The sequence below is a fragment of the Manis javanica genome, chromosome 10 (genome assembly GCF_040802235.1).
Source record: "Manis javanica isolate MJ-LG chromosome 10, MJ_LKY, whole genome shotgun sequence".
Classification (NCBI taxonomy): Eukaryota; Metazoa; Chordata; class Mammalia; order Pholidota; family Manidae; genus Manis; species Manis javanica.
The window spans coordinates 115,874,964-116,362,550 of NC_133165.1; the positions used below are offsets into that span (position 1 = coordinate 115,874,964).

The 487,587-nt window shown below is 55.6% G+C and overlaps 11 protein-coding genes and 7 long non-coding RNA genes across 57 annotated transcripts; 8 read left to right on the forward strand and 10 right to left on the reverse strand.

The window, feature by feature from the left end:
- The first annotated feature begins 6,274 nt into the window (after positions 1-6,274).
- LOC118970282 (uncharacterized) lies at positions 6,275-10,250 on the forward strand. Its single transcript, XR_005058149.2, has 2 exons — positions 6,275-6,562; positions 7,179-10,250. It is a non-coding gene; the product is annotated as an uncharacterized lncRNA (long non-coding RNA).
- A 1,713-nt stretch (positions 10,251-11,963) lies between these two features.
- On the reverse strand, positions 11,964-14,131 carry LOC118970280 (uncharacterized). Its single transcript, XR_005058146.2, has 2 exons — positions 13,996-14,131; positions 11,964-13,389 (listed from the first exon to the last, which is right to left on the reverse strand). It is a non-coding gene; the product is annotated as an uncharacterized lncRNA (long non-coding RNA).
- Positions 13,510-75,408, forward strand: LOC118970279 (uncharacterized). Of its 9 annotated transcripts, XR_012121647.1 has the most exons (6): positions 13,510-13,646; positions 13,833-14,074; positions 17,952-20,279; positions 61,124-61,205; positions 63,126-63,188; positions 71,673-75,408. XR_012121647.1 is itself a non-coding variant. In XM_073214040.1 (5 exons), exons 2-4 carry the CDS (start codon positions 51,241-51,243, stop codon positions 63,161-63,163), a joined length of 630 nt encoding a protein of 209 aa, XP_073070141.1. In that variant the 5' UTR covers positions 46,404-46,537; positions 46,956-51,240; the 3' UTR covers positions 63,164-63,188; positions 71,673-75,408. The 9 variants fall into 9 exon arrangements, 1 of the variants encoding a protein (XP_073070141.1); XR_012121649.1 differs by lacking the exon at positions 17,952-20,279; XR_012121644.1 differs by lacking the exons at positions 13,510-13,646; positions 13,833-14,074; positions 17,952-20,279 and adding an exon at positions 37,892-38,652 and having other exon boundaries at positions 71,673-72,019; positions 73,581-75,408.
- Positions 21,383-34,530, reverse strand: LOC140843668 (uncharacterized). 2 transcript variants are annotated; one of them, XR_012121651.1, is made up of 2 exons: positions 22,598-34,530; positions 21,383-21,900 (listed from the first exon to the last, which is right to left on the reverse strand). It is a non-coding gene; the product is annotated as an uncharacterized lncRNA (long non-coding RNA). The 2 variants fall into 2 exon arrangements; XR_012121650.1 differs by having other exon boundaries at positions 22,053-34,530.
- Positions 36,017-37,769, reverse strand: LOC118970362 (uncharacterized). Its single transcript, XM_037007294.2, has 2 exons — positions 36,906-37,769; positions 36,017-36,561 (listed from the first exon to the last, which is right to left on the reverse strand). The coding sequence occupies exons 1-2, from the start codon at positions 37,767-37,769 to the stop codon at positions 36,508-36,510; spliced, it is 918 nt and encodes a 305-aa protein (XP_036863189.2). The 3' UTR covers positions 36,017-36,507.
- Positions 75,409-85,243: 9,835 nt separating the features above from the next.
- On the forward strand, positions 85,244-93,724 carry LOC140843669 (uncharacterized). Its single transcript, XR_012121652.1, has 2 exons — positions 85,244-91,649; positions 93,209-93,724. It is a non-coding gene; the product is annotated as an uncharacterized lncRNA (long non-coding RNA).
- A 3,956-nt stretch (positions 93,725-97,680) lies between these two features.
- Positions 97,681-102,514, reverse strand: LOC140843670 (uncharacterized). 3 transcript variants are annotated; one of them, XR_012121655.1, is made up of 4 exons: positions 102,208-102,341; positions 99,047-99,241; positions 98,687-98,809; positions 97,681-98,127 (listed from the first exon to the last, which is right to left on the reverse strand). It is a non-coding gene; the product is annotated as an uncharacterized lncRNA (long non-coding RNA). The 3 variants fall into 3 exon arrangements; XR_012121657.1 differs by lacking the exons at positions 99,047-99,241; positions 102,208-102,341 and adding an exon at positions 102,378-102,514; XR_012121656.1 differs by lacking the exon at positions 99,047-99,241 and having other exon boundaries at positions 102,208-102,346.
- Positions 102,330-165,060, forward strand: PPARA (peroxisome proliferator activated receptor alpha). Of its 9 annotated transcripts, none has more exons than XM_073214044.1 (9): positions 102,666-102,874; positions 103,923-104,003; positions 127,548-127,661; positions 141,614-141,863; positions 147,383-147,543; positions 149,090-149,228; positions 149,993-150,195; positions 156,133-156,580; positions 158,556-165,060. In XM_073214044.1, exons 4-9 carry the CDS (start codon positions 141,656-141,658, stop codon positions 158,801-158,803), a joined length of 1,407 nt encoding a protein of 468 aa, XP_073070145.1. In that variant the 5' UTR covers positions 102,666-102,874; positions 103,923-104,003; positions 127,548-127,661; positions 141,614-141,655; the 3' UTR covers positions 158,804-165,060. The 9 variants fall into 9 exon arrangements, with proteins under 9 accessions (XP_036862667.1, XP_073070145.1, XP_036862666.1 ...); XM_037006771.2 differs by lacking the exon at positions 127,548-127,661 and adding an exon at positions 139,673-139,761; XM_073214046.1 differs by lacking the exon at positions 102,666-102,874 and adding an exon at positions 102,921-103,152.
- Positions 165,061-165,798: 738 nt separating this feature from the next.
- CDPF1 (cysteine rich DPF motif domain containing 1) lies at positions 165,799-171,560 on the reverse strand. 4 transcript variants are annotated; one of them, XM_037006781.2, is made up of 4 exons: positions 171,501-171,560; positions 169,537-169,649; positions 168,445-168,556; positions 165,799-166,612 (listed from the first exon to the last, which is right to left on the reverse strand). In XM_037006781.2, exons 2-4 carry the CDS (start codon positions 169,647-169,649, stop codon positions 166,466-166,468), a joined length of 372 nt encoding a protein of 123 aa, XP_036862676.1. In that variant the 5' UTR covers positions 171,501-171,560; the 3' UTR covers positions 165,799-166,465. The 4 variants fall into 4 exon arrangements, with proteins under 4 accessions (XP_036862676.1, XP_017531090.1, XP_017531089.1 ...); XM_017675601.2 differs by lacking the exon at positions 171,501-171,560 and adding an exon at positions 171,272-171,494; XM_017675600.2 differs by lacking the exon at positions 171,501-171,560 and adding an exon at positions 171,218-171,494.
- Positions 171,561-172,782: 1,222 nt separating this feature from the next.
- On the reverse strand, positions 172,783-191,465 carry LOC108406725 (polycystin family receptor for egg jelly). Of its 2 annotated transcripts, XM_073214041.1 has the most exons (3): positions 191,196-191,465; positions 176,249-178,679; positions 172,783-173,754 (listed from the first exon to the last, which is right to left on the reverse strand). In XM_073214041.1, exons 1-2 carry the CDS (start codon positions 191,220-191,222, stop codon positions 176,274-176,276), a joined length of 2,433 nt encoding a protein of 810 aa, XP_073070142.1. In that variant the 5' UTR covers positions 191,223-191,465; the 3' UTR covers positions 172,783-173,754; positions 176,249-176,273. The 2 variants fall into 2 exon arrangements, with proteins under 2 accessions (XP_073070142.1, XP_017531072.3); XM_017675583.3 differs by lacking the exon at positions 172,783-173,754 and having other exon boundaries at positions 175,390-178,679.
- On the reverse strand, positions 178,686-181,103 carry PKDREJ (polycystin family receptor for egg jelly; the record flags this gene model as incomplete). The annotated part of the gene is made up of 1 exon (XM_073214144.1): positions 178,686-181,103. A coding segment is annotated over exon 1 (2,418 nt), but the record flags the coding sequence as incomplete, so codon positions are not given.
- Positions 186,399-206,549, forward strand: TTC38 (tetratricopeptide repeat domain 38). 4 transcript variants are annotated; one of them, XM_037006768.2, is made up of 15 exons: positions 186,404-186,568; positions 187,466-187,543; positions 189,292-189,373; positions 190,707-190,878; positions 191,735-191,908; positions 194,166-194,241; positions 194,351-194,467; positions 196,809-196,928; positions 199,171-199,230; positions 200,019-200,057; positions 201,102-201,183; positions 203,015-203,180; positions 204,187-204,346; positions 204,546-204,619; positions 205,359-206,549. In XM_037006768.2, exons 1-15 carry the CDS (start codon positions 186,536-186,538, stop codon positions 205,450-205,452), a joined length of 1,527 nt encoding a protein of 508 aa, XP_036862663.2. In that variant the 5' UTR covers positions 186,404-186,535; the 3' UTR covers positions 205,453-206,549. The 4 variants fall into 4 exon arrangements, with proteins under 4 accessions (XP_036862662.2, XP_036862664.2, XP_036862663.2 ...); XM_037006767.2 differs by lacking the exon at positions 204,546-204,619 and having other exon boundaries at positions 186,399-186,568; XM_037006770.2 differs by lacking the exon at positions 194,351-194,467 and having other exon boundaries at positions 186,407-186,568.
- Positions 206,550-208,889: 2,340 nt separating this feature from the next.
- Positions 208,890-236,057, forward strand: GTSE1 (G2 and S-phase expressed 1). 4 transcript variants are annotated; one of them, XM_073214042.1, is made up of 12 exons: positions 208,890-209,266; positions 209,551-209,648; positions 215,010-215,067; positions 215,157-215,781; positions 218,326-218,496; positions 219,166-219,286; positions 220,898-221,275; positions 226,301-226,373; positions 232,244-232,480; positions 234,330-234,516; positions 234,992-235,204; positions 235,605-236,057. In XM_073214042.1, the coding sequence occupies exons 2-12, from the start codon at positions 209,627-209,629 to the stop codon at positions 235,686-235,688; spliced, it is 2,169 nt and encodes a 722-aa protein (XP_073070143.1). In that variant the 5' UTR covers positions 208,890-209,266; positions 209,551-209,626; the 3' UTR covers positions 235,689-236,057. The 4 variants fall into 4 exon arrangements, 2 of the variants coding, with proteins under 2 accessions (XP_073070143.1, XP_073070144.1); XR_012121653.1 differs by having other exon boundaries at positions 209,129-209,266; positions 234,424-234,516; XM_073214043.1 differs by lacking the exon at positions 208,890-209,266 and adding an exon at positions 209,282-209,384.
- On the reverse strand, positions 235,211-239,003 carry LOC140843671 (uncharacterized). Its single transcript, XR_012121658.1, has 3 exons — positions 236,683-239,003; positions 235,470-235,641; positions 235,211-235,373 (listed from the first exon to the last, which is right to left on the reverse strand). It is a non-coding gene; the product is annotated as an uncharacterized lncRNA (long non-coding RNA).
- A 141-nt stretch (positions 239,004-239,144) lies between these two features.
- Positions 239,145-254,815, forward strand: TRMU (tRNA mitochondrial 2-thiouridylase). Of its 5 annotated transcripts, none has more exons than XM_073214047.1 (11): positions 239,145-239,304; positions 240,772-240,937; positions 244,139-244,245; positions 245,438-245,560; positions 248,806-248,978; positions 250,435-250,488; positions 250,571-250,637; positions 251,985-252,085; positions 253,414-253,558; positions 253,956-254,011; positions 254,359-254,815. In XM_073214047.1, the coding sequence occupies exons 1-11, from the start codon at positions 239,223-239,225 to the stop codon at positions 254,515-254,517; spliced, it is 1,233 nt and encodes a 410-aa protein (XP_073070148.1). In that variant the 5' UTR covers positions 239,145-239,222; the 3' UTR covers positions 254,518-254,815. The 5 variants fall into 5 exon arrangements, with proteins under 5 accessions (XP_073070148.1, XP_036862673.2, XP_017531068.1 ...); XM_017675579.3 differs by having other exon boundaries at positions 239,148-239,304; positions 253,929-254,011; XM_037006778.2 differs by lacking the exon at positions 253,956-254,011 and having other exon boundaries at positions 239,147-239,304.
- Positions 254,816-258,304: 3,489 nt separating this feature from the next.
- Positions 258,305-386,645, reverse strand: CELSR1 (cadherin EGF LAG seven-pass G-type receptor 1). 3 transcript variants are annotated; one of them, XM_037006765.2, is made up of 35 exons: positions 382,599-386,645; positions 339,126-339,764; positions 323,774-323,996; positions 318,913-319,028; positions 318,444-318,514; positions 300,619-300,776; positions 299,384-299,547; positions 298,810-298,935; positions 297,443-297,609; positions 292,799-292,984; positions 291,633-291,746; positions 290,596-290,770; positions 289,819-289,960; positions 287,555-287,675; positions 285,775-285,958; positions 285,329-285,430; positions 284,573-284,667; positions 283,989-284,198; positions 281,689-281,872; positions 280,662-280,805; positions 277,612-277,816; positions 276,602-276,769; positions 274,811-274,937; positions 273,018-273,218; positions 268,557-268,731; positions 265,549-265,661; positions 265,151-265,230; positions 264,200-264,326; positions 263,523-263,648; positions 263,128-263,222; positions 262,756-262,859; positions 262,339-262,488; positions 261,759-261,992; positions 261,166-261,427; positions 258,305-260,338 (listed from the first exon to the last, which is right to left on the reverse strand). In XM_037006765.2, exons 1-35 carry the CDS (start codon positions 386,188-386,190, stop codon positions 260,314-260,316), a joined length of 9,105 nt encoding a protein of 3,034 aa, XP_036862660.2. In that variant the 5' UTR covers positions 386,191-386,645; the 3' UTR covers positions 258,305-260,313. The 3 variants fall into 3 exon arrangements, with proteins under 3 accessions (XP_036862660.2, XP_036862659.2, XP_017531067.3); XM_037006764.2 differs by having other exon boundaries at positions 258,305-260,305; positions 318,426-318,514; XM_017675578.3 differs by having other exon boundaries at positions 318,426-318,514.
- A 17,289-nt stretch (positions 386,646-403,934) lies between these two features.
- Positions 403,935-407,291, reverse strand: LOC118970311 (uncharacterized). The gene is made up of 3 exons (XR_005058218.2): positions 407,189-407,291; positions 405,014-405,137; positions 403,935-404,245 (listed from the first exon to the last, which is right to left on the reverse strand). It is a non-coding gene; the product is annotated as an uncharacterized lncRNA (long non-coding RNA).
- A 6,000-nt stretch (positions 407,292-413,291) lies between these two features.
- Positions 413,292-487,194, forward strand: GRAMD4 (GRAM domain containing 4). Of its 5 annotated transcripts, XM_073214051.1 has the most exons (22): positions 413,292-413,517; positions 446,367-446,577; positions 450,897-451,017; positions 458,048-458,178; positions 458,380-458,455; positions 466,256-466,369; positions 467,780-467,900; positions 472,582-472,643; positions 474,708-474,840; positions 475,234-475,259; positions 475,442-475,533; positions 476,868-476,959; positions 477,839-477,887; positions 479,097-479,168; positions 479,475-479,518; positions 479,761-479,870; positions 480,498-480,652; positions 482,115-482,259; positions 483,031-483,124; positions 483,790-483,874; positions 484,376-484,444; positions 484,883-487,194. In XM_073214051.1, the coding sequence occupies exons 1-22, from the start codon at positions 413,489-413,491 to the stop codon at positions 484,985-484,987; spliced, it is 2,136 nt and encodes a 711-aa protein (XP_073070152.1). In that variant the 5' UTR covers positions 413,292-413,488; the 3' UTR covers positions 484,988-487,194. The 5 variants fall into 5 exon arrangements, with proteins under 5 accessions (XP_073070152.1, XP_073070154.1, XP_073070151.1 ...); XM_073214050.1 differs by lacking the exon at positions 413,292-413,517 and having other exon boundaries at positions 482,121-482,259; XM_037006763.2 differs by lacking the exons at positions 413,292-413,517; positions 466,256-466,369.
- The last annotated feature ends 393 nt before the right edge of the window (positions 487,195-487,587 follow it).

Consider the following 487,587-nt stretch of genomic DNA (forward strand, 5'->3'; position numbering starts at 1 on the left):
TGGGGTGCCCTCTGAGCCCACAGTGTAGCTCTAGGAGCTGTCCACATGAGCCCTGTCATAGCACAGCAACGTTATGATGAGTCCCCATCAAGGCCCTGGTTGATGTGTTAGTTGTCACCCACCGTACTAGGGGCTTCTTGAAGGCAGGAGCTCCTCCATCCCTCAGCACGGTAGCACCCACGGCATATTTATTATCTTGCTAATTAGGTGGATGGGTGCCAGCCAGTGTGGGTTACACTGCAGTGGTGGATGGGGACAGGCTGTGGCATTTGGTACCTTCAGTACTTGGAAAGAGGCAGAGTCCTTCTTAGGAGGTGGGAGAGGGCCTCTCTTGGGCCTCTGAGCCCCACTTCCCTCAGGAGTGTCCCCACCTATGACCCTCTGGAGAGGCTGGGAAGTTGTCTTGCTGCAGAAGGCCGGGAGCTGGTACCCACTGCCCCGCTGGGGTGCCTGAAGGTCTAAAGGCTTGTGCTCTCGAACTAGGGAGCCCCGGGTGTGAGGCTGCCAAGGCCTTCACTTCCGGCAGCGTCTGTCATGGCAGCTGTGTGAAGCCAGCAGTCCCACCAGGAACCAAAGGACCTCATAGTTGGGGGCATCATGCACTGGGGTGCATTTCGGGGGGTTTCCAGCAGCAGCCAGGGCTGAGCCAGGCCTCACAGCTACTCCACCCCACCCAGTCCCAGGCCCAGGAAGGAGGGCACCAGCCCCAGACAGACCCTCCCAGGCAGAGGCCGGCTTAGGGAGTCAGATAGTAGGCTCTGGTCCTTTCCCCAGCATCTCTCACTGGACGCCCCAGGCAGTCCCTCCTTCCCTAGAGGCTTGTCTATGAAATGGGCATACTTCTATTTTCCTCACTGCTCTGAGAATAATTCAGGACCCTGGTATTGCACTCACTAAGCTCCTGTCTGTCTCTCTAGCTTCAATCTCCCATGTGTCCCTGTTGCCTTCTCTGCTCAGCCATCCCGCTACCAGCTGGTTTTCAACCCTGGCACACCTTCTTCAGCCTGCCCCTCCTGCCCCACTCCTATCTGCCCCTTGCCAATCAGCAAAGCCTGTAGTGTTTGGTTTAGATGCCACCTCCTCCAGGAAGCTGCCCCTTCCCTCATTTCTGCCTCTCTCTTCCCACCTGCCTACACTTTCTATGCCTTCTAAGGAAAGTGGCTGCAAAACTGCGGGCAGTAGGGAGCCACTGCAGACTTTAAACAGTGACCATGCAGAAAGGGGTTCCAGACATCTGGAATTCATAGACTGATCAAATTTCAAAGGAAATATTGCAGATGTACTGAAGATTGCCAACTTTCTATTTTCCATGTTGTGACCTTTAGAACAGTAATTAATTATAATTTCCTTTCTTGAGAGGATAGTTTTAAGCCACAAAAAGTAGGAAGACAATCTCAAGATAAAGGCCATTTCTTCATGCTGAGCACACATGGTGTTTAACTTGCCATGTCATTGTCATACTTGTCATTTCACCCTGGCGGTTGCCAGCATGGTCATGGCTGGGCCCTCGCAGGGGTGGGTCCCCCTCGTGCACCCCTTCCTCTCTGGACCGCAGCTTTCCTGGCCCCACTGGACTAGATGGGTCTCCAGATGGGTCCCCTGGGGCTACTGGAACCCTCTGACCTAGAGGTGCTCAGAGGACAACCTGGGTACCCAGCCGGTCAATGTGATGAAACCCCAGCCACAATGAGGGTCCATGGAGGTGGCCTGCAGCGGTGACATAGGTCTCTCAGCTTAGATGGAAGAATGTTTATGAGGACAGAGAAGAAAGACAATGCACAGATGCCTTGCTGTCTGCCTGTCCCCGTGGTGTGAGACAAGTAACATGCAGATATGAGCAGTGCGGGTATCAAATGCGCACCTGGGCCTTCCTGCCACAGGACAACGGGCTCTAACCACTCCAGGAGCAGTGGGGACAGGGCCAGCACGAGTGAAGTGTCTGTGCTGTACCTTTCTGAGTGTTCTAGAAGGAGATTCATCCTCACTTCCAAGGGCAGGCGCTACCATGGACATTGGCTGATTAGAGGGTGGGCACCATCGGTAATTAACACTGAAATCCTGTGTGTGATCGCTGAGGGCAGCTTGGCATTGAAGAGCAAGCAGCTGAGGCCCAGAGGGGGACAACTCTTGCCTGAAGTTACACAGCAGTGTTTGGCCAGAAAAACAATTGCTTTCCTGGGTGACATGAAAGTGAGTGTTGTGTCCAGCTTTCCTTTGCTTTTTCATCCCTGTTTGTCAAGAACAATTTCAAGCTTTCCTGTTTGCAGATGATTGTGTGAAATTGAATGGTCTGAGTGAATTTCCAGCCAGCACTGCTCACGCTGTGTGTTGGTGCTCATTGCTCGCTTTTCCTGGCTGTGCCATCCTGGACTTGCTCCCCCAACTGGACATGACTTGACACCAGCCCCTGGCCCTGGGCCTAGCACTGGGGACACTGACGACACAAATCCTTACTCTCCAGAAACCCATGGCCTGATGCAGCTCTGCGACAAGGCTGAGGAGCTTGTTATCAAAGGCCAGGAGGCTGGGCACCATAGGAGGAGCTTGTCATAGCTCCTGGGTCTGTCTGGAAAGCTTCCTGGAGGAGGCAGTAGCCGAGGTTACCTGGCAGGAGGTCCATGCTGAATGTTAACAACTATTGTTACAGTAGGAGTAAGGGGTGGAGAAGCTAAACCGGCAACTTGGGAGGGAAGAACATCCCCTTGAGAGGGAAGAGCTGTTGGGAAAGGCAGGCGTTCTCTATGGCGGGGGCAGGGGAGGCCACGAAGGGGAGAGAGTGGGAGACGAGGCTGGAGAGAGAAGTGGGGCACCACCCTGCTGTGAAACACCACAATGTTCTAAGGGCAGGGACAGGACTGTGTGTGGGGAGCCGTGTGCAGCCCCACTGGAGGAGGTAGGCAGCGGTTAGGAGGCAGCTGCTCGGAAGAGGGGGGGTTGTGGCCCTGGGGAGAGAGGAGAGGCTGATTCCAGGGGCTTCAGAAAAAGCATGGCCAGGACTTTGTATCTCTAGAGTCCCTGCTGGCCTTGCACATAACCAGGATGGACAGATGGGCACGGGGTGCTCCATGCCAGCCCCAGGTTTGTGGCTGAGCCCCGATGTGACTAGGCCCAGAGCAATGGCCACCAGAGGGTCATATAAAAGACACCCTGTGCTGCAGGGTGGGGACTGATGGAGGATGACTGGCGGGAGGGGGCACCTGGTGCTGAAAACTTGACACAGGATTCCTGCTTCACAGCCGGGGTGTGTCCAAAACTGTTGGCTCTACAATGACGGATGCCACTTTCCGTGCCGCACGGAAGAGCCAGGTGAGCCTGGTGGAATGTGGCAGTGCCTTCCACACCCTGAGCCTGAGAAATGGTCCAGGCAATACCAACAATGCCTGCAAACAAGCTATGAAAACTACTCAGTGGCCCCTGGGGGCAAGTAGAAGTCGGACCTTCCCCAGAGGTACCATGGGTCCAGGGCCATTGCCCCTGCAGAGCTCAGAGCCCAGGTCTTCCCCGGCCCAACTGTCCTTGGGATTGTTCAACAAAGGCAAAAAGACGGGGGCCCACAGAGGGCCCACCCTGGAACACTGATATTCCTGTTCGACAGGTGTCCTGCCTGGTGGGACTAAGGCACCGCTACACCAAAGATATACCCGCATGCTCTCTCACGCTGCTGCTGCTAGAATAATCTGTTCACCCTTCCTGGAGGGCAATTGGTAGGTTATTTAAGAGCCTTTAAAAAGCAAATCCTCTGAATTTACAGTGAGTCTCCTAGGAATACCTAAAGGAACGACTGGAGATGTGCAAGAAGGCTGTCATTCACTGTGGCACATCTGTAAGTGGCCTGGACGACCAACAATGAGAATTAGGCTCAGAAGCTATGCATGGGACATCTGAACAACAGGCCACTCTGCAAACATTAAAAAGTGGGCTATAGAAACACATTTAAAGGTAAATTGTTCATTGACCATTAGTGAAAATGCTGATTATAAAATATATGACCACAGTGATCTTTAGGTAGGTATAATGAACAGGGGAGAAAGGCAGGTCAAATACACTTGCAAATACCAACTGTGGTTTGGGAGTCTATGTATTTGCTATTTTTTCATGGGTGCTTTTCTGTGTTTGCAAAATTGCATGTTTGCAATCAAGACGAAGAGAGTTTGTGTGTGTGTGTGTGTATGTGTATGTGTGTTTCAATGGCCCAGAAAGAAAAGAACAAGTTCAAATTAAGATCCATATGACTCGCTGCTTCCCCCAAAGTTTTTCTCTCCCAGCTTGGAAATTATTACAGAAAATGCTGGTTGTGTAAGGCCTGGCTTCGTACTTGTTTCCCCAGAACAGAGCTCCCCAGATGGGCTGTCCCCAACTATCTGAGCAGGGTTACCCATGAGGAGCTTTCTACACATGGAAGCCTTTCCCACCCAGGCATTCTTGGAACCAGAATCTAGGAGAGATATTCACCCCCTCTGCCAGAAAAGTCTTTTTTTGTGTATATATGTAACATAAAATATACCATTTACTATTTCAGTGACATTAAGCACATTCATTGTTGTGTAACCATCACCACCATCCATCTACAGAACTTTCCATCATCACAAACGGAAACTCTGTCCCCATTAAATAACTCCTAGTTCTCACCCCACCCCCAGCCCCAGGTAACCACTCTTCTACTTTTTCTCTGTGAATATGAATTTGACCAATCTAGATACCTCATATAATTCATATAATATGAATTATACAATACTTGTACTTTTGTGTCTGGCTTATTTCACTTAGCAGATATTTTCAAGAGTCATCCACGTTGTATGTAGCATGTGTCAGAATTTCATTCATTTTTAAGGCTGAATAATATTCCAGTGTATGTACAGACCAGATTTTGTTTATCCTTTTATCTGTTTATGGATATTGGGTTGTTTCCATCTTTTGTCTATTGTGAATAATGTTGCGATGAACATAAGTGTGTAACTATCTGCTAAAGTCCCTGCTTTCAATTCTCTTGGGTACCTAAGAGTGGAATTTCTGGATCACATGGTAATTCTATGTTTAATTTTTTCAAAAAGAACTGCCATACTGTTTCCCACAGCAGCTGGCACCATTTTACATTCCCACTAGCAACGCATGAGGGTTCTAATTTCACTTCCTCACCAGGCTTGTTATTTTCCCTTTCTTTCTTTCAATAAAAGCCATCTTAATAGGTGTGAAGTGGTATTTCATTGTAGTTTTGACTTGCATTCCCTAATGATTAGTGATGTTGAGCGTCTTTTCATGTGCTTATTGGCCATCTGCAGAAATGCATACTCAAGTCTTCGCTTACCTTTTTACCAGGTTTGTTGTTGAGTTGGGAGGAGTTTGTTATGTATTTTTGGAGTATATACAGTATTCTTGGGTCGTATCAATTGTTAAAACATTCATTTACTTTTAAATGTGGAAAACACATAGAGGAAGAAAAGAGGGGTACAAGAACCGTTAGTGATTATATTCTTTGACTTAACAATTCCATGTCATAGGGAACTTTTGGAAACATGCACAAAGATTTAGCTACAAGGATGTTCATCATAAAACAAGGAGAAAGCAAGGAAGGGATGGAAACTGTAAACAACAACGTCCAATCATAGCATATAGGTTAAAATAAAATATGGACTGCTCATCGTAGGGTTGTGTGATTACAAATGACATTGTAGATGAACACTCAATGACGTGGCCACATTTATAGTATCTATATTTGTCTCAAATATATGTGTAATCGTGTAGAAAGGAAAAACGCCAAAATGTTAGCCCTGATAATCTTGGAATCTCGTATTTAGTTTTTTCCAAATTTTCTGCAATAAACGTGTGTCTTTACACTCAGGAAAAAAAAATGTTATTTTAAAGGCACTCACAAGTGTATGTACTGCGTTATTACGATTATGAAAAAAATATTTATTAAAAAAATACTCCAGACCAGAGGCGAGAGCCCACGCCGAGCTCTGGCCGAGCTCCGGGCCGTTGTATGCGCTGAGATTCCCAGAGATTTCTCAGTTTGCGCTCTTAGGTTTTCTGGGCCCTCTACTGATTTCTTATCTGGCTTGGGCGGAGGGCAAAAAACGAAAATTGAAAGAATTTTAAGAATGAAAATCTGAATTAGATGAGCTTCAACTCAAATACCTAAAGCTCCACTAGCTGACGCCGGGCAGTAGGCAGGGAACTGGAACTGAACCACCAGCACCGCCGCGCCCGAGGCCCCGCCCACTACCCCGCCCGCTTGGCTGCGTTATTACGTCCGCACGGCCCACCGCCCCCGCCTCCAGACGCGCAAAGACCACGGCCGGCCCGGCTCCGCCCTCCCACTGCACCCTCGGCGGAGCTTCCGGGGCCGGCCGCGCCGAGGCCCCGCCCCGCGCCGCCACGCTGCATCCGCACCGCCCCTCGCGCGGCTCTAGCTTCCGGAGCGGGACGCAAAGGAGGGCGGACGGTGGGGCTGAGGCTGCTCTGGCGAGCGTCGCAGGCCTGGGCGCGGAAGGGCGAGGCTCCCGGAGGAGATCCCGCGGGCACTTCCTTCCGGCCTCCTCGTTCCTGTCCCCGCCCGCCCCAGGTGCGCGGGTTGCTGAGCCGCTCGGCCGGGGGCAGGGATCAAAGGGGCGGGCCCGGCGGGGCGCGCGGCAGATCTGCCCGGCCCGGGGAAAGCGGGCGGATCAAAGCATGCCGGCCCAGGCGGCCCTTCCGAGCCGCACCCGGATGCTAAACCCTTGGGCGGGATTTGGGCTCCTACGCAACGCTGTCAGCTGTCATCCTTTGTAGGCCAGGCGGCCTCACCTGCCCTAGCCAGGCTTGGTCCCAGGCCAGGGATTGCAGAGCCCGCTCCACCTGCCGGCTGTTACTAGGGCCTCAACAGTGAACCGATGCTGGAGTCACAGCATCGCTTCAAAGAAGCTTGAAGGTCATGGCAGCAGCTGTCATTTCTTGAAAACCGCGTGCCTTTGTGTCCTTTTAGTACTCACAGAGCTTGTATCTCGGGCACCCCCTTCCACAGAGGCAGTTTGCTCACGGCCTGGCAGAAGAGGTCTGCATTTGGACGGAGATCCCTGGTTCTGCCCCTCAGGCTTTTACACTCTGCTAACCTGGGTCCTTGGGTAATGGTTTCCTTTCAGTAGGCACAGCTGGCCGCCAGCTGTGTCATTTACCTTAGCTCACTGCTACCTCATCCCCAGCAGGAACATCCTCCTACCCAGGGCTCAGCCCCTCTCCCCAATCTGAAGGTGCCCACCACTTGGGAGCTCTGCCCCCGGAGCCTGGAGATCCCATGCCAAGTTAGCATCCACCTGCTACACGGGTCCCTTTGCTCAGGTGATGGGAAAAGAGCTTCTGTCCAGCATCTGAGGAGAGGGCGTGAAAAAGATTTCAGGTCGTCAGGGTGCCGTCCAGTTCAGCTGTGTCACAAGATCTGGAAGTGTGGGTGAGAGCACCGCAGGATATTCACATGCACGAACCGACCTAGTGGTGAAGAAACCAAACCCCCAGTCACACGGAGGCTGCCTACTTCTCATCTCCACCCACCCCTCCCTCGGAGATACAGGGGGCATTTTGGCTTTCCGTGTGGCTTGGTATACAAGGGCCATGTGATGCTCCACGGTGACAGAAAACAGGGCATGAGGCCCTAACCCAGGCCAGCTTGAGGCCCAGCACATATTGTCCAGCCTCTAAATGTACCTCAAAAAGGAAGCTGCACGTTTAATTTTTTTTTTGCTCCATATTAAAGAACAAAACATGGGAACTGGACAGGTCTCTCTGTAAACAGAAAACACATGTTTTCTGAGAGAATGGCCTCTTCCTTTCCTGATTTCTTCTCCATGGACAAAGGCCTCCTTAGACCTCCTGGCTCCAAGAGCAGGGAGGCCTCAGCCCAGGGCTGAGAGGAGGTGACTCTTTGCCCAATGAAGGAGACAACACATTCTTAAATGGGGGCAGGAACGGGGTGTTAATGGGTCCACCCAGCAGTGGGGTGGGCCTGGGATATAGTCCCAGGAAGGAAGCCCCCATGGACCTGAACAGGGTTTGGGTAGGGGGAGACACAGTCTGCACAGTTTATATCTTCCAAGCACTTGCAAATTATCCTGGATTCTACCTGAGCTACCTCCAGATGAACGTGTGTCCTTGGAACCTGCTAGCCACAAACAGGGGCAGAGACCTCTAACTCAGAAGGGAGGCTGGGTACCGATATCTGCAAAAAGCAAGCACATTGAGACTTGAGACTTAATACCCACTGCTGTGTGACCTCGGGCTAGTTTCTTAACCTCTCTGAGCCTTAGGTTTCTCATCCGTAAAGTGGGAATAGCAATATGTGGTTGTTGAGGTTTGAGCAAGGTAATGGGTATAGCCCTGTCAGACACAGAGAAGAGCTTAATAAGTGAATGAAATCAAGCTTTGTCTCGGTTTAAATGCTCAACTCCTCCCACACTCCTAGAGTGGCTCACAATCACTCTGCAAGAACCCCAAGGAGCCCCTCCACTTTGCCCGGCTTCTGCTGGGCACCCAGCAAGTACCAGGGCTCAGCCACACCCAGACCTGCTGACACCTCTTCGGAAGCAGTCATCTTGGGAATGGATCATTCCTTTGAAACCCCCCAGCAGCCTGATCTTTGTCCTCAAGGGGATATTTGATTTCGGGAAATAACCAGACATCCTTTGGGCCAAGTCTGCGGAGTAGATACATGGAAGCCAAGCCAGCGCCCCTGTCTGGGGCCAGAATGTGCCACCATTGTAAAATCAGGAGACCCTGTGGCTCCTGCTTCTGCAGGCAGTTTGGAAGGAACGTCTGGAGCCCTCGCTGGACTGGCTGCCGCTGACATCAGTGGGCGCAAGCGTGCCAGTGTGCGCGTGTGTGAAAACGGATATGGTTGCACACACCCAGCTTGGTCGATGAACCAAACCAAAGCCAGACTAATTAGCACAAGGTCGCCTTTCATATCAAGCCCACAATTTGACTTTCATGGAAATCTTTATGGGATGATTCTGAGTGTTTTTGATACAGGCAGATGTGTAAGAGTGAGGATGTAAGCTGTCCTGGAAGAATATGGGACTTAGAGATTGGATTTCCACCCAGCTCCGTCCCTGATTGGCTGCTTGGCCTCTTGCTGGTCACTGCATGGCTGTAGCTCTGTTTTTCCCTCTGAACAATGAGGATGATGACGCCTGTCCTTAATATGAAAAGCAAACGGGAAAAAAATGGATATGAACATGCCTCAAAGTCCTGACCTCATATCAAGAGCCTTGAAAACATGGACATCCTTTGATCTAACACTCTGCTGATGAGAATTTATTCTCGGGAAATTAGCATAGCCATACATAAAAGTCAGTATAAATATGTTCCCAGCAGCATTATTTATAATAGCAAAAGCCTTGCAGAGATTATATGTCTGACAATAGTAGCAAAAGTTATAACCCACCCACAGGGTAGGACTCTCCGCAGTTCTCTGGGGTTCTCCAGGCAGGAAATACACAGGCCATGCCCACGTGGTGGGTGTACCTCAACCTGTGCTGGGGACATTGCTTGCTAAAAAAAAAATAAATAAATTAGCATTCACCAAGCTCTATTCACAAGAGCGAAAGGAGCAACCCAATCGTCCACCCACAGCCAAACGGGGAAGCAAACCACTGGTGTACGACGGGCCCTCACAGTACGAAGGGTAAGTTGTCAGTAGACCCAGTAACACAGAAGAATGTCGGTTATGCTGAGCAAGAGTTAATACTCTGTGACCCCATTTGTATTAGATGCAGGTAAAACATCTACAGCGCTAGGATCCGGTTAGGTGGTTGCCTGGGGCCTGGGAAGTGGGGCCCACGTGCGTGGAGGGCCCAGGGGCTGTCTTGCGGTGGTATTTTCTCTCTTGCCTGTGGCGGTTACACAGCTGTGTGCATTGGTCAAAACTCATCAAACAGTACAAGTGAAAGGGATCTTACTGCGTGGAAACTATGCTTCCATAAGGTTGATTTTAAAAATTAATTGGCATTTAGATTTTATTTTCCAAATCCTGTAGAGATTAATATTTAATAACATAAAATGCTCACAACATATTAAACACAAAAATTCTGAAATACACACACACACACACACACACACACACACACACACACTACTTAATGGAAACTGTACCAGAAGGACTTTCAACAAAATGTACCCTGTGATTATCTCATGGGTAATTTTTGTTTTCTTTTTTGTGCTTTCCTGTATTTCCAAATTTTCTGTAAGAAACACTTTTTATAAACAAATTAAATAAAAACAAACATATCTCTTTTCTTTTTTTCCAGCTGTTTCAGGCCAGGGACATGGGGCTGGGCCCCAGACAGAGGGCAAGGACTCCCCGGGGACTGCCAGGAAGGTGGTGGTGATGATGGGGGCAGGGGAGGGGGTGTCTCCTTTCCCCAGCTCTGCGCCCCAATTCTGTGCTGGGTTATACAGGACTGTCATGGCCCTTGGGCGCCGCTGATGCGGGGCAGAGCCCTGACCCTCCCTTTTGGAATGCCGGGCCCCTGTGACTCCAAGTACTCCTCCCAAGGATGCCTGTCTCCTGTGCTGCCCTGGGTGAACAGTGGGCTGGGGGTTCTGTGCCACTTTCCCTGCCAGAGGAGGCCCTCAGCAGTGAGAGCTTCAGGGACCGGTGTGGAGGCAAGGGTGGTAGGCCCTGTGCCAGCGGCTGCCCGCTGAAGCGCGTCTCCTGCCCTCTGCACCCCATGAGGGGGGGCTGTTGTTTACCACCCCTCTCTCCAAATGTGGGGAAGCTGACAGGAGAAGTGACCTCCCCAGAGACCCTCTACCTGGCTTCTCACCACATTCAAGCTTCAGTCCCTGGGAGCTTGAGGACCCCAAACAGCTCATTCATTCAGTGTGGGTTGGGGGTCAGGGGCTATATTCTGTGCCTGTTGTCCGGTTTCTTGTGAGGTTGATAATCCTCCGCACATTCATGCACCTGTCCGCTGGGCTTAGTGGCAAACCTGAGCTCTACCTGCATTTGAGCTACTGGACCCCAGACTCCCCCATCTCCTGCCTCAGGCCAGCTGGCCTCACAAAGAGGCCGAGGAGACCTGACCTGCTCAGTATGGTTTCGTTCCCCTGCCTGACAGAGCAGATTCTACAACAGACTGTGCAGAGTAGAAATAGAGCCCAAAACTGCTTTAAAAAACCACAAGTCACAAATAGGAAAGATGAGGCGACAGCAGGTTAAGGACACTGTCATGTTGAGTTTTTGTCACTTGGCATGTTAGTGACTGTAAATGTCACAGTTTATGGTCCCTGTGAATGGAGGCCGCGGAGACTGGGCTTGTACCTGTGCGTGAAGCTGCAGCGAAGTGTGGTCAGCCTGGGATTAGTTCACAGCATGTGGGGGTGATTAGTCCTGCTCAGACTCCCACAGGGCCTCACCAGAGTTTCCAGTTAAAAATAAGTCGATGAAGTAAAAGGAAAAAAGTTTTAAAAAGGTAATGTATTTGTATGTATATTTATATAACTGACTGACTGAGGTTTTGAAAGAAAGGAACTGGATGGACATTTTCTTTCTTTCTTTTCTGTGTCCTCTCAACTTCCCATAACTGTGTGTATTACTTGTCTAATGAGAACAGAGAACATACACTCATATTAAAAGTAGTTAAGCTGCACCTGAGCCTTCACATCAAATGATAACTGTGATAATCAAGGGGGCTTTTTGCTGGGTACCTGGGATGTGCTGGATCTGCGAGCCTCACCCACCACCCTGGCTCCTCACAGCACCCTGCAGGGGGGATCCAAGGACCTGAGACCCTCACAGTGTCCCCAGGGCAGAGCTGGGGCTGATCCTGGATGACCGACTCTCACAACCATACTGTTTCCATAATAGCTTCCTGCCTCTTAAAGATGAACATCTGTCCTAAATACAATGATCTTCAATGAAAATATTTTTATCTTATTTGCATAGAATCAGGAATTATTTCTATAAGGAGAATTTCATAAGGGAAATATAAAAGTCAGGTTTTTTGTTTTGTTTTTACTTTATGACACTGTTACAACTCGAGGCAAAAATACATAATTTTGGGGGCCCAGGACAAAATGGAAATGTGGGGCCCTTGTTCAAAAATTATTTGGAATTTCAAGATGAGGACAGCAGTGCAATAAACACAGGGTGACACAGAGGCCATACATCTAGGAAGCCAGCCCAGGCAAGGTCTTGATGGGTTTTGATGGAACTAGGGTGACATCCCCTTTGGGGACACACTGAGCACCAGTGGCCACATGAAAGTATATAGGTTCAGGCTTTAGGAAGATGTACAGCTCGTGACACATTTTCCAGTCCTAAAAATGCAGTGGTTGCAGCTCAGGAATGGAGTCCCTCAGGGAGAAGACCATGGGAGAGAGCAGGCTTCACTTCCCTGAAAGAGCCAGGCCTCTCTGCATAGGGAGCCTTCATGGAAAGCGAGGGATGGCTGCTGCGAGTTTTGGTGAAATGTCACAGTCTGGCACCGAGCTTTGATGGAACTCCAGTTGCTTTGCTGGAGTGCCCATGGCTGACCCTCAGTCCTGGAGAGAAATAAGAGAAGCTGATGTCCATGCTTGCTCCTGTGAAAAAACAATAAGAAAGTTCCTTCCACCACTCTGGCAAAGGATCTTGGGCATCAGTGGCAGGTGGATATTCTCCCCAGATGAGGCCAAATGTGGTCAGTAGGGACCAATTGGCAGCCTAGGTATGTAAGCTGACCAGTATCTGCAGCTCTGTAAACTGCCCCAGCTAGCCCCAGGCACAATCTGACCACCTCCACCACCTCTATGTCCTCAGCCCAGTGTCAAGTTCAGGCAGTGTCCAGGTGGAGGAGGGTGCGATCCTCCTCCTCCATGAACCACATGTGGATGTCCAGCACTGACTCCAGAAAAGAGCACATTTGAGAAGTCATTTGGAGAGTATTGCAGGAAGGGCTCCAGCACTCTGAAGCACCACCCACTTTTGGGGACAAGGGATAACATATTCCCCCAACCCTGATCATTTTTTTTGAAAAATACAAACAATACCCTCTCCCTGTTGTACACAGGGCGCTGGATTAGCCAGCTGGCCTGAGTGTGTTCTCCGTGAGCACATCTTGCAGAAAAGGGTGAACAGGGCAGTGCAGGAGCGTCCCAAGGCAGATGGGCAGCTGGGTACCCGGTGCCCCTGAGTCTCCCGTTCCAGCTCACAGGGCCCTTACAGGGACTGGGCTTGGCAGCGCCACAGGTTCCCAGGCCCAGGGCCACTTGGGTGCCTCCCCCTACCCAGACGTGACCCCAGGACTCTGGCCTGGAGGGGTTCGAAGCCGGGCAGAACATGGCAGGCAGCAGTTGGGGAGCTCCTGAGAAGAGGAGGCCCGATTTTCCAGGACCGGGGCAAGGTCAGCAAATTCTCCTGTTTTGCACATGGCACATGACCTGAAAGGCAAGAAAAGGGTCCTACGTTCCCTGCAGATGTGCCCTGGGAGCAGGTGGGCCCAGGCCAGCACCCACTGTGGAGCCCAGGTCCTCTCCTGACATCAGAGACCCCAGCTGTCCCTCCACTCCAGGACAGGGACACCATGTAACTGCTTGTGGTGGCTGACCAAGCCGCTGTGCTGAGGGAACGAGACAGGAGGGAGGCTTGGCCGGCTGTTGCCCCATCTGCAGTGCAGTCCGTGTGCCGGCACCTTTCAGTGAGTGTCTTGGGCCCACATCTCTCCCTAACAAAAACATGCGCCCAAGATGCTGTGGAGGGGGTTACAACCCACGCAAGAGCCTCAGGGATGGGTAAAGGGACCCCGTGCTGGTTTGGGTGGAATGGAGGTCCCGGGATCTCCCGGTGGCCCGCCCCGGCCCCACTGCGATTTCTTCCCTCCCAGCCCCGGGCCCGCTTTCCCTCTTTGTTGCCAAGCTCAGACGTCGCTGCTGAAACCCTGCCCAGCGCCGCGAAGCCCGGAAACTTCCAGCTCCGGGATTCTGCGGAAAGTTGGGGTCGCGAGGCCAGGGTGACAGCAGCGCCTCCAGGGCCGGCGCGACGCAGACCTCGGACAGCCCGTGGGCCGGACATGAACTTGACCGCGGCTGCCTCCCGCCAGCTCCGCAGGGATCCCGGGATGAGCTGGTAAGGGCGCCGCCGCGGCCGCGCCGGGGATGCGGGCCCGGGCCGGGGGTCAGCGGCCGGGCCCGGGAGGGGGCGCCCCGGGCCGGCGATCGCGCCACGGCCGCCACCGGAGCGCTCGGCCCTGCGCCCGCCCGGTCGGTCTCCGGCCTCGGCCTCCGCCCGAACAAAGGCTGGGGAAGTTCGCGGGGAATCTTTCTCGACATCTTCCCTCCCCCGGGCGCCCGGGCCTGGGCGGCGGCCATAAGAGCTCTTAAAGGGGAAGCTCCCCGCGGCTTCCTGCGCTCCTCCGCTTTCTCGCGCGCCGCCCACCCCCTTGGGCTGGAGGAGGAGAGAAGGGGCACCGGTTCCAGAGCGGCTCTCAGGTGTTAGCCCTCCGAGGCCGGGGCCTGCCCGTGGGCTGCACACTCAGGACAGGGCCTGCCGGCGAGAGGGATCCTCCAGCGGTTCAAGGAGAGGCAGCCCCCGCCTGCACAGCTACCCTCTCACTGCTGCACCGGGAGTGGGTCCTGGGGGCTCCCGGTGGACATTGCTCTTGATCCATCCCACCTGCCAGAGTTACTTCCCTGAGCCCATCCTGGGGGGACCCTCCTGAGCAGGATCCCTGGCCACTACCACCCTCTCTGCTCTGCCTGGGGCAGCCGTGCCAGGGCAGCCAGGGTGCCAGGCTGCCATGGTGGGCACAGGGGACACAACATGGCAGCTGTGGGCAGGGCCTGGCAGGAGAGGGAGCTGGGTCCCTGTGGGGACTCATCCCTGGGGAGCAGGGATGGGGACACTGATGCCTCCAAACCCCCCCACCCCCACTCCTGCCTCTGTCACAAGCCCAGGCCTTGCTCCCCCTCCAGCAGTTTCTCTGCACACACCTCCCTCCCTTTACCTGAGACAGGCCTCTGCCCCTGTGAGAGGCCTGGTCTGGTCCCTGGGGTGGTGGGGGGTGACACCCACAGAGTAGGGAAGCCACCCCACCACGGTCGTGGCAGAGCCTCCAAAGCTCTCAAGCTCAGCCCTGAGCTGCAGCAGCCAGGTCCCCAAACTTTGAGAGGTCATCACCAACATCACCTCCATCCCCGGGGCTCTCAGACCCCAAAGTCCTCGGTGAGAGGCTGCAGGGGCAGTGGGTGGAACCCCTGCACAGGAGTGAGAAGGCCTGGGCCAGCTGGGGACTGGGCAGGTTACCACCCTCTGTACCTGGATGGTCCAGCAGGGGCCTCAAAGGGCAGCTTATAGGGCTCAGACAGGCCAGTGGGGCCCAGAGGAGAGTTTTCAGGGACTGGGAACAGAGAGCCCAGGCCTGCTCTAAGGGATTCCTGCCAGTTGCTGCTAAGAGGGTAAAGGCCTAGGGTTCCAGAGCTCCTGACTCTCTAGGAGAAGGAAATCTGAATTTGTGAATGGATGTCCAAAGTTTAAGAATAACACAGGACAGAGGAAATGCATAACTGGGTTGAACCCAGCCCTGGCCCCGTGGGTTGAAACCCCTTGTACACCACAAGCTGGTTAGTATTAAAGGAGGAAGGTTTCATAGGGACCCAGCCCCAGCCCCAGGTCTGACAAGGAAGCCCCACAGATCTGGGGACCAGGGAGAGAGGGGAGTGTCTGCCCCATTTGCCCTGCGTCGGGGAGAGGGCTTGGCCTCCACATGCCAAGTGCTCCAGAAAACTGAAGCTGGCTTGCCTATTTCAGGCCAGATATGTTTAACTAAGCTGATTTGAAGTTAAAATCTCCCTATAAATGAAATACGTGAACTGCCCTGCCCCCAAATCCCCTAGGGTGCATCTGTACCCACTCAGGCCATGCCCGGGGTGCTGTGTGCAATGAAGGAGTGACGGTACAGAAAGTGAACCTGAACTTGGACTTTCTTCATGTGCCAGGAGGTAAAGCAGCCTCCAGTTACAAAAGCCTGGGCATATCACTGCACTGAAGGGCCTGCACTCAAATCCCAGCACTGCCTCTATTAGCTGGTGGCCTGGGCCTCAATTTCCTCATTCATAAAATGGGCTTAATAACAGTGCTGACTCAGTCAAATTGTGGCGAGAATGGTGGTATCCATGTGTAAACTTGGCGTGACTCTAGCACACAGTAGGTGCTCAATAAACATTAGCTGCTGCAGTCTTACTACAGCCAGGTTTTACTACAGTAATATAGTATAATATAATATAGTTTTACTGTAGCCAGGAGCCAGGATGGTGGCTCCTGGCTCCTCTCACACATCACCTGCTTCTGGGCAGCTTAGGAATTTTTCTTTCGAATTTCCCATCTGCTCTCAATTGCTTGTCTCTCCCATTTTCTGTGTTTCTTTTCTTATCTTAAAAGAAACTGTCACACGCCCTGCCTTGTGCTGAGCACTGGGGATCCAGAGATGAATTGAACATGACCCTACCTTGAGAAGCTGCTGGATGCCCCCGTGCAATTACAACACCCGGACAAGCTTCTCTGGGCTAACTTCCCATCCAGAAAAAGTGTTTCCTACACAGTGCACTGCTGGTGGCCATGCAGTCTTTGTTGAATGCCCTCGAGACAGGCAGCTCACCACCTCCCTTGGGGTGTTTCTGCAGAAGCTGTAGGAGGAAGCCTCCTGGGTACCCCTGGGTCTTTACTGGTAGGACCAGATGTAGGACAGGTTCACAGCAGTGGCTCTGGGTCTAACACACATAGTTGTACCAGGGAAAACACACACCTGGTAAATAGGTCCTAAAAACTCAGTGAGGTGCTGATTTCGGTCTTCAGAAAAAGCACCACAAGTGAAGAATGCATGTTTTTAAAAACAGAGCCTTATTTCTCACTTTTGCTGACAGCTCATGAAGCAAGGAGAAGAGAAGGGGTTGCTGAATGGGAAATAAAACAAACCTAGTGCAAAAAGCTGGCTGCTGTACTCAGGAACCTAGAAGGCAAGGTCGCTGCATCCCGAGGCCTGGGGCTCCTTGCTGGGACTGGCTACACAATTTGCAGGGCTCAGTGTAACATAAAAATGTGGGGCCCTTGTTGAAAAATGATTAAAGCTTTCAAGGCGATGACAGCAGAGCACCACCCCATGTAAGGGCCCTTCTGAGTGCAGAGCCTTCCTGAGCACGGGGCCCCATGTGGCAGACAGATCACAGATCCATTCAGCTGGCCATGCTTCTTGCACGTGCTGAGGCCCCGGAGGCCCCTAGGCAGCACTGGGGTTGGAGCATGACTCCCCTTCTGCGTCGATCCTTTTCTCCATCAGTGATGTTACATGCTAATCTTAGAATGTTTTGAATCCTCACAAAACAAGAAAAAACATTTCTATCACCTGTGAAACCACACTCAGAAATAGCCAGTGGGAACACTTCACCCAGCTTCTATCAAAACATAATTTGAAACAAAATTAGCATCTTAGCTTCTTATTATATGTACCATTTTATCTTCTGCTTGTTCCACTAAATACTGTATCACAACTGTTCCCTAAGTCAGAAGATACTAGCAGTGGATTGCTAAGGACTGCTTAATTGGCCACTGGATGCGTCTCCTTAACTGACCCCATATTATTGGACATGGGTTATTTTCAGTTGTTTCCAGTTCTCCCTGCAATAAATACTTTGAAGAAAGTCTGTGTGCACACCTCTGCTTATTTCCTAAGGGAGTGAAGGCTGCCTGGGTGACCTTTAGGTTCCAAAAGCCTCTTGAGATTGCCTCTGAAGTCTAACCTTGGCCAGAGGCTCAGCCCCCAGCCCGCCTTGCGGTGATAGTACCGAAGGCATAGGCTGCCTGGCATCTTATTTTTTATTGTTAGAGAAAACCCCACACTCCCCACAGCTGACTTGATGGGGTGGTACTGAGTACTTAGTACACGCACAACACCGGCTGACAATGTTCACAGGCCCCCCCTGTGAGGCGTTGTCATCAGTCTCCTTTACAGGTGAGAGCCCTGAACCCTCTGAGCAGAACCCTCTGGCCCAGGAACCGCCTGCCTGTCCTCTTGTGAGAAGGACGCATTCATGACAGTGAAGCAGAAGACAGCCTCTTGTCCCACCAAACTATGGACAGGATCTGGGGATCTGAGCTGCCTTGACCGCTGAGCCTGTTAGGCTGGGGATGAGAAAAGAAAATGCCTAGCAAGGTGCCAGCTCGTGGGCAATGCTCAATAAGTGGTGAAAAAGGAGGAAAAACAGGCGGGTGTGGGAGGAGGAAGAGCAGCAGCCAGGAGGTGGGGTTAGAGCCCCTTTGGGAGAGGAGGGCTCTGCGGGGCATCTGGCCGCCCTACCTGAGGCTCCTGAGGCCTGCCGACCCCGGGCAGGTCTGCCCACTGCAGAGGAGCAGCGTGCGCAGGTGAACGCTCTGGCTGGATCCCCACAGGGTCCTTCAGAGGCACTGCGTGCACCCATGCTGGTGGGGTCAGAGGGCGTGTCTTAGTTTCCTCCTGCTGCCCTAACAATGTTCCCTGACTCAGTGGCTCAGATGGTGCAAGTTTTTTATTGCACAGTCGTGGAAGGTGGAACTCTGAAATGTCTTCCTGGGCTAAAATCAAGGTATGGGCAGGGCTGGTTCCTTCCTGGGGCTCCAGGGGAGAATCCATTTCTTGGCTTTTTACAGCTTCTAGAGGTGCCCGAAATCCTTGGCTCCTGGCCCCTTCTTCCCTCTTTAAAGAGAGTCCATGCTCTTTCTCTGACCATAGCTGGAAAAGGGTCTCCAATTTTAAGGATTCACGTGATTAGATTGGACCACCTAGATAATCCAGGATGGTGTGCCTGCCCCAGGCCCTAAATTTCATCTGCCTGCAAAGTGGGTTTGGACTCTTCTGGATTTGTTCCTGGGCTGAGGAACTTCTTGCTAAAGGCCCCACTGGCCCCACCCTTTGCCCACCTCCAGGGCAGAGATTCTGGGAGCTTAGGCAGGTTATGTGCCCAACCAGGAGCTACTCCTCCTTGCCTCAACCCCAAGGGCAGGCACTGTGGGCACTAACATCCTTATTTTGCAAGTGGGAAAACTGAGGCCCAGAAAGGCCAGGTGACTTGCTCAAGGCCACACAGCTGGCAAAGGGCATGGCTGGCCCTTAGCGATGGCCAGACTCTAAATTCAGGGCTGCATGGGGCCCACGAGCTGCCTCCAGGAATATGGCCTTCGCCAGCTCTCACCCAGCCTTTGATTCCTTCAGAACAGTGGCAGGCCCCATTCCCAGGACAGGGGCAGAAGGGCCGTGCAGCAGCCCCTGGCCGGGAGCTTGTGTGACTGTGGAGACATCTCGGAGCCTCACCAGTGCAGGGCCCCATTGCAGCTTCCATATTATGGGGTTCAAGTTGTGGATGGCAAAGGATGAGTCTGTCCTAGCAGGAATGGCAGAAGACCTTCCTGGGCCAGCCCCCCACTGAGGGGCTTTGGGTGTCTCGTTGCCCAGCACGGTCACAGCACGTTGCCCTCCCGGTGCAGTGCTGAGCCCCTCTGAATAAGGACATCACGAAGAGGACGCCCTGGGGCCAGCCTCCAAAACGGGCGGCATCGGTACAGAAGGCGGGTGCGGGTGTGCACCCCAAGACCAGACTCCTTTGCAGAGGGCAGCCGGCCTTCCCACCCAGCTGCCTGCCGTCGCCACCCCCACCGCCTGGCATGGGAGGAGTTAAGCTGCTGTGGGCACCTTGGACGCTGACCTGCCCTGCATGTCCGGCGCCCTACCCCCACCACTTTTCTTCCTTTTTTGCCATTTTTCCTTCTTGGTTAATCCTACACTGCTGCCCCAGTTAAATACGGACGTGCCCAGGCCCAGCGATGCAGTTATTCCTGGGGCCCTGGGCTGCGGGGAGCATGGTGGCATCGCCTCCTTTCTGGTGTGTGAAATTATGTGCACAAAAGGCATCTCCTTATCTGAGTGTGTGAACTAAATAAATAAATAAGGGCTTTTGTTTGTTTGCCGGCTCCGCACATGACTGTTTTGACTCAAGCACCCGTGTTGTCTGTGCCTTTGTGGGACTCAGGAGAGGGAGGCGGGGGAGGCCGTGCAGGTCGGTGGCGTGGGGGTGGCCGCTGGGCATCTGGGCCTCTCCCCCCTGGCACCACCCGCACCCGCATCCCTCCCCACACACACCCTGCCGGAAAGTTCCCTGCCCGGGCTGGGCTCCCAGGCAGCCTGGCACTGTGCCAGGCTCTCCGCCGAGCGCGGGCAGCAGGGTGGGGCGAGCGGCGGAGGCGCCGAGGACGTGGCCGGGCGCCCTGGGCGCGAGCAGGACCCGAGGCCGGAGGCCTGGCCCGGAAGGTGAGGGTACCCCGGGTGTGCGCAGGGTGGGCACCGGGTGGGTGCCCGGCCGAAGCAGGCTCGGAGTGGGAGGAGGCGGACACAAAGCGGGGCAGTGCCAGGCCCCACCGGCCTCCCTCCTGCAGCGGCCCGGCTCCGCGGGGAGGCCGAGCATGCAGGAGGCCCGGGCAGGCGGCAGACTCCGAGCCGGGCCTCCAGGGAGGCCCAGCAAGGCGGGGCCGGGGCTGTCAAGGAGAAAAACATCCGAAGGCCTGCAAATTGCTGCTCTCAGCTTTTTTTTTTTTTTTCTCCTCCTGCTTGGGAGGAAAAAAAAATAGTGCTTCCTCTGGAGGCGGATGCAAAAAGGATGCAGAATTTTAACCATCTCCTGTACCAGGTCCTTTCTCAGCAGGGGCTGGGCCCAGGCCTGGCCCGCGGCATCAGGGGGCAAGTGAGGGAATGGCCACAGCGCCAGATGCCTCTTCCTGGGAGATGCCAGAAAGCCAGGCTTCCTGGGCCTCCCAGTCCAGAGCTGGGCCCACCGAGGGGGTGTGAGGACTAGAGGGCGTAGGTACCCCTGGGCCTGTGCAGAGCTGGCATGTGGTGGGCCGCCAGGCGTCCTGACAGTCACCTCATGTCACTGTCCCCTGTGCTTCTCTGGCTTGTCTCTTGGTATTGGACGTGGTGCCCAGGCACCCTGGTGGGGACCCCAGCGCTGGGGCAGCGGTCTTGGTTTTCCTGACTTGGGGCCTTTAGCCACACAGAGACTGTGGGCCTTTCTCATGACTGTTTTTTTGTATTTTAAAAATAATATGGAAACTTTTCTGGTGTCTGGTGAGGACTTCAACACCATACGTTCAGGGCAGGACTTAAGAAATGAATTCTAGAACGAGGGAGGTGATCTGTCACTGGACGAGCAGCAGGCAAGCTCCAAGTGCACAGGAGGGGCCCGTGCGCCCCACTGGGTGAGGATGCCGTGCAGGGAGTGGGCACAGGAGCTCGGAAGGACGTCCAGGGAGGCACAGTGCCAAGGGCCCACAAATACGTTTAAATTTAGCATCTTTTAAAATCAGAAGAAAAATATGACTATAATAATGATAATGAACATATATGAGAAATTCAGCCTAGATTATATCCATCTTTATACCAATACTGGCATAAAATATAATTTTTAATATTTATGGAGGAAGGAGCCCCAAGCTGGGCTGGGCTGTCCCCGGGCAGAGGGTCAGTTTGGGGCCCCAGGGGCACCATTTGGGTGCCCCATGAAGCTGGCTTCTCTGAAGGCCAGCCAGGCGGGGCTGATGCAGCCTGCTGTGAGGAGGAGCCGGGCCGTTCCGTATGTCTGTGTGCGTTCCTATGCACACATACGTGTTTCACAAAGGATTCCCAGACCCCTAAGTGTCAGACCCAATTCTCGAGGCAGGTGACCACAAGGCGGGAGTCAGGTGAGGCCATGAGGGCCTGGTACTCCTGGCCCTCGGGTGAGGGGGTTGTCACTCCGTGGAGGAGACGTGATGGCATCTTCCAGTCATTGTCCCCCCAGAAGAAGACAGGCTGCTGGCCCGCCTCAGCCCCCACAAACCCTGTCCAGCACAGCCATGTCCCATAGAAACGTGACGTCAGCCACAAACAGTGACACCTGCAATTGAACGTATACTAGCAGCCGTGTTTTTTAAAAGGTAAAAATAAGTGAAATTCACTTTAATAAGACAATTTATTTTATCTAATATATATCTAAAATAGTATACTCCAACATGGAATTCATATGAAATGATTAATGAAACACTTTACCTTTCCTTTTCATTTACATCTTTGGAATCCAGTTTGGACAGACTTTCCAAATCTGAAAGACTCCATGGCCACATGTGGCATGTGGTGACGGCTATACTGCACTGGGCGGTGCAGATTGAGCAGGTCCCCGTGGCCCTAAACCCGCCCCCAGCCCACCAAGGCAGGGAGCTAGTTTTTCAGCTTCTTTTTTGCCAGTGGCCCTTCTGGGCCAGGGTGAAGAACGCTTCCACAGGCTGGGCAGGCCCCCAGCAGCCCCGAGAGCTGAAAGAAAGGGTGTGGGGCTGCAGGTTTCCAGGACGAGGGGGGACTGCAGCAAAGGGTTCTTCGGCCATGCTCCCAGACACCAGGGGGACAGTACAAAGGGCTGGCTTCAGGGTACAATAGTGGGGCGGTTAGTCACAGTGCGGGCAGCGGGCAGGCAGACAGAGCTCCCTGTGTCTGCGCTGGCCAGGCTGGGCCCTGCAGCCTGATTCCCCTACCCTGCCCGGGGCTTTGTTTGCACCCCTCCCTAGTCTCCGATTAACCCCCTGCTGCCCGCTGCCTACCTGGCCGCCTGGCTGGGGCATCCTTACCAGGCTCTGGTTTCCATCAGCCACCTGGGCCAGAGGCAAACTCAGTCTAGAAACTGGGCTCAGGCCTGCAGGAATTCACTGGTGTCTCTTGGGCAAGAGGCGTTGTCCGAGCAGCTCCGTCACCGTGCCTGTGCAGCATTTGTGCAGCTTGAGGAGGGGTTTTCAGATGAGTTAGAGAACAGCATGTACTGAGCTCCCTACTGAAAGATGTCAGCGGCATGTGTGAGCATTCACCATGCATGGGCCCTGCACTTCTGGAAACAATGAGAAGCCAAAACTGTGAAAAATGGAGGAGTGGCCCTGAAGCTGGTGCCTGCACTACATGTTTTAAAGTGAACAGACTGATATAAATATTTTAATCGTGTGCATAGATAGATGGAGAAGATAAAATAAATCAGTCATGTCCCAGCCCTGTCTCGGGACACTTTGAAAGCAGGACTTCTGTCAGCATTTGCTATTTGCTAGTTACAATTAAAATCTCGACTTCTAGGTTGCAATCCAAGCATCTCAGAGAGGGAATTAGTTGTTTGTTGTGATTTGACAGTTAAATTATTAACACGTGGAAAAGGTAACTGCTCCCCCAAAAGGTTTAAAACACTGTTAAGGGTCTCTTGTCTCTTTTAAATTTAAAAATGATCTGCAGAGATTCTGCTTTGTAGCTCTTCTTTGCTAAATTAAAGTGGTGTGTGTTTTAAGTTTAGAAGGCAAGATGGGTTGCCGTGCCCAGGGTGAGGAGGGGAAGTAAAATAAAGGCTCTTTTGAAAATGTGCCTTCCACTACAGCTTAAAGATTCCAAGCACCACATTTTTCTTGGAGGAAGTAAATGCCTCCGACTTATCATCTTACCTGTTGATTACATTTTATAATCATTTCTTTTATAATTTAATCCTTGTCTGAAACTAAGGATGTCTTCGGAATATAAAAAGCCAAGGTCTGCTTGGTCTATGAGATGTTGGTGCCTTTTTGTTGAGAACTCACTGGATGAGGAATTGGGGCCCCATGGATGGAACATGGTGTGTGTGCTGCACCGCACCCCACTGCACCCCACTGCCTGCAGAAAATCTGTGATGGGAGACATATGTGCAGCGCACATCATTTTGTTCTGATTTATTTTAAACCAGTTAAGATGATTTTAGCACAAAGAGTGGTGTAGCTCGCTTGCATTCTGAGAGCCATTGGATTTTCAAGCTGGAGTACAATTTTTTTTTCAAAATCCAAATTTAGAAATTGCCTTTTAGAGTAGAACATAACATGCTGGTTTGCCTTTTAACTCACTTTTAAAGAAAGAGATGTAAGATCAAATACATTTGATTTGCAAATGTATTAGAGCTATTGTTATGAAGGGACTGGAATTGGCCCACTTCTTTGAAAATATGATAAGGAAAGGTGTGTTCCCCCACAGGCATACTGCGTTCTTCGGTGGAAATATGGCCGCAGCTTTGACTCACACTCCAGAGGCTCCACAAACATGTACCTGAGACACTGTCCTAGGCATGTTTTCTTCTTGCCAGGAGGAGTGTGGTATTTGGCTCTCATATCATCATGTGAAATAGACAGCACCTGCCTGGCTGAGGCACAGCCACCTCGGCCAGGCCGCTTTTCAGCGTGACCCGCATGCTGGGGCATATCTCAAGTGATAAGTGGGCCCTGTGCAAATAGCTCTATTTTGAAGCAAATCCCACAAAATCTTCACTAATTCCAATTCCACCCTGATCATAGGCACCACCTCCAGTAATGGAGGAAAAAAAACTGGAAATAGTGGGAACCACACTAGACCCCTCGGGAAAACACCTTCCCTGCAGGAAGGTGCCAGGATCGGAGGTCTGGAAGCTGTTGTAGGGACATGGGAGACTCAAAACCCCTGTCCAAGTCCTGGCGCTCTTTGCTCCTCCAAACCTCAGTCTCCCATATTTAAAATGAGAAGAAAGTGTCCATCCTGGCCCACTGTCAGGGGTTGCCGTGGGAATATGACAACGGCAGGCATTATCTGCCTAGCGAAGCTGCCCAGTTTCATTTTCTGTTTCAAAGTGTTTCTCTGAAGGGTAAATTGCCAGAGATACATGAACTACCGTTATATACATCTTAATAACTTGCCTGGAAATTTAGGACTATTATTGTTTGTGTTAAACTTGTAAATATTAGCAGTAATTCATTTGACTCTTAAAATGAATTCCATCTTTTTGACTTTTAATAAATATAGTTGTCTCAGGAATATGATCCTTTTCTGATGACGAAGGCAATATCCAGTCACGGTAGAACATTTGGGAAATACAGAAAAATACATGTACGGGAACGTTCTTCATCATCCTCTTCCCTAAAGCTGCGGTCATATTTCCACATATTTCCTTCCAGGCTTTCCTCAGCCTTGTCAGTTCTAGTGACATCTATTTTCAGCTAACTCCATGCCGCTCTTCGGCTGGGTCCTCCTGTCCTCTTTGCGCTTCTGTTCTTCATGGAAGTTGCTCCTCTCTGGCCTCCACCTCCTGCCAGCAGGCCCAGTGCAGGCCCTGGTGTTGGGGAGAAGATCGGGGGCTCCGTGGCACCCAGTCCCATCTCCTGCTGTCCTGGGAGCAGTGTCAGTGCAGGCTACACAAACCGCCAACTGACCCCATGGCAGAGCCCAGGCACTGGGAGAAGGGGCAAGTGGCATAAAACAGTGTCTCACAGGCCCAAACCTTAGGCAAAAGAGGCCAGCGAGGCCTTCTCCAGGCAGGAGACAGCAGGCTGGTGGGAGGAAGGCAGGACCCTGCAGCTTGGGGCAAATGGTGAAAAGCAAGCCTGAGGTTTGAGTTCCCAGCAAAGAGACTTGGGCCAGATCACTTCTTAGGTGTGCAACGTCCTGTCAGAACTGTTGAGATAATGTTTCCAAGGTGTTTGGCTTTATAGTCCTGATTTAAACCCACCAAACCGCCACGGGTCAGTGCCAACAGGCTCGGGAGGCAGACCCAGACCAGCACTTTTGTGCCAGGGCACAATTCCCAGAGGCCATGTCGCAATCAGGGTGTGCCTCAGCTGGTCCCACAAATCCTGCAGGCAAAGTTCCACATCACCAGGCGTGTGGAGGGGGACGGACTGATTTCCGTATTGCTTTCTGGAATAACCACCACCTCAAGGGAATGCTAGAATTTCGAAGTTCATTTCTGATAGGATAAATAGAGTCTATGGGGCCTCTCTTAGCTCCCTTAGAATAATGTAGCAGCTTCAGCATCTTAACAACAGATTATTAGAGATTTATTAATAACCCACATTGCAGACACACTTCACAGGCAAGGCCATTGGTTTTAGTGTCATTTACAGTTGAGAAATATTAGCGAGAAATTAAATTTGGAATAATAGGGAATGCTGGGGTAAATTATCACATAACAAAATAATGGAATATTGTGTCACCATTAAAATGCTGTTGACAAAGAGTTTATGAGGGCATGGGAAGGTATGGGATACAGCATTTCACAAATAGTAACTCTGTATGTAAATTATGTAACTATGCATATGTCACTGTTGGGAAGGAAGTAAAATAGAGTATTATTTCTGGATAATGGCATATAGGTGACTTTTCCTTTGTCCATGTAGTTTATATTTGGATTATTTATATTTTATACTTTTTACTGAATCTCTTATTTTAAATATTTATCTTTATATTTTATTCTTAAATTACACTTTGCTGTGTCTTCTCTAACACATGGTATTGTTGTAAGTAGGAAAAAGTCCTTTTTAAAGCTCTGTGAAATTTAGACAAATGGCATATTTTCCTTCAATAATTATGGATAGATGGCATGTGGCAGAAATATTCGTTAGGCCAACAAATATGTATAGTAAGTAAATATTATTATTCTCTTTTAAAAGATTTGTACATTGATAGTTTATTAATCAAAGAGTACATGAGTTCACCTAATCAAACATACATGCTTGGACAAGCAGGGCATAAAAATCTCAATTAAGATTTTGTGTGAACTTAAGGAAAAGTACTTTCGCCTCCTAAACAATAGCATCAGGAAGGAAAAAAATGCATTCTCGATGTTCTTGGATATTTGGTCCAATAATGACCCTCCCGTTGTAGAGTTCTGTGGGTGTTTTTGAGTTTGTGTTTTCTGCTTCTACTGCTCGGTTTTTAAGAGCAATTTAAAAGATTCTGCAAGTTCGTATCTGGAGAAGCATAAAGATCTTGGCTTCATAATGCCAGATGATAAACTGTGGTCTTTGTGTAGAAATTTTAATGGTTTATTTGTATTCATTATTTGCCTTCTTTAAAGAAAGAAAAGAAAACATAATTTTTTCTCCAGCTTGTGCTTCCCTGGACTTCAAGATCTCAAACTGTTATTCTACACTCCCGAGTCACCTGCTGATTCACAGCGAGGGGTGCATCGCTGGTGGCAAGACGAAAGGCAGGGGTTTCCTTTCTTAACCATAACGCTACGGAATTTTGTGATATGGAAAAATCTGTCCGTGTTCCCATCTCCTACATCTTAGCCTTCAAGCAAGTGCCATTTGATTCCCTGTAAAAGGAATTCCCAGGACCAGCAGCGTCGGGAAGGGCAGAGTCACTAAAATGCAGGGATCCGGGAAGCAGCACACCGTCCCGGTCGGCCTGAAGGCCGGGCCGGGGGCTCCCCGGGACGGCTGCCTCGCTGTCCGGCCGCACAGGTGAGCCTGGGGCCGCCGGCCCGGAGCCCCCTGCAGGGCCGCCCGCCGCCCGCGCGCTGCAGACCCGGCAAGGCCTTGGCGGCTCGGCCTCAGTTTCCCCGGCGGCCCCGGCGGCAAGGGCTCTGCAGCAGCGGCCGGGCCGGCCCGTCGGGCTGGGAGGTCCCGCGGGCCCCCGGGGCGCGACCCTCTAATCCGCTTTAGTCGGGGTCTTGAGCGCTTTGCTCGTGCAGAGTAAACAGGGCGGGCGAACAAAGCGGCGGCCGCCGGCCCGCGACTCCCTGACCCCGGGGTCGCGCCCTTTGTTCGCCCTCAATGGGGCCGCCCCGCCGCCCGCCCGCGGCTAATTGGGGCGCGTGCCGCCGCCGCGGCCGAGGACCCCCACGCGGGCGCGGACCCCGCCGGGACCCCCGCCCCGCCCCGGCTCGGGCCCGGGGCCCCGGACCCGGCGCCGACCCGAACTCGGACCCCCGCCGGGCCTTGGACTCGGACCGCGGACCCTGACCTCGGCCTCCGGTTCGGACCTCCCCACGCAGCCCCCGCCCCAGACTCAGACCCCGGCCCACCGGCCACGCCGCGGGCTCAGACCTCGGGCCCCACTCCGCTCCCGACGCGGCCACTCGGCCCGGCCCGGCCCGCGCGGACCCGCCCGCCGCCGGAGCCGCGAGCCGGGGGGGCTGCCTGGCGGAGGCGGACCCCGAGCATCCACCGCGGCCAAGCGGGGGCCTGTCGGCCGGGAAAGGGGCCTCGGCGACTCTGCCGCCCTGGGCCCGAGGCCCGCGGGGTGCAGGCAGGAGAGGTTTGCTGTGCCTCTTCCTTCTCTGCTGGGAATCCTGCAGGTGGGAAAGAAAAGGAACCAGGGTCAGCCTCCGAGAGGGAAAATCAGGAGCCTTCAGCCCCTGCCCGGCGGTGAGCCCTCCTACAGCCCCTCCTCTCCCGCAGAGCGCACCCTTTCCAGAGCCGGGGGTGCTTTTAGGTGAGACCGGCTGTGCAGGGCGCCGAGGCGGATGACGCCAAATTCAGGCCCTGACCATCCCATGTCCTCTCTTCTTTGTTTTTAACTCAAATGGTGGACAAGGTTATAATTGTTATCCCAAGAAGCTTTTGAAGCTTAGCTCTTTGTAACTTTTTTTTTTTAAGGTTTTTATCTCTTTTAAAAAGCACTTTTTCTTGTAATTAGGGGCAAAAAGGAAACAAGAGAAAGGGGTCTCAGTAAGGGTTTGCCTTTGCGGATGAACAGAGCGGCCTGTACGTCTCAGCCAAGGCACGCGAGGCCCTCTGGTCCGCGCCTCATTTATTTCATAGTTTTCTTCACGTTGCTTTGCCAGGGAGACTTTAAAATGTTAAGTTTGTTTCTGAGCTTGTCTTCTGTGGTGGGCCATATTCGAATGTAGAATTTGGCTTCAGAAAGATGTGGTGGTCCAGAGGATAGAGCTGGGGTGGGGGTCCCGGGTGTACGTGAGCTGGGTAAGGCAGATGCTTCTGTAAATGTCAGGGTGTGGGACAGATCTCTGCTGCAAAGGGAACCCCTGTGGAGCCATGCCTGCGATATCCCTTTCTGTAGAACTAGTTCTCAAACAACCCAGTTCCCTGGTTCTTTGCCCCTTCCTCACTGTCATTCCCCCACTGCCAAGGCTCAAACCTGGCCTTTCTCTTTTCTGAGGAGCAATAACTCGATCAGATCAGCATACATTTGCCCTGAAGAATGCTGATGTCAAGGCCTGGGGCACTGGCCACCCCTGCAGGAGAGAGCCTTCTCACAGGGAGCCGGCCATCAGTGGTTCTTGCTGACACAGGACTTTGAGGTCTTCTCAGGCCATCCTGGTCACCTGCTCGGCCTTTCATACTGCCAGCAGGGGCCTGCCAGGTTCAGAGAAGACCGCGATGGATAAGGTCAGGTGGGGCTCATTGGCTGCTTGGCTGGGGAAAGCCCTGGTTCAGGGTGCTGGCACCCAGGAGAAAGTGTGGTGGACAGAGGGCACTGTTGGCCCCTCAGCTCAGGCAGGGCGGCTTTCTTACAAGGACTCAGGCAGGCCTGGTGGGGGTCTCGTGTCTGCAGTTTTACCCACCAAGGTGGATTCATCCCGGCCCAGTTTTGAAGGAGTAGCCAGGATGCACCCGGCAGGGAGAGGTGGATGCCTCAGATGGCCATAGCTGGCTGTAGGGGTTGGGGGGGTGCCAAAGCTGGCCAGCTTAAGGCAGTTCTGGGGCTCAGATTTCAATGGGGCTCTGTTTTTCCTGGGAACTGTTCTTAACCTATAAAATAAGCCTATGTGTATATGAGTGAGAAGAGGTGAGTGGTGATGTTTTCCTTGAAAAAAAAAAAAGGCAAAAATAACAAAGGGGCATGTGTGCCTGAGGGTCCCAGGTCTGTGCAATATTAAACCAAGTCACTATTCCATCCACCTGAGCCTCAGTTTCCCCGGCCTTTAAGGAACTATGATAATCCTGTTGTCCTGTGAAGTCGTGGGGATGGCCTGAGACGGGGTGAGACCACTGTAAATTATGAAGCGCTTGCTATCCTAGTACCTTAGGAAAAACCCTCTACTCCGAGGCCCTTGTTTTATGATCTCAAAATGCTTAGCTTGGCGACTTACATGGAACCTGGCACTGACGCAGTTTCTGTTGACTTGAACTGTATGGAAACCCTCTTCATTGGTTATGAGAAGGGTGTGGGCCATGCATAGTGAGAAAGCGGGCTCAATAAAGAGCATCCCCTGCGCCTCAAGGCCTTTGAACTTGAGAAGTCAAGTGACCCCCAATTTGGGGGATTGCATTGATGATCTGGAGACCCTCCTACTCTTGGCATGTATGCCTAAGAGCCCTGAATGATTATCCCGGGCTGTCAGCGGGGTCCAAACCCCAGCCGGGTCTGCACAGTTTGACCTCTCCTGAGGGATCCGGAGCTGCAGGGTGGAGAGCGCACCTCAGCCCCACCCCGTGCCTTACTCCCCAGTGCTGACCTTGCTGCTGTCCTAATGACGATGAATGAGGTCAGCTTGGTTTGCCATTCACAAAACACAGGTTTTGTTTTTTCTTTTATTCCAAGGAAATATTTTCTATATCTGAGACGGGTCGTTGTCATCTACACCAGGTTATGTTTTTACTGGTTTTGGGTGTTTGCATACGTGGAATGAAAAAGGGAGTGACCCAAAGAGAATACAGGTAGAGCCTGCCTCTCTTCCTGGGGTAGGGGCTCTCCACCAGGACCTCAACTCAGCCCCAAGCCTCAGCGGCAGCAAAATGTTCATTTCTATACATACATACACATACACACATGAGTGCGTGCACATGCGCACGCACATATCCCAGGGTAGAATCCTCGTGTTGCTAACATTTAATGTTCTAATATTAAAGTTTGAGGCACCAACAGGCTGTCTTAAAAGGCTCATTCAGCCTGTCTGCCTTGGAGCTATTTTATTTACCAGTCTTCTTGTCGCTCAAAGAACTCTGTGTTTCTTGCAGACTCTGTTCGGGTGGTTGAGTGTTTGGGTTTTTGGCTACAGCTGGTTAATTTTTCCGAATCTGTAGATCCAGGTGTGCATTGAGAAGTTTTTTCCCAGCAAGAGAAATTTCCCAGTGAGCCTTAGAGTCCTCCTAAAAATTTCCGGCGTTCTGCTTGTGAGAGACTGCCAATTTCTGAGAAGTTGTCAGAACGAGGAAAGGAGGCGGCTGTCTCTCCTAGGTAGGAACACTGGGGAGAACCCACTGCGGAAGCAGGATCTTGTAGCAGACTACAGAGCAGAAAAACTGCTTAACGGGTAAGATGTTAGCAGAGGCACAAACCCTTGACGATAGTTAAGAATTTCTGCCTGTGCACACCATCGAAAACCAAGCACGGGAGTGAAAAATGCCTATCCACACCTCTTATAATTCTGAAATGTTTTAAAATATATGTTTTCATGTAAAAATTATATAGACTCTTATTTCCAAGGTCAGTGTCATCCCTTGTCTGATCGCTAACATTACCACTTTCTTTTGGTTAAAAAAAAAATGAACTTCATGTTCTTTTAAAATTAGGAATTCCACCAAAAGTTGCTCTATAAATAGCAAGAAACAAAACAGAACAAAAGCACTGGCTTTCTTTTTAGTTTAGTTTTTTTTTTTTTTGCAGCCATCAAATATTATCTCGTCTTGCAGTGATAAATTTAGTTAAAACAAGTCTTCACTTTGTGTGGAAGGGTTACATATGAAAAATCCAACCTTAACCTTATCTGTCTGTAACTGAATCTAAAGGCTACAGATATTTAGACAATCAGAAAAATGAAACTGTCATTACATATAAAGCAAATTACTCACTTGTGTTGCATGAAATCCTATTAGATTTAAAAAATAAGACAGGACTATTTCAATAAATAAGGCCAGTGTGGTCACAGTCCAAATAACTTCTAACTGACCCCCACACCCCACCCCAACAAAAATCACTCATTCTGTTTGTGTTCACTTTGCAGCTTAGGCTGTGTTGTAAAGATTTTAAAGACATGATCTCTGTACTCTTGATTTTTGAAAAAGTTCCTTGCTGTCCCTTGCAATTTAACAATGAACCATTTGCATTCTAATTAGGGTTTATTTTCTTTATTATTATTTTCCTTTATTACAGAGGACATGTCAGTTACCTAGGTCACGGAAGAACTGTGTGGCTAAGAAATGGTGAAAGTTCTCATTTGGGGTGGGCAGAAAGAAATTCAATTGACTTTCGTTAGTATTTCAGCATCATTTAAAATTTTTAAAAAGTAAAATTTGACAGTTTTTAAAGTGTAAAATTGCTTTAAATTTTAATAGTTAAATTCTGAGATGTGATTCAAAAAGAATATGGAGTCATTAAAATAATGACTATTTCAGCCCCTATAAAGGATTGATAAGATGCAAAAATACTTTAAATAAATCAAGTCTTTTAACTGTCAAAGGAAGTCATTCCTTAGACATTTGGGAAGTAAAATACTTTTCAAATTTTATAACGTCTTTTCACTTTCATGGAAATAAATACCTCCGTTTACTAGAATTTGTTAAACTCCAAATTCTAATGTATCTTTAAATACTAATTTGCGGTAAGCAGCACAATAAATTCTTTAGGAAAATGTTGACATCCCAATTTATGAATTGGGAAGAAATTGTAGAATTGAGCAACTGAAATTCAGCACCCACTTCTCTTGGAAAGGTAAATTTGATTTTTAAAAAATTTAGTTTGTACTGTGTTTTTTCTCATTCCTTATGTGAAACTAAGAATCTAGTTTTGGCGTTTGATAGTTGTATGTATAGCCAGGGATATTGGCCTGTTATCCTTCATTCACATTTTCTGATTTGTGTTGTTACTACTTAGGAATGGAAACTATGAATTGTAATTCCTCATCTATAAGAGAAAAATTTTTCATACTAGCATGTATCTATTATATACAGTATATTCACATATTTCTGTATAGGATTGAATGCACATTTATTGTAGACTTCTGGTTGTTTTATGCCCTATTTGAAAAATATTAACTCCTTAAGAGTGCTTTCAGCGTTGTTAGCCTTTTTAGAAATATATATATATACACACATAACACATTGTGAGATGTGAATATATGGACTTCCAAAACGTGTTAAATATGATAAAACAGCTGTTCACAGGTTTCTAAGCAGACACATGATTGCACGGGTGTGGAGTTACCACCTATCAGTCAGGAGAGAACACAGGCACACGACTGATCATTGTCAGCTGCAGGCACACTAAATCTGTTTTTTATATTTTTTACAAAAGGGGAGAAGATATAGAAATGCTCTGCCAGCATGCCTGGGGGGTTTGTAGGGGAGGCTGCTAATGTAGTGTCTGCCGTGGGCTTTGTTCCTCAAACATGCTGTCCTTCGGCCAGAATTTTATTTCTGTTGCTTGTTAACTAATGCCAGGTTTGACATGAAACTGAGTTAACTAAAGCAAAAGATTGTGAAATGCTTCATTATGTTTGGAAGGAAAGAATCCTTCCTATGGATATTTCCTCACATTTCCTCACCCAGCCTGAGACCCTACAAATGCCATTACCTCTGTCCCTGTTCTTCTGTCTTTACTGGTAGGTTTCTGTACCCTCTCTTCTTCCTCAACTATCTCTGTAAGGAAAACAAAAATACTGACCCAGGGTAAACCGATGTCAGTAGGCTCATGTGCAAATAACAGAGTAAAAATGAGCCCTTCCTAAAGTAGGAGTACAAGTTTTTATGAAAGAGGTGTATCAAAATGGAATCCCATATTTGCAAACTATTTCTTCACAAAGGTGAAGAATAAAATCAGAAGCCTGGTTTGCCTTTACAAACAGTACCCAAAGCTTCTGAGCAGCTCCTCCAAAGGGCACATTGTCGGGGATGAGTGAAGACGTGGCATCTTACCCAGGGGCCTCCTCAGACTTGCAATCTCGCTTATTGGGCCAGCTTTAAAAACATCATTATTCTTGGGTGTTGCACGTTGAATGTTCAAAACCCAAGTGAAAATGGAAGTTTTCACAAACACTCATCCTACTCACTAATTCGATTAAATGCATCTGTTTACTAAGTCCTCAGAACGCCTTGCATACTGAACATTTTAAACTATCAAATGTGGCCACGCTGAGAAAAGCAAACTGAACTGCCCTGGTTTTCGTGGGCCGGACGGCGGCGAGGGCTGAGCCGGGACACACGGGTGCAGGAGCAGGGCAGGAAGTTGCCGGCTGCATTCCCATTAGGCAGATCTTGGAAGAAATCAGGAAAAAATAACTGTATAAGGCTGATGCTATAAACATCCTGGTATAGCGAGAGCCTTCCTATGACTTATTTTTCAAACATCTGACCTTAGGCATGGTCCCTGGCCCAAAGGCACAGACCAAGTTTTTCCTCCAGAAAACTTGCCCATCACAGTGTTCATCAACCAAGTGCGTTTTCAGGGGTCCTTCTGGACCATTTGAGCACTTTTTAATAGTACTTCCTCTGAATAATATAACATGATAACAACTTAGAAAAAGACTTTCAAAAACCAGCCTGAATAATATCCACTGGAATTCCCCAAGTGCTATTATTTTCCTTGAATAAAGCAGAATTTGATTTCTGAATTTGCAACCAAATTACCTATAAATCCTTGCCAAGTATGGGGGGATTTTTTTTAGAAGAGAGTGTGTGCTCTTGAATATTGTTCTGACTCACCTGATTTCTTGTTTTGCCAAATAAAAATTAGGAGGGAAAAGGCATTAAATCATTATTGTGTGTGAGAGCAAGGGGGAAAAATCAGCTAATAAAAAGGCTAGTGAATCGGTATGATTATACAATGATTTCAGGTGAAAATTACAAAGCTAATAGCCTGGCACATTTAGTCATTGCCTTCAGTAATGATACAGTTGTCAAATTTGTATTTGTGCCAATGGAACAAAAGTTGTAAGTGGCATAATGGAAGATAATCTCTTTTTTTTTTTTGTGGCTTTTTAAGTTCAGTGTTTTAATCCACCCATTTAATCACAAAACATATATCACATCAGTTATAATATTTAGTGTTTAGGAAAGTGATTATAAATAGATTATAGCACGGTTGTCAGATGCATGTGTGTGTGAATGTATCTCAAAGGCATGCAGCATGTCTACAGTTTGCACTTGGGACCAGTTTTATATGGAATAGTCACCATATATTTGTTTTGTTTTCAAAATCCCCGTTCTGTTGTTACCGAGCTTGCTCATTATTTTGTAAAAACAAGATTTGGTATTAAAAGGGCCTGATACTTTATGCTGTTGAGATCTCTGCACTGAGTCCACTGTCTGAAAGTGTTTTTGTTGGGAGGCCCCCAAAGTGGTTCAACCACAGAGTGTCTTTAATACGTTTTTTAAAGTAGTTGAACCTTAGGTGAAGATGGGGCACCATCATGGCAGTCAGTGGCTGGACTCGTGGTGTGGGCAAGCAGGATGGGTTATAGAGGAACCTGTGTGGCTTTTTGGTACAGCACCTTATCATCTCCTGGGAATGTGTTCTCTTATTCCACACATCCTGCTTGGGCCTGGGAATTATAATAGTGAAGAAAATTATAAAGGACTGTGATAGGCAAGGGAGACAACCATCTCTCCCTGCCCTAATGCTGGAACGTGAGCACAGCTTCCCCAACTCTTTGGTTGCAGAGAGGGCCCTTGTTTTCTGAGCAAGGAGGAATGTGGAGTTCCTGGGCTTCCTGCGTCTCGTCTCTCACCCCATAGTCCTTGAGGTTGGGAGGGCCACCCTGGACCTTCCTCACGGCAGGAGTGAAACTCACCCCACTGTGAAATCACCCCTGCTTGGGCTGTCGCTGAGCGTTGTCAGCAGCTATGGAAAGTGAAAGTTGGTCAGGATTTCAGTGAAAAGATTAACCGGAAAACATTGCTGCTCCATTTTATAAAACTAAATTTTCTCATGAAAAAAACCAAAACTATTCCTAGGAAGAAGAGGCCACAGTAAGATCCTAACACCCAGGAAGGCCAATGTGGAAGATTTCTTAATATATCCTGTTTTTTTTCTCCCTCCCCTCTCTTCCTCTTCCCCGAATTGTGCATGTCCTAGAGTGGTGGCAATGAGTGGGTGGGTGTCTAGCACAATTCAAGGGCAAGGTCATGGGGGTCTAGGGAGCCTCCAAGGAGGGTCAGGAGGCAGCAGAGGCCCTGGCAGACCTGCTCGGGCTACCCCAGCCCAGCCTTGCCCGGGTGGCCAGTTCCTCTTCCTGGGCAGGGCAATCTAAGGTGGAATGGAGTTTCCTGGGAAGCCGGGCACAGGAGGAACTTTTGAATTTACCAATGGCATAAAAAGTATATATATTTTTATGACGACGGGCAAGTTTCAATTGGTTGACAGAAATGGCGAGATGTGACGTCAAGGGACACTGGTTAGAATGCCAAGGCCTGCTGGGGGGGTCGGGGGAAGAGAGGCACAGAGAGACATTGGGGTGGGGCCCAGGACGCCTTTTTTCTCTCAGGCGCCTTCATGGGCGTCCGGGGACAGCCAGGTCCATCTGGCTCTGATCGAGGGCACCCGGGCAGAGGGAGGGGGTCTGAGCATAACGCCCCGGTGTCGGCATTCCCTGAATGCCAGAGACCCAGGCCCCTCTGCGGGAAAGCCACCCAGGCGCCCCTGTGGACCTGGCAGGAAGGGCTGCTGAGGCCTCCTTGGCATTCTAACTAGTGTTGGACACTGGAGCCTGGCTGGTTGCGACCCCCGGGAGGGGGCGCGGGAGGGAACCGCGCGGTCGGGGCAGCACTGTAGTCGTGCTGCTCCGTGAGAGCAAAGCTGCGGCCTAGAACTTCTCCCCGCAGCTGCAGCGCCCTGGGCCGGGATCAGGAAGTTGTTTCTGCGAGGAAGGAAGACAGGGAGCTCAGAGCTGGGCAGCCGCTCCGGGCACAGTGCCTCCTCCATCCTACTCCTCCCCGGACAACCTAAGGGTACCCCTCTTCCGCCCGGCACCTTGCGCACCCCTTCCATCTCAGGGCTCAGTGCGCTGCCCTCCACTTAACCAGGTCCGTGCACGCTACCCCCACCCCACTTGGCACCATGCCGCCCCCCCCTCCGCTGGGCAGCCGGTGTCCGCGAACCGCCGCGGGGTCGCCCTGGCGCGCGCCCTGCCCCGGGGAAAGCCAGCTGCTACCCACGACCCCAAGCCCGTCCTGGGGCCTCGTCTAGAGCTGCCCGGCGTACACTAGCCCCTGCAGGGTCAAGCCCGGCGACCGCAGCCTCTGTCCGCGGCGCGCACGGGACTGCAGGCAGGCCAGGGACCGTCGGTCCGAGCCGGGCCCGAGCGAGCGCGCGCGCCCCGCTGCCCGCAATCATGGCAGCCGGCTCCTCCGAGCGCAGCTGCCGAGCGCGCTCCGGCAGCCACCTCGGTGCCAGGGCGGCGGGGGCGGGCCCGGGCCGGAGCTCGCGCCTGCTCGCCTCCCTTGGGTGCGCGGGTCGCAGGGCGCAAGGCGGGAAATGGAGGGGTCCTCGCTGTGCGGTGCCCCCAGCCCCGAGCGGGGATGCGGGCGGGGCCGCGGGCGCGCGGGCGGGGACCGCCCGGGGCGGCGTGCCCGCGGGGACGCGCACGCGAGGCTGCGGGGAGAGGCGCGGGGCCCGGGCGGCGAATCCGCTGCTCGCGCCGCCCGCCCCGCCCGCGCGCGCCGGCCCGGGAGGAGGGTGCGCAGCGAAGGGGGAGTCGGAGGGGCCGCGCCCGGTCCTCGCCCGCAGTGGGCAAGGCCGGGGGCCCCGCGAGGCCTCGTTGGTATTCCGGGCACAGCTGAAGCCCTGACCTCCCTGCGGAACAGGGGCGCCCGGGCACGGCCACCTCCCCCGGGCGGTCTCTGGCTGCAGGGCCCTTAGCGCCTTGCTCTCCCCAACCCCTGTTCCCTCCTCTCCGGGTCCCTTGTACCCCCTCCCCCGCCCTGATCCGGCGGCGAAGGGGTGGGCAGGGAAACGCGCTCTCTGGGACAGGTGCCAACTCCAAGACAAAAGACATAAAATAGGCGGCAACGTGGGAAGCACGGCCGGCGCGCTCGGGCGGGGACGGAGGCGCCGCGGGGGCCGCATCCTCGGTGCCGACCAGGGAAAGTTTGGGAAGTCGCCGCGGCCGCTTCGCAGTGGCGGGGGACGCGCGGCCGGGCCGCCCTCCGCGCCGCGCTCGCCGTCTCCGCGCCGCTGCTGAATAATTCATGGCGCGGCCGCCGGCCATTAGCATGCACCGGGCGCGCGGCGCGTCTGTGCCAAGCCGCCGCCGCCGCATTCGGCGCCCGGGACCCGCCAGACTAGCGGCCGCTCGGCGGCTGGGCCCGCGTTGTCCCCGCGCCCGCCGGCGGCGCCCATTGTGCCCGGGCCCGCGCCGCCGGCCGCGCAGTCCTCCCGCAGCCCGCCGCGCGCCGACGCCCGGCTCTGCAAGTTCGGGCCCGCGGCACCCTCCCGCCTGCCCGGGGATGCACGTGAACTTGGAGAAAGTCGCAGGCGCGCCGGCCCGGACCTCCGCGGCAGGGCGTGGGCGCCCCCAGCCCAGCGCACTTTCATTTTCGTCCGGGACAAAGGTCCATCGCGGCGCTGGTGGCGGACGCGGAGGCAGGGTCCTGCGGGCCACTCTTTGGCGAGGACCGGTCTTCGATCCAGGGAAGCCTGAGCCGGGAGGAGAGCGGCGCGGCGCGGGACCGGGGAAGTGGGGCCTGGCCGTACGCTACGGCGGCGCCATCCTTCAGCTGTCCCGCCCTGCAGAGTTGCGGGATATGGCACCACTTTGCCCTCTGCCGTTTCCACGCGTGAAGGAGGGAAGTGCTTTCAACCCAGGACTCAGACCGATGGCCGAGGGCCTGTGCGCCCCCCGGCACCACCGCGCAGCGCTGGCTGCGTCCAGGCGCGTTCCTCCGGCAAGGGCAGGCAGGCGACCTGCGCGCCCGGGTCACGATCGGTTTCAACGCGACTCCCGAGGACGGTAAGTGCATTTTTCACTTTCGCTGCTTAGTGATAATTTAAATGTTAATGAAGGGATTTCTAAGAAGAGCCGCCTGTACGGCAGGCCTGCCACAGACGAAGGACATGCGAGGGATCTTTAATACGATCTTGAACCTGAAGCCGCACCAGCTGGGCAAGAACTCCACGGCCGTCATTAAAATTCAGGAACTTGAAATTTGTGAAATACAGCTTCTAATCTCATTTGCAAAGAGATTTTTGTTGAACACGGAAAGTAGTGTCATCAGACATCTTAAATAGGATAGAAGCGAAAGAGAAAACATGTTTTACGTTAGATGTGTTTGGAAAGATTATTTGGAAGCTACAATTCTTGTTTGAAAAATCGAAGCCTTTCATTCACTTCCTAAACCACCGCTATCTTCTGTTTGTTTTTGTTTTTGTTTTTTTCCTGCTGGCCAGGCATTTATGGAGAGCTGATTTGGGGGGACGAGGGGGCCCCGGTCCAGCAGTGGCCCCAATCAGGCCGGTTGAGTGAAAGCCCTTGTATGGAAGCTGTGGTTTATGGTGGCATAAAACGAAAAAACAACTCATAACTTTTTGTAACAAATCTCCCTTTATAGGTGACTCACACACAGACCCGACCCGCGGCCCTGGGGAGTTTTGGGGGAGCAAGAAAGGGATGAAGGACTGCGTTTTTGCCATAATTACAGGGTTTTAAGGTAACACTGAAGTTAATTTTTTCAAAGTTGGGTTTCAGAATGCAGGGCAGTCTCTGCAGGCCAGCGGTACCTTCATTTTATTTTACTTCGTTGGTTTTAGCTATTTGGGATTTTAAAATGCATGTTAGTACTTGTGTGTGTGTACCTATCCTGTTAAAGTGAAACCCGTAACTGGGGGATTAAGGCCGCTTTTTAATACGATCGCATCACAGGTGCGATTTCCCCTCTGCTCTCCTCCATCTGATTGATGTGGTTTGGATAACCTTGCTGGGTGCTGTGACCACAAAATAGTGGGGTAAGGGGGCCTGTTTCCATAACACCCCAGAGTTGTGAGCTGGCACTTGGAGGCTGTGTGGCCTGGAATGTGGACAGGGCCTAAGTAGCCCAGCCTGCCTCACTCTCCCATCTTCCTGGGCTGCCTGGTTCCCCAGATCAGAGGGAAGAGCCCAGAGGAATGGGGAGACCGTTTCTGTAAGGTCCGGCCAACCCTGGCACAGGCTGCAAGTTCACTTCGGTACCTCAGAGCTAATCTGGCCATCTTTTTGGGCTAGGCCATTACCCTTCTCTCTCCTATCTGCCCCCGTTTTGAATTTTTATTTATGAAGTCATTAGAGGCAGTTAGCAGATGTGAAACCAGGGAGGAATATTCTGGGAGCGATCTCAGAAGTGGGGGCACAGCAGCTGAAGCTGCTGCTTGGTATGGCATGGCGGTGGTGGTGACTAGGTTAGCAATTATAAGCAGCTCAGGTTCCACTGGGGCCCCTCCTGCAAAACCAGGATATGGTTTCCCCAGATCCACTGATGACCTGACGTATCTCGTGGTGGGCAGGAATGGTGTGGCTTTCTGCTGAGGCTTTGTGCATCCCCCAGAATTAAAACAGAGCGCAGAGCTAGAGGCATTCGTTGCTCCTTCTCTACAGGCCAGAAATGGGGCAAGCACGGAAAGGCGTGGGCATCCAGAGAAGCACCCCCAGGGCCACAGAGCTGGCAGGTGCTGTTTGTTGAAGCTGCAGCATCCATGTCTTGTCCCAGAGGGTGGCTGGCACACGGAATATGATGGGATTGAGAGTGTACCGTAAGGCGTGGGGGGCGCCGGGGACAGAGGCCCTGTCTCGGCGCCACTGCCGTCCTGCCTTTGTCCTTGACCCACAGAGCCAGGGGACCTGGTGCCAGTGCAGAGTTGGTCCCACCAGGAGATTCTTGCTGTGTGGGGATGGCCCATCCAGGCAAATATATTTTTGAGGTCATACATACAAAAGACGAGGTTCTGAAAACGAAACCGGCGCCTGTTTTTTATCACTTCTGGATTTAATAAAAGTAATGTGCTGAGCAAGGAGACAGGATTGTGTGGACTATGGTGGGCTGGTATACCTGTTTTTGTTTTAAACCAGGGCCAGCCCCCGGGGTACCTTCACCCCCACTGGGGCCTCACCATACCCAGCCTCTGGCCACTTGAACCCCAATACTAGCTAAAGGGTCTCTGAGGTGCTGGTGGGGGCTGGCTGCTCAGCACCGGCACCGTGGGGTGACGTGGTCCCTGCCGTGGCCGGGTTCCACACCACCCTAGCAGGTGCAAGCAGCATTTTGCTTCGCTCAGCGGGAACAGCGGGGAGCCGTTTGCAGCAGGGTCACTTTTGGGGCCCTGTGGTCTGCACCTGACTGGAGCACTCTGAACCGGTCTCACTTGCTCACATCCTCAGAAGGGAACGGGGGCCTGTTCCACATGGGCATGACTGGATGGCAGCCCGCCAGAGGGGCTGCGGGAGGGGCTAGAGGGCTGTGCCCGCCCTGACAGGCACCCTGTGTGGGCTGCTGCTCCCTGTGTCTGGGGAAACTGACATGGGCCCCCAGAGGGGGAGAGTGTTTGGGAAGAAAGGGAGGCCCTTCCAGGCCATTCGGGAAAACATCTTAAAACCATCATGCTTGGTTGCTCTTGAGGTTGGAGCGTGTATTTGCACGTTTGCGGGGAGGGAGAATATGCTTGCAGAAATCCCATTAAGGGTCCTGGCTCACATCTGGGCAGTTCCCATCCAGCCCCTGGCCCACACTCACTGTGCAACCCTGGGCAAGTCATATTCCCTTCCTGGGCCTGTACCCCCCTCAGCTCTAGAGCAGAAATAATGATGCTGACCTCAGAGGGTCACTCAGAGGGTTCAGACATTACTTCCACAAAGTGCACAGTTCCTGGCACACAGCAGGGACACCACAAATGTCTGCTGCTGTTGTGATTGTTACCGTGGTAAATGGTAATTGCCATTTTTATTGTTATTATTATATTTTTGAGTTTCTAAGAAACAGAGAACCCAGCTTTGGTTTCACCAGAAAGGGCACCTAAAGTTTACTCCCCAGACCCAGGCTTGGTGGAAGTGAACCTTGATGACACTGCTGTCAGGAGCTTTCGAAGCCAGGGCCTGTCTTATCATGGGAACTTGACCTGGATGCACGGGGTATGCCAGGAGGGGCCAAGTCCCCCAGAGGTCCTGGGATGTGCTGACAGAGGAACATGCCCCATCTTAGGGGCAGGAGTGGAACTTCCCTGAGAATGGCACTCAGAGCTCACATGGGTGCTGGCCCCAGCATCTGACCTGTGCTCTCGCCACTTCAGGGTCCAGGGAAAGCAAGACATCCCGATTCAGGGGTCCAGAGTGTCCACTTCAGCTACCAGCGTCCTTGCTGGCAGTGCGGCAGGCGATGCTGTGGGAGGGTCTCACCACTGTGACGGGCTGATTGTTCTTTGGCCACATGCAAGCATACGTTTACGAAAATGCTTGCTTTGGGAGAATTTTATCTCTTAGCTGATCGTTCAGGAAGACCCAGCAAGATTGCCCTTTCTCAAAACATCTTGTTGGAACAAGAAAGAACTGTAAATGGCATCGGCCATGCTTTCTGATGTTATGGAGCTGAGGAGGGAGAAAAAGCGACAATTGTGTCCGAGTAAAGACAATGGACCTTTTATATGAAATATTTATTTTCAGGGCCGACCGGTGTCCTGTTGGCTGGGACAGTGGAGCTCGAGTATCGGGGTATTGCAGGCCCTAAGAACTCAGGGGCAGGGATTTATAGAAAAGGAAGAAATAAAGTCCCCTAACTTGGGGTTCTTGGGAAATTTCACTGGGAACATTTGACTTTCTTTGTTGAGTAGAGTTTAAAGTTTCACGAGTTTGTGGGTTTTCTCCCTTCTGTGATTTCTTTTGAAAGGCTGCAGGGGCTCATTTGCAAGCCCCAGAAAGGTAGCCAGATTTCCAGGTTTTGGGTCATGGGCTAGATGGGGTCTCCCTCCCTTGGGCTGGCCCGGTAAGCTTTTGTCTGCTGGGAAGTGAGATAAACAGACACTCAAACAGGAAGGGTCCGTCCCCAGGGGTTGTGGGCAGTCTGTTGAGGGCAGTTTTGGATGATATTTGTGATTCTCTGGGGACCTTTACTCTTCCCCAAATCCCATTTTCAGATGACTTTGGGAGCGGCCTGCAGGTTACTGGAGAGTCTGGCCTGACTGTGAAGCCGCACACAGGCCCTCAAACACCCTTCACAGCTGGAGAGGGTGTGTTTGTAACTCGTGACAAACCTGGCCCAGAGTTGGCACTGGGTGGGTATTTTCTGAATTAGCAGAATGAACAGAATTTCAGTGTGGGCCTACCCGTGAGCCACCTCCATTTCCCTGCTCTGGCGCCGCGGATGGTGCTGGAGCAGTTCGACTGGGTTCCTGCTGAATTCACAGCCTCCATGCAGCCAGGGCGGCTTCCCGGGAATCGCGGGCTCATGTTAGGCAACTGGGGAGGAAGTGGTTTAGCTGGGTCTTGTAATGAGTGCACTGGGGAGCCGGTCTTGGTGGGGGGATAGTTGGCCAGGGACCCCTGCCGGCTAATGGGGTCCCTTGTCTGGGTGCTCCTGTGAGGCTAGTGGAGGACAGCAGGAGTGGCCCGGTCAGGGTGGGGCACAAGAGCCCCTCCCTGCCAAGCCTCCCTGTCCCCCAAAAAACTTTGTTGACAAATGATAACATTTGGCTTCAAAAATGAGGTTTTGTTTTTCAAATCTACTGTCATCTTTTTTTCTTTCTAAAATCCTGGTCTTAAACTTAAGGTCAGACAGACATGGTCTGTTTTACCTTCTGCATTACCCGGCTGCAAAAATCCTCTGAACAGAGCTCTCTTTTGGGGATGACCTAAACAGCTTTTGAGGCCATGGGTAGAACTGGTAAAATTGAAATGGGAAAGACTGAAATCCTAAAGCACAGGCTTTTATTCACTTTTTTTTGGAGGAGGGAAGCTGCTTTTAAAAGTACTATGAAGTTTGGGGTGGGAAACTTGTTGTTTGACTCCGGATTCAGGAGGCCTGTATCTTGGGATGGCTCAGAAACCCGAATGGATGTGGCAATCCGGCCCCTTGGCAAATGGCGGGACCTGCTGTTTAACCAGTGGCTTAAGGGGTTTTCTGAGCAGAGCTGTGGCCAGCAGGCAGTGGCTATTACCGTCAAAAGGGGCTGGTAGTTGTGGTTAGATACGTGTGCATGGGCTGTACAAAGTTAAGAGGCTAATTTTTTTTTTTAAGAGTAGAATTTTCCCTTAGATTAGAAAAGGAGTGTTGTCCTGGTAACTTTGGTTTCTGCTGTCACGGCTAGGTTTTTCTGTGAACCTCCCTTAATTCTGGGGTCTTAGGTGGTAGGAAGAGCGGTTAGCTGAAATATTTACCTACTGATTTGGGCTCTTAAATCTATATTCGCCTTTCCTGTGTTTAAGAGTGATATTTACATTCAAATCAGCCTTTTATAATTACATTTTAAATTATAACAAAACGATGGTGCTGGGGCTTCAGTCTTCCATATGTTTTAACAGTAAGCAAAGCTGTATCGAAGTTCGTGGGAGATGTACATCCCATCTCCCAGGCCTGCCTGGGCTCCAAGCAGGTGCCAGATATGCAGGTTCTGGCCTACAGGGACACAGGTGTGTCCCAGGCATTTCAGGATCTGTTCATGTCACCTCCACTGTGGAGCCCTCCCTGCCCTGCTGGGAGGAGAAGGACTTGTCGATGGGAATTCTGGCCCCGGCACGGTGGCAATGCTGCCAGACCTTATGGCAGGCGGTTCCATCCGAGGACCTGATTCTGGCCTGGCTGCCCTGGCTGATATCTTGTGCCCTGAGACCCACACTGGCCTGTAGACCTTGGTGTAGAGTCTATTATCTCCTGGGCCGCCAGCTGGGCATAGCAAAGACCACTCCTGGTGGAGGCGATATTGTGCGTGTCAGGGTGGGATGCCCGCCACCTTCAGCAGCTGTGACCCAGCTTCTGCCCCCTCTCCTGCCTGGACCAGCCCCAAGGTGGCTTCCCCTCTGGAGCATGGGGGGACCCTCTCCTCTCGGGGCCAGACTGTTGGCAGCTGTGCCAGGCTGTTCCTGGAATGAAATTCCCAGCATTCCTGGTCGGGTGCATGGCATTAGGATCCTACCTGCTTTGTCTCTGGCACCAGCTGGCAAGCTGGTCACGTGGCCATGTGCATGAGCCTGGAGCCTGGAGCCTGAGGACCAGAGGGCTCCCCCTGGGTTGTTTCCTTCTCATTCACTCAGCACCACCCCTTCGCTTTGGGCATGACTGTCTCTGAGCAGGTGCAACACAGTATTAAAATAAAACGTACTCCAGGCAGCCTGGGGAGCCCCCATCCCTGGATGGCGGGGTGTCCAGCCCACCCCTTACCCTCTAGTCGTTACCAACAGAAGGCCCAAGAGCCGAGGAGGCAGGCCTTGCGCAGTCACCTCACTGTCCCCTCCACTCAGGTGCAGAGTTGGCCCTGCCTCCAGCCTTTGGCACCCTGCTGGGCAGCCGTGTGGTCGCCACCCCAGCGCCCGACCTCAGAAAAGGCAGAAGGAGACACTTGGGCAGACAGGTTGGCCGTGTGGACACAGCCGGGTGCCTGCGGCAGAGGATAGCCGAGCCCGATACATCTCCACATGAAGCACACCTGCATTAAAACCTCAAGCCCGCTGACCAGGGCCAAGGGCTGGGTCAAGAGCACGGGCCCCTTTCCCCATGGGGTGGTGAAGACTGGCTTTGGTGAAACTGAAGGATTAGTGGTGGTCCGAGGGGGTTGGGGACACGCCTGGACTCCGCACCCCGGTGCCATGTGGCTGCCTGACCACCGTGTGGCCCGTCTTGGCATGATAACTCTCCTGAGCGCCTGCAGGGTGCTGGGTGCCATGCTCAGCACTCTGCATGTATTTTTCAGCAGCCTGAGTGGTAGGAGCCATTATCCCTGTTCTCTATATGGATGGGGAAACGGAGTCTGGGAGGTGATGGCTTGCCCAGATCAGGTGGCCAGTTGCACCCAAGGACAGATTTACACCCATAGCCTGGGCTGCTGGCCATGCTGGCACAGCCCCCTGTGGCATTGGTTAGAAGGGGCTCACTCTGTGGGCCCAGGCCCAGGCAGCTGTTGGGGAGCACGGCCCGGGTGCTGGCCACGGTTGGCCCCTCTGCAGGGCCCAGCGTGAGAACAATGTGGCCTCTATGCCCAGAGCGAACCCAGGCCTCCTGGACTTGGGAGCAGCCCGGCCAGGGAGGCTGCCTGCAACATGGCGCCAGGCTGCATGGCCTGGCCCGGCCACGGAGGGCTGCCACCCGGGCAGCCTGGGCCAGGCCCGGCTCTCGGAGGCCTCCTTGGGCCAGCCGCTGAATGGCCGGCCGCTCCTGCCCCCTCCTCCTCTCCCACTTGGCTGGCCCCCCCTTCCTGGTGGTGGGCCTGGGGGTCTGGCCCACCCGCCTCTGCCACGTCTGCCATCCTCCCGGCACCCATGAGCATCTTTCAAAAATTCCCGGTGGGCGGGGCCGAGCCGCAGCGGCCGCCTCTGGCCCCCCCTCCCCGGGCAGCCCTTGCCAGATGAGAGCAGGAGACAAAAGTAGCATTTTCGTCGTCCTCCTGGGCTGGCAGCAGGGCCGCCCCCAGCGCCACTTGGCTCCTGGCAGCCGTGCCTCCGGGTGCCGGGGTGGCCGAGGCCCAGGCCGCACTGGCTGGACCAAGAGAGCAATAGATGATGGTGGCCACAGACCAGGGTGCCCGAGGGCCTGTTGGTCGGGGCTGGCACCTGTGACCGGCCTGCTCGGCCAGCGGGACCTGCCCTCCTCTGCCTGCCCCTGTGACCAGCCGGGCATCGGGACAGCGTTTTCAGTGCCTTCTTTTGAGAAAGCTCCTCACTCTCTTGGGTAAGTCACCTTCTTCCCTTCTTTTTGCTGGAGACAAGCCGAGAGCTCTGCCATCTTGTGCTCCACGCCTTTTACCTTTTCTTCCTTCTAATTGGTTATCTGGAATTCAAAATTCAATTTCAGACACCCCCCCTCCGCCATATCTTGGTTGAAATAAGCCCTTCCAGAAACTGCAGGGTAAAGAGGAAGAAGCCGAGCCCATTTATTTTTAAGATCCAAAGCTACAGGCTTTAGAAATCACAATAAAAATGGAATGTTTGTTATTTCACAGTAGCTGCGTGTTCCATTATAATCTGAACAAATGTTTTAGGAGGTATTAATAGGCACGGCCTACTCTTCTGTGCTCAGTTGTGTCAGTTTGTCATGGGGGCCTCATTATTATTATTATCATTATTATTTAAATTTTTGGCGGCACTAGGAATGGCAAAGGGAAAAACACCAGAGGCATCCCCGCTCCTCCCAGCAAACTCCTCGGCAGGCAGGGCCAGGCTGGCACGCGGGAGGGTGGATTCTGCATCGAGAAACAGATGCCCTTTTATTTTGTCCAGCATGTCTGATGCCATGTCTACAATTTAGGTATGCAGTTCTTTCTCCCTTTCTTTATTTTATTTTATTTTTTGATTTGGGTGGCTGGGAGCTCTTTTGGGCTCTCAGCTCAGGGTGGGGTAAATCTCAGGTTGTTTGGGGCTTTGTTTTTTAAGCACTTATTTAAGCCTTGGGTTCCACCTAACGGTGCTGTCCCTGGCTCAAACTCCCCTTCCCACAGATGGTGCAGGGGCGCCCATGCATACGTCCACCAGACAGACCACAGGGGCCCTGAGTGGCCCAGGCCTGCCTGTGCCCTGATCCCGGCCTGGTTTACCATCTGCAGAGCTGTGGGCCGAGACATCGCGATTGTCCAGAGCCTGAACATGTCCACAGGGGTGGGAGTCCTTCGAAGACCTTTATGTCCCCACTGCACTGCCGCCACCATCTAGGAGCTGAGTTCTGTGGCTGCCTGAGTTTTTCTGTTCGTCCCTGACTCTTCAGAACTGCTGAACCTTTTTATTTAAAAGGTGGGCTTTGCAGAGTTGAGCTCAGAGCTTACCCCTGTCCTCTAGGAGGCTGACAAAAGCATCCACAGAGGTGGCCTGCGTTCCCCACGTCTGTGGGTAGCCGGGGTCTTGATTTATGGAAAATGGAAAATCAGGCCCAGAAAGTTCTTAATTTCAACTAAGAGGAAAATTCCCACGTAAATACATCTTTGTTTTCCTTGTTTGTGTGGGCCTGAGCAGCTGGCTGGAGCAGACACCACCAAATATTAAAACTGAGCTCAGCTCACACGAGGAATATCACGGCTGCTTTTGTTCTTAGATTAAACAGCAGTCGATACGGGAGGTTTGCGGCTGCAGAGACAGGCGTATATAGCTGAGATAATTAGAACACTTTCGTGATTATGACAGCCACATTCTGCTGCCATGAGCTAGAGGATCACACCACCCAAATACTCAGCAAGCATCAAATTAAACAAAATAAAAGTAATAGGTAAAAACAGTACAATACCTTCTAAAGGCAAAAGCCAAGAGTATAGAAAGTTGGGGTGGGAGGAAAGGAGAGTTAATCATTTTGAAAGAATGTATGCTTTTAATTGCTGCCCCCTCCTCATATTTAAATTTTTAATTTTTTTGGTATATTTAATGTTGGTGAACAACACTTGAATCCTAAATCCTGGAATGCAAGTTAGATTTCCTGAGCATTAATTCATTTTCTTTCTGGACAAGGTAAGGGCAAGAAACATAAAATCAATTAATTCCCAAATGAGCATTTTCATTCTGCATTAGTATTTTCCACCAAGATTCCATTAATTTAACAATTCTAGTGTATACAGTAACATGTTTTCCACCGTGTCTTATAGAGCTGGGGTGTTTATATGAGATCAGTTATAATAGTTTTTTAACATGGGTAGTAACCTCTACCCCCTCTAGATCAGTAAAATTCCATATAATCTTTTTTTCTAATCAAGCAAAATATCGGCATTCTCCACAGCACCCATTACTTCTTAGCAGTTTTTTTTTTTAAAGTACCACACATAGCAGTTTTCACATCATCACTTCTATATAAATTCCACTATAGAGTGAAATTATACATTCTCACAGCACAGATGGGCTGGTCTGTCATTACGACTGCTGGGTCCTTGTTAGAACACACAGCATATTTCAATTGTGGCGTCAACAATTTCGAAGAACTGAGGTCAAAATAAACAAGTTGCACTTGCATATAAAAGCAGTTTCATTAAATGATATTCTCATCCCCTGAAAAATTCGGTAGAGGAACAACCATCATTTTCATTACATTTTAATTTAAATTTTAGTCCATCTTTGGCTTTGAAGACTTCAAATGCCCTATGTCAGGGGACCTTAAATGTTTTAATTAATCACCAATTTTTATCTTGCTTTGCAGCACAAACAGCATAACGCTGGATTTAAATTTGAAATCGTGGGGGTTTTAGGACATTTGATTGTAGTATCTTCATAATCTCTATAGGAAACACATTAAATCTCTAGCTGTTCTATGTAGACATCCATAAATTATTTGTGAGCCATTTATGAAAGATTGTAATTATTTTGCATGGTCTACAAGGTACATTTAAATTTTAAAATTTTTCAAAAGAAAAATAAACTACAAGAAGTAGCTATAAAATACTTAAAAAAAATTATCTCACCGAGATAACAAAGTGAAGAATTTATTGGTCCGTATCATCACACATGAGGACAGAGCAGTTTTACAGCGACAATAATTTGCCAATGATGATAACTGTTTATTTTGCAAATTTGCTTACATTATGATGGAATCAGTTCTGAGGGTTCACTCCCCCACCCCACCCCCCCTTCCTTATTTTTAAGTGTCCGCCTCTGCGTATCCAAATTCTGGATTCAGGCTCTGCCGTTCTTAGCCTCTGGGGCTGCCCTCCTGTTTGTTGTGCTGAACTCCTGGCCGGTAGGCTCCCGACGCCCCTTCCATTTGTGAATAGAAGTGCTTTGTTTTGGCTTATTTTTAAGGAGTGTACCTGTTGGCAGAGATGTTGGGGAATAATAGGAAAAGTGTAAAGTTGGTGAAATTTGCCAGAGCCGTTGGGGGCCCACTTTCACGGGTGGCTCTGCTCTCAGATTTTTTAACCGTGTCATCCTGTCCAATCTGGGTCTTTGAGCCTATTGACCCCTGCGTCAGCAGCAGAACGGTATTTATTAGCAGCCCCATGAATGCGGCACCGGTCTGGGTGCTCCCAAAGGTAAGGCAAGATGAAGCAGCCCCGCGTTCACGAGTCACAGCCCCAGAGTAACGGTGGTCATCTAGGAATGGTGACAGTGACAGTAAGTGTCCTCACCGTGGCAGGGCCCACGCCAGACAGGTCACATTTGGAAAGCAGAGTGGGGATGAGCGCGGCCCCAGAACGGAAGCCAGGGTTCCGGTTGGGTTGCTTTGTTTCCTGCATGTGTTGCTCAAGGGTGAGTCGCTTTGCCTCTCTGCCTCAGTGTCCTCATCTGTAGAATGGGGACAGTCAGTATCCCCGTATCATTGCAAGGCAAATAAAGCACTCAGTGCGATGCGTGTTCCTGGGGAGCACCCCATAATGCTGTTACTCCTCAATTTCTTTCTGAGCCTCAGGCATGCCTGCGAGGTGGGGGCCGTTGTCTTCTCCATCCCTCCAGGGATTCAAACCTAGGCCTGCTGCCCTCCAAAGCCATGTTTGTTCTGCATTAACGGAGGAGTGTGGACATGCATAGGCATGCGGTATGTGCATGTGACACGTGTGCGCACATGCACACGGGTGTTCTGTGCTTCCCCTGGTATTTCAGTGGTCCCCAGAGGTGGGCTGGTGTTTGGGGGCACTGTGTCCGGTTGGGGCTGGCCCCCCTCCTGGTTCCATGGTGGGTCACTCCTGGGGATGCCTGGGCCAGCGCCCCCCTCCCAACTCTGACGGGTGCTTCTCCCAGCCCAGGGCCAAAGAGATACTGGGCTCCAGGGACGGGAAGGCGGCCCCTTGGCCCGGCCGGCTGCGCTCTGGGCCCTGGCCAGGCACGGCGCTGTCTCCTCGAAGGGACAGGCGGTTCTGGGCGCCGGCCATTTGCAGACTGCCAAGGATGGAAGTGAGCCTCCAGGCCCGGAGAGGAAATGGCGGCCCGGGCAGGCCCGGGACAGGATCCGGGAAGGCGGGCCGCGGGAGGGAGCGGCCGGAAGGCCCTGGGGTGGGCCAGGCAGTGTGCTGGACGCCCCCCTCCGAGAAGTGGGCCACAGGCTGGCCTCCCCACAGGGAGTGCACACGAGGCCTGCGTGGCAGGCCCAGTGGCCTGGTTTCCCCATCAGGAGCATGGCGGGACTGGAGGCCCAGTGAGACGGCGCCAGCGCGCAGCGAAGCTGTGATGGAAAAGGCCTCAGTTCTGTCTTTAAGAGGGCGTGATGGCGCTGGACTCAGGAAACAGTCAGACGTCAAAGGAGGACCCGACTGGGAGGCACACAGTGGGTTGGTTTTTTTCCCACATTGACCTCCTAGAAAGAGAACAGAAGCCTGGGCACTCAGGTGAGCTGCCTGCCTGTCCCAGACTCAGTTTCCCCATCTGTAAAGCCAGGCATAAGTCCTAACCATGGGTTTTTTGGGGCATTAGATGTAGTGATGTCACCCGGCATTAATCTCGTGCCTGCAGTGGTCCCTTGACGGGAAGCAGATGGTGGTGGACCCTGGGAAAGGGTCTCCGGCCTCCGTCCCTGAGACGCTCTGGCTTCAGAGCTTCTCCGTGGGCTCGAGGGGAGGTGGGGGCGGGGTCTCACCCAGAAGGGAGCAGCTGGTGGGGCATGTGAGGGAGCCTCTGGCCCAGTTTCCTGGGCGCCAGGCCCTGCCCCAGGATTCCTGCGGAGGGTGTGCCCGCGCTTCCGGGCGTGGGCGGGGGGTCCTGGAGTCCCCGCCGTTTCCTCTGCTGAGCCGCTGGGTGCTGCTGCTGCCTCCAGCTTGGGACAAGGAGTCCTGCCGGGCCTGGTGCATGGGGCCCAGTGCCCAGTCTCCCGTGACTCGGCCGCAGGGATCTCAGCAGCATGGTGAAAGTGCCCTCCAGCCTGCACCTCTGTTGTTGGGATGCACAAATAGTAAATCGCCCAACGCCAACACTTTTGGAGGCTTCGGAACCTGCCAGGTGGGCCTCGGGTCTCAGGCCTCCTTCCTGGATGCTCCGGCACCAGAGGTGAGCTCGGCCCCGCCACGGAGTCACGCGCAAACAGCCGGCCTGGTTGGTGCCCATGACAGGCTCTCAGAAGCAGCCTCCAGGTGGGCACTCCTGGGCCAGGCAGTGTGGCAGGCCGCCACAGTTGGTATCAAGCTGCCACGGGAGGGATGAGTGAGTCTGGCTGGGGCAGGGCCACTGGGGGACCCAGAGTGGCAGAAGGCCCTTTCCGGGGGCTGGTGGAGAGAGCTGGGGGCCGCACTTGGCCCCCCAAGGGAGGGCCAGCGCTTGTCGGATTGCACAAACAGGACTCAGCCCTCAGGGTTAGAGGCACTGTCTTTTGTTGACCTACTGAGCTCCAGGCGCAGGGCTGAGTACTTTAATCCACTTTTGTTAAAGTGTCCATTCCTAAATTAAATCTGCCCAGTGCACTTCATTTCAACATCCAGTCGGAGCCAGCATGTGCCAGCGCTTGTCCAGCTCTGGAATATGGTGCAGACGGGATGACCATGGATGGTCCCTGCCCGCGTGCACGGTGGATGTTAAGTTTTCTGTGTAAGAAAACCCCAGCTCAAAGAGGCCAGAATGTCCCCAGAGTCACACAGCTGGCTCGTGCAGAGCCTGCCCCCATGCCCAGGTCTGCCCACAGGACCCACACTCTCCCTGGCTGGGTGGGAACCTGCTTATTTTCAGCCTCTCATGGCTGCTGGGTTCCTCCCGGACCTGCAGCATGACGGGGCCCTGCCCTCTGCCCCAGAGTTCTTCTGCCCTGAGGGAGAGCCAGCATGGCCTCCATCCATAGCGTCCCAGTGGCGTGTCGCACTGGTTCTGCAGGTCCTCAGGACTCAACTCTGGCTGGGTTTCCATTACCCCAGGACCTGGGACTTGCTGGCTGGGGCTGATGCAGCCTGCGAGTGCCCGACTGTGGCCAGGGCTCCAGGCCCTTGTGACTCAGAGTTCTGGTTGGGCTGTGCACGATGCACAGTGAGGCAGCAGGCGTTGGGAAGGAGAGAGCCGTGGGGTCACCCTAGAGCCTAGAGGTGGAGTGGATGAGCTTGGAGGCCCAGGTGATCATGGATGCTCTACAGAGAGTTTATCGCTCAGACACCAGGAATAAAAACCTTTGGGAGATGGGGTAAAAACTAAAACAGGCAAAGCCATTTTGCAGCCATTGGTGTTCTCAGAATGGCCCTTTCTGCTCTGTGCCAGACCCAGACCCTTCCACTGTGCTGGGAGCCTGCAGTGTTAGATGAGGGCCTGGGGTTTTTCATGGGTTCTTCACGATGGCATCCACTGCAGATGCCATTCTGCATCTGATGGGTGCTGACCTCTGTCTCGTGGAGACGCTCACACCTTATCTTAGGGGTCCAAGGATCAGCTGGGAGCCGGGGATCACTGGCACCTTCCGTGGTCTGCTCCTTGGCTGGGGTCACAGTGTGAGGGGGGCTCCTGCAGATCGGGGCAGAACAGAGGGGCCAGGGTGCATGTACAGGCCACGATGAGCCAGTGAAACCAGCTCTCTGTGGGCAAACGGACCGTGTCAGGTCCAGACAGCCCTCTGCCACCCGCCTGTGTGGCCTCTGCTAAGGGGCCCACAGCCCTGATTCCCGGGCCCCATGTGTCTTGGAGTTGCTCAGCGCTCTCTTGATTCCCCAGGACACCTCTCAGGAAGGGCAGGGAGCCTGCTGCCAGCTGGCCCTGGCTCAGGGTACAAGGGAAGCCCAGCTGCACTGTCCGGCGACTGGATGGAGCAGCGCTGGTGAGCTCAGGGTCCTTGCTGGAGGGCCGGAGCCACCATGTGGCGTCCGTCTCCCGCTCACAGGCAGGGCGGCCTCACTCGGCAAACATGGGCTCCCTCAGAGAGGCCCAGACCCAGGCTCAGAAGGTGTTGGCAGGGCCTGGGTCCAGCCGGGTGAGGACCAAAGGTTAGCCTGGAGCACCCAGTGCTGGGCTGAGGGCCCGAGGAATCTGGGGAGCATCCTGGAGGTGGCAGACCCCCAGCCCCAGGCTTCTTACTGCATCCAACCCCGGCCTGCCACGTCCCAGGGCCCTGCTGCCAGGCACAGTGCTGCCCCTCCTGCCCCCACGCCAGCCCTGCACAGGCCACATCTGCTGCTGCAGCCCCGCCAGAGCTCCGCCTCCCCAGCTCTGTCCCCATGGAAACCGGGGTGGGAGGGGGCGGGGGGGGGCGGCCCTCCTGCTGCATTTGGCCCGCTGACCGGTTTCCATTAGAGCCAGCCTGCTTTCCTTGAGCCCTACCCCTCAGTTCAAGGCTTCCGCCCATGGGTTTCTTCCCGCATTTACTGAGCACCAGCCTTCTGTGCCAGGGGGCCCTGCTGTCGGCCACCCGCCCGGATGACACCCACGGTGGAGTGAGTGCCTGAGGGCCCGCATTTCCCTGGCCGTGGCTGCTCGCAGTCTTGGCAGGCTGCAGGCTCAGACCCAGTCCTTTCTCACCCACATCAGCAGCTGCCGAGGACTGAGCCCTGGACTTGGGTCCGTGGCCCCCTGCTCCTATCCTGGACGGGGGCCTTGAGTAAACCCCTTCCTGTCTCCGGGCCTCAGTTTACCTATCTGTAAAATGAGAGGATAAAACTGTTTCTCCAGTTCCTTGTGATGCCAAACAAGAAAAAGAAACAAAGAGAACAGGAAGCTGCAACGAAGCCAGCTCTTCAGAGTCCCAGCTCTGGGACTTTTGTTTGTTTTCAAAGAGGGATTTTTTTTTTTTTTTAACGAGAAGGAGTCATGGAATTTGACCAGAGACGGTGGTTTGAGAGGCCGAGAGCCCGTCGAAGCTTGTGCACCCCGGGCATGGGAAGGCCCCGCCCCTGGCTGTGGGCGCCCAGATGCCTGGGCAGTTGTGCCCGCCAAGCTCCACTCGGCATCTGTCGGGTGCCTGGCTGTGAACGCGGTGGGCGGAGGTGAACCGTGCCCGCGATGGGATACAGAGGGCTCTGGAAAACTACCCGCGAGGTTTCCGGAGGTCAGAAATGTGGGCAGAAAATGAGGTCCAGCTTTAAAAAAACTCAGCCGGCTCCTCTCCTGGGGAGACAGGGAGGGCACCCTGCTGCTCGGCTGACTCGGAAGCTCCCGCCCAGGCCCGGCCCCTGGCAGCGGCCCCCAGACCCAGTCGGCCGCCCTGGTGGGGGGGCCTCTTCCCCTCCACTTCTCGGGAGCTGGGGAGTTTCACAGGAGGTGATGTGGGGCTGGGGGGCTCGGCTGTCCCATGGGGGGGGTCTCTCAGCTTCTGTTTTTTAATCTCACAGACATTGTGGGGGCTGGCCTCTTCTGGGGGACACTTCCCAGCTCACAGACAAGGAGCACAGCCTCGGAGGAGGGAGGCTTTCGCGGTAGCCAGGAGCATTTACCTGGTGTCTGCGAAGACTGCTCTCAACCCTGGGCTTCAGCGTCAGCCGTAAAATGGGGATGAGTAACTGCAGTGTTGTGAGGGGATGAGGGGGAGTTGAGCCAGGCAAGATAAGTGGTAGGCGGGTGGTGCCGTCACAGCTGAAGCCCCCACCCCCCAGCATCCTCATCCTGAATGGTGCAGGCCGTGCATCCTGGGGTGGCCGCAGACCCACCCTGGGGCTGACACTCACCCAGCCCGGCCCCAGGGAAATGGGGACAGGCAGACGTTTCTCCAGGTCTCCAGGACCTGCTACTGGGAGGCCTGAGCTGAGGTGTTCCGCCTGACCCATCTGGGCCGAGGGGCTGGTACAGTCAGTCCCCCTCGACTGTGAGCCAGCCTGCCACCCCACCCGAGGTATCCTCATTTCTTCACAACCCCGTGGCAGGCGCAGCAGCCCGTAGGTCCGGGGGACATTGTCACCGCAGCTCAGGGGCTGTTCCACGGCATTTTCAGTTTTCTGTCCTGGGCAGGAATGAAACTGGTTTGAGTGGCCGTATCCAGGTAGCCATTGCCTCTCCGGGTGGAAGTAAGGTAGGCCGAGGGAGCTGGCTCAAAGAGCAGGCTGCCATGCTGGCCGAGGTTGATTTAGACGTACAGGAACACTGGGATAGTGTAGGAAATGGGGGATATTTCCCCAGGGAAATGGGGAAGAGCAGAAGGAGGAGCTAAATGCCCCAATAACTATAAAGCCTGGTGTGGTGATTTATGGCAGGTGGGCACACCCTCCTGTTGTCTCTCCGTGTGTCCAGGGATCTTCTGCGGGTGTGGGGCCAGTGAGGCTGGTGGGTGCTGCCTAGTGCGTAAGCTCTGCTTTGTCTCCTGGGGACTGAACCCCCCCGTGTGCTGGGCCCTAATGTCTGTTATCTAAGGCAACTTTGTGGAGTCCCGACCGGGTGCCCACCGGGAAGTTGAGATCTGGGAGGCTGAGCCCCTTGCAGATCCAAACAGAAGAGCCTGAGCCAGACTGGCTGGCATCCTAAACCCCCTGGCCCTCCCCTGTGCCCTCAGCTGCATTTGGGGCCTCTGGCAGGCAGGACCCAGGAGGTGGCCCATTAGAACGATGATGAACAGAGTTGGGTGGCAGCTGACCCTGCTGGTGCCCATGAGAGGGGAAGCAGCGGAGGCCACAGAGTTGGGCAAGAAGCAGGAAGGCACATTTCTCTGCCTTGGGATCTGGGCATGCTCTGTAGCTCGGTGTGAATACACCTTCCACACGTTGGCAGAGCACAGGGGAGGCCGCCGCCATTCCAGGCAGGCTGCCTGCTTGGTGTACCAATTTGGCCTGACCTTGGGCCGCCCCCACTGGGGACTTTCCTCTGCTATGACCACACCTATTCCCCTTCCTCCCCCCTTTACTTGTGGGGTCATCCCTGCAGCCACTGACCTACAGGGTCATCCCTGACTCCCCTCCCTGCCACATCCAGATCATTCCCTAGTCCCGCCCCCTTTCAGCCTGGCCCCCACATCACTTCTCCCCCGCCTCCACATTGCCATATCTTGCCCAACCAGGGACATGTGATCACGCTGCAGACCTCTGCCCCAATTCCTACCCTGCAGGGCTACCATCCAGCTCCTGGCTGATGCCCGGTCTCCCATCTGTGATAGACTCAGGAGGCTTGCGTTGCCCGCAACCCATGGCACCATCCCCCATCTCTCCAGGCTGTTGCACAACATCACCTCCTCCTGGAAGCCCTCCCTACTGCCCACCTGCCCACTGCCCTGCAGGACTGTGACCCAAGCTTGGATGATCGGTTCGTGCCCGTGTCTGCTGAGGAAAACTGAGTGCCTCCGGAAGGACAGGCCAGAATCACCAGCCTGGCACTGGGCAGGCTCTTGGGGAACGTTTCATGAATGAACGAAACAGAATCCAGAGACTGAAATGGAAGAAGAGGGGGCCATGGACCAACCATGCGTAGTGCTGTGGCCCAGCCACCAAGCCTGCCACATCTCCTGGGGAGTTGGGATGCTCAGAGAAATAAATGGACAGGAGTTAATTTTTCTACCTCCACTAGGTATGCTCCCTTTTAGGACTAATCTGAGGGGCTCTGAGACCACGCCTCATCACAAGCCGTGTGGCAGTGCCCAATGGAGAGGCCCACAGAGGGACAACGTCCAGGTAACACCAGCCACTGCCCTGGGGGTTTCAGTCAAGAAGACCAGCTGTTACAGGTGTATGGACGTCTGGGGCCATTGCTCTCAATCACTAGGTGGGAAACGCAGGCATCTGTTGGCCCATCAGATGTCATCAGTGGGTGACAGCACATTCTGCTAATTTAGCTCAGATGTCACTGCTTCCGGGGGTCCCCGTCCAGGTGGTCCTCAAAACCACAAGGTCCCTCGCCTCCCCTCCTCCAGCAGTGGCAGGTCAGCCTGGGGCCTGCTCAGGCCCTCCGTCCCACCTGCCAGTCCCCTCTGCCGATGGCCTGCTGTGTGACCTTGGGCCAGTCACTCCCCTGCTCTGAGTCTCAGTTTCTCCATCTGCCCCACAGTCTCTTTGACCTCTACCTCTGACATTTGCTGGGCTCTGGAACGTTCTGAGGGGCCAGGTTTGGAGTGGCTGTCTTGGGCATGTGGCAGATCTCCTGGGCTTTGAGCCGGAACCCTGCTTCTGGAGGTCTCCCTTGGGGAAGGGCGGAAGATTTGTGCATGGAGCTGTTCGTCCTAATGCCCCTTACAAATGGGAGAACCTGGGAGCAGCCAGCCATTCCCCTGGGTTCGGTGTTTGGGTTACATAGTCATGATGAAGCTACCTGATGGGACATTATGTGGCCATTCGGAATGACACTGCAGGGTTTATAATCATGTGGGCAGCGCTTCCAGGAAAGGTCAGGGCAGCTCCGTGGATGCGTGTGAGCCCTTCCCGGAGGGCATCTGCTGTGCTCGGGGCTGGGCAGGGGCGGATCCAAAGTGCTGGCTGCTTCCTTCTTTCACTTTCCCGGATCTTGTTGATGACGGTCTGTTCCTTTTGCAATGGGGAAAAAAAGTCGCTTTAGTTACAAAACTAACAACCTGGGCAGGATGCACCCATTATCATGTTCTCCCCCGAAAAGAGACATTTGTTTACCAAAAGTGTATGAGGTCATGGGGGCAGGGGCGGCCAGCATTGCCCAGGGCGCGTCGTGGCATTTAAAAGGAGCAGAGGTGACTTGGGGGGCAGTGCTCTGAGGCTGGGTAGCACATGGAGGCTCCTTGTGGCCGGTGACAGTGGCGGTACTGTGGCTTTGGGGCAGACCCGTCTTCAAGTTTCCATTTGAGTTAGAATGTTCTGAGTCCGACACCTGGAAGTGACATCTGTGGATGAAGCAGGAGTCCTTGTGGTTGTGGGGCCGGAACGGGGGACCGCTGCTCCGCATCGCCTGTGACGGTCCCCGACTCAGTGGCGCTCAGGCGAGTGTGTGACCCTGCACCCGCCGATGGCTTGCATCTCCGGAGCCCGCGTGGTAACGAGTGTGGTGTTGGCCCTGGCCTTGCGTGAGCACCTACTGTGTATGCCAGCCGAGCCAACCGGATTTTCAATCATTCATTTTCCCTGATGTCAGCTTTGTATGGTAGGTGTAAACGGTTCCTTTTTAAGATATAAAACATGCTCAGAGCGGCCAGGTTCCTGAAGGCCACACAGCCTGGAAGAGTCTGCAGCCTGTTTGGCTCTGCAGCCTGGGCTCCCCCCAGGGCTGGCGGCTTGGCCACTAGGTGCTGTGACCCTGGGGACAGAGCCCGCCTGCGCCCTGACCACACTGGCTGCCGTGGTAGCTGCTGGCTGCAGAAGCCGGCTGGCCCCAGTGAAGCAGTGGAGGTGCGGACACACCCCTGGTTTGTGCAGCTGGCACACACCCCTGGTTGAGGCTGGAGGATGTGGCTGCCCGCGGCGTGCTGGCCTGCTCCTGACCCCTCCCTGTTTGTCTCGGTTGCTCTGGGGCCCTGGGTGTCCGACACGGCTTGACCCGGGGCCCGGTGTCAGGCCTCCTGCGGCTCTTCTGCACACTGATTGCGCCCCGTGCACTATTCATTAGCAGCTCGCTCTGGCAGGGAGAATGGTTCTCCCACACGTGACCTTTGAGAGGGACCTAGTGCAATACGGAACACAAGTGTGGACAACACAGGCTGAGCCCGTGGGCCTGGTCCCTGCACCTCAGTCAACACTGGGGCTCCCTCGGGGCTCGGAGCTTCCTGCCCCACCCCACGGCCTACCCCACGTTCCCAGGCCCAGGTAGCCAGTGCCTTCCAAAGGACAGAACCACGTCTGGGCAAAGAAGCGCCACGAGGGCCCAGCCAGCCCTGCCATCCAGCAGCCTGCACCATGGGGCGTGGGCTCTGAGCGGGGTGGGCCCCGGGGCGGGCCGCCGGACGGTCCTGGGACTGGAGCAGGGCCGTGGTGGCAGGCGCCACTAGGAGCCGGCCCGGGTTTGGGGCTCCTACTCTTGTCACCTGTAAGGCTTGCCGTAGCCCCTGGGGTGGGCAGGCTGTCCCACCGCACGGGGGAGGACCATGGGCCAGAGAGGCCAGTCCTGTGGCAGGGGCCACATGACAGGCAGAGCCACTGGGTCTGGCCAGACTCCCCCACTCTCCCCTAATCCGCTCGTGGCTTCCAGAGCTTGGGGTGCTTGTGCCTCTTGAAGGACTCCAGTTTGGAGTTCACTAGTGACCCTGAGACAGGCAGGGACCCCTGGCGACCCCTTCCACTGCCACACCCTGTGACTGACCAGCCTATTGAGAGAGGGCACCGCGTTGGGAGGCTCCAGCAGCCGCAGGGGAGGGCGATGCACCCTGGAGGTTTTTAAAGGCTCCGAGGGTAGGTAACATGTTGTGTCTAACTTAAAACCCAGTGGCTGGAGACAGGCAGAAAGGGAAGCCAGGCAGGCCTGGGGAGGGCCTCCATGCTGAGTTCCAGGTGGGGCCTCTCCTACATGGGACCCCAGTGGTCACCCACCCTGGCAGTTCTGTGGCCGTCGTCGGGAGAGTGTATGAAAGGGTATGGGAGCTGCAGAGAGTCCCAGGGGAGACCCTCCCGTGAGTGCTGCTCTGAAGTCAGAAGGGGTGCCCTGCCCACAGCGACCCCCCGGGCGCTGCCCTCAGGTACTTGTGGCTGCACGGGACTCCCGTGTCTCTCGGGGACGGAACCAGGGCCCAGAGCCACACGTGCCCCTGCAGTCGGCGCTCCACCCATCTGTCAGGACAGAAGTCCCTCCTGTGTCCAGAGCAGTCCTGGGATGGCTTCCCCTCCCCAGCTCCTGCACCCTGGAAAGCAGCCCTCTGTGAGTCTGAGCCGGGCCCATGGCCCCGAGAGCAGAGCAGGGTCCGGAGCCCGTGCTGCATGAAGACAGTGCCCCGGGTTCCCAGGTTCCCGCCCCCATCTTCAGAGAGGGGCCGCTCTCAGCACAGCCTCCACAGCATCAAAGAGGGGTGGGGTGGGGGCTTGCTGTGGGCTCTACCTGGCATGTCAGGGCTGGGGTCCTAGCCTGTCCTTGGGAAGCCACCAGCAGGTCCCCTCTGTCCTTTGAGGGCTTTACGAGTCCCAGGACACCCACCGTTGAGACCCACGGCATTGCTGAGGGAAACCATGAGTGGACTGGTGGTGGCTGTCCTTGCTCTGGGTGGTTCTCTACAGGGGGCACAGCCCTGGTCCTGGCACCCTGGGTCCATGGGAGTAGGCACCCAGCCCACACCCTTCCTTCACGGACACTGGAGACCTGGAGCCCACGGTTGGGGTTGGCATAGGTGTGAACCCGGTGCCGAGGCTGGAGTGGGCAGTCAGACGAGGCTTTCCTTGTAGGCATTCTCGTCCAAGTACGGTTCTTCACCTCTGAGCACCTGGGCACTCGCCTGCGGCCAGTGGCAGCCCCTCACAGGGTCTTGCGAGCACAGATGAGAGGCGGGGGTCGGGGGGCAGGTGGCTCCCAGGGGGGAGGGTGCTCCCTGAGCCCTCCCCAACCTCCCCGGGTGCCGCCGGGCCTGCTGAGCTGACTCTTTGGTCGTCTTGTCTTGCAGAATGTGGCTCATCCCAGAGCACCCCTGGGACAGCGGGACCCCTTGTGGCCTTTGGAAGACACTCTAGGACCGCACGGCCCAGGTAAATGGTCTTAGCCCTGGGCTGGGCAGGAGGCAGCCTGGGAGGTAGGTGGCCTGGCCAGGAGGGGACTGCAGACCCATCTTTTAGGAGACCTCAGCACCAGCCCCACCCACGCAGGCCCCAACCTGCCCAGAGTTGTGAGGGACAGCCCGGCCCCAAGCTGGTGGAAAAAGCCCTACTTGAGGACCAGGAGCAGGGGGCATAGGGCACAGGGTCCTCTGGCCTGCTGTGAGCCAGAGCCTCCCACCAAGTCCTGCTGCCTGCCCTGTGGCCCAGTTGCTCCGACCTCCTCAAAGCAGATGGAATCAGAGAGGGCTTGGGGCACTGGGTCATTGGCATGGAGACTCTCCTGAGCCAGCTCTGAGCCAAGCACTGCCCAGCCCCCAGCCCACCTCCTACTAGCCATCCAACTAGACACTTCCTGGGTGCCCTGAGCCTCAGTTTAGCCATAAAGCTAAGGCAGGAATTCCTCCCTGTGGAGTTTGGGAGGTGCACAGTGAACCCCAGAGCACCCATAGCTTCAGGGAGGGCCTTGGGGTGGGACACAGTCTTGCACACAGTAGGCATTGGAAATCACAGGGCCTTATAATTCACTGAATTGGCCCGCCCTGGCCTTGTCCTGATGGCTTGTCCCTTCACTGGGGCTCAGCAGGGTCCAGTTCCATCATTTGTTACTGGGGGTTGGGTGCTGGGTGCTGACTGAGATGAGACAGCAGGTCCGCTGCCCCGCGCCCCCTAGGGACTTGCAGGCAACCTCAGCCCCAAGCGGCCGGGGGCCTTGGCCTTGTTCGCAGTACCTCTGCAACCAAGAGGGTCTCAGGCCCCAGGCCTGCTGTGGCCATGTGGCTTCAGGTCGATTTCCCAGCCTCGGGGAGGTGGCCTGGCCACGACAGTGTGGGGGGTGATTGAGTGGGGAGAGGTCTGGCTCGAGGTCAGTCATAACCCCCTTGAAAAGATGAAGCCTACACGTGTAGCCCTCACTGATCACGCAAGCCCAGGGAGAACCGAGGGGTTACACATTTACTTGTTTCTGTCCTGCCATGTTTGGTGTATATATATATATATTAGATATATACCTATATTTTAAATTAAGTGTATTGTAAATTATGTTATTGCATGTATATTCTATTAATATATGATGTATATGTGTTATGAATTTCATGTGCATGTACATGTGTACACACACAGAGCAGCTTAGAGTGATGTAGACGATACAAAAGGGTAAAAATAAATCGCCAAGGAAACTGTGGCAAAGGGAAAATCTAAGGTAGGCCTAGAAGAAGCCATGTCATGTAAAAGCTTCCCAGTTGCGGGGGGTGGGGGCCCTATAAATTCAGCTCTGAGCTTCCTAGAAGCCAAAGCAAAGAGGGAAAGTTTATCCCGTGCTGGAGGTAATGTTTAGGGAGTACTGTCTTCAGCAGTGGTGCTGAGAGGGACCTGCTTGGTGCTGACACTCCAAGATGTCCCGAGCACCCAATGAGGCCAGGAGAGGAAGAGAGGGGGGAGCTCCCTCATGCTGAGCATAGCTCTGTTCCTCTCTTCATCCTGAGCGCTTCGTGCATTGTTTCTCTTAATTCTCTCCAGCCCTGAAAACCTAGATAGAGAGAAAGGCATTGAGGGCCCCCACTCTGTACCATGAGCTTGACTTTGAACTTGCAAATCCATATCCTCACAGCCACACATGCTGCCAGCTACTGCCCCTTGGAGAGGGGAAACCCCCAAAAACCTGGGTGTTTCAGCCCCTGTGTTTTGGGCACAAAGTCACATCAATGCGGTGGCTTGTCAGCTCCCTCTGAGAGGCTCTGGGTGGCCTCTGAGCCGTGCTAGGCCTCATGGGGCCTTAGGGAAGGGTGGGCTGGAGCTGGCAGGGTACAGTGCGGGCTGTTTCCTGGGACTCACCCAGCATCTCTCCCTTTCCAGGTCTCACCACTTCTCCCGGCCTCCTCATCCCCAGGTGACGCCTAAAGCCCACATCACCCTCAGGTCAGTGCAGTGTTTTGAATGACTACCCACCCCCTTCCTTCAGGTACCTAGGCTGGGCATGCCTGAGTCGGGGTATGCACACACATGTAACACATGGGCACACACGTGGATATACCCACACGACTTCTGAAGGCCTGAGAGCCAGGCAGGCACTTTTTACACGTTTGTAGAGGCTCTGCAATCTTGCTCTGACCTTGGCCCCCTTCTGCAGCATAGGGACCAGGGCTTGCCCAGGTCTCTTACCTGTAGGAGCTGGTCTCAAGCCTGTTTCCTCGGCCCCCTTTTGCACGTAAGTTGAGTGAAGCTCCGTTTGCAAGGAGCCAGCCGTTGTGGGGTCCACCGTGGGAAGGCTTGGGCTGAGTGCTGGGGTGGGAATCCGCTGGGCGGTTTGCAGTGTGCGTGGAGTAGGGCAGAGCTCACGGCCTCATCAGGTGAGAAGGTCCTCAGCCTGCTGCTCTTACGTCACGGCTGCCTTGTGGCCCTGACAGAGGCCTGTCCTACTCAGGGCCAGCCCAGGTGCCTTGCCCACACCCTGCCCCTCCCGAGAGTTGGCCCACAGTACAGACTGTTGTGCCCACTTGGCTGATTCTAGCCTCCTGAGGAATCGGGACCATGTGGGCTGGGGCTAGACAGGCGTCATCTCCCCTCCCCTGCTGTTGCCATGGCCAGGGGCAGGCCCGCCCCCCAGATCTGTGTGGAGAGCACCCTGGGCTGCTGCGTCTGAGCCCAGGACCCCTCTGCCATCTGGGCCTCGCATGTTTACAGGTCTAGCTCGCCCGCCAGACTCTGCAGATGCTGCCCCCGGGGCTTTTGTGTCTGCACGCAGGGCCTGCGCCAGCCGGTGCCCGAAGCTGGGGTGGGACACGGGTGGGGAGGTGGAGAGGCCCCGGGGGGACATCAGGGACAGAGGGGAAAGGGGGACTTGGCGGGGGGATAATGGAGGAAGGGGGAGAACAGAGTGCAGGCAGAGAGGAAGCTGGCAGGGCTTGGAGGAGGAAGGAACACAGCAGAGCGGCCGCAGCTGTGCAGGGAGTCGCTGGGGAAACGGGACCCGAGGGTTCGGTGCGGCCTGCTGAGCCTGCCAAAGGCCATCAGTCCAGGTGCTTTCCCGGCCCCCCACTGTGGAATCCCTCCCGTGTGCCCTGGGCAGCAGTGGCACCGGGAGGCGGAGGCCCTTCAGGATGCCGGGTTGGGCAGGGGGACAGTGGCTCACTGGAGTTTGTTTATTCACGGGAAACCGAAGCTGGGGCCGTGGGCCTGGCAGCCCATAGCAGAGTCACAGTGAGAAGCCACATCTGCCAGCTCCAGGACTAACAAGCGTCTGGTGCCCACAGCTGAGGTGGGGCAGGAATTTGTTCTAATGCCTAATATCCAGGTACCTTTATTTACCCAGACTGAACAAATTAAGGACTTAAAAATAACCTTGCATTTGATTCTGGTCCCAGTGAAAATATTGGCAAAATACAGACGATTGGCTTCGTTAAACACTTACCTGTTGGCTCTGAGCAGCTCGCTGGGAGAGGATGACCCCAGTGAGAAGGGGCGTGGTGGGCAGACCCGTGAGGGTGGGCGCGAGGTCGTGTACCCTGCACGCTGCACCTGGATGGGGTGGCTGTGCCGTTCGGGTGGCCTGCTAGGGCACTCCTTGTTCCCATGTCAGGCTCTCAGCCTGACACCATTCCAGTGAGCCGTTGCTTTTAGTGACAGCCCTGCCGGGTGGGGATCTTAGAACAGCAAGGTCGAGGGGCCAGCTCTGGCCACCAAGCTGGCCAGCCTCACGGCAGGGGCCCAGGAGCATGTGGTCACTTCAAGATGTTGGGGTCCCGCTGTAGTGTCGGGCTGCCTAATCCCAAGAGGCAGCCTCCCTGGGGGGCAGGCAGGAGTGGGGGCAGGGAGGGGGCAGTTTGGGCCTGCTCTGGAATCGTGCCTGGGGTGGGCCAGGGGTTTGTAAGGAGTCTTTCTGTGGCGTGAAGCCAAGAGGCCCCCAGAGTCAGTGCCCCTGGCAGTGCCTAGGGCTGCTGCCTGGACTGCCCCAGGCTGGCCTGGGCTTGGCCAGACACCGGGTCCCTGGTCAGAGGCTTTGTTCCCTGGACACTACTAGGCTGCAAGCTCAGCCTGGCTAGTGCTGGACAGGGAAGGAGCAGGGCCTGCTCTCCTCAGTGGTCAGACACCCCAGACCGTGCTCGGGGAATTGGGGAGCCAAAAGTCCGTGTCTGGGATATGAGGCTTCCTGGGGTCACCCAGTACAGAGGGGTCCGGCCCTTCCAACAGCTGCGTCTCTGGGTCTCCAGTCCCTCATCCCTAGAATGGTGGCAGTGGGAATGGTAAGGCCTGCCCTGGCTGTGTGACTGTGGGGAAGTGGCTGAGCTGTTCTGTGCTCATTCCTCATCTGCAGTTGCCATGGGGACTGAGACACCTGGTGGAATGGGGTCGGGTCAGGGCCTGGAATGCCACAGTGCCAGGTGTTTGTACTCGCTGGGTGCTGACGGGGGGTGTGTGCCCAGCACACAGTGTGGAGTTCACAACAGTGTTGGGTGAGTGGGGACTGGGACCCAGGCCTGCAGTTGTGAGGCTCGCTCGAGCCCAGGGAAGCTGCTCTGGGAGAGGTCCTCAGTGAGGATGGCTAGAGAGCTGTCAGGACACAGGTGATGGGGACAGTGGCACCTGCCCTCTGCCCCCCAGTCTGTCACCACAGCAGCCCTGCCCTAGAGAAAAGGCGTGGGGCTGACCTCCTAAGTCCACACTCTTGTTTCTTGGCACAGGCCCTGCCCCTGGCTCGGGTCAGCCCGTCCCTGTCGGAGCACAAAGCCCAGGCTGTGTCCCAGCTGTGGGATCAGCATCTCCCTGACCCATCGCCCTTATGGGCCCCACTGGCACAGCAGGCCCAGTGCACCTCGGCCCCGGGTTTCGGTCTGCACGGGCTGAGTGCGGCCTATCCCTGTGCTGCATCTGAGGTTCGGGGTAGGATTTGCTGGAGATATGTGGAGACCACGGGCAGGACGGAGCAGGAGGCTGTGGCACTCGGCATGCCCGCTGTCTGCCAGGCTCTGCTCTGGAGAGGCTTCCCGTGCAGGGGTGTGTGCTGGGGCTGGGACAGCTGCGCGGAAGAGATGGGGGGGCTCCTCGGCGGAGACGTGAGCAAAGTGTGGGTGGGTGCTGGACACACGGCAGCAAGGAGACGCCGGCCTGCACTGCGGGGTGGGTGTGTACACCATCTCTGGTGTGCAGGCCAGCCCCTCGGGCCACCTGGTCAGCGGAACCCAGGCCTGGGAGGCCATGAGCCTGGTATTCACCCCTCCTGTCGTCTGCACAGCCACCTGTGAGGTGGGGGACATCGGTGCCACTCCCCCGGGCAGGAGCCCGTCTCCAGCACCTCTGGAGGGTGGGAGGAGGGTTTTGGACGGTGCCACCAGCCCCTCTCTGGCCATGTGCTCCCGGGCCTCCGCAGGGCAGGGCCACACTTGCCGAGTAGCCGCTCGCTGCCTCGTGGAGCGCACCCTGCCCTTGGGCTGTTGCCGTCTGAGGTCGCACAAAATGGCCCGGCAGCCCTCCGCCATTTTGTCTGAGGCCGCAGCAGGCGGCCTGGGGGAGGAGGGAGGGAGGCCTCCGCCCGCCCCCTGCCTGCCCGGAGTGGCCTGGACAGAGCCCAGCACCGGCCCCGCCCCAGCCAGGCCTTGGCCGTGGCTGCCCTGGGCTTGGCACCAGCCAACTTCTTGGCACGATGGTCTGGGAACCCGGCCCCTCACCCAGCCCTGACCAGCCCCCTCGCCGCCCCCAGGCTTCCCCGGAAGCAGATGGGGACACTGCACACCAGAGCCCACAGGGCTGTAATCAAAGCTGTGCTCCTGAACGTAGTCCCTGGCAGGCCCCGACCAGCTCGGACGGTTCTGGACATGACGCTCTCCCACGTGAATGGGGTGGGTCTGTTAGAGGCCACACTGGGCAGGGGAGCAGCAACCAGGGTCCTCCGCTGGCTCACCCCTGCCTCACCTGCCTGAGGAGCCTCCAGACCCTGTCCAGGCACTGTGCTGGGCACTGGGGCTCACGGTGGCCAGTCAGTCTCCCAGTCTGGACACAGGCACTGCCCATCCTCTAGAAGCAGGGGAAAGGGCTTCCTAAAGGAGGTGATGGGCTGTGTGCTCTGCAGCTCGGCCTCCCATTGGCCGGGCCAGCTGACATTCTGCAACACACAAAGCCTGATCAGGCCGTGTGCCCCCAGCCCCGCCACAGCTACCCAGCCCTGACCCCTTTAGGTCTCATAGACCCAAGACCTCAGCTGCCCCGCAGAGCATTTTACCCAGCTGGGAGCAACCAGGCATCTCCCTGCCCGCTGGGGAGCCCCTGGTCTGCTTCTGAGCCTCCTGCTCCGGCTCTGGGCACAGCACTGACAAGCATCCTCTTCCCACAGCGCCCAGCCGATCAGAGGTAGCACCTTCCCAGGTGGAAGCGGGCATGCCAGAAGCAGGCTGCATGGCGCCCAGGGAGTCTTGGCAGCCAGGGACGGGACAGCAGCTTGGAGGAGCCAGCTCTAGGCCACTCACTGTAGGACAGGGCACTCCTCTGGCCTTGGCCGGTGGACAGGGCCTGCCCCTGGGAACTGCCAGCCCAGAGGGTGTCAGTGCCCGCCTTTAGTGCCCATTGATAAGGTCCTTTATAGGTCAGTGCACCTCCTGGAGGAAGTTCACAGACATTGTTCCCTGTACAGAAGCCGGGAATGGCATTTTGGGAAAGAGTGCATTTTAAAGCGACGCGGTTTGTCTGGTGGCTTGGGGCAAGCCCTGTGCTGTTCTCTGCTTTGCGCAGGGTGGGTTCCTCACTGTCAAGGGGACCAGAATAGAAAGCACGGGTAGCAGGGTGGGGCCTCAGAGCTGCAGGAAGCTTCCCCAGGCACCTGTGGCCCAGCCAAGCCCTGCAGGCTGGGAAGGTTGCTGGACACCACCACAGGCCCTTCCCAGACACCCCTTCTTGCACTTCCCGGGGAGAACATTCCGTCGCCATGAAGTGAGGTTTGCTCCATCTCCCTCACCCCCTGAAAAACCCAGCCAAGGGCGGGATGGTGGAATGCCCAGATCAGCACCCCAGAGCCATATGCCAGGCCAGGCCCAGAGCCTCCTGGGGTCCAGAGAATCCCCCAGCAGGAGGGCCATTCCCAAGAGTGGCTGCCAGGGCGCAGGGAAAGGGGGTCACTGCAGGGTGGGGTTTCCCACACGCATTTTTTAATGACGTGGTTGCATCTGGTCCCTCCCTTCCCCCATCTCCTCACCTTATGACCCAGACTGTGGTTTGAACTGAGAATATTTTCAGATAAATAACACACTTTTGAGGTCGAAACAGTTGCCTAATGGTTAACGCCAGACGGAGACGCCCACACAGTCAGAGGCTGTACATTCTCGCTTTTTCCTCTGGATTCCAAACCAACCCTGGAATGGCGAAGAACAGCCTCCCTTACTGACAGCCCCTCCCTGGGCACAGTGGCACCTTGACCGTCCCCTGCCAGTCCCGGTACCCTTGCCCCACTTCGCAGAGCGGGCAGCTGCAGCCAGGGGTGCTGACAGCCTGCCCAACGCCTGGGCTGGTTGGAGCCAGAGCCCGGGTCTGAACTGTGAGCTGGCGACCCCTGAGCCAGCTGGGTCCTCCCGCAGTCCCTACGGACGCCCATCAGGGCTGGGTCCCGCTGTCTGGGGCCACGCGGCCACCCCAGCCAACACCAGCCGCCTAGCTCCCCAGGGGCTGCCGCTACTCCTGCGGGCTTCCAGGCTCATGCATCTGTGGCTCGGGCATCACCGCAGGCCTGGCCCCGCCCTGGGGAGTGGACAGCTGGCCCCATGCTGGCCACCCCTCCCCTCCAGTTTGGAGGTCTCTGGGGACAGGACGGCAGCCGGGTCGGGGCACAGATTCCTGAGGGTGAGGGACCCTGAGCTGGAGCGCCACACATCCATCTCCAGTGTAACTGGACAGGGAGGGAGCCGACCAGAGTCCCCTGGGGCCCCGGAGGTGGCACGGGGCGCTGGGGGCGCCAGTTCCCCACCTGCGTGGCCTGTGTCACCCCGAGATGTGCAGGGCTGTGGGAAGAAGCTGGGTCAGAGAAATCCGGATCCAGTTCTGGTCTTGCTGCTGCGCCCCCAGGTGCGCTCCTGGGGGCTGAGGCTGTGGGACCCGCACTCGCAGAGCGGCTGGGGCCCGAGGCGCCGGGAAGCAGCAGGGACCCTGAGTCATCCTGTCTCTACAAAATTGGGTATTTTTATACCATGGGCCTTTCTGCATTCAGTTTTATTTTTTTAAGTTTTACATTAAAACACTTGTCTCGGTTACGGAGCTTTGGTGCCCCATAATTGTGTGCCTGAGGTGAGTGTCTGGCACCTCACCTGTCAGGCCCCGCCTGGCACACAGTGGGCACAAATCCCCTGCCCTGGCCTGAGTGGGTCACGCTGCCTGGTGTGCACGTCTCATTAACTTTGTGTGGGCTGTGTTTGCAGGGACACTGGACCCCTGCCCCAGCGCCCGGATGCCACCCCCATGTCTTTCCCCCAGACTCCATTGTGGGTGCAGCTTGCCGAGCAGAAATACTGGCCACTTTATGGGGAGAAACCTAATAGGGGCGGCAGTGGGGGTGCAGCCCTGGGGGGGTCCTGGCTCCTGGTGGCCTCGAGCCAAGCCTGAGGTGACTGTGGGGTGACACCGTCTGTCTGCCTTACTCACTCCAGACATCCATCCACCCGGCCCTGAAGGGACCACCTGCCCACCGAGGCCTCCCACACACCTGTCCCTGCGGCCTGGCCCCTCCCATCCCAGCCTGCCCAGCACCCAGTCTGCAAGCAGACAGACATTGCAGGGCTGGGGCGGGGCCAGTGGGGCAGCTGCCAGATGGCAGGGCGCCTGCTGACGGCCCGCTCCCCGGCGGTCCTGCTCAGGGAGCCCCTGCCCGCGCGCGCTCTTGCCCACCCTGCCACCAGCCCTCACCCAGGCTGACTGTCTCAGGATCCTGCCTTCACCCCAAGAATGGGGAGGTCTCTGCTGTCCCTGTCTAAGCCTGAGGACCAGGCTCACACCTAGGACTGTAGGGTAGATGTGCCCAGCCCAGCGAGTCACACCACTGGCACAGTCTTTCCCTGACTAGCTCAGAAATGTCGCCACCAGTGGGTCACGGATCCACATCAGCTTCCTGCCACAAAGGCCCAGTTAACCGATTAAAGGAAGAGCCAGGTTCTGTGTGAGCCCTCCCATGGTGGGAGTGAAGCCAGAGGGGACCCCGCTGGGGCCACGTTACCTGCTCACTGGTCCCCTGGAGTGCCTGCAGCAGGCAGCATATGCAGGCGGCCCGCCCCAGGCCTTCAAAGGCACTGCTCCCATCAGCCGTGCCACCTGCCGCTGGGCCAAGGGTTCCAGATGTGAGGCCTGGGGCCCCAGAGGGCAAGGCTGGGCGCCAGAGCCGGGCAGAGCTGAAATTCATCTTGGGGCCCCCCGAGGCCTCCCCTTGGGTCATGAGAGAGTGCAGAGGCCAGGCAAGGCTAGAGGTGGGGAGCTGGGGAAGGCTGGCAGGTGGGCCGAGGGTGGTGGGGGAGGATTCCTGGGGGCATTTTTCTGCTGGACTGGGGAGCTGGCATCTAAGGGCAGGGCAGGGTGGGGGCGGTGGGAAGGAGCAGAGGTGAGGCTTTGCAGAGGGCATGAGCTCCGGTGATGGACGGCCTAGCCTCTGGGGGCACTCGGAGAGGGCAGGACCCCACACAGCCCAGTGGGTTGGGTGCGGACACTGAGCCCCAGTGGTCGGCGTGTAGCGGGGCTGCACAAGGCTGCACGTCCAGCCTCTCGGGCTCGGCCAGCAGGCCAACTGTGTGCTGGTCTTGCACCTGTGTCCCTTCCCATGCGGACTTGTCCCCCCAGCTCCCCCCTGCGTGCCAGCTCCGGGAGGGCACCCTGCTGGGGCCAGATGGGTTTGTGCCCCACTGAGCACGCCCTGACTGAGGCCTCAGGCTGGGTCCTGGGAGCTGGTCCTGGGCATCTCTGCTCCTGGGAGGACCCCAGGCCTCACTTGCCGTGGGGCAGGAGCCCCAGCCTGTCTGGAGCCTCCTCTGGGAAGTGAGGGCTTCAGCCCCTCCTCCCGGCCCCACCAACTGCCAGGGATCCAGGAGGGCAGCATGTCCTCCACCCTCCCCCAGGCCCCGGGTGTGAGCGTGGCATGATGCTGGCCACCCAACATGGAAATTCCAGCAGCTCTGACCATTCAAGGACAAGGCCCGGTTCTCAGTCATATCTGATCTGGTATTATCCTGCACGAGGTGGCCACAAAGGCCATTCTCTCCAGGTCCTTGCATGAGGGCGTCCCCAGGTGAGGTGGCAGCCAGACAGGCTGGGTCAAAATGCAGGACACATAGCTGGTGGCAGGGCGAGTCCTGGGAGGAGGCACAAAGCAGTTGCCGGAGCTCCAGCGTGCCTGCATGTCTCCGAAACCTGACCCTTGTTATTTTTTTTCTAAAACCCAAACAGGTCGAGAAGTGACACTGAAACGAAAACTCCTGTCCACCGCAGACCTTCCTCTGTTGTCCTCAGAAGGTTCTCTCTGGTCTCCCCCATTAGACTGGACATGGCCTGAGGAGGCGAGGATAGAAGAGGCGCACGCAGCCCCATCTCTCTCTGCTCTGTGAGGACTCACTGTCCCCAGGGCTCAAAGTCAGGTGCACCTGCACCCCCTGGGCTCGCCCTGCCTTGAGGGCCCCCTCTAGGACTGGGAGTCCCTGACGTGGGCCCCTTTTTTCCGCCTGGCTGTGAACCAGCCCTTGAGTGCAATCCTAATATGCCCAGGCCACCTGCCGTCCACCCGAGATGCCACGCAGGTGAGTATCCTGGAACCCAAAGGCCAAATGAGGGAAACTGAGTCACGTCTGCTTCTCCCAGACTGGGCTGGGGACCGGGGATGGGGTTCATGGCACAGGCTGTGTGTCTCCTCTTTTCCTGCCTGTCTCCCTGCCCTTCCCACCCCGTGGAGCCCAGCCTGTGGCTGGTCTGTTATGCAATCAGTGCCCCCCAACTGGTGCTGGGCCCTATTGGGTCAGCACTGCCGGCTCTGGAGCTAAACCCTGGCCCCTGGGTGGGGGCAGGGGAGGGGGGCGCAGGCCACAGGGCAGGGTCTGTCTCGTCCCTGCAGTGGCACAGGTGTGGATTCTGGCTCTGATGCTGAATAACGGTGGTCTGCCTGCTGCTCAGATCCCCCGAGGGGCGGCTGGGCCTTTACCCCACATTGTAGTGAGGAGATCAGGGCCTGTGAGGGCATAAGATGTACCCAGGGAAGCACAGCAGGGGGGTTCCCGGGCATCTCCACCGACTAGGCTGCCCCGCCCCTGCCGCCCTCAGCCTGCTAGGGCCTGTGCTTGGAGCCGTGTGGTCCATGTGGCCTAAGGGGGCTGAGTCTGTGAGCCCGGAGCACACGCTCAGGGCGCCTCCCTCAGGGTGCCCCTGAGATGTTCAGGGGCAGCCCTGGGCTGGGAGCCTGGTTCTTGGCTGCCCCTGTCCCCAGCGATGAGGCTCATAAGGGCCGGTCACCCCGCAGGACAGCTGGGCAGGCCCTTGACAGCCAGCCAGAATCTTTTTGCCTGGCTCACTCACCATGGCAGGGGTCGGGGGTCAGAGGAAGACCCTCGGCTGCTCTCCCCTCAACCCCTGCCCCAGAGGTTGGCTGACTCTCCCTGGCATATCCTTGAGGACACCCCAGTCCTGTCTACCAGCTAGCGAGTCCGGGGGGAGGCCACAGGACCCTGAGACCCTCTCATGTAATATTTTATTCTGGGCCCTCAAAGGGACATGGGCCAGCCAGGTCCTGGGTAGCGGCCAGGCACTCTTGTCCCCACCCCCAGGTGGCTGCATCTCAGGCTTCCCCTCAGTGGACAGCGCTGGGCCTTGGCCCTGAGCCTCTTTCATTGCTGGATGAGGGTCCTGGGACTTAAGCCATGACCTCCAGTGGGGAAAAAGGCAATTGCCCTGCACAAGGCGCCGTCAGTACAGCCCCTGCACCCAGGGGCTGTTCCGGAAGCTGCAGCTGCCCCACTTCTTGGGACTGGGCATGAGCCGCCCCCTCAACCTTGTAGCAGGGGCAAGGCCCAGCCTGGGAAAGCCCAAGAACAAGACCCCCGCCCAGCCTGGGGCCAGGGACCCATCCATCTGGGCCTTAGCATCCTCACTGCTAAATGGGGCTGGTCATCCCAGCTTCCCTGGACCTGTGACGACCCAGTGGTACAGCCCAGCCTCGTGCCTGCCTGGAGAGGACAGTCTGTTGGGAAGGGGCGTGGAGGGAGGTTTAGGGCACTGAAGAGACAGAGCTCTCCTACCACTTTACTACCACTTTTCTGATCTCCTGAAGTCTTCGGTGTTAACCTCTGCTTCCATCTGCTCACCTGCTAGGTAGGTGGCTGCACCGGCGTTTCCTCTGTGCCCAGGCAGGTGGAGGCCGTGCTGGAGGCTGTGGCTGATGTTTACAAGACTGGCTGCCATTGGGCACTGGTGCAGAGCCCTTGAAAGGCATGATCCGCCCCAGGGAGGGACACTGGGGCCTGTGTGTTTCCCTTGAGGGTCTGCAGTGCTGGCCCAGCCACCCTCCCCAGGTTGCCTTTTGGGAAGAAAGAATAGCCTTCTCTGGCCTGCCCGATAGTGGGGACAGCTCAGGGCACCCTGAGCGGCAGGACCAACCAGAGCCCGTGGGAGGCGATCCCCGCTGGCCCAGTGGCCCCTCAGGCTGGCCCCGGGCCCAGCAGTCCCTGAGGCTCTCCTGCTGGACCGAGGGTGGGCGGCCGGGTGTACACTCCCCGCACTTGTTTAACACATGCTGGCCCCCAACAAATGACAGCCTCCCTTCCAGTGCCACCGCGCAAAAGGTACTTGGGGGCATGGCCACTGCTGTCCAGAGGGGGGAGACCCAGCCACTGTCCAGTTTCCCCCAAGCCACACTACCCTTCCCTCCCCTTCCTTCTCCAGCAGCTGGCGTCTCCTGTGGGGCTGGCTCCTCTCTGCCGTGGGCATGTGGGCACTGACCCAGGCCCTCCGCTGACCCGCCAGCCAGAATCCCAGTGGCCTTAGCAGCCGGCTAGCCCGGCTCTCAGCCCTGTGCCCCGGAGCCCCCCAACCCCAGAAGGAGGAAGCCATGAAGCCCGTTTCGGCGCCCAGACTGACGGCCCTTTGGGGTGAGGTAGTAGGTTGTATAGTTTGGGGCTCTGCCCTGCTATGGGGTAACTATACAATCTACTGTCTTTCCTGAAGTGGCTGTAATACCGACGGTGGACGGCACATAGGACCCGTTGGGAAGGGGCGGGGGGCAGGTTGGGGTGGGGAGCAGCCTCGGCAGCGTGGGGGTCACTGGCCGCTATGCTGAGCCAGTTTCCATGTGCTGTGTGACCTTGGGCAGGTCCCTTGACCTCTCTGGGCTCCAGTTCCCTCATCTGTGAAAAGCAGGTGGGTGAGAATTGACGGAGATAGCTGCGTGTCGTGCCCAGGGCAGGGAGGGCCTCAGACTTGGCCTGCCCTCTCCCCCCACTGTGCTGACAGCCGGCGCACCCACCGGGCGGTTTGTGCAGCCTGCCCCCTGCCCACCCATCCTGTGCATCAGGCCCACGAGCCGGCCTGTCCGGACTCTCCTCCACCACATTCCCATGGCTGGCACTGGGCACCAGGACGAAGAGCCTTGGGCCCGAGGAGGACGGGGCAGCTGAGATGGCAGGGAGGCCCATGGCTCCCCCCGGCCTGCCCAGCCCGGGACGGGGCGGGAGCGGCACGGTCCTCCATGCCCGCCGTGCCTGAGCAGGAAGCAAGGAGCGCTCCTGACACCTGTACCCCTTGAGGGCACACGCCCGTCCCACCTCCCAGTAACCACGGGTAGAGGGTGTGGGCTGCACTGTGTGGGAAACCGAGGCACCGCCCGCTTGTCCCTCCTGCCCTGCACCTGCCCAGCCCTCCAGCTCGGCTCTGGTGGCCAAGGACCACCAGGCAGGGGCCGGGCTGGGCGTGGGGCAGTGGCGGGTGCGGACCCTCCCGCTCCTGGGGCGCCGGCGGGGTGAGGTAGTAGGTTGTGTGGTTTCAGGGCAGTGATGTTGCCCCCTCAGAAGATAACTATACAACCTACTGCCTTCCCTGAGGGGCCCAGCGGCACGCTGGGAGGGCCGCCCCATCGCCACTTCTGCACGGGAGGCCGCCACGGGCGAGCACACCTTGACTTCAATAAAAGCTGCTCTGACATGAATCCAGAATCCCATGTTCATTTAGGAAGCCCAGCGATGGGCGATGTCAGAGGTGGGCACGTTGGCCATGGAGGAGCGTGTGTGGCCCGACTGGGGAGCTGTGTCCTGGACTGTTGGGGGCTCACCGGCTTGCCCGTCTGCAGCCCTGGCCTGCCCATCCCAGCAGCCTCTGGGCCACCCAGAGGTTCAGTCCCGGACCTCAACCCCCACTCCGCCTAGCTCCCTGGGAGCACAGGGCTGTGGGACTCTGGCGCCGAGGCATCACTCCACCCCCACCATGGTGGGGGGCCCTGCAGGCCCTTTTGCCAGGGGTGTGGACCCCAGTCGACAGCTCTGTGTGCAGTCCAGGGCTGGCCCCAAGGCCACTGCAGCACCTGGCCCTTGACTGGAGCCTAGAAGCCCCCCCAGGACAATTTCTGGGGCACAGTCCTTATTTAGGGTGCCCATCTTTAGGCCAGATGCCATCCCAGATGTTCACCCACGATTCTCCCAGATGCCTTGGGTCCTCATGCGGGCAGCTGCCACAGGCCTATCCCCAGGATCCCAACTGGGCATTCAGAGAGGGCCACCCGTGCCTGACCAGCACCAAGAGCAGCCCTCGGGCGATGCCGGCATTGCTGGGTCCACACCCTGCCCCATGCCCAAGGTGCCCAGCGCAGATCCTGGGTAAGGCACCACCTTTCCTAACTGGGCCAGGCCCCCAAGGCTCCCCACAGCCCCCTGCTAAAGACAATTCCAGGCTGGCCCTTTACAATACCCTGGGGCACACAAAACCGGACACCACCATACCCCCCAGTACCCCGGCCTGATGGGGACAGATGGGACACTGCCCTCAGATGGTCGTCGGGGACATGGACCAGCAGAGGCTGATCAGCCAGGTGTGAGGAGGGGCTGGTTGAAGCGGGCACCTCTTGCCAGTGCACAAAGTGCCCAGGCCTGGCCCTCCTGCTCTGAGTGTCCCCAAGCTGCTGTGTTGGCCCCAGCTTCCATCCCAAGTGTCCTGGCCTCCTGCCTGGTCTTTGCAGACCCACTAGCTTCACATGGCCGCACCTGGGCAGACCAGCAGGCCCCCACCCAACACCCATAGGTGCCCATCCTCACCCAGGCCCGCCTGCCCCACAAGGATCTGCTGCTGTTAGGCCATGGGTCAGGCCGGGGGAGCTCAGAGCAGGAACCGTAGACAGCAGGGAGGGCATCCTAAACGGGCCGCCTGAGCTGGATCTTGATGGCTATGTAGGAGTTTCCAGCTGGAGACGCAGAGGAGAGGCCCTTGTATGGGGTGCTCCATTGTCCCCTCCTGTCTCCCCGGGGCCAGGGCCAGTGACACACTTGGGCCCTGACCCCCTCCCCTTCTTCACCCCGTGGTCAGTCAGCAGCCGCCTGGCCACCTGTGTCCCTGAACATGTCTGCCCCTTCCCCCTCCATCCCTACTCCCACTGCTGGGCCTCAGAGCCTTTCAGACGGGCCCCCTGCCCTTGTCCAGGCCCTGGGCCCCTGTGCACACCCGCCCACCCTTCCTGCCTAAATGCCCGCAGCTCAGGCACTGCCTTTGAGCACAGTACCTGGGTCTGTGTCTAAGCCAACCAGCACTGAATGCCATGGAGGCAGTTCAGCCCGTCCTCCTCGCACCTCCTCTGGGCCCAGCCCCGCAGTCGGAGCCAGGCTCTGCCCAGGGGAGCTCATGGCCTGCTTGGAGCTGCCAGGGGAACACAGCACCACCTGTTGGTCAGCACCCTGATGGGCAGCCCAAGACCTGGGAGAGCCCTGAGGAGTCCTGGGCCCAGCCCTACAGTCAGGATGGCTTCCTGGAGGTGGCACTTGTCTCACCCTGTGTCCTCCTCAACCTTCCAGCCACCCACCTACCAGCCTTCCCTTTTCCAACTGGCTGTCCCTCAGAGACAGGGTGTGGAAACCCCTCCAAATGTGGGCCTGATATGGGGCCAGGTGCCGCCTATCGCCTGGGCATCAGGGCCGTGGAAGCAGTTCAGTCCTGAAAAAACTGGATGAAGCCGTTGGCATGGTCAGCACCGCTGGTTTGTTTCTATCCCAGTCAAGGTGGGCCGCCAAGGAGGAGAGACTGTCAGATCAAACGGCCCCTGGGTGCCCGGGTGGGCCCTTCCAGGGACTACAAGGCCACCTCTGACCTCGGCCCCACCAGGAGGGATGGCTGAGCCTGTCGAGCATTTAGACCCTACAGCCTGGAGACAAGCCAGGGCTCGCCGGGCATGTGGGCACCAGGGCTGGCCATCACCCAGGCCAGGACTAGGGTGCGGCGGCAGGGCAGCGTTCCAGGGGCTCCTTACTCTGAAGGTCACTGGCACGGCCGGCCTGCATCAGCACAGGGGGCACAGAGCTGGCCCACATGCTGGTGGGGGCTCACAAAGCAGGTTCGTTTCCTTTTTTTTTTTAATCTAAAGGAATATTGTATACAACAATATTGAATATAGTAAGAATTTATATGCTGTATTTGTAGTGCATGTATATATGAAACATAGAACATAACATGTATAATAATGAATCCCGCCTGGATTTATTCATCTTTATATCACCCAGTTGAAAAATTGTTTTGTAATCTGTTGAATGGAGGAAGAACCCGGAAAGGCAAAGAGCCCAAGAAGGCCCCCCCTTTCCTGACCAGCCAGAGGCCTGGGCCACCGCGGCTGGGGGCCCCTGCCGTTGGTGTTTCCCAACAGCGACACCGTGTGGCAGCAGCAGGCAGTGGCGGCCGTGAGCCGTGAGCTGCCAATCCCTGCCCTGTGGGAGGGGATGACCCCCTCTGGGCTGGAAGCCTCAGGTTCAAGGTCAACCCCGGGGAGGAGGCCCAGTGGCGCTTCCTGCTTCTCTGGCGTGTGGGGCCTGAGCTGCAGACTAAGTAGTAATGGAGCAGCATTTACCCGCACCCCTGCCAGTCCTGCCATGCCTGGGTGCACCCCAGTGACATGCTGGGGCACCCCTGCAACGGCCCCACTCAGCAGAAGGGGCTGAGCCCCAGGGGGCGCAGCTGGCGGTGTCCCGCTCACCGTCAGTGAGCTATCAGCATCGCTCTCCCTGGTGCCCCCTCACGGCCACACCCACAGCAAATCTGGGGGAGGCACAGGGATCCGCAGGTTGCTGCCCAGGATTCAGACCCACATCTGTCCTCAGGCACTGCCTGCTGACCCAAGGCTGGGCCCCCTGCAGGAAGGGAGACCGTCCCCAAGCCTGGAAGGTTGTCTGGATGCCCAGAGAGGGTGGCCCCAGGCAGAGGAGCCAAGGGAAAGAGAGCTGTCATGAGGGCCCCAAAGTCCAGGTGGAAGGGCGTAGCTCTGCGGTGTGAGGCAGGGCTTTGCTGTCGTGCCCATGGATCCCCTTGGCTGGGCCTCCGTGTCCACCCACATCATTTAGCGGAGAGAGACTCCCCCTGACGTCCTCTCCTGGGGCAGGCGAGGCCTGAGAGGCCAGAGGGGAGGGTCTTCAGGTCTGGCTTGCTGAAGGGGCTCCAGCCCCACCACAGCCCCCGCTGTTCCTGAGTGTGTCTGCCTCTCTACTGGCTGCCTACTTGGTGCCAAGTTCATGGTCCACACTGCTGTCAACCAGTGCCCCAGACCACCCGGCTCCCAGGGCTTCCTGAGTCTACATGGCAGCAGGTCTCTCTGGAAGGAGTCCCCAGAGGTGGGAGCAGAGGGCTCAGGCCATTAGTGTAAATAGTGGCGAGTCAGCCCCCACCGATGATGCCATGTGCAGGGAGGAGTCTCCTGTCCTTAGGACAGTGCCAGAGGGACTGCTATCCTGAGCCCATTGGTGGACATGGACACCAAGGTTCAGAGAGCAGTGACTTTCCCAAAGCCACACAAAGGCCGGGGCAGAGCTGAAACGGCAACCAGGTCTGTGAGGTCAGGACCCATAGACCCCTGCCCACCTTGCCTGGGGCTAGGGAAGGGGGATGGTGGTGAAGATTAGGGACAGGTGGGACTCGGGGGTCCCTTCCCTGTGGCCGAGGAGGCAGGCCAGGCCCAGGGCCCTCCCAGGCCCCTCAGCTGCCCGCCTTGCACATGAGGGTCCACCTTAGCCAGAGAAAGTGGTTGCCTGTGCCCCAGGTGTCTGGCCCTCAGAAGGAAGTGACTTTCCTCTCCCCTCCGCCTTGACATGGGCTCAGAGGGGGTGAGGCCTGTGCCTGGCAGGCCCGGACCCCAACCCTCCACCTTCTCCTCAAATCCTGGGTGTCCAGGCCCTGCCTCCTGCCAAGCCCCAGGCAGGCCATACATGGTGAGCAAGAAATGCTACCCCTTCCGGGGTCTGAGAATCCACCAGAAAAGGGTGGCCTGTCCCAGAGAAGGCCTTGCCCCTCCCCTCCTCCCCTCCTGTCTGCCCACTTCCTGGGTCAGCCCCAGGGAAGTCCAGGGCACCTGGCACGCATGTAAAGCGCTTCTGGCCCAGCACCTGTGGTGGGAGGCCCAGGTAGCGGGTGGTGGGCAAGGAGGAGAAGGCCTGGGTGGGGAAGGGAGGGCCAGGTGGGAGAAGAGGAGGGGAGAAACCAGAGGGAAGGGGAGGCCTGAGGAGAGCCGTCTGCAGCAGGGGCTTCTTCCAGAGGAGGCAGGAGAGGCCGCGGAGGAGGGGCGTGCAGGAGAAGGGCTGGGGCGTGGCCCATGGGGGTCTGCCCCGGCAGCCCCTGAAGTGGCACAGAGGGGCCCCGCAGGGGGAAGAAGGAACACAGGGCCAGAAGACCACCTAGCGGAAGGGTCCCAGCTCAGCCACAGATGAGCTGTGTGACCCAGGGCAGGCCCCGACCCTCTCTGAGCCTGTCCTTCCCAGGCTGAGGACCCGAGATGCTCTCATGGGGCCGTGGGGCCTACGGGCAGCAGGGATGGGCCGCTGGAACTCCCAGAGCTGGCAAGCTCCACAGGAGGAGGCCCTGCCGCCTGCCTCCCAGAGATGCCCAAGAGGCTCCCCGGGCCAGCAGCTCACACACTCCCTCCCTGTGTCCCTCTCTTCTCTCTCATCACCCACTTTTTTTTTGTTCCATGAAGCTGTCATAACCCTCCAGCCAAAGGAAATTGGGGACCCCATGGTGGAACAAGGGGTTTATCATCTTGTGTGTCCTGTGTGCCCTTTATCACTTTTGCTGTGCCCTGAGAAGGCCGAGATGCTATTGGACTCATTCCTGGACAAATATGTCCAGAGCTGCCGGCCACAGTGGCCTCTCTTGGGACCCACTGAAGGCCCTGACATGGCCTGCAAGGAGGAGTCAGGCCTCCTGGACGACTTGGTTTAACCCAGTTTCCCAGGCAGGCCTGACCACACCAGCCCAGCTGGGCAAGTCACACCAGTGGCCCTTATGGAACAAGAGCCACCACAGTGGACTGGAGCCCTGCCTGGACTTTCTGCATTTGCACAGGTCCCTCTGGCTGCCGTGGGGGGAGACGGCCCTGTGGTGGCAGAGCCCCCAGACGTGGGGCCACCAGGCTCAGCCACAGTAGGTGCTGGCCCACGATGGTGACCACAGACAGCACTGCAGCAGGGGTTTGGGAAACACTAGGCCCTGCCTCCCCGAGGGGCCCAAAGAGGTCCTGACCCCGCTGTGGGCCTCAGTCTCCCACGCGCACAATGAGGAGGGCACTGACCTGAGGGTCCAGGACTGCCTTGGGCTGTGCCATCAGGATGCGCCGGCCTTAGGGCAGCCCCCGCAGCCATGCCTGAAGTGGCCACCAGGTGGCGCCCGGCGCCTGCTAAAAAGTGTGGCTCAGCTTGTGTGGGTGCCGCCCTTGGTCTCCAGCGGTGGGTCTGACTGCCATACCAGCGTGGCCACTGCTGTGTAGCCCTGGGGGGGCCATCACCCTCCTAGAGCCTGGGGGGACCCCATCCGCAAGGGAGTCCTAGGGCATCACTCAGCTGCAGAGAGGCTCCCCAAAACTCCGGGGTCACAAGGGCAGCTAGTGGCAGGGCGGGCAGGGAGCATGAAAACAGCCGTGGGGAAGGTGCCATCTTGGCAGCTGATGGGAGCTGGGTGCACGAGGGCATGGGAACCACAGGCTCTTCCAGCATGGCTGACCTGTGCCCTGGTGAGGGCAGGAAGCCGGCTGGTGAGATTGCCCGCGGGCAGGAAGGGCACCCGAGGGAGCCGGGTGGCCGTCAGGGAGGAAGTCAGGGAATGAGGCCAGGGGCCAGCAGACCCTGGCGAGCAGGGCAGTACCCAGCTGGGCAGGCATGTCAGGGAGGCCACGGTCTGTGCGGCCTCCCTGGGTCTGGGCAAGGTGGTCCTGAGTTCGCCGCAGCCAGGATGCCATCCCGCCCAGCACCGGGCCCGGCTTGGACAGGTTAGGCTGCCAGGGCCGGAGGACTGGATGTCACCACATCATCCCCGACTGGTTCACAGCCCCGGCTTGATCTCCCCCAGTTCCAGAAGGCTCACTCGGAGCAGGGCCGACCCTCTCCCTCCAGCCACAGGAGGCCATGGCCCCCCTGGAGCAACGGCACCCACTCTGTGCTCACGCAGGGTCCTCTGCCTGGGGTGCCCTCCCTCTGGCCCTCCTCCCCAGTCACCTCCACCTGGGCCTTCTGTTAGGGCCGCCACCCCCAGGTTCTTCCAACTACTATGTGCCTGACCCTGTCCTGTCATCTGACCTTCCAGTGGGTGTTATTTTGTCTCCCTGTCTTGATGAGAAACCTGCCCGAGGTCCCACAACCTGGCAGATGTCCATTCAGGAGGGTCTGGAGCCCTGGGCACACTTGGGGCACACCCGGCCTTGCTACCAGCAGCCACTCTCACCTCTGGGGAACCTTCCTGGCTGCAGTCTTCTTTCCATGCCCCCAGGCTTGTACCCAGATGCCCCTGAGTCCTGGCACCTGTGGGTAAGGGGGCAGAGGGAGAACTCAGGGTGCAGGGCTGCCTCAACCGCAGACCACCTGGAACAGGATGTCCCTCACCTTGAGAGATCAGTGGGGTGTGCAGCCCTCAGAACCAGCCTTCATTTGGTATATTCTGGTAGGACACAGACCTCGTAATGGCTATGCAGTCAGTTAGGGGATGGATGCCCCGGGCCTCAGAGACACAAGACAGGAGGGAGAATCCACACAGCAGGGGTGCGGTAGGGGAGAGTTCATGCACAGCTCCCTGGGAAGGTAAGTCCTGAGTTGGGTTTTGTAGGATGAATAGGAGTCTGCCAGCTACAAAGTAGAAGAGGAATGAGAAGCCTCCAACCCAACTCTGTGATTATATGTGTGTGTTGGGGGGGCCTGTGGGAATTGCTGTGTGGCACACTGATAGGTAGGGTAGCAGGGCGAGAGAGTCTCTGTGGGTGCTGCGGACCACTCATGCCCCAAAAGGCAGGTCATTTCAAGAATCAGTCTCAGAATTAATCGGGCAGCTTCACAGGCACCTGACAGAAACCGAAGCCAAACCAGCTTTGGCCCAGAGGGGATTTGTCAGCTTATGTAACAAAATATCCAGGCACTGGACCAGCATCAGCCATGGCTGGGTCAAAGGACTCTGCCTCCCCCGTTTCTGCTGACTGCTTCCCTCCGTGCACCCCTTCCCCAGGCAGGCCCCCTAACAAGGCAGAGATGGCTGTCTGCATCCCACCCTGACCCCATGGAAGGCTTTCTCACCTCCAGCAGGTGTGTGTTGCCTCTGATTGGCCAGGCCTGGGACAAATGCTCAGCCTAGGGCCACTGGCCGTGTGCTCCCTGGCAGGCCAGGGCCAGCCCCAGGGACTGCCGTAGGGCAGGGGAGCACAGAGAAGCAGTGGGTCCCCGGGGAGCAGAGCCAGCTGCTGCTCCCTGGGTGGTGTTGGCATCACTGCTGGGCAGAAGGGGGCTCCAGGACGGCAGGCTCCTTGCAATGACCTTGAGCTGTTCAGGGTTGAGGCTGTCCCCATGGCTGAGTCAGCCAGCACTTCCCACCAATCCGGGCGCTCAGCTCTGTGTGGCAACTTGCGGCCAGGCCTGTGTTCACCCTGGCCAGACAACCGGAAGGAGAGCGGCGGCGCTTGAGGCCAGGCTAGCCTGGAACTGGCAGTGACCTCTAGACACAAGGAGAGGGCATGCTTGCCGGCCACCCGGCTTCGCTCTGGCTGCAGGGCCCCTGCGACAGCCTCCAGCAGCCACTGGGGAGGCACTGCTGGCTCCTGCCACATTCTACAGACCAGAAGCCGAGGCCCAGAGCTCCGTGACCCAGCCAGAGGCAGCCTGGAGGCAGTGTGCCGGGACTGGGCAGCAGGCCTGTCATGCCCAGGCCCAAGCCGCCCCGTGGGACATGGGCCCGGCTCTGCTCTCCTTCCTGTCTCTGCCCCACAGCCCAGCCCCCTCCTGGGTGCCGTAAGTGGCCTACCTCAGATGGACACCCTCACTAAGTGCCCACCCCCGGGGACCAAGGGCAGCATAACACAGCCACCTCCCACTCCATGTCATCTGTGTTGGGGAGCAGGTGCCTCTCTGGGGAGGGGGACCAGGGTGGGCAGCAACGGACTCCAGCCCAGGAGGAACCAGCAGAATGTTCAGCCTTGGCCTTCAGAGCAGGCGCAGGCAGAGGCCCCATGGTCATCTCATTGCTGCCCCTGCCCCCATCCTCTTGGGGGGCCACACTCCTGTGTGAGCTCAGGGTGTGATGTCACCCACCCCACTCTGCTCTGACTCCCCACCTGGCAGGGGTCACATGGCAGGGCCCTGAGTCAGATGTGGGGATCCACCCAGCACCCCAGTCAAGGAGAAGGCTGTCTCATGGGTTCAGAATGCCCTGGACCACCACCCCAGGAGGAGATCCCAGGGGGCCCAGAGCCCAGCACAGGGCTCCTCACCCTGCTTGCGAGCTCCTTCCCCTGCCCTGTGGCTCCCCATGCCCACCTTCAAATCTGACATCAGTGCTACCATGCTGAGCAACGCACCCAGTGAGTCTCGGGAGAAGCCCTTCCAGACAGTGAGACCCACCGAGGACAATCACCATGGCAATGACTGGAGCTCTCCGTGGCAGGGCCCAGGCTGCCCAGCACAGAGTGGTACCAGTGAGCATTTGGCAGACAGACAGACAAATGAGGTAATGTTGGAGTTGGGCTTTGAAGGATGAATAGGAGTTCGTCAAGGGGAAGAAGAGAGGCATATCCCAAGTGGAGGGCACAACGTGAGCAGCCCAACGGTAGGCAGGAGCTCTGTTGTAAGTTCGGCTGCTGCAGAAGAGATTGAGGCCCTGTCAGAAGGAAGAAGTGGGGTCCACCGGGAGATGATGTCCACCCCTCCACGCCCTGGCCTTACTGTACCCCTAGTCCTCTGGTCTGGCTCCCCAGCATAGTCCTTGAGCCTCCCTAGCCCTGACCCCCCGCATGTCCCTTTCTCTTCCAGCCCTGCCCCTTCCAGAAATCCTCCCCTGACCTCCCCATACACTGCCTATTGGGGCTTCCTGCCCACCCTGTCACTCTCCTGCTCCTCATATTGCACTCTGGCCAGCCCATGTGACCCCTGCCAGCACAGGGGTGGCCAGCACCCACTGCATAGAGGGGGACCCTGAAACCAGGGAGGGGCCAGGCTGGGGCCACAGGGCACTGGAGGCGCCCATCCTTCACCCTCCCATTCTGTTCACTGCCTACCCCCCAAAAGTCCCCCTACTGTGCCAGGACCACCAGGCCCAGCCTGAGTAGCCCAGTCCCATGGAGTCCAGACTGCCACACCAGCAGGTGCTCCCCCTGGGCCAGAACAGGCTCCATCATCTCCCATGACCACCCCCTGAGGCTGTGAGGTCACTGTGCCCAGCCTAGTTGCCCACCCTCTCTGGGCCTCGGCAGTAGTGAGTAGCCACACAGCCTAGAGTAGTGATGGGGCTTAATGGAGCTTCAGCGCACCAGCTAATAGGGAAGAGACCCAGATGCCGCCTCCTCTGGGAAGCCACGTGGGTTCCCTGGCCCCAGACCACATATGCTGCTTCCTTCTTTCCTTGGGCCCCGGCACTGTGGCCCATCCCCAGCAGGGACTAGCCTGTTCTGAAATCAGCTGAACCAGATCGGAGTTCCTTAGGGCCAAGGCCAGGGCTTGGCACAGTGCTGGACCCAGGTGGTATTCAGTGGACAAAGTGCCCACTCAGTGGAGAGGGGAAGGGGTGGGAAAACTGAGGTACAGGTTTAAGTGCTCCAGCCAGGCCAGTGCCACCCCTGGGCTCCATGCAGGTGCCCTCACCCTGACAGTCACCTCCCCTGCACCAGCCGGCTGATACCAGCCCTGAGGCTCGACCACAGCCTGTCCCCTCCGGAGGGGCTCTCAGCCAGGGCAGGGGCTGGCTGCAGCTGGGAAGGGCACCCTCAGCGCCCCATCGTGGCAGGAAGAGGAAGAGGGGGTGCCCATCTGCTTTATACGGCTGCAGTTCCGGTGCTAAATGCAGAAACGTGGCTTGACTGGGTGCTGCGTTCAGGGCCGTCCAGCTCCCTGGAACAGCTGTGCTGGGGGCCGTGACCGAGGGCCTGGGGACACAGGCCGGGCCTCACGCTGCCGTGGGACCTCGGAGGGGCAGCAGCTAGGGAGGCCAGCGACCTTCCCAAGGTGGACAGCCAGGTGAGGCCCAGGAGCGTGCCCGCTGCCTCCTGCCCCCGCACCTGGGCCTGGCCCAGCAGGCTGGGGGCTCCCTGGGCGCCTCCTGAAGGCCTGGTCTGGTGCCGCCCGCCCCGCACCGCCCTGCTAAACCTCTGGCTCTGGTAGTTCTGTTGTCCTCGTTACACAGCTGGGGACAGGCTGGGCAGAGTCACCCCAAGGTCACTCGGTGGCGAGTGACGGTGCTGCACCCCACTCCCCTGGGCCAGGGGCAGCTCCCCATTTCACAGCTGAGGCTGGGTGTGGGAGAAGCTGTCCCTGAGGTCATACTGAGCGGGGCAAGCACTCGGCCTGTGGACTCAAAGTCAGCACTTCCCACCTTCACACCCCTGGCGCGGGAGTGTATGGCTTCACCAGGGAGACAGGACCTGAACAGGTAGCGCCATTGGCTGCGGCAGCTGCGGTGGGGGGTGAGGCTTCCTGGAGGAGGTGATATGACTCACCTAAGTCCTCCAGGACAAAAAGCCAGGATGACGCAGAGGGTGGGGTGGAGAGAGAAGCCTGTGGTGTCCCCATGTGAGGAGTCACCTGGTGGGAGTGGGGCCTGGAGGTGAGCGGTGGGTGGGCTGGCCATGAAGGGACTTGGGCACCACTGGGTTCTTAGGGGCCATGGGGAGCCATTGAAGGTTTTAGCAGGTGAGTGACAAGCTCAGGTGTGTGTTTTAAAAGTTTGCTGGCTGCCGTGTGGCTTCTGGCTTCTGCATCAGAGGGCATGAGAGCTGGGGCAGGAGGGCGGTGGGGAGGGCAGACCAGCCAGGCGCTGGCCTCTAGAGGGAGCTGCACGCAGCGCAGTCAGTAGGCCTCAGGGCAGCAGCCCCAGGGCTCCCCTGGGTCCAACCTCGCAGGCCTGACCAGCAGACTTGGCCCTGGAGGGTCTTGCTCTCCCAGCCCCACCCAGACACCAGACCCAGGGGCAGCCAGCAGCGGCCGCGTCCTGGGAGAGCTGGCGTTGCACCAGGAGGGCACAGGGCAAGGGGTCACTTCTGCTAGGGTCCAGGGAAGCCTCTTGGAGGGTGAGGGGCTCTGGCACATTGCCAGGCAGCAGGCACAGCAGGGTGCTTCAGGCAGAGAGAGCAGCATGAACAAACAACGGCCCCAGGACACCCCTTGGGGTTGCCGCGGGGGGTCTGGGGCTTGGAGAGCGCACTTCCTGTTCAGTGGGGACCACGGAAGGCAGCACAGAACTCCGGCAGGGAGACCAGGTGCGGGGCGGGGGAGGCAGAGCACAGGAATCCTGGGGGTCAGACCAGGAGGAGTAAGCCAGAACCCCTCCTTCATCACAGGACGTCTGAGCCCTCCCGTGGCCCCCAGGCTTATTTCAGGGATGGGGCAGGAGTGCTGGGGTGCGTTGCAGGGGAGCCCCAAGCTCAGGGAGAAGCAAGCATGTGCTTCTAGAAGGTGGTGTCCATCAGGAATGGTTCTTGGGGCCAGGGCGGGGGCCAGGCCCCGAAATTGGGAGGCACAGCCTGTGGCAGGAGCTGAAGGTGTGGTGCAGCCTAGGCGGCCAGGGCGGCTGGGAGAGTGGCCCGTGCCAGGAGCACCCACATCTGGCCTCTGGGTTCACAGCATGCTTTCCCAGCTACACCCAGACCCAGGCATGGCCGGGAAGGTGAGTCAGGGAGCTGGAGTTGGGGCCCCTGCTGGCTTCTGGGCAGTGTGTGTCTGGGACCCAAGACCTCAGGCCTAGCAGCAGGGTGGAGGCCCTGGCAGCCAGGTGACCTATAGCCGCCTCTCTCTGGACAGTGACATAGTCACATTCTCAGAGCTGGCCTCTCAGCCCAGGTCCCTGTGAAGCTGCATGCAGGGACCCAGTGCTCCCCATCCCTGAGATGGGGCTCAGCCCCTTTATCTGTTGACCCCCAACCAGACCCAGCCCGGAATTTTGTCTTGTACTCGACGTTTCTTGTGCGCTCAGCCTATGCTGGGTGGTGCCATGGGTGGTAGGTGTCTGTCTGGCTACAGCTGGGAGGGGTCCTGGGCACCTGTGAGGCAGGAACTCTGGGGGCAGAGGGCAGGAGGAGCTCAGCCTCCCACAGCCCTGGGGGTGCCCACTACTGCCTTGGCCTGGCACTGGGGCATTTGCCCAAGCACTGTTTGCTGGCTGGAGCCTGGCCAAGGGGGCTAGGGACATTCAGGGTCAGGGGAGCAGCAAGGTGGGCGGTGATCTGGGCAGGTTGTCATGGGCGCAGCAGTCCCCAGGAGCCACTGGGCCAAGGGCCTCACTCAGCATCCGTGTGATGTGGCCACGAGAGTCCGAAGGCCAGTCTGAGGTGACGTGTCAGGCAGGGCCCGCCTGGGCTGGGAGCCAGGTCTCCGATGCTGGGCCCTCTGCTCTGCACTGGCCACAGCACCCAGGACTCGGCCAGCACAGGGCACGGGGTACACTGTCCTGGGCCTGGGGCCTGGAGTGTGGAGTGGCTGCAGGTGACGGGAATCTGAGGACACCCTTAGCTCTCCAGGGAGATGTGGGGGTGGAGAGCAGGTGACCTGCACGCTGCAGGCTTCTCCACCCCGCCGAGCAGAGAAGACCTAGGGCTCCGGCTCTGCCGCCCCTAAGGGGCAGCTGCCTAGCAGAGCAGCTGGTGGCAGGCTGGGGTGTCTGGGCACCTGGCCCCTGGGCTGGGTGATCCCAGGCCACGCTCACAGGCCTGCTCCACAGACGGTGCTGCCACCACAGTCTGCTTGGCAGTCCTCCCCAGCCTGGCCTCTGGGTCTTGGGTCTCATGGGCTCTGAGGGCTGACAGACGCCACCCCTGCCCTGGGGCCCTGCTGCTCTGAGGAGGGTGCAGGTGAGATCGTCATGGTGAGGCCCAAGCACCAGCTCCTCTCTGACCTCCCACCTCCATGCAGGGGCCTGAGCACAGCTCGTGCCAGACCTGTTCTCCCTGCCCTCCTTCCCAGACTAAGCGCCCAGTGCCCACCCAGGGACCATACCAGATTCCAGACACCCTGGGTTCCTCTCCTGCCTTGTGCCCTCTCCCAGTTCTACCCTAGGTCCAGGTCTCTCCTCCTACCCACCCCTCAGAGTTGCCCAGTGCCCCCTCCCAGCCCCGTGCCCCCATCCCTGCAGGGCTGAGGCTGGTCCAGGGTCCCCTGCGCCCGACAGACCTGAAAGCAGGATGGCCCAGCGCTGGGGACCTGCCCCCACAGTCCCAGCCCTCTCTGCCTCAGTTCCTTCACGTGCAGAATGGGGGTCACTAGTACCATCCCACAGGGCCAGGGGGCTATTAAAGGAGTGGGCTCTTCTAAAGCCTGCTGTCTGCTCACAACACCCTCCCTGACAATGTCCCTGGCTTCTTGGTGTCCCACCCACCTCCAGTCCTCGCTTCAGCTCCCTAAAGCCCTTGCCTGCCACTGTGCACCGCCTCCCCTGCAGGCCCCAGGCCTTTGCTCTGGCGGCCACCACGATGCCCCCCTCCCCTGCCCCAAGAGTGACCTTTCCTGACTCCTGGCTGCTGACCACCCAGGCAAGGCCTTAGTGTGCTCCGCCTGGCCCGGGGCTCCTCCCTGCATGCCCCGTGCCCCTACAATTCCCCTACAGGGCCTGGGAGGCACGTCAGAGGAGACTCCTGTGTGGACATGTAGGGGGCTATCTGGGAGCAGGTGGTGGCCTGGCAGGGTGATGGGGGAGGGAGGTGGTGAGAGGCGCCCTCAGGAGGAGCTGGGGCTGGTGGTGGGTATGGCGGGGAGTAGGATACGGGGTGAGGCCACTCCCTGTGTCTGGCGTAGATGGAACCAGCTGGCAGGTGGTGCCACAGGCTGTGCTGAGAGCATTGAGGGGCATCAGGCTGCAGGGCAATTCCTGGAGGCCTGTGGCAAGGCACCCCAGCTGGCTGCTCAGGAGGGAGGGCGACCTGTAGACATGCTTGGAGGCATTACCTTCTGTGGGGTCCCTGGAGCCAGACAGGGACACAGGAGGGCGGGCCACCTGGGAAGAGAGCAGGACTGGCTCGGGCAGAGCTGGGAGCAATAAGAACCGTGCGTAAGGCCGCTGCAGAGGCCAGGGAGCCGAGAGGAGCCTGGAGAGAGCCCAGTGTCCCGGGTGAGGATGGAGTGGCCTAGTGTGTCCCAAACGTGTGTGGGATGATCACGGTGTCATGGGACGGAAGGGATGCCCCCAAGGCACTGGGGGGACAGCAGGACATGACTGGCCCTCGAGGCTGGCCACCCACACTGCCTGCCCCAGCCTTCTCCCAGAAGCCGCTTCCAAATTCCCAGGCAGCCCATGAACCTGGTGACAGGGCTCAGATCAGGGGAAGGAAAACTGACTTCTCTGTGCCGCACAGGCGGCTGCCCTTTCCCACAAGCCATCACAGTTCTGTCTTTGTTCCCAGTGAAGCAAAGGCTAGAGAAACCCAGGGCTGTCTGCATTATGGTCAAGCCCTAAGAAGTCCCCCAGGTGCTCGGCAGGGCAGCAGGCACAAGCTCAGAGGCGGGTCACTGGGGCAGGGGGCCCCCGGAGGCTGGCCGGGAGCAGCTCGCCCGCACCCTCGTGGGTGTGGGGACATTTCCACCTGCGATCGCGGTTGAAGCTCCTCCAGGGACGGCGCTGCAGCTGCCTGAGAACAGGCGCAGAGCCGAGTCACACGGCAAGGTGACCTCAGGTGGGAGAGGCTGGGACATAAGCTGTGGAGAAGGTCAGAGGTGCTGGCAGCACATCCGGCAAGCAGCCCACCCTGCTGACCTTGGTTTTGCTGAGTGCAAAGTCCCAGGGCCTTCCTGGTCTGACCAGCTGTGGGTGGTTGCAGGGCAGGGCCGGGCCCAGGCTGGCAGTTCTCTGCACCTGGATTTGCATCGACCTCCACCGCTACCCTGAACGTCCGCGGCACTGGATCGTTCAAGAGAGCAAACGAGAAACTCACATGTGCATGCAGAGACTCGGACACACACAGACAGGCTCACACACACCTATGTGAATGTACACCACACCAAACGTGCCCACACACAGAGCCATGTGTCTGTGCTCACATGCACATGCACACGCCCACACCTGCATACATACACATACTCAGGAGACACATGTATACACCATCCGCTCATGCACATACACACAAATGCAATGTGGGCTCGTGCACACACATTCTTGCGCACATGTACATGCCCGGGGTGGCAGGCGGGGCCCTGGACTGAGATCTCCCTGGGACACGCCTCCATGCTGGCTCCCCGGTGGCGTGGCTGGGCCTCGTCAGCGCCCTCCCGCCCTGTCTTTCCTCTCTGCTGCCTGAGGAAGCGGAGCTCCTGGTTCTCCCCTGTGCACAGCGTGTGCTCCCTGGAGGGCCGCGCGGCAGCGGCATGGGCTCACCTAGGGCAGTTCCCAGCCTCCAAGGGCCGTCCCCAGGGAAGGGAGCGGGGGCGAGAGCTCACAGCTGCACACCCCGCGGTGGCTGTCCCCACCCTGGACTTGGAGGCGTGATTTGTTCAAGGTCACACAGCCTGCTGGGGCCAATGTTCTATTTATTGTTTTGAAATAAATACCCCTCACATTATATGTTAACAGAGAAAAATGGAGGCTTTGAGGTGCTGGTGGGGGGCAGGGGGCGATGAATTCTGATTCTTTCTCTCCTCCACGGCCAGCAGATGACTCATTACCAGCAAGTGCACATTCCGCGCCTGTGACTTCCCAGCCACCCGGGAGGACTTGACCCTGAAGCAAACTCCAGTCCTTTCCTCTAAGTGGTCAAATCTGAGAAAAAACCTGGTGCGGCCATGGCGACTGGGGACACCCCTCTGCCCCCCAAGCCCCACTCCCAGGGTGTGCCCGCGTGTCTCTGAGAGTGGCTGTAAGGGCTACTCTTAGAAGGGTGATGGACAGGTGGATGGGTTTCCTGCCCACTGATCTAAGTGGCCAGTCCCTCTGCAGCTACATGGTCTGTGGCCAGGAAAGGTTCCAGAATCATGGCCGTGACTAGCATCACTCGGCATTTGCCAGGCGTTGTGGGCACAGCAGAGAGCCAGGAGACGGAGGCCCCCAGCAGCTGGAGCACCCCTAGCCGGCTTGTCTTTCTCTGATCCTCTGTCTCCTCACCCACACCGTGAGCGGTGGAACCAGGACATCTCTCTGGGGCTTGCTGCTGACGTGCCCCACCAGGAGCCTCCCCAGGTCTTAAGGAAGCTCCTCTAGGTCGGGGGTGGGAGAGGTGGCTGGGCCCATGGGGTCTAGGGGACAGACCTGCCTGCACACTTACTCTGCAGGAGCCACAGCAAAGCAGCTTCAGGTAGGGTGTTGGGGAAGCTGCCTTGTGATGGTCTGGGTCCAGCTCCCTGGGCTGTGAAGGGCCAGGGCCCTGCCTGCAGGCCCGCAGGCCAGTAAGGCCCCACCCCTTGGGAACACCTGGCAACACGAATGCAAAGCTCCACCACCCAGCGCTTCTCCAGCGCCTGGCCTGCCCTGAAGAGCTTGTAGACGCCACCTCACTGATCCTGGTGAGGCGGACTGTCATTATCCCCTCTTTGTAGATGGGGAAACTGAGTGAGGCGTGGAGGTACAAGGACTCCCCACAGCCTCACAGGCAACAAGTGGTGCAGCCAGTCTGTGCCAGCGGCACGCTCCTGACCGCCGCGGTGACTCTTCCAGGAACGGCCTTCCGAGGCAGCCACGTTCTGGTCCCCAGAATCTGTGCATATGTCACCTCATGTGGCAAAAGGGACTGTGCAGAGGGGATTAGGAATCTTGAAGTGGGGAGAGGATCCTGGGTCTCCTCAGTGAGTCCAGTGTCATCATAAGAGTCCTGAGAGGAAGAGGGGTATCAGAGTCAGAGACCAGGGGAGGCCGGGCTGCAGGTGTGCCGAAGTCGGAGGCGGGGCCCCTGACACTGGAGAAGAAGGGCAGTGGGCCCTCCCCTAGCGCCTCCAGCGGGAGCCAGCCTGCCGACCCCTTGGCTTTAGCCCCTCGGGACCCCTGTCGGACTGTGGCCTACACAATCGTGAGAATAAGTCGGGGTTGTTTTTAGCCACCCAGTTGTGGTCATTCGTGACAGCAGCCACCAGACACTCATACAATCACTGTGTTCTTGACCTTTGCATGCCTCTCTCATCTCACTTAAAGACAGTTCACCAATTCCTGCCCTGCTTCTCCGCAGTCTAGGTACCCCCGTCTTCGTGGGCACACAGTTGGCACCACCGTGCTGGCAGCGGGGAAGCCCCCTCCTCCAGGCTGTAATCAGGCAGGAGGGGAGGAGGTTCCCAGGCTGCGCCCGTCTATGGGGCCTGAGGCCTTCTCTAACTGGGCCCCTGCCCTCTGTGCTGTCTTCCCATCAGGTTGGGCACCCCCTGGCCTGAGCACTCCTTTCAAACGCACCCCCAGGCTGCAGGGGAGAACAGATAGTGGCGGGTGTTGAAACTCTGTGAGTACACTAATATCATAAATTGTGCCCGTTAAGAGCCTGAATTTGAAGGCATGTGAATATACCACAATAAAGCTGTCCAAAAAGAAAAGAGACACCCACCTTTGAATTTTGGTGCAGTATCAATGAAAACCCAGTTACCTGAAGCTGCTATCAGATTTCCACCCTCTTTCCACATGCTATTCAGACAGGCTGGATTGTCTTCACAGCTGCAGACAGAAACAGCAGGTTGCAGCCGACTGGTGACAGAGGCGAACTTGAGAATCCAGCCACCTTCGATTAAACCAGACATTAAAGAGATTTGCAAAAAATGTTTTTAAAATTTCTTGGGGGAGGCTTTGGAGATTATAATCATTTTCATAAAGGTGCTATATATGTTAATGTACAAAGGGCATATCATTATTTTTGTATGAATAAATGTTTAAAGCTTTTTTCAATTTTAATTTCTAATACTGGAAATATTGAAAAATGTAGCCCACGTGAAGAAAATGTTTTGGGGCCCTAAATAGCTTTTACAAGTGTAACTGAGTCATGAAACCGCAATGTTTTTTGAGAACCACCATCTTACACGGTCACAGCACAATGGTTAAAACCAGGAAGGGACCACCAAGATAACACCATCTGAACTACAGACCCCATTCTGACTTCACAACATGTCCCCAAAATCTCTTTTATAGCGACTAAAAAACCTGAATGGGAAATGGGGAGTTAGCGTTTAATGGGGACAGAGTTTCAGGTTGGAAAGAAGAAAAACATTCTGGCGGTGGATGGTGGGGATGGTTGCCCCACAACGTGAATGTGCTTAATGCCACGGAACCGTATACTTAAAAATGGTAAATTTTATGTTATGTAGATTTTACCACAACTTAAACATTACAATATTAAATAATAAATAATTTTAAGTATAGTGAAATGAACACCATATTTACCATAATAAAAGCAAGCCAAACTACACAGCACACGTGGGATACATTTCTCTATAAAATAATATGGCAGTATGAACAGAAACCATTACTAGAGAAAGTTTTCTGCACAAAAAGCTGGGCATTATTAAATCTGAACATGTAGGAGGTAGAATTTTTTTTAATGGTGATTTTTTGGTAACATCATTTCTGTTATTGTTATTAATGATCTCAGATAAGATCCTCATCCCCAGCAAGCTTCTCTTCCAGTGAGGGAGACGGACTAGCAAACAGACAAGCGTAACACGGGGACAGCAGCAGATGCACTGGGGCTGAGGGAGCCCAGCCCAGAGAAAGTTGGTCAGGGGGGCCTTCCTGGAGGAAGTGGTGTCTGAAGGTATTGTTAAAGGAAAAACAGAAGTGGGAGGTGGAGATGCATGCCCTGCAGAAGGGAAAGCAGGTGTGACATGGTGGATTGTATGAGGAGAGGCTGGAGAGAGATGTGACCCTGGCTGACCCCAGGGTTGGGCCCAGGGGCCCTGCCCAGGCCTGTCATGCTGCAAGCAGTACAGAAATGAAGTGAGAGAGATGTAGGTGGGACAGAGTCTGGCAGCGGATGGATAAGGGAAGTGAGACAGGAGGGCTGGCCGAAGGGGCAGAGTTGGGGAGGAGTCAGGGCCTGTAGCCTCTTGATTGGGCCACACTGACCTTCTTTACCTCTGACCCTGACAGTGACACTCCAAGGCGGCCAGAATTCCCGCGATAACGCTGTGGAGGTGAGAGGTGAAACAATTCGCCAAGTTTGCCCAGGAGAGCTGGGATTGGAGCTCAGACCCTGCTGACTCGCTGTCCTGAACATGCATGCGAGTGATAGGGACCGGGAGCCCCTCTCGGGGATGAGCCCCATGTCACCCACACGGTGGCCTGAGTCTTACTTTCAGTACCTGTGTCCAGCCTTGGGTTCCCAGAGATGATTCCATGGGGTCCTGCCCTTTCCTGGAGTCCAGAAAGTTCCAGTTGGACCTCAGGCCCTGCCCAGAGGACCCACCCCAGCCAGCTTCTCCAGTTTTCTTCCAAAATGGGTAGAAGCGACTGGGTAAGGAGGCCTGGGCCTAGCTGGGAACCAATCGTCTGTTTCCCTAAATCGTGCTACATGAGAGGAGGGCACAGAACAGCCCACCCTGGGTTCCCACTGTTCTGTTCATTTGCCAAAGCATGCCCCACCCAGGAACTTCATCTCCTCATCAGGATCTATCACCACTGGTTTCCAACAAGAAGCCAGAGTGTATTTTTAAACCAAAGCTGTGGGTGGGACTGGGAAAGTCACTGGGAGAGCAAGTCGAGGGTGGAAGGCCCTTGAGTGTCCCCTCCCTGGGATGGTGTGGACGGGACACGAAGCAAGCCAGAGCAGGCCCTTTGCTACATGTCTGTGGAAGGCAGAGGTGGGTGACTTTCAGCTGAGGGGCCTTGGCTTGGGGGGTTCTAGCTGAAAAAGGGATGCTGATTTACCCCCGGGTTCAAGCTCAGAGGCAGATCCCAGGCCTGGAGGCTGGTCCTGAATGCATTTCCAAAGCCCAGAGCACCAGATGCTGATCATAATTCACTCCAAGTGCTCAGCCCACAGACAGTCATGTGTCTTCTGCTTCCCCCAGTGAGGCAGGAAAAAAATGCCTTCCTCGTGGGCATCGGCAGCTGGCTTCTGGGGCATGTCACAGTCACACCCCCAAGCACAGCTCAGAATCTCCGGCTGGCAGGGGACACTTGGGGTCAGCCAGCCCAACCTCTCAGTTTACAGTCAGGAACGGACGAAGGGCGGTCGTGGCCATCCAAGGTCACAGAGCCCAGGACGGAAACCATGGGCACAGCGGAAAAATTGAGGACATGTGAGCCAGGCTGGCGGGCACCGGGCCCAGGCCTGCAGCTCCCAGGTACGCGGCTCAGGGCGACAGCTCAGCCCCTCCGCTTCAGTTTCCACAGCTGGGAGCAGGGAGAGGAGCAGCTGCCACTTGGGACTGAGCAGTGCTGAGTGCCAAGGGCTCTTGCATGGTGGACATGTCCTCAGTGGGCGCCACAGGCAGTCAAGCGAGGGCTGGGAGAGCTTGGGCACCTGACTTCTGCCCAGGAAGAGAGGTTGTGACCCACGTTCCTCTGGATCAATACAGTTTTGAAAAGCATGCTCAAAATCCCTGCTTAGTGACCACCCTTCATGCCAGGGGGAGCGGGAACACGGAGCATAAGGAACAGGCCAAGCTGCCTAATATCTTAATCAGAGACAAATACTCTTGGCAACTGAAATAATGGTTCATGCTTCTATGCCTACTAATGGCAGGCTAAGGTATGTGGACCGACTCTCTGGAAACAAGTAAAAATTTTGGATTAAAAAAAAACCATTAAAAAAATTATTGTTGAAAGCCTCTAAGAGTAGCCAAGACAGTGGAGAACCTGCTGGCTAAATTGGGGGGCAGGCGGGAGCCAGGAGGTGGCGCTGCAGCCATTCTGCCCTGAGGACCGTTGCCCTCTGGAAAGGTTGGGCCTTCACCTGGGGCTGGGATGTGGGGGGCACATGAGGACAGGTCAAGACCTGAGGCTCCACTGGGGTCTCTCCCTCATACTAAGTGGGAAGGCCAGCAGGCCACACAGCAGGGAGTCAGGAGCAGGGGGGTGCCGGCAAACCCCAGCAACCGCGGGGCGCAGAGCTCCCCTCACCCTCCTGGGGAAATCAGCAGCCGGCTGGCTGGGCAGTGGAAGGCGATCCCGCTTGGGAAGCGCCAGCTCAGTCTTGGGTACCTTCCTAGCATTCACTAGATCGTTTTTGGGGGAGGAAGGGGTGTTTTAAAACTCCACTCAGCACTAACCCTTGCTCAGATGCCTCGATTCAATCTAACGCTAGGGAAATGAAGTGACGAGTTTACAGTTCCCGGGTCTGTCTTTCCCACCAGCCGTCTCAGAACCCTCCTGCCAGGGTCCTGGCTCCGTGTCCTTCTGCCCCACGCCCCCGCCACCTTCCAGAGGGAGTTCCAGCGTGACTGCCCTCATGCAGGGCATGAGACGCGGCTTTCCCCGTGCCTCCAGCCAACTCCCCCGTGCACACCAGGCAGTGTGAAAGCTCTTCCCAGGCTGCACCCCGCCCTCACCGTGGGCAGCGGCCCACACCCTGCTGCTCCCTTGCTTTGTCAAAGATCAAGATTAGGCCCTCACACTGGATTTTATATTCCAGGCTGCAAGTCTCAACACAAGCCAAAGTGTTGACTTGAAAATAAATATCACAAGTAAATCTTGGGGAGAGAGCTGGGCATGAAAAGATTGGAAAACTGTCAGGTGGCCTTTGCAACGTGCAGCCTGCTTGTCAGTAAACAGAGCTCCTCTGGGCCAGGGGGTCCTGGACTTTGGGCTTTGCAAACCAGCAACATTTAAACGGCTCTGGGCACTGACATGGGAGCTGCCAAGTCAAAACACACCATTCCCTATCAACTATTATCAGCACTTCATTTGAGATATTTTTATTAAGAAAAGGCATTTTCAACATCAAAAGAATGTAGAGGACACAGTCTCGGAGAGAATGGCGATCCCTTTAGATGGACTAGAAAATGCTTTACAGAAAACTCTCCCCCCCATGTCCTCGCGTCTCTTCCCCATCTTGCCACAGACCAGGAGCACGTTGGCAAACATGGCCTGTCCCTGCCCAGGGACGGGGGACCCACAGTCTGCTTGCCCATTTCAGTGAAGCCAAGGCCTGGAGATGCTGGTAGGGCATTCTCGCCGTTCCCTGGCACGTTTCTGGAGTCCCATGTGTTCTGGACCCTGTGCTAGGCACCTGGGCTGGAAAAGCTGCTCACACAGGGCTCTCTCCTGGAGTTCACAGCCAGGGGTGGGGGTCTGATGATTGCCTGCGTTCAAGTTCACGCTGTCCCAACTGGCAGGCAGGACTCTTCTGTAAAAGGCAGACACCAGCATAAGTCTGGGGACCATATGAGTGACCAACAAATAGGCACCTAGTCTGGTGTCAGAAGTTTGAGGGCTCAATCAATGTCAGCTATTTTGAGAGGTGAGGCAGGCAGAGGAATGGGCACTGTAAAGACAGAAAAACTAGACTAAAGGTGGCAACACAGGAGAGAGGGCAGCTTTGCTAGCCCTGTGTGATGCCAAACAGGCTTCCTGGAGGAGGTGACCCTGGGCAAGCCCTTAGGCAGGTGGTCATGAAATCTCAAGTGTGATCCACCTATGAGGTCCATGCTTGTACTTCTTACACACTCCCTCCTAATTCTCACCCCTGGACCTGGGGGGGGGGTGAGCATCCCCACCCCATTTTATAGATGAGGAAGTTCTGGCAGGAGGTCAAGTCACTTGTCCCAAGGCTGTAGTATAATGAAAGGTAGAGCAAGGTTTTGAATTCAAGTCTGTTTGCCTCAAATCCTGCGTTCTACCTACTGACTTCACGAGGGAAATTGGGGGAGTCCCAGGCAGAGGCAGTGATGTGAATATATACTTGCATTTATTACGCATTTGTGGGCCACCACACCATGTCTCTGCGTTCCCCGACCTTGCCCATCCACAGCAGGGCAGTTCATGGTTGGGATAATGGTCTACCCAGGTCAGGTAATTCCAAACTCCATCTGCAGGGGAATGGAATGTCCTTTATTGACGAATGCATCTACACATCATGCTTTGCGGTGAGACTCTTAACTACCAGGTCACACGGGTCCTGAAGCACCAAGGCCATGCTCTGAACTGGGCAAAAGATACCAGTGACCCAGCCCCTGGCCAAAGGAGCTTAAGATCTCTGGAGATGAAATACTGTGTGCTGACCAAGAGGGAAGGAAGCAAGGACAGTGCCACTGCAGGTGGGCCACCTGGGGCTTCTCTGGAGCGACAGAGACCCACGTGGAGAAGGAGCCTGTAGCATAGCCAGTCTGCAACCTCAGGCAGGGACAGGTTATTTATCTAAAGGGTTGAATGTCTATGACTGCAGCAGTTGCTGGTCCTGCAGAGGTTCCAGGTCCTGCAGACTTCAAGGGTGTGCATAGTTTTGTCCATCACCATCATCTCTGCTTTGGAAATAACAATTGGTTAACAGGTGTCATTTATTATTTGTTACTAATATGATGGAGTCAAGCCAAACTCCCCACCAGTCTGCAAGACACAGCCCACCTTTGCCCACCTGGTACCATTTCTGTGCTCTCTCTCTCTCCCCCTGAACATGGCCCCCTTCTCCTGCCACAAGCTTCTTACATGCTGCCACTTGCCACTTGCCCTGCCCCCAGCTCTGGGGCCAAGACGACCCTTGACACCACACTCCTGGCTCTGCCAGAGGCAGCCGGGACCCCAGGCCAGGGAAGCAAGGGCTTCCAGAGCAGACAGTTGACCTGTGGGAGCACCCCACGGCTGGAGCAGGTGGCAGAGTGGGTTTGGACTCTGAGAGCCTGGTTCTTGATCCCTCTTGGGGACCTCAGCCAATTGATGTTGTCCTTTGTCCTTGGCTTCCTTGGCTGTAACATGTGGATGAACCCTGCTGCCTGGGGGACCACGGTGAGTCCCACGCTTTAACATGACAAGACATCATTACCTGGTCTTGTGTGGTTTTGCCATCATTATTAGGATAGCACTACGCAGAGGCCACTCTCGGGGTGTAGCCCTTGGCCATGGGGCAGCTCTGTACTTGCTGACAGTGAACTCTCCCTTTCTCAGTCTGTGTCCCTGCCCCTGTTGACTTCTACCACCTGACCTGAGGGCATGCTTCCAGGGGATCAGAGGTCACTGTCCTGGCTGACCCTGGGAAGCACAAACTCCATCTCATCGGGAGCCTTTGCAGATCAGCAAACCGCAAACAAGGGACCTGCCGAGGCCTTGGACATTCCTGGAAAAGGGCTTACCTAAGCTTCAGGGCAAACAGACTTCAGCCTGGACCCCCAGGCTCCTGGGGGATGCTTCACCCCCACAGGGGTGGGGGCAGCAGTCAGGACCACATTCTGTCTGAACACAGATGGTTCTGGTTCTAAGTTCAGGGTCTAACCTGCTGTCTAGTATGGAGTGGGGGGAGCCTCGTCCAGGTACCCCCTCCCCTTGAGTGCCCCAGCTTCCTGAGCCTCCCCCAGGGCCCAGCGGAGAGCCTGGGCTGCTCTGGTGGGAATGGGTGGGTTGGTACATCCAGGACAGACTCAGCAGGGCAGGTGTGGCTCCACAGGCCCACCTCCTAGCCTGGGCTTGGCAACTGGCCTGTGGGACCTGGTGCAGCAGGGGGCCTCTTTGTGCCTCAGTCTCCCTGCAGTAATATTGGCAGAGTAATAATTATCTCTCCAAACATATTTAAGATTAGAAACCCTGAAACCATCAGCACCAAGTAAGTGGAAGCTAGGAATTAAAATACATGTGCCCCCACACGCTCCTGGCATTTACTAAGGCTCCAAAGGGGACCTCAGGGTGCTCAGACATGCGGTCAAGAGCACCCATCTGTCCCTGACATTATGGATTCTTGCTCAGTCCTGCAGAGGCGGCCTTCTCTGTTCTGCTGTGTTGCTAAACGGCAGTCTGAAGGAGGTAAGGAGGGAGGGAGAGACTTTCAGGAGCTGTGGGAAGCGAGAGGGGTGCGCTTTGTGACTGCTTTCTCCTGGGCTGGGTGTGTGACAGGTTCGTCAAGGCAAACAGAAGTCCACTCAAGGCAACCAGGGACCCAGTTCCTGGGGGCAGCATGTAGAGAGCTGTCTCATGGAGTCTCCCATGAGAAAAGACCGGGGCACCCTTCCTTCCACTTTCTATGTGTGTGTGGGGGGTGGGGGGGCTGGGCTGGCTGAGAGCATTTGTTCAAGTGACAACTTTCAACACATACATGAAGAACAGGTTTTCTCTCCCTGAAACCTTGGGAGCCCCAAGAATATCAATTCTCCATGTCTGCTGGGTGTACACACTGCTTGTGGAACCCTATATAGCTTCCTCTGTTCTGGTTCAAAACAATTTTTACCAGGTCTTTCCAACGGGCTGGTGGAACTGAGTTTAGGGAAGGCCATCACTGACCTTCTGGGAACAGAAACCAACACCCCTGCCTTTGGACTCGTGGTCCTTGACCATCAGAGCTGGAGCATGTCAGGTGACATACTGGAACCTGGATGTCAGCATGAGCACATGAGCTCTTACTTCCTTGGCTGCTGCATCCACAGTACCCAGCACGGCACGGCCCCGGCTGCATCAGTAAAGCGCACCATTGCCTGCCCAACCTAGGAGCTATCCAGGAGATAGCACGCGGGGATGACTGTGTACACCCTACTACATACGCTGGCTATTGCTAGGATGTGCAATAAAAGCTGGGCTTGCCACTGTGAGTGGGAGGGTTTTGTGGGTGTCTGCAGGGTAGGGCAAAGTTCACCACAGCTTATGGGGCTAATCAACAAGGGTGAGTTTAAACCACCTGGGTGGAAGGTACAGGTACGCCTCGCCTCCAGGGTCTGCATAATGCAGGGATTCCCCTGGAGCTGTTTCCTGCCCCAGAAGGTCTTCCGGGGGCGCTGGCCGCTACAGGGGCAGCGGGAGGGCAGGGACGAGGGCTGGCACAACACTCATTTCATTCCCACAGGAGGGGCGTCCTGGTGCGCTGGCGTGGGGCTTTGTGCATTCCGCGTGGCGGGCTCCGGCATCGCCGAGCAAACTGAGCCGCTGTGCCCTCTCTCCTCTGCTCCTCGCACTGGCTGCCGGGCCGCGACCTCCCCCTGGCGCTGGCAGAGGCAGAGTGCCCTGCCTGGGCACAAAGTCAGTTCCTCACCCCGACGCACGGCTCTCCCGCAGCCGGGGGTGCGGGGAGGGTGGTCGGAGTTGGCAGCGCGTCCCCGCGCCGTCCGCACTGCCCTTCACCATTCTCGGTCCCCGCCTGCCTTACCCACCCCGGCATCTCCGCCACCTGTTCACACGTCCTCCCTGCTGGCGTTCCCTTGCACCCCCTTTGCATCTTAGGGTCCCCGGGACAAGTCCTTCCTCGCGCACCCCCACCCCGCACCCCCTCTCCGAAACTCCAGGGCACCCGCACCTCGGCCCGGGGTCTAGACTGGTTAGTGGCGCTCATCAGCGGGGCTGGGCTCCCGGAGGGAGGAGGGGCCTCGCCAGCGTGGCCAGCCTCGCGCCCGCCCCTCCTCGACATCAGCTCCTCCCGGTGCGCGGGGCTAGACGCGCTCCGACGCCCCGTCGCGTACCGCGTACCGGCCTGCTGGGTGACCCCGGCAGTCTCTCCTTCCCCGGTCTCAGTTTCCCCACTGGTGCGGCCCCGCCGGGCACAAGGTGGGAGCCAGTGAGGGCGGCCCAGCCCCCGCCCCGAGGGCAGCCAATCGGGCGCCGCCGCCCGGGGGTGTGTCCCGCCGGGGGCTGCGGCGGGTGGCCCGGGGCGGAGCCGAGGCCCGGGGGCCGGGGCCGGAGGCCAGGGGCGGGAGGCCAGGGGCGGGGCGGGGCTTCCGGGCCGGCCACCCGCGCGAGCTGCCCGCGCTGCAGGCCTGGGCTGGGGCCGAGGGGCGGCGCGTGCCGCGGGGGGCGCGGCTGGCACGGGCGCGGAGAGGCGGTGCCGGGCATGGGCAGGGGACGCGGCGGCCCCACGGCGCGGGGAGAGGGCGGCGGGGGCGGAGGCGGCAGCTAGCGCCCTGCCCGGCGCCGCCTCGCTGGGTGCGCTCGCCCGGCGGACCGGCAGGCGGCGGACCGCGGCCCAGGTGCCTGGGGCGGGCGGGCAGACGGGCGCGGGGGTCCGCGGGCCGGGCCTCCCCACTCGGGACCCGGCTAGGCGGGGGAGGGGCCGGCGCGGGCGGCGCATGCGCGGGCCTCGGGGGGCGCGGGCCGAGGGCGCTCGCCGCGGGCTCGTGCGGGGGATCCCCGGGCGCAGAGGCCGCCCGCTGCTCGGCCTCCCTCCGCGGCCCGGCGTCTGCGGCTGTCGGTGTGCTGGAGGCCGCGCAGAGGTCGAGGCCCGGGACCTCAGCGACTGCGGTCCCAGGTTGTGGCCCGAAGGGCAGGCCCACCAGGCGGGGGGCATCGGGTGCGCCGCGCCCTTCGCTCGGCACTGCGGGGTTTGGGCGTCACTACCTGGGGGGCGTTTCCGGAGTCCCCCGACAGAGCGACCCTCGGGGCTCAGCGCCCGGCGGCTGCGGTCCGACGGGAGTGACCCGCGCGGCGTGGTTCGCCGGCCGCCGAGCACCCTTGAGGAGCGGCCCCACTTGGCCAAGGCGGGCGACCCGCAGGGCCCGGCGAGCCCAGGACAGGTTCCGCCGCGCGACGTGCCTCCCGCGTGCGCGCCCAGGTCTCCCCGAGGCCGCGCGCCCCGAGGGGCGCAGTGTGGCGCCGGCGGAAGTCCGTGGCTCACGGCCGCCTCCGACTACCAGAGGGCAGCTGTGCGCCCGTGCTTTTCTCGCCTCTTTCAGTTTGAAGGAGGGACGGTGTGCCCCAAATGTCAAGGTTCCCTTCGAAGAAAAGTCCGTGGTTGCATGCCCTGGTTTCGCCGGGCGCCCTGGGACCTTGCGGGCTGCACGCCCACCCCGACCACTGCCACCTCTCCTCAAGGGCAGGGAGCCCCCTCCTTTCCCAGGGCTGTTTGGGAAGGGGTGCGCGGGGAGTGGATGAGGGAGCAGGGTCTCCCGGGAACCACCGTGCCAGCCCCCTGCAGGTGAAGAGGCGGGGTCACGGTGACTTTCCTCGTCCGCGGTGGTGGAGAGCTGGGGAGGATCCAGAGGACATACCGCGATCATTTCCTCCTTCACCTTCCCACAGCCCAGGCCGCAGGGACGGGCCCTGCCAACGCGCAGAAGTAGCTGTGGCAAGAAGCTCAGAACCAAGCCGGTGTCATCACAGGTAAATCGGATGTTGGATTTACTCATCCAGGCCGAAGTCTTCACGTGTTCACTTCCGTTGCCCGGCAGATGAGCAGTTTAGGGGTTATTACTTTGTGATGTAAGGCCAGATTTATTTGCAGCGCTTTGAAAGTAAGATAAATGTAGATACTTGTTAAGTGCTGAGTTCTTGTCGCGTTTCATTTCTTTATGGCAGGCTAGTTCCATGTCTTCTAAACCTAGATAATGTAACTGAGAAATGTCATTACTTAACAGACACGTGAGTTACAGATGCTGACTAGAACAGGACGCTGTCTCCTCGCTGTTTTAGTGCTAATTTGAATATCAAGCAGATGGCTTGCTGAGATAATAGGACAGGTCTAGAACTGCCACCAGGCTCGACAGAGGTAGCCTGGAGACGTGGCCGGATGGTGCCGGTGTGAGTGGTCTCTCCAGTGAGCCTGACAAAATTCTATACAACTTTGAAGCAAAAGCAAAGTAACTGATGGTAGAAAAAGTGTTTTTCTCTCTTTCCTTATGCCTTAGAAGAGGCATCCCATGATTATAAAGTAGTTGTTTTTTGCTGTGTTTGTCAAACTTGTAAATGAACTTTCAAGCGTTACAGGTGAGAGAGTAGAGAAAAAATACATTTCATCTGTAGAAACTATTTAGTGGCCTGCCTTATTGACTACTAGGTAATGGAAACCTTTCCATGTAAATAAGTGTGTTTCTTCCTCATCGTTTTAAATGTTTATATGTTTAAATGTTCCATTGTGTTTAGATACAGTCATGATTTGGCCAATCCCTTAAAATATATATACTTAATTATTATTCATTCACTCTCTAAGTATTTATTGAATAGCTGCTATTGAGCAAAACAACCATGAATCTGCTTATGGTGCTGATTTCTGTACCAGGATATTAAGAAGATTATCCTCATCATCTTAAAAGATGGACTGCAGAGAGGAAAATTGTTTCTGCCAGAACATTTTGCTGTTTAGCGATTGGTAACCAGGGATCCCTGTCTTGTATGCTGTCTGTGAGCATCTGTGTTTTTATAATAAATATTCTCTAATCTCTTTTTTAATGGTAATTGAAATGTTTCTTTGCTTAGTGTAAATAGAGTTTAAACACACCAAATTCTTTTCTTTTTCCAGTAGCACGGTTTTTGTGTGTGAATGGATGTATTCTTAATGGCACATGGGGCAATTGTCTTGACGTCCAAATGGCAGGTGTTTTTGTTGAATGTACTAATTTTCTTGCATGGCAGTTAGAGAGTGTGGCCTGTATAATTTCTGCTTTTTTTGGAATTTGAGGGTGTCTGTCTTTATTTCTGTTTTTGCTGGGTTGGGATAGAGTCAGTCTTTTATGTGTTCTAAGACATTTCAGAAAAAGGCAGGGTGGACGTTGGCTGTGTCTGCTGTTTCTGCTTTATTAATTATGTAGCATGAGTTAGTTCACCTCTAAGGCCACGTCATCTGGTTAGGGAAAATTAGGCAAAAAATTTCCATTTCTAGCTTGGGGTTAAGGTAGTTTTAAGGTAAGAACCAAATGGGAAAAAGCCCTGGATGGCCCAGTGTGCCAGGTTTGAAAGAATTGTTTCTTCTTCCAAATTATTTCCATTGCTTCCTAGTGAGCTTCCTATGGAACACACGCATGCCGGTTTTCTGTTCTGTTCTGTGGGCAACGGCCATGACCTAGTCTGACCTGCTCACTATCTGAAGACCTGTTCACTCCTGGCGTCTGGAGTGTTGATCATGGAGCGTCTTGTGGTGTGGTATTGTGGTGTCTGGAAGAGTCCATGCACTTCGAAGAGTGGGGAGTTTACTTCTTGCCATCCCTGTTCTAGTTCTTTCTGTGGTTGAGCTGCATTTGTTTGGAGATCCTCATATGGTAGAAGAAAAAGTGTTTGAAAATTTTGGTTTGCATCAGGGAAGCCGCTGGGTGTAGTGGAAAAGGTGTCATCAGGTCATTCATCAAGAGGTTAGTTTCTTGTCTTTAGCTGCTGCTGGCCAGGCCCGGGGATCTTCAGCCACCTCTCTGAACTGCTGTTTTCCCATCAGAAAATGTAGTTCCTCTCCGTTCCACCTCTGTTAAGGGTTGGGAAGCTCCAAAGCGATAGCTTACATGAAGAATCTTTGTTAAATGAGAAAAACCATGCTCAGCCCAGGCACCCTAAAGAGGAAGGAGTTGTGGCCTGTCGGCACCTCTCACTTAGCCACACCTGATACCTGTGTTATTTTGGCTCTGACCGTTTTATGATTTCTCAAAGGCTTTCAGAAAGAAACACACCTCCCCCCACCCAACACTTCTTTTTTTTCTATTTGTGGCTGAGTGAATGAATTCTGCAGCAGTAGAGACAGATGCACCCCGAGTGGTCCATGTTTTCTCTGAATGTGGATAGGCCCTCGGGTCTTGGTGTTCATGTATTTTGTGTTAGTCTTTTCTCCACTATGCTGAGATCATGCAAAGGACTGTCCCTCGTCCTCAGAGGGCCTCAGACTCGTGACACCTTCTGGACTGGGGCATGACCTCGGGCTGCTCCCAGGTACCGCTCACCATCATGCTTCTCGTTAACTCCCCCACTGAACCTAACCAGAGTCTAAACAGGAGGATGTCTTGTTCATTTATGCCCGGCTGGCCCTTTACACTGAGTGGGCACTCGTAAGTGTTCATCGGACAAAGTGATTAACAGAATTCAGTCCAGCGGAGCGCTTGCTGATGGGTCTCTGTGTTTTCATGGTGCTCCAGTGTGGGTGGCTGGCTGGGAGGACCACTCAACTGCAGGAGAACCCCCCTTGGTGTTTTGCAGCTTCCATCACCCTGTAGGGGGTGAGAGTGCCTCCTTCCATCAGTGCTGGATGGGAGGTTTCTGCACAGCAGGCTGGACTTCCATATGGTCCCCACTGCGTCCCTGTTACAAAGGTGGCAGTTGCAGCTGAAGTGGTTCTGTTTATCATTATTACTAGGTTTGAGGTAAGTTATGCATTAAATAGACCTTTGAAGACATGACCTGAGAATCTAATTAAATAAAATGCAATTTCTTTCTGTAAGGTCATGGATTCAAATTCCTAGCTGACTCCATAGGAAAGGGGCATGTTTAAACCCATGTGAGTTGGGAAATGCTTATATTTAATAGGGGGAGGGCCCGCTGCCACTCCAGTGTGTAGGTAAGATATGCACAGAAGTGAGAGAAAAACCATCGTCCATGTTCCAGGATGCGGCCCTCACCTGACTGCTTTTACTTTGCTCTATTTAAGGGATTTGCGAATAAAGAGGAATGGTGGTCATTTTGATTGTGATCTTCTTGCTTTATGCTCTCAATTTAGAGGCCACAAACAAAGCTTTGAAAAAGTATCGCTCTGAATAGTAAGAGTCTGGACAGCGTATACAGAAGGACTAAGTGCCTCAGAGGTTTGTGAGCTCCATATGAGTGCCTTGAAATCATAGTATAGTTAAGTGAACAATATATTGTAGTTCCCTTTTTTCCCCCATTTTTAAGAGTCGGCGAGGCCTCGAGTTTTCCTGCAGCCATTTGTAACTGAATAAGTCTGTGGTTATGTGATAACCACACCCAGGTGACAAATTGCCAAGCTCCAGGAAAGCAGACCCAGTTATTTAGAGGCTGACACGTGGCTATGTCCCTTTCTGAAATATTCTAAGGAGTGAGTCGCTGGCCTTGTCTGAGCATTTCTGTGCATGTTTACAGCCTCACCATACGGTTTGTAAAAGACAGGACTGCAGAATCAAGTGACAATCAAATCTTGGTCTTCTGGAAGCAAGTTTTTTTCTATCAACTATGTATTAAATGGGATTTTCATTTGTTTTTACCAGGAGAATTTTCAGGCAGCTTTCCTTATTGGTCAAGTTGATCTCTATTAGGCCACCAACATGAGTAGCATATTCCTCTCTGTCTAGGATCACGAGTAAATTTGATGAATGCTGCAATCCCATTTTGGCTTGTCTGCAGGGGCAGTTGATAACTGGGTTAGTGTCCTGTTGATTCCGTCCCCACTCACTGTCTATTTCAGTTATCTGCATTGGGATGGGATTAACGTGAATGATGTTTAAAAAGAAAATCGGAGAAATTTGAAATTTGGTTTAAACAGAATCATCTCTTGGTATGTGGAAGGTTCGTACAATAAAATGGGACAGGGCAGTATCTGATACACTCGTGCGATCCTTAGATTTTAGGATTTGTGAGGGGAGTATTTCACTTGGGTATGATGATGGCCCTTTTTCTCCGCTTTGAAAAGCCTTACAGAATCTGCCACCAGATCTGGGCAAGGGAACTTCTGCCCCTCTCTGTGCAGGGCTCTCCTGACAGTTCAGAGCAAGCAGTGCGGAGTGCACAGAAGTTCAGAAAACAACCTGCATTCTCTCCTTTCCTTAGAAAAACTCACATGTTGAGAGCATTTTCCAGAAAGGAAGACATGCTATTGCTCTAGTTCTCAAGTCCTAAAAATAAACCTGATCCATTATGTTCAGTGAGGAATCCTAAAAAAGAAAAGTCATTAAAGAAGAGTTCAGTTGTGCAAAGATATTGGTGGCAAGAGCTTAATGGGGGGGTGATAACTTGAGAAGAAGGCTTTGAAAAATAAGAGGCATGAAGAGAAAGGTATTAGAAATTTAAAAACCTTGGAAACTGATGTTCCTTGAGAGAAAAGACCAGCACAACAGGGTTAAAAGAACTTGTGTGACAAGGAATGACAAGAGAATGTGGGGGTGGGGATGTTCGTGCCTAGAGCATCTCTAGACCCGGGGAGGGAGGTAAGGTGGTGGCGGGCACCCTCACCAGCAGAGTGCCAGAGGAGCTGGAGAACTGGGCGCCAGTGCTGGGTAATGGGCCGCCTCCACACCGTCGGAGCAGCCTGGGAGCCAGAGCTTGTAACTGCCCGCCGAGCGCAGGAAGCGCAGGCCGGGCGCCAGTGCCCTGAGCTGAGAGCGGAAGCCCCGTCCCGGCCCATGGCGCAACCGGCAGCGGCAGGAGCAAGGACCGAGTGGGAGCTTCCCGTGAAGAGCGGCAGTGGCTCTGGCACAGTCCTGGGCTTTGTGTGGCAACATGGGATGGAAAGAGTATTTAGCAGGATATCAAAATAAGAGGAAAGTAACAGTATTTTTCTTTTACTCTGGAAACCAAAAATCACTGCCTTTTTTTCTATTCCGTTCTCTTTACTTAGACGAATCTAACAAAGTTAGCTCTAGCATCTAGGTCAGAAGTCTAAAGAGAAGGTGCATGTTTAACTACATTCCAGAACTGCTCATGATCTTTAATACCAATGGAGGCACAAGACTGCAGAGAAATAAGACTGAAAGAAAAAAATAACCAGGAAAGCGCATGTATCCACGGCTGATTCATGGACCAGCGAAAGAGCACAAAACCTAGGGAGCGCTCTGCAGGACCCGGATGAATTCAAATGGGCTTTCTGTGGAGGATAAATCATGTTTTAGAAGGTATTTCAGAAAGATATTTGCCCAGTTATATCAGATCTGCTACTGTCTCTGAGAATGAAACCTCTGAAAGGCAAGAGCAGGCAATCAGAGCTTAGAACTCAGAAAAGGAATTGCTTTTAGGGGATAAGAACTGCAGCCTAACCTACTGCCATCCTTCCAGCTGTCACTCCAAGTCCCCTGCCATCATATTTATACACGTGAAGTTAAGTTGTCCCGGGACCAGGGCAGTGGGTGTTCACTTATCCATCTGACGCACACCTTCCTTAGTGCCCTCTGGTTTTTCCTCTCCCTGTGCCAGCATTTAATCTCCATGGTTGCCGGGATCCAGCCAGCCCTGCTGCCCTCCTGAGGGCCCTGCCCTTAGTCACCGCTGCCGTGACCTCAGGCCTAACTCCACCAGCCTTCCTCTGGTCACGCTGACCCTCTCGGAGACTCAAGCTCAGAGTGTTGGGTTCGGAGTCATCTGGGGTTTTTTCACCCCCAACCCTGCTCTTCCTCCCTGTCCAGTAAGTAGCCTCCCTCCGGGGCATTAGAGGCAGGCCAATGGCAGGCTCCTGACCCACAGCTCTCAGCCCCATGCTTGCCTGGCCTGTGCCTCGGTTTCCTTGTCTAAATTGGGGCAAATGCTAGTGCTTTCCATGGATGGCTATATGTGCCACATACTAAGTTGTCAGAACCCTCCAGGTGTTTCTTTGCGTATTGATTCCCGGCCTGCACACTGGACTCATCCTTATCCATCAGCTCCCACGGGAAGCAGGCCTGGCCCTGGCTCTCATTCCCGCACACGGCCAGGTCCTCTCATGCACCACGCTTCTGTGCTGTGCTTGGGACGTGCCCTGACCCTCACTCCCACCTCACCCTGTAACCTCTACCCTACCCTTGAGATTTCAGCTTAAAATGACTTTTTTGGGGAAGCCCCTCTGAGCTGCGTGCTCAGGCTGCCCAGGCTAAATCTCTCTCTTACAATGCCTGGTGCTTTTCCTCTAAAGCAAGCTCAGATTGTGTGTTCATTAGCATGGCATCCTGCTGAAAGCGGCCCTCCCCGTGACACTTAGACCCTGGGAGGCCATAGCTGCCTTGCACACCGTCATCTAGGCAGGAGCTGCCAGCAGGTGCTGCAGGAGCCTGCAGTTCCAGTAGGGCCACTCTCCCTTCGAGATTCCTTCAAGGCTTACCCAAATGCCACCTCCTCTGTGACGCCTTCCTTGATCCTCCCGCAAACTAGATGCAGATAATGTTGGCTGTTTGAACCTTTCTAATTTGACACATTCTGTTTTCACTATAGCAGCTGTTCATTGTACCTCTGTCATTTATTCCTGAGCTCATGTATTCATTCAACAAATATTTACTGAGCACCTGCCTTGTGCCCAGGAGTGTTCTGGGGAAAAGCAGTGTGAACACATTGCGCGCAGTCCCCTGCCATCATAAAGCAGTGAGCCACCCGGCAAGCCTGCCTCCCAGACAAAGAGGAGAGGCAGATTCCAGAGCAAATGACCAGGAGGGCATGTTGACAGCTAGCGGAGGTGGTAGGATGGGTAAGGCTGTTCCTCCCGAAGTGCCACAGTGCCTGGGGAACCAGTGGCATTTCACGGTGATCTGGACAGGTAGCTCAATAAGTAGTTGTCTTCAAAATTCAATTTTCTTTCACTAAAGGAGCTAAGTTGGGAGAGAGGAAAGAGCGCAGACAAATTATCCACAAAATTTCAGAACCCATTTTAATTCTTCTGATTATTATTAAAGGCATCTAGTGCTCAAGTGAAGTCCTTCTGATCCGCTTAGGGCAGCAGAGTTTACCTGTAGGTGAACCGTAACTCTAATCACGCATCCAGTGACCTGTGTCCAGGATGCACAGTGCGTTTAGTTACAGCATCTCCCTTCTCGCTGTCACTCGTAGTTCCAGTTTTAACAGCAGGTAAGTCCTCCAAGCGTTGAGTCTGTCCTACTGTCTACTGGCAACTTACACCTGCTCAAGGATGCATGGGGCACTGAGACAGCTAAATGTGCCCTGTTTAGACTCGAGTGGGGTGACTTGTTCCGTGTCTAGCTCTGTCAATTAAGGGTGAATTGATAACATCAGAGATAAAAAGTTGTGAACTGAGTTGCCTGGTGTGTTGGACAGCTAAGGTAGGGCAGGTCACATGGGCCTTGCACAGGTTGGGAAAGTTTTGAAGGAGCAAAGAGAGTGTCTGAGCCCAGTGCCACTGTGAGGCTGATGCCAGGGGACAGCTTGCACTGTGGCTGTGGAAGGGCGTGCGATGCCCTGTTCCGGGTGCCTGTTTACAGGGAGGGAGGATATCCTACGTGTGCTCATTCCCCACTGGGGGGTCTGCTCTGACCCTGGGTTTATCACTGCAGCCCCCTCCGCCCCCATCTAACATGGTATTTGCTTTCTCTGCTGCTCCCTCCTCCATCCCCCGGCCCTAGAGTGGCAGTCCCATGAGGGCCGGGCTGTCGGTCAGCCTCCTCCACTCCCAGACCCTTACTGGCTAGAAGGTGGCCCAGCCTAGGAGGCACGTAGAAGTATCTGCTGGACGAGTAACACCTTCCTCTCAACTTAATGACCTGTGCCCTTGTACTTGTTGAAAAGATGATGAATTATCTGTTTCAAAATTTCATTAGAAAGTTGTTATTTGAGTAATACTGCCTGAATATGAGGAAATCCTTAAGGATAGTAAGGAAAAACTCAGGGAAATGTAATTGTTTTCCTATATTCCAGTCTATGGATCTTACTGAAGTGTACAGAAATACTTCTCTGTAGCTCTGGAAGTAAAAAATAAAGAGAAGCCTGGCCATTTCAAACTGCAGAGCTGGTAAATAGTCACAGCTATGAAACGGTTTAAGAACATTAATATGGGGCTCCATTTCTGATAATGGATTAGTAGTTTGGAAGCCAACTTGAAAAGGTGGACAGAGTCTTTAAACATATGCTGAAATTTGGAGAGCTCATGAGAGAACAGTTGCCAGGCTGAGGTCTGGAGAAGATGAAAACTTGACATTTGGGGGGTCATTTTGTCCCTGGAATGTTGGCCAATTTATGGATGAACCAGTTAAGAGCTAAATAGCTCTTCTGTGGGGCTAAGAATAAAAATTAGGGATATAAAGCCTGGAAAAAGGGAAAACCCTGGTAAACATCCCAAACTTTGGGACCCAGAAAGCTGCATCCTGGGAATGCAAGAGAGCTGGAACCATCCAGCTCTGTCAGGACTGAAGCCCAGTTCTAACTAATCTCAGTCCTGAGGTTGGATCAAGGTGATCCTAGATTGCTAGGACCTGTGGGCCTGGCAAAAGCAAATGAACATCCTCTCTGGGGGAAAAAGCATCATCCTAGACCTCTATTTCTAAACAGATTTTCAAATACACTTAGGCCTCACTTTGCACAGTTCCATTACACACAACTTCCAATCACCACACTTAGTTAATGGTGACACTGGTCTCTCAACACCAGGGCTTGAGTTTCAGTTACTAGGGCACAGTGACTGTGGGTGGTTACATAAAGCACAGTCTCTGCTGCTTGCTCTCCATTCGACAAATCACTGCACAGATAACAGATGCATAAGGATCAGTGGCCAATCCTGTCACTCCTTTCAAGATGGTCTGTGACTGTCCCCTGCACATTCATTCAGTGCTTGCCCAGACAGCAAAGTGGCAATCTTGTCTCCTTGCCTCCCAGTGATAAACCCATGTGACGTTTCATAAAAGCTGGTAAGGAAAAGAGGAGTCAGATAAAGGAAAAGTGAAGACAGTGGAAGGGAAATCAGAACCTAACACAAATGTAGTTCCAGGAAGAATAGCTGGCTGTGGGGCGTGCTGCCGTCTGGGAGACTACATGAGCAGCCAGTGACACTTAATAATAAGTGACTTAACCTAAATGAGGAAAACAGGGGTGACGATAAAGATGAGGCTGTCCTAGAGGAAGTGACCCCAGCAAACAACTTCACATTATAGGATCTCTGAGATATTTCCTGACAGTGAAAGTACAAAGGATAAAATGTTGGAAGCTGACCCAAACTGAGGAGTATGATAGTTTAATAAAATGCAGAAAAGATGCTCTGCTCACTCTGAATTCTCAGCTGTACAATGAGCATACATCAAACTACTCTTGTAAGTTTTTTACAAGGAAATAAGATACTTTAATTCTCAGCGTTTCTAATATTTTTAATTACAACGCACTAAATAAATATTGGTTTTACTGTGTTTTTATTCCCTGTGCATTTGTAGCTGATAATTACATTTTAGTGTTTTGGCAAAAAATTTTAAAGGTCATGGAATTCTTACCATTGATTAGTAAAATCACTGCACAGGTTCTGCCTGCACGATTCTCTCTATGGTCTGTTGCTACCATGCGAACTGAGAGTGTGCGTGTGGTAATGACACACCACAAAGCCAACCGGGCACAGAAAGAGAGAAGACCTCATGGTCAGCAGAAACGATAGATGCCAGAAACAGACCCATGGGATGCAAACTACTAAACAGGAAAGACATGAACTTTAAAATAACTTTGCTTACTATCTTCAAGAAGATGAAAGATAAGATTCAGAATTTTGGTAGAGCACCTAAAGTTATATTTTTAGAAAAGGCATTGATTTGAAAAGTAACCAGATGGACATCATAAAACTAAAAAATACAAAAGCAGGTTATCTACTCCGTAGATAGATTTAACAGCGGAGTAGACACAACTGATGAGAACTGGCAAATTATTAGATCAGACAGTAATATCCAAAATGGAGCATAGTGAGACAAAAGGACAGAACACCAATGTAGAGAATATAGTGAAGAGTTCTGTTGTACATGTAATTGGAAACCTAGTAAGACAAGAAAGAGGGGGCAGAAACAATATTTGAAGAGACAGTGGTTGAAATTTTTCCAGCAGTGATGAAAGACATAAAGCCACAAATTCAGGAATCTTGAAGTACTGCCAGCAGAATAAAAACAAAACAGAAAAATCCATACCTAGACCTGTGATAGTAAAACAAAGACAAAGAAATTATCTTAAAAGAAGCTGAAGGTTAAACAACCAAACAAAAAAGACATTACTTTCAAAGAACCTCCAAAGTCAGAGATCATTTCTCAACCAAAACAATGGAAGCCAGAAGACAATGAAAAGACATCTTCAATGTTCTGAGCTTAACATTTAAAAAGGAATCAAGCATCAAAAAATATGACATGCTTAGGGATGAAATGTACAGAGAAATCTACAAAACACTGCCGAGAGGACATTTTAAAAACATAAACAATTGTCAAGTTATATCCCATGCCCTTGAATCAGAACACCTGGTATCATTACGATGTCAATTCTGCCCCAGAGGATCTATAGATTCAAAGCAATCAAAATCGTGCCTGTTTTAGCAGTAGACTCATAGACCCGGAGAAGGGACTAGTGGTTATGAAGGGGAGGGGTTGGAGTGGGTGGGTGGAGGGCAAAGAGAATTAAGGGGCACAATAATTCACAACTACAGTATAAGTTGGTCATGGGAATGGTACTGCAGCATGAAGAATACAGTTAATGATTCTGTGACATCTTACTATGTTGACAGTGACTACACTAGAGGGGGTGAGTATTTAATAATATGGGTAACCGTTGAACCACTGTACTGTATATTTGAAACTAACATAAGATTGTGTATCAATGATACTTTAATTTAAAAAAAGGGAAAAAATGCCTATTTGTAGAATTTGACAAGCTGATCCTAGAATTATATGGAAATGCAAAGGACCTAGTGTAGCTAAAACAACATTGAAAAAGAAGGCCATCAGAGGACTTAGATTACCTGATTTGAGGAAATACCATAGAGCTATAGTAATCAAGACAGTGTGGTCCTGATAGGAAAATAGACAAATAGATGAATGGAACAAAACAGGCGTCCACCCATGTGTGGTTAGTTAATTTTTAACAAAGTGTCAAATCATTTCAGTGGGAAAAGATAATTTTCTCAACAGATGGTCTGGAACAGTAGGACAGCCATAAGCGAGAGGACAAACCTCAGGCCTCATCTCACACCATATTGAAGCAGAGAAGCAGGAACAGGAGAAGAATTTGAAATGGATCATAGGCCTAATTGTAAGAGCCGGAACTACAGAACTTCCATAAGGAAACAGATGAAATCTTCGTAATTTGGGGTTTTGGCAAGATTTCTTAGTCAAAAAAGCATGCACCGTAATATAAAAAAAAAAAAATTAATTGGTCTCGTCAAAATTATAAACTTTTCTCATCAAAAGACACGCAAGAAAACGAAAAGGCGAGCCACGGATTTGGAGAAAATATTTGTAAAACTGTATCTGACAAAGGACTTGTATCTGGAGTATGTAAAGAACTCTTACAATTCAATAAGAAGAGAATCCAACTGAAAAATGAAGCAAAAATGGGCAAAAGATTTGAACAAACCCTTTAACAAAGGGCATTGGATGGCAAGTAAATACATGAAAAGACATTCAACGCCATTATCACCAGGGCAATGCAAATCAGTAGTAGTGGCATCACTACTATTAGTAGTAGAGATGCATCACTACATGGCAGCCAGAATGACTAGAATTAAAATTAAAATGAGACTGACCAAGCATGGCTGAGGGTGAGGAACAGTGGGAGCTCGCATGCACGGGTGGTGGGAATGCAGAATGGTGCAGCCACTTTGGGGAACGTTTTGGCAAATGGTATCAGTGACATTATCGAGAGTATATACCTGAAAGAACCTGCTCTTAAAAGGCTACATGCTATATGTTTCCAACCATACGGCATTCTGGAAAAGGCAGAGCTTTGGAGACAAAGGATCCATGGTTGCCAGGGGTTACCCGGGAGGGCAGGGGGAGCGGCAGAGCATAGAAGATTCCTCTCTATGATACTGTAATAGTGACACACACCAGCGTGTGTTCGTCAAAACTCAGAGACTGTGCACCAAAAGCGAGCCCTAACGTAAACCACGGGCTTTAGTTAATAGTATTTTAGTGTCGTCTCATCAGTGGCAGCAAATGTATGAAGATGTTGCTGATAGGAAAGCTGAGGAGGGTGGGGGTGGGTGGGTACATGGAAACTCTTTGTACTTTCCACTCGGTCTTTCTGTAAACCTAAAACTACTCTAAATAATAAAATCTATTAGTTAAAAATTAAACTAAAAATATGTCTGTTGTATACCTAGGAATAAATCTGAAAAAGGTTTGCAAAACCTCTACCCAGAAAACTGATTATTGAGAGAAATTAAATATAATCCACATAAATAGATGGCTGTATATCATGTTCATGGAAGAGACAGCTCGGTATTGGAAAGGTGTCAGTTCTCTTGAGAAAGGCCTCATGTGCTGTACAAGGGATACTGAAATCTAACTCCACGTACTGGAGGCATCTCAGCTGTGATAGGCTGAGCAGTGCCGACTCTCAGAACTCATTACAGACAGTTTAAATGGCCCTCAAGCCCCTAAAAGCCCTCTCAGAATGTCTTAGGGTACAAATCTACTTCATAGCATAAAACAGATTGCTTCTGTTCCCTTAGTGTTCTTGCATTCTTTGTGTTTCTGTAGAAAAACAGTTCTATACCACGCTTTCCGCCTTTACACACTGTTGGTATCCCCTGTTCAGACTCCTTTCATTGGTCTGTTACTTAAAATGATTTGAGGGTTTTTTTGTAAGAAAGAAAACACTTCAGAATTTAGCACCAGTGTTAGCTGGGGGGCCTTGCACCTGGGTGGACCCAGGAAGCCTTTCAGGAGGAATCGGTATTTGCATTTCCTCTAAAATGTGTGGGAATGGGAGGCATTCTGGCAAAGGCCTAGTGTGAAGTACAGAAGCTGGAATTCATGAGGTGACTCTGGCAAATGCTGACTAGTTTATTTGGGCCAGAATGCAGGGTTTGCAAAGGGAAATGAAGAGAAGACTGAGTTGTTCAGGATCAGTCTTCATCAGATATGTGCTGAGCTCCTTAGCCCCAAGCATCATTGTAGGCAGTGGGGGTCAGTGAGCAAAACACAAGACCCTCTTCTCGTAGAGCTGGCACTCTGGCTGGAAGAGGTGATGATAAGCACAGTGACGGAGTACGTGGGCTGGTGCGTTAGAAGATGCTCGGTGCAGGGGGAGAGCGTGCGTAGAGCCAGGGGCGTGGGTCAGGAGCATAGGGAGGTGGGGGTGACCCCTCTGAGAAAGTGACATGAGAGGAAGGACGGGAAGGTGACAGAGTGGCTCAGCAGACTGGGGCGGGAGTGTGCGGGCGCAGGGGACAGCCAGGGCCAGGCTGTGGAGCGGGCATGAGGACGTGTGACTGTGGAGGAATGTCCTGGAGAGGACAGGAGGTCCCCGGGGCCAGGTGGCAGCAGGGCACCGTGGAGGGCCTTCGGGGCATCGGGAGTGCTCTGGTACTCTGGGAAAGCAGCCGTGGGGGAGGAGGGGTCTATGTCGGGGTGTGATAGCTTTGGTGTAGCTGTTAAGGCTCCTCTGGCTGTCATTGGGGGCCAGGGACAGAAGCTGCAGGAGGGTCAGGGGTCAGTATGTGGTGTGGGGCAGGGAAACCGTGCCTTTAGGTCCAGCCAGGCCTTTGAGTAGCTGTGTGACACAGCAGGACGCTTATTCTTGGTCTGTTAACCCACCTGCGAAGCCGGGTATTTGGAAGGCATGCTGTTCTGAGGGGTCCCTAAGCAAGGGTGGTCCGATTAGAACTGTACCTGAGGATGTTCAGCAGCAGCGCGTGAGACCCTGGGAGAGGGGAGACGGCCCGCGGGGTCCATCTGGGAGGCTGTTGCAGGAGTCCTGGCAGGAGGGAGCAATGCCACGTGCTGGGGTGGACACGGCATGGATGGCGTGATGTAAGAAGAAAAGACGAAGATTTAAGAAGAAAACAATATTTCAAACCAAACGACAAGCAAAGTTGACAGTCTAAAGGACCCTCAGATGTAACTTTGAGCAGAGTGAAAGACCAAGGTTACATCAGGGCGTGCTGGGTACAAGGCGTGTTGACAGCTGCTCCCAGCCTCAGATATGTGCCCTTGCTGGCAGCGTGGCCTCGCGGTCTTCTGCATATAAAGCACAGTCGCTTTGACAGGCTCCACAGCGCACCCCCAAATCGGGCCTGGAGGAAGCACATAAACCCCAGAAACATGACTGTCTCCTTCTTAGAATCCCCAGGCTCTTATGAATAATCCCTTCATAGGTTTCCTGTTTCTCTTATTTTTATGCAGAGCTTTACTTTATAGCAGAAAATTCCATTTTTTTTCCTTGAACAGATTGCTTCCGTTCTCTGAGAGTTCTTGTCACTTCAAGAGTCATTCATCCTTGTTTCTTTAGAAAAGGATTTGTTCTACTACCAGTTATTCAAGAAGCACTCGGTTTATGGTTACTATGGTTTGCCAAATGTTGGAATTGAATTGAGCTCCTAACATCAGTGTCAGGTAGATTTTCTTTCTGTTCTTTTCACTGTCTTCTTATTTGGGACTTTACGGAATAATTACGTTTTCAGTTTTATTTGTCATGGTGAATAGGAATTGAAGCTATGTAGCTCTGGGAACCTCTAGTTCCAAATAGAAAAGCCTTGTAAACATTTCCAGCTGGCAGACTGACAATACTGAGGGGGTGGAAGTTGCCAGAAGCGAGGAGCCCATCAAGAACCCGATCTGAGAAGGAGACCACGGGTGCCTGTGCTGGAGGTGCTTAACCGTGTTCCTTCTTCTCTGCAGACACCTCCTGAAAGTAGGTGTTCCTTCCAAGTAGGTATTAAAGCAGTTTCTACATTCTATTTAAAAACAGGAATGGGGAGGGGAGAGGTATTCCTTAAAAACGTCAATATCTTAAAACACAAAGAAAAGCTGTGCAAGTGTATCAGTTTAAAAGAGAAATGGCAACAAAATGCAGTCTCCAACCCCAGCTGGGTCCTGGACTGGAGGAAAACAAGCCTCTCAAGGACATTACCAGGTCAACTGTCAAAATTTGGCTGTGAACCAGAGAGTATTGCGGCTCTGAAATTGGTGTGCATTGGGTGTCAGAGAATGTCCTGACAGCAAACGCACACTTCAGTTCTGAGGGAACCGGGCCATGCCTCAAACACACACGCATGCCCGCGCCGTGCTTCACACTTGCATTCCACGGCTGCTTACCTGTAAAGGCACAGCAAAGGGTCAAGCGAATGGGAAGAATGTTAATCCCAAGTGAATGTGGGTAAAGGGTTTTCGGTGTTCTTTATGCTATTTTTTTTGTGGATGTGCAGCTTTTGTATAAGTGAAACTATTTCCAAATACAAAGTTAAAAAGTAAACGAAAAAGACAGTTTTCTGCATTGTGTAGCCTAGCCGCTTTATTACCATGCCTGCATGCCGAAAGCTGCAGATGAAAAAAGACGAGTGATAGCTCACCTGCTCTTAAAATATCACTCCTAATTCATCCCCCTTTTAGTGCTTTTTTAACTCAAAATTTAAAAAAAAATTAGATATAATTGAAGAGTCACACGCCATTGTGAGAAATATTACAAGGATCCCCCAGTCCTCTTCACCCCGTGTCCTCCAATGGTCACATTTGGCAAAGCAATAGTCCATCACAAGCAGGATCCTGACACCGACACCGTCAAGGTACAAGATGTCTCGTCACCCACATCCTCATGCTGTCCTTGTGAGCCACATGGATCCCTCCCACCCCCACCCTTGCTTGCCCCTGGCAGTCTTCTCCATTTCTGTCTTTTGTCATTCCTACAGTGTTACGTAATGCATCCTATGGCCCATAACTTCTGGGGATTGGCTTTTTCACTCAGCGCCATTCCCATGAGCTTCATCCAAGCTGTTAGGGTGTCAGTAGTTCCCTCCTTTTTGTTGCTGAGTAGTAGCTCATGGTACGGATAGACCACAGTCTGTGGGACCTCCCCCCCACGGAGGACATCAGGGTTGTTTCCTCTTACGGGTTATTATGAATAAAGCTGCAGTGAACGTTTGCATACAGGTTTCTGGTTTTGCTTTAAAAAGCTTAGCTCTCTGGAAGGTAGTGTATATACCATAGGACACTAGTTTAAAGTGTACAATTCCATGGTTTATATTATACTGACAGAGTTGCACAACCATTACCACAGTCTAATTTTAGAACGTTTTCATCACCCTTGGGAGGAACCGCATGCCGTCCCTCATTCCCTCCACCCTCCGCCACCCCCCAGCCCTAGGCAAGCACTGCTCCACTCTCAGTCTCTATGATTTGCTTATTCTGGGCATTTCATATAAACAGAATCTTAGCATCTTCTGTCCTTTGTGACTGTTTTTCTTTTCACATAGCATAATATTCTCAAGGATCACCCATGTTGTAACATGAACCAACCCTTCATTTCTTCTTACTGCCAAAAATATTGTAGAGATACATAGATAGGATACATTTTATTTATCCATTAGTCAGTCAGTGGACATTCCTGTTTTTGACTGTGATGAGTAACGCTGTCATGAACATCCATGTACCAGTTTTCATGTAGATGTATGTTTTCATTTCTCTAGAAGTGGAATTGCTGTGCCAGATGATAACTCCATGTTTAACATTTTTGAGGACCTGCCAGACTTTTTCCAAATGGCTACATCATTTTACAATCTCACTAGCAGTGCCCGAGGATCCCAGTTTCTCTGCATCTTCTCCAAGACTCGTTCCCGTCTATCTTCTTTATGGGTGTGAAGCGCTATCTCATTGTGATTCTGATTTGCATGTCCCTAATGACATCAAGCAGCTTTTCATGTGACTAGTGGCCATTTGTGTATCTTCTTTGGAAGACTGTCTATTTAAATCCTCTGCCCACTTTTCATTTGGGATATTTGTCTTTTATTGCTGAGTTGTAAGAGTTCTTTATATGCTCTGGATACAAATGTCTTACATGTGACTTACAAATATTTTCTCCCAGCTGTCTTTCACTTTCTTGATGGCAGTGTTGATAAAGTCCCCAATTTTAAATGTTGATTTCCAATTAATTTTTTTAATGGTGCTTTTGGTGTGTGTACAGGTTTTTGCGTGAATGTAAGCTTTCATTTCACTGGGATGAACGCTCAAGAGGACAATTGCTCAGCCGTATGTAGTATATTTAGTTTTATAAGAAACCACCCAACTGTTTCCTAGAGTGGCTACACTGTTTTATGTTCCCACCAGTGATGTCTGAGCAATTCTGTTTGTCTGCATCCTCACCAGCCTTTGCTATTTTCTATTTTAGCAGTTTCAGTAGGTGTGCAGTGATATCTCATTGTGGTTTTTGTCTGAAATCCCTTGTGGCCAATGATGTGGAACATCGTTTCATGTGATTATTTTGTCTTCTGTATATCCTCTTTGGTAAAATGTCTCTTCAAGTCTTTTGCTATTTTCTAATTGGATCTTTGGTTTTCTTTTATTTAGTTTTGAAATTTCTTTACATATTCAAGATACTTGTCCTTTGTCAGGTGTGTGATTTGCAAATATTGCCACACACACTCTACTTGTCTTTTTAGTTTCTTCATAAAGTCTTTTACAGACCATTTTTAATGTGATGAGGCCCAATTTATCAACTTTTCCTTTTAGGGATTGTACCTCTGGGTTTATTTTGCTATTATTTTTCTAGTTTCTTGACATAGGAACATAGATTATTGATTTAAGGCCTTTCATCTTCTCAACTGTAAGCATTTAATGCTATAAATATCCCTGTGATCACTGCTCTTGCTTCATCCTACATATTTTGATATGTTGTATTTCTATTTTCATCCAGTTCTGTGTTTTTTAAATTTCCTTTGGATTTCCTCTTGACCCACATTTTATTTGAAAGTATGATAATTAGAGATTTTCCTGTTGTCATTCTGTTATTAATTTCTAGTTTGTTTCTGTTGTGATTAGAAAATACACACTATAAGGTTTCAGTTCTTTTAAATTTGTTGAAGTTTGTTTAATGGCCCAAGACATGATCTTTCTTGGTGAATGTTCATTTCACGGGTGCTTGAAAAAAAGCGTATTCGCCTGTTGTTGCCTGGAGTGTCTGTTTGTGTCACTTAGGTCCTGTTGGTCACCCCTGCTGCTCAGATCATCTATAACCTTGCTGACTTTCTCTCTATTGATTCTATTAGTTGCTAAGAGGCAGGTTGAAGTCCCAGATGTAATGGTCACGCATCTATTTCTCCTTCCTTCCAGTTTTTGCTTCTTGCGTTTTGAGGCTTTATTATTCGGTGCATATGTATTTAGGATTGTCCTGTCTTCCTAGTGGATGAATCCTCCTATCATTTTATGATCCCTTCAAGTACATTTAAGAATAATCTGTAAAATGGCCTTCTAGTGGTCTTCCTTTCCTTTTATTCAGCATTCACTGATCATAACATTATGTGAGAACTGACAGCAGTCTTGTATTGTTTATTGAAAATTTGATAGCATCATTCCCTCCAAGATTCAAAATGAACTCTGAACAATCAAACCATATGTGCTGTTGATAAATACGGATTTTGGGTGGCTCTCAGTGTTGAGTTTAAGCAGGGATTTGAGTATGTGTGAGGGAAAGGAGGTATTTCAGAACTCTGGGCACAGGCACAGGAACTGAGTCAGGTCTCAGATGTAAATCCAAGCAGATATATCAGATTTTGAGTATCTACCCAAGGAAGTACAGCAGTCTCAGGAGGACACCCAAGGCGTGAATTAAAGTTGTGGGTATATGGCCAAGAATTTGTATCAAGATATCAGGTTTGTAACCAAGGATCAGCATCTCAGGTACATAAGGAGGGACATTTAACAGGATCTCTGAAGAGAGGGTGGATTTTAAAAGTATAGTTTAGTAGTTCACTTACGTTGAAATTGAAAACAACATTAAAGGAGAATATGCCATATTCCTATTTATCAGAAGGGAACATGGATTTTAAAAGATTGAGAAATATCAGCTGTGCCTGTAACCAGCTTACTCTATGTGTGTAAAAATGATTGGCTCCTTCGTCCAAGAGGGAATAATGGACTGATTTACTCTCCTGCCTGAAACAAGCAACACTCCAGACAAAGATATTGAAGCAGTGCTTTTTAAGACACTAGACATCAGGCAATGGATGGCACTGTTGTTGTGAGGCAGAAACAATCAAGGTGAGAGGTATAACTTGAGAGCTGACAGACTGTGGTGCAGGGAGGGGGACCCCAAGAAGAGCATGGCACCCTCTCTTATTGAGGAGGAGTTGCTGAGAGCTGTGAGAGGCCCAAGTGTGTGGAGATCCCCAGCTGAGCACCAGACGAGAAAGCCGTACCTAGAGAGAACTCCACAGACCTGAAGTCCTGATTGGTGCATGCATGTGAGAAAAACTGCTTGAGGCCAGGAAAAGAAGCATCTGAGAGATTTGAGGGAACAGTGCCCGGCACTCACACCCGGCCAGGAATAGTGCCTGGCACTCACCCGGGGAGGGGAATAGTGCCTGTGTCACCTGCCAGTCTGAAAACCTCATACTTCAAAGGGAATCGGGTAGAGGCCTCCAAAGGATCTCGCCTTCGTGGTGAGGAATGATTACGCTAGACCGCATACTGCTGCGGTCTCCTGCCCACATGTCTCCAAAATGAAAAATACAGTGCAAGAGGGTACGGCTTTTTCCAGGTAACTGTGTCCCAGAACAAAGACCAAGAAGGTTTATAGGAATACAGAACTATTCATCACTGAACAAGGGACAATCACCATACCTGACATCTAATCAAAGATTATTACACATGCAAGGACGTAGGAAAAGAAGACCCACAATGAGGGGAAAAGTCGCTGAATGGAAACCTACCCAGAACTGACACCGATACTAGACTTAGCAGAAAGTACATTAAAATAGTTCTTAAGACTGTATTTTAGATCTTCAAAAAGTTAAGTAGCATAACAGAGGACACAAATGCAACTTCTACACTAAAAACTACAGTGTCTGAGATTAAAAACACAGTGTCTGAGATTAAAAGTGTCACCAGATTAAAAATGTGGTGATAGGATTAACAGCAGATTAGATATTGCAGAAGAAAAGATTAGTGGACTTGAACACTAGCACTAGAAAGTAAAATGATACACACAGAGAAAAATAAATTGAGAAAATGAAAACAGTATCAGAGAAATGTGAAACCACAGCAGCCTAATATGTGTGTAATCAGAGGCCCTGGGGGAAAAAATAAGGAACAGAAAAAATACTGAAGAGCTAGTGAGGTCAATTCACTGAGAATATTTAGCAATCCTAAAAGTTTATGCATCTAATAACAGAGACTTGAAGTATATGAGTCAAAAACTCATAGAACTGCAAGGAGAAATAGACAAATTCACAATTGTATGAGATAATTCATAGAACAAATGTAGGGAGTAACAGCACGGATATAGAAGATTTGAGTAGCCGGCTTGATCTAATTGACACTTACGTATAGATACAGAACATTAACCAAGATACACCATATTCTGGGCCATAAACCAAGTTTAAAATTGAAAAAGATTCAAGTCAGACAAAGTAGATTCTCTGGCTGTAATGGGATTAAATTAGAAATCAACAACATAAACATGCCTAAGAAAAAAAAATCACCAAATAATTTAAAATTAAGTGACATTCTTCCAAATAACTCACAGGTCAATAAAGAAACCAAAAAAGAAATTAGGAAATATTTTGGACTGAATGAAAATAAAACAACATACTGAAATTTGTGGGATACTATTACAGTAGTACTTAATGGAAATTTATAGCACTGGACACCTATATTGGAAAAGAAGAAAAGACTCAAATCAGTGACCTTAAGAAACTAGAAAAAAAAGAGCAAATCCAATGCCAGCAGGAAAAAGGAAATAATGAGGATCAGACTGGAAATCAATGAATAGAAAACCAAAACACAATAAAGTCAGTGAAACACAGAGCTGATACTTTGAGAAGCTAAATAAGATTAATAAACCTCTAGTCTGGCTGATTCAGAAAAAGAAAAGACAAAATACCACTATCTGGAAGAAGAGATGCAACATCACTACAGATATCAAAAGGGTAACAGGAGAATATTATAAACAATGTTCTGCTAATATATTTGACAACTCAGACGAAGGAGAAATTAAGTATACAGACTTGCAAAACTGAATTCCAAAAGAAATACGTCACCTGACTGACCATATATCTATTTGTTTATTTTATTTTGGTATCATTAATATAAAATTACATGAGCAACACTGGTTACTAGATTCCACCCCCATCACCAAGTCCCCCCCACATACCTCATTACAGTCTCTGTCCATTAGCGTAGTAAGGTGCTATAGAATCACTACTTGTCTTCTCTGTGCTATCCTGCCTTCCCCGTGACCCCGCTACGTTATGTGTGCTAATCGTAATGCCCCATTTTCCCCTTGTCCCTCCCTTCCCACCCATCCTCCCCAGGCCCTTTCCCTTTGGTAACCGTTAGTCCATTCTTGGGTTCTGTGAGTCTGCTGCTGTTTTGTTCCTTCACTTTTTCTTTGTTCTTATACTCCACAAATGAGTGAAATCATTTGGTACTTGTCTTTCTCTGCCCAGATTATTTCATTGAGCATAATACCCTCTAGCTCCACCCATGTTGTTACAAATGGTAGGATCTGTTTTCTTCTTATGGCTGAATAATATTCCATTGTGTATATGTACCACATCTTCTTTATCCATTCATCTACTGATGGACATTTAGGTTGCTTTCATTTCTTGGCTATAATAAATAGTGCTGCGATAAACATAGGGGTGCATATATCTTTTTGAAACCAGGCTCCTGCATTCTTAGGGTAAATTTCTAGGAGTGGAATCCCTGGGTCAAATGGTATTTCTATTTTTAGTTTTTTAAGGAACCTCCATACTGCTTTCCACAATGGTTGAACTAATTTACATTCCCACCAGCAGTGTAGGAGGGTTCCCCTTTCTCCACAACCTCGCCAACATTTGTTGTTGTTTGTCTTTTGGATGGTGGCCATCCTTACTGGGGTGAGGTGATATCTCACTGTGGTTTTAATTTGCATTTCTCTGATGACTAGCGATGTGGAGCATCTTTTCATGTGTCTGTTGGCCATCTGAATTTCTTCTTTAGAGAACTGTCTATTCAGCTCCTCTGCCCATTTTTTAATTGGATTATTTGCTTTTTGTTTGTTGAGGTGCGTGAGGTCTTTGTATATTTTGGATGTCAACCCCTTATCAGATATGTCATCTCTGAATATATTCTCCCATACTATAGGATGCCTTTTTGTTCTGCTGATGGTGTCCTTTGCTGTACAGAAGCTTTTCAGCTTGATATAGTCCCACTTGTTCATTTTTGCTTTTGTTTCCCTTGCCCAGGGAGATATGTTCATGAAGTTGTTCATGTTTATATTCAAGAGAGTTTTGCCTATGTTTTCTTCTAAGAGTTTTATGGTTTCATGACTTACATTCAGGTCTTTGATCCATTTTGAGTTACTTTTGTGTATGGGGTTAGACAGTGATCCAGTTTCATTCTCTTGCATGTAGCTGTCCAGTTTTGCCAACACCAGCTGTTGAAGAGGCTGTCATTTCCCCATTGTATATCCATGGCTCCTTTATCCTATATTAATTGACCATATATGCTTGGGTTGATATCTGGACTCTCTATTCTGTTCCACTGGTCTATAGGTCTGTTCTTGTGCCAGTACCAAATTGTCTTGATTACTGTGGCTTTGTAGTAGAGCTTGAAGTTGGGAAGCGAGATACCCCCTACTTTATTCTTCCTTCTCAGGATTGCTTTGGCTATTCGGGGTCTTTTGTGGTTCCATATGAATTTTAGAACTGTTTGTTCCAGTTCATTGAAGAATGCTGTTGGCATTTTTTTAGGGATTCCATTGAATCTGTAGATTCTTTAGGCAGGACAGCCATTTTGACAATATTAATTCTTCCTACCCAAGAGCATGGGATAAATTTCCATTTATTAATGTCCTCTTTAATTTCTCTTAGGAGTATCTTGTAGTTTTCAGGGTATAGGTCTTTCACTTCTTTGGTTAGGTTTATTCCTAGGTATTTTATTCTTTTTGATGCAATTGTGAATGGAATTGTTTTCCTGAGTTCTCTTTCTGCTAGTTCATTGTTAGTGTATAGGAATGCAACAGATTTCTGTGTATTAATTTTGTATCCTGCAACTTTGCTGAATTCAAATATTAGTTCTAGTAGTTTGGGAGCAGATTCTTTAAGGTTTTTTATGTACAATATCATGTCATCTGCAAACAGTGACAGTTTGACTTCTTCCTTGCCAGTCTGGATGCCTCGTATTTCTTTGTGTTGTCTGACTGCCATGGCCGGGACCTCCAGGACTGTGTTGAATAAAAGCAGGGAGAGTGGGCATCCCTGTCTTGTTCCTGATCTTAGAGGTAAAGCTCATACATCTATTTAAAAAATAGAATTTGTAGTTGAAAACCTTCCCACAAAGAAATCCCAGGCTCACGTGGCTTTACTGGTAGATTTTACAAAATATCTAAGGAATAAAATAGTACCAGTTCTACATGAAATCTTCCAGCAGATTGAAGAGGTGAGAGTACTTTGCAATTTGTTCTATGAGGCCAGCATCATATGATACCAAAACTAGACAGTCATTACAAGTGAGCAAGACTGAATACCAATAATCCCTTGTGAACACAGGTGCAAAATTTTAGGACATTGAGTTCAACAATATATAATAAAAATATTATATCATTAGCAAGTGGGGTTCAGCCCAGGAATGCAAAGATGGTTTAACAGTAAAAAAATCAATGAGTTAATCATATTAATGGATTGAAAAAGAAAAGCTTTATGATCATTTCAATAGATACAGAAAAAACATTTGATAAAATTCCATGTTCACTACTAATAAAAAAAACTGATTTTTTACAAAGGTGCAAAGGCAGTTCAGTGGAGAAAGGACCATCTTTTCAACAAATTGTGCCAGCACAATTGGTTATCCTTATGCCCAAAATGAACTTTAATCTGTCCCTCATACCATATGCACAAATTAACTCAAAATCAATCATAGAACTAAATGTAAAACTTAAAACTATGAAACTGCTAAAAGAAACACAAGATAAAATCTTTCTGCCTCTGGTGAGGCAGAGATTTCAGAGATATGCCAATAGCATAATGCATAAAAGAAAAAAATGGGCAAATTGGACTTCCTCAGAAGAAATTCTTGCTTTCAAAAGATAACTTTAGGAGAATGAAAACACAAATTACAGACAGAGAAGAAATCTTTGTAAAGCATAAATCTGATAAAGGACTTGTATCTTGAATACAGGAAAAAAACTCTGAAAATCCACCTATAATAAAACAACCCAATTTTTAAAACAGGCAAGAGATTTGAACACTTTACCCAAAATGTATGGATAGCAGCATGAAAATACTCAACATCAGTCCTCACCAGGAAGCGCAGTCCTGTGCTAATGTTTACAGCGTTCGCAGTGGGACTATGACATCACGACATGCCCATCAGAATGGTGAAGTTAAAGTGGTTGAGCATACTGATGTCGGCCTTGAAGTGAATGAACTGGAACTCTCATGCGCTGCTGGTGGGAATGTGAAATGATACAAACAGTTTGAGAAACAGGTTGGCAGTTTCGTAAAAAGTTGAACACCTACCGTATGATCCAGCAACCCCATACTTAGTATTTAGCCAAGAGAAAAGAAAGCATGTGTCCACGCAGAGACTGGGACATGAAGGTTTATAGCGGCTTTAGTTGCCACAGCCAAAAATTGGAAACAGTTCAGATATCCAGCAACAGGTCAATGGAGAATCAAACTGTGGTTATCCACGTGCTGGCATATCAGTTTGCCACAAAGAGCCATGAACTATTGATGTGCAGGATTACATGGATGAGTCTCAGAATCTAATGATGCTGAGTGAAAGAAGTCAGACAAAAATGAGTGTACACTGCATGATTCTATTCACATAAAACTCTAGAAAATGCAAACTCATGTGTAGCAGCAGAAAGATCAGTGGGGATGGGGGCTTGGAGTGGCCAGATGGGGGGTTACCTGTGAGCATGAGGAGACACTGGGGGTGATGGATGATCACTCTCTTGGTTGGAATGGGAGTTCTGCAGGTGTAGACATATGTTAAAACTCAACAAATTGTATGCTTTAAATATGCACAGATTATTGTATGCCAGTCATATGTCAATAAAGCCAGTTTTTTAAAAAAAATGAAACTATTGGGTCATCGTGAGCCTTGGCTGTGAGGTCTTGACTTAGGGCTCAGGTGGCGCAGCTTCAGTGACTCCATCTGCTGAACTGCAGTCGGTTCTCCAGGAAATATGCAACGTTTAACAGCCCAGGTGCTGGGAATTCCAGTAGCCCTCACATTCAACTGGGAGTTAGTTTAAACCTCCAGTCTTTGTAATACTGTTGTTTTTTTTCTCACCTCTAAACCACAGATTCTAGCAAAGAATCATATTCACACAACGGAATGTGAACTTTTAACATAGATAAACTCAGGAAGAACAACAGTCAGGTAATCAAAAGTTAATTAGAGAGCTCTGCATCGCTGACGGTTGGCTGGAAAGCTGTGAAGCATTAGTGCCAGGGGGCATGAGGCCTGGAACCTACAGAAGGTTGTCACGTGCCAGCTAGGAGAGGAAGGAGGCTGCCTAGCTGGGCTCACACCACAGCTCCCCTGGTTCTGTGACCCCGGCCCATTACTTTAACCACCTTGTGATTGAGTTTCCTTCTCTGTGAAGTAAACACATCGGTAGTGTCTACCTTGTGGGCTTGGTGTAAGGCTGGTGTTAATATGTGCTTGGCACGGGGTGGATTCTGCGTCAGCATCATGAGTCTCATGGAGAGCCGTGTTGTTTCTGAACAGCAGCTGAGGATGAGGAGGTCCTGAAGTCGGCCCGCAGAGGTCTGCGGGAGTGTGACGACAGGTCTAAATGAAGTACAAGGGACTTTGAGCACTGCTGCAAGGGAGGCGTCTAGGAAAGGTGCCTGGGTTACATTCTGTGACTGTAAAACCCACACTCACCAATGATTACTCCCGACATGAGGTTAAGAACCCAGTATCACAGGGGGAGAGATTCCAGAGTCTCAGAGACACCATGAGCGCACTAAAAAGGAACTTTTCTTCCCACCCACCCGATGGGAGGTTTATCTGAATATTTAGTTCTGAGTTGGAGGTGACCGTCCTTCACCTTTTTAAAGGTGTTGCCCCTTGTCTTTTGCCTCCAGTGCTTCTGTGGAGAAACCCAAGAGCGTTCTGATCCTTTGCCTGCGACTCGTTTTCCCCTCAGAGCCTGTGGCATCCTGTGGGACCCTCTCTTTGTCCCCAGTATGTCTGGGATTCCCAGTGGCCTGCCTTGACTGGGGGCCTGCCCTCCTCCATTCTGTCGGGAACCTGGTGGACTTTTCAGCTTGGAAACCGTGGCCTTGGTGTCTGGAAGAGGTTCCCGGGGTCATCTGCTGGTTTCCTTGCCCCCGTCTCCTGCCCCTGCCATGGGACCCCTGCCGCGGGCTGAGCCTCCCCGGACTCCTGGCCGGGGCTCCTCACTTTCCTCTCTCTCTGCCACTGTTTCCCACTTTTCTTTCTCAGAGATGACGGCCTCTACTTTCCGACCCTTTTATTAAGTTCGTGACCATGTCTTTAGTTCCCAAGGGAGGTTTGGTTCCTTCCGGAGGCCCAGTCCTCTGTCTTCGTGAGTGCAGGTCCCATCTCCCCGAGGCCACAAGTGATGTTCCCCAGTTTCGCAGCATTCTTCCTCCTGTAAATTGGGGCCTCCAAGCTGACTTTGCTGTACTGTCAGCTCTCTTCCCCTCACATTCCAGGCCCCCAGATGTCGGGCACTGGGGTCGTCTGCTTCTATGTAACAGGGAGGCACAAGGAACAGGCCCGGGGCCAGGCCATCAGTCCCTTTGGGCCTCCCAGTAGAGTCAGGCTGGGGTGGGCTCGGGCTGCTGTGCTGGCCGGGGGGTCCGGAGGGCCTTGTTAGCTTCCCAGACCAGCCCTTCAGTGCCCTGTGGAGGGGCAGTGGGCCGGGGAGGGGCAGCTGGATGGGAGTCCCCCGAGGCGGAGCCCGCTGAGCCCGCACTCTGGGGTCCCCGTCTCCTCCCAGGTCTGCCCAGCGCCCCCTCAGCCGGCTGTTTCAGGTGCAGCCCCGCGGCCTGCGCCCCTCCCGAGTTCAGTGACCCAGGAACACGCGCCTCTGCCAGGCCGGCCTGCCCGCTGCTCTCCCCGGTCTGTCTGGGTCATCCATCTGCTGCCCGCCACCGGCTGTGCCTGCCCTCGTCTCCTGCCTGCTCTTCTGTCTTCATGAATCCATGCTTTTGCTTCTGTTCTTGTTTTTAAAATCTTTTTGCTGTGGTTTCAGAGGAAATTCAGGAAAGAGTGATATTAAGTGCTTATGATTCACCACTTGGTCTCGAAGTCCACCTCCCTATAGATAAGGAAATGGAGGCTTAGAAACTGAGTAAATTTGCTCAATATTACACAACTCAGAGCAGTTTTGTGTCAGCAGTTTAGACTGACCCCAGAGCCTGCACTTCCTCACCTCGGGGCTGAGGGGAGGATTTGAATTGAAAAACGATCCTGCGAAGCTTCGCTCCCATGTCCTCTGAGTGTCGCGGGCTTCTCTGAGGTCTCTCCCTCCACGGTCCTCGCCACCAGGAAGTCGTCTGTCTGTGGGGTGGCTACTGGCCAGCATGTTTATTCTCCCCCTGCTCAGGTGCTCTGGAGCGCCTTGAGTAAGGGCCAGCTGTCCCCCCAGAATGCCCACTGCAGGCCACACCCAGGCCACCGACGCTGAGGAGAGCAGTTGCTTGGTGACCGTAGGAGTAGAATTATAATACTGGGTGTTGAGGTGTTTCCTTCTCTGTTCTCCTTATCCTTATGGAATATTATGTATGAAAATACTATATTGGATATCCCAGATTTGGGCTCTTTTAGTACTTTTGTCTAATTTGCCATGGAGCAGAACACAGAATGAGAACAAGCAGGTGTCCCTCTCAGTTAAGTAGGAAAAGCTGAAAGGCAGAAAATATCCAAGACCTTGGCACACATTTACCGACCTTGAACTTAGTGTTATTTATGGAATTGTCATAGAAATGGTTCTCACTTCACAACAAGTTGAACCATATTGGTGAGCTGGTTATTCTGAGTGTGTTTATAGATGGGCTGGTGATGAATTCCCAGCCGGTTCTGTGGACAGGTGCCCTGGGCACTCAGAACATGGCGGGAGGGCTTGCCCTCCTCAGAGGCTTCTGGTGTTTACCGTTTCCCGTGCCTTCACAAAGAGCAAGAAGCATTTCACCTCGGAGTTCCCTGGTCTCAGAACTCTGCCCTTGACCCCTTTCTGCACTCTCAGGGCTGCTTCCCCAGACTCTGAAGTGGGGGCACCTTTAGGACTTGTCTCCTGGCAAAATGCAGCACCCCTGGCTTAATCTAAAAACCAAAGGAGAAAGTTCAAGGGAAGGTTTAAAAATGGACATATCTTTTTATCACCTCCTCGAAGTCACAAAACCAGAGCAAACCTCCAGGATACAGAATGACATCCAAAGTAATAATCTTTCTACTTGATTACCCCTGGTCGTGAGCACTTTGGCTAAGTCACCTCTGGAAGTCAGAGGTAAAGAGGAAAGGCACCTTCCTCTTTCCTGCAAACTAGTCCTGTACATTTGTCTGAGAATTCAGATGCCGTAAGACTGGAGTAGAGAAATATATGCCCAGGCTGGATGCTACCAGTCAGCCTGAGTAATTGGCTTCATATTGCCTTTGTTTAAGTGACGTGAAGGCCTGCATACGCCCGAGACCTTTGTCCTTAGTCACTTGCAGCGTCTGCCCCGTGCCCTGGTGGTTCAGCTCAGTGCATTCACAGGTGTCTGTGCAATATGGGCGTGCGCTTGAGTTGCTTCTGGGGACAGCGTCACTTAGGGAAGGCCAGCCAGGAAGGGGGCTTAAAGGAGAAAGGCACGGGGAAGGGGTGGGGAGCAGGGATTCCCAGTAAGGGAGGAGGAAGGTGCACTGCCACGTGCCCATTGCCCCACAAACACGCAGAACAACCTGCTGTTTGGCTGTTATTAGCCCCAGTTTACAGTTATGGAAGCTGAGGTTCCAGGAAGAGCAGTGAGGTATTGAAGGTCACACATAGCCCGGCCCGCCCCCAGGACAGGACCTGCACCCTCCCTAGATGCTGCTGCTGAACGCTGGAGGAGACGGACACCGTCAGCTATGGGCACCTTCCCAGGGGAGGAACTCAGGGTGACCGGCCACACCCACATGGCCCTCAGGCACCCGAAACACGGCTTGCGCCCGACCCCTTTCCCCTCCCACACCCGCAGCCCCGGAAACCTCCTCTCTTTCTGTTCCAGCTGTGGATGTCACCTCGCCCGCCCTGTTAGCTAGGCCAGAGCGTCAGCTTCTCCTGACTCTGGCCCACGTCTGATCCCCCAACTCCGAGTCTTCTCGCCTCTCTGTGTCAGCAACCTAGGCACTGTCACCTCTTACGGAGATGGTCACAACAGCCTCATGGGGAGTCTTTCACTTTTCCTCTCCTCTCCTTGAGATCTAGGTGCCACCCTGCTGCCAGACCCATCCTCATGCAGATCTTACCACCCCACATCCCGCCCCACAGCCTCCACAGTCCTCCCGGCACAGAGGGTAAAGTGCACACTCCTTGGCAGCATGGCTGGCAGCGCCGGTCTCTCTTGCACCTGCAGGCTCTCCATGGCCGCCTCTCCCTTGTGCTCCATCAAACATGGTCACACATTCTCGAGGCTCCCCCATCAGAGATAGGGCTCATTTCCCCATCCCTTGGACCTCAGCTTGCCTTGTGACTTGCTCCGGCCCCCAGAACGTGGCATAGGTGATGCTGCACCCTTTACAAGTGAGGCCATTCAGTTTCTGCCCTCCTTCCTGGAAAGCTGCCTCCTCCGGAGCAGCCTGGGCCGGCCTCTGTGAGGACGAAGGCCTCAGGGTGACACAGGTCTGGCCAGCAGCCAGCGCTGACCTCCACGACCGTCCTGCCCTGGCTGAGCCGCCACAGACCTCAGCCGTACCAGTGACTCCAGAAGGTTCCCCCAGCTGAGCCCGGCCCACACTTGCAGGCTGGGACTGTGAGCAAGTAAGGTGGCGGTTTTAAGCCACTGGGTTTTGCAGTAAAGGTAACTGACACAACCTCCGTGTGGGTTGCCCATTCATTCTAGAACTTATGCAGGTCACGTATGCACACGGACTGCTTGTTCCCTTTTCTTGGGCTTTTTTCTTTTTCTTTTTTTGCTGCATTTCTTTCTAGTTACCTTTTAGGGTTCAGCTCAGGGTGCCCTCCTTTACAGGACCTGGGTCCCCCACAGCACAGCCCTCTTCTTGCATCTGTGATCATTCTTTTCTGTCTTTGAGACACATTCTTTACTCCCTGAACCTCTGCATTTTCTCCTCTGTAAATGGGCCCAATGCTGCCTACCCTGCCCCGGTATTGGAAAGATTAAAGAGAACAATTCGTGTTGTTTATCGAGGGCCTGGCTTGCGGGGGTGCCCGATGGATATTCCCGTCCCTTTTCCCTCCCTCCCTCCCTCCCTCCCTATCCTGCATCCCGGCCGGGGCGGGCGCTGGGTCCCTCTGAGGCTGAGGTTCTCCCACGTTGAGCGCAGTCCCTGGCTCAGGCAGATGTTCCCATTTCATGAAGTTCATTAAACGCAGTCTCCCGTCCCAAAGGCGGCCGTCAGCTCAACTCTGAGAATGAAGGCTCAGCCTCAGACTTTGCCTATCGTGTGTCTGACGTATTTCTGCCCAAAGCCAGCGGGCCCCCCTCATTCTGGAAGGCCACCCCTTGGCTCTGTAACTGGCCAGATCTCCATCCTCCCTGCTTCTCTGTCTCCTGGCTAGTGGAGGCTTCGGTGTAGCCCCATGGCTGCTGGTTGCGCCAGCTTTGGACCAAAGCTCCTGCGTGGTAAATACAGATTCCCTGCCCACCGACTTGACTCTGGTAACGAGCTTCTCTGCTTGCTCTGATTTCATTGCCACTGACACAAAATGTGCCAAAAGTTGTGACTTTTCTTTAATTATTTGGACATCACTGTCAACAAAGGTAAAAACAGGAACTCCATTTTCAGGAAAATGAGGAGTGCTGGGTTTGAAGCGGAAGTAATAAACGCCATACAGCGTGAACTTTGTGTGAAACTGGAGGGCATTTTCTTGGAAATGGTTGGGAACATTCTTCTTGCACCTTGAAGGTAGAGGTATGGAGGTGGGCAGCTCCTCTTTGTGCCACATTGGGCTTGTCACCCTTCTTCACATGCCAGATTCTTTTGGTCACAAAATTTCAGTGCCTTAGGGGTTGTTCAGAAATATCTGGATATCTGTAGTTAAACCTTTGTGACGTGCAAATTATTCATAATGTGTTTGATTTAATTCATTGAAATATGTAGACACTGGTATCTTTCCCCTTGTTATTATCCTCTGGTACTTCTGGTCTGTGTTAAAAGTGTTTCCATAGGCATTTTTTATACTTAGTTTGTGAGCATGTTAATCATTATGGAGATGGTAATGATTAACCTATTTTGATGAACTTCTGATTCCAGATGAAGGTACAGAGGGCTTTTTTTGGACAGTGTAGTGTTCATTTATATGATATGAATTATATAAAAATACAAAGTTTATAAAGCAGTTGATTTAGTTTGATCATATTAATTTCTATATTGTTTGCCTCGGTGTTCTATCAGATATTTCTATACTGTCTTGAATCAGCGCTCTCTTCTTTTTAATTGATGTATGTTTTTTATTTAAGTATCATTGATATACAATCTTATGTTGGTTTCAAATATACAACACAATGTTTCACCAGTTACCGATGTTCTTAAGTCCTCACCCCCTCTAGTGTGGCTACTATCTATCAGTGTAGTAAGATGTTAGAGAGTCATTGACTGTATTCTCCATGCTGCACTCCCGTCCCTGTGACCTACTTATATTGTGATTGTGAATTATTGTGCCCCTTTATCCCCTTCACTCTCCCCCGCCACCCACTTCAGCCCCTCCCCCTTGGTGACCACTAGTCCCTTCTCAATGTCTGTGACTCTACTGCTGTTTTGTTCCTTCTGTGTTGCTTTGTTTGTATATTCCATAAATAAGTGAAATCATACCGTATTTGTCTTTTTCCTCCTGGCTTATTTCATTGAGCATAATGCCCTCTAGATCCAACCATGTTGTTGCAAATGGGAGGATTTCTTTTTTATTTTATGGCCGAATGATATTCCATTGTGTCTGTGTACCACATCTTTATCCATTCATCTATTGATGGATAGTTAGTTTGCTTTCATATCTTGGCTGTTACAAAAAGTACAGCGATAAACGCAGGGGTGCATCTGTCTTTTTGAATCAGGGATTTGTTTTCTTCACATAAATTTCTAAGAGTGGAATTACTGGGTCAAATGATATTTCTATTTTTGGTTTTTTAAGGAACCTCCATATTGCTTTCCACAGTGGTTGCACCAATTTACAGTCCCACCAACAGTGTAGGAGGGTTCCCATTTCAATACAGAGAGCTTTTTAGCATTCTTTTGTTTATTTTGAAATGTTTTAAATCCTAGCCCAACAAATTGAGCAAAAAGGCTTCTAAATATTGAATGTAATATCTAAAAAGCACACCAGAAAGTATAAATAATCTGACAAGATTGTGAATTATAATTGGTAGAAAATGGAAAAATTCCTTGATAGCTGTCACATCTGCTGCATGAAAGGTACACTTTTGACCAAAATTACATCTTTTACCTTCAACCGCTCAGTAGTCTTATGAGACAATTTAGCATTAAGGTGGCATTATTAAGCATGAATATTAAGTGATAATCTGAGAGGGTTTCACAATACAATAAATTAGGGTTGATTATAGAAAGATAAATAGTAGCAAAGTAAAAATAATGTTTGTAACTGTTTATCTGGACCCTTTTGTGTCAAATACAAGTTCTGAGTGTGAAAATTCAAGCCAAGTTCCATTTGTGCTTTTTCTTAAGTATCTGATCCCATAGCATATAAAAATGTTGTGGTAGTTGGGACAGTATTGAGCTGTTGTTTAATGTTTAATTTCAGAATATATTTACTGTTACTCAACACTTAATTTCAGAAAATATTGCAGTGTTATGTGGCCTTCTAGGTCCAAGAAACTCCATCAATAATGTAGGAATGAAAGGTGGGTCAGACACAGTAGCACCCTTGAGGGCTGATAATTAATTCCCCTTGGGCTTTTATTCTGATCAGATGATAAAACTTCTTTACTCTTTCTTGAAATCTCTGATATATTTTAGTTCAGAGCATTTCCCCACTTCTCTGTCTCTAAGGTAGAGAGTCGGACTGATCATCTGTACTGCCTTTAGTTGTACTGAGCAGTCTGTATGGCGCGCCCACTGTGCGTCAGTCCCGTGCCCAGGGCCTGGGCACAGCCCTCGAACTCAGGGTTGATAACCAAGCGCCTCTGTGTCCCACGTCCCTGTCCTGCGGGAAGCCTGCTCTTTCCTGCCTGTGGGGAACTTTGTTGTTCTCTGTTTTGCTTCCATTTTTCCCCTTACCTGCTCTGCCGTTAAATCCCTGTGACCATAATTCACTGCGCACATTGATCCCTTCCCCAGGTAGAACCCCTGTGGCTCCTGTTCTGGAGATGTTAGGCCGTCTCTGGTCGTGTGCGTGCCGTTTTGCCATCCGGGCGATGGCAGGCTGCAGGTGCTGACACGAGCAGCGCGAGTTCCCCCTCTCCTAGTTGCTGGTGGAGTCAGTGCTTCGTGAGTATCTGTGCCAGGCGTAACCAAGCGCTAGAGAGAGAATGGGACACCTGCTGCATAGTAGGAATTCTGCTAGAAGCCTGGATACAAAGACTAGCAAAATACATTCCCTGCCCTCAAGAAACATACAGTCTGGGGGGAGACAGACAGAAAAGTTTCCAACGCTGCGTACAGCCAGGCCTCAATCAGAAGTGGGCTCGGGGAGCTGTGGGGACCCACAGGACGGGGTGCTGAGCCCTCCTTGGCTTCGCGTAGGAAGAGCTCGTTTGCCATGAACAACTCCTTCTATCTAGCATAGCTTCCAAGTTTCACGCCATCTAAGAGCCGGTGATTTGGAAAGTATGGTAGTGTGCAAGGTTACCAGTTAATATAAAATTCTTCCCCCTTTCTTTCTTGTCTCTTTTTTTCTTAATGTTCTATATCTTTGTACACTGCTTCATAGAGCTCAAAGGAATACTGTGATTGATGAATGTTCTCCTAAAACCTAAACATAGAGCTTCAGTCACGTGGGTTTCTGCTGCGCACTTGCAGCTCCACCACTCAAGTTGGGTGGAAGGACAAGGCGCATCTGGGGCCCGGCGGATCTGGGCCGAGGCAGGAGGGACGGGATCACAGAACATCACCGGCCAGGGCGCGAGGGCAAAGCACTTGCATGGCCCCCCATTCCTTTGCTCTTTGCCGTGGGTCACGGCTTATAGGAAGCTGTCTCTGTGCTGGGAAACTGAAGGCTATTTCAGCTCCGTTTGCATTCTTAATCACTGCCCGAGCCGGTTTGTGTTTGTCTCCTTGGCCAAATTTTCTCAGACCGCAGAGAAAAGAGATTGTTACACTGTCCGTCCAGAGCCCTCAGGGCACAGGGAGCAGTGGCTGGCGCCTGGGTTGCCCTTCTCGGTGACCCGGCCAGTGGCGGTGTTGGGTGGACCTCAGAGGCAGAGACTTCCCGTGGTATTTCTGCTCCCTGAGCAGAAGCGATAGTGACCAGAGAGAGCAGGCGCCAGAGCACACTGGGAAACCCCGGGGAAGGGGACGCGGTGTGCCCTGCGACCTCCGCCCCCCTCCCTCGAGGACGTGGGATGCGTTCAAAGGGCACCGCTCTTTATCTGCCCTGGCTGGACGCGAGAACGGGCCGGTGCCTTCAGGGACCTGGTGAAAGCCAGCCCTCTGGCCAGAGTTCAGGACAGTATTGCCTCACTCTGCGAGGGATTTTTATCTTGCTTAGCTCTTCATTAACAGACCCACATCTGTCTAAATAAATCTCATGTACTCTTTAAAAGCAAGCAGAAAGTGAAATGATAAGATCTCAAAACATTCTACCACCCTGAATGTAATGACAGGGGAATGAGCATCATCTTATGGTCAAAGATCAATTCCTCCTGTTTTGATTCTCCAGGCTAGAAGATAGAATATTTGCGGGAATGAAAGGCCGCTGTCTGTGTGCATTTTCCATTGCTGCGCCTGGAAGTGGTGGGGGTACAGAGGTGGTCACAGCCCTGTTGGCAGCACTGACCCTGCCTGGCTCTCTGATGTTGATTAGGCTGAACTTTGTGGTTAATACAGCGAGTTAGTGACAGCAATTTTGAATCTAGTATTCGGGATGAAAAAGTATTTTAAGTAATGCTTACCCTGTTTTCTTGTTTGCTGTTTAAAAAAATCTTCCTTCAGACCTGTGAAGAATAATATGATGGAAAAATGCACAGATTCACAGCCTGATTTACACTAATATAGAGAAAATCTTCTAAATCTAATGAAAGGTGAATGATTCTCTTATTTTTTCCTTGTGCATTATTGTCAGCTATGGTAACTTACTGTCAGAATTCCAACCATGGGATGTGGATTTCACAAAAATGGGTACATTGTACCCATTTTTCATTTCTAAAGGGAGCCAAAACATGCCATCGTCTTTGCACTTAAAGCTTTTTACTTTAAACAAGGCTGAAATGTGAACATGTTTCTACACAAGTACATTCCAGGGGTTTGCTTTGGAATATTATTCTCACTCTGCCAGGAGAGCCTGGCGTCTGTGGCCACAGCGTGACGGTGGCCACCTTGCGGAGTACCTGGGCCGCTGGGGGCCTGCCCCCCACCCCTGGTCCTCTCCACGATGGGAGCTATGGCTTCTCTGTGAACACTTTGTGGGGAAAGCAGTTACAGAGGCTGAGTGTCACCTCCTGGACCTCACTGGGCAGTGAGGGCTGCCAGGCTCAGGGGTGGACCTGGAGCCAGGGCGTCAGGAGACAGAGATGCCAGGGAGCTCGGGCACGTGGCCCCAGGTGAAGGCACCAACATGCAGTGGGCAGGCCATAGCCCAGAACTCTGACTGCCGTGGGGACATGGGGACAGGGAAGGGTGAGGTCAGGTGGCAGACATGTCCTAAGGGCCCCAGCCTTGTGCCGAGGAGACGGGGCTCTGGTCTGGAGGTCACGGAAAGAGGTTGCAGATGTTCAAGCAGGAGCATGATACCAACCAGCTGGAGACCAGGGTGCACTGCTGGCTGGAGCCTGTGGCTGTGTGTGCGGCCGCAGTGACCAGGACCGCAGACCAGGGCCCAGCAGAGACGTTTGTCCCCACAGCTCTGGAGTCTGGAGGCCCGAGATCGGAGTGCCGGTGGCTTTGGTTTCTCCCGGGGCCTCACTCCTTGGGGTGCTGGTGGCCTTCCCTCCACGCACACACCCCTTGTGTCTTGTGTGTGTCCAAGTCTCCTCCTCTCTGTAAGGACACTGGTCAGATTGGGTCCGGGCCCAGTCTGAAGACCTCATTTTAACATCATCACCTCTTTAAAGACCTCATCTCCCAAGACAGCCACGTTCTGAAGCCCCAGGTAGCGTGGGGATTTCAGCAGGACACAGTCACTCTCACAGTGGGACCCACTGGGTTGCGTTCTGTCCGTTGGCTGCTGCAGCCTAGCTCTGTTGGGGACTCACCTGTTCAGGCTTTTTAAACTCCATGGTGCATTTATTACCAGGAAAACCTACCTGACTTACCCCAGGGGTACCAGGAGGACATACAATGTTGCACCCAGGGTGCATGCTGACCCGTCCCTCCTGCCCTTCCCGCCCCTTTCAGCTGAACCACCCTGGCCTGCTCCTTCCTGCTTCCCCTCGGGGGCCTTCGTACTTCTGTTCATTTTGCTGGAACATTCTCCCCCAAGACATCTCTGCAGAGCCCTCCCCCTCATTCCTCAGGTTCCGGTCTCCCCATGTGAGGCAGTGTCCCCCCAGCCACTTGGGTTACTGCATCGCCACCAGACATTCTGCACGGGTATTTGTCCATCTGCCTGCTGCTTGTACCCCCACTGGTGGGGGTGTTCTAAGAAATCAGGGACTTTGGGTCCACTGCAGATGCAGTGGGTTGAGCTCAGTGAAGAGTGCATACTCCGTAACGAATGACTGATTCCTGCCTGAGTGGCTTTAATTCTGTAAACAGTTTGTGTTGAAAGATTTCCGTTGTCTGAGTGCGCTTCTCGAGAGTTGGGCTGCGGAGCGATGGTCAGCGGTTACTTTCTGGATTATGAGTTCAGGCGTATCTTCACGGGTAAGTGATGTCCTCAGTAAAGGAAAGAATGGTTCTGTGTGTGTCTCACCCGTCACTTCTCTCTCCCCCCAGCTCGTAGGAGTTCCGTAGTGTGACTGGCAACGTTGGGTCAAGATGGTGGACACGGAAAGCCCAATTTGCCCCCTCTCCCCACTTGAGCCTGATGATCTGGAAAGCCCGTTATCTGAAGAATTCCTGCAAGAAATGGGAAACATTCAAGAGATTTCTCAATCTATTGGCGAGGACAGTTCCGGAAGCTTTAGTTTTACAGAATACCAATATTTAGGAAGTGGCCCAGGATCAGATGGGTCAGTGATCACCGGTAAGTGTGCTGCTCCTCGAAAGCTTTATTTAGAAATGTTTTTTCCACAGAGAAAATTGTTCTCATTGGCTGGGAAAGAAGTCACGTCTTTCTGCAGTGAAATCCTCGGACACAATACAGCACGATGTCCCGGGCCCCTGGGCCTCGAAGCATCCTAGGTTCATCTCACGTCTCCTAGTGTGCCTTCTGTCAAAAGCTATTCACAAACTGAGTGTTGCTGGAAATCCAGATAAAGCAGTCAGCCGTGTGTCAAAATAATTCTGTGTTTCTATTTCTTCAAAGCAGAAGCTCCTTTTGCAGTAAAAATGCCTCTTTTTTATTAAAAGTGTATATGAAACACCTCTCTACATCTCACATGGCACAAAGGACTCCATCAGGTATCAGGCAAGGTGGACACAAAGGAATGAAGTGTGGGGTCCACGCAGGTAGCCATCGTTGGGAAGGAAGTCATGAGACGGTTCGTCGTCCTAGGCACACTTCAGCCAGCCCAGGAGAGCGTGGTATAGACTGCACCCTGGCTTTGAGGAAGCACCATCTGGGGTGCCCTTGACCCCACAAGGTTCCTTGGCAGCCTGGGATTGGTTCAGGGCCGAAACAGTTGGATCTGGACCGGCCGGGAGGAGGAGCCTGTGGTTGGTAACGAGGCGTGTCTGGTCTTCGGCTCTGGCATGGAATAGTGGGGTTCTCCGTGCGGCCTTTGCTGATCCGTCTCTGTGCTTTCCCTCCACGGCTCCCCTGGGGCTGCTCTTGGCTGGAGCATGTCCCACACGCCCCCTGCTCTCTCTGGCTTATTCCCACTCGGGGAGGTGGTTTTCATTTTCATGGGTGTGCACTGACTTCAGTGGGTGCAGGAAAGGGAGCAGTTGTACTGTGCGGGAAGGGGTGCGCTGATGAAACCTGTGTGGGGAGAGCGGGTGAAAGCGCCTGCGCTCTGGGACCCTGCAAGCCCACTGGGAGCAGTTCCAGGGGGAGATGTGCACAAAGGTCTGTGTGTTGCAGCCGTGTATGTGATTGTGTGTGCACTGCAGCGACATTTGTGACAGGGAAGAATGGGAAGCAATGGAAACGTGAATAGTGAAAGTTTCCTACAGTGGGAACTTTATAGTAATTTAGAAGAATTGATCAGCTCCACAAAACAAATCCATCTAAAAAGCAAACATTGAATAAAAACAAATTTTAAGGATATATTCAGTATGATTCAGTTCCCGTAACATGTCAAACACCAAACAGAGTAGCATGTCATTGGTGGATATAGACACGCACATTTTGCAAAGTGTGTGCCAGCCCTCAGCTCTTGGCCACCTCCTGAGAGATGGGAGAGGGGCTGGGGAAAGGGTCCCTCCGGGCCTTCAGCTCTCTAGGTTGTACTTTAAAAGCACGACATGAAGCGGCATGGTAAAATGTGACCATTTGTACATCTGGGTGGTGGGTCTTGTACTGTGTGTTTTCCTGTATGTTTGAAATATTTCAAGAAAAATAAAAACAGTGGGGAAGAGTGTTCTTGGCAGAAGGCGGCAGCATGTACAAAGGCTTACATAATCCTCATAAAACTTGGGTAAGAAAGATTGTTATTGTTTTACAAAGATGGAAGTACTCAGAGAAACTAGGTGACTTGGCCCAGTCACACAGCTGGAAAGAGACCCAGACTTGACCCCGCACTTCTCAGCCGGCTTCAGAGCCATGCTCTTTGTCACACCGGGAGTGTCCCTTTGGAAAGCCAGCAGTGGCTCCACTTGGTAAAGCACAGACTGTGTGGCACATGTGAGACCCTGAGACGGTAACGGGTTAGTGGACTCTGGGCACCTTCATGGTTGGGCAGCCTCCGTGGTGACCTTTGTGAGTGGGTCAAGTTTTAGCTCCTTTCTCATAACACATCACAGAGGGGATGAGCTTTGGGGAAAGGGGACAAATGTGCAGGGTGATAGCAGCTCCCAGAAGCTGGAAGGAGGGAGCAAGGAAAAGCCCCTGCCATGTGGGGCCACCTTGCGGAGCCCAGGTAGGTCGCCTTGTGGCCAGCCTGTGCTAGTGACAGTGACAGTGACAGTCATAGCCCAGGCGACCCCACACTGTGTGAGCCACTGTGTGTGCATGTCCTTGTCTCACTGAATCCAAGGTCAACATTTTGAGTTCATTGTTATATTTATTTAATCAATTTATCAATTTCTACCCAAAAAGGCTGCTGAAATTTTTATTGTATTGCATTGACTCTCTAGATCAATGTGAGCAAAATTGACATCATAATAATGTTGAGTGTTCCAAGCCACAAAACCTGATTCTTCATTTGGTTTAAGTTTTCTTTCATTTCTCTCAGCAAAGTTTTATGGTTTTTAGTGTGCAGGTCTTTCACGTTTCTTGTGAGGTTTATTGCTGAGTGTTTCATGTTTTTGATGCCATTGTAAATGGTATTTTTACATTTCAATTTCTGATCATTTGTTGCTATTTATAGAAATGCAATTGATTCACTGAGTGTTGATCTTGTAACCTACACCCTTGCTAAACTCATTCATTAGTTTTAGTAGTTTTTATATAGTTTAGGATTTTCTACACAGATAATTATGTCATCTGTAAATGAAGACAGTTTTACTTCCTCCTTTTAAAGCTGGATGCCTGTATTTCTTTTTCCTGCTTTATTATGCTGGTTAGAATTAAGACATTGTTGAATAAAGTACTGAAACATCCCTGTCTTGTTCCTCACCTCAGGAGGAAAGCATTCAGTCTTTCTCCACTGTGTGTGATGTTAACTTCAGTTTTTCATAAATGCCCTTCATTAGTTGAAGTTCCCTTTGAATCCTCATTTTGAGTTTTTATCAGGAATTAATGTTGGATTTTTGTCAAGTACTTTTCCTGTATCTAGTAAGATAATCAAAGGTAATTTTTCTTTTTTAGTTTGATGATAAGGTGAATTGCACTGTTTGATGTTCAAAGGTTAAGCTAACCTTGCATTCCCGAGAGAAATCCTACTTGGTCATAAGGTCTACACTGCAGGATTTAACTTGCTAGAATCATGTTAAGAATTTTTGCATCCATGTTCATGAGGGATAATTGTTTCTAGTTTTCTGTTCTTGTAAAATCTTTGGTTTTGATATGAGATTGACGCTAGCCTCACAGAATAAGGTAGGAAGTACTCCCCTCTTCTGAAGTTTCCTGAAAGTATTTCTGTAGAATTGAGATTCTTTCATAAATGCTTGGTAGATTCCACATATGAAGCTGTGTGTTTTTTCTGGGTTTTTTTTTCAGTCTTACTTTTCTCCGTTTCATTTTGGATAGTTCCTCCTGCTACGTCTTTAAGTTTATTAATCTTTTCTGCGATGTCCAATCTGGTGCTGGTCCCATCCATATTTTTTGTACCAGATATTGCAGTTTTCATCACTAGATGTCTGATTTGGATTTTCCTCTTCCTCAGTCTCTACCTGACATGTTCAGTTTGTCTCGGCTTAATCAATATTTAGAATACAGTCAGCTTTTCAAAATATCTTGTCTACAAATTCTATCATCTGTGTCATTTCTGGGTCAGTTTCAGCTCATTGATTTTTTTTCTCCTCATGATGGGCCATGTTTTTCTGCTTTGTTGTTTTGTAATTTTTATTTGGATGCCATGCACTGTGAGCTTTGTTGGTGCTGAGCATTTCTGTATTCCCATAAATATTCTTGAGTTTTGTTAGGGGATACAGCTGAATTACCTGGAAAACCTTTGATCCTTCCAGGCCTTGTGCTTAAGCTTATGTTAGATGGGAATATATCCGACCCTGTGTGAGTCCTGGGTGTTGTTCCCTTTAATCCATTCAGGTTGCGACTGGACCTTTTCTTTTAGGCTCTGGCATACATTATATGTGTATATATGTAAATGTTTCTGTACGTAGCCATCTGTATCTCTGTGAAGCTAGATGTGAGTTCACACTGACGCCTGCGCTCTCACCCACACCACATGGATCCTCCTGCCCGCTCCCTTTGTTTGTCCAGCAGTGAGACGCCAGGCTGCCACCACCCACCTCACTTAATTAACTGTTTCTAGTACACCTGTACAAATGGTAGCAGTATTGTTACCCCAGACCTCATGGGGAGCGACTTTCTCAACCAGCATGAGGTGTTACGCATGCTTTCCTTTGCTTTTCCTCAGCCCCATGCATTTCCAAGGTTACCTAGGTCAGCCCCTTCGCTCCCCGCCCCTGAGTGAGGTGGTTTCACACGTTGGTGATACAGTTCGATTGTTTTGTCACATTTTGTGTTGCATCCTGGGGTCCCCGGACCTCCTAAATTATTTTTGTTGATTTGCACACACCAAAGGTCAGTCACTCTGTACTGAAACGTCCTGTGGGCTTCGGCGAATGCAGAACGTCCTGTATTCACCATTACATGTTCACGCGAATAGTTTTACCAACTGCAAAAAACTTTTGTGCTGCCTCTGTTTGACCTTGACCCACTCCAGCAACTGAGCCTTTTCCATTGCTGTAGTTCTGCCTCTCCCAAAAGGTCAGATATTTAGGATCATATAGTACATAGCCTCTTCAGACTGGCTTTTTCAAAAACCCGTTCACTATTCCAGGGCATCTTGGTTGCTTCTGATTTGGGCAGTTAAGGATACAGCTGCTATAGACATTCGTGTGTAACTTTAGTGTGGACGTGAGTTTTCAGATCGTTTGGGTAAAAACCTAGGACTGTAATCCCCTTAATACTGTTTTGCTTCATAAGAAACTGTCTTCCAAAGGGGCTGCACCATTTGCATTCCCACCAGCAGTGAATGAAGGTTCCTGGTGCTCCATATCCTCACCAGGAATTGGTGGTGTCAGTTTTTTGGGGTTTTTTTTAGCCATTTTAGTACATGTGTAGTGGTGTCACATTGTTGCTTTAATTCACGATTTCCTGATGACCCCTGATGTGGCACACTGTCCCCTGGGCTTTCCTGCCATCCATATGTCTTCTTTGATGAGGTGTTTATTCGAATCTTTTGCCCATTTTTTAAGGAGTTGTTTGTTTTATTATTGTTGAGTTTTAAGGCTTCTCTGTGTATTTTGGATACAGCTCTTTTCTCAGATGTGTATTTTCAAGTGTTTTTCTCCAAGTCTCTGGGTTGTCTTTTCATTTTCTTAACAGGGTCTTTTGCAGAGCAGAATTGTTGATTTTAAGAAAGTCCAGCTTTTTTTACCTTCCCTGGAGTGTACTCTTCCTGCTGCCTGTGTGGACTTTTAGACTGTTTCCAGTGGGAAGGAAACAAACAAACTAGAGGGTTCTGTGTAGGGAGCTGGGGGAGCCCCATGGGGAGTGTGTGACGCAGCCCCACCTACAGGCCCAGAACCCGGGACAGCCCGTCAGGGGCCTGGGATGCCAGCGCGATTCTAATCGCAGGAGCTCAGGGCCAGTAGGATGGCCCAGGACAGGGGCCAACGCAGGACAGGAGCTCTGCCCACTAGCTGATGCCTCAAGAAATACTTCACAGACGAAATCATAGCCTCATAAACCTGATTTAGATGTAGGATGGTGATGCCTTGAATATTCATACATCTTTCCCCTCCTGTTCTTAGATACCCTTTCTCCAGCGTCAAGTCCCTCATCGGTCACTTTTCCTGGGATTCCTGGCAGTGCCGATGAGGCGTCCAGCGTAGCATTGAACATTGAATGCAGGATCTGTGGGGACAAAGCCTCAGGCTACCACTACGGAGTTCACGCATGTGAAGGCTGCAAGGTACGGTGGCCCCGGCAGGAGGAGGTGGTCCTCTCCAGGGTACATGAACAGTTCCTTTTATTTTATATGCAGATGTTTGTCATTTCTAACAAGAGCTTCAAAAAGTTGTAGGTAAGAAACTGACTTAAGTAACAGCCGTTTCTCTTCAGAGAGGCTTTGACAGATCGCTGGACTGTCCTTCGTAAGTAACCTAAGGAAGCGTGTTTTTTCAAAGAAAACCAACCACATTAAGAACGATTCTGTCATTTGAACATGGGGTCAGAGAGCCCACTTCTGTTCCGTCCTCACCAGGTCAGATAGGGCCGTGTGCTCGCAGCGACCAGCAATGTCAGGATCGCCCACACCAGGGGAGGCTTCCTTCCCAGCTGCTCCTGGCTCCCTGCAGTCCGGGGTCTCCACCTGAACCACGGACGCCTTTGTGGACACCTTCATTCTCATGTTCGTCTGCTGGAGCTCCAATCATGTGTGACCTGGGGCCAGCAGTGCAGGAGGTCAGGCAGCGTCCCCCAGCATTCTGCCCGCAGGGTCACTGGCCCTCCTGTGACTCTCCCGCATGACTATAGGAGGGACTCATACTTTGTATGCCAACACCCCCCAAAGCATCACAAACTCCTAGAACTGTATGTCCATTCTTAGGCTTGGCATTTCACGTACATGATACATAGGAAATTGAGCAATCTGAATATTTGGTTAAAACTCTTCTTCCCCTGTGCATGCTGGAAGGGTTTGTTTGCCAATCTGGAGAGTGGCACAGCCTTGAAGGGTGTGCTGTGCAACCTGCAGTCTTGCAACATGGACGCCCGCCTGGAGCAGGCCTGGCCTGGAGGCCTGGTCCACAGGTGGAACGGGCCACGTCAGTGGTCCCCGGGCACCGACGTCCGGAGCCCTCGCTTCTCACGCCTCCTCATACCCCATACGTTCCTTGGCCTTCCCTCTTTAGAAACCTCGATGACTGGTCAAGTGAGGGAACTGCCTCCCTCTTAGATTCCACAAGAAGTTGCTGTCCCCCCTCCGGCGGGCAGTCGGACTGGGTGCATCAGACATAAAGAAGCACCTGGGGAGCACAGAGAACGATCCAGAGCAAGTCGTCTTACCCGCCCGCCTCCCAGAAGGCTGGTCAGGCGGCCTTTGCTGCAGGGCCCAGATTACATTACTTTTAGGGAGTGAATATTGTCTTCCAAAAATTCCTAGAAAGTTTTTGGTCACAAACACAGATGTTAAATGAAAGGAAAAGTTACATTTGTGTAACTATAACGGGACTGACTTAACTCTTTGGGAGATCACAGTTGTATCTTCCTAAGCCAGATGGGGACATTTTCAAATTACTTTGAATTTGGCTTCTTTTTTTTTTTTTTTCATTTTACCTGTCATGAAATCAAAATTTTTCCGTTTGTTCCAATTATATCAGACTTTATAGAACCATCTCTCTAAATTTAGTTCATTTTGAGAGAGAATAAATGGACAGGAAGAAACATGGATAAGGCTGTGACAGTGGTTTAGCAGCGCCGAACCTTAGTTCTTAATAAACCTCTTGTCGCCCTCACAGGGCTTCTTCCGGAGAACCGTCAGACTAAAGCTGGCCTACGACAAATGTGACCGTGGCTGCAAGATCCAGAGAAAGAACCGGAATAAGTGCCAGTACTGCCGATTCAACAAGTGCCTCTCGGTTGGGATGTCCCATAATGGTAGGCGAGGCGGGCTCTCACGCTTTCCCCGGCCAGGTCTCCGTTCAGTTTCCTTGTGTGCTCGGAACAGACTGTGTTTTGAATGAATGCGCCGCAGTGTTTAATAATTAAGCCAGAGCATTTTGTGACCGTGATGGCCTAAGAAAATAAGTCTCAAGTGGCCAAGGTCCCACACAGCGCTTGGCATTACCGTTAGAAACTCCCAGCAGTAGGACTTGATATAAGATTCTAAAACCCATCAGAAGTCACTGGGTTGTCACAATATTTGTATTGTTACCTTTGAAGCAAGTGCCATTTTAAACAGCTTAAACATTTTATAAATTCCATTAAACTCAATTACTCTCTAATTTTAGAGCCTGCCCATTACTACAGGAAGGTTTAATTTAAAACAACTAGTTCATAAGAGTTGCTGGTCTACCTCTAGAAAAAGGAAAAGGTATTATAATACAAGCTCACTCGAAGGCTCGCTGTCGTCTCTTTAACCTGAGGATCGATTACATACCCAGTGCCCACAAGCGACCTTAAGCCCATCCTGCTGATGAGATGAGCAGTGGCCTTTTAACCTAGCCTTACAGGGAAGTCCAGGACTTGTGGACTTGGGGTTTTATTTTCATCTCTCCAAGGTGGAAAGTCAAGTAGCGTCGAGAGGCAGGTGCTCCGTCCCTAGCTGAGTCCACTGCGCGCTGTCCGGCCCCTGCTGGCCATGGGTTCTGCGCCGCACCGCTCGTTTCTGTTTGTTCCCACTGTTCCTCTCTCACCCCCAGCAATTCGGTTTGGACGGATGCCAAGGTCCGAAAAAGCAAAGCTGAAGGCAGAGATTCTTACCTGTGAACACGACATAGAAGATTCTGAAACGGCAGATCTCAAATCTCTGGCCAAGAGAATTTACGAGGCCTACTTGAAGAACTTCAACATGAACAAGGTCAAGGCACGGGTCATCCTCGCGGGGAAAACCAGCAGCAACCCGGTAGGCATCTTTGCTGCTGTTCACTGTCCTGTCTGAGTGTCCCCACCGCCCACCAGCTAGGGTCCGAGGGGGACAGCCGAGGCAAGTGTGGCTACCTGGCAGTGATGTCTGCCCCCGAGGCAAACCAGACCAGGGAGCGCAAAGGTCGCAGTCAGAAACCCTGAAGTGTAGCTGAGCAACACTCCTGTCCTCTGGGTTCCGCCCGCCTCAAAGCCCCTGGCAGCCAAGCTCTTAAAATGACTATACAATTAATACACCAAAAAATCTGGTTATAGTTTACCAGATTCTCAGGTCATTTCTTAAGTGCATTTTTAAAAATCCCTACTTTAGTGCCGGACAATGAAACCGTTCACTTCCCACTTGGGACATGCTCTTGGCAATCCTTTCTCCTGAAACTGCCCCCCCTCCAACCTCTCCCTTCCCACCCTCCACCTCCCACATGTTCTTTTCCTTCCACGAGAAGGCAAGGACATCTCAGGGATTAGCAAGGCTCATGGGTTCACAGAAACTTTATTGTCTCTGGGGACAGCTCTGTGCTTTTTCAGTAGCAACGAAGAAGACCCCTTGTGGACCCCCCATTCACCCACCTGCCCCACCTGGCATCATCCTATCTCCCCCCCAGAGCCACTAGGTCTTTGTCTCCATTACAGAACTAATCTCAGAGTCGCATTCAAAGAGGAGGACGGCCCAAGGTTGGCAAACAAATATTTTGCCTTTTTCCTCTGAGCATGGTGGAACAGGTTTAATGTGTACTAATGAAGAGCTTGAATCAGCCCTTACTGGGAAATGCAAGCTGGAATTTTTAGTCACAGGAAAATAAAAGTATTTCACAAGCTACTTACTTTCATGAACAAACCAAACCTCTCTTTTACTGAGTCTTTTAATTCTTCAGTGGACTCCCCAATTAAATAGGCTGAGGAATTTCAGGAGGGTTCGGGCAAGCTCTGTTGAATTGGTAAAGCCACACCCAGGCTGGGCAGCCCCAGAGGCTTGTAGAAATGAGACCCTTCCTGGATCACCAGGCTGAAAGCAGAGTAACCTTTTAACTTTGAACTTCTAACCCAGAAATAATTTTTATAGCCCCAAATTAGAATAACCAAATTTTGAACTCTTCAGGCCTTTTTAGTTCTTCTGAGATTCTCTATTTCTTGCATGGATTTTCAGAATTTAAAGCAAACTCCAAAGTCATCTTTCCTCTTAAGCAGACACTTGTGTGTGACAGTAATTCAATTCCCACAGAGTGCCCTCTGCCTCCCCCACCAAGGTCTGCAGGCTCTTGGGAGGGGCCTGTCACCCCTGTCCACAGGCGCTGAAGTCTGGGCCATTGGGGATCCCACACAGAAACTCTAGGACAGAGCTCTGCATGTGGGTCTCAAGGAAATAAACGGTAGGCCAGTAATAGTCTATGATGGGGCTTCGCTGTACAGGGACAACAGACTTCTTTGTGGAGTCAGGCACCTGCTCCTGCCCTGCGCCCCCAGACCAGAGTACTGTGGGCGCCAGTCTGAAAGGCGCCCACTCTCTGCCTGTGATCACACCGTTTGCTCTGAGCTGGGTTCACGTCCCACCTGTGTCCTCCGCGTGGCCCTCCTGTCTCCCAGCTTTGGCCCTGACCCATTCACCTTAACCCGTGCTCACCACTTCATAACCTTTTTACAAAAGTTCCAACCTGGGGCGATGCGACGGTCCTCAGTGAGGTTCCCTGTGACCCAGGACTTGTTCAGAAAAGCAGAGTCTGTTTCCCAAACAGCTGAGTTGTGTGCGGGCTTGGGAGGTTCAGGGGAGGGTACGGCTGACGTTAATAGCGCTGCAGAAAGGCCCACCAACCCACCAGGGGGATGTTTGGGGGCTGGGGGTTCATGAATTTGGGCTGTAAACAGATTTATTCACCAGACTGTGAAAATATGAACTTGTGCACAGCACACAGGCATTGACCTGGAGTGAGATGGGGCCCCTGGCCCTCAGCTCAGAGTGGGGCTCGCCTCCCAGCCCGCCTAGGAGAGGCTTTCTCGGGCACTGCCTCGGCAAGGCTGTACGTGCCCCTGCACGCTCACCCACTTGGGCCTGGGATGTGTGACAGACACCCTGATGGGGAAAGAGAGGTGCTGCACACATATTTAATTTGTATGCAGGGCTCTGGTTTGCTAGAAATGGGGAGTGGAATTTATCCTGGCAGTAGACCATTCCTTCGTGCATTCCAACCACGTCCATGGCCTGGGGATGGGATCAAGTGAAGGTCTGTGGCTGACCTGGCCCCGTTGGGGGGCTGGTGAGCCAGGATGGGGGAAGGAGCTGCATGGAAGCTGAGAAGGTTCCGTTGCTTTGGTCCAAGACACTCTGAGCTGAGGAGCAGGGGCGATGGGGTGGACATGACATCTGTTTCCATCTGCTGGGCTGCTTGGAGCCCCTGAGATCTCAGGACCTTTTGGGCCCTGAGTTTCCAGGCCAGAGCGCTTCGGGCACTCACTGCTCCTTGATTTGAGGGTGACGAGCAGAGCAGGGCCGAGGCACAGGGGCAATGCAGTCCTTTCTGAGCTAGCTTCCAAAAAAGGCGCTTTTCAACTGTGTCTTAAAGGAAAACATGCTAATCTGTGTGAGGTGTTAAGAATGTCACAAGAAGACTTAACAAAACAACAAGGTGCAAATGAGACTCTGAGGAGCGTGCACATCAGCATCTTCCTGCTGGTTTTTGCTTCCCAGCAACCAAGGGTTTGCACACGCACACGTGCACACTCACTCACATGTGGGCATACACAGTCAATGTGCACACAGATGAGCACATGTATGTACACACACACACGCACCCAGGTGAACACACACTTCTCAGGCTCAGCTGGTTCTGGTTTTAGAAGCTAGCTGCCCCTCTGAAAAATGGGTGAGGGTGTTCGGTTAAGAAAAACAACCCAACTCATTAGCACAATTTCGATTTAGCAATTCAAATATAAGGTGATGATACTGTAGCACACTGCTGTTGACTGTAACAAGCATCAGAAGTTCGTAAAATTCCAGGGAAGGGGACAGTCTGTGTTCATGTCAGAGATTCCCACATTGCTCAGAATGGTCAGGAATCATCTTCAGAGTCTTTCCATATCTTCAGATACGGAAAAATCTGTGCCCTCTGAGAACGTAATTAAATCTGAGACAAAACCATGAGTGTGTTGTAGCCATGGTGGAATGCCAACTGCGATTTCAACAGAGTGAGGCGTCCTGTCTGAAAAAAAGTAAAGGATGCAGGGAGACTCGTTTTTGACGCGTGGCTGAGAACAGGGTCTAAAACGAGTTTCAGAAGAGGAATTCCAGCATCTTTGGGTCGGGGGCCTCCCGGGTGCCATCCTGGCAGCACAGCCGTTTCAGATGGGTGATGCCTTGTGCCCCATTGGGGGTCTTGCCTGTTATATTGACATAGGACCCCTACTGCTTAACTTGTCTTTAGATTGGAAAACATACTTAATATTTTATATTGTCTCTATAAATATGTAGGAAAACCTAGCCAAACATTTATTAAATAATTTCCCCCAAAGAAATTCTACCAATAATTCACAGTTAAATTTTTCTTAAAAGATGGCACTGCCTAACTTTATATAAAAAATGCCATTTCTGTGTATTTTGGAGCCAAGTTCTTGTAAGTACCCTCACTAACACGCATAGGGCACCAGCAGGTGTAAGCAGGACAGTGTGTCAGGGGAGCCCTCTGGTCTTGATGAGGAGAGATTTGGGGGAACCTAAGCAGCCTTCTGCCCTGAGCTGCTTAAGATCTTTACAACGCGCTTTATTTGAAATGACCGCCGGTGTGAAAAGGTACATTCCAAAGTTAAATATAAGCTGCGTGGATTTTTAAAAATAGTCTTCTCAAGAATGTTTATCAGTAAGGTTAGGCAAATTTTCTAATGGGCTAGTGTACAGCTTCTCTTCAGCTTTAGTTAACACCAGTGTCTCAACGTTAGGGCTTGGTTGAATTTAAATGGCTTCTGATTTGGCCTGTTAATGAGGCCTGCTTTCTAAAATCCAGGTGACAGTTTTGTAAAACTGAAATGGAGTATTTGTTACCACTTAAGTCTCCATTTAGGATTGCGGGTTGTGCATAGAACCAGCCCCTCACCCACGCTGTGGGCATGTGTCCTTCCCTGTAACCCCGCTTAGGAGGGCCGTCCGCTGGCATTCATGCTGTCGTCACTGTCTTGAAATTCTTGATCATTTTGAACAAAGGGCCTCACATTTTCGTTTGGTCCTGGGCCCTGTGAACTATGTAGCCGATCCAGCGCTAGCCCTGTGAGGCGCTCTACCGACAAGTAAACGCTCTGTCATCAAACGCACGGCGACCCCAGCATCCCCCGTCTCTGCTCCTGGCCATGTGCAGGGCGCACTCCTGCTGAAGGCTCTGGGAGGCCCCCACGTCATTTAACTCAGTGTTTCTTGAATTTTTTTGACCACAGAACTTTTTTCTGTTTTAAATTCTACACCTTTCTTTCTACTGAAGATACTTTTAAAAGCCAGTGATTTGAATAAAGTCAAGGTGGCCTAATAGTGTATTTTCTGGGACTCAGAAGACTGCCATCTATCCTTTAAAAACATTTCTCTCGTCCATCCTATAAATATTAATTCCTTAAATTTGAGCCCCGACTTTCTAGGAAGCACAACTGCTCCCCAGCATTCCCAAAACAATGTAATCTGGCCTGCTTGTAAGGTCTCTGGAGAGAAATGGTTTTAATCTTCCTTAATTGGACTTGAGGTGTGTAGCAGTTTGGCTTTGAATTTGTGCTCAGAATGTTTCCACTCATTCACAGGTAATTTAAAAAATAATCCCTTTTCCTTGGATGTGGAACCAAGTCTTTCTTGTCTGACACTGCATTGCAAATTCCAACTCTATTTAGATGTTTCAAAGACGATCCAATACCATTGGACTGCTCCGACACACCCACCCTGCTCGGGTGCCCGGTACACCCCTTGGGTGCCCTCAGGATGGTTTTGTGCCCTGATTCCCCAAAATGCTCTCCTGAGCCCAGAAATAAGGGGACACAGCATGCCAGGAGTCCAAATGCACCACTGAGACGTGTTTTGCCCTGTGGCAGGTGATTCTTAAAGTCACTGGGCTGCTTATGCCCTGATATATGTACTCCAGGATTTGCAGACCGACTGGCATGCATTCTGGCCAGCTGGGTGTTGGTGCCCTTGGTCGTATGACCCACCAGATAGATGATGCCTTTAGGCATGGTGGCATCAAACAGTGGCCAGCCATCTCTGTCCTCTACTAGAACCTTACAAGGTGGCAGGACCAGTGGGTTTAGAAGCAAATGGTATGGCAACATATAGGTGGCCATGGGTATCTGGCATTTGTTCCAGAATGTGGAGCGCCAGTGTGAAGGGTTCAGCCTTACGCACAAGGAAACAAGGGTTCTCCAGGCTTTTCCAGTTTATCCCCAGGGAGCAACGGTTTAACACCGTCTACTTGCTGTAGACAAATGTCAGCTTTCTGAGTTGTATATATTTACAGGGCAGATTTATTCCTCAACAGTATTAGATAATGATGGTTATCTATGACGTTCATAAAATGGGAAAATTAAAAATTATTATAATTAAGACTATTTTAGTAGTAACATTTTAGAGTTCAGAAAATACTGTAAAATATTGAAAGTGCTTCGCTCATCTTCTCATTAGCTTTACGTTGCCCAAATCAGTACTTCACTCCCTTGGCAATGAGACCCCCACTTGGTAGCGGGCAACACTGCTTCTCTCGCTGGTTCACATTGTCACTGTATATCTATGAACGCCTCCTTCTCTCCAGCTGATTTTGCGGTTGTTCAAGGATGAGGATTGTGTTCTGTACATACGTTGACCTTCCACAGGTGATTTAGGTGTGGTGGCCACTCACCAGCTTGTCACAGTTAAGAGGACAGCTTGTCACCCACCTCCTGACTTACTCCAGTGTCTCCCTTGCAGCCTTTTGTTATCCATGACATGGAAACATTGTGTATGGCTGAGAAGACGCTCGTGGCCAAGCTGGTGGCCAACGGCATCCAGAACAAAGAGGCGGAAGTCCGCATCTTCCACTGCTGCCAGTACACGTCCGTGGAGACCGTCACCGAGCTCACGGAATTCGCCAAGTCCATCCCCGGCTTTGCAAACTTGGACTTGAATGATCAAGTCACTTTGCTGAAATATGGAGTTTATGAGGCCATATTTGCCATGCTGTCGTCTGTGATGAATAAAGACGGGATGCTAGTAGCCTATGGAAATGGTTTTATAACTCGTGAATTCTTAAAAAGCCTAAGAAAACCATTCTGTGATATCATGGAGCCTAAGTTTGATTTCGCCATGAAGTTCAACGCGCTGGAGCTGGACGACAGTGATATCTCCCTTTTTGTGGCTGCTATAATTTGCTGTGGAGGTGAGTTATTGATTTAATATGGTGCCATATCACTTATAGCCTCCTATTTTGAAGAATTCAGTAGTGGTAAATCCAGTGTGAGAGGCATGGGGCAGCAGAATGGGTGCTGGTTGGGTGGGAGGGTGTCGGAGCCCCTACACTGCCACTGACTAGAATTAAGAAATACCCCAATATCATGTCATTTCATAGCATATATTACATATAAATATTTGTACATTATATGAATGTGTTCTATTTATAATTGTATATAAATACACATTCTATTTATCATTATAAATTATAACCATACCAAATATATTAGATATTTTACATAATTATTGTAGATTATATAATATATAATATAATATCTACATATCTAATACATTAGATATTTTTATGATTGTGTCATAAGGTATGGTGTATAATGTTATTATGTATTATTTTCTCATAGTATTATGTCCACATTACAGATGGTATCTATGAAGTGCCATACAGATGTTAGTACAAGTGACTGCCACTGTTGGTATATTTATGCTGTTTCATAATGAAAAATATCAGTAGCTAACTGGCAGCAAGTAAAACGTTTGCTTTGCCAAAGGAAATGGATCCCAGTGAAGGAAAATCTGGGCCTCTCTACAGGGAAGCTGGCTCTGCAAGCACCCAGATTTTTGGCTCAGTGTCATAGTCCTTTAAATAGCCCTGCCCCGGGTATAAGAAGGTCATCCCTCTACTGTAAACTCGGCTGACCTTACCCCGCCCTGGGGAGACCACTGGGCAAATGCCCCTGCAAACTACTGGAAGTTGACCACAGAATTGGGGCTGGCCTCGACCCCCCAGACTCCCCGTAAGTCCCTCGAGGCAGGTCCCTGTTACCACTCCAGCTGGGCACAGTCAGGTGGAGGGAGTCATGTTCGGGCAAAAAGCGTAACTGGCAAAGCAATTGTATGTAATCCATCAGTGTCCTTTGCACACTCTAGACATAGTGTTATGGGTAAAAAGCAGTTGCCGAACTATTTATATGTAGTATGATCATAGCTTTATAAAAGAAATTACAATTATATGTCAATCCTAGATACAGAAAAATGTCTAGTGAGATATACATGAAACTTGTATGATGGGATTAAAATTATGGGGGTGGGCTCAGTTCCAAATCATTGTGTTTATTTTACAACCAAAAACACAATGAAAATTCCACATAATTTGCCCCATTTTTGAAAGTCCCAGCAGCAAGTGGAGCTTTGAAGAGAACCACACCTGTTCACCATGGATGGGGGAGGGTATTTTCTGGACCAAGGGTAGGACATGCCATTGAGACTGTCCCAGGGAGTCCGGGGCTCAAAGCCGAGCCTCCCCAGGGACGCTGCCTGGTCAGGAGCAGCGGCCCGTCCTGCACCAAGCCTGAGGCTGCGGCCTCCAGGGCTGCTCACGCCCTGTCCAGCGCACACCGACCCTCCCTCCCGTTCTCGCTCCGCTGTCTTTTCAGCTGATTCATTTCTGAAGGTGCTGTAACAGTGCTTTATACCACAAAACCCGAGTCTGACATAGTCACACTCCTTAAATATTGGGGAAAATCTTGAAACCAAATACCTAGTTTTGACTTGGGAAGAATTTAATTTCACCATATTATGCTCGATTGATTGCTGTAATTGTCATCAGAACGTATAGTTACTCCTACTGTTTTGGGGTTTTTCCCCTGACAGGCGGTAATTAGGTAAATCCAAAATGAGAGGCCATACCGTGAGGAAGCCTGTCAATCAAAGTAGGGCAGTGTAAACATTCTGGACGAGTGTGTGTCCTGTCTGCCCCTGTAGGCCTTGTGACTGGAAAACTCTAGTTCTGTCTTCTGGGCAAGTTGGCAGGACCGAAAAGCAGAGAAGCCTTTTATGAGAAAAGCCATGTAAACTGAGAATGTTCAGTCTCTCAAACTGATGGGCAGCCACAAGGCGTTGGCGTGTGATTTACACACTCACGCACCTCTTCTTTCCTTCGAGGATAGACCGCCCTGGCCTTCTCAACGTGGGGCACATCGAAAAGATGCAGGAAGGCATCGTGCATGTGCTCAAGCTGCACGTGCAGAGCAACCACCCAGATAACGCCTTTCTCTTCCCAAAACTTCTGCAAAAAATGGCAGACCTCCGGCAGCTGGTCACCGAGCACGCGCAGCTTGTCCAGGTAATCAAAAAGACGGAGTCTGATGCAGCTCTGCACCCACTGCTGCAAGAGATCTACAGGGATATGTACTGACTTCTTAGAAATGAACAAGGAAAGGAAACTTGGAGGATTTTTAAAGGTGACGGCACTACGCACGAGAAACGGGAGCAACGCACCTTACACATCCACCATCGTAGCCTTAGGGGATGGAAGTATAAGCTCTAGGTAACCGGGATCCTAGTCCACATTTCTTTCTTTTTTTAACCAGTAATTCTAGGAGCGTGCAAAGTATCAAAATGCTGGTGATAAGTGGCTGATGGTCAGGACTTGGAAAATAGGAGAAGGATGTCTAGCAGTCTGATTTTCACTCGCCTAACAATAATCTGTGCAGATTTCTTTATATCACGTACTTTACCATTGAATTAACCGTTGACCTCAAAATGCAGTCTGTCTTCCCTTTCTGCCGCTTTTTGACTGCTCTGCTCCTTTATAATTTTGAAAACTAATCAGCACTTTCTTTTATAATCCTGTAAATCTAGATGTATCCAAAAGTTAGGTATTTGAAAAGCAGCAGAATATTTATTTGGAAGACTTCAGTTCTGTTTCCTGAACTTGAAGAAAGACAGCATGATGTTTTTTAATCATAGGGTTTAGAATTTCAAAGAATTCTTTGATAAGCTATCAAAATGCAGTGGTTTTGTTTCCAGCTGTTTTCATGGTTGTAACTAATATGTGGAAAAGCCTGTTCCCAGGTTTGTGTGGAAGATGCCAGACAAACCACATCTCAGGACCCTCCCCTGGACTTGCTCATATGCCTGTTTAAGCATTCGTGGTCAGCAGGAACAGACAGACCCCCGGCAGTACGTCAGATGTCCATGCCTCTCACCTCTCTCCTATCAGACCCGAACCACCCCGGTCAGGCTGTTTGGGGGTCATGAGAGTGTTTTCCTGGGCAAGCCAACAAATTATTCATAACTGTTCCTCTGGGGCCTGTGTGTCAAGGCAGCTGCTTGGTCTTTTCCCATGTTGCTTTTTAAAATATGCAGCTTTATTTTTCTAACTCTCAGTGGTAGAATGGAGATGAGACAAATGTGACTTTACAGGGTGGGCTGGAGTTGGGGGTCCCTGGAGAACAAGAGAGGCAGGTGTGAAGCCCTTCCTATGGTGGTCTTTCTTAGTCTCAGGATTCTCAACAGGCTGGTTGTTTTTACAGAGATTCAGACAGTTAATCCCCTGTTCCAATTACATAAGGTGATTTTCCAACATCTGAAATATCTGTGTCAGCCTTAAAGACCAACTTTTCAACCTCGGCACAGTTAGGAAGGCAGCGTTCATTATGGTTTCCGTCTAGAGCTTATGGACTGGAAATGCACTTTCTGCCCACGCAGTAGATCAGTGCCCCATCAGAGTACTTGGGCTCAGCCTGCCAGGACCAGCGCCTCCATGGGATTCACCAGACACCTGGTGGTGGGCAGCGTTTATGGCTTGGCTGTACCCTGGATGCGCCCCACAATCTTGAGAAAATTTGGCTTTAGAAGGTTGTTATTATTTTGCTGGTAAACAATGATGGGATTGAAATGGATGCAGCTCCTGAGATGAGCTTTATGCAAATGAGAAGTAGAGGGAACAGGAAATTATGGATTTCAACAAGAAAAAAGCAGGAGTTAAAATAGCTCCTTATTTCTCGCCTTCTGAAGTCACAGTCAAGCTGATGGAAGGCCCAGGCTCTGCATCAGGGGTGTCAGTGAAGCCACAGAGGGGGACACACAGATCTCCGCTCAAAAATCACTTGACATTGTTCACTTTTACTAATGGGAAGAAAATCACATGTTCCCACTCATTCTAAGGAAGAGTCATTAATTGCCACTCAGAATGTTTTGGGTCACCTACTTGAAGATTTCTCAGAGCATTAGTAGTCAGATGTAGACGAATTACTCACTAGTCCCACAGACTGTAGATTTCAAGTAGGAACTATTAGAGGAGTCCTAGGTTTGGGCAGACAACAGTGTAATGTACAGTGGGAATGCTGGGCGGGTTCAGGAAGCTGCAAACGGCCTCCTCCCATGGGGCTGCAGGGTGGGGCGCAGCTCCCCTCCTCACCTCCTTGGCCTCTTCTGCAAGCCACTGTTAGACCAATGGTGCCGGACTCTACAGAGGCCACGACACCCTCCACCCCCACCTCCCCGGCTCCAGCGCTGAGAGGGCGAAAGGGCACATCCAGGACACGCAACCAACGCCCCAGCCAGCCTGGGCTGCTCCACCTGGTCCCCGAGCACATCCCTCCTCCTCTGCCTCCTGGGCGTTTCCAGCTGGCTGTCCCACTGCTGAATTGTCCCACCACCCTGCCTGCAAGCAGGCTGAGGGCTTCATCTGCCCAAGGTCCACCATTGGCAAATGTGGGATGCGCCCCACTGTGTCGGCAGGAGCTGGTTCAGGAGTGGTTGGATCCTGTTGCAGCACTAAGGGCCGTTCTTTCATCCCACCTTGCTCTCCAGTTACCCTGTGGCCTTCCTACAACTCTGCTGGCCCTAAAGCATCCTCCTGAAGAGTGTGTCTGCATGCACATAAATAACAAATGTGACATCAAGGGGAAAGGAACTCGGTGCTCAGCGCATTCAAGAACACCCACGAAAGCTGTCCCATTTTAAGGGGATACCTTCTCATTTTAAGAGCACAGAATGAACCTTTCTGCTGGACTGGTACATTTCTAAAACTGGCTTCAAGGGTTGTGCAGCAGCTCAAGGGACAGGGAGGCATCCTAAGATCTGAGCAGAAGCTCAAGGCACAAGTCAAATACTTTGTTTGACGTATGATGAGTAAACTATTAATTTAGCAGTGACCGTTTCCCCAAATCCACAGCATCACACAGCTACCTCATTAAAATATATGGAAAGGCAGTGTTGCGATTAAGGCACACAACATGCCCGGGGCCTTCCCGAGACATCTGCAGCCCCACCGTTTGGGCTGAGGGCGCAGAGGTGCTGTGTTCACCTGTGCTGGTCTGCACTCTGAGAAGGGGCTCCATGGCTTTTTAAGGGAAATTTTGTTGCTTAAAGTGTGCCTCAAAGATGTGCATGTGCAGAAATTGCCACCCTGATCTTGTGAGTGTGAACGCAACCTGGCTTGGGAGAAGTGGCGAAGGTCATGGCCTGTGGGGACCCACCCCGCCAAGGCCTTCCCACTCCTCAGCCGTGCCTGCTGGCCATGATTAAACCTGTCACAGAGACTGCCAGGCGAGGATGGGAAGCGGTGCTTCCGAGCGAACCTTTGCAGGACCCTGACTTTCCAACTTCCCGAGGTCTTGGCCCTGTGCCTGTGTCTGACTCCAGGCACTTCCTGCCTCATGCTCCATTTTTCAAGCCATGGTGACACCCAGGCCAGTTGATACTTAGTGGCCAGATGCAGGGTAGAGGGTATTTCGTCTTGGCCCAATGGCCATACCTGTCTTTGGAATATCTTACAAACTCCCATTTAAATGTGGGCCCATTGTTATGACCCATGAGACTGACATAGCCACCAGCCTGGCCTTCTGTGGGGGCTTCCAGAGTAGTGTCTCTGCGACACATGTTGCCATTCAAAATGCACATCCCACTAGGAGAGCATGTCAGGTGCTCCCAACTCCCCACATGCCCACAGATCTCACCTGTTCTCAAGGCAGGTTCTGTGTCTCCTTTGATTCTCAGCCCCACAAAGGGGAGAGATTGGGAATCAACCCCATTTTAAAGTGGAAAGGCCCAGGGTCAAGACCCAGGGCCGCCAGCATTGGAGGTCTTTGGCCCTGGGGATGGCGTGCTTCCTCCAAATGCCCACCATTGCTGGCCACTTTTGTGGGGGAGCCTGGCCTGATGCAAGTGTTCCTTCAGGGTACTTACTCAAAACCTTTACGTTCAGGATTGACAGTGGTGTCCGTTCAGGGAGGCAAGGAAATTAAGCCACCATAGAAGTCACAAGCAAAGATTGGTGCCACCACCTGAGGGCTACTTATTAAGTGTCCAGATTTCTTTCCCCATACCCAGTTTTTTACAGCATTGGCACTGCCAGCCCAAGAGGCCCAATGCCAGGCTCTGTGTATTTGTTCCTCTTCTTTTAGAAGTGGCCCGACTTCTCCCGACGCTTGTCCATGCCGAGTTGTAGGGATCCTCTGGGATGAATGATTCTCACCAGCCATGCCTTTGCATCGCATTGTCAGTTAAGAGGAAGGACTCTGGCCTTCCTGACACAGACGGTGGGAGCCATCCTTCCGGCCCGCCTCCCAGCGGTGCGGTCGGAAGTGAGGCACCTGAACACCTGCAGTGGGAGGGTTAGGAGGACAGCTCAGCTCCCTGCTCTCTCCACAGCTTGAGGCCCGCCGCCCTCTCAGATCGACAGCGGCCGGCTGCTTCTCACATTTTCAGTTTGAGATGAGAGAGAGAACCATTTACTCCCCAACCCCAAGAAATGGGGGCCATAGGATGCAATCCAGCTGAAATGCATAGAGCCACACCCTCTTGAAATCCTTTGCCAAACAGAACAAACCAAACTGCATCCATGTTCAGTGTCACCTCTTGATTGAAGCAACTAAGAACATCCAGGACTTTAAGTGGTCCCATGGCTGTTAAATGCTTTATTTGCAAAAAAAAAAAAACAGACTAAGAAACATCAGTATTTTTACATCATAGACAGCAAATCAAGACCTGGGTCAGGTTTTTTAAGTTTGAAATTTGTTGGTTAATTTAGGTTAAATGTGAAAACTTGCATGTTTCTCTCCAGAGAAGTTACTATACCAACCTCTCCACCCTAGCCTGTCTTCCCACGCTCAGCACCTAAATTGTTACTGCATCAAACACAGCAGCAGGCAAGCTGGTGCACACACACCACCTCCACTGGCCCTGCCTCATGGGATGCAGGTGAGCCCCAAGGTGGGGGTAGGAGGGCCACCCGCTCCCCTGGCCCAGAGGTGCCCTCAGGCCTCCACGCAACCTTGAGGCAGGGAGGTCAAGCTTCAGGCCCTGAAGATGAGTGAGTGACCCATCGTTTCAAGGTAAAATCATTCACTTTTGGAAAATAATCTTCTTTTTAAAAGCACAGATGGTCTATTCCTTTTTTCAGACCCAAAAAGAAAGTACCTCACAAAAGATGAATGCCACTCAGCACCCTTTTCAGTAAGTTTAGTGTTTGTGTTTGAGTATCACTGTTTTCCTACACTGCGTGGTAGAAAGAGCATGTTAACAGCTCTCTCTTAAATACTGTGATTCTAGTGTTTTAAAAAAATCTTAATACAAATAATAACTTAAAATAATGCATCAAATAACAAACATTTGGAGTATTTTGAAATTAGGTTAATTAACGTGTGTTAATAGCCTGCCTCGTGGACCCTGCTGGAAAAACAGGGGAGGCTCAAGCCACTGAAATGCAATTGCGCGCGTGCACATGCAGGTTTTCACTGCTCCTGAGCCACGTAGGATTTCTTTCCCTGTGTAGATGTGTTCCCTTTGTCACACGTCACAGTCAAGAAGCGCAGCAGGCGAGGCTGCCACAGACCCAGGCCAGGCCAGGCTTCCTGCAGCAGCGTCTCAGGGAAGACCGTCAGCTCTTCCCGGGTAGTAAGTAGCTGTCTGCTCTTCAGGGAATGACTGCCTGTGGGTTATTATTACCAAAGAACTTGGGCGATCTCAAATATTCTGATGGAATATTTGCACCAGCTGGTTCTCTGGCAGCCCCCAGATGGCCGGCCAGGCCTGAAGCGTAAAACAGAACCACAGACCCCAAGTCTCCCATGTTGTTTTCGCCATCTTAGCGAAATTTCTGGTTGATTGTATCTGTACCCCGCGTGGACCGCAGAGCCATCCTGCTGAAAGTCGATGGGGAGCGTGTATGACACACGTCGGATCAGTGCAGATGCCCAAGCGAGACCGAGCCTGGCTTCTTGGCGCGTGTTTTTCATTGCTATTCTTAGGTGCCTTATACTCTCAAAGTATTCAGGGACTGACAGACCCCTTTTTTGTACTAAACAGGAGCAGTTACCAAGCAGGTCTTTTTAGGCAGGACTCTCCTGGGTCTGGGTGGGCATCCACGGCCTCAGGAAGCACGGTATGCAGAGAGCAGATGGAATCTTGCTAGTCACCTTAACTGAAATTGGTAGTGGTTCCAGGTAATTAGAAAATGGCTATAAAATAACTTTGATTTTAAAAATCTTGGTTGTTTTTCCCACTAGGAGATTGAACGGATCATATATATTGATTTATATCCTGAATGTATGGGAACTTACATGTTTGGAATGTCCTACTGTAAGACTGATGAATGTAAAGAGTTAATTTCAGGGTACAGTTTTGCCTTAATGGTTTTTAAAAATAAACTATTTTTTAAAATTATTTGGTGAATTTGGAGTGATGCTGTGAGATGGAAGGTTTAGTTTGAAAACAACCCCACCCCACTCACCGGAGGAGTTGCCACCTGTACACAGAGTCCCTTTCTGTCCTTCAGTGTCCAGAATGGACCTGGGTCAGTGTGGACCCAGAATATGACATCCATTTGTCCAAAGTAATAGGAAGCAGGGGAGGCTTTTAGGATTATGGGCATCTGAAAATAAAGCCCAGCACACAGATGGGTAATAGCCTCGTTCATTCTCTCCTCAGAGGGCAGCTAACATCCCCAGGCAGTGTAAACCCACCTCACAGGAGCCACAAGGTAAGCCAGAGCACGGTCTTCATGCTGAGGAACGGCAGACAAGGCTAGCAGAGTCACTGTGTCACCTTAGCAATCATCATTGCTAAGACAAGGGTGCAGGGGGGTTGGTGGGGGAGGGAGGGGGCCAGGGGGCAGCCGGTGGCCCTGGGATGGGCTTCCCAGGCACCGGGCACCGAGCCTGCTATGGAGCAGGCCAGGCAAGCAACAGACCGGCTCTGAGGTGCAGACACAGGTGGAGGTGGGCAGACGAGGGCATTCGTGCCCTTCGGGTTGGAGCTGGACCTGGGGCTGCAGCCAGAGCCTGAAGGGACAGAAAAGGCTGGAAGCGCCAACACCTGACCTCCTGATGCCCTGCACGTCCCGGGTGCTGCGGAGAACGCCAGCCTCACGAACGCTTTAGGGGGAGGATTCAAAGCACTACATGGTGGTTTGGGTTTTTAATTATAAACATGATGAAGATCAAACATTTTCCAGCATCACAGATGGGTGGGGAGTACAAACCCACCGGACCTCCCAGTCACGTCCCGCAGCTCTTAGCACACCTCGGGCACCTTCCCACACGGGCACCGAAAGCCTCCCTGGGAGCCGCTGCCAAATGGCACCTTTGCCAGGTGAACACTCCCTTGCAGGGACAGCAGCGCCGCAGCGCTGACTGTGGGGGCAGATCCTCTTGCCTGGGCGTGAGCACGGCCAGCATGACCTGGACACAAGCACAGAGGGTCTCCCCACCCGGGACCGGCAGCTCTGAGGCTGGGCCTCATCCACAGGGCCCCGCAGAGCAGCCTGGCAAGGCAGGCACTCCCGCGTCTGATGAATCACACAAATGGCACAAGGGCCTGCACGCCTGGTGGTGTGGGAGCAGGAAGGGGGCCAGGCCCGGCCCTGACAGAAGGCCCAGAGCTCCAGTCCAGAAGAACAGAAGGGCTGGCCCGGCTGGCCGTGGCTCCCTCTGTGGCCAGTTCCTGGCCTGCCCTCGGCGCCTGCACTGCAGAGCCCTGGAGCGCTGGGCTGGCTCACAGGATGTCAGCTGAAATCTGCCCTTTGGGTGTCTTCTCATCCCACCCTGCTGCTGCTGCACCCCAGCGGCACTCAAGTCCGAGAACCGGGCTGGCTGGAAGGCCTCTTTGATGGAACTTTCCTTTTCTCCAAGTCTTGCCGGATTTCCTGAGGGAAGGCATCAATGTTCTCCTGGACACAGGGGAGGCAAAACCTCTTGGAGTAGAATAAACTGCATTCCTGGAAGAAGGGGGGGCGGTAGGAGGCTGAGTAGCATGGAAAGGGAAGTGTGGGGCGGCTTCTTTCAAAGGCCAGCCCTTCATACATGCAAGATGGGGGGCAGGGCAGGGGCCCCAGGACACACGGGCAGCTGAGGGGGGGTGGGGAGGGCAGGGCCCTGGGCTTGGCCGCCACCTTGAGAAGTATGGTCTTCACTTCACAGAAAAAGAAACGACCGGGGAGGAGGGTGGCAGAGGAGCTAGGGTCAGACCTGCAGGCACCAGGGTGTCAGAGGGTTTCTGGCACGTGGGGATCTTTCAGGGAGACTGGCCCAAGGCTGATGGGAGAGAAGCAAAGCAGTGCGGGGGGCCAGGAGGGAAAGCAGTGGGACAGAACGCCTGCTGTTACGGGCGGTATGAACAGAGAAGCTGCAGCATAGCCACACCTGGCTGGTCAGAAACCCTGCATCTGTCTCCCGGTGATCACAGCAGTAGGACAGGGGCCTGACAGCTGGTGTTGGGAGAAGCCGGGGGCCAGGGGGACAGCCCCACAGGCCTAGCCCCTGTGCAGCGGGCTGTGCTCCCCACCCCTTTCTGCCCGTGGGAAGGCAGACCTGATGGTGGGGGCTACCATGGCCACAGGGAGGTTGTGTGGACGATGGCAGTGGACCCTCCTCCTGGCACCGCCTGCTCTGGGCTCTTAGGAGAAGAAAAGTGAGTGAATACTATTTGTCTGAATCAGGCTGCTGTGTTTTGGGGGTGTCTGTTCCAGCAGCCTAGAGTGCGCCTCAGTGAAGACAAGGCCATCCTTCCTACAGCAGGAAAAGATCCATTTCCATGGAGACTTGCTAACAACTGGCGATTTAATCAAAGAATGTTGGAGGTTTCTGGTACCGCACGGGACGCCTCCCTCTGCTCACCAAGTACGGCCCAAATTCCAGGTGCGGCGTTCAAGGCTGCTCTCCGCCTGGCCTCACTCCCCTTTAGTGTTAATTTCCCAGCTGCTGCTCTCCCGCCAGAGGCCTGCCAGGCGCCCCACATCCTGGAACATTCCCTCCTGGCCGCTGCTGTGCGAAGACTTCCTTCGACCCCGTCACATCTCATCACCCTGACCTTTGAGGGACAGAGGCTGACTGTCTAAACATGGGCTGTGGCACAGCTCCCTGTTTGCCCTCTGCTCCTGGCAGAATGCCTGGGGACCTCTCAGCCACAGGGTCACCCAGCTTACGGGGCACCCCCCTCAGCCACACTGCTACACTCCACCTGTCCTTGGGTTTTCAAACAAGCTCACTATCCTGGTGAACGGCCCACACAGCCTCTCCGAGCCTCGGTTTCCTCACCTCTAAGGTGGGCGTAATACTGCTTTGCCCAACTAGGGAATCGGGGGAAACCCCACCAAGAGCAGGGCCTGGCACACGACGGTACTCAAGGAAGCACGGTTCCTCCAAGAAAGCAGCTCACTGTCCCGTGGAAAGAAGGAAGAGGAGCCCAAGGCCATGTCCATGGTTGTAGGAGGGGAAAGAACTATTAGGAGCCGTAGGGGGCGGTGCAGAGGCCCCAGAATCTGTGCTGAGACCATCCACCTGACCCCAGCTTGCCCCTCCGCCGTCCACTACTCCTCTGTTGGCTGCAGGGACCTGTCCATCAGGAGGCAGACCAGCTGGCCTCTGATCACCCCCTGCCCCTGCACCCCAGGGACTGCGAGGGCTCCAGCATCACCATGGCGAGGGGAGGCCAGCTCTCCTGCTGTTCTTGGGAAAGGCTCACACGCGACTCTCCCACGATTATGCACGTGGGGCCCCGGCCACAGGGAGGGAGGGAGGGAAGGCTGCCCACTGCACATGGCTTACCCACCGGGCCCACACACACCAGCCTGCTGCATAAGGTGCATCTGGAACCGAGGATCAGGAATCTGTCCTTGTCTGGGGTAAAGGGGTCCTTCATGACGTAGCTCTCCTCCAGCAGGCTGCAGGACAGAAGTGAAGCCAACGTCTGCTGACAGATGCTCAGCGTCAGCACAGACCCCCGGGGCCTGAACCCCTGTGTGGGCTTGGGGGGGAGGGGCTGGTCCCCGTGCCACCCACCAAGCAGTAGCAGAAAGGCAAGCAATCGGGGGCAAGGCTGGAACTGGAATCAGACCTGCTCTCAGCTGTGTAACAGCCACGGTGGAATAAGCCACTCCCCAGCCAAAAGCCCACACATGCAAGCCCCCACCTTGACTTCCCAGGCCACCATCTGAGCTCCCAAGCCCTCCCCACTCCCCTAGCACAACGACAACCCCTCCCAAGCTGCCTGCCTCCAGCAGGGAACCAGGGCATCTTACACCCTGTGCATGGTGCTGGAGAAAGGAGACCACCAGGCTCTATGGTGACACCCAGGTTCCTGGAGAGCAGAGGAACCCAGCCAGAAGAAAGCCTTGGCCCCCTGCCACTTGTCCCATGTGAGTAACATAATGGTCAGCTCCCAAAATGTGGCATTTGATTTTCAAGATTCCAGTCCCAGGACCCCCTGGCTCTACTCCAGGCCTGCTTTGGGCAGATCCATGGGAAGCTGGTCCTCAGGACTCACTCCCACCAGTGCGAGAGGACGAGGCAGGCAGGTTTCTCGCCAACAGAGTAGCTCCTGAGGAACCAGCAGGAATGATGACAAGGCACAGCCCCAAATGCGGGGCGAGCAAGGTGCCTTCATCCGCAGGTGCTGAGCTCTTCCAGCCGGAGCACCGGTGATGCACTGTGGGCCGGGCGGGCAGGGCCCTGGTTCTTGAAGAACCGCGTGGCCCTCGAGCTCTGCCCCGTGCCTCCCCAGGTCACACCCGAAGCATCCAGAGCCTGGGCAGGGATGGCAGAAAGCACAACACCCAAGCCGTGTGTCACTCAAGCACGGCACTGGACAACCAGTTCTGGGCAGGGGCTGCACGGGCCACTGGCCAAATAAGCATGGACTCACACGATAGACTGGGTGTTGGGGGGTTTCTGTCCCACGTAGCTGTATGGAGCTGTCAGGGCACAGAGCTGGCACTCGAACACACCCAGGGGACGGCACCCTGCCTCACACGCCATCTGCAAGATGAAGAGGCGGGAGGATGCGTGGCCTTCAGAGCCAAGAACTATCCACGTCTCAAGTCCCCCAGTGCGTGCTTCTTTCACAGGGCACTCCCTGCACACAAGGAACCTCAAGTTCCGAGTAAGTTTGGGGCCTGCTCAAGTGAACGTGACATATTCATCATGACAGACTGACTATATGATGGGCCATAAAATGACCCTCAAACTGCAAAAGACTGAAAGCACAAAGTACATTCTCCAACCCCCAAATAAAATTAAAATCAGTAACATGATACCTGGAAAATCCCCAAATATTTGGAAATTAAACAATATACTTCCAAATAAACCACAGTTCAAAGAAGAAATCACAAGGGAAATAAAATATTTGGAACTAAATGAAAACCAAACCAAATTAAAATACACGGAATGCAGCTTAACCACTGCTTAGAGAAAAATTCACTGCTTCACATGTGTAGATTGGAAAAGGAGGTTTAAAATAAATCACCTAAGTTTCTACCTTAAAACGCAAGACAAAAGCAAATCCAGCCCAATGTAGGTAGAAAGAAGCAAATAATAAAGAACAGAATCCATGTCAGAATATAAAGAAAGGAACGCTTCCCCAGTGATTTTATGAGACCTGTATTGCCTGGACATCACTACCACCCTGATACCATTAGCCAGGCAAAGCTACAACAGGAAAACGAGGGACCAATGTCCTTCATGAGTAGAAACACAGAAATCTTTAGCAAAATATGAGTCAACTGAATTCAGTAATATTAAGAAGCCTAATGCTTCATGATAGAGTAGCTTCACCCCAGGAAGGCAAGGTTGATCTAGCATCTGAAAACCAGTGAATGCAATTCATGATCACAACAGAATGAAGAAAACTGCACGATCATTTCAGTAGATGCATACAAAGCATGACAAAACTCAACAGAATTGTCTAAAACTCAAGGCTCTGGGTGGTGCTTCAAACCTAAGGGGCTCCCCAGCTGACTACAGAATAAACCCCTTTCCTTGGCATTTGAGGCCTCTTTGGCTTGGGTATTACATTCCCAGTTACTGCCGCCCTCACCGCCAGGCCCCGGCTCCGGGGGCCCACTTACTGTCCGTCAACCCCCCCCCGGCTCCTTCCCGCCGCCGTGCCCTCGCTCCTGCTTCCCTTCCACCTGCAAGCCTTTTCCCACAGCTCTCCCTGGAACGTCCCTCGGGCTGCCTTGAAGATTTTCCACGTTTGGCTTTCAGCAGCTTACATATGTATCTCCAGGGTTTTTTTTCTTTTGAAGTCATTTATCCTGCTTGTGCTTCTTTAAGTCAAGTATTCGATCTGCGTTTTGGTATCTTTCATTGTTTTTGGAAAATTCTTGACCATTGTCACTTCAACTAGTTCTTCGACCCCATTCCCCCCTCTCATGCTGAGCTTCTAACTGCAAATCGATTAGACTTTGACAGCCCCCCACGTCTGGGCCCTCTCTTCGGGAACCCTGTGTTGGGGCTCTCCGTTTAGGAGCCCTCTGTTGGGGGCCCTCTGCTCGGGGTTTGCTTTTCTCACTGTTATCCCGTTGGAGGGTTTCCTACCGACCCACCGAGTTCACAGCCTTTCTGTCGTGGCTCTGTGCACCCAAACGCCGTGTCCTTACATGCAGCCCTCGTCTGTGTTTTATCTCGGCATTTCCGTGGGGCCCTTGCGGTTCCCGGGGCGCCTGTCCAGCCCGACTAGGGCTCAAGCCCAGCTGTCTGCCCTCGCCGCTGCGGCCCTGCCCGCGTCCCCCGTCCTGCCCCAGCGCCGCGGCAGCCGCCCGGAGCCCCAGCGCCAGCAGGCCCCAGGATGCAGCCGCCGCAAGCCGAGCCCCACGCCGCGCCACTAACCTCGGCCGCGGCCGCTGCGCGCCCTCGGAGCACGGCGCGTGCGCGGCCCCGCCCCTGGCCCCGCCCCCAACGCCCCCGCTCCGCGTCTGCGCCGCACGGGGCAGGGCTGCTGGGCGGACTTCCGCCCCCGTCGGAGCTGCGGGGCCACAGCGGCCCAAGCACGCCCGCCTCTGCCCGCTGACCTGGCTGCTCCGAGCCCGCCAGCTGCTTTCGGAGCCTTCCACCGGGCTCCGCAGAGCCTACGGCAGCGGACAAGATGGGTTCGAAACAATCCCTGTCTTTTCCCGCGACCCCGATAAGCTGTGTGCGCGTGGACGTGTCCCCGCGCTCCTCCGAAAAGCCCCGAGTGGCCTCCACGCCCGTCGTGACCTGAGCTCTCCGCCCGCCCACCGCCCTTGCGTGGCCCCGGGGCAGCAAGCACAGCAGCTTCCTGAGGTGTCCCTGCCTCAGTCGGCCCCGGGCAAAACTGGGCCCACCGCGCCCCTGGCCTCTGCGCCAGTTCGCCGGGCACCGTTATGTAGGGCGCGGTTCTGAAGCCAGCAGGCCTTGGGGTTGGATCTTTTTCCTTAGGGAAATTAAGAAATACAGTTTATATAGGGTATTTTAGTAATTCTGGGAAGTAACGCTACTTTCGGACCTGGGCAAGAGGGACCTCTGTCCTAAGCCCCAGGAATTGGCAAGCACTTTGATTTTCTTACTACCAGACATGACCTCAGTGGTACTTAATCAATAACACCCTTTGGATCAATTCAAAGATTATGTACTGTTGGGTTTTTTCCTCTGGCTCTTCCCAAAGATGGACCATCCTGGTGAAGGATTTCATTTATGACCTATGAATGCCATTAAAAACATTAGACAGTCTAGACGAGTTAGGAGATGCACTATAAGCGTTAAGTGAAATAATATTCAAAGAGCAAATCATGATTTGGGCAGAAATAAAAGTTAATTTTTATCTTAACCTGTCCACAGTTAATATAAGGAAAGTCTTACAAAAATTTTAAAACCTCAGTTTAAAAAAAAATGGTTTCCCAAAAGAAACTGCATAGAGAGAAATTGTGGGAATATAAACCACTTAATGGGAAGAACAGATGTGATAATCTTTTAAAAAAAGAAAAACTACATGTAAAATAAGCACTATATGAAATAATAGAAAGACAAGCCACAGAAAGAAAATGTGCAAAAGATAATGTCATATCTCCAAGAATGAACTAGTGGTTACCAAAGGGGAGGGGTGTAGGAGGGCGTGTGGGGAGGGAGGGAGAAGGGGACTGAGGGGTATTATGTTTAGTACACACGTGTGGGGGATCACGGGGAGAACAGTGTATCACAGAAGGGACATAGTGGGTCTCTGGCAACTTGCTGCACTGATGGACAGGACAGTGTCTGCATTGGGGTATGGGTGGGGACTTGATAATATGGATAAATGTACTAACATTGTTTTTTCATGTAAAACCTTCATAAGTGTATATCATACCTTAATAAAAAATTTAAAAAATAATGTCATATATAAAAGATTATTTAAAATATATAAAGAACTCTTAAAACTCAACTAAAAGAAAACAACCTGATTTAAAAATGGGCCAAAGACAGTATAACACAGAGAAGTCAAGTAGTGACTCTATAGCATCTTACTATGCTGATGGACAGTGACTGCAATGGGGCATGGGGGGAAATTGATAATATGGGTGAATGCAGTAACCATAATGTTGTTGCTCATGTGAAACCTTCATAAGATTATGTATCAACGATACCTTAATTTTAAAAAGATGGAGATAAAAGGCCTATATGTATATACACACACACACAAAAAAAAATGGACTAAAGATCTTGACACCTCCCAAAGAAGATCTGCAAGATGGCAAATAAGCATATGTGAAGATGCTTCACATCATATGTCATCAGAGAAATGTGGACCAAAACAAGGAGATACTACTACATGCCTATTAGAGTGGCCAAATCTAAATACTGACAACACCAAAAGGTAGCAGGATATGGAGCAACAGGAACTCTTATCGCTGATGGGAAACAAAATGATACAGCCAAATGGTATAGTTTGGTGGTTTCTTATAAAACTAAACATACTCTCACCATATGATTCAGCAATTACACTCCTTAGTATTCACCTGAAGGAGTTAAAATTTATTTCCACATAGAAACCTGCACATGGGTGTTTATAGCAGCTTTACTCATATTTGCTCAAACTTGGAAGCAACCAAGGTGTCCTTCAGCAGGTGATGGATAATCTGTGGTTCCACTGGAAATGAGTTATCAAGCCATGAAAAGACAGGAAAGAAAAGTAAATGGATATTACTAAGTGAAAGGCCAATCTGAAAGACTACATACTGTGTACTGTACATACCGTATCATTCTTTTTATGTGTAAAAAAAATAATAAATGGCCTTCAAAAGAAACCTGAATTGTTTTACGTTGTTTTCCTGACTTTATCATCGGCATCTCTATATTTCTTTTCTTGTTACATACATTAACCCACTTATTATTGTCCAGCAATGCTTCACATGGTGGCACTTCTCCTGGCCTCTCAGTTCCTCAGTTTTCTGATGCCCACTCCACTGCGATGGCAGAAGCGGTGCTGTGGGGCCAGGCACCCCCAGCTATAGCTTTCCTGCAAGAACCACAGAGCCAGATCCCCATAGCTCGTTTCTTCATCTGGGTTTTCCCACAAAAGGAGCACGTGTACTTGGTGTGCTGGCTTCAGTTTTCTTCACTGTTACCTTGTAGGAGGCACCATAATGGGTCCTGTATTTACCAATGATTCAAACTTTCTTAGGGCATTTAGCCATGTCATCGCCAACTAGGTGCAAGCCTGTAGTTAACTGCAAATACTTTCATGGCTCCATCAGATTAGCAGAAGGGCGCTGGCGCGCTCTTCTTTCCCAATATGCATAGAAAAAGTTCTGTGACCCTGCTAGACTCCTCACTGTAACCAGAAGTTGAGTCTTGTCTGCTTCATAGGACCCACAACTGCCATCCCTGGTCCTCACCTGCATTGCCTCGATGCTGGTTCCAGGGCCTCCCTTCCTGGGCTCCCAAGGCCTCTCTGTCACTTCCCACTTGGGCCCTGCATTTATGACCCTGTAACTCACACTCCTAACACACAGCTCTGGGTCATGAGATGTTATGCTGGCCTTGTGTCTGTGTGTGTGTGTGGCAGGAGGACCCTCTTCCCACCCCTGGGGCTTTCTTTTTGGGAAAGGAAGCAAACTAATGTAACCTGAGCCTGGAGGGGCCAAGAGTTCAGCCGACTGCTGCATTTGGGGAGCATCTGGGCGCACCCATGCACAAGAGCATGGTCTCTGTCTTGCCTGAGGCATCTGTCTTAGAAGCCTCTAAGGGGAGCCCGCCCAGCACCTGACAGCAGCCCGGGCTTTCCTTCTGCGGTTCCATGGGCACTGGCATTTGTCCAGACTGCAACAGGCCTCTATCAATAAAAAGGAATCATTTGGCTCTCAGGTTTACTTTTCCTTAGCCTGTTCGGAAGTCAGGTGGTAAAGAGAGGAGCTTTCTATGAATGTGTTCCTCATGCAGCCAATGGATGGGCCACTCCCATGACATCCCCGCCAGGGGACTTAGAAAATCCAAGTCTGATCTTCTGACACTGTGAGTGGCCTTGGGAGAGTCAGTAAACCTCCTGGTTTGCTCACGCTGTCAGGACACTAGGGAGCCCACATGTGCGTGTGTGTGTGCACGCGCATGCTGTTCAACTGCAGCCCAGGACTACAGCACCAAGGGAGGAACCCTCACCTGGGGCAAAGCAGTCATGCACCTGGCTGGGCTGCGCCCCTCTGCCGGCAGGAGCCATTGCTGTATATGCCCCTCACACAGAAATCACTCTAAGTCTCTCAGAAGAAATACATTTAATTCTGAAAAAGGTTAAAGTGGCATGTACATAATGGACATACTTACGAGTTAAAAATAACAGCGTCTAGCCCATTTCTCTTACACAATAAACCACATTTTCTTTATTACTCCTGAGTAATCCACAATGCCATAAATAACTAGAAGCTCAAATCCTGGATGTACATATTGCTTTATCCAATATATAGAAGATTTAATATCTTTCAGTGTGAACTCACATTTTTATTTAACAAAAGTCATGTCTCATGGTCAGAAAATGGTACTGAATCATTAACTTGCAGTAGCCCTAAGTAGTAGATGGGAATGTTCAGCCTTCTAACCCTGGTTCCCATCCCTGCATTCCCAAGCAGGATGGCAAAAATCCTGGGACTCCCCACAAGATGGCTCCAGCCCTGGCCCAGTTGGCATGTGGCCGGTGGAGGTGAGGAGTGTGGGGGAGGCTCCACAGCCCAGGTCTGCAAAGGGAACTCCCAGAGGGAGTGGGGGGCTCTGCACGGAGCCACAAGCACTGGGCTCCCTGCCCGAGGGGATACAGAGGAGCAGGAGAATGCTTCTCCCCCGTGAGGTGGGCTGGGGGGCTCTTTAGTGGCCTCCCCCGAATCTGGCTCTCTAACCCTTTAAACTGTTGTGGGCTCCAAAGACACTTAATTCCCCTCCAGAGGAAAATCAACCCAGGACAAGCAGTGTCCTCCCCTCTCCCCAGACCCCACACCACTCTCAGACACCCTCCTTTCACATTCCACAGAGTAGAGGCCAAGAGTTGGGGATCCCTGCGAGTGTAGGGGTGTGCATTGTGAAGGAAGTGGGTAGAAAGCATGACTGAGCACTAAACATTCCTTAATCCCACAAACTGAGCACCTGGGGAAACCTGCCTGTAGATCTTGAAACTGTCACCGATCACACGACGAGATAAACCATTTTCTTTCCGTTGATGTTTCTGGTCTTCAGCCCCAGATAGCGGCGGCTGTTCTTCTCTGGCTGCCCATACAGCATGTCAGCAAAGAACTCAGGTTCATCTCTGGCCTGTGATGGGAAGGACAGAAAGCCAAACATAGTTCTTAGCTGGTGACACAGATAGGTCATTGCTTCCGCTTCATGGGATGGTTCCTCATACAGGGGCTGTTTCATTTCACTGTAGGCAGACAAAATCACTGCCTGAAATAAGCTGATCAATACACAGATCATCACCAGCAGGAAAGATGAGAGGACTAGGACTCCGAGGACTCTGTTGCTGGAAAACTCAGTGTTCTGAAAGGCAGAGATACAATAAGAGAATATTGTCTGAGTGGCGTGAACGACGTTACTGTAGTTCAATTCATGCTGCCCGAATACCAGGTAGCCAAATGCCGTGTACACAAAGAAATACGTGGATACCACTAACACCATGTGGCAGATGCCGGGGAGAGTGGTCTGGATGACCCTCTGAGCCAGACGCACGTCATAGAAGAATCTGGAATACCTGAGGGTCTTCAAAATCGTCAGAAATAACAGGAAACCCAATACGATCCTCATGGTGTGATCTACTTGAGAAACTACATGAAAGGGAATGAAATCCTCAGAGTTTGACAAGTAAAACTGAATTATGCCAGTGGCCAAGAAGTGTTTTCTGAAAAAGAGCACGATCAACACAGTAAATATACATTTTAAAGCAAAGTTGAGCAAATTGTACACACTTCTCATGTAGGAGGCCTTTTCTTGCAGAATGACATAGCCCTCATCCACGAGGTAGGCTAAAAAAAAAATGAGAATGACCACGTACAAGTAGATTTCTGCTGAAGTCTTTCTGTTGAAATCAGCAAGTGAGAAAGAATGTGTGGATAGGCTTGTGTTTACAATGCCTAACTGAGAAACCTCAAATATGACTGAAATGCTACAGAACAGATTTACATCTGGGTTGAAAGTTGTTAGTTCCAAAATCACAGCCCATGTATTCTCATCAAGCCAATTGCTTGCTTGGAGTTCCTCAAGCCTCAGTGTGGAATTAAACTGCTGCTGATCGGGAAAAAAATAGAACACATACCCTCCTGACCCGTAGGTATGTAAAAGTCCGTGGGAAGAATACACCCATTTCTTTTCTTGCGGCTTATAAGTAAACCCTGCGGTATTCTTGCCTGCAGCCCTCCTGACAACCCTCTGCCAAAAGCTGGCGTAGTTTTCTGTGTCTTCTGGGTCAGTGCCGTACTTGGGGTGACAATGGATTTCTCTTTCGATGCTGTTTTGCATGAAGTTTTTGGCAGGCAGACATATTTTTTCGCCGGGTTTTGCCCTTACTTGCCTCATCAGTGGCAGCCCAAGGATTGTGGAGGAGCTGCCGGGAAGAAACGTTGGATTCAGGTCGTTGTGGAACAAAGGCAACACCACACTGTGCAGCCAGCTGTAGATGTCCTTCACCTTGGTCACCGTTCCAAGCTCCATGGAGAACTGACTGCGGATGAACTGATTGTAATGAAAGCTGTCGGTGTGGTGCAGGAGGGCAACCAGTGTCCACAGGAGGGCCAGGAAAGTGAAGTGAGTGAGAATGCAGCTCAGGAACAGGAGAGCTCTCTTCTTGAGCCTCTTTTTTCTCTGGAATATCCTGAGCTCATCCTCTGTGAGGGGCTGGTACATCCTCGAGCCACGGACCTGCAGGATGCACTGATGGAGCCTGCGCATCTCGTCTGGGCTCAGCTGCGTGCTGTGCAGCTTGATCTTGGTATAGCGATACTTGGTTACCCATGAAAGGTTTTTACAGTACTTGGTCTTAGTTGTCCTGAAGCCTGACAGAAGTAGGATTTTAGATGGCTGCTCCAGAAAAACTGACTGACAGCATGAACAAAACGATGCAAAGAGCCATTCGATGGACTTCTCATAGCCGTAAGTCAGTCCATAAAATACAATAAAGAATGAGGATATGCTGGAAGTGGCAAAGACCAAGAACCATGCTATATAAACACACCACCAAGGCAGAACGATCCTGGGCTTCTGGAGCTCAGTAGGATCCGGCTGGGAAGATGGGTCTGCAGACTGAAAACTTTGATTGTCTTTTATGTTTCTGTTGTTGGCATTTATATTTGCTTTGCGAGTGTGGGAGACCTTGCTTTGTGCTTTCTGGGGCTGGTGCCCTGTTTCCGAGGCTGCCTGGGCAGGGGGCTGCTCGAGTCCAGGCTTCCCCTGTGATGGGAGCGGGTTTGCCCCGCTGCGGCAAGCCTCGGCAGTTTCATGAGTGTGCCATTGTTCTAAATGTCCTTCCCAGCGTCCACCTGCCTCTCGCACCAGGGGCTGCTTCTGAGGAGGCACCTCGTGGAGAGTCACCAGGGGCTCCCGCTGGGAGTGAGTGAACAGAAAGGTGATTATTAATTGCACAGGGATTGTAATTAAGACACTTTCCAACCCTATCACCATGGATCTGATGTACCACCCCTCTTCTGGCTCAGTTTGTTTGTTTAGATTAAAGAACATAATGTTACACATGAGGGAGGATAGCAACATTGCTAAACAACAGGACAACCTCTGGAGCCTATTGAATTTGTTAGGAACCATACCAGCAAAAATAGAGACCCACATGTGATTTTTCCTTAGCTTATAAGTTGCGTTTATCAGGAAAAAGTCCTTTCTCTTTAGAGGCTCATCTGGGTGGGTGACATGAAATGTCCTGTCCACAGAGGTGTCAACAGAGAGCCATTTCCGGCACACGAACAGCCAGATTTGTCTGTTAGACAGATTTTCCACCTTGATTCTACTTAAATACCAACTGGGGGCTTTGCCCTCATTGTTGTGCCACACGTGAATGGAATGGATGTCTCCCAAGTCACATTTTGTTGTTAGGAGGAACGTGTTGACGCTTCCTCGGTAGAGAGTCGTAAAATGTGGATGGCTTAAACAGTGCGCATTGCTGGTGCTTTCTGATCCTCTAAGTTGAATAAAGACATTGGCCCTGGTCCCGGACCCCCAACGGCTTCCTGTAAAAACAGTGACTAGGTAACATATGTTATCATAAGGATCATTGTCAGGAAGAATTATCACATGTTCCTGAAGAAACTGATCCATTTTATTTCTGTGCAAGGTCCAGAAAGCAAGGACTATGTATATGAGCATAATGAAAAGCACCGTGAAGAGGGTCACGGAGTTGTGGGTAATGTTCTTGATGACCTCTAACCTTAGGTCCACAGGATTGGGGACCACAATCACCCTGGCTGTCAGATAGCGGGTGCGCAGGCGAAGGCTGGCTAGTTTTATTGTGTCCAGCTGCCGCCGGGCCCGCCCCGGGCTCTTGCAGATACAGTGCACTCGGCGCCACGTGGTCTTCTCCCCAAGAACACAGGTGTCTTCTCTCCAGTCACTCTGGATCCCATACATGTCCAAGCAGTGAACACTGAAAAGAGAAATTCTCACTATCTTGTCACTGGGCTTCATGACAAAACGAGGCGCCTGCAGAACCATAGTTATGACACTCTCGGAGGTGCGGCCTCGCTGCGCTACGACTTGCAGCAGGGACGGTGGAAGGCAAACCACGCGGGCCTGCTTAACTGTGCAAGCTGGGTCAAACAGGCCGCTCTGGTTGGCAACTGGAGGGATGTCGTGGGGCACGAGGAAGGTGGCGACCAAAGCCATGGGGGTGACCTCTCTGCCTGCATACACCAGCACCGTGAACAGCACTGTCACCTCTGTCACGATGTGAGCCAGCACCTCCCGGACTGCTCTGCTGTCCACCTCAAAGAGAAACCGCCCTGTCGTCATCTTCAAGGACCCATCGTCCTTACTGGGCTCGTCATCAGGTCCCACTGTGAGATTAAAAGCTGCAAAGCTCAAGTTTTTTCTGACCAAGTACACTTCCGCTACATCAGGTGTGATCTCTACCACGTCACCGTTAGCTGTGGTTCCTGTCATTCTGAATCCCACCACCTCTGCCCACCTGTTTTCTGGATAACTTAGCCAAGGAAAGGGGTCATCTGCAAACTCACAAAACATCATCGAAACTGGAGCACTCTCAGGCAAGCTGGGAACGCTACTGACATTCAGTGTTGGATGGAAACAATTCCGACTGTGTTTCTCATTGCTGGAGGACGTGGTAACATCCCACTTTTCAGTTCTCTTGATGTACATGTTCACGCTGGCAGACGTCATGACGGTGGTTTCGTTCCCCGGCACTTTGCCTGACAGTATCGTGTCTGCTAGCGATTCCAGGACATGGAAAGGCTCGTGGGCCACATGGTGGCGAGAAGGCAGTTTCAGGATATTGGACAAACTTGTTAGTGTCCCAGTGCTCACGGTTTCTATTTGTTCAGAGCTGATGTATTTATCCTTCTGTGTATACTGTTGTAGGGCTTGATCTGCTTGCCAGGTCCTCACCGTGGCAAGTTGCCAAGACACTGGAGTGAATTCAGAGGTTTTCTGGGTTAACTTAGTAAGAGCCATAACTACCTGGCTAATTTCCTCCAAAGTGCTGACAGGAAGAACGAAAGACTGATTGACAAGGTGTTCGCGGAGTCTGGCTTTGTCAGCTTGCAGAGTGAATTTGCTCATGCTATTCAAGATGGAAGCTGCTATAAACATTAAATAACCTGCAGGTAAAAACTCCTGCTCTTGAAGCAAAGTAGATAGTGATGAATTCGGTCCCACAGTGGACACGTGTAACTGATGCAGCACGGTCTCTGGTGAGATTTTGTCAGTAGGAGCCCGCACAGTGGCATACAAAGCCACCTGCGAAAAGGCCCCTAGGGAGTCATACACCTGAGTGTATATCTTCATGGCATAATGATCAGCCGCCACACCGACAGGGAGAAAGGAAGGGGGTGATGTGGACTCATTCCCCAGATACAGGATGGCCCCTAAGGTGTTCTCTGTTAAAGAACTGATTTCACCAAAACCATGCAAATCAGAAACTATTATTTTATATGTAAGAGGGATGTTCTTATCCTTAAAATTATTACACTGGACCACAAACTTGGTAAAAAATGAAATGCCTTTAGCTGGATTAACCTTGCATTCCCCAATTTCAGGGACGTGGTTAATGATAAAGGAGTACCTGAGGACCAGGGCCACCCCACTCCACGTTGCCAGATGCAGAGAAATCCAAAATCGATCTTCCAAAAAATGCTGAAAGGCAAACGCTTTTATAGACAAATAAGCGCTATTCCTCCCCGTGGTGGTTTGCCCCACCCAGTCAAATGCCACCTCATCATCTGTGGGCGACAGAACTGACCACTGATAGAAATCATGCCTTGCAGCACAATTTGTGCAATTTAGAGACAAAGAAAATCTGTCCGAGGTAATCAAAACTGTATCACAATTTTTGATACATGAAATAGTTGCAGTAGGAGCTGGTCCCCGGAGCACATGCACCCTTTTGTCAGAAAATGCTCTTCTGTCACCCTTCTGTATCACCATTCTGAAAAAATACACCTGGTCACCTTTCAGCGTTTCTGGCAAGAGCGTTAGTATGGGGCCCGAGGCCCACGTCCAGGCCAAGTCAGCCTGCTCTGGGAGACAGACTTCCTCGGCACCCAATATTTTGTCTCCCTGGTAGTTTCCCGGATTTGTGGTACAGTACCAAAAAAACTGGAGTCCCTCCAAAGGGTCATCTGCTTCTGGATCAGAGGATGTAGTTCCGTTCAGAATCAGCTCATCTGTGAAATTAACTGCTGTGCTGGAAGGCCCGAGGATAACTGCGTTCAAGGGACTTTTAATGACGACGACATAGATGTTATCGGAGCCTTTCACCAAAGGCCTTTCGGGATTCACCGTGAGGATGGTCAGTGAGAAATTAAACACGTACACCCCCAAAGATAAAGAATTTTTAGGGATATACATCTCCCTTATAGATTTCCCCAGCCGGAGTCCTCGTACTTGCAGAGGTTTGGTCCAGTCTGGCCGATCAAATATCGAGGGAACGGAAAAGACTTCCCACTGCTCCGCCAAATTCTGGGCAGAGGCGCAGACATACCGAACGGTGGCAATGAGGGTGGCTTCCATCTTCCTGGTCAGCAGCAGGGGGGCCCCTTCTTCGTCCCTATTGATCTTTAGCTGGTGGATGTCACAGGGCGCATCTGCTGGTAACAGACGGGACACTGAAGACTCGTTGGCGTGGGGCTTGCTCGAGTTGTCAGCGTCTCCAACACCAGGCGGAGGCTGGTCCGTGGGACACTCGGTCCCACTCGGTCCGTGGGACGCGCCGCCGGGCAGGTCGGAGCGGGGCGGCACGGGGGAGGCCGGGCCGGGGCGGAGGGCCCCCTCGGGCCGCCGCAGCCAGCGCGGCAGCGGCAGCGGGGCGAGCCAGCGCAGGGCCCGGCGGCCGCGGGGCGCCCGCAGGCGCAGGTCCACGTGGCTGGGTACAGCGGTGCGGCCCGGGGTTCGGGGGCTCCGGCTCCCGGCGGAGCGCGGTGCGGTCAGGGCCCTGCGAGGAGCCGGGGGCGGCGGGGGGCGGCCCAGCCCCGGGCCCAGGCCCAGGAGGAGCATGAGGAGCACGAGGGGCGCTGGCCGGGGCCGCATGGCGCCGCCGCCGGGAGCGGGAGCCAAGGAGGCAGGCGGGCCAGCCAACGGCCGCGGGCGCGCGGGCCGCGGGGGCTGCTGGGGTCCCTGGGCGCCACCCGCGGGCAGCCCCTCGGGGCGCACCCCAGGCCCCCGGGAAACGCGGCCACGAGACGCGTGGTTTGGGGTCTCAGATTTTGCTTTCCGGTTGGACTTAAGGTGAAGCCCGAGTCACCACCGTCGGATCCTCCTCCTTTTCCGGTGGAAGCGCTTAGTGCTCTGGGTGTCCCTTCCGACGTGGCCCAACCGCGTCCCGCACATCTACGGTGTATATTGGTTGCCACTCAATTAAAACTGTTGGGAGTTCCCCGTTTTGGTTTTGCCCCACGAATTAAAGTGTGTAGTTTAAATTCCATGCATTTGGAGTTTCCCTGAAAAACCTAATGGTCATTGATTTCTAAGCTAGCCCTGTTGGGGTCAGAGAATACATTCTGTATGATTCTTATGCCTGTAAGTGTGTGGAGACCTGTTTGAAAGCCCATAGTGTGGTCTATGATCCACATGCACTTGGAATGTGCATTCTGCCATTGGGTGGAGGGTTCTGTAAACGTCAGCCGATCCAGATGGTAGCGCTGCTTGGAGTATCTATGTCTTCTCCGAAATTTTGTCTCGTTTTCTACCCGCTGCTGAGAGAGGGTGTTAATCTCCCGTACTGTGGCCATGAATGGTCTATTTCATTCTTCATTGTCAGTTTTTGCCTTGTCTATTTTGCAGCTCTATCAGATGTGTAACCATCAGATGAATTGCCCCTCTTATCATTAGAAATGTTTCTCTTTATCTCTAAATTTTGAAGTCTATTTTTACCTGATATTAAAATAGACACATTATGACAATTGTACCCCAAAAAACAGGAAAAATTTTAAATAAACTAGCCCCACTGTCCTTCTTAGGCTCACTGTCTATATGGCATGCCTTTTTTCATTCATTTGCTTTCAGTTTATGTCTGTATTTAAAGTGTTTTTTTTGTAGGCAGCATTTAGTAGAGCTTTATTTTCCACCCACTCTCTCTCTTCCTGAATGCAGGCACCACAGAGAGGCCATGTCAGGACATAATGACAAGGGAGCTGTCTGCAAACCAGGAAAAGGGCCCTAACCAAGGACCTGACCATGCTGGCACCCTCAGAACCCCAGCCTCCAGAGCCGAGAAATAAATGTTCACTGTTTAAGCTCCCAAGTCTATGGTATTTTGTTCAGCCTGAGCTAAAACAATGAGAAGTCAGGGCTAGAGACTCAGACGGAAGCCATCAGAGTTCCTGTAGGCAGAGGTACAGACGGAGAAGTGGACAGACTTGAGTCCTGTGGCATTTAAAGGGCAGGCCAGCAAGGAGGTAGAGAAGGAGCCGCACAGGGGCAGGAGGAGAACCAGGGGAATGTGGTGTCCTGGAAGCTACTGGAAGAGGTGCTTTAAGAAAGAGGGTGTGGCTGGCTGTGTCAGCTGCAGCTGAGGACCAGGAGGATGAGGTGGGAGTGGTAGCTGCTGGTTTGACATCAAGGACACTTTGGTGCCCTAGACAAGACTGTGTCAGCAGCATCGTGGGGCAACCACATACAACTCTTGGGGCAGGTTTTGCTGACGTGGAGAGCAGGGAAGTAGGGCAGCAGGCACAAGGGGAATGATCAGGGTGCTATGAAACATCTAAGATGTATAGGAAGATACGAAAAATAATGAGCCCATGTGCCTATAGCCCAATTCAGTGGGAGACTTTGATGTGCTTCCAGAGAGAACCCGGTGCCCGTGCCGGTCTCCTCACCGTTTCTTTGCTGTTGACATTGGAACAGTGGCTTAGTAGTAGATCATCCTGCATGTTACTGAATGTACGTAATGCTACTGTATTGCATATATTCCTCCACAGACTGTAGCTGTGAGTGAGCATCGTCGGGTTGATTGAGGAAACTTTAGTTCATTCTTCGCAACTGCGTCGTTGTCTGTTGAGGGAACAGCCTACAATTCATCTGTTCATCTGATGACACTCAAGGTTGCTTTCTACGTCTGTCTATAAATAATGTTGCTAAGCTCCCTTGGGCCTGTTCCCTCATTAGGGTGAGATGAGGTAGGGAACCTGTACATCAGATAAGCAGGTCTCACATTTTAAGAAATTTTGCCCCCCTGCCCGCACTCCTGCTGACGCACTGTGTGAGGATAGTTCTTTCCCAGGCCTTGTGTAAGGAGTCCTCTCTTCACTTTTTGTGAAAAAGTAGAACTGTTTTTCAGTCTAATTAAAACGTCCGGGTCCCTGTAAGGGTCAAAACTCAAACTTCCCTGTATGTTAAACTCCGCCGCTCCCCAGCTCGGGCCTTGCCTCTCCAGCCCAGGCCACCCCTGACCCCCAAGGTGGAAGTAAAGGGCCAGCACCTGTGCCACCTAGGGGTGGAATTGTTAGGACATTCTATTTCAACTTTTTGAGCAGTCACCTGTTTTCCTCAGCGGCTGCACCATTTTACTTTCCCACCAACGATGTCTAGAAGTCCCAGTTTCTCGATGTCTTTGCCCACACTTAATCTTATTAATCTTTTTTTTTTTTTTAATTCTAGCCATCCTAGTGGGTGTGAAGTAGCCTCTCATTGTGGCTTTGGTTTGCATTTCCCCGATAATTAATGATGTTGAGCCTCTTTTCAGGTGTTTACTGGCCATTCGTATCTAATCACATGCTCTGCTCCTTAAAATTGGGCTGTTTGTTGTCTTCTATTAAGTTGTAAGAATTTTTACATGTATTCTGGATACTAGACTCTTTGCAATACGTGATTTGCAAATATTTTCTCCCATTCTGTAGTTTGTCTTTTTATTTTCTTGATAGTCCTTTTGACACAGGAACATTTTAAAATTGCGACGGAACCCATTTTTATGTTTTCTTTTGTTGCTTGTCTTTGGAGTCATATATAAGAGACTATTGCCAAATCTAGCATCACGAAGATTTACCCTTAGATTTTCTTCTGAGGATTGTATAGTTTCATCTTTTACATAAGACAAGTAATAGTTTAATGCGATATTTTGAAAATCAAAATTAATGCCAAAAGTCCATGGTGAATAAAACATCAACATTTAAAATAAGGACAGGCTCTGACGCTGCGCTGGGACAGCGCCCTGGACGCCCACCCTGAGACAGGTGGCGAGGGTTCCATTAAACCTGGCCGGAGCAGCCCGGGCAGGGGGTTTGCGGCTCAGGGCAGAGCTCGGGTGGAGAAGTGGTACAGCAGGAGAGGACCGGAGGCCTCGAGGGGGAGCGAGAGGGCTGGGGCCCCGGGGCTCCGGCGGGGTGGCACAGGCAGGCTCCTGGGCTGGTGACCGCAAGTACCCTCTCTGAGCGCGCTGTGGCTTCCGAGTGGGTGGCAAGGGTTTGGCAAAGGACCGTGTCCCCGGGCTCCCCTGCCTCCCAAGAGGGTCCCCGGCAGGGACGACCCCCCGAGGGGCTGGGGAGGGGGTGGGAGGCAGGCGCGGGGAAGGCCGGTGAGGCCGCCCGCAGGCTCCCGAGCGCCCCACCCGCCGCTCGCCTCCCGCCTCCCGCCTCCCGCCGCTGCTGGGAGCCGCCCCCTCGGAGCCGCCGGGGCCTCTGCCGGCGGGCGGGTCGTGCCCCGCCGGCCAGTGAGCGAGCGGCAGAGCGCTGCCGCCGCACCCCGCCCGGAAGGCCGCCGGAGCCGGACGCGCCCTGGGCCCCATGGCCGCGACCGCGCCGCTGCGCGACTGCCAGGTACGCGGACGCCGGCCCGGCCCGGCTGTTTACCCCAGCGCCCCGGGGGTGGCCGGGCGCCCGGGCCGGCGGGGTCCCACCCGCACCCAAGAGGCGGCCGGGCGTCCTGGGCGCATCCGCCGGACCGGGGACCCGCGGCGCGCGCCGGGTCCCCGCAGAGACCGCGAGCGGGACCTCCTGAAAAGCACTAACCCAGGCGGGGCCCAGCATCCCCCCAAGCCGGCCTCCAGGGCAGGGAGCCTGGGCCCGGGCCGCAGAGGGGAAGGCGGAGTTAGAGGAGCCGGGGCACCCGCCCCCAGGCCCGCAGGACACCTCGGCGGGGCCCGCTGTGCCTGCGGGAGTAGGGGAGACCCGGGTCGGTGCGCCGCGCTCAGGCCTCCGCAGGCCGGGCTGTGACAGCGCCCTTCTCAAGATGTCGGTCCGGATCGCCCGACCAGGTGCAGAGAAGAGAGGGACTGTTTCAGTGGCTGGCCCACAGTGCGCGCCTTGTCAGTGCCTTGCACGCCAGCGCTGGACCCCGCAGCCTGATCAGGGACTCCTGTTTACTGAGTGTCTGCTCCCGGAGGAAACTTCACAATCAGCCGTGCCGCTACCCGAGCCGCATTTCACAGAGGGATCACCCAGGGGTCTGAAGGAGGCCCCCCGGAGGGCACAGCTATCTAGAGGCCTCTGGGTTTTGCACTGGCTTCCGTCCCACCCAGGGGTCAGCTGTCTCAGGCTTGTACCATATCTGAAATCTGGGAGGCCATGTCTACCTCGCAAGGCCAGGTCTTACAGAAACCCATTCCTGCAGTGCTAGGCATTCGGAGCTCTTCCTGCTCGGGTTGTGGTCTGTGTGTTCATGATGGGAAGACTCCATGGAATAAGGTCCTGATAATCCCGCCTTGCTGTGTGTAGGCATGGAAGGATGCAGGACTCCCGCTGTCAACCCCCAGCAATGAGGCCTGCAGGCTGTTTGACGCCACCCTGACCCAGGTATGCCCGCTGACGGAAGGGGCGGCCCTTCTGTTTTTTTGTAATTGGCAAATGCTTTTAATTAATTTAAAAAGTTTTGGGCACATCTTCCAGCTGCATTTATTGATGCCCTGAAGTAAATGGTATTTACACGGGTCCATGGCCCTGCTGCACATTTCCATTGCCTAAGTTCACGGCCAGGCCGACGAGTCCGGGGATGTAGTCTCCAGGAAGAGCTGGGTACTGATGGACGTGAGTAGGCACAGGACTCGAAGCTTCCCAGGTTTATCCGCACTCCTGTCTGGTGAACAGTGAAGGCATTCGTGCCATTCCCACCCAGATCTCCTGGTAACCTTGAGGGCAGTAGGGCTCCATGAGGACCCAAACATTCTTCATAACACTTTGAAACATCCTTGTACGGGACCAATGGCTCAGGCTGAACCAAAGCCCCACAGCCAGTAACTGGGAAAGTGGTGGATGATTTTTTAAGCTTCCTGGTGATGTTAGCGATAGACTGCAATGGGATCTATGTACTCCGTACCCCAGTATTTGGGAATGTGTGGGGATCATCTCTGTCGATGGCTGAGAGGCCCCTGTGGTGGCAGGCAGACAGCAGTGGTGCCCCCCAGCCATTGTCCCCGTGTGGCCTGCTGAGGGGTTGATATGGACTCCTCTGTGTAGGGCATGGGGCCCTGTCCAGGGGCTAATTTGTGACGGTACTGCTCTCACCACATTACCAGTCATGTCTGATACCAGTGAAGGAGCCTGTAGGTTAGAACTAAGAGGGTCTCAGAGGTGAGGTCCAGCTACTTTGTTGACAGGTGGGGAAATCAGAGAGCTGAGCTGACTCATGCCGTGAGCTGGAGGAGGGAGGTGTGGCTGGGTCTACAGACAGCAACAGAAAACCTCAGCTGGGCTTGATTGTGAGCAGTGAGGCCACTGCCTGCTGACTGCATCCACACAATATAGGAACCAAAGAAGCTTCTAGAAACATAAGAGTAGTAAAGAAATGAATGGTGAAATGCCCTTAGCTTGCCAGTGTCTCACTGTGTGCATTTGAGTTCTTTTTGTGCCCTCTGTAGGACACTCTGTTTGTTACATGGCACATTCCTCAATGCAGTGGCAGCCCACCCTGACCTCTGCTGTGCATTTTCCGTCCTGTGTATTGGTGTCTCTGTGCCATCCTGTGTTAGAGCATGGGCTCTTTGAGTCCCTGCGCCAGTTCCCCTGTGTCTTGTTAAAATACATGTGCTAATTCTGTGTAGGTGTAGGTTAGACATCTGCCGGGGTAGGCCTGGCCTCTTAAAACAGACTAGAAGTAAATACACAAAATTGTCAAAAAAGGTGATGAGATGAGATTAAGTGTAAATTTGATCCTTCAGCTTTCATGTCTCTTCCTAGCTTTCTGGGATGCATATTTGCTGAGGTGCTTTGTAACAGGGATGAGGAAGAAGTGGGAAGGTCTCTACTGTGGTGCCCAGCCTCAGGGCCCCTCTTATGGCTGAGGAAGCTGATGTTGGGGACAGTCACCTGTCAGGAAGAACCTTCCTCCAGGTGTTTCTTGTTTGGGAGTGTCAGCCTCACCAGCCCTAGAAAATGTGCCCTGAGTTAAGGGTACTTGATCTCCTCATAAGAGGTCAACCCAGTTATTGTTAGAGGCCAGAAAATAGTGATCTAGGCAAAAAAACCGACCCAGATTAGATACATGCCCTCATTAACATGAACTAAGGACTCCCTGGGGACACTTTGTCTTATGTTTTTTATTTCAGTATGTCAAATGGACCAATGACAAGAGTCTTGGTGGCATTGAGGGCTGCCTGTCAAAGCTCAAAGCAGCAGATCCAACCTTTGGTGAGTGATGCTTTTCCCTGGGCTGAGGGGCCCTGCCTCACAGGTGCCGCCCTCTGGCTCCCTGACTGAGAGTCTCAGCTGGGTTGTGGGAGACAGCCCGGGTGGCAGTGGCTGGGCTGGCACTGACATAGAGGGAGGGAAGGAGACAGCCACAGCCTAGAACGGCAGCTGCTCCCATAGAGATGCCAGGCTCCATTGAAGGCATCTTTCCCATTTTCCCTGTAATTGTTCAAGAACAATACTGATCCCATTTCTCAGATGAGAATACTGAGGTTCAGAGAGAGTAAGAAACATTCCCAAACCACCCAGCTGGTAGTTGGGGGTCTGGGATCACACGAGGCTGACTGAATCTGAAGCCTGCCCCTGGAACACAGGAGGTGCCTACACAGCCTATCAGAGCATCGGGGAGGCCTCACCCAGAGCAGCTGGGGCCCCGTGACAGAGGTGGCATCCAGGCAAGCCGTGTGTGCAGCAGGCATGGAGAGACATTCCAGAACCCCGGGAGGGTGGCCCCATGTGGGGTGGGGTTCTGGGTCTATGAGAAGGGCTGAGGAGGGCAGGGCAGCAGGGACCACCCTTCCCACCCCACTACGGCCAGGTCCCCCTGAGGGCTGGGGGCACAGGAAGAGGGAAGACGTAAGTTGAGCCTGGCTTGTGGGTACCAGTAGGCAAGGGTGGGCTCAGGCTCTCTAAGCAGACTGCAGGTCCCAAGTTAGAAGCAGGGGTCACTAGCACTTTGGGGTGGTCCCAGGCCTGCAGGAGTGACTGAGTTCCAAATGCCAGCCGACACCCTGTCAAGGTTGTGGGAAGCCCAGGTAGCTGTCTGCCAGCAAGGCTGCTGCCGGTGCCATGAGGCACACCCCTCACCCCTCCGAGCTCGCAGTGCATGGAGGGCTGAGACAGAACCATGGCTTCAGAGCTCTGGGGACCAGTCCCCAGACAGCATCTCCTGAGTGCCTCCCTGGAGGCCCTGTGCTGGTTACGGTGAGGTTATCAGCTGACGAGGCGGGAGGAGGGGCTGGGGGCCATGGGAGCCCGCAGGCAGCCCCTAACTGGTTCACACGGTGAAGGGGAAGGTGCTGCAGACACTGGCACTCACCAGAGTACCCTCATTAGAAAAATATTTGTGGAGGTGCAGAATGTTTGAGGGCTGCTGCTCCTCCACGCTTACTGCGAGGCCCAGGAGTTGTGGCCTGTTGCAGGGGTGGGGCACACAGCCTGCCTGCCACCTGGCTTGCCCCTCCTGGGATGTGGGGTGTTTATTTCCAGTGGGCTCTGGGCTTGGCTGGGCTGGACTGTCTGAATCACCAGCTGTTTTCCAACCTTTCACCAGTGATGGGCCAAGTCATCTCTAACGGCCTCGTGCTGATTGGCACCGGAAGCTCTGTGAAACTGGACAAAGAGCTGGACCTGGCTGTGAGGACGATGGTGGAGATTTCCGAAACACAGCCGCTGACGCCGCGGGAGCAGCTGCACGTGTCTGCGGTAGCGACCTTTGCCAAGGGGTAAGGGGCCTCCCCAGGCCAGGGCTGGTGCTCCGAGGCCATGCTGGGTGGTGCCACAGGCTGACCCAGCACCCTTGGGGAAGGGGACCGAGGGTGACTCTGATCCTGCTCCCATGCCCTCTGCTTCAAAGTCACATCCCCCTGCATTCTGTCCCAGCTGACTGCTGAATGAAGTAGTTGGCTAGGATTCCCAATGTCACATTCAAAGCAACTTATTCTATTTCATTAAATAAAATGGTTATTATTTTTGTCACTAAAAATAATAGGACCACATTAGACATCTTCTGTAAAAGATCAAGAGAGAAAAAACCTCTTACCCTTATGCTTCTTGCCCTTCTGACCATCTCACAGCCTTCCAGACAGGGCCGTGCCTCCGTCAGTCTGTCTTGCTGCCGTGCGATCCTGTAATCCCACTGCGTATGGCATTCTGGTCCTAGACCCGTCTCCGGGACAGTGTCTGCATCTGCTCCGGCAGGGGAGAAGCCCTGCAGGCCTAGGTGCCCTGAGCGGGCTGGGTAAGGATTCCGAAACAGCAGCAAGAAAGTTTTTCCTGTTCTTCCTGGTGAGCCAGCCAGATGTCAGCCAGATGCAGTTCCACCTCCGAGACTCCTGCAGCTGGTTCATGGCCTCTGTGGGTGAACTTGTATTTGACAATTTGTTAAACCAGTTTTCTTTCCTTGAGGTCCAGAGTAAAGCTTCCCACTGGTTTTTCAATTTTCTGAGCCAGAACCCAACCTAGAAACTCCTCGTGTCCAGCCGAGTGCAGATGGTGACAGAGGCAGGAGACCACGCCTTCTGCGCCCCGTGTGTGTGACCTATGTGTTCCCTGCTATGGGAAAACTCTCTTGGCTTCCAGGAACTTTCCGAAAGCCTGTGAGCTCTGGGAACAGATTCTCTGTGACCATCCGACAGACATGCTGGCCCTGAAATTTTCCCACGATGCCTATTTTTACCTGGGCTACCAGGAACAGATGCGAGATTCTGTGGCTCGAGTTTATCCCTTCTGGAAACCCGACATCCCCCTTAGCAGGTACGTGTCTGTTGGAAATCACAGCATTTTATTTTCCATCCTGTCTCCTCTGCCTTAAACAATAGCACCTCTCCTGGCCCCACCCTAAAATTCATGAGACTCCTGTTGGATTCAGCCTGTGCTTTAAAGTGTTCAATTTCTTCATTTATCTTCATTCCATCCTGTGAATGAGGTAGTGCCATTGTGTATCAGTCAGCACAGGGTAGTTCTTGTTGCAGTAACAAACATCCCTTGGGTATTTGTCTCCAGAGGTTTACTTCTTACACATACTACATGCCCTTCATGGGAAGACTAAGGGCTCTGTGCCCATGTCATTGTCATCCTCTGGAATCCCAGCCAAGGAAGCAGCTGCTCGCTGGACACACTAGTTGCTAAGAGGGAAAAGGTTGCTCTCCTGAGGGACCCAACAATGGCAGGTGCTGAGTGAAAAGCATATCCTGGCACTCACCAGTCATTGGCCAGAGCTGGTCACCCCCCGACAGGAGGCCAGGCAGTGCAGTTCTGTGTGCTCGGGAGGAAAGGGGGGCCTGGGATGTCTGTGAAGAGCCCAAGTGGCCACTGTACATGAACACTTCCACTGCGTCTTGATCATAGGATTGTGGAAATCAAATGGGTTAATAGATTGAAGAGCTCTATTGATCAGAGCTCCCTAGAGAAATAGAACCAATAGGATATGAATATTTATCTGTATATATCTATATTGAGAGAGCGAGAAAGAGATTAATTGATCGATTTTGAAGAATTAGCTCCTATGATTGTGGGGACTGGCAAGTCCGATATCTGCAGGACAGGTTAGCAGTCTGGAAACCAGGCCAGGTTTCTGTATGACAGTCTGGAAGCAGAATTCCTTCCTTTTCTGGGGACCTGAGTCTTTTCTTTTAAGGCTTTAACCAACTGGATGAGGCCCACCCATATTACAGAGGGCAATCGACTTTACTCCAGGTCTGCTGATTTACATGTTGACCCCATCTAAAAATCACCTTCCCAGAAACATATGGATAGTGTCTGATCAACAGCTGGTACCATAGCCCAGCCAAGCTGACACATAAACTCAATCATCACAGGAGCCTCGAGGTACTTGGCTCACTGAAGTATTCAATGCACGTGTAAATGTGGAGGGTTAAGTGACCCCAGTAAGAATTCAATACATATTTCAAAGAAAATAGAAGCCTAGAAGCCAGTGCATAGAACATTGCTTCCAAGAATATAAAATCTAGAGTTTGTTTCTATGCCTGGGAGTAAAAATCACACCTGAGTCACAGATAGAAACCCAGTCACTCTGTCTCACTGTCACGCAAGCCTATGAAACCATAGGCAAGAGTGCCTCTTTCACATGTGACTGCCTGGGCGCATGGGCGCCACAGGTTACAGATGGGTCAGACAGACAGGGTTCCGGCCTCTAGGAGCAGAGGCCAGGGAGGAGCCACCCGGTGGGTGCAGGTCAGGCCGGCCCAGGGCCATGCACAGAACTGCCAAGCAGTGAAGCCACTGACAGTCCCCAGTCCCCGAGGTTTCCTGGGAGAGTGTCCTGGGCTGCGCCTCTGGCACCAGGCAGACAGGAGAGAGGTGGAGAGGGCCCCTGTCACCCTCAATGGAGATGCTGCATTGATGTATAAGAGGAGGTGGGGACAGGGTTGGGAGCTTGACTGATTGTGCAAATGGAGAAGGTCACACTACTCCTCACCAGTCAGAAGCATTGACTTGCTGGGAGATGCAGTACCTGGCGAGGTATCGGCAGGGGCCAGCTCCTGGCGGGGTGTGTTACACAGTCTCCTAGGGCTGCGGTAGCAAAGTGCGACGAAGCCAGTGGCTTAAAACAATAGAAATCCATCCTCTCACTGTCTGGAGGCCCAGATGTCAGAAGTGTCAGCAGGGCTGCGCGCCCTCTGAGGCTCTTGGGGCAGGTCCTTCCGTGCCTCTCCTCAGCCTCTGGCTGCCGGCCATCCTTGGCATCCTTAGCTTGGAACTGCCTCACTCCGACCTTGCTGCTGTCTCCATGTGGCGCCCTCTGTGTGTGTCTGTGTCTCTGTCCAAACCTCCCCCACTCTTCTCTTCTAAGGACACCCATCAGTGGGGTTAGGGCCACCCCAATCCGGGGTGACCTCACTTCAGCTTGATCTCACCTGCTGACACCCTAGCTCCGAATTAGGGCATATATTCACACATCTCATTTTGGGGGACACAGTTCAACTCATAGAGTTCGTGGTGAGAGTTGAACAGTCCCAGTCCACTTAAGATCTTTTTCCTCTGTTTTTAGCTATGTGAAGGGCATCTATTCTTTTGGATTGATGGAAACCAACTTCTATGATCAGGCAGAAAAGATGGCCAAAGAGGTACGTGGCCCTTTCCGAGGTGCCAACCCTCAGGTGGCAGAGCACATGGGGGCCACCTCTCATGAGTGACTCGGGCAAGGCCCCCACTCTGCACCTTGTTTCCTTGGAGATGCTGGGAAGGGCTCGTGGTGACAGGGAACAGCTGCTGCCATCCAGGCCCCCCATGGCCTGCAGAGCCGTTACTCGGCGGACTCCCTCTGCAGGCCCAGAAGATGACAAGGCCCGGGTAGGTCATGTTCACCTCTCTCACTTGGGGTCACACAGAACAGCAGCTCTGAGCTCCCCCAGGCCTGTCCGTCCCAGAGCCCAGTGGCTCTGCAGGAACCAGAGTACATGGGGGGAGCACATATAAATGTTGGTTCTCCCACCCCAAACCTCACGTTTCTAAGTGTCACTACCACCGCCAAGCTTCCAGGAGTTGAGTGATAATTGCAAACAAAGGCTGTTCCCGGGTGGGTGGGGGTCTGTGCTAGCCCTTCCCTGGACCTCTGCCCATCTGGAGGGAACAGTGGTGAAGGGTGCAGAGCAGTGAGGCATTGCTGAGCCCTTCTCTCCAACTAAGGCCCCTCCCTCTGTGCCAACTGGTACCCAGGCATGTGGTGGACACCCCTCAACAGGGTCCCAGGGCCAAGCAGTAGGCAGCGAAGGTCAGGCCCCTGGTGTGCACTGTCCTCCACTTCTCGGAGTCCCTGTCGTCCAGTTCCTCTTCTTGCAGGAGGAAACTGAGGCCCAGGGAAGGGCCTTCACTCATGAGGGGGTAACAGCCACAAGTCAGGGGCTGGTGGGACCTGGGGTCTTCACAGCAATCTTGGCTCCATAGCTTGGGTGACCAGGTACCGCCATCCAGCAGGGTGGCCACAAGAAGGTCCCCTGGAGGCCAAGGAGCTGGGTCCCCTGTTGGGTGGCACCCATCAGGGCACCTGAAGGCTAGCAGGATGGTTCAAGAAACCAGAAGGCAACCAAAAGTCAGGCCCACACCCCAGCAGGAGGCAGTGGTGGAACAGGGTCCCCTCTCTGCTGCTCTCATGCCCCGTCCTGCAGGTGCGCGCACTCTGAGCTCAATGCCAGCACACCGCAGGTGATTCCTATGCGAGGCCAGGCCGGGATGATGGCCACCAGGCTCCTAGGAGAGTGCGGGCGGGCTGCACCAGCCTCTGCTGGAGTCTGGAGAGATCTCAGAATGGCAGTGCACAGGCCTGGTGTCTGCAAGCCTAACCCCAAGGGCAGGAAGTGGGGGAAGGGGGCAGCCAAGCACAGCCTCAGCCCAGGGGGTGGAGTGCTTGGTAGGCCTGGTAGGCCAAGGCTTAGGGCGGCGGTGGGTGGGGCAGGCTCTGGGAGCAAAGGCTGGCAGTGCCAGCAAGGCCGGATCCTATGCCCTGTGGATCCAGAGGCAATTTGGACTCTGTTCCAGGGAGCCTTGAGAGGAAGCTGGTCATAATCCTAAGAGGGGCAGGGCCTTAATCTTGGCAGGGAGATGAGAGCTGGCCCACTGCCCTGCCACCGAGCTGCAGCCCTGAGCCCCTGTGCATGAGAACAGCATGCTCAGTGGGTCCCTGCACAGGGCCCCCACCCCCAGCCTGCTCGGCTACGCTCCTGTCATTTCCTGAAGTGTGCTGGTCTGCAGGGCTCTGCCCTGGGTGCCCATCGTTCCTACAAACATACTCTTTCTTACAGTGTCCCCATGTGGACTGGTCAGGGCCCATGCAAACAGGGGGCTGGAGCTGGGGGCATCACCTGTCAGCATGGACCCCACAGCAGGTGCCAGGCCAGGGCCAGATGTGTACGGGCCTTCCCAACCCTGCCTCTATGAAAGGCGTGGGGATGGAGGCAGCGGGGCTGGGGAAACAGTGATCTGGTCAGGGACCCAGGCTCGTGTGATTGTCCACAGGAGCCCCGGGGGCCGCAGCTCACTGCCACGTGCCTGGCACTCGGTAACTGTGAGCTGGACCCACGACTAGAAGACCAGTGCTGCTGCGGGGTGAGCCTCAGACCTTGTGCCCGCCTGCCTCACTGGTCTGTCCAGCTCACCTGTCACGCGAGCAGCCATTATTGTTAATAGTATGATGTCAGAGCAAGCCTGGAAAGCCACACGTGTGGTTATCACGTGTGTGTTAGGAGGGGCAGCCACGGGCCCCTGGGGCGCCTGACAGTCAGCACAGTGTTCACACACAGCGTCCTCTTCAACCCGCAGCAGCTCTGAGAGGCCAGTGTCATCACCTCTCGCTGGGGGAAGCAGGCCCACACGGGCTGCTTGGCACATTGCAGGCCACTCCCCTTTATGCAGGAGGCTGTGGGGCCCGGGGACAAGCCGTGGCTCTGGAAAGCTGCAGTTGTGCAGTTCGCAGCATGTCACAAAGCCTCCTGAGCTGTTTCCTGGTCTGTGAAATGGGCAGTGATACCCTCACTAGCGGCAGGTGGACGGTCAGTGGGGCTGGTCTTTGGGGTCACTGTGACCTGGAGGCAGAGCCCAAGGCCCTTTGTGCTCCTGTATAACCCCGAGACGCCTCGTCGTCGGGCAGCCTGACTGACGCTTATTATCCCAACCGCCTTCCGCCCTCCCTGTGTAGGCTTTATCTGTTGACCCAGCGGATGCGTGGTCAGTGCACACCATTGCCCACGTCCACGAGATGAAGGCAGAGATCAAGGATGGACTGGAATTCATGCAGCGCTCAGAAGCCCACTGGAAGGTACGGCTCCTGCCGCGGGGTCATCTGCCTGGAAAATTCTATCCGTCCCCTCAAGTTAAGCTGAGGCTTTATGGACCGAAGTTACATGGTGCAGCTTAGTTCTAGGGAAACTCATGTCCTACTTGGAGGAGTTTCTGGGGAGCCACAATGCCTCTGGGAGCCGCAAACTCCTGAACACCAGCCAGTGTTTTGTAGGTGGCTCTAGAATTGGGCTTGAGATGTTTAGCATTAAAGGAACGGATCATGAATTATCGGGGAAACAAGAGCCTGGCATGGGTGGGGCCTGGGAGGGCCCTCAGCTGCCCCCTCGTCAGCACAGGCCAGCAGGCTCTGTGCGGGACCGAGGAGGGCACTCCTGGAGCGCCTGGTGCAGCTGGCGGCCGGGGGGGAGGGGGGCGGGGATGATGGCACAGCCGTGAGTCTGCAGGGCTGGCAAGTGGGGGTTGGGCCCTTGTGGCCAGTCTGCCAGGGCCTGGCACCAAGCAGCAGGGATTCAGTGATGAAGCGAGCCAAGGAGAGACCAGGAACTGGGCGGGGAGCAGGGAAGCAGAGCGGTCGCTTGTCCAAGCAGTTCCCTGGCCTGGCACAGTCCAGTGCAAGTCTCCTTCCAAGGAGGCAGGCTCCTGGCTTCCCTGGCAGTGGCATGAAATAGGTGGAGCAGGTGAGCGGGTGTGAAATAATAGATGAGAACTGTAATCTCATGAGGTGCATACTCAGGTCTTTCTGAGACCCCCAAACACGGGGCACGGAAGAGGCACCAGTGGAGGTGGGGGTCTGTGGGGTGGGGCCCTGCCTGGGGCTGCTTTTCCCAGGAGCACTGAATCTGCGGTGAGACGGGTGCAGCCATGGGGCCATGCCTCCTGGCTGAAGACCAGGGACTTGCCCAGGCAGAACTGGGGGGAGCCTGGGAGGCTGGCCAGGGCCTTCAAGCACATTCTGTTCACATCCCTCCCTCAGACCCTGCCATTCCACTGGGCCTGGTGCTGGAGGCCTGACTCTACCCTGCGTCAAGAACACAACCCTCCTGCGCCTTAGTTTCTTTTGTACACCTGTTCTTGTGACCACTGGGAAGCTCTTGGCCCCAACGAGTTCCCAATGGTTTTGTTTCCAAACACGTTTAAAATGAGGCAGCCCAGGCTCATGGGGTCACCTCCCAGGGGGCTCTTGTCCCCTGATGTCAGCACCTGTCCCCCACTGTAGCCCCTGGCAGCTTCTTGCCTGGCAGAACAGCCCTGGGGTAGACGGCGTGGCTAGGGCTCTTTTTCCTCTTCCTCCTGTACCTGCCCCAGGCATTTGGCTGCCAGCCTAGAGCTCAGCCAAGTTACTGCTCTAGGCTGTGCCCTGCCCTGGAGACCCCACTGAGAGTCCAGCCCAGTCTTCTGTATCCTCCAAAGGCCTTTACCACTGGCCCAGTGGAGTGAGCAGCTTCCCAGCAGCACATGACCCACACCATGACAGGGGCACTCTTGGGGATATGAAAACCCAGAGGAAGCATCCCAACCATCTGGGCTTGAGGGGAAGCGGTCAGGGAAGGCTTCCTGGAGGAAGCAACCCCCTGAGCTGAGTATTGAAGGGTGAGTAGGAGTTTTCCGAGCAAAGACCAAGGAGATGGAGGGCTTCTAAGGAACAGCTTGAGCCAAGACACCAAGGCCTACCATGGCCTGTGAGGGAGAGGGAGCCAGGCAGCTTGGTGTTCTCAAGCACAGGTGTAAGGAAGACATGGCCACAGAGGAGGCTTTACCAGTTGCTCTTTCCTGGAGACGTCAGGTGGCATCAGGCAGGATAACGTGTGCAGCAGCCTCACAGAAGGAGGGCCAGCCTTCCTGGTGGGACTAGAGTGTGTCAGCAGTAGCTGCTGCTATGTCAGCCCTGCACCTGTTTTGTGAACTTTGCCAGTCCTGTGGGGGCACAGTGATCTTCATGGCTTTACTGGGGTGCCCTGTGCTATTTGGACACAACTGTCTGGGGGTGGATTTTTCATTCATTTTCTCCACTCCACACAGAAGGAAGACAAGGTTTGAGAGTGAGTGACCTCTCTGCTGGCCCTGCTCGTCCCCTTTCTTAGCTTTGGGGCTTCCCAGCCCCAGTCCCCTCCAGGAATTCTGGTGGACTATTTGCCATCTCCTGTAGCAGAAGGAGATGACGGCGAGGACATGCCTGGCCAGGCGGACCTCCGAGCTGGTGCCCAAGACCTTACCACAGGCTGTCAAATTTTTGTCTGATTCTCTTCTTCTTTCCTCAGGACTCTGATATGCTGGCTTGTCATAACTATTGGCACTGGGCTTTATATCTGATAGAAAAGGTAAGATGGAGGCTGTCATCCTGTGACCATGTCCAGAGAATGAAATATTTTTCTACCTTTCTCTATACTTTATGTCCCACAGACTGATATCTCGTGTTTGCACATTTGAATTGTGTCCTGATGCAATACAGCATCAATGTCTTCAAATAGCTTTTCAGGCTTAAACTATTTTAGGCATTTTTCACTGTCTGGACTTGGAAATCAAGTTGTATGATATTATACATTACATTGTGTGCAGTTTGTGGAAATAATTTAGACTGAGTGTCTGTGCTGCGGGAGTGAACTGCCGAGCACCCACCCCCCAGGCCACAGTGAGGGCGTGGGGAACACCCTTGGCCCCAGGAACTGCGCCACTGGGTCCCGTTGATAAGGGTGCTTCATGCAGTCTTGTCTGTCATAGAGATGATGTAAATACCCCCTAACTGTCCAGAGAGAAATGCTGGGAAGATGAGGACACAGTGATACCCAGTGTTTAGAAGAAAGCAATGAACCCAACTGACCGTACAGTAAGGAAAATGGAGAGAGAAGAAAAGATTAGAAGAATTCATGGCAAAGCTTGCCACAGTTCGCTGCGCACTTCCTAGGGAAAGAACGCCCTCACAGAAACTGTCTCTGCTGCTCAGGGGAGCCAAGAAGTGGGCCTGTGCTCCACCCCGAGCCCCTCCTGGCTGCCTGTGCCCCTCTGGACTGGGCTGGGGGCGGGCTCCGGCGTGGCCGCCCTCTGTGCAGTTGTCCCTGGTACCCTCTGCCTCCCCCACATGCTGACTGTGGGAACTTTGTTTTCCCAGGGCGAGTACGAGGCTGCGCTCACCCTTTACGACGACCACGTAAGTCCTTGCTTGCACTCAGGTTGGTTACTTGCAGCAGCGTGCCTTATAGTTTTACCACATCTGTGAGTCTGTCAGCTCTGTCCCAGCCAGAAACAACAGCTGGAGCAAGAACACACTTCCTGTGTAAAACCCCATGGAGTTAGTTTTTGCCCGGAGTCATGCTGTGACCCCAAATGGGGTGAAGGCATCCGGCTGACTCAGTTCACCCCGTGGACCTCAGCAGAATTCTGCATCTAAGCTGGTCATCTCTGAACTACTCTCCAACTTCTCTCCAGTCACTTTAGATTTTTGCTTCCCTTTGGTAAAATCATTGATCTGGCCCATAGGAATCTTTTTGTATTATAGCAGAATACACATGACATAAGATTTACCATTTTAGCCATTTTTGGGTATTCAGTTCAGTGGTATCAAGCACATTCACACTGTTGTGTGCCTGCCACCACCATCGTCTCTGAACTTTTTCATCTTCCCAAACCGAAACTCCATGCCCACCAAACAGTGTTCCCCAGGCCCCTCCCTGTAGACCCTAGGTCTGCTTTTAAGAGTGAAAGCCTAAGTCACAGCTCCTGGGAACCCCTGTGAGCACTTAATAACAGAAGCCTGGGGCCACCGACATGCTGGTGGTTTGGGGACGTAAATCCCAGAGGGAAACAGGAAGTTTCCTGGAAGTCCTCCTTCCGAGTGGCCAGGATGTCTGGTAAAATGTGGATGACGATGAATCGTGCGCTATGAGGTTCAGGCCAGCTGAGTCTGGCGCTAGGAACGGATAAGACAGCCTCCCACCAGCGTGGCCCAAGGCTTGGGGGGTGGCAGGAGGAAAAGGCAGTGCGGTGGGCCCTTCCCTCTGCCTCTTTGTTTCGGGGCTGCCTGTGGTGCAAGCCCTTGGTGAGGGGCAGAGTCCCAATGGTTGAGGTGGAGGGGACTGTGGTGGTGGCTTCCGTGTGCCAAGGGCTGGCTCTGTGTCAGCCCCACACACGGCCCTACCAGGTGTGTTCTGCCCATGCCTGTGGCCCCTCATGCCCCACCACCCTTGTCTTCCAGATTCTCCCCAGCTTGCAGGCCAGCGGGGCCATGCTGGACATGGTGGATAGCTGCTCCATGCTGTACCGGCTGCAGATGGAAGGTGGCGGCAGCTCTGGGGGGATGGAGGGCTCCCCACCACCTTCTGGGCCCAGGGCCAGGCAGGAAGCCATTACCCAACTACCCAGGGTTCTGCTGCAAGCCTTGGGACAGTATGCCTGGCCAGAGCCTGGTCCCAGTTCTGCAGCTGCCTCCCAGCTGGCCTGGGACCAGAGGGCCCGGGCCACCACTGCCCTTTCCCAGTCCCCCCACCCCTTGGTGCAGGTCTCAGACTCCACGCCCAGGGGGTGCCTGCCAGTCCCACAGCCTGCCTTTCAGGCCTGTGGGCACAGATGGCACCAGGCTACCTCTCTGTGGGTGCTGCTTCCTTTCATAGAACAAGGGAGGTAAGAGCTTCTCAAGTCCCCGGTGTTGAGAGAGGTTTCTCAACCTGAACACTCCGTGCTCTGCACATAGCCTGGATAGGGTTGGCCACAGCTGTGGGGTGGTGGAGGGCTTCTAGGCAACTTCTGGGGGTACCAGATTATTCTCCCCTCTCTCCCAGGCCCAGTGAACCGACCCAAACCTGTACCCTCTCTAGGTTCTGGGTCAGCAGGCCAGGGTGGGGATGAGGCCCAGGCAGGGTGAGCTGTTTCCCTTGCATCCTGGGAAGGCTTCCTAGTGGAGGTGAAATGTGAATCCAAGGGCAGATGTATAAGGTTCTGCCAGGCAGAGATGGGAAAGGGTGTCCTAAGCCCCCGGCACACAGAAACAAGCAGCCTGGTATGGGATGAGCCACTGGAAGTTTGGGTCAGTGCAGTGAGACAGAGCAGAGGAGGCCAAGAGGCCGGGGAGCCAGGAGCCCACATGGGGAGCGCAGGGTGAGGGGTTTGGTTTTTCTCCCAGTCTGCACGGAGCCTGCTAGGGCCAAGCCGGGGAGGCTCCCAGCTGCCTCTGAGAGACCCCTGTGAGCAGTGGGGCTGAGGACAGAGGCCAGGGGATTGGTGAAGAGCCTGCTGCTGCTCATCGATGTTCAGGGGGAGAGCAGCAAAACCAAAGCTGGGCCGGAGGAGGCCTGTGGCTCGTGTCCAGCTAACCATCCAGAACCGGGTAGAGAGGGGAGGGGGCTGGGGAGGGTGAATCCTGCTGACCCTCCACCTGCAGAGTCAGAGCTTGGAACCACCTGGAACTCTCCAGGGAGCCCGGGGCCTCAAGCCCCAGGGCCCATGTGAGGAGAGGCTGGGAAGCACGCTGGGGGTGCCGGGACGGGGGGAGAAGAGAAAAGCCACTTGCTGCCCTCACCACACAGAGTGGAGACTTCCGAGCTGTATCTGATTTGATGGGCTGAGAGGCAGAGGTCAAGGGCGACAGCTCTGTTTAGGGAGGTACCCCTAAGGAGAAGTAGGAAGAATTGGTAACTTCTAGGAATTGGGGGACAGGAGATGGGAGGTGGCGCGGAAGAGGGAGCACAGGCAGGGACCGTCCAGAGCTGAGCATCTGGACACACAGGTAGAGGACGCTCTTTATTAATTAGGCAGATTTTTCTTGAGCACCTGTTATATACCAGGTGCCATTCCAGTGACAATCGGGGGGAGAATTTAGAAGTGGCTTTGGGGTTTGTCAAAGGAGCCAGAGACTTCATTTCATACCCTTCAATAGCTTTTAAAATTTATTTTCTACCTTATCCATTTACTGCTTTTGTAATTAAATGAACTTAACATGAACTGGGCCCAAAGGCCTCAGTATGAGCCACACGCCACTTGCCAGCCCTGCTCACCTGCCAGGCTTCCACCTGCACAGCATTGTAGGGTCCCCAGGGGTGAGTGGGTGCAGGAGGCTCGTGCCCAGACTGCGCTCCCACCAGGCCTCTGGGGCTCCTCCCCCTGTGTCCTCAGGAGTGTCTGTGGGTGAGCGGTGGCAGGACCTCCTGCCCATGGCCCAGAAGCACAGCCGTGACCACATACTGCTGTTCAATGACATGCACTTCCTGATGGCATCCCTGGGCGCTCGGGACCCCCGGACCACGGAGGAGCTGCTGGCCACGCTACAGGATGCCAGCGAGTATGCAGAGGGCCAGGGTCCTCAAAGACCCTGTCACCGGGTGGGGTTGGCCTCACCCTGCTGAGAGGGTGACAGGTGCTGGGGTCATGCTGGGGTCTGCTCAGTGCCTCCCCATGCCCGCCAGGGAGGCTGGGGTGGAGGCCGCTGGAGAGTGCAGTTGCCCATGGAGGTGTGTGTCCCACAGGCGTGCAGCCCCTGACATGTACAGCCATTTCCCACAGGACACAGAGCTACCTCCCCATCCCCCGGGCAGGTGTGAGAGCCTCCGGTCATGGGCACAGCTGCCCCCAGGGTCAGGATGAGGCCCTGGAAGCAGAGAGACCAGGATCAGGGATCCTGGACAAGTGCTCCTCCACTCTGAGCCTGGGTCCCCATCCGCGAGCCAGGGACAGCACCTGCTGAGCAAGCCACTGGGAGAGTGAGGTGCCATGACAGAGCGACACACCTCCCTGGTGCTGTTCTGGCCCTGGTGGCAGCCGGTTTCAACCACAGGGGGCTGGCGCAAGTCCAGCGCGGTGGGGTCCTCCACAGCCTGGCTTCACCACCCACCTGTAGTGTCAGCTGCAGGAGCCATGACCACTGGTGGTTTGTCCTGGGACCTGGCAGAGGGTGTCTATCACCACAGTCAGCTACCCCCTGAGTGTCGGCTGGGACCATGGGCTGAGCTGCCCCTGGCCCCCAAAGTCAGTGACAATTCCAGGCCAGGTTTCCACCAGCGTTGCCCACGGTCCTGAGGCCCTGCATAGTCAGTGTTGGCACTCAATGTAGCACAGATGAGCAAACCCAGGCCAGGTTGCTAGTGAGCAGCAGAGTTCAACCCAGGGGAACTGAGTTTAGAGCCCCCTTCTCTCCCCTCCCTGGCTGCCTGTCTGTCTGCTCACCTGGTCAGAGCACCTACTGTGTATCAGGCACAGTGCCAGGGACACTGAGTTGAGGAAGACATGCCATGACAGGGCCAGGGCAAGGCCTCCTGCAGGCCACTGAGGGCACCTTCTTGGGCTGGCAGGTCCCCAGGGGACAACTGTCAGCACCTCCTGGCCCAAGACGTGGGGCTGCCCCTGTGCCGGGCCCTGGTGGAGGCTGAGAGTGGAAACCCCAACCGCGTCGTGGAACTGCTCCTGCCAATCCGCTACCAGATCGTCCAAATCGGAGGCAGCAGAGCCCAGGTGAGCCTCTGGGCCACATCTGGAGCTGGAGCTCGAGGGCCTGGGCCCAGTCTCTGCAAGGTGCTGGTGTCCAGGGCATTTGAGGGTCCTTATCTCTCACATCCCCCAGTATGCTGAGAGCAGGCTGGCATGCCGTGGGGTGGGGGCTGCCATCCCTCATCCCACCTACGGGAGCCTGACTTGCCCACTGACCTTTCAGAGAGATGTCTTCAACCAGCTGCTGATTCACGCCGCTTTAAGCTGCCCCTCCAGCACCCACAGGAGCCTCGCCCAGTGAGTTGCTTGTTCATGTCCCAGAACTAAGCTCGGGAAGGTCCTTAGCCATAGCTGCTCACGGGGGCCTCCCCCTGGGCTCCCATGTGCCCAGAGGCTCCCACCTCCCTTGGCCTGAGGTGGCTCCTGCCTTTGAGGGCGTAAAGATTCGAGGCCACGAGGCTCTCAGTTTCTCTCCTCTTCCTAGCCGTGCCGAACCAGCTACCCAAATATGTCCTGCTCTTTCAGGCCCCTGGGCCTTTGCATGTGCTGCACCCTGTGCCTGGGACCCCCTTTCTCCTTTTCCAGTGGGCTGCACCTGCCGATTCTTCAGGCCTCGGCTCACATCCTACACTCTGACCGTGCTGGGAGCTGAAGCAGTGGTGGGCAGGCAGACCCAGGCCCTGGCTGCATGGAATCTCCCATGTGGGGACTGACACTAAGCAATTAATTATAGAAATACACATACAGCTGCCACGAGGCAGGGCACATTGCTCTGGAACACTGGGCTGCGGGTCCAGGCTTCCTTCCCCTCAGACCTCCCTGCCCAGCATGCTCCATGGCAGACCTCCTGCCTCTGGGCTGTGGTCCATCCTGTCCCCTCTGCAGTGATTCCTCCCTGCTCTCCAGCAACCTGGGAGCGGGTGTGTCTTGCTTGCTGCCCACTTTAGCTGGGGCACGAGCCGCTCGTATCCTGCCTTGGGTCCAGGCCCCCAGATCCTTACAGGAGTTTCAACATACCCTGTCTCTTCTTCTGCAGGAGCCTTCTGATAGAGCGCGATGCCTTGAAACCCAACTCACCCCTGACCTCGAGGCTCATCCGAAAGGCAGCTGCCGTCCACCTCCTACAGTGAGCAGGCCTGGCCACTCAGCAGAGAGCTGCTGCTGGCTGGCTCCACTTTGCAGGTTTAGAAACAGCTGTGGTCTGCTTGTTGTGCCTATTGAGGGCAATCTGCAGCTTTAAGCAGAGAGTTACAGGAATAAGGGACACATATCAGCTTTAAATATGATTCAGAATCCTCTTCTAATCCTTAAGGGCCAAGGTGCAGTTGTAAGCAGTCAGCTGATGTGGGAGCTGCTACCGCTTGCTTTGCACACCGATGTTCCCAGGGAGCTCTTACACCCCAGTGTCCAGAGATTGGAAGGGGGGTGTGGGGTTAGTTCGCGGAGGAGGCTTCTCCACACAGCCCTCGGGGGACACCCCTGCCCCCAGGACACCCTGGGACCAACCCTGTCATTTCATCTCTTTATCACATGCTACACAGGTTCTTTGTCCTTCCTTTTGGGTGAGGGTATCCATGGCGGAGGTGACTTGCCCAGGGTCACAGCTGGCAGAGTCCTCACTGAGATTTACCTCAGCCACCTGTCCTTCCCAGGAGAAGGAGCCCCCCCTTGCCATCTGTGGTCCCAGCCCCCCACGGCTGCCCCCACTGTCCTCTTCACAGGAGCGGCACATGGGGTGACCCTGCCATCGGGGAGAAGTCTGTGAGCTTCCTGGGGGCTTTCCTGACACTGATTCGGGCTTGTTTTCTCTCTCCTGAACTGCACACTGTGAAGGGACCTCACATACATGGCGTCCTTTGTCAGCTGTGACTTTAATGATACAAATGCATGTACACTGAGCTGGTGGGCTTTCTGGGTAGTAGGGGTTCAGCTCAGGGGTTGCCCTGTTGTGGCCAAAAAAAGCATTGTGACGAGTGGCTTTAACAAGATCTGAGCCAGTTTTATAAACTGCTGCCTCGTTGTCCTGGCCTCACATCCCTCCCGAGTGAGCCGCACGTTTCAGTAGCATGTGCTGTGTGAGTGCGAGGGCCGTCTCAGCCCACAGATATTTCTCAGGGTTCTTCTGTGCATACTGAAATTAGGCAGGGACTCTTCGGTGCTGGGAGGTGGGGAAGACTCCAAATTGATTAAGCAAATTCCTGGGATTAAAATAAATTAGTTAATTCATTCCTTTGACTAACTGTTGCTGGGCAGGGATATTTGAGCATCTTCCACATGCCAGGCTGGTCTGGGTCCTGGGGAGAACAGCTTCTCCTTGAATTTGGGATGGAGGTGGGACAGTAAGTCGAGAAAATGGGTAATTACAATAGGACTTTGAGAAGGCGCTGTCTTTACCCAGGGGCTAAGGACATATCCTGAGGGGGGCCTGCCCTCCCATCCTGACCTGTCCTTTCCTGCCAGTTCCCAGCAGAGCCTGCTCACACCCCACCTGCCCTCCCCTCTCCTGTTCCAAGCAAGATAAAACTTAGCCAGGGAAGCAGGAACCCTGCACCTCCTCTGGGATGCCTCCCACTCCCTGTCTGCAGGGCGTTGGGGGTGCCTCCTCTGTCCCACAGCCCTTGGCATTTGCCCTTGCTATTGTACCTTTCCTCCCAGCTGTGACCTCCTTGGGTCAGGGACAGCATCTGTGTCCCAGCATCACCAGCACAGGGCCCACACTGAGCACTTGTCAGTAAATGTTGGTGAGTGAACCCATGAATGAATGCAAAAATAGGTGAAGCAGAATCCGCCGGGGGTAGGAAGCAATGAACCTACAGTGGGAAGGCCAAGCAGAGAGAAGGAAGATGTCGTTCAGAGCCACTGAGCGCCTACTATGTGCTGACACTTCGGGGAGAGGGGCAACAGGAGTGGGTGTTGGGGACCCTCACTCTGAGCAGACGTCCCGGGGGCTGTGGGGATCTGACACCTGGACCACCTGACACGCTGGACTCCTGCTGCAGTTGCACGGTCATGAGTCAGGCCTGGGCCTTGGGACCGGGGATTGAGCCCAGGCAGGGCCAAAGCAGCCACTGCCTTCAGGAGGAAGGGAGCCTGGGGCTCCGAGACTGGTGGGCCCCACAAGGCCAGGCTGCCTGAGGGTGTGCAGGACCCTGGAGAGGCGGCTGGCAGACCACCTGGCCCAGCGCCCTCCCTCAAGCCCGTCACTATCCAGGCCTGAAGCCACGGCCACTCCTGGACTTCCCTATTCCTTGAGCCAATAAATTATCCTCTTTCTAAAGCTGCTTTTCTGCTACTTGCAAACCGGAGGTTCTTCTGATACCCGAGATGGGATATGCACTTGGGATCTATCGGATGCCGTCACTCTCCTCCAGTTAGGCAGGAACCTGAGCAAAAGATGACAAAACTCAGAAGGGAGCCCACAAAGGCTGAGCTGGAAAAGGCAGGGTCCAGGGACCCAGCACTTCAGAGTGCAGTGGGGGTGAAGAGGGAGGCGGAAGGCTGTAGAGAGAGACCCTAGGTAGAAAAGAGGTGTCAGCAATGCCAGGACAAGCCAAAGGAGGGTGCAGAGGGCAGGCCACGCTCCTTTCAAGCTGCTGGGACTCCCCACGCCCCTGCCCAGCTCCCACACCCTGAGCTCCTGCCTGGTGCCCAGTGCTGGGCTGGGTGAGGCTGGGGGACAGTGTCGACTGAGAGCCTGCCCTGCCCTCAAGAAGCTCAGCCTCACGTGGGGCTGGACACGAGGTCAGACATGAAGAGGAGCCACAGCCACATGGGGTGATTGGTGTGAAGCCAGGGACACGGAGCCCAGAGGTGGCCCCAGCCAGTCTGGAAGGCTTCTTGGCAGAGGTCCTAGACCCTGATGGCTCCCCTCTGGACAGCTCTCCACCCAACCTGCCCCAAATAAATATTTCACCATCCTCCTGAAAATGGTGCTCTCCCTCCAGGGCTGGGCCCTTCCCAGGCAGTCCCTGTGAGTCTCGCCCGGCTCCTCCCCGCTACACCCTGCCTCGCCCATCAGCTCCAGACAACTAGAGCAACAGCTTCATGACTGTGCCCTGGCGGAGCACTTCATTTGGTCCTCAAGCCCATGAGGTGGGTTCACAGGCCAGGGTTCAGGTGAGGTCAATCTCAGGCTGCCTCTGGACGGGCACCAACACGCGGGGGAGCTCAGATCTGGCATCATGTCTGCTCCGTGTGCGCCCCCCAGTCAGACTCCATTACCTGGCCACTGGGCCCTGCCTGGAGGTGCACCTCTCCAATCTGCGCCCTTGGCCCAAGGACGAACGCCCACCCCGACGCCCCGCCAGCCGGCTACAAAGCCCAGGGCCGGCTCCCGCCACACCCTCTGCCCACTCAGGCCCTCACCGCTGCCCCCCACTCCCAGCCCCGCCGCCAGACAACCGCTCCGGGTTCGGGGGCACAAACCGGCGTGCGGCCACCCAGGGCCGCCCGTGCGCTCCTCGGAGCGGGGTCCCGTCCCACTGCGGCGGTCAGTAACCGACGCGTACTGCCTCGAAAGCAGGCAGACGCACCTATTTCGTTTGGTCTTGTCATCAACACTCTAAGGTAGGAATTTAATTTTCTCCATTTACAGACAAAGAGCTGGGATCAGAACCAAGTCCCTGCCACACGCAGCTGCCCTGCTGCCCAGCCCGGGGGCACACACGGTGCAGACTCTGAGGAAGTCCAGGACCCCCGCCGACCCGCGCCGCGCAGACCCAAACGACCTTCCGCAGCACGCCAGCCGGTCCGCGCGCGGAGGCAGTGCGCACGCGCGCCTCGCCCCTCCCCGGGGCGCCGCGACTACAGCCCCCAGGATGCAGCGCGCGAGGCGTCGTTGATGCCGTTCAAACCGGCCAATCGGGAGCCCGCGTCGCGCCGCGCCGCGCCGCGCGGCATTTAAATCCTGGGCCGAGGCGGGGCGGCCGCGACCTGCAGCTCCGGGTGAGGGGATGCTTGGCAACTTTTTGACGCCGCGGGGACCCGGGGTGGGGGGCAAGCCAGAGACCCCAGCAGTATTCCTCGAGAGCTGGGATTTCGCTGCCCGGCGCGCGCGGCCTGGGTGCGTCGGGAAGGTCTTGGGCGCATCGCCGGGCCTGTGGCCACCCGCCGTCCCCATCTGCCCCTGTCGGTGCCGCAGCGGCCCCGGCTGCTGGGCTTCCTGGGGTGGAGGACCCGGGGACCTGGGCCTGGCCCCTGCTCACCTTCTGGCTCCGTCCTCCCCGCAGTGCCCGGACAGCCCTCGCCGTGGAAGGGGGAGGCGGCAGCGACGCGCCCACAGCCAGCCAGGCAGGAGCAGCGGAGATGGACGTGCGCGGGAAGGATGGTACGTCCTCGTCACGGCCCTGCGCTTGTTCAGGCAGCCCAGTGAAATTTCCAGGAGTTTGCGTCCTTACTACCTCTCTCTTTGCGGTTTCCTACATCCCCTTGACCCGCCCCCCCACCCACCCAGCTGGGCGTCCTGCCCCAGCAGGTGGAACCGGCTTTATTGGCTGCAGTAACCCCAGCGCCTCGAACACCACCTAGCACTTAGTGGACACGCACCCATTTGTGGGATTGTATTCTATATTGTCTTTTTTTGTTTATTGCTAGTTTCTGTTGGCTAATACTTGTTTGCAACCCTGTTAGTGAGCCTGGACTGTGCCTTTCCTGTCCTGTTCTGTCCCTGTCTGGGTTGAGTGTCAAGGTGAGAGTGCAGCCTCACAAAACGAGAGAAGGGGCACGCACTCTCATGTGGCCCGCCTTTCATGCTGTGTTCCTCACAACACCCATGGCAGGAGGGAGGCCGGGTGTAACACCTCCGTTTTGCCGAAACCATCCTGGAGGCTTTGCCGACCCGCATGGCTTCTCCGTCGTGCCGGGAAAGGCCTTTGCCGCTGCCCCCCTTCTCCTTCCTGTTGTACCCTCCCTTTCCAACGTCAGTCCCTCCCGCAGGCCTGTGGAGTCCCCACTGCTTCTCCTGAGGACTGCGCCCCTGAATCACCCTTGCTTCGCGGCCTTCTTTGTGCCTGTCCGTTTGCTCGTCTCATCCTTGGCATTCAGGCACGTTCTGCCTTCTGCTGACTTGTCCCCACGTGCTCTGCTCCCTCTCCATTGCTCTGTGACTCATTTGGAGCTGGACATTGAGCACATTCTCCGTTTTGCGGTTTTCTCACATTCCTCAACCTCTGCCAGCCCCTCTGCTCTCACCCCTCTGCTCAGGCTGCTTTTGTCAGTCACTGATGACATCTGTGTCCCCAAACCTACTGTCGTTTTTCTGGCTTTGTTTAATCAACCTCGAGATAATGTCTGACCTTCCCTCCTGGAAATGCCCTTGTTTGCCCTTGAGGCGTCCTTGGCTTTCTTGCTGCCTCTGGCTGGTGCATCTTTGCAGGTTCCTCTTCTCTACCATCTTCTGAAGCCGATCTTTGCAGGACCTGGTCTGGGGTCCCTTTGTTCTCCCCCTATCCAAGGGGCTCTCAGACCCCACAGCTTTAAACCCCATCTGCTTTCTGGTGGTGCCCACATTGGTCTGGAGTGCAGCCTCTCCTCTGAGCTCTGGACTTGTATATTCACCTGCACCTACGTGTGAATGTCTTGCACCTCAGACTCCACATAGCCCCCCTACTGACCCCTTCTTGGCCTGCTTTTTGTCCTCTCATGGAAGTTCACTGCCCTTCCATTTGCCCAGCAGTCCAAGTTGTGAAGCTGCCACATCCAGACAATCATCGATCACTGTCATTTCACCTGCAGAATGTGTTTTGGTTTCCATCCACCTCTTCTCAACTTCACCCAAATGCCAGCATTTGGTCTCAACCACATTAACTCACCTCCACCTACTTGTATGTTTTGCCCTTTGGCCAGTGTGTGCGTTTATAATTTCAGTAGGTATTGCTTGCTTCTGATACACTGTACACAGCAGAGAGGGTAACCTAAAAACACAAGTTAGATCATAACTGTGTTCTACTTAAAACCCTTGGGTAGCTTCCTATTGCCCTTTGGATAAAATAAATACGCCTTGCCATGGCTTGCAAACCCTCCAGCATCTGGTTCCGCCTCCTCCAGCTGCTCCCCCAGCCACTCGGTTGCCCCCTCCAAGGGCCGTCAGTGTTACCGGTCTCTTGGGTGCTCTTCCGGACCTAATCTTTGCAAGTGCAAGCCAGTCCGTATATCAATTGATCACCCTCTTTTTATACAGTGTATAGAACCCTGTCCCGCATATTGTTGTCTGTGCCTCATTTATCTTGATGTTCTTTGTATATCAACATATGAAGAGTGTAATTTATTTTTATCTTGCTGTTACAAATGCTGCTGCAATAAATGACACGGTCAATGTCTACAGGATACATTCACAGAAGTAGACTTGCTGGATCACAGAGTATCGCTCATCTCGGTGGGCCCTGCCAGCTTACTCTCAACTGAGCTGCCCCAGCAGTGTGTGATTTGTCTCTTTCCCCAGATTTATCAGACTTTTTGAATGAAAAGCGGTATCTCAGCGTGAGTTTATTTTTCATTACTCTTATTTTTGAGTGAGGCTGAACTTCTTGTCATGTATTTAAGGGCATTTCATTTTATTTTCCATGGATTTTATCTATTCCTATCATTTGTCTAGTCTTCCATTATGTTGTTAGTTGCTTTCTTACCAACTTGTTGGCACCAGTCATGAATTAGCGCTTTGTGATATGAGCTGAAAATACTATTTTTCCTGCTTATTGTTTCTTTTAACTGCTCATGGTGGTTTTTGCCATGCAGCAATTTAAACATCTTTTTATATGATGGACTATCAGTCTTTTATTTTATGGCTTCCAGTTTGATGTCATAGTTAGACCTCTGCATTTCAGGTTATAAAATAATTTCCCTGTGGTTTCTTCTTGTTCATTTCATTTGTCCATTTTTTTCAATTAAGTCTGATGTACTTGGAATTTGACCTGGTATGGTATGAGGTATGGATCAAATGTTTTATACTTTTTATCCCCAGTTACCTAGTTTATCTCAATACTGTCTATTGGATAATCCACTTTCCCCTTTTATTTGATATGTTGCTTTTATGAAATACTAAGTTTTCTTTGTATCCATCTTGCATATTTCTGTTAGATTTGTTCATAGGTATTTGGTATTTTTTGCTGCTACCATAAATGAGGTCTCTTCTTCCATTATATCGTCTAACCGTTCTCTTTAGGCATGAAAGCTGTTGATTGCTGTGTAATTTTGTCCTCAGCCATCAACTTTTATCCTTTTACTACTTACAATAATTTCATTTGATATTCTTATGTCTATAATCATAGCATCTGTGCACCATGATAATTTTCCCTCCAAATTCTTTCCTTTGTCTAATTGTGTTGCTTAATGCATCCAGAACAACGTTAAGAGTTGTGGTGACAGCAGACGTCATTGCCATTGCCTGGCTTTGCTGGAATTTCTTTAGTTTTCCATGAAGCTCGATGATGCCGGCTTGTGGGTTTAATTTACATATGGACAGTACTCCTTGGTGCCGTTCATTAGTATTTCTACTTTATTTTTATCCCAGGTACATGAGAGAATTGTACTTCCCTGCCCACTTGAAGTTGGGCTTGGCTCATGTGACTTGAAAGTTGGCCAGTGAAATGGGAATGTGATAGTGTCACTTCTGGGTCTTTAAGAACTAGTGTGGAATTTGCTATTTCCTCTTCTGCATGAAGACCAGGTTCCACCAGCCTGGGTTCTGGAACGTGGAGGACGTGGAACAGGGCCCTAGCCTACCTTCAGCAGACATGGAATTTGAGTGAGAAATACACCTTTGCTGTTACAAGCCATTTGAGATTTGGGGGTTATTTGTCACTTTAGTATAAGTTAACCAAGAAGGTGTATGTGTTCCTGACTTTAGAAGGAATGCTCCTGGGGGTATCCCGTAAGACCTAGTAAGACTATGGCATTTGGGCTAAGTTGGAGACTTCCCTTATATGATAAACTATATCTATAACTTTTTATGAAGAGCTTTTAAAGTCAGCAGTGTGTGTTGGGTTTTATCATATTACTTGTCAGTGGATATGGAGACAGGTCATGGTTTTCCCGCTAGGTCTAGTGATGGAATGATTATGTTACTTAACGGTGTGAAATTGAATCACCTACAGACCTGAAGTCCTGAAACTAACCTCACCTGGTCATGATGTTTCTTATTTTAATGTATTGCTGGATTCTGTTTCTAATATTTCAGTTTAGGATTTTTATGTTGATATGGGCCTTGTCTGTAGCTTTCTTTATTTCCTTTTGATATGTTATGCTTACTTCCTAGAAATAAGTTGGAAGTTTTCTTTTTTTATCCTCTGAAGCAATATTAATAATTGTGAAATGATATATTCTTTAAATATCTGATAGAATTATCCTATGACACTATCTGGGACTTGTACTTTTTCAGGGGAGAATAGTTCTTTAATAAATTTGTCCAGTTATTTTATGATAATTAAACTGTTAAGATTTTTTTCTTTCTTCTAGAGTCAGTTTTATAAATAAATCAATTTAAATAATTTGAATACAAAAAAAATTCTGTTTTCTAGAAAATAATGTTTCAGCCAAGTTCTTAAGTTGATGTGTAGAACTGAGCAAACTACCTTTATGAATCTTGATTTCCTCTCTGGTTATTTCTCTTTATTTCTTTTGTGCATTTGTGCTTTCTACCTTTTCCTTGATTAGGTAATTAGGACCAATTGAACTAATTGGGACCTTATTAGATTATTAGTGTATTTTAAGACTTTATGATTTGGTAAGCGTGACACATTGTTAGGATCAAACACTATATGATTTGTGAAAGTGCTATAAGCTGTACAATATGGAAATACCAGTTTAGGGCATTTCTATGAATGTTTGCTAAGTGTCCAGACCCTTGGCCGATCTAGCTGAGCTGGGGAGAGTATTAGATACTTGCTGTTCTGTGGGGGCTCACAGTGTGGTTCTGGCCACCGAAGGGTCAAGAGACATCCACAGAGCAGCACTGCGTGTTCGGGGAGAGCAGATGCAGACGCTGCTGCGGAGCCAGGGAGGGGTGGGGCGGAGTGGGCTGTGGAGGGAGCCGGGAGCGGTTGCCCCAGGGAAGGTCACTAACCGAGACCGAGGTCGCTTAGAGGGAGGCATGCTTCTGAAGGGAGCTGGCTGGTGAAGGCATTTTGCGGAAACTAAGGATGGGGCACAAAGCCAAAGCGCAGTTTTGTCTGTGGGTTCAAGATGGGCCCCAGGAAGAGGTGACAGTCAACAAATATGTATGGAGTCCCTGCTGTGCATTTGAATAATACTGAATTTGTTTTTGGAAGAATAGGTGTTCATTCTGTAGTTTGCGGTTGGGAATCTAATTTTGCGGAGCTGTGGCAGGTGGCCTTTTGAAAATGTCCAATATCTGAAAATGCCTTAGCTGGTCTTCAAACACTGGTGGAGTGGCTTGGAAAGTGCACTTCAGATTGTGTCTTTAAAATAAGGAGGTAGGCTTTGGGGGCAGCTTAGCAAACACTGAATGGCTAATGCTATTTTAAAAAGAAAATGGACAAAATAAGGTTATCCAGAGCCCCTGTGAAGATGTGACTATAAAACAGTGAGGCACGCTTTGGGGGGATGTTTATGAAGCTGTGACTATAAAGTGGTGAGGCACGCCTGGCGGGGACAGCTCATCATGAGGGCTGTAGCGGCTGGTGGTCGCTCTGCAGCCCCAGCCCCGCGGTAACGGCAGGCTTTCTCCCCCCAGACATTCTTCTTCTGGCCGATGAAGAATTTGACTTCGATCTTTCACTGTCGTCTTCAAGGTAAACAAATGAGGTTTCTTCCCTTGCTTTGGTTATAACCACTGTTATTTAAATGCCTGTGTTATTAATATCCTTTTCTTTTAAAATAGTGCAAATGAAGATGACGAAGTCTTTTTTGGACCCATCGGACATAAAGAAAGATGTATTGCTGCGAGCTTAGAATTAAATAGTCAGATTCCCAAAGAACCTCTTGTGCCAGCATCAGAAAGTCACTTCTCTTGGAGTCCTCTTACCGGGGAAAAATTTGTGGAAGTTTATAAAGAAGCTCACTTGTTGGCCTTACAGATAGAAAGCAACAGCAAAAGCGAGGCGGCGCCAGCCACCAGGCCCGACACCCCTTGGAGCCAGGGTGTGGAAAGGTTCATACAGGAGTCAAAATTAAAGATAAGCCTCTTTGAAAAAGAAAATGCGATGCGGAAAAGCCCCGTGTCCCTGAAAAGGGAGACATACTCCCTGTCCGACAGCCCCCTGAGTGGCCCGCGGCGCCCTGGAGCCCAGCCCGCCTCGGGCGCGGATCTGCAGAGCGCTCCTGCCCGGGCCAGGCCCACCCCGACCCCGCGGCCACCGCACTCTGCTCGCTGTCCTTTGCCGGTGGAACCAGGCACTGCTTACCCTGCGAAACAGGCGGTGGCACAGAAGAGGGTCACCAGCAAACTGCTGCCACCCCGAGCGTCATCTGTGAGAGGAAAAGCCACTCTCTTGGCCATGGAGAAGGTAGACTAAGCCACGTGCCAGAACCCTTGTCCGGGGAACGGGCGGGCCCTTGCTTCCTGGCTGCCTCAGTTTGTGCCCTGTAATGGCAGCTGTTGAGGGGAGGCCCTTGCAAACATAGCTGCTCCAAGGGCTTGGGGCACAGGGACCCAAAGTCTGTGGAGAGCTGGGCTTGGGGTGGACAGGGACATGGGCAGGGCCACCTGTCTTACTATCGTGATGACTTAAAATGCCTCTTCCTGAATTCTATTTGAAATACTTCCCTTTGTTACAGCAGTGGGCCACTCATTAGGGTTTTCATTTGCATTGACAAATTCCCTCTCTCAGAATAGTCAGTAGTCATTCTCCTTAACTGTGACTTAGATTGCCGTCAATCGGGGGAGCTGTCCTGGGAAGTGGCAGTGGGCAGGTACACTGCCGGGGTGCCGTCGCCCAACTCTGGGAGCTGGGGGTCCTAGAAGCTTGCAGGGCAGGGCACTCGGGTAGGAGAAGGGGGGTGTCAGACTGCTGCCTCCAGGTTTTGCCTGAGGGGGCTTTACTCAGGGCAAGAAGCCCCAGCTATGAGGAGAGGCCAGGAGCATCAGGTTGGGGTCTGCCCTGTGCCCTTTCCTCGCTCTGCTCCTGGCCCGGCCGTCAGGCCTCAGCTCCCTGAGCCAGTCACGGAGGGATGGGAGGGGTTGTAGCAGGTTTAGGTCAATTGGTGTGAAATGCACACCAATAGGCCAGAAGTTCTTTCCCCTCTGCAAGCATATCTGGACCACACTCCTCTAATCCCAGAGCCCAGACTCGAACCAAGCCGAAGCCCAGCTGCCATGCTGAGTGCTGGACTGAGGAGGCATGTGGCTGTTCCCCAAGTAGCTGGGCTGTTCTTTAGTCATTCAAACTCCTTTTTCTGGAGAGCGTTTGGGTACAGATTTCTACTGATGTTCCTAGAATGAAAGTGACATGAATCTTGGGTGTCACGTGGACTCAGGCAGGAATTTGTATGTATGCCACGTGGAGTCAGGGCAGAGAGGCTGTGGTAGGATTTTGGCTGTTCTGGGGCCGTCTGTTTTCCTGGGCCTGGAGAGCAATCTGGTGCCCTGGGGCTGGGTTTTCGGTCAGTGAGGTGTTAGCTGTACGGCTGAGCTGCACTCTGAGCCCATGTGGGAAGCCAGCGCCACTTCCTACGTTGTTTCTGTGGGAGAAGTCGTTCCCTCTGGAAGGACGTACTGGCATGCCTTCCTCGTGAGGGTCGCCTCTAGAAACAGCTGGTCCACTTGATTGCACAACTTGGAAATGTGCTTTCAAGACAGCTACAAGAATGGCTGTAGGAGGAAGAAAAAAGCAAGAAAAGAGGTTGGCAAAGAGATCAGAGCCCTTGTGCTCTGCTGGTGGGAATGTGAGACAGGCAGCCACCGTGGGCAGCAGTCTGGCAGTTCCTCAGAAAGTTTAAATATAAAATTACCATAGGACCCAGCAATTCCATACTTCACTATATACCCAAGATAACTGAAAACGTCCACAGAGAGGCCTATGCACCAGTGTTTATGGCAGCTTATTCATAATAACCAAAAAGCAGAAATAACTCAGATGTCCATCGACTGATGAGTAGATAAATAAAATGTGGTCTGTCCATACAATGGGATATTTTTGGCAAAAAGAAATGTAGTACTGATAAATGGTCAGATGACCCTGAAAACAGGCCCAGTGAAAGAAGCCAGACACAAAAGGTCACATACTATATGCTCCCATTTATATGAAGTGACTGTAACAGGCAAATTATGGAGACAAGGGGTGGATTAGTGGCTGTGCAAGCTGGGGAAGTCGGGAATGGGGAAGGTGTGGGTGTCTTTTAGGGGCAACAAAAAATGTTCTAAAATTGCATTTTCAATGGTTATGCAACATAGTGAATATACCCAAAGCACTGAAGTATATACTTTAAAAAGGTGAAATTTATGCTGTGCGGTGGCATATCACAATTTAAAAAGTGAAGGTAAAAGGAAGTTATTGCTTATAATTCTCCTTGTTATAAGGGGTTATTTATATAAACATGGATTAGCTTCATGAATGCCCTTGTCCATAAATATGTCAGGAATTTATTCTTTGTTTGGTTCTGCTGTTCAAAGAAAAATGGCTTTCAGTACTAGAAGAAGGAGATTCATTGCAACCGAGCAGCTTCTCTGGTAGAAGGGAAGACCGTTTAATGAGTGTTTCCTTTCTGTACAGTGTTTTGAAGGTTGTGTTACTACAGCCAGTTTCCTTGTTATCGTCCTTAAATAAGAGTCCTGGCTGAGGACCGGCTTTAGGGGGTCTCTCTGGTGTCAATGCAATGTCTTGGTATCGTTTTGCTCTTTTTAATGAGGAAGCGAACTCCATCGGCATTTTGTCCATGGTGACGTGGTGGAGGAGGGGAACTGCTCTATTCCCTTCGGTCTAGTTGAATTGAGGAATGTGAATAGCATTGGGAGGATAGATGGAGCCTGCAGTGCCCTAAATGAAAACTGAGTGTGTCTAGGCATCGTTAAAAACTAGACAGTCCTCATGTTTCAAATTAACAATTTTCAGCCTATGAAAGAGGTATCAGCTGGTCCTTCCAGAATGAAAACTCTGAATGAAAAGGAGTCCCACAGGGACAGGCCCCCTGACAGGCCCAGTGCTGCCCAGGATGTCGCCAGCTTGCCAGCCAGCGGAAGCCACTTGGTCCAAGGCAAGCGATCACTCCCTGTTCCAAACAAGGTGGGTCTGCCAGGGCTGCGGGTGGGCTGCGGCCTGTGAGCGAAGGGACTGGGGTAGCTTTGCCTACATGGGACGTGTCGTTTGATTAAAATCAAGGTTAGGAGGTTGAAGATAGGATCCCGGAGAGGCACGTTGGTGAAATGCGAGGAACACAGGCCTGGCATGTGTTTGGAGCTGGCCACTCCGCTGGGAGCTGTGCGGGCCGAGGAGACTCAGCCTCTGAGCGTCAGGGCGCCGATGGTGCGGACACTCCCTGCTCCCCTCAGAGGGTCCTCATGCAGATGCGATGGGATGTCAAAAACTGGAGCTCCGCACAGGCACGGGCCACTGTCCATGGCTCTGCCGTCTACTCTCCAGTGTTGGTCACCCTGAGCTGTGTGTAAGAGTCACTGGTGGTTCTGGTTAAAGTTGCCCAAAGCTGGGTGCCACAGCCATGGCACCTCGTGGGCCTGGGTGGGCCCGTCTGCATTTCAGCCCGCCCCCCAGTGTTCCCTGCACGGGCAGCCGAAGAGGCTGTGCTTTGAACTGTTTGATCTTTTTCTTCTTTAAATGCAAGATGGTACTTATTAAATTATTAGAAGTTATTTTGAAATCCCATTTTTGCAGAGATAAGTAATGGGTAAATGATAAAATTTTTGACAATTCCATTTTTTTGACATTTTGTTTCAGCTGGGGCTGAAGAAAACTCTGTTAAAACCACCTGGTTGTGCTGGCAGTATTCCAAGAAAGCCGACCTCCTCGCACTCCGTCCCGGCTGTGGCTCCCGGTGTGCGCGCCTCTCCAGCAGCAGGCAAGACCCCAGCCACGCCACGCTCAGACTGCATCCACCCCGGCGAGGTCTCAGCTGCTATCTGTCCCTCGGAGACTATTTTCACAGAACGCAAAGGCTCATTAGAAAGTCCTGGAGGGCTTGCTGTGCACGGGGCTGGCCCCTGTCCTGCAGGTGCTCCCGGCAGGAGAAGCCCTCTAGGACTACTGGGTGTAGCTGAGGGGTACAAGGAGCCACCAAGTGGGTGTGGGTGTACGCTCCGGGTGCCTGAGAACATGGAAGGCAGCTGAGACCAGCATGTGGAATGCCATCAGACACAGGTCTTAGAAATAGGACGGTTCCAGATCATGTAGGGCATAGGACCTTATAATTCCTGGATATTTATTTTAATCCCCACTCCTAACTGGATTTTGGCTGCTATAATTTTATGTAGCCAAGAGTGCCATCTAGTGGCAAAGGGAAGAAACCAGGTAGGCTGTGGGGAAAGGCTTTTTTGAGTTCCTGCTTTTAGGACTAAACACTTCAAATTATATTTGCTGTGTAGATTCTCTGTACTGTGTCCTGTGGTCCAGGCAGCATGCTGTAGACTTTGTGCATGAAATGTGGAAAGTAGGAACTCTGGAACCAGACTGATCTGACTTGAAATCCTAACTACCAGTTGGTGGTTAAGAAACCTCAAATGGTTTCTGCAACTTTACACAGGGAAGGGCCCATGCCTCCCTTGCAGCCAGCCCTCTGCGGGCAATTGAAGAACTCCGTAAAGTGCCCACACCAGCCCTCTCCAGACATGGCAGGCGTTCGGTGAAGGGAAGGCCCTTTACATTAGAGCTGGGAGGTTTGTTTTGCTGCATTGGCACAGGGCATCAGCACTGTTCTTGTTTATGTCTGCATTTCCACCTCTGTAAAGGTTGAGGCAGAAATTTCATGGGATTTGTGCTGTGTATATATTTCTCTGTGGCACCCAGCAGAATCAGTAGGGTCAGATGCCTGAGTATATGGGGAGGATGTAAAACTGTTAAATCCTGTATTATACAAGCTGTGGCATTAGTCACTCTCTGAAAGGTTTTCTTTCAGACGCTTTTACCAGATTGACTTCTATATTGGGTATATGGGCAGCTGAGTATTTGTCACTCTAGTTTGCCTGTTACTCTGTTTTAAATAGTGTTCATGATTGCTATGACCCAGCGGCCTGGTAATTTAAAGGAACTGAGCAATAATGATCCTCTTCTTGTCCCCTTCCCCGCTCTGATCGCATTGGTGGGGCATGTGACTAGACTATCTCCTTCCATCCACTTAGCTACAGTAGATTTCTGCACTGACATAATCAATGAAGATAAGAGAGCCTGAATTTACATACACTTATGTACATTTTGGTAATTGTGTCCAGAATTAGTACCTTAGAACACACTCAACTAAGCTACAAGCAACCTGGGTTGTTCTTTGTTGGAAAAATGTGCCTGATAACACATACAGAATAAAATCATGTTAGAAATAGATAACTGTCTTCACTTGAAAACATTTTAGGACAGATATGCTAAAGAGAGCCTATCTTGCATGTATTTGTTAAACTTCACAATTTAAAAATAACGTAAGGTTGAGTGATAACCATATTTTGTGTGTCTCCTCTTCCAGCTAAATCAAGTGAACTTGCAAACCCTCCTGCAGACAGGTCGCAGCCTCCGTCCAACACCAGCCAGTCAGGCAGGACGGGATACGCCAGGCCAGGGCAGTGTGTGCAAGCAGGCTCTGCGGGTGCATCCTGCAGGCCGAGCAAGTGGGCTGGGCTTGCTGAGCTGACCCCGGGGCAGGCCCAGAGGCCCACCACAGCACCTCTCATCCAGCCCCCGAGTCCAGAGAAGGGAGCCGGGAGGCTGAGCTCGCATTCCCGTGTGTCACACTCTTCCCAGCCTGAAGCAGCGGGGAGAATGAGAAGAGAGTCTTACCTAAACGCCAAGACAATGGCTGTGCCCACCCCCACAAGTCAATTTAAAATTCCTAAGTCTTCCACTGGTAAGTAGTTGATACATTTTAATGTATTTTACAAATATTGAACAAACCCTACTTAGAATTTTTAAAAAAGTATTTGTTTTTGGTGATGGTAGTTTCCTTTTTTTTTTTTTGCTTAAAGCCCTTTAAATATGTTGTATTATCCTCTAGCTTGCATTAAGTCAGTGGAGTTCGTATCTTACACTCACTCCCCTCTGTGACTTATCATTGCTCTCAAGACTTTGTTGCTACTGTCAGCATTTGATTATGTTTTGATGTGGCTTTCTTTGTGTTTATCCATCTTGCAGGTTCTTCAGCTTCTTTGGTCTGTATGTTAGTTTTAATCATATCTGTAAAGAAATTTGGCCATTATTCAAGTATTTTTTCTTGCCTCCCCTCATTTCCTGGGACTCAAATTACAGGGATCATAGATCCCTCGAGGTCTTGTAGGTCACTGAGGCCCTGTTCTCCCGCTGCCCCCAGCCTTTATTCCTGTGCCTCAGTGTGGATAGTTTCCACTGTCATGTCTTCAAGGCCACATGGCTTTTCTGCCGTGTGTCTAATCTGCTCTTAAGCCTGTCCATTTGGTCTTCATTTCTGGCATGACTGTCTCCCCGCTTTGTCCCGTGTATTTGTGAGCATATTTGTAATGGCTGTTGTAAAGCCTGTTTCTTCTAATTCCATCTTCCCTGTCATTTTGGGGTTTGTTTCTTATTGACTTAATATTTTTCCTGGTTATGGCCACATTTTACTGCTCCTTCACACATTTAATTATCTTTTTTCATCTGGACATTGTACATTTTACACTTGGACGCCTGGATTTTGTTGTCTTTCTTTGAGGAGTTGAATTTTGCCTTGGCACTTAAATGGCAGGTCGGCTTGATCCTTTGAGGCTTCTTAAACATCTTTGATGTTCAGTCCCAGGATATGTCAGCCCTGGCACTGACGTGTGCCCTTTCCAGGTCTCTCCTGAGTATGTCCCTGTGAGGTTCCCACTCTGCCTGGGGGGCCGTGAACGTGTCCCGGCCCTGTGAGCAATGGAACTTGTTCCCAGTAGTTTTTCTCAGCCTTCTGGGGTCTCGCACCTACACACCTCCCACAAAGGGTTGGGGATCCCGCTCATATTTCCAGGGCCCCCTCTTCTCTAGGACTTAGGCCTCTGCCCCTCAGATTCCAGCCTCACCCGCCTCTCAGAGCCTGATCGTTGTCTCTTCAGAGCAGCGAGACTGCAGAACGACCTCGGGCTCTCCCCGCCTGCTGGCCTGGTGTCTGGCAGCTGGGAGGCGGAGTTTGGTCAGGGTGGATTAATCTGGTGATTTGTATGCTATCGAAAGTTGTGCAGAACTGATTTAAGGGCGAGCACAGCTCCTGCCTCTCTAGGCAGCTTAAATGTCCTGAGGTTATGAGCATTGCTACCCATACAGACGGCCTTTAACGCCCAACTGTGTTCTGAGTTCCCGTGTGAGAATGAGCCATCCTGCCACGTCGCTCGTGTGCCAGGCCCTCTCGGGTACAAGTCGGTGATAACATCAAATTCTACTCTCAAGGACTTTACATTTTAATGGCAGGAGATGAATATTATCAGTTAAGTCCACTTTCCGATCATAAATATGATGAAGTGACTAAAAGAGAAAGGTGTCACAATGTTGAATTCAGACAGAGGGGTCCCTTCAGCTAAGACGGTCAGGGAGGGCTCCTCAGGAGACAACAGTGAGCTGAGATCTGGACCATGAGAAGGGTGCAGCATTAGGGAAGCCAGGGGGAGAACACTGCAGACAGAGGAAACGGCGAGCATGGGTCTCGAGGCAGAAAGATGCCTCATGAGTCCTAGAAACAAAGCCTAGAGCGGTAAGAAGGTAGTTATAGTAGTTAGGATTAGGTCCTGCGACAAGCCCAAAAAACAATGGTTTTAATCAAGATAGATGTTTACTTCCATCCCGCATAAAAGTCTAGGCAGACACCCCAGAGGCGGCACGGCACTCCTCGGTACAGGGGCTCGCACCTCTTCCTCCTTGTTTTGCCATGATTAGCTTCTCTTCCTCATGGTCTGCTATGGCTGCACCAGCTCCAGCCTTCACACCAACCAGCAGGAAAATGGACTAGGGGGAGAAGAGCGAATCCTTACTTAACTGGATACTTAACTGGAAGCTGTAGGTGCCACTCCCATGCCTGTCCAGTTGCTCAGGACTTAGTCATGTGACCACACTTACCTGCAAGGGATACCAAGACATGCTGTCTTTACATCCAGCCAACTTTTCGTATTCAAAAGAAGAGAAGAGTAGATACTGAACGAACACAGCAACCTCAGTCTAGTTGGTGAATGAAGGGAAGAATAATAAGCGGTGGCGATAGACAGGGAGCCAGAGGCTGGCTCATTTACCACCCGTGACTGTGGCACGGCTCTCCATGTAATCTCAGCGCAGGGGGAGGTGCTGAAGATTTTAAGCAGGGAATATGACCTTCAAAACATCCCTCCTTGAGGGAAGGGCAGGCCCTATGGGCAAGGGTGGAAGCAGGGAGAACCAGGTGGAAGCCTCCCTGTGCTCTGGACAAGAGTTTGTGGTGGGGGTGGAGGGAGAGGTGAGGAGGGGCTGACGTGACCAGGTGCACCTGGTACTGCCCCCCACCCCGCCCCACCCCGGTGATGGGAGGCTGGAGGGAGAGCCACACCGGAGCAGAGCCCGCTGCTGTTTGGGCCTGTTGGGTTTGAGATGCCTACATGGCTCTAGTAGCCATGCTGAGCAGGCAGATGAATGCATGAGTCGGGACCTCAAGGGGAGAAGTCACACCTGAAGGTAAAATGTAGGTTCTGACAGCAGAGTGCTACGTGTGTCTGCACACATGGGCGCTCCGCGAACAAGGTTCTCAGGGCCCTGCGTGGCAGCGGGTACAGGGCTGTGCTCGGCCGTGTTTGCTGCCTTCCTTCCCAAGCACCCACGGCCGTGCTACCTCTGGCCGTGCGTCTTCGTGCGGCCTTTGCCCCGCTGTGGCAGGCGTTCCTGCCCTCCAGCTGCATGGAGCTGCCGGACTCGCACCGGGGCCGTTGCCGGTCTGTCTCCACCCTCTGCTGCCTAGCGGTGACCCTGCGGCTCTCTGGTCTGCCTTCTTGCTGTAGCCGGCTGTCCTCTTCCCAGCATCAGGGACGGGCTGTCTCGTGACCTCCTTTCACCACTCATCCTGGGGAGGCCATGGGGGCCACCGCCCTTCAGAGCGCACGGCCCTGCAGTGATGGTGCCACGTGCCCCCTGGGGCTGAGGGCACTTGCGGTTGTGGGGCGCCAGCTGTCACTGCAGAGGAGACATGGGGACGGTGTGAACCGAGCCCCGGCATGGGGCCTCTCATGTACAGGTTTCTGAAAATATTCCTGAGACAAATGGGTTCTTTTATTGTGACTCCTGCTGCCCAGGGCCACACGAAGGACTGAGGCCGGCATGACCTGGACTCGCCTCTGCTGCACTGAAGCGACAGTGGGGCCCTACCCTCAGCACTCTGGGGGTACAGGGTTCCAGCCCGGCATTCTGACCCCGGGCTGACCCTTGGCCAGTTGCGAGAGTATAAGAAAGTATTTTAATACACATAAATGTTCATGAATATAGTTAACTTCCCGTGCATCCTTTGGAAGCTACTGGAGTTTGCTCCACCAAGAAGAGTGAGAAAGCAGAAGAGGGAAAAGATGGATCCCTGATAGGGACCCCGGCCCAGCCCAGGGGCGGCGGGAGCACAGGCCAGTGGCCTGCGAGGCCCCCGTGGAGGGTGTGGCCTCGGCACCCGAGGGGTGTAACCGCCTGGAAACTGCTCCTGAGGACGGAAGTTAGGGGACAGTTGGTCACAGGTTCCCCGCCAGAATCAGAAACAAGCAAATGGAGACAACCAAGATCTCAAGGGAGGGGGCGGGGAGGGAGCCAGGCAGGTGTGGTCACGTGCAGCGGCCTCCTCAGCTGAGCGCTTTCACACGGCTGCGAAAACATGACCACAGGCCCACGAGCTGCATAGGACGGGGCAGGTGGGGACCGAGGGGCTGGGTCCTTAGGTGACGTCGCAAGTATTTGAACACAAGTGGCATATGTGTGACTTAGAGATACGGAGCAAGTACCATAGGAAACAACCAGACAAGCTGGGGGTTGGGGTGGGGGCAGCAGGAACCTGCTGATTTTTGCCCTTCATATTTTGTGCATGAACCACTTTGGTAAGGCTGACTTTGGAAAGAACAGGAGATGGGAGTGGAGATAAGCACATGCAGCAGCCTCTTTGGAGAAGCGGTGCAGAGACATGGGGCGATGGGAGGGGCCGAGACAGGGGCAGGCTTGTTAAGGGTCAGAGGGTCCTGAGAGGGTACCTGGACGAGCAGCCGCCTGGGCCCCACCAGGCCTCAGAGCACCTGCTGCAGAGAGGTCTCCGCACCAGCCCCACGTTCCCTGTGGGGCTGGGGAAGGGGTGCTGGGAACAGCTTCTTTGCCTGTGGCTTCCAGGAGGTAGCAGGGTGTCACATGGGGGTCCTGGCACCTGCGGTTTGGGGGCCCCAGGGTGAGTTTGTGAATTGGTTCCCGGGAGCCAGTGTACTCGAGGGACTAGGTGGCCTGGGGCCTGTGCTGGCGTCGCTCAGCCCTCCCGGCCTGCTTGTCATCACACACGCATGTAGATCACAGGAGGCCTCACGGTCACCCTAGTGCTGCCCTGGTTTAGGGAAAGGAAGGCGCTGGTGGGCTCTGGGGCCTGCCTGGGAACCTCACCGTGTTGGTGTTGCCATGGGGGAGCGGCTCGCCAGTTCAGGGCTCTCACCAGCACACTTGACTTGTTTATGCTGAACACCGCCTGCTTGACGCTCCTAAGGGTGTGCTCCACTGCTGTCTGGGTTGGCGGCCAGGCTGAGGGCAGAGCCGGGGATGAGGGGAGGACGTGTCCCCTCTCACGCTCCTGGGCCCCGCTGGTTCTCCCTGCGAGCTTCTCTGATCTTGGCCTACTTTGTGGCAGCTGGGAAAATGGGGGTGTTAGACGGTGATTCATCACTTGATGGGTGACTGACTGTACCCACTTCCTCTCCTGTCTCAGGTGAACCCCCAGACGGCGGGACGCCAAAGTTCTCCCAGGCACAGAGGCCTCAGACGTGCACGTCGGCGGGGAGGTACTGAGTCGGTGCGCTTCCTTTCTTTTTAGATGACGGTTAAGGATGGTCTGGTGCATCTGCTGACTTCTGGAAGAGCATTTGCAGATATGTGGTGACCCCACAGCCTGACACCATGTGTCTGAGTCCCAGCTGGGGGTGCAGATTGAGCTGCTGGGGGCAAGGCCCACTACGTCCACTGCAGTTTTGGTAGCCGCAGACTTGCCTCCTGCGGTGTGAGACCCCGATCCTAGCCCTGAAGTGGGGCAGTTCTCTCACCAGGCCACAGGGCAGAAACGCCCTCAGAGCCATTACACGTGCCCAGAACCAGGGGTTCTGTAGGGCGACTGATTTGTGCCTGGTGCGCCCACTGGTGTGGTGCAGTTATTGGATTGGGTTTGAGTCCCGGCTCCATCACTCTCTGGTTCTCCGGTCTGTGACTTAGTGTGAGTTATTGAATCTTCTCTCTCTCTCTCTCACACACACACATACACACACTGGTCTGTGACTTAGTGCGAGTTATTAAATCTACACACGTACACACACACATATACACACACTGGTCTGACTTAGTGTGAGTTATTGAATCTTCACACACACACACACACACACACTGGTCTGTGACTTAGTGTGAGTTATTAAATCTACACACACACACATACACACTGGTCTGTGACTTAGTGTGAGTTATTAAATCTACACACGCACACACACAGACACACACACACACTGGTCTGTGACTTAGTGTGAGTTATTGAATCTTCTCTCTCTCTCTCACACACACACACACACACATACACACACTGGTCTGTGACTTAGTGCGAGTTATTAAATCTACACACGTACACACACACATATACACACACTGGTCTGACTTAGTGTGAGTTATTGAATCTTCACACACACACACACACACACACTGGACTGTGACTTAGTGTGAGTTATTAAATCTACACACACACATACACACTGGTCTGTGACTTAGTGTGAGTTATTAAATCTACACACGCACACACACAGACACACACACACACTGGTCTGTGACTTAGTGTGAGTTATTGAATCTTCTCTCTCTCTCTCACACACACACACACACACATACACACACTGGTCTGTGACTTAGTGCGAGTTATTAAATCTACACACGTACACACACACATATACACACACTGGTCTGACTTAGTGTGAGTTATTGAATCTTCACACACACATACACACTGGTCTGTGACTTAGTGTGAGTTATTAAATCTACACACACACACATACACACTGGTCTGTGACTTAGTGCGAGTTATTAAATCTACACACGCACACACACAGACACACACACACTGGTCTGTGACTTATTAAATCTACACACGCACACACACAGACACACACACACTGGTCTGTGACTTAGTGTGAGTTATTGAATCTTCTCTCTCTCTCACACACACACACACACACACACACTGGTCTGTGACTTAGTGTGAGTTATTAAATCTACACACGCGCACACACACACACACACTGGTCTGTGACTTAGTGTGAGTTATTGAATCTTCTCTCTCTCTCTCACACACACACACACACATACACACACTGGTCTGTGACTTAGTGTGAGTTATTAAATCACCCACAACACACACATACACACACACACACTGGTCTGTGACTTAGTGTGAGTTATTAAATCTACACACGCACACACACAGACACACACACACACTGGTCTGTGACTTATTAAATCTACACACGCACACACACAGACACACACACACTGGTCTGTGACTTAGTGTGAGTTATTGAATCTTCTCTCTCTCACACACACACACACACATACACACACTGGTCTGACTTAGTGTGAGTTATTGAATCTTCACACACACACACACACACACACTGGTCTGTGACTTAGTGTGAGTTATTAAATCTACACACACACACATACACACTGGTCTGTGACTTAGTGTGAGTTATTAAATCTACACACGCACACACACAGACACACACACACACTGGTCTGTGACTTAGTGTGAGTTATTGAATCTCTCTCTCTCTCACACACACACACACACACACATACACACACTGGTCTGTGACTTAGTGCGAGTTATTAAATCTACACACGCACACACACAGACACACACACACACTGGTCTGTGACTTATTAAATCTACACACGCACACACACAGACACACACACACTGGTCTGTGACTTAGTGTGAGTTATTGAATCTTCTCTCTCTCTCACACACACACACACACACACACACTGGTCTGTGACTTAGTGTGAGTTATTAAATCTACACACGCGCACACACACACACACACTGGTCTGTGACTTAGTGTGAGTTATTGAATCTTCTCTCTCTCTCTCACACACACACACACACATACACACACTGGTCTGTGACTTAGTGTGAGTTATTAAATCACACACAACACACACATACACACACACACACTGGTCTGTGACTTAGTGTGAGTTATTAAATCTACACACGCACACACACAGACACACACACACACTGGTCTGTGACTTAGTGTGAGTTATTGAATCTCTCTCTCTCTCACACACACACACACACACACATACACACACTGGTCTGTGACTTAGTGCGAGTTATTAAATCTACACACGTACACACACACATATACACACACTGGTCTGACTTAGTGTGAGTTATTGAATCTTCACACACACATACACACTGGTCTGTGACTTAGTGTGAGTTATTAAATCTACACACACACACATACACACTGGTCTGTGACTTAGTGCGAGTTATTAAATCTACACACGCACACACACAGACACACACACACACTGGTCTGTGACTTATTAAATCTACACACGCACACACACAGACACACACACACTGGTCTGTGACTTAGTGTGAGTTATTGAATCTTCTCTCTCTCACACACACACACACATACACACACTGGTCTGTGACTTAGTGTGAGTTATTAAATCTACACATGCACACACACACACACACACACTGGTCTGTGACTTAGTGTGAGTTATTGAATCTTCTCTCTCTCTCTCACACACACACACACACATACACACACTGGTCTGTGACTTAGTGTGAGTTATTAAATCACACAACACACACATACACACACACACACTGGTCTGTGACTTAGTGTGAGTTATTAAATCTACACACGCACACACACAGACACACACACACACTGGTCTGTGACTTATTAAATCTACACACGCACACACACAGACACACACACACACTGGTCTGTGACTTAGTGTGAGTTATTGAATCTTCTCTCTCTCTCACACACACACATACACACATACACACACTGGTCTGTGACTTAGTGTGAGTTATTAAATCTACACATGCACACACACACACACACTGGTCTGTGACTTAGTGTGAGTTATTAAATCTACACATGCACACACACACATACACACACACACACTGGTCTGTGACTTAGTGTGAGTTATTGAATCTTCATACACACGCACACACTGGTTTATGACTTAGTGTGAGTTATTGAATCTTAACACACACACACACACACACACACACTCTGGTCTGTGACTTAGTGTGAGTTATTGAATCTTCTCTCTCTTTCACTCACACACACACACACACACACACACACACACTGGTCTGTGACTTAGTGTGAGTTATTAAATCTACACACGCACACACACATATACACACACTGGTCTGACTTAGTGTGAGTTATTGAATCTTCACATACACACACACTCACACTGGTCTGTGACTTAGTGTGAGTTATTAAATCTACACACACACACTGGTCTGTGACTTAGTGTGAGTTATTGAATCTTCACAGACACACACACACACTGGTCTGTGACTTAGTGTGAGTTATTGAATCTTCACACACACACACTGGTTTATGACTTAGTGTGAGTTATTGAATCTTCACACACACACATACACACACACACTGGTCTGTGACTTAGTGTGAGTTATTGAATCTTCACACACACAGACACACACACTGGTCTGTGACTTAGTGTGAGTTATTAAATCTACACATGCACACGCACACACACATATACACATTGGTCTCTGACTTAGTGTGAGTTCTTAAATCTACACACGCACACACACACATATACACACTGGTCTGTGACTTAGTGTGAGGTATTGAATCTTCACACACACACACACACACACACTGGTCTGTGATTTAGTGTAAGTTATTGAATCTTCACACATAGACATACACACTGGTCTGTGACTTAGTGTGAGTTATTGAGTCTTCACACACACACACTGGTTTATGACTTAGTGTGAGTTATTGAATCTTCACACACACACACACACTGGTCTGTGACTTAGTGTGAGTTATTAAATCTACACACACACACACACACACACACCACCACCACCACCACCACCCTAGGCTGGGAGTTGTTTAAACAGATGGCAGCCCTCTCCCACTGAATCATCCTCCCACTGCCATTCCTACTGCCACCTGCCGAGGTCAGAGGATTGCTTCGTCCACACACCCAGCCCTTTCTGATGGCCAGTCCCTAGGCTGGCACTCTGGGCACTGTCACAGTGGAGGGACCCTGCCGGGCACTGCTTAGCCCTATGTGCACCAGCTGGGAGTGGGGGCAAAGGACCCTCAGACCTGGGGAGCAGCACTGCCAGGGTGGGGGTCCTGGCGCTGCTGTGTGACCAGGGCGGGAGCTGTGCTTTGGACCTTGCTGGGATGGTGTGGCATGGCAAGGCCGGCTCCAGGCTCGGGCACCAGTGCAGGGGCCCTGATCCTGGTGCTGCCACAGACCAGGGTGGGCCCTCTGCGAATCTTTTCAGGTTTCTGGGCTTTCACTTACATGTATGTGAACTTGGGAAGCACCTCATGGGGGTGCCTGGAGCTTTCCCCGACACATCAGCCTTGCCGCAGCCCCTTCCCCCCAGGACAGTGTGGGCGAGCACATCCCAGCTCCACTCCTGCCTCACTGCCCCTCCACCTTGGTTTTCTCACCTGTACGGTGGGAAATCCTGCCTCCCAGGGCCATTCTGAGGGTGACATTCGTTTATATTTTTACTCATTTTCCCTGGAGCTGGTGGTGGAGCTGCCAGTGCTCAGCAGTTAAGGGAGTGAGCAGGGAAGTGATTCCAGAACTTGCAGTGGGGCAGCTTGGCCCCCTGGCGCCCCGTCCTACCCGTGCTCCTGGGGCAGTTCTGTCCTTCAGGTAGAGCCTCTTCTCAGCCTGGAGCTCATGGAGCCTCTCTGATGGATGGTGAAGCCAGTGGGCATCGTCCCCAGGCCTCCGGGCTGGCTCCGTGTTGGCAGGGCACCCCCGCTTGCTTACTTCAAAATAACTCTCCTCTGTCGGCATCAGGGACACAGATACAGCTGAGGTTAGCCCCGTGTGGCAGTGGAAGCTGCAGGCCCCACCTCAGTGCAGGCAGAGGCCACGGAACAGGCAGGGGCCATGCTGCCCCGTTTGTGTCCGCGCGGGACTCTGGCTCCTCGGGCCTGGGACGCGCGAACACGCAGCGCACCCTCTTGCCCACCCACCTGCCTCGCCAGACCCCGCTCGGGTCTGGACTCCTCTGCGAGTGTTCATGCCACCAAAAGGTGACCTTAGATCTCTTCTGAAGCTCCCCTGAAGCCACTTTCCTGGTGCCACTATAAAGCGCAGTCACCTTGCTGGAGTCTGTGAGGAGGGCGGAGATGCCAGAGCTGCAGGGTCCCTGGGTGGGCAGCCCTGAATCCCTGGTCTTGCTGCAGCCTCGCCTTCCTGGAGGACAGACCTCCAACAGGCTTCACTGGCCTCCATTTTTTAGGTTGAAATTGTAGGACTTCCTTCTGCTTTAGCCTGTTGGCTGAATAATTAATTAATTAGACCTTTTTTAGGTGCTCAAGACACCTATTGGTCTTTGCAGGGTTGTCCCCAGCACCCCTGCTAGACGCTCGTCAGGGCCAGCCCCACAGAGCCTCTTCAGCAACACGAGGACCCCTGTGAGCAGGAGGCGTGTGTCAGCCTGGGCCACACCTGCCGGCCGGCGACTCTCCGCCCTGCCCTTGCTGACCCCTAGAACCGTGCCCAGGGCTCCGGTTTCTACCCCGTGTGCACCTGCTCAGCGACTCTCTTCTGAGCCCCAGAAAAAGTCTGCAGTGAGGTAAGAGATAAACGTTGCGATGAGTCTGTCTCAAATCCATAAAACCTCAAGCGATGCTCGTGTTGGAAAGGCTGGCTGGTCTGGTGCAGAGGCGCCGGATGGGAGCTGGCCAGGCTGAGCTTAATCGCACCCCCGGCGAGAGACCCTGACCCCAGGCTCCCCAAGGTGGGTCTCAGAAAGGAAGGGAGGCGCTTGCTCCCTCGTCGTGTTCCTCACCTAACATCCTGTCCGGGGCTCGGCCGGGAAGTCAGCCTGCCCACCCTGTCTGGGTGGGGGAGGGTCTCTCCGGGGGCTCTGTGGGCAGAGCTGCTCCTTGAGGCACATCAGCCTTCAGGACCCCTGGGATCAGTGCTGCCCTTGAGACTGGCCCCGGGGGAGGCCTGTGGTGCGCCCTCCAGAGCCTCCGTCAGCGGCCTCGCTCAGGCTTCCTGAGAAACAGACCGAACCCTCTGGGGTGCCTGCCCCCCCGCCTCTCCCGGCTCCCTCACTTCCTCCAGCCACCTTCCCCCACACCGGCTCCGACAGGCCGCCTCGCCGTCATCTCCGCCTGGAGTGCATGGAGCCAGAGCTGCCGCCTCCCCTTCACTGACGTGCATGTCCAGGGGCCTTTCCAGAGGCCCCGTTCCCCTGCTGGTCCTCCAGAGCACCTCTCCCCTCTGCACCCGAACAGAGTCTATGTCTGTCCACTCGCTGGTCGCCTGGCACAGTACTGGTGCGGGAGCTTCCTGGGAGCCGGACGTCCTCGGACAGGCTCATCGCCACTTCCCTAGAGCTGAGAACGAGCTCCTGGCACAACATAGGTGCTCAGGAAATACTGACGGGAAGAATCACCCACGCAGAAGGGTACTGCTGCCACTGGCTCTGACTTCAGCTTTTGGCCACGAGGATTCAGCGGGCAAAGCATAGACACGGGGCTGTCGCCACTCCCCCTGGGGAACAGCCTTAAGGAACAGGGAGAACCGTCGGCGTGCGCGGCACCAGGCTGGGGACCTGCTCCGTCTAGGGGCCGATGGGAGGCTTGGCCACACGAGTATCTGTTCAGTGCTGTCAGAGCAGAGAAGGCCGGAAGGGAAAATGCCCGATGTGTGCTACACGGGGGAGAGAGAGGCCAAACAGGAGGAGGAGGAAGGGCTGTCCTAAAGCCCCAGTGAGCCCCAGTGTGTAGGTGGTGGCAATGACCTGGAGCGGTTATGCCTGTCAGTGTGTGTGAATAAAACTCAGTTTTTTTCAGATTGTTATGAAGCCTTTAAAATATTAAAAAGAAAACATGCTGTAGAAACTTATGAAAACTGCTGCTTTCCCTGGTTTCCCCCATCATTCGGCTTTGAGTGACCAGGTGTGTGCAGGCCTGCTAGGCTGCCAACGACGGGCTGGCCCCAGGGACTCCCTGCACCATCTGGGAAATAGACAGCTGAGGAGCATCTGCACGGGCGGCACGTTCCAGGGGGCCCGTGCTGTGGAGGTGCAGCCAGGGCTCCAGCCTGTCCGGGGTGCCAGCCAGAGGAGGCGGCCCTCTGGGCACAGGGGCACTGGGGGCATATCCAGGAGTAGAGGCTGCGCATGGCCCTCGCCCCTCCCCTCCTGGTGAACACCTGAAGGGAAAGGGAGTGAGACTGGCAGTGCCAACAGCAGACTGGTGAAGTGTTAGAGCTGAAAGGAGCCGCAGAGAGGCTTGCTCAAGAGGGAACTTGAGTCGAAAGTGAGTTCCTCAAGATTAGATGGCTGCCACTGACGGAGCGGGCAGCAGAGGCAGGACTCTGTCCTGTGTGATGTGCCCCAGAGGACAGCCGCAGCCCAACAAGCTGGCATTACAGATGTCTTCTCATGAGACCCCTCCTTCCTCCTGCAGGACTGCACCGGTGAGGGAGGCCAGCAGCAAGGCCGCTTCCGGGCGCTCAGGCTTGTCCCCTGATGCAAGTTTTTCTCCATCTTCTGTGCCACAGGCACTTAACTTTTCCCCAGAGAAGAGGGATTTTTCCTTTTCAAAAGCTGCACTGGATGGAGCACAGCCACCTGAAGATTCATCCCCTGCTGAGGTAAAAGGACAGGTGTACCTAGTGGTGTCACCTGGATTAGCAGAGGTGGCCCTGGAAGCCATGGGGCAGCTCAGGGTAGTGGCCCACGGAGTTGCCCCTGTAGGAATTTGTCCATGACCCTGGGCCTCCAGTGCCAGCTGTGCCAAAGAGAGAGGACCACAGGCCACTAGAGGGGACAAAAGCCACACTTCCCCCTGCATTTGGCCAGAGGGCTGGGGCTCACAGGACGGGAAACAGGTAGCAGTGCAGGGCGAGAGAGGGAGTGCAGTGTTGGCCTTGGCGGGAGGGGGCGGCCCAGTGGGTGCTCGGCCAGTACCCACCCCCCAGCCAGCTCTCCCCACTCAGGGGCCCACCCCAGCCCTCCTTTTCGGGTTTCCAAAGCTGTTGGCTGCCTAGAGACATAAAGCCCACATTTTGCCAAGATGGTCAAACAAAAGATGCTAGAATCACCTTTCAATCTGGTGTTTTTGTCTAGGCTATTCTCGTGGATGTTAAACCGGACCAGCCTGCCATCGCTTCAGAAGCCGGCAGCACACCCCTCCCCGACCTGCCTCTCATTGACTTTTGTGATACCCCAGAAGCAAATGTGGCTTTGGCGTCTGAAAGCAGACCTCTGATCGACCTCCTGATAAACACTCCAGACCTGAGCAGAGAGGCCCCGTCTAAGCCTCTCCCTGACGTGGGGCAGGTGAGGAGCAAAGGAGGCCCTGAGCTGGCTTCAGCCCCAGGTGGTCTCGGTTCTGGGCGTGCCCCTCATCCTGAGGCACATCACAGTGACCTTGGGGAGTGGTCGCGGAGACTTGCACGGTGGTGTGTCTGAGGGGGTCATGGCAGTTCCCCCACAGGATCCCCAGCGCCTAAAGCATGGAGAGGGAGCACACCTGCTGGAGGAGCTCTGTGCCCTCCAGGTGTGGCATCCTCTCCTTCCAGCTTCCTGGACGGGACAGACTTACCAAGCAGTTATGGCACCGAGCCATGGCAGAGCCGGCTGTCAGGCAGCCTGGTGCTCAGGGAGCCAGCCTGCGGGGTCGCCGGGCTGGGCGGGGCCACGTGGGTGCCTCCTCACCTCCGTTACGTCTCTCTTGCAGCTGATAGACTTGGCTTCTCCTCTGATCCAGCCGAGACCTGAGGCCGACAAGGAAAACGTGGATTCGCCACTTCTCAAGTTCTGAGTAGAATGATCCTTTGTGTTTTACTCTTTGTTAAAAGAATCATCAGTCCTAAAGTGGTTTTCAGCCCTTAGAAATAAATTCTAAGAGGAACTGTACTGAAGAAATTAAAGAAAAACAACCCAAAGTGAAGTTGCTGGGCCTGGAGATGGCCGCAGGACAGTGGGTTTCTGCTGCCCCCAGCGGCTTCCCTCCGCGCTGCCCCGCACACTGCTCTGGGGTACGGCGCTGGCTGGAGTCGCTCCACAGGAGGATTTTGTTTTGAATCTTGTGTGTGTAAAATAGCAAGGGACTTTTAAAAATTAAGTGTGTATGAAAAGTTAAATACTCTAGATTTAAACTGTAAAATAAATGAAAATGTATTAAAGCATTTATCTGATTTTTAAGATTATTTTGATTTCAAACATGCCTAGCTGTTTTCATCATTCTGAGTATGCAGGGTTTGTATTACCCAAACTTTCTTTCTACAAAAGTAACTTTGAAAATTTTGTGTGCATAAATACTGGTTTAAATGCAGACCTCAGGCTCCCTGCCCAGGTCTGGGGCAGGCCTACTAACCTGTGTTTTCGGTGGGCAGTCAAGCGATTCCAAGAGAGGCTGCTCTGGGGAGGTGGGGTGGAACAGAGAGGGACGTTGGGGGGACGAGGAGGCAGTAAGGCTGGACCCCCAGCTGTGCTCCCAGCAGGGGTGCTCCCGGTCGGGGGAGCAGTAGGGAGTGGGGGCAGAGGGCCACTGCAAAGTGCATTCCCTGCCGGGAGCCATTCTAGTTTGACATTTTCTAAAAACCAGCTGGCCTGGAAGCTGCTCATCTGTACAGATACCTCCTCATTTTATGAGTCTTAATTCAGCAGCTTCACAGCTGACAGTTGAAAAGCAGCTAATAGGACCTGCTTTCTGGGCTCGCATCCTGTGTTCCCTTGTCCAGTGGGGGCCGAGGGAAGAGCTGGTCGGGCTGTGCTTTAAACTTGCCCCCGTCACTGCCTGGAACGTGACTCACCCCTTGGAACAGTGATCCTGTTTCATCGGGTAGGAAAGAAGCACGCATCACCAAACAGCATTGCGCTGAGTTCTCAACTGCAGTCGTGACTCGGCTGTTAGACTCTCAAAACAAGGCACCCTTGCTCTGGAATGCTCCCTGACGAGCAGGAGAGGGCCTGTAGGAACTTCAGTTGTCCATTCTTTTCTCTGGGCTCTGTTCCAGAGGGCAATACAGAATTCTAGAACCCAGGATTAGCGCAAGGCTCCTCTGATGTCTGGTGTGGCCCCTTCACAGGAAAATCCAGGATCGAAATAATTCATTGAACAAAATTTATGAAGACTGCTATTGGCAGGCTGCATTTCTGCTGGGGACACAGAGGGTGCAAATGCCCACCTGGGGGGCTTAATGGTTTGGTGGGAAAGAAGGGTGTTAAACTCTGAGCTCATATACAGTATGAATGGGGCTCTGGTCATCCCTTCCACACCCGGGCTTGGGCCCTCAGCCTGCTCCCTCGCTCTTGTTCGGCGCTCCCCCAGGCTGCCCGAGGAGTGGCCAGGCTCTCCTTGGCACCAGGATGTGCTGTCCAGTTTACAAGTGCCCCCAGCCAGGACAGAAGAAATGATTTTAATTCACCGATAGATGGGAGGAACCCCAAGAGCACGTGGTGACTGAGAGGGCGCACCCCCACACCCCGCCAGTGCGCATCATCCCCTTCCTCCTGGCCTGAGCTCGTGCCGTCCTGTGGAAGCCGCTCAGTCCGAGATGTCCTCTACAGTCTGCCTTCTCTGACTCCCAGATCCTGGGCACTCGGAGGGCTGTGTGTGAGAAATAACACCACCCACCGGAGCACTGAAAGCTCAAGGCTACTGGGCCCACGGGGTGGCCACTCTGCACAATGCTGTGAGCTGCTCCTGGATTGGAGGTCCACCTTCACGTGATGTTTACCACATTTCATGAATACATCACTTTTCAACCACTTTGCAGGTGGGCGGGGGCATACCTAAACCCAAAGCCCTTTGCAGGGGCAGAAACATTGCACTTCTGCCCTCTACCCTAACCTTGTACCAAACTGCCACACCCAGGACGGGGTAGCCCTCCAAACAGTCCCCAAATGCAGTGACGCCACAGATTGAACTAAATGTTCATCCCTAAATCTGCTAAAGGCCAGGTGTCCAGATATTGGGTTGACGTAACTCTTCTGGGAAATGCTAGATGGAACTGCTACCTCTGTTAGATTTTTTCCTGGCAACTCATTCTTCAGAAAAGGCGGTCAGTGTTATCACCCGATGGGGCCTGTGCCCTTCCCTCCTGTGTGGAGCTCACCTCGTTCCTGCTCTTGGTTATGATTCTCCCGTTGGCAGTTTCTGCTTCTCTTTTTACCAATGGGCACTTGGGGCTTCCTCATTTCACTCTAGACCCTTCAAACTATTCCTGTTCTCAAGAAAATGGTTTGTTTTAATAATTGTCCATGTTCAAACACTTTGTGTGTGATTTCCAAACTGTCTGCATTTGTACTACTGGCATGCATTTCTCAAACCGTGGTTCAAATCCCACATGAAATCAATTTGGCACACTGCACCAGTTTAAAAAAAAAAAAGAGAAAGAATAAAATGGAAGATAATGGATACATGGCACACTGCAAGGGTTAAGAGCTATTGAGAAGCATTCATTTTTACATGTACATGTGTACTTTGGTGTGTATTCGTGGCCGCCCTGTAAAATGTGACACTGTGGGTTTGAAACAAAAAATTTGAGTCACTGATCGCTGATTTAAAGAATGCCTGTGGACTGTCGCCTCTGGTTTCCCTCATCTCACAGTCCTCTGAGTCCTGGGGCACTCCGCCACACTGGCCTCTCCGCACTGCCTGCCACCTCCCTGCTCTCAGCTTGTCAGCCAGCCGGTCCCTTGGTCTCCTGTCTGGGCCTCTTGCTTTCATTCATACCTTCCTACCTTCCCACGCTCCCCCTTTTAGGCCCAGCAAGTGTTTCCAACTGCTTCTATCGTCCAGAAATCTGCCCTCTGTCATTGCCAACCTCCAGCACGTGTTCACCTGCTCATTCCTTCGGCAATAGTCGCACCAACCGCGTTGGAGCTGACCTGGCAGGCCACCCCTCCCCCGCCAATCTCCCACAGGACGGGAACGCCAAGTCCCGCCCGCTGCATCCACTCCACCAGCGAGCGCTATGGATTTGACCTCCAAACCCATCTTTCCCAGATGGCCATCAGGGCCTCCTCCCCACAAGGCTGCATGAACATGTTGCTAGAAGTTTATATGTGATCACTTCGCCCCCCGGGTTGAAGCCTCCAGTGGCCCCCAGGCCCAGGGGGTCTGTGCCGGGAGCGTGCCCCGCCGCTGGGCCTGCAACCCCGGGCCCGGCAGCCGGCAGCGCCAGCGCTTCTGCGGAGGTCACTCAAGACGCGGCCGGGCTTCTGGCAGTGCGGAACTGGGCACGCGGAGCACGTTTCCGGCCGGGAGGCGTCCGTGGTGCCGCGGCGGGGCAGGACTTCCGGCGCGGCGCGGAAGCGGCGGCGGCGCTGGGACAGGTTCGGCGCACGGATGCTGGCTGCGCGGCACGTCGTGTGCGCCCTGTCCGGTGGCGTGGACAGCGCCGTGGCCGCGCTGCTGCTGAGGCGGAGAGGTGAGGGGGCCGAGGCTCTGCTACGGGCCGCGCGGGCTCGTGGGACCCCCGACCTACCTGGGCGCCGGGTGTGCGCGCGACGCCAGCCCCGACGGCCCCGCGGGCGGTTCCCTGAGTCCGGGGGCTCGCGGCGGCGGCGGCGTCCGCGCTTCCGCCGGGAGGGGAGCCGAGCCGGCCTTGCGACCCTCCCGATCGCCACGCGGCCCTTACGCCACGTGGGCGCCGAGATGCCCGTGGGCGCCCTGCTCGGGGATCACGGCTGTGTCTCTGTTCAGTGCGGGGCAGGTTTCCGCAAACCGCTAGCCTTCATCTCAGCCATCTAAAGGGTACCGGGGTCGGAGCAAGGTTAGGTGCTCCTCTAAATTCGCCACCCGTGCGACCCTTTCTCATAGTGCGGCCGCGTCCAGCCAGTGATCTTGGTGGAGCCTCTGCTCTGAGCCACCTCCGGGGCAGGCGCTGGCAGTGCAGAGCGGATGCAAGGTTCCTGACCTTGGGCAAGCTAATTAGGCTCCCCTCCGCTGTCAGAGGAGAGGCACTGGGGACACAGGGTTGAATGAGACCTAGGCGCTGCCCTCTGAGGAGCTCCGTGCTGTAGTGGGTCGCAGGAGGGGACGGACTGGGAACGGGAGCTAGCTAGCTGTGCGAGCAGAGCCAGGCGCTTCTGGAAGCAGGGGGCCTGATTCGGGGCTGGCAGCGGCCGGGCCTGTGAGTGTGGTGGGGTCTAATTTTGGCAGAGGTTTGTCATTGAATCTCTGTTCTTTGGGATGCCCTGTTTTTCACTACATTACCTAGCCCAAAGAAACATTTCTCATACACGGTCTGCACGTCTGTAGTTCACTGAGTTGGTGTAAGGCTAAGGTGGTCTTTTCCATATTTGGTTGGGTACTTTGTCACAACAGAAAATGGAAAAATGGGTCATAAACTACTTAGGTAGTATAGCTTGTATAATAAAACAGCCCAAGTTTTAATTATGTTTGATGATTCAGAAACTAAGTCTTAGATGATAATTGGGAATAACTTTTGAAGTTAATTTACTTTTCTGATACCTGAGTGGTGGTTTTTATTTGCTTTGAGAAATTCTGTTTCATTCATTCAGCACACATTTGCTCAGCCTCTCTCATGGCACAGGCATGGTGGTGACACAGGGTGGGGACATGAAGATGAGAAAGTACCATTTAGCTCATCCTGGGGAGGCAGGCAAGCACCTCCAGTCCAGTGGTGTATTGTGATGACGGAGGCCTTTACAAAGTGCTGCAGGAGAGCCGGGGACAGAGCCGCTAAGCCAGGCACAGGTCAGGCACTAGACTGCCACTAGGCTGTGAATTGGCTCTGAAGGCCACGTGGTAAACCAGCATGCAGAGGCTTGGGAGCAGCGGGCAAGAGAACTGTCAGGAGCTCAGAAACCACTGCCTTTCCCCCGCCGATGTTGATTTTACATATTTAATTTATCCTTCCTCCTTCCCCCAGGTTACCAAGTGACAGGAGTGTTTATGAAGAACTGGGACTTGCTGGATGAACATGGGGTTTGCACTGCCGACAAAGACTGCGACGATGCCTACAGAGTGTGCCAAATCCTAGACATCCCTTTCCATCAAGTGTCCTATGTGAAGGAGTATTGGAATGACGTGTTCAGGTGAGTGCCGTGCACCAGCGCAAAAGGCTTCCTGACACTCTGTGACTCCTCCTCAGGGGCAGGAGTGCCACAGAAACCTCATGCAGCCAGCGCTCTGGTATGGGTCAGGGAGGCCTCAGCTGCCACGGGAGGGGAGCTCTGTGTTGGGAGGCCAGGCCGGAGTCTCAGAGCACCCACAGCTCTTGCTCCCTTATCGTGCCGCCTGCCAGAATCTCCTTAATGGCTTGTTGAGCCTTCAGTTTGTCTGTTTTTAACTTAGAGTAGGGGAGCTAAGGCAGAGGTCTCCACTGGGGGTGCCATGTGCTGGGTTCCGATGCCTGTGTGGGTCAGCAGTGGGGGGCTCTGAGGGAAGCAGGTGATCTACTCCCCTGTACCTCTGACAACAGGAAACACACAAAAATTTTAAAAGTCTAATGTTTTCCCAACAATTATTATTATTAAGTACTTATTCTGTACTATGCACTGTGGCATGTTTGGTAACATGAAGATGTAAACCCAGGACCCCGCTCTGTAGGAATTTGCAGTTTGGTTGGGAGGACATCACCTTCAAAAGAGGTACTGGTGGTGAGTTGCACATAGGAAGTACCAGCGATTCTATTAACGTGCTGCAGGCTGAGGAGGGAGAAACATGCTGAAGGAGTGGTCAGGACGGCCTCATGGAAGGTGAGGTCTGGCCTGCCCTTGAAAATAGCAGGGATAGAGAAGACATCTGAATGGGAAAGCCAGAGCAGCGGCGAAGAGGAGAAATGCCCGCCATTTGTTTCCGGAATGTTGAGAGCCTTGACTGGACTTGTCACAGAGGAAGGACACTCAGGAGTGGGGTGTGGCGAGGCTTGAGTGGCCATCCAGGGTGTCCCGGGCAGCAGTGATGTGCACAGGCGTGGGTTATGCTTTATGTCAGGGAATCCTTGGGTTCAGTCCTGATTCTGCCACTTACTGTGTGACCTTGGCAATTTACTTTGCTAAGCCTTGGTTTTCTTATCCTGTAAGTGGGGGGATGCTTCATAGGGTCTATTGGAAGAATTCAGTGAGGTTATACATTAAGGGCCTGGTATCAAGCAGTACATGTAGCTGTTGTTATTCATTATTTAAAAGAGAGCTGGCAGCTGCGTGTCGGGGGGAAGACTGCAGGCAGAGAATATAAGGACCTGCTGGGGCTCGAGGCAGCAGGGTGTGGGTAAGAGCTGGAGGCTGGCTGGGGCAGGCCCCCAGAGGGCGACTCCGCTGGGAAGTAGACTTCAGCCACAAGAGTTGGCTGGGGTGCTTGTTAAGCACGTACCTGGACTGGGTCTGGGACGGGGCCCCAGAACTTGCACTGTAACCGGCACTTCAGTCAGTTCCCATGGAGGGGCTCCCTCGGGCACCTCTGGGAGGAGTGCTGTGTGGCTCAGTGACCGAGGAGGGATGGAAGCAGGGGAAAGGGAAGGGGAGTCAGTGACGGTGGTGCGGGGTCCAGTCTGGACGGGTGCGGAAAGCTGACTCGGATCCCCATGAGTACTGCACAATTTGAGGTGATAGCAAGAAATCTGGGTAAATTTAAACTTTACTCTTTATTGCTAAGTTTTGAAAGTATGTGAACAAGTCCTTTTTTTGGAGGTTGACTCACATTTAGCTGAGGCCTGGCAGGTAGATGCCTTGTTCCGAGTCCCGCAGCGGCAGACAAGCAGAGCTTGTTCAGAGCCCAGGTTGCCAGGCCCGTGTTCCCCGGGCATCCCTCTAATATCCCCGCCTTAGCCTTGGGCTCTGCTCCTTAGGGGTGAAGGGAGGGGGCCCCACGGAGTGCTAGCTCAGCCCTGCACGCTTGCCGGACTCAACCAGAGTGCGCTGTGCCCTGGCCTCATCCCCCTGCCTCGGGTAGAGCTGTAAGTGTGCTTGTCGAGCTCTTTGCTCTGAGGGCTCACTGCTCTGATAGTCCCCAGAGCTCAGAAATGTCTCCTGAGTCCTTTTGTTCAAGACCCAGTGGGCCTTTGGGGGGGCTAGCTGTTCTTTCCAGCCGCTTCCCTCACAGAGAGCAGGCAGGGTCTCTGGCCGCCAGGGGCTGTACTCGTTTGGTTTCGCCCTGGCAGCTGGTGTGTCTTCTTCCTCCACACCACCTGGCAAATGGTTAACTTACACTCTTCATACAGTGGTGTAAATGTTCAACCTCCTCGGTGTTTATACCAGGCTTGTTATGGAGCAAGAGTTTTAGGGACTGTGGACACACAGAGAGAGCAAAGCATGGATTCTACCTTAAGTAGCTCACAGTTTAATGAATCTCTTGATAACTTTCTTACAATTAAAAAAAGGAGAAATGTGTGTTCTTCTCAAGTGTTTGAAAATAGGGAACGACACATGTTTTAGGCATTCATGGGACGAGTGATGACAGCGTGGCCTGCCCGCTAACGGTGAAGATGCACACGTGACCTGTGACCCTGTGCAGATTCTTAATCTGTTTCATAATATGACCCTTTTGATTAATATTGTTTTTTATTAACCATTGTTGATCAATGGAGAGCTTTAGGTTAAATTAAAAAATGATCACATATGCCAAAAATTTACCTAATTTTAAACTCCTGAAACAGGCATTGTATGCCTCCCAAGATGAATACTCTAAGACCATGACATTCTCGCTGAATCATCCCTCTTCCCTGTCCAGTCAGTCCGTCAGCAGAGAGCTGCTTAGTCAGGATGCCTCGTCCACTGTAAGTGGTCAGGAGGGTGCTGGTACTCAGAGGTAGGTGCTGGCCACACAGGCAGCCAGTGGCCTGGGCTCCCAGGCCGAGATGGCGAATGGCTAGGAGAGCCCTGAGTTGTAGCTTGATGAGGTTATTCCCGCTGGGAGTCTGGGGTGCCCTCCTCCTCACCTCAGCCTTCCTCTGTGGAAGACAAAGGGGGCAGGAGGTGACTGAGCCATTCATATCCCTCCCCACACACCCTGGGGCCTCCGGGAGACAGAATGGCTGCTGAGCAGTAGCAACAGGTGATAATACCTTACTTTCTAATCCAGGTTTATTGGTCATAAATTCAGACAGAAAGTACAGCTGGCTTTGTACAAACGTTTGATGAAAATACTGAAAATGGCTGTATATTGAAGCTCTTCTGTTTTGCAGAAAATGACAGTTTTGGTAAGACCAGGAGGAACTAAATGGAGCAAGTAATTTAACCTATTTGTGTTTGAGGAATGTTTCACACTGAGATGCAAATTCATTCCTTTTATTCCAGTGATTTCTTAAATGAATATGAAAAAGGAAGAACTCCCAATCCTGACATAGTCTGCAACAAGCATATCAAATTCCGTTGTTTTTTTCATTATGCCGTCGATAATCTGGGTAAGTAGTTTAGAGTATTTTCATTTATTTTTTTAAAACAAAAGATTTTCAGAGAGCGAGAAGCCACAGCCTTGTAACAGTCTCACCGCTCAAGGGAGAGGGGGCAAATGAAGGTGGTGTCTTCAGTTTCCCTGCGAAGAGAACTTCCTGGCGGCGGTGGCAGCGAGCGCGTGCTGACCACGGGTCCCTGGGAGGAGAGTGCGCCGTTCCTCTAGGACTGCGCAGACAGGGGCGCAGGCATGTCGGTTCTGGGGAGCCCACCGCATAGAGTTCTGAGGGAAGATAGGGATCATGGCCAGAGAATTGCGGGGTGGGGCCTCTAGGCCCCGCCTGTAGGTCCAGCTTTGCTCAGAGAAGCTCTGGTTCCAGATGTAACTATAGTGAGAGGAAGGTCCACCAGCCCTAAGTTAGGGCTTGAGAAACTCAGCGTTCAGTTTCTTGCCTGGTCATCCTTTTTGCTACTCACCCTGAGGTCTTTCCTCTTGCTTTGTCCTGAGAACAGGTCTGGGTCTTTGTCGGATTCTGGATTCTGGGTCTGTTCCTCCGGGTTTGCAGCCGAGTCTGGTGCTCTATTCTCGAAGCCCACCTGGTGGCGAAGGCCCTGCCCCCCTGACCGCCGGCCTGCAGTTGGTCCTTGCCGGCACTTCTCCCTTCTCAATTCTGTCTGCCTGTTGGGACATCCCCATTCCTTCGTTCTGAGACCACCCCTGGGTGTCTCTTGCTGTACCTTGTGAATCCAGGTTCTTTCTCCTGCCCCTGCTGTTGGGGTCACCACAATGAGCTTCTGAAGTTCTGGATACTTTTATTATGGCAGTGGCATATTAATTTACTTCATATTGTCCTGGTGTTGAACACTTCGGCTGTTTAAGATTTTTCTTAGTATAAGAAACACTGAAATGGACTTATGTACTTAACACTTAGTGTGCATATCTGTTTCTTTAAGCTAGAATGAATGAGGGATCAGTATTTTTTTTGAAAGGCTCTTGAAGACAGTAAAACTTTGTAGCAAGGCTGTTATCAGTCTAAGGAAGAGTCAGGCACCGCTGGCCCTTCAGAATTGAAGGCGTGCGTCTAGCCCCTGGCCCTCCGTGTCTGAGAGCGGGGCAGATCCTCTGCAGACCACCCACGGCGGGCTGAGCTCCCTTGGCCTGTGCTGAGAAGTCTGATCCGTGTGTTTCTGGACACATCACAGGAGCAGATGCAGTTGCCACAGGTCACTATGCAAGAACATCCCTGGAAGATGAAGAAGTCTTCCAGCAGAAGTACATTAAGAGGCCAGAAGGGCTTTTCAGAAATCGATTTGAAGTTAGAAATGGTAAGTTAAAATGCCTGGGTCAGACCTTAATTATTTGCAAACAAAGTAAAACATTTTGAAGAAGGACAGCAGTCCTTGTTTGCGCATACCTGCCGGGTCTCTGTGTTCTCCTAACTATGTGCTCCTTTGGGTTTCCTCTTGGAGAAAGTCATCTCCCGGAAGGGCCGTGACTGGGCAGCGGCAGAAGTCCCTGCCCGGTGCCCGGGTATGGGCAGGTGGGAAGCTGAACCCATAATTTGTAACCCAGTCTGGAGAGTGTGTGTGTGGGTGATTCTCAGGTTCCCATGATACTTGAGGAAATATTTTACAATAATTGGAGTGCTGTAGGCCCTGTTACTTCCCATCAGGTTTTTGAGGGCTTGAGATTCAGGCATGCTTTAGCGTGAACAGGTGCTGGGGCCCTGACTGCCATAGCCAGGCCAGGCGGTCAGGCTTGTAGCAATTACAAAGATTGTGCACACACATTAGTTTTTGGCAGTGTAAGTGGTGGTCAAAGGAAGCAAAGTCTCACCTTTCTAGAAAAATGTAAATGCCATTAGTCAACTGCGAAGCTGCTGGCTTGTCCTCGTGTATATTTGTGTTTAGAAAAGAGTAGTCATAGCGTCATGATGGGAAAGACAGAGGGACCCAGAGTCCGTTACTGGGGGACTCTCCGTGGCCATAGTATCATCCCGGAGTTCAGCGTTTCTCCACCTGTCACCTGCTAGCAGCCTGCCACATGGCCGCCTGCCCCTTCCCCCCTACCCCTGGCTTTACACGCACAGGTTCCTCTTCGCCTCTTCTGCCAGTGTAAGGAGCTGTGCACCCGTTGCACTTCACAGGTGAGGAAACAGGCTTGGGCGAGGTCTTCTAAGCCAGATGCCTCCAGCCGCAGAGCTGGATCTCAGCCCAGGGCCGCCCACCTCTGCGGTCCGGGCTCTCCCTGCTGCCCCAGAGCCCAGCTGAGGCCTGTGCGTGAAGGGGGCCGTGAGCGTGTGGCCGTGCGCTGTGTCACGGGAGCCCCAACGTGCTGGCGGGTGCCCCGCCACCCTGTCCCCTTTCCTCGCGCTCCCCTTTCCTCACTGCCGAGGGACTCAGATAACCTTCCTGCCTGGAGCCCGGACAAGGTCAGCACTTCCTGGGAAGGCCTCCCTGCCGCCTGCAGGGCTCTGGGCCTTCAGCTGCTGTGTTGGCCTTGGGGCCTCTGGCCCCGCCAGTGGGAGGAGACGGGACGGTGTCCTCGGCTCTCCTTTCTGTTGCCTTTCTCTCTCGGGCACCTCTCTCCGGGGAGACCCTCCATATTGGAAGATGGCAAAGCCCTGCTGCTCAGGAACCGCATGGTGTGCGCCACGCGCATGTGCATTGGAGGGAGCCACGTTGATGAAGGATATATTTCCACACTGAGTAGACTTGAGCAGACTGTTTATCGCCTAGAAAATTCTTTGCCTTCCAGAGCTACCCGGACCTTTGTGCTAGACCCGAGGCCTCAAGGACTCTTCTGGTCCATTGGCATAGGTTTTGTTGAGAGAGTTTATGTATAGTTGTTTTGATAATTCCTAGTGTCTGCTCACGTGTGTTCCTTAGGCACACTAAAGCCTTTTACTTTACGTACTCAGTTAACCTAGAGATACGGATTAGGGCCTCCTGGCCGGGGTCTGGGGAGAGCGCACGTCGGGTGACAGGGAGCCAGCCCCTTACGCCGGGGCTCCAGGCCCTGGCCCTGCGCTGGCCTGGGTCTCCGCACTTGTACCAGTAGGGGTGGCGCCCCTGGCCTGGCCCCGCACGCAGGAGGCTGGAAGGAGCAAAGGTGCGTGAATAAAGCTCCTGGTGCAGGCAGGCCTTCAGCTCGTCATAGCTCCTTGCCGTGGTTTAGGATTGCCACTTTTCTTGTGAAAGAATAATATTTTGAGTTTGTTTAAAAATAACTCATAATGTTCGTCATATAACTGTAGATTAATGATGCCAAAAAAAAATAACTCAGAGCTTTAAGAAAATGTAAATTGCTTGTAGTATTCTGAGGCTTTTTTATATACACACTGACTAGATTGAGTTTTGAAAGAAAAAGTAGCATTTGGCAAATGAGTCTGCTTCCCGATGACTGGCTGAACTCAGTTTTTCATTTTTAACTGATTTTGTGGTTTTGAATATAAAAAGTAATGGAATAGAGGTTAGGAGGTTGGGCAGTTTTCAGTTAATGCTGTTCTCTTACCTCTCATCATTTTGTTGAGCCACTTTAATTTAATAAAACTCAACTTCAGTTTCCTTGTCTGTAAAATGGGAATAATTGAACCTCACTCAGCTAACATGAGAATCAGATTCAGGGTTACCCATGGAAAATATGAACTCCACAGAGAGGCTGTTGCACATATGACTGTGCCAGGCAACGCACGCGCACACATGTTGTTTGGACCTGTCACAAGTGTCGCATATTCTGAGTATGACTTGTTGAGGGTTCTCTGAGCATTGGACAGGAAGAAATACTGAGAGAAGCATAATACTGATGTCACGTTCGGCCTTCTCCCTTGGTCACTGAACTTGACATGGAGTCTGATAGCTGCAGCAGTGAAACTGTAAAACGCTGGGCAGGGCTGCCATGGCCCAGAGATGGAGCCGGGCCTTCTTTGCTGTGCTGGTGTCACGTGGCCAAGGTCTGTCATACCCCTACACCGTTGCCTTCGAGCCCAGTGGTTCCTTACAGAGCAGAGGACATTAGAGAAACTGCAGAGGAGCGCCTGGCAAATGTCAGCTTGGACTCTGAACAAAGAACAAAGAACCTAAAAGAAAATGCCCTTGGAAGTAGTGTGCTGCCCGAGGTGGTAGCCTTCCCCAGAGGACGCAGCCAGGGCCTGGACGCTTCGGGGTTGTTAGGAAGTCCCGCCATGTCACTGGGATATCCTGGTGGTCGTCTCATCCAGTTTTCCTGAATTTGGCTGAATTTATTTTGGACTTGTTTTTTTCTTACACTTCAGAACACTTTTTTATGTGTGATGCAACTTTGAAAACATTATAATCTAAATTATGAAGAGGAACAAATTGCCTTATACATAAAATGTACCTTCCCTCTTTTTTTAGAACAGTAGATAAATTAGGGGTGAGAATTTTTCTTACCACAACCATGTGGCTGCTTTTTCTAGTACTCTGCTTTTGAGTATTGGTTTTTGTTTCTGACAGACCAGGGCTATTCCAAGTAAACAGGAGGACGTTACTGGGAGCAAAGGATCATTGTTCTTACTCCTGCAACATCTTTTGTTCTTTACTCTTGGCAGCGGTAAAACTTCTCCAAGCAGCTGACAGCCTTAAAGACCAGACCTTCTTTCTCAGCCAGGTTTCCCAGGATGCCCTGAGGAGAACCCTCTTCCCTCTGGGGGGATTAACGAAAGATTTTGTAAAGAAAATAGCTGCCGAGAATAGACTTCATCACGTGCTTCAGAAAAAAGAGGTAGGTCGCAGGGTGTGCGTGTTCGCCGCGCCGCTCCAGTGTCTGGGGAGAAGCACCACTTGCCGGCCCCGGGCGCTAAGTCGGTTGGGAGCCTGGGAGAACCTCCTCCCAGTGCAGCTGCGTGCACAGTGGGAGGTGCCATTGATCTTCTGAGGCAGCGTAGGCAGATCTTCTCCCTCCTGCCCCTCCTGGGGCTGCTGGGGAGCTCTTGGCCCAGCCTGCCAAGTGGGGCAGGGCCCTGAGAACCAGGCACCCCATGCAGGGGAGTTCTGTGCTGTCTGCGCACAGGTTAGCCCCCTGCTTGTGCCGCACACTCTCTTTGAGGGCCTCTGTGCCACACACTGCTGCCGGCCTCTGAGGAGATGGTGAGGAGCACACAGCCCCGCCTCATGCCTGCCTCCACGGAGCTGACAGAACGCATATCCCTGTAAACTCTGAATGTCTGAGAGAAAGTGGAGGACCCCGTGAGACAATACCCCAGGGGCTCTAACCTGGACGGGGGGCGCCAGAGCCACCAAGCAAGGCCACGGAGGAGATGACAGCCAACCTGAGGCCTCAGCTGCACGGGTTTAGTGTCATGGAACAGGTTGGAGGAAACTGTGTGGGTGGGGGAAGAGCTTGTGCAAAGGCCCTGAGGCAGGAAGGAGCCTAGTGCATTGGTGGAACCGAGGTGAGACGCCAGTGTAGGGGGCTTGGTGCTAGAGGGAAAAAGTGGGATGGGCTGGTCCCGGTGTCCTAGTCTCCTGAGGCCACACTGGGGTGGAGTCAGCATTCGTGGTAGCTGCTGCGTCAGGTCTGTCTGGGAATGGGCGTGACCAGGCCTGTTGTCAGCAAGTGATTATCCCCAGCGAAGACACGCCTCCACCCGTCATCCATTCCTGTCCCTGCTCAGTTCCTGGGGGTGCCTCTGGGGAAGCCAAGGGAGCCACCCTCACAGGGCCCACCTTCTAGAGGCACGAGCCAAAGCACAGGTGCTAAGGCCACGGGGCATGTGCGGCGGCGGAGAGGCCCTCATCCCAGTTCAGTCTTCCCCTGGGAAAGGGATCACCTGCCTCTGACTGTCCCATGGACTCTCAGCTTCTGGCGTGTCCCTGCTCCGGCCCCTGTCTGTCCCTTGGGACTCGTGGACAGTGGCCTGAAGGGCTGGAGCAGCCTTGCTCCCTGGGGCAGTCAGTCTGATGGTCAGCACACGGGCAGGCCCTGCTGGGTGTAAGTGGTGCGGCCTTGGTGACCTTAAGTAGACCCTGGGTGGCTAGGACATTGTGTAAGCCTCTGAGGTCCGTTTGTGGGTTGTGACTGGGGTCTGTGGGTGCTGGCAGAGCAAAGCCAGGCCCCCTGTCCAGAGGTGTGGTGAGGCGTAGGGCAGGAGGCCTGGACGGAGCGTGGCCCCCTGTTCTCACGCAGGACACATCCTGCCTGTCAGTTCATTTCATGGTCAGCCCTCCTTTCATTTCAGAGCATGGGGATCTGTTTCATCGGTAAGAGAAATTTTGAACGTTTCATCCTTCAGGTGAGTTCTTTGATGTAAGAGGACGGAGCCAGGTTTCTGCTGTGGACCTGAGCCCACTAGTGATGAACCTTTTGTTTCCCAGTATTTGCAGCCCCAGCCTGGTAAATTCATCTCCATAGAAGACAGCAAAGTTCTGGGAACACATAAAGGTGCGGCGCTAGCCTGGGGCTGCTGGTCCTTGTGAATTCCTTGAGGCGGTGGCGGGTTTCCGCTCTGGGAGGCAGGTGGACACCTGTGGTTTCTCTCCTTCCACGTGGGCCGTGAGTCAGGGGGACTGCGGGGAGCAGAGGCGGGGGTGGCCGTGCGGGGGTTTTTGTGTTTCAGGGTGGTGTGGTCTCCTTTAAGCATTGCAGCTAGTAGAAGGGGGTGCCATCTGACTCAGAAAGACTTCACTGCGTTGTGTTTTAAGTCGCATAAAGTGGAATTATTTTCTTCTGTAAAAGAGTATTATTGCACTGCAGAAAAATTCCAGCCTGCCCCTCGGAGGGAGCTGGATTGATTTCAAAGCATGAGTTTCATGATTAGTACAATGAAGAGATGGGGTCAGTTGTTGTACACGTGGCAGGGGTGTTGCATTTGGGGTGCTGCTGGCTTGCTTACATTTATGAGGGGCAGGGCACCCTGAGCTTGCACTGCGGTGGCATGGGGAGAATAGGGACAGAGACAAGTCAGAGTTGACAGGCCGGTGGGCGCTCACATGTTGGGTAGGGGAGCCGGGGGAACATCAGGCTTGGGGGCTTGAGGACCAGGTGGGTCTTGACCTAGAGCGGCCTGACCTGCTGGAGGGATGGCCTGGCACTCAGATGTGGGCAGTTTCAGCTGTGATTACAGATCTTTGGAATCCCCCACCTCTGTCTGGGCAGATGGCTTCCCTTTCCTGTCAGGGAAGCTGGGCTTGGATGTCACTGGTTCCTGGAGAGCTCAGTGGGGGAGTCATGGGTTCCCGAGACAGGAGGAGGTGACAGGCCTTGCTGGGGAAAGAAGTGCAGGTGCCTCCTGGTCATCCCCTGCAGGAGGCCGTCAGATAACTCCTGGTGTTCGGGAGGGAGGGTGCGGGAGGGGCTGCGCAGAGCACAGTTGGGAGGAACTGGGCACAGCGGTCGGGGGCACCTGATGTCCTGGTGCCAGTATGGTTAGTATATTAGAGGGGCTGGCAGGGGAGGGCGTACATCAAGGGCTCAGCAGGACTCTCGGCCTCAGATGGCGCACAGCCCACCTTCTAAAGGAGCCAGCCCTGACCCTCCTGGACCAGGTTCTCCCCAAACCACCCCTCGTAGTGGGTATGAGGCACAGCCTAACCCAGGCCCACACGAGGGGTGGGACAGGCTTAGGGACTTGGTCAGGCCAACATTGGTGGCTGGAGACCCATAGCTTCTGTGGACTGTCCATGTGGCCCACAGCCTCCCACCTGCTGCCTTCCTGCTCCTCCCATCGTGAGGGTGTGATGTTCGGGATGGAAGTGGGTCCCACCACGCTGAGAAACTCTCTGCCCATAGGTTGGTTCCTGTATACTTTGGGCCAGAGGGCCAAGATCGGGGGCCTGCGCGAGCCCTGGTATGTGGTGGAGAAGGACAGCGCCAAGGGCGACGTGTTTGTGGTGAGTCGGCAGGCTTTGGCGGCGCCCGCCGTGTGTGCGAGGCCAGGCCGGGCTGTGAGGGCCGCCCGGCGGCAGTGAGGGAGCAGGCGCCCTGGCCTTCCTGCAGCGCCCTCCCTTGACTGGCCCGAAGCCCCAGAGGGTCTGGTTTAGGGTACTTCTGAGGCTCTTAGTGTATGCTGGCCACTCTTCATTATCGCATTAGTTCTGTAAGTAGACATTACTGCTCTGATTTTACAAAAGAGTGTAGTGAGACTCTGAGATGAAGGAGCCTGAAGGTCCCGTGGGGAGGAGGCGGCGTCCGCGTGGAGGCAGGCCCAGCACACAGCGGGCCCCAGCAGGTCACTGTTGAACAGACCGAGGTGGCAGGGCCAGACTGCGCTGTAGGGCCAGGCTGTAGAGCAGGGCTTCCCAAAGGGGAAGAGTTTGCCCCACCTCCCCTTGGACATTTGGGAAAGTCTGGGGACATTTTTGTCACAATTTGGGGGAGGCTGGAGGGAATGGGTGCTACTGGGGTCTAGTGGGCAGAGGCCAGGACTGCTGGTGTGGCCCCACAGGAGAGCCCCACCCTGACGGCCCCCCTCTCAGCAGCACGGAAGTTGGGAAACCCTTGCTTTGAGCAAGTCGGGGCTGCCTGGTGCTCTGTCCTAAAGCTGGGGGCCTTCTCTCAGACACAGACCTGGGACCTCTGCCAGGAGGAGCCATGGGTGTAGAACCCTGGGCAGGGATTGCTGCCCAGCATGAATTAGTGATTTTAGTGTTTCTGTGGTCTGTTGCTTGAAGAAAAGCCAGGAGGGCCATCCTCTGACTTGTCTCTGTGGGGGTCTGCCTGCCCCGGGTCGGGGACGAGGGCCTCAGAGGCAGACCGCCTCAGTGTAGCCCCGGGGGAGCCAGCACCCACCCCTCCTTCCCCAGCCATGTGGGGTTTGGTGGGGTTCCTGCAGTGGCCTTTTTGAGAAGCAAGCCAGAGATGTGGCTGGCCCATATCCCTGGCACTGGCCCCAGGTGGGCTGGTGGGTGCAGGGGCTGGATTGGGGGGCAGAGTGACCTGAACTTGTAGGACTCTAAGGTCCGGGCTCCCATCACACTTCTGCTTCTCTCCAAGTGTGCCCATGCCAACACATTTCCCCCTGTGCCCAGCTGCCCTACCTGCAAAGTGGGGACCAAAAGGCTGGCGGGGTGGTCCCATGAATTTCCACAACGACGCTACATTTCATCAGTAAGCGTGTGCTGTTAGGGTTGTGACTGACAGTGTCTCGGGTGGTGGCTTTGGGACGGAGCCCCTCTGCCAAGGGCTGCAGGGCGTCACCACCACGGTGTTACCTCCACAGGCCCCACGGACAGACCACCCGGCCCTGTACAGGGACCTGCTGCGGACCAGCCGCGTGCACTGGATTGCCGAGGAGCCGCCCGCTGCCCTGGTCCGGGACAAGATGATGGAGTGCCACTTCCGGTTCCGCCACCAGATGGCGCTAGGTGACTGAGCAGCGGACCCTTCAGGAGAGGCCCTGGGTGGGCTGGGCAAGAGGAGACCTGGGCCCCGAGTGCCCCCTGCTCAGGCTTTTGTGACATTCAAAGCCCCCTTTGCCTGCCCTGGAGACGGCACTGGGAGGTGCTGAGGCCCAGCTTAGCTCCCTTTGTCCGGGGTGCTGGGAGGGCCTCGGGAGGCCCATGTGTGGCAGGCCAGGTGGCAGGCAGCCCTGATCCCCTCTGGCTGCTGCCCAGCGTCCCTGAGCAGCCCTCGCCCCTGCTGCCTGGTACTCCTTCCTCCCTGGGGCCCAGGGCCTGAGCTGACCACGTGGGGCAAGGCCAGTGCCCCGCTCCAGGGACCCCTCTCTCTCACCAGTGCCCTGTGTGCTGACTCTCAATCAAGACGGCACTGTGTGGGTGACAGCTGTGAAGGCTGTGCGGGCCCTCACCCCAGGACAGGTCAGTGGGGTCCGCCCAGCTTCGCACTGTGCTCTGTGGGCAGAGGGGACACTGGCTGGAGGGCAGGACAGGGCCTCAGCACCAAGTCTGTGTGGCTGGGAGCCAGGTCCTCGTGCTGGAGGTGGGCTGCACCCCTTGCTCAGCTGCCCGTGTGGATGAGGGGGCCAGCCAGCCCTGCCCGTGGTGCTCTTCTGCCAGCTGCCCTGCCTTGGCCTGCCTCCAGGCTGGGTCCCAGGGGCGAGGACAGAAAAGAGGGAAGCAAAGCATTGCCCCCCGAGCCCAGCCCAGCAGCCACAGGCTCCCCTGTCCCAGCTCCCGCCGAGTGACATGGCCTCTCTCGTTTCTAGTTTGCTGTGTTCTACAAAGGAGAAGAGTGTCTGGGCAGCGGGAAAATCCTGCGCTTGGGGCCGTCCACCTACACACTCCAGAAGGGCAAGTCCCGAGGGGCCCCCGAGGGCTCTGGCGATGGCCTGGGCAGCGGCTCAGGCTTGGGTCCCACGCTCTGACACAGGCTGGACTGCTGCTGAGTGCCCGGGAGTAGCCGAGGCAAAACAGCTGGCGCTGGGCAGCCAAGGGAGCTTGGCCGTGTCTGCCAGGCTGCCTGAGATTCCGGAAGGCCTGCAGAGCCAGGCAGGGCCCCAGGAAGGCCGCCCTGTCTTCTCCAGGTCAGAGCTCCAGTCAGAGGGACTCGCTGGCTAGAGGGAGCTCCTCTTTCACACCCCAGGGAAGAATTCCTTCCTGGGAGCATGGGAGGGGCCACAGGGACAGCATCAAATAAAGTCCTGTCTGGGACATGGATTCTGACGGTGGCCTCCAGTGGGGTTACACGCTGGCCCCTCTGCAAGTGTGGAGGGGACCCCCCTGGCTAGCCCTCCCTCCTCCCCCCGAGGTCCCAGCCCCGTGTTTGAAGCTGTGCTCAGTCACCTGTGGCAGAGGGTGTGTGGTGGGCCCCGAGCTCGGTCCCAGCTTACCAGGTTGTGCTTGAGGGAGGAAGAGGCCTTGAGTGTGAGGTGGAAGGCTGCTGCTCAGAGGCCACTGCTCTGCAGAGGAGCTGGCACCCTGGCCTTTTAGTCCTTCATCCCAGGAAGGAGTTTCTGTGATGTGGGGGGATGGGAGGGCGCGTGTGTGCACACACGAGCTTGCGTGTCTGTACATCTGGGCTGCCTAACAAAATACCCCAGACTGGGCGGCACAAACAGATGTCTCTCTCGCAGTGTGGAGGCTGAAAGTCTGAGGTCAGGGCACCAGCGTGGCCGAGTGACGGTCCTCTCAGCATGCACAGATGGTGCCTTTGTGTCCCCACGTGGCGGAGGGTGCAGGGAGCTCCCTGGGCCCTCGAAGGGCGTTCATCTCGTTCAGGAGGGCTCCACCCTCATGACCTAAGCACCTTCTGAAGGGGCCCTCCCTGCGGGTCCCAGCCGTCACACCGGGAGCCGGCTTCCAGCCTGGGGATTTGGGGGCACGCAGACTTGCTGCGGTTCTTGGGAGAGCGTGTGTGTGTGCTGCACGGAGAGGGTGGCTCGGGCAGGCCGAGAGCTGCTGGCAGATGAGGATGACGGACCTCAGCACCAGCTGAGCTGAGTGGACGGTACGCTTGGCTGGGCATTTTGGTCACCCCTGAGCCCTAGGCGAGCGTCACCGCGCTGCAGGTGTTCAGAGGCCGCTGGGCCGCAGCTCCAGGACAGGGGCGGGAGGTGTGGAGATGCGCAGCTCCGCCTCCCCACCTGCCCCCGTGGCCTCTGGGCCGGGGCAGGAGTTGCTGGCTGGGCCGGCCAGAAATTGGTCCTTCCTAGGGAGGGCATGTGTCTGCGTTCCCCCTGCCTCCGGTTCCCTGCCCTGGGGGTGCTAAGGCAGGGCTGCTGCCCAGTTCGGGTCTCTGTGTGCCCAGCCAGCTGCCCTGGGCCTGGGGATGGGTGAGCCACAGGCTGCGTCCCTTCCACTGACTACAGCCCAGCATTCTTGGTGCTTCCCACCAGGCTCTGTGGGGCTAGAAATGGTTGCCTGTCTCCTGTGGATGGAAGGTTCTAGGCCAGAGGCCACATGGTCCGCTGGTGCTGAGCCTCTGGGAGAGCCCGGGGTGAAGGGGCAGATGAGAAGCCCTTCCAGGGCCCAGAAGCCGCGAATGCTGAACACTGGGCCTGCTGGGGGCAGCAAGGCAGCCCAGGGCCTGGTGCCCCAGGTCAGAGGCCCCCCCGGGAGGCAGAGCCCACACCTGACCACAGGGAGGACCCTGAAGTGGGCAACAGGAGTCTTGGTCCCAGAGCGCGACCGTGGGCTTCCTTCTGAGCAGCGGGGAGGCCTAGGCAGGGTTCCCAGCAGGGATCCCCCGATCCTTGTGAGGTTCAGATGGGAGGAGCCCAGGTGGCTTGGGCAGGGACAAGGATGGTACTCGCCAGGTTAGACTGGGGCGAGGAGTGAGGGTCGGTGGCCGAGAGCCCTGCCCTGCCCAGCAGACCAGCCAAGCACTCTCCAGGGGGAGAGGGGGTCCAGGTGCCCATTCCTCCATGCATCAGGCAGAGACTTCCGCAGAGCGGAGCGGTCACCCTCCTGTGGAGCCAGGCCACTCTGCTTCCACCTGGGGAGGGTGGGCAGGGAGGCCAGGACCGGATGCCACACTTGGCACCTGACTCGGGTCTGGTGTGGGGGCTGCAGCCTGTCCGGGAGACCCCGCCAGCTTGAGGCAAGGGGCACGAGGCATGCTGGGTGCCTGACTGGCTTAGTGTGACCCTGCTTCAGGGCGGCGGGCGCAGGGGTGCAGATGCCTGCTCTGCACTGGGGGCTAGTGAGGGGCTGGGCCCTCGGCCTTGGCCCTGCCCACATGGTGGGCAATAGGGACTGAGGCCCCTCCACTTGCCGGGCTCGTGGCGGGGCAGGGCAGTCAGCTGCGGCCTGTTGGGGCGTGAGGACTGCCTGAGTCAAGTGTCTGCCCCCACCCTTCTCGCTGAAGGAGGCACCACCTAGGGAGCTGGGGCCCCTCACTGCCCCCCTCAGGTCAGCACCTGGCCTCAGCCTGTCCTGCCCCGAGCCCCGGCCTGGCAGCCCCCAGCCCTCCCATTCCCCAGCCCCTACCCTCTGGGCCCCTGGCTTGCCCCTCCTGAGGCCTACCCACCTAGTGGGGGCCTTCCCAAGGGTGAGGCACGGGCCGGAGCAGCCACAGGTCGGCAGTCCCCGGCCTACCACGGTTTCTGAGGTGGCTCCGCGATCCAGGTGAAGAACAGGACCCGAGGGGAAGGGGACCTGTCCTGCCCCCTCAGCCCTGGCCAGGAGGGAGACCACGCCTCGGCATCCACCCTGCCGCACGTGCTGGGCCTCAGCATGTCTCTGTGGTCCCCGGGCACCCTCAGCCCCGCGTGGAGGCCGGGGCTGAAATGTGCCCTAGTTCTGCCAGCTCAGAGCCCAGAAAGCCTCCCTGGGCTCAGACTTCTCCTGAGCTACTGCCCTGCTGGCTGGGCTTCTTGCCGGGGAATTGAGCTGCTGTGGCCCCCAATCTGGGCGCATCCACAGGGACCACTCTGCTCTGTGCCAGGCTGGCCCTCACCAGTGGCAGAAATGGGATGTGAGGGAGGAAGGGCAGTCAGGCAGTAGTCACTTGGGCCTGCACTGGCAGAGGAGAGGCTGCCCTTCCAGCCTCTGGCAGCTCAGCCTGTTTGTCAGGCTAGTTGGTGATGGGAGGCAGAAGGGGATGTGCAAGGAGGAGCATAAACCTGACACTGCCCCTTGGTCACCAGGCCTCGCCACCCTCGTGCCCATGCCCTTTCTGGGGCACAGCCTGCTTCCCATGTGCCCTCGGGGCTGCCTCCCAACTCCAGAAGGCTCTGGGCAGTGCCCCAGGGGGGTTAGCAGCAGCTGTCCGCCAGGGGGTGCCACTGGGCCAGGTTCATGGGCTGGGATTCTGCCCACTGCAACCCACCAAAGCACCTGGGGGCCAGTAGGCCCCAGAACTGTACCGCCGGTGACCTTCAGAAGACCCAGGGCAGGTCAGAGGGGCTGGAGCTGATAAATGGGACACGTGGTCCCCTGCCCTTCTCCCACATGGCACCCCAGCTGCTGGGCCCCACAATTGTTGATCGTGAGAGGACCCGGAGCTGGTGCTTTTACACGAGTGAAAGACAGGTTTATAAAGGTCTCAGCAAGTCCCACGCAGGTCCTGCCCATGTCGGCTGGCAGGCCTGAGGAGGATGGAGTCCGTCCACCCCTTCCCTCCTGCCCCGGGCTTGCCATCAGCAGCCCGTCCGCTGTCCCTTCCAGACCGCGTTAGGGGACGGGGCAGGGAGGTGGATGGGGGTCCAGCACAGCAGTACAAATGCAAACATCTTCATTTATTGCAGACTTTCCTTGTTTGTGGCAATTCCAGTGATCTGAACATTAATAAATACACATTTGTTTAAAAAAAATCTCCAGTGTCTAAGCTCTTTCATAAAGTCTTAAAATCACAAAAATAGGTTTACATTTTTCTTATTGAAACATTTTTTTTTTTTGGTAACAGTTTTGATGAAATTACTGCACCTCAAGGGGCAAAGCCCAGCTGCAGCAGGTAAGTGATAATATGAAAAAGAAGTTCAAAGACTCACCTTTTTTTACTTAGAAAACGTCTCATCCGTGGTAAACATTTGAGGATGATTTTGTATCTTCAAAAGGCCACTCACCTGTTAAGGCACATCTATAATTCATTCCGGCATGAGGGCTCTGGGATCTCATTTCGTTTGTGTCAAGCGTGTGGTCTCAGACCAGTACCAGGCACGCTTTTCCTCATGTAGCCATTAACACCCTCCCATTTTCACCAGAATAATAATAACAGCCTGGAAATCTTTGCACTTGATTTTCGTCGTATTTTATGGTTTCTCCTATTTGTAAGCAGCAGTGCTAATTTAATTGGGTACCTGATTTGAAGAACAAAAGAAACACTGACATCGTGTCTGAATAATTCTGGGCCCCATTCCACAGCCCCTCAGGCCACGCGGTGCCAGCTGCCCACAGTGGGACAGTCACAGCCGGTCCTTGGTGTGAGTTTCCAAAAAACAGCTTGGTAACCGTTGAAAAGTGGGGCTGTGGCTTTGTCCCTTTGCACAATTGGCCATTTGAAGCAAAATGAAGTAATTGGTCAGACTTGGGGGGTGGGACCCCAGCCTCCTGGAGATCCTGAGGCTAAAAGAGCTAGAAGATTGGCAGGAAGGAATGTGACATCCTGGAAGACCTCAAGCCTCTGTCTGAATCAGGACGTGTGAATGCTTTAAAATCCCACCAAGAACAGGAGCAGAGGGACAAAGGATTCCCCACCCGCTGTACCACTGGACCCTGCTGGGAGGAGCCAGGGGGACCCTCAGTTTCCACCCAGTCTCGGGGTGGCGTGGCCAGGGAGTGACCAGTGTGTGGCACCTGCATTCTACAGCAGCCTCCGCAAGTCCTGCCCAGTCCCTGGTTGCCCAGTCTCGGATCCACAACTGTCCAGGCAGATGGGGGCTGAGGGCAAACCTCAAAAAACCAGTGTGCTGAGAATCCAGGCGGCCATGTGTGATGCCCGCGGGCTCCTTGCTCTGGCCAAAAGCAGCAGCAGGGACTTCTGGCAACTTCATTCCCACCTCGCCGCACTGCACTCCCCACCGTTGACTCGCTGGGATGCCAGTCGCATCAATGCATGCCACGTTCAAGTCCAACTGTGCAATCTTCCTTACATAAAAAATAGTGAGAGATCCTCCCACAATCTCCCAGTATCAACAGAATCAATATAAATGCCAAATATACACAGATTTTGTGTTCTCAGAGTTCCATACAATATATAAAAGTATATACACCTCAACAAAGGAGTTTGCTTTAAGACGTGGGTGCCTCTGCAAAGGGCTGCTGGGGCCTCTGACCAGGGGCCTGTAGTGCAGGGGCATGCCCCCATGGGTGGCTGTCCTCAGGCTCTGGGCTGCGCCTGGCATCCCGGAAACCTGGCAAGTCTCACACGGCCAGCTCAGGCGCCGCCAGCTGCCATGCTGGGTCCCCTTCTGGCTAGGCCAGTGCACGGTTTTGGCTCTGTCTGCAGTCTGAGGATCAAGCTGTGCCAGCCCAGGCATCCACATCTGTTCATGCCTGTGGCCTTTGGCACTTGTCATGGGGTCAGATGGGTCCCCAGGCTCTGGAGGTAGCCATGTCCGGGCCATCAGTCACACCAGTCAAGAGGCTGCCGCTGCAGGACCCTCACCATTTGGGCCTGTATCACTGGAAGGCTGGGACCGCTCCAGCTCCAAGGTCAAGGGCGGGTGACACAGCACAGAGGCCTTGTAGAGGCGATGGGTTGGTCACGGTTTCCTGATGGTTCAAATTGAAGTTTCATTACTGCCTCTGTGCATGGGAAGAAGCATTAGGCAGGCAGAGGGTCAGCAAGGATGGCCCTGCTGCCCACGGAGCCAGCAGGTGAGCAGGGTCCAAACCCCTGACTCGGGGATGGGGATACCTGGGGGCTCCAAAGAGAGTAAGCTCAGGTGCGGACACAGCCCGCTGGAGGGCAGAGGAGCAGGGGAGCCAAGCCCGCACCCCTGATAACCAGGCCACCTGGAGGGCCAGGCCAGTCTGAGTGGCCACACAGCTGGCCTCGCAGTGGACAGTGGAAACCAGGTTTAGCAACCAAACTCACTCTTTACGTTTTAGGAAGGCCATTCTAGAAGACCTGGCTCCCGTTCTTTACTCCTCCATCGGAAATCCACAGGAGGGGGCAGCTGCGGGGGAGGGCAGCAGGCCCGGCTACAGCCGGGCCCCCATCTCCACACCTCTGCAGGTGGGCACCCCTGCTGCTGAATGGGGGTAGCATTGGTCCTGGCCAAGGAGATGATGCTTATAAAATGCTTAGGCCGGCACAGTCTTACGTCCTAGAACTTCAGGGCTGGGAAGGACTTCAGGGCCCCAGCTGGTGTCACCCCAACAGGGCCTGACCTGCGGTGGCCTCCAGGACAGGAAGTCTGCTCTGATTCTCGCTGGTTCTCCTGACCACTGCCCTTCCTCTCGTGGCCCGTTCTGCAGCCCCCAGGCCTCTCTGCCTGGGCTCTCCGTGCTCGGGCCCCAGACCACTGCCCTTCTCTGGACTGGGTGCCTATCCTCTCCACGGGGACAAAGGGGGAAGCTGGTTGGGGGCCACCCCTGCTGCCCCTCCCCGCAAGGCCGAGGCCACTCACTCTGAGTCGGAACCTGCAGCCTGGGCGCTCCCGGCCCGCACGCTCATGGCCACCCCATTGAGGTGCTCGCGCCCCGGCTCCCGGTGCGGGGTCTTGACGGTGATGGCGCCATCAGGGGTGCGGGTCCCATCGCTGGAGCCCAGGGAGGATGACCGTGATGACGCGGGGCTCTGCTCACACTCCGCCAGCTTCTCCCGGAGCCGGGACTTCAGGGTCTTCTCGGTCAGCGGCGGCGGGTAAGTGACTTTGTTTTTCAAAATGCCTTGGGAGGCGGGGAGAATGAGGTCACGGCCAGGCTGCAGGGCCCCGGAGCGGGATGGGACCTGGCGCATCTGAGCTAGTCTTCCTGCAGCCCCAGGGAGTGGAGCCAGCTCTGTTGGGGACCCTGCTCTCACGGCACCCGTCTGGACCCCAGCCCTGACCCCTCAGCTCTGCCCACCTGCATACCGCCTGAGCCCACCAGACCCTGCATGGCTCCCCTCTGGCCCCACAGCCTCTGCCCCAGTCTGCCCCACTTCTGCCTGCCTCAGGCCCAGGAACTTCCTGATCCCCAGCTTCCCAGGGTCAGCAAGACCCTTGCCACTCCCAAGCACCTTTCCTCTGCTCCGGGGGCTGGCCGGGGAGCACGCCCTCAGGCTTGGGCAGACCACCGCTCTCCCGGTCCTGGGGCCGCTCGCTGCAGTGACCGCCCTGCGCATTCAGGTGCAGCTCCACGCTGACCTTGGTCTCCACCTTCAGGTGCGGCTTCCCGCCCGGCTCCTCACTGTCGCTCCCGGCCAGGCTCTCTTGGGGCCAGCTGGCTGGGATGTGGTTGGCCACGGTGTCGGCTGGGGAGCAAGAGTGGTCCTCAACAAGCAGGGAGGCCCCCACGCCACTTGGAACTCTGCCCCCTGTAAGTTTCCAAACCTCCCCTGCATGGGGAGCCCCATCCACCACCCCCAGACCGACAGGGCCACCCCTCCAGGCCGGGAAAGCCAGGCTCAGGGAGGTGCACCCCCACACCCGGGAGCCTCGTGCTGGCTCACAGCAGCGGGTGGGGGCAGCTTCGTGGGATCTTCGCAGGGAGGGGCCCCAGCGAGACCAGCACTTCCCTGCCTGCGTGTGGGCTGGCGGTGGCCAGCGGCCTCCCACCCACCATCCTCCCTGCTGCATCTGGGGCCCCAGCTCGCTCACCTTTGGGGGTGCTGTGCACTGGGCCCCGGGCCGGGTCCCATTTGTCCTCAGCCTCTGCCCTGTCGCCCTCGCTGTCCGATGAGTGTGAGGAGGCATACGAACTACTTTGCTCATCCAGGGACAGCTCACTGTCCGAGTCTGAATCGTGGCCTGTAGGGTGGACGGGAGGGATGGGGGCTCAGGCCTGGCTGGGGCTTCCTGCAAAGAACAGAGCAGAGCCACCTGGGCCCTGGACATCTGGGGGCACTTGGGTCCCTGCTGACCCTGGGACTGTGACGTGGGAGCAGATGCCTCAAGGTTGTACGTTCTTCAGGGACCTAGAAGGCCGTGGGACAGGTGGGAGGCGGCAAGAAGCCCTTGCTCATGGCCCCCACAAGATGCATGGGCTGCCGGGAGATGACCTCTGGGAACACATACCGTGGGGCTTCTTGGTGCTCCTGGGGACAAAGGACGAATCTGGCTCCCTGTGGCCACCCCGCCCCGGCCCAGAGGACACGCTGAGCTTCTGGCCACCTTCATCCCTAGAGAGGGTGGAGAGGGTGGGCTCAGCACCACTGCTCAAGGGAGCACATGACAGGCACCCGGTGTCGCCAAGCACCTCCTGCCTGGGCCACACGGCCACACAGGTTCTGGAAGGTTCTTGCCAGCAGGAACTGAATGAGCACGGGAAAGGCATTGCCTCGTGCCACTGGGGCCTTCCCAGCAGGCTCGGACGGGGGTGAGAACGAAGCCCCCCTCTGCCCCCAGAGCCCAACCCCCCCGCCCCCCGCCCCCGGGGCCCCTCTGGACCTGAGGGTGCTGTCCAGCGAGGCGGTGGACTCGCCCAGGGCCGTGCGGAACACGTGGGGCTCCTCGCCCTGGGTGTTGTTGCAGTTGAGGGAGCGCTGCAGGGGAGGGGCCGTGAGCGGCGAGCAGAGGCCGGCCCAGGTGCCGCCCACAGCCCAGTCAGCACCACCCCCTGCCCGGGCCCTCGCAGCAGCGCCCAAACCCTCCGTGGCCAGAGGAGAGGCTCGCCCCACAGCCACGGCTCTGGTCCGACCATGCGGCCGACCTGCTTGCTTCCTGGGGCCGCAGGCCGGCATCAGGCTCTACACCAGCCTCTGCGTTTGGCTCTGTGATGCCCCTTGGTGCGGACACCCGTGACCCCAGCGAGTGGTGCAGCCCAGCCCCCAGGCTCCTCCTACCGTCAGCAGGGTGGCCCGGGTGGTGGCCGAGTCATCCGGGTGGAGCTTCTTCCCGGCCAGCACCGCCTTCAGGTGCTTCCGGACCTCCCTGTTGAGCACGCAGTGGAACAGGAGGACCAAGAGGCCCTGGAGGGAGGGGCAGCGGGTCAGTGCCGGGCTCGGCCCTCCGTAAGGAAGCCAGGGCCCTGTCACGTCACGCTGCCCGCCCGCCTGCCCCAGGATGCACAGAGCAGAGCCCGCAGTGTCTGGAGCAGAGAGTGCTCGGGGCCAGCCTGGCCGCTGTGGCCATGGAGACGCCCCCCAGGGCCCACAGGGCTTCCCCTTCCCAGAGGCCTCTGCTTTCTTGAGGAGAGGGGAGACCCTGAGCTGGCTGAGCAAAGGACAGTGTCCTGACTGGCGGACCGAGGAGCAGGGTCCCTAGGAGGCCCTGGGCAGAGCTGGGCTGGGACAACAGGCTCCGTTCTCCCGGGATGTATGGGGCAGGCCTTGCTGCACCCCAATCCTGTAGCTGCACGGGCACCATGGCCATGGTGCAGCCCTGTTTGCCCCAAGAGCAAGGACACAGATGGACACTGGGTGGAAGACCCCCCCACACCCCCGGGGACCTCCCAGGGCCACTCGGGGCTGGGCATTTCAGAGAGGAAGTGGCACAGGTGACCCAGGACCTCACGGCCTACCTGTAAGCAGCTGAAGACGGCGAAGAGGTAGTGGAAGGTCAGTGCGTCGCGGTTCACCGCCAGCAGACCCAGCAGCCAGGTGGCCCCGATGAGCAGCAGCAGGACGAAGGCGGCCCTCAGCCGGGAGCTGTGGGGGCGCAGGGAGTGACCCCTGTCCCTCCACCCGTCATCTGTCCACCCATCCACCCACCCTCCCTTCCTCCCAGACCCCTTCTAGGCCTGGGCCAGGAGCCAGCCACGGGCTCACACCAGGCGAGCGGGCGAGCTTCCGTCAGCTGGGAAGGGGGCGGAGGCAGGTGCCTCGTCGGAAAGCAAATGAGTAAATAGGAAACTGAGCCACGGCAAGCCAGCGGGTGGGCGCCCACATGGAGGGACGGCCAAGGCCTGCCCTGCGCAGGGTCCCGCTCTGCCCCTTACGGGCAATGGCTTCCTTCTCTCTGCCTCAGCCTCCCCGCTGCGAAGGGTCAGCAACAGTGCACCTTACGTGGCATCTGTTCTGGGACCGCACCCGACTGGGTGGAGGACAGAGCCAGGCAGCACTGAGCCCCGCTCTGCAGAACCGACCCCCAGCACTGCGGATCCCATAGCGCCCCCCCCACCTCTCAGACCGGAACATGACCCCTGCCGGGTCTGGGCTGCCGCTGGGTACCTGCCAGGTCCTCCCCGCGCCAGCCTCGTCCCTCTCCTCCAAGATGCCCCTCCAAGATGCCCCAGACAGCGCTGAGCTGCGGCCGCCTCTCCCCCAGTGTGGCCTGCCAATCCGTGCCGATGCTGTGCCCGCCCTCTGGACTGGCCTGGCCAGTCGTCCCCGCCCCGTGGCAGCTTCTGGAAGGCCAGCGACCAGGCCGGATGATGGACACTTTCACGGGGCTCTGCCGGGCGTGTGAGCTGCACACTCAGGGGTCTCCCATCAGGCCCGCCCCAGGCCAGGCAGAGTGAGCACCAACTCACACGACCCCCTTCCTTTCGTAGTAGTGGCGCTTCCGCTGGCAGGACACCTTCGCAGAGAGGACAAAAATGACTGTGTTGACCTGAAATGAATGAAGCCGTGGTCAGGCAGTGGCTTGTCCACATCTTCACAGCAGACCTGGAAGGTGGCAGGGTGAGGCCCGAGGCCCAACCTCCAGCCTGCTGCATGGGCCCCACCGGGGGGCTGAGCATCAAGCGGTGTCAGGGGGCGTGGGTGTGGCCCAAAACCCGGGAACCCAGGCCTGAGACAAGGCCTTGGAGATGAGCGCCTCCCACCCCACCCGACAGCTCAGAGGAGCTGCTGACCCGGCCGGCCTAGGACACCCCCTCCAGCCCATGCACCCCAGCTTCCCACATCCCTGAGAATCGTGGAGCCTCACAATCAGAACTGTCGCGATGGGCCCGGCGAAGCTCCAGATCAGGGTGTCACGAAGGGACAGCCAGCAAAAGTCTGGGTTCCCGTAGCCCTGGGGGTCCAGGCCCACCGCCAGCCCTGGGCCACAGGAGGGGAGGAGTGAGGGCCAGCCCTGTGGGTGGGGCCACCAGTAGGCATCCCCTGCCTTGCCCAGATGGGACCCCACGGCCCCAGGGTCCCCTCAGAGGGAAGGGCAAGGAGCCACCCGGGCCGGGGGCTGCACAGCACATGGGGCACCAAGGAGGTTGGTGATGGGGTGGAACCAGCTGCCAGGGCACACTCGAGGGAGCACCTGGGAGCATGCACACATGTACACAAGCCACGTGCCACACACCACACACACCACATACCACACACACCCAGAAACTGCTCACCATTCCCAAGTGCTAAGCAAATGGGCGTTTCTTACATTACCTAAATCACAGCCATGGTGCTAACAACTGACAGGCCACAGTAGGACCACTGCAGACCCATCAAGGTGAAGTCGGGTAACTCCAGCAAAGGCCTTGTTCAGAAGGGAGCAGGTGTGACTGGACACTCCTGGTCACGCCCCCTCCGCATCCGTCCTGGGCTGTTCCAAAGCCCCACTGCACCCCTCATTCTCCCTATTTAAATCCTAAAAAGATCAGCTCTCCCCACTGCCTGCTTAAAACCCTCCAATGATATCCCACAACCCCCAGCAGACAGACGTGGCTGCTTCCACGGCCCTGTAGGCTCAACTCTGTGGCATGGCCATGGCCATGCTCTGAACAGTGTGGCCTCCTGTCCCGCCTCCACCCCAACCTGGCCTCAGGTTGGTCCCCAACCAGCTGCACTTCCCTCATGTCTTCACACAGGCTGGGCCCCAGAGGGACTCTGCCCCCTCATTCCTACTTGCCCTCTGTGCAAATGCCAGTTCCTCCAGGAAGCCTTCCTGGCCTGCTCCATCCCTGCTCCTCCAGCTCTGGGCACCCCCAACAGTGCAGGGTCTGCCACCAAACCTCTCCTCAACTTACTACTCAACTTCTGGGAGGGACGACTCCCAGAAGACAAGTGCTTTGCTGCTCTGCCTCTGTGCCTAGAACAGCCTGGCATGAGGAGGCACATGGTGAATGAATGAATGAATCCTGTGGGCATCCTGCACTGAGCCTGTGGGAACCAGGAGCACACACAGCAAAAGAGCCACACCGTGTCCCATCACCCAGTCCCCCTGGATCCTGGAGGGCCGTGTGGGGACAGGCACCCATGACCCCAAGATGAGGGTTGTGGCCATGGCCCAGACAGCCTGCCCTTCTGCTCCGGTGCCGGGCAGACATTTGGGGAGCGGTCCCCATGTGGGGCTGGGTGGCCCCAAAGGGTGGAGCCGGGACAGGAGTGGGCAGGCAGAAGAGAAGCCAAAGGCCACTGTCCAGCCAGCTGCAGCCACCTGTCAGCCAGGGGGAGAGGAAAACAAAGCATGGGGGGCAGCTGCCCTTGGCCACGCCTTCATCTCTGCCTCCAGTTACCCGGGAATCATCTTAGTTCTTTTGCAAAAGACTTAAGTGTTGGAAAAAAAACTGTTTCAATAGCAAGTTAGAAATGTGAAAAATATGAATTTAGACTCCAAAGCCTTCTGCAAGGCAGTGGCATTTCAAAATGTGTCCCTCGAGACACAGCGTCACTGCCCAGATTAGGTGTCATTGCGAGAACACAGGTGAAAAGCACCTCAGGGAGGCGGCTGTTAGCTGCTCCCCTCCAGCCCCACGGCGGGGAGACCTGCCAGGCCCGCGGCAGCCACGGCCCCTACCTGCCCAGGGCCTCTTCCCGGCAGGTGGGGCCGTGGGAGGATGGGGCGCTCCAGCAGGTCGCAGGGGCCGCTTTGGTCAGCCCGGGGCCAACGGCGTGGGTGGGGTGGACAAGGAAGTCACTTAATGTCACCTGCAAAGTGGGGACGGCCCCACTTTAAGTCACCACACGGAGTACCCAGCCTTGGTCCTGACCCAGGGCAGGGGCTGGTAGGAGGTCGACTTCCAAGAAGCCCCTGAGTGGTTTGGTCTGGGGGCTCTGCAGGAGCTGTGGCCCCTCTTGGCCTCCGCCGGGCGGCTTTCCAGGAGCAGACCCGGCCTCTGGGGAGGCCCCGCTCGGGCTGCTCGCTGCAGCCGCCGGTGACTCCCTCTTCTCCGTTCAGGACACACCCGGGAAGATGCATCCAGGTCCTGCCCCCCAGAACCTGTGATGTGACCCCACTGGAAGCAGGGTCTGTGCACATGTCATTCAACTGAGGGTCAGTTTGCTTCCACAGAGATGCTACCGTGGAAACCAGGCTGGGCTCGACCTACTGCTCTCACCCCAGGGTGGCTGCTGGACGAAGGCCTGGGGCAGCAACTGCCCCTTCTCCCACTGCCTCGGACTGCATGTCTGGGTCCCTGGAACCCAGGGCCCACGAGAAGGGGGACTGGCTCTCTCTTTGCGCATCTTCCCCCACAAGAAGCAAACTTGGGAGTTTCTGGCACTTGGTGCAAAGTGTACCAAGCAAGCGCTGCTGTTCTGTCCATTCATTCACTCACTCATCCATCCACCCAAAGGCCACCCACCCACTTATCCAGCCTCCACTCACCTATCCATCACCCGTCTATCCCACCCATCCATCACCCACTCATCCACCCACCCATCCAGCCATCTGCCCATCCATCACCCACTCACTCACTCACTTATCCATGCACACAGGGTGCAGACATAGAGTTTTTGTCTGTCAGATGTCACAAACAGACATGGGCCCAGCTCCCAAGCCCACCCCTAACAGGAGGCACCCCCACAGCCAGTGCTCCTGTGTGTGCAGATGTGAGCACAGGGCAGGGCGTCCTCCACTGGGGGCCGGTGCAGCTGGTAAAGAAGACAGAGCTCGTCCACCTGCACCCGGAGGCCTGGGCGTATCTGACGTGGGCTCCTGTGCTGGCAATGTCACATGGGTCCCCGGCCCAGGTCACCTCGGCACGTGGCTCCAGGGGTCCTCACCTGTGACGATGGCCGGGATGCCCCAGCCCACGACGTAGTAGAACCGCATGGGCCCCGCGTCGATGTTGCGCACCTCGGTCAGCATGCGGTAGACGTGCAGGCTCTCCACGAAGGTCCAGGCGAAGGTGCTCATGTAGACGTAGTGTAAGAGGATGGCGATCACCGTGCACAGGAACTACGGGGAGGGAGCCCAGCTCAGCGCCAGCCCCGCGGGGCCCACGCCCCTGCACCGCAGGCTGAGGGCCACATGGGGCAGGGGGGCAGGAGGAGGTGACCAAATCGGGCCACTCTGCAAATGCGGGTATGGACGTCTGAAAAAAGAAGCCAGGTGGGTTGCTCTTTTCCACTGGATTCACCCAGGAGTGGCTGAGGACCAGCAGTCCCGCCTCTTGGGCTCCCAGTGCAGAATGGAGGACGGGCATGAGGCCCCAGGGGACCCCCCCCCAACACAGATCAGCGTCACCGGTGGACATTGCCTGGGGGCCAAGGGAGGCAGAGACTCTAGTATTTTCATTAGAAGCTGGAAGCTGTATTTTCAACTCATGGTTCCAAATATTTAAATGTTGGCATTTAATTTAAAGTTAAAAGAAATATTACAGAGGCAGCCTGCTCAGGCCATGGCCCCCCGATGGTGACCTTCACCTTCACCCACCGCCCCAAACCTCATGTGAGGCTCCCGAGCAGCAGGTGTAGCCCAAGGGATGGACAGTCCCATGCTCTGAGACCCACTGGGAAATGAGCCCCGGTGCCCGCACCAGGCTAATGGAGCCTTACATCTTCTGCCGAAGAAAGGGCGGGGTGAGGGTGTGTGTCTGCTTCTGCCCTCGGCCGGGCGGCCTGCGTGTCTGGCCAGCGACCAGATGCCAGGAATACAGAGCTAACTTCCACGGGGCAGCTGCGGAACGGCAGCCTGGCCATGTGGCTCTGGTGGGCCAGCCCTGTGCCATGGGAACAGGAGGAAGGCAGTGGCGGGCAGGGGCTGGGGACACTGTGGGGTCTCGGGGAGTCCAGCCTCCACGGCCGTCCACGCTGATCCAGAGCAGCCGCACACACTGCCGTCTGGGAGGGGCTCCCCCGGCCAGGGCTCCCAAGGCCAGCCAGCTGGGGGATGTGGGCAGGATCCCCAGGTCCTGGGAGGCTGAGTGGCCGCGTAGGGAAGGGCAGAGAATGCCTCCTCCCCTAGCTGAGCCCCGCTCCCCCCGGGACATTCTGTCCAGAACTTGCTGTCCCATCAGCCCGAGCTCCCACCCACCGCACAGACACAGGTAGGAGGCGGCACCCTCACCCACACCGCAAGCCGCTCTGCTCAGGTGCAGGTCAGTGCACCCCACGGGGAGCGTACTGGGAACACAAGTACCTCCTGCTGCGCTCTCCAGAAACAAAACCCCAGAGATGTGGGGAGGAACTGTCTTAGCATTAACGCTTGACAAATACACCCCAAAGCAGGAACCCAAACAGAAGGAAAAACGAAATCTCGGGTTAAGACTGAAGAGCGCCCCTCTGCCTCAGGCGCTGGACACGGGCAGGGAAGCGACACGGTGCTCGACAACGGGCAGAGCGGCCGGCTGGCCGCGGGGGTGCCTGGGGCTGGGTGAGCCCCACCTGAGCGCCCAGGTCCCCTGTGGGCAAAGCTCCGCTGCTTAGCAAAGGGAAGAGCAGTTGGGAGGTTGGCTAGTGGGTTGCCTTTGGTAATGTGAAAAGTAAACCCACAAAACCACCTTTTGACAAAAAAAAGAAGTGTTAGAAATACAGCATTTTAAAATTTAATGAGGCTGTACATGCACAGACTTTTGCACTCAATGTACTTACCTTTTCCAGAAACAGAACAAAGACAAACGCTAATGCACAATAAATCACTCTAACCTGCCAGTAATCTGGGAGATAAAAAACCTCGCCCAAAGATGGGATTGTGAGTTTACAGAAAACCCATAAAAACCAGGCGCAGTGCCAAGCCCCTAGAATTATGTACAGCCGGCATTCCTTCCCTTTGTGCTCAGCGGTGTGTGGCTGGCAGGCTCTCCTCCCAGGCGGCGGATGAGTCACTGCTTGAAATGAGCGGCCAGCCTCTCCACGTTCAAACGTGGTGTTCAGTTGCAAGGAGTGGCTTTCCACCAGCTCCACATCCCTCTCTTGAGACCACTCCAGGGCCCACTTGAAGGGTTTTGGAATGAGTCATGCAGCTTCCCACCGAGAGCCTTCACCTGTCTGATGCCCTGATAAGGGCGCGCATGCAGGTGGAGGTGCACCTGACTGCCGGCTGGGTGCAGAGAAACCGTGGTGGGAGCGGTGCGCCGGGGCAGGGGCCCCTCGCCAGCCCACCCAGCCCAGTGCCCTGGCTGCAGAGGGCTGCAAGGAGCTTTGCCCTTGTGCGCCTGACAAACGCTACGGGCGTGTCACCTGCCGGGCTTGGGGCTCCACGCGTCATGGCTGAGGAGCCACTGCAGTCTTCAGGACGTCTGCCTCTCAGTGCTGTCCCCATGGACACGACCCCCTTCTGGGGGCCTGAGGAGCCCCAATCCCCCCAGCTCCTCACGTCCGCTGTCTTGGTCTCGATTCTACCCACCAGATCTATGGAGATACCACGCTGGCTGCTTTTCTAACCTCCCTGTGGGGCCAGCGTCACCCTCCTAACACGCAGAGCTGCTCGAGGCTCTTCGTGGTGTGACACGGCCCACAAAAGGAGGGCACTGCTTGGGCACCAGACCTCCAGCCTGCCCCCAGCTGATTCTGGGCCTCTCCCATTGGATGGCAGGTGGGTAGTGCCATGCGGCCCTTCCCTGACTGGACACAGCTCGCCCACCCGCCACCATGACGCCATTTTGGCACCTGACACTCATCCACATCTGGACTGTGGGCTCTGCGGGCCAAGAAGGGGGGCTTCTTGGAGCTGGGGCTTTCATAGGTTTCAGTATACCCTGACTGCACGAGGAATGAAGAAACGAAGCTACGTCAACAGCCAACAGTGCCTGGTGGCAGTGTGGGAATGGGCCCCGAGGCATGAAGCCCCGTCTCCCACTTCCGGAGAGATCAGGACCACACGGGAGTAGCTTTGAACTTTCTGGAGTCCCTGTATGTGCGTGACTGACAGTCAGCTGGCCTCACATCTCCGGAGGGCTATCAGGGTCACAAATCAGTGACGGACACGTCACACACACAGTGAACTGTGTGCCCTCGGGCGGGTCACTCCATCCGGGCAGTCCCTCCCCCGGAGGAAGGGGCGCTGCCACTTCCCAGAGCCTTAGGAGGCTTCCAAGAGCCCAAGTGTTAACGTGAAGCCTTGGGCACCAAGCCTGTGCCTCCACCCGTGTCCTCACCGCATGTAATTACCTTGTATTTTCAAAGTCTTCTGTGTGAGAATGGAAGGCCGCCTGCCACCAGCCAGGCACTGCCCAAGCCAGAAGCCTACTGCCTTCCACATGCTATTTGCCACTGTTATGCCCGCTGTGCTGCAGCCTCACCTCCCGGGCTGGCCCCCTGCCCCTGAGCCCTTGCCCCAGCCCCCGGCCCACCCCTTCCTTCCTCCCCTTGACGTTACAGGGCTCTGTCTTGCACCCCCAGAGGCTCGGCCAGGCCCGGGGGACCAGCACCTCACCCTGTCCTCCCTTGCTGCCAAACCTACTGAGGTGTCTGCCAGCACCTCCTCTGAGGCCCCTCCACGGCCCTTTATAAATTACATCTGATCACTGCACGGCTGCACCAGAATGCCACTGACTTCACACACACGTCTCCAATGCTCAGCGGCCCTGGTAAACTCTCCGGTGATTTCTCATAACGTGCCTGTATATTGGTTTGGGTTTTTCTGCGAGGTCCACCCTAACACCTGAATCGCCTAATTGCCAAAGTAACTTCCATAAGCCCATAGGGTGCCCTGTGAGCCCACGTGGCCAGGCAGCTCCACAAGACACCCCTACTTGACCAGCCCTCGGAGACCTGCTCACGTCCCTCTCGGTCCTCCCCTGCATCTCAGCAAGCTCCTGTCTCTCCTCTTTGTACCCGCTAACAGCCCCTCACGGAGTTCTGGGCCCATTCTATATGTCCCCCATTGCTGGCGGTGCACTTGGGCCGTCACTCCCGGACGGTGCAGAAGGGGAGGCACCGCCCACAGGGCCATAACCACGGACATAGCGTGTCCTCAGGCCACAGGGCTCCAGGTTTGACGAACGACTGTAATTCCCATGAAATGACTAGCATCTGCAACAGGAAAACGAGTTGGCGCACACAGAGACTCCGGCCCTCCTGACACGGCTCCCACGACAGACTTAAGGGAGATTCCGGCTGGGAGCCAAGCCCCAGCTTGGCCGGGGACTCCCAGCGTTCCCAACAGTCCCACTGCACCCCCAGGAGGGGGGCAGCACCAAGGCCCCGCCCAGCCCTGGACAGCAGGGGGAGTGGGGAGCCCCTGCACCCCCAGCCGCACAGAGGCCGCCCGCCGCCCACGCCCAGAACAGCAGCAGGCCTCACCGGGTTTTCCGTCTGGGCAATCCCAATCACGAAGACCAGCTGGGAGAAGAAGAGCGCCCCCACCAGGTTCCTGTGGATGTCATGCAGGTTGGAGCGCAGCATCTGCACCAGCGCCAGGAGGATGAAGGCCACCAGCAGGGCGGCCAGGGACAAGGCCACGGCAGTGTAGGTGACGATCTTCAGGGGCAGGACCTCTCCATGCTGCGGGCGGGTTGGTTAAGGGCAAAGAATGTAAGGGCCGGGGCCCCAGTGGGGCTTTTGCACAATGACGAAACCCTAACATACCAACTGTTGGGGCAGAGGTCACGTGACAACGCGTGGCTCTCCAGGGGCTGAGACGGGGAGCAAACCCACACAAAGAGTTTGGGGTCTGGAGGGATCGGTGGGGATGGCTGCACAGCGGTGTGCATGTGCTTAACGCCCGACCCGTACACTTAACCACAGTGGAGGTGAGTTTTCTTATGCGTATTTTGCTTCAAAAAAAAAAAAGTCACACATAATCCTGCATCCAGGAGATGCTGAGCCTGCCTACCCAAAATTCTGGGCTGGGAGAAATCTTCCAAATGAGCCGGGTTTGCGCGAGAAGCAGCTAGGCGCGGCAGTGGGGGCTGCAGCTGTTGCCCGGTTCTGCAAAATAGGACACTTGTCCAGGACCTGGTCCCGTGGGGACTTCTAGGACTTGGGAAAACAAGCACCCATTCTGCAGGAACTTCTGGAAAGGGTTTTTCCAAATGCACACAGAATTCTGAGCTGGGCTCCCCAGGGAACTAGGCTGGGCTGGGGAGGCCAGGGTGCTCAGGGACTTCTGCAGCTCCATCCCAGAGTCCCAAGACCCGCCCCCCCCCACAGTGGAGGGCCACTCGGGCTCTGGCTTTGTGGACCTTGGGAACAGGGGCCTTGACGCCTACTCTGCTCTGGCTTCATTTCTTCTACCTGAATGTCAGCTTCCTCCACCTAAGAGCTGACTCCTGGCACTGCCAAGCTTTCCTGGTCCTGAGAGGATTCCCCCCCCCAAGTCCCGCCCCCACGTGGACAAGGAACACTAACAATTAACCCCCTCAGGCCTGGGCCCCGGACTACCCGCCCACGCAGCCATGCCAGCGGAAGGCCTGAGGGCACTCTCCCGCCACCCTGACGTCCATCAGCGCGACTCAGGGCTGAGTCACCCTCCCAAGAATGTGACAGAAGCTTGGCCTGCTGCCCCGCGGGTCAGGGGGCGATGGCCCGGCCTCCCAGGACACATCCCCGGCCTGCGAAGGAGGCAATGGTGAGGTCACCCCGGCCTCCGTGCTGGCTCCTAGACACCGGCGTCCTGAACACGTCTGTGCCCAGCTGACCGTGCTACTGCCTTGCTTGGGGCCCTACAGCCCATCCACGGCAGGCCCAAAGGCCGCTGGAAAGACTACAGGTTAAACATGAGCTGCCCCACGGAGCCTCCTGTCTCCCGGGGAAGGGAGATACTGCTTTTACTCCCGCCATTCGCCTCCTTTCTTCCTGTGAGGGCGGGAGAAGCAGCACCGGCTGGCAGGCACTGAGAAGCCCTGAGAAGCCCGCTGTGAAGTGAGGAATACTCCCCGGGGTTCTTCTCAGTTTGAGGTTCAGGTCTGCCATCACTGCTTTTAATTTACAGCCTGGCCTCTTTGAAAGCCCTTTTGCAAGGCGTTTTGTCATGGAAATCCTGACAGGGCCACCAGCCCTCCTGGGTTCCATTTGTTCAAAGCACCTGGAAGGGAAGACAGGACTTGCAGAGGGGCAGGTCTGGGAACCAGGCTGCCTGGGGGAGCTGCGCCCACCTCGCGTCTGGAGATGTCCATGAGGACAGCAAAGCTGGTCATGTGGCTGCACTGGCAGGTGACGTGGGTCCTGTTCCTGGACAGCAGCTCACAGCCCTTGGCTGACCACCCTCCAGTCCCGCCGACGCTGCAGAGGAAAGGGGGGTGGGTGAGACGGATCCCTCCACCCTGGGGCCTCCGAGGCCCTCCTGCCCCCGCTGGAGCCCACGTGGTGTCCTGCTCTGCCCAAGGCAAGTGCCACTGTCACCCAGAGAAGACAGCAGCCAGCCCTTGCTGCCACTTGGGACCAGGTGGACACTCGCCCTTCTCTCTGAAGCTCCTGGGTGGAAGGACCCGGCAGTAAGACTTGAACGGGGATGACTGAGATCCACCACACGCCTCTTTGTCAGAAACACTGGCCAGTGGTCCAGCAGCCACTGTGTGCTTCCCTCTTCTTTTGAGTTGATGTAAGAAATAATAGCTCATGTTCGCGTCACACCTCCACCCTGAGGTCGCACCATGTCCGATGACAACCACCTGGAAGCAGGCCCCGACCATTACCCCCACTCTGGGATGGGAAGCCCCCGAGGACCAGCTGCCGCGGGTTTCTGGGCCTCAGAGAGAGCCCTGCCTTCTCCTGACTCGGGGAAAAATCAAGTAATTTCTCTGATCCTTAGTTTCCTCATCTGTAAAATGGGGTGTGGAGACTGATACGTGTTTGTCAAGAACTTTACAGTCCAGGAACCATAGGTGCTGCTTAAAGAAAGGGTGATTAGAGCCATCGCTAATGGCCAGGATGCAATCAAGTGGCCACGAGACACAGCTGAGTCTGAGGCCTGCCAGGCAGGCCTTAGCATTTCCCTCCTCGTGAACAGGGGCCTGCAGTCCTTCCTGTAAGCCGAACATCCATTACATTCCAGACACTATACCGCTTGCCCATTAACCAGGATTTGGAAATGCAGGGGGGACAGAGCGACTTGTGCAGGCTCTGCTGAGCCCAACCTGCTTCAAAGCATGAGCCCCTGAGGCCGGGCATCCGCACGCTCATCCTGGCACCAGCACCCAGCACAGCCCTGCTTAGTGGATACCCACTTAATCCAGGGGAACCACAATTTTAGGGAACATGTGTTGCACAGGAACAAACGCACAAAACCCCATCCTAGCTTCAAGTGTGGGGGTTGGGGGTCAGGTGAATGGATCCTGCAGAGGCAGGCCTGGCCTCCGAGGGGTCACACCAGCCCCAGTAGCTGGCTTACTGGTCCCACGGGCAGGCTGGCTGAGGTCAGTGACCGCTGTTGGGTACGAGGACCTCCTCATATCTAGGCCGTCCTGCTGTTGTGCCCTGGGCCCTGTCTCTGAGTCCCGCCTCCCATGTGTGTGCGGAATGAGCCCCTGCCTCATTTGGACTGGGCGCCTGTTGGCAGCTGCCTCATGCGAGTCCTGCAGGTGCCCGGCCCTGTCCCCTGGCCTTCGCAGGGCATCTGTGTGCGCCTGTGTGTGCATTTCTACTTCTAGGTGTATATGTCCGTGTGAGTGTATGTGTGTGTGCGTGTCGGTAGCCGGGTACATGTGCACACACGTGCCTATGTTTCTAGGTGTGCGTGTCTGAGTGTGCACATGTAACTCGTGCAGGGGACTAGTCTCCTACCCCGTGAGGGGCTGGAAGGGAGCAGCAGACTGCAGAAGAGCACCCGTGGGACCTTCTCCAAAGGAGCATTGGGGGCCTATGGGCACACTCCAGCCTCAGCAAACGGCCCCCCACCCCAGAAATGCAGAGGCCCGGGGGCCCCTGGCTCCCGGCGTCCCGCTTACATGACAGAGTGGTTCCAGAACACGCAGACGGGCTTGGTGCGCTCCTCAGTCTCCAGCAGGGTGTACTCCACCAGCACGGGCCTCTCCAGGGGGCTGGGAAGCCGAGCGCCCTCACTGTACACCACCGCGCTCACCACTGGCGTGTTGATGATGGGCCGGCTGGGCAACCTGCAGTCAGGAAGCCAGACGCAGGGACAGACGCACTTAAGAAACACTCGCAGAAAACCTGTGTGCAGCCACGGTGCGCATATGGGGCGAGCGGCTTTCCTGGAGAGGCCGATCACAGTGCGAGCTGGGGGCTGCGGCCTCTGCTCTAGAGAGCACCCCGTGCTACCGCAGGGGCAAGCTCGCTGCAGGCTCTGCTGCCGATGGGGCACACAGGGAGCGTGTCAGCTGGGGGCTGAAGCTGATTTGGTACATTTAAAAATGAAGAGAAGAGTGTGCAGAAGGTGTTGCAGCCCCATAATACATAACGGTGGGAGCGCTGGGAGCAACTGGGGCGTCCCTGGTGGGATAATGGCAGGTCACAGAGGGACTCCACACCACCACCGAGGAGGATGGCTATGAAGGCTGCAGACCCAGAGAGAGGTCTGGAAAATGTTAAGATCGGAAAAGAAGCCTCGCTGTGTGCCCACCTCCAACCAGGGCCGGGAAGCCCTTCTGGGCGGTATTCACTTCTAGGGCCAATGTTCAGCAGCTCTTAGTGTGGGACCACCAGTGACCCGAGGCAGACAGGTGTGGGGATCAGCTCTCCGAGTCGATGCTGGGCGTGGTCCATCGAGGCAGGAGGCGGGTGTGTGCCAGGCAGGGGGTGTTCCCGGCAGGAACACGAGGGACAGTGCCCGTCTGGCAGACCCAGAACCTCTAAGGGACATGACAGGGCAGGGGTCTCCGGCCTTGGGCCAGGACCATGGTGTAAGGTCCTTATACAGGTGTCCAGGTGGTTAAGACTTGGACTTAAGGCTGCAGAGCCCTCTGGGAACGGGCCCTCCCTGCCCTCCTAGCCTTACCGGAGGCTGCGGCGGTCAGGGTCGTAGTGCTCGGGAAGGAGCTGCCCCAGAGTCCGGTAGATGATGACCAGGGCGACGGCAAACTGGCCGGGCTCCTCGGGGTGCCTCTTCCGCCTCCTGAACGGGGCCTCCCCCTTGGCGCTGGGCCCCGGGAGCACCGTCTGCAGGGTGGCCTTCCGACTGGCTGGCCTCACCGTGGGGCCCTCTGCAACGTGAGCATGGAGGGTGAGGGTGGGGGCCGGCCCCCCAGGCTCCCAGCAAACCCACTTCCTACCTGGGAAGGCGCTTCTTGAAATCAAGAGAAGTTCTGGGAAAACAGTAAGAGTTCCTCAAAAGATTAAATGTAGAGCCACCGCACAGCCCTGCAGCCCCACTTCCAGGGGGGTGCGCCCAGGAACTGAAAGCAGGGCTCAGAGACCCCTGGACTCTCATGTTCACAGCAGCACAACTCACAGCCAACATGGGGTGGAAGCTGCCCAAGCACCCATCAGTGGTGGGAGGATAAAGTGTCTGTCCACCCAGTGGGACCTCACCGAGCCTTAGAAACAGCATGCTGACACCCCCCACAGCATGCATGCACCTGAGGACATCAGGCTCTGCGAAAGAAGCCGGACACTGTGTGTTCCCACGTACGTGGGCACCCGGAGTTGTCAAATCCACAGGCAGCACAATTGTGGTCTCTAGAGGCTGGGGAAGGGGCACGGGAGCCAGTGTCGACGGGGACAGAGTTTCAGTTTTACAAGACGGAAGAGTTGTGGGGATGGATGGTGGTGATGGCTGTACAACAATACGAATGTGCTTAATGTTGCTGGACTGTGACCCCGAAATGGTGAGTACAGTAAATTCTATTACATGTATTTCACCACAATTTAAAAAAAAGCAATAGCTACCAGCTGATGTGCATCACCCAGGGCAGGGGTCCCCACCCAGGCCTGCTCACGGGGGCACGCAGGAGGGACGGAGACCCGAGGGGGGTCCGTGTGGGTCTGTGTGCCCTGCTTCCATGCCCTGTAAGACTTGGATGTGCTCTAGAATATACATGCTCGAGGGATGCAGGAGGGCATGCACAGACCTTGTAAATAAAAATACATATTATGTGGTGTACATTCTTAAAATTTCTTGTAGCCTGGAGCCACAGATGCCGGAGGCACTGGTTTAAACCTGGATTTCTGGGTCTGCGTGTCCGGCACAGAGTTACACATCGGGCATCAGCCCTCAGCCCCATTCCAGCTGCAGACGGCCATGCCCCTCCAATTCTGTTAACCTTGCAGGAGATTCACACACCCACATTTTCAGCAACCAATGAAGTGCCCCTGGCTGCCTCTGATCCAGAGTCCCCTCTGAAGGCACCCAGGCCACCCATCATCTGGCGCGTGTTGCTGCAGAGCCCAGGCTCCTGGGAGGCAGGAGGGAGGCCATGCAGCTGGGGAGAGGGAGGGCACAGAGGCGAGCCTGGGGACGGGCTGTAAGGCACAGCATGTGGTCTCACAGCATGTGGTCCCCCCCGTGGACGGGGACGCTGCACACCGGACGGCCCATGACTTGGAAGAGCAACTGGTGTCAGATAGGCAGGCACACACTCACTGTCCTGCTGGCCCTGCTCTAGTCCATGACCGGTTGACAACCCTAGTTAGTCACACCTAGTGTGACACTCAGACTGGTCAGCAACACTGCTTCACGGGCATGCAGGGGCCGAGGCTCTGCCTGCCATGGGGGCCCGTTTCCCAGGGCTGGTGCTGAACCCCTTTTTGGAGGCCGTGGCTGGAGCCTCGCCAGCCTGGCTGTAGGGCATCAGCCCCCACTGTACCTGCTTTGGCGCACTGGTCACCTAACCTAACCGACCTGTCCCAGCTCTCCCTCTGGGGGAAAGGCGGCACAGGCTGTCGGCTTGCTCCAGTGAGAGAACCTGATGACCCCCAGTGCTCCCCCAGCTGAATGGTTCTCCCAGGCACCCCCACCCACAGGGCCAGATGCCACCGCCCAGGGCTTTGACTTGTCTTGGGTGGATATGGTCGCCTTCACACACACGTCCATTGACAAGGTCTCCACTCCTGCAAGATTCCATAAAGTGGGGACGGAACAGAGGGGCCGTCTCGGTTCCCCCCAAGTGTTCCTCGCCTCTGTTCCTCCCTAAGTCTGCTGCCTCCCAGGTAGTTGCTTCTCGGCGGCAGCAGGAGATGGCTGGACATCCCCAGACAGGCCCCCTCCCACGCCCAGTGAAAGCCGGCCCTGCCAGCACTGCCCGAGCCCGCCCCCTCCATTCGCTCCTGGCTCCCGGCCCCCATCTGCTCAGTGCACTGGGTCTAAAGCCTTAGTTTCTGCTACAACCCAACTGGCTCCTCACATCTCCCACTGACCAGTAGGCTGGCAGGTGGGCGCCAGGGCTCCCCTCTGGGGAGGCACCTGGGGCTCCTTCCCCCAGAAGGATGGGTGACCCTCACGCACTGCCTGAGCTGAGGGTGGCCGGAGCCTGGGGCGGGAGCCTGGAGGCTGGGGCTGGGCGAGCGCCTGACTGCGAGTCAGGGCAGAGGAGGATTTGGGCCAATGTGGGAAGCCCAGTGTCCCGGGCATTTCAAATTGTCCGTTGTAGGATTTTCATAGAATTTTTGCGTTTTCAAGGCCCCGTTATTCTGAGATCTTTTCAGTAGCTGGGGTGCATATGTGAAAAAGACTTTAAGAAAATTCAAAATGCTTAAGCTGTTTGGTATGACAATCTTAACCCAGGATCGAAGAATTGGACATAGATGGCTTCTGGAATTTTTTTGTGGGGGGTGGGGATTCTAAAATTTCACCTACACACAGAGGCAGCTTTTCATGGCTTGTAGCTCCAAATTTAAGTGTTCTCTCGCTTGTCGTGCTGGGAGAGTCAGCTCAGTGTTTGTAAGAAACGACCCACCATTGCCACTTGGGCAACACCGGCTGACGCCCTGCCGGCCCTGCTGTTCCAGGGCAGGTGTGCACCCCACACCCACGGGACGTGTTCTGCCAGTCGGGTCCTGCAGAGGGACCCCACTGTCCGCAGACAGCCACGAGGCCACCAGGGGCCATACCTTTCCTCTCGGGCGGTTTGAAGAAATCAGCCGTGAAGATGACAGAGGACCCCAGCCCTCTCGGGAGCTCTTCACGAATGTCCTCGAACCATGGCACCCTGGCTCCCGTGAAGTTAAACTTGTTGAAGACGTCCACGGCGAGGACTGTGGGGACATCGTGCCCTCACACACCATGCCCGACCCCTCCCACGGACAGCTCTCTGCAGCCATCACCAATTCCAAACCGGGGGGATGGCTGTCCCTGACTGATGGCCTTTGAAAGGCCCAGGCCTTCCTGGTGACCGATGACTGGGGGCATTCAGAGGTGACTCCCTGGGAAGGGACAGTCCCTTGGTGCTATGCAAATGACCACTGGCTGTTTCATAAACCCGTACAGGAGAGAACACAGACCCCTGCCCATAGGATGGGTCCCCTCCAGGGACCCTGACAGCTCTGTCTGGGCGAGGAGAGGCCTGGCTCTACCCTACAGGGCTTTCTCCCCACGAAGGAGCCTGACAGTTTAAACAGAGCTGTCCTGGACTCCGGAGGTGACTCGGCTCACAAAGCATCAGCTCCCGGATGAGGGAGGGCGGGGGTCCCCCCGCCGCCCAGGAGCCTGGCCGGCCTGGCCCATCCCCTCCCCGGATCTGCACCTCTCTGAGTGAGCCCGGAGGGTGAGACCTACGGCCAGACCCTCCACACCCACTTCTCCAGACAGTCTCACACCCAGGTCCTGAAGGCCCGCGTCAACCAAGGTCATGCCTGAAGACCACCGAGGTCATGCCCTAGCACCTCTGCTCCCCACCTCCCCTGCCCGGCACCTGTCCCTGATTTCCTGGGCCTGGGAGCGATGTGTGTTTCCACGGATCACCTTGGAAAAGGCTGGACAAGGGTCCTATGACCCCATTTTATAGACAAGGAAGCAGAGGCCAGAGGCGTTGACTCTTTCCTCAGAGATGGCTGAGCAGGGGCTGCACCCCAGACAGGCCCAGGGGCCCGCCCGAGGGGCAGACCTGTCACCCGGCCCCATGCTGGCTCGGAGTCTTACTCATGTTGGCAGTGACGATGACGAAGGGCCTCAGGTAGGTCCTCCGCACGTTCTGCGCCACGTTGCTGAAGTAGGCCTCGAAGCGCCGCAGCAGCTGTGCCGCGCCCCCCTCGCTCCGCTGGATCTGCTCCCAGGAGGCCCGGGTGGCCGGGGCCAGGAGGGCGCTGCCCGCGTGGACGATGTCCTGGTCAGACGGACAGATGGATGGCACTCAGCTCCCGTGTGTGGCCAGCCACAGAGCCCTGGCTAAGGTGATGGGCACACCAGGTTCTAGAAATCTAGAAAGCCTTTAGCTCTCCCAGGCAGGGCAGGCCAGGTCCTTGGTGCCAGAGACACTGCCACGGAGAAGCCTGCCACAGTTTCACCACATACCCTGAGCCCGAAGGAGAGAAGGCTGCATGTCGGAACCCCAGCCCAGCAGGCAAGCCAGGCGGTGGGAGCCGCTGCCCCTCTGCTCGGAGTGCAGTGATGCAGTCTGAGGGCCTGCAGCGGTCATTCTGCAGGTGACACTCCTGTCCCACCCCCCACCTCTGGGTTCATGTGTCCAGGTGGGCGGCATGGGGCAGACACATGGGGCTGTCCTGGGCGGGCCACAACCCATGAGAGAAGCCAGGAGGGGGAACTTCTGTTTGCAAAGAACCAAAAACTGGAAGAAAGTGCATCAACCAAAGCCTGTGGGCCTGGACTGAAAGCAAACAGGGGACCCTGCCTGGGTACTGGGGTCTGCATGGACGGGGAGGCCCTGGGGCTCTGTGTGGGTAGGGAGACCCCCCCAAGCGCTCTGTGTGGATGGGGAGGCCCTGGAGGCTCTGTGAAGGTGGGGAGGGCCCCCCAAGTGCTCTGTGTAGATGGGGAGGCCCTGGGGGTCTGCATGGATGGGGAGGCCCTGGGGGCTCTGTGTGGATGGGGAGGCCCCCTCAAGTGCTCTGTGTAGATGGGGAGGCCCTGGGGGCTCTGTGTGGGTGGGGAGGCCCCCTCAAGTGCTCTGTGTGGATGGGGAGGCCCTGGAGGCTCTGTGAAGGTGGGGAGGCCCCCCCAAGTGCTCTGTGTAGATGGGGAGGCCCTGGGGGCTCTGTGTGGATGGGGAGGCCCCCTCAAGTGCTCTGTGTAGATGGGGAGGCCCTGGGGGTCTGCATGGATGGGGAGGCCCAGAGGGCTCTGTGTGGGTGGTGAGGTGCCCCCCCAAGTGCTCTGTGTAGATGGGGAGGCCCTGGGGGCTCTGTGTGGGTGGGGAGGCCCCCTCAAATGCTCTGTGTAGATGGGGAGGCCCTGGGGGTCTGCATGGATGGGGAGGCCCTGGGGGCTCTGTGTGGGTGGGGAGGCCCCCGCAAGTGCTGTGTGGATGGGGAGGCCCTGGGGGTCTGCATGGATGGGGAGGCCCAGAGGGCTCTGTGTGGGTGGGAAGGTGCCCCCCCAAGTGCTCTGTGTAGATGGGAGGCCCAGGGGGCTCTGTGTGGGTGGTGAGGTGCCCCCCCAAGTGCTCTGTGTAGATAGGGAGGCCCTGGGGGTCTGCATGGATGGGGAGGCCCTGGGGGCTCTGTGTGGATGGGGAGGCCCTGGGGGCTCTGTGTGGGTGGGAGGCCCCCTCAAGTGCTCTGTGTGGATGGGGAGGCCCTGGGGGCTGTGTGGGTGGAGAGGTGCCCCCCCAAGTGCTCTGTGTAGATAGGAAGGCCCTGGGGGTCTGCATGGATGGGGAGGCCCTGGGGGCTCTGTGTGGGTGGGAAGGTGCCCCCCCAAGTGCTCTGTGTGGATGGAGAGGCCTAGAGTGAGTGGCAGGGGATTATGAGGTGACCCTGCCCCACCCCCCAGAGCAGTTCCCAAACGTCACGATGGATGGGTCTCTTCACTAGTCATCGCCAACAGGCATTTCTTAGAAGGGCCAGTTACTTAAACGCAAAACACAACGGTCTGCATGGCCATCTGCAAGCAGGACCCCAGTGAAGGGTGGGAGCAGACACTCTGGAGCCCCACCCCTTAGGGCTGTGTGCCTTTGCTGCACCTCAGTCTCCCTACCTGTAAAATGGGGCAATGACTACATCACAGGAGGCATGTGGGGTAAGTGGGCTACCCATGTAAGCATTGCCAGAACGCCCCTGACAGGCCTCTGCAGGTCACTGTGCCGGCCTGGGCTCGGCTCACATTTGAAAAGTGGGCTTTTGCCTTGAGGACATTGGGTACAACAGCCTTTCACAGCTGAGCATGGACGCTGGACGCCCTCTGACCCCTGCAGGACGCCTGGGCTCAGTGTGTCCCACACGGGTGGGCTCCCCTGAAGGGGCTCCTGCCCACCACCCACCCACCTCGTGGAAGTTGGCGTCCCGCGTGGCCGCCAGCTCAAAGCCCTGCTGGCGGCTCTCGTGCAGCAGGACGCGGGCCAGCAGCTGGTAGGCCGTCCGCACGTCGTTGCCGAAGAGTGAGCCCGTATGCCGCGTGGCATTCCGCAGCGCCTTGGCCAGCCTCAGGGACCTGTTGCTGTCCATCCGCGTCTCGTTCCGGCTCAGCTTCTCATTCTGGATCAGGGGAGAAAGGTGGTGTCTGCAAACCTACTGTGCTCGCTGTACGTGCCTCCTGCTAGTCCAAAACCCACTATTTGCCTGTAGAAACTTGTTAGAAAATAAACTTGAAAAACCCCAAAAAGCACTTCGGCTGATAAAACTGACGTGAAAATGGAGGGTCTGTCCGGGGCAAAAGCACTTGGAAAAAGACACCCAGTGGAAGAGGTGGGGGCACGATGCCCGGAGGACAGGCGCGGAGAGGGGACCCTGCCTGCAGAGGCAGGCCCGGAGCTTCCTGGGCAGGAGGGCCACACTCTGCCGCAGGCGCCGGGGCGGGGGTGGGGGTGTGGCCCTGCTGCCCCACACCCATCCCCAGGGCGCCGGCTCACCAGGGCTCTGAGCTCCACGAAGGAGGCGGTGGTGCAGTTGAAGAGCTCTGGGGGCAGCCAGCCCTTCTCCCCGCTGCAGTGCCGCACCGCGTTTCCTAGGGGCAGAGAACAGGCACTGAAACCCAAAATCTGCATGAATTAACGCGTGCTTGAATATGCAGGCGAGGCGTGACCCCAGCGGTGATGTGCACCCCTCAGCAAGTGCCACGGCCACAAAGCCCACGCTAGCCCTGCTCTCTCAGGCCTGGGGCTGCGTCTAGAAGCGCCTGGTGTTTGCTGCCAGGCCTTACAGTTGCCTGAGACGCCTGCAACCGAGACAACCGCACGGACATCTGAGCGAGTCTGTGGAAAGGAGAAGCCAGCCCGATTGCCCACCGAGGTCCAACGCTTTCTGTGTGCGTGCACGCTGGCCAAGGACCGGCCCGGGCCTGCGCGCCCTCCACGCGTTGTCTCCCTGAGCTCCCGACCCTCGCGGGGCCGACGTGGCTACTATCCCGTTCACAGACAGCCCGCTGCTGTGCTGCCGAGGCAGCTCCTCTGAGTGCCAGCCCATCCTCCTCACGTTCTCATTATGCCCTCTCCGCGTCTGTCATTACTAGTAAGGAAAGTTCTCTAATTTTCCCTGACACTATGGCTAAAGGAGACTTTTCAGTAAGGAACTGAATGAGTTCTGATGCCTTGGCCAGCTATCCCATAAGCCACAGGCCTCAGCGCGATTTCCTGCCCAGAAGAGATGCCACGGGCCACGGTACTTACCCACGGATCCCTTGGGGCAGGGCACTGCGGCTGGCTGCCCAAACTTGGTCTGCGGCCACCAGATGTCGGCCTCAAATGCTCTGGGACATCCGTTGTAGATGACTGGGGGATGGAGAAAGAAAGCAGCTCAGCCCGGCATGGCCGACCTCCAGAATGTACGCGGCTCTCCGCACGCTCCCCCCTGAAGCAGGCCTGCCACTGCCAGGAACTGGACCCCTCCTGTCTTCCCATCAGGGTTAGAACAGGGGCTGGGGGACCCAGGCTCTGGCCCAGCCCCTCCTGGAAAGCCAGGTTAGAGAAGGCCAAGTGTACAGTCAGACCACGAGGCTGCCAAGAATTCCCCAAAGCCGAGGAGTGTGCACTGCACACACAGACGCGCACATGCACATGAGCCCAGCAGACCGTCATCGCAACGTGGCCTAATGGGGCCAAGGGACAACACAGACCTTCACAGCCAAGCATGGTGACCTCAGCAAAAGGGTTGTCACAGCGGTTGCACTGGCGGCCGATGACGCCAGGCTTGCATGCACACTGCCCTGTGTCCGCATCGCAGGTGCGACTGTGGGAGCCATGCGGGAAACAGTCACACGGCAGGCAGGCATCCTGGTCTGGGGGCCTGTAGTGATTCTCCTGCAAAAACCCCAAGCAGCGCATGGGACTCCAGACACTGCAGAGGCCCTGCTCCTGGAGACATCGAGGTCCCAGCCTGGCTGCTGGGCCTCCTACCGCTGCCCCCACCGTGCTCCTCTAGCAGGTGGCTTCCTGGGGGCCCTCCATGCTAGACAGGGCAGGAGAGCACCCCCCCTCTCATCTCTGGGCAAACATACTGTGCACCACCTCATACTTGTCCTAAAATGATCAGAGACTCAGATGCAGGTTTATGTATGATCCCCTTGAAGCATTTTTTTTGACACATGAGAAATCAGAAGCCACCTGGATGCATACCCTGGACTGGCAGGTGACAGTCAAGAGCACGGGCTTCAGACTTTAAGGTCCTGGGTTTATGCCCAGTTCGGCTGTTCACTGGCCACACCGCCTCTGTGAGGTCACTTGAATCCCCCACTGAAAACTGGGTGGGCTGTGACCTGGGAGCTCATGGCCACCATCAGGCTTCCGAGTCAGGGAGGGACACAGTCCCCCAAGGGGGTTCCATCTGTATTTTAGTGCCTGGACCGAGGCACTGCGATGTCAGCATCACCCTCGGAGGGGAGATGGGTGTCCCTGTCACCTCCAAATTCTCTACAATTTTATAGGAATTTTTTCTCCAAATACCCTCCCGCTTTCCTGCTGTCCTGCCCCCACTGATGCCCCACAGTTCCACACGGCCGGCCCAGTCCTGACCCTCTACAGCCATTGCGGTTTTTCATGCAAGCATTTCAGGAGACAATGTTCTGTTTTTGGAAGCACCAGGGAACCTAGGGGCCATGACTGATGTCAGACCACTGGGGCGCACCAGGGGCCGTGATGTAATGTCCCTCCCTGAGTGGGCAAGGCCTTCCTGTGAGCACAGGTCCCGGCCAGGCAGCTGTCAGCAGGATTGTCAGGGTGCCTGGAGCCTTCCTGGAGGCCGAGGGGCAGGCTGCATTGCCTAGAGGGGAGGCTGCAGCATGTACACGGGCCCTGAGGAGCCGACTGCTGTGCACGCCGATGGACTCCCGGGTGGGGCTACCGGGAGCTGTCCTGTTTTAGAATTTCGGCTGTCGTGTGCCGGCGATAAACGAAAGGAGTAGCTGTTGAGGAGAATTGTGGCTAGTGCCTAAGATGAGCCCACCTCACAGGGACTGGTTTCCTGTTACCACCTGGGAGTAGGGGTGACGACTCCACCTCCCACTGCCCAAAAAACTCTACACATAAAAAACAGCCCTGACATACTCAGCACGTCTGTGGCCAGTGAAAAATCTAAAGCCATGTTTGTATACGTGTGTGTGCATGTGAATGTGTCCAGGTAGACATTTGTAGGTGTGTGTGTACAGTTGTGTTGGTATGTGAAGGAAATGTGCCGGGGTAACACAGGTATAGGTATGTGGGTGTGTGTGGGTGTGGGAATGCATGCAGGCAGACGTGTGTGTAGGTGTGTGCATGTGACAGTGTGCAGGCATGTGTGTGTGTGTGTGTGTCTGTGTGCACACACGCACATGTACCTCTGCAGGCATGTGCACTGGCCACCCCGGGCTCAGCACTGTGTGGGGTAGGGGTGTCCCGTGCCAGGTGCCCGCGCGGGCCCACCTTGCACTGGCACTGGCCGCTGGTCTTGTTACAGTCGGGATCGAAGCCTCTGCTGACTGCACAGTGGCACGGTCCACACACGGGATGTCCCCACCAGCCTTTGGGGCACGGAAGGTCCATCCTGTTGGGAAAATGAGATGGAGACGGAAGGTGTTCACAGCCATTCTCGGAGTGAAAGGAAGCCTGTGGGAGGCCTGCAGCCTTAGTGGCCTGGTTCCGGGCACCTGCCTCCCTGCAGTGCCCTTGGTTCACCCTCTGCTGGTCCCCCTCGCTCTCCCACGGCCCCTCAGATTTCCTGTCATGATCTCAGTGTCCAGAGGCCCACGTCTGGAGGGCTTTCTATGTACAAAACTGTTATCTCTAAAATGATCTGCTCGTGTTTTTGTTCTACCTGGAAGACACGGGCGAGTACCCCAACCTGGGCTTCCTCCTCGCATGACGGCACCACATTCAATACGCCGTGCACGCTCGGCCCCAGCACCCACACGGCGACCCCTGGCTTGTGGGGCTCAGTGACAACTGACCCCGCACGACCCAGACTGAGCCAGGCAGGACGCAGGGGTCTGTGGCAGGAGGTGCTCAGGGCGCAGTGCCTGAGCAGGGGACTCTGGGGCATCCACGGTTCCCCAGGCCCCCGGGCCAAACACTGGCCATGTCCCCAAGAGTGCCAGGAACAACCTTTCTGAGGACACGACATGTGCCTCAGTCAGCTCCCTGCAGCCATGGGCTCAACCCGGTGGGCATAGGATGTGAGACCACCCAGTCCTGCCCTTGAGAACAGCCCCAGCAGAGCCCCACAGGCCCTGAGATGCGCATCAAAGGTGACAAGGCCAGCCCCACCCCGCCAGGGCTTTGGCCACTGCCTGTCACTCTATCTCTGATCCTAACCTCAGACCCCCTGCCTGTGGGGTGCCCCCCACCACAAGTTTCCCAAGATCCTCAAAATGAGGCACCACCCTGTGTTTACCAGCCTGGCTCATGGCATTCCATCTACCCACCTGCCTGGGAAGCAACCTCGCATATGCACTCACCTGGCAGCAGTTATTAAGTACTGACTGTGCACACAACAAGGGCATGGACACAATCAGGGCTGAACAGCTGGGCCCAGGGCCCCCGTGGCAGTGTTTGTGGTATGTATTGACAGTGTGGGCGCCCAGAGCCTTGGAGTGCCCCTCTTCACCTTGCTGTGCCCACAATACCAGGCCCTGGAGATGCCATCGGCCTCTTAGGTGGTCCCCTGCCTCTGGCTTCCTCCTGCTCCAACTGCACTCCGTGCGCCAGCCGGGACCTTGGAGATCTAGTCTCGATCCTGCCACTTTTCTCCTGGGCCCCTGTGGCCTCCGTAAAGCCATGCTCTGTCCCCAGCTCGCAAGGCTGGCCCCTGCCTCCCCAGTGCAGGGCGCTGTGGTGGGGAAAACCCCACAGGCAGGGGGTCTGAGGCTGGGATCCGAGGTAGGGTGACAGGCAGCGGCCGTTCCCTGGCGGTGGGGGGCTGGCCTCATCGCCTTTGACACTCCTGGGACAGCACAGCCCTGGGACCAACCCCCTGAACTCTGCAGGCCGGCCTCATCCCACCACTGGTCTCTCACTCTGCCCCATGGTCCCCCCCAGAATGCCCTCCCCCTTCACGCCTCCTGGCTCCCATCCCGCTCCCGCCAGCATGCTGGGCAGCCCCCGTCTCCCATAAAGTCACAGGCCGGGGCCACAGGCTGTGTCTCGCTTGCTCTGGTCCCCAACGGGAAAGCAGAGTGAGGTGCCCTGCCAGGTGGAGCAGTTCCTGCGCCAGGACGGCTGCCACTGGGTGAGTCACCAGATGCCACCGGGTCACCTGTGAAGGGGCCGGAGTCTTGGTTCATGGGGAAGCAAGATGTTCCCCTGGACAAAGTGACTCATCTGCAATGGCTGTACACCTGGGCTCGGGAGTCCGGGGAGCGCTGGCTCCGTGGGACCCAGGCGTCACGTGCATGTCGGGCCACCTCCAACCCGGACTCGAGGGGGTGCTCGGTGAAGGCACGCCCACCCCCCTGCATCTCGCTGCCTGCCCACCATGTGCACAGCAAGCTCTCGATAAATGAGTCATGTCGCATGTTCCTGGAGTAAAACATGCTCGAATAGGGTTAGTTTGGAAAGCCCAGTTTGATTCTTGTGTATTTCACGCCAAGTTTCTTTTCAGGTCCTTATTATGCAAGCGAACATGTATTTTCAGGCTCAGTAACAAGGAGAGAGTCGGAAGAAGGGGCTGTGGCCCTGGAGGGCCCCCTTACTTGTGCTGGCAGTGCTCCCCGTAGCGGCCGGGCCCGCACTCACACGCGTAGCCCCGCGGGGAGCCGGGGCTGTGCACGCAGGCCGAGACATGCTCGCAGGGGTTCAGGTGACACGCGTCCACGCACTTCCTTCCAAAGTACCCTGCGGGGACAGGCCAGCGTCACACCCTCCCCGAGGTCCGCCCCTGCCATTGCAGCCCACCTTCTGGAGCCAGACCCTCGATGGTGAGGTGTCTCAAACAGTCCACGGCTTCCCCAAAACTCGACTTCCCCTGTCACCCTGCAGAGGGAGGGCTGGGGCACCTTGGAGTCACAGGGAACACAAATGCCCGGTGGGTGGCACTTGGAAATGCAGAGAGGGCCGCCCAGGCCACCCAGAGGGAGGGCAGAGCCATGTGTGGAGGGTCCTGGCCACCCAGGACACATGGCAGATAGGTACCAGCTGAGCAGGACTGCAGCACCTCAAAATTCTGAGGCCATCACAAAACACAGAGCCTTTGAAATGTGCACTTTTCATTCAGTTTTTCCCCTATCATGTGCCCTGAGAATCCTGCCCACAATGCCTTGGGACCCAAGTGAAGGAAAGACAGAGGGACACACTAAGACGAGGGGACCCACTCCTCAGTTATAAAACAAAGCATAAGGTTCCAGAGACCCGAGAGGGCTGATGGGGAAACTGACACCCCATCAGCTTTCCTCCAGGACTTCTGAACACCAAAGGCGTCGCCCTCCACCAATGGGCACCAGGAACGAAGGGGTGGGTGCAGGGGCTCCCACCTTTCTCGCAGACGCAGGAGTAGCTGTCCCAGGCATCGTGGCAGCGGCTGTGCGGCGGGCAGGGGCTGGAGGTGCACGGGTCCTCCACGTCACAGCCGTCCTTCACCCTGACCTTGAGGGCGTCATTCATGCTTAGCGTGGCAATGTTGGTGGACGTCTCGCCCATTCTCACTCCCTGAGTCAAAAAGGGGCAGCCGGACTCAGCCCGGGGACCTTGGGGCTGGAAGAGCCCCCGGAGGTCACCATGTGTCAAGAGAGTCCCAGCTCTCTCCAGGCCCTTGTTGCACAGCAACGCCTCATTTAGACGCAGAGCTGGGACCGCTGGGTGGGAACAGGGAGGGGGGACAGCAGTAGGAACCAGGCCACTTCTGCCTCCCCGGGTTTGTGTCCAGGCAGGGAGACAGCCACCCGAAACGAGGACAGAGTGGGTCCACATTCTGACAATCCCACAGCTAGTGTCACGGGAAAGTAAATGTGGGTGATGGGCGAGCACCAGGAGGGTGGGCAAGGCAGCTGGTGGGAGGCGGGGTGGCCGTGTGGAAGGCATTCGGCCAAGGGGCCACCAGGCAAGGCCCATGGCAAGGTGCTGGGCAGGAGGCCCAGTAGCCAGAGCCCGGCGGACGGGTACAAGGGGTTCAAAGGGCACTTGGGGCAGGAACACGTGGGTGGGGGTGGCGAAGGCACGTAGGAGTTAAGCTGTAAGTCGGGGGACGTGAGCTGACCTCACTCTGGCTGCTGCTAGAACACCTGGTCTAGGGGATGACGTGGGGGTGGGCTGGGGGGCCGGTGGAGGCTTTGAGGGGCGGGTCCTGGACTCGACATGGAGGTGGAGGTGCAGGTGGCACCGTGGTGGGGATGCAGGGGGAACATGGGGATCCACAGGGGAGGGTGGGTGTAAGCTGGAAACAGGATTTAAAGTTGGGTTGGCGATCAGACATGTTATTTACCGAACACTAACATGTTGAACAACGGCAGCGACTGCGCGATCCTGGCAGCCCCTGAGCAGCCCTGAGGGTGGCCGCCATGCCCCTCCGTACCTGCATACAGCCCCGGAAACCACGGTGCACGGACACCTTGTCTTCAGACACCCCCCCAACGACAATGCTTCTCATCTTCAACCCTGGAAGCTGGTTCCCAATCTGCACTGTGTCCTGTGCAAGGAAAAGGGGACTAAGCCACCACCTGGGGACCCCTGGCTGGGAAGACGGTGTTGGGAGGCTAAGACACAGTCACTCTGGCAAACTCCCCACAGCCAGAGGACATCCGGGCCTCCAGAGAGGGGCAGGGCCTCTGCCTTCTCAGTGGAGAGCACAACCATCTGTGTGACAGGCAGGGCACGGGAGCCAGGTCAGAGGGTGTGTCTGCAGCCCAGCCCAGCCAAGGTGGCCAGCTGGGGGACGTGGGCAGCCCCCCCAGCTCCATAACGGGTGCTCCTAACCATCCACTGTGAGAGAAAGAGCTCAGTAAGCCACTAAGATGGCTGCAGATGGAAAATACGCCCACTGTTGCAGGAATCTAAGGAAGTCTTTGCCAGGCCCTTAGGTCCTGGAAGGCGTGCCCGTGGACCCCAACAGCTGTTCATTCTCAGAACCAGGTATTAGAGGAGCCAGGACTCCAAGGGTGCTCAAGAATCACAAGCAGCCCCTTCAGCATGTGGACGTCCTATAGAAAACATCTCATTCCTGGTGGCAAGCCATGGAAATCCAGTGTGGTTTAGCAAGTGTGCTCTGCCTGAACCACTTGCCCATGGGGGCCGGGCGTACATCTCTGGTGTCCCGCGGACCCCTCTGGTACCCGGTCTCCCTGCTCACCACCCTTACGCACCGTCCACTGTGAGGGCAAAGACCTGCACGTTATTCATCTCTGTGCCCCAGAGGCTGGTGCTGAGCCCACTGTCGTTACTTAAGTCAGCTTTGCTCAAAGAAATGGCTGCAGAAGGCGGCAGTAGCACCATGATGGGACACACAGATGCACAGAGTCCAGTCCCCGACTCTAGAAGCTGACCCTCGAGAAGGCGGAGGGGGTGCAGATGCCGGTGACCTTGGCATAAGGTGAAACGTGAGACCCAGACTCAAGGGCCCTAGGACACACATCCCCAGACCCACAAGGGCTCCGGTGGGCCCCGACACACAGAGGGGTCACTCTGGTTCCCCATGCGCCCTGTGAAGGGGTCTGTTCCAAAGTGGGTGCAGGTGTAACTCACCTGGTCCATCCCATAGTCCAAGGTCATGACCGCCAGGTACTTGATGTCTTTGCCCTCCTTGGCGCTCTTCAGCTCTATCAATAGGTGGTGCCACTCGCCGTCAGTCACACGAGACCTGGACAGCCGCACGGATGCCACGTCCAAGGGGCCATGGGACACCTCAAACTGAACGTGGTTGTTCAGGATCTGCAGGACAGGGAGAGCCATGCCCACCGACTGATGTGAAGACAGCAGAAGAGGAAATACTTTGCCGTCACTTAAATAACAAAGCCAGGCACACAGACTTACCAAAGGGCACTGGGTCAAAATTAGGCGGTTTGTTACTGTTGTTACCTGTGACACTTCAGAATTATAGGTCTTTTTCCACGGTGTTCAGGGTCAAACGTTGACAGAGGTCAGAGGGTAACTAGACTTATCTTGGGGATCATTTTGTAACGTATAAAAATATCAAATAGGGTTTTGTATGTCAATTATACTTCACTAAAAAAATGATGACAGAGGTCAAGTAAGATAAAGCCCATCAGCCCTAATTTTGGGGACCAACAGACGCAGGTGTTTCCTGAGCTCTTATTTTGGATGCACATGTCACACTTTATGACACCTGTCTGCAGGCATCAGAGTGACTCAAGACACTGCAGTTAGAGCCACAGCCACGAGAAAGCAGGTCTGCAGAAATGAGCGTGGTGTTCGCTCTCCCCTGGGGTCATCAGCTGCTCTGGGGGACACAGCTGAGGCTGAAGGTGAGCAACATTTTCTAGGCTCACAGGGTAGGGATGATAACAACTGGAATTCAGAGCCTACCCAGGGTGGGGGCTGCCTGTCAGAAGCAAACATGAGGGACAGTGACGCCACCATTCCAGCTTCACATTCTCTCTGCTTTTTCAATATCATGTCCAGCAGTCAATCAAAAACAGCCAAAAATTTGCTCCAAACAAAAGCACCTAAGGAGACCAGACAATGTGCTTGATATCAAGAGAAGCAAGAAACAGCAAAGACAGACCCATGCGGGATCCAGGAAGCAGAAGCGTCAGACGCAGAGCTGTGTGTTCACATGAGACGAAATACAGTTCAGGGCAAGAGTGATTACTAGAGAGAAAGAGGCTTTCTGTAATGAGAGTCAATTTTCCAGGAAGATAAAACAATCCTAAACGTGTACGCACCTAATAACCTCGCCTCAAAACATACAAAGCAAAACTTGGTAAATGAAAGGAGAGCTAAATCCATCATTATGGCTGGGGATTTTTAATTCCCCTCTCTCAGTAACTGAGAAGACAGACAAAAGAAATCGATCACAACATAGAAGATCTGAATGCCGCAAGGAACAGACATCACCCGCTCCATGTGTGTAGAGCACGTTCTTGCCAGGGACGGGGAACTGCACATAAGGACGCACTACTGCATTGTGAAGCAGGTCTCAACGCATTTCAAAGTTATGAAATCTCAGTGTACATTCTCTGACCTGCAATTATGCTAGAAACAATACCAAATGATTTACTGGAAAATGGAGATCATGATGGAAACTAGAAAATATTTTTAACTGATTATAAAGATAATGCAACTAATATTGAGTTACTGCTTTTGGACTCGATCAGTAGTTGATTGAAAAAATGTAATTTTTCACCTTTTTGCACGCTAGTTCCTTTTGTACCCCAGAAATTTAAGCTTATGCGCTAATTTCCTTTCTGTTCTCACCCACTGTCCTTACTAAAAAAAACCCCAACGCCAGCAGATAACAATAAAAATGACAGATGTCTACATACAAAAGCAATACTGGTAGAATGAATCACAGGGTGATGGGCAGTCACTGCTGCCACCTCAAGCCTCGGGCCTGTCACCGGATTTAAGAGAAGCGTTCAACAATGGCAAGATTACCCCACCTGACAATGCAGGCAGATTCAGGGCGCCTGCATGCAATTACCCAAATTGGCCTGGGTGGTAGGATGACGTGGCTTGTCTGGTCTGCTATGGAGACGGAGGGAACACCTGCACTGCAGCCAAGAACCTACAGGGCCTGAGGAGGCCCTTGTTCCAAATACATTAGGTGGAAATAATCCAGAACATTCTGTAGTGCCCAGTTGACCAGCCTTCGGGAACTGCTCTGGGGCGGCTTCTGGGTGGCCCCTGGGGTCTGGTGGATTTCCCCTAAGGCCAGATCTCTTGCCATCCAGCCCCTGACAGGGAGGGGCTGCCCACAGTCCCTGGCAAAAAAAAACCTTATTTTGGGGATTAGCTACATAGGAATAACGTAATCGCTCAAATGGAATGGGAGTCGGTGGCTTCGGGGAGTGTTCCCACTGAAAGCGCACCTTTTCCTAGAGACCCCTGCCAAATGCAACTTGTAAGCTCCAGTTCATCACCTGAATCAAAAACACCCAATTTAATCTGTTCCAACAGTGAAGCAACTGCAGGGGAAAATGCCATCCCCGGGCAGAACTGCGCCTGCCCGGTTCCAGCCCGGAGGCAGCTTCTGGGCCTGCTTGGTAAACTGCAGAAATTACAAATCGAGGGAAAATCAGTGACAGCTGCAGTGACCTTGGAGCGCAGACGGCACTGTCAGTACGTCCGCATCGCGTTGCAAAATGCCCTGGGGTTCCTCAGACATGTGCTGCCCGGACAGACAACCAGGCCGATGGAAGAAGAGAGGGGGCCTCCTGTTGGGTTCTGAGCCCCCAGCCTTGCCAGACAGCTAGTCGTGGCCTCCTGGGGCCTTGTCTTAACTGGTCTGTTGGTGAGCCTGGGGCCTGACAGCCCACCGGGGCCCTCAGGGTCTTGTCCCCGCTAAGTGGGCGCTGGGCAGCACCTCTGTCCCCTCCCTCTGTCCCTGCCGCATGGAAGTGCTTCCAGAGGAGCGCCCAAGGGGCGACAGGTGAGGGTCCCAAAGACACTGCAGGACATGGGCGATGAATGAGCCAGGGGACCCAGAGCTCAGAGGCTCTATGCCTCCGTATCACCATGGTAAAAAAATAAAAAGAAATGGGTACTCCGTAGGGCCCTTCCCACCTCTGACCATCTCTGACCGCAGCACAGCCTGCCTTGTCTGGGACTTAAGTCTACTCCACACTGGGTAGAACAAAAAGCCCCAGGGCCCAAAGGAGTGAAAAGAAATGATTTTCAGTTCCATGAAGACATGAGGACTACAGCACGGGAACTGGAGCTGGCCCAGGAGGAACGTCCCAGCTGGGGCAGCCCTGACGCCTGCAGCGGGCCATCCAAGATGACAGCATTGTGTTCGGGTGTGGCCTGGTCCCGGAGAAAAGGGGAGGCAGGTCCAGGGGTAAGTTCCCCATGCTGAGTGGACGGGGGGCCAGAGGGCCAGTCTTGACATAATGAACGAGCCACGTGCAGGGGGTGGGCGCTGCCCTGAGATGGGTGTGCCCAGACCCCCACTCATATGTGCACACACACACGCGTGCACGTGCATACACTCACTTGAAGGAAAGTCTGGAGGAAAGAATGGAAAAAAACAGCCCGGTTATGGGATTCCTTCAAACCAAGACAGAACACCGTCCCTGGGCACCATTCCCGCAGGCCACTGCCGGGTCAGGGAGGTGAACTGGGTCTGAGTCATGAAGTGGACTTTCTAGGAGGGAGAATGACCCTGTGTGGTCCCCTGATTAGACAGGGGTCAGAGGTGGCATCCTGTGCCCACTGTCACTGCACACAGAAAGTGCCTGGAGGCGGGAGGGCAGGCAGAGTGGGCAAGCCTGCTGCCCACACTTGGGGCCCCTGTGGCCGCCTCATGAAGTGGAGTCTCCTGGACTTGCAAACGTCTCACGACCCCAGGCTGATGGTCAGGACGAGCCCCTCCATGTCCCTCCAGGAGAGACAACAAGGGGCAGAAGGGCAAGAAAGACCCGGGTGCGGATCACAGATAAGTATTTATCATTGTTTCCTCAAATGCAGTGCCTCTGGCACTGGGAAGATGCCAGGGTCACCTATTTGTGATGCAAAAAAACTAGGGAATAGAGTGCATTCAACTGTTCAAAGTTTGTAAGAGCTGTACTCCTTATCCAATGTTTAAATATATAAGACAGTAAAGACCATGAGAACACACATGTAACAAGGGGATCCGACTTTTAGGGAGGCTTTCAGGAATCCTGAGTGCAGCCTCTTGGAATGCCGGCCCGCGCACAGCACTCCCCGCCCCGGCCCACGCGCCCGGAGGCCCACCGTCCCCACCTGGAGGTGCTCGCTGCCACCGCCTTGGGTTCTCCAGCGCCTGGACCCCACCGCTGCCATCTGACACACCTTGGCTGAATTTTGCTGCCAAGGAGCTGGGCCTCTGGGCCCCCCAGCCTTGCACTTAACTCCCAGGCATAGAGGAAGAAAGTGCTGGAAACAACCCCCACCCCAGCCCCAGGGAGTCGTGGCCGCACACCGGGTGCCATGCACTCATCCCTGTCACGAATGGCAAGGTCGTGCTGCCACTGGCAAAGCATGCTCATGTTCCCTTTCCCCTTCGTGCTGAGACCCCACCAGGCCAGCAAGGTGCCGGGGCGGTGGGGGGCAGCGGGGCCGTGTTCCCCCCATGGTGCACCGAGAAGCCCTGCTTCCGGGTGCTGTGGCCCCACCGCTGAGGTTATGTCACTTGGGCACACCTGCACTGGGAGGGCCCGGGGTGGGGACAACGTGGGTCTTGCTCACCTGGAGATGCAGCCTGGAGGACATGCCTGCTGTGGCCTCCATCAGCACGCCATCCTCCTTCCTGGTCCGGAACATGAGCCCCAGGTACCAGGGCACAGAGATGGTGATGTCCAGGTCGCTCCAGGACACGACGCTCTCTCCACTGAAGCGCTGGGGGTGAGGCATGACTGTGGACACAGACATGTGGCCCTCCCGAGATCAGACGGGCCCCCAAGTACCTTTGTCAGCGGCAGGGGACAGGGTGCGGGCTCCCGCTGCGGGGAGGGAAGAAGTCCCGGGCCTTTTGCACTTTAATGCAAGGGCTGCCTCAGACTTCCGTTCATAGGGCAGCTAGCTCTCTGGGCCAGGAGTGGTGGGTTCTGTAGAAGCCCAGCCCTGGAAGAGAGGCGGAGGCCTGGGGGCTGTCAGCCATGGGCAGGGACTGGCTAGGGTCTCTCAAGCTGGACAGGAGGCAGAGTGGGTTGCTCAGGATCCCTGGGCTCAGTGGGAGGGGGTGCTGGGGGGCCCCGTGAGCCCAGCTCACCTGTCCCACCCCATACCTGCAAGATGGGGAGACCAGGAGCAGAAGCAGGGCCTATAGGAAAGGCCATGGCCTGGTAGGGCAGTATGAGCCCACGGTGAGTGCCGTATACATGTGCTCCTGTGCACGCCCCTTAACCAGGGCTAAGCCACCATCGGCTTGTGTCTGGACCAGTGTCTCTACTCCTGGTGACAGACACGGAGGTGGGAAGACTGCTGGCCAGCCAAGTGTTCCCAGATGTTTGGGGGAGACCAGAGAGGTGGCCTTGGGGGAGCCAACAGATTCATCCAGGCTGTTACACTTGGAAAAACTGTAGTGCCAGACAGACCCACAGGCCAGGCACGATGCCAAGTCAGACTGACGTCCTCATTTCACCACCAGCCTTGAGTGCATTGCAGGCAGTGGCCCACCCAGCCTCACCTTGTCCTCCAGGTGGGATGCAGTCACCACAAGGGCTTAAAGACAGCGTGCACCCCCAAAAGCACAGGCACGCCTGGTAGGGCTGCCTTGGGGAGCAGCGGCCTTGTCAGCGCTGGGCGTCTGTTTCCTGCTCTCAGGACCCCCAACCCTGGCAGCTGTTTTCTCTGGCGCAGCTGCTGTTGGGCCTTGTGGTCCCCATAACAGGAACTCTCTGGGCGTGGGCCACCCCGCCCGGCGCTGTGTGTCCTCTCCCTGTGGCCTGAGCTTCCTGCACACAACCCCTAAGCCTCACACCCCAGGCCTGCTCCTGCACCCCACCTGTGGACACACATGCCACCCAAGGCTGCTGGCCCTACGTGTGGAGCCCCAGGAGGATCCCCCATGGCAGGGGTGGCCACAGTAGACAAGGATAATGCCAGGCCCTCACCTTGCTCACAGTTCTTTCCGCCAAACCCGAGCGGGCACTCACACAGGTACGTGTTCCACCTGCTCACACAGGCGCCCCCGTTCTGACACCAGGCCCCATCACAGAAGTTCCTCTGAGCTGCGCAGCCTGCAAACAGAGCACAGGGCATGGCCTCAGAGTAGGACGTGGACCCATGTGTGGGAGGACTGCGCCCTGTGAGCGACAGCTGCAGGGCATGCGGGCGGCCCCCTGCGGCGCTGGAACCTGAGAGCCGAAATGGCACTGAACACACTGCCTGTGCAGAGACTCTGGGCCTCCTGGCGATCCCACCCGGTGGCCGAGTCTCTGGTGACATGCATAAGGGCCTGAATGCTCCGGGGCTGACAGCTGGCCAGACCAACAGCCTCCCCACCAACCGACCCTGCAGAGCTGCAGACCTGACAGCAGCATGGCCACACGCCCAGGCTGCCTCCTGGAGGCCACCGCTGAGCGAGCACAGGCTGGGTTCTAGGCAGAGCTCACTGCCCGGGTGTGCAGGGGGCCCACGCCTGCGTGGCCACCACACCCAGCCAGGCGCCTGGTGCTCATGCCGTACCTGCCCTGGTGCCATTGTTGGCGATGAAGCCGGCCATGTCCACGCTCCTGCCGTCCACAGAGAGGCTCCGCATGCAGCCCACGAACTGCCGGTTGTGCACAGGGAAGTCCTCAGGAAGATTGGGGACGCCCCCCAGGAGCAGGGGGCCAGTCAGATCCAGGGACCTGGGGATGCAGAGCCCACCTCTGTGAGGCCCAGGAAGCGAGAGGGGGCCACGGGGGCCCTGCCACTGCCGTGGGGCCCCTGCCACAGACACATTCAACTCAAATGTCAATGATCGAACAGGGAGCCAGGGAGGCAGGCAGCCAACACATCAGAACGCAGAGCAGATCCTCCTCCTGGGGCTGCCTCCGACTCTCATGCCAATCTGTGCCTCAGTTTCCCCACATTTGCACCATATCCTCACACACTGAATGTTTCAGCTGAAAGTGAATGTGCACCCAGTAAACACAAGTCAATGCCAAACAGAGGTGCCACCTTCCTCCAGCCTCCGAAGGGAGGCCGCTAGGGCCCTGGGTCCACCTGGGCAGCAGCGTGGTCTTGGGCACGGAGTCTCACTGCAGCCTTCCTATCAGTAAAATGGGCTCGATCCTACCGCATCAAAGCTGGGCGGGGAGCAGGTGAAACAGTTATTTTATACCAGATGCTCAGAACGGACTGGGTTCATCTAACTGTGGTCTTTAAAGAGCTTATTAAATATTCCACCCAAACACAATTAGAAACGAGTCCAACAAGAACCTTTGCTCCGGTTCTACTGGCCGGCATCACAGAAAGAGAAACAGGAGAATGGCTGCAAATGTCCACGGCAGCATTTCTGTGCCTGAGTCAGGCCGGGTCCTGAGACTCCTTCGGATTGGCAAGGTGGCAGGCACCCCGATCAAGCGGGCAGAGGGTCACCAGCTCAACACTGAGTTACAGGGAGCGGTGCCTGCTGGAACAAAGCCAGCCAGTCCATGGAGACAGGGTTGGGGACGGTCTCTGGGGTCAGCAAGCCAGCCGTCACAGGCCTGACCACTACTTGGGCAGATGCACCTAAGGGGACTTATTCTAGAAGGTTCGAATGTGTCAGAGGAAAGGTGCTCCACCTAAGGGGAGGGACCGACTCCAGCCTGTATTTGGGGCTTCCGGGGCGCTGGGCTCAGGGCGCCCTGCACTGGTGTCCTGCCCTGGGCAACCCCTTGTGGAGCTGTGGCCATGGGGGTGGACACCTGGGCCTCCCCTCCCAGCATGCTCACTTCTTGGAGCCGCTCTGAGTGCCCTGGGCAGCGCAGGTGTAGTTCCCAACAAAGCTTCCAAAGCGCACGGCCACAGCTGTGTCACAGTCATCCACGGTCACCACGGCTACCTTTTCTCCGGACGGCCCGTGGGGCAGGCCCAGGCGGCCGATGTTGGGCTGTTGGAAGAGAAATCACAGAAGGCATCAGCTGTTCTCCACAAGTGCCCTGGGCAGATTCACCAGCCCCTGCCACGTTCCCAGCCAGGCACGGATGAGGACATGGGACGGCAACATGAGGACATGGGGCAAGAAGCCCCTCCCAGCCTCATTTTGAATTAGTCCCCAGATCAGCCGTACCATGTTCTGCCCAGAACCTCAGAATGTGGCCTTATTTGGAAATAAGGGGTCTTGCAAATGTAGCGAGTGCAGATGAGGTCGTGTACAGTAGGCTAGACCTAATCCAAGGTGACTGCAGTCCCTCTAAGAAGACAGACACAGAGCAAGGGACACACAGTATGGACATGTGGAGTAGGGACACCAGGACCCAACTGCCTGGGCCGCAGATGGTCCCTACACCTCCTCCATAAGCTCAGAGCTATGGGGGACAGGAGGCTGGCGACCCCAGGCACTCACCCTGAAATGACCTTCCCATATAACTCGCTGCCCCGAAGCTGACCACCCTTTAATGCCCCCAGGCCAAGCCCACCTACCTCTCAAGCTTCCCCCAGATCTCAGCCACCCCAAGGGGCTCACACAGTCTCCCTGCTGAGGGCTCCTTATAGAATTCCTCTGGAATTGCTGACTTTGGGTGTCACCTGCTCTTTTCTGGGAGAAGCAGGGTCCCTTCTCAAGGCAGCTGTGCTTTGTGACCCTCTCTACCCAGCAGCCTCGCCCTGGGCCCTGGCATCCCTCACCAGTCTCCTGGCCTGCCACTCGAGGACACCGGGCACATCCATCCAGACAGCCCTGAGCGCCTTCCGGCAGGGGGCTCAAGCCTGCTCGGGTTCACCACATACAGTGAGCGTGCAGCTCTCAAAGCTCCAGGAATGTGAAAGGCACCCAGCAGGCCGGCTCAGGCTGGGCCAGGCAACGGAACTTCCTTCCCCACCCGAACAACCCTGGGGTGGCTTGCAGACGAACCCACATGGCGCATGTGAAGTGCCACCAGGCTTACAACACGCAGGTGACAAGCAGTAGCTCCTTCGTCTCCTTAGAGAGACCAGCCCCAGAGCCGTCCTTCCCAGCACCCCCAGGAACCACAGCTCGGTGCCTCCACTTTGACAGCTCTGGGGTCAGTTTGAGTTCAGGATGCAATTTTACATCTCTTTATAATAATATTGGATACAGGTAGTTGTAGAAACAGAGAATTTCATTAAATCATCCTCACTGTCTTTTAGTAGGGAAATGAAATTATCATTATACAGTTAATTCAAAAAGTAACCTTCAGTTTTTAAGAAGTATCCATTTGATCGAGGACATCAGGGCTGCTAGTAATAGGAGCTCAGCCAGGCAGCCCAGCTGTATGACTTGGGGACACCCTGTCACCTTGGCGGCACTCCTGGAGTTGTGCAGTGCACAGCCTGCGCTGCTGTACACGGTGACCCCAGCTGAGCCTTCCCTTCCCCTTGGCCAAGCATCTGCCCTGGACAAGGCCCACTTCAGTTTGTCTGTCTGCTAGATAAGGATTTAATATTGGAACACCCATCCTGTCTGTGTTACGGGGGTACTTTAGGTTGATGTCAACATAAGATACATGAGTCTTCCAGGAACCCTTCTTAGCAAACCCAAGGGGGGCTTTTACCACACCACCAGGTATCCTCATTCATGGATCATCTTTTCCATTTTCTTTTATGTCCGTTGAGAGATCACAAGGTCTGATAAGCGGTATCCTTAGATTCCACTTTTGGTCAAACCAACAGTTAGAGGGGTACAAAAAATAACCTGTTTTCTCACTCTGTAACAACAACCCGCTTTGGAAAACATGTACCAGGGCCTATTATGGGATGCTTAAGGGTTAGGTGCCCTCCCAGGGAATCATCCCCAAGCTGTGCAAGGCCCATGTGATTTTTACAACCTGCAACTTACATTTGGGGATGGGTGTGAGGCTCCCAGAGGAAGGCATAAGCTGCCCTTGGACTTGGGAGCTTTGGTGAAAGGAGACTGTTCACACACCTGCAGTTGCTGCGTACTACTCGTGATCAATGGCTCGGAGCCACGGAGTCGGGCAAAGCCAGCGGGGGAAGGCAGGGGGAGGCGGAGGACCAAACACCGATGCAAGCTTTTAGGGCAGCCTGGCCGACGCGGTGGTGCGCCGTGAAGACAGACCCCAGAGCCCGGTGTGAATGATCAAAGTGTGACTTTTAGGAAAACAAACATGGATAAACATTGCCCACCACCAGTTCTTGATTCCTACTGGCAGACCCACAGGCCTTTGGGCCAAAAGTGACACACTTGTGGCAGCCTCAAACTGAGAATGGGAAGGGCCAGCAGGAGACGCACAACACTGTCGGGAAGGTGCCCAACATCGAGGGCCTCCCCGCCCCGCAGGGCACCCTGCAGCTCACCCTTAGCACCCTTCTCTGCCGCCCCTTAACGTGCCCACCCCGAGCCAGTCCGCTTCATCCACAAGCCAGCTATCCAGCACGCGGCCAGCATCACCAGGAGAACTCGAAGGAAGCAGGGGAGGGGGCTGTGGTCGCTGGTGACTCGAGAGGCACGGCGGGGGTCCTCAGAGCCGCACACAGAGCTGCTGCACCACCCAGTGGCCTCACTGCCGGGACAGACCCAGGAGGATCAAAAACAGGGACTCAGATAAAACTCTCCCCCAGACTCTCACAGCAGCCCCATTCACAACAGCCAGGAGGTGGGACCCGAAGTCCATCGGCAGATGAGCGGTCTCTCCGCTCAGCGGAACAGTATTAGGCCGTAGAAAGGAAGGCGGGCTGCTACGCGCTGCAATGGGGACAGACCTCCACAGCGCTATGTCCCATGGAAGACCGTCACAAAGGCCGTACGTATGATTCCATTTACAAGAAATGTCCAGAACTGGCACATCTGTAGGCAGAAAGCAGGCTGGTGATGTCCAGGGCTGGGGTGAGGGTCCTGGAAATCGGGAGTGACTGCTATGCGGCAGAGCGTTTCCTTTGGGGTGATAAAATATTTTAGATCTAGAGAGAGGTGGTTGTCACACAATATGTTCACACTAAATGGCACTTTAATTGCTCACTTTCAAAGGTTAATTTTCTGTTATATGAATTTCACCTCAATAAGGGGAAAAAGTTGCATGGGGACCACCATTCTCAACTCCCGGCCAATCTCTACCTGGATAACCTTTGGGTTATGTGCAAAGGGGGCACAAAATGCATTACACAGCCTTCCTGTCAAGATGGCCACAAGCAATAAAACACAGTAAGAGCAGAGAGGGTTCCCCACAGGGGTGACAGCTGTGGTGTGACCACACAGGCAGCTCGAACAGAATGGAGAAGGGAAACGAGGATGCCAGCGGGTGCACCAATTTGGGCTCAGGTCACCTGTTTTTGGAAGACAAAGTGCAGCTCCTGCTGTCGGTCAGCACGAACAATGAAACCCCAGCAGAATGAAATCAGGAGATGGCAGCAGCAGCAGGCCCACGTGTTTGAAAAGGAGAAAACGGTTTAGGCTGCTTATTCAGAGCACAGACGTAGAGACGGGCGCAGGCGCTGAGAAAGCTCACCGTGGCTCTGCTGGCACTGGGGGAGCAAGACCGGATGAACTGCTCCCTAATATCCTAAGAACTTTTAGCATTTGCTATGCACTTGCATAAAAGAAAGACATGGTTATAAAGGAGGCCACATGGTGCTAAGTAATTTCTTAATTCTTGAGTTAGAAGGGTACAGAGCACAGGTGGGCAAAGGCTGGCATCCTTCTATCTCCCCCCCTGACCCCAGCTCAACAGTGTCTGGTGGGGCAGCCGGTCAGGCCTGGAAACCTGCCCCCCCTGCTCACTCTGCACCCCACCCCTGTAAGCGGCCAGGTCTGGACGCTCAGGGGCCAAGAGAAGTCAGCACAGTGTACACAGACTGGAGCTGCAAACCAGCCTACAGATGACGATGTCTATGCCGTTCCCTGTGCACAGGCTGCCCCGGGCAGCACCCACCACGGGAAAGGTGGCTATGGGGCCAGCGAGGGTGGACCCAGCATGCTCACGCCCGCTGCCCTCGAGAAAAACCTAAAGGGGGGACCTGGAAGCAACATCTGCGCACCTGTGCAGATCTGGGCTCTGGATTCTCCCCGTCAGTCATCACTTGGAGTCTAGCCCTTCTTGTTTCCCCTCAGTTTACTTCTCCATGTGCAGACCCTCCCCACACACTCCCACTCAGATATCCTAAAGCAGCCGGTGGAGGTTTTCTTCTGTGCACAAAAGCGAAGTGCTCACATTTCTACAGCTTTTAAACCTGCTGCAAACAATTCCTCATCAGGGAGGCTGACGGAGGTTCGATTTCAAATGCTGGGTGCAGGGCAAGGTGGTGTGGGGCTGTCTCGAAACCAGAAACCAGGAGGGGCAAGTCTCAGGAAATAAATGGATTCCTGCTCTGTGTCAGAAATGATTAACCAACACTCATATCAAAGAATTCACAGGTGGCTGGACTGCAGGAATGTCGGAGTCAAAGCGCAGCCTCGGACATGTACCGTGCCGGCACTTCTCGAACACAGTGAGGTGCAGACCTGAAGTGTGGGCTTGCGGGACACAGCCCACCAGGCAACAGCCACCCCAGGAAATGTGGGCAAGACCCCACCAGCCCCAGCACAGAGGTGACAAGCCTTCCCTGGAAGCAGGCACGGCATTTCTCTGAAGCTAACTGGTGGACAGGGTCACGAGGAGACAGCACCCAGACACACACATGCTTGCAGGATCCACTCAATTCCCAAGGAGCCTCCAGCAAGACTGTGCTGGGACTTACACCCACAACGAGGTGCGGCCTCCCCGGAGGCCTCAGGCAGGCCTGGGAGGAGCTTCCACACGTGTAGGCAGATAACGGACACCTTCTAGCTGGTGACCACTCTTGTGAGTCTCAGCCGTCCCACTGGCAACACGCAGGTATGGACTCCCTCCTGCCCTCCAAGCAGGCCAAGGACCCTCCCAGGACCCCCACTCTATGGTCAAGCCTGCACACAGGTGCTTCAGACCCCATGACGGTGAGCTGCTCACACAGCGACATCCCTCGTGTGGAGGGATTCATCCCCACCCCCACACAAGAAAGGGGAAGCGAAGGAATGTGGGAAAGGCTGGGTGAGGGACTCGGCAGACGCGCCCTGAAGCTCCCTCCACTTGACATCTCCTCACTCCTGATTTTTCTCGGGCACCCAGACTGCCCGATTTTTCTCATCTCGACCTGCCCTGCCTCGTACCCCTTTCCCCCTATTCAAGTCCCTGCTGCACGGCCCTCACCTGCCCATTGATGCTGAAGTGGAGGGGCCGGGACAGGGCGCTGCCTCATCAACAATGAATGGTCCCCACACACGCAGGTCCCCTGCAGCCCTGATCCGCCATTCAGTAAACATCTGCGGAACCCCAGAGCTACGCTGGCCTGACCAGCTTCTCCGAGGTGGTGAAGCTGGCCAGATGCCTCTGGAACTCAGCACAGGGTCTGGTGTCCCCAAAGGGACAAAACGGCTCGTTCAGTGAGAACTGGCTGCCTCTGCACATGGAGCTGCCCTGAGCGGCCGGTGGCCCAGAGAAGCGGACGGTTCATGCAGGGTCCCCTCACCTGCATCTGCAATCAGGCGCCTGGAGCCTGTTTCACAGCGTTAAAGTCTTTTTTGCCTCTTTCAGTCAACTAAACTGCCAGCTGGAGCTCAGAGCTCCCCGAAACTAAGCTGCAGAAAGATTTACTTCTCCTGAGCTTAACATTAGGAACAAAAAAAGCCCAGACCTTTCTTGACCTTTTCCCTTGAAGACGCTGGAAACCAACAGCCTGGGAAGGACACAGCATCCCCCTCAGCACGTGGACAGCAAACAGCCACCTACAGGCCACCAGGTATCTCTGCGTAAGGCAAGGGCAGGTTCCCACACACGCCTCCGGCTGGAGGGGGGCAGGTGCCCCACCTGGCAGTGACCTGTGCAGGTATGGACCCCCCTGGGCCTGGGCAGCCTTTTCAGAGAGGGGGTAAGCTCACAGCCACCTCTCAGGTCACTGGGGAACGTGAAGGGTTTGGCACTGCGCCCGGCATGAGGGCAGCATCCTACAGTCTGCTGCTGTCATACTGTTGCTAAAAACGACGGGAAGAGGAGACCAAAAACAGCAAGTGGCTATTCTCCCCATATTTTTGCTGTCTTAATATTTCCCTACATTAAAAAAACTTAATTTCTTTTTACATCTTTAAAGAAATAAGGAGCAGTGACCAGTGCCCGCATCTTCACTGAAGTCACAGGGCTTGAGTCCTTGTTCGGTTATCCAAGAAAGCACTGCAGGGACTGCAGGGCTAACAGATGCTTTTTATTTGGGGATCATTAAAAAGAAAACATTTTCAACAAGGGTCAGAACCAACTACCTTAGAGTTCTTTGGGGAAAAAAAAATCATACCCAAAGCTTCTGTTTCTCCGGCGAGGTGGTTAATTCAAGTTCCCCAACAGTTCCAGCCACAGATAAAAGGAGGAACCCCAGGCTTTTCTGACGGCTGTACAATATCCGCAGAAATGGGGGAACCACGGCCGGCAGGCAGAGGTCCACTCAGCGCCGCCTGCGTGCTCGGCACGGCCTGTGAATAGGCATCTCCTAACGGCCCCACTGATCTCCGTGGGGACGACTTTTATTCTGGAAAAGATCCACGGGGCATGATGCCAACCCCTCCATGCTCCTGGCCCTTCACCAAACAAAAGCTCTCAGGGTCCAAGAGAGGGAGCCGGGGCCCCGCGGTGCTGCCCTGGCTGGGCCTGGCCACTGGGGTGCCTCCCCTGCGCTGCTCCCTGAGTCTTTCGGGAACGGGGGAGTCTGGGCAGATTTGCTCAGAGAAGGTCTTTTTTCCAGTGACCAATGAAGGGCTCAAAATCAGGGTTCCTTAAGTTGAAACAGCACCTGCTTGTGAAGCTGGGGTAACATGCTCCTTCTCTTGGGGCTTTTGCAGACAAAAAGTTACTTGGCACAAACTGACCGGGGAGCCCCTCAGGCACCACACAAGAAGCCCATGTGTAGGATCTACTAATCTTGGATGGCTCCTCCCAGCTGGATGGGAGAAGGGGAGGGGGCCCGGGGACCCGGTGCCTGTGGGAGGTTCCTGGGGCGGCAGAGATGAACCTGGGGTTCAGCTCACTGTCCCAGGAGAGGAGGACACACTGCTTCTGACAACAAAGCCACTCTGGGCCAGCCTGCCCCTGCTGGGACCCCGACAGGCGCCTTGCTGTCCCCGGAGCCTTTGGCCCGGGACCCTGGGCTTCTGCAGGTGCCCCCAGGCCCCGAGGACCTCCCACGCACCTCCACCTCCCTTCTGCCCAGCCTTCCCTGCCCTCCCCACCGGCAGGCCTGGGGGGTGACATGCTGGGGATCCGAGTGTACAAGCGGAAGTGGGGGTGCTGAGCTGTTTGGGAGGAGCAGGAGACGGCTGGGAGAGGCCGAGGGGAAGGTGGGGGAGGACAGTATTAGGGGGGCAGATGACAGCCCTAAGATCTGGGGCCCAAGTTCCAGAAGCCAGGGCCCACGGGCGGCAGAGAGGGGCAGGGCGGGCAGCTTGGTCCAGCCTGGCCCCCACTGGCTCACTCCAACCTCTTCCGAGGGCGGCCATAGGGCCTCCGTCAGTGACCGTCCTGCTCTGGGGGTGAGGCCTCGTAGGGAGGCGGAGCTGCGACACACTGCTTTTCATTGCAAAAGCACTGGAAGGAGGTTTCGGGGAGCAGGGTAGGGGTGTCAGCCAGGTGGCAGGTGGTGGGGAGGCCCCGTGCCACACAGGAGCACAGGAGTGAACGGCCGCCCAGGCCTCGGGCTGGCTTTCCGCACCAGGCCAAAGGGTGGGGCCGCGTTTGGCCTGGGGAAAAACTATGTTTCCATAGCAGGTGACCGTCTACCACCTGCAACGCGTGTTTGGAAAGGAAGCAGGCAACAGTTCCAGCCCTGGGCCCCCCTCCCTGGGGATGCCGGCTGGGACGTCACAGAGGCTGCGCAGCAGGGTTTGCATGCTGCTGCTCAGATGGAGGCCCCAGACGTGGGAACGCAATGCAGACACTACCCTCTGCCTCGGCGGGTAAACAGACATGGCTGCCTGTGCCGTGTGATGTCCGACAATTACTGACAGCCCACTGAGGCAGCCCCTACAGAGGCCGTTCCCACCCAAGAAACTGGCGGCCTAAGAAGAAATGCAGTCGCAGAGAAACAAAATGACATACTCACTCCAGACTGGAGACTCGGGCTTGGCCGGGCGGACTGTGCCGGAGTGAACAGGCGTGTGGGGCAGCCCCCAGCCCGTCCACATGTCCACTCACGAAGCTAACAAGGTGGGGACACCGTAAGGGTTTAGTGGAATTGACCAAAGTTTACCTAGATTTTAAAAAGTTTAGCTTCCTTATCTTATGCAGTCTTCAGATCAAGTGATTTCTGAAACAGGAAAGTTTAAAAGGAGAGAACAAAAATGGTTCAAAACCCTGTCACCCAGATGCTACCTGCTGTGTCCTTTAATCAAAGAAAACATAAAATATGAAACATCACAGAATGATGTAAAATTAATGACCCTTCTTGCCAAAGGTAGACTGCTTGGGTCTGTCACAGAATCATAGTAATAGTAAATAGCTGATGCTTTAAGACACCACACTCAGGGTGGTTTATGGCTCACAAAAGCTCTGTTACATGCCGCCAATGGCTTCGTTCTTCCTGGGGGGAGGGTGCCCTCTGAAAAATCATATGCACAAACTAGAACATATTTGTATACTTTTCAAAGTTCTTCTGGTCAAGCTTTTTGAGATAATTCTAGATGCACATGCAATGGTAAAAATAAGTAGGAGAAATCTGATGTGCCCTTTACCAATGGTGTGCCCTCCACCACAGTAAACACCATGCAAAATCAGCCTGGAATGTGACGTTGCAGCCTGGTGGTGAACATCGACAGTCTAGACGTGGAACGTGCCAGCACCACCAGGACCCCACCTGGCCCCCTTCACAGCCACACCTACTCCCCCCCCCAAAGCCCCAGCCCCCAGCCTGGACAGCCAGCACTAATCTGTTCTCTGACCCTGTCGTTTTTGTCATTTAAAGAATATATCATAGAGCTGGAATCGTACCGTATATAAACTTGTGAGAATGGCTTTTCTCAGCATATTTCTCAACAGCTCACTTCTTATTATTGAGTCGCGTCTCGTGTTCCGTGGTCTGGATGGACCAAAGTCTGTTTAGCACAGAGGCCCTCCGGTTTGGGGCGGTCGTGAACAGCCCCAGGGAAAAGCTGCCGTGAACACTGGTGAACAAGTTTCTGTGTGGACGTGAGTCGCATCTCCGTGCACGGGGGATACTGGCCTGCAGTTAGCTTCTTCTGTACTTTCGTCCTCCGGCTTTGTTACCAGGGTGCTGCTAACTTCCCAGTGAACGGGGAACTCTTCCTTCCCCTTCTATTTTCTGGAAGACATTGTATAGAATTGGTGTGACTCTTTAAGCAACTGGTAGATTTCTCCAGTGAAGCCATCCTGGTCCAGAGATTTCCTCTTGGGGAGTTTTTAAATTACAAATCCCATTTCCTTAATAGTAAGTGTAATGGTCATTCAGGGTATTTAATATTGAATGAGTTGTGGTAGCTTGTGTTGTTTGAGACTTTGGTCCGTTTCATCCAGCCTTTAAATGCACGTGTAGAGAGTTGTGGGCGCCATCTCCTATTACCCGCCCAATGTCTGCAGGGTCTGTTTTGTATCCCTCATTTGACTTCTGATATTGACCCTGTGGTCTTACCTCTTTCTCTTCATCTTGCTGGAAGTTTGTCAGTGTTCCAGATCTTTCCAAAGCTCTTTGTTTCATCCATTCTCTCGGTTGGTTTTGTTTTCGATTTCACTGGTTTCTGCCCTTTATTCTTTCCTGCCTTCCACGTGCTTTGGGTTTATTTTGCTCATCTTTTGGGAGGTTGGGGCTGAGTTAAGTCAGCAGCTCACAAGGTTATGGGGCTTGGAGATGGTTTAAATAATGGTGGATTGAGAAAATAAATAACTATACTGAGGATAATGAGAACAAAATTTCTCACTGAGAGAGAAGGAGTTACACACACATTACGGGAAAAACCAGAGTGACTCAGTATTGCTGGAATGGAGTTCAATGCACAGATACAGAGAAACAAATACAAATTCTAGTATGTGGACGTGTATCCATGTAAGTGTACACATACCTATGCATCCATGTGTCCACACGTACGTGACCAGCTCTGCCCAGTGAGAGACACCCCAAGGGCACTGAGCACACCTAGCACCCAAATCTTGGTTTCTAAATGCCATTCTTTACTAAAAGAATCCAGAGTTCTGTGGATAAATGGCTGATTCCAGGGTTAGGACAGGAAAAGTACAAAATAAGCCCAAAAGGTCTTATTACACTAGAGAGTAAAGGAATGCTAAAAAAAACATGAGGCTATGTCACAGGACAGAGCTACATGACTAGGTCTTATAACTGCGTCCTTTCAGCCAAATCTGAGATTTGGGCCAAACAGGAAACAATCTGAGCATTAAATTAATGAAAACAATAGGTTATAGTCCATTGACCAAAACAGGAACTCACAAAGCCATACTGATATAAACATAAGGAAGAAAAGAAAGTCCCTTGTTACAGCAGGCGGCCGACTCATGAATGCAGAGGGCTAGAGGGACAGCCGGCATCCATCACAGCAATGCCGGCCCAGGTGTGATCGTCAGGGATGGCAGACCGGTGGGTGACACAAGATGAGGCTATATGTGTATATATAAATATATATAGGGGGCGGTTGGAGCTGGTGGGGAGAGAATAATAAAGAAAAAGCAGAAAATGTCCACAATTGAGGAATCTGGGTGAAGGGCCTATGTGTTCATGTTTTAACCTTGAAGCTTTGAAAGTCTGAAATTTGATACTAAACTTTTAAAAATGTATGCCCTACTGGCCCCGGAAGATGACTGGTTAGCCAGAGACGGGTAAGATTCCTCAAGGGAGGAACAACCTAAGACAGGCACAGTCGCAGGGGGGCCATCAGGTGAGAATTTGGGGATCAACAGAGGTGAGGCTCAGAACCTCACCCCCCCTGCTTTGAGAGAAATCTTCTGCATCCGTGGATGTCTTGCTGCCCTTGTCTAGCCTGGATTAATACTTAGTCCATAGGCACACACCTGATCATCTGATCATCTATATTTGCCTTCTTACAGCACTAAACTATGTTTTCTACCTTTATCTTGCATCTACCTACGTTTATAGGTCATATTGCATGATCAAAACTGAAAGTTTCTGTGATGACTGCCCTTGTACTGTTCACCATGTAAGAACTTATTCACTATGTAAGAATTCGTTCACCATGTAAGAACTTGTTCGTTATGCTTCAGAAGATTGGAGACTGACGAGAATTAGGCTTGAGATGGATTAATGATTGTACATTGAGCATTGACCCCCCTATACTGAATTTTATTGTTGTTAACAACCATTTGATCAATAAATATGAGAGATGCCCTCTCAAAAAAAAAAAAAAAAAAAAAACTGCAAAAAAAAAAAAAATGTATGCCCTACAACCTGTTCTTTGGGGTGATTTTTAACGTACTAACGACATTCTCAGAGGCCTTCCTACATCAGCACAGAGCTCTACCTCATTGATATTCATGGCTGAGTGACTTTCCACTATATGGATAACCTTACGTTCTATTAAATAATTTCTAAGTTAGCTTCTCTAAGTTGGATTGTACGAGAGAACTCTGATCCCCCTTTTATAAAAATAGACAATTACAAATGCTTGAATTCTTACAGTTTTGGGGAGAAGCACATTCCTATCACTCTATTAATAGCCATTTTCCATCTTTCTGGACACTGTTCACAAGGGCAGGCTCTTTGGGGGTCTTTCACAAACAAAGAACACAGCCTCATAGCCTCCGGTCACCTGGCCCCGTGTCTGGGGCGGAGTCGTTCGGGTACATCCGTCCACACAGCAGTCGGCAGCCTGTGTCGGTTCCCTGCCTCCTGCCTCCCCCTCTCCCACCACTCGGGAAAGAGCTCCTGGATGGTGAAAGTTTTCTCTTTTGTCCTCGGCATATCCCCATTCCTAGAACAGTGCCTGGTACGCAGCAGGCGCTCCGGAAACGCTCCGTGGGCTCATGAGAGCAAAGGCATAAAGGGTCATAGGCAGCGATGGGGGAGGCCAGGCGGCCACACCTGGGGCAGGTCTAACCACAGTGGGTCTGTGGGATCCCATCAAGGACTTCCATGAAAGCCAGCCTGAGCCAAGGTTCTGTGTGGAAGCCCTAGAATTTTCTGGAACACTTGCCAAAGCTAAGGGAGACCCCCCCAGCCCTGGGGTGCATGTCCCTCTGCACCACCCTGGGCCTAGTCCACTTCCCTTGGGACCCCTGGAATTTAATGTGCGACACAGACCCCCAAGTTCCTGAGTGACTTGAACAAACGCAGGGTCAGCACAGCCGGGGTGGAGCAGGTCCTCCGACACCCGGCCCCGGAGGGCCCCTCTCCCGGAGGTCAGGGAGACGTCAAGCATTAAGATGTTCCACTCAACTAAAAGAGGACGCGGACGCTCGGGAAGAGACTCGGGCCAGAGAGCTGCCCTCCCTCTGTGAAAGCACTCCAGTGCCCCACCAGTCGACCCCACACCATTTAGGAGTCGCCCAGAACCCACACAGGCCCGCCGAGGCCCCGTGCAGACAGCCAGCCACGAAGGGCTCCGTCAGCCAGGCCCCGCTGTGCAGCGTCCCCTAGTGAGGCCCTGCTGGGGACAATAGACAATGACTGAAGACAACTTTTGTTGTTACTACCAGCGGGTGCTGCTGGCATCCAATGGCTGGTGCTCAGCAGCCTGCAGTGCCCACGAAGGCCCCCACGAAGAATGCTCCCCCATTGTCAGACAGCACTAGTGCCAAGGGGGAGAAACCCGGCTGCACCCGCCTCACCTCCTCCTAAAGCCCCAGGAGGTCCGACCCTGCTGGACACCCTCTCTCCCAGCACACCCTACGCCCTGACAGGCCACACTGTCAGGTTAGGTTAGGCGTGTCCTGGTTAGGTTCCATAGGAGCCCCCATCCCTGGCATCCACGTCTTTCTGGCAGGTCAGGGGTCGCCCTGCAGAACACAGGTGGGCACAGCTGGCTTGGGAAGACACTCCCCAACTCCATGACCAAGGTGGGCACAAGCCGTTCCTGTGTCCCCACAATCTCCTCAGTGACATTGATGACATGCGTGTGCCCTCAACCCCAGGCTGAGAGCCCCAGGCTGAGGAGGAGGTCTTGATGTGATCTCTCCAGACACCCAGCGTGAGAGCTGGGCCGGCACACAGCAGGCGTTCAGTGTGTGCAGCGGCCCCTCCACCACCCTCTCCAGGACAGCAGAGGCGCCCGCGTTAGAGCTTGCACAGGGAGCGGCTTCCCCCCCGCCCCACGTGGCGCAGGAAAGCTGCCACAACATGACGACCACAGACACTCCGCTGGCCCCCGGCCCCCGTGGCAGGTGGGAGGAGGACGCTGCCGTTTCATCCAGGCCTGACAAAGCTCAGCATGCCCGTGCCAAGTGTCTGCTTCTGAAAATACCTTCCCAGCAGGTACACCTAACTCCAGCATGTTCCTGGCCTCCCTAGAGGCAAAATAAACCCACGGCCCTTGTAAAAAATGTCCTCAAGCAGAGGCAGTGGAAATGGACTGTGCCCTGCTCCCTGCCAGGGAGGCCGACCTGTACGGGCTCTAGAGGGGTTCCCTGTCCTCTGGCTTCTGGCAGACTTGGGCCAAGGGAAGCCTACCAAGAGATCAGGGGAGGGGCCCTGCTGGGGGTCGCTGCTGTGCGTAAGGGGCTTCTCTCTCGGGACCCTTCTTTCCAGGTTCACTCTGCTCTCTCCCCTTGTTCCTGAGGTCTAAGGTGGTCACAGACCTGCCGCCGCCAGCCTGGGTCTCACACCAGCCCCCGAGGGTGCCCCATAACTGCGCCTCTGCTACAAAGACCTCCTGGGACCATCCTGTTTGAAAGCTCCCCCATTTCCTGTGGGGACCCTGATTGACAAAACAGCCGGGATGGGGTCCCAGACCCCACACTCCAGCCAACTTGTTGGAAGCAGGGTCCCAGGGGTCCCAGAGGTTTCCCACAGAGGATGCACAGAAATGCAGAGCAGGCCACACCTCGGAGAAATGGGGGTTCAGGCGGGCCCAGCGGACAACAGCAGAGTGGGGTGTGGGGGGCAGAAGGTGCAGGCCTCTGGCTGTCGGTGCCTCTGCTCTGGCTGGGATGCCGATGCCAAATTATTCAGATACATTTTCTTAATAAAAGGAAAGCAGGTGATGTGGGCACAGCGTGCTCACGAAGGTTAGTGCCCAGGGAGTTCAGCTCCGCAGGCTGAGGACCGAGATGCACAGATGCAGAAACGGGGGCCTAAGCAGGGCGATTCGGCCCTCACGGGCCATTTTCAGAGCTCCTGCATCTCCTGTTCTGGGGGTGCCTGGGCTCTGGGCCAGCAGCTTCCTGACCCCCACAGTGTGCTTGCAACCCACTGAGCACTGCCTGGGCCACAGAGAGGAAGTCCCAAACGGCACGGCATCCTCGAGCCCCTGAGAGCTTAGAGGGGAGGGTGGGCGCTGCCCCCCAAGTGAGCGGCAGGGGAGGGCGGGTGCACCTCCAGCTAATAATTACCCCAAACTGCTACCCCACTTCAGGAGCAGACTCCAGTCTCTGGGGCAGGGCAGTCATAGCAAACGCCTCCTCCATTGCTTGCCGAGGCCGTCACCTCATCTGGAGAAGCAAGAGCCCCTGGCGCCGAGAAGTCGGGCAGAAGCAGCAGGTGATTCCTGGGAGACCGACATGCGTGATCTCCAGGGACCAAGGTGAACCCCGTGACACAGGCCTGAAGAGAGAAGGGAAAACTGGTTTCCTCACAGAGTAACCTCGGGCAAGAAAGGAAATGGCTGAGCTGCGGGGAAGGATGGGCCCAATCCCATGCCAAGGCCTGGTTCAGGCTCTGTGGAGTGGGAAGTGGTGCATGGCAGTGAGATCCCCACCGGCCATCTCCTCACGTGCAGCCCCCTTCTCCGAGCCATTTGGGGTGATCTTCAGCGGCAAGTGCACTCCTGGGCTGCTGTGAGCGCACAGGCCCTTGGCCGACGCTCCCTGCCTGCAGAGTGACCACTGAGGACAATGCACTGAGACCTGGGCAGGGGCAGCCACGCCAGGGGTCCCGCCCCCGCCCCACTGTGACACACTGCTGCTTCGGCCATTGACGATGACTCTGGAACACGCTGCATGCAGATGCTCTAATGGGGACACCAAGGCTGACCCAGCCCCATAGCCAAATGCCTTCAGTGCAACCCTGGGCAATGTTTCCCATACAAACCGGGAGGAAAATGCAGCTTGTGCACATCTATGCTTCTCTGCATGGACAATGGGCCCCAGAGGGTCCCCTGGCCCATCCCGACTGGCCTACAACCTGCCAGGTGCTCAGCCCCCAGGAAACACACCTCACTGGGGACCGCTGATTGCTGGTGTCCAGCTAGCCAGTGACAGGAGAAGGGCCAGAGGCTGGGCACACTGGCTCCGAGGTGTGCCAAGGCCAGGCTGCAGCACAGAACGTTCCTGCAAGAGAGCAACTCCTGCCCCTGGAGAAGCAAACGGTGTGTCCACTCCAGAGCTCGCTGTTCCTGCCCTCTGCTCAAGGGTGTGGGCAATATCACAACAAGAGCCTGGATGCATCTGGGCCAGAAAACCACTGGCCCTGGTCCTGCCCTTGGGCCTCACAGGGGCTCTGCTGCCATCCTGTGTCCTCGCCAGTCTTGCCCGGCTATGGGACAGCTGTCCTGAGATGTGAACAGAGAAACTGGGGAGGGCGCCATGTCCACCTGACTGTCCTGCTGGCCGGAGCAGATTCAGGCCCTGATGTCTGAGCCCAGAAGGATGTGCCTGATGCTTTGGGGACAGAGTCGCACAGCTGTGGCCCTGTCCTCGGGCGCTCCTGACCCTCTAGGACACAGGACAGTCTTCTCACCTGTGCCCAGGAAAAAGCTGTCATCCCTCACTGCCACATGGCAAGAAATGGCTTGCAGGACAGACTTTGTCCAAGGTGAGAGAGAAGGGACAGAAATGACCTAGTGTGCAGTTGCGGGGTGGAGGGGCAGGAAAACTCAAACAGGGTGCCCTGGGGGCACCTCAAGAGGCAGGACGCTGTTCGCCAGAGCAGCGACATGGGTGTGACAGGCCTAAGGGGCATCCACTGGGGGAAAGCATGGCATGCAGCCTAAGGCACCACAGAGAGGAAGTCCCAAATGGCACGGCATCCTCGAGCCCCTGAGAGCTTAGAGGGGAGGGTGGGCGCTGCCCCCCAAGTGAGCGGCAGGGGAGGGCGGGTGCACCTCCAGCTAATAATTACCCCAAACTGCTACCCCACTTCAGGAGCAGACTCCAGTCTCTGGGGCAGGGCAGTCATAGCAAACGCCTCCTCCATTTGCACAGGTCCTCCGTCTCCCACCCACTCGGCTGCCCAGCCCCTACACCACCCTCTCTACTCACACACACACCCCTTCCTCAGGCAACCTGTGCACGCCCACACCACTGTCCCCAGGAGATGACAGTCGCCAGGCAGCGGGTCTCCACACCTGTAAACCTTCTCCTTAGTCCTCAGTGTCCCAAAAGAGCCCTCGGCCCCACGTTGCCCCAGGTACGCATCCCAAACTCTCCAGACCCCGTCCTTTGCCCCGACGGTGAGTAAGGCACAGAGAAGCTGTGCGGCCCTTGCCCTGGGCCAGGTGGCAAGGGTAGCTCCCGCCCCACATAGGACACCTGTACATTGTGACCACTGCTGGGGGCCGTTCAGGGCGCCTGGGAAATGTGGCAGCTGGGGCAGGCCAGACGGGAAGGACGGCCCCAGGGGCCCAGGTGCTGCCGATGACAGGTTGGGCTAAGAACAGCAAGAGGGCGGGCCCTGCGTGACACAAGCCCTCAGGCCCAAGGCCTGTGTGTCCAGACCTGAAATGCCGCAGATGTGGGAGGCAGAAAACACGTCTTCCACGGTGCCGTCTTAGAAATGTCCCCTTACCCACCAACCCAGCTCAGGTTGAGCCCCAAGGAAGCCTGGGAGCCCCGGCTGAGCTCCAGATGGGGCGCACAAGGCCGGTACCACCCATGGCGGGAGGGGCCCTGGAGTTTCCCCGGAAGAAAACTCCCCCAGGTTTGTACAAGCACAGCAATGGAAAGTGGGCCATTTTGATGCAAAAACTATGCACTTTTCCTTACCAGCCAGTGAACAGCAAATAAAATGAAACTCAAACTGCCAGTGCCTCCGGCGCATTTCCTCTGAGGCCTTCAGACTCTCAGGTTACCTCCAGGTAAGAGCAATTTTGGCTTTGGAGTTGTGTTTGAATGGCCTAGAATTTCAGCCACTAGTAATGACTCGGGCAAGACAGCTGCAGTGAACCGTCTCTTCCTGTGCCCTCCTCCCAGGGTACGATGACCTCTGGGTCCCTGTGTCTCCCTGCCCAGAGCTTCCAGGAGGCACAGGCCACCCCTGCACGGGCCTTGGGGACATTTACACAGACCCTCGACAAATGCTCATTTCCTGAATAAGTCTTTCAACCAGAGTATTTTCTTAACTTTCAGAGTATAAATGTCTTACAAAAGAAAAGCTGCCAGGGCCCCTCCTCCAGCTGCCCAGGCTAGCGGGGACCACTGAGGGGGACACCCCGTCCTACCTTGTTGTAATACTGCACCTGCACCGTGTGCCACCGCCCGTCACTCACGCCCCCGGGAATCTGCGGTGTCACCGTCGTCGTGGTCTCACCTGCGGGGCACAGGGAGGTGCAGAGAGACAGAGGTTACTGGGCCACTGGGGCTAATAGTCCTTTTCATTCTGGATAAATGCTTTTATTCCAACAATTGGGATAACATGGTCAATGGCTTTGCAAGTATTTGTACTTCAAGGATGTGTTACACTTCAACAATTCTCCAGTTTTTGGAAACCCGAGGCATGTCTTCCACATTTTCGACACTATAAATAACCCCGCCATGAACATCTCTGGGCATTCTGGATCTTCCCACAGGACGTGTTCCCAGAGGTGGAACCAGGGGATCGGTGGGCAAGCACACTTGGCGGAGCAGAGAAGGATTAGGGCGGTTTCATCCGACAAGGGGTCCGTGAAGCTCGCGGAGAGCCGCCCCCTCCTGAGAAGGAGGCCCTACCTGCTGAGAAGGTGAGCTGCACCTGCTCCTCCACGATCTCCAGGGCGATGAAGTCGTGCTTCTCGTTGAAGCGGCCATTATAAAGCAGCAGGGCGTTCCTCTCTTGGGTCGCAAACCTGGGGGGCCAGGCAGAAGCATGCCGAACGGTGAATGGCCCCAGGGCGAGGAAGGTCTGCCCAGAAGTGACCAAGCCCGGCCAGCGGAGGGCAAGAGCAGGGGGCACCACTCAGGAAAGATCCCTGGGCACTCCCTTTTCTCGGCGCGAGTTGACAGGCCACAAAATCTGATAGGCCATGTTCTTATCTAGAAATAGCAAACCAGACTCCATGGGGAATTTGCCTCTATAATGTGAAAAGATTACGTCTGTACAATGTTCTAGAAGGACGACAGCCTCTCTACCAGTCAGAGATGTCTGGACAGAAAAAAAAAACCCTCAGTGTACCTTCAGCTACTGGAAGTAAATCCCCAGGTGTGTACACCAGGGCACGGGCACGCGGTGCCTTCCAGCGCCTCGGGGCCTATGCCCGTCCCCACCAGCACACTCCCGCCAGGCTGCGGCCTCTCGCTCCCAAACACTGCCTGCCTTCTTCCCTGCCCCGGGGTCTTTGCACCTGCCACTACCTCTGCCAGCAACCATCTTCCCCGGCACTGCAGATCTCTCAGGGTCACTCTCATTGCGCTTCCCCTAACTCGTTTTGTCTAAATAGTGCCCTGCACTCACCAATCTATCATCTCTCGGTTTATTTCTGAAATCTTTCTGCTTATGTATTTGTTTATAAGAACATGTGGTCCTTAAGGGGTGGGATCATGAATCGATTCACCAGTGCTTCCTGGAGCCCAAAACGGCCTGGGCCTGTAAGTGCTTAGCAATAATGTGCTGAATGAATTAACGGACGAGGCATGAATGAGCAGATGTGTGATAATGAGCACACTGTCAGACTTCACGCATTCAGAGTGAAAAAGCACTTCTGACAAGAGGTGAACATCCTGAGATGCCTGCTTCCGACCCACGGTCCCCAGGAAGCCGGTCCCAGGACCAAGGGGCCCTGGCAGGGGTCCTCAGACTCACCGAGCCGCCACAATGCCTCCCGGCCACCCAGTCACAGAGAACCCAGCCAGCCTCCTGAATGAACTTGGGACCATCTCCTGGGTTAGCGGGATGTCTGTCTCATTGGAGGTAAAGTGAAGGAATTTCCTTCCTTTGGCTCAAGGTTGGTTTATCTGTTTCCATGCAGCAGGAGTCTGCCGGAACCAGCCCTCGGCATCTGACCTCAGCCTTTGCCTGGAGTTCCATTAAATCAACAGTTCCTGTCCAGACCCCTGGATGCCCTCTGCTTAGAATGCAGCAAGAACTGATGACAAACTCTAAAGAAAAAGTACCCGCCCAGCCCTGTGGATGCCTTCAGTGTGGAGTGAGCAGGAGAAGGGCTGAATCAGCACTGGGTCAGCTCAACACCTGGCTTTCCCGGAGGCTGCTGGGTCCCACCTAAAGCTCTCTGGTAGGTTTCACTGTCGCTGGCTTCTCTCTGGACCAAGTGGGAGCTGGTACAGGGTGTGGGGGTGAATGGCCCCACACGGCACCCTCTGGGCAGGCACCTGTCAGCTGCTGGAGACAGACTGCTAAAGAGGGACCAGGGGCCAAGGAGAGGGTCGGAACAGTGCAGGTGAAAGAGGAGGAGCCAGAAACAGAAGCCAAGGCTTGGCAAGGGGGCCGGGGCAGGGGAAGAAGGGAGGAAAAAAGGGTGAGAGTGGAGGGGGAGAGGCGGCCGGGAACAGGGAGCCTGCCCGCCGCGGAACCCAGGCACTTGGCAAACAGAAACTCGAAAGAGGAGAAGCAGCCGTGAAAGAAACCGCCTGAAACAGAAGCCGTGGGGCTGGTGCCCCAGCCCACCTTTCTCACGGTGTGCCCCTCGGGAGGCACAGAGGCCCCAGCCCCTCTCAGGTCCCACCCCAAAGCAGCCACAGCCCCCGAAGGGAAGCTGCTGTTCTGGCAACATTTTGGAGGACTTTTTATGATTTTTCTTTTTAAGTTATTCCCTACAAAACACTGACTGATTTAGTGGTGACCCCAATACCTTAGCCAATGTCACATGTACCAGAAATAGCCAATAAATCATTGCCAAATGCCATCAACTACAAATACTAAATCTGACAAGCAAGTTGATGTAACACTATGTGACACGGACACTAAATCAAACATTCTATTTTTGTTTCTCTCTGAGTCTGGGACCAACCGGCTTCCTTTGTCGGTTTCTGGCAGGGTGTTGGGGGCCCACCTCCCCTGCCACTGGGACTTCTGGCCAACTTTCAGGTCACCCCCAACAAGACCCCTCCGGCGCTTTTTTCACTGCCCACGGTCCCTGTGCTGCATGCGACAGAGCTGCTGGCCATGCCCAGGGGGCAGGTGGGCAAACCCCAGGACCAGAAGTAATGCAACCAACATGTTTGCCAGGAGACACGGGGTGCCTCTGGTTTAGGGGCATGCACCCACAGCAGCAGGCTGCTCTCAACATGGAGCCACACGGGACACAAGAGCAGCCAGGGACCCATGGCAGAGCCCTCGGTCTGGAGGCTGTGGCCAGGGGGGCCCTCTGAGCGGGAGCCTGTGGGCGGAGAACAGGGACCCAGCGTTCGGAGGAGGGACACCTGGGCCCCTGGGCCTGGTGTACAAGGCCTCATGTGCAACAGTCGGTGTTGAGGGGGACACCGCTTGCTCGTGCCTCAGCCAGAGGGACTGTGGGTGATGGCGAACACCAGCCGGGCCGGGAGCCTCCTCAGTGCTCCGCTCCCTGACTGCATGCCCTGGGGAGGGACTGCACGAGGGGCGGAGCCACATCCCGTGGGCCAAGACTAAACCACCACCAACCTCAAAACAGTGGGCCTCCAAGTGGCCCCCTCCAAACCACTTCAGGGATCAAATGACTCTTCTGCCAAGGCGGCCGGGCCCGGAGGGCTGCATGGGCCCTGCCGCCCACCTCCCTGCTCCCAGAGCCCAGAGAGGGGGCTGTGCTCTAAGGCTCAGGAACAGAGCCTCACGCAGGGCGCCTGGCGCACACAAGGCTCCACATCTGGTGACAGCTGGTCTCACGGTGAAGTTCTAGAAGAGGGACCGGGGCCGGCGCCTTCCGGTCAGAACAAGCCCTGGGCCAGGATGCTGCCACGGGGCTAGCGGGACCCTAAGAGCAGGGGATCCCCGGCCAGCCCTGTAACCGTGGGGTTTCCCAAGCTTCTGGGCCTCGGTCTCCTCACCTGTAAGATGGGAAGAGCAGCAATACCCAGCCCAGGGGTTCTCATGAGGGAACCGGGCCGGACATGGGTGGTGCCCCGAGCGGCACCCAGGCATGCTGCCACGGTGAGGTTTGCACTGAGCATCAATGAGCTGGACATGTCTCTCCAGACAGAATGTCCTCCAACAGAAGGCCATCTGCACCTGCTTCTGATGCAGAGTCGGAGAACTCACCACGGGGCTGGAGCAGGGCAAGGCAGGCAGGTCCAGGTGCTGTCCAGGCAGCTGCAGGGTCTGCCCACCTCTGCACTGCAGCCGCCCAGGGCCACTCAGAATGCCCTGAATGTTCACCCTCTGCAGCTCAGCACGCCTGATCCCCACCAAGCCAAAGAGCCCTTTCCGCGGGGCAGCTGGAGGCCCCCGGCTGATGTCTCGGGAGCGCAGGCCAGGGAGCAGTGGCCGGTCATGCTTTGTTGGCATGGAACTGCTGACCCGGCAGCTGCTGACCACTGGGTCCCTGGGGTGTCCGGACACAAAACAAAAGGCCCCTGGGCTGCTTCAGGCCAGCAGGAGGACAGGCATGGCCAGAGTGGACCTCAGCATGGAGACCATGAAAGGCATGGCTCCCCAGGAACTGGAAGCCAGGAAATACCAGCCAGGGACCCACCCAGGGTTGTCCTTGAGCTGACACTCCAGGCCCCACTGGGTGTGAGAGCAGTGGCGGTGCCTTCTGGCCACCTGCCCGCAAGGCCAGCCTTGCTCTCCGACTGTTCTGGGACGTGCTCCACAGGGCCTGCTGGCTACGCTGTGCCCCTCCCCGATCAGGGGCAGGGCCCCCACAAGAGGCTCCCGCTCCATCCAGCCTGAGACGCCCTGTTCTTCAAAGGGCAGCCTGCTCGGAGGGCAGCAAAGATGCAGCACATCTGCCCGCTGACTGGCCCCCAGGGCCCCAAACAACAGCACAGGGTGACCACACGTAAACAGACCCCACTCCACTACGCTACACCGGGCACACGTCTTTAAAGTGGAAATGATAGACTTTTTAGTGTAAAATTAAATCTAAATTCTATTGGATAAAAAGATGCACCAATAAGCTAATGCGCTCAGCACACAGTAAGCACGCACCCTTGTGTCAGACTAACGAGCACAGCACACAGTAAGCACGCACCCTTGTGTTACACACTAAGGAACCAGGGCCGGAGGGGGCTGGCAGCCACCTGGTGACCCAGCTCACAGGCTGCAAAGCAGGAACTGCTGAGGCCGCCTGATTCCCAGCTGACTGGTCCCTGGTCCCTTCACCTCTGGCCACTGGACATCAGAGACGCCCAAGTTTTGGCAGTGAGCAGGCAGTGAGCAAGAAGAGCCGGGGCTGGCTCGTGGGCATGTGACCTGGGCAGTCATGCGGGGCCCCTCGCCCCTCAGTGGTCTGATGCTGCCATCCTGAAATCCCTCATTTTTGAACAAGATGCCCATGTTCCCAGTCTGCACGGGGTCCTGCAGCCAGCACTGGCCATCAGAGGCCACGAGGGGACAGTGGTGCTGTCGTTGCCTAGGTAGGAAGCAAGGCGCCACATGACGCCCTTAACACTCTCACAGTAGGGGTCCTCGCACGGGAGTGGGGGGGACCACACTTACGTGAGGGAGATGGAGAAGTGAAAACGCTGCCTCAGGCCTCGGAAGGTGACAAAGGATCGGGGCGGGAAGCTCCTGGTGGTCACCTCGCAGTAGGGCCTCTCGAACTCGCCAGGAGGGCAAACGCAGTGGAAGCCGCCGATGAGCAGGTTCACGCAGGTGCCGCCGTTCTTGCACACCCCGTTGGCACAGCGGCCCGAGCGCGTGTTCAGCTCGCAGTGCTCGCCTGGAGGAAGACAGCAGAGGGGGGAAGAGGTCACAGAGGTGGCCAGGAAGGAGCAAGCCGGCCGAGGCCGTGGAACGCAAGCGCAAAATCCACCGCTGAAGGGACGCAGCCAACGTTGGCCATGGGAGCGACCCTGGGGCACGGGGCCTTCAGCGCCGCGCGAGTCAGCCGCACCCGCAGGTGTGGGGTTCTCGCTGGACGGCAACACCCAGCGCCGGGGTGATCCAGAGCTGGCGGCCCCTAGTGAGCACCCCCTGGGAGGCGTCCTCAACACGGCGATCAGGTGACTGGGCCCCGCTCACTGTGTCCCAGGCCCTGCCTTACCCGGGGGTGGAGGAATGCACAGCAATGAACACTTCCCTGCACCCAGCCCCACACCCTGACCCTCTGCTGGCCTGGCTCTCTCTTACAAGAGAATTCCTGAGAAATAACGGGGATAACGAGAGACCCTCGTGCCCGCCCCCTATGCCCATGCCCGCTGTACAGCTGAGCACCTCAGAACCTCGACCCAAACTCGGGAGCATGCCAGGACCACACCGTGCGCAGGCCACTGCCTCGGCCTCCTGCTGCGCAGCCACCCTCCCCACACACCACCCTGCTGGGGGTGGGTGCTGCGGTGGGTCCCGCATGCCCCCCAGGACTGAAGCTCCACAGTGTCAGGTGAAACCCCACAGCCAAGAAGCCACCCTTGCTGGGCCAGCTCACATCCCTGGATGGGTCAGCACCACCCTTGCTGGGCCAGCTCACATCCCTGGACGGGTCAGCACGGAGACTGAGGTGCCCGGCCCCCTGGCCCAGCTCCAGACCTGGAATGCTGCAGGCAGCCTGCCTCTCCCCCTGCAGACCCTGTGTCTCCTGCCCACGGGGCTGACCTCATGCCCGTTCCTCAGGGAGGCCGACCTCAGCCTCCTGATTTTAGCTAGCTCAGTAAGTAAGGGTAAGAAAATCCTTCCAATTACCCAAGGGAATGCCTCAAAGAGCCTCTTTCTGGGGAGCAAGTGAAACTGATCTGTGATTAGCATAACAATCATCAGCCACAAACGGCCGCTACAGAGAAGTCTGGGCCTTTCCTCCCCACCCCCACCCCGGCGGGTCTCCCCAATCCTCACTCCCGGTTTCAAAGCATGTGAATGCACAGCTTGTTACGCAAAGGTGACCCCAGTCTGAGCTCCTCTAAAAACAGGGGACAGCACTGAAATCGCTGACTGATAACTGAATTGCATAACCGGGCAGGGGCTGTCCCCGCACCAGGGATGTGTGAACAGAGGCGCCCACTCAGAGGTCAAAAGGAAACGACAGCAGCCCACCGACCAGCCCAGATCCTCCTTCTGGTTCCCCATTGATGGAAACTGTCCAATCTCCCCCTGACCTGGCTCCTGGGTTACTGGGACACACAGCCGGCCATGGAGAGTTGCGCTGCACCAACCCCACCAGGCGGGCTTGTGTACATACACTTGCACAACCCTGCATGTGTACTCACACCTGTACTCACACACGCACCCGTGCACTCACGCTGTCACACACCTGCCCAGCCCCCACACTCACCCTCACACATGTACTCACACCCTTTTACACACCCTCAGCCACCAAGCACAGGCTTGCACACCCACATGCATTCACGATCTCACACAAACTCACACATGCCACTCAGTGCCCCTGGCCTCTTCCCCAGGTGGGCAGCCTGCAGCCTTCTTAAATTCTGTGCAGCGACTTTAAAAGCTTAGCTTAAGGTGTATTTATTCTTCATACACTCAATTCTCTAATCTCTGCTTTTTGAATACATGTGACATCCGGAGTGTTTGCTTTCCGAGTTCCAGCTTGGCATGTCGGTAGCCAAGTGCAGCGTATTCTGAAATAATAAAGCCACCGTGAGAGGACAGGGTGGGGCATGTTCCCCAAACCGTGACAGCAAACACAGGGAGGCCCAGACGCCGGCACAGCACCCCCACAGCGCTCCGCCCGGGGGTGCTCCTGAGTCCCAGCCATCAGGCTGCGGTCCAGGTGGTCCAACGTTCACCTGGACCAACGGGAAGCCCTGCTCCCCCACCACCGGGAGGGGGACGTCTTGAGTCACTCCCCCTCACCTAAGTGCCGGAGGGCTCCCCTTCCTCCCCTGGCCTCCCTGGTGTCCTCCAGGAGGCCCCCAGGCCCTGCTCCCTCGGCCCAGGGGGGGGATGGCTGCACGGGCAGCGAGAGCTCTCCGTTCCACTCCGGAGGACCTAAATTTGACTTGGCCAACCACTGTTGATGCTCCTGAATGGGTTTTCAGTGGTGGGAGGCCACCTCGTTCCTCAGGCCACCGCCTCATCACTTGTCGCCTTATCTCCCTGCAAAACTCAGACCCCAGCCCAGTCTTCCCCTGGCCAAGCCTGTTCTCCCAGCGTCCCCTACCTGGGGGACAGTCCCGCCATCTGTCGAGGGAGGCAGCCAAGAGCCCAGGAGCCATGCTTCCCCCACCATTCCCGAGGCCTGGGGCTCTCATCTCCCTGCCTGTACCCCCAGATGATGCCACACCCCATCTGCACAACTGCAGCAACCCCGTCACGGGTCCCCCACCCCCACGCCAGCTGCCTGTTGCCCTACACGCCTGCCGTGCCTCAAGGAAAACACAGGAGAGAGCCTCCCGAACACTGGCCTCACCTCAGACTGGCCAGAAGACCCCCCTCCGCTTGGTGCCGGCCCTCGGCCTCATGTCCAGCCCAGGTGTCCACACTCGCCACTCTGCACCTCGCACGCCGGCCATGCGTCTCTGTCCTCCCAGGGCTGCTGGGGATTCAGCGGGTTGCAGGGTGTCCCCACTGTGAACAGTGACAACCCAGCAGTGGCCATCCTTCTCTGGGCCAGGCGTCCTCTCTCCTGGCCTCTGTGGGTGACTTCCCTGTGCCTGATGCCACCTATTTCGGGCACTCCCCCCTCGGAAGTTTCACCATCCACCTGACCGGGTCCAGGGTGTCCAGGACAGAGTCAAGGACCCAGAATCTCCCCCACTACAGGGAGGGCTCATCCTAGCTCCAGGCTGACACAACTGCATGACGGATCCTTAGCATCCATTCCCCCAGGCCCTGGGGCAGGGATGGGGCTGAATGTCCAGCACACAGAGGGTGCCTGATGAATGCCTCCTGTGTGGGGGGTATACAGTGGACGCCCAGCCACAGAGGGGGTGATGAACTCCCAATGATCATCCACATGCAGCAGGTGCTCAACAAATGCCTGTGAGACGGTCATAAAAGGCCAGGATCCCAGGTCCCAGCCAAGGAGGAAGGTTTATATGAAATTAGAGACCTACATGATTCACCTATTTGATTCAAGTAGTGTTGGAAAATGTTTATGTAATGAATGAAGAATTAATTTTACAGTTAAACACGCCTGTTTTATAAAAGGCGATGAAAACTGAGTGTGTGGGTTTCAGAAGACCTGGTGAACCTGGAAAAGTTGCCATCGCTTGGTTCCAGGACCGTCCTTCAGGCCACACAGGTCCCTGTGGGCACCTTAGGAGGGGTCTCCCACCAAGTCCATGCTAGGGGCAGTTCCCCCAGCGGCCACTCAGATAACTTGGTTAAACTGCAGCAATGCACAAATGCTTTTCCGTAAGTGCATCTTAGAGGCAGCAGTGTGCTGGCACATCCTAAGAGCCAGCCCTGGGGGAAAGCTCTGATTTGGAGCAGTTGCCCATTTCCACAGTGGACATACTCCCACCATGGCCGGTTTCAGTACCAACTTGACATCAGTGAGGTCGGAATTGGGAAGGGATATGATATAATAGTTTTTAATTCTAAAAGTCTTCTTACTTTAGGTAAATATTTGGATCACCTTTAGTGAGCCCCATATCCTTAATTTTTGGTACAGTTCTTACAAGAACTACTATGATAATGAACCGATGTTCTCAGATGTACTCGCTGTCAAGATGGAACTTTATCCTTCCCTTTTTGGGAATGCCCCTTCAAAATAAATTTGGGCTACTCCTTACATGCTAGTATTCTGCTCAGCATCAAATGCCTGCTCTGAGTCATTCTAAATCTGGGGAAATCTGCCCATTCTCCTACTATACACCACCCTCCATTACGACTGCCAGCCCCACCCCCATGCCAAGAATCGGGTTCACCTGGGCAAACCGACAGCTGTGCTCAATAATGCGTGCACTACACCACAGCCCCTCTACCACGAGGGACCCAGGGCTCGGCCTCCAGGTTAGGGCTGCAAGTACAGAACCCCAAACAGAGATCTTAGAAAGGACCCCCCGCAAAAAAAAAAAATTTTTTTTAACTACAAACAGAAGCTCCCAGGAGCTGAGGCTCTTGCAGCCCCCATGGCCGCTAGACAGCCCCACAACTGGACACCTGTCCCATGCCAGGCTTGGGGCTCGTAGTGAGGGGACACTGCCTGCCTGCCCAGGGACCCCAGCCCACAGTGTCAGAGCCACACACCCTTGGTCTGAGGAGTGCTGAGCCCCCTGGAGAAGCCCTCGACTGAAAGGGCTCAAAGCCAACAGCCCCCCTACATAGTGGCTGCTAAGAGCACAGATAAGAGCACAGATCAGAGGACAGAGCAGGGCTCAGCCAAGACCCTCCCTGGGTTTCCTGTGGCACCAGCCCTCACAGTGCCCTGCACGGGGACTCTTACATGCCCCCTTCTTCCAGACGAGAAAGCTGAGGCCCAGCACAGTGTACAACAGACCATTTGTATATGTAACAAAACGTATTATTTAAAGATAAGGGAAATGGAAAAATAGTGCCTGCAGGAAGCCTGTGAGCTGAGCTTGTGGGAATATCCACGGAAGGTGGAGAAAGGAGCTCAGCGACCACACGGCCCCAGAAAGGGCCCCAGCAGAGGCACCGACGGCCGGGTGCTGGCCACTGGGATCTGGGGACGGGGACAGGACGTGGGGTGCCAGGGCCGCTCCTGATGGGAGTCGGGGGAAGTGACGGTGTCCTGCAGCCAGGAGAGAGCGCCCAGTGGGGCTGACTCTCAGGACATGAGGGGGGCTGGGCGGGAGGGGAAGGGCGGGTACAGGGACACATCTGACAACTTGACTTTTTCAATAGAGACAATTTCCTTCTAGTCTTAAGAAATTGCTATGGGCTTTGAACTAGAAAAACTAGAATTTCCAAAGGCATTGGGGGCAGAGCAAGAGAGGTACTTTGAAGCCAGAGGCTGAGGCAGAATTCAAGGCCGGTGCAGCAGGCGGGGAGCAGAGTGGCAGGACAGGGTGGGGGCCCGAGGCCCCCAGGACCCTTGGGAGCCAGGTCCTAGACGCGAGCACACGGAGGCCCCAGCTGAGCCCAGGCCACAGGATGACTGTGGATGTGGAGAGGGGTCTGCGTCTCAGCACAGAAGGCACAGCCCACCTTCAGGGTTCCAACTGGGAGCTCCACGGCTGGGGCAGCACAGAGACGGGAGGCAAAGGGCAGGGACCCTACGGGATCTCTGCAAAGGGGGTTACGTCAGAAATAGTCAAACATGGTGAAAATCTGCCCCCCCAGGCAGGGCTCAACCTCCACGTCCCCCAGCGGCCTGCAGCACCCCCCGACCTGAGCTCTGACTGGTACCTCTTCTCCAGCTAAAGGCAGGATCGCAGTTTCCTGCCCCGGAGCTGCCCCTTCCTTAGCACCCAGCAGGCTGGCACGAGCTGAGCACCCAGCGTACGGTACTACGATTAGGATTCCCTGTTATTAGCTGACTTCCCGAGCCTGGAGGCCCCTCTGCCCACCCCTCACTCCCCAGAGACCCCCGCACAGCTTCCTTTAAACCTGTGGGCTCTGCTTCCAATAAGCCACCGCCCACTTTGTCTGACGTTGTCACCTCCAGGTGACTGGCTCTGCCCTGGCACCTCCTCCCCCTGGCGCCACCAGGAGAGGCCTCTGCAGAGAGCATGGACACCTGCCCACCCGGGGCCACCCGCCCTGACCCCACCAGGCAGGAGGGGAGCCGGAAGCCCAGGCTCCTGCAGCCTCGTCCCAGGTTCGGCCTTTTCAGGATGACCGCATTATTGTCTTTGAAGCAAATCCCAGAACCCCAGACACACCCAGTTTTTAAATATAAATAAAAAATGCATTCCAGCAGCAAAGGAAAATGATTCCGGATTATCCACGGCTTTGGCTTTCTTTACCAAAATCACCTACACATGTAAGGGTTGAGCCTGGCAAACCTGAATAATCAGTGTGCATTTTAAACTCCTGGTGCGCTTAAAGCAGAAGGTACCAGAAGGCGCATGGCCCCACCAATCCCAGCCCCACACCTGGGGAACCCTCCTTTCAGAAAAGGGTGTTCTCCCCATCTACCTCACCTCACACCCATTTTGGGGTGCGGGGGACAGAAAATAACCTACTCCGACATCAGCTAAACGTGGGCCCCTGAGATACGTCCGTCTGATTCCCCGAGCCTGTGGATGTTACCTTGTACAGCAAAAGATGTGATTAAATTAAGGATCTTGAGATAGACGTGCTCATTAGGGGGCCAGTCACGTGTCCTTGTGAACAAGGGGTACTTGGGGTTTGCAGACAAGAGGAGGTGGTCATGTGGGGACGGAGGCAGAGGCCACAAACCCAGGTGGCCTGAAGCCACCAGAGGCTGGAGGACATGAGGACAGACCCTCCCCAGTGCCTCCAGCAGGGGCCCAGCCCTGCTGACACCCGAACATGCCAAGGGAAGTCGCCAGGTTCAGGGGTCACCTTTCCCTGCAGCACTGAAGCCGTTCAGCATCTCCCTGAGCCTCAGTGGGCCTGGAGCCATGGAAGAGAGGGCACCTCTGTCCCCAGGCTTCTGTGGTGTCCTCACTCACAGCGGCTGAGGCCCCAGGAAGCGGTAAATGAGCACGACACAGGTGGACTACAGAAGTGTTGGTGCCCAAGTCAGTGGGGGAGGCCAGGTGGAGGGCACACTCACACGCAGGTGCCGGGGGCAGGGCACATCTGTGACCGAGCTGACCCCCAGGAGCCCCATCTCAGTGCCCTCAATTGGGCACTTCCAACCCCTGAAAGCAAAGGCTGGGGACAGGCCGGGGACATGGACTCAGAAGGACACTGCTGGCAGTTCAGGAGGCGTCCAGGACCCAGAACGGGGCAGAGCCTGGCGGAGGGTCCTGACCGGGGCAGCCCGGACCCCAGGCAACATCCCAGGCCCAGGTAGGACTCAGCCTTCCTACTACTCTGGGCCTGAGCACGCACTGAGAAGCAACGCCCCACGTGGGGCCACCTACGGCTCCCCTTGTGCCCTGCTGGGCCTCTGCAGCTGCCCGCGCCAGAGCCCACAGCAGGGGGGTGGTCCCCCAGCCTGGAAATGGCCTCATCCCGGGAGGCCTCCAGCTCTGGGAAAGGTCTCCAGAGCAGCCCCTGGGATGGCTGGCCTTTCAGCGTCTCAAGAACCAGTTCCAGGATGCCGTCCTGGACATAGGACCGAGATTTAGTTCTCATGACACAAGGACACCTGAGCATGGGGGTGGGGGTGATGGTGGGCCTGGGAAGGCCTCCCAGAGAGAAGATGTGCAGGTGGGGTGGGTGGGGGAGGCTGGATGGGGCCCTGCACCCTGGCGGGGAGGGAGGTGCAGGGCCAGCCCTGGCCAGGGGCTCAGTCTCAGCTGCTGCTGAGTGGACTCGCCATGCTGCCAAGGGCTGGGCGAGGGAGCAGGGAGGGACCGAAGGTCTGAGCATGGCCCTGGCTGAGCGTGGGAAAGCCAGCCAGTCGGTGGAAGGTGAACCCGGCAGCCATGTGCAGCAGGGCCAGAAAGAGGTGTCCCCACCACCTTATCCATTTGCGGGGAAACCAGGCCGACTCTCCAACAGCCTCATGCCCAAACTCGGCTGGAAGGCTGACCTCCGCCAGCCATGCAGAACAGCAGCTCCACCCGATGGTGCAAAGTCCCCTCCCCACGTGCACTGGAGGAGGGCCACATCCCTGGGACAGATTCATGTCCAGAAAGAAGAGGCGTTCTTAGTCATGGCTTGGAGATGGGAACAGCTGCGGTGCCCTGGTTAACACACTCCCTCCCTCCAGCTGTGCCCGCCAGCGAGCTAAGTCTTCCCTCACCACTCCCAGGAGTGTGACAGACAGACATCTGTCTGTCCACACAAGGGAGAGGGCTCAGGAGTGGGCAACCGACAGGGGGTGTCAGCAGAGGCCCCTCGCCCTGGGATGTCTGGAGTTGACATTCTCAGGGACTCAGACTGGCCTCCCAGCAACCCCCTTAGCCCCTCAGCCTAACGGAAGCAGCAGAGGACAACCTAACCCCACCGAGATGTCAATGGCAAAGCCCTGCTCACTCACCCTGCCGCCAATATGTACTAAGTGTCAGGTGGGTGCCAGGCACTGCTGGGAGCCAGGGGGTGGTCAGCTGAATAATGGAGCCCCAAAGCTGTCCACGCCCCAGTCCAGGGGGCACTGAGGATGTGTGACCTCACACTGCACAAGGGACCCCACGGGTGCGGTTCAGGTAGGGCTCTTGCACCAGGGAGGTCATCCTGGGTGACTGGGGGTCCCAGGGAATCACAAGCGTCCTTCCTCATGGGGGAGGGAGCAGGACAGGGGCCAGAGTAGGGGCTGTGGCCACAGAGGCAGGGACAGGAGTGGGCGGAGGCAGGGCCTGCAGCCAAGGGGTGCAGGCGCCTCTCGAAGTCTCCGGAAGCTGGAAAAGGAGAACCTCCAGAGGACCTGCAGGGCCGTGAGCCTGTGCGCAGGGAAGCCACTCGTTTGTAGGCCCTGTCACAGCAGCCATGGACCACCAGCCAAGGGATGGGCAGGCAAGCGCAGTCCTTGCTCTCATGAGACCATGTTCTGGCTCTTTCTGCAGGAGCAGAAGCTGTCCAAAGTGCACACACACCAGACACCCACAGCCTGCTGTAGGGGGGCCTCGGCTGCCCATCGGACGGCATGGTGTGCCTCTGACTGCACTTCACAGGTGGGGTCAGACATTTCAGGAGGTGCTGTTCCTCGCTGACCCATGCCCTGTGCTCAGCTCATGTGACCCACCTAGAAGCCGGCTGCGTGGGACGGGGGAGACTCGCCTGCTCTTGTGTCACGATCTCTAAAAGGGGAACAAACCCCAGAAGCTGATGGCCCCTCCACGCCGCCCACAGAGGCTCCTCCGGCCCCAGCGGATGCTCAGCAAGCAGGCTGACAAGAAGCAGTTGGAGGGGAAGCCCAGAGGTGCGTGGAATTGTGTTCCCCAAAGCCCCATGTTCAAGTCCTGAGCCCGGGTGCCTGTGAATGTGGTCTGATTCAGAAATAGGTTCCTGTGAATGTAACTGAGTTAAAATGAGATGATTCCAGAGGAGAGCAGGCCCTAATCCAGTGACTGGAGTCCTCACAGAAGAGGGAAATTGGGACTCAGAGACCGAACACACAGGGGGACACCCCCTCCAGGACGGAGGCAGAGGCTGCACGATGCCTACAAGTCAGGGACGCCAGGGATCTCCTGGGGCCTGCAGAAGCCAAGAGGCAGGAAGGATCCCCCCAGAGCCTCCAGAGGGGGTGCAGGCCAGCCGACACCTTGATTTTGGACTCTGGCCTCCAGACCTGGGAGACAATACATTTCTGCAGGTTTAAGCCCCCAGCCCATGGTCCTTTGCTGCAGTGGCTGCAAGAAGCTCACGGAAGCCCCAAGGAGGAACGCAGGCCGGCCTGAGGATCGCGTCGGAACTGGCTGGCCAGCTGTGCCCGTGTGCTGGGCCCTGGGGAGGAGGACACTCACTCTGTCAAAAGCCCCTGGGAAGGAATTTCACAGAGAATAGGAGATGCCTGGCTAATTTATCCACGTGGCCGCCAGCCGGTTTGTGCCTTCAAGGAGAAGGAACTCACCCAGCGGTGCGGTGCTGCCCTGGCTTTCCAATGTGCGAGAGAAACGCTGGCCACCCCGACCCTGGGACCTGTGCAAAGAGCCAAAGCAAAGCGCTGACAAGACGCTGCAGGGAGAAAAACTCACAGTAATCTTGAATATCTGGAAAGTACACTTTCCTAAGAAAGGATTCTGTTTCTGCTTTATTTGAGACTTTAATTATAGGCTAGGTTTTCATTTTGAAACACATTTCATTTCGATAATTAACTCTCTCATTTAAGGACTAAGTTCAAGTTGACAAAAAATACTTCCAAGTGCAGCTTTACCCCTGTGAACTGCAGTGAACTAGCAGACCCTGCTTCGCCCTGGATCATGGGAACCCACTCCACAAACGGCGGGGAGCTCGGGCCCCACGACGCAGTTTCAGTCTGATACACAAATGCAGGACTGGCATCCTGGGACCATTCAGTGAGTATGTCAGTATATCACGTGATGACGGAGACACCATTAGTCTAATGAGACAATTCAGAGTAAACAGAATTAGAGAAGTGCAGAATTGAACATTTTTTTTCCATGAACAAAAAATGATTCCATTTGATACCAGACGTTTCTCTGACCTTGAGCCTACTCAGAATGTCCTGGCCCAGGGAGGCTCCCGTGGGGGACAGCCAGGAGCCCGAGCCCTAGAGAGGTCACTCTGGGGGATTGTCCAAGCCCCCAGCCCATGGGAACTCACTGTGGGGAACAGTCAGGGTCCCCAGAAGGCCTTTGCATAGGACCACAGGGATGTTCTACCTCGGGATGGTTAGCACAGAGCTCAAACCCAGCACCACTGAACTCCCTTAAGTGGCTATTGACCCACTGATTCCCAGACCAGGCTAAGTCCCAGCTGAGAAGCAACCTTCACAATGCAGGGTCTACCATGGGCGTCGGAAGCCCGGGATAGTGCACACTCTGTGCACAGAGGCAGGACTGTCTGCTGGTCACCACGTTCACTGAAACGCCCACTGAATCCAGACAGGTGGCCCAGGGGTCTGAAAACTGAGGCTCAAGAATAAATGGGAGCCTAACAAAGGAGGATCGGCCCAGAGCGACCAGGATGGGCTCCAGATGGCCTTTGTGCAAGTGGGGCCACCGCAGGCCTCCTCCTAACACACTGGCTGTGAAAACAGGAGGCCCACCCTCCCTAGTGATATCAGAGCTGCTGCCTTCTCAGGAATGTACCCTGCGGGCAGACGTTCATCTGCCATGATAAATCACCTCCTGTTCTCCATAGTGCAAGATCCATGCACGTGAGGAAGGGAAGGGCCTTCGGAGGCACGCAGAAGCCTGCGGGGCCTGTGAACACATGGCTGGCGGGGAGCACAGCTCAGACCCGCACTGGAGTCCGGTCAGCACTCCCACCAGCAGGATAGGCACGCCCCCGGGAAGGGACAGAGGAGACAGCAGAGTCCTGGCCCCTCAGCTCGGTCACAGCAGCAGCACCGACAGTGGTTTGAGTACGACCCAAAGGAAATCTTGGCGCCCAGGACGTCTCCTCTGGCCTGAAGGAGGAGCGGGTTAAGCGGAGACCCCACTGGCCTTGCATAGGTACTTACTGCACACCTACTGGATGACCCCAGCTCAACTCTGCTGACCACCGCAGGTCCAGTGCAGAAGGGAGGGAGCCATTAGCACCAAGCAGGCACGGATCCCGGCTCCAACCTCCTCCTCGGGGAGGGGGCTGCAGCCAGGGCGGACGAATGGGGACAGGGAGGTGACATGCAGGAAGACCTGGGGGAGCACACTCAAGGAGCAGAGAGAGGAGCGAGGCACGCGTCTGGAGGCGAGCAAAGGGAGGAACCCTCGCGACAGCGAGGCTGATCCCCCAGGCGCAGCGGACCCAGGCACTGGACTCATGTGAGCACTGGGACCCGGAAGGCTTACTGTGGCACTGATGCGACCTGGCACTCGGGCACTCCACGAGGAGCTTGTCACAGAGGCTGGAGGGGTGGGGCAGGGGTGTCTACTGTGAGCCCTTGGTGGGCTGAAAGGAGGAGCCCAAGGGGAGAAGGCAGGGGTGGGGGTGTCTGGAATCAGAGCTGGAGACGCTGCATGCCCAGGCGGATGCAGGAGGCCGAGGGCAGGGGTGCGTGAGCCTGGCCTGCGCGGCCTGTGGGGGCCTCTGTGTCAGGCTCAGGAAGGAGATTCTAGGTTCCCCACCCAGCTCTTCATCACCTCAGTGTCTCTAAAGCTGGGGGACAGCTGTCCCCACCTCATGGGGTGAGGCAGACACGGGAAGGTCACCATTAGCGAGCATACCACGTTTCCAAGGGTGACTGGTCGGCAGGGACAGAGAAGTGACAGGAGCGGGACTCAGAATCCCGCACCGAGGCTCACCCTGGGTTTAGGGAGGCTGAGTGACTTCCCAGGAAGGAGCGGTTTCCTGCTAACCCCTCGGGCAGCAGGTAACCCCGGAGTGAAGCCCCATCCCCAGGGCCATCGGCCCGGCTCAGGGACACCACCCCACATGACCCATCACTCTCTGCGAGCTGGTGCCCTGCACACAGCAGGCACTTCTTAAAATGCTGTGAAATAAATGAAGGCAAACTGGGAAGTTGAGCAGCTCCGGCCCAAGGAGCTCACCGGCAGGAGCCTGAGAGTTAAACCAACACCCCCGGCCACGCTGTTCACGGACTAAGGGACCCAGCGGCCAAGACACAGCAGAGCCACTTGGTGCCGAAGGCCGAGCTGAGGGCGAGTCAGACAGCGTCCGGGATGCCTCCAAAATGTGGGGCCTCCCGTCTTTCCCAGCCACGGCCCCGCACAGAGCCTTCACCCTGCGATGGTGGGGGATCCTCGCCCCCGGGGCCCCGGTACTCATCTGTGGCCAAAGTGGATTTAAGACAGGCAGGAGAGCCGTCAGGGTGTTTTTTCAAGCATCGATTCTCTGAGCCTTTCCAGACATTAACTGACACCTTGCACACGGCAGCAGCGGAAGCCAGGGCCCTCCAGCAGCCTGGGCCACTTCCAGCTCCCCATCCGGAGGCCCGAGCTCGGTTTACCGGGGAGCAAGTAATAAAAGCGTCCTGACGACAGGCTGCTGTCACCGCGAATGAGAAGCTCGGTCACCTCCAGCAAGGGGAGGGCTTCAAAGGGCAGCGGGGAACGGGGAGGGGTAGGGGCTCTGAGGGGTCTTATGACAAGGGGAATGCGTATGGTAATTTTAGTAGCACAGACATTCAAATCAGTCCCTGAGAGCAGGACATTTCAGTGGGTCTTCTGGCGATGACACACCGGCCATTTCCTGGTCATTATTTTTCTAGAAATGACTCTCATGATGAAAACAGAATATGAGAACTTTGGAAGTCCTTTCTAACCAACAGATCAATCCCTCTTTAAAGAGGAAGTGCAGGTCCAGAGGTCCCTCAGCCCCAGTTTACCCTGCCCCGATGTTGCCCCAAGGGCACATCCTGGACTCCTGGAACCCAGGCCCGCTGTGGCCCTCGAGGTGAAGCTTGGCCTCCTGGGCGGTGTCAGACCCCACCCTAGGCTTCCTCCTGCAGGGGGTGCTCGAGGGGCTCTCCCCCACCACATCCCCGCCACCAAGTTTCTAGACCAATGGCAGGTCAGAGCCCACAGAGAGCCTTGGATGGCTCACCCGACTGGGCCAGGACAGATCTGATGTGCGCACTGGCCAGGCATACAGCAGACACTCAGTATTTCCGGAGCCAGTGAATCACTGTCACCAGCTGACTCCCTGGGGTGCAGTGGCCCTATCCCGGGGCCCTAGGACTATAGCCCCCCACCTGAAGCCAGAGTCATGGGCAGAGCATTCTCACTCAGGCCGTGAGGACAGGGGACACCAGTTCACGGGGGCCACTTCTCTGTCGGGAGGGGACAGACTGTGCCTGCAGCTGGTACACCTGGTCAGCACTTCAGAAGTGGCTAAGAGGCCAGTTCAGTGCCCTGGACTGGAAGGAAGGCAAGGGTCACCACACGAGGTGTGAAGCTCCACTAGAACTCAGAAGGGAGCAGGGAATGAGTCTACATCTCCCCCATACAACCAGAGCCCCCCCACACTCAGGCTGGGGCTTCAGGGGCCGAGGTGTCCTTTGCTTTCCATCCCCGCTTACCACCAAACCCCGGTATAGCCAGGAACTCAGGATTAACGCTCAGAGACATTGGCGACAGACCTCCAGACCTGGATGGGACAGCCAGCCCGGTGGGCAGGGGGAGGGAGGGCAAGGCGCAGGCGATCAACTGCCTTTCTCGAGACGCCCCTGTACCACCCGATCATAACCAGGCTAGTGTTCAGACGCGACAACCCGGGGCGCACACCCCATCTCCTCAGGCTGCCGAAAGCCCTCTCGGGCAGCTTTCCCTCCTCTGACACACAGCAGCGGCACGACCACCTTCCCCTCTGTGCCTCCCGCCCCAGGCTGACTTTCTTCCCACCAAATAAACACCTGCTAATGCCATAAATCCCTGTCCTAAGCTGGACAAACTCATCTCTGTCCCACAGGGGCAGATAACAACTTCTCAGCTGTTTATACTCAACACCATAACCAAGGACGCAACCCAGGGGAGAATCTCAAAGCTCCCTCCCGTGTGACTCAGTCCCACCCAATCCCCAGACAGCTTTCCAAAAACATAGACTATCAGGCCATCCGTAAATCTGTTTCTTCAAAAGGGCCTCAATTTTACATAACAGGCTATAGAAGGCCAAAGCAAGAACACGTGTTTCTATACTGCTCTCTGCGGGCCTTTTATTCTTAAAAACCACTGCTGGCTGCCTTTGGAGCAATTCATCCTTGTGACCAGTCAGGACGCCTGGAGGTAAGCGCACCTACAGGACAGAGAAGGCGAGTCATGTCTGCAGTGACAATGAGGCATGAGAAAATGAGCAGCGTCTTTCCAGACCCAAACGAGTAACGGCTCACGATCTCTACCTGGCTGACCCTGTTTTTCAATGACGGATTAAACTTGAAATCTGGAAAGAAGTACTTTAACTTTGAAGCCACTCAAAAGGCGCCGCTGTTGTTTCATGCATGTAGGTTTTTCGGCGGCTCCCACATGATCACCTCCTCCTCCTCTTTTCACACAGGGTGGCTTCCGTCCCACGGGTCAGCAGACCGTGGTCAGGAAGCACCCTGCCTGCCTGCCCACTGGCAAAAGGGCCGTCTCGGAAATAATCTCAAGGCTCACGGAGTCGACACCCCGGCCAGCAAATGCCCTTGGACTGTCTGCCCTGGAAATGGGAAGTTCACGGAGGAAACCAATGGAAACCCTGCGGGCGGGGACCGGGAGCCTGGTGCGAAGTGGAGGGGACTCCCGACTGTGACCTGTGCCCGCTGCCCCGGCCCCACGGGAGCAACACCTACCGGTGAAGTCCTCCAGGCACTCGCAGGTGTAGCCGCCCTCGCGGCTGCGGCACCGGCCGTGGGCGCCGCACGGGCTGGAGTAGCACAGGTCGATCTCGGTCTCGCAGTAGTCCCCGGTGAAGCCGGGCGGGCACCGGCATCGCAGCCCCGTGATGGGGTGGATGGGCCGGAAGAGCACCGTGGTGGAGCTGATGAAGGGCGCCGAGCTGTCGAACTTGAGCACGGACACGCACTTCATGTAGTTCTCGCACGGCTCCCGCAGGCAGATGTTGTCGTCGAAGGGCAGCACGCGCTGGGTGGACACGGCGGTCAGCAGTGTCCGGTTCAGGTAGATCTGCTCCTGCAGGTCCTCTGAGGGGAAAAACTTGTCGCGGATGCCGCCGGGGAGTAAGGCCGAGAAGGTCACGTTCAGGATGTTGGAGCTGACGTCTGTGTCATTCTGGATGTTGAAGACGAAGACGTCATCCTTGGTGGTGGACAGCACAGTGGCCACCCCTTCCACAAAGAGGGACAGCAGCGGAGAGAGGAACTTCTCCTGCGACATGTTCTCCAGGCGGACGGTGATGCTGTTGGTCAGCATGTCATCTGTGATGATGGTGACCCGCAGTGTGCAGAGAGCCGCCACACTGTGGATGCCATCTGTAAGACAGGGAGGGGCGCAGTCACTGGGTGCTCACGTGCCTGAGGGGGTCCCGGTCCCCACTGGCTCCACCCGGGAACAGCCTCAGATGCACTTGGCACAGGAGAAGGAGCCAAGCCCCCAGCCCCATGCCCCACCTCCCCAGGGACCACCATTTTGATCCCACTTCCCAGTCCCCCCATGCCAGCTTCTGAGAGCAGAGCTCTGTCATGTCCACTTTGCTCAGAAGTCCCCAGGGGACCCCCAAACGCTCAGCAGGACGTCCTACAGCCACCACGATCCAACCCCTCGCCACCCCAGAGTGCCCCACCTCACATGCTCCAGTCCAGGCACTACTTACGGCCTGTGCACCTGTTACAGCACCAGGAGACCCCACCCCAACCCCGCGCCTTCCCCAGCCCGGCTCAGACCCCAAGGTGCCTGACGGCCCCGCCCAGGCTCAGCCTCGGGCTGTTATGCTGATGGCTTTTTGTCCTGTTATCCCGTGGATCTCTGTTGGCCCAGCACACACAGGACGCTGCTTCCGACAGACACGTTCACACAAGGTGACAACGGCTGCGCGGCCACATGAGCAAGCAAATCATGAAATGACATACTTGGGATTTGGGGACCAAAAAAGGAAGAACATTTTGTAAAGTTGAACACACCATCGGTTCCAAGCCCAGAATCAGAGGAGCTGGCTGCCCAGGACCCTGGGAGCTCTCAGGCAGGTCATGGAGCAGCGCCCAACAGGTGGCCCAGGGGGCCGTCACCTGCCTCCCAGGACGCTGCAGATGTGCCCTGGGACCCTAAGGAAAACCTGGCAGAATCTGTCTCCTTCTGGCTGGGCTCAGATTCCGTGTCCCCTCCACCTGGCTCCCTGCCACATCCCACTGCAAGCACACCCCCCGGCTCCATGGGGCACAGAGCCACCCGTGCAGGCCCAGGGACCCTGACAGGTAAGGACCCTCACAGCTGGCGGGTGCCCACCAAGTGGGCAGGAACCCTGGGGGAAACTTCAGCTTGTTACTGGAAAGATGCAAGAAAGCCTTGGGACCACGAAGAGGACAAGTCAGGTGACAAAACCTGGCAGTCACCTTACCACTCTGGCCCCAGCACAGCCCCCACTGAGGCATAAAGCCTGCAGGGAGCCCCTAAAATAACAAGCTGTTTTTCTCAGGAGCCAGAAGCTACTTTGGGAGGGACCAGGAGTCACGTGATTTGTCCAAAGACCAGGGAAAATACAACTGCCCCAGAAGGCGTGACCCAAAACACATTCAGGTGCTCTGCCGCAGCAAGCCAGAGGTCCTGGGAGGTTCTGAGAGACCCGGCACCATCTCACTTAACGGCTGGAGGGGGCCCGGGCTTCCACCCAACAACAACACCCCTCACTTGGCAAGTCAGGCACCAAGCACCCCATTCCTACTCCGTCCAGTTCTCACGATAACCGGGCAGGGCTGAATTTAGAAAACGAGGGAATATTTGTATAACCTCGTGGTGGGGGGACTCTGAGGCTGGCGCGAAACCCAGAGGCCCACGAGGTAAAGGCTCGGGTCTGTCCACGGCTGCTGTGGAGCAGGTGCAGAGCAAAGCTGAGAGCCCAGACCACACGTGCGGCTCATACGCGAGGGGCCCGGGGCCAGGACAGGTCTGGGGGAAATACCAGCAAGCGCACAGTGGCCAGCAGCCCAGAGACGGCAGCATCCCTTCCCTCCGCTTCACACACCGGCCTCTGCCCCTCAAGGAGCAGCCTCTGCTCCCCCCTGGGGTGCGGGCTGGACCTGCAGCTCCTCCGGTTCCCTCCACCGGCCACAGGTCAGCCCCCAGGGTCCATGGCACACACTTCTCTGGGGTCCCCACAGGTGCCCAGAATAAACCCGTGTCACTTACCCCATCTTATGGCCCCACAGGATGTCCCCTCGGGTCCAAGGAACACCTGCCTGTCACCCCGGCTCCCCTTCCTGCCCTGGAGCCCTGGCACACCTTGTTCTGCCAGGAGCACCGTCCCCCTTGTTGGCCGCCTGTCCCTCATCTGAGGGCCTGTCCACATCCCCCAGTTCTCTGCCCCATCCCTACTCTCACCCTGCACAGGACAGGACAGCCCGATGCTATTCCTACATCTTGTATCTGAACTCCCACCGCCACCTGGAAGCCCACAGGGACTGAGAACCTGGAGGTCTTCTTCCCGCTGCTCCCATCCCACCTACAACAGTTCCGGGCCCTGAGATGAGTTGCTGGACGAACACCTATGGGAGGGAGGGAAGCAGGGAGGAGTGGGATTTCCCGGGACATCTCTTAAACCCCAGGACTCACTCTGCAGGAACAGCTCCAAGAGACTCCACTCTTCACGTAAGCTATTTATCTTGTGGGTGTTTGTTCTTTCTTTTTTTAGTTTCAATTTGCAAAGGCCTATAATAATAATGAGGGCCAGAGGACAGTGTCTGTTTCCCGGTGGCAGTTGCCCTTTTCATCCTGACCCACAGCTGCCTTTGTTCTGGCCCAGCAAAGTGAAGGCCCCGCTGGTTACGAGCTCCAAGCCCAGGCCACCGTGGGTGCTGTGAGCGCCCCTGCCCTCCACACACGGGGGGCCCAGGAGGCCACAGCACGGAGGCACACCCGGGCGGAATGTTCCAGGGACAGCCATCCTCCGCCAGGGACAAACAATGTGACTGTTAGACAGCATCAAACACTAACTAACGCTGACTGCACCGGAGAACAAAACTCGCACATTCCCACCATCTCACAGTGATTCCTTCTCTGAAGACCATGGACCGCCCTGGACGCCCAGGTCCTGGGAGACAACGATTTCGCTTTGCACTCCGGTCACTCGGGCTGGGTCTCTGAGCCTCCAGGGGCGCACACCTGACTGCTCGGCAACAGGGGGCTCAGAAACAGTGCGGCCGCCCCAACCACAGGGCCCCACACAGCAAAGCAGAAGAGGATGTGCACCCCCACTGCTGTCAGGGAAGAGCCGGACAGCACGATGCTGGCGAACAAGGACGTTACTTTTTCCTTAGACCAAAAATATGCTCGTACACAGGCCAGAGGGCTATCTGCAGGGAGAGTTTTTTTTATTTTTATTTTTATTTATTTTTTTTTTTTGAGAGGGCATCTCTCATATTTATTGATCAAATGGTTGTTAACAACAATAAAATTCAGTATAGGGGGGTCAACGCTCCATGTACAATCATTAATCCATCTCAAGCCTAATTCTCGTCCGTCTCCAATCTTCTGAAGCATAACGAACAAGTTCTTACATGGTGAACGAATTCTTACGTAGTGAATAAATTCTTACACGGTGAACAGTACAAGGGCATTCATCACAGAAACTTTCGGTTTTGATCACGCATTATGACCTATAAACAATCAGGTCAAATATGAATATTCGTTTGATTTTTGTACTTGATTTATATGTGGATCCCACATTTCTCCTATTATTATTATTATTTTTATTTTTAATAAAATGCTGAAGTGGTAGGGAGATGCAAGATAAAGGTAGAAAACATAGTTTAGTGCTGTAAGAAGGCAAATGTAGATGATCAGATGATCAGGTGTGTGCCTATGGACTAAGTATTAATCCAGGCTAGACAAGGGCAGCAAGACATCCACGGATTATTTTGTTTTTAAATAACCTTTTTATTTTAGAACAGTTTTAAAGGTGCAGAAAAGCAGGAGGAGACGACAATGCTCCCGTACACCCACACACAGGGTCCCCCGTTAGTGACATTATCCACCCCGATGACACACTTGGTATGATTAAGGAAGACACACCATTAACCAAAGTTCACGGGCCTTTCAAATGTCCTCAGGTTGACCTATTGTCCTTTCTCTGTCCGGGACCCCATCCAGGATCCCACGTGACATTCAGTCCCCATGTCCCCTTCGCCCCTCTGGGCTGGGGCGGTTTCTCAGACTTTGCTTATTTTTGATGAGCGTGGAGGCTTTAAGGAGTGCTGGGCAGGACTGTAAGGTGGCGATAGGCAGGTAATTTTTAATTTTCCCTCTATACTTTCCCATATTGCTTTATTTTCCTGCATGAGCATGTCTTAGGCTTATCAATTAAAGGCCTATTTTTACTGGGAAATACGGAGCTTGCCCAGGGCTCCCGCCAACCTGGGCTGCAGGCACTTCTTCTACGACTAAAACAGAAGCCCCAGAACCAGCCACTCCGTGCCAGCTTTGCAGGGCTGCAAAATCAGGCCAGCATGATTTCCCCGGCTTTCTTTAGGAAAGGTGAGACACTTCATCGTCTCTGAGTCACACTGGGTGACAAAACAGATGGCAGAGTGTGTGGCTGCAGAATACTTACAGGCAGGTGCTTCCAGAAAACCCCGGACGTGGCTGCGCGTGAGGAGCAGCTTGGAGGTCTTCACAGGTTGTGGGGGGGGTATGTCCAGCCTGACTTCGGTGAAAGGAGTTAACTGTCATCCACCATCATGTCCCTTGCGGTGGACCCAGCCCCCAGACATGGGGGAGAGGTCACACTGTGGCCTCCAAGGAGCTGGTGACCCATGGAGGACAGAGGACAGAGCCACAGTTTTGAGACGGCGTTTCAGAATGGCCTCAGGAGGCAGTGGGGAGGTGGTCTTCAAGGAGGGATGGAGTTCTTCCTGGCACAAAATGCAGACAGAGGCAGGGCCCAGCAAGTCAGCAGTGAGAGGGGTGTGAGGGTCCCGGGCCTGCCCTGAGAGCCACGGGCTGGGAGGCTTCAAGCTCATCCCCCGGGGGTGGAGGCCAGGAGTCCGGGGTCAGGGTGTCAGCAGGCTGCCTCCACCTGGAGGCCTGAGGGGCTCTCCCCTGGTGTCCCAATGCTGCTGGTGTCCCCTGCGGTCCTTGGCTCGTGGACGCATGGTTCGATCAGCCTCATTGTTACATGGCCTCCCCTTCTGTGAGTATGTCCACATGCCCCTCTCAGATCGACGCGAGTGGCTGGATCAGGGCTCCTGAGCCCAGGATGAAGTCCCCTGACAGCCGACCTTGATCGATCCGCGCAGATCCTACCTCCAAATAACACCCCGTTCTGAGGTGGACATGAACGTGGGAGATGTTATCCCACCAGGACACGTGGGAATGTGGGGTTGTGGGGAGACGAGACCTCCGGCACTGCCAGCCTCGTGGGCTCTCGGTGGACGCAGGAGAAACATCCTCACGGTGTGGACGGGGCTGCACATGGACGGTGCTCCCGCAGCAGCTCCACACTTATGCCTTTCCCGGGAATGTCCCCTCGGTTCTCATCATGGCTCAAAGGCAGCCCTGCCGGTCCTTCACAGATGAGGACACCAAGGAAGAGAGCCTACTTGAGCCCAGTAAGGTCCCAGGGAGGCACCTCCAGCTCCCTCCACCTGCACCCTGCAGGCCTGGTTGGCACCACTAGCTACACTGAGGGTCAGGCCAGCTGTGGCCACATCCAAAGGACGCCATTTGCTGTCCAGCTGGTTTGCGATGAAGGCTGCCCTCCTGTCCCATCCTGCCTCCTCCTGAGGCCTCACGATAAGCAGGGATGGCCTGCTCGGGGCTCCCACCCAAAGCCAGGGGACTCTGACCAGGCCTGCCTCCCTCTCTCCATGGGGCTGTTGTTTGAGGTCAGATTGAGGGCAGACAGCAGGTGCGTCGTGTTGATCTGCTACCTGGAGGGTGTCTGGTTTCTCTCCTTTCCAGACAAAAGCGAAACCGGGACCTGTATCCAGGCTGTGGGCTCAGTCCACAGGAACAGGGTGGCACAGGGTTCGGAGGCACACACTGGTGTGGGGCCCGGCGGGCGGGCAGCGGGCAGAGGCAGCACTCCTCTGCCCCGTCCACTTGCACAGATGCCCAGACACGCCGACACTCGTGCTCAATGCATCCGAGGGTTTACCTGGCAGTCCGCTTGCAAGGCACTAAAGGGGCCAGCACAGCTCTGCCTGGCATGGAGGGTAAAGATGGCAGAGTCCATGACCCCTTCCTCACATCCCATGCGGCGGGACCCCAGCCCAGCAGTGGGGAGGAAGGGCCCTCCTGACCCCCCAGGGCAGCCCATGCCTGGGGCTTCTCCCTGTTGGAACTCAGGTCCTCGCCCTGTAGCCTCTACCACTGCCTCCCCCCAACTGATGGAGGCAGGGTCTTCACACCCCCTCCCCTACAGACTCCAGGCAGCCAGGCCCATCTCCTGACACCAGTCTGGGGGGACATCCACATTCCTTCCGGACCCCGAGCCCAGCCCTGGTGCAGAGTGCCCCCTCCACACGAAAACCTGAGGTCCTCAGCCCACTGGTTCACCTAAAGGATTCTGTGCCACCCACCCTCACCCCTGCCCCTGGCCCCCTCAGCTGATCCTATCTTTGTGCCCTTGACCTGCTCAGGACGGGGGCAGCCACGCTCTGGACTCACAACCCCTCCTCAGTCCTGACCCAGCTTGTGTCTATGCCAGAGGGAACCTTCTAGAAGGCTGAAGTCATCAAGGCCCCACTGGCCCCAGGAAGGTCCACAGCTCCAAGTGGCCAGCCGGGCCCCAAGCTGCAGCAGCTGTGGGCTGAGATGCAGAGAAAGTGCATTCTTGTCAAGGTAAAGAACTTTCACCTAAAAGTTAAGGATTGGTTCCTCAAAAAGCCAAACACAGAATTAGCAAAAGGACCCAGAATTCCACTCCTGGGTAGAATTCAAAGGAACTGAAACGTACACCCACCAAAACCTGCATACTAATGCTGAGGACAGCTATTTTTTTGTTCATAAAAATAGCAAAGAAGTGGAAATGACCCAAATGCCCATCAGATGAGTGGATACACAGAATGTGGCCAGAAAAAGGAACCAAGTGGGGATCCATCCTCCACGGATGAGTCTGGAAAACACTGCGCTCAGCCCCAAGAGGCCACCGGGTACGACCCACCGATACAAAATGTCTGTAAGGGGCCAATTCACAGAGATAGAGACGGTACTGGTGGTCACCGCAGGCTCGGGGGGGCGGCGGCTGCTCACTGGGGCGGGGGTTTCCCTGGGGAGCAGGACGGAGGTGGGGCCTGCCTGGCCCTGTGAACGTCCTGAATGTCACCGAATCGATCACTTTGAAATGGCTCATCTTATGTCACATGAAATTCACTTCAAAAACAGGGAAAGAGTGAAAAGATTGACTCCATAAAAATCTGCTTTATTTTGCATAAGATTATCCAAAAGGAAAAACAAAACTATTTTAAAGGGCATTTTAAACATGATTTCCTTGACATCAAAGGCAGAGGAGACGAACTGGTCACCGGGAGCCCGGACGCCACCTTCTTACCCTCTGATGGAGCAGCTCTGTCCCCAGGGAAACGCTGCTACGGCCGAGGTGGAGCGAAAGCCACCACCAGCCGTTTCCACTACCCACCAAGGATCGTGGCAGCCTCACAGTCTGAGGGCTCGCGTGACAGTGCACCCGGCCTCCGGCTTCCCCGGCAGCGCTCTGAGTTGTCAGGAGCTTCTGTGTCCCTGATTTTCGTTTTACCTGCAGGACTGACTGAACAACACGCAGGGAATTTCTCTGAACAGGAGCCCAGAAGTCTGACCTCTAAACTCCTTACTGGGGATCAGCGGGTCTGAAATAGGTGCTGTTTCAAGACGGGGAGAAAAGCAGAGAAGCAGGGCCCCCCGCTTCGGGGGCAGGCTGCCTCCCCTCTGCGGGGCACCGAGCAGCGCCCAGGCCTCCACCCCAATGCCTTGGCACCCCACCCCAGCTGTCAGATGTCCGCTGGGGACACATCCACCCAGCCAGCAGCCCAGCTCCAAGAAACAGTCTCTGGACTCTTCCAGCCTGAGGCTCTCGGCAAGAACCAGGAGCTGGGCAGCGGCTGGGCCTGGGGCAGCCACACACGGGTCTCGCTCTGCCAGCAGGGCCAGCAGGGAGCCCATCCAGCCTTGCTCTTCCCTGCCAGAGCCAGAATGGGCACCCGTCTGCCCTGTCCTAGGAAAATGGGCAACATTCCAGAGGCAATTAAAGCCAATATGGACTTAAAAGAACCCGTGAGTGCCCTGCCTTGTTCTCAGCCAGACGCCGTCCACCCGCACGACAGTGTGGTCCCTGCCACCTGCCGAAGAGCACCCGTACATTCAAGGGACACCCACATGTTCCCCAGCCCCAGATACGCAGGAGAGCAGCTGTCAGCCCACAAGCCAACCGTGCGCAGCATAGATGAGGGTTCAGCCAACACACTGCCCAGCCCATTCTGCTGGCCGCGGAGCCGCGGGTGGCACAGAGCACCACGAGGCCTCTGCGGAGCCTGCTGCTGCAAGCAGCCCACCGCCAGCTGCAGGCTAGGGAGGGACAGGAGCCAGTCTGGAACATTCCAGGCTCCAGCTCTGAAAGTGCCGCCTGCCACCCAGCTGGGCAGACACCACCTCGCCTGCCTCTCCAGCCACCTGGACTGTCAGAGCGGCAGGTGACCCTCCGCCTCCCTCCGAGTGGTAGTGTGACATTAGTGCCCATACTTTGCTCCTCTCCTGGAGCGCCTGTGCAAACACCTGCATGCACTCCCTGAGCTTCGTTTAGTACTGGAAGTTTCCAGTTCTGCAACACTTCATGCTGGACTTGTCTTTGGACCTTGACCCCCACACTTGCCAGCAGTGCCTCTGAAAGTCTAACTGTCCTGGGAACCACTGGTGACAAACGTTAAGCCACTCCCAGCCCTAAGCCCCACAGTCCCTCCCAAACAGGAAGGCCACACCAGCTGCCCAGAGTGGCAGGGGGAACTGCGACCTGGGCCTGGCTCCATCACCCTGCAGGGCAGATGCACAGGTGCTCCACGGATGCCTCATTTTGGGGAGAAGCCTCCTCTGGTGGCCAGAGCAGCAGCACATGCTGTCTGCAGTCCCCGGGCCGGAGACCTGGACCCCAGTGGCAACCCTCAGCAATGGATGGAAGGGAGACTTCTTGTCGTTTGGCACTTTTGCTAATCTTTTACCATGACTGTGTATGGTGTGTCCCCAAAAAGAGGGGTCCTAAGGACACTCGCTCTGGACACCGTCTCATTCTGCCAGCCACCTCCTCCGTGGCTACGGGCACGTCCCTGACTCTTCCCTGCCTCACGTTCCTCATCAGTAGAACCAGGATAGGACATGGGACCCCCTATCTCTGTGGGGACTTCAAGAGCCACATGACCCTTTGCTCTGACCGCCCCGGTGATGAGGGACGTGGGCCCAGGACACCAGACTGAGGTCTTCCTGCCACGGCCCGGGGAGGAGGCCTGACAGCCTCCATGTGTCTACTCAGCTGCTCAACTTGAACGCTTTCCAGAAGGAAAATAATTATTAGCTGCACAGGCTTAATGAGGAGCGGGAGCTGCGAGGATTCCTGATACCGGTAATTTGTGCCTATTTATCAGCAAATGTGCAGCACCAAGGGCGAAGGGGACCAAAGGCCGCAGTGCTGGTCCTGCGCCCCCAGGTAGGCACACCTGAGCGCAGGCCTAGTGTGCATGGGCTCCCACACCCTGGCCTGGCTCTGCGCACCCAGGCGTCAGACCCTGGGAGCCTCAGTCCATAATCCCAGGGGTAGGGGCAAGGCAACGGGAGCCAGCGGACCAGCTGCGGCCTGGGGACCTGGGCAGGGCACATGGCAAACATACGCCCCCAAGTCCCCTGACTGGGCACAGGACCCTTCCCTCCAGGCCAGCCCACGGGAGGGAAAATATGACAGAGACTAGAGGGGACACCCTCCTGGCCCCCAAATGTCTCCCCACTCAGAGATCCTGAAGTCCCTCCCAGAATAAGATTGCTGAGACCTCTTCTGAAACAGAAAAGTGCTGAAAGGCTCTATTAACCCCTGACCCCTGGGAGGATTGGCTCCTCGAGCCCGAGGGGCCAGAGGCAGCCCAGGACTTCCCCGGGCAGCTGCAGCGCTCTCACACACTGAAGTGCCCTCAGCCGCTCACTGCTGCACCGGCTCTGGTGAGGCACGGGAGCACAGCCCGCGGAGCCCTTACTGGGGACCCTGGGGTAAGTGCTCGCCGGAACCTCACCCACCTGCTGCCTGGGGAGCCCCCCAACAACAGTAGCGGACAACGACAGTGACGGATCATCTCTGCTCCAAGGACCCTTCCCTCCAACTGAGTGAAGAGACAACGAATCATTCTCTTTTGGGGAAAAGACCAAATACTGTTCCAGACATCTTTTAGTTTGCAACTTACATCGCAACTGCTGAGAACAGAAAAGCAAGAGACTTTTTTCTTCTGGTTAAATATTTGCTAAGAAAATTCCTATCCTCAATTTCAAGGGACTGATTCAGCATGACTAGAAGGAAGGATACCAAGGTTTTAGATGATTAACCAGGAGCTCTGTGAAGCAAGCACGAGAGAAAAGTCACACACACGCCCTCCGCCACCTTTCAGCAAACAGAAAATGTGCATTTTGGCACCTTAACTTCTTTTGTCTTCATGACATCTTACATGTTTTTCTGGAGCCAAGTCTTTTCATTTACTTCTTTCAGGCCACTTTTCCCACATCCAGAGGGTGAAATTAGTTTCCTGTGTTCAAGGAGCAGAACGGAGGCCCCTCCCCACCTCGCATTTGGTTCATCTGGGAGACAAGCCCTCCTCCCTCATATTTGCTGGGCGGTCCCCCTCCTGAGGCCTTTGTTAGCGGCCCCCTCGCTCCCCGCCCCTGAAATTCATGAGCAGAAGGCCCAGCCTGCAGCCAGGGAGCGGGCTGATTGAGGGGGGCTCAGAACCCTGTGTGGACGGGACAAGGCCCGCATGCCAGCACAGTTGCACAGCCCCATCTGGCTCATTATTGGGGGGCCGGAGGCAGGCAACATCTCAAGTGGAGCTGAACACGACATCTGGTGGGCTGACACCATCTCTTTCATCGTGCCCGCGTCTGGGAAACTCCAAACTACTGGGGCCAGGAAGCTGGGTCCCCAAAGAGGGCAGCCGACACAGCACCTGGCCCACATCTCTGCAGGGTCGCAGCCCCTGCACACACAGGCTGTGTGCCCTGGCCTGGGGAGTGGTGGGCACCAGAGCAGTCAGCAGCCACCCTCAGCTGAAGGGAGAAAACAAACTTGCCGCTTTTGTGAGCCCCTGCTGGGCTTTGTTACGCCACTCCTGGCCCACTCCATCCCGCTCTTCATCACCCTCATGTCTCAGGCCCTTTTTAAAATCACACATCAGGACACAGTCCATACAGAAGGTTCCCTGTGATGTGTCCTGGCCCTATATTCCCCCCACCGGTGCCTGCGAGCCTGTTCCTGTGCATGCACACACACGCACACACATGCATGCACTCTCCCAGGCTCCGAAGGAGAATGCCGCTAGCTTGGGTATGAGCAGATGGAAGGAGATTAATCTAATATCATATATCCGGTTATTAAGTGATTAAGAGATGACTCGAAGGTAACAAATCGGAGCTCCCTCGCACAGTACCCCAAGGGTCCGGGAAAGGATGCATAAGGCTGCCGAGGAACTACCACAGAGGACCCCATTTGCAATTCATTTGTAATTAAAAATTATTTGCCATAATAAAACTTTTTAAAGATCCTAATCTGCAACCTAAACTCAAAGAAAGTAATTAAAATTGTCATCACTCATTATTCAACTATTCAACCTGTGGCCCACTGCCTGCCAGGCCCAGATCTAGAGATGCCAAAACCCTCAGGGCGTCCTCAGCCTGGTGGGGGTGACAGAAGGGGCCAAGACTATGGTGTGAAAGTGCCATGGGGGTGCTTCAGGAGGACAATGGGGATGCTAGGGGGAGGGGCGTCCAAGGTGAGAATGGGGGGTGGGGGAGGGAGGTCAGGTGTGATGAGAGGTGGGGGAGGGGCCGCCTGACCTTCAGCTGCAGGAGGAGAGAACGCTGCGGCGGGAAGAGCAGCTGAGTGAAGGCTTGTGGTCAGCATGTGCTCAGGCCTCATACCCGTCCCTGTTGTGTCACTGGGTCTGCTGACAATGGGTGCCGTGGGTGCCCCCCATCCCAGAAGCACGCAGGGTGCAGGCCACGCCCCCTCACGCAGCCTCAAGGGGCCTGGTGGCCAGGACTTGGGGACTTGGGGATGGCTGGGGAGGCTGAAGCACCATATGGATCGGAGGACGTGGTGGCCAAATCCAGGGAAGGAGCCAAGCCTTTCCTGCTCCTGAACCTCCAGCCATGCTGACCACCTACTCAGGTCAACGTGTGCGGCACGGAGGAAACTCACAGTACATGTGTGTGCAGGCACGTCTGTGTGCGTGTGCGCACACGTGTGTGGACCCAGGGGGACTGCCAAGGGAACATGGCTTTAGTCCCCTGAGCCCAGACCCCACGGGCAGCACTAGGAAGGACAGGTGGACAGAGACAGGGCTCCCGGCACCAGGGGGGCCTCCCAGCCACATAGCAGGAAAGTCGCGGAAACAGCATCACCTGCAGAAGGGCCGGAGCTGCTCCTCGGCACTGCAGCGGCTCTCTTATTAGCCAACGCATTCGGGGTCACGGCGGCAGGAAGGGATGGATCAGTTAGGGTCCCCCACAAGTGTCCACACCCCACAGATGGGGCCAGACCACCTTCCTGCTGCTTAGACACGCTGCTCGAACAACCACTCCCTGGGGTGGGGTCGTCCCTCTCCCTTCACGACCAGCCTCTGGGATGCCCAAGGGCTTTTGCCCTGCTGTGCTGTTTCCGGTTCCTCAAGTTTCACACCCTGAAGTGCCAGACAGGAATTAGCTGGCCCAGTGGAGGTGGCTGGCATGTGCTGATGTCAGTGCTTTCAACTATAACCCAGGGCCTGGCTATCCCACCACTCCTGTCCCCGTAATTTATCACAGGGCCAAGCTCCGGCCACCCGTGACTTTACAGGTGCTGAGGGGCCATCAGCACCCCTCTGACCACAGGGCAGCTACTGCTCAGATCCTGAGGGACCCCCTAGCACCTTGGCCCCAGCCCCACTAACTCAGAGATGGCCCCCAGGCCCAGGCCAATGTGGGCAGCACCCGGAGCAGGACTGGGTTTCTCTCTCCCAAGCTCCCAAGGGCAGCTTTCAGTCTGCCCAGGAAAACACCAGTGGTTCCTACACTCTGGCCCCCAGGTTCCAAGGACAGCCAAGTGCCCAGATCTCACCTGGGCAGAGCAAAGGCAGGCCCTTCTGCTCCGGCCCCAGCGTCCTCACCCTGCAGTGGGGAGACAGCCCCATGAGAACCACTTTCAGAACTGCAGAGAGCTCCCCAGGCCGGCCCCACAGGGCCACCCCAGTGCTGCTGGGGGCCAGGCTCATCCAGCGGGAAGAGACCCTCAGACTCAGGGGAACTGCTCACGAATTCTCACAAGACAGGAGCTGAGAAAGGATCTCCCAGGGTCACCCGGAGAGGTTACAGCCAAGTGGGGCCCCCACCTGCAGCCTCCATCCAAAGGTCCAATGTCACAGTAAGAGACAAAAAGACACTCAGCCAGCACTCTAAGCCACCATCATTTCACTCAAAAAATACCTCTGAACTCTGACCCCAGGATGGGGAGGTGGGGGGTCCAGGAAATGCACGGAGCCTTGCCCACCTCTCACAGCACATATCGCAGCCTGCAGGCAAGGCGGGGTGCAGCCTGCTTTTAAAGTGCCAGAGGAGGGCACACCAGCGTCCTGCAGGCCTCGTGTACCGTCCTCGGGCACAGCTTCCAGCCCCCTGCGGTTCTCACCAACAACCCGCCACCAGGACACCCCCAGCCAGGCCTGACATGGCCCAGGCCCCTCATCCTCATCCTCCACGGATCCTGCCGGGCAGCTTCCATTGTCCTCACTTCGTACACCTGCCCTCCGAGGGTCAGGAGGCTAAGTGACTTGCCCAACATCACTTGGCTGGCTAACAACACGCCCAAATGCACATCCACGTCTGTCCGTCCAGGGGCTCTGGGCCCCAAGCTGACCACCAGGCCCCACTGCCTCTCGCACACGGGTGGTTTGTCCCTCCACCAAGTGAAGCACCACTGGAGTCAGGACACGACCCCCCAGCACACAGGAATGGGCTCTGCTGAAGACACACTCAGCAGGCCTTCGAGAGCAGGGTGTCTCAGCCTCAGCACTGTCCACGCCTGGGCTGGCCCGTCCACTGCTGTGCGGGGCTCCTCCTGCACTGAAGCACCCTGAGCAGCCTTCCCGGCCTCTACCCAAGACGTGCCAGGAGCACCCCTGTATCATGCGTGGAAGCCAAAGAAGCCTCTGGACGTTACCAAATGTCTCTGGGGGGTAAAGACCGCCCCCCCACCCCCGGCTTGAGAACCGCTGTACTAAAGAAACCCAGCCAGAAAGGTTGTTTATTTTTTTTAACTTTTTCTTGTAAACTAGCAAAAAGAAGAAAAATTACAAGTCACTCTATTCTTTTGAATATTTACAAGCAAGTAGGCAAGGCTGAGTGACAAGGCACCAGGGCCCAGGGGTCATGACAGTAAGACGGACAACTTGGAGGCAGAAGGGAGGAGAAGGGGATGGTGGGGCTGTTGTTAACCATGACGGCCAGGCCGGAGGCGCACCTCAGGACCCTCCCCAGGCTCCAGGCAGGTCTAGGGGTGCAGAAACCTCCCCTCATTCCGGGAGTGAAGCTGGCCAATGTGCCAGTCGCTGCCAGAGAGATCTCCCTGCTCGCAGGCTACTCTCATTTCAAAGCAGGGCTCCACTTTCCATCATAAAACTCTCCTTCACAATGCGTCAGCCATCAGCAGTCTTGGTTACATGTCTGTGCATAATTCATACAACACGCAACACAGAGCATATGTAATTTCCATTCAGAAGCACAGTCCTATTTAAATTCCCCAAAGCCTTCTAACTCCAACCTTAGACAAAAATTACCTCTTTGCTTCTCTTTTCCATGCAACTGACCCTTTGGTTTTCAAAACCAGTAGCTATGTTGTTCTTACACTGATATATTTTCTTCCTGATTAGAAATAGGCTCTTGGTAATAGGATGAAGGATTAAAAGGTAGACAAAATAAACACGGAAAACACTGAAATTTTCTCTGGGTGAAAAATTATGTAAGAAAATAGACTGAACCAAACAAACCCTTCATTCCAGCCAGCCGGGGCTGCTGGGCGCCGTCACCACGTGGAAGCTCTGCCTGGGCCTGGGCCCCTCTCTCTCACCCACAGGGAGCACGAGGGAGAGGCCCCTCTCTGGACAGTCTGGTGGAGCCCAGCACTTGTTCAGGGCCAGAGTGGTAACGGGGTGGGGAGGTGCTCTGCTGACATCTGATGCCCAAGTGCCCGGAAGAACCATGAGTGACCACCACATGGGACCCTCGCCCGCGGGTGGGGGCCGGCTCTCTACAGGTCTGTGCAGCTCCACCCAGGCCAGCGCAGAGTGTGGTCATGGGTCTTTTCTGTCCGACACTGGGGTCCTGCTGGTGAAGCTGGGCTGAGCCCAACGCCCGCAGGTGGAAACCCAGACCTTACGCCCTTCTTTGTGAGTTAAGTCCTGGGATGGCTCTTCCGTCTTCCAGCAGCACCTTGGTTACAAAGTAAAGAAGGCAGGAGCAGGGAGGGGAGTGAGGAGGGCTCAGAACCAAGACCCCTCCCCAGATACCCCAAGCAGCTGGAGATGTGTTTACCTGTGCAAAGATGATGCCTGGGGGTCTCTACAAGAAACGAGATCTACTTCCATGGACACCAACCTACAGCTTGATCTCCTTGGGTAGAAAGAGGTAATCAATGACACATGACAGGTGCAGACCAGCAGCCAAGTCGGGGCAGACCACAATAGCGAGAGGCCAGAGGTGGTGGTGTGCCATGCTTATTACCATGGTAACTCCAATGGCAGAGAGAACTTCCAGTTCCCATGACGTTCCGGTGGTGCCCGTCAACGGAGAGAGACGCTGGGTATCTGCTGGCACAACAGGTCTCTCTGAGATGCCATAAGACAATGGCTGTGATTTCAGTTCTTTAGATTTTAACACCCTTAATCCTTGGCTGTTAAAAACAAAATGTCATGGGTCACATTCTGGTGACTGTGTTTTCTGGGTCTATACCGTTATAGGAGCTCCAAGACTGCCTAGAATATCTCTTCTCATTGTATTAGAAGAAAAGATTCTATTCAACTGGAAAAAGTGCCCAAGCCCCACTGCTATTTCATTTGCTAATAAGTTACCAATATGTGTAACTTAACAAATATACGAGCATTCACTTCCCAAGAACACTGCTTCCTACAGGAAGCCCCCATTCACAGACAGGGTTGTATAAATCGCAACCCAGACCACATTTCCCACGGAAACAGTGTGATCAATGATTACATTACTAGCTAAGCTACAGCACATCTTGGGAAAAGGGGTGAGGGATGACGGTGCACAGAGAATTTATGTGTGCCTGGCCCACCCACAGAAGGGGCCCAGGCCACGGACCAGGCGTTAAGAGTGTCCCTGATAAGCACCCACACTGGATCTGGCAATTGTTAACCACTACCAAATAACATGCAGCCAATCCCTAATAAATGATGGCGACCTCAGATCACTAGTACACCCAGCACCTGCCGGAACCCAACATGAATCTCTCTAGAGGAAGACAATAGCCTCATGTTACTTCTAAAACATTATGAAAATGCAATGTCCAGCACATGAAAATAACCAGGCATACAAGCAGACAAGACAACCCTAACGAAAATCAACAGACACAGAGACTAAAAGAAAACAACCCGTAGGAGTTATAAAACACAGACTTCAGAACTGCTATGCTCACCATGTTCAAAGAGATAAAAGACAAGATTTAGAGTTTCATTAGAGACCAGGTAACCATGGAAAAGGGCAGAAAAGAAAAACAGCCAGAAAGAAATACCTGAACTCAATAGGTAGGTTTGAGAATAGGTTACACCCAGTAGATGAGAAAGTTAGTAAACTGGAAGATGGGTCAAAGAGAATATTCAGAAAAAAAGACAGGTGCAAAATCTATCTTCATGGAACATAATTCAGAGCTCTATTTCTTTTTTTAATTCCTTGTTACTTGATCAGTTACTTTCAAACATACAGATTGTAATTGTATTTTCTGGACATTCACTGGTCAAGTCCACCGGCCTGCCCGGCTGTACTTGGCTATTGGCAGACACTCTGAATTACCACGGCTTCAGAATAAGCCTTGCACCCAGCAGGTCAGGTCCTCCTATCTCACTCTTCTTGAAGATTGCCCTGGCTCTTCTTGGCCAATTTTATTTACATATAAAATATACAGGTAAACAACATATAAATTTTAGAGTCAGCTTGTCCATTTTTTTAATCCATGATCATGGTTAATTCCTCCCGTTATTTAAGTCTTCTTGAATTTCTCACTACATTTGATAGTTTCCTGCCTGTCTTTTATTACATTTATTTCTGGTTACTGGCATTTTTATGTTATTGAAAATAATATATTTCATTTCACTTTCTATTTGGTGCTGGTACACAGAAACACATCTGATTTTGTATATTACCCAAATATCCAGCAATCCTGCTGAACTCACTTATTATTTTAATCATTTATTTGCACATTCATTTGGATTTCCTTTGTATGTAACCATATCATCTGTGAATAACAGCAGTGTTATTCTTATATATTATATGATTTATAATAATAGCAATGTTATACCTAATTTTTTTCTTGTCTTCATGCATTGGTCAACACTTCCGGTACAATGATGCAACCCTGGCATCTAAAACAAAGTCTGGCAAACAGTTACTAAATGCATGTAAAATGACTAAATGAATAACGTTTTCAGAAGCTGCAAGGAGCGAGCCAACCAATTGCCAACAATTAGTGTTAGCACAAGTCTCTGATCAAAGTTAGCTCTCAGACTCCATGACAGGAGATCCTGACCCTGCTTGTGAACAAATGAACAGGGGCTGCACAGTGTCTGAGGGGCAAACCACTTGATCACAAAATAAAAATAGGGAGAGATAAAAAACATTCAAAAGAAAGGAACCAAACCTACATTATTTGCTGTTAATATGACAGCTCCCCTAGAGAAATCGATTGAGAAATTATTTTAATGAGAGAGTTTGAAATGATAGCTTGAGAAGGTAGACAGAAATTCACTACTTTTCAGTGCCCAGCAAGAGCCAGTTAGAAAATGTAATTGAAAACAACAAGAGTCCTTAACCACTGCAACAAAACCCATAAATCCCTAGAAATGAGCCTAAAATGAAATCTGCACATGGAGAACATTACTCATTTCACTCCAGCACATAAAAGATGCCATTAAGAAATGAAGAGATATACCATGATTCTCAACAGAACAACTTTGTAAAGATGTCACTCTGGCCCAAAGTGTGTTAGTTTCTTGGAGCTGCTGTAACAAATTACACAAACTGGGCAGCCTGACACAACACAAAATTATTCTCTCACAGCTGGGGAGGCCATAAGGGTGTTGGCTTGGCAGGATTGCGTCCTTCCGGTTCTGAAGATTTTGGCGGTGGACAGGGTCCTCAGTCTTCCTCGGTTTAGGGCTGCACCATCCAATCTCCCTCTGCCTTCAGAGGTCCTTCTCTGTGTCCCGTCCTGTCCCATCCTGTCCTGTCCCATCCCCTCCCCTTCTCAGGACTTGTCACTGGAGTTAGACCCCATCCTAACTCAACATAATCTCACCATGAGAACTTCAGCTTAACTCTATCTGCAAAGAACCTTTTTCTAAAAGTCACATCTACGGGTCCCCAGTAGATGCATCTTTCAGGGGAGGCACCATTCAACCCATACACAGTCATCCATAAACACAATGAGATTCTCACGGGAATTCCCGCAAGATTTTTTTTAATTTCAAGAGAAAAATAGTCCAAGAAAATTATGAACAAGAACTGGCTTTCAGAACATGCTGTAACGTACCAGAAATTAGAGCGGTGTGGCGGTGTGGGACAGCACCAAAGAGCCACAGGGGACAGCGAGCCAGGGTCCCTCTTCTGTGGCTGTGGGCAAAGACGGCATCTCGAGGAGAGGGAGAGGAACTCTCCAAGTAAAAGGTATTGAGACACTGGGAAAACCACACCTGTGCCTCAAACGGACCCAGTTAATTAAAGAGTCAGATGCACTTTGATAGAAATGAGACTGATAGAAAGTAAGAGTTAAAAATCATTACAATAAAACCCGGGACACTTCTAGAACCCTGAAGTTGGAAATGCTAAAGCCCAAACCAGAAACCACCTGGGAAAACGACAGACAGACCAGGAATTGGCAGGAGGAAGAAGATGGGCGAATGGCCAATAAAGAAGCTACGGGAGAAAGGTGAAAATCACAATGGGCTATTTTTTACCCATCAGATTGGCAAACATTTCAGACACGGATAACATCAAGCCCGGGGAAGACGGCAGAGTAACAGCTTCTGAACCCGAACTGGTGGCAAGAATGTCACGTAGAGATGTGTTTTCAGGAGTCAATTTGGTAATTTGATAGAAACATAAACATCCCATGTGCTTTGACACAGCGAATCCACTCGTACGTATTTATATTCAAGAAGCGGCGGCACCCGCCCCCACGCTGCCTTCAGGATGGTCGGGACTGGTTCTAATGGCAACATACGGGGCGGGGCGAGACGCCAAGCCCCGCCCACAGGGGCTTCCGCGGCTGCGCGGAGGCAGCCTACCCCGGGCCCAGGTGCGCCCGGCCCACGCTCCCCAGCCCCCTCTACCCGCACCTCTCAGACCGCCGCGGTCCGCGGCAGCCCGAGCCGAAGCGCCGCCCCTCCGGCCCTCCGCACGCCGGGCCCGGAGGCGGTCTCCCCGGGGCAGACGCGGCCCAGGGCGCAGCGCGGCCGGCTGGAGACGCCCCCTCGTGCTCGGATCGCCCTCTCTGCGGCGGCCACCATGGCAACGGGCAGCCCCGCGGGCAGGCGGGCTGTCGATGAGTAACCTCGGGAACAATGACAGCAGCGCGGCGCCCATTCAGAGCACGGGCGGGCTGAATGGGGCTCGGCACAAAGGCCACTGGCAAATGACGCGGCTCCGCTTCCAAAGGGGCGTAAAGAACGCCGTAACTTGTCAAAGGCACAGAGGCCCGCCGGGCCCACACCTGGGCTTTTTGACAGGTGGGGCGATTTACAACAAAGACTCTGGGGCCCTTCGTCCCATGTCCCTTTCCCTGAAATGCACTTTATAACCATTATCCGGCCTATATTCTGGGCGACTTGTTGAGCTTTCAGGCGCAGAATGAAACTCAGCGACGGTTCCCCGCGCCTGGGGGGACCGCATGGAAATGGGCCCTGGAGCAGAGCCTCCAACTCCGCGCTCCACAGAGAGGCGTCCACGAAGCCCAGAATAACCACCATGTGTCACATAGCCAAGTGTGCACCCGGGGCTGGCCAGTGGTCGGAGCAGAAAATCGGTCTGTTCACATTACACATACTTATTACCAACACCACAGTTTTAAGACCCCCTTCCCCCGACAACAGCAGAACTAAAATGTCATTTTAAAAATCAAATACCGCTCTTTGATATATGGACATCTCCAGTGAACCATAACTGAACACACCTCGTTAACTCAGAGGGTGACTCCCCCAAAAGAATTCCTCAATATTTGGAAATCAGATTTTTAATTCTGGAATAGTCATGAGCTTCTTTCACTTAAGTGAAAATAAGGACAGATCACATGCTCTTCATTATTCTAGGAAGTACCCGTAAGGTCATGTGAGGTCAGGGGTCTCCATAATTCACCTCTATCCTGAGGAGCAGGGTACGTTCATTGCATTTTTTATCAGCTACTCAGAAAAATCACTCTGCAGAAAACAGTGCATTTTACTGGGAAATCAGCCCCTGACATCACTCGTGACCAGGCTGGCTCCCCCGGAGCCCTGGCAGCATGGTCACACTTTGCTAAGCGCTTTGCAAGCACCCGTGAAATAGGAACCAGGGCTGGTTTATCAGGACACACCCAAGGTCACCAGGTAAGTGACATCCGAACCCCATGAACACATGTCCACATTCTCCTGCCTCTCTCTAACTTCTTCCCCTTAACCGTAAATATCAAACAACTAGGGCCCAAATCAGGAGCAATCTTTTCCTAAAGAATGCACACTCCACGAGAGGCCGTACAAGGAGGGCCGGCTGTAACACACTCCCCTTGGAGAGTGAGCCGCACAGGCCCCTGCGGTGGGCGCCTTCCCCAGCCGCCTTGGAACTGCAGCCCAGGGCCCTTGGTCAGCACGGACTCTACCTGGACACAGCCACTCCAGAGGCAACTCCGGGACCTCCCCCATCTCCTTCCCCTCCCACCCCGGACACTCTGTTACCAGAGGAGCTCTTCCCCGGTGACACAAGTGGCTTTAGATGTGAGGGCCTCAGCGAGCAGGGACAGGACCTAGGGATCTAGTGGGCTCTGCACCGGCAGCTGAGAGGACACAGAGGGCGCAGTGGCTCTCCTTGGGTCTGCTTCCTTAATGGCTGTCTGGGTGGGGAGTCAGCCTGATGCTCCCTTCCCCCCATCACTCCACGTGGTGGGGCCAGCAGTGGTCACAGCCAGAGAGAACCGGGTGACAATGAATTTAACCAGCCGTGGTCAGTTCCCAGCAAACAGCAGCCAAGGGGTAGAGGCTAGGGAAGGTGCCGATCACTGGGCCTCAGACCTTTGTTTAACCCTCAAACAACCCCATGAGGTGGGCATACTGTCCCTATATTAAAGAACAGAAACGGGGGCTCAAAGAAGTTGAGCACATTGTCCCAGGCAAACAGAAGCCATAAATGAAAACAACTGAGTTTCCACCACAAAAATATTTAAGAGTTACACCAATGAGTTAAAAAATGCATAGATACATCATAATTAAAGAGCAAATATAAATCGATATGCATTTACACATTTATTTACAGATATGTTATAAATGTAGAAAAAGTACATGTAAATAAAAAAATAAGCAATCTGCCTGAAAAAGTAGATTGGCAATTCACAGAAGAAATAGGACTGATTGATAACCAGATTTAAAAAACTGTTCACTTTCCCTAAAGAAACTTCACATGCAAGTCAAAAAAGGAAGACATTTGTAGGATTAGGAAAGATGAAAAAAACCCGATCTTTCCAATGATGATGCAATTACGGAGTATTTTCATACACTGCTCATTCTAGTCTAAGTAAGAACAAACTTTCCATAGGCAATTTGACTAAGGTTATCAGTATCTTCGGCACTAATAATCTCACATCTAGGAATTTATCATTCAGAAAAACCTCAAAGTTAAACACACACACCAATGTTCACTGCAATACTCCATGAAAAAAAGAAAATTCGTAAACAAATACACAGTAAGAGAATTGGCTGAATACATCACATTAACATCCACACAAATGTGGCCATGACTAAAAAGAGCAAGACACACCCTCACGTGCTAGAATGGGCAAATCTGCATGATGCAATTTTTAAAAAACAAGGAGCCCCTGGGGGTGGACAGGGAAATGAAGAAATACTGTATGTTTACAAAAACCTGAAAGGGTAATACAAAGTGTTGATTTTCTATTTTATGCATTTCTGATTGAGTCTTTACAAAGTTGTTTTACCTTAACGATTAATAAGATTCTTAAAGATGTTTGAAGTATAAAATAAGTCTCTTTGACCCATCCTTCCCCTTCCCCGACAAAGGCACTGCTGGCTGCCAGTTCTGAAAGCATCTGGGCAGCACAGAGCTCAGTGCCCAGGCAGCGCCTCTGAGCCTGGCGCTATGAGCAGGCCTTCCTCACCTGGCACCTCGGTGGGCAGCAGCCTTCGGTTTCCAGGCCCCAACGTAAACCCTCACTCTGTCCTCAGACCAGCGCCTTTCGAAATCAGAGACCACCAAGGGTCTAGCTAGGCAGGGCCCACCCCAGGTGCCCCTTCTGTCCCCTCAGCTCCCACCCAAGTCCCAGCAGGGCCAGGTAAGTGTCTCACCTGGAATTTTCACCACTTCCAAGACCACTCCAGAGTGAGTTTCTAGAACATTAGAACATCCAACATTTAAGTCTGTGCAGTCTTTGAGGCCCACAGCTCCCCGTGGATCACAGTGGCTGAGACAAGTGACAAGGTAGAGACAGCTAAGGTCAGGAGCTGCGTTCTGACTTTCAGATCTCTGTGCCCCATCCACGTGCAGACAGACCCTGAGGTCCCTCTGGAAAGATGCCCAGGAACTGGGAACAGAGGCCTAGGGTGGGGGCTTTCCCACCATCAGTCATCTGCACTGTTAGGATGCACTGTGCACACACAGGAAGCACTTCTCTCCAAACGTGGTGACAGATGCCGATGGAGCCTGTCAGGGCAGCAACCAGGTACCTCAGAAGGTCCCACACTTGGGGTATCTCATGCAGACCCCAGGATCCCCAGCCTGAGGACAGGCTGGGGACCCACTGGGCCTACATCAAGGCCACAGTCACCAGCTCCCCTTCAGTGGGCAGATGTGCACTTCAAGGTGGCCAGGGGGGGGTCCCTGTGCAGCAAGCAGCCCACCCAACACTGCGCATGGGGCTGATCCAGCCGCCACCCACGCCTCTCATTCACCAGCCTCCCTCAGGGCCCTGCGTCGTGCCAGGCTGGGCCCCAGGGCTCCTGATGGGCCTGCAGTGGCAGTGAGACACCGCCCAGGGGCTTCTCCCCCAACCCCCTCATGGGGCGGTGTCCAGACCCTCAGCCCAGCTGACCTGTCCCTGACCTCCTCCCCCTCCTGGCTCACCACTCAGGTCTCAGAGGCTGCGGCTGGGCCCTCCCTGCTTCAAAGTAGGCTGGCTGCACCCCCAGTGTCCCACCCTGCCCCAAGTGCTTGGAGACCCTGTTCAGTACTGTGGGGTCTCCACCGCAACGGAGGTGTCATGAGTGGTATGCTGCCTGCTTTGTTCCCCAAAACCTAACACAGCCCGTCACATAGTAGGTGCTCAATAAAGATGCCTTGGCTGACCCAAAGCAGAAATGGACACATCTACTTCCGTCCACCTATCCCCAGTCTGTGGGTTCCCCATTTGTAGGCCAAGAGCCCCAGCTTGGCATCCTTTTGAGCCTCAGCCCCGAGAGGGTGGATGCCCTCAGGGGGCTACGGTACGTGCCTGGAGCCATCCGCATGCACCTGCCTTGAATCCCACCTGGGTCTGCCTGGTCAGTAGGCAGCACCCCAGACAGCCTGCAGTGTCCTGGCCAGGGTGGTCCCCAAGAGATGCTGGCACAGGGCTGGGCACCCTGTGGTGTGTTTAACCAGGCCTGTGCCAGGTGGGCCCGGGGGGGAGTGATGGCCTCTCAGCGCCAGGACAAGGGCCATCCTGGGAGCCTCGACTAAGCAGCACCTCCACACCCCTGGGGCCTGAGGTTGCCTCCCAGCTGGCCACCTGCTTACTTGCTCCATGTCTCTGCCACCAGGAATCCCCAATCCTGGCGGCCCACCCTCTATCGCCCCCGGGAAGGGAGCTCTGCCCACACACATTCCCCAGCCAGTCTGACCCCATGAGGCTCCCTGGCCCCTGTGCAGGGCCCCACCCACCCCTCTGCCACCTGCCTGGGCCTCCTCAGCCCCAGCCCCAGAGCCAGCTGACAGGGCCCCAGGCCAGAAGCTTCCGGAGGGCAGGCAGGGGTGCCTGGCCCATGTCCCTGCTAGGCACCGGGCACCTATCTGGATTCAGACTAAGGGGCTCTGCTTTCTGTCACCTTGTCATCTGCTTGGCCACCCACCCCCGCTGGGCCCTCCTGGATAAGCCCTTTGTCTCACTGCAGGCCCCTCTCCGCCTGGAGGGACTTCACTTACTTGCCAAATTCCGAGGGTCCCTGGCACCTGCCCTGGGGCCTGCCTCCCTCTGGCTGCCTTGGCGATGACCCCTGACCCCACAGCTCCCATGCTCCCGTATCTCCCACTGGCCCCTATGCCAGGAGCTCCCCTCCAAGGACTGCAGTTTGGCTGAAATGTAGAAATGTCAGGCTTCTAGGAACAAATAAGTTAATGACATATGCATGTTCCCCACGGGGCCTGGGAAACCCTGGTGAGAGGGGGTACCTAGAGGGGCTGAGGGGCTGCTGAGCCCGGGACAGGGCACAGGGACAGCCAAGCGCAGGCCTGCCTCCCCTGACTGCCGGCCACTAGGAGGGAGAAGCACCACGTCCAGGCTGGCGCAGGAGCACACTGGCCACTTCCCGTGCGTCCCGTCCCTCCTGCCCCCACGGCTGTGTTCAGGCAGGACACGGGGCGCCCAGCCATCCTCTGCTCCATCTTAAAGGCGCTATCGTAATGCAATATGGTTCACGGTGTCCTGTCCCTGGTGCCCCTTGACTCCCAGTTGTTGTCAGTGTCCCCAGGGCCTGCTCAGGGCTAGGGGCCGGGGGTCAGGAGGCAGATGCCCCACAGGGCAACTCAGCCCTGGGGCTCAGTCCCTCTAGTGACCCGGCTCTGAGACACCTTGGGAAGGGTTACGGGGGACAGAGGGTGGGACTTACAGCAGGGGTTCCAGTGACACACATGCCCATAACATCTGCCTAGCGGCACTCATCACATCCCTTTACCAAAGAGGAGACTGGGGTGAACAGAGGGTGATGGCACCCCAATCACACAACCAACCTCCCCTTCTCTGGAGCCCCTACCTCTGGTTGCATTCATCTCTCTGCACTGTTTGAAGGGATCCAGGCCCGAGCTGACCTACCTCACCACACACACTGCGACCCCTGAAGGTTCCCAGGGGACCTCCCGGTGCAAGGGGCTGTGCCAGGCATTGGGGAGTCAGAGGTCAAGCTGACAGACCAGGCTAACCCTCAGGAGACACGGCCCAGCTCCAGGGTGGTTGTCTCAATGTGGGGCTATGTGTCCACGTCTGCAGCTATTTTTGGCCGTCAGCCAGGGCATGCCAATGGGGGAGGCTGAGGGAGGCTGCTCAGTGTCCTACAGGACCAGGACAACCCCCACAGAGCAGAATAGGCCTCCCATGTCAGCAGCGCCAGAGGAAGAAGGCCTCCTGGGCCGACAGGTGGCAAGTGGGGGTGAGACGGAGGAGAGTCTGGGGTTCCTGGGGGAGCCTGGACACGGGACACCCAAGAGGGGACCCTTGGGGGCTGATGAGGGGATGCAGGTGGAGGCCAGGGGCACCCCCAGGCAGGGGCTTGTCCCTGTAACCCACCTGCGTATGTGGCCCACCCAAACAGGCAGGAAGGACCCAGCGCTCTACCCTCCTCCATCCATCCCCGGTGCGCCACTCATGGGGCAGGGGTCACACCTCCTCGGCAAGGCCACTCTGTGTCCAGCTCACAGATGGAGAGGGAGCCCAGTGCTTCTGGCCACGGGGACAGAGGCATGCACGGGGAGGGAGCACGTCCTTTCCAGGCTGGCGACAGAAGATGAAGACGTGCCCAGAGTCCTGGCTCTCCCAGAGAGCCGGGCTAGCCCTGACCCCTCGGCGCCCAGCAGACAAGGATGGGCCACTGGGCAGCTACCCTCCGAGTCTATCTCTGGCCCATTAAGGTGCAGTCATAAAAGCTAAGATCCTCTGCTGTGAAATAAATTAACGATCGTTTTAAAGCGAGGGATCCGAGCGTAAGCACCGAAGGACACGAACTCTTCGGCTGCGGGGCCATCCAATGGAGACGACAGCTCCCCCTTCCTTCCCCTTGAAGGTAATTAAAGTGAGCCGGACACACAAACAGCCCTTCAGGACCCCATTGTCCCCAGACAAAGGGCCAGCTCTTCACTGTAGGGGCCCCAGGGGTGCCTGCAGAAAGCTGGGGGAGAGCCCATCACCATGACAACCCGCAGGCAGGCATGCTGCCCACGCTGGGACAGGCTTCTTGGAACCAGGAAAGCCGCCCTCCCAGCAAACCCACGGGAGTCCCGAAGAGCAGCTGCTGAAAAACCACGACTCAGACCAAAGGTTAACAGAGGTGTGTCTGGGCTTGGGATTTGGGGTGATTTCCTGCCTCCTGCGTTATGCTTTTCTGTATTGGCAGAATTTTCCCGAGCAAGCATGCTTATCTTTGCGAACAAACCAAAAATATTTTGATTCTGAAAAACTGAAATACACAGTGCCAGCCTTCTCCACGGCACGTCTGCTCAGCCGCTTTCCTGGTTTTGTTTTTCCCCAGGCACTGAAGAAGGGACAGAAATATAATCAACTCAGAGGAAAAACATGGCCATGAGCACAGCCGAGTGCCCCCCGAAGACGGCACGGCAGAGGAGCCTCCCCCAGGCCCCTCCCCGGCTCTGCCAGGCCACACAGCCGGTCAGCACAGCCCAGCCCCGGCCCGGCCCAGGCCCGCCCCCCACCACACACACACACACACAAGGCCCTCAACTCCCACCTGGGACATCGCTTGTCCCAGTGTTCTGGCTGTCCCAGGCACAGTACAGCATGGAATTGACCTTTCTTAGGCACTATTTTGTAACACAGTATTAACTATACTACTTTTCTTTGGCATGTGGTCATTCATTCATTCAAAAAATCCGGTGGGGCCACTGCAACACAGAGAGCCGTGAGATCCCCAGACCTGAGACACTCAGGGCAGCAAGGGTGACACCCCCCAGTGCCACGATCCGCTGGGGCCCCCAAGGCCTAACAGGGCACCCGGGGGTGACACTGAGGGCAGACAGCAGGGGAAGCAGAGAAAGCAGGTGGGCAGAGGGTCAGGAGGCCAGCAAGCACACTTCCCAGATGCGGGCAGCACCAGGATGAGCCCCCTCTCCCAGTGGCAAGGGCACCAAGCACCCGCCGAGCCCTGGGCACCGCCAGTGTCCTGACAGTGAGACAGTTACCCGCCTCTTCTCACTACTCAGCCCGGGTGCTGAATAAGAGTGTCCACTTGCTGGGGCCACATAACTGTGCGGTGATGGCCTCCTCTCATCTCCCTCCCAGCATCAGCTAGTCCAGTTCTGCCACAACACGCTTGGCTTCCTGTTGCCTCTGGGGAAGAACGAGTCATTTCCGTCCTGAGGTCCAAGCAGGCCCAAGCCCTGCCTGCATCCCAGTCCTAAGCCCGATGGCCCCAGGCTGCCAGGAGGGTGCCCTCGGGGGACGGCAGCATCTATCTGCTCATTTTCCTTCCCCTGTGTATCAGGTATGAGGGAAAGTTCCATGATCACTTTTAGCAAACAGTCTGTAAGTCTGCAAGGAGATAAAAATCCACATTCACAAACAGGGCCCACGGAGAAAGTGAGTAAGGTCAGCCCACACCCTGTTCACACCGACAGGTCCGACAGCTGCACAAAAAGAAGGTGGCCCAGCACAGTCAAATTCCTGCTGTGCTATTCAAGCCACACCTGAACTGCTGACCAAAGTGACACAGGAGCCTGATGTTTAAGCAGCCCCCTGCTGTCCCATCTGGGGAGGTGAGAACTAAGATTGGCTTCATATTCTGATCCCTGGTGCCCCTCTGGCTGGGGGGGACGCGGCCCAAGGGCACCATGCCCGATCTGTCCCACCAAGTCCCCACGGGAAGGCAGAGCCCTCGGTCACTCTCCCTGTTGCTCCCTTTCATGTCCCCAGATGTAAGTGACACTACCGTCCCCCTCCCAATGTCAAGAGCGCAAGACCTCTAGGAAAAGGCTGCGCCTTCGGCTCACGGCTCGACTGAGCACGGAACGAGCTGCAGCCCGGCCGCCTCCCTGAGTCACCCCCATGCCTCAGCAAGGGCAAGTCACTGCAGGAAGGCCCGGAGCCCCCAGGCATGCCTGCCTGCACCCGCCAGCCCGCCAGCCCTCCGGCCCCCAGGCCTGGCGGCAAGTACCCCCGACTGCCCTGGGCCGCCTGGTGTCCACTCCAAACTCCAACCCCAAGTCTGTGTTGCCTTCAGAACTTGGGGTCACTGTCACACACTCAACCCAATGAGGCAGGGGGCCCACATGGGCACCTCTACGCTGTGGTCTTGGCTGCGCATCTCCTCAGAGGCCAACACTTTCTGTGATGCCCGGCAGGACCCCTTCCCCGGCCGCCTCCCCCACACAGGGCATCAAGTTAAAATGGATTCATTTTTGTATCTGTAATTTTCTGTGGAGAGCTCTGCTGACTTAGCCCCACCCTGGGTAGCACAGAAGAGCCCAGAGGGGGCGACAGCACCTGTCACCTTGGTGCAGAGGCAGAGGCCACGGCGAGAGAGGCAGGGGCTGGCACCCGTGCCCCCAGCATCCAATTCCTTTGTGCTGAAATAACAAGCTGAGCTTGTTTCCCCAAATAAATGCTGACTGGCTCCTCTGGTTAATAGTCTTGTAAAAGCAGGAGAGTTTGGAGAACACCTTGGAGAGATAGATTTTCCCATGCGAAGTGGTAAGCCTCCCTCTCTGGACGCCACTCACCCAGGCTGGCCTCACCCAGCTCCGCTAAGCGCAGGCCCCCCGACTCCCGCCGACGGGTGCCCAGAGTCCACAGGAAGGACAGCTGGCTTAGACCAGGGCTGCAGGCAGAACAGGGCCTTGACACAAAGGCAATTAGGACCGGGCAGGAGTGGGGGGAGCAGGGCTGACACCCACCGAGTGAGCAGTGGGGCACAAGGGCTGTCCGGAAGGCCCTGGCGGAGGCAGGGGCAGACACAGTGAACTCTGTCCTGCCGTCCTGCCGCCTGTCCCATGAACAAATGCCCCGAGGAAGGGGTCCTGGGTGACACAGGCAGAGCTCTTGGCCAGGGACTTTCTGAGTGGCAGCTGTGGTGCTGGGACACACCACCGCAGTCGGGCCAAGTGTCCAGGAGCAGATGCGTCAGAGCCATGGCTGAGGCTCTGGGACGCTGGACAGGGGGTGGGATGTGGGGGGCAGAATTCCATTTAGGACCAAGGTGCAGGGGCTAAATAAAGCCTCAGGCCCTGCTCAATCCAGGTAGAGGGGCAGGAGGTGGGGAAGAGGGGGTGGAGCTGTACTTTGGATAAGTCCGGAGGCAGGCAGGTTACCAGGTGGGCAGCGCTTGGGGCAGGGTGTGGCGGGGGAGCTGACCAAGCAAACTCTAGAAGACACACCTGACCGAGGGCAGGCCGTGGGTACAGTGGGCCAGGCTGGTGGCTGGGGACAGGGCCCGCTGGGCCACAGGCCAGAGCGTGAGTCATGAGACCCTAGGGAGTCTCATGAGAGAGGGACCGGCAGGCTGGGTGACCCCCCGGCCTGCTTTGTCCAGGACTTTCCTCATCTTGGCACCGAGTCCTGCATCCTGGAGCTCCTCGTCCCAGACAAACTGACCAGCTGGTGACTTTCCTGCTGGCCCAGATGTGGCCAGACAGACGCAAAGGTTTTGTTTCTAGCTCTTGCAGCAGAAGTTCCAGGCTTGGTCCACCCCCTACAACTGGCAGATATACCTGATCCTTGGCCACAGCCTCCCCCGTGTCCCCTTCCTGGCACTGAGCACCACATAACCCTGCCCGCCAGAGCCCACTCCCCTAAAGGCGACCAGCCTCCACCCACGGGCATTGGTGAGCCTTGTGATCTGACAATATCTTCTCAAATATCAATAAAATAAATGAAAAAGTATACAATCTGGGGAGAAGAAAAATGTTCTGGAACTAAACAGGGTGTGTGCACAGCAGTGCGATTTCCTAAATGCCGACTGGCCACTTCAGGATGGCTAAGCTGGCGGTTTTTCTGTTCGGTGAATTGTACACACACACACACGGTAAACAAGACAGGAATCAGAAATTCAGGCAGCTGAACTGGCTTGCTCTGGGTAACCGGCTGGCAGAACCGCAGCCTACCTCCTAAAACAATCCGTGGAGCCGGCCCGGAGAACACTGCAAGCCAGCACGTCTAACAAAGAGCGCTCAAGTCTCATCTTGTGTAGGACAAGCCAACAGCAGGGGCCTGCGCCAACGGCCAGCTGCCCGCCCTGACGCAGCCCAGGGAGCTCCCGCACCACCCAGCACCCTCTGCTCCTTGGCGCTTCCTGTCCTCTCCACCCCGAGGGCTGTGACAGGAAGCAGCGGCACTAACCCCACCCGGCCCATCCCTGCGTCCCAGATCCACCTGCCGCGGACCCACAGAGCCCTCCTCAGACCAGAGTCACGGCTGGGAAGCCACGGGCGCCCTGGTCACTTGAGCAGGGCTTATAAGGAGGGGCGGGGTCACTGGCGTCCACTCCGAGGGAGAGCCAGGAGTGTCCTGGCTGGGGCAGGCCCTCGCCCGACGGTCACCGTGCGGTGGACACCGCCTCCCCAGCCCCTGCCTCAGCTCCCCTGGCTGCAGGGGAAGGAGCTGGGCCCAGTTTTAACACTCTTGCATGTCACTTCTGGTCCAAAAAATGCCAGGCCGATGGGCAACACAAACAAGAGGCAGGAAAAAAGAATTTTTACTGAAAACACAATGGATTCCCAGGCCAAACCAGGCACTCGAGCAGCTGTCCTGACCCCGCGGCCCTCCGCTTCCTGCCTTCAGGGACATCCCAGGCTGGTTTCCCCCAAAGCACACTCCATTGAGCATCTCTCATTTTTCTGTTTGGCAGTAAGCGGTGCCACCCAGGTGCGGGACCCCAGTCTGGTGTGCACCGCCTGCCCCAATCCTGCTCTCCCAGGCACATTCGATCCCCAGTGAGGTGCCCACACAAATACATGCTAACTCATTGCTGGACTTCCTGTCCTGTACATACACACACACCCCTGACCGCTGGCGGCCACGTGCCGGATGCAAGGGAAATCGCTCAGAACAATAAACCTTAATATTTTCCATTCTCTCTTTGAAGATTTGGGAGAACTTTCAATCACACAGGAGAGAATTTTCCATGCTTTAGAAGAGAGGGCTGAGTTGACAGGGCGACTCCCACAGCTGTGTCACTTGGCATTTGTTAAGGAGCAAAAGGCAAGCGCTGGGTGTGCATCGTCCCAAATCATGTCTGAGTGCCCCACGCGCCCACCTTGGTGACTACACACGTGTTCTGCACCTCTCTCCTTCCCAGGGGACATCAGAGCCATGAGCGTGTCTGATTTCCTGAGTGATTCGGGGAGCTGGGGCCTGTGTGACACAGCCAGCAGGGAATCTTATCCGATGCAACACTGGGTCTCATACAGGAGTTCGAGGCGACGCAGGAGCAGGGACCCCAGGCCCCGTGGCATCCCAGCGTGGGAGACCGGCGCTGCATTCCAGGCGTTCAGGTGGGTGGACTGGACCCGTGGGGAAGAGAGTGCCATGGTCTGATTGAACACAGAGAAATCCGAGTGCCATGCATGAACGTGAAGGCAGTTGCTGTGGGGGGGACTGGATCTCACTGCTGAAGCCCTGATCCCCAGTACCTGTAGGCATGACCTGATTTAGAAACAGAGGCTCTGAAGACAGAATGAAGAAGTAAGTTAGATGGGGTCACAGGGGAGGGTAGGCCCTTAATGCAGTAGGACTGGTGTCCCCACGAGAGGGAAGCCAGACAAGGGAGGCAGACGCCGGATGCCAGGGCCACCAGACACTGGAGGAGGCAGAAGGGCCCTTCCCGACACCTTCAGAGGGAACGCCGTCCTGCCCATGCCTTGATTTCGAGTTTCTGAACACCAGAATGGTGAAAGAATAAATTTTTGTTGTTGTAAGCCACCCGGTCTGTGGAATTTTGCTATAGCCTGGGGATGCTAACAGAGGAACTGGTCCTCACAGAATCAGCCAGACTCTCAGGAAATCTAACATCCAGCCAATAACAACTCCTTTGGCTTCCTAGGAGGCCTGAACCAAAGCCCAGGAGGCAGCGTATAAGATCTGTAAGTGAGGCAGAACCTTCCAGAAGGTATGCAGAGAGGGAGCTTTTGTTACACATTTCCAGGCCAGGCAGGGTCCATTCAAACCCTCTCTGTGCACATCCTGGCACAACCTCTGGGGGGAAACGAGGACATGCCCAGCAGGGACCCCACACAGGGCAGCCAAAAGCAAGACACGGCCAGAACCTCTGCCTCACTCAGACCTCGGGGGACAAGGGCGTTGGCTGAGCCCTGGAGGTGCCACCTTGCCAACCCTGCATCCAAGGCCCAGGAAAATCCTGCTCAGTGTCCCCCAGGGAGGACCCACTGGTCTCGCTGCAGCTCCAAGCCCCTATGGGGCCACTCACTGTCACTCAGCTGCCGGCCCCGCCCTTCCGTGTAACTGGTCAAGACCAGCTCGCTCCTGACTCTCGAGAAGTCCCTCCCCACTGGCCCTGTTCACAGGGTCCCCCAGCCTGTGACAGTCACTGCTGGGCCTGCATGTAGGCCAGCTCCCTGGCCTCCCCTGGTGACCCCACTTCCACTGCCCTTTCTCAGGGAAGTGGCACTGCAACTCTGGAAAACAGTGCAGAGTCATGGAAGAATCCAGAACATCTTCCTTGGGCCACCTTCTCTCCCAGAAGCCATAAAGTCAGGAGGCAGAGAGAGTGCCTATTTATGACTCTCAGGATGTCTGTCTTCACCTCCATGGGCAGCGTCCTCCAAACAAAACCACTGGCAGGAACATGCCCAACGTTCCCTAATGTTGGCCCTTCCCCAGCACTCCCCATGGAGCAGTCTGGCCTCTGGCGGCGGCCCTGGGACAGAGACCACCTGTCCTCCAGCAGACCCCGGGCAGCCCTGGTGGGCTCTGCTGGGGCGCCCCGGGTAGCTAGCTCGGGAGGGGACCAGCATGAAAAGGAAGGAAGGGATCTGCGATGCAGGTGATCCCGGAGAACACCGCGACCCCCAGGCTACATGTCCCGTAGCTCCGTGGATACGAAACTTCCAGAACGGCACTTCTGATTGGGCCAGAGAGCAGAGTGGCGCTTGCCAGAGGCTGCGGGAGGGAAAAGGGTGCCTGGAGCGGGTGTGGGGTTCCTTCGAGGTGACGACGGTGAAGGGAGAGATGGTGGCGGCACTGCACTGTGAACCGGATGCCACTGGGCTGTGCACTTTACGATGGTGAATTCACGTCATCTGAACTTCACCTCAGTAAAACTGAGAAAGATCGCACCCAACTGCTTACATGCGCCAAGATGTCAATAAAATCGCCTGGATTGGCACATGGGCCAAATGCACTCAGGACTTGGTTGGGGCCGGGGGCCGGGGGCCAGGGGCAGGCAGGCTGGGGAGGGCAGAGCCCCTGGCGGGCACAAGTGGAACATCTGGCCTGCACCCCCACTGGCCTCCTGCCCCGGAGCTGTGGCATCAGGTGGAGACCCCAGGACCTGGCCTGACTCCCCAGCTGTGCCTTCTCCTTCCTAGGATGGGCGGCAGGGCACTGGGGGCACCCAGGCACCCTGGGGTCCTTCCCCAAAGGGCTTGTAAAACAAGGCTATGTTCATCTTCGCAGTTTCCAATATACATAGTTAAACAGCAAAGAGACTTCATAGCAGACACAAAACTTGTACCCAAGCATCTATCCCTTTGCTGTTTACACGTTGACACCACAGGAGGGCTCCGGGACGTGATCCGTGACCCAGGCGCAGCCTAAAGGAGCTGGGCCTGGCTGCTCCACGCTGGCAGAGAAAACGTAAAGCCACGTGGCAGAGGCACCTGATCTCATGTGTCCAGCACTGGAGTGGCTGGAACAGTTTTGTCTTGTTGACTTTTTTTTATTATGGTAAAATATACCCCCCAAAATTCCATTTGAACCATTTTGAAAGTGCACTTCAGTGGCACTAAGCACACTTACGTAGTTGTACCATGACCGTCATCCTCTCTAGAACCGAAGCTCTGTCCCCATTAAACAAAAGCCCCCAGCCCCCCTCCCCCAGCCCCTGGTGACCACCCTCCTACTTTCCATGAATTAGACTCCCCGAGGGACCTCATATAATCCCACGCATTTGTCCGTTTGTGTCTGGTTCATTGAGCGTAATGTCCTCACCATTCATCCGTGTTGTGTGTCGGAATTTCCTTCCCTTTTAAGGCTGAATGAAATCCCCTCGCAATTTCACGCCCCTTTTTCGCGCCCACGCAGACACTGACAGACGCTTCAGGTGTTCCCACCTTTGGCTGTTGTGATCACACACTCACCCACACTTGTTACTTTGTTCTGTTTTTATAACAGCCCTCCTAAAAGTGTGTTGTTTTATCTCACTGTGTTTCTGATTTGCATTTCCCTAATTAGTGACGCTGAGCAGCTTTCCACCGGCTTTTTGGTCATCTGTATATCCTCTTTGGAGAAATGTCTACTCAAGTCCTTTGTCCATTTATAAACCCAGTCGTTTGCTTCTCTGTGGCTGAGTTTTAGGAGTTCTGTACATACTCTGGATATTAATCCCTCATCAGACATATGATATGCAAATATTTTGGAACAGCTTTTAAATGAAGTAATTTCTTCTGCACCTGTAATGTCCATGGCACGAAAAAGGTTTCCCAAGTCACAGGCAGACCCCCAGGCTGGGCTTGTGTGTTTCTGATCCTCCACCTTCAGAATGAATGGTACAGGGTCAGAGTCAGGAGAGGGATCCTGGGTGATGACCACCCCATCCCACTGTTTCATTGGGGACACTGAGGCCCAGAGGGCCGACCTGACCGGGGTCAGCAATCAGCATGAGGGGCTGCAACACAGGCTGCATCGCCAGTGGAACCTCACGCCCTCCCCAATACCGGAGGCACATCGCCACGCAGCAGGGACCGCTGCTGGGACACGGCCGTGTGCGGCAGTCTCTGACGTGTGGCTGAATGACTTCCCTCTGTGAAAACGGGGCTTCGGCAATCAGCTCACGACAGAGGTTTATGGCCCTGCAAGCGAGCTCTTATCTCCGAACGCCAACTTAGCACGTGACTTTATTTGAACTAGGCTATTAGTTTACCTCAACCAAGAATCCTTTAGATTAGATATTTTTAAAATCCTAAAAAGATCAAAGATAAGAAAACTGGCAATGAAAACAGACTCTTAAAATAAAGAAAAATCTTGATGGATGGAGGACAAGGAGGGAGGGAGGGAAGGATGGAAGGAAGGAGAAGAGGACGGGGGAAGGCGGCTCCCTGGCCAGCAGAATCTGTACCCTGATGCTGGAAGGCACCCACCACGTCCTGCCAGCACAGCATCCCTGGTACGGCCCTCATCACACTGCAGACCGTGTGTTAGCCCATGCCGGTGGGGAAACTGAGGCACAGGGACAGCCAGTGTGCAGGGAGCCAGGACTCTGCCCACCACTGCAGCTCAACCTTCACAAGGCAGGGGTAAGGGCAGAAAACGCAGGGTCCCCCGGGCCCGAGGGGGCCGCGTCTGCTGCGCTGTGTGAACAAGGCCTCAGCCGCACTCCTCGGAGCTACCTCCCCAGGCGGGGACCGAGGGCAGAGGGGACGAATGCCACGCTGCCGCCCTCCCAAGCTGGCCCCCCATGCCCACTCCGTGCTCAGGCTCGGAGTGCCCTGGGAAGGCAGAGGGTCCCCCACTGGGCCAAGAAGCCCTCTCGTTGCTGCAGCGATGCGGGGCAATCGCCTAGACCCCTGAACCAGGGGCCTGCTGCACAGCATGTCCCACCTTCAGGGGGTCAACAGCAGCTCAAACTCCCCAGGAGAGCACACCCCATGAACTCCAGGGCTACTGTGAGCTGGGACTGAAACTCAACACCAGGGTGGTGGCCAGTGAGGACGTGGCTGGATAATTCAAGCTCATCCAGCCTTGACACTTTCTACGCCATGACAGCAGGGATGTGTGTTCCCTCTGATCTGTTTGGTGCCTAGAAAAGGAAGGAGATCTCTCCCACAAGAAGGGAGGCATACCTGTGTGGGCTCACCTGCAGCTCACCTGTACAGACCACACCCCAGGGGGGCAGCTACTGTCGATGGCAGGCCAGACACTTCGCCTGTCTGACATCTTGTCACGGGCCAACCCTAGAAGCTAGGGCTCGCATGACACCCCAAGGGGAGCCCCTGTCCTCCGTGCCCTCTCATGCCCCTACACAAGCCCCCAGCTCCGAGGGGCCCGCTATGCTCCGGCCGACATGAACCCACCGACACCACCCACCCCCAGGAAAAGTTACAACAGTGGGCTATCGGCTGGAAGGAAAGGTCATCCTATACAATTTGCCTTCAGAGTGGCTGGTTAAACTGTGAGTGTGTGTGTGTGTCTATGTATACATGTGCCTCCCTTCTTGTGGGAGAGATCTCCTTCCTTTTCTAGGCACCAAACAGATCAGAGGGAACACACATCCCTGCTGTCATGGCGTAGAAAGTGTCACGGCTGGATGAGCTTGAATATGTCTGTGTGTGTGCACATGTCTGTATGTCTGTGTGTCTATGTGTGTGTGTAAGAAAGAACCCACAGCCTGTATCCATGTCAGCAGAACAGACACTCACTGGAGCAATTAAAGCACTGGTGAGGGGCTTTTCCCAGCTTTGGAATGTTCACACCCAGAAAGGGGAACTGATACCAAGGTGCCCACAAGTCCTCACCTGAAGCAGAAGCGCGAGAACGCAGCCCTGGGAGCTTCCCTTTAAAAACGCCTATTCCTTTCACCATGGGCCAAGCCACCCAGCAACACACGGAGGGACAGGAAGTGGCCGCTGGGAGTGTCCTGTCCCCTGCACAAGCCTCGGGTCCCCCAGGTGAAGGCAGAGGAGACGCCCATGGCCTTAGCAGGGGGACCCTCCCGCCCACGGTCCTCTGGCTGGTTCCATAAATAATCCATGATATTTTCCCAGCACCCACTGGGTGCTAGGCCCTAGGCCCACAGGGGAAAGCAGAGGGCGGTCCCTCATCTCCCATGAATGTGGCTGGGCTGCCTCCCTTTATCCGCTACAGCCTGGGACACCCTGGCCACCCCGCATCTCCTCAGGCCACTCTTCTGAAACAAACATGCGGGGTGCAAGGGGTTACTTACCCCCACCCAACATTATTCAGAAACTTAATTCTAGAGCTTTCACATGAACCTACGTGTTCAGGTTACAGGACAAGAAGAACTAGAGAACTATTTTCCCCAAGGCTGTGAGCTGAAAACAATCATGCCAAACTTAGGAGTATTTTCCACATGCCCCACACGATCAGATCTACATGTGTTTGCACCCAAGTGCTGGCAGGGAGGGAGGCCTCTGGCTCTGTGCCACATGACACACCCCCGGGCACAGCCCCCAGGGGCCCACCCACCTGCTTCCCTACCAGGTTTCTGCCCTCAGGGGTCAACGTGGGCAGGTGTGTGCGCCAGCCCTGACCAAGGTGGACACCAGAGTCTGGATGGAGATCTGGCATCACCCACTTGGGTGACCTTTTTGGCCAGTGACGTTTCCTGATGTCACCTGAGGACCACCCCTCCTCCTGAGGGCTCACGCGCTTGGGACTTTTCCTGATTTTAAAACATCTTCCTGTCACCCTAGTTGGTAGCTGGGGCCAGATGGAGCCTCGTGCCGCCAGGCAGCCAGACCTGATTTGGGGTACCCTGGCCCCCATGAGTCCAGGTCACCTGTGCCCTTCGGGCCCTGCCCATCTGCCCCGACCCACCTGCGCCTCCATCACAGGTCCTCGGAGTCAAACAGAAGCAGAAGCCACCATCCCGGCACCCTGTCTACACAGCCTGGCCACAGCAGGCGCTCTGAGGCTCAGCCCCCACTCCAGTGCTCCAGGAAGGGTGTCAGGCCACAACGGGTGAACTCCTGCCCGGGCAGGTGGAGATACAGGACAGGCGGGAGAGCTGTGCGTGTTAACTGGCCAAGTACTCCCAGCCCCAACTCAGCCCAGGTCACTGCAGGCTCCCACGGCCCCGGGGCCACCCCACCTTCCCTCTGACCCCATTCACCCCCCACAACCCCGTCCTCACTCCTCAAAGGGGCCCCGAAGCCCCCCACAACTCAGGCTGTCACGGAGGCCACCAAGGACCTCCCCTTTGCTAACCCAAGTCCCGTCTCGGTCCGCAGGCCCCCACTGCCAGGAGACACGCTTTGGGACCCTCCCCCTCTTTGGTTCTCCCGCTGCTCCAGCTCTCACACAGGCCACCCCACAGCCACTGGGGCCCACACCAAGCCCTGGCCCAGGCCCTCACACTCCTGCAGGCAGGTCACTGACCCCCACCGTGACTCTGTCACCCCAGGCCATGCTGACTGCCTCTGGCCATGACCCCAGCCGGCCTCTCCCACCCAGACCTACACGCCCAACAGTCTTCATGGCAATGTCAAAGATGTCCCAGCCACATGGGGTCCAAAAGTGGTCTGCTCTCCCCCAGAGCCAAACCCCCTGCATGGACCCCCGGCTCAGGGAACACACCTCCTTCACCTCATCTTCATGCTATGCTGGAAAGCGCAGCCTCAGAGAGTGTGACGCCGGAGCCACCATCCCGGGTTCAAATCTCAGCACCGGCACCACTCACAAGGGTCCTTGGTGTGTTCCTGGCTGCGACAGAAGCCGTGATGGCACCCTCCACTTGCGGAGGCTGCATGGGGGACCGCAATGTGCTCAGACAGGTGGTGCCCGGGGTGCCTCACCATCAGTGCCTCCACATCCGACCATCTACCCCTGCAACTCCGACCCGTCCAGCCACACCCCTTGGCCTCCCCCAGCCTCCCCGGGCAGGGCACCAAGCCCAGCCTCCCGCACCACCCCCCGTCCTCCAGCCCACGGCCCAAAGTACCTCCTACCCTGGCTCTCAGTCCAAAACCTCCCCCAACCGCCATCCAAACAAACCCTCCGGAGCCAGCCTCCCCAGCAGGCGGAGTCCTCCACGCCCATGCCCCCTGCCAGGGCGACGCTTCCCGCTCACAGGGCTACAGCCCCAGGCCCACCCTCCGCTGCCCCTCCCTGCCCCAGGCCAGCAGTCTGTCCCCAGCAAACTTCCGGGAGGCGGGGCCTCACTGGCTCCCCAGGGCCTCACACACGGGAGGCGCTCAGTAAATAAGTGTTTCAGAGCCACAGTTCCTCGAAGTACTTAGCAAGGGACTCCCTGCAGAGTCGCCGGAGCCCTCAGATGGTTAACTGTGTGCCCCAAGTACCCAGCACCTCCGGGGCAGCCCCTGGAGAATGAAGCCCAACAACTGAAGTGGCTCGGGTTGGCCTGATCCCTTCCTCAATGTGGGGTTCAGGAAAACACGGAACAGCCACACACCCAGACGCGGCCTGGCACATCGTCCGTCTCCTCATTTCCTTGTTTGCAATCATCTATTTAAGAGGCCCGGCCGATAGCCTGTATCTAACTAAGCAAATACTTTTTTCAACTTTATCAAGCCTAGACGACTTCACACTACGTATTTCCCACCAAAGTAAACAGCAAAAGGGTTACTCAATCTTATTTCACGGAGTTTTGGTATTTTCTGACATGTCTGAATGACTCATGGGCCAATCATTTTTACCTCACCAATGCTACTCTCTCCACATCCATAGGTCCAAAATGCCCCCAAACGCCGGGTCATTTTCTACCAAACGCTGTTTTCTGTAATGCATGGCTTCAGGTTCTGAACCCGCAGGTACACACATGTTCAGGCTGATTCGAAAATGTCAATGTTACTAAAAGGCAAACATGTAGAAAGACCCAGAATGTATTCAATGCTTGTGAACCTCATTGGGATAGTGACCACACTGCTTTGAAAAATGCAAACACAGCTTTTACGCACGTTCCTAATACAAAGTTCCTACCACAGAACTTTAAACCTCATTCAAAAACCACTACATATAAAATGAGCATCTTGGACCACTGGATGTCATCCAAAAAACAGCAGCTATTTGAATGAGACTATTTCAGAATTCAAAAAGTTTTCAAATAGTGTGTTGTCCTTGGTAGGCTATCTAAACAAGGGTCACAGTGGAAATGATGGTGCTAAAGCCCAGGGCCAGGCAGAAGGAACTGCCCTCCCCGCTGAGCGTGTCCACCTCAGGCAGGCTCCGGGTGCACTTCCAAGCTGGTTCCTGGCTGGAGGCACACACCCCTCCCTGGCTTGGCTGCCAAGGGCTGTTCCCCACAGTACCTCCAGGGCAGTAATAATGCATTAAGGGCTTTAGGGCACGGCTGTAAATCTGGGAAAGCCAATATAACACTTTGTTGGAAACAGCCTCGGAGTCTAAAACAACGGCTCTCCCCATTGTTTCTTTAAAAAACCTAAGAATCTGACTCTGGTTAATTCAAAGGCTGATCTTTTTATTTTGTTTTGTTTCCACCCAGTACCTTGCTGTTTAAATAGTAATTTAAATAGAAGTCTAAGGGCTGGACAATCGGAGGGTTGTGGGACACCCCAAGGTACAAACTTCAAGCCAGAACAAGGAACTGGCACTGGAATAATTTAGTTTAGCAACAGATTCAAGAGTTTCTCTCAGGGAAGAGAGGAATATGAAGGGTGGGCTTGTTCTGTCTGGATCATGGTTTGACTTGTGATGCTCCAACTCACTGGCTGTGCAGCCCTGAGAAAGTTACTTAATACCTCTGGGCCTCAGTTTCTTCATCTGCAAAATGGGCAGCCACTTACCTCCCAGTTACCAGAGAAATAAGTAACAATTTAGACATGAGAGTTTAGAAAACTGACAGCCAGTCAGAACCCAGTGAGAGTATGTGTTATCTGGGGTGACTGACACGAGGCCCCAGTACCTGGTTTGCAGGACAGGGTGAAGTCATGGGATCCAGAGTCAAGAACCAGATCACTGAGACAGTTATTAAAGACACAGCGTGGGTCTCCAGCCCACCTCTGACCACAGGCCCAGTGGTGGGCCCACCAGGCAGGTGAGACAGCCGTCAGTAACTAACCTCTTTGAACGAAGTCCATCCTAAACCCCGTTATCCGGCCGAGACAGGGGGGCCCACATTCCTGACGCTCCAGACCCAAAGCACCCCTGCTGCCAGCATGCACTCCTCCCCTAAAGCACTGAGCCCCCTGCAAAATCAAAACCCTTAGATGTTGCCAAGGCATTTTTATACAGGCTGGCTTCTCCCCTTTGTTTACCTAGCAGATAAAGCAGTACACGGGGGAAAAGAGAAAACGCAAATGCAAATTTAGGAGAGAGGTTTTTTTTTTTTCCTAAATGTGTCATTGCTCAATATATCCATGAGCCTGGTTAACAATTCTCCCTAGAGACCTATTCCACATCCTCCACATATTCACAACTTCAAAAACCTAAACTATCCCCTGCAGGTAGACTCTGCTGCCAAAATCTGCCCTGGAGTACGCATCACCGCCAAACTGGACCCTTGAGGTCTAAACCACACATGCAAATAACCCGAACTGGAACCTGTGTGCCACCCAGCCCCTAGTGTACAGGAATTACAGCCAACTGTGGAAACTAAACAAACCCGAAAATTAACTTTTTAGTTCTTCCAGGGCTCCCACGTGATACTGGATCATAATAACTTACCATTTAAACAACTCATCTGAAACAGGAACTCAACCCACAGATTAACGCCTTTCTTGGCAATAATCTGGTCTCGTAATTAAGGTCACCTGCTGCACAGCGGATCATGTCCAAAGACAGGTCCCCTTGAGGAGCTATTAGGGGTGCTCCCCACTCCAGCCAACCCTTCTCTCTCTTCTGTCTCCCAATTCCCTTCCACCTATCCCCACACTCCCTGGCCCTGCAGGCCCTGCCTGGCACACAGGGGTCAGCAACATGGAGGACCAACTCTTCACTGCCAACCATTTGGCTGGCTGAGCCGAGACTTCCTCTCCTGCTCACCTCCAGCCCCACAGCGGGTCTGCTGGGTTCCCACACTGGCTCCACCACGCTGGGCGGGCCTCTAAGTAACACCCAAATTATAAGCCTGTGTCCAGGAGCATAAGCCAACATCAAACGAGGCTATGATTTTCAAAGAGCTCCTGCACAGATGAGCACACATCCGCCAACGGTGATTATCTGAAGAAGACAGAGAGGAGACACCCGGGAGCTAACTCCAGCCGTACTGCAGGGTGACTCAGGGCCCCGTCCGGCATCTCCCAACGGTCTTCCCAGGACCTAACTGGCACATGGGGTGGGCAGTGACCTTTGATCTTTCCAGACAGGCTTGTGCCATGACCCACTGAGGAAAGCTCTGGGAAGCCCTGGTCTTGAACGTGCAGAAGGCCAGGCCCACTCCCAGCCAAACGCTAAGGCAGTGGTGCCAGGCCCTCCCACTCCCTTGGCCTGGGTGGGGAGCAGCCCCCAGCTCATGGACCCAGCCATCCAACCAGAAGCCACAAATCCCCAGAGTTGCCCGGGCCCTGCCCAAATGTGCCCCGGCATGCCGGGTGGGCCCCTGGCAGGTCCCTGGGACAATCCTGGTGGTCCAGCAGGCACCCCAGCAGCCACTCACCGGACACAGACACCTCCATGAGCGCCTCCAGAGGCCGGTTGTTGTCCAGGTCCCGGCTGAGCTGCAGCTCACCCGTGGTGGGGTCCAGCAGCAGCAGCCGGAGCTCATTGCCCTGCAGGAAGGTGTAGTTGAGGCTGTCGGACAGGTCGGGATCATGGGCCGGGACACGGCCAATCACACCAGTGGGGAAGCTGTTGGACTTGTTGGTGACATAGTTGTTGAAGAGGATCTGGAAGTCGGGCAGCACGGGTGGGTTGTCATTCTGGTCCAGGAGGCGGACGTGCACTGTGGCCCGGCTCACCAGCGGGGCTGACGTGGCTTGCACCACAAGCACGTACTCCCGCCGGACCTCAAAGTCCAGCTCGACCAGGGCACGCAGGTCCCCGCTCAGCAGGTCCAGCTGAAAGACCTCAGGCACATTGCCTTCCACGATCTGGTACATGATCTGGGCGTTGGGGCCTTCGTCGGGGTCATTGGCCTGAATTCTTGCCACCACAGATCCCACCGGGCTATTCTCCTCCACAAAGAGCTCCAGCTCATCCCTCTCAAACACTGGGGGGTTGTCATTAATGTCCAGGATGGTCACCTGGATTTCCACCGAGGCACTAAGGGGTGCTGGGCTCCCCCGGTCCACAGCCAGGACCCGAAGGTTGTACACTGCCACATTCTCCCGGTCCAGCCGGCGCTGGGTGCGGATCACACCAGATGTGGGCTCAATGTAGAAGTCCCCGTCACCATCATCCCCACCCTGGAATGTGTACAGCAGGCGACCATTGGGGCCAGAGTCCCGATCAGTGGCGGAAACCTGGAGGACACTGGTTGATGGCGGAGCATCTTCGAAGACGGATCCCTGGTAGAAATCCCGAAGGAACCGGGGCGCGTTGTCGTTGGCATCGAGGATGAGGATCTCTAGGGAGGTGGTGTCGGACTTCTGAGGGATGCCGTTGTCCCGAGCCGTGATGGCCAGCGTGTAGGCAGCCTGGTCCTCATAGTCCAGCTCCGTCATAGTGTAGATGGTGCCGGTGTCGGGGTCGATCCGGAACTGTGGCACAGGGTCCTCCAGCACATAGGTGATGCGGGCGTTCTCACCGGTGTCCTCGTCGGTAGCACTGATGACGGCAATGGAGGTGCCCACGGGCCGGTCCTCACTGACACTCACGGTATAGTGGGAGCTCTGAAAGACGGGCCGGTGGGTGTTGGCATCTGTGACGTTGATGAACACCTGTGCGGTGTGCGAGCGTGTGCCATCGGACGCCGTCACCGCCAGCACATACTGCCGCTCCTGCTTGTAGTCCAGAGGCAGCGCCAGGGTGATAAGGCCGCCGCCGCTCTGGCTGCTGAGGGCGAAGCGGTTCCGAGTGTTGCCACCGGTGAGCTGGTAGGTGATCACACTGTTGGCATCCCGGTCACGGGCTCGCAGGGTCAACACGCTGCTGCCCACGGCCGCATCCTCATTCAAACGCAGCTCATACATGGGCTGCGTAAACACGGGATCATTGTCGTTTACATCCAGCACCGTGATGGACACGCTGGCAGAGGAGCTCATAGGCGGTGAGCCGTGGTCCACCGCCTCCACCCCGAAGCTGTAGTGCTCCACTTCCTCACGGTCCAGCTCCGCACACACGGTGATCCAGCCAGAGCTGTTGTGGATCTGGAAAGGGAAGTCTGTGGCCGAGCCTGGGTCCTGAGACCCAGCCTCACCTGCACCCACGGAGGTCAAAGCCGTGTCCACCAGGCGGTAGCGTAGACGTGCGTTCTCACCTGCATCTGCGTCCACCGCCTGAATGTGCAACACTGAGTGGCCCAGAGGCACGTTCTCCAGCACAGCTGCCTGGAAGGGGCTGCTCACGAAGATGGGGGCGTTGTCGTTCACATCCAGCACCTGCACCAAGACCAGCCCTGAAGAATTGATGAGCGGCGGGCGGCCACCATCCTGGGCCTTGATGCGCAGCGTGTACTCCCGGATGGCCTCGAAGTCCAGCGGGTTGATCACATCCAGGCTCCCGCTCAGTGAGTGCAGGTAAAACTGGCCCTTCAGGTTCCCGCTGATGATGCTGTAGTGTATGGCCGCGTTCTGGCCCTGGTCCCGATCTGTGGCCTGCACACGCAGCACAGGCGTGTTGACCCCGACGTCCTCCGCCACCTGGACCACATAGCGCTTCTCGCTGAACTGGGGGTAATTATCATTCTCGTCCTCCACCACGATGTGCACAGTGGCTGTGGCGCTGAGCGGGCCCGGGTTGCGGCCCTGGTCATTGGCCTCCACCAGCAGCTGGTAGGCGGATGCCTCCTCTCGGTCCACAGCAGCACGTGTGTGCACCACGCCCGAGCGCGCGTCGATCTCAAAGACGCCACCGGCGCCCTCCAGCAGACGGTAGCGCATGTTGGCGTTGGAAGGCGCGTCACCATCGGTGGCTCGGATGGTCAGCACCTCATAGCCCACCTCCAGGTTCTCGCGCACGCGCTCGCGGTACTCTGACTGCTCGAAGACAGGACTGTGGTCATTGGTGTCACTGACTGTGACAGTGAGGTAGGTGGCAGCCGAGCGCCGCGGCGAGCCGTGGTCCACCGCGCTCACCTTGAGCACGTGCGTGTCCTGCGTCTCGCGGTCCAGCGCGCAAGCCGTGCTCACCGCACCCGTGACGGGGTCGACGAGGAAGTAGCCATTGGAACGCTCGTCGAACAGTGCCTCCATCTGGTAGCTCAGGCGCCCCGCCTCGCCCTCGTCGGGGTCGTGCGCGCGCAGCTCGATGACCGCCGTGCTCGCAGGCTCGTTCTCGGGAACCGACACCTGGTAGCTGGGCAGCGGGAACTGCGGGCTAGTGCTGCCGCCAGCGCCCCGCCGAGCCCGCCGCGCCGCCCCCGCCTGCGGCAGGCTCGGTGGCGACTGCGACAGCGATGGGGAGGGCGTCCCCTCTGTCGCCTCCAGCAACAGCTCCACCCGGATGGCGCCGGCCGCGCGCCTCAGGGCGCACAGCAGGCGCAGGCGGGCCGAGCCCCCGGGAGGCAGGCAGATGGGGTGGAGTGGGCAGCGGAGCCCGGGGCGCGGCGGGCAGCTGCAGACAGGGAATGTGGTCAGGGCCACGAGCGCTGAGTGCAGAGTGGCCCCGCCGCCGCCACTGGGGGCCGGGAAGCAGAGGACCGCGCCGGGCTCGGGCACCGTGAGCACAGCCCGCGCGCGCAGCTCCGCTCCGAAGGCCCGTGGGCCCCGTTGTTGGGCGCCGCAACCGGGGCCGTGCGCGCGAACTCGCAGGCGGAGGTCCAGCGCCGTCAGGGAGCCGCGGGCTGCCAGGTGGACTTGCAGCGGCAGCGGGCGCGCCCCCAGGCGCGCGCAGCCCGGGGGCCCCGCGCCGAGCCCGCGCCGCCGCCCGGCCAGCCGCCCGTCGCGACTCACGTCCAACAGCTCCCGCAGCGCCCGAGGCGTGCGCACGGTGTCCAGCGCGTATGTCCAGCCGGGCCCCAGGGCGAAGGCGTGGGCCCCGCCGGGCACGAGCAGCTCCCAGGCGGCCGCCCGCAGCCCCAGAGCGGGTAGGGCGGCGGCCACAGCCAGGAACATGAGCGCGGGCAGCACGGGCGGCGGCGGCGGCGCCATGGCCCCGAGCCGGGCGCCCGAGCACAATCCATGCACCCGGCGCGGCTCCGCATCCACCGGGCGCGGCCGGGGGGCGCGTCCCGCGGGCCTGGCGCCGGGCCCTCGGGGCGGTCCGCGCCCTGCCTCCCCGGGGGCTCTGGCGGGGACACCGGGGGCCGCGCTCCCGGTCTCCCCCGCAGCTTCCACTTCGAGAGCACTTTGGTAAAGTTTGCAAAGTTGGTTTCAAGATGGCTTCTCCGCGCGTCCCGGGAGGGCGCCGCGCATCAACCTGCAGTGGTGGCGGCTCCAAGCAGCTCCAGGTGGCTCCCGCGCGGGCTCCGCCGGGCGGCGTGGGAAGCGGGGCGGGCCCCGAGAAGGGCGGGGGCTGCGCTCCCGGAGCCGACTGGGCCGCACCGCGCCGCTCAGACCCCGGCGCCGGCTGCTGCCTGGGCGGTGCGCTCCGCCCGCGCCCCTCTGCCCGCGCTCTCCCCGCCCCCGGCCCGGCCCGGCCCCGCCCCCGGCCCGGCCTCGTATTGTCCCGCCCCGGGGGGAGCGGGCCCGGAGGTGCGCGCCCGGAGGATCGCTATGGAGACGCGGGAGCGCTACCGGGGCGGGGGCGGATCGGGCCCGCTCCCCGGGGGGCGGGGCCCGGGCAGTGGGGCCGAGAAAGGCGGGGCTGCGGGCCCCGGGCAGCCGCCTCCAGTGGGGGTGGTGGCGCAGCCCTTGGGGTGCCGGGCAAGCCCAAAGACCCCCAGCCCCAACCTGGCAGAAATGAGCCGCGGATACCGCCGTCCCGGTGGCCGAACCGATTGGACCCGAGGGGGGAGAAGGACGGGTGCGGGCTTCCCCCACCCAGGGAAGGGGGCTGGGGCGCGCGTCCCCCAAAGAGGACCGCAGCGGCTGCTGGGGGCCGGTTACACATTTACAGCAAAATTCCGGAGGCTAAAGCGCTTTACTCCCGACCACACTTCCCTGGACTTTCAAACCCAGAGATTCGGGTGCCACTTGGTTTAAAGCGCAACTTGTAAACGAAAAGGGGAACAGCCTGGATTGACACTTGGGATTTGGAGTGGAGGCTGCAGAGGCGAGCTCGTCTCCTACGCGTGCGACCTGGCCTGAGCGTTGGTGGTCGCGCCGACCTGTCCCGGAGCGCGGCAGCCGGGAGTGCTGGCCCTGGGGGCGGCGTGCGGCGGGGAACTTCTCGGGGTACTTAGAACTGCAGGCAGCACCTCTCTCCGCCCCCGCTCGCCCGCTGGTCTCCTGCGGAGAACAACCAGGGAAGGGAGCTTCAGAACTGGGCCACACACCGCCGCCTGCAAGGGCAGATGGGGGGGTTTTAGAGCTAAGCGACACACACGGGGCTTTAGGACTGTGCCGCCCCGGGGTGGGGGTTGCACCCGCTCTCCGTGGAGCTCTGGGCACCAGAACCCACTGCAGCGCCTCAGCCTCTCGGTCGCCAGGGCGGTGGGATCCCTCCTTCAGAGCAGGCCCTCCTGCTACCCTAGAAGCCGCAGGGGTGGGAGGTGCTTCCACCCGAGTGGGTCTTTGTGACCAGGGAGGGTCCGATCCCGCGGCCCCATTTCCGAGCTAGCACAGATAGGGGTGGAGCCGGGTTTGCAAAGAATAAATTAAATGAACTCAAACAATATTGCTCGAAGTTGCTGAAAACAGTGTCTTTGGACTGAAGCCAGATATGAGCATTTTCTTCTCGTTAACAACGATTTAAAGACGTTATTATAGACCTAAAAGGTAGACTTACTTTGGAATCTTTTAATCTGGGAGTTTCCACTGGCAAACCTTGTAGGGAAATGTGTGCGTGGAGGGAGGGGGCAGAAGCAGAAAAGGCCATCCATCCCTTACGTGGGACCTTCCAGGACCTCCGGGCCTGGCTCTCCCTTCTGCCTTGTTGGAGAGGATCACAGTCCGGGAGTTTTAGGGTCAGAAAGGCAGGGAGGACCTCAGCCTAGAGCCTTGCCATGGAAAGCTTCTGGCCAGGGTGAAGGAGAAAGCAGGGGTCCCACACTGGAGAACCCTGGGAGTGGGTATTTCGCAAGGGTTTTTAATAGGGTGGGTTGGGTTTAAACAAACAAAAAAGTTCTGTTGCACTGTACATGCTGGTTTTTAAAAATTCAAATGCAATGAGTGAGTTTGGGTGTGGGCATGCTTTCCTGGAACAAGACACCTGTAGGCTGCAGGTGACTGCAGGGACCATTCCACCCCGCTTCCTGGTCCCCAGAGAGCCCAGGGACAGGTCTCCCTAATAGCAGGTTCCCTAAAAGGTCGAGAGAGCATGATTGCCAGTTCTGTACACATCCCAGTCAGAAGCAGGCCCATCACGCTGGTTTGGATGGCCGCAAATGGGGTACGATGAAGAACAGCAAAGGGACGTGTTAGCACAGCAGGAAAGAGGTGTGGTGTCAGGGGTGGCCGCTTCCTGACCTGAAGCTTAGCACAGTGTTGGCTTCATGATCACACATTCAAGTCTGCACACACACACTATGCACTTTTATTTCATGCTTGCGATGGGCCCCAATTTTTTTAAAGGTATCATTGACATACACTCTTATGAAGGTTTCACATGAAAACCATTGTGGTTACTACATTCACCCATATTTTCAAGTCCGCCCCCCATACCCTGTTGCAGTCACTGTCCATCAGTGTAGTAACATGCCACAGAGTCACTACTTGTCTTCCCCATGACCCCCCACACACCATGTGCACTAATCATAATACCCCTCAACCCCCCTCTCCCTCCCCTACGCCTCCCCTTTGCTAACCACTAGTCCCTTCTTGGAGTCTGTGAATCTGCTGCTGTTTTGTTCCTTCAGTTTTGCTTTGTTCTTATACTCCACAAATGAGGGAAATCATTTGGTACTTGTCTTTCTCCGCCTGGCTTGTTTCACTGAGCATAATACCCTCCAGCTCCATCCATGTTGTTGCAAATGGTAGGATTTGTTTTCTTCTTATGCCTGAATAGTATTCCATCATGTATATGTACCACATCTTCTCTATCCATTCATCTACTGATGGACACTTGGGTTGCTTCCATATCTTGGCTATTGTAAATAGTGCTGCAATAAACACTGGAGTGCATATGTCTTTTTGAATCTGAGAACTTGTTTTCTTTGGGACAATTCCTAGGAGTGGAATTCCTGGGTCAAATGGTATTTCTATTTTTAGTTTTTGAGGAACCTCCATACTGCTTTCCACAATGGCTGAACTAATTTACATTCCCACCAGCAGTGCAGGAGGGGTTCCCCTTTCTCCACATCCTCACCACCATTTATTGTTCCTAGTCTTTTCGATGTTGGCCATCCTTACTGGTGTAAGGTGGTATCTCATTGTGGTTTTAATTTGCATTTCTCCATGGGCCCTGATTTTAAAGAATGGGGGCAGGTGGGAGGTGGATCTAGAAACAGAGGCTGCGCTTAGACAGGACTGCAGAGCAAGCACCCAGCTGCGTCAGCAGGACAGGAGTCACAAATCCGAAATGGCTGGCGCTCTGGAGGGACCCAGTTCCAATTCTGCCACTATGGAGTTGTGACCTCCAAGGGGCCTAACTCCTCATTCTAACTGGAGATAACAATGGTCTAGATTCCTGGCATTGTTAGAGGATTGATGAGATCATCTGCATAAAGAGGCTGGCCCAGGTCTGGCCCAGGTGCAGACCTACTAGGGATGACCTGGACTGTTGTGTCATTGCCCCCGAGCACGACCTCCATGGTGGTGGTTGTAACTGTGAACTAAGTAGCAAGCACATGTGTCCATGCTCCTGGAGAGGCAGGGGCCGTGGCTTTCATCTGATTTCCCAGGGGGCAGTGCTCTTCACGGTGTGTTCATGGAAAGTGACCTGAGGCCCAGGTGGTAGGGAGTATGGGGGGACCCATGGGCCTGGGGCTTTAGGAAGGGGCACGGTATGTGTGGTGGCCTGTCCAGCACCGCCTAAGGGGCTGTATCCTGTGCATGACCTTAGCAGCAGTCTCTTCTCCCTTCCCCATGTGCCCACCACCTCTGAGGACCCAAGGCTCACTCACTGACCACAGTCCTCGGAGATTCCTAGGGGGTCACCTCAGAGGAGAGGGGCTTGGACTTCAGTGGCGGTGTCCTGCCCCTGGGGCCTGTTGGCCGAAGAGGCCGTGTGTCTGATGCCATTTTATGCCCCTGGAGTTACTGCCCTCACTCCTCGGGCTCAGTGAAGTGGAGTTGCTGTTTATATTTTGCACACACCCTGAGGTGTTTCACATGAAGTAGTGCTTTTGATAATAAAAATAGAATTTAAAAAAATGCAGAAGCTATGGATCTGTAGTGTTGTACATGTTCTAAAAATCAAAAGCTTTTGCCAGGGGCTTGGGCCAGAACCCACATGAATTCTGGAATCTGTTCCTTACACAGTAAATTCCTGGGCCAATCTTAAAACGGTGAAGAACTAAAAGAAACACCCCATCGGTGAAAAGCAAGTCTGGGCTGGGGCCCCACTTTGCCCTTTTTTGGAAATTCAGAGGAAAAAACTTCTTGGAAACAGAGTTCGTCATGTTCCCTCCCACTACCCAGTGCCCCTCACTTTTGGTGGGGTTTGACTGGTGGAAAATTGTGAAAGTTAAAACATGGAACACACAGGACCTTGACTTAGAGCATATTTTATGTACTAGGACTTCCCTGAAAGCCTATGGTAAAAATAGTTTTCCTGTTGGAAATTGCCAGAACCTTCTAAATACAAATGCTGGGGTTTCTTTCAGGCTCCCAGATCCTTGGACTAGGGTGTGGGCCACCAGGGCCCCTGGGTGAAGCCCCCCGCCCCGCCCCCACCAGGACCTGACTCCCTTAGGCGCTCCCTGAGAGGCCAGCAGCTGATCGACTTGCGCCAGGCCCACCTCTGGACAGGACTAGCTCCAGGAAGGTTCTGGAAGGCTCTGGAAGCTGGCATGGGCAGGGCCCAGAATCCCAATCTCCAGACTGAAGGGAAGCACGGTGAGGACAGGGTGATGGACACGGCTCTTGGGTCCTGAGCTGCCCTTGTGTCTCTGGGGAGCCTGGGGGCAGGGGTGACAAGGACCCTCACCACCCCCCGCTGGCTCCCCCAGCACCTCCAGCCAGTCAAGGAGCAGCCCTGGGCTGGCCAACCTGGACCCACCTCGGGCTGCACTGGCCTCTAGTGGCCGAGCTCCATCTGTGCCCCATTAGAGACAGAGGCCTCCTGCTTCCAGGTGCACGCGCCCACCAAGCTCCCTGTGTGAGCAGACAGCAGAAACGGCAGGCCCACGTGTGCTCACATAAGTGGTGCCACCCTGAGAGTGGGCAGCTCTTGCTGGCCCTGAGGCAGCTGGGTCACACGGCCTCCTGGCCACACAGCCGCAGGGGCTCCTGGGACTCGGCAGGGTAAGGGCACCGGCTCTGCTGGACACACGGCTAGACACACGGCAACCCGAGGCTCAGAGCGCATGGTATGAATTTGCAGGTGGATATTCGGGTTGTTTCTGCTCCTTGACTATTTTGAATACACTCCGTTGTGCGTCTTTTTTGCCAGGGGCAAATGGGAAGATGGGAGGCAGAGACGGAAGAGGCCCCCTGTGTCTCCCTCTGGAAGCCCCCACGTCCCCACATCCCTGGTGCAGAAAGAGGGTGACCCAGAGGAGCCCTCCCTTGTTATTTCTCTTGCTCAACTTGCAAAACTCTTCTGGGTGAGGGGGAGGTGGGCACAGGATTGGGGCAACAATGATGTCCTTAGTGATTCTACAGGTATGGGGAGACCCAGACATGGGAAGGGCAGTTCCTGAATCCTAATCATATCTTTAAAATAAATAAATAAAATAAAGGTCTCTGCACGTGGGTTACAGAGCTTGGGATCCAACCTGCCTCCTCCTCTACGTGAGTCCCCTTCTTGAGGGGACCACAGTGTCCACATCTGGGAAATGAAAGCATGGTGCCGGGAACGGAAATCACACCGGGAAGGCCCCGGCTCCAGGGAGCACTCGCTGAAAGATCGTCGCTATTTTTGCCGTTGTTACGATGGAATGTTCGCTCAGCCCTGCCCCTTAGCAACACTCAACACCAGAGTCCAGCCACCCACTGTGTGGACGTGTTGGAAACATGGCACAGGCCTCCCGGCTCTGGTCACCCAGAGGGAGTGGGGAAGGACAGGGGAGGGAGCTGGTCACTCCGGGACACTGGGGCAGGACACAGAGCACAGGGCTGCCCAGGCCACCAGGAGAAGCCTGACCCCTGACCCCAAGCCTAAAGGAATGGGCCACCTCTGGGCTTCTTCCAGGGCCTACGGTGGGAATCCCAAATTCCAAGGAGCTTGGGTACTTTGGCCATCTGCAACTAGGCGGTGCACCTGAGACCCATGTGGCTTCCAGGCAAGAGATACCAGCCCTGAGGAGCCACCACCGCCAACGAGCCCTGGTCCCCAGTCTTGCCAGGGAGAAAAGGCATCCCTCACCCTTTCATCCCAAAGGAAACCTCCTTTACACAGAGACGTCTTTCTGGCAGTGGTCAGCCAAGATCCCAGGGGAGAAGCTGGCTGAGGTCCTGGGGGCCCTCGGAGTCACCCAGGATGTGCAGGGACACAGCCCAGGCACTGGCTCCCACCCACGCAGCAGGCAAGCCCTGGGGCCCCACCAGCTCTGCTGGCAGAGAGGGCCCTCACTGGGCAGGGGTGGTGAGTCACGCCCTGCTCGGGCTCCACGAGCGTGCTGAGGTCTGCCGCTCCTCGAGGAGAGGGGGCCCTGCCCTGATCGGAAGGGAGGATGGAGGAGGCCTCCATGAACGGGCCAGTGCCTCCAGGCTGGCCTCCATGATGCAGGGATACGTGCGGGCGGCACACATTCTGGGTGCCGACGCGGCTAAGGAGCTCCAGAACCGGTTGACCCCCAGGGCTGGCTGCTGCATCCTTCAAGGGGACGGGAGGTCGAGGAGAGGCTGCTGGCACGGTGCTCGGCTGAGCAAGTCTCAACTTCTGTCAAAATCATCTAAGTAATTGTTTTGCATGATTCAAGGCACCCACGTTTCTCTGTCCTCAAATTTGCTCACTCACTGGTGCACCCGGGAAATGCATATGGCTAGCTCTTGCCAACCTTCCACCTGGGCAGGACGGACAGCGAGCCTTTGCTGGGGGCTCTGCTCTGTCACCTGCAGAGGCCGGTGAGCTGCATGAGGAGCACCAGGCGGTGAGTCGGGAGGCCTGGCGGGGCCACTGGCGTGGGCTCAGGCACCTCCCTCTCCTCTCTGGGCCTCAGTCCCCCGTGAAACGGGGGGCGTTTACTTCCTGTGGCTCATGCAAACTCTAAAAACCACACCCAGACATTAGCCTACAGTTCCGGAGGAAGGATGTCCTCACGTCAAACTGCTCGCAGTGGAGCCCCCTTCTGGAGGCCCCGGGAGCATTTTTCTTGCCTCTCCCGACCTGAGACCACCCTCTTCCCTTGGCCCCTCCCTCCGCAGTCAATGCCAACCGTTGCCAGTTGCAATGGCCTTTCCCCTGTTCCTGTGCCCTGCACCAGACCGACCCTCTGTCCCCTCATCTACTTTCAAGGACCCTCCTGCTTGTATTGGATGCATCCAGCTAATCCAGGCAATCTCCCCACCCAGGGTAGCAGTCGCACTGGGAATTCTGCCTGCACTGCCCATCCTCATGCCGCACAACATAGCCACAGGTTTGAGAGATGAGGGTGCCCACACCCAGAATGGGCGAATTATTCTGGCTGCCACGTGGGCCTGCTTCAGGGAGCCTCTGCTCACACAGCCTGCCAAGCGTAAACAGGGTGGTGCTGACACTGCTCCCCACCCTAAAAGGATGTCTGCTCACAGCCACACATGGGCACCAGGCTGGGACAGGTGAAAGAAGGGTCATCCCAAAGCCCCAGCCAGGAGTTTCCTTGGAGCAGGGAGGAGCTACCTGCCCCCAGGCAGCCAGTCTGCGAGCTCTGCCCTCTTGTCTTTCTCATAGGCAGAAACCCTGGCATTTGAGAGTCACTCCTTTGACTAGAACTCTGCTTGCAGCCTACTTTGAAGTGCAGCTGCTCCCAGAAGCCGGCTCCGGGGTGACTGTAGAGAGCCAGGTTTGGCAGAAGCAGCCTGGATCTGAGTTCCGGGGTGGCCACTCTCTGGCTATGGTGTCAGGGAAGAATTTAACCTGTCTCTTCTTCTGTAGAGGGGTGAGAATGAGTCTGGTCTGGCTTTTACTCGCCCTCATTGAGGACTCAGCACGGCCCAGCATCATTACGTGACGATACTGCCTGGTGGGAGCGTGCCCGTGTGGAAAAGGGGCTCAGGGGGGCTGGGCGGCTTGCCAAGGGTCACACAGCAGGAACTGGCTCAAAGCTCATTTCTCCCCACCTTCCCAGACCACTCTGGAGCCCAGGACCCCGCAGGGAGCTGGTCAAATGGCAGCAGGGTGTGATTCTCCACCCCTGCTCACCCACTGTGGGCTCAGGTTTAACTCCGGTTCCCCACCAGGGAGGCAGGGAAGCTGCCATCTGGCGAACCGTGGCACCTTCAGGCCCCCACTCCCCACCCAGAGAGGCAAAGATGACAATGTCCTTTGTAAGCTGTGATCAGTGAGGACCAGCAGCAGTCATCAGAGGGGCCGGCTGGGACCCCAGGCCCTTCAGGCGCCTTCCTCCCAACTACACACACCTCCTCCTGGGGGAACAGGTTCCCATGGACCACCAGCCTTGTGCCGGGGTGTTGGGGGTGGAGCACCCAACCCCATGGTGGGGCACCCAGAGGGCTGGGGCACACATAGGGAGGGCGCCTGACCTCTCCTGTCTCAAGCGCACGTACACACACACACACACACACACACACACACACACACACACACAGTGCATGAGCCTCTCTTGCGCCCAGTTCAGGTGGAGCATCCAGTGTGGTGGGGTCACTGGGGACAGGTCCTGAGGGCAGGGTCCCCAAGGCATGCTGGGAGTGGTGAGCAGGGCCCAAGAAGCCCCAGCCATGAAACCTGGCACGAGGAAGGGGCACAGAGGAGCACAGGGTGCCCAAGTCTCCAGCTCCTGCAGCCTCCCCGTGTCCACGCCTTCTCCAGGGCGACTTCAGCTCACCTAGGGCACCGTCTGCCCTAGGTGGAGCTGGCAGATGACCTCGTGGCTGGTTTTGGCCAATACACTGGGTGGGAGCAACACTATGCCAGTCTGAGCCTGGGCCTTATGTGTCCCGGGCCCTTCTGCTCTCTCACCAAGCTGGGCACACTGTGGGATCAAGCCCAGACCAGCCTGCAACTGGATGAGCAGAGGTTTCTCAAAAACTTAAAAATAGAAATCCCATATGACCCAGCAATTCTACCACTGGGAATTTACCCAAAGAAAGCAAAATCACTAATTTGAAAAGATACATGCAGACCTAGGTTCATAACAGCATTATTTACAATAGCTAAGATATGGAAACAACCTCAATGTCCATTGACAGATGAATGGATACAGATGAGGTACATATACACAATGGAATATTACTCAGCCATAAAAATGGATGAAATCTTGCCATTTGCAGTAATGTGGATGGACCTAAAGGGTTTTATGCCAAGTGAAACAGGTCAGACAGAGAAAGACAAATACCATACAATTTCACTAATATGTGGAATCTAAAACACAAACCAAATAAACAAACAAACAAAACAGAAAGAGACCCAGAAAACAGACAGGTGGTTGCCTTAGGGAAGGAGGTGGGGGATGGGTGAAATAAGTGAAATGGGATAAAAGAATGTTTGGTATCTTGATCTGGGTGATGGTTACATGAATGTGTACACATGAAAAAACGCATGAAGCTATACACTAAGATTTGTGCACTTTACTGTGTATACCTTAACATGAAAAAAAAATATTAATAGTGAGAAAAAAGAAGAACAAGGCTTGGGAATCTAATACCTGGACCTGAGTTGAATGCAAGATCCACCACGTGGCAGCCAGTCTCCAAAGATGGCCTGCAGGGAGCCACTGACCCACACTTTGGGAATTCCCAGGCTGGCTCAGTCCCCTCTGCACGGGTGCTCACGTGAGCTAACGGAACACAGAAGAGGTGACGCCCGCCGGGGCCGGGCTTAAGAAGACCCAGTGGGAAGGGCCAGGGGCTTTGCCCTAGCATTCTTAGGAGCCTGCTGACCTAAGAAGTCTGACCATTCTGATGGGAGATAGGCCACACAGAGAGACCCTGGAGGATGAGGCACCACGGAGGCAGGAGCCCCCTAGAGGACATCAGGCTCCAGAGAAGCGGGTGAGAAGCCGTTTTGGACAGTCCATTCCCAGCCACCATCTGCATGCAATCGCCCGGGAGGTCCTCAGGCAGAACCAGCTGCCCATCTGAGCCCAGCTGAGCCCAGCAAAGTCACAGAAGCACAAGAAATAGTTGTGACGCTCTGTTTTAAGGCCCCAGGTCGGGATGGTTTGCTACGCAGCGGTAGATAGCTATCCCACACCACTTACCTCCTGCCCTGCACAAACAGGTGGTCCTTGTGAACCCAGCCCAGCAGGGCTGCCTCCCCTCCCGGACACCAGGGAGCAGTGTCTTCAGAATAACGCTTCTGTCCCTTTCCAGCCATAGAGTGCTCACGTTCTAGTCACAGTCGAAAGCTGCCTTCTCTGGGGTCCCGGACACCTTCCCCAGCCTCTGGGCAGGCTGGGGTTCCCCCTCTCCTGAGTTCCCACCACCTCCTGCATTTGTCCATTACAGCTGTCACTGTCCTGTGCCGCTGTCTGTCCCCCGAGGACAATGCCTGAGGGCCAAGAGCAGTTCTTCCCGTTGTGTGGCCCTGAGCAGGGGGCCTGGTACAGGGAGAAGGGTCAGTAAATGTTCGTGGGGCAGATGAGGTGGGGCCTGACTTCAGGGAGAGGCATCTCCCCCTAGCGACATGGCTCCAGGCAAGGTCAGGCTGGGAACAAGTGGAAGTGCATGGAGTGGGACAGAGGAGGATGTGAGCAGGGCTGGGGGCCCCCGGTATGGACAAGGCTCTCTGCACAGGAGCTCGAGTCGGTTGTGCTCAGAGGGGCAGCCTCGCAGTCCTCTCGGTGGAGTCTGATGCAGTTAGCCAACTTGCACAATTCTTCCCACCATTCCCACCCACAGCATCTCCTCAGGCCCTCAACACATGCGCACAGGCCCACCCACCACCCTGTCCTGTGCATCCCTGAGGCTGTCTTCCAAAGTGTCCTCGAGGTCACCAGGAAGGTGGTGCTGCCCCAGGCCTCTGAAGCCTGGAAGCAGGCCCTCTCAGCACACAGCTGAGGAGGACGCAGGCCGGGGCAGGCCCCCTTCCACGGGTCAGCCACAAAATGCGCACCTGCTGTCTCTAAATACCCCCTCAGAAGCCTCGCCAGCAGCGGAGGATACAACACCTGGAATGAGCCGTGAGCTAACTTGACTTCCGGCAGTGTGGAGACCAGGTGTCCAGAGACGCCACCTCCAGTTATGGATAAATGTCTGCAGCACGACTGCATCGTGCCACCGAGCTCACGAGGAACCTCCTTTTCCAAAAAAGAAACAAAAGAAGAAACTGCTGGCTAGATGGGTAAGAGCAGTGAGCCTTTCCCCTGGTGCTCCTGAGACAGACCAGGCGCTGCCGTGCAGTGGGCGGTGGCAGGGAGGGACCCCAAGACTCCTGCACAGAGCTGAGGGCCTCCGACAGGGCAGCCCCTTAAGAGAGAGTGGTCCCAGTAAACCTGCCTGACAGCCAAGGGAGCCTACTGGGAAGTCTGGGTGTCTGCTCCAGGGCTCCAGGTACAAAATATTTAGTAACAATAATAATTTCCCTTGAGCATCTGCAACCATGGGCTGCTGGAGTTATAGTTCCTCCATCTTCAGATGAGGAAATCCAACAAGAAATTAAATTATGATGGTCCCTGACTGCAAGCACCCCCTCATGACTGGCAGAAGCAAACGAAAACCCTTCCTAAATGAAAGCGTCCAGTTTAGGCCTGCAGGATTCCCGTAAATTAAGCTTAAATATGAACTCACAGCTAAAAACATGATGAAACACAGGAAACGAGTCATTATGAGGTGAGAGTCAGTAAAAATGACAGATTTACATATCCCCAAACTACAGGTATTTGAATGTTTGAAATAGATGAAGCAATAAAAAATGGAATAAGATGATCAAAAAGGGTGAGTTCACTAACAATTTTGAAAGTCCAGACATATTTGAAAAAATGTATCACTTTGACAAATGAAAATACGAATGTTGAAACTTTAAACTCCATGAGTGAAACGGCTGAAGAGAGGATCGGTGAATTAGAATATAGATAGGAGGAAATTTCATGAGATGCAGCATAGAAAGATAAGAAGACAGAAAATTGAAAGGGAATTCAGGAGGCCAGGAGGTCAGGAGGCGAGAGTGGAAGTGTAATGTGCATCTAGTTAGAATCCCACACCTGCAGGATGCTGAGAACTAATTGGAGGAGGAAGTTACCTGGCTGTTCCACGCAGACGGAACAGCACGTGACCAGGCCCTGAGGAACCCATCCAAAGTCAGGGTGCTAGAGCCCTTGCTCTGTTGCCCACCTTGTGCAGGGCAATGCTGGGGCACAGGTACCTCAGACACTAGCCCTGCCCAGGCAGCAGGCAGTCTGGTGGGGAGCCAGCCTCAGTGAAGCAGACAGTTGCCAGCTGTCTGACCAGCTCCATTTCCCCTTTGACTGCTTACTGCGCCCCTTCTCTTCTCTCCTCAGGCCATGAGGTTCAGGTAGAACTAACCCCACCCCTTCTTGCATCAGGGCAGGATGTTTGACCCCAGCCAGGTCCACCGCTGCCAGTGAGGCCCAGTTATGAAGCTTTGGTAAGAACCGTCGGCAGAGGAAATCTCTGGTTCTGCCAGGGTTGCTGATGCGGGAGAATGTTGGTGTAGGCTGCCGCCAGGGCATGGAGACAGCACAAAAAGAGTCCTGGACCCAGCCATGCCTGAAGGACACCTGGACTTGGCAGTTACATGCATTAATACATTTCCCCTTCTGCTTGAGCTGGTCTGAGTTCATCTTAGTGTCAGATGTGACTCTCACTCCATCCATGTCTCAGAGGGAAGCCCCAAGGCTGGCGACCCCATGGAGACCCTCGCCCAGCACGGAGGAGGTGATGGCCAGGCTAGGCCTTGATGGCTCCATACAGTGAGCTGGCCAGGGTGGGGGATATGCCTCGACATTGCATCATAGTTAGTTGGTGGGGAGGGGAGTGTGCCTGGGCAGGCTGGTGCAGGTGCTGGCCGTCTTCCCGGGAGTCAGCGCAGCTCACTGGCTCCAGGATGCAGTCTCTGCCCGGGCAGGCCCTGGGCTCCCTGGCTGGCTCTCAGCAGCACCTTCTGATGGCGCTGGGCCTTGGCAAGCATTGGGGGCCTGAAGGGGTGACTCCTCAGAAGCATTGTATCAGGATGGGAGAGGCCAGGACCCCAGGAGTCTTGCCTCATGGGTCATGGTGGTGTCAGGACCACCAGATTCAGAATTCAGCCAAAGTAAGTGAGAGGTACAGCGTTAGGTGGCCGTTAGCCCCTGCCTGTCCCTCCCTAGCCACCAGCTTGGCCAGTCTGCCAACACCTTTTGGGGTCAATGCCAGGCAGTGCGATGTGCACATCACCAAACCAAGTGGTCTTAAGAGTCCACCTGCAGCTTTGCAATGAAGTGATTTCAGATCCTTGGTCCCAGCGGACCAAGCACCCAGTGATATGCAGTTTTGCAAATCAATCAACCTGTCACTGCCAGCCCAAATCTTTGTGCCTGGCTTAAACGCCCCTGCCTTCAAGGAGTCATCCTCGGACACCCCAGGCAGCAGTGCTCCACCCTGCCTCTTGTGTCTCTTTGAACCCAGGTCCCTGCACAGGTTGCCAGTCCCAGGCCATCCTGGGGAGCAGTTACTTGTATGTGTGTTGTATTTTCCTTTGGTTTATCTCTGCCAGCCCAAGACCCAGGCAGGACCTGGTGAGAACACGATGGGCAAATGTTTGCTGAGTTAACAATAGTTGGATAAAATTTCAAGGTTGCGGTTATACTGCACTTAGCACATGCCAGGCACTGTTTTAAATTCTTTATAAATACAAATTCACCTTCTCCTCATAATGAATGACCTTTGGTGGTGTGTTCCATTTGATCCCTACTTAACAGGTGACGAAACTCAGGCACAGAGAGGCTCAGTAACTTGTCTAGAGTCACACAGCCTGTATTGTATGCAGCAGAGCTGGGAGTCAGGTCGATGTGGTCCCTCTCCAGAGTCTGTGTTTTTAACCCCAGGGCCACTACAGGTCACCATCCAGGTGTGCAGTGGGACCACTGAGGACCAGGGAGGCCTCATAGCCAGTGGCCAAACCTCCCTGCCTCCTTGTCTGGCTCTTCCTGCCTAAACCAGGAACCCTGGGTGGGGCCTTGGGTCTCAAAGGTCACTCATCTGTCACCAGGCTTCTCTGGAGGCTGCAGGCAAGCTCTCTCCCCACAGAGGCAGAGCTGGTCTGAGCCCTTCCTCCCTTCGCAGTGACAGTTTTGCCCCATGGGCACCCTGTGGGCAAAGGAGAAGACGAGTTTGTGGTCTGTGGGTGTGTTCCAGGGTGTGTTGGTCGATGGGTTCAGCCTTTGTGTGCAAGGAGGGGCACTGGAGAGAGGCCGGCTGGGCCGGGCCCTGGGCCCCCAGACCCAGGGAGCAGGTGCAGGGGGCACGGGGCTGCTGCGCCTTGGCAGTGACCGAGCGGAACGATGCCACCGAAGAGGGCGTGTGGGCCGGGGGCAGCTGGCTCCTCCACTGATGGGCAGGGCTGGCTGTGGGGCGGCGCCCCAGGTCCAGAGAGGGGCTCAGACCTGGCCCTCGGCGCCCCACACCCCACTGACTCCTGCCCCGAGGCCCGCGCCACCAAGGCCCTGGGCAAGAACCTGCTCTCAGCCCTGCCTGACTTCGTGTGACTGTGCCTGGGTGGTCACATGCCCCGAGGCAGCTCTCCATAGGTCGGCCCAGGACCAATAGCTGGTGGCCAGGAGCGAGGAGCTGGCCAATTAGATTTACGCCCTGAAGACCCCAGCTGGGCTCCCGGGGTGGGAGGGAGGCAGCCGAGGGAGGCTCCAGAGGGTTGAGGGTGCCGAGGGCAGGCCTGGGGGTCACGGGGGACTTGGGGAGCCTGGGGCACTCTTGGAGGATCTTGAGGGAATCTTTCGGGCTTTGGGGAGTTTGAGGTGACCTTGGGAGGCCTCTGGAGGCCTGGGGAATCTTGGGGGGCCTGGGGTTCGTGGAGAACATTGGGAAATTTTTGGAACCTTAGGGGGCTTTGAGGGACCTGAGGGGTCTGGAGGCATCGAAGGGCCATGGTGGGCCTTTAGGAGTCTTTGGGGTAGTGGAAGAGCCCTCCAAGGGCATGGGTCATGCTGACATCTGTGTCCTGGGCTTGACCCTTCATCCCTAGGAGCCCTGGCTCCCCCTCTGCACAGTAGGAGGGTCCAGGCCCCCCCGGGATCCTGTGAGGTTGGAATGACAGAAGGTGACATAGCTTTTGGAGCCCTTGTGCCTGCTGCCCCTCAGGCCAGGCCATGCCACCCCACACCCTCCACCTCCACACGAACTCACGGGGGCTGCGGATTGTGGGTGCTCGTGGGAGGTGGGGAACAGTGCAGGATGTGCCATGGTCTTCCCTCGGGGGGGGGCACCTTGCCAGCCCTGGTGCATGTTTGCCAGTGCCCGTTTGCTGTGCCTATGTCCTCTGTGCACCCAGGTCTGCTGCCCTCCGTCTTGGTTCACTCCAACGTGTGAACCCGGTGGAAGCTGCTGTGCCCCTGCACGGCCCCTGCCCCAGGCTGGAGAAGTGACCACAGGACAGAGGAGGAGCATGGGAGGTCAGCAGGAAGGGGAGGCAACATCAGGGCTGGCAGGGGCCCCAGGTGGCCAGGGGTCAGTCCCAGGGTGGACAGCAGGTCCAAGCACGGCTTACATAGGGCACTTGGCATTTTCCTTCCATGAGACATGTAAAGGAAGGTCGACCTTGATCCAGAACCCACTCATGCAGTTACCAGTGAGGGAAGCTGCCAAGGGTGACCTCAGGTCCTGATTTCCCAGGATCGACCTGCTTTATGTCTGCTGTCCTGGTGAATTATTAATAGCACCCCCTCACACCCAAGTGTCCTTATTTGGATGACATATTATGAGGTTCCTCTGAAAGACCTTTAGATAACACATGAGCCTTCCCCTCAGCCCTGGGGTGCTCAGAAAGATCTGGGGAGGGGAGCCCTGGAAGAGACTGGTACTCACATTGAGGGGGGGGCTCCAAGCAGTGGGGGTGAGACTGAGAAAAGACCCCACACTGGCAACAGCCTGGCCTGAACCTGGAGGACGCGGGCTGCTGGACACAGGGGCAGGAAGACATCCCCAGAGACACCAGGGCTGTAACTTGAAGGACGCAAAAGGACATTAGCCAAGAACTAAGGAAAACTGGATAAAGTGTGGACTTTAGTTAATAATAATGTATCAGTATCTGTTCATCCTTGTAACAAATGCACCACATTATCAGTATATTAACTGGGGAGACTGGGGGTGGGCTTTATGGGGATTCTCTGAACTTTCTTTGTAATTTTTCTGTCTTTCTAAACTGTTCTTAAATTTTAAAAGTATTTTTTAAAAAGCCACTCTCCCAACAGGCCTGGCTGTCCACCACCTTCATTCTGGCCTCGGCCCTGGCTCATTCCTTGCATGGCCAGCACTCATGGTAACCTGGAGCTGCAGTAGGCTGTGGTCAGACAGAGATCCTTGCTGGCCTTCGTGTGGGAACCCCGGGTCCCTTTAAATAGCCTTTTCATATGGAAAATGACAAACACACAAGCAGAGAGGGTAGTACAGTGAACCCTGATGTACACCCACACTTCAACAATGACCGGTCTTGTTCTGTTGAAGATCTACCACTGCTGATTCCTGGATCATTATGGAACAAATCCTAGATATCTTATCATTTCCTCTGTAAATATTTCAGCATATAGTTCTAAAAGACAAGGGCTCCTCTTTTAAAACATAACTACAACATCATACTTGCACCCAAAATTCAACAGTTACCACTTAATATCAGTAAAACACAGTCAGTGTTTTCATTTCCCTGCCAACGTTGTCTCTTAGGTCTTTTAATTTATGTTTCCTTTCCATCTCCCTGTTTGTCTAGTCTTTGTGTCTAAGAAACTGGGTCACATGTCTGGGGCAGCCTCCCCCAGTCTGGGGTTGCTCACTGCAGGCCCATGGTGCCATTCCACCCGTTCCCCTATCCCCAGTTGGCTGTAAGTGCATAGCTTGGTCTAAGCAGATCTGTCCAGCCGAACTTCTGCAGCGATGGAATGTTTTGATTTGTGTTGGCCAATCCTGTGGGCAACGGCCATATCAGGCTACTGAGTGCTTGGAATTTGGCTAGTTTAATGAGAAACTGAATTCCTCATTTAATTTAATTTTAATTAATTTTAATTTAAATGTCAATAGCTACGTGGGGATACTGGCCACCATACTGGGCAGATTCAGAGGCCTGATCAGATTCAAGTTCAATATTTTTTGCCAAGACAACATGGTGGGAGATGGTGAGTTTCCCGTTAGGAGTTACCGTAATGTCAGGCTGGTTCTCTCTGTGAGTCAGGGCACCTGACACAACCGCCGCCCTGGACCCGTTCATCCACTAGGAGGGGGCAGGAGGGGCTATGCAAATTCAAGAGTGGCTTCTTCACCCATTGGCTAAAATTCTATAAAAAGAATCTTCCCTGTTATTGACTATTTGGTTACCCCAAGATACAGATCACATAGGGAAGGGAGGAAAAATGCTTTATTTCCTTTCTTTATTTACAAGTTTCAAAATAATGAGTTGATTCCCTAGTATCCTGTAAATGTGAACTTCTGGCATCATTATGAATTCATGGATTTAAGCATATTTGATGTGGTTCAATCTCTGCAGTTATAATCCCCATCGGTGTTCCAGCTGTCTTATCCCTGCTCAGTGGGACACTGTTCCGGGGCATGGGGGTCATTCTGACAGCCTCAGAGGTCTTCAATAGCTTCTTGCTTTTTTGGTGTGACAAGATGTTCTAGGATCATCTTGTACATTCTCTGTCCCAGACCTGGAATCAGTCCTTTCTCCTAGAAGCTCTGGTTCCTTTTAGGAGAAATTAGAAACCACAGTCTCCTACTAAGGGTGCTCATTGCTATTTATATAACAAGGGTTGGCCTTGTTTCTAAGGCATTTTCATTGAGCAAAGCAGGCAAACATTGGTATTTTAAAAAATACACCATCAGTCTGCACTGACACCTCCTACTTAGATTCAAGACTATATAGCATTTTTACTCAAACTCATCGACCTGTATCTCCTTCTTCCCATAACAAAAATCCCTGTCCTCAATGGCACATTGAGAAAATAATTCCTCATGTGCTTTATTCCATCAGCATACACCACAATCTCAGGAAAACAATACCAACGTAGCAACATCATGATTACTGAAAAGAGTTAAATATTTTGCACTTCATTTGTCCTTAAGTTACATATCATCAGAGATGTGCAGACCAATGACTGTGTTTTAACGTTATTCGGAATATCTCTTCTCTGCATAGTTACGTCACCATCTAACTACGGAATTAGGTTCTCTATTTCATTTTTTGTGTTTAGGATATTTACAAAATTACCTTTCTTTCACTAATTAATCTGCCAAACAGGTATTTGCCAAGAAATGCTTTCTACCCTGTTACTTCTCTTAAAAGTAACTGCTTTAAAAAGCTACGCATTATCCTTTAATTCTTAAGAATATGAAAAATATTTGTATCCCTCAATTTGTAAAGATAAAGGATTGTCTTTCTCTAGGTAGCTTGTTTTATTGACTTTCTCTTTTTATTGTTTCTTTGCATATATCAGTATCTTTATATCAATACCTTTATATGATACCCTTGGTCCAAGGTCTTCCTTCTTCCTCAGGTGTCGGTAGGTTCCCCAGCAGACGCAATAATGAAATTAGCCGGTACCTTCTACTCCTTCCCTTCTCCTTGTCCCCAGCATCTGGTTTGAAATCATATTTTAATGTCCAGTTCCCCCCGCATAAGGTAAATGGCATGCGGATCCTACTTTTTCTATACTCTCCCCTTTCTTTCCCAGCATTCCTACATCCATCATCTCAGTTAAGTTTAATTCTAAGGATAAAATGTATTTGCTGCTTGTCATCGGTCCTGCTCTCCCTTCCTCTCCCTTTTCTGAAGTTCATTCTCTAGTAGGTTCCTTCAGTAAAGGCTCACGGAAGCAGTGATTCCGGATAAGAACGGTTTCTCGGCACTTCCTAACACTGGCGGTTGTTTTGACTGGATATGACATTTTGGGCTCACATTTTCTTTCCCTGGGTGTGCCTCTGCTGGTAAAGAGCGTGGCTGTCAACACTCCACTGGTGATCTGGCATTTTTTTCCTTGTAAGTGACACGGATTTTTTTTTTTTTACCTCAGTGTACAAAGGATTTTCTTTTCTTTTTCTTTAAAATTCAATAATTTCACTCAACTATGTGCCAGAGTTATTCACTCCAGGGCAATTTTCCTAGTAGGGGGTAAACAGTATGTCACTCCAGGGTTGTTCATTTTAAATTTCAGGACTGCTCCCTTGAATTATAGTTCCAACATCCCTGGTCCCTTCACCCAGTTTTCTTCTCCAAGGAGCCCTGTGTCAGCTGCATGCCAGATCTTTTTGCCTGTCTGCCACGTCTCTCATTCTCTCTTGAATCCTTCTTGCATCTTTCTCAATTCTTTCTGATTTAAAGAATTTCCTTTCTACCTTCTGTTTATCTCAGGGCATACCCACTGTGTTCACTGCTTCGGGGTCCCTACCAGCTTCGTCTTCATACCTGGGGTGATTCCTTATTTCCAGTCATTCGCCTAGCTTGTCAACTCCCAAATTTTATTTTCCTAGAATTACCGATTCTCTGGGTTTTTATAGTTCTGAATTATGCTGTTCTTTCATGATTTCTATCATTCCCTTAGTTTTCTGCCTAACTCTGAGATGCCACTCTCCAGCTGCGCCTGTTCTCGGGCACATCCTTCTGACATACTTTCTTGCCCTTCAGCCGTGCTGTTCAATGGCATATTTGAATTAATTGGAATGAAATACAATTGCAAACTCAGTTTCTCATCCACACTAGCCATATTCCAAGCGCTGAAAGTTGTACTGAACAGAGCTGGTCTATAACACCGTAAGTCTCTGCCTTACTCTCTTTTCTTGAAATAACTTGGGGTAGTGCAGACTGTGAGCCGCCTCCAGCCTGCTCCATTACAACCCCTCTGTCCCTTCCCAGGCTATGTCCATTAAACTAGCCCCCCATAACCCCACTCTCACCGTGCCCACGCAGCCCCACAGGCCCAAGGACAGAGAGGGCTGTCGCCTCTCCACAACCCCCCTGCCCTCTCTCAGCTCAAAAGCCACTCCTCGGAGAAGCCCCAGGCCCCTAGGTGGGTGCAGGTGCTCCCCTTCTGCACACCCAGTCCCACTGACCACTTAGGCTGGCGGCTCAGGCTTGGGACTTCCTGCCCTACAGGAGGGTCAGCAAGGGTCAGACCTGACGGATGCTGGCCTCTGCATGGCTGTGAAGTGAGTGAGGGGTGAGAAGGAATATGGCCTGACCACCACCCTGCAGAGCAGAGAAACCGCGGCACAGAGAGGTGGAGGGCCTTGTCAGGGTAACACAGCAGGTAAGACTTAGAGCCTAGATCCGGGCTAGCAGACCCAGTCTCCTCCCACAAGGGAACAGAAGGCTGGGGATGCTAAGGAGGGAGCCCTGCCCAGGTGGCGCTAAGTGGTCCGGAACTGGAACGGCAGACTGTTCGGCGCCCACGGGGCAGGAGCAGAGGCTGGCCCTTGCAGTGCCGCCTATGGCCACCAGGTGGCGAACTCCATTAGGCTGAGAAGCCAGAAGTCCGTGGGGCAGGCCCCAGGTCAGGCCTGCAGGCTTCGGGGCTGAGCTCTGCTGCCCTCCCTGGGGCTTGGCTAAGCCCTGCCCAGGAGCCGGGAACACGATTCTATCTGCAGGGAACACGATCTCCCCAGGGCCACAGCAGAGAAAAGCCTTTCATACCTGCATTTGTCTCCATGCCTCCTCCACTCAGAGATGCCCATTTGTCCTGATCTGAACATTTCTGAGATGCTGATGCAGCTTTCAACAGAGGAGTGCGTCTGCTGCCGCGGGGGAGCAAGGTGCGCGGGGTGGGGGTGGGGGTGGGGCTTCATTTGCTCCTGAGAAGTTGCACAGAGTTAAGTTGATGGTGCGTCTTACCCGATGGCACTTTAAAGTCGAGAAAATCCATGAATTATGTTTCTGGGTGCCCCTCGGCCGGCCACTCACTGGTCCCACATTTCCTGAGGGCCCTCTACATGCAAGGCATTCCCAGGGACTGAAGGTCAAACATGAACCGATTTGCGTGGAGTGCACGGACCTATCAGCCCTTCCGGCCCCTGGGCAGGGGGAACCTTGCGTTCTCCCAGAGGCCTCCCAGCCCCTGCGGGTCGCCACTTACCTCTTTCCTGGGAAGACGAACATCTCAGCCTTCACTTTACGGACAAGGAGACCAAGGCTTGGAGGGTTAGGTGGCGGACACACAGCCACCCGGCACCGGCCTGGCCTTGACCCTCCGGAGGCCAACAGCAGGGCAGGGTGGTCCCTAGGTTCCCTGCAGGGCCCCCACAGCTTCCCAGGGGCAGGGCTAAAGGTCAGAACTGCCTGAACCAGAGGCTGGGTGGGGAGACTGGGTTCCTGAGAGAGATATCTGAGGGCTGTGGCCAGCGTTCAGAATCCAAGGCGGGGCAGCCGCTTTGAGTCCAACGGGTAGGGTACCCGAGGCAGTTAGCGGGAGGAGGACAAAGAGGAGCCAGGGCGAGCAAGGAAGTCCCCATGGGAGTGGGATCCAGCTGCCAGGGAGCTCAAGGCAGGCTGGCTCCTCTGAAAGTGTCCAGGATGAACAGAGTGGCCCTGGGGAAGCTGAGAGAAAAGGAGCAGTCAGGGAAGGCTTCCTGGAAGAGGGCTGCACTTGAGCATGGGTGCTCTGAAAGGAGCACATCTGTGGGCATGCCCCAGGGGTGAGGTGGTCAGGGAAGGACCACTGTCCCCAGGCTTGCCAAGAGGGACAGCGCACCTCGCCTCTGCTGTGGCCTGGGAAGCTGGGGAGTGTCAGATGCACCCCCTGCTCTCAGGCAGAGCGCAGGTCGGTGGCAGAGACAGGCTCAGAGGCGAAGGCCACCTGCTGGTTTTGGTGCTGGGATGGAGCACCCAGCAGAGCACCCAGGCTGGACAGTCAGGAAGGAGCCTGGAGCCAGTGAAGGCTGATGGGGGAGTTCAGGGGGAGACAGCAGCTTGCGCAAAGGCCCCAAGGTTGCCGACTGTCATTTGACAAATCGGTGGGCACCCGGGGATCAGGCACCACACTAGGTGCTGAAGAGCCAGCCGGGGGGGAAACCACAGAGCCCCCGCCCCTGGAGCTGACAGTCTGATGGCGGAGTTGGGAAATGTACAGAATAAATCAGGGCGCCTTGCAGGTTGTGTGAGTTCCCTATTGCTGCTACCATAAATCTTGAAGGAACTGTGATTATTTGTGCAGTTCTGGAGCTCAGAGCCCTAAGGTCATCGTGCCGACAGGGCTGGTTCCCTCTGGAGGCTCTACGGGAGGATCCATGTCCCGTCCTCTCCGTGGTCCGGGCTGCCTGCATCCCATGGCTCGCGACCATGGCCGCTCCTGTGTCTCTGCTGCAGTGGCATGGCTTGCCCCAGTCCCTCTCTCATCTCCGGTTCCATCACCACAGCCTCAACTCTCCTGCACCCTTCTTGTGATCCCATGCAGATTTTTCTCATGACATTGGACCCACCTGCATAATCTAGGACAATCTCTCCACCTCCAAATCTTTAACCTATGCCCATCTGTAAAGCACCCTTTGCAGGGAAGGTAACGTGTCCATGGGTTCTGGTGATTGAGGTCCGGGCATCTTGGGCAGTGACTGTTCTGCCCACCATGGTGTATTACAAAGTGCTTCGTGTTAGAACTAAAATAAAGGCAGAGAGGGTGGCCAGGGTGGACCTCAGAGCAGCATTGGAGCAAAGCCTGGAAGAGGCTGAGGGGTGGGGCTGTGAGGTTCTGAGGGGAGAGCAGGCGGGCAGTGGGGTCAGCAGGTGCATCCCAGGACGGCAGGGAGGCCGTGTGCCTGGTGATGGCCCGGTAGGCAGTAGGGATTCTGGTTTGAGAGGCTGAGGCGGCTGAAGGAGGGTTGGCTGGATGTGGCCAAGGCCACGCAGGTCTGCCTGCTGGGGTCAGAGGTGAGGTGAGGTGGCTGCCAGCCTGGGGACACAGGGGTGCGAAGGGCCTGGGGGTCAGCCAGACCCCTGGAGAGTGCTGCTGGGGGTGGGAGAAGACACAGGATGGAGGCACACGGGAGGGTGCGCTGGGGCCCCAGAGGGCAGGGGAGCCCAGATGGTCTAGGATGTGGGAGCGCAACCGATGAAGGGGGACCCGGGTCCAGGGCTGTCTGAGCCTGTCTTTACCTGGCCAGTGGGGCAGAAGGCCTAGGGAGGGGTCTCCTCGACTCCTGAGGTCATGACCCCTTTGGTGGGCACTAAGTTTGCTCCTAAGTCTTCGCCCTTTCAAGTGGCCACCCCTCCACTCCTGTGCCTGCCTCTGGCTTCATTGGCATTACTCTGCCCACTGGGACCTTGCTCAGCAACTGTCTCTGACCCAGGTCCGTCACTGTCCCTGGAGCCCACTGTGAATCATGAGCACCTGCACTCACGCAGGCACCCCCTCATGCCCGTCTGTGTGTGCATCTCCTTAGGCTCTTCAAAGCCCTGGGGGTCTTTCTGCCAAGTGGCCGTGTAGCTTTGTCACTGCCCCACCTTTCCAGGCTGGTGAAGGGATGGGGCTCTGGGGGCTGGGGGCCCATAATCGTCTGCTGCTGGTCTAAATCCTTACTCCTTATGGCTTAGTTTCCCCTTCTGTGAAATGGGCACAGGGATGCCCCCCCCCACCTCCCTAGCCCAGGGTAGGCTGGGTGTCTGCTAGATGGTGGAGGCCTCCTGTGGGCTTTAACTCCAGGGCTGGGGAGGTGGGTTCTGCTAGGTGCAGATGGAGTCGTCTGGCAAAGGGCAGACAAAGGTGCGGCCCCTGACCAAGGGAAGCGTAGGGCTTGGCTTCCAGCCCCGGAATGGGTCCCCCTCGTCCGGCCTTGGGGGCCCAGCGCAGTTCCAGCAGGAGGGCTCAGGCGCACTGTTCTGCTGTGTCCGTGGGGAGGCCCAGGCCCTGCCCCCGTCTGTGCATCTTACCCTGGCTTCTCAAATGCTGGATCCCAAGTTCGGTGTGCTGGCTCCTGGGGTGGCTGCTGCCCCCTGGATGGGTGTGGGTGCCCGTCACAGACGGTCACTTGCTAGGGAACTTGGGGACCTCCTGGCCTGCCTGTCCCTACATATCCTGAGCACCACTGCCCAGCCGCCCCCTTCTGGACCCTTGCCTGGCTCTGCCACAGCCTGGTGATGGGATCCTGTCATCCCCTGCTTGAAATCCTTCCATGGCTCCCCAGCACTCCTGGGACGAGCCTGAACCCAGCGGGTTGTCCTCCTTTCTCTTCCCAGCTAAATGGAACAAGTGGGGCTTGCTTGGCCCTAGGCCCTGCCCTCCCAAACCTCGCTGCCCCTGCGGCCCCCGTCCTTCCAGCCACTCCACAGCTGGACCCCTTCTCCCCCAGTGCTGGCTCTGCCCACCCCCTCACAGAGATGAAAGGGGAAATCACCACCACTTCCCAGGGCCGCTCGGCTCCAGGCCCTGCAGGTCCCAGGGCAGGTGACGCCGGGAGAGGGCCTGGAATCTGGAGGTGGCAGGCCCCTGGGTGCGGAGCCCTGTTCTTTCTGCCCTTGGTTGCCTAGGCAGGCTCCTGAGCCCTGTGTCAGTGTCCTGTGCCACACGGGGTCGTGTGCAGTGGCATCATGGCTTAGACACCAAGTCCCAAGATCAATTCAATGTCCCTGGGGGCACCTGCTGGGCGCCAGGCAAGCTCACAGAGGGTGAGGGAGGAGCTGGAATGTGGACTCTGGTCAGCCTGACCCTCTGCTACCCAGTCCTTCACCTGCATGCCTCTGTCGGGCCACCGACATTCTCTGCTCTTGTTTGTCACTTGGGGTTCCGCTTGTGTCCGGTCACCCAGCCCTTCGATGCTCTTCAGGAGGTGGGTTCTGAGGCCCCGCTGGCCCTGTGCTGTGAGCAGGCTCCGGGCCACCTACTCAGAGCCGTCCACCGAGCACAGAAGTTGGCACTGCCCACTCGGCCCACTTGTCTGCAGTTCCCCCACATCCAACCAGCTCCAGGCGGGGGGGGGGGACCAGTGGCAGCCTTGCTGCCCAGCGGCAGTGTGACCCTGAGGGCCAGGTGCCTGCTCAGAGCCCGTGTCCTTGTTAGCCTGCTAGGGCTGGCGTAACACACACCACAGCCTGGGTGGTCACAGTACAGATTTACTCCCTCGGTCCTGAAGGCTGGAAGTGTGCTGGCCACTTTCATAAGCCAATAGATTCCCTTTTGGGTTAATTGGAAGTGGATTTCTATCATTTGTGAACAGCAGGGCTCTGACGATGACACACATAGCCTGGCTGAGACTGCGGTGGGGGCGGGGGAGGGAGGAGGAATGAATGATCTGGGGTGACAGTGGGGGAGGCAGGAAAACAATGGACACAGTCACAGTACTGGAGGCAGGAGGTGGTGGGTGCCATGTGGAAACGCCAGACCAGCTCTGGTTAAAACAAGGATTGTTACCATAGCTCCCTACTCTGAAATCATTTGGTCCCCCATTCTGCAGACAGGAAACTGAGTCACAGAGAGGTACAGCCTCCTGCTGGGAGCCCTTGACCCACACCCGTCAGGGCCACCTCCAAGGCAGGGAATGCTGGGGAGGGAGAAAATCTCACCCCAGGGAGTGATGCAGGGGCACCTGAACAGGGGTCCCAGAGGAATGGATAGGTGTTGCCCAGACAGGGAGGAAGCTGGAGGGTGGACTGGGAATGGAGTGGGGGAAGTCCAGCTCCTGATTTGTTGGGTGGAAGGTGCCTGTAGGACTCCCAGGGTCAGAGCAAGGAGGAGGGCTGGAGGCACAAGGGGCAGATGGGAAGGGGCAGGGCGGAGCCCAGGGTGCCCAGCTGGGAAGGGGAGGCCAAGAAGGCCAGCCAAGACCGTCTTCAGACCTCTGTGTCCTTTGGGTACTCCAAGCTCTAGCAGCTATCCCGGTCAGACCTGGGTGGGGGAGCTGACAGTGGGTCCCCCAACTCACAGGGGGCTGGGGTTCTGCAAGTCCTTCTCCTCTACCTGTGCTCAGAGCACCCTTCCCCCAGCCAGACAGCCTCTTGTTCTAGAGGCAGGGTGGGGTAGGTTTCTCCTGGGGGGTCCCAGACCCAAGGGCAGGTGGGCTTAGAGGGGGCTCTCTTCTGCTGCCCGGCCCCGCACTGCAGTCCCTGGGGAGACACAGGAGTGTGGAGAGGTAGTGCAGGGGCTCCCTTGAATGAACGAAGGGGAGACTTAAGAGAAGTGGGGGCAAGCCCAGAGGTGGGATTCTGAGGACAGGGAGGGCCTCTGGGTGTAGGCGATAGCCTCTGCTAGGACTGGACTGGAAGTCTAGAGGCCTGTGCCCACCTCCAACGCTGGTGCAAGCTCTAGGCCGCCCCCAACCGGGTGGGCAGGGCAGTAGCAATCAGGGAAAAAGATTTCCCTATGGCATATGGGTGCCACTGATTATCTCCCAATCGACAGGGGTTCCCGGCGCTCCCATGGGTGTCCGATGGGCGGGCTGCAGGCCAGGTGACAGCAGCGTGCATAGCTGTTCCCGAGGAGTCTGCGGTGACAGACGCGCGGGGCCGCGGGTCCACTTGAAGGCCGCGCGCAGGAGCCGCCACGCGCGTGCGCGTGGGTGCGTGTGGCGGGGACGCACGTGGGTCACCCAAACAAAGGCGGCGCCGCGTGACCGAGCTCGCGCACGCGAGGACCCGCCAGCGCAGGTGCGCCTCCGCGGAGCCCCGAGCCGGCCACGCCAGGAGTGGCGCGGAGGGGCGGGCGCACGGGGTCGGGGCGGAGCGGGGGCCGGGGCGGGGCGGGGCGACGCGAGGGGCGGGGCGGGCGGGGTGACGCGCAGGGCGGGGCGGGGCTGGGGGCGGGGCGGGACGGCGGCTGCGCAGGCTGGGCCGGGCGCGCGCAGACACCGCGCAGCCGGACGTGAGCGCGCGACCTGGCGCCACCGCCTCCGCGCTCGTGTCCGGGACCCGCGGGGACTCCTCCGGGTTCCCCGGCGCCGCTGGGCTCCCGGGCGGCCGGCAGGTGCAGCGCGGCCGCGCGGCTGGCGAGGGGAGCGCCTCGGCGGCGGGTGGATGAGAGTTGGCCCCGATCTCCGCGCAGGGTAAGCGGCGCGCGCGCGGACGCCCGTACGGACCCCGGTGGACACACGGGCCGCGACCGGGCGCAATCCGCCCCCCTCACCCCGGCGCCTGGAGCCGGCGGCCTTCCGAGCAGGGCCCCGCGCGGGCGCGCCCCGCACACACGCCCCCGGGTTCCGCGCTGGCCGGGCGCGCCTTACGGCCCCCTCCCGCCCGCGCCGCGGCCACCGGCGCCTGCTGGTCGCATCCTGCCGGGCCACCAAGGCGAGGAGGACGTCCCGGAGGCGCGGGGCCCGGGCTGGGGCGGTGGTCGTTGGTCGCTGGGCCTGGGGTCCCCGCGGCCAGGCGGGGGCAGGGGCAGGGGCGTGGCGAATGTCGCCCTCCTGACCTACTATTTGGGGGGACAGAAGAGTAGGGAGCCCCTGGCCCCTACGACCCCGGAAACGACCCCGCCAAAAAGTTGTAGGCGCCGGCCCCAGCCCTGCACCCCTCTTTCTGTCCGGTCTCCTCTCCCTTTGTTTGGGACTTTTACCTGGTGGGGCTCAGTTGGGGCCCAGGCCCGCGTGCAGGTGAGGAGGTGGGGTGTAGTGTGGCAGCCCCATCCTGCAACCCCGTGCCCAGGGCAGGCCCTGCGCCCTTCCCTGTGCAGGCGGAGGAAGAGAGCCAGAGAGGGGAGGGCTGGCGCACCTGACCCTGCCTGTGGCGCTGTGGCCGGAGGATCAGCAGCTCCCAAGGCCACAGACCCAAACAGAAAGCCCCCCAAGCTAGTCACCCTTGGGTCTGTTGCCAGCCCTACACCTCCAGAGATAGGGAGGGTTCCAGTTGGGGGCTGGTGTTTTTGCAGGATTGGGTTCCCTTCTTGCCTTCCTCCTGCCTGTTGTGGAGGAAATAGAGTTCTGAGCCTCCCCTCCCCCCCCAAAACACACACACACACACAAATGGAGGTCCCTGATGCCCAGCCCCCACCAAACCCAGCCCAGGGGGTTGTTTTAGGGCTGGGCCTGACGGGACCAGCAGGGGCGGGGCTGTGCAGTAGAGGGATCTGGAGCCTTCCCTCCATCATGCATCTGCTCTGTGACCTTGGGCACCAAGGCATTGAGCCGCCCTGTGCCTCAGTTTCCCCACCAGTAAATGGGGAAAGAGGATTTAGATAAGAGGATTAGATGAAGTGATGCAGGCTCCGCACTGGCTGGGTACACCCAGGGCAGAGTCAGAACACCTTGGCGAGGCTAGCGGAGCCCTTTGCCCCCAGGCAGTTGTTTCCCTTACTGCCCGATGTGTGTCCCAGGTCCATCTGGGGACACAGTCTGGCCAGGTGTGTTCACTTGTTGCCCCTGCCGTGTGCTGTGATGAAACCACACCCCACCGTTGTTAGCTGGGGCACCTTGGCTCAGAGGCCTAGTTAAACCTGTCCCTCCTTCCTGCCGCAGACCCCCTGCCTGGCTTTCCCCCTGCATGGGCCACAGTTTTGATCCTTTTGCAGCACCATGGGGTGTGGGCCTGAACCCCCAGATCCGGACAGTGCTGGACTCATGGTGGGCAGCTGCCAGCTTGGTCCTGGGAACTGAGAGGTAGGGGCCCCGGGGCCTGTGGGTTGGCGCCACCCCTCCTCTGCCCTCTTTCCTGTCAGCTGCCCTGGCTGGTGGGGCATGAGGTGTGGCCGTCCCAGCGGGGCGATGTGGGGACTGGCAGGGCCTGTCCTTGTGATGTCTGTTTGCACTCAGGAAAGGCACTTCCTGGAAGCTGCACGGAAAGTCTCAAAGTTGCGGTCTATGTGGACCTGGCCCTCACAGCCCATGTACTGTCTTTTGTGGAGGTGGGTAGGGGTGCAGGGAAGTGGGGGGCTTCATGAAGGAAGAACCAGGTGGTCTCTCTCCCAACTGCCCGCCTTTGAGGCCGCCTCTGAGCCCGCCTCTTATCTGTTGAGTCCATCCCAGAGTGGGTGTCAGGAGATCCACTGGGCGCCAGCTGCATGTGATCTCTGCTTTCCTTACACTCCCTGGGCCTCACCTCACCTTCACCAACTGGAACCGAGGAGGAGAATCAGGCGTGGTTTTCCTGAATGACCATTTTTGCTGTATGATAAAATAGAATAGTGGTTCAGGCACAGTGAAAACGGTGTTACTAGATTTTCGTGAGCTGCTGTCGCCAGGGGAGGCTGAGAGCCTGAAGCCCTTTTTCTCTTTGTAACAGAATATCTGGGCGATGTTACAAATTTGACAAACCAGCACCAGACCCAGACAATGTCTTGGTGGAATCCATGGAATCGGAGAGCAGAGGGGCTCCCCTCATGTTTCCATGGTTGTGCCATCCGGTACCCCGTATCTCACAGGCCCCAGTGTGGAGCCCTTCCAGCTCCCGGCACTTCCAGGTTTGGGCGTTTCCCTCTGGAAGCTGGATCTACCCAAGGTTTTGCAGGAATGGGGTTCTCCTGGCGTGGCTCCAGCCAGGTGTTCATTTCTGGGGGCTGCCCTTTGGGGTGCTAGGCAGGTTTCCCCACATGGGGGTCTCTGGTGTTTGGCCCTCTGTGTATGTCAGGGTGGGGGCGGTGCTCCTGCCTAGTCGCTGTGCTGGGGACTTAAGCCTTCCCAGAGTGCCTGTCAGCGCAAGGTGTGTGCTAGCGGGGAAGGAGACGCCGGTGGCTGGCTGTGTGGCCTAGTTGCCTGTTCTCTTGTGTTTCTGCCTCCTTCCCTGCAAAACAGGCCGGGAGGCTGCTGTACCTGTTGTCAGGGGGACAGGAGGCCATTTTTATCCAAAGCTGAGTGTGGGCTTGCTGCCCAGTGGGTGCTGCTCACAGTGTGGGGAGTGTAGCAGAGCATTTCTGCACTTAAGGTATTTAAAAATGCATTGGGGGAAATGAGATGTGGGCTGTAGGGGGAATACATATGCATTTGCCCGGGAAGTGGCTTCTGCCGGCTTAGCCCGGACCTAGTGTCTGTGGGGAGCTGCCTGGTTGCAGTCTGACCGGTCCAGTGGCACTTGGAAGACCTTTGGTTGTGGAAGCGGAAAGCTGGCCTGGAGGCTCTTGGGCATAGCTGTAGGTTTCCATCTGCTTGTCCTAGGCCTTGTGGTGGCATAGCAGAAGGGACTCTGGTTGGGCCTTTGTCCTGGGCAGAAGCCAGAAAACACCCTTTGTTGAGGGGGTGAGAGTTGAAGTACTCGACAGTCTGTGCTGGCTGATGGGCATGGGGGGCGGCCTGGGTCCCTGAAGGTGATGGCCTTTCAGTGAATGGAGTGTTGAAGACACAACCCAGCCCCGGGTTGGGGGCAGCTGCTTGGAGAAGTGTAACTGGCTGAGAACTTAAAGGCAGGCTGCCCCGACTTCTCTTACAGACAGAGATGGAGCAGAAACATGAGGGCTTCCCGAAGTAGAGAATGCCATGTTCCTGCACCTCTGGTGTCTGCATGTGGCCTGCAAGTTGGGCTGGGCGGAACCTTCAGGCCCATAACTCAGCCCTGATGACAGCCGCTGTTGTTGATTGTTTGGCGTTTAAGTTATAACCAGGGTTGTGATTATGTTCAAGTGCTGTGATTGAGTCCCCTGCGGTTACACCAGAAGGTGCGAAGTATTGGCCTGTCCAAAAAAATTAACTACTGAAATAGATGTCACTGTAGTGCCAGACACCCATGTGGCTCTCAGAACACACTCTCACCCCATTACACAGATGAAGAAACTGAGGCACAGAATCGTGGGCAGATTGCTTAAGTCCTCAGGAGTTAAGTAGCAGAGCTGGGGTGGCCCATGGGTTGTGTGCTTACCCGAAGGCTGTGCTCTAAAGCTCACGGCCTCCTGGTAATCCCTTGGCAAAGTTCATTTAGGTTTCCCAGGGCTTGTGAAGGAAATATAAGAAGTAAATTTCAAGTTACATGGGACATCTCTCTCTGCTCTCCACATGCACCAGTAGCGAGCACAGCCCTCACCTGGGCCTGAGGGCCTTCTGAGCACTGGGCTTGACTGCGTTTTGTCACAACTGGAGGCAAGTGCTATAATTAGCTCCATCTCACAGATGAGGAAGCCGGGCCCAGAGAATTAGCTTCCCTGGGGCCACAGCTGCTGAGAGACTGGCCGGTACGAGCCTGTGGTCTCTGTGTCTAACCTGGGCACCCTATGCAGGGAGGTAAGATGGGAAAAAACCGGGGTCTTGCTTAGAGTGTGTTCCTGGGCAAAGTGCTAGCCTCTCTGGACCTCTGTTTGGCCACCTGTAAACAAGGGTCTTGGTGTAGAATGTGGAAGCCAGAGGTCTGAGAGCTGGCCCTGGCCTTGGTCTGCTCAGCCTTGCACAGGCAGGCCTGGGGTGGGGAGGCCTAGCGGGAGCAGGGAGAGGAGGGCAAGAGGGTGGGAGGGTGGCGGTGGGGAAGGGCAGGCAGGCCCCCTCCCCGGCACAGGCTGGCAGGGAGTGGAGTGGCTGCGGCTGTGGGGGAGTGAGGCCTCCGGCTCTCCTGGGGTGGGGGGGAGACCCCTCACGCCGTGTGCCACGCCGCTCCCCTCTGAAGTGGGGCGCTCGGAAGCTGTGAAGCACTGTGCTCAGGGAGTTGGTGTCCCTTGGGAATGGGAGGAAGGGCAGCTCTACCCAGAACCCACTGCGCCCCAAAACCCAAGCTCAGCTGTAGGGGGAGAAACCAAATGGCAGGGCGCCAGGCCCGCAGGGCGAGGATCCGGCTCGTCCCCCCCTCCACCAGTGGGAAGGGCTGCTGCTTCTAGCCCCTGTGGGTGTCTGCAGTGAGCCAGGGGCACAGGGAGGCAAGGCCCCTCTCCAGCCCCACCAGCCTGGCCTCTGCAGCCCCGCCTCCGCCTCCGGCAGCTTCAGGTCTGGGAGCCTGGTGGGGGTGGGGAGGAGCCAGGCTCACCCAGGGAGGGGGCGGGGCTGGGCAGCGAAAGAGGTGTTTATTTTTTTTAAACATCTCTGTTGAAGTATAATGCACATACTATTGTAGTCCACCCACTGCAAGTGTGCAATTCACTGACTTCTAGTATATTCACAAAAATGTGTAACCTTCACCACAATCTCATTTCAGAACTTTTTCGTGGCCCCAGAAAGAAACCCCGGGCGCTTCAGCAGTCACTGCCATCCCCTCTCCCCAGCCCCCTCCCCCTCCCCCGGCAGGCTCTCAGGGGCATCCTGCCTTCCCGATGGGCTCACACACCGCGTGGCCTTTGGGTCTGCTTTCCTGCCGGGGGCCTGGCATGTGTTCCTCAGCGTGGCTCCATTCCTGGGCACCAAGCGGCCCTGGGCCATCTTCCTCACGCGTCTTAGGGGGCCTGCCTTGCCTCACCAGCCCCAGGGTCTGAGTTCGTAGCAGCCCCTGTGTTGCTGGGACTGCCTGAGAACTCTTTATGCTCACCCTCTAGGTGCAGGGACCTCCAGCCATTGGTATACTTACCATTTATGCCAGCTGTGCTCCAGTCACCTCACCAGGAAGGCTTCCTGGCCTCCCCCCCTCACAAGGTTAGGGCCTCATGGGCCCCCACACCCCTATTCTGGTCACCCCGTGTGTGGCTGTGTTTATCCAGTGCCTCTGGGGTCCTGGAGGCCAGGGGCTGAGCTTGTGGGCCTGCCCCTGGCTGGCCTCTTGGGGGACAGTGTCCAGGAAGGAACGGTTGCTCATGGGGTGGGGCACTTCAGGGGAGGGTCCCCTGGGGCCACCTCACTGCCCCACCATTTCTGTTCCTTGATGACCCCTCTAGTATTGTACAGTCACTCGGTTTTGAAGCGTTACTGTCTGTCCTCTGAAGCCCTCCAGGACGGGTCCTGGCCGGGCTGCGGGTGCCCTGGGTGCCCTGGCAGGGCTGCTGAGTGAGCTTTGGCCCCGCCCGCCCCACCCCAAACTGGTGGCATGCTGGTTTTTTTTTTAATAGACCGTATTTTTTGACAGCAGTTTTAGACTTACAGAACAACTGCAAAGATAATCCCCACACGCCTGCGCCTCTGGAAAGTCTCTCCTATCGTCGCCATTGTGCAGCCGTGCGGAGCGTTGCTCTAGCCAGTGAGCCAGTACTGATACACTGTTAGCTAAAGCCAGTGGTTCATTTAGATTTCCTTAGTTTCTGTCTAATGTCTATTTTTTACCCCAGGACCCCATCCAGAACTTAACAGCCCTGAGAAATATTAGGTATATTGTAGGGTCCCTCTCCATTGGAAGTTGTTCGGACAATTGGAATTCCTCCAGGGAATTTGGATGCTTTTCTCCGGGTTACCTGGGCTCATGGGTTTGAGGGGAGACCACAGAGGTGCGGCTCACTTCCCATCACATCACATGTGGGTGTCAACCTGACCGTTCCCTGTGGTGCTGACCTTGGTCACCTGGCCCGGGTGTCTGTCGGGCTTCTCCACCGAGAGTCCCTCTTTCCCTCCCTGTCTTCCGTGGAAGGACGTCCGTGTGCGCGGCCCCCGTGTCTGGGTGGGAGCTGGGCCGCCCCCTCTTGAGGACAGAGTGCCTAGTAATGCATTTGGAATTCTGTGTGGGAGACTTTGTCTCTTCTCTGTTATTTATTAATTTGCTCAACCTATTTTTATGTCAGTGTGAATTCACTGTCCACTAATTTTATGCTTTGAGTTATTCTGTTGGTCAACTTTTTCTGCTCTGGTCGTCGGGAGCTTTTTGCGCTGACCGGCCCCCGTCACCGTGACGGCGTGCGCCGTTGTGATTTTGCGGCCCTCCGATTTTGCGGCCCTCCGGGGCTCCGGCTGCATCTCCTCGCCTCCTTCTCCAGCCCTGCCGTCAGCGGTTTCTCCACGGGGCTGGCTCTTCTTGCTCGCCCGTGGTTTTAGAGACTGAGCTCCCCGAGCGTTTGCTCCTGGCCCCCTTCAGCTGACAGGACAAGGACATGCGTGCGTGTGTGCCAACCGTGGGTGTCCACACACATCTGTAACCGCTTCTGTGTGTAATCGTCCGTGTCTGTATTAAGTGAAGTGTGAGTTCATCCTGCTGATGTAGTTTGATGGTAACTGCGTAGATCCTTCTGGCCTCTTCCCCTTGCTGATCAATAAGCTTCCATTCTAGCAGTGGGAAAAGGGCTCCCCCATGTGCCATCCATTTGCTTAATTGTTCAATTCAAGAATGCCTGCAGAGTGGATCGGACTGTGGTCCGGCCGTGGGAGGCGGTTTTGTGCTCTGAGTGCGGTGAGCATGTGCGGGTCTCCCTCTGTGGGGCTCCTGGTCTGCTGTTGGAAGGAGGCCCCGCAGAGACTGGGGCTGCCGCTCCCCACCCCCCCAAGAAGGTCTGTGACCCACAGCGAGAGGGAAAGAGAACTGGGGGCTCCCCACTGTGCCTGGTCAGCTGGCTCTGTGGGGATGGGCACAGACTTGGAAATTTGAAGGTGGGGCTGACTTTGAACACACCCCGGAGGTCTGGGGGGCCTGAGGAGGAAGGCTGCGGGCGGGCGGGACACTTTGGGGTTCAGGTGCGTCTTTGGCTCGAATCCTGTCCAGGCCCGGCTCCTCACTCCTTCGAGCTGCTCTCTGGTGGAGGGCAGCCTGTAACGGGGAGCACACCTCTGCCGGTGGCTCTGCAGCGCAGCCGCTGGGCACTGAGACCGGTTTTCTTTCCGGAAGGGAGGGAACTGGGTGATTCTGTGTCTGGCTGTCGGGCGGCCTAGGCTTCCATTTCTGTCTGCAGCATGTGGGGCTCCTGTTGGCAGGGGAAGAGGGCTTCAGTTGGAGGCTCCTGAGCAGACTGAGCAGGTGGGAGGGTGAGAGGTGGAGAAGGGCGTGCTGAGTTGGGTGCCCACCCTTTGTGAGGCCGAGTGGGTGTTGGGGCAGATGCCCCAGCCCCAGGCTGAGGAGGCCTGAGGGCGGCCATAGTCAGGCCTTCCTGGGTTCGTGTTTCCAAAGAGAGGGATGGCTGCCTGCGTGGGCTTGGAAGATGCCTGAAACGGCCATTGTCCCTTTGTGCTCCTGTCCCTTTAGGGACAAAGTGAGGCAGGGTCACAGCTGGGCCTCAGCGGGCCGGGTCAGTGCCTGGGATCCCACGGGGCCGTGTGATGGGCGCCACGCTCTGCGTTCCTGAGGATGGCACCTGTGAGAGCTGCTGTGATGTGCATGCAGGGGGGGGCATGGGGGCGAGGTGCCGTGAGCTGGTGCCGTCCACACGTCCCGGGCGCTGTTTCCCACGCAGGTTGTTTGAGATTTGAGAGGAACCCGCCATGTTCTCTTGCTGTTGGGTGGGCTTCCTCTGTGCTCTGAGAGGCCCCTGCTGCCACCTGCCTCCCCGACTGTCTGTAGCCCTGCGCCGGTGCTACCTGCCGCCTCTCCATGTCTTGTCACCTGTGTGAGGGCCCATTCCGCTCTGTGCGGGGCGCTGGACGGGGTGGGGTGATGAGGCTGCTGCCCTTAGGGAGCACGAGACAGGAGGGAGGAGAGAGGTGGGATCTGCGAGCAGAGGGGCCTGCCCTGCCTGGGGATCGAAGGGTGACGACAGGCCTGGGAGCCCACATGGCAGGACGTCGAGTTGAGCCTGAGGAGGGGCAGCCAGGACGGGCGAGGCCCAAGGTCAGCATGCGCCCACACCTGTGCTGGGCCTGGGCCTGGGCCTGGGCCGGGTGGCGTGCTGTTCCATGCACGGCTGCACACGTGGCTCCCTGCGCCCCGGCTGGGCATCCTGAAAGCCCTGCTGTCTTCTCTGGGGCTGGGCCTTCATTGAGATGGCCCTGCGGCCCCCTCAGTTCTGGGGGTAGGTCTGAGGAAGTGGGTGTTGCTGGCCAGGGGCTCCTTGGTGGGGGCTGCATAGGGCTGGATTGCTGCTGTCCTGAGGGGCCTTTCCTGGGAGTGAGGCTCTCGGGACCGTCTGGGGCCGGCCTGCTGTAGTCCTGCTGGCCCAGTAAGCAGGCGACCCGGGCCTCCCTGCTGCCCCGGCTCCTCTACCTGGTGCCCCTATCCCAGGTCCTTTCCATGCCACACCTGCATGCCTCCAGCCTCCTGAGTCGGGATTCGTGTGCCTGCCAGGTCCTGTGCAGCAGCCCCAGGCAGCAGTGGGGTGACCTGGAGACATGTCATCCCTTCTGCTGTTGCAGGGCTGTGGGATGACTGGAATTGTCAGGGGGTCACAGCCGTCCTGGGTGGCTGCCTGGGGACTGTCATCTGGGGCAGCGTCTGTACAGCGTGGCGCCTGTGCTGCACCACGGGGGGGGCCTGTCCTGACTAGCAAGGGGGCACAGCCTCCATCCTGCCCCCAGCAGCTCAGAGGGCCCTGAGGACGGCAGAGGCAGGAGGGTGCAGGGCAGTGCTGGCCTTTGGCTAAGGAGTCTGGCATTTGAAAGTCTGAAGCAGCTCTAGTAAAAAACCACACAAACCTTCAGTTTCACAAAACTCAGAATCTTACGTGCAAGAACCAGACTGACCGCCCACAGAGTTGCCACAAAACCTGCCCCCTGATGGTCACACCATGTGCAGTGAGGTGTGTTGAGCACCTCACAGGTCCTGGGTGCGCCTGGGAGGCTCCGTGTGGGGTGTGGGGAGGGGGGAGGCCCGGCTGCCCGCAGCGCCCCTTCCCATCGGCTCTGGCCTGCTGAGCTGTGCTGTGCTCTCCTTAGGACTCCGCTGGGCCTGTCCTTGGAGTCCTGTGCTGGCCTCAGCACCCAGGTGTGGTGTCCAGGGGCTGCAGCGCCTCCCTTGTTCTGTCCAGAGAAGGTCCCTGCTTAGGGCCTGACAAAAGGGTAAGGAGAAGGCTCATGTCCCCACCCCGCAGCCAGAGTGGGCAGGACGGGGGCTCCCCTGAGGATCCGCGGCCCGTGCTGCCTGCCGGAAGGAAGGGAGTCGGTGGCGGCATGCCACCAGACCCTGCCCTGCCCTATCATTGGCCCGGCCCAGCATGTAGAAGGGGCGCTGAGTGCATCCTGGCGCAGGAAGAAAAGGGATATTTTGTTTAGCAGCAGCTGCTCAAGAATGCAGGGAGATGTGTGAATCAGAAAAGTCAAGAAAGGGTGTGAGCATCTAAGGAAGGGCGCGGAGGGAGGGGACAGCGTAGAACCCAGAAGTGCTGGGCCCCACGGCATTGCTGGCGTGTCCTGGCCCCTACAGCCCAGCCTGCCCACGTGGAGGTGCACATGTGAGTTAGCTGTGCTGGAGCGTGTTTGGTGGAAGGAAGTGACACATGACTCACCAGCCAGAAAGCCCTGAAAGCCCAGAAAGCCGGGGCATGGAGGGGCGGGCCGGTGGAGCCACTGGGGGGTGGTAGTGACGGTGGAGGGGGTGCCAGGCAGATGGGGCAGGAGAGGCCATGCAGACCCGCCCTGGCAGCCTGTGCCCGGGGCGCAGCCCTGCTGGGAGGTCAGGCTGGTCAGGAGGGCTTCAGGCAGTGGCTGGCTGAGGGCAGGCAGCTGGTGGCAGGCAGCCAGTGTCGCCTGGGTGGCCCTGGGCAGTCAGCCCCAACAGCTCCCTCTGCTGCCAGGACAGGGCGAGGGGGCGGGGAGGGGGCTGCCCCGAATCCTCGTGACCGCCCAGTACCACTGTCGCCTCTGGCGGGGCATCTCCCTGCGGATCTGGGAGGGCCCCCAGCATCCAGAGGGCAGGTAGGGGTGGCGGCGCCCTAGATGTTGAGGTCTGGCATTTGTCAGAGGAGCAGCGGGGTCATGCTGCTGTTTGTGGGGTGCACCAAGCTGTGTGGAAAAGGAAAGGGGAGACTCACCTCTTGCCAGCCCCTTTCCAAGCTTTACATCCATGGGGTCACCTGCTGCATTTGGAGAATAAGATGCTTGGGTGGGAGGCAGGTGCCTGGTGACTGCGCTGCCCTCTGTCCTCTTGCTCAGGCCTGTTCAGGTGTCCCTTCCCCTGGGGTCCTTGGTCAGGCTCCCCAGCCCCACATCACTGTCATGGGCTGGGCTCCTATGGTCCCTGCAGGTTAGGGACAGAATGGCAGAGCCTGGATGTGGCCCAGGCCTGGCTGGGGCTGAAGCCGTTCTTGCCCACTGGTGTCACAGCTCCCAGCATCCCTTCTGTCCCCTCTAAGGCAGAGCTTCTGCTGAGCCAGCAGCCACCACAGGTGGCACCATTGTGCTGGGTAGGGACTGGGCCCACAGCAGAAGCCTGATGAGCAGGGAGGCCCTCCCGCCTGGCTGGGGCTCCAGGGAGGAGTGCTTGTCCAGGGGCCCTTGACCATCTGGTGGAGTCTCTGCCTCTGGGAAAGCCCTGGATGTAGGGGAGTAAGGGGGGCCCTGGCTACTGGACCCCCCCACCTGTGGCCCAAGGGTAGACAGCATGCTGTGGCTGGTCTGACCGGGGGTCTGGGGGAGGGCTGCCCGAGGGTGCCCCAGGGAGAGGGTGCCTCACCTAGGGAGGGTGAGCAGGTGGGTGCCCATGTCAGAACACCTGCTAGGTGCCAGGGGATGTGTGTGGGTGGCTGCCACCCCCTCACCACCCCAGAAGGGGCCGCATCGCCCCCACTGCGCGATGAGTTAGTGGGGTCATGGGAGGTCTGGTGGTGGCTGAGGCCGCATGGCTGCTCCTGGGGCCCGTGCCCTTGTCTGCGTCCCACCTGCCCAGTCCTTTCGGGCCCACCTAGGTGTTTTAAAAGGTCAAAATTACCTGTTACCCACTTGGGACCCTCATGTGGACCCACCCTTCAGGTTTCGGGGTGACCCCCCCACCCGTGTGTGTGCACCTGCGGGCCTCCCCAGGCCATCTCAGAGGCTGTCCCATATGCTCCCTTCGGTAATTACAAATCGTCTCATGCCTCCCTGGCTGCCTTGATCAGCCCCCACACCTCCTGCCACCTCACACACAATGTGTGGATCTCCCCCCGAGGCTGTGAGCTCTTGGGGGGCAGGCCTGGGCCTGACTCTGTGCACACTTGGCCCTGGTGTGTGGGGGCCCGACTCGGGTGCATTTTGCTGGGACCTGCACTTGCTGTCACTCAGAGCTGCTGGAGGGCAGGGAGGGCGGGAGGGCCCTGCCCTAGGGTCTGGCTTTGCAAGGCCCCCAGTGGAGCTGGCAGCTGAGTGGGGCCTGTAGGCTGGGCCACACCGGGGGCAGAGGCCTGTGGAGTGGGAGAGGGCCCCGTGATGCTCAGCTGTGCTTCCCTGGAGCCTGTGTCACTGACACCATCACTCAGAGGGGTGTGGGCTTTGCTGCATGGAGCTCAGGGGAGGGGCAGGAAGAGTAAAGAACAGGGGGAAAGGCAGATAAGAGGTAGGGGCTCGCAGTAGGGCACCATGATGGTGCTAACCGGGGATGCTGGGCCTTCCCCTGGTGGCCCGGATCCATATCCACTGCCTCAACAGGTAGTGGGGGCTCCCCCTTTTAAAAAATTTTTAATTAAAAATTTTTTTATTAAGGTGTCACTGATATACAATCTTATGAAGGTTTCACACGAGCAACATTGTGGTTACTACATTCACCCATATTTTTGAAGTCCCCCCTGCACCCCATTGCAGTCACTGTCCATCAGTGTAGTGAGGTGCTATAGAGTCAGGTAGCGGGCCCCTTTGAGAGCTGGTGAGACTGGCTCAGGGCAGTGAGGTATCGCAGAAAAAGAGAGCTGTGGGCCTGGGTGGTTCCAAAGACCACCGTTGCCCATCTGCTGTTGGCCTAGATGGCTGAGCCGCCTTCCATCAGCCAGGCCCTGGAGGTCTACCTCAGCGTCAGGGGCCTGAGCAGGCCTTGGGCCCCTGGTTCCTCCCTGAGGTCGGCTGTGCAGGTCTGGAGGCACCTGTCCTCTCCCGCCCTAGTCCTGAGAGGCATGTCGCATGCCTTTCTGTCTGATGTCTTTGTCCCCAGGAACTGTAGGACCAGGACCCCTTGCCTTCTGGCAGAGTGCTGAGAACGTGCAGGCTGGTTGGGGGGCTCCTTCACCCCCAGGCTGGGGCTGGTCAGGGGCACCTGGCCGAGAGGAGGTGCCGTGTTTGACGCAGGCCTGGGCTGGCCTCTGGGCACCCCTGGCTGGTGTGGGTCTGAGTGCTCGTGGCCGGCTTGGCAGGGGGAGGCGAGCGGAGACCCCAGGGCTTGGGACTGAGTGTGTGCCAGCCACCCAGGAGAGAGGCTGTGGCTAGGCCAGGGACGGGTGGTCAGAGGGTTGGGGGAACCCACAGCACCTGTCCACGAGGACAGCCAAGGAGGACGAGGTTTCTAGTTTAGAAAAGCAGCTGGAGGAGGCAGGGACCCTAGAACGGGAGCCAGGTGCTCAGAGCTGCCAGGCCCTGTGGCAGGTGGCTGCTTCCCCAGGCTGTGCCCGCCTCACCTCTCAGGGCCAGGGTCCACTGATAGTGAAATCCCTTATTACCTTACATTCTCTGATTCAAGACTTTAAAAAGGATCTTTGCGGCTTCATCATGAAATGAACTGTTGGTCTGGGCCCCCCATTTACTAAATATAAATGGCCAATGTTGCTGGAGTCCCTGGTTACATCCCCCAGAAAGGCCCATGCCCACCCTCTGCCCTCCAGAGTTAGCCATGGCCGTGGACGGACGGGAAGGGTCAGGTGGCGTCAGTGGGACCCCGGGCTGTTCCTGTAACTGCCGGCCCCACAGGCCCCTTCCCCGGTGCTTGCGTGATGGCACCGAAGCATGTGTGGGCAGAACCTGTTGAAGCCTGTCACCTGAGTCCACACCCCACCCTCCTCCCCCTTGCACCAGTCAGGTGGGGCCATGGGGCTGGGGATTGCGTGCCCCTCCCTGTCCCTACACAGCAGACTTAGTTAACAGATCATCTTTTTAGTTAGGAAGGTGTGTATTTTTTTAATAATTGACTGCCTATTTGTGCAATTAAAGGTAGTTAAGTGAGTTTACACTGAGTCATAATGAGAAAGCCCAGCCCCAGCCGTGCTGACTCGGCCACTCACAGCTCCGGATGCTCCGCGTGCAAGGCTTCCCTGAATGTTCTCACCATGAGGTTGGATCACACCCGGGAGCAGGGGAGCAGCCACGTCCTTCTATGCCTTCGGGACACGCGGGTTCCAAGCAGGATTCCCATCCTGAGAGCTTTGATTTTGGGCTTACGTTTATGGGGACGAGCCTGTGATTGGCTGTCACAAGCTCCCTGGTGCCAGGCAGATTTCCCAGAGTGTGCCGGCACGCAGGGCCCTAGGGTGCGGCCAGCCGCGTGGAGGGTGACTGTGGCTCTCCGCCCAGTGCCGGTTTCACCGTGTGGAGGCTGGCCCTGCTGCCTTGAGTTTAAAGAATCTTGGCAATAAAAAGAGCCTATTATGACCTATTTATAAAGTATTTCAGAATCCCTCATATGAATATTTTGTCCTAAATTCTGTATAATTAGAAGACATAAACCCTACTCCATGATTATTTTTGTGCACTAACATAACCCAAATGAGAACTCTCTCCATGCAGGCTTTTTTAAAAAAGAATCTGTCTTAATGAAAGCATAGAAGGAATTGATTTTATCTACGCTGCTCCCAAATGCTTGAGAATAACAGATCTGCTTAAGCAGCACGGAAGCCTTGCTGACTGTCACCTGCTTCGCAGACCCTGTCTCTTCACAGTGGCAGACGGGTCAGTCTTACAGAAACGTGTAAGAAGCCCTTGTGAGTTCTGACCTGGAAGCAGATGAATGACGCTGGACCCCCGCCAGCCCAGGTTTCTCCCCTGGACCTCAGCTGAGCCCAACGATGGCCCGCAAGTGTCCTGGCAGCGGGCAGCTTTGCGTGGCACTCAGGTGGACGCGGCTGCAGGAGGGGCCGGCTTGTGCATTTTGCCGATGGTCTTCTGGGCCTCTTGGCCCCATGCCTGTGGCACAGAAGGGCAGATTTCTGGGAGAGCCCCCTGGTGGGGAGGTGGGTGTGGGGCCCGCGTTGCTGGGCACGGCCAAGTTTCCACATGTGGCTGTGGGAGACCTGTGAGTTGAGTCTTTCTCGTTCTGAACCTCGGGGGGTTGCAATTGAGGTGCCGACTGCCCACCTGCTTAGTCATTACGTGTAACAGTCACCCGTGAGTGCCCCACCACCACCCAGGCGAGGCTGACCGTGCCCACCTCCTCACCGCATGGCCTCCCAGCCCCTCCCGGCGCTGTGGCTCCAGCTCCCGGTGGGTGTTCCCTGCCCAGTTCCCTGTGTACACCTTGCTCAGGCCAACACCATGCTCCTGTATTACTGCCTTTCATCCAGAGGGCCCGACACCTGCCCGGGCAGTCCCTGCTCCCTGCCCCTCTCTGTGTGACTGGGTCTTGACCTGTAGGCGTGCCCTGGGCAGAGCGGCGGGGGTGGAGAGAAGATAAATCTAGGCCGGGGCAGGTACGAGAGCACACAGGTGTGAGGATGTGTGGGGCAGAGGGAGGGGGCTGCAAGTGGCCGGAGGAGACCTGGGGTGAGGGAGGTTCCCCGTGGGTGGTGAGCAGCCTCTGGGGGCCAAGCTCAGGAAGGGCAGGTGTTTCTGGAAGTTTTGGGAGTAGGGATGGTCCTGAGAAGGGCAGGTGTAGGAGAAGATTGGGGCTGGAGGTGGGGGCTAGGGTCACCCTGACCCTGGTGAGGGCCTCTTCCAGGGAATGAAGGGGAAGGCTGGAGCCCCAGAAACCTGGGGGTGTGAGGGTCAGCACGGGGGACCCTGGGCTAGGAGGGGTGCCTGTGGGCAGCAGGCTCCGAGCCCCCTCCCAGTGGGCAGCCTGCAGACCAGGCCCAGAGACACGCATGCAGGTATTACAGGTGCCCAGGCCGTGGGGAGGCGGCAGGTGTGGAGGGCATGTTTTCCAGCATCAGGGAAGACTTGGCGGAAACTGGGCAGAGGGCGAGAGCCAGTAACCCGAGGCTTGTGGGAGATCCTGCCTCAGAGGCTCAGCGCCTCGGGTTTCTGGAAGGTAACTTGGGGGAAACGGGCCATTGGGATGTCATCTCCTCTAACCTTGGTAACCTGGGCTGTGACGCTACCTTTCGGGAGGGCTTTTCTCACCCGCAGGACCGTCGTGTTGTAGCCAGGGCCAAGGGGCTGGCTGTGCTTCTGGAAAAGTGAAGCAGGGCCTCCACGTTCTGAGCCAGGTGGAGGCACCGGGGTCCCGTGGAGACCCTGAGAGGAGACGGGCTGCCATGGGGCAGCTCAGCCGTGGCCGGGGTCAGCCGTAGCCACAGAGGCCCCTCCTCCTGCCCAACACCCATGACCCTCCCTGTGCCCACCCCCAGCTGCCCTGGCAGTCCCCGGGGAGCTCCTCCCACTAACTGTCCCCGGCCACTGCAGGCCCCCTGGGCCCGTCAGGAGCTGGGGTGCAGATGTGCAGGAACCACGGAGCCTCTCTGCGTGGCAGGTGCCATCCTGTCTGACAGGCAGGCCCTCCGGGGGCCTGGCAGCGGGTAAGGAGGAGCCTGCCTCAGGAAGGAGGGGCCGTCCCGTCCTGCTCCTCTGCGTGCGGAGAGTGCTGACCCCACCCTGATGGGTCTGCGGTGTGAGAGGCGCCTGGCGGGCACTGCTGGGACTGGGTGTGCAGCCCAGGCTCCGAGGGGAGATCCTCTGCCTTCTCCCTGACGTGGCTGGTTGGTGGCAGGCTGTGCCCTGCAGACACCCTGGCTTGGAGTCTGACCGGGTTAATCGCATTGGTGAGACCAGGCTGTCATCTCCCACCAGTGTGAGCATGGTGAGGATGACGCATGCGGGACAGCCTTCCTGCAGGGTCACAGGCCTCCTGCCTCAGCCCCCGGGTGGTGATGACTGAAGGGCGTCACCATCTCCTGCATGGGTGGGCACGGGCTTCTGATGGTCTTCTCATTGAACCAACCGAGGAATTCTGTTTCCTTTGGTATTTGGAGATTAGGCCTTGGAAGGTGGCATTTTTATGTTGTCTTGGGGCCTTTTTTACTGTCACTTGAGGCCTCCCTGGTCCAGAACTTTAAGCTTGCAGGATCAACTCAGCTCCGTCTCCAGACAGGGCTGGAAACCACCCTCTTCAGTTCTGCCACCCTGTTCGTCTGGTTAGGCCAGGGCTCCGGCCTGCTTTCCATGTCCTCCGGTCCTGCCTCCCCTGGGAATCTGCTGCCAGACCTTTGGACCCATGGCAAGGACGACAGCAAGGCTGTGAAGTGGCTCTTGCCGGGCTGCGGAACTTGACGGTGGAAGCTGGCCCAGGGCAGCCCCAGGGCCCCAGCAGGCGTGGGTCTAGGAGGCAGCTCGCTGACCAGCCCTTGCTCAGTACTGCAGGTTGATCCTGGCAGGAGGCCTGCCGCAAAGCAAGGCTAAGTCAGAGGGAGTTCATCCTAGTTTAATGTTGGGGTTTCCTAAAGAGAAAATGAACTGGAGCTCCCCTGGGATGAGGCGCCGCGGGGAGCTGGGGCCTCACTGGGACCCAGGGGAGCTCCGTGAGTGAGGCCCAGTGATGTCCTGCTCACGTTTCAGGTGATGTCCTCACAGGGTTTTCGTTAGGACAGAAACAAGTGCCAGTTTCTTTGTGGGTTATGTTCTGGGGGCAAGTTCTGTGAAGTGTAGGTTTGACCCACTGCACAGCTTGTCCTTCAGATGCAGCGGAAAGGACGTGTTGTGGTTGTGTTGTTTAGTTCATGAAAAGTTTGGCAGTGGTGGTCAGACTTAGATGGCGATTTGAGCAAGATGTTGGGTGTCTTCTGCTCTGGTAAGTGGCATCCCGGGAAGTGGCCGTGGGTGGGAGGGAGGGAGGAGGGGGCCTCTCGCTCATTGCTTCTCCTTGCCCGGGGACTCCAGTGACAGAAGATACAGGATAGTGTCTGCGACGCATCCTGACAGGACCTCGTGAGCAGCTCCCTCCCTACATCTTGAGAAATAAAATGGTGGCTGTTGGTCTGATTTGCCGATGCTGGATTCTTGCTGCTGGGGTCCAGCCGGTGGGTTCTGGTTGGCTGAGCTGTGGTGGATTGCTGGGGCAGCAGGGGGGTGGGTGGGCGGGCGGGGAGCCCTGCGGTCAGATGGGGAACAGCTGCCGCCTCCTGAGGGGCAGAGGCACGTGACAGTGCACACAGGAGCTGCTTCGGAGTGCCAAGTCCTCCCCTGGGCTGGCACAGGAGGTGAGGCACCCTCATCAGCTGTGCCACAGTCTTGGGCTGGACCTGAAAGAAGGGCACATGGGGCCGGTGAGGTGAGCGCAGGGAGGTTGCACCCAGAAGGTGAAGGCCAGGTGCAGGAGCCGCGGCCATGCCCGAAGGCCTGGTGGGGAGGCCGGGGGGTGGGGAGCGGGGTACCTGCGGTCCCATGGAGGAGGTGGGGGTGTTGGGCAGCATGGGGGTCCGCGGGAACTGCCGGCTACCTGTGTCACTAGAGATGGGCTGGGCGCTAGGGAGTTCTGCTGAGGGGCTGCTGGGATGTGGGTGGTGGGGCCTGTGTGTGAGCATTCGCATCACTGGTCTGCAGTGTGGACATGGCCATTGGCCTTTCCACCTTGAGCCATTATTTTTGTAGTTGTCCTTCAGATATTAATTAGTTTTAGGAATCACTGCCCCCTGGTACCATAACCTGAACTTAAAAAAAATGTGTGTTTTGCTCAGCTCTCTGGAGTGAGATTCTCGGTTCTCTGTGGAAGATGGAGATCAAAGCGTTCCCACATATCAGCCCCACAAAGCGTCATAGCCACACGCCGATGGATGTCACATTTGTTTTAGCGGAAACCCATGCAGATTTTGTTTTCTAATTCCCTTTGCAGGAAAAGTATGCATCTGAAGGCTTTTACCCATGTTTGACCTCTTCTCAAGAGTGATTATAGAATCCCAGGTGCACCTTGCTACCAGCAGCACTTTCTCCCTGTAGAATTGCTGATAAAGTGACTGATTGCAAATCTAATCTTACCTTAAAGGGCCCAGAAAAGCTTGCTGTTTACAAAACAGCTTTCAAAGGGTCCTGTGGAGAGAGGACCCTCTGAAGAGGAATCTTCTGTCTAAAGATCATTCTCAGGCAGTCTGCTCTGGAGCTGGACTCTTGTGCCTGATTCCTTAGGCTGGTGAAGTGGTGCCCTCGTGAGAATGCGGCCACCCCCTTATCAACCATTCCCTCCTCGCAGCGGAACATCAGGCCGCTATCCAGGGTCTCCCCAGAGCCCAGGATCGCCTGGTTCCTCAGTGTGGAGGGTCCGCCGCAGGCTTGCTGAAGCAGAGGGGGCCTTTGTGGGGTCCTGGGTGTGGGGGCGTGGAGCTGCGGGCAGGGGGCGCTCAGGCCAGTTCCCCTTCTTTTTTCTGCTTGTTTCCTCCCCCGTCTCCTCCACCTGTGCCCAATTCCTTCTCAGGAGGCTGTCTCCCAGCATGGCCGCACCTGCTGGCTCCAGGTGCATGCGTTCCCTTTACCAAAAGTGGGTTTGTTTGCTGCTGGGTTGCGGTCTCCGCTGGGCCTCCTGCTTTGAGGTAGAGCACGTGATTGACAGCCCCCACCCCCGACCCCCGGAGGGTGAGTCTGGAGAAGAGCTGCTGGGGGGTAAGACAGCGGGCGCCCCAGGTTGCAGAGGCAGAGTGGGTGTGGAGGAGGCGGCGGTGGCACACAGTGTGTTCCTCCACGCACACACGGGTGTGTTGGGGAGCCCTGGGGCTGGGGTGTTCCCGGACAGAGGAGTCAGGAGGGCTTCCTGGAGGAGACTTCTGTGGCCCTCTGAAGGAGGCAGAAGACACAAAGGCAGGGGAGGGTGTTTGTAAACAGACAGGTCAGAAGTGGTGGTGTGCTCGGGAGAGGGCGTGACGCTGCAGCTGACGGGCCGCAGGGAGGAGGAAGCAGGTGCTTTTGTGACTCCTCTGGCCTGATCGCCGAGGGCCGAGGTGGAGAAGGTGAGAGGTGGCGCTTCTGGGGGTGTGGCGTGTGCAGGTTTGGGGTGGCACAGGTCTGGGTTGGCACCAGGGAGGCCATGTAGCAGCTGACTGGAGCGAGGGTGCTGCCCCTCCCTTACTGCCTGGCTCCCTGTGTGCCTCAGTTTCCTTACCTGTACAGCAGGGCAGTGGCCATCGGCTTCTCCCCGAGGCACGGCGTCAAGTTAGCAGAGGACCCGGCAGCCCTCGCAGTCCCTGTGCCACCTGCTCTGCTGTCCTTGGGCCCCTCTTATATGATGACACAGATGAGGCGGTGCCCTGGGCCGGCCTGGCCCCTCCTCCCGCTGGCCACACCCTCTCCAGACCCACAGCCCTCGTCCGGGGCCTGGCCCCTGGGATCCCTTAGGCTGCCCCTCCCACTCCACTCCCATCCCCACCCCCGACGGGTCGTGCCTGGGTGGGCTACACGTGCTTCCCTTGAGAGCCCTGCACTGCCACCATGGCACGTGGGTGTGGAGGTCCTGCTCGTGCCCTGACCTGGCAGCTCAGTTCCCTGCTGGGGACCAGCTGCAGCCCCCTGAGGTTGGGGGAGCCATGGACTGATGGGGCACCCTCAGGCATGCCGTCCCAGACTGTCCCTTCACCCCTGCCCTGGAATCACGGGTGGGCTGGTGGTTCTCAGACTGTCTGGCCTTGGAACCCCTGCACAGTCTCTGTTTTGAGGTCGCCAGGGGTCCTTGTTTAGGTAGGTTGCTCTTTAGTGCATTACAGACGAAAACTCATTCAACAGCCCAACCAGTGAGAGACCACCAAACTCAGCCAACAGGAAGCCACCCCTCTTGGAACTTGTATTTTAAAACTTAAATTTGAAAACTTAGTTTGCTATGCAATAGTCAACACATTCAGACTCCAGTATTCAAAAGGGGTAGACGGTTCGGATGGCTCTGCAGCAGCCCCCACCTCGCTCCCTCCTGTCTGTGCGCCCTGCTGGGGCCTGGCTCCTGGCAGGTGGCAGCGTACACGGGAGGCGAGGTCTACAGCACGGTGAGGGGGGGGTCCTCACTGCCTGTCTGGGTCATGGGGGCCCCTTGTGCCGCTGCCTCCACAGGAGGGCACGAGGGGGCATCCAGCCTCTTTTTGCCATAACAAAAACAACTCTGCCATGAAATGGCCTTGCCCGTATGGCACTTTGCAGGTGTAAGTAGGAGGGGTTCCTGAGAATGGATTGGGATCTTACTGGATGTTGCAAAATTGCCCTCTGCTCTGCTGTCCCAGTAGGACCCCATTTCCTTGTTGTCACAGCCACATGCTGCAGCCTCGCCAGTCTAAGGACAGTGGTTCCCCCATGTGATTTTCATTTGCCCCTCTCTCTTTGTAAGTGAAGGTTAATCATCTTCTCACTTTTCTCCTGTTCTGTGAACTGTCTGTATTTTCTGCCCCCTTTTCTACTGGGCTGCTGATCAAGGACAGACATGTTAATCCTTCATAATATGTTTGTTGCAAACATATTTTCCCAGATTATTGTTTATCTTTGATACTTAGGGAGGTTTCAGCCTTGCAGAAAAATGTTAATGTAATGTGTCTTCCTCGTGTCTCCCGTGGACGGTCTTGTCCAGCCGCACGTTCGGAACGCTCCCCCCGGCCTTCCCTTATTTTACATTCAGATCCTTGGTCCATTTTGAGTTTATTTCAAGAGACAGGAGGTGTGACTCAATCTAGCTGCCCAGATGTCCCAGCATCATTTGTCGAATGTGTCTCTCCCCCTCGGATTTAAAATGCTGCTTTGATCCTGTTTGGGGCCGGGTTTATTTCTGCATTTTCTAGGTTGTTCTGAGGCTCTGCTGTCTATTCGCGAGCTGTCATCACACTTTACAGTGACTGCGGCTGTGTCATGTCTCATGTGTAGGGCTGGCCTCTCTCGTCACCCCCGCTTTCCGGAGTTTTCCTGGCTGTTTGGCTTGTTTTTCCAGAATAGCCTTAGACTCAGCTTGTCTTGCTTCCTCTAAAATCTTGTAGGGCTTTTTTTTCTTTTTTTTTTAGGGGAATCACATTAGATTTATAGATTATTTTAGAGAATTTTTGCACATGAACACACATGCCCTCTATATAAATATGAAACGTATGTAATACGTATAATATACCACATCAGTATGTGGCAAAATATACATAACAAAACATACCACTAACCATCTTTAAGTGCACAGGGGCTGAAGGACACCCGCATCACCATGCGACCGGCACCACCACCCATCTCCAGAACTTTTTAGTTCCCAAAGTGGAACTCTGTCCCCATTCTGCACAGACTCCCCGTACCTTCCCGCCCCTCTGGCCTCTGGCGACCACATTCCACTCTCCGCCTCTCTGAGTCCCCCTCCTCTAGGGGCCTTGTGCAGGTGGCGTCACACAGGATTTGTTCTTCTGTGACTGGCTTCTTTCACTGAGCATGATGCACTCCAGGTTCGTCCACGTTGTGCCCGGGGTCAGAATGTCCTTCCTTTTCAAGGCTGAATCATCATCTGTTGCAGGAATGTGCTACGTTTTGTTTATCCGTTCTTGCGTCGATGGACTCTTGGGCCGCTTCCACCTCTTGGCTGTTGTGAGTGAGGAACGTGGGAGTGCAGACCTCTCTTCAGGTCCGGCTTTCAGTCCTCCGGTGTGGGCTGTGCACCCGGAAGCGGGATTGCTGGGTCCTGTGTAGCCATGTTTAACTTTCTGAGTACGCGTCGCCGTTTTCCAGGGCCATGGCTGTGGCTTACGCTCCCTGGCCGTGGGTGCTGGAAACCAGGCCTGATTGCTTGCTTGAGAATATGGTGACCCTGCAGCTCTGCCGCTGACCAAGGCCAGCCCTGGGGCTTGGCCCTCCTGGTCTCCAGGCAGCCCTGAGAGCCGGTCCTGGCAGGCGGGGAGGTGGGCGCAAGGGGCCTGGGGCACCCTGGAGGCCTCCTCTGCCCTGCAGTGGTGGTGACTCCCTCTCTGAATCCTTGTGTCCTCTCGGTAAAGGGAGGGCACCACTGCCATTAGCCGGCAAGAATATTAGGATCTCGGCATGTGCCAGGGCCAGAGACAAGGCTGGGGAGCCAGATCCGACCCCTGTGGCAGTGTGGGGATGGGAGGGAGTGCCCCTGGACAAAGCGAGGCTGCTGGCGACATCACTGCGGGCAGGCCATCCTCCTGGGCAGCCTCCCGTTGCTGTCATGCCCTTTCCTCCCCGCCTGGCCCTGGGCGCCCCAGGGACCTCACTGCTGCCTCCCCTGATCCCTGCCTGGCCCCACCACTGCCTTCGGCTCATTCTGCTGTAAGGCCTGTGGGCTGCTCCCTCTCCCTGGAGCGCCTTCCTCTTCCTCCGCAGCCACGTGGTCCCCGGGGCCATCGCCACGTGTGGCCCTCACCTCCTCGGAGTGGCCTCCTGGCCCGGCACTGTGTCCTGCTCCGGGAGGAAGCTCCCTGCTGTCGCCGCTGCTCCCACATCCCAGTGTCTGACACGCAGTCAGTGCCCACTGAACGCAGACCCCACCGCTGCTCTTCCTGGTGGCTAGCGCCCCAGCGTGGGCCGTCCCTGCCCCTCGTCAGCCCCAGCTGTGGTCCCCGCGGTGGTGAGAGCCGCGCCTGCAGCCAAGCGCCCTAGTCGTGGAGTGCTGACCGCACCGTGTCTCGCTTCGTCCTTCTGTCAGGCCAGCCAGGGGACACGTGGGACAGAACTGCCGCCACACTGGAGCTTGGCAGTCCCCTGCGCAGCCGGGGCCAAGAGGACTTGGGGGCCCAGGCAGTGGTTTTCCTTTTCCATGGAAGGTGAGTTTGCAGCAGACGTAGGTGGAGGGCGGCCCACTGCGCCCCTTTCCTGGCACTGCATTTCTTTCTTGGCCAGCCAAGCAGGAAATGTGGGTCCCACCTTCTCACCATGTGCTGCTCTGGACACAGAGGGTTTTCTGTGGTGCGCCTGCTGTCTGCGTGACAGCCCTGCGGTGGGCCTGGCTGGTGGACAGGTGGTCTGGTCGCGCACAGAGTGCTTCTCACCTGAGGGGCTGTTGAGGGCCGCCTGGGTTTTCTTTGGTCCTGGATTTACCCAGAGCCAGGGAAGTTCTTAAAACGCACCTCACTCACCCTTCCTTCTGCACCCGGCCCTGGGGACCACGGGTCCGGCCTCCTTGAGTGAGCAAGGGGGTGGGGAAGCGCATGGCCCTGGGGGCTGGCTTGGGGTTGGCTCCTGGTCCCATGAGGCCTTGTGTCACTGCAGAGCAGGGGCCGCTGCCTGGGAGCTGAGGGGCGGCCTCTAGGGCGGGCAGTGCCTTCTGCTGCTGTTCAGAGCGGGCTCTCCCCCAGTCAGCCCCATGCCTCAGCTGGCATGTGCACGGCCCCGGTGGACAGAGACGAGTGGGGCTCCCTCGCCCAGATCTCTCTGGCCCCATGGGGCCTGCGCACCACCAGGCTGCCCTGGCGTGGCACCCTCCCCCCACCCATTTCCTTCAGAAAATGGATGGTGGTAAGGCCCACACATGAGGGTGGTGCTCCAGCCACTGCAAGTGGGACCCAAATGCCTAGTGGGGCTTGGTTCTGTCGGTGGGCCAGTAAGCATTGGGACCCATTTGAGAGTTCTGTTGGGCATTTACCCCCCTAAGACAAGGGACAGTAAGCTCTGGCCCACAGGCCAAACCTGGCCCACCAAGACAGTATGTAAATGGTGTCTGATTGGCCCACAGCTACACCCATTTGGCAGTACAGCAGAGCTGGGCAGTTAAAACAACAGCCACACCGCCCACCATGCCTACCACACCCCTGGGACCCCTGCAGGACAGGTTTGTTGAGCCCTGCGCGGGAGGCTGCTCCACGGGCATTCCGTCTGCGGCCTCATTTTAATGCTGAGATGTGTCTGGAGAACAGCCTATTCTCAAACAGCTGCAGCTGGTGCCCCTTCCTGCCTTCAGGAACTCAGGCCAGGGCGGTGGCGGGAAGTCACGGTCAACACCAGGAGTCTGGGAGGTGTTTCCCCCCAGCTGTCTCCTTGGCTGCCTCTTCCCAAGTCCTGTCTGCTGTGCGAGATGAGGGTGGGGAGAGAGAACGCTTCCGCTGGGGGTGAATTCCTGTGTTTCCAGTTGCCTAGTTTACTGCTTATACAATGCAGAGGTTTTTGTCTACCTGCTTCCAACTTTAGGTTTTCCTGCTAGCTTTGTTTTGTTCAAGTAAACACCGTGTGGCCACACTGCCAGGCTCCGCATCTAGTCTCCTAGGCAGAGGGCCCGGGAGCTGTCATGCAGTGCCATGGGTGCATTAGCAGAGGCAGGTGCTGGGGAGGGCAGGGTGGCTGCGCTGTCTGGGGCGTGGCAACAGCCGGCCCTGGAGTCCCGTGAGGTTAGTTATGCTTCTCATGTGTCGCTTCTCTCTTCTCCTGCGTCGCTTCTCTCTTCTCCTGCCTCTCCAAGTCTCAGTTTCCCCATCTGTCGGTTGGTTAACAAAAGCTCTTCCCTCTCAGCATTGTGATCGGTACACGGGACAACCGGTGTCAAGGGGAGGCACAGAATCAGGAGGTTCAGGGGCCCGTGCGGGCTTCAGGGTGACAGAGGCCAGGGAAGGCACAGTCTGCGTGCGTCGTCACCTGTGTTGGGGCCTCACACAGGCTCTGTAGCAGGTGCTGCTGGCCCCAGCCTGGGACTCTCCCCCGGTCCCTGTGCTGGTGTGAGCTGGCACTGAGCCCAGATCGCCAGAGAGGGGTCCTTGGAGGCACAGCCAGGCAGGCCAAGTGAGCCCCACTTTAAAGACCAGAGGCTGAGGCTCAGGGAGGGCTGGGCTGCCTCTAGACCTCGCTCTTGACCCTTGGGGCTGGTCCTGGGCTGGTCCTGGGCTGGGGTCAGAGGGCACGGGCCTGGTTTGTGCAGAGCTGGGGGCAGGGCCGAGCCTTGGTGCCTGCGGGACGCTGTACCCTCTCTGGAGCAGCCTCCTGCCTTCTGGGGCCTCTGTGTGGCACGTGTGGCAGCCCTCGCTGCCCACCGGTCCTGCCCGCCGCCGGCCCTCCCTGATTCGCCCGCAGACCCCGATTTTGGGCCCCTCCCTGCTCGTGGTGACGACTGGGCGGACGTCCTGCCCACTTCCCTGGTTTGTCAGCAGTGTTGCTCCAAAGGAAAGGTGGTGAAGTGCAGGTGGACGTGGTCGGATGCTGGTGACATTCCTGCAGGTTTTGGAAAGTAGGTCCGAGTTTCCACCATCGTTACCGCTACTGGCAGGCAGTTCACGGGTCCTTTCACAGTTTTACAGAACTGTTTGGCGGCCCTTGGAGCAGGGCCTACCGTGAACATCCTTTTATGGTCGAGGAGCATGGGCAGAGCAAGGTCGGGTAGGGCGCCCTGGGTCACACGGCGGTGGTGAGCTAGCGCCTGGCACCAGCTGCTCTAACCACCGTGCCTCCCGGCCTCAGGACGGTGAGGTGAAATACTTCCCAGGGGGTTCCCTGCAACCACGGTACTTAGGACAGATGGAATTGTCCCTGACAGGCGGGGGCACCTGTACCGTGTCCCCCTGCTGGGGTAGCACGTATGACAGTGCCAGGGGACCCCGGGGCAGGGTGGGAGCAGCCTGGCTGGGCAGGCAGGGGGGGCTGAACAGAGGTGGGAAGAGTGAGGTGGCCACCTGGTAGCTTCGAAGGCTGTGGACAGTGGACGTGGTCTGGGCAGGTTTCAGAGGTGGGGAGATCCTGGCACCTCACATGGGGTCCTGGCGGGGCTGGGGTGGTGTTGGGCAGAGCGCCAGGAGGGTGGTGAGTCTGACCTCCTTGCCATGGCCCCGGGGCTGGGGAGGGGCACCGCGCCCCCAGGCCCTGTGAGCGAGGCTGTGGCTGTGGGTCTGGCCTCCAGCACTGTGTTGGCCCTTACGTCCTCCCAGGGACCATGGTTTTGCACGTTGGCCTTGCCCCGTGTCCCGCCCCTGCCCCTGCGCTGCTCGGGGAGGCACACTGACGCTTCCTGAGCCCCGTTCCCTGCTTGGCCGCGGCTGCTTGAAGCGGGGCATCAGGACAGTGGGGTGCCGGAGGCGGTGGGCCTGCAGGAGCCATTGTCAAGCTTTCAGGAATGTTGTGAGCTGATCATTAATACAAATGAGAGTATAAACTGACAAGTAGGTAAATTACATTGAAAACACAAAGGCGTTAAATACAATTTCTGGTCTCTGAATTACTGCGCTGCGTTTTATTACTGGGTCTGATCCTAAGGTGACTGGCATCTGCTATGTCTGGATGGTGGAAATCATACGTGAGGCTGGCATGGGCGTCCCTTTGCCCAGCATGCCCACTCCTGGACGTCACGTTGGTGGCTTGAACATGGCCACGGGGGAGCAGTCACACTGCGGAGCAGGCCCGGCACTGCAAACTGGGGCTTTACATCTTGTTCTGTTGATTGTCCAGAAGTAAGAAGGTGATGGAGAACTACAGGCAGGGTGTCTTTAGCCATTCGCTATGAGTGGCCCAGAAAAACTGAGGAAATGCTCTTTCATTATTAAGAAACCTCCAGAATGTCCCCACATCCTAGGCTGACACGTGGGGCTCTGACGCACGCCTTCTGTTTCCACCTCTGTTGTGACTTATTAACAAAAATGTCTGCCAAGTTCATGTTGGAGCCACACTGTCAGCTGCGATCGGGGGGGACGGTAGAGCCAGGAGGCCGGCAACACTTAGAAGCATCCTGTGAGCGCCCAGGGCCGCGTGGTGCTCACGTCTGCGCTGTGTCATTTGTGGGCGTGGGCCGCACATCTTCCGGTCCTGCCTGTGCCCGTCGGTTCCCGGGACTGGTCCCTGGCGTTCCCGAGCTGTCCCGGCCGTGGAGGGTCCCTGTTCAGGGAGGAAGGGCTGGCTGCTCCAGCAGCCCCCTCCCAGCCCTCTGACTCGGTGTCCTGGGCCGCCCAGCCACCGACAGGGTCCCTGAGCTGGCACCACCTGTGCTGACCTTGCTGCCTGGGGTCTGCTTCTGTCTGCCCAGCCCCTCTGGGCAACTTTCCTGTTACAGCCCAGAAACACCCAGCTTGTTGCCCAGGGAGTTTGGGGCCTGGCTGTTGAAGGCCTGAAAGCCCCCTAGAAATGCTTCCCAATGGGAGGAATTGAGGGCTTGTCCTAGGGCAACACCCCAGATCGCCGAAGCCTGGAATTACTTTCCTGACATGTTCATGGCCCGAGGGACTGGGCTCGGGCAGGGCCCCAGGGCAGCCCATGGTGGTGGCTGCCCCAGGAAGGTTCTTCAGCTGTGGCAGGGCTGTACAGAGCAGCTGCTGGGCCCCGTGCTCCCCGCACTCAGATCCCTGTGAGCGCGTCCCTGCCCGGGCGCAGGAGTCCTCCACTGTTGGTCGAGGGTTTGTGCCACTCCACCCGGCCAGCCCAGCCGCAGTAGACCCCGCACCTACAGTGGAGCATCTCCTGGGGAGCTGTGCCCGCCCCAGCCTCAGGGCCTGGGTGCTACCCGAGTGGGGCTGGGGGTACATCCTGAACGGGGGAGTAAACCAGGTGTTCCAGGACTGCACCCGACCACCGGGATGATGGGCGGGGTTGGGGGTACTTGCAGGGTGGAGACATCCCAGAACCAGAAGGCTGGGCCCCACAGTAGGGGCACCTGTGGCCAGTGGATCCCCGAGGGGCCCAGCAGGGCTGGAGCCCAGTGGGGGTGGCAGGGGAAGCCCCAGTGACAGGGCCTGGTTCTGCCATGTGGAGATGGGGCTCCTTGAGGCTCTGTGGCCACCTGGGCCAGGCTGGGCAGGAGGGTGGGGAAGGGGACAGATGTGGGTGCCAGTCTGGGGTGAGGGGCCGCGCTCGCTGTAGGTGGTTGTGGAGTGATCCTGTGATCGAGGGTCCTTCGAGGGTTGTGCCTGCGCAGCTGGTGGACGTGGTTGTCGTCAAGGGGGGCTGTGTGCCGAGAGCCCGGCTACTGGTGAGACTCCAGCAGGCAGTGGGTGAGCTGGGGTGGAGCTCCTGGAGGCAGGGCAGCGCACGGGGCGGAGAAACGGCAGGACCTCCGTGCATCCACGCCAGGAGCACTGGGGTCCCACTTACTGTGCCAAGCCCGGCGGCCCCGGGCAGGACTGCGGGGCACGGGAGATTGCTCCCAGACGAGCCTCGAGTTCGGGAGAACCTGTGATCATGGGGTGTGAGCTGACATCTTGGGCATGGGGTGGGGGACAGGGTCGGTGGGCACGTGTGCCTTCTGGGTCTCGGGCATCCACGCTGCTCACAGGGGGTCCCCTGTGCAGGCCCTTGAGGGCCAGGGCGGGAGCTGCATGCACGTGGGGGCCTTGCTTGGCACCTCCTCCCTGGCCCTTCTCTCCCTCCTGCAAAGCCTTGGAATCCACGGCACTGCCCAGGCTCCCACCACGAGGTTTGGGACCATCTTCCCAGAGGACAGAGGCCTGGCACAGGGCCAGGTGGTTGGCTGGGACCAGTGTGGGGTGGGGGAAGGTGCCGAGTTCCCAGGAGTATGGTTTAGGGTGAGGGTTGCTTTCAGTGGGAATGTGGACACTGTTCATCGTGGGGTCAGCAGGAGAGCCACCAGACAGGCAGGAGGTGAAGGCAGGCCCCAGCCGGGCGCTCAGCTGGGCAGTGGCATGCACCGGACACCAGGGAGAGTGGCTGGGACAGACCCAGGAGGCCAGGAACCACTCTCCTTCGCTCTCAGGCTTGGGCTGACAAGGAAGTGAAGTCCTTTGTGGGCTCCAAGCCCAGTGCTCCCTAGATGCTGCTGCTTTGTGTGTCCGGAGGCCGTTCAGTGGGGAGCAGGGAGCTTTGTGTGCACAGGGCCCCACTCAGCCTCTGGCGCCCGCCCCGCTGCCCTCTGGTCCCTTGCACAGTGTGCCCTGGCTCTGAGCAGGGGTCTGGGGTGCCTGCAGCGGGGAGCGTCTCTCAGAGCTCTGCTGCCTCGTGGAGGAACAGAGAGGTCGTCTCCTCCGAGGGCTCCGGGCGCTGCGCCCCCTTCAGAGGTGGGGCTGCAGGAGCTGCCCAGGGTGAGCCTCTGGGTGCATGTGGAGGGGCCACTTCTGGGGAGGGCGTCTGAGGAGGTCGGGGAGTGAGGGATGGGCTGCAGGGAGTCGGGGGCTGGTTGGATAAAGGGAGGGCTAAGTGGGGGGCACATAACAGCAGCAATCAGAGAAACTGCTGCAGGTACGATTTGTCAAGATGGCACCCAGCTGACATTGGCTTTGTGGCAAGCTTCCCTCTGGGTCATGCTTGGTGGCCAAGATCTGGGCCTCTGCTCCCTGTCCATGGACAAGTCCACATCAGTCTCCCACTTTCTTCTGAAAGTCGGGGGTATACTGGGTTGAATGGTGTCGTCCCCAAATTCATGTCCACCCGGACCTGTGAGCGTGGCCTTGCTTGAAAATGGGGACTTTACAGATGTAGAGATGAGATCATTCTGGGGCAGGGCAGGGCAGGGCAGGCCGCACCTCAGCCTAGGGAAGGGGGCAGCACAGAGGGCTGTGCTCACAGCCTGGACCCATCCCCAGGGAGAGTGGGTGGGGTGTTGTGGCTTCTGGTCCTGATCTGACCGCAGCATTAACCATTTGTCCTTTTGAGGAGCCCAAGGAGTCTGGGGGGCCCAGGGCCATGGGGACAGGAGCAGGTCCTCTGGATGCCCCTTGGGTGGGGAGGGGGCTGTGTGCTTGGCCTCCCTCGCCGAGGCCCACATGAGTAGCCAGCAGGAGGAGCCCAGGAATGGGGTGAGCTGGCATCCGGGAGATCGCGGCCCACTGGGTGGCTGACTGTGCAGGCGCAGGGCTGGGGCTGGGATGCGTGTTGCATCCTGATGGTGGCAGGGCCAGACACTCGGCTCTTTGTCCCCTCGTGCAGCCTTCTCATTTGCTTGCTGGAGCTGAACTGGCACGTAAGGTGGCCCCGAGCCTCTGGATGGGGAGAATCCCAGAGAGCGAGACCGCCGCGCCAGAGCCCTGCATGGAGCAAAGTCTTGGCTGCAATGAGAGGGGCACTTGAGCGCTTTTCCTGGGGAAAGTCAGCCAGGTGCTGTCTGCCCGGAGGTCCTGAGCCCCCTCCGCCCCGCTCCCGTCTGATGCCGGATGAAGAGGAATCCCTTGGGTCTTTTTGAAGACGGAAGGAAGCACGTTTTACATTGCTGCATTCTCCTGCCCAGTTTATTTTTATTGCTTTGTGTAAAAGGCAATAGGAAAGCATCAAAGGACATTTGGAGAGAGTTTACAAGCTGCCAAGCGCCTTACAAGTCTGGTGCGGGGTCCTGTTCACAACCTTTGACCCTTTTGATGCCTGCAGGGGTGACAGTGGGGTAGCAACTCTTTGTCACTCTAGGAGGGTGTCCCTACGTGCTGTCCCAGCGTCCTGGGCCCACCATGCCGGGGGCCGGCGGGTGATTTGCAGGCTACTGTCAGAGTAAGACACCCCCCACAAGCTGGGATTCTCCGGGGGTCACCGGGTTCGAGGGGCACCTGCCCAGATGCAAGCTGCTGCCTCCTGCGCACCGCTGGCTTTTGTTCCCCTGTAGTAATGTTGGAGGGTTTTGCGTGAAGAGCGGGAGTTTCCTCTTTGCTCCTGGTGTTTGCTGGCCTGTGTCCGGAGGGCCTGTGATTCTCCCAGCTCCTGCAAGCTGCCGTGTAACAAGCATGTCAGTCCTTCACACACCGCACTTGCTGCATGTAGCCTCTGTTCTGTTGCATTTTTCTTTTTTTACAAGTGGAAGTTTACTTTTGTCTCTTGGTGGTTGGACTTGCCTTTGTGATTGTTTTTCAGTCTCTCAGACCTTTACCCTCTCTTCTGACTTGATAAGCAAGCACTCAGTTCTCTTTTCTTTGGTTTGTATTTTTTAAAAGTTTTACGTAGCCTTCTAGCCCACCTGGAGTTCACAGCTCCTACACACAGGTGCTTCTCCAGATGGCCAGCCAAGGCCCCACCCAGCGCGGGAGTGGGGACGCCGCCTCTCCCACCCCGCAGCTCCCCGCAGCGCTGCCATTCCCCAGGCTTGTTCTCCGGGCTTGCAGGGCACCGGTATGCGGTGTCCTGTGGCTTTTGCACCAGGGCTGTGTCAGGCCCTCTCGTGGTGTTCCAAGCAAGCTCTAAGAGGCTCCTGTCGCCCTCCCCTAACATGCCTCTCGTGAGTTCCGGGACATGCTGACTGGGGTCTTGTGGGCCCTGCCTTAGTGCGTGTCCTGTCCTTGAGCAGCCGTGCGGAGGGCCCTGGGAGGCAGGGCTGCAGACAGCGCCTGCCGAGATTTCGCAATCCAAAACAGGAAGCACTTCCCCTGCCTTTGTGGTTCTCTATGCAATAACCCAGCCGGAGCCCTTAGAACCGCCTTGATGGACTCCATCCCTCCCACCCCTGTTCCTGCCCGCCTTGCTTGGAAATATCATGTTGTTTACTGGGTCCAGGCTGAGAGCCAGGAGCTCAATTTGTGTCATCTGGGATTCCCAGGATGTGTGGCTCGCTAGCAGTAGTCCCGTTTCAGGGTGGAGACTGAGGCTCAGAAAGGCGAGCAGCTGAGCAGGCTCTGAGCCCATGTGTCCCGAGTCCCCTCCCTTCTGCAGGGAACTGGGGCTTATGGGTGGTCCCTGACCTGCAGCTGGGCCGAGGTGCTGCGTGAACAGGACCACATTGGCCCCACGGAGCCCCAGGCTGGGCGTGCGGAAGGGCCACTCACACTCTGCCCCCTGGGGTTTCTGGTGGGGGGGGTCACCTTGGCTCTACTGGCCACATTAGGGCAGAAAGTGTGCGCCCTACCTCTGGCCTGGGGTGTGCATGCATGTTTGACGTTACACGTGTCCTCCATGCCAGCATTAGCACCTCCCCTCAGTGTGACCCCACACCAGGCCTTTGCTGAGATTGCCCCAGAGCTGAGCATTCTGGTGGCTTCTGGGCATGTGCTGCTGCCCCGGGCTGTGCCCGTGCTTGCAACTTTGACCGTGATCCTGACGGTTTGCTAGGAGGACTTCGAGGGGTGGGCAGCCTCCTCCCCTCCCTCCCTGCGGGGTGTCTGGCTGCGCCTCTGTGGCTGGAAGGCCCTGCTGAGAGACCTGGCTTTCCTCTGCCCTGTGGGGTACCCGGGGGGCTGGCCTTGGTGGGCGGCAGTGGTAGGAGCTGTGTGCCTTCCCGGCAGGGAGGGGGTAGTCCACCAGCCCGGTGGGTGTGAGGCGGCGGCCTGCGGGCACGGTGCTGCTTGAGGGCGCAGGTCTGGGGTCGGAGGGCGTGAGAGGAGCACGTGCTCGAGGCCAGCAGGTGTTCCATGCAGGTGGGGGTCCGGCAGGTGAGTGACTGGGCCTCCTCCTTCATTCTCTTGCAGGGACCCCGACCGTCATGTTAAGGTAAAGCAGAGGGGCTCAGTGCTGAACATGCTAAGGAGGCTGGACAAAATCAGGTTCAGAGGTCACAAGAGAGATGACTTCCTCGATCTAGTGGAGTCTCCAAATGCCTCGGACACCGAATGTGGAGACGAAATACCCGTGAAGATACCTCGGACCTTGCCTCGGGACAGCGAGGAGCTGAGGGACCCTGTGAGTGCACTGCACGGGCCCCCGCATGGGACGGGGGTGTCCTCGTCCTCTGCTCATCTGCTCAGCCTGCACCCGGATCCCGTGGCCTGGGGCTGGGGTGCGGCACTGTCCCCACCCTTAGGTGGCCAAGCTGAGTGGGGATGTGGGTAGCCCATGTCCCCCTGGGGCTGGTCAGAAACAAACAGAGCTTGTTCCCCGTCTCACCTGCCCCCACCACCACCTCACTTGGGGGAGGCTTGTCCCCAGACAAGGATAAAACAGCCTTCGCTTTACCAAGGTTTAAGCAGCAGCTGAATTTTTTTTCTTCGTCATTGTTTTTCTGGGTGGTTGGCAAGCTTCTCATGCAGAAGTGGTGCTGAGGCCCCAGCCTGGCCCCTGGGAGTGTTGACATGGGGCAGGGTGCTGTCTGGAGGCCGCTAGCCCCTGGCCCATGGTCCGCTGCCCTGGGCGCCTGGCTGGCCTGTCCGGCTGTGCTGGGCGCATGTCACCAGGCTGGGCCCTCAGCAGCCCACGTGCAGACAGGCCTGCAGGCCGGCTGGTGGGGCTCTCCTTATTGGGACAGCAAGTATCCTCTCAGCTGGGCACTGAGACTTGGGTGGGAACCAGGAGTGTGAGTGGGCCTGCCTTCTGAAAGCTTGTGTCTCATCAGAGAAGCGGGGCAGGCTGGGCAGAGCAGTGCTAGGAGCAATTGCTGGGCTCACCATTTTGGGCACAGATGCCCTGAATCTTCCTCATTGCCAGTGAAGAAGCCCAGGGCCGCCCATGCCAGTGGTTGAAGCCCAGCATGGACACCACTTCTGGTGGCCTGTTGGTTTCCTCTCCGAGTGCCCAAGCCAGGTTTTCTTTACAGGTGTGGCCTGTGAGCCCTGGCCTTCCCGGCCTCTTGTATAATTAATGCTTTATAATAGAACAGGGACTGCACATTTGCTTCTGGCAGGGATGAATAATTTACTGGCACTGCCTCCTAAGGGCCAGGCTGCTCCTTGGGCTGCCAGGTCAGGTGACTCAGTGTTACAGAGCTGGGTGGGGGCTGCCCTGCTGGGCATAGAGGTGGTGGCTGGGCCAGGGCCACACTTGGCGTCTCCTGCTGCAGGTTATATTGCCGAGCGACTTGAGCTTGTCTCACATGGAAGGTGGTGCCTCCCCTGTTCCAGCTGGTGCCAGCTCCGGGGCAGTGGGCCATGATTCTTGAAGGTGGTCTCTGGGCCGAGTGTGCAGGGGATCTACACAGAAGCCCCAGCTAAACTGCCCTCCCAGCTCGCTGTACCACCTGTTCATCTGTCTGTCCACCTGAGCAAGGCTCAGGCCTCTTGCTACAGGTGGTGTCTCCGTAGAGACCAGACTTGGCCTGGAGCATGGCCCTCCTGTGGGAATAGAGGGCCAGTGGGGCAGCAGTACAGAGGGTCTCCAGGGCCAGCTCCACTGGGTCAGATCCTCCCTCGGCTGCGGACCACCCATGAGACTACAGTGCCACTGAGGTCCTGCACACACTTGTAAGAATAGCTCAGGGCTCCCTGTGAGGGTCTGGCCAGCTGACCCCGTCAGGGCCGGGGGAACCCGAGGGTGTGGCATGCCAGAGGGTGTGCAAACAAGTGGCTGGTGTTCCCTCTTGATAGTCTTGGAGCTCTTTCTGCAGGCTGGGTGGGTGGGCTCGGGATGCCACTGCAGGGTGTGTGCTTCCTCCCTGAGGGACATCGGCACCTCTGGCCTCTGTCATGAGCCTCTCGTCCCACAAGGCCTGTGTCGCCCCAGGTGGGTGTGCCGGGCTGAGGTCTGCCATTCTGGGGGCTGTTACCAGTCACCCTCCTATGAGGCTTGCACCTCGTCCTGTGCATCCGCCCTGGGAGGGTCACGTCCCACGCGCTTGCCACCACACAGGGTCCCCAAGCTCTTCTGTTTTGCCAGCCTGATGTTGGAGTGGTAGCGCTGAGTGGTTAGTTTGTTTGGCATCTTTGTGTTCAGGCTTTATTCTTCTCATTCTATTTTCTTTTTTGTGTGGCAAAATACACATAAAATTGACCATTTTAACATTGCTGAGTGCACAGGTCAGGGGCATAAGCACATTCACGTTGCTGTGCAGCCGTCTGTCTCCAGAAGGCCTTCTTCATCTTTCCAAACAGAAACATCCCCTCAAGCAGCTACACCCCAGCCCCTCCGCAGCCACCGGCCCCCCTTCCTTTGCTCTGTCTCTAGGGATCGGCTCCTCTAGTCCCCCTGTGGGTGGGGCCTGCAGCTGTGTCCCTGTGTGGTGCCCTCGGGCCATGCTGCTGAGGGTGTCAGGCTTTGTCCTCCTGTCCTTCCTGTGGGCTGTCTCTGTGTCCCGGCGGTCGAGGCTGGAGTCCAGACCCTGTTGGTCCTGGGCGAGCAGGTGGGGCCTGAGGGGCAGGTGTGCAGGGAGAGGGAGGGCAGGCTGGGGCGATGGTCCGCTCAGTGTGGGGTGGCCGGGGGAGGCCACTGGCGAGGAAGACAGGGAGACCCAAGGGCGGTGGACCGAGGCACCGGTGACAGGCCAGTGGGGGAGGGGGTGAGGAGGACAGGACCTAGAGTGCCAGGCAGAGGGGGTGGTGCCCTGCACGCGGGCAGAGAGGTGGGCACCTCCGCCAGCGCGAGGTGGGAGCAGTCACCACCCCAGCCCTGCCCCGAGTTAGAGGCTGGCTGCGCGGGGCTGGAAGGAGGGGAGGCCAGGCCGCCCACCTCCGTCGTTCCGTGGCTGTGACACTGCAGTTCAGTGGGCTCGCCTGCCCAGCTCCTGCATCCGGGCCCCCAGCTCGGGAAGTCTGCAAAGGGGCCCGCTGGATGGCCCCAGTTTCCAGTGCCTCCCTTGGGGCCCGCTGTCCCCGTCGGTGCCCCGCTGGCTGGTCCGCCCAGAGGCCGCCGTCATCGCTGTGTGGCTCTGGTACTGAGTCTGGCTGAGGCCCCCCTGGACCTGGAGGCCCCCTAGGGTTTCTGGAAGCTCGAGGACAAGGTCCGGATGAACCTGATTCCAGCAGTTCAGAGGCTGAGGGCAGTGCACCTTCCGGGATGTGGAATACTGTGCTCAGATGCAGCCCCTTGAGCTGGGGGGTGTCTCACTTGCTTTTAGTGGGCAAGTTGCCGGACGTAATGGAGTCCAGCGTTCTGCCCCAAGTCCATGCAGAACCCCTCTTCCAGGCCAGCCTCAGCTCTCTTGGCCATCGAGGGACAAATTTGTTTGCAGGAGTGAATGGGCAGGCATGTGACATCTTCCCCAGGACAGGTGGGATCACCCTGCCTCCTGCCCCACTCCCTGTCTCCTCTGTCCACCCCTGCTGGGCCCCAGGGGGCTGCAGATAACAGCTTGGTCCCCACCCTCTGGAAACCCATTTCCTAGCAGTAGAGCCATTCAAAGCCGAGGACCAGGCAGTTACAGGCTGGGGGGTCTTACCGGAACCCTCTGGTTCCCAGGTGTCGGCTCTGCCCTCCTGGAGTGTGGCCTCGGAGCAGCGCTGTCCTCCAGGGGTGACCCAGCCAGGCCGCATTCCCCCTTTCCTCTCCCAGCCTGGCGGGGCACTGGAGACTAGCCTGGGGAGCCGGCTCTCCCCTCCCTCTGTGCCGTGGCAGGGCACATGGGTGCTGCGTCAGGATGTGGCCATGGGGTGCCTGTGGAAGTGTCCCGGGCGTGAGCTGAGCGGCCCTCCGTGCACCCTGGGCAGCCCTGGTGCTTTCCCTCCACCCATCAGGGTGGGGCGGCCGCTGTGCCGAGCCCCTGGGCGAGCGCCTGCAGGCAGCGGCCCCCTGTAACTGGAGCCTTCCCGGGACAGCGGCGTGGTTCTAAATAGCCTCTGTAGGGTAGGATGAGCCCCTGCTGGAGGTCACTCACCTCTGGGAGGCGTCCTCTCAGATTCACAGAGCCTGGCACGCGGGCGCTCCTCCTCGGCTCGCCCAGAAACGCCCCCTGCAGCGCCCGGAGCGAGGGGCCAGGGCCTGCCCTCCTCCTGGCAGTGCAACAAGCTGGCCAGCGCAGGATTCGGTGGTTTCCTGCCCGCTGCGGCCGGAGAGCGTATTGTGGCCTCCCAGAGGCCTGGTGTCACACCTCTGCTTCTGCTTTTCTTCATTGCTTGTAAACACCCACCTCAGCGGGTCTCTGAGGATGTCTGAACTGTCTCTTCTACTGGCAGGTGAAGCTGAGGTGAGCTGGCGCAGGTTTTAAGGTAGCACCAGCACCTTCCTTGTCTGCCAAGGTCTCTGTGGACCCAGCCCTCCAGACGAGGGGTCTTTGGGGTACCTCTTAGAGAACCAGTTGATGTGGACACAGGAGGCTCCAAAGGGGCTCCTCCGAGCTCTCGGTGTTTGTCTTCCAGGCTGGTCCAGGGACCCTCATCATGGCTGCGGGAGTCCAGGACTTCAACAGGACGGAGTTTGATCGATTAAATGAGATCAAAGGTCACCTGGAAATAGCCTTATTGGAAAAGCACTTCTTACGTGAGTACCAGCTGGGGACAGAAGGGCGGAGGGACGCTGTCTTGAGAAGCGCAGCCAGCGTTGGGGCTGGGGGACGCAGGACAGCCGTCGCTGGACTTGTGGGGAGAGGTGCAGCCCCGTGTGCCTGCGGTGGTAGAGACTGTTGCAGGAAGGAAGAGGGACATTCTGGTGACCTCACCGGGTCTGGTGTGTTGGGTTTCCAGAGGTCAGCTCAGAACTTACCACAGCTTCTTGAAGGGGTCAGATTTTACGTTCTGTCTGTTGAGTTTTCGTTGAGGATGGAGGGTGGGGGACCTCTTCTCTTGGCCGCCCACATGGACACCTGGGCCATTGGCACCATTCCCTGCTGCCAGCGGTCGGGTCCCCGGGGCAGTGAGAGCGGCGGGGGTCATTCCGGAAGGTCCTGCGGGTCCTTACAGAGATGATCTCATTTGACGTATTGCCTCTGATCTTTCACCACCCTGATGCCCTCCCTCACGTATAGAGAGCTAAGTAAAGTGACCCCACCTAATGGTTTACCTGTCGGGCAAAGTCCCCTGGACTGGTAAGGGGTGTAAGCAGGCAGAGCAGCTCCAGTGCCCAGGCTGGCGGCACTGCTGTGGGGCATGGCGTTTTCATACCAAGTGAGCTGTGCCCCTGGGAAGCCTTCAGGCAGAAAACAGTGGCTTTGCCCCGGTGCCTGGGCCGTCATGTCTGAGTTGGACAGGCTGCTGCCCAGGCGCTGGTCACCGCCCCGCTGGGCGTCATGCCCGGCTGGGGTTTCCTTCCAGTGCGCAGGCAGCCTCTGCCCTCGCTTGCCCACGCGCATGCACTGGAGGTAACTCCCTGGTTGTTCACGTGCTAAGTGCCATCTGAGCTCTAGCTCAGGGTGCATAGCTCTGTAGCCCTGTGGACCCCTGTCTGCAAATGAAGGCAGGGGGTCTGAGCCCTGGCGGGAGGTCCCCCTGAAAGAGGCGCATGGCTCTCCCCGCGTTCCTGTGCACCGACTGTCCACTGCTCAGGCCTGTGTCTCTGTCTCCCTCACAACCCCTCTTCTGGTCAGTGCTCCCCTTGGCACTTGTGTGTGCGTGGGCAGTGTACTCTGTGTGTGAGCAGGTGGGCGTGTGTCCGTCCCCGTTCTCTTGCTGGGCCCGGGCCCTAGTGGCACTGAGGAAAGAGCTGTGGAGTAACCAGTCTCCTTGTGAGTCTGAGAATGACACAGACTGCTCAGGCGGTCAGGGCCGGAAAGAGTCTGTCTGGGGCTGCTGGTGGTGGTGGGCCCGTCTGATCAGGTCCTGGCGACCTGGAACCTCTGACCTCAGTACCTGAGCTGCAGAGAAGCTCTGTGTGAATGAGGGTGCTTGGCCAGTACTGACTGGTGGCCCGAGTGGCAGAGCCGGGTAGACCTTCCTCGAGGCGCCAGCCAGCAGAGCCTTGTGAAATTGCCTTTGGTGGGTTACATGGCCAAATGCTGGCAGGTTCATGGGGAGCAAGAAGCCAGCAGAGCGGGGTGCTCTCCCTGGAAGGGGAGGGGTCTGAGAGGGCATCTGATGCGGGAGGGGGTTACCGGCTGGCAGGGGCGGGTGGGCTGCGTGTGTCTCTCGGAGATGGGCTGGCAGTGCAGACCCACCGGGCACCTTGCCTGGAACCATGTTGAAGAGAGGCAAAAGGCCATCTGGTTCTGGGGTGGTGTGCCGGCAGGCGTGGACCCATCCTTGGGGTCCCCGGGGTTTTACCAAAAGGGCGTCTCATTTGACTCCTGGGCAGCTTGTGTTGTGAAGGTGTAGAGGTCGGCTTTGACGGCATGGGGTGGGGTGGCAATTATTCGGCATTCTTTTTCAACTATGGAAAATTTCAAATAGATTCGGAAGTAGAACAAATCCTGTAACGTGCCTCTGTGCACCCACCTTCAGCTTCAGCGACGGTGGGCTGGTTTCCGCTGTGCCTCCCTGCCCCACACTTTTGGGGTAAATCCCGGCCAGCGTCCTGTCATTTCATCTGTCAGTATTTTAGTAGGTAGCTCATTGTGTTTTCCAAACAAAAATCTTGAGTCCAAGTACCACAACTAAAAACACCCAAGTTTTTCTTTAACATCACCAGATGATCAGCTCACACGCAAACTTCCCCGAACGCCTCGCCCTTGCTTCGCTCTCTGAATCCACGAACAAGGCCCAGACGCTGAGCCTGGTAGGGGCACCCCCCCAGCCTCTTTCTCTCCCTGGTCGTTGAGGAAGCCAGGCCTGCTGCGGAGGGGAGGAGGGCGCTCCTCTCTGGACCTGCTCAGGACCTGCTGGCGTGGCCCCCTATCCTGGCGCTGGGGGCTGGGGGGCCTCTGGGGGGCCCCTTTCCTGGCGGTCGTGGCAGTGTGGGCTTCCCTGCGGCAGCGGCTCTGCTGTGTCCCTGCCCGCAGCGTTATGGCTTCAATCCATCTCTCTTTAGAGGTTGTAAAATGGTCATTTTTGACTTCTAGCATTCCTCTTTATTAACTGACCTATTTCTAAACACCCGGCTGTGTGGGTGCTTTGCGGGATGATAGCTCATACAGGACGGGCAGAGTGCGTGCTTGAATTTTTCCCCTTGTTTTCCAGTTTTCAAAATAACAAGTCGCTTCTTTACTTGGAGCCTCCTCCCACAGTGGCCACGAGGGGGTTAGGCTTTTGTGGGGTTTTTGGTGTTTTCATGGAGTCGTAGGTTCAGACATATTTGATTGTGGTCATTATCTCATTGGTGCTCAAACAGACCTGCCGTGGGCCATGGGCCGTGGGCCACGGGAACCTCTTCAGGTTTGCTCCTGAGTCCCTTTGACATGCACCAGCCACCCAAGAGCTCTTCCTTCCCTTCCAGTGTGACAAGCCATGCCAGGCTCCTCTTCAACGCCCCCTGCCCTATCCTAGCTTAACCGTTATTTCCCTTGGTTCCTTTCGGTGGAAGGTGGTGTTTGGAGGCTAAGTATTCCGGCATGCTTGCAGCTGGTTGTTCCTGTCAGTGGGCAGGCGCAGCACATAATTCTAATTCACATCCAAGACCATGTGGTTTTTGTTTTTTTTCCTTTTTAAAAAAAAAAAAATTGTGACAAAATATGCACAAAATTTCCGCCAGAAACCATTTTTCAGCATACAGTTCAGTGGTATTAAGTACACTCATACTGTGCCACCATCCATCACTGTGTCTCTGTAGGTCTTTTCACTGTCAGACTGAAGCCCTGCACCCATTTAACAGCTCCCCATTCCTCCTGCCCAGCCCCTGGCACCCACCATTCCACTTTGTGTCTCTGATTTTGACAACTCTGAGGACTTCATGTAAGTGGCATCATACAGGATTTGTCTTTTTATGACTGGCTGATTTCGCTGAGTACCGTGTCCTCAAGGTGCATCCGTGCAGTAGCATGTTAGGATGGCCGTACTTGCTAAGGCCGACTCATGTCCCCTGCATACACAGACCGCATCTGTCCGTCCGTCCCTCAGTGGGCACCAGGTTGTGCCCACCTTTGTCCGCTGGAACTGATGCTGCTCTGAAATGGGTGCCCACCCATCTCAAGTCCCTGCTCGCAGACCGTGAGGTCTTTACCTACCTCAGCGGACTTCCTCTGTCTCTCTCCTTCATGCTGGGAATCCTGCCTCTTGGCGAGCGCTGCCAGCCGCGCCCCGTTGGTCTTACCCCACGGGGACACCAGCGTCTCAGGAGAAGCCACCCACGGTAGCACGGTTTGTGTCTGCTCCCAGGTCTTCAGGGATGTCTGTCTTCAGGGATGGACAGTTAGTCACGCTCCTTCCGTCCCCTGGAAGGGACCTCGTCTCAGTGGCTGGGTCACCACCTCAGTGCACAGTCGGGTTCCATTTGTTTTAGTCATTATTTTTCTTTTAACTTTTTATTTTGACACAATTCCAGACTTACAGGAAAGTTTTAAGAATAGTACAAAGAGTACCTGTGTACTTTTCAGCCAGGTTATTCCCCTAAGGGTGGCTAACATTTTACCACATTGTCCCTCTGTCTCTTTCCCATCCGTCCTTCTGTCCACCCACCCCCAACCTTCCTTCCACCCATCCGTGCATTTTACTTTCTGAAATGTTTGGTCTTCTGCAGACATGTCCCTTGAGCTCTAAATGTTTTTGGTGTGTATTTCCTGAAAGCAAGCCTATTTTCTTAGCTAAACACAGGACACTTATCAAGTCAGGAAATTAACATTGATTCGACGACACCATCATCTAATCTCAGACCTCATTCCGCCTTCCTCTTAGTCCCCCATGAGCGCCCTTTACGGCAGAGGAAAGCCCCCGATCACATGTACGTGCAGGCATTGCTCCTCTTAGTCTTTCAGAACCTGTGGCAGCAGCTCGGCCTTTCTGCTTGTTCCCTGACGTTGCTATTGATGAAGAAGGCGTGCCAGTCATTCTGTAGGACGTCCCCCAGCAGGTGTGTCTGAGGTTCCTCCGTGACGAGGCCCAGGCCGGGATTGGCTCGGGTGTGCCGCTGCGTTCCCAGCGCCTCCTGCCGGGAGGTATGCGACGTTATTCTGTGCCATTGCACGTGTTGTAGAGTTCTTTTTAAAATCTACTTTTGTGGTTATCTAAGATTATTTACATGGTTTCAACATCAAGGTATATTAAGAGAATTGAGTTTTTTTCTGTACACCTATAACCAATTGTCTGTTAATTTTATAGCTTGTGTTTCCATGGAATTTTTTATAGAAACCAATCTGTGTCTTAGATCTTCATTTCCCTCTCCGGCAGATGTAACACATTCTTTCTCCCTGCACGCGACACTGTCCTGGGGTCCCCGCGACACGGTGCTTAGGGACGGTCCCTGCTCTGTGCTTCATCTCCATTCACGTGTGATGTGATGGTGGCCCCAGCCTGTTTCGTAGTCTCAGGGCTTTCCTACCAGGCCATCTGCATAGTGAGTGTACGTGCTGGGCTTATGTTTATATGCACCCTGAGCCTCCAGCATGTCTTAGATCTGGCAGCAGCTGTGAGTGGAGGCGTGAACTGCAGAGAAACCTGACCAGGGCTGGAATTTGCCCAGGAGAGCCTGTCTCTCTCCCCAGAGTCTCTCCTGTCTCTATGCCTGAGGGAGACCAGTGAGTAAGAAAGGCGATAATATACCCCTGGGACCCACAGAGACGTTCTGCCAGCTGCTGAGCCTCGTCCGTGTGCGGGTGTGGCTGCCCCTGCTCTGCTGGTCTGCAGGAGGGGCCTGGCCTGCAGAGCGGCTGTGGGGCGGAGTGGGGACCCTCTGGTTCCTGACTCAGTCGCTGGTGAGCGGCTGGCTGCGGGTGCTCACCACTCACGGCCTTAGCTCCCCCATCTGGGAAATGCCCGAGTGGTTGGTGTTAACATTCCCTTCAGTTATCTGTAGTACTTCCTCTCGGGAAGCGGACAGTTGCTCTTCATGGAGAGGAAATAGTCCAACCACCCGGCAGCCACCTTCATGATAATATTGAAGAATATTTGGAGTATTGAAGATGCTGTGTGCAAGGTGACACAGAACAAAGAATATGACATAGGAATGGCCCTGGCTTGTGGCTGAGGCAGGATCCTAAATTTGTTAAAGAAGCATGTTAAAATTTTTAAAGCATCGTACATTTTTGTTTAGTTGGAAATGAGTTTCAATGGTCACCGCTTTTTGAACACAAGCCTGCACTCTTCCTCAGCTTCTGTGCAGGAGTGGGCGCTTACTGACCACCTGCTGGGTGCAGGCTCTGCCAAAGACGTTCTCCAGCATTGTGAGTTGTGTGCACAGACAGTAACTGAAGTTTGGGATCTGGATTTTGCAGGGAAATGCTTAGGGGGCCCTAGGGGCCTGGGGTTTTCCTGGTTGCTAGGCTAAGCCTGAGGCTGCCTTAACTGTGTGTGGGTCCCAGGTTGCTGAGCTGTTTCTTCTTGTGGACCCCTCCCTGGACATGCTGGGAGGGTCCTGAGCCCTTGGGTCAGGGCTACCAACACCCACCCAGTGCCAGACCCCTGTCGTCGCCAACAGACTCAGGTAGGCAGGTGTGGTGGTGGTTCCAGGGTGTAACTCAGGGAGAAGGCGCCCTTTACTGCTGAGCTCCAGGGCTCTGGGAAGCTGTACTCCCTGCTCGGACACATGGCGGGGCAGCGTGACCTGGGTAGGAGCGCTAAGGCTTAACAGGGGCCCTGGCTGGAAGGGAAGTCAGGGCAGCCAGTCTGGGTGATTCAGGGGGAGGAAGACCTTTCTCAGCAGCAAAGTCTTTTAAAAACAGAAGGGTCTTGGGAGCTGCCCACTGCCCACTGCCAGACGTGTCCAGAAGAGATGAGGCAGCCATTCAAGGCCTGCTGGCGAAGGGCCTGGGGTGGCTGGCTCTGGTGTCTCTGGGCCTGCCCTCTGGGCGGCTGTCCCCCTGGGGGTCTGGCATTTTTTTTAACCCTTCTCCTGTGTGTCTGGTGATGTTAAGCAGAGGAAGACAGATAACAGAGGAATGAGAAGCAGAGATGAAACTGGATGTTGGCATCTTAAGAGAATTTGCTTGGAAGAGATGAAATGGATCCTGTGAGACCACTTGTTTGACCCACTGGGCTGGTCAGAGTTTCATATTTTTAGATCATTTCCACTACCCAGTGAGAATCTGCTCTTTAATTGTTCACTGTGGACATTTGTCTCTGGCTCTTGTGGCCTAGGATGGGTCTGACACCCTGGGCAGTCCTGGCTCAGTGCCCAGCTGAGCACCACCCCTGCTCAGTCCTCGAAGAGGAGAGACCCCTGGGTCCTGCTCCCTGGGGTGAGGGGTGCAGTCGGAGAGGAAGCTTACATGCGCCTGCCTGTTGGTGGTATATGGACGGGGCCTGGCGCTGGCATCTGACAGGCATTTAGGGAGACGGCAGAATCAAGATCCAGGAGGCACGTTAAGTCAGGGATCCCACTGGGCACCTCACCAGCTCCTGGGCTGTAAGAAGGATGGGGTGTGAGCTCCACTTCCAGGTGGCACACCTGAGTGCCCCGTGTGCGAGGGGCAGAGGAGCTGCCAGGCCAGCACGCCTTTCCCACCTTCTGCAACCTTCTGGCGTGGTCCCTTCTAACACCCTCATCTGCGCAGGTGAGGCTGGACTGGCAGAGGCGGGCTGTCCAGAGGCACGTGCAGAGCCCCCACAGTCCAGCTCTGCAGGAGGACTCTTCTTCATCCACATGTCATCTCCCCGAGCTGGACGCCTGTGGGAGGCAGTGAAGGTAGCTGCTGCCTCATCTATGAATTCCCACAATGTAGACCCAGGGCCCGGCAGCTGTGGGAGCTCAGCGCACGTCTGTACTGATGGACGTATCGATGGGTGGGTGGAAGGGTCGGTGAGTGGGCGGGCAGGTGGACTGTTCCTACCCTGGGCATGCCCTTTGCACATCCTTCAAGGCCCCACTTTGTATTTCTGCTTCCAGGCGCACCCGTCCTTGCCCCTCCTGCCCGGGGTTTGGTTCCTGTGCACGTTACGAATGTGCCACCTTTGCTTCCTAGGTAGGCCACCCCCCTGGGAGCCTCTGGGCTGGTCTTACCTTGCAGGTGTGGGGGGCGGTGTCCCCTGCACCCAGTGCTGGGCAGGGACAGGTGCATAGCACATGGCTCGTTGCTGTGGGGAAAGCCCGGGCCTGGAGGGCTCAGCTGCTGGACTGGGGAGAGGGGAGAGCCGGGGGCACAGGCATTTCCTCGCTCAGTGCTGGGCCCACGGCCTCAGAGCCCAGGCCCAGGGGGCCAGATGCAGCCCGCTGCCTCAGCTGAACGGCAGTCATTGGGTCCCGAACTTCAGCTGTTCCCAGGGAAAACACTGGCTGGGATCCCATCTCTTGTATTTTACGTGGAAAAATACTAATGCTTGGCTTGTTCATCCCAAACCCCCATTGGTTTCCTAAAATGTACCTGGAACAGTGATTCACTGTCTGAGCAATGGTCCCACATCATGTTAGAATGTATGTCGCTTAAAATGGCGTTAAGTTACCCATCAGTGTGGTTGGGGACGGTTCGTTCCCTGCTGCATTGGGGTACCTGGGCTCATGGTGGCGAACCCCACATCAGTCAATCAGTCTGAAGATGTCGGGGAAAAGGGTACAGACGGGAGCTCCCCAGTCAGGTGAGGCCTTGTTGCCGTGCGCTGTCTCTCCCCAGGGCTGGGCCAGGGAAGGAGTCGCCCTGGGCCCCCTTTGCTTGTTGCGGAAGTGAAGGTGTGCACTCAGCTCCGGTCCTATATATATAGTTGGCCGCCGATGAGGGGTGTGGCTCTGCTTCTGGAAAGGTCAGAGGTGATGGTGGGGGTCCCACTGGGCTGGGAGGCTGGGAGAGTTCTGGTGAGCTGGGGGGGAGGGGAGGGGCAGAGCCCGGGCCTCCCGGTGTGCAGGCCTCCCGCCTGGCCAGGTGGCAGCCACGGCCCTCCGAGTGGTCCCTGTGTCGGCGTTCCTGGCTGGTGGGGAGGACTATTATTCAAGGACCATCACCTGACTTTTATTTCTGGCTGCGGCTGGGCCTACTGAGTTGAGTGCCGGGAGCAGCCCTGCTCGCAAGCTCTACTTCATGGGTCTAAAAATAGCTCCGAAGCCATGTTCTTCCTCCAGTGCCTCCCTGGAGGCTGGGCTGCTCGGGTGGCTTGGCCGCCTCTGCTCTGTGTCTGGTGGGCATGAGCCGGGAGGTGCCTGGGGTCACCGGCCAGTTGGCCCACTCGGCCCTTCTCCTCCTACTCCGGGAGGCCTGGTGGCTGGACCACGTGGCTGGGCGAGCGTGGTATGAACTGTTCACTGTGGCGCTGTCCTGTTTCGGGCTCCGTGCCTGGAGCTCATTTTGCCTGGTCCCTTTGGGAGCAGTGGCCAGTGGGCCGTCAGGAGGTAGCAGTCCCCTGATACCCACTGGCAGTGAGTGTAATCGCTGTCCCAGGCCCAGGGGAGGCCTGTGGCCCTGCAGGGAGCTGTTTGCCCAGAGAAACAGGGTCAGAAATGCTGGCCGGTGTTTCCTGCCTGGTGGTCTTGCTGCCACAGGAGAGGAAAAGGTGGGAAGGCTTCTCGTGGCTTCGCCAGGCTGGATCCCAGCCTCCTCGTCCCTGCCAGCCTTCCCGGGGTGGGGGGTGGCTGTCCCTGCTGCTTCCCCGCTGTCCTGCGAGGGCCCTGTGAACTTGAGGCTTTGAGGAGGGAGGGCTGCAGGCTTGTGGGCCCTGTGGAGGCGGAAGGAGTGTGCTGTCGGCTGTGCAGAACACCGGCCCCTGGGGGCCCGGGAGAGTGAGGGGTTAGGGGCTGAGCTTCCCGCCCCGCATGTGGGAAGGTCAGGGACGGCTGGGGCTTGTCAGGGAGGCCCACGTTAAGAGGACATTGCTCCTCAGGTGGCCTGAGGCCCCGTGTGTCTGAAGCCGCCTGCATTTGTGGGTGTGACTTTGCACGCTCGAGGGCAGGCCCAGCGCATCACACAGGTCACGGCTGTGTCTGTGTGCTCACATCCGGCCCCGGGGCTGGCCTGGCTGCACCTTCACTGTTGATGGGTCAGTGACACAGCGAGGGAGTTCCCGGCGACTGCATGAGGGCAGACATGGCCTCCTGCTGACACCCTGGAGGGGCCGGAGTGCTTGACCTCTCAGGGCACAGGTGGCCATGCCCGGGGCTGCCTTGACTTCCAGTTGGAGCCAAGAGTCACAGAGGAGCTGGGGTGCATGCGGGTGTGGGGGTTCAGAGGAGCAGGCGGGAAAGCACCAGAAGACCCCACCTTGCTCCCAGAAGCACGGCCCAGACAGGAGAAATTCTCACCTCCTTCTCCCCCACACAAGCTGCCCCCATGCCCACGGGAAGCTCCCTGTCTCTGCAAATTGGCCCAAGTGAGTCCCAGGGAGGCAGGGCCGGGCTGGTGCTGGAGGCCCTGCTGAGCCGGGGCTGCTCCCCGCGGGCGGGACCCACTCCACTCCAGGCGGCTGACCCCAGGAGCACCTGGCGGACAGGTCTCTGCAGAGGCTTCCGGCGGGGTCCATTCGGCTGCTCGTCCACCGAGCCTCTGCTGAGCACATGCTGCGTGCTAGGCTCCCTGCAGCCGGGGCCGGGCGGCTCAGAAGTGGGCCCCCTGGGCAAGGGCTGAGCAGCACGGTGCAGGCGCCCAGGAGGCTCCCGGGGCTCTGCTCCCACCACCGGTGGGCAGGTTCTCTTGAAAGAGGGTGCCAGGGCCCCACCTGCATCGGAACAGGAGATCTGCCTCTCTAGGGCCCAGGACCCAGCAGGGAACCTTGGCCCAGTTGGCCCCATGGGGCCCGTTCACACATGCGACGTGTTCTGGGAACCCACTGGGTGCCCGCTTTGTCACAGCAGTGTCCCACTTTGACAGGGCCTGGGGCATCATGATGCTTGTCCAGTGAGTGCTGACGAAGGCGTGTGAGCAGGCGGCCTCCTGGGACAGGAGGCTGGGGCCAAGTGTGGGGCCAGGGAGCATTCCCCGTGGAGGCTGGGGCCTCTCGGCTGGTTACATGTCAGGTCTGTGGATCCCCGATCGCCCGAGCCCCCCGCTACTTCTCAGCAATGCTGTGTATACGAGGGACATCACAGATGGGGCCTCCTGGCCTGTGGAGTCCTGAGGGCCAGTGTCCCCAGATCCCTGGTATGTGGCTGGGAGACTTGCCTGAAACACAGGTGCTAGCGTGCCCACTGGACAGGGTACAGACGTCCTTCCAATGCTTGTGCCCCATGTTGGGGCAGTCCAGCCACTTACGCCTGGCACTGTTTGTGGGATTCCCACCGCAGCCCCTTCCCACAGCTGGTGCCCTGTCTCCAGTTTGGGGCCAGTCTGCTCGTGCCTTGAGCTTAGCACCTCTGTTCTTGTCACTGCGTGGGCTGCATGGGAAGTTCCTGTGCCATCCCCCCCGCCCCACCCCTCCCTGGGCTCAGGGCCTGCTCACCGCCTCTTTACCGGCTTCTTGAGCCAGGCTTCTTCTCTAGGGCTGCCACAGACGGTAAAGCAGACGGGGCCTCCTTCTGGGGCCGCGGGGGATCGTGGGCCTGAGTCAGGGGCCCCTGCAGCTGAATTAGATGTAGAGGCATTTTCCCCAGGGGTGGTGATTGCTGAACCCATCTCTGCGGACCGGCCTCACCTCCAGGAATCCCCTCCATTGCCCCGAGGAGGACCAGTACTGTCCCCAGCAGGAAGGAGCAAGACCCACTGGAGAAAATGACAAAAAGCCAGGTTAGATTTGGGGCAGTGTCTCAGAGGTCACTCAGGGAAAATGGTGTCTGAGACTGTGAAGTTGAGGGACACCACCATGTGCAAAGGCCCTGGGGCAGGATCAGGCCATGGGTATTTGAGGACCTAAAGGAAGGTCACTGTGGTTTGAAACCAAAGAGCAAAGATGCGGGACTAAGCAGGGAGAGGCAAAACTGGGGGGCCCATGGGGTGGGGGGCTCCTGCTGAGTTTCAGGCAGGAGAGTGGCACGGCTTTCTGAGGAACCTCTGGCTGCTGTTTGGAGCTGGATTGGAATGTGTGAGAGGAGCTGGGGGCCAGGTGGGTGCAGGACAGACGGGTTTGGGTGCTTGGAGGAGGGGTCCCCACGTGTGTGGGTCCCAGCCCTCAGCACCTGGCCCAGGTCCCCTCTGCTGTGAGTCAGGCTGGCTGCTGTGAGGGCCGAGGAGCAGCCCCCTAGGCAGAGGCTCCCCCATCCCTTCTTTGCGAGCCCCTGCACAGAGCCTGTTCTGTGCCCCTCGGGAGGCTCCCAGTTCAGTGGGTCAGGACACCTTGGTCTTTAGAGAAACCATGCAAGGGCACCCTGCCACACCCCAGGACAGGGCGTCTCTGGAGGAAACCATGGCTTCTTCCAAGGGCCCTCGGTAGGAGGGCTTGGGCAGGGCACTGAGTTGCAGGTGCCCAGGGCAGGCAGATCCCAGTAGGCATGGAAGTGCAGCAAGGCTCTGCGTTCTCCAAATATTGACCGAGTGTGTGGGCCCCGGTACTCGGTACTCGGCAAGCCTGCGTTTGTTTTTCCTTGGCTAGTCAGGGACTCTCCAGTGGGAGGTGGGGCCAGGGGCCGCAGGTGCCTCCCATCCCCCTGGACCGCCTGCCCCGCAGGAGGGTCCGTGCTCTCTGCCTCCCACTGTGTGCTGTCTGGACAGGTGCTCTGCTTAGATGTATAGCTGCTGCCACAGGCTGGTCCACTTCTGAGGCCGGTGTGCTGACTTTGGCCTGAATTTTGGGGTCTCAGGCTCTGCCCGGTATCTCCAGGTCTGGTGAGGCAGCAAAGACGGGAAAGGAAACCGCTGGGTCACCTTGAGCACCTCCTGCCCTACTCAGAATGTTCCAGGCCAGCGAGGGTCTCAGTGTGCCTGGCAGGGAAAGGCAGTGGAGGCCTGCCTGCAGCCTGGCTGCTGGTCAGACCTCATGGGGCTCTGGCTCTCACCCGGCCTCCAGTACTCCCCAACTGGTTTGGTGAATTACGTGGTCATGCACCTAGGTCTCAAGAGTGCCTTTGGGACTTGAGCAAACATGGCTTTTCCTGCAGGAATTGCCATTTTGCCAGGTCTTAGCCTGTCAGCCCCATGGTCCCGGTAGTCTGTGCCCCGGTCAGCACAGGCCATGCATGGAGCCGACCTCCCTGGGCTGTTGTGACGTTCGCACAGCCGTGTGACTTCCTGCTCTTAGTGCCCAGCTGCCCCAGAGGGCGGGTCTCTTCTTTATCACACTCCAGAGTGTGCTTAGTGCATGAGGCTGCCCTGTGCTGGTTATGGGGTGGCTGACACAGGCCCGTCATGGGGATGTTGACTGGAGCCACCGGGCTTCTTACCAGCCCTGATTCAGTCTTGACCAGGCTCCAGCCAGTCTCAGGCAGAGCAGGTTTGATCTTCGACTTTGTCTGTCCCTGAGAAGGGTATGTGGGATCCCCGGGCCACGCAGACGCCTCCGCAGGAGGCTCGCTATGGTCTGGGCGCTCAGCAGTGCTGTCAACGGAGAGTGGATGTCCCGAGACTCACAGAAGCTGCGCTCAGGTGGCTGCTGTTCCCCAGGTGTTCGTGGGTGGCCGAGTGGGACGGGCCTTTGTGGGATGGCGAAGGATTTCCCTGCACGGAGAATAAGGACCGTGGTGCAGCTGGGGTGGACCCCAGCCCAAGGGGTGTGCCTCTGCGAGGAGATCCCACCCCACTCGGTCGTTCAGCAAGTGCTCGGAGGGGCAGCGACAGCCCGGGCCGCAGCCTCCCTCTTGGGTCAGGGTGACGCCCCCCACTGCCTGGGCCTGGTCCGGATCTGCTGCAGGAATGCCTCTCCCTGCCTCGGGGGTGCTGCTCGTGGTGGCCTTGGGCCTTGTGCACCGTGGCAGCTGCCCAGGCACATATGTAAAGTGGGTGGTGTGTGCATGCGCGCGCACACACACACACACACACACACACACACCCCTTTTGTGGTGGGTCAGGAGATGGTTCTTCCCTAGTGCCCTGTGTTGCACGCACGCACACACACACACACACACACACACACACCCCTTTTGTGGTGGGTCAGGAGATGGTTCTTCCCTACACACACACACACACACACACACACACACACACACACACACACACCCCTTTTGTGGTGGGTCAGGAGATGGTTCTTCCCTAGTGCCCTGTGTTGCACGCACACACACACACACACACCCCTTTTGTGGTGGGTCAGGAGATGGTTCTTCCCTACACACACACACACACACACACACACACACACACACACACACACCCCTTTTGTGGTGGGTCAGGAGATGGTTCTTCCCTACACACACACACACACACACACACCCCTTTTGTGGTGGGTCAGGAGATGGTTCTTCCCTAGTGCCCTGTGTTGCACGCACACACACACACACACACCCCTTTTGTGGTGGGTCAGGAGATGGTTCTTCCCTACACACACACACACACACACACACACACACACACACACACACACCCCTTTAGATGGTTCTTCCCTACACACACACACACACACACACACACACACACACACCCCTTTTGTGGTGGGTCAGGAGATGGTTCTTCCCTACACACACACACACACACACACACACACACACACACACACACCCCTTTAGATGGTTCTTCCCTACACACACACACACACACACACACACACACACACACACACACCCCTTTTGTGGTGGGTCAGGAGATGGTTCTTCCCTAGTGCCCTGTGTTGGGCTCTTCCATGCCCATCGTCCCTGCAGGCCGCAGCCTGGCCAGGCCCCACCTCCAGCGCCCAGGTCAGTGCAGAGTCAGAGTCCTCACCCTGGGCAGGGACTTAGCTCAGGAGCATCCGTGTCTGCAGGGTCCCGTCAGGCTGGATCAGGGCACATCGAGAGCCTGCCCTCTGCTGCTGCATGACTCACTTCGTCAGTAATGATAGCTGGGTGTGCTGTGGGGGAGACACAGAAAATACGTGTGTACAGAGTGGTTCTGGAACCTTCCAGGACCCCCACTCCTGTCCTCCCCCAGCGATCAGAGCCATGGCTCTCTGCAGTCCTGACCACGTCTCTGTGCACGGCTGTCTCTGATGCCCGTCCTCACTGCGCTTGGGGTGGTCCCCAGAGGACAGAGCCAGGCCTGACCCTGACGGTTTGTGTCCCTGCTGTGGCTCCCAGCCGTGCCCCAGCTGCCCCCAGCCTGGAGGCCAGAGAAAGGCATCCTCAGGAGTGTGGGCTGGCCAGCCCCCCGTCCTTACCCCACCTGCTGCCTGTGTCTCTTGAGACGTGTGGCTGGTTCCAGTCATCTGGAACCTTCTTCCCATAAGCCAGAATTGCTGGCCTGGTTTGTCTCTCTGGTCAGTGGGACCCTCTGGGTAGCGGGGAGTGGGGACCACCCCTCAAGGGCTTCAGACCCTGAGGAGGTTTCATTGGCCTGCGGTGCACACTGGACGAGTGTAGGTATGCCTCCTAGACCAGTGTGTGCGTGCTGGCGCCCTCGGCTCAGCTGGCCTAGCGGGAAGCCACAGAGCTGTGATCAGGGTACGTGGAAGCCATGTGGAAGAGTGTGTGCATTTCTGGAACATGAATCACTGTGCACATGGCCCCCAAAGTGAGTGGGGTGCTTGCCTAGGGCATGTGAGCACACCAGGAAAGGCCAAGGCCAGCCAGCTGGCCAGTCAGCGCAGCATCCTGGCTGAGAGCCAGGCTCGGGAGCCAGATGGCCGGAGTCCAAGCCCTGCTTTGGGGGAATGTCTGTGCCCCCCAGAATCCATGTCAGAGCCCTCCCCCCCATGTGATGGTGTTAGGGCATGGGGCCTTGGGGAGGGGCTCAGCTTAGGTGAGGTCATGAGGGTGGGCCCGCACAGTGGGATTTGTGCCCTTTTGACAGGAGGAAGACACCAGAGCCTTCTCTCTCTCTGCCATGTGAGGGCACCACGAAAGGCGGCTGTCTGTCGGCCAACAGAGGCCCCCCAACCCAGGAACCGAATCGGCCAGCACTCTGGTTCGGACTTCCAGCCTCCAGAACTGTGGGAGATAAATGCCCTGTTTAGGCCCCCAGTCAGTGGTGTTTTGGTACGGCCGCCTAAGCTGACCCACATACCCCACGTCCATTATACGTAGCCTGAAAAGTGCACTGAGGTCCAGTAGGTGGCAACCCCGGCAATGGGGCCAGACAGAGACATGGAAGGATCCATGGCCCTGGGGGCCTGAAGTGTGCTGGCTTTGTCGGTCACACGGGCGTCCAGTTTGTGCCGATGCAGGAGGCGCACATCAGGATCTGTGCACCCACGTCCGTCCCGCTCCTCATGAGCTTCTTGTCGCTGCTGTAACAGACACGCCCACTGAGTGGTCTGGATTCCCTTATGTTCGCTCTGGGTTCTGGGGGCCACCGTCATGCAGTGGGTGGGGTGGCTGCTTCTGGAGGCTCCTGGGGCGTCCATTGCCGTGGCTTTTCCAGAGCCACCCGTGTTCCTGGGCTCCTGCCCCTTCCTCCCTCAGTCAGCAGTGGGCGCCCTGCAGGCCCGCTCCTCTCCCTGAGCCTCCTGCCACCTTTTACAGAGTTTACCCAGTAGTGGTGCTGTGAGGCCACCGTCAGGGTCCATGCTGCCCCTCTATCCCAGGTCCGTAACTATCCCATCTGCAGTGCCCCTTGGCCCATGTGAGGTGACACAGGCATGGGTTCCAGGGTCAGGACCTGGACACCTTTGGGGGCCGTTACTCAGCCTACCACACACTCCAGTTAAAGCAGCATCTACCCGCACCAGCCCCGTCTCCCCCTGGAAGACACGTCCAGGCAGCATTCGGCTCCCAAGGCTCTGCACGCCCCCTGCCCCAGGGCCTTTGCAAGGCTGCTCCCAGTGCCCACTCCACGCCCTTCTCCCCCGGGACTCTGGGCCTCGCTTTCCATCTCTGGTCTCCACTGAGATCGTGCCTTCTTGTTGACGCTTTTCACACACCCCCAGCCCCGCCCCCCCCCGGTTCGTCCAGCATGGTGCCCTGGGCGGAGCTCTGCCCCTCTAGTGGGCTCCACTCTGCAGCTCACGCCTCCCAGAACCACAGCGTGTGTGTCCAGGAGACGTCGTGGGGTGGCCAGGCTGCCAGGGATCCCCCCCGCCCAGGGCATCCTGTTCTGTCAGCACAGCACTCTGGTGAGATGCCTTTTGTGTGTCTATTTTGCATCCGTAGTTGTAGTAAAGAAATCCTCATCCTCGCTTCACCCCAGATCTTGCTCCCACCTTGTAAGAAGGGCCCAATTAATAGTCCCGCCTACGGGTGTCCCCTCCACACCCCCGGAAGAGTAGCAGACGGGGCCCTCTGACCCTGTGCGCCAACCCCCAGCCTTCCCTTAGTACCTGTGCAGTTGGGGGCGGGGGGCGAGTAGACACCAGCCCTGTGGTTTTCTTCCCGACAGAGGAGGAGCTCCGAAAGCTGCGAGAAGAAACCAATTCGGAGATGCTGCGGCAGGAGCTGGACCGGGAACGGCAGCGGCGGATGGAGCTGGAGCAGAAGGTCCAGGAAATGCTGAAGGCCAGGTGCAGAGGGGCCGCGGGGGAGGCGGGGCCAAGAGGCAGTCCACACAGTCACCAGGCAGCGTTGCCCCATGATGGGCAGGGGTCCCCAGAGAACCTGGGGTTCTGCTCAGAACCCCTAGGTGGCCTGTGACAAGCGCCCTAGTCCCCTGTCTGTGTGGCTCCTGCAGGCCCTGGAGATGCCCGTCTCTAGGGGAGGCCGGCCTATCTGCTGCCATCCCTGTCCTGGTCTCAGCGGGAAGCGCAACGTGCAGTCAGCCACCCTCCCAACTCCAGCACCCCAGGGGGTAGATTACTGCAGGTGCCTTGGGCACGGAGTCCTGGCAGTAGGGGGTGACAGCGGAGGGTCAGAGCCAGGCCCTGGGCACAGATCCCTGACCAGGAGGGGCCGAGCCCTACAGGGCACTGAAGAAGGAGCCAGCAGAGCCCAGGGCAGCCTCAAGTCCTACTGTCTTGCTCTGAGATGCCCCAGCTCCACACAGGACCTTCCTGGGACCCGGTGCCCTGTCCACCCTGCCTTTGTGCTTTCCCATGCTCAGTGCCCCCCGCTGCCTGCTCAGACACTTCCCTGCCTGAACCCCTGACCAGACTCTGGGCATCCCTATGGCACCATCCCACTGGACACAGTGATCTTGGGGTTTACGGGCCACGGGCAGTCACCCTCATCCCTGCAGGGCGCCCCCACCCTGTGGCTGACAGGTGCGGCCCCAGCTTCTGGAGGTGAAGACAGCCCAGCTGCAGGATGGAGCTGTTTGCGCAAGGGGCCTTCTACTGTACCCCCACCTCTGCCCACTTGAGCTTAGCCCCTGCCTCGCTGGGATGCCAGTGAAAGGTTCATTCCAGAGGAACTTTCCAAGTTCTAAGAGCTGTGCCCTCCCTGTCCTGATATACCCCGGGGAGGCTCCCTGCCCCTCGGCCCAGCATCCAGGCCCCAGAGCTGAGGCTGCCGTGCCTCCCCCCGCACTGCCCACTCCCCGCCCCCACCCCCGCCTTTGGCCCTGCTCTTGGCCGGCCACCCCCTGGCCCAGGCCCTCGCTGTGGGAGCCAGCAGCTCTCTGCGGCTTGGGGTGCACCCTGCCGCCGCTGGGACACCTGAGCCAGGGCTGGCTCCGCGAACGAGCGTCACTGTGACCCGGAGTGTCTTTGCTCCAGCAGGGGCTCGGAGGAAGCCCCACTGCTGCTGACCCAGAGCTCAGGGCTTAGACGGTGGATAGGAAATGGCCCCTGCTTTGTGGCCAGACGTCGCTTCCTCGGGTTTTGCTGGTTGGCTCTCGGCTATGAGTAACTGCAGGCGCTCAGTCCTCTAGAGGGCCTCCCCCCTCAAGGGCCCGCCCTGTGGGGCCCTCATCATGGTGGCCAGTGTCTTTCTGGTAGCCTTGAGTGGAGGCCCCCCACCCTGTCCCTGAAGGTCTGTGGCTGCTGGAGTTTTCTGGGGCTCCCCATGGCAGACAGGCTTGTGACATCTGGTACCGTCAACGTACCCTACGAGGCCAGTACCCTTCTCCAGACTAGAAATCAGTACCTGGACCTCTACCAGGTGTCAAACCTTCTTATGTGAAAATCTGTAAATGTTCAAAGATTCAGTTACTTTAATTGTGCAAAGAGGTGGAGCCAGTGGGACTTGGGACCTGCTGGGAGATCCGGGCCTGGGGGCATCCCCGGGTCCTTGGCCGTGTGTGGGGTGCGTCCTCAGCCTGCCAGCCAGGGCCGTCCTCTTGTGGCATGTCACAGTGCAGTCACCCCGTGGAACACGGTCCTGCCTGGGGTCTGGCTTTACCTGGAGGCCTCGCACAAAGGCCGCACTTTCTCTGGGGATGCTGGGCAGTGCTCAGCCTGCGCTGACCCTGTGTGCCCCTCTGGTTTTGCAGGGTCTGTGCTTCTGTTTCCCGCCCTCCTGCCCAGCCCAACTCTGGGGTTTAATCCTCGTCTTTTCACCAGACCCTTTGGGTGTCAGGCCTTCTGTCAGTTCTGGGGCTGCAGAGGGATCTGTCTCCCAAGGGTCTGCTTGGGCACCAGCAGGAGGGTTGCAGTCAAAGAGTGTCCAGGCCAGGACCGAGGAGGTAGGAGCCAGGGATCCTAGGGAGCGTGGAGGGGCCGTTCCCCTGCTCTACATCCGGGTAGGGGTTAGGAACTCCCCGGAGACTGAGACCGGAAGGGAAACAGGTATGGGGAGAAGCAGGTTCCATGCAGGTGACCTCCTCCCTCATCATCTGGCCCTCCACGGTGGGCAAGCTTGTGGAGGAACCCTTTACACGTGTGCACAACACATACATGCACATCACACCCACGCATACCCCACCCCCACCCCAAGCTACAGGATTCCAAAGTAATTACATTTATACAAACCTGTTTTGGTTTTTGAGAAAATTCCCTGAAAGTCACCTTGGGTTTCGCTTACTTAGTGGACAAAGGCTTCCTCTGCTTATGGGTCCAAAAGCAGCATAGAAAGGCTGCCCTTTGCTTCCGCAGGGCGATGGTCAGGCCCTCCCAGGCCCCGCCCTCGTGTTTCTTCTTACAGGGCCCTGTCCCAGACTCCTCTGCCCTCCTGCCCCATGTGGGCCTATGCTGTGCCGGCACACGTGTGGGACAGGAACAGATCCTGGTGGCCGTGAGTGCCCAGCCAAGGAACGGCTGGTGCAGCGGGGGTATCCAGCCCTCAGTCCTGGCATCACAATCCTTGATGGGCTTTCGTGCCTGCCGGCCTTTGAGAGGCAGGAAGAAAAAGCCATTCAGGCACATTCCACTCCAGGGTCGTTTGGTCTATTGCTGAACGTCTGTGTAGGTTGTTCAGAAACATTTCAAAGAATCCACAGTTGCTAGAAATACAGTGGCCCCTTTTTTTCTATTGAGGTCACATAGCATTTATGTTGTTCTGAGGCCACTTCCCCCTTATCAGGAGCTGTGGTGGGACCGCCGGCCCACCGGTGTTTGGGCTGGGATATCCTGAGACACTGTCTGCCCTCTGACTTCCTTTCCATTTTTTACAATTTCATTGCCATGGCAATGCTGTCAGGCATCTTTTGCATTCAGCACATGTAACAGCAGTTATGGTGTCCATATTTGGTGTGACATAAAGGAGGTAAAATTCTCTGCCACGTGGAGCACCCGTGCCTGTGTACTGCTGTCTCCAGCCTTCTGTGTCTGAAGGCAGCTTACAACCCGTCAGTATCTAACTACCCTTTGTTCCTAGCAGGCAGTTGTGTTGGAAAGATCACATAGCCCGTGGCCATCCGACAGTATTAGGTGCCAGCCAAGCAGTAACAAGCACAGTGCCCTGGAGAGTCCCCATGGCCACTCGGCCCCCAGCCCACCCACGGCTTAGGCAAGGTCATGTCCTTCAGGCATGCGAGTCCTCGCCATGCACACTTGGGCCCGGGCTTTGGTGGGGGCCGGCTAAAGCCTCCCCAGTGAGCCTCCTCTTCCAGAGCCCAGCTCTTCAGGGAACGTCCTGGTCCAGAGGCCTTGCCGCCTGCCCAGGATGGAGGGGGCACAGCCAGGGCGCTGGAGTCTCCTGAGTGCCCTGGGCCCCCTCCTGTCCCAGTGAATTCCCATTCTGTAGGTGGCAGCCCTGGGCTTGGACAGTCGTTAGGCAGCCCCAGGGCGCTGGGTGGGGAGGCCTGGCCCTTGCCTCCTTGACCCCGAGGCTCCTGCCCTGGGGCTCCGCCTGTCTCCTGTCTCCCTGTCTGTCGCTCCGTGAGGCTGCGGCCCTCACCCGCCCTGCGCATCCCCTGTCTAACTTGTCCTCCGCGCCTCCTTCTCCGGATTAGTTACGGGTTACGAGCCTGCAGGCGGGGATGGTTCATGGGGTTGTTGAAGTGAAACCACACTTGTCCCTGATGCCGAGAGCCTGCTCATGACAGGGGCTCCTGGCCCTGCAGCTCTATCCTGGAGGAGTCCCATGCACCCCCAGCCCCTGCTGAGGCCAGCCTCGGGCCTGCTTTTCCCGTGTCCTAGGGTCCCTGCTGGACAGGGAGCCGCTGGAACAGCACAGTGCGTCAGCATCAGGCCAGTGCAGAGCAAGGTGGGCAGGTGGCTGCAGCGCCCGGCAGGCTGCAAGCTGGCTGCGGCAGCACCCAGGGCCGGGTCAGGCCGTTCGCTGGGGGCTGGCTCCGTCAGGGACTGTAGCTGCAAGTCTGGTTAGTGGTCAGAATCCAGCAGGTAGACAGAAAACCCCAGTGAGGGCCCCAATGCCAGCTGACTGCTGTAATCACGTGTGGCTGGGGTGCGGGGACAGGAAGCCAGGCAGGCTGGCACGGGCAGCCCTGGGAGCCTGGTATGGCTGGTGGGGTCCTTACGGCTCTGTGGCTTTGCGTGGTGCTTACTGAATACGTGTATTATCTGGTAAGTCTCTCTTCATTAGCAGGCTAATTAATCGGTGACATAAGGGCTGCTTGTTCTGAGTTTAACAGGAAAGGATGTGTTAAAATCAACAGGATAAAACTGTATGCGTACAAGACACTATTTATTCAGTTATTAAAAAATCAAAAATAGTGTGCGCCTTATGAATGTAGCTCTTTGCTGCCCAGCCACTGTTGTGACGGACGTCTGAGCAGTGGGGAGCCCAGGGGCCCAGCTGGGAGAGCTGAGGCTGCCTGTCCTGCCGGGGGTGCTGGGGCTGCCCAGCCCAGCACCCCCGCTCCGCGTCTCGACTAACAGAATGCTCCCTCTCCCTGCTCTTTTTAAGAACTGAGGAGCAGACAGCTCAGCAGCCTCCGAAAGGACAGGCCCAGGTCAATCACGGAGCAGGTAGGCCCCGGTGGGCAGCTGGCTGGGTGGTGGCTCTGCCCCTGGGACGCCTGCCCACGTCCGGGAGAGCTGGGTGCTGTCTCTGTTGTGAATTGGTGAGATGCCATTAGCAAACACAAGTCATTCAACCAAAACGCAGTTTTATTTTCTCATAAAAATACAACATGGTATCTACGGAAGACCTTCCCCACAGGGAAATAGTATTGTAGTCACATCGGCCACTTGGCCACTGACCTGGCAGCGTGTTTCCAAAGGCTGGTTGTCCCGACAAGGGGGTGAACGGGCACTGGGGGCCACACGGTCAGCATGGCTCCAACCCTCCCCGGGTCAAGACACAGACCCTGTTCTCTGCACCCTCCAGTCTTGCTCTGAGCGGTATTCTTTATCTTACTCCACCCCTTGTACTTTCTGAAATTGCCCTTCGGACGACGGCAGGGAGGAAAGGGGATTCTCCATGTGGCAATCAGGGGGACCAACTCAGGGTGGGCCCTGACCCTCACATCCTGAAACCTGGGACCTACTCCTGCAGGCTGGCCATTCCTGGGAAGCCCCCTGCCTGTGCCAGGAGTTCAGAGAGTCACACAGGCAGGGCCTTGGCTTATAAGGCTGAGGAAAGTGAGGCCCAAGGCCTGTCCCAGGGCACCTGCCAGGTGGAGCCCAGCTTGACCAGAGCAGGGTCCTGCCTTCCAGGAGGGAAGATGGTGTATGTCCCTTTCCCAGGGACCCCAGTGCTTGACCTGCAGGCAGGCAGCTCAGATCAGGTGCAGGGTCGGCTACAGCGTCCCAAAGGTCATGATCTCCTTGGGCCCTTCAGCTCTACGCTGGCAGCCCAGGATCCGAGGTAGGAGCTGCACAGGAGACCCCCAGTGCGTGGTGACTGATGAGCGTCCTGCTCCTGTCGGAGGTGTCAGGGAAGCGTGGGTGGGGAGACCCCCAATTCTGGGTCCCCATGGCCCCATCCTTGAGGACTCCCTAAGCAGAGGTCACTCTGATAGCCATGGCCCCAGGGCGGTGGGCTCTGCATGGGAGGTGAGGGGTGTGCTGGAGGAAGAAAGGCCCCCCAGAGCTCCGAGGGCATGTGAGGTGGGGCAGGTGCGCCCCAGGGAGTTGCATGGCATCCTGCGACCAGGGCGGAGTGGGGCTGCTGACCTGGACCCCGGGACCGGCACACTGCAGCCCCAGGGCCAGCTTTCCTCTTTTAAAAATGTTTTACATTTTTAAGTGGCTGGGAAAAAATCGAAAGAATCCGATTTCACTTTATAGTGTCCGTAAGTTCTGTTTTGTGGGAACACAGGCACCCCCATTAGGTCACAGACTGCCCATGTGGCTCTAACCCTCAGGGAGGTTGTGGCACTGACTGGCTTGCCCACCCCTGCCCGGTCTCGCCCTAAAGCCCCTGCCCACCCCAGCTGAGGTGTGAGGAGCCCCGGCCCTCGCCCTCCTCTCTGACAGCTCTGCCCCTTCCCTTGCCCGGGCGGCCTGTGCACAGACCTGGGCCCCGCTGGCCGTGGTCCCTGGGCGCCGGTGGCGTGTGACCACCTTCATCGCGGTCCCACTCCTTAATGTGGCAGGACAGTGCCCCCTGCAGGCGACTCTTCAATCTGCCTTCTGAAGGGCCAGGCCTTGATGCGCACAAGGGCTCAGCTCCGCACGCTCGCCCTGCTTTTCAGAGTCTGTGGTGCGCGTTCCTTTCTAACGGTCTTGGCCACAAGTGAGCAAAGGCCACTCCCCTCACTGGGGTGCCCACCTGGGCCGACACATGCCCCCTGGCCGCTCCTCAGGGTCTGCAGGCCCCAACCAGCCACTGCCCAGAAAACTAGTGTGCCCAGTTAGAGGGAGAGAGGGAAGTTGGCACTGACCCCACAGGGGGCTGAGGCAGCCTGGGGGGCCCCTGAGACAAGCACAGAGACCGCACGGGGTCTGCAGAGGCCAGTCTGTGCCTGGGGGCCCCTTTTTGGAGTCCTGACTGGGCCTGCACCCACCTGCTCCCTAGATGCCCCCACCGCTCTGCAGGGCCCCTCCTGGCCCCGTGCCCTCACCGGGCCCCCCGCCTTGTCCCCGCAGACCGGCAGAGCCAGGGGTTGTGCCCCCGACTGCAGAGGTGGCTCCACGAGAAGTTCGGGGAGTATGCAGAGGATTTCCGATTCCAGCCCGAGGAGAGCACCGTGGAGACGGAGGAGCCGCTCAGCGCCCGGAGGTGGGGCAGCCTTGGTGGCCCGCAGGCTCCCGCCAGCTAAGGGCAGGGCCTCCCTCCTGAGAAGGGCCCGTGCGGCTGCAAGGGAAGCCAGCGGCACCGCCATGTCCTCTCTCTGGCCTCGCCAGTGCTTTGTGACAAGTGCCGTGTGGGGTGGGTGGGTGCCTGCCAGGCCTCCCTCCAGGGCTCACACCCCGCAGTAAAGGCAGGTGCTGCCAGGGCCTCCCAGGCCCCAAGTGTGCCAGACAGTCCAGGGGCCCCTGCAGGGCTCAGGTTCTGTGGGCTCCCCGACTTAAGGAGCAGCAGCGGGGACCTCCACTGGGCTCTGGTCGCAGGCTGCAGGTGGAATAGTGCTGGTGCCCACCTCTCTCCCCCTTCTCTCCCCCTCTCTCTCAGGTTAACTGAAAACATGAGGCGACTAAGTAAGTACTGAGCTGCCGCAGTGGGAACCCCTGGGGCGCTGACCTGGGCGGGGGGCCTCTGTCCTCTGGGGCTGGCCTGGCTCTGTTCAGTTCCCCCTCAGGCGGGTGCAGCCAGCCCGGTTCCTGGGTGTGCCGGGAGCTGGGTGCGCACCGGCCTGACCCCGTGGTCCGCTCTGCCCCAGAGCGCGGCGCCAAGCCCGTCACCAGCTTCATGAAGAACCTCTCTGCCTTATCCGACTGGTACTCTGTCTACACGTCTGCCATCGCCTTCACGGTGAGTGCTCCCCGTGGGGCCGGCCAGGTGTGCCACCAGCCCTCTTCACACAGCCAGGCACCCTCCCTGAGGTTGTCAGGCCCGTGCCGCGTGGGCACCTTGGGGATGTGCTTAGCCTCTGCTTCTCCATCTGTGAAGTGGGCCTTTAATGCTGTTCCACTGTGAGGATAGTTTCAAGGACCAGTGAGGGCACTGGGCTGGCCTGGGGCTGGAGCTCGGACCCCTTTCTGCACAGAGACCCCCCCACAGTGGCGTTCCCTGGACAGGGCCTGTGGACATGCATCGTCTGCTTTGCTGGGTCGGTCAGGGAGAGAATGGCAGGGAGGCCTGTCTGCTCAGGGGGATCCTGGGGCTCCCTCCATCCAGGCACCTGGGCTGGGGGGCAGCTCCTCACACAGTGCCTGGGGGCCAAGCAGGGAAGGGGGGAGAACGCTGGCACTGCCACATGCTTCATGGAAGACGGACCAGGCCACCCTGCCTGAACTGTCCTGTGATGGCTGCCCCAGCCCTGTGCAGGGAGACCCTGTTGTCCAGTGGGAGGGGGACACAGGCTGCCCACCTGCTACCAGGCTGTAAGGCCAGAGACGGGTGGCCACAGCTCCCGAAGGCCCCATGTCTGCCGGGGCCCCAGACAGCTTCCACCATGAGGGCCCTGTGGGCTGCCCTGACTCCCGCGGCCTGCTGCCTGTCCGGGCATTTTGCACATCTGCAGAAGACAGGCCGCGTGGCAGGGCCGCCTTCCCCCCAGAGGTCTTGCCCACCCTCCACTTCTCTCCAGGCTTCTGTGCTTCGGGTCACTGTGTGCCTTAGTCCCTCTGATCACAGGAGATGAACCCCACCATTCAGACCCCCTTCCAGCCCCGCCTGAATCCCCTGCCCCTCTGAGTGCCCAGCACATGGTGCAGGGTAGGTCCTCAGCCACTGGTCAGTCCCCATGTTCGGCTGGACTGAGTCCTGGTGACCCCAGGAGCTCTAGCATGAGGAGCCGCGTGTGGGGCCGGCAGGGACCTCTGCGTGGGGTCTGCACCCCTCGCCCAGTCCTGGCCTGTCAGCTGCCTCCCTGGGGCACACCCCTCCCTGCCTGCCTGCCCAGAGCAGCTTCTCCATCCCAATGGCAGCTCTTACCCAGAAAGCAGCCCTTCCCAGGGCTCCCCCACGGTGCACACCCTCATCGCTGCAGAGGGCCCAAAGGGCCTAGCTTCCCCCTGGCCTGGCTGTGGGGTGGGGGAGAGGGAGGGGCAGGGGAAGGCGGGGGAGGGCCGTGGCCTGGCCTGGACGGCACGTCAAGCTGCCTGACCACCCCCTTCCCCACCCCTTTCTCTCCAAACCCGCAGGTGTACATGAATGCTGTGTGGCGCGGCTGGGCCATCCCCATGTTCTTATTTCTAGCAATTTTGAGATTATCCCTCAATTACCTCATAGCCAGGTGGGTGAGCTGGCCTCTGTCCTGTGCTCATGGCTCTGCTGCCTCCCCTGCCGTCATGGCACGGGCTGAGCCTGCCCCACACACCGGCATTTCAGACGTGGGGGTGGTCCTGATAGGTCCCTCCCTGCTGGCTGGAGCCAGCATGTGCAGCCCCTCAGAAGGCCAGCGGGTGCCAGCTCAGGGTCCCTCCAGCCCCTCCTCCTCAGTGGTGACATCCCAGCGGTGGGGGTGTTGGTGGGGCTGCCCTTCGTTGCCAGATGCGCCGAGTCCGAGGGCCCTGGCCGGGTCCACGTGTGATGTTGGTCCTCTGTGGTCTCCGACAGCCCCCGCCAGGCTCTGGGGAGCTGTTGGGAAGCCCCTGTCCCTGGGCCTTCCTGGGTCTGTCTGAGCCCGGGGTCACTGCCCCACAGTGAAGCTCGGCTTCCAACCAGCCTGCGAGACCCTGCAGTCTGTATTTTTACTCAGCCCCTTGTAAGATCACACTTCCTGGGCTAGTTTCCTGGGGGCGTCTGTGCCTAGTTACATCAGTCCCCTCGTTCCTCGTAGGGTCACTGCTTGCAGGGGGGCCGTGTCCACATGGCTGCTTAGCTAAAGGACTGGCCTCGGTCCTTCCCTGGCTTACTTGGAAAGGCCTGTTACCTCTGAGTTCTTCTAAATGTGACCCCACCCTGGCGAGGCCCCCAGGGGAGGGGCCAGGGGTGACCCGAGTGGTCTCAGGGGCAAATGGCAGGGGGTTTCTGAAGCCCCCATGTCCCGCCAACTGGCCTTCTGGGACGCTGCTTCCCCATGGGGCACTCAGGGCTGGGGATGCAATGTCACCCCCTAACTGCACCGTGCACAGACGACGCGGTTTTAATAGGCTTGTCTGCTGCTTGCCAGGGGCTGGAGGATCCAGTGGAGCATTGTGCCCGAAGTGTCTGAAGTGGTGGTGAGTCCTGGGGTGGGGGGGCACAGCGCCCGGCCTCCACTGGGCGGGGCCTAGGCCCACTGGCACTGTAGCGGGGGGGCTACAGCTGTGTGGATGCCCTCTGGAAGCCCCACCTTGGAAGAAGCTGGGGAGCAGAAGGCCAGCTGCCCCCCCAAGCCTGGAAGCCAGATGACAGTACCCTGACCCTTTGTGGCCTCCCGCCCCTGCTCCCAACCCCTTACTGGCCAAGCTTAGCTCTTCAGGAAGCAGGTTGCCCTGCCCCGGCCTGTCCTGCTGACCCTTCCACAGGAGACGTGATGTGGCAGGGAGGCTCAAGGGGCTGCTGCACGTGGGCTGGGCCAGTGGGCATGTAGGGCAGGGAGCTGCACACTGTGGCCACGGCCCTGCCGGCCCACCGTCTGATTTGTGAATAAAGCTATGTTGGCACACAGCCATGCCTGTTTGTTCACACACCGCCCTGTCTGCATTTGGGTGGCCACAGCCGAGGTGATGAGCTGTGACAGAGACTGTGTGGCCCACAGTGCCACGAGTGTCTGCTCTTTCTGGCCCTTTAGAGAAAAAGTTTGCCACCTCATCTCTAGAGAGAAGCTCTGGACCAGGCATGGGCAGGAGGGAGGCCAGGGTCCTCCGTGAGCCCCGTCAGGTGTTTGAACGCACACTGTGTGCGTGCGTGCAGCTGTGGAGCTCACAGTAGGGGTGCTGGGAGCAGTGGCTTCTGTAGGGCCCCTTTAGACAGGGTCAGGGAGGGCGTGCAGCTGTGGAGCTCACAGTAGGGGTGCTGGGAGCAGTGGCTTCTGTAGGGCCCCTTTAGACAGGGTCAGGGAGGGCGTCTCAGGAGGCAGGCCTGTGCCCACCAGGCCCCGCCGCCCAGGAGGCCCTTTGGAGGTCCTTGTTGATTGGACTCAGACAAGCCGCGTGAGGTCAGGCCCCGCTGCCCCACTCAGTTTCCCTGCCTGTAAAGTGAGGAGTGGGGGGGCTACGTGGTCTCAGAGGCACCTTTGAAGGGAAGGGTGACTCGGAGCCTCGCCCTGCCTGCTGAGGGGGCTGCCATGCCCACGCTCCCCTGCCGTCTGGGGTGCAGGGCATGTCTGCGCACAGCCCCCTGCCCGGCGGGCGGCACAGCGAGCCGGTCCTGGGCCGGGCGCCTCGCGCAGTTGTGGCAGTGATTTCCCTGCACCGAGTCTCAGCGAGAGCTCTTCCCCACCAAAGGAACCGCCAAAGGAAGACCTGACCGTGTCTGAGAAGTTCCAGCTGGTTCTGGATGTTGCCCAGAAAGCACAGGTACCGCTGGGGTGTCTGTGCTGCCCCCACCTGGTGGGGGCCCCAGCACCCCAAGACTCCAGGCCCCCAGGATCAGCCTGGTGCTGGTGCCCTGGCAGTTGGAGCCCCTGGCCAGGGCCCAGCCAGCTCCTGGGAGGGGGTCGGGCCTGGGTCCCTGTCAGTGAGTTCCCAGGCTCCACAGACTGGACCCCTCACCCCTCAAGCAGCCTGGTGTGGCTGGGCAGGGGGTCCGTGTGAGCTGGGGTCCCAGTGTTGCCGTGTGGATGTGCAGCCGGGCTCTGGTAATCGCAGTTTCCCTTCGCGCAGAACCTCTTTGGCAAGACGGCTGACATCCTGGAAAAGATAAAGAAGTAGGTGGTAGCCCGGCCCCCGACTCTGTGTGGGTGCCGACCCCGGCCAAGCCCGGTGGTTTCCCGGCCCCGGCCCCCAGCCCTGTGTGCGTGCCGACCCCGGCCAAGCCTGGTGGTTGCCCGGCCCCCGGCATGGGTGTGGCCCCTGGCCAAGCCCAGTGGTCGCTCAGCCCCTGGCCCCAAGCATGGGTATGGCCCCCAGCGTGGGTGCAGCTGGCCAGCTGAGCCCCTCTCCCTTGCAGCCTGTTCATGTGGGTCCAGCCTGAGACCACACAGAAGCTGTACGTCGCGCTGTGGGCCGCCTTCCTCGCCTCGTGCTTCTTCCCCTACCGTCTGCTGGGACTAGCCGTGGGTAAGGATGCGCCACTCCTGTGGCTCGGAGCCGCGGGCACGGGGGGAATGCAGCACCAGGGTGGCCTGGCGCCCGCCTGCCCCACACGTCTGCCGGAAGCGGCTCAGAGTGGTGTGCTCCCTGGAAGCCAGCCGCCAGCTCGCCCTGGGCTTCCCTCCCCGGCACCTCGCCCGCGGCTGTCCCTCGGAAGGCGCACACTGGGGAGAAATGAAGCCCAGCAGAAACCTGCAAACCGGGTTGTCGTTGCTGGAGTCGGGCTCCCTCGGGCAAGGGGAGCTGGTGGGCTGGGGTGCAGGCCGCCCAGGCAGAGTGCGGCAGCCTGGGGACTGGCCCAAGTTTTCCTTCATGTCTGCCTGGGGGCATAGTAGCTCCTGGTTTGCGTAGTTTTCCAGGCCGTTTTACGGTTTGGCCTGAGGTGTCAAAAAAAAAAAGACCTCCGCCCCTTAGCTGGGGTCACCTGGCTGTTTCACCCTCCGGCCCTGTGTTTTCTAGGAGGCCCTCCATGTGCCCTGGCCTACCTGCCCCCCGCAGGGCTGGAGGGCTCCGGTGTGGGCTGTGGGTGGCCGGGCTGGGCAGACAGCAGCGTGGCTTGGTCTCCTGGAGGTTCGGCTTTGTTCTCCCCTCCAGGACTCTATGCTGGCATCAAGTTTTTCCTCATCGATTTTATCTTCAAACGCTGCCCGAGACTTCGAGCCAAATATGACACTCCCTACATCGTCTGGAGGAGCCTCCCCACAGACCCCCAGCTCAAAGAGCGCTCCGGCGCCTCTGTATCCCGCAGGGTGAGCCGCCCCAGGCTGGGGAGGAGGCTGCCGCCCCACCCCCATGCCCTGCCTCGTGGGGAAGCTGATCTCTTCCCAAATCTGCGTACAGACAACGTCAAACAGAGCTCGGTGGGGTGGGGGTGGGGGGGTCTGTGTGACCTGCTGCTCTGCTTCCAGGTCCCCCTAGCCCTTCCTTCTTCTGTTAGGGCTGGCCAGCCCTGGGGGCCCCGTGGTGCTCCGAGGCTGAGATGGAGGCCTCAGTTACCTGGAGGCCCCAGGCTTCGCTAAGCCGGGCAGGCCCCCAGGCCGAGCACAGGCAGATGTGGGGCGTTGGCCATGACCACCGAGAGACCAGGGGCCTTGGGAGCAGGAAGCCCTGGGAGGGTGCAGCTCCCGCACCATCCTCAGCCCTGAGGCCCAGGCAGCACCTGCGAGAGGCTGCGTCTGGCTTTCGGGCTGGTCCTGGGCTGTGTGTCATCCGCGGTGGAAGGCCATGTGAACCAAACCAGGGTGTGGAGGAAAAGTGGCCCAGGTGTTCTCCTGAGAGGTTCTGTGCCCAATGGGACTCCTGGGGAGGTCTAGAAGGGCTTCCTGGAGGAGGTGACATCAGGCCGCAGAGTCGTGTCAGTGCCCTCTGAGGAGGGGTGTCCAGCGCCCTGCTGGTGCTTGTCAGTGGGAGGGAAGCTCTGGGTCAGGTGTGGGTCTGGCTCCCTGGGTTCTGGGACAACAAAGCCTGATGGAGGCCCAGACACACCTGCCAGGTGTGAGCGGCCCCGCGCCTCAGGCTGTGCTGTGCAGGTGCAGGTGGTCCTGAGGGAAGAGGCACAGAGGCAGGCAGCCCGCTCCCTAATTGCATGGGGGAGATGGCCCCAGCCTAGCCCCGGGGTGGCCGCGACTGCTTTCTTGGGGTCAAGACCACCTAGCGCTGGCCGCTGTCAGAGGGTGAAGGGGAGTGCGGACAGGGGCTTCCCAGGACGGGGACGCCTGCCGAGCTGTCACATGGCCTTGTCTGCGCGCGCAGCACTGCTCAGCTGCTGTGTTCCTGGCCTCGTGTCCTGTGCGCCCGCTTTTCTTTCGTTGCGGCCACACATGTGTGTCTCCTTTCCGGCCAGCTGTTGGGGCAGGACCGGGTGTGGGGGTGTGGTGGCCCCCCCACTGTGCCCTGATGCTGTGCACCGCTGTGTGGTGACCCTGTTTGGCTGTGTCGCTCTTGGTGGCCTGTCTCGCCACCAGTTCTGATTTCTGAAGTGTTGGTGTGTGCCGAGCACCTGTTGGCACAGGGCCTGGACTGCCTGGGGTGCAGGCTCAGCCACGGGGCTGGGGGCCACATCAGGACCAGGCACCAGGGCCCTGCGCACCCCCCATCTGGGTGTACCTGCCTTCCCCGCCTGCGTTTGCAGCTGGTGCCGGAGGGCGCATGGGTGTCCAGCCGCCCCTCTCCCTGCACCACATGGTGACTAGGTGTGTGCCCTCTTGGCAGCTGCAGGCAGCCACCTCTCGGAGCTACGTCTCCAGTGCGCCAGCCGGCCTGAGTAGGGACGAGGACGCTGGGCGCTTCCACGGCACCAAGAAGGGCAATTTCCATGAAATCTTTAACTTGACAGAAAATGAGCGACCGCTGGCCGGTATGTGTGATAGGTCTGGGACCTGCCCTGGCCAGGTGGGGTGACCCGGCCCCCCAGGGTGTCCCTGGGGACAGATGGCAGGGACAAGCCATAGGGGCTTGGGTGGGTGGCCTTTTGCTCCCAGCCGTCCTGGGCAGGCAGGGTGGAGGAGACGGTGTGCTCTGGGCCCACATGGAGAGTGGCCTTCTCTGCAGTAAATGTTTGAATAGCAGAAATTCAGACAGAGTCCAGCAGAGCCTGGCTCAGTGCGGGCCACTGCGGCATCCCACAGGCAGGGACCGGCCGAGTTCCAGGCTGGGCACATCCAGCCGCGGCCCGTCTGGAGAGCTGGTGGTGCAAGGTGGCTCAGGCCCATTCCCAAGTGGCCTCCGAGCAGGCCGTCCCCGCACTCCCGACCTGCCGGGCCTTCACGGCTGCTTGGCCGTGTGTAGTGCGGGAGGCCGGGTGCAGAAAGAGAACTTTGGGGAATTTGCTGTGACCTTCTCTTCCCGCTGAGCTGCGCTATGACAGCAGGTGCTAGGAGAGTCCCCACCACAGTTTGACTTACTTTATTTTGCTGTTTAAACTGTATGCTTTTCCTTTAAAAAACCAAAACGCCTGCAAGACTGTGTTGGGGGGCCGGGTTGCACCCTCCGTCCCTGTGGGTTTTGTCTGGCGGAGGGTGAGTGCTCGCGCATCTTTGAGGCACCCGAGCTGAGGGTTCTGGAACAAATCAGAGGGTAGCAGGTATTTCCAGAGGGAAACTGTTGCAGGCGCCTCTGTCCCCATTAGTGTGCGAGAATGGCTGGCGCTGCTGCTTGATAAACAGGGACCGGAAAATGCCCACAGACTACATCAGGAACGGGGTCCTGTACGTGACCGAGAAGTGAGTGCTGGCGCGGCTGGGAAGGGGTGTGAGCTGGGCGCCCGCCGGGTGGCCCAGGTCAGAGGAGGCTCCTCACCAGGGCCGGTTCCTGGCGGGTGCTGCTGATGAAGGGTTGGGTCTTGAGGGTGCTGTGCATCCACCTGGCAGAGCCACTGCCCCGGGCTCAGGCAGAGCCCTCGTGTCTCTCCTTATGGGGCACAGGGCCCACAGGGGGCTCTGCCTTTTCTCCCCTACAGGGAGCATATCCTTGAGGCCTCCCTGCCAGGTGTAGGAGTTGGGGAGCAAGTTGAGGTTCTCAGCTTCGGGGGCCCATTGCCATCCTGTCCCCACACCCAGGCCGAGGGCCTGCACCTCCTCTCTACTGCCTCACTGACAGAGCTGGCAGAGGGGACCCCCAGCAGGGCCCCAGGGACACTCCTGTCTCTCACTGGGCCTCCCAAGGATGCTAATGTCACGGGACTGTAAATAGGTTCCGTGTGGAGCAGTGGATTTTAGTCTTTAAAAAGCCAGGAAACTCAGCCTGTAGAAGCCCAGTGCGCAGTAACAAGTGGGGGGCCCTCTGGGCGTTGCCCTCATCCCGCTGGGGGCTGCGTGGCCGCAGCCCAGGCAGGGTCCTCACTGGTTCAGTCGCCAGATGGCGCCTCTGCCCCTTTCTCCCCGGGTAGTTACTTGTGCTTCGAAAGCTCCAAATCCGGCTCTTCCAAGAGGAATAAAGTCATCAAGCTGGTGGACATCACAGACATCCAGAAGGTGGGTGTGCCCTCCACCCCCGCCCTCCCTCACCAGCCCCCCTCACTTCAGGAAGAGGGAAGCCGCAGGGCCCCGGAGCTGATGGGAGGGGTGGGGAGGCACACGGGTGTCTGGCGGGGTGGGCGGGTGCTGCTGGGGGACCAGGCCCTGCCTCTGCCCGCGGAGGGGCTGCCCCCCCGGAGGCTCTACAGGGGGCGCCCATGTACAGGCCATGCCCCATCCGGTGCCTCCCCTCCTCCCCGGGGGCCAGCGCCCGGTGTCCTCACGCAGTCAGGAAGGGAGTGTGCCGCGAGGGGCCGGGCCGTCAGGGACAGGCTGGCGTGGCGTTTGCAGGCCTGGTTTCTCCATCACAGGCCACCCTGGTCCTCCTGTCTCCGGACAGGCCTGGACCCCGTGGCTCTTGCCATCTGTGGGCTCCTCGGGGGAGGACGCCTGGGTGGGGAGGGTGGCTGACTCTGTCCCCAGGATGGGGCCATGGTGACGGGTGCTGTCATCCCTTAGTACAAGGTCCTCTCAGTCCTCCCGGGCTCAGGCATGGGGATTGCTGTGTCCACACCTTCAACCCAGAAAGTAAGTGGGCAGGTGGCTAGGGGAGGGCGGGCTGGGCCCAGGCCTATGGGTCAGAGCCAGACTGGCTGGGGTTTTGGCTGGTGGTGGGGTTACCAAGGAGCCCCCACCTACCCTCCCTCCCTGCGGCAGCAGGAGCTTCATGGTGCATTGGGTCTGGGGGACTGAAGCCCCCGGGGGACCACCCAGCCCAGCCACTCAGCAGGGAGGGTGGAGCCGGGACACCAGGCCCCTGCCTCTGGCTCAGTTTCTCTGAAGGCCAGGAGCCCAGCCTCTGGGTGGGAGGGGGATCCGGCCCTGTGCACCCGGGCTGCACGTGAGTCACGTGGACCTGGCCCGGGGCCAGTTGAGGTGTGTGTATGTGTGTTCTGGGGGAGGGGGCCCTGTCCTCACCCATCCTGGCTGTGGGCACGGTTACCTGTGGTATTTCCTCCCTGGCAGCCGCTGGTGTTTGGCGCCATGGTGCACAGAGATGAGGCCTTCGAGACCATCTTCAGCCAGTACGTGAAAATGACCGCAGCGGCCGCCTCTGGAAGTGACAGCTAGTGTTGACTCTGCTGGGGCGTTGCTGGGAGCGGTGGTGGTTGTTTTTGTTTTTTAAACTGTTCGGTAGTGGAAAAGAAATCGGACATCCTCATGATCTTTTGCAATAATTCCCCTCCATCCGTGATTTCTGTCATGTTGACCCTGCTTTTGACAGACCCCTTGGCACAGGGGTTGGCCCTCAAGTGGTGCCAGCCCCCCTGATGGGTGAGGCACATCCCACCAACACCTGTGGGCACGGAGGGCAGAGGGTCCTCAGAGGTCCCTGAGAGGACGGCGCACGGAATGCGCATCGCCGTGGCTGCCACCGAGCAGAGTTGCTCCTTCTGTCCCCACCTGGACAGAGCCCCTGCACCAGCCATGCAGCCCAGCTCTGCGGAGACCAGCTCTTCCATGCCCAAGCCATAGCCGAGAGGGTCTGCAGTCCCCCTCGGGGGCCCCCTCACCCGCCGCCCCCGGTGGGCCAGCCTGTCTCCCTTTGGTGAGGCCTTCCTTGCCGCGGTCCTTGGAGGGAGGCCTGCGGGTGGTGCCATGTGGGCTCCCTTACACTCTGCGCAGCCTTCTGTGGGGACAGCGAGGCTGGCCGGGAGGGCCTCAGGGTCAGGCCCGGCCCCATCACCGCATGGCTGCCGGCGAGGGCAGGCAGTGGCTTATGGGTGGAAGCATGTCTTTTTAACATTTTGCTCTTTGGACGGTCCTGGGGGACATCTGCCAGGGCTTAGGGGGGCACTGCGACCCTCGGTTACTCTCAGATCAACACCTGCTGGGGCGCGGCTGGTGTCTCCACACAGCCAGCTTGGTGAGGGAGGGGTGAGCAGGGCCAACAGGAGTCCTAGGCCCGTGGTGGCCACGCTTGTGGACGGCCTGCCCGTGTGGCTGCACAGGGAGCCTCGGGAGGCCACCGGCGTGGGGAGTGACCATGAGCAGACCCAGAGGTTTGGGGTTGGGCAGTCCGACCCCTGGTGTCTGACCCTGTTGCTCCAGCACGGCATGTGGGCCGGCACACACGGGGACCACCCTGCTCCCCCGGTGCCAGCGCGGCTGCCCTGCAGGCCCAGCTCACTACGGACCAGCCCGAGAGCCCATGTAGTTGGGACAGGCCTGTGACCTTTGTGAAGGATGCGTGGTCCCCATGACCACCCTGCCGGTCGGCACGCTGTCCAGCTCCGGTCACTCCTGCCCTTCGGCTTCTCCTGAGTCCTTTAGGTGTTGTTGAGATTGTTGTTTTTTGAAGAAACAGAAGATTATATTTTTTACAGAGAGCAAGCTGTTTTTCTTATTTTTGTATCATTTTTCAGATGTAATTTTTACTTCTGCTCCAACCCTAATTTGCTGGTTTGGGTGAGATCTGGTGGCATGGCTTGTGACCCCCTCCCCAGGGGTGGGCCTGGGGTGTGACCGGGGGCGGGGCACACCACCAGCTAAGTCATGCGCACACCCTGCCCGGTCAGTGGGCGCCGAGGGCACCGTGCCACCCATCAGCCCCAGCACACCAGCCTTGGCCTTGGTAAGGCAGAGCCCACTCCGCTTCTTGGCGCTGGCCCCGCGGTCAGTGCAGACGGACCGGCCCTCGTCTCCACGGAGCCCTCGGCACACCTGGGGGACACAGAGCAGAGTGGGTCCCAACCTGCCCCCAGGGACGGCCTCAGGGCTGACGCCCACCAGTCCTGCCTAGCGCCCTCCCCGGGGCTGCCGAGGGGAGGGCACGGACCTCTGAGCATGGCGGGGCCGGGGCTGGTGGTTTAGTTCGAGTCCCTTCTGAGAAAGGGAGATGAAAACTGCCACGCGCTGGGGTGTGGCTGCCGAGCTCCCGCCCGGGGAGGGCTGAGGGTGCCGAGCAGGGAGGGGCCGGCCCCGCGTGCGGGGTCCACGGCAGGCTGGCTCTTGGCCCAGGACAAGTGTGGACCTGCGCAGGCTCTGGGCTCCCCGGCGGTGGTAGCCAGTTTTTATTGCATTGTGTGAATCTGGCAGATATTTAATTTCTATGACTAATCACTGAACTACAATGAATGTTAAATTTTTTATGTCTGAAGCTTGAGTCTATTTTGGATCTGTAAATAATCATTACAAGTGTAACTTTTGTTCAACAAAAGTATTGTACTGTACGAAGAATCGATGAAAAAAATCCCCTTGTAACATTTTTTTAAGAAAACCATGTTTGTTTAGAGAAAAAGTCTTGTATAAATTATAGTTTTTATTTAAACCTGAAATGCTTTGTGCTAGGAGGGGGGCCTCAGCTTCCCTGACAGGGCCCTGGTGCTTGGTGGGCAGCTGGAGTGGCCTGGGCCAGCAACACTGTCCCCTGGGGAGCCCAGAGTCCCCACAGCCACCAGTGCTGGACAGCAGGCAGGCTTGGCTCCAGGGCCACCTGGGTGAAGGCTGGACGGTGAGGTGGGCACGCAGGGGTGGGCTCTGGGACAGGTGCCATGAAGGAGGGTCCTGGTGGGGAGTATGGACATCAGGAGGTTGGGATGGGGAGGGAGGGGCCCTGGTTCCCACGGTCGGGAGGCCAGTGACCAGGGTGCAGAAGCTGGCAGGGAAGGGCATCCAGGGCCTGGTACTGGGTGGCAGCACAGAGCAGGGCCATTACCCTGTGGGAGTTT

Excerpts from the sequence above, each read along its gene's own strand:
- LOC118970362 (XM_037007294.2), bottom strand. The coding sequence starts at position 37,769 with ATGCGGCCCCCGCGGCGCCTCCGTCCCCGCCCGAGCGCGCCGGCCGTG. Across the intron at positions 36,562-36,905 it reads TTGACCCTGCAGGGGCTAGT|AAACAACTTCCTGATCCCGG; the intron begins GTACGCCGGGCA and ends CCTTCCTCGCAG.
- LOC118970279 (XM_073214040.1), top strand. The coding sequence starts at position 51,241 with ATGGTGGTGGACCCTGGGAAAGGGTCTCCGGCCTCCGTCCCTGAGACG. Across the intron at positions 51,751-61,123 it reads TGGATGCTCCGGCACCAGAG|AATGTGGCTCATCCCAGAGC; the intron begins GTGAGCTCGGCC and ends CTTGTCTTGCAG. Across the intron at positions 61,206-63,125 it reads TCTAGGACCGCACGGCCCAG|GTCTCACCACTTCTCCCGGC; the intron begins GTAAATGGTCTT and ends CTCCCTTTCCAG.
- PPARA (XM_037006772.2), top strand. The coding sequence starts at position 141,656 with ATGGTGGACACGGAAAGCCCAATTTGCCCCCTCTCCCCACTTGAGCCT. Across the intron at positions 147,544-149,089 it reads ACGCATGTGAAGGCTGCAAG|GGCTTCTTCCGGAGAACCGT; the intron begins GTACGGTGGCCC and ends TCGCCCTCACAG. Across the intron at positions 156,581-158,555 it reads TGCTATAATTTGCTGTGGAG|ACCGCCCTGGCCTTCTCAAC; the intron begins GTGAGTTATTGA and ends CTTCGAGGATAG.
- CDPF1 (XM_037006781.2), bottom strand. The coding sequence starts at position 169,649 with ATGGCGTGTGAGGCAGGGTGCCGTCCCCTGGGTGTGTTCGAGTGCCAG. Across the intron at positions 168,557-169,536 it reads CCCAACACCCAGTCTATCGT|CCTGCTGGAGGAGAGCTACG; the intron begins GTGAGTCCATGC and ends TCTGTCCTGCAG. Across the intron at positions 166,613-168,444 it reads GGCTGGTGTGTGTGGGCCCG|GAATGCAGTTTATTCTACTC; the intron begins GTGGGTAAGCCA and ends CCCTTCTTCCAG.
- TTC38 (XM_037006767.2), top strand. The coding sequence starts at position 186,536 with ATGGCCGCGACCGCGCCGCTGCGCGACTGCCAG. Across the intron at positions 194,468-196,808 it reads CAGAAGATGACAAGGCCCGG|GCTTTATCTGTTGACCCAGC; the intron begins GTAGGTCATGTT and ends CTCCCTGTGTAG. Across the intron at positions 199,231-200,018 it reads CTTTATATCTGATAGAAAAG|GGCGAGTACGAGGCTGCGCT; the intron begins GTAAGATGGAGG and ends TTGTTTTCCCAG.
- LOC108406725 (XM_073214041.1), bottom strand. The coding sequence starts at position 191,222 with ATGGTCAGAAGGGCAAGAAGCATAAGG. Across the intron at positions 178,680-191,195 it reads GAAGGGCAAGAAGCATAAGG|CGGGAGCCCCTGGTGACTCT; the intron begins GTAAGAGGTTTT and ends ACTCACTCCCAG.
- GTSE1 (XM_073214042.1), top strand. The coding sequence starts at position 209,627 with ATGGACGTGCGCGGGAAGGATG. Across the intron at positions 221,276-226,300 it reads AATTCCTAAGTCTTCCACTG|GTGAACCCCCAGACGGCGGG; the intron begins GTAAGTAGTTGA and ends CTCCTGTCTCAG. Across the intron at positions 235,205-235,604 it reads CTCTCCCTGACGTGGGGCAG|CTGATAGACTTGGCTTCTCC; the intron begins GTGAGGAGCAAA and ends TCTCTCTTGCAG.
- TRMU (XM_017675579.3), top strand. The coding sequence starts at position 239,223 with ATGCTGGCTGCGCGGCACGTCGTGTGCGCCCTGTCCGGTGGCGTGGAC. Across the intron at positions 244,246-245,437 it reads TTATGCCGTCGATAATCTGG|GAGCAGATGCAGTTGCCACA; the intron begins GTAAGTAGTTTA and ends GACACATCACAG. Across the intron at positions 253,559-253,928 it reads CCGCCACCAGATGGCGCTAG|TGCCCTGTGTGCTGACTCTC; the intron begins GTGACTGAGCAG and ends CTCTCTCACCAG.
- CELSR1 (XM_017675578.3), bottom strand. The coding sequence starts at position 386,190 with ATGGCGCCGCCGCCGCCGCCCGTGCTGCCCGCGCTCATGTTCCTGGCT. Across the intron at positions 298,936-299,383 it reads CAACAATGGCACCAGGGCAG|GCTGCGCAGCTCAGAGGAAC; the intron begins GTACGGCATGAG and ends CTCTGTTTGCAG. Across the intron at positions 291,747-292,798 it reads TGGACTATGGGATGGACCAG|GACACAGTGCAGATTGGGAA; the intron begins GTGAGTTACACC and ends TTCCTTGCACAG.
- GRAMD4 (XM_073214051.1), top strand. The coding sequence starts at position 413,489 with ATGAGAGTTGGCCCCGATCTCCGCGCAGG. Across the intron at positions 472,644-474,707 it reads CCAGGTCAATCACGGAGCAG|ACCGGCAGAGCCAGGGGTTG; the intron begins GTAGGCCCCGGT and ends TTGTCCCCGCAG. Across the intron at positions 479,519-479,760 it reads ATCCTGGAAAAGATAAAGAA|CCTGTTCATGTGGGTCCAGC; the intron begins GTAGGTGGTAGC and ends TCTCCCTTGCAG.